This window comes from Cavia porcellus, unplaced genomic scaffold (assembly GCF_034190915.1).
Source record: "Cavia porcellus strain 051 isolate PalLab524CR breed Dunkin Hartley unplaced genomic scaffold, mCavPor4.1 scaffold_9, whole genome shotgun sequence".
In the NCBI taxonomy this organism is placed as follows: domain Eukaryota; kingdom Metazoa; phylum Chordata; class Mammalia; order Rodentia; family Caviidae; genus Cavia; species Cavia porcellus.
This window is the reverse complement of record NW_026947492.1, coordinates 62,860,281-63,265,215: the sequence shown is the minus strand read 5'-3', so window position 1 is coordinate 63,265,215 and position 404,935 is coordinate 62,860,281. Positions and strand designations below refer to the sequence as shown.

General features: G+C 44.2%; 15 protein-coding genes, 1 long non-coding RNA gene and 1 pseudogene across 58 annotated transcripts; 8 read left to right on the top strand and 9 right to left on the bottom strand.

Moving 5' to 3' along the window:
• Positions 1-4,829: 4,829 nt before the first annotated feature.
• On the top strand, positions 4,830-10,112 carry Chrna10 (cholinergic receptor nicotinic alpha 10 subunit). The gene is made up of 4 exons (XM_063256590.1): positions 4,830-5,217; positions 7,551-7,705; positions 8,402-8,934; positions 9,664-10,112. Exons 1-4 carry the CDS (start codon positions 4,963-4,965, stop codon positions 10,110-10,112), a joined length of 1,392 nt encoding a protein of 463 aa, XP_063112660.1. The 5' UTR covers positions 4,830-4,962.
• Positions 10,113-10,755: 643 nt separating this feature from the next.
• LOC100715659 (GPI-linked NAD(P)(+)--arginine ADP-ribosyltransferase 1) lies at positions 10,756-39,414 on the bottom strand. Its single transcript, XM_013145379.2, has 5 exons — positions 39,314-39,414; positions 16,478-16,599; positions 14,968-15,778; positions 13,547-13,588; positions 10,756-11,379 (listed from the first exon to the last, which is right to left on the bottom strand). The coding sequence occupies exons 2-5, from the start codon at positions 16,541-16,543 to the stop codon at positions 11,288-11,290; spliced, it is 1,011 nt and encodes a 336-aa protein (XP_013000833.1). The 5' UTR covers positions 16,544-16,599; positions 39,314-39,414; the 3' UTR covers positions 10,756-11,287.
• Positions 39,415-40,605: 1,191 nt separating this feature from the next.
• On the top strand, positions 40,606-44,643 carry Art5 (ADP-ribosyltransferase 5). 2 transcript variants are annotated; one of them, XM_013145378.3, is made up of 5 exons: positions 40,606-41,249; positions 41,424-41,627; positions 42,883-43,612; positions 44,164-44,196; positions 44,289-44,643. In XM_013145378.3, exons 2-5 carry the CDS (start codon positions 41,571-41,573, stop codon positions 44,390-44,392), a joined length of 924 nt encoding a protein of 307 aa, XP_013000832.1. In that variant the 5' UTR covers positions 40,606-41,249; positions 41,424-41,570; the 3' UTR covers positions 44,393-44,643. The 2 variants fall into 2 exon arrangements, with proteins under 2 accessions (XP_013000832.1, XP_013000831.1); XM_013145377.3 differs by having other exon boundaries at positions 40,609-41,249; positions 44,286-44,643.
• A 458-nt stretch (positions 44,644-45,101) lies between these two features.
• On the bottom strand, positions 45,102-60,956 carry LOC100715102 (short transient receptor potential channel 2). The gene is made up of 13 exons (XM_063255609.1): positions 60,950-60,956; positions 59,992-60,761; positions 58,495-58,707; positions 57,085-57,249; positions 55,765-55,939; positions 51,817-52,017; positions 51,569-51,731; positions 51,248-51,340; positions 47,925-48,117; positions 47,298-47,425; positions 47,110-47,188; positions 46,233-46,386; positions 45,102-45,594 (listed from the first exon to the last, which is right to left on the bottom strand). The coding sequence occupies exons 1-13, from the start codon at positions 60,954-60,956 to the stop codon at positions 45,227-45,229; spliced, it is 2,709 nt and encodes a 902-aa protein (XP_063111679.1). The 3' UTR covers positions 45,102-45,226.
• On the bottom strand, positions 60,834-83,460 carry Xndc1n (XRCC1 N-terminal domain containing 1, N-terminal like). 10 transcript variants are annotated; one of them, XM_063256574.1, is made up of 11 exons: positions 83,336-83,460; positions 78,975-79,144; positions 74,586-74,727; positions 73,990-74,145; positions 72,094-72,272; positions 67,550-67,635; positions 66,728-66,900; positions 66,231-66,303; positions 64,868-64,903; positions 63,616-63,740; positions 60,834-62,960 (listed from the first exon to the last, which is right to left on the bottom strand). In XM_063256574.1, the coding sequence occupies exons 2-11, from the start codon at positions 79,017-79,019 to the stop codon at positions 62,725-62,727; spliced, it is 1,251 nt and encodes a 416-aa protein (XP_063112644.1). In that variant the 5' UTR covers positions 79,020-79,144; positions 83,336-83,460; the 3' UTR covers positions 60,834-62,724. The 10 variants fall into 10 exon arrangements, with proteins under 10 accessions (XP_063112644.1, XP_063112642.1, XP_063112643.1 ...); XM_063256572.1 differs by lacking the exon at positions 83,336-83,460 and adding an exon at positions 82,940-83,123; XM_063256573.1 differs by lacking the exon at positions 83,336-83,460 and adding an exon at positions 82,670-82,916.
• Positions 83,461-83,500: 40 nt separating this feature from the next.
• On the top strand, positions 83,501-164,370 carry Rnf121 (ring finger protein 121). 3 transcript variants are annotated; one of them, XM_003463378.5, is made up of 9 exons: positions 83,501-83,619; positions 115,560-115,597; positions 119,170-119,311; positions 143,527-143,681; positions 146,350-146,457; positions 149,915-150,035; positions 160,584-160,717; positions 161,344-161,445; positions 162,966-164,370. In XM_003463378.5, exons 1-9 carry the CDS (start codon positions 83,557-83,559, stop codon positions 163,084-163,086), a joined length of 984 nt encoding a protein of 327 aa, XP_003463426.2. In that variant the 5' UTR covers positions 83,501-83,556; the 3' UTR covers positions 163,087-164,370. The 3 variants fall into 3 exon arrangements, with proteins under 3 accessions (XP_003463426.2, XP_063112650.1, XP_063112651.1); XM_063256580.1 differs by lacking the exon at positions 83,501-83,619 and adding an exon at positions 110,634-110,654; XM_063256581.1 differs by lacking the exon at positions 83,501-83,619 and having other exon boundaries at positions 115,558-115,597; positions 143,573-143,681.
• Positions 164,371-164,559: 189 nt separating this feature from the next.
• Positions 164,560-168,925, top strand: Il18bp (interleukin 18 binding protein). Of its 3 annotated transcripts, none has more exons than XM_013145370.3 (6): positions 164,560-166,084; positions 166,331-166,421; positions 166,813-167,016; positions 167,708-167,831; positions 167,907-168,060; positions 168,293-168,925. In XM_013145370.3, exons 2-6 carry the CDS (start codon positions 166,394-166,396, stop codon positions 168,623-168,625), a joined length of 843 nt encoding a protein of 280 aa, XP_013000824.1. In that variant the 5' UTR covers positions 164,560-166,084; positions 166,331-166,393; the 3' UTR covers positions 168,626-168,925. The 3 variants fall into 3 exon arrangements, with proteins under 3 accessions (XP_013000824.1, XP_013000825.1, XP_063112653.1); XM_013145371.3 differs by lacking the exon at positions 164,560-166,084 and having other exon boundaries at positions 166,091-166,421; positions 168,293-168,477; positions 168,748-168,925; XM_063256583.1 differs by lacking the exon at positions 164,560-166,084 and having other exon boundaries at positions 166,091-166,421; positions 167,907-168,182; positions 168,293-168,431.
• Positions 168,926-169,273: 348 nt separating this feature from the next.
• On the bottom strand, positions 169,274-241,431 carry Numa1 (nuclear mitotic apparatus protein 1). 11 transcript variants are annotated; one of them, XM_003463410.5, is made up of 27 exons: positions 241,122-241,431; positions 205,125-205,198; positions 194,199-194,284; positions 189,561-189,640; positions 188,320-188,402; positions 187,701-187,781; positions 186,939-187,026; positions 185,230-185,353; positions 184,867-185,004; positions 184,590-184,747; positions 184,231-184,348; positions 184,023-184,140; positions 183,565-183,705; positions 182,466-182,588; positions 178,946-182,332; positions 178,480-178,521; positions 176,986-177,054; positions 175,410-175,529; positions 175,104-175,322; positions 174,844-175,001; positions 173,353-173,599; positions 172,310-172,538; positions 171,439-171,575; positions 170,944-171,120; positions 170,533-170,649; positions 170,236-170,433; positions 169,274-169,973 (listed from the first exon to the last, which is right to left on the bottom strand). In XM_003463410.5, exons 2-27 carry the CDS (start codon positions 205,164-205,166, stop codon positions 169,962-169,964), a joined length of 6,492 nt encoding a protein of 2,163 aa, XP_003463458.2. In that variant the 5' UTR covers positions 205,167-205,198; positions 241,122-241,431; the 3' UTR covers positions 169,274-169,961. The 11 variants fall into 11 exon arrangements, with proteins under 11 accessions (XP_003463458.2, XP_013000818.1, XP_013000817.1 ...); XM_013145364.3 differs by lacking the exon at positions 241,122-241,431 and adding an exon at positions 229,307-229,327; XM_013145363.3 differs by lacking the exon at positions 241,122-241,431 and adding an exon at positions 211,666-211,800.
• An 86-nt stretch (positions 241,432-241,517) lies between these two features.
• Positions 241,518-258,012, top strand: Lrrc51 (leucine rich repeat containing 51). Of its 6 annotated transcripts, none has more exons than XM_003463377.5 (6): positions 241,518-241,661; positions 249,361-249,423; positions 250,195-250,332; positions 256,015-256,220; positions 257,405-257,553; positions 257,798-258,012. In XM_003463377.5, exons 3-6 carry the CDS (start codon positions 250,251-250,253, stop codon positions 257,937-257,939), a joined length of 579 nt encoding a protein of 192 aa, XP_003463425.2. In that variant the 5' UTR covers positions 241,518-241,661; positions 249,361-249,423; positions 250,195-250,250; the 3' UTR covers positions 257,940-258,012. The 6 variants fall into 6 exon arrangements, with proteins under 6 accessions (XP_003463425.2, XP_005000801.1, XP_063112655.1 ...); XM_005000744.4 differs by having other exon boundaries at positions 257,687-258,012; XM_063256586.1 differs by lacking the exon at positions 241,518-241,661 and adding an exon at positions 243,298-243,482 and having other exon boundaries at positions 257,687-258,012.
• A 942-nt stretch (positions 258,013-258,954) lies between these two features.
• Lamtor1 (late endosomal/lysosomal adaptor, MAPK and MTOR activator 1) lies at positions 258,955-265,550 on the bottom strand. The gene is made up of 5 exons (XM_003463375.5): positions 265,348-265,550; positions 260,797-260,942; positions 260,474-260,551; positions 259,911-260,037; positions 258,955-259,579 (listed from the first exon to the last, which is right to left on the bottom strand). The coding sequence occupies exons 1-5, from the start codon at positions 265,387-265,389 to the stop codon at positions 259,487-259,489; spliced, it is 486 nt and encodes a 161-aa protein (XP_003463423.1). The 5' UTR covers positions 265,390-265,550; the 3' UTR covers positions 258,955-259,486.
• Positions 260,942-271,348, top strand: LOC134477706 (transmembrane O-methyltransferase homolog). Its single transcript, XM_063256582.1, has 4 exons — positions 260,942-265,154; positions 268,901-269,175; positions 270,245-270,441; positions 270,839-271,348. Exons 1-4 carry the CDS (start codon positions 264,991-264,993, stop codon positions 271,157-271,159), a joined length of 957 nt encoding a protein of 318 aa, XP_063112652.1. The 5' UTR covers positions 260,942-264,990; the 3' UTR covers positions 271,160-271,348.
• Positions 268,712-275,173, bottom strand: LOC100726252 (anaphase-promoting complex subunit 15). Of its 8 annotated transcripts, none has more exons than XM_013145360.3 (5): positions 274,624-274,787; positions 273,412-273,536; positions 272,802-272,861; positions 272,253-272,390; positions 268,712-270,261 (listed from the first exon to the last, which is right to left on the bottom strand). In XM_013145360.3, exons 1-5 carry the CDS (start codon positions 274,661-274,663, stop codon positions 270,253-270,255), a joined length of 372 nt encoding a protein of 123 aa, XP_013000814.1. In that variant the 5' UTR covers positions 274,664-274,787; the 3' UTR covers positions 268,712-270,252. The 8 variants fall into 8 exon arrangements, with proteins under 8 accessions (XP_013000814.1, XP_005000798.1, XP_013000813.1 ...); XM_005000741.4 differs by lacking the exons at positions 268,712-270,261; positions 274,624-274,787 and adding exons at positions 271,764-272,117; positions 275,007-275,173 and having other exon boundaries at positions 273,412-273,541; XM_013145359.3 differs by lacking the exons at positions 268,712-270,261; positions 274,624-274,787 and adding exons at positions 271,764-272,117; positions 275,007-275,061.
• A 17,201-nt stretch (positions 275,174-292,374) lies between these two features.
• Positions 292,375-294,946, bottom strand: LOC134477567 (PRELI domain-containing protein 1, mitochondrial-like; annotated as a pseudogene).
• A 10,131-nt stretch (positions 294,947-305,077) lies between these two features.
• Folr1 (folate receptor alpha) lies at positions 305,078-313,697 on the top strand. Of its 5 annotated transcripts, none has more exons than XM_013145351.3 (6): positions 305,078-305,208; positions 305,586-305,684; positions 307,286-307,455; positions 312,636-312,824; positions 312,971-313,106; positions 313,246-313,697. In XM_013145351.3, exons 3-6 carry the CDS (start codon positions 307,294-307,296, stop codon positions 313,524-313,526), a joined length of 768 nt encoding a protein of 255 aa, XP_013000805.1. In that variant the 5' UTR covers positions 305,078-305,208; positions 305,586-305,684; positions 307,286-307,293; the 3' UTR covers positions 313,527-313,697. The 5 variants fall into 5 exon arrangements, with proteins under 5 accessions (XP_013000805.1, XP_013000803.1, XP_013000804.1 ...); XM_013145349.3 differs by having other exon boundaries at positions 307,273-307,455; XM_013145350.3 differs by having other exon boundaries at positions 305,098-305,208; positions 305,586-305,647; positions 307,273-307,455.
• A 10,982-nt stretch (positions 313,698-324,679) lies between these two features.
• Positions 324,680-350,934, bottom strand: LOC134477704 (uncharacterized). Its single transcript, XR_010049854.1, has 2 exons — positions 350,757-350,934; positions 324,680-331,048 (listed from the first exon to the last, which is right to left on the bottom strand). It is a non-coding gene; the product is annotated as an uncharacterized LOC134477704 (long non-coding RNA).
• A 203-nt stretch (positions 350,935-351,137) lies between these two features.
• Inppl1 (inositol polyphosphate phosphatase like 1) lies at positions 351,138-365,083 on the top strand. 3 transcript variants are annotated; one of them, XM_063256560.1, is made up of 28 exons: positions 351,138-351,334; positions 354,073-354,136; positions 354,230-354,269; positions 354,597-354,717; positions 354,877-355,017; positions 355,197-355,290; positions 355,385-355,474; positions 355,634-355,732; positions 355,837-355,987; positions 356,067-356,173; positions 356,513-356,615; positions 356,698-356,894; positions 357,148-357,265; positions 357,906-358,002; positions 358,305-358,443; positions 358,553-358,652; positions 358,749-358,837; positions 359,095-359,176; positions 359,303-359,392; positions 359,911-360,024; positions 360,164-360,252; positions 360,800-360,887; positions 360,984-361,139; positions 361,383-361,461; positions 361,552-361,692; positions 363,342-364,020; positions 364,201-364,337; positions 364,433-365,083. In XM_063256560.1, exons 1-28 carry the CDS (start codon positions 351,138-351,140, stop codon positions 364,521-364,523), a joined length of 3,693 nt encoding a protein of 1,230 aa, XP_063112630.1. In that variant the 3' UTR covers positions 364,524-365,083. The 3 variants fall into 3 exon arrangements, with proteins under 3 accessions (XP_063112630.1, XP_003463419.2, XP_013000802.2); XM_003463371.5 differs by having other exon boundaries at positions 354,230-354,380; XM_013145348.3 differs by lacking the exon at positions 364,201-364,337 and having other exon boundaries at positions 354,230-354,380.
• A 143-nt stretch (positions 365,084-365,226) lies between these two features.
• Positions 365,227-369,986, bottom strand: Phox2a (paired like homeobox 2A). Its single transcript, XM_003463464.4, has 3 exons — positions 369,600-369,986; positions 367,189-367,376; positions 365,227-366,320 (listed from the first exon to the last, which is right to left on the bottom strand). The coding sequence occupies exons 1-3, from the start codon at positions 369,814-369,816 to the stop codon at positions 365,868-365,870; spliced, it is 858 nt and encodes a 285-aa protein (XP_003463512.1). The 5' UTR covers positions 369,817-369,986; the 3' UTR covers positions 365,227-365,867.
• Between the last annotated feature and the right edge of the window lie 34,949 nt (positions 369,987-404,935).

The window sequence follows — 404,935 nt, the reverse complement described above, 5'->3', positions numbered from 1 at the left end:
GACCTGGGCAGCCTATGCTGGGCCCACCCCTCCAGGCCAACCTACCGAAGGCTTCATTTTTTTTTTTTTGTCTTTTTCATTTTTATCAGTACCAGGGATTGAACTCACAACCGCCTGCTTGCATGGCAGGTGCTTACACCGCTGAGCTAAATCCCCAGCCCCCACTGAAGGCTTCACTGCTAGGGTGCACCTCCAGGCGCTGAGACCTGGTTTGGGCTAGCCTACTGGGTCTTAAGTCAGCGGCGACACCAAAGCCAGGCACTCCCTACCAATCCTGCTTGAGAGGGGAATATGCGACTAAGGACACTGCAGCATCCTCTTCTGGCTAGTCTGCCCGGTCCCAGTATGTTCTTTGCTGAAGCCTGCTACTCTATGGAAGTGTCCCTGATCCCCTCACTCACCGCAGGTCAATCCAGGGCTCCTGGCCAGTCCCACTCTCAACTCCATTTGCCGCTTCCCACTCTCAGAGCTTTCGCACCTCTCTCCTTGCCATGCCAATTGGGGCACAGCAGCAGCTGCAAGAAATTCAAATTGTGGCTTCCAGTGGTGCGGGCTCCAGCTTCTGCACTGAGACCTTATCTGTTCCTGTTATAGCACCGGGATTGCGTTTCCAGTTGGTTTCTTTTAGTTTAGTTCATTCCTGGGTCAGCAGGGTATATCTCCCCTTGCTTAGGACTTCTCGTCCTGCACCATTCCTGGATTTTAAGTGGGATATCTCAGAGAGCCTCCATAGCTGCTGCTTCCTATCTGCCATGTTCTCCCAGAAAGTTCCTGATTTTAGAGTAAAAGCTTTCAGTTTTTGTCCACATGGTATGATGATGGCTGCTGGTCTGCCACAGTGACTTATTGGGCTGAGATACTGACTATCCTGGTTTCCTGCAGGGTTTTATTATTATTATTATGAATGGGTACTGAACTTTGTCACAAGCTTTTTCTGCATCTATTTAGATGATCATGTGGTTTTTGTTCTCAGCTCTGTTAATGTGGTGTATTACATTTATTGATCTATGTATGTTGAACCATCCCTGGGGTGAATTCAATTGGATCATGGTGTATAATCATCTTGATTTGTCAAAGTCTGATTTTTTTTTTCTTTTTATCGGTACCGGGGATCAAACTCCACACTGTCTGCTTGCAATGTAGGTGCTTATGCCGCTGAGCTAAATCCCCAGCCCCAAGCCTGATTATTTTTGTCTTTAAACCTAGAGTCATGTTTCATTTCCCCAGTCCACATTCCTTTGTGTAAAGGCAGTCTGGATCCCCAATGCTGCTGCTTTACACAGCTGATCTTGAGAGGGATCAACACGAGAGCAACCTGAGTACTATTTAGGTCTGACTTTTTTTCATTTTTGAGATAGGATTTCACTATGTAGCTCATGCTGGACTATACTGTGTATCCCAGGCTGGCCTCAGACTCATAGCAGTCCTCCTACCCCATTCTCCCAAGTGCTGGGAAAACAGACATGTCCACCACACCTGGATTTATGCAAGTTGGACTGGATTGGTCAAAATAGGGCATTTAGGAAATTCCAATTAGAAGTAAGCCAAAGACTTCTGGGACATGAAAGGATACCAGATAAGCAAGTAGAGTGAGTGCAGTGTGACTGGGGCTTTGGTCTCATTTGGGCCCCTGAGGACAAGTTTTCCTGAGCTGGAAACTCCCTCCTCCATGACTTAGTGTGTGAACCTGAGTCTCAGCACTGCTGGGCTTCCAGCAAAGGATTCATAACTCTCTTTCCTGGCCCAGCAGTTTTTGTTTTTTAAAAGAGTGTGCCATAAAAACAACCTTTAGTGTTAAAAGATGGTGAATGAGTAGTATTTCTTCTTAGGGTAAGTATTATTCTCAACATTAAAAAAATAGTTGTAAATCAAACGTTTATCACTGAATCCACAATGAAGTATAGAGATAAGAATTCCAGTTCAAAGTTAGGATGGTAGTCTCTTCTGCATCCCAAAATCTCACTGACATGCCCGTGTGTGTGTGTGTGTGTGTGTGTGTGTGTGTGAGAGAGAGAGAGAGAGAGAGAGAGAGAGAGAGAGAGAGAGAGAGAGAGAAAAGGCTTTGCTCATGCTGTGCAGTTCAGAGTGGCCTTGAACTCACTAGGTAGCCCAGGCTGGCCTCAAACTCAAAGCAATCCCCTTCTTCAGCCTTTGAAATGCTGAGATAACAGGCATATGCCACCATACCTGGCTAAAATGTTCTTAAATATTTTAATTTCTTAAAAAAATATGACAGGGGGGCTGGGGATTTAGCTCAGCGGCATAAGCGCCTGCGTTGCAAGCAGACAGTCGTGAGTTCGATCCCCGGTACCGATAAAAAGGAAAAAGACAAAAAAAACGACAGGAGCTGGGTATGATGACATCACCTATAATCCTAGCACACATGAGGCTGAGGCAGGAACTCACAGGAGGCCCTGAGTTCAAGGCCAGCTGGAGCTACATAGCAAGACCTTGGTCTCCAAAAACAACAACAAAGACAGAAACCAAAGACTCAACTGAGAACATTTAAGCCAAGTGTGGTGGCATATGCTTGTCCAGTCCTTTGACTGGACTGTCAAACTGCTTGCTAAATGAATAGTATATAGTACGTACATTACAATATTCAGAACCAAGACATGGTCAAAGAAAACTCGAAGTTGATGACTTTGCTCCCACTTGCACAACTCTTACATGAAGAGTTATGTATGTATTATAATGTATACCACAACGTAAAAGTATAGGACTGGGTGGTACAATCAGCAAAAACCACACTACTGAACTACAGAAGAAGCCAGCATTAGGCTGCACTGCTGCCTGCATTCATGCACTTTAAATCCAAACACAGGTTTTAGGTCCAAACAGTGCCTTGGTCATGAGTCTGAAAGTCAATTAATTACATGAGGACTAGCTGTATCACTTTTGCGCTAAACAATTTTTATTCTTTGCTTTTTTAAAATCAGATTTTATTGGTACATTTTTATATACACAGTGATCACATTCATTGTAAAGAATTTGTACCTGCACATGATGTAAGTTGACTTTTTTCCCATTCCCCTCCCCTCCTTTCAGCCAATCTTCCCTTCCCCATTTATAAAAGCTATTTTCCTTCTCTTCTCATTTTTTAAATTCTTTTTAGTTTTCCCTTATTTCTCTTCCCCTTTCTTTATTCCCCTCCCCATTTCCTATTTTTTTTTTAAAGACAGGGTCTCACTATGTAGTTCAGATTGGCCTTGAACTCACACCACACCTCCTGAAGGTTATTTTTTTAAGCTTATAGTATGGAAACTTTCATGTACACAAAGTAAAATATTGTAATGAACCTATATGCAACATCTGTGAGAATGGATATGTAGCTCAGTGGCTCAGCATCTGCCTGCCAAGCACGAGATCCTGAGTTCAATTTCTAGTATAAAAAAATATTTGTCACGATTTTGTCTTATTTCATTTTCATTCCTTCTGCCCACTTAGTAATATTTCTATGGCAGACTGTCTCATCAGTATCTTTAGTTTTTTCATTTGGTTGGTTTTTGGGAGTTTGATTTGTTTGTTTGAGACAGGGCCTGTGTAGTCCAGGCTGGCCTTGAACTCGGAGCCATCCTGCCTCTGCCTCCCAAGAGCTGGGATTACAGTTATGTATCACCATGCCTGGTTCAGTACTTTTTCAACAAGGGAATGTGTAAACATACAATCACAATGCCACAGTCACACCCAAGAAGATTAATACTCCCTGAATCTCAACTAATACTCATTGTGTTTTCAAATTTCCCCAAAGTCTGGGAAGGTAGATGGAGACAAACATACAGTATCAAATCTAGGAGAGGGAGTTAGAGTACAGGAAGAGCAGGAGCCTGGCACCTCCACCATAGCTGACCTCACAGCTATGGATGACACTGCCAGGGCAGTTTATGTAGTTACTGTGAAGCAACTGGCCAAATATGACATCAAAACAAATTTCTGTGGACTATAAATACCTGTGAATCTATGTGTGTGTCCCTGAACAAGCCTAACTCACTGGCACCACACTACAGATACCAGTGGTTGACTGTCTGCTGTGCCAGGGCACTTGCCTGGCAATACTACGTTGTCTCTGTTAATCCTTAAAATTTTCAAGGTAAATACTGCTAAATCCCAAAGACCAGACAGAAAAATCAAACCCAGAGTTTCAGGATCATGCTGAGGTCAGACACCTTAGGAAACAAAAGTGATTCTGATGACCCCACTCTGCCTACAAATCTGGAGAGTGTGAAAGCACTGAGACTCAGGACCATGGCTACTAGGACTCTGAAGCAAGGATGTGGCTGCATCTTCTGCCCTTAGGGCCACCTGGTGCAACCTGCCACTCTGAGCAGCAGGAAAGCGTGCTTGGCCTGAAGCACTTAGCCTGACCCACCGAGTCCCTCACCAGGAGGACGCCTGCAGGTCTACAGGGAGCCACAGGGGCAGATCCGGGAGGAGAGCTCCAACCATGGGCACTGACCCTCATGCCCTTCAGCCCATATCTCCAGCACATCCTGCCCTGTGTCACTAATACTATGGGATGGGCCTGCGCTGGGCCTGGGTGCTGCTTTACAGAACCTGAATAATTTAGGCCCCGGCAGCCTGAGGTATCAGTTTCAGTTGCGCTGGTCCTATGGCACAGGTGTCCCAACCGTGTCATTACGCTAATAACAGGAAAATGGGGAGGGGCCACTGTCCTGCACTTCAGCCCTGGGCCTATTTGAGTCCCACCTGCTTCTTGTTCTGCTGAGGGCAGCAGGCTCACTCTGAGCCCAGGAACCAGGAGTGGAGGACGTGAGTCTGGGGCCTGAAATAGAAGCAAAAAGGTAGAATGGAAAGAGGCAGACACAGGAAGGTCAGGCCAGAGCCAGGGAGGCAGAGAAACTGTCATTACAGGGAGAAAGACAAAAGGAACAGAGAGGTAAAAGAGGGGATGGGGCATAGGACAGGACAGAGGCCGAGGCTGGAGGATGAAAGGACCAGCAGATGCCAATGGACCGAGTACTAAAAGGTGCAAAACAGAGTCAGATAACCAGAAGCCCCCAGAGAGCAGCTGGGCCCACAAGCCATCTCAGCCTTTCTAATTTCCAGGTAACATCCACGCCGCCTTTGCCAGCCAGGGCTGATACTGTCCTAGGTTTGGCCAGAAGACCTGCAGCAACTCTGGCTGTGGTAAAGCCATGGGGCCCACAAGGTTCCATCTCTGCCGTGGCCTCCTGCTCCTGCTCCTACTTCCTACAGGTATGAAGCTCAGTAAACCGGCCCTGGCCTCTCCTAGCAATGCTCTCATTTCTGTCAATTCTGAATCTCTTCCCCACAAAGTCTCTTTATCTTTCTCTTCCTACACTGGGAACGAGCTGTCTATCTGGGGAAAGTGAGAAAGAGCTGCTGAAGGGCGTGAGAGGAGACTTAACCTGACTGGGTGGGAGCAGAGACTGGGAATTTCCAGAGACTGGGATGGAAACTCCAAAGGGCCAGTGGAGAAGGGCCTTGAACATCAGGCCAATGCCTGCAACCAGGGGATCCCAGAGCAGTTTTAGGCAGGTACTTGCCTGGCGGAGATACACGTTTAAAAACTTAATCTACCAGAAGTGTACAGGCTGGTAGGACACAGTGAGGCTGAGGCAGGCAGAGTTGTGAGGAGGCTGCTATTGCTATCATTGTGGTGCAAGCCAGAAAGGAAGGATCCTGAGCTGGAAGGGAGACTGTGCAGTCAGGAGATGACTGGCAGAATCTGGAGAATCTGATGACAGGATTTGGATACTGACTGGACTACAGCAGGAAGAAAAGAGAATAAAGGAAGTTCCAACTTGATGCCATCAATAGGGGTACTGTGTGCTGAGATAAAGAACATGGGTAAGACGCAGTTTCAAACCAAGTGTGGTGGCACACACCCGTAATCCCAGCTATTCAGGAGGCTGGGGCAGGAGGATTGTAAATTTGAGCCCAACTTGGGGACATAACTGAGCAAGACTCTACCTGAAAATCAGCCAGCCAGCCAGGTGTGGTGGTGCACCGTGTAATCCCAGCACTTGGGAGGCTGAGGCAGAAACATTGCCAAGAGTTTGAGGCCAGCCTGGACTACATAGTGAGATCAAGATCAGACTGAACTATGTAGTGAGACTATCTCAGAAGAAAAAGAAGGAAACAAAATCAAAGAGCTAGAGGTGTAGCTCAGGGCAAAGCTATGGGTTCAATCAGCACAAAATATAAAAAGTTGGTTTCAGAGTCTGGAGGTGTAGCTCAGTGGTAGAGTACATCCTCAGCATATGACAGTCCCAGGTTCTGATCCGTGCTAGACATCTATGGCAGACATGGACCCCCAAAAAAGCAGATTTCTAAGCATGGTACAAGAGATGAGTTAATATTTTGGAGCTACAGAGCTAAAAATGCTTGAAAAAATTAAGCAGTGGACAGTAGTGCATATGGGTCTGGAACCAAAAAGAGCTTAAAAATGAGGGAGAAAAAAAAGAAAGGACAAGATTCTAAGGACAATCTTTAAATCAAGAACAAAGGAGAACTTAGTATATTTTCAGAAGAGGGAATGCCCGGAATGGTGGTCGCACCTGTGGTCCAAGCTACTCAAGGAGGCCGAGACAAGGAAGATGGTTTGAGCCCAGGTGTTCAAGGCCAGCCTGGATCAAACCAACCAGTGGAGGGAATGTTTCATAAGTAAAAAGCTTTGAGAGACCAGAAGGAGAGGATAGTAAGGACTGGGATGCCTGGGTAACAGTTTGGAGCCCTGGGCACATGGGGTCCCTCCAGCCTCTGTAGCAGGGCAGGCAGCATCCAGGTCCTTAGGGAGGGAAGAGAGATGAAGAAATAAGTCAGTGACTCTCCAGAAGATAAATCCGTGCCTCGGCCTCATTCATCCCTGCAGACAAAAGGGAGGAACCAGAGCCACAGCTAGAGGGAAAAAGGACCCACAGCAGGAGGACCACTGAAAAAGCTGCCAGGCAGTGGGATCGGTGACAGGGCTCTGGCTAGGGCACTGGGGGCAGGGACCCTGGCCTGCAGCCAGAGGTGGACAAACCTGACTGCTCCTACAGAGTGCTTTGGAGCTGAGGGCAGGCTGGCTCACAAGCTATTCCGTGATCTCTTCGCCAACTACACAAGTGCCCTGAGACCTGTGGCCGACACAGACCAGACGCTGAATGTGACCCTGGAGGTGACACTGTCACAGATCATTGATATGGTGCGTTGTGGTTGTGGTAGAAGAGCTATGGAGTCTTACCTGTAAGTGTCAAGGCACTAAGGGATTCTCCTCCTGGCAAGTCTGTAAGTGTTACAAGGATAAATGTCACCAACTGCCAGGTGCCCACTGTGTGCCCTACACTATGTGCCCCTGGACTCACTGAATTCCCACGCAGGGATTATCCCCCCTACATAACGCTGAGGAACCTGAGGTCCAGTGATGAGGGAAATCCACCAAGGTCATACAACAAGGTCATGCCTGGGAGTGAAGTGGACTGCACAGGGGAGTCAGGTTTGGGGTGCTGAGCAGAGCCCCACAGGTCAGTGTGCACAAAGAGGGCAGGGAATGCAAATACACATGTCCACTCTCCGCCTTCCAGGATGAGCGGAACCAGGTGCTGACCCTGTACCTGTGGATACGGCAGGAGTGGACAGATGCTTACCTACAATGGGACCCTGATGCCTACGGAGGCCTGGATGCCATCCGCATTCCCAGCAGTCTCGTGTGGCGGCCAGACATTGTGCTCTATAACAAGTACGGCCTACCCGGGGCCCCCTCCTTTCCCACTCTCTGCAGAGTTGCCCTTCACCCTGGTATGCAAGGATTCCCCTCCTACCACCTAACCAAGTTGCTCTGGACACTTCACTCTGGGGCTCTTCTAAGCTATCAAGAGCTCACAGCCACCCCTCAGCAAGGTACCCCTGTAGGCTGACCCAGGACAACCTGGGCTGAATGTCTGCTGTGGAGCGGCTATAAGGGCCTTTCTCTGGCCCGCTCCACCCTTCCAGGCTAGCTCTGACCTCAAGCCTTCCTGGGGATCTCCTTCCTCCAGTCCCTTGATGTCTACAGCTTTCTTTTATGGCACCTGAACCAGTTCTGGTCTCATAGCCAACCATGGCGCTGCACAGCTTAGCCTCAGCCTCCTAAGCAATTCTGCTGATGACTCCCAAAGTCACACTGACGACGCAGTGTCATTGCTTTTGCTGTGAATTTTATACCCTACCTGGGCTGGAGCTGAAATGTCTGAGCCCTTCAGCTGCTGAATGTCTGCTGCCCTTCAGCCCCTCCGGACTTCGCAGGCAGAAGTGCAGCCTGTGGCGCGCTCCATCCTCGGAGCCGCCTGCCCGGGCCACAAGGGCGCCAGCAGCCCCAGGCCCCTGCCCAGGTCCACCCTCACCTACGTGGCACGCAGGCTGCAGTCGGGCGACTGATCACCGTCTCTGCCCACAGGGCGGACGCGCAGCCACCGGCGTCAGCCAGCACCAACGTGGTCGTGCGGCACGACGGTGCGGTGCGCTGGGACGCGCCGGCCATCACGCGCAGCTCGTGCCGCGTGGACGTGTCGGCCTTCCCATTTGACGCGCAGCGCTGCGGCCTCACCTTCGGCTCGTGGACGCACGGCGGACACCAGCTGGACGTGCGGCCGCGCGGCGCCGCCGCCAGCCTGGCGGACTTCGTGGAGAACGTGGAGTGGCGCGTGCTGGGCTTCCCCGCGCGGCGGCGCGTGCTCACCTACGGCTGCTGCTCCGAGCCCTACCCCGACGTGACCTTCACGCTGCTCCTGCGCCGCCGCGCCGCCGCCTACGTGTGCAACCTGCTGCTCCCCTGCGTGCTCATCTCGCTGCTCGCGCCGCTCGCGTTCCACCTGCCCGCAGACTCGGGCGAGAAGGTGTCGCTTGGCGTCACTGTGCTGCTGGCGCTCACTGTCTTCCAGCTGCTGCTGGCCGAGAGCATGCCGCCGGCCGAGAGCGTGCCGCTCATCGGTGAGTCCCGGCCCGCCGTGCGGTTGACAGAGGCCGCGCGATTTGGGAGGTTGAGGGCGAGGAGTAGGCGCCTTCCAGGGCGAACCCCTGCCCTTAGTGCCCAGAAAGGGCCAGTCTTTTCTCAAGGCTTTGGTGCAGGGAGATCTGTGCTCGCCCCCATGTAGTTTTATTTCATTTTAATTTGTGTGTGTGTGTGTGTGTGTGTGTGTGTTTTGAGACAATCTGGCTACATAGTTCAAGCTGGACTTGAACTCACTGTGTAGCCCAGACTGACCTCAAACTCGTGGCAATCCTCCTGCCTCAGCCTTCTGAGTGCTAGAATTACAGGTATAAGCCATCACCATCTTCCTCGGTGTTTTAAACAGGCAAAATGTGCTGGGCACTGGCTGAGTGGCAGGCTATCTCCTGTACACCTACATTTGAGGTGAACAGCACTACAACCTATAAAGTAGATTCTCTTATTATCCCAATTGCACAGAAAGAATCAGAATTTGCCCCAGATCATGTCCATGACTATTGGAGCCTCCTGAGGGAGAACAGGTAGCTTCTGAAAATTCGCCAGTAGTACAGGACTGGGGGAACTTGACTCTTACCTCCTTCCATCCTTGGAATTGATAGGTCTTGAGAGCCTCCTGGTGGGCCTGTTTGGATTTGTGAGGGAGGCAGCAGGGAAGCCTAGGACCCCCAAGTTCTTGTTTTGGGCCCCAACTGGCTGTCTCTCTCTTGCAGGAAAATACTACATGGCCACCATGACCATGGTCACTTTCTCAACAGCGCTGACCATCCTTATCATGAACCTGCATTACTGTGGTCCCAGTGCCCGCCCAGTTCCAGCCTGGGCTCGGTCACTCCTGCTGGGACACCTGGCAAAGGGCCTGTGTGTGCGGGAACGAGGGGAACCCTGTGGGCAGTCCAGGCCACCTGAGCCAAGCCCTAGCCCCCAGCCTCCTGCTGGCCCCCCAGCGGGCCCCTGCCATGACCCACGATGTCTCTGCCACCAGGAAGCCTTACTGCACCATGTGGCCTCCATTGCCAGCACCTTCCACAGCCACCGGGCTGCCCAGCGCCGCCACGAGGATTGGAAGCGCTTGGCCCGCGTGATGGACCGCTTCTTCCTGGGCATCTTCTTTTCCATGGCGCTGGTGATGAGCCTGCTGGTGCTGGTGCAGGCCCTGTGAGGGGCTGGGGCCGGATACTAGGTAGCTGCTGCAGCCATGGCACCTCCAGGCAGCCAGCTCCCCAGTAGGGTTCCTTCTTTTCAGGGCCACTGAAGGACTACTGATTTCACAGTCCACAGGGTTCCTTGTTGTCTGCGTATCCTAACTACTCCCCTAATTCCAAAAAGAGGAGGAACTCTAATAATGTCCATGCTTGTAGTTAGAGCTTTGGGTGGGGAAGCGCAGTTACTGCATAAGAAACAGCAGTTATGTTTCCTGTCTTGCTAGGCAGTTGGGACTACAGGACTTGGTCTTGCCATCCTTGCCTAAGGGTTCAGGGAAGGAAATTCATGTTTCCAGAGTGGGAAACCAAACAGACATTTGGCTCCAGAGTTTCCACCCATAATAAAGAATGTGTGCACCTGGCACCTCCTGATTTCCTGTCTTGCCCTTGGGGCCCGTGGTGGTAGAAGTCGAGGATCCAAATTTGTCTCTACAGACAGAGGCCTCGGAACTCATGGGTCAAAGCAGAAATTACGTCTTTGCTGAAAAACAGCCAGTATGCCTAGAGATAGCCCAGTTCTCCCTCTACATTTCTCCTGCACTATGTCCTCTGGAATTCAATATGGTCCACCCTATCCCCACATAGATGTTTGGAGAGATGGAACGTGTCAAAGTAGGGCCATTGTTGGCATCAGTTATTGTCAAGCATTGGTTCGTTTCTGACTCACTCAGTTGCTATGCTATCTCTGTGCTTCAGACCTGGTCTCTGTTCTCAGGACCTAGGGACTGAGACCCATGGGAACACTGAGGCAGGGATCCTTAACCCAGCCAGTGTCGAAGGCCAGAGGTGGCTTTCTGAGGAGTGATTGGGAGCTGTCCAGATAGGCAAATGAGGCATTTGAATCACACAAGTTCCATGGCCAAGTGCTTTCCACCCGTCCACTCTTCCAGTAAGATGAGGTCTCTTCTGCCTTCAGGTGAATGGCTGTCTGTCCTGGAGTCCTCTCACCTCCAGCAAGAGCCCCACTTCTAGTGCCCAAGGTTTAGTCCCTAGATTCTCTCCTGTGTCTCCACCCGAGGTCTGGCGGCTGCAGATGGCTTTACCAGGAAGCACGAGTGTGCTTAGAGCACACATATGGCCCATACCCGCCGGCTGGCAGAGGCTCAGGTGGGGCTGCTTGGTGTCTGACAGATCAGAGCAGGACTGGACTTGCTGGCAGGGCCTCCAGGAACCACAGAAACAGCAGCAGGGACCAGACTGCCGAGAGGGAGCCCTGATGCACGGCTTCAGGGAAAACAGCAGAGGAGGACGGGAGTTAGAAGCAGGGTGAGGACAGAAAGACACAACACTGGCATCACGAGTCAAAAGGACTGATACACACAGTATGCTAGGAGACGGGAAGGACAAGGATTCAGGAAGGAAGGAAGAGACAGGGATGGGTGAGAGCCCCTGCTCCCCACCCAAAGGCCATCACGTGTCACCTCCTGCCTTCAAAAGGTACAAATGAGACATTTCAGGGTGATCTGGGACATGCGGTGGGGACCTGAGCGGGTCCAAGTGATGCTGAACCTGGCCCTCTGCCCACATCCTGGTTGGAGACATGCTGGATGGGCTGTGGGGAATCAGCTGAACTTTCCCAATGTCTGAAGTTATGTTAGGGCTCAAAAAAGAGGCTCAGTTGGACACTGGAGACCTGGTTTCTGGTCCTGCCACTAATGCAGTAACTTTGGGCCAGTCACTTCTGCCTCTGATTCTTGCTTCACTGTATTGTGGTGTAGCAGAAAATGCCCCTGCCCTCAGCAGGTATACTTCAATTTGTAAGTTACCTAGGTAATGGTTCCTCTTCCTATTCTGGTAGCTTCTGTCTCCTAGAAATGGCTGGTCACTGTCATGCACACTGTACGAGCCAATCCCCAACTGACAAGCCATTCTGCCTCTGTTCTGCCTGCTTGCTAATCCACTGTAAGCCTTAGACCATCAGAGATCAGGGCCTCATATTCTGGGAATGATCCTAATCCATAGCCGTTGATGTAAAATCTGCCTGCAAATCCTGGTGTCGTTTCTGGGTTTCTGCTTGCTGCTGCAGTAGGGCTGTACCCTGCTTCTGTCTCCTGATAGTCAACAGTGTGGTAAAGATAAAGTGAGATGATGTCCAAAAGGGTGGAGTTCATCCTGGTGGGGTGGTCCAGAGTCTGTCCCTAGAGCCAGGCTGCCTGGGCCACACCCATCCTTACTAGCTGTGTGGTGTGAAGCTGGTTGCTTCTCCGGCCATTTCTATACTATGTAGAATGGGGTGATGGGGCTGGGGATTTAGCTCAGTGGTGTAAGCACCTGCCTGGTAAGGATGAGATCGTGAGTTTGATCCCCAGTACCAAAAAAAAAAAAAAAAAAAAAAATGGGGTGATGATAGGACTTGCACTAAGGAGTGTGGCAGGATTAATGGCCCAGTGTATGTGGAACTCTGCATACTGTTGTGTCGAGGGAGATGGGGGAGCAAAGCAGAGCCTGGGCGTCCTTCCTGCCCACTACTCCGAGTCTTATGGAGGGGGGCAAGGGATAGCCATGGGGTAGGGGTAGGAGCAGCTGTTTATTCTCCGGAACTGCCCTATTCCCACCTAGAGAAGTGGTAGCCCAGCTTGGCCCTGGTATAACAAGAGTTGAGGGAAGAAAAGGAGACCTGGGTGTCATTTAGTCCCATTTGCTTATTTAGAAATAAGGAAACTAAGCCCAGAGAAAGAATGGGTTTGTCAGAGAGAGATTTAAGGTAGAGCTGGGTTAGAGCTGAGTCCTTCACCTAAGGCCTGGTGTTGGCCTTCAAGGGCAGGTCTGCGGGGGTCTTGAGGACAGTGATAACAGTGTTAGTGATTCTGCAGCAGCCTGAGGGAGGACACTGTAGGGAGTAGCCTCAGTGCAGCCTGAATCCTTGGGCCTGACAGTGGCTTCTCCTATGAGGGAGGAGCAGACCCAGATAGAGAGCAGGTGGATCTGTTGGCCTTATTGCCACTTGGCACATGTGCATATCCTCTGGGAGAATTTAGCAAATACCACAAGTGTCTGATTAAAAGGGTTCAGTCTTCGAGCCCAGCATGGTGGCACATGCCTGTAATCACAGCACTCAGGAGGCTGATGCAGAGGATCTTCTTGAGTTTGAGGCCAGCCTAGCCTGTGAGGTGAGTTCAAGGCCAGTGTGAACTACACAGTGAGATCCTGTCTCAAAAAAAGGGGAGGGTTTCTCTTTTTTGATTAAGAAATGGCTTTTAAACTTAAAGAGGGGGGCCGGGGATTTAGTTCAGCAGTTCAAGAGCTTGCTTGGTAGGTACAAGGTTATGAGTTCGATCCCTGGTACCCAATAAATAAATAAATAAATAAAATAAACTTACAAGAAGGTGAACCAGGTAAGGGTCCAACCCCTGAGAACCCTGTTCATCGCAGAACTGAGCCCCACCCTTACCTGAGCTATCCAGTCGGCAGGGCCCAGATTTGCACTTCTTGTCTGGAGGAAAGAAACAGAAGAATCAGAGCCTCAGTAGCTCTCCAGGTGGGAAGGGCCCTGGGGCTCTGGCAGCCCTGCCCTGACCTACTCTAGAAAAGGCTGGTGTGCATCCCTTCATTCAGTTCACCTTCTCTTGGCTACATTTGATGACCCCAAGCCAGTGAGCATGCAGTGGGGCCAGAAAGGAGCCAGCCATCTAAGTCAGGGTCCCTTCTGAGCTGCCCCTGCTCCCTGGCCTGTGAGTTCACCCCCTACCACCTCACTTCTCCCACTCTCTTGCCTTGTCCCTGCCATGGAGGGCTAGTCTGTATTGTTGGCCTGTCCTCACCACCACGTCAGCTCCTGGCCACCCCCAGTACTGGCCAGATGGGATCTAAAGCCACGTGGGACCACTTTCCACTTTATTTCTGGTTATGATTTCAGCCAACTATCTAGTTCTGTGAAAACTGGGCCTTACGCAGCCAGAAATATCAGATTGCAACCCTTCCGAGATGACGAATACTAAACTGGCTATGGTAGCACATGCCTGTAATCCCAGCACTATGGGAGACTGAGGCAAGAGGATTGCAGGTTTAATCCCAATCTAGACAATTCAGCAACTTGGTGAGACCCTTTCTCAGAAGGGAGGGGGCTGGAGATGCAGCTCAATACAGAGATGCTGGGTGCAATCCCTAGTAGCACCCCCTGCCCCATTCTCATTATTCCTTTGCTGACAAGCTCAGGATCGTGGGGCGAAATAGCCAACACCTGCTGGGTCATGGTTATAACTGGAAGTTAGAGACACAGCACCCATCTACGTGCCTGCACACACAGCTGCCCAGGACACTACAGCACATCATTCATATTCTGCCTCATAAGAAACACTCTGGAGCCAGATGTGGTGGTGCAAGCCTGCAGTCCCAGAACTCAGGAGGCTGAGCCAAGATTGCTGGGAGTTCGAGGCCAGCCTGGGCTGCAAAGTGGGTTTAAGTCAGCTTGAACTGCATAGTGAAACCCTATCTCAAAAAAAAAAAAAAATTAATTAAAAAAATAAAAGGAAAACACCCTGGAAACTCAAGTTGGGGCTCTTACTCATGTTTGGCAAGAGCAGTCTGTGTGTTGATACTGCAGCTAAAAATAATTCCCTCCCAGCTTCTGGCCAGGAAGAAAAGCTGGTCCAAGACCCCTTGCCTTGGTCAGGGAGCCCTCTTCAGCTCTGCAGCAGGCAGATGCCGTCAGGGACTAGAAGTGCAGGTCTCTCCTTATATGGAGTGGAGGCGAGGCTGGTACACGGCCTGTTCTCCTCACTGCTGATGTGCTTTTCATACTTACGCACATACTCCTTGGCCTGGATGGGGAAGCCCACCTTTCACACGGGCGCCACTCCGTACCCTCCTCACCTTTGATGTACTCACAGTTGTACATGCTGCGCTTGCCCAGGGCCCGGAGGTAGATGCGAGCAGGGCCCTGGGCGGGTCGGCTGGCATTTATCACCTGGAAGGTTTCAAAGGGGGGGATCAGCACCTCTTCCTCTCCAGGGAAGAAGGAGTAGCCTCTGATAGGAGCTCCTAGACAGGTCCAGATGCCAAAGAAGGTGTCCTCTCCAAACTGCTGCGCTGCGACATTCTGCAGGGAAGCAGAGGCGAAGCCTCCAAGCCTTACTGTGGCCCCAGGCCCTGCAGGTCGAAAACGCATGCCACGTACCCCTCGGTACACCTGGTGGCACCGGGGTGGACGCTGGCCTGTGGCCAGCAGCTGCAGGGCCTCTGTGAGCAGGAAATGGAGCGTCTTGAAGGAGAAGTGCTGGAGGTAATGGGCCCGGGAGCGGCCTGCCTCCCGCACGGCTGCATTGAACTCCTTGTGCAGGGGGCTGTTGGAAGTGTAGGCCAGGAGTGCCACCCCATGCACATCCCGGAAACCAGGAGGCGGTGGGGGTGGCCGGGTAGTACTCAGGCCCCATGCTGGACCCCAGGCCTGGCGCTCCTGCCACTGGCTGTTGGCCAGCGCCCAGCCTTCCGCGTAGACTTTGTTGGCTTGGAACTCAGTGTGGTTAAGTTCTGGGAGGGCAGTTGTCATGGCTGCTGCACAGCCCACATATTGATCATCAAAGGAGGCCAGGGCCATGTCCAGGGGTGTTTCTTGAGAGAAGATGTCTCGTCGTGTGAGAGAGTGCCTTTGGACATGAGGGAGAGATGATGGACCCCTGTCACCCTGAGGTAGGATAAAAGAAATATAGATAGGAGACAAAGAAAATCACAACTACCATTTTTTTTTTTTGTCTTTTTCCTTTTTATCGGTACCAGGGATCGAACTCACGACTGCCTGCTTGCAAGGCAAGCACTTATGCCGTTGAGCTAAATCCCCAGCCCACTACCATTGTATTTTGAAAAGGCTGAAACTTCTGGGACCCAGTAAAGTCAGTCTAGGGTATCCATAGGGGATTCCCTTGGTTAATTTAGATTCCTTTCCTTCCACACCCATCACATGCAGAATACTTAAAGAATATTCTAAGTCCTTAAATTGGTTTAGTTGAAAGAGTAAAGTGCAGAAACCTGAGCTTAAAAGAACAGAGAATTCAAAGAATGATTAAATTATCCGATACCTTTAAAAACTAAACAAAACCCTAAACTGAGCTTCTACCTGTAAAAAGGGCCAGTACCCTTCTGGGGATGGACCAGCTTTACCACAGTTTTGTACCCTCTGGAGAGAAACATAAATGTTCCCAGTTTCAAAAGAAAGCATGCCTCTCTCAAGGGTCTGCTCTCTTTCTCTCTGTGTGTTTATAATTTCCTCCAATAAACCCCTTTATGCCTCTTGCTGACTAGCCTTAGATGTTCTTTTCCCATGATGGGAGTCAGTAAATCTACAACGTACTCTACAGTAGGATGGAGAAGGTGAAGGAGACCATACCTGAAGGGCATCCATGAGGCCCACAGACACAACAAGTAGCAGACACAGCATGGCAGGAATCTGCATGTTGGAGCTGAGCCTGGGCAAGTTGGTATCTCTTTTGGGAATCTCGGTTTCCTCATCTGGAAAATTGTGGTGTTAATCTGTACAGTTTAGTAAACTCACACTTCATGTGTGCCTCTCCCAGTGCTTGACACAGAGCATCAAAAGATAGAAACAGGGGCCTGGAAGGGGGGAGCCTTCTTGTTGAAAGGAACATAGGAGACTTTCTGGAGGACAGAATATGTGAACAGGGTCTTGCAGGATAAATGGGAGAAAAAGATACTGTTTGAGACTGGGAGAGAAAAAGCTAGAGTTTGGAGAGGAAAGGGGTTTGGGAATCAGCAATAGACAAAATTAAGGCATCAGAGGGGAGGACTCTGAGGATGTGAAGTGAAGGATGTGTCTAGTCTGGCAGAGCTTGCAGTGAAGAAATGTTGGGGATTAGACCAACTAGGAAGGGACTTAACTACTGCGTGAGGAGTCTGGGCTTCACCTTACCCAGGCCTGAGGCCAGAGCAAGGAGGGTTCTAAGGTCAGAGGTGGGATCAGAACTGTACTCCAGCGCCACACTGCGGGCAGGCCTGGGGGCCAGAGGGCCTCTGCGCTCTCTGAAGCCCTGTGGTGCATGAAGCCATCCAGCTGCTTCTTCAGCTGCAGCCAGGGAGGTACAAAAAGAGACTCCAGGGTGCCAAAAAGGGGAGAGTAAGAGGCTCCTGCATCCCTAAGGGAGTCAAGAAGATCTCAGCCTCCTGCACCTTTTAGGTGGGCACACGAAGGGCCCAAAGTGCTCTAAGAAGAGGGCCACCTGGCGCTGAGTCAGTTTGGGACACAGTCTCTAAGCCAGCGCTGCTGCTGGGCTGCCCCAGCTGTTTCCTCTTTTTTCTCCTCCTTTTTATTTTATTGCAAAGTAATATCTGTTTGCAGTAGGGAAAGTGGTTATATGTCCGTGGTCATAAATCCAAGGCTCCTTCGCTCCTTCCTGCCATTTTCCTTTCCTTTCCCTCTCTCTCTCTCTCTCTTCCTTCCTCCCTCCCTCTCTCCCCCTCTCCCTGCCCTTCTCCCTCCCCCTCTCCCTCTCTTGCTGTCTCTCTGTTTTTTCTCTCTCTCTCTCTGTCTCTGAAAAAAGAGGGTCTCAGTACAGGCTGGCCTTCAACTATGTAGTCCAGGTTGGTCTTGAACTCAGGGCAATCCTGCCTCAGCCATGTAAGTGCTGGGATTGCAGGCATGTGCCACCATATCTGGCTCCTCCTTTCTCTCTCTCCACTTTCCTCTCCTTCCCCAGGCGCAGCAGCCAGTGGAGAGAGAGTGACCAAAGATATGGTGGCTCTCAGGACCTTTCTCAGCATATTCAAATCATATCATATTTATGTACACATATACATATATAGTTTTCTGTATGAGGCCTGTTTTGTATTTTGTTGTTATTTTTAAAAAAAGGGTCCGGGATATAGTCCAGGGCCTACCTGACAAGCATGAAGTTGTGAGTTTGATCTCCAGTACAAAAAGCAAAAAAGGACTGTGTTGGGGACCCGGCTATGTAAGGGTTAAGTTGCTGACCACAGCTGAGGCAACCAAGGACACCGGCTCTCACTCCTGTTTCAGGGCAGTAATTGTCACCCTTAGAGAAGACAGTTTTCTTACTTGGCAAAATTTGCTGTGAAAAAGTCTTTATTCTAACTTCTCAAGGTCCTGGTCAGTTTCCCACCTTTCTCTCGTGCCTCCCAAACTTGTTTGAAACCCAGTAAGTACAAGCGATCCAGAGAAGTCTTTGTTTTAGCACCAAAAGAGTTCTGAGCATCCTGGACCCCACAAACCATATTACTTTCTTATTTTATTTAAGCCTTTGCCAAACACTTATTTTAGGATATTGGGGGCCTGGCCAAACTCCTGCTAGGAACCCTCTTAATCCTCACACACACACATCCTTTAGCCCCCTCCTCCAGAAAGCAGTGCAGCAAGGGCTTCTTTCCCACCAGTTCTTAATGAATCCCCCTAATTCATTACAGGGGCAGCACAGTGTGTTTCATGGAATAGCTAAACCTTACGTCACATGTTTAGATTTGTTCCTAATTTTTATATATTATATATAATCCACAGTGAACATTCATTATATAAGTTCATATTTTGTAGAAGTAGAACGAGGTTTGAAGGATATGAGTATTCTATTCTGACAGGCACTACCTAGCTGCCATCCAGCCTGACATGGTGACACATTCCTGTAATTCCAGTACTGAGGGAGGGTGAGGTGAGAGGATTGTAAATTCAAGTCCCTGGGGGTCATCTGGGCAAGTTAGCAAGATCTTGTCTCAAAGTGTAACAGAATAAAAAGGCTGGGAATGTAGTTCAGTAGGTTTGATTCCCAGGGCAGCAAAACAAATTGCTGTTCACAAAGTACCGGCTGAGCTGGGGATTTAGCTTAGCAGCGGAAGTGCACAGTCATGAGTTGATCCCCGGTACCAAAAAACAAAACAAAACAAAACAAGTGGGTTTGAAAAGTACCATTTTATAGCCAGGTGTGGTGTCACACTCCTGTAATCCCAGCACGTGGGAGGCTGAGGCAGGTGGATTGTGGCAAGTTCGAGACCAGCATGGGCTACAAAGTGAGCCCAAGGCCAGCCTGAACTGCATAGTGAGTCCCTGTCTCAAAAAGACAAAAAAAAAAAAAAAAAAAAGCAAAAACTACTGTTTTACTGCTTCTCCCCACACACATCAAATGAAGGAGAGTGCCCTTTTCTCCACATCTTTGCAAATGTTGGATATCTTTTATTTCTGTTTAAGTTTAATTTAACTGGTTCTGGATTATGTATATAATCATGTTACTATCAACACAAAGTCATAAATAAATCTTTATCTCTACAAGTTTTCTTGTGTGCCTTTTAAAATTTTGGGGGCTGGGGATTTAGCTCAGCGGCATAAGCACCTGCCTTGCAAGCAGGCAGTCGTGAGTTCGATCCCCGGTACCGATAAAAAATAAATAAATAAAATTTTTATGTCATTTTGCTGTTATATATGTGTGTGGTGAGAACACTTAATGTGAGACTTACCCTCTTAATAAATTTTTAAGCTCCCAGTACATGATTGTTAATTATAGGCACTATGCTGCACCAGAAGACTCTAAAAGCACATCTTACTCATTGCTGTAGTCTATGTACATAGTGGGTGCTCAATAAAGACTGCATTGAGAATGCCTTGGACTTCCAGGAAGATGGTGGATGGTAAACAGCAATAAATCAACCTCTCCAAGATTTGGAATTCAGACACTAAAAAATAACTTAGGGAAGAACAGGAGGAGGAAGGTGGATCCCTGGGACCCAAGAAGGATCTGAAGGAAAAATTGGAGCTCACAGAGAAACTGAAGAGACAGACGTCAGCACAGAAAAAGAAAAGGGCCATCTGTGCTTTCTCCCTGGCTCCTGATGTGGGAAAGGAAGCTCTAATCTACAGAGACACAGTGAAAGTGGGGGACTGAGGCTGGGGATTTAGCTCAGCGGCATAAGTGCCTGCCTTGCAAGCAGGCAGTCGTGAGTTCGATCCCTGGTACCCATAAAAATGAAAAGACCAAAAAAAGAAAGAAAGAAAGAAAGAAAGAAAGAAAGAAAGAAAGAAAGAAAGAAAGAAAAAAAGTGGCGGGGGGACTGTGGAAACCTCCAGGGAGAAATACACTCATAGAATCCAGCAGTGGGTGCTGTGTTGGTGAGTTACTCCTCTCTCAGAGTGCTTGGTTGGATGTCATTGCAGGGTGGGGCCAACTGAAACCCAGGACGCAAAGTGGCTGTGGGTTGGCTTCACCTCAGGGGCCCCTGGTGTTAAACTCTCACAGTGACCGACTGAGGGCCAACCACAGTGACATGCAGAATCGGGGAGCTATAGTCAGGCTAGCAAGACATCCGAAGTGTTAAAAGCCAAATGCCTCAGGTCCCAGTCCCATGACCAGAGGCCAGGATCCAACTGAACCTTCCTGGATTTTGAAAGGATCAGAACTGGCACTCCAACCCAACCTACTGCAGACTCACTGGGATTGTCTGGCACAGATCTGGTCTGTGAATGTCTGTCTCTGTCAGCCAGTGAGGATGGAGTCACATCCTGAATTGGACACTGCCACCAAACTGTAGACCCCAAAGGGTAACAACAGGCTTGAAGACATGGAAATTTCTTCCCTTTTGTTTTCCTTCTAAGCTACTTTTTAAAATTTCTGTTAAATTTTTGGGGCTTTAGTGCTTTTTTTTTTTTTTTTTTTCAGGAGTGTGAACATTGTTTTTAGTTTTTTAGTTTTGTTTTGTTCTTGATTTGTTTTTTCCTCCACTCTTTCCCTCCTTTCTTCCTCATCAGTTTCCTGAGTCTGGGTAATCATCATTTGTCCTTTAATCTTGCTTATAATGTCTTTCTCTTATTTCTCTTTTCTTTCCTCTTGTTTCTTTCAAATCTTTCCCCCTTAGGGTAAAATTGCTCTGTTGAGAGGTATTTACTATATATAATTTTCTGATCTTAGATTTTCTTATATAACTATAAATCTTGTACCTGTGGTTAAAGGTGGCAAATTAACAGTTATCACAGTTGGTCATTTTCTAGTCTGGGTTGGATGCTGTTGTTATTTCTGATTGTACTACTTTAGCCAATGTGACATAGTTGTAATCTTCCTTTTATGCCAATACCAAAATTGTCTCAGGGTCATAAATAATACTATACTTAGTACCAAAGAACTGGGAACTAGGCCAAACAGGCTGTAACCTTTCATCCCTAATAAATTGAAGATGTAGGATCCTGGGGCAGACTCAAAGCTAAAAGCCAGCTATGGAAGGCAGCTTTTAAAAGTCATTTTCTGAAGGGATCTAATATTAGTAACACTACCCAATATAGCAATTTACAAGCCTCAACCCAAAACCAACAGCAACAAAATAGAAAATCAGAAAACAGAGAAGCAAGGTATAACCCATTATCTCCAAATTGCCCAAGGCAGGTCCCTGGGTCATTGAGGTATAAGATATCAGAAGCCACCCTTCTGAATTTTCTGCAATGATAGCAGCAAAAGTAACAAAACAAATAAGTCTCTTGACAAAACAAATAATTACACAGATAATTAAAAAGATGATAACCGGGGGCTGGGGATTTAGCTCAGCGGCATAGGCGCCTGCCTTGCAAGTAGGCAGTCGTGAGTTTGATCCCTGGTACCGATAAAAAGGAAAAAGACAAAAAAAAAAAAAAATGATAACCACAATGAAGGAAATGGTTAGGAAATCTAGAGTAGATATAGATTTAAAAACTAGAGAAGCTTATAAAAGGCATACCAACCCTAATGTAGAAAAGAAATAGATTCTATAAAGCAGACTCAAACAGAAATCCAGGAGATTAAAAATTGCACTAAAAGTATATGTAACAGAAGCAGCAACATGAAGATAGAATGTCACATCTAAAAGATAGGACTGTCGTTGGTAACCATTAAATGAAAGGCCTCTTAAAAATAGCAAGCAATGCATAAAACCTATAAACAGTTTACGAGAACTGATCTTATGACACATGATGAAATGAACAAATACTTTGATGGAAAAAAGGGCACTACAGTACCCAATGCTGATTCCAGAGCATCGTGATGTGAAATCCAGCAATGTTATTATTCTTTGTTCAGAGTGATTTTAGCCTGCTTTGGTTTGTTTAATCTCAACATAAATGAAGATATGAATAAATGCGTGTATGTTTAAGTGTATAGGATTGATAACCATATTACTAAGTTTTTGTTGAATAGTTGAACAGAACTATTTGCAGTCTCCCTGCTTGAATTTCCATTTATATGTTCTACTTTTGTATCTTGAACAATTATTTGTAAGAGGACAATGTGTAAACATCAACTAGTGATTTATTACAGCTTATTTTTTCCTTTGAAAATATGTACTATTTCTACCCATTTTCTGTTTTGTTTTGTCTTTCTTTTCTTTTTTTTTTTTTTTTTTTTTTTTGTCTTTTTCTTTTTTTTTATCGGTACCGGGGATCAAACTCACGACTGCTTGCTTGCAAGGCAGGTGCTTATGCCGCTGAGCTAAATCCCCAGCCCCTGTTTTGTCTTTCTTTAAATAAAATTTAAAAAGAAAAAGAAAAAAAGAAAAAAATAGCAAGCAACCGAAGTCTGGGAAGATGGCAGAACAGTAAGCAGCAGAGTAAATAGCGTCTCTGAGAGAAACAATCCAGATGCTGGAATATAGCTTTCTGGAGAAGACAAGAAGCAAAGAAGTGGGTCCCCTCAGTCCAGGAAGAAACTCTAGTGAGAATTGAAGCCCACTGAGAGAATAAAACAAAGAAAAGAAAAACTTAAGCAGAAGATGATAGCTGGCAGCGCTTTCACTGGAGCTGGAACCACCGTGCCAGAAGCGCTGTTGGAACCTGGAGATGCATGGGCACAGTGAAGCTGGTGGCTAGCAAGCCCGAAGGCCTTGGCAGGGAGACACAGTGTGGGGGTGGAGCAGCAGACCAGAGAACTGCCCTAGCTGGTGGTGTGTGGGACTCAGTTCTCCCACAGGAGTGGGTGATTGGTAGGGTGCCATTTTGGAGTTGGGCAGGATCAGCCTGGAGACAGGACTGTAGCTGGCTTCCTTCAGCCACTCCTCGTTCGGAGCAGACAGGTGGAAATTGCTTGGACTGAGTCCTGCCCCTCTATGTGGTCCAATAGCCACTGCCAAGGGTTCCCATCCCTAACCAACCTCACCTTCCCAGTGCATACTAACTTGGTGAAGACTCCCTGTGGTTTACCAGTTCAGAAGGGCGGGGCCAGTCTGCCCCGCCCCTGCTTACACTCCAGTAGCCACCAGCAGACAGGAGAAAGCAGCAAACAGCAGAAATCCCTAGCCAACACACTTCAGAGTAATTATAACCAATACAGGAGTTCCAGGGATCTGGCTACCCACTTGTCCAGAAGAAACCAGGAACATGACAAGAGGAAGACACAAAAGGAAGTCTCTGACCTCCAACCCAAGCAGTACTGGTCCAGGAAAGGTAAACACAGAAGAGACTGGGAGTTGCACACCTGCAGTTTTTGAAGCAACAGCAACTGAAATAACTCCATGAAGCTATAAAAGAACTTAAAATAGAAATACTACTACAGGTAAAAGGAGATATGAGAAACATAATAAAGAATTGCAAAGGACCTCTAAAGAAGACACAGATGAAAGAATAGAGGAGCATAGAAAAAGGAGGGAAACCTTCATTGAAGAATATAAAAAAGCTTAGAACCCATGAAACAGATTCAAAGAGATTACCAGGAAATTAAAAAACTCCATTGAAAGCTGGCAAAACTGCTTGAAAGAAACTAAAGGTAGACTATCAAACCATGAAGACAGGTTTGCAGCTTGAGGTTGCAAAAGGAAAGATCTCTTCAAAATAACAAGGAAACAGGAAGTAACAATACAAAGGCTAGAAGATGACAAAAGGATCTATAATTTAAGAATAAAAAATATGAGTGAAGAATACAAAGGCTATTTACAGAAATAATTAAAGAAAACTTCCCAAGCATAGGAAAGGAAATGATATTCAGATAAGTGAGGCATACAGAGCTCCAGACAGGTATAACCAAAATAGATCTATACTCAGATATATAATAATCAAGATCCCAGAAATTCAACATAAGAATGGAATATTAAACCCTTTAAGAAAAGAAACATATCACCTATGAAGGAAAACCCATCAGAATCATGGCAGACTTCTCGACACAAACCATCAAATCAAGAAGAGCTTGGAGTGAAGTATTCTAAGCCCCGAAAGAAACCCAGATTGGGATATCCTGAAAAACTATCTTGCAAAATTAATGGAGAAACAAGATACTTCCATGGCAAAGAGGAACTGGGGGAGTTCATGACCACCAAACCAACCCTACAAAAAATACTGAAGAATGTTCTAGAGAGAGAGAGAGAAAGACTATGATTTCAGGAACAGTGGCAGAGGGGCCCACTGAATGGGGCAGACAGTGGAATGAAGGGGAAAAGTAGACAAGCGATGGCAGAAAAATAACATGGCAGAGATAAGACAGAGAAGGTTGGCTATAATCACTAATATGGATGGCCTCGATTCACCAATAAAAAGAAACACAGGCAGAGTGGATCAGGAGATAGGGTCTATCAATATGCTCTATATAAGAAATACAATTAATCTGAAAGAGCATTTATAGACAGAAAGTCAAAGACAAGAAAACACTGCTCTGTGTGACAGGGATTCTGCAGCTTGCCCATCAACTGCAGATTGGCTAGAAAGCCATAACACTTTTATACAATGGAAAACTACTCAGTTATAAAGAAAGAAAACCTTGAGGCTCTTGTAGATAAATAACTTGAGATCATGCTCAGAGGTAAAAAGGTTCAGAATCATTTAGGTGAATAGCAGGTTCCCTCCCTAATCTAAAAACTAAAGGAGTTAGTGAGATACAAAATGTACAATGCATCCTGTGAAAGTGAAAGGGGAAGAATTGTCTAAAAAAGGAAGGCAATGGCCATTGTTAATCTTGCATGATGATTTGAAACCCATATTGTTTTCATTGTTCTGTTTAGCTTGGTTTTATTTTGTTCCGTTTGTCTTCTTGTATTAGATTTGATGGCATGGACAGCTATTCCAAAGCATAGGAGGGGTATATACCATAGCATATACCATAGCAGGATATACTATGGTAACAATGTTTGATTTTCTATTAACTTGATTTGAAGCCCTGTATTGCTTTCACCATCTTGTTTTGACTGATTTTATTCTATTCTGTTTTGTTTGATAGTATCAAGTGTGAGGGAATAGGCACCTACTTTGAAGACAATAAGATTCACTATGTTACCCATTCTGGTTTGACTATTATCTTCTTTTGAAGTTCTATAATGTCTTCAATGTTTTGTTTTTATTGGTTTTGTTCTGTACTTTGTTCAGTTTTACTATACCTGATGATATAGGCAATTCTTTTGAAGATAGCAACAGGCATTATGGTAATCACTGTTGATCACCTTGTATTTTGTTTTTAAGTCATGTACTATGTCCATCCTTTTTTTTTTTTTTTTTTTTTTATCAGTACTGGGGATCAAACTCACAACCGACTGCTTGCAAGGCAGGCGCTTATGCCACTGAGCTAAATCCCCAGCCCCCATCCTTTTGTTTTGACTGACTCTATTTTGTTTTGTCACATTTGGTTTTATTCTCTTCAAAATAAAAAAAAATTTTTTTAAATAGCAAGTGACCATGAAAAATCAATTCCAAAGCTGCTAGATGATGCAAAGAAGACTAATACAAGACTAATTAGAGTCAGTGAAGAATTAAAAGATAGCACAAGCTGGTTCTTCCAGGAAGATGGCGGCATAGTAAGCAGTAGAGAAAACAGCCTCTCAGAGATACCATCTGGATGCAGGTATCAAATCATCGTGAGGAAGACAAGAGGGAAGAAAGTGAGTCCCTTGGATCCAGGAAGAGTTTGAAGTCTGAGTCAAAGCCCCCAGAAACAATAAAAAGAAAAACTTCAACAAAGAAGAAGGTGATAGCTGGCAGTGCCTTCGCCCAGAGCTGGACTCACTGCATGAGGGGAGTTGTTGGACCTGGGGACGTGTGGTCATGAAATGGTAACAGCTGGTGACCCCAGAGGCCTCTGTGGAGAGACTTGGCCATGAAAGGGAGCAGCAGACGTGGTGGACTGTACTGGCTGGTGATGAGTGCAGGAGAGAGCAATTGCTCATTCTGGAGTCATGCCAGATAAGCTAGGAACCAGAACTGCTGCTGGCTTCCTCCAGCAGCTCCTACCTGGCCATAGACTCAGTGGAAATTGCTTGGACTGTGGCGAGCCCAATGAGTCTGGTCTTAAAGCAGGCCTGCTAAAGTTGTCTACTACTGTGTCATAAAGCACCTCCTGGGATACAGTGGCACAATTTGGGACGCTGTCTCCACAGGTGGTCTACTAGTGAATGCAGAGAGAACCTAGAAGTGTACTTTTTTTGTTGTTTTTTTTCTTGTTTATGTATTTTATTCAGTTTGTTTTTTATTTCTCTTTTATTTTATTTATTTATTTTTGAGTGTGAGTGAGGTCTCCATGTGGGTGCAGTTTTGTTCTGTTCTAACTTTTATCTCTACCACCTCTTTTTTTCCTTTAGTTTCTGCGTCAGTGTCCCCAGGCTGGTGGGATCCATCTTTGTCCTCCATCCTACTGGTAATCTCTTTCTCTCTTCTCACTTGTTTTCTCCTTAATCAATTTTGAATCTTTTTTTGTCTTTTTCATTTTTATCGGTACTGGGGATCGAACTCATGACCGCCTGCTAGCAAAGGCAGGTGCTTATGCTGCTGAGCTAAATCCCCAGCCCCTCGATTTTGAATCTTAACCCTTGAGGACAGAATTGACATCTTACAGACTTATTTTTGTATATAATTGTTTTGCTGTTATATAGTCACAAGTTCAGGTCATACAGTTAAAAGTTTCCAATCGGGCTGGCTCAGTTTATTGTTTTATAGGCTGTGTTTGATGCTATTGGTACCACTAGAGCCAAACTTGACATAGTTTTTCTTTCTTTTTTTTTTTTTTTTTTGTCTTTTTCTTTTTTATCGGTACCAGGGATCGAACTCATGACCACGCACTTGCAAGGCAGGTGCTTATGCTGCTGAGCTGAATCCCCATCCCCCATAATTTTTCTAAATAGCTATTGGTCCTGATAACCCATGACTGAGATTGAGTCGGGGTCACAGAGAATGCTGTGGCATGGAGTCAGAGAACCAGGGACTAGGCCAGGTGAGTGATAGCTTTTCATCTCCAACAAACTGAGGAGGTAAGATCTTCCATCAGTAGCTTTTCATCTCCAACAAACTGAGGAGGTAAGATCTTCCATCAGTCTCAGAGCCCAAAACCAGCCACACCTGGGAGATACCTCAGAGATGTGGTCGTCACCTGGGTGTCCTAAATACCATCAATAAAGCAATCCACCATAAACAACTAACAATCATCACTCTAGGAATTAAACTAAAAAAAGAAATGAGAAGACACAACCTCAGACACCCAGTTCACCAAAGGCAAACCCAGGGGGTAATGAGGCTGGAAAATCCAAAAGTCCCTCCCAGGTCTCTCCAAAGTGGTAACAAAGCAATTGAATAAGGTTCTGGAAAAAATGAAATCAGAAATAATCTCTCAAATAACTACAGGGCTTACCAAAATACACTCTATGTTTCGTAATGTTAGAGCAGACACAGACCAAAAAAAAAAAAAAAAAAAAAAATAGATGAGCTTAAGCAAATCATGGAAGCACAACATAGGAAACAAATGGAATCCATCAAGCAAATTCAAGCAGGTATCCAGGAGAATTTAAACTCCACTGAAAGTATTTGAAGCAGATTAGGCCAATGTGAGGACGGGATCTCAGATATTGAAGACAGGCTTGCAGTTAGTGACCAGGAAAAGAAAGATTTCTCAAAACTAGCAAGGGAACATGAGAAATCAATCCAGCAGCTGCTAGATGAGACAAAGAAAATGTAAGATTAATTGGAGTCAATGAACAAGTAGGAGATACCACAAGTGACATTCAAAACATGTTCACAGGGGCTGGGGATTTAGCTCAGCGGCGTAAGCACCTGCCTTGCAAGCAGGCGGTCGTGAGTTCGATCCCCGGTACCGATAAAAATGAAAAAGACAAAAAAAACAAAAAAAAACAAAAAAAACATGTTCACAGACATCGTGACAGAAAACTTTCCTGGCAGAGAAAAAGAATTTGACATATGAATAAGTGAGGCATATAGAACTCCAATTGGTAATGGTCAAAAAAACCTACATGCAGGCATATCATAGTCAAGATTCTAGAAATTCAGCACAAGAATAGAATCTTAAAAGCTGGTAGGAAAAAGGAACAAATCACTTGTAAAGGAAAGCCCATCAGAATCACAGCTGACTTCTCAGCACAAACTCTCAAGTCAAGGAGAGCTTGGAGTAAAGTACTCCAAGTTCTAAAGGAAAACAACTTTCAACCCAGATTGATGTATCCTGAAAAACTATCTTTCAAAATTGATGGTGAATTAAGATACTTCAATGACAGAACATCTGAGGTGTCCTAACCTCAGCACTTCAGAATGTTCTGAAGGATATTTTAGGACGAGATAAGGACTGAAACTCCATAAATCACAACAGAAGGAATCCACCAGGAAAGGCAAACAATTATAAGGAAGGGAAAAAGAAAAAAAAGGAGGAGCCAATAATAAGAAAATAACATGACAAGGATAAGTGAATACTTGTCAGTTTTAACCAGTAATGTTCACCAGTCAAGAGACACAGACTGGCAGAATGGATCAAGATGCAAGATACAACAATATGCTGTACACAGTAAAGACATTTAATTCAAAAAGAAACTCAGACTGAAAGTCAAAGGATGGGAAACAATACTTCATGTAACAGGAATTCAGAAAAAAGCAGGAGTTGTTATTCTGTTTGCAGATAAAGTGAATTTCAAGCCAGTACTGATTAAGAGAGATAAAGTCACTACAGCCTGGTAAAAGGAATAATTCAAGAGGAAGAGATAACAACCATAAATATATATGCAACAAATATTAGTGCACCCAGCTAAATAATTATCAATAGACATGAAAAATCAAACAAGCCTTAATAAAATTGTATTGGGAGACCTCAATACCCCACTGTCAAGAAAAGATAAATCAACTGGACAAAAAAATCAATAATGAAATGTTAGAATTAAATCAAGCTTTTGAGCAAATGGAATTAGTAGATGTCTATAGAGTCTTCCACCCCACAACATCAGAATATACATTCTTCACAGCTGCACATGGGACATTCTCCAAAACAGACCATATACTGGCTCATAGAACATGCTTAAGTAAATGTAAAGGAATTGAAATTATCCCACGCATACTATCAGATCACAGTGCAATGAAATTGGAAATCCATGCCAAAGGAAACCACAAGAACTTCATTAACACATGGAAATTAAATAGCACCCTATTGAACAATCAGTGGGTCTTCTTTAATGTCACCCACATTAAAGAAGAAATTAGTGTTTACAGTTGAGTGGTACTGATGGTAAACATACTAGAACTTATGGGACATAATGAAAGCAGTATTAAGCAGGAAATTTATAGCAGTGAATAGCCATATCAGGAAAATAGAGCATGCTCATATAAATGACTTAATGTTGAACCTCACTCTTCTAAAAAAGAAGAGCAGGATAACCCAAAAGCTCATACAAGAGAAGAAATTATAAAGATCAGAGCAGAAATTAACACACTGGAGACAAAAAATAATACAGAGAATCAATGAATTGAACAGTTGGTTCTTTGAAAGGTTAAATGAATTTGACAAACCCTTGGCCACCCTTACCAAAAAAGGGAAAGAGAAGTCTCAAATCTATGCCATTAGGAATGAAAATGATGAAATCACAACAAATCCTATAGAAATCCAGAAAATCCACTTTGAAAACATATATTCTAATAAGATGGAAAATACAGAAGAAATGGACAGATTCCTAGATATATATGAATTATCAAAGCTTAATCAAGAAGATATAAAAATCCTAAATAACCCAAATCAATAATTGAAATTAAAGATGTAATTAAAAACCTCTCAATGAAGGAAAGCCCAGGACTTGATGGATTTACTGCTGAATTAGTGAAGACCTAACACTACTACTTCTCAAACTCTTTAATGAAATTCAAAGGGAAGCAATACTCCCAAATTCATTCCTGGAAGCATGCATTACTCTGATTCCAAAACCAGAGAAGGACCCAACTAAGAAAGAGAATTATAGGCCAATCTCCCTAATGAATATTGATGCAAAAATCCTCAATAAGATACTGGCAAACAGACTACATTAAATCATCAAAGTGATTATACACCACGATCAAGCAGGATTCATTCCAGGGATGCACGAATGGTTCAACATATGTAAATCCATAAATGTAATACACCATATTAACAGAGCCAAGGACAAAGATCATATGATCATTCCAATAGATGCAGAAAAACTTTTGACAAAGACCAACACCCATTCACGAAAAAACTCTACTGAAAATTCGAATAGTTGATCTTTATCTCAATCTGATAAAAGCCATCTCTGACAAACCAACAGCCAACATCATACTAAATGGTCAGAATCTGAAAGCTTTCACTCTAAAATCAGGAACAAGACAAGGATGCCCACTGTCTCTACTCTTATTCAACATAGTTCTGGAAATTTTAACCAGACCATTTAGACAAGTGAAAGAAATAAAAGAATAAAGATAGGAAAGGAAGAAGTTACACATTGTTATTTGCAGATGCACGATACTCTACCTAGGAGACACTGAAAACTCCACCAAAAGACTACTACATATAATAAGCAAATTTGGTAATATAGCTGGTTACATAGTCAACACTCAAAAATCAATACCTTCCTGTACATGAATAACAAACTCACTGAGAGAGAAATCAAGGAAACAATACCTTTTACAATAGAATTCAAAAAAAATGAAATAATCTAACAAAGGATGTCTACAATGAAAACTACAGTACTCTGAAAAAGGAGATTAAAGAGGATATTAGACAATAGAGAGATAGCCCATGTTCGCAGGTAGGAATAACCGATATAGTGAAAATGGCCAAACTTCCAAAACTGTTACACAGACTGAATGCAATTCCAATCAAAATTCCAATAGCATATTTCACAGAATTAGAGAAAACAATCTGAAAATTTATCTGGAACTAGAAAAGACCTGAATAGCAAAGGCAATCCTGGGCAACAAAGACAAGACAAGGGACATCACAATCCCTGACTTGAAATTATGCCATAGAGCTACTATCATAGAACAGTGTGGTACTGGCAAAGAAACAGACCCAAAGATCAGTGGAACAGATTAGAGAATGCAGAAACAACTCCAGACACACTAAGCCACCTTATCTTTGAGAAAGGTGCCAAACACATTCACTGGAAGAAAGATAGACAATAAATGGTGTTGGAATAACTGGCTTTCTACAGGCCGAAGATTAAAACTAGACCCATATCTTTCATCATGTACTAAGCTAAAATCAGAATGGGTTAAAAATCTTAATATTAAAACAGAAACGTTAAATCTTCTGGAAGATAGAGTAGGTAAAACTCTTGAAGACATTGGTGTAGGCGAAGATTTTATGAATAAAACCCAGATTTCACGGGACTTGCCACAAAGAATCAACAAATGGAATCTCATCCTACTGAAGAGCTTTTGCACTGCAAAAGAAACCACCAAAAGAATGGAGAGACAATCCACAGTGTGGGAGAAAATGTTTGCCAGCTGTACCTCAGATAAAAGATTACTATTGAGAACATATAAAGAACTAAAAAAATTAGTCCTCCCAGATTTAAAGACCCAATCCAAAAATGAGCATCTGAGATGAACACACATTTATAGGATGAAAAAGTACAAACAGCAAATAAATATGTGAAAAAATATTCATCAGCACTGGTCATTTGAGAGATGCAAATTAAAACAACACTGAGATTTCACCTCATCCCTGACAGAATGGCTAGTATCAAGAAATCAACCAATACCAAAAGCTGGAGGGGAAAAAGGAACCCTTTCCTGTGTTGGTGGGAATGCAGACTGGTGCAATCACTGTAGAATTTAGTGTGGAGATTCCTCAAAAAATTAGGATTGGAAGTTCCATTTGAACCAGCTATTCCCCTTTTGGATATTTTCCCAAAAGAATTAAAAACATCATACCACAATGAAATATATACACCCATGTTTATAACAGCACAGTTTATAACAGCCAGAGCTTGGAAACAACCTAAATGCCCATTGACTGAGGAATAGATAAAAATGATGTGGTATTTCTATACAATGGAATACTACTCAGTCATAAAGAATGAAAACTGGATACTTATAGGTAAATGGATGTGCCTTGAGAACATAATTAGTGAAATAAATAAGACACACATGTGTAAACACTGTATTTCATTAGTGTGACAAACTGAAAAAGCATGTATATAAAAAATAGCTAAGATAGTTTTAAAAAAGAAGCATAATGGCCTCCTTTGTCACCCACATGGCCTATTCAGAAGCAAATCCAGTGCCTCCCTTCATTGAACACTTCTGTAAAGTTCTGCCTTCCCTTCTATATCTTGTCCCAGTCTTTTTGTCCCAGAATGACTTTAGCCAAAGCAACAACTCAGGTCACACCTGCCTTTATTTTAACTAACCCTCTGTGAATCATTTTGAGTTTACTTTTGGATATTTTAAGGAATTTTGATGTGCTGTAAGGTTTGGGATTTTTTTGCATGTGGATACTCAGTTGTTGTGGTATATTTATTGAAAATACAATCCTTTCTCCACTTAATTGCTTTTGCATCTTTGCCAGAAATCAATTGTCTGTTATGTGGGTATCTGTTTTGGGACTTCATATTGGTACCTTGGTGGTTTTTCTATCTTGATATCAATGCCATTTTATCATAATTGGTGTAACTTTGTGATGTCATGGGTTAGGAAGGATTGGTGCCCTAATTTTGTTCTTTTATCAAAGTTATTTAAAATATTCTGAGTCCTTTGTATTTCTACAGAAATGTAAGAATCAAAATGTTAATTATTATGAAAAATGATGATATTTTGATAAAGGATTGTGTTTTCTGATCATTATTATTTTCTTCCATTTGTTTTTGATTCTATTTTGTCTTATTTCTAATTTCTTAAAGAAAGATATGAGAATATTTCATAACTTTCTACTTTTCTAAGAAATGTACTTGGCATTTTTTTTGTGTGTGGTTTTTGTTTTTATCGGTACCGGGGATCGAACTCATGACTGCCTGCTTGCAAGGCAGGCGCTTATGCCGCTGAGCTAAATCCCCAGCCCCTGTACTTGGCATTTTTTTAAAAAGCCCTAGGAGTTCTATGGAAAAGAATCAAAGAAGATAGCACAAATTACATTAAAAAAACATGTTGACAGATATAATAACAAACATGGAATAATAATTTGATATATAGGTTAGTGAGGCACAGAGAACTATGAATAGCCATGATTAGAAAAAAACACTATGCAAGAAAGAAAGGAAAAAAGAAAAGAAAGAAAGGAGAAAGAAAAAAAGAGAAAGAATATTTGGTAGAATGGATTAAGAATAATACCCAAGATTTAGCTATTACAAATTGTGCTGCTATAAACATGGGTGCACAAAGATTGCTGTGGTATGATGTTTTTAGTTCTTTTAGGAAGATACTCAGAAGAGGAGTAGCTGGACTGGATGGGACCTCTAATCCCAGTTTTTTGAGGAACGTCCATACTGATTTCCATAGTGGTTGTACCAATCTGCACTCCCACCAGCAGTGGAGAAGGGCTCCTTTTTCCCCACAACCCCGCCAACAGTTGCTGTTTGTTGATCTCTTGATGTTAGCCACTCTTTCTGGAGTGAGATAAAATCTCAACATTGTTTAAATTTGTATTTCTCGAATGACCAAAGCTGTTGAACATTTTTTTCTTATATTTATTTGTAACTTGTATTTTTTCATCTGAGAAGTGTGTAGTCATCTCAGATGCTCATTTTTTGTGTTTTTGTTTTGTTTTGCTTTGTTTTTTGTCTTTTTGAGACAGGGTTCTGCTATGCAGCTCAGGCTGCCTTGTGCTTACTTTGTGTCCAGACTCTCTCAAACTTGCAATGATCCTTCTTCCTCAGCCTCATGAACCCTAAGATTACAGGCATGGGCCACTATGTCCAGCTGAGATGCACATTTTTTGGATTGGGTCTTTGAATTTGGGGAGGCTGATTGTCTTTAAGGCTTTATATGTTCCAGATATAAGTCCTTTGTCTGAGGATAACCACTAAAATTTTTTCCCACTCTATGAATTGCTTTTTTACTCTCTTGGTGATTTGGTATGCAAAAGATTTTTATAAGATATCCCAGTTGTTGATTCTTTGAAGTATTTCCTGTGTGATCTGGGTTTTGTTCACGAACTCTCTGCCAACATACTCATGAACTGAGGAATGGATTAAAAAAATGTGGTTAGGGGCTGGGGATATAGCTCAGTGGCACGAGTGCTTACATGGCAAGCGCGAGGTCATGAGTTCAATCCCCAGCACCAAAAGAAAAAGAAAAAACATGTGGTCTTTTTATGCAATCGAATTCTATTCAGCCATAAAGAATGATAAACTGGAGACTTTTACGGGCAAATGCATGCAACCAGAGATCATACTTTAAGTGGAATAAAGTGTAAACATCTTATTGTCCCCCTGGTGTGAGAAACAGAAAGAGTAATTAAGGTCCAAAATGTACAACAGTATTGTGAAACGGGAAGAAATTGTTCAAAGGGGAAAAGGTACTAGGATGGAAGGAAGGGAAAAGGAAAAACACAATACTAGACAGTTACGCCACTAGTTTCTCTTAGTTCATTATCATTGAGAAGAAACATTTTATGCTAATACCATCTGGAGAATTTTTTATATCTTATATTGTGAGTATTTTAAAAATAACAATACTCTATGTATTAACTATCATTATTCTCCTATTATTATGAAATTTTGTTTTACATTTTTTCCATAAAAAATTTTTTTATAGAAATAAGATCCAACAATATGCTGCACACAAGAAGATTTAAAAGGAAATTCCTAGGCTGGAAGTCAAAGAATGGAAAACAATACTCCATGAGACAGGAACCTGGAAAAAAGCAGGGTAGCTATTCTACTTGCAGACAAAGTGGATTTAAGGCCAAGAGTGATCAGAAGAGACAAAGAAGGTCATTACATACTTTTTTAGCTTTTTTTGGGGGGGGGGCTTTTTCCTTTTCATCGGTACTGGGGATCGAACTCACAACTGCCTGCTTGCAAGGCAGGTGCTTATGCCACTAAGCTAAATCCCCAGCCCCCACAGTCATCTCAATAGATGCAGAAAAAGCACCTAACAAAGTCTGACATCCATTCATGATAAAATCATAAAGAAAATTGGAATAGATGGTCTTTTATCTCAACATGATAAAAGCCATCTGAGACAAACCAACAGCCAGAATTACAATAAATGGTCAAAACCTGAAAACTTTCACTCTAAAATCAGGGTCCAGGCAGGATGCCCACTATCACCACTCCTGCTTAATATAGTTCTGGAAACATCTGCCAGAGCAATTAGATAAGAGAAAAAAATAAAAAGAATGAGAATAGGAAAGGAATAAATTACATCATCATTATTCGTGGATGACATGATGCTCTCCATAGAAGATCCCAAAAACTCCACTGAAAGATTTCTAAACTTAATAACCAAATTCAGTAGTGTAGCTGGATATAAACACTCAATAATCAATAGCATTCCTGTACATAAACAACAAACTCACTGAGAGAAAAGCTAGGGAAACAACACCTTTACAATAGTATCCGGAAAAATGAAACACTTAAGAATCAATTTAACAAAGGAAGTAAAAGATCTATACATTGAAAACTACAGTACTCTCAAGAAGGAGATTGAAGAGGATAATCAGAAAATGGAAAGATAGCCCTTGTTCTTGGACAGGCAAAGCCAAGATAGTGAAAATGGTCATACTTGCAAAACTCTTATATAGATTTATTATAATCCCAGTCAAAATACCAATAGCATTCCTCACAGAACTACAGAAAAAAGTCCTGAAATTCATATGGAATTAGAAGAAGCCTAGAATAGCAAAATCAATTCTAAGCAACAAGGGCAAGGCAGGAGAACATCACAACCCCAAAGGTGAAATTTAAAAACTACCAAGAAATAAAAGCCCAGGTCCTGAAAGATTCACTGCTGAATTCTATAAGAACATAAAAGAACATCTCACTCCAGAGGCCTTCTATAAGCAAGGCCACCATGATAAAACAAACAAAAAACAGCATAGTACTGGCAAGAAAATAGACCTAACGATCAATGCAACAGAGTAGAAGACGCAGAAACAACTCCAAACACATTCAGCTACCTTATCTTTGACAAAGGGGTCAAAGAGCTTCACTGGGAAAATAAATGATGGCAGAAAAAATGGGTTTCCACATGTTGAAAATTGAATCCCTAGACCCATATCTCTTATCATGCACTAAACTAAAATCGAAATGGATCAAAGATCTAAATACAAAAATGGAAACATTTAATCTGCTGGAAGACAAAATAGGTAAAACTCTTGAAGACACAGGCAAAGACTTCATTAACAAAACCCCAAATGTACTGGAAAATGTTACAAAGAATCAACAACTGGGATCACATCAAATTAAAAAGGTTTTTTTTTTTTTGTTTATTTGTTGCATAACAAAAGAAATAATCAGAGTGAAGAGACAACCCACAGAATGGGAAAATTTTTACTAGGTACCCTTCAAAGAACTAACATTTGCAGCAGTGGTGGTGAACCTACAGCACATGTGTTATTGTATTTTTCTTTTATGACAAAATATTTTAATGTATGAGTTTTTTTTCTAAATTAAAACTTCAGTATTCAGGTTTAACTTCAATACTGGAACATTGTGATAAATACATGGATTTTGCATTGTATTTCGGGCACTCAATCTATAAAGTTTTGCCATCATTCCTCTAGAATATATAGAGAACTCAAAAAATCAAACCTTCCAAACTTAAAAACCTAATCCTAAAATGGGGATCTGAAATGAATACATACGTCTCAGATGAAGAAGCACAGACAGCAAATAAACACATAAAAAATGTTCAACATCCTTGGTCACTCGTGAAATGCAAATTAAAACATCTCTGAGGTTTCATCTCACTCCAGAAAGAATGGCCATAATCAACAAATCAACCAATAACAAATGCTGACAGGGATGTGGTGATAAATGAGCCCTTCTCCACTGTTGGTGAGAGTGTAGACTGGTGCAACCACTATGGAAATCAGTGTGGGATTCCTCCAAATACTAAAGCTAAGGGTTCTATTTGACCCAGCTATTTCCCTTCTAGGTGTCTTCCCAAAAGAGTTAAAAACATCATACCACAGAGCTATATGCCTACTTTTGTTTATAGCAGCCCAGTTTACAACAGCTAAATCTCAGAAATGGATAAAGAAAATGTGGTATTTATATACAGTGGAGTACTAATGTACTCTGCCATAAAGAAGGATATTTGAGTCATTTTTAGATAAATGAATGCACTTCAAGGCTATGATTTTAAGTGCAATAAATCTTTTTTAAAAAGAGTGCATTGAATATAATTGTCAGGCTTAGAGGTGACATGGTAAGGTGAGGTCACTTTGGAAAATATGAACTCTCCGGAGGCAGATATCCAAGAGGTAGCAGATGGGTAATGAGGAGAGTTGATATATTGAAATCAGAGCAGGGAGGAACTCCCCAGGGAAAGAAGAAAGAGAAAAGAGCAGCTCGAAGGGTAGGTCAAACCTCAGAGGGAGCCAGACTATTCCTTGGGTTACCAGGAGCTCTTTGCTTCTGGCCTTTGGGCTCTGTGAGATACCCTGGTGTCCTTGTGATAAATTCTCCTTGAAAGCCGGACATAGTAGCACATACCTGTAATCTCAGCACTGGGGAGGCTGAGGCAGGAGGTTCACCATGAGTCTGAAGCCAGCCTAGGCAACATAGTAAGTTCCAGACCAACTTGGGTTACATAGTGAGACCCTGTCTCAATCTTTTAAAAATTCCCTCAAGGCTTACTCTAGCTAAGGGCAGTTCAGTTGCCATCAGAAGGGTCTCATGTAACATATCATCCCCTCATGAGACCCAGTCACCCAACATAGTCATCGGGTGTCTATTCATTCAGGCATTTAATGCTGGACACCTCCTAGCTCCTCCTTCACCTTTCCCACCCCCACCCTCAGCCCTGCTCAGGTTTACACTGCTCCTCACAGATGTCCCTACGTCTTCCCTCACCCCTGCTAGACCACTTGCCACCGAGGAGTGTAAGCAGCTCCTAAAGCTTTAGTCTGGTTATTTCCCTTTCCTGACTAAAAACTGTGTGCTGAAACTGTGTGCTGAAATATCTCAGCATGGACTGAAAATGCATAATGGAAATTACTTGCTTTTTCAGAAAACAGAAAAAAGCATCCCTCCTTACCCTCAGGACAGAGTGCAACCTCTTTCCTGGTCTTTGAGGCCCTCCTTCACTTGGCCTTCTGTGACACCTTTAACCTGGTTCTCTACCACCCCTGCTTGGCTTCTCCAGTACAGAACGAAGTTCCGTGTGGGGCTTTGCTCTTTCCCCTTGACTTGGGCCACCCTTCTCCTGGTTGCCTGCTCTTCAAGGCTCAGCTCAGGGTGGCCCCTTCAGGAAGCCCTCTGACTCCCCAGGGCTTGCCCACCACTCTGTGCTGTCGGGTGTCACTGCCCTTATGTGTGGCCCATCTCCCCTCCTGGCTATGAATGCTATGAGACCAGGGACCATGTATGACTCCATTCTATGTCCTCAGGGCTCAGCCAAGGCCAGGCACAGATGAGACCCCCAGAATGTTTTGCAGGACTTTGACAGGCTTTCTGGACACAACTGACACAAGACACACCCCTGCAAGGCAGGTGGGTTGCTGACCCCACGCAGTGTCAGGGGTAGGAAGACAAAAAGTGGGGGCAGAGTGACGAAGGCCGGGGTGGGAATCGAGGAAGTAGAGAAAAGGTAATCCCTTTCATAGCCAAGGCTGCTGCCCTTTCTCTGTCCTTCCTCTCATTTTATTCAGAGCAATTCTCTTGTCATTTCTCCTCTTCCAGGCCCTTGCTGAACCAGGCCTCTCTTGAGAATGTGACTCTGAATCTCCCCAATAGCCCCGAAATTTCCCAGGTCCCCAAACATTTCTGGGTGTCCCAAACCTCTCCATCAAATATTAAACTTTCCCTTATGACTCCTAAAGGTCCATTAAGTCTCCCAAATTTCAGCTCAAAAAACTCTTTCCCTGCCCCTCGCCCAGGAGGAGGTTGGCAAGCCCCTTACCTAGGCCTTCTGCAGGGTGGTGTTGGGCTCTTGCAATGGTCACCAGTGCAGGGGGAGGACAGCTTTCTCCTTTATATTGTCAACTCTCCACCCCTAGTAGCTCCCCCACACAGCTGCTCAGAAATGTGACACTCCCCCATCTATTTCTGGATGTTGTCAAGACTCAGGAGCACTAGCCTCTCTGCCCAGTCTGACCTGGGCGTATGCTCTTCCTATGAAAAAAGAAAAGTCCCTATTGCCTGTGGGAAGGTGGGCTGAGGCATAGAGGATCCCAGCTGGGACAACTGCCTTCTCCCTGAATTGGGTCCTCCCTCTGATCAGCCCCGGAGAGGAAAGAGAGGTGGTGGCAGCATCCCTGGCCCTAGGGCCATGTCCTTACATTTTGTTTCTTTCTTGTGAACACTGAGACTCACTTGAGGTACAAGGAGAGATCTGCACCGAGGAGCCTGGACTCTGTTTCTTGGTTCCAGCCATGTCTTGCCTGTGCCCCTGCCTAGGGACTTATTTGCCTCTATCACTTGGGGCCCTGTGAGAGTTCCAGGTTCTAGGACAGGAGAAGCAATCTCCAGAGCTGGAGGGCAGAGAGAGGACAAAGCAGAGGTCCCAGTAAGACTGGCTCCAGGGGCTGCCCCAGCCATCCCAGCTGTCCCCTCACAGCATCTCCTCTCCCGGCAACCCCAAACACTCAGGTCCCTCCAGGGGGAGGGATAGGCAGGGTGTGTAGGCAAGGCGCTGTGTTTCCCAAGAACTGTCAACAGTGGAGTGAGTCCTGATTTTCTAATCAAGGAGGACCCTGGGCTGGCCAGTCTTCAGTGGAGGGGGGTAAAAGAACTTGACTTAAAGCTGTTTCCCACTAAGCACTCCGTGGGAATGCCACTCTTTCCAGCATCCCCCTCATTTTCTCTTGGACACATTTCCTCTCCTCCTTTGGTCTTCAGAAAGAATTTTGGAGGGGAAAAAGAACAACAACAAAGCATTCTGGGCGAAGGAAACTTTATTTGGCTGATAATCAGAGGAGCGGGGGACAGGGATGGGATAAATTAATGAGCCAGACCACGACGGGGTCTTTGGATAGGTCAAACCTGCCCGGCCACGCTCGCCCCAGCAGGCAGCATCTCCCAGAGCCTGACTTTCAGGAGCCCTCCTGCTCCGCGGCTTTGAAGGGCACCCCTCCTCCAGGCTCAGGCTGACTGGAAGCTCCTCTCTGCGCCACCTACTGATTCTGCAGCTGGCCCCTTCTCCTGTTACCCCTAATTGGGCAACCAAAACTCACAGCCAGGTTATTTATGGACTGGCCCAGGGGAGCGGGGAGAGGAAGCTACTGTTTACAAACATGAGGTCACCAGAGTCGCAGATCAAAGCAAGAAGGTCTGGGGAAGGGGCTGGGATGGGCCCGAGACCCCAGACGAGAACTCTGCCCCTGACTCACCTCTGCCGGGGGAAGGAGGATAAAGAGGAGACAGGGGAGCGGGGGCTGTCCAGATGCGCGGCACTTGACTAGCGGGCCACATGCAGATCGCATGCAAATCAGCGAGCGCACGCGTGGCCCCCTCGTGGCAAGCGGTAGCTCCGCGGGGCGACCCTCGCGCGGCTGCCCGGCCGGGTGGTCTGGGGCCGGGCGGGCCAGGCCAGGGCCCCGCGGAGGCGGAGTCTCACGAGTTCCTTTCCCAGCCTGGCCTCGCAGGGCCCCGGAGGGTCCTGGGGAGGAGCCCACCGTCCCAGCGGGGGAGTTTCGCGCTCAGCCCCTCACTCCGCCACTCCCGCTCCGCACGCCCCCGTCTGTTGTTGGGCAGCGGTGTCGGGTTACCGCCCAGGGGCTATAGTTAGCCGTGGGGACTTTGTGTGGCAATCCGCGGAGAGCGCCGGCCCGCCGGACTCTACCCTCCGCCTGCCGCAAGCACCAGCGCTCCTTCCCGCTCAGCTCCGCAACCTCCAGGTGAGTCCTCGGGCTCGGGCCCGCTTTCCAGCGGAGTCCTACGACGCCCCTCTTTACCGTCCCCAAAGAGTCCCGGGGTCGGAGATTCTGAGTCTGGGGGCGTCTGCGGGCCAGGGGAGCCGAAAGTCCGCCTTGTGCTTAGGACGGTAAAACCCAAGGCCCCGCCCACCACAGGCTACGCTCCGGCCACGCCCACTCAGCCCGCTTCCTGCGGACCCGGACCCAGGACCCCTGAAGTGGTAGGAAGAAGGGTGCTGGAGCCCATCAAGCCGGGACTCCACCTTCACTAGGACCTCACCGTGCAAGACTTCTCCAGGGAGGATGCTGGAGGCTCTGTTGATCGTCCTCAGCTGCTTTGGCCTCCAAATCCTCTGGCAGGTAACTCCGGGAACCATCCCTTGCCACCAAAGGGATTGTTGGGGGCAGATCCTGAGGAGGTGGCCTGGGGAGTGACTGCTCTGTGACTCCCTTCCACCAAGTCCTCTTCCTCTCTGGAACTGCCATGCCTGAGAAACCTCAAGTTCCCACTCCTTGTCCCAGAACCATGACAGCCACAGCTCATGCGAGCCTATCTCCTTCATCAGCCCTCTCTGTCCTCTTCCATTACAGGCTCAGCCCACTCAAGCCCCTTTGGTTACCCCATCCATCCCCAAGCTTGGGAAAAAGGCTTGTTTTGTTTTGGTTTTTGTTTGGTTTTTTTTTGAGACAGGGTCTCACTATTTAGTTCACACTTGCCTTGAACTTACTATGTAGTTCAAGCTGGCCTCAAACTTGTGGCTATTCTCTTGCCTCAGCCTCCAGAGTGCTGGGATTATGAGCATGTGCCACCATGCCAAGCAGGATAAAGGCTTCTGTGTGAAGCATAGGAAAATTCAGAAACCTCAGAGCTGACAGTGGTTTGGAGTAGTGGTTGAGCACTCACAAAGGCTTCCCAGTGGGGCCGAGCAGTTGGACACTGGACACTGACTTTGTGTTTATCATCGGTGGACTGAATCTTAGAGCCAGAAAGTGCCTGGAGCCCTCTAGCCCCACCTTCCCACTGGCGCAGAAACGTTTCAAACATGACACTTATTAGATTGTGCAAAAGTGACCTTCATGCTATCCTCACAATATCCCTGGGAGGTTGGAAGTATCTTCATTTACAGGTAGAGAATCTGAAGCTCAGAAAAGTTGAGGCTTGCCAAGATCCCACAGCTATTAGGTGATGTTTGGATCCATGTCAGTCCAACTCCAGAGCCTGTGTTGTTCTTAGGACCTTGCCAGGTTGCATACACCAGATGCTTGGGCAGAGAAATGAGATTCTGGACTGGGCACAGTGGCACACACCTATAATTCCAGCCACTTGAGAGCTTGAGGCAGGAGAATTACAAGTTCAAGGCCAGCCTGAGCAATTTATCCAGGCCATGTCTCAAATAAAAACTAACAAGGGCTGTGATATAGCTCAGCAGGAGATTGCTCTCCTAGCATTTGCAAGAAGGCTCCTGTTCAGTCCCCCAGACTGCCAAAAAAAGAGAGAGAGAGAGAAAGGAAGGAGATTCTGTGTTCCTGAGCTGGCCTGCCACCAGGACCCTTGTCTAGTGCTATGAACTTACATTCTTTCCTGTTGTGGCTCCTCTCTTCCTTACACCCATAGGCCCAGGCTGTTCCTATCCTGCCCCTGGGCCTGGCTCCAGACACTTTCGATGATGCCTATGTGGGCTGCTTGGAGGTCATGGAAGAAAAGGCAGCTGCCCTGCTAAAAGAGGAGATGGCCCACCATGCCTTGCTGCGGGAGTCCTGGGAGGCAGCCCAGGAGGCCTGGGAGCACCGGCGTCGAGAGCTCACTCTGCCCCCTGGCTTCAAAGCCCAGCACGCAATAGCCATTATGGTCTATACCAACTCATCTAACACCTTGTACTGGGAGCTAAACCAGGCTGTGCGCACGGGCGGTGGCTCCCGGGAGCACTACATGAGGCACTTCCCCTTCAAGGCCCTGCATTTCTACCTGACCCAAGCCCTGCAGCTGCTTCGCGGCAGCGAAGGCTGCAGCAGGGAACCTGGGGCAGTGGTGTTTCGAGGCGTGGGCAGCCTTCAGTTTGAACCCAAGAGGCTTGGGGACTTGGTCCGCTTTGGCCAGTTTGCTTCCAGCTCCCTGGATGAGGCAGTGGCGCGCAGGTTTGGTAATGCCACCTTCTTCTCTCTAAGGACTTGCTTTGGGGCCTCTATCCAGGCCTTGTCTGTCTTCCCTGAGGAGCGCGAAGTGCTGATTCCCCCCCATGAAGTCTTCTTGGTCACTGGGTTCTCCCAGGATGGAGCCCGGAATGAAGTGACTCTCTGGAGCTATAATCAGACCTGCAGCCACTTTAACTGCGCATATCTGGGTGGTGAGCTGTGCATGGGGGATGTGGGATTTGTAGGGTGGATAAACTAAACCAGGATGTCCCCACATGGTCCCCAGAGCCTTCACAGACCCACTTGATTAAAGGTGAAAGTTGGAGGCTAGGAGTGAGCTGCAGTTGTCGTCTGAGAATCAGAGTCTACCAGGTCCTGTAAGCGTTTTTCTAGATCTGTGAATATTCTCAGATGAGCCTGTATGTTCTCAGAAAGTTCCACCTGTTCTACCAAAGAAGCCTGCTTAAGGAAATTGGATAACAGAGTAAAGATTTGGGGTACGGCTTTAGATCTCAGGAAGATCTTAGGCTCGATGGGGGTTTGACAGGACCCAAATGTGCTGTCCCCAAGGCTGAGGGCGGGACTGAATGGAAGAGTAAGTGGGGGTGGGAGCACGGATGGACAGGCACTGGGAAAGACTTCCTGGGGACAGGAGGAGGAAGGGAAGTCAGAAGTTTGTTTTTAGGTGAAGCAAAAGATAGGTGGAGGGGGAATGTCCCCCACCCTGGCCGGGGCACATGCCTCACTGAGCTGTCTGTTGCAGGGCAGAAGAGGCGAGACTGTGTGTCTGTACCAGGTGGGTCACCTTCTTGCCTCCCGCCTCAGCTGCTTCAACTCCTCATCAGCTTTCTGTTCTTTTCACTGTTTTTTCTCCTTTCTGTATAGCAGTAGGGCAGCCAGAGTCACCCTATGAAGGGGTTTCCCCTCTGTTCTCCTGGAAGACCCCGTTCTTGGGCCCTGGAAGGTTCCAGCTCTCAGGAGCTGGGCCGTGAAAGCCCAACACTATCACTTAGGAATCCTGGGAACTGACGAGCTTCATATGAAGAAGAGGGGCTTCACATGGCCTTACGAAGCAAGAGCATGGTTCCAGACCCAGCCCAAGCAGCCATCTCCCCAGTTCGGGTTTGGGGAGACCTGAGGTCATGGCAGGGTTGAGGGAGTCCCACTATGTGCTAGGGACTTTCTGGGACAAGCAGGGGAAGTACCGTGGTGGCCACTCAATTAAACAGCGTTGTAGAATGGAGACATGGAATTTGATGACTGGTTTATTCTCTGATTCTGAACTGTCTGCCCTTACTAGGTTCAGGGACTGAGGGACTAAAGAGTTCACTTCCTGATCACCCTAGACATGTCCCCTGTCACATGAGATAGCTTGCAAACCCAGCAGCTTTAACAACTAGAGTGTCCCCCAACAACCAGGAAGACAGAAAGGCACAGATGTGTTCCTCAGCCTGTCTGTGTGATGAGGAATGCAGGGCCGAGGAAGGACACAGCTTGCTCAAGGTCAGACAGTGTTGAAACTCAGAACTGTTTCCACTGAAGAGCTGAGGAAGCCCAAAGTATGATTCTGAGCCCAACACACCTGGAACCCCAGAGCAAACCATTTCTCTCTGCCCTGCTCACACGGGTCCATAGAGGGGCAGGAGTGGAGGGCGAATTTGAAAATGTCAAGAGACAGGGATTCTCACCTGCTCCAGAGCCATCTGTCACCCACATCAGGAACTTTATTGAGGCAAAGAAAGAAGCACAGGCTCGACCCAGTGACCTTCATCCCACTCAACTGGTACATTGTACTCCACAGCAGAAGAAAGGACCTTTCCACTGTGTTAGGACTCCCCCTCAGTCCCTGCATCCTGCCCTGGGGGCAGGTCCCCAGTTCCCTCTGCTTCTTGCTCCCTGTGCACCAGCACATGAGTTGGGGAGGACAGCACAGCCTCTCCTGCAGCCTGCACCCCAGTTTCTGAAGAGTCTTGGGTCTCCACAATGCCTGGCATGGTGAGCTCTGGGGTCTCAGGGATGGGGGGGCCCAGGTTCTGGAAGCTGTTGCGCACTCGGGTGATGTAGCGGCTGAGAATGCTGGCACCATCGGGAGGCCGGGGTGTCCCTCCTGCCTCCAGGGTCCGCCGCACACTGGCCACCTCGCTTTGCAGCCGCGATACGGTCTTGGTCAGCTCTGTCAGTCTGTTGCCCAGGTCTGGGGAGGCAGAGCATTGAGGGAGGGCTTTCAGGAAATGAGCCTGCTCAGTACTTCTACCCTCAGCAGAAGCCCAGGGATACTGTCTGGGGGGGTTTTAGGGAGGAGGACTGGGAAGACTTAAAGGGTCAGGTGGGCCGCAGAATCTGGGGCAGACGAATCTGAGTACTTGGCCTTTCTCCAACTTCTCCTTCCCAGCCCTCTCTAAACCATGGCTCTTTCTGCAGCCTGTCTGTCTTGCTATTAGCTGGGCACTTCCTGTCCAGCATGATACTTGACCATTGCTCCCTATACTGCAAGCTTTGCTTGTGGGTTGTCTCCCTCCAAGACACAGCCAGGAACAAGGGAGGGAACAGCAGCGAGTGCCAGGTGAATGAGTAAATAAGTGTAGGAGTGAGTGAGAGAATAAATGAATACAGGAACCAAGGCAGAAAAAATAAGTGGTTAAATGAAGTGTAGGAATAATACTCAAATGGGTCAGAAGGTCCACAGTGTGAGGGACCACATTGTGCAGGCCTCAGTTTCCAAGGGAAGGGTTCAGTGTGGCCACCTATAAGTGCAAGTGGGATGAGATTGTGGTCTGGGTGGGCAATTTATCTTACTCCATCAAGCAATAGGATTGGAGATGGACAGCTAACCTTTCCGGCGGGTCTCCTCGAACTCCCGCCGGGCAGTCTCTATGTAGCGCTGCACCAGAGCTTTGATGACACGAAGGCGGTAGGATCCTCGCTCTGCCTCCCCGGGCCCAGCCGCTGCCCCGGCCCCTGCTCCTGCCCCAGCCCCTGGGTTGGCCTGAAACGGGAAGACAGGAGGGTGAGGGAGATGCTCTGCCCCCAGCCTTCCTCTAATTATGTCCAACTCTGGCAACAAAAGACCAAGGAAAAGTCTGTGCAGACCTTTCTGTCTTTGGAGGCTGCAGACCTAGACTGTGGCATATCTCCATCTCACAATGGAGTCCTGGGAAGCAGAAGACCAAAAGTTAGGGAAAACCTGACTGAGAGAACCAGGGGTTGGAGGTGAAGGTTTGACGTGGGGGAAGGAAAGAACCCTGTACACATCCCCAGCATGCTGCTCTGAATTAAGAAGGGCTGTCAGGCCCAGCCACATGGGATTAGGGTGCAGATACTGAGAGGTAAGTGAGAAATTTAGATGCACACCCCTCCTGTCTCAGGTCTCTGTCAGACTGTTAATTTCCCAGCTGGTAGGCATTTAGCCTTGACTTTTTTATGTTTTTGAAAAACATCCTACCATAGCTTGGCACAGCTCACCTGAAGCTTAGAAGGTACCTGTGGATTGGGGGGAGGGGGACATGGACTTCTGTTTACATTGCATGACACAGGGTTAGAAATTTAGGAAATGGCCAGAGCCAGGAAGAGGGAAAGAGAAGGCGCAGGGGAGTGGGAACACATCTGCAGACAGACCTGGTGGAGAGTGCACGTAAATAGGTGGTGTGGGGAATGCAGTGGAAGCTGGTGTGAGGGGGACCAACAGCAAAGAGGTGAGGAAGGTACTTACAAAGGTGGGGATCGGGGGATAGTCTGGCTTCTTGGTTTTACAGCAGGAGCAGCAACAGCAGATGAACCGGAAAATTCTCCTAAGAGATTTTGATGGCGGGAAGGTTGGTCAGGGGACAGGACTGAGGAAATGGGGCAGATGCTGGGTGCTTGGGACTTGGGGGGCAGTGAGAGCCTTGAGGTCCTTACCTGAGAAGGTAGAAGAAGGCCTTGGGGGTGGGCAGGATGTTGAAGGGCACAGGCAGTGTCAGGCCCTCTCGGAAGTAGGACAGGTAGAGCTTGGAGCGAGCAAACTTCCACTCCACGTCAGCGTCATCCTGAGGCCCAGGAGGGAGGGGGCTGTGACACCCGGCCCTCTGGCTCACACAATCTGCCTCTCTTCCCCAGTCCTGAAACTTTTCATTCCCTACTGTGCCAACCACTCTCTTTTCCTTATCTCTAACCTTATGTATCAGCCACACACCCTGCATGTCTCCTTTCCTCCTCCTCCCATTCTCTTTTTTCCCTCTCACTTCTAGTTCCTGCTGAGCCTAACTCCAGCCTGGAAACCCTGCCCCATGCTCTTCCTTGCCTCTTCCCTCTCGTATCCCCATCTCCTCTCCCACATCGCATACTCCTCCAGACCACAAAGTGGAAAGAGCACTGCACTTGATGCCTGGAGACACTAACACCACTAAGACCCTCATTTTACAGAGGAGATTTTGAAGAAAGTCACAAAATAAGACAACAGCAGAGACAGAGCAGGAAACCAGGCGTCTCGGCTCTTGGCACCTTCGCGCTTCTCCCAGGATTAATCTGGGCCTCAGATTCACACACCTCAATCTTCTGGAAGGAGTTGGTGATCATGGCGATGAGCATGTTGAGCAGCACGATGACCATGACGATGGTAAAGATGCCATAGAGGGCCCGGCCCACGAATTCAGGCACCAGAAACTGAGGCATGTCTACCACTTTGTGTTCCTCCATGCCAAACATGGTCCAGAACAGAAACTGGAATGTCTCGTTGAAACTGGCCGGGAAAAGGATAGGACATGGGAATGGAGGAGGAGCCCGGGCTCCACTTAGAACCCTCCACACCCTCCAGGACTCAGCCAAAGGTGTTTTGTGTCTGTGGAGTCCATGGAGTCATCCTGGCCCAGACACTTGTCATTCTGACCTCCAACCTTTATTTATTTATTTAGTACCGGGATTGAACTCACGACCTCAAGCTTGCCAGGCAGGTGCTTATGCTGCTGAGCTAAATCTCCGGCCAACCTTTATTCTTTTGGTCAACCAATGTTTACTGAGCACATAGTGTCATAGGTGCTAAGGACATATGGGTAAATAAGACAAGTAGAGTCCCTGTCTCCAAGGATCTGTATTCTGGTGGGGAGGCGAGGTGGCCAGAAGAGACTGGCTTGTGTGAGGTAAGTGGGGATCTTGCAGAGCAAAACTGAAGATCCTTACCAGGGTCTGTGGACAACAGGAAGCTATGAGGAGCACTAAGCAGAGGCGGGATACCTGATAGATATTTGAAAAGAGCATTTTGTTAGGAAGGAGGTGAGTGCGTGAAGGCCTGGAGACCAGCTGAGAAACAGGTGCCATGGTCTAGGTGGGAGTGGATGGTGGCAGGGAGCACACTGATAGCAGTGTCCATGCCACCTCTGCCAGGATGGAAGCACTTCCTGAACCACTCTCCCTGCCTCCAGCAGAATGTGTTTATCATTTTCCTTCCTGTTAGATTTATTTGTGGACCCATCTTGTGTCCTCCATCTCAGCACCAGGTCAAGCAAAGATTACTGGAGCCTCATGCTGGGTTCTGGACGAGCCTGTCTCTTGTTACTTTGCCCTCTACGTTGCCCCAACAAAGTTCTTTGAGAAGCTAAACTGACCCAATCTGTGGTATCTCTGCTTGTCAACCTTCAAAGGCTCCTACTTACCCTCAATCACATGTCTACTGCACACCTGCCTGAGCTATTCAACAGAAGTACTTCCGGTATAACTCACAAATGAACAGCTAGGAGGGGCCAGACTTGCCCAACCAGCCTTGCCCGGCCACAGGGAAGCAATACCACTTGCATCCACAAACCAGGCTGGAATGTTACCGTCTCTGGCACTACACTTTTAACTGTGAAAGTTTAGTTCCTTTACAGTAATGGTGTGAAATTAGGCCAAGAAGTCAAATATTCTTTGTAAGAAGACACTTTCATATACACTGAAAGCACAAGGAAGTCTTGATCTTTATTTGCAGGACCAAATGAGGGTCCTCTACAATCACCATGAAACCATTACACAACTGCACTCATGAAGAACTTATGACTGGGCCATTGCTAGAAAGTCAGCAGAGTTCCCTGTACCTCCTCTGAAGTCCGTAACCCTTCCGGGAGGATCCAGGTTCCCCCTCTCTGTAAAGCCCTCCCTGGCCATCCATGACACAAAGGGGCTTCCCCCTGGGCACCCTCAGCATATGTCCTCTTTTCTCACAGCTCTTATTTTGTCAGACAGCTTATTTGTTCACATGGCTGTGAGAATAGGTCTGGGTAACTTCGCTTTGTGCTTCCACCACGGACAGGACCACCCACAAAGAAAGTGTCAGCATGTGGCTGGGAACTCAACAGCAAACCCACAACTGCCTGACTGTAAAAGTAATTCACTCTAAATAGAGCATGAATGACCAATCAATGAGTAAATAAACAAATGTAAGAATTTAATTATTGGCCTTACTAAGGAAAAATTCAGCATGGAAACGAATGACTTCAATAGATCACTCATTTTATGTTTTCAGACAGGGTCTCACTATTTTGTGTAGGCTCGCACTGAGTTTGTGGTTCTCCTGCCTCAGTCTCATCAGTGCTGGGATTACAGGTGTGCGCCACCATGATCAGCCAGGAGAAAGCATTTCTTTTTCTTTCTTTCCTGATATTCTCTCTCTCTCTCTCTCTCTCTCTCTCTCTCTGTCTCTCTCTCTCCCTCTTCCTTTTTGCCAGTTAGTAAACAATGAAAGCAGGAAAATCACCATCTGCAAACTGCCATTGCACCAACTGATACAGCTAAGAGCCATCCATGGAAAGCCACTGGGTGAGAGGCTGCCAGGGAGCAGTTTAGTGCCAACGTCTCAACCGTCTCTTGGTTGCTAAAGGGAGCTCTACAGCACCTCCGCAGTGGAAAGGTTTGCTAGGCCAATGGGCCTCACCAGTGGGCCACCCAGCCCTCAACGCCTCTCAGTGTGGTACAGGGGAAGGTGCACATCACCGACTAGGCTGTGCTCTTGCCCCAAGTCCTTGACTTGAGTTTAATTAGGAGGAAATAAATCCTAGGCATGAAATATAACCTGGTCTGCACTCAAGAAAGTTCACTTGTCATGCAGGCACAAGAAAGGTAGAGGGCATGTTCCAGATTAAAGGAGACTAAAGAAAATATGACAATAAACTAGGTGTGATGGTGCACTCCTGTAATCCCAGCACTCGGGAGGCTGAGGCAGGAGGCTCTTTGTAAATTCCAGACCAGCCTGGGCTACAAAGTGAGCCCAAGGCCACTTGGACAATAGGAAGACAAAAAGATAAAAAAAAAAAAAAACAGAATAAAAGAAATGTGACAATAAATGCAATACATGATTCTAGATTGGCTATGAGACTTAAAAATTAGTAATTTTTTGGCAATTGGGGGAATTTGAATAAGGGTTGCACAGTAAGTAGAATTCGTAACATTATTATGAATATTAAATTTCTTTTTTGTGTGTGTGGCTTGGGGATTGAATTCAGGGGCTTGTGTATGCTAAGCAAGTGCTCTATCACTGAGCTACAACCCTAGACCTTACATTTTTTTAACATGATGGTGATTTTATGGTTATCCTCTTAGGAGGCATCCTGAATTATTTAGGGGTAAAAGTGTCATGATATTTACAAATTTTAAATGTTTCAAAGGAAAGAAGAATAAAGACAATACTAGATAACCAGTTGTGGCAAAACAGTAACAATTGAATCTAGGTAAGTGGTACATGGTGGGAAAAAAATTAAAAGTTTGAGGAGGAGATGAGTGCATAAATGAACAAACGAGGGACAGAGTGAGTTAATGAGAAAATAAGCAAGTAAGAGAACTGAGTGACTAAATGAAGGAAAGAGACAGAGCGGTCAGGCTGCCGCCTCCTCTGCCCCACTTACTTGCCCAGCTGCTCCGTCTCCTGGTAGGGCACGTAGATATTGTTGAGGCCGCAGAGAAAGGCGGTCAGGATGATCATGAGGATAAACATGAACCTGGTAGGGGTGGGGTGGGAGGGTCAGAGCAGGCCTCCATCCTGGGAGAAGTCGGGCTCCGGGAAGAGAGAGATGGGGCCCAAGGGTCCCAAGGTGGCAAGATCACCTGGCTAAAGGGTGCAGCTCCCAGCCCCAGGTTAAGAACTGCACTATCCTAGAGCTGAGGAATCCAGGAGGGCAGGAGGAGAGTGTCAGAAAGGGGGTGCTCTGAGGAGGGACAGTTCACACCTGATCATGTCATCAATCATCCTGCCGATGGAGATCTGCAGAGTGCCCAGCGATTCGTGGGCCGGCAGAATGTAGGCCAGGCGGGTGAAGCTGAGCATGCTGGTGATGGCGAAGAGCACCTCGGCAAGGAACTGGGGATCCTCAGTGCGCCACTCGCTTCGCTCTGTGCAGGGTCGGATGGGGGAGTGGCTGAGAGCCAGGAGGGGTAGGGACTAGGGGACTGAGGGCTGAGTCATGAGGACACTCACCAGCAGTGGTGAAATAGTGGCAGATGGCACTGTCAGAGGCATCCCTGCAGGACACAAAGGCAAGCCCGGCAATGAGGAGGCGCAGGGCAAAGGCTGCCAGGTACAGGGACAGGATGACCACGTCCAGGAAGTTCCACCAGTCCAGGAGGTAGCTTCGCAGGCCCTCGATCCACACCTCCTTACACTCAAACCACAGGAAGCCTGGGGAACAGGCAGGGGTCAGGACAGAGTGGGGCAGAGCTTCCTAAGCCTTCTAGGTCAGAGGAGGATTATGGGGAGGGAGGACCTTCTTGTGGGAAGTGGGAGCTGAACATCCCTGGAGTGAAGCCAGTAAGACACAAACATGTACTCTATCCAGGTGCGACATGATCATATGTGGAAATAAACTCTGTGGATGCAGTTGCTTCTCAGGGCTGGTGTGACCTGCACCAAGGATCACAGGCAGCTGACACTTGGAAGTGAAGGGCACCTTCACTTGGAGTGAGGCTGCACTAGGAGGTAGTAGTTTACATCTGTTCCCTTTGCCCTCAAAAGATGCGGTATTTTTATACAATGAACTACTACTCAGCCATAAAGAAGGATAAACTTGAGGCTTTTATAGGTAAATACATGCAACTAGAAACCATTTTCATAAGTGAAATAAATCAGACCTACATGTGTAAACACATATTGTCTTGCTAGTGTAAGAAACTGAAAGAGTAAATAAGAACTAAAAGTTACAATAGATATGGTAAAAGGGAAAGAAATTGCTCAAAGGGAAACTGTATTGTTTGACCAATTTTGCGTGCCTGTATCTGGTAACCTGAGCAAGTATTTTGAAGATAACAATATGCAATATAAAAGTAGCTGTCAAATTCTTACCATCTTGTTTTGAAATCCTGTATTGCTGCCATTTTTATTGATGCTGTCATTTTGCTTTTGTTATTGTTCTTTGATTGCTTCTTGAATTTTTTTTTTCTCTTTAACATTAACAACCAAGAATATTGCTGTGATCTGAAAGGGCTCCCAATCAGCCTGCTCAGTGTCCAGGGCTCAGTGGAGCCTCACTTAGGGGTGGAAGGGTCGTGGGAGGGGTACCCATTAACAAGGTGATCTGGGCGCCTTGTTTTTTTTCCACTCCCTTCACTCACTGTCCCCCTGCCCAGAACACCCTTCACGTCCTTTGGAAGCCCAAGTCGCCCTCGTGACCCAGGTCAAACACCCCTTGCTCTGCGAGGCATTCCCAGCAGGTAGAGTGAGCCATCCGTCTGTGTTCTCCCCGCTCCATTCACATCTCTGTGATGCTATCACTGTGCGGCACTGCTGACTCTCTCCGTGGATCTGCCCTTTCCCTTAAACTTGGAGCCCCTCAAGGGCAGGGACTGTGTCTAATTCATATCCTGTGCCCAGTGCCCAGAACAAATTAAATCTGTATTAAACTCCTATCATATGTCAGTAGGGTGCTGTGGTGGAAATGACAGCCTAGTTCTGTCTAGTGAGGGAGACAGGCCAGTAGATACTTGGGGCTCAGAGAGAGCTTCTCAAAGAAAGTGACATTTAAATTGAGGCTAAGGGAGAAGGAACCAGACTGAAGGGGCAGCATGGAAGGGATTCGTGATATAAGAGAAACGAAAGAGCAAATGCCTGGAGATAAGTGGGAATACATGGTGTGATCAGAAGTATGGTGAATATTTTTTTTAAATTTTTAAATTGTAGGGGCTGGGGGTTTAGCTCAGTGGCATAAGCACCTGCCTTGCAAGCAGGCGGTCGTGAGTTCGATCCCCGGTACCAATAAAAATGAAAAAGACAAAAAAAAATTTTTTTTAAATTGTTACAGTAAAAGACACATTGCTTTTCTTTAAAATACTGCCCCTTGTTTCAAAAACATTAATTCCATCCTTGCCACTTTCTGAAGCAATTCTGGATGTCCTCTTTCATGAATGCCTTTAGCTGTGTGTTGTGGCTGCCTCAATGTCTGATTCAAAATATTTACCTGGAACAATCATTTTGACTTTGGAGAAGAGCCAGAAGTCACACAGGACCAGATCCACTGAATAAGGTGGCTGAGGACACACTAACTGTTTTATAAGGTTGCTTAGCAGCAGCATTTACTGTATTTTAAAACTACACCTGTGTACTGGGCATGGTGGAACATGCCTGTAATCCCAGACTTCGGGAGGCAGGAGGACTACCGTGAGTTCAAGACCAGCCAGGACTACAATGTATCTGAACTACACAGTGAGACCCTGTCTCAAAAAACTAAAAATAATAATAATAATTTTACCTTGTAAAAATGCTCATGAAAGAGATTTTCAGAGCCATGTGCAGTGCTGCATGCCTGAGATCCTAGCACTCAGGTGGCTGAAGCAGGAGGATCACTGAGAGTTTAAGGCCAGTCTCAGCTATATAGTGAATTCAAGGCCAGCCTGAACTATAGTGAGACCAGTCTCAAACAACCAAACAACAAAAACAAAAACAATAAAACAAACCAATCAGGAGGGCTTCTGGAACTGCTTCAGAAAGTGGCAACAACGAAGGGATAGGTGTGCTCTGACCAGAGGAATTATTTTGAGGGGAACTCAGTGCCTGTGTGTGAGATTTGAGTTCGATCCCTGGTACCCCCCAAATTACCATATTTTAAGGGGAACTAATGGCAATATGTCTTCTATTGTAACAAACGTTTAAAAATTCGAACACACCACATATAACATGGTCAGGAGCTATGATCAGTGCTGTATGGCAGGATGGTACCTTGTGTGGGGGCAGATGCCTGGTTAAATACGTGCTGACTTTATGGAACCATGTTTAACTTACCATGCACTCTCAGGGCTTCACTCACAGTAGGGCCTCAACAAACATGTATTGCCTGAATAAATGAGTTTTGTTCTATGTGCTTATAAGACTTTTCTTCCCTCACAGAACTGTGTTGGCTTCATCTCCACTCAGAGGTCAACAAATGTTTAGTAAATCATAGATGAGAAACTTTTCCTCTCGCGCTGCTCTGATTTGTTTCCCCCAAAGGTTTGTGGTCTGATTTTCTTTTGGTCGTCACCAACTAGCTTGGCACAGGATACTGGGCTTGGCATATTGGCGATCTGGGAGTTTGTTACCTAAGCTGGAGCTAAGTGGGGAGGACAGCAGCCCAGCCTGCTGGGCTGACCAGCCGGAGGCTGTGGACAGTGTGGATCTCTGGGCTTCTTGCACTACGTTTGCTGAATTGTTTGAGAAAACTGGGTTCTCATGAAGAAAAGAAAACCATGGAATGGATGAAACGTGTCAGGCATAGATGCGTTAGTCACCTGGGTGACAAGTTGAGCGGGTAAAGTGAGTAGAGTGTTAGTGTGTGAACATTCATAGACACCAGGTACTCATGACACACTGGACACAAACATGCACAGGAGGCCCTCAGCAGTTGTGAGAGTTTAAATCAGCTACCCACTGGTCACCCTCATGCCTGCTCCATATATTCTCCACCCAAAGAATGCACGTAAGATTCACAGCTGCTCATCAGGACAGCTGGCAAGCTCCAGCTTGCCCAGCCACACCTGCAGCACTGTTGCTCACTCAGATCAAGCAGTAGCCAAGGCAGCGTCTGTGCAGTTTCCTCCCAAGGACACCATGCCTATACCACTCATGGGTGCATGATCGAGCATTTCACTTGGTCTGTGAGCCTTTCTGCTGCACAACTCTGGGACGGTCTGTCGGGTCATGTCCTTGGGAGCTACCTTTCTACCAAGACAAGTCTCAATGGACCCTGTGGGCAGGTATCTCACCGTGAGGGGAGAGGAACCTCCAGAGCAGGTAGTGACTGGTACCAGGGAAGGGGCAGAATGGGTCCTTGCTCAGAGAGTCTGCCGCAGGGCAAAGAAAAGACATCTATGGAAGCAAAGTCCCCTCAAATTGGGGAGCTTATTATGAAGGACAGTGAGGGGCCCCTAAGGGAAATGCCACAAAGAGCCACATGTGTACCTGTGACCCAAATCATGTGCAGTGATGTCTCCCAGACAGTCTGGCTGCGGCCGCTGAAGGTGCTCAGCTGTGTCTCCATGGCCAGGGACTCTCCCAGCAGGAAGATGAGGAACCACAGGTAGGAGGCGGAGTGCAGTAGGAACTTCAGCACTGGGATCTTCAGCAGGCGGCCCAGCTTTGGGGAGAGTGGGAGGATGTGGCCTCAAAGTCCTGTGGTCTCCTCTGTTGGGAGCCCCGCTGGACTATTCCACCCACATGCGGCTCTGCTTTCCTCAGCTTCGCCCACTTGTATTTCCAGACATTTATTGAGAATGTATAAGGACCTATTTTTTTTAAACGGGGGATTGAACTCAGGGCCTTTACACTGAGTTACATCCCCAGCACTTCTTTTATTTACTGTTTATTTACTTGGAGTCAGGGTCCCACTCAGTCACTAAGGTGCCCAGGCTAGTCTTGAACTTGGGATCTTCCTGACTCAACCTCTCAGAGTGCTAGGGTTACAGGTGTGCACCACTGTGCTCAGCTGGGCCCCACACTTTCCTATCTGTTGTCTCCTTCACAACGAGATGAAGTGGGTGTTAGTCCCATCTCTTCGGGAGCCGACACGCACAGAGGTAAAGTGACTTTCCCTTAAGATTCTACAGAGACCAAACTCAAGCAAGCTAAAAGATACATTCTTCAATTTTACCTTAAATTGGCTCCTTCGACCACATAAAATAATGGTGGTCAACTAGCCAGGAACTTTGGCTGACAGCATCCTGAAACTGGTCCCCTTCATCAGCTTGCTTGGTCAACCCCGCAGTGACTTGCCTACGAATGTGGCTTGCAAACTCCAGGCCCCACCCACACCACTACTCACTGTGCCTTAGTTTCCCTTGTGCTGTGCGCCCTCCCTGCCCTCGGCCTTCTCCTGTGCCATTCCTCTTCCTGGACACTTTTCCCTGCTCCTCACCTGGTTATCAGAAACAGCCTTCATTTTGCGTTATATCCCAGGGCCAGTGCCTTAATGCCTTGCTCACAGTGGGGTCTCAAGGAAATACTTGCTAGGGGAAGGAGAATGGAGGAATAGACAGGGGATCCACGTTTGGAGGCAGATAAACTGAGCTGAAATCCTGACTGCCGTTTGCTGTGTGCTCTTGACAAAGAAAATAGTTCCCTGCGCCTGAGGGTCCTTCTCCCCATGGCAGTGATGCTTACCCTCCAGACCTACCTCAAAAAACTGCATGGGGACATTTGCTAAGCACCTAGATTTGGGGTTATGCCTAGCCTGTCATATGTAAGTGTTCACAAATGAGTGCTGCTTAATCTTATCCTTAGTACCCGGGACTTGGGTGCCAGCCAGTAGCCAATGCAGAGGAAGGGCATGGTGAGGAAGATGAGGAAGGCGATGAAGAGCTTCCAGATGGTGGTGCTTCCACGCCAGCCAGCCAGATTCCCACACCAGATGGAGGACAGGACTTGCTGGCAGATGGGGTGCGCTACAAACTAATCAGAGATAGAGCGTGAGAGGGGGCGCCCACCAGGCAGGGAGGACCAGGGGTCAGCTGGGTGCAGAGCCCTTACTTCCTGCCACAGAGGTTGAACCATCCTTCTTTTTGTGCAAACCAGCCAGCCCAGAAGAAGGGGGCACACTTGCCACTTAACCCTGGGTAGATCCTGCCCTCTCTGAGCTTGTCTGAGAAGGAGGAAGTGAACTCTGAAGATTGTCCTGGACTCCGCTTTCCTCAATCTAAGTCAGTCCTTGGTAGGGAGAACTCTCAGAGTTCCCTGCCTTCTTAGATTTTGGACAACAGTCTAAATCATCTCTTAAACTGGGCATAGTGGTGCACGCATGTAATCTCAGCACTTGGGAGGCTGAGGCAGGAGGATCACTGTGAGTTCGAGCCCAGCCTGGGTTACAAAGTAAGTTGAAGGCCAGTCTGAACTGCATAGTAATACCCTGTCTCAAAAAGACCAAACAACAACAATATCAAAACCAAAACCAAAACCAAAAAGCCCAAATTATTTCTTTGGTTTTTTGTTTTGAGACAGTCTTGTTGTGTAGCCCAGGCTGCCCTTGAACTGGTAGAGATCCCTTTGTTTCTTCTCCCCAGTGCTGGACTCACAGGCTGTGCCACCACACCTGGCTGAAGGGTTTGAAATCGGATGGGGAGAGAAGGGGGGCAGAGCAGGTTTTCTGTTTTGGAGGGGCAGGGCCAGAGGCGTCACTGTAAAGGAAAGGGTTGGCTAAGTTCCAGCTGGCTAGTCTACCTGAGAGTGGGTAAGAATAGGGAGTAAGGGCCAGTGGAGGCTGCAAATGGAGCATGTTTCAGTTTGGAGGAGGATTTCTAATGAGGCAGAAAATAAAAGAATCACTCAGTGTTCAGCCTGAGAGACCTACTCTACTCTTGCGGTGCAGAGTGAGCCACTGAGGTCTACTGACAGAACAAGGCTGGACTGAAGTCACTCTGCAGGGCGGAGCCAAAGCTCGAAGGCGGACTGTCCCAGCGTGAAGGAAGGAATCTGCGTAACACGGGTCCTCGGGTCCTCCGAGGGACTGGGCACAGGGAGGGGCGAGTGAAGGCGGAAGGGAGGGGCAGAGGCCTTCTCTTCTTGCCAGCAAGCGCCTAGACAAGAGTGCTCAGAATGGAGGTCCTGAGAGCAGGAAGAGGCATCCGGTGGGGCAGGGCAAGGGAGATGTTTAGAGTTGGGAGGGCAACGGGGCAGGGAGGGCGACAGGGCCCAGCTGACCCGTTTCTGGTTGTAGTTGACCGCCAGCCGCAGCCTTGCCAGGTTAGGGATTCCCTCCTCGAAGGCCTGGCCCAGGCTCTCAGTCTCAGGCTCCGTCTCACTGTCCTCCCCCAGGTCGTTGAGCACGGCAGTGACTTCACTCTGGTTCCGGCACATGCCCAGCAGCTCAAAGCCATAGTCCTGGCACAGCGACTCCAGAGCGATGTACTCAGGCTGTGGGGAGGAGGTCTGTGTCTGCCAGCCACCCTGTGCGTCCTGTGTGTTAACTCACCCCGCTCCCTCTCTGAGCTCTCCGGCCATCCCTTCCTGTACTTGGTGTCACTGGGCCATTGCTTTCTACCTCATCAATGCTTTTTGGTATGATGAGGTCTCTCGTGTCACCTTTTGCTTATCTGGTGGTATCTCTACCTCACTGTTAAGTCACTTCAGTTCTCTCTTTTGCCTGTTCTCGGTACTGTACTTCCCTTTCATAGGTCTTATTTTCTGAGCCCCCCTTTAACTTCTAATCCTTATACCTTCACTTACATTATAGGCAACCACAGTAGCAGTTTTAGAACATTCAGAAATGAATATGGTAGGTTACTCACGCTACCCTTGGCTTTCCTTGGGCCCTTTTCCCCAGAGAGGGTGTAAGCGAGGCTTTCCGGAGGCCAGGCTCCTCCTGGAACTGTCCCTCAGGTGTTGTCACACTGGGTCAGGTACTTGCCCTTTCCGGGCCTCAGTTTCTCTGCATTCCCGATCCTGCCCAGGGTGTTCTCTGCATTTACCACCTACTCTTGTTCCCTTCTGGCCTTTTCTGGAGCTACAGCTCTACTTCACATACTGTCCCTGTCACTTGCACCAAACCGCCCACCTCCGCAGCTTAAGCTTAACACCACCTCACCCAGGAAGCCTTTCCTGAGCACACAGCTGAGCCTCTCCTGACTCTTCCCCAGGTTTGGAAGCCCTCTGGGCACCATCTACAAAGGCACAGAGGGAAGTCCTGGGAGCGTCTCATGACCACAAGCTTGAGAGCCCCAGCAGCCAATGCTCTGGGTGAGACACAGCAGGTACTCCAAAGAGACTGCGTGTCATGTCTCAGTCTTCCCAGCTGCTTTTTTTTTTTTTTTCTTTTTTTTAGTACTGGGAAGCAAACTCAGGACCTTGTGCTTGCCAGGCAGGCGCTGTGTTGCTGAGCTGTATCCTCAGCCCTCAAGATGCTTTTCCACGCATTGTCTATGTTTTTTCCCTCAGACCCAAGGCACCTGGGGGGGGGGGGGACTGTGCCTGTCCAGTAAGTCTAAATGTCCCTAAAGTGACTGATTTCTGTTGTTAGAATAAAATTTCCCTTAGGGTGGGATTGTGACTCTGTCAAAATAGAGGTTTCCAGAAAACAAGAGAAGGCCTCATCCTCTCCACATTGCCTCCCACTTCCCAGAACACCCACCACAGGCCCAGTCTTGCTCCTATGGAAGAACAGATGCAGGGCCTGAGGTGGGCAAGCTGTGAGAAACTAACCTTAAACTCAGGCTCCTTGCGGGCCAGGCGCCTAAGCTCACGGCTGAGCTGGAAGGCGGCCAGCATGGCGTCTTCACTGGCCAGGGAGAGGTGGGCCCTGCTGGCGATGCCGCGGTAGGTGTTGATGCGGGACAGGGAGAACTTCAGCAGGTCGTAGCGGCGGGCGTTGCTGCACTCGAGGCAGGCACAGGAGACCGGGTGGGGCCGGGCAATGGTGTGGCCCTGCTCCATGAGCAGCTGTGCGATCTCATACAGGTCCTTCTGACAGGCCAGTGTGAGCGGAGTGACACCAGGGGCAAAGCGGGAGCCATCAATGGATGAGTCAAAGAAAGCCAGAGAGAAAGACCGAGTGTCAACCTTGCGGCCCTTCTCCCGGTCCAGCCGGGCTAGCAGGCGACGCACCACTGCTGGCTGGTTTGTGTCCACTGCCACTAGCAGGGCTTCGTGGATCTGCCGGAAGTCGAACTTGACATTGGCCAACAGCATGTCAGTGATGGCCTCGTGGCCCAGGCGGATGGCCAGGTTGAGTGCTTCTCTCCAGGAGCGGTCCTCGGCCTCTTCCACATTCCGCAGGGGCCCACCTGGCCCACCGAAGGTGGCCTCCACCCCTGCCTCCAGCAGCTGCTGCACAAGACCCAGACGCCCCTCCTGGATGGCACCCAGGAGTGGAGGTGGAAACTTGAGCTTTTTGTTCACAATCTCAGTCCAGTTAGGCTGTGCCTGGATGTAGGAGTGGACAGGAGAGGACCCTGAGTTCCAACCCGTTTTGTCTTAGGCTCTTAACCCTCTGTGCTCAGCCATCATTAATCTTCCTCGTCCCAAATACACACTGGCAAAAGACATCTGATTCACCATTTTATTGTATAGATTCCTATGTCAGGAAGTGCCAAACCTGTCTGGCACAGGGAGAGGAGGGCTCTTCCTCAGCTCAACTTCCACATCATGGGAACCCACCCACACACCATGGGGCCGCACGTGGGCACACAGCAAGGGCAGTTTAACAGGTGCACAGGGTCTGGCCAGGCCCCAGCTCCCATCTTGCTGACTTCATCTTGTAGCTGCTCATCACCTCTCTCAAGAGCAGATCCAGATGAATCCACTCAAGAGGGATTCTGGACTGCCCCCCCCCCCCTTTCCGCAGGGCATTTCTTCCCCAGTGCTGCAGACCCTTTCTTCTGAGACTCGCTCCCACCTTTGCTGTGCTTGTCTTCTGGCCCAGCCTTAGGGCTCCAGGGGCTCCTCCACCAACATGGTGATGCTACCGCCTGCCAGCAGCCCGGGTCTCCCTGCCACCCCTCTGGGCCAACTGATTATTTTGTTCATAGCTAGGAATGGGATTGGGGTAGGGGAGGGTAGGGGTGCAGAGCCTCTTACCGTAAGGGGGTCCATGGCTGCACCCACCTACGCAGGCAGGAACTGAAGGCTGAAATCCTGCTTCGTCTGCCTCCCTGAGCGTACCCAGCATTCCCTTTCTAGCCCATTCGACCCCGCCCTGGGCCCTCCCTTTGCCAGGACCAGCTGCTCCCCCTCTCCCTGGTACCCTGGGGACCAGAACTGTTAGCACTAGCACCATACAATGAAATCTTCTGGGAGAGGAGTATGTGGTTGCTCAAAGGTAGAAGTAGAATTTGGACTATCACAGCTTGAGGGAACCTCACACACTGAGTACCTCACTGTGCAAATGGGGAATGGGATTTGTCCAGTGCCCTACCGCCAAGCCTAGAATTATTCCTTAGTCAGCCTATCTGGTCTCTACAAGAGCTCTGTAAGGAGGAGGATGAAGGAATCTTTTTTTTCTTTATTTTATTATTATTTTTTGAGATATGGTCTCACTCTGTAATTCAGGTTGGCTTTGAACTCACTGTGTAGCCCAGGATGGCCTTGTACTGGTGACTGATAATCCTCCTGCCTCAGCCTCCCAAGTGTCGGGATTATAGGTCTGAGCCACTATACCCAGCCTACTATAGTTTCTCTTAAATTACTTCAGTTGTTGGTTTGAGACAAGGTCTTGCTGTGTAGCCTAGGCTAGGCTTGAACTTGCTGTGTGGTCCAGGCTGGCCTCAAACTCGCAATCTTTTTGCCTCAGCCTCCTAAGAGCTGAGACTCTTAAACATGCACAGGATACTTTTCTCTTTTTGAGTCAGGGCTCTCTCTATTGCTCAGGCTGGACCTGAATTCCTAGGTTCAAGTGATCTTTTTCACTCAGCCTCCCAAGTAGCTCGGATAAGACAAATTATTGCTAAAGTCACACAGCTGTTATCCAAATATAGCTAGTATAGAAGAAAGAACACTGGAAGTTAAATGTTTGGGATTCTGGGTATCAGTATCATGCTCAAAGCTCACTCTGGTCTCCCAGATCACCACAGGCTTTTATCTTTCAGGTAGTAGTTTTCATTTGACTGGGCCTCAGTTTTCCTTGCAGGAAAATGGGCACAAGGATGCATACCACTCACTAAGGGAAAGACATTCTGGTTAGTGTTCCAAGACCCTAGAGATCACCAATTGTACTCATAAGTTCCAAAGGTAAAAAAGACAGAGCTGTCCTTCGGAGAATTGGGTGCTATGGTGACAGAGCCTTGACAACTAGAAAAGGAGAGCAAGCTGGGCTCAGAGGGGACTTCAGGCAGAGTCCCAAGGGAACAGGTGGAGGGAGGCAGGGCGGGAGGCTTAGCATCGTCAGCCCTTCTCGGCTGTTGAGATCCGCTCTCCAGTCTTTGTCAAAGCCCGCCTGGCTCAGCCCTGAAGAGCTTCCCCACACACGCTGGCGTGTTCTTCCACTTCGCTTGCGGCAAAGTGCACCTGGCAGATGGGGCACTGGATCCAGGAAGCGGGCGGCGAGCTCTCGGGGGAGGACACCCACAGCACAGACGGGGATGAAGATGGTGAGGAGGAGGGAGGAGCTGCGTGAGGTGGGGAGGGCTCTCCACAAGTGGCAGCGTGCAGAGGAAGAATTTCAGCGCTGAAGGAGCCTGAGAGGGGGAGAAGGAGGTAAACGAAATTGGTCTTTGGACAGATGCCACCCCAAGAAGTCTGAAGGGCGTGTCTGCTGCCAAAATGCATCTGTTCTTCAGGAAATTTACCATGGCTGTCAAATATTTATCAAGTATCTGCTGTGCCTGCCAGATGCCAGGAGCTGAGGGGTGTGCAATGTCTTTATGGACCGTGGAGTCTGATGGTAAACACAGCTAGGAACAGAGGAATAGAGATTCAGAGCAGAAGGTGCACAGTGGGAACGATTGTCTGGGAAGATCAAAGCAGCCTTGGTAAAAAAAACAACAACAAAAACCAACCCTTTAGCAGGGTCTTAAAAAGTAAGCAGAATTTGGACAAGGAGGACAGAGTTAAGAACGAAACTGTCTCTGCCAGTGCTTCACAAGGTCTAGGGTCAGGGTCTCCTGAGGGTAGGGCCGCGTCTCCTCCCCGGCTTGGCCAACAGTGTGGGCGGTGCCCCCGACAGACTTCCCTTGAGCCACATTTGACTTTCAGTGCAGCTGCCGATGTGGGAACTGCAGAGAAACCTGAGGCCAGGAGTCCAAACCCAAACGTTTTTTGACAGCAGCCTCCAGATCTCCCATTCTTCCCTCAAGCAGTGTCTGGTGACCACACAGCCACCTCCTAGCTTACCTGCACAAATGGGGCACTGTCCCCTATCCTGGACGCCATTGCTTTGCGACTGGGGTCGGTGCGCTCTGTGCCTTGCTATTGGTGTGCCTCTCCTTTTTGACTGAGAGTTTGAGCTGGCCGGGGATCTGTGGAGAGCAACAGTCAACAACCAGCAGGCTGAGTGTGGTGGTGCACTCCAATAACCCTAGCATTTGGGAGGCTGAGGCAGAAGGGTCATGATGAGTTTGAGGCCAGCCTGGAATACCTAGTGAGTTCAAGGCCTGCTCGAACTGTATAACAAGACCCTGTCTCAACCCCCTCGCCCCCCCAAAACCCCAACTAAAACCAAACCAAACAACAACCAACTACTGCTGGGTATGGTGGCACATGCTTAGAATCCCAGCACTCTGGGAGGCTGAGGCTGGAGGATCCCAATTTTAAACCCAGGCAGGGCACCTTAGTGACACTCTGTCTCAAAGTAGAAACAACACTCACACACACAGAGGCTGAAGGGCTGAGAATGTATCCTAGTGTGAAGGTCCTAGGTTCAATCTCTGGTACCACTAAAAAACAAATAAACCAAAAACTAAAAAATAAGTCTGGCTATCAGTGAGAGGCTATATGGGTGGAAGGCGCCTAGAATCAGGACAAAGAATGTAGAAATTTAACATGGAAATTTGGGTGGGAATCCTGGTTTCTCACTTGATGTATCAGACTTGAAGAGGTCATTTAGCCTTGGCGTACCTCCAAACAGAGCGCCCCTTACTATTCTCAAATTTCTGGGGTGGTACTGCAGGTTGAACCCCGGGCTTCATACTCAACCTCTGAGGTACATCCCCAAGCCCTCTTTAAACTTTATTTTGAGATAGGTCTTGCTAAGCAGCTTAGGCTGGCCTCAAACTTGTGATCCTCCTACAGCAGCCTCTTGAGTTGTTGGAATTATAGGCATTCCTAGCTGTTCTCAGATTTTTAATCATTTTAAAAATTGAGTTATTATATAAATATCAGAAAATTCATCCTTCTAAAGAGTGAATTTAGGATATTTATCAGGTTGAGTGACCATAATTAATTCTAGAATATTTTTGTCACTCTCAAAAGAAACTTCAAAACTTTTTAGCAGTCACTCTACATTCTTCTATTCCTATAGTCCCTGGCAACCACTAATCTACTTTTTGTCTCTATGTATTTGTCATCTAGTCTGGATATGCTGCATAAATGAAATCATATAATATGTGTGGGGGCTGAGGATGTATCTTGGTGGTAGAGCACTTACCTACAATGTCTAGGGCTATGGGTGCAATCCTCAGCACTGTAAACAAAATAAAACAAAACAACACCACACAATAAACCCTTTGGTCTTTTGTGATTGATTTCTTCCATTTAACATAATTTTTTTTTTTTTTTTTTTTTTTGGTACTGGGGATCAAACTCATAACCTCACACTTGCTAGGCAGGCACTAATGCCACTGAGCTAAATCCCCAGCCTAACATAATATTTTTAAGGTTCATCCACATTAGGTATCAGTACTATATTTCTTTTTCATGGATGAATATTATTCCACATATAGATTAATAGCCCATTGTATAGGAATACTATACTTTGTTCATTCATTCATTATGTGACAAACGTTTGGTTTGTTTTAGATGCAGGTTATTATGAGTAATGATATTAAGGCCAAGCACAGTGTCTGTGTCTGTAGTCCCAGATACTGAGGAGACTGGGAGGTTCATGTGTACCAAGGAATTTAAATCCAACCTAGGCATCATAAAGACCCCATCTCCAAAACACCCAAGCCAAAATAAAAATAAAAAATATAAACATAAAAATGAATAATGCTGCTGTGAGCATTTGTCTGTAAGTTTATTTATTTATTTATTTTTGGTACCAGGGATTGAACTCATGACCACACGCTTGCCAGGCAGGTGCTTATGCCACTGAGCTAAATCCCCAGACCTGTCTATAAGTTTTTGTATGTTTTGAAAACCTGTGAGTATGTATCAGATCTAGAATTGCTGGGTCATATGCTAACTCTGTTTTTAAGAACTGACAAGGTTTCCAAAGCAGTTGTACTATTTTACATTGGCAGTGTATAAGAGTTCTAATTTCTCTATATCTTTGTGAATACTTGTTATTGCCCATCTTTTTAAAACTTTTTAATTATGGCCATCCTAGTGGGTGTGGTCACTGTTTATTTATTTTTTTCTGTCCTGGAAGTTGAACCAAGGGCCTTTGCACTGAGCTACATTCCCAGCCATTTTTTCTTTTATTTAGTTTGAGGTAGGATCTCACTAAGTCACTAAAGAGCTCAGGCTGGGTTTGAACTTGTGAAACTTGTGATTCTTTTGCCTTAGCCTCCCAGACACTGGGCAATAAATCTTGGCAGATTTATTTTGATGAAATCTAAGGGGAAATTGTCTTCAGATTCTGGTCCACCAGGTGCCTCCCTGCCTACCTTGAAGCCTAATGAGTTGTGGACAAGGCATTTTCTTCTCTACCCTTAATTCCAGACCAGGAGATCGAGGCCCAGGCCTAAGGTAATCCTGACCTAACTGAAACAAGAGAGGGGAAAAGGACAGCTGCAGAGGGTGCTAAGGTCTGGGGAGGCGCCGTGGGCCTGTCCCGATGACCTACTCACCTTTGGTCCTGCACTCTCTGTCTCTTCTTCCTGCCCCCATCATTCTCTGAGTTTTGCTCCTCTGCTCTGGGCTCTGTGTTGGAAACGCTCATTAAATCTAGCTCATTAACAAAAGACCTTTGCATAGACATCACTTCTCTAAAAAATATTTTTCTACCTTCGTTGCCTACTTCTTTCTGATTTTCCCTAGATCTTAAATGTAAACCTAGTCATCCTATTAGGCTTTTCCTTCAAACACTTATCACAGTTGCAGTTTTAAATTATGTGACATGGACATGTGTCTCTTCATCAGGATGGGAACATTGCTGTTTATTTACTGTGGCACTCCTGGCCCCACACCAAGCCTGGCACATAAGAGATGTTCAAGAAATAGCTGTCAAATGAACGATAACAAAACCAACAATCACTGTTTGGCTGGTTACTCAGAATTTATGAAATGCGTGGTTGAACATTTAATATATTTGAAGTACTTTCATACCTCCCAGTACAGGCCTCACCTGTACCCTCTGGCTGCCTGGCACCTGCGTCTGTGTGGTTGTTCTTTCGGTTTGCCAGACTGGCTGAAGGTGCCTTGCGGGCAGCAGAAAGCAACATACGAGCTGAACGCCCCAAGGCCCCTGGTTGAAGCTGCTTTAGGAAATCCTTGAGCTCTGACACCTCCTTGGAGTTCCTGCAGGGAAACACAGCATGTATTTTCGCTGGAAATGCAGATCCCATTCTGCTTTCCAAGTCAATGGCACTGAACCAAGAAAGTCAGTTTGACATACAGATAGGGCTGCAGACCTAGAGCCTGGAGCCTGGAGCCTGGAGCCTGGAGCCTAGAGCAGTGCTGGTGCACCTTTGTAAACTGCATGTAGCTAAACTGTAGCCCAAGCCTGTTTATTTACAGCAAAGGGCCAACACTGCAATTAAATCTGAATATGGAGGTTTTAGTTTTTTGGTTTGTTGAGATAGGGTCTTGCTCTGCAGTTCAGGCTAGCCTTGAACTCACTATGTAGCCCAGGCTGGCCTCAAATTTGTGCCAATCCTCCTGCCTCTGTCTCCTGAGTGTGGGATTATAGGTGTGAGCCACCATGTGTTGCTAAGACTGAGGTTTTAGTTTAGAAAAAAATAATTCTACATTAACATCTTTTATCTTACAAAAGAAAAACAAACCATAATAACACCGGTGCTGTAGGTTCACCAACACTGGTCTAGAGTATGTGACTGTTTGGGGAACCCAGGTCAGGCTTATGTGCCTGGTAACATGGTAACATAACATAGTAGCTTTCTTCTTCTAGGAAAAAGATATGAGATCTTTTCTCTTGGCAACTACGTACGTTGGGGGATCTGGGAAGAATGTCCTCCGGATAGAAGGATTAGCTAGCCAGGGGCTAGGACCAGACTCCTGATCATCAGAAGAGCCCTGAGAAGAGAAATACGGGATAGTAAGATTCACCACCAGGGGACACTCCTACCTAGGCGTTCAGCACAGTTAACCTGTGAATGTCTCTGCTGTGACCTATGTGTGACCTATCCGTCGGTATGTGCAGACTCTCGAGTTCTAAGAGCTGAGATTTTGTGATTTTGCATACTTAGTTCCCTAATGCTGAGAGTTTGGGCATGATCCTGCAAGCTGCCAGGGAGAATATATACTACTGGGAAAAATAGGACTGTGGAGACTGATGTCATGTGCAAATTTTTGAAAACTCTCTGTCATATACTTTAGATTTGCACATGTACAAAACTTATGCAGATAGGTACTCAAATTACTTTTGTTTTAGAGTTATGGATTAAAAACTGGCGGTCAACTTAATACCAGCTGCGTTAAATCAGGGTGGTGCTGAGTGTAGATGGCCCACCTGAGGAAAGTTGCTTGCACAGAAAAAGAAACGAGAAGAGGAAGAGCATGGCATTGTGGGTTCCCCTAAGTGCTGTTGTTTGGAGCCACTGGTTCTCTGGAAGAGCTTGTCATATTAGTGCCTCTGATAAGAACTCAGCTGTTATCATTGGAGGCATTCGGGACCTTGTTGCCAAGAAAGGCTGCGGTCCATTTTGGGGGGGCTTTGGTCCTTACTTTTGAGCATCACTTCCTGGCTCCTGAAGGAAAGATGTATGCTAGTTAATCTCCAGGAGAAGTCTGTCATGCTGGCTTCCTGACACATACTCAGCTGTTCTCATTGTCAGAGGATCTCAGGACCTCAATGTCGCTGAGAATGACTGTGGTAGTTTTCAGGGAAGCCCGTGGTGCTTACTTTATCACTTCTTGGCTTTAGTACAGAACCCTCGTCCTGCTGGCATAGATCCTTTGCCCCACTGGCATAGACTTTGTAGCTCCCACTGCTGACCTCTGGGACTTCCCAGTGTGCAGATCCACGGGACAGACTTGCATTGGTCACTGCTGGAGGCTCTGGGTTTTCAGCTGAACTCATGCAGGTTATTGCCATGGGATCCAGGCCCACGGTTGGATTTTCTAGGTCTTTAGTGTTGGACAGATTTCTTGCACTTCTTGTATTTAATTAACTCTTGGGTGACTATTACAAAATAATACTATAGATGATCTGTATTGTATGTAATTATTTTTCTTGCAACCCCTAACTACAACATACACCTTTGTGAGAAACTAACAGTATGTATTTTTGTACATATACACATAGTTCTACTTTGAACTATTTGGGGTCATTTTACTATTATTGACTTCTAAATATTATTTAATAATATTGTTTAATTTCCAGGGTGTTTATTTTGTGAACAGCTGTTTTGTCTGCTACTAAAAAACCTATCAGTTTTAGCCATCACTTCTAGTCATCTACAAAGAGATGTGTAAGAGTGTATGTATGTATATATGGACACTGCACAATCATCTCTACATAGGTTTTTATTTATGTGGTACATTATGATTTCTTAATTTTTTGTCAAAATTCAGTTTGTCTGTCAGTATTTCCTTTGCATTTCTCCAAATTTGCTTTTCTCCTTAAAGTAGTATATATATTTTTTTCCGGTACCAGGGATCGAACTCACAACTGCGCACTTGCAAGGCAGGCACTTATGCCACTGAGCTAAATCCCCAGCCCCCATATAATTTTTTCTTTAATTTTTAGCTTTGACTGTCTTCCACTACAGACTTTTTAACTCCCTTGGTACCAGAGATAGGGCCTTTACCCTGAGCTGTATCCCCAACCCTTTTTTACTTTTTATTTGGAGAGAGGATCTCTCAAACTGAGAGATACTAAGTTGCCCAGACCTGGCTTGAACTTGTGATCCTCCTGCCTCAGTCTCCCAGAGTACTAGCAGCAGAGGTGTGTGTTATCATACCTGGCTATTATAGATACTTCTAAAGATAAACATCTTTTTTTTTTTTTTTTTTAAATCGGTACCAGGGATCAAACCCACGACTGCCTGCTTGCAAGGCAGGCGCTTATGCCGCTGAGCTGTAAACATCTTGGGGCTGGAGATTTAGCTCAGCGGCATAAGCGCCTGCCTTGCAAGCAGGCGGTCATGAGTTCGATCCCCGGTACCGATAAAAAAGGAAAAAAAAAAAAAAAAAAAAGGTAAACATCTTTTTTGTAAAATATGACTACACAAGCCTCATTCTGAAAGCTTGACAAATATTATTTTCATTTTCTTATTCACTGTGTAATATTTTCTAATTGTCATTATAATACCTTACTAGACCTAGCATTACTGTGTCACTGAGATCTAACCTCAGCCTAGAAGCATGAATTTTAGAGTGAACACTACCAGAAACCATAACGAGCTGGACAAGTAGAGATAGTTACCTAACTTCTCTACATGAGATTAGTCGTTAGAAACTGAGCTTCTAGATACAGGCTAGCGTCAAGTGGCCTGAGTTCAACTCTACTTCAAGATTTATTTAGCGTGGCCGGGGATATAGTTCAGCAGTGCAGTGCCCGTCTGGTAAATGCGTTAAATTCTGGGCGACCACAATGACAATGAAAGATTTATTTAGCCATGTGATCTGGGACACCTTATTAAAATTTTCTGTGCTTGTTTCCTTTCCAGAAAACCTGTAATCATAATACAGTAACTCTATTTCATGAGGTTAAAAGCCATTATGTTTTGCTTTCACTGTAATACACTAATGATACATGGGGGGAAAAAAGCTTGTAACATTTTAGATGATTTTAACTTATAAACTGATGCCATCATCAGTGGTTTCAGTATACCATCTGTCTCTTGCAGGAAAGGTTCAGGACTTCCATCTCTACAGTTTCATGGTGGTAAAACCTCTGAGTACAGGTTTTACCACTATTGCCATTCCACGTCTTACTGCCATTATGGCTTGGGGTTGCTGACACTCTTCCTCCTCAATCCCATTATGTCCCCAAAGGCATAGTAATTTATATGGCTAAACTGGGAAAGAGGAGCAAGCCCTTATTTGTCTTGTACCCTCACAGTTTCCCCATTTGGATGGTAAAATTTTACATGACTTTATGTGCAATACCCCGGAAAGGTCATTTATATAATGAACATTTGTACCAAAAGCTAACTTTGGAGCAGGCCATGTTCTAGATGCCTGGAATGCATTACAGAACAAGATAGGTCCTTAACCTCATCATTTCCTTTTCATTGAAAAGTCAGGATTGGGGCTGGGGATTTAGTTCAGCGGCATAAGCGCCTGCCTTGCAAGCAGGCAGTCGTGAGTTCGATCCCCGGTACCGATAAAAAGGAAAAAGACAACCCCCCCCCCCAAAAAAAAAGAAGAAGAAAAGTCAGGATCATAAAGATCTAGCTCCATTCGTGTTAGAACCTATCACCGTGATATTAGAATCTGGTAGAGAACACTCACCTCCCTCCATGGGTCCCTGTTCAGTTTTTAGCCTTCTCAACAATGGAGGTACAAATCATAGCCATAATTTACTTTGCCCCAGTGTTCTGGTCCCTCCTAGGCTGTACTACAAAAGCATCACATTCTCCCTGACCTACTGCTATTTCCTCTCCCCAATGCCATTTCTTCTTTTTCTCAGTAACTTCAATAGGAGTGACTCTTATGAGGTTTACTTCTGTAAATTATGACTCTTTTGCTTGTCAAATGTTTGACATTTATTGTGTGTGTAGGAAGTAGCATAGTATAATGACAGTAGACCTGATTTCCAGTCCCTACTTGGCTCTGAGTCACTGTGTAACTTTGAACACATACAAATTTCCCCATCTGGAATGTAAAGTGGAGTACTTAGGATCCCTAAGGATTTTTTTTTAACCTCTCCGATTCTGTGACTCTAGCTTTGTGTGACTGTGTTTGCATTCATGTTTGTTTATGAGAGAATTATGATGGAAGGAATTGACTTGGAAAGATAGAGATACCAGTCACAAGCAAGCAGCGGACAAGGAGTAGAAGAAAACACGAGCAGAAAACTAGTTGAGAAAAGGGTAAGGAAGCTGACATAACCACAAGGTCAGAAACTGACCAATCTTCTGTGAGGAGTACAGACCCAGAGAACAAATGAGACTTCCTGGCACACAGCTAAAGCTGTAAATGGCTTTTCAAGGCAAGTGAGTCAGGGAACAATGACCAAGAGATTACAAGGAGCCTTGGGGCTTTTAGGTGCTGAAAGGAAAATCTCAAGAAACCTACGGTTGCACGAGAACTCAGAAACAGAGTAGGAGTTGAGGTGAGATTCAAAAACAGTTCGTAGGGTTGAAGCACAAATGGTTCCGCAGCTTATGTACGCTATCTTCCAGGCCCACTCACTCGCATCTTCCCTGTGTGAGAAAGCAAAGAGGACTACCTCACTTCTGCCTGTAAGAAAGGCCACCACGCTTGCTAGTACTTGTATGTGTGCCCCTCAACAAGCACTAAATCCCTACACAGAAACCTGAAAAGTGCAGGCAAACACTAACCCTTGTCCCCCATAGTACATACCTGGCTGGGCCCAAAGCTTATAGCGGTTGAAGGACACATCTCAGGGTCACCTAATGCATCCAGAGAGGACCGCACCCGAAGAAAGGCCAGGCCGAAGGGCTGATGCCGTGTGAAGGGCTGAGAGCAGGTCAGACGAAGTCTATCCCATGATTCTCCAGAGGCTGGAGCCAGGAAATCATCTTGAGGGAAAAATAAAGAAAGTGAAGGAAAAAGGGAATGATTAACAGAGGGAGAAAGGAAGAGAAGCTCAACAATGAGGAAAGGAAAGTAACGAGAGAGGTGATACAGAGCAAACTCCAACCAAAGAATGGAGTCATTAGTAAACATTACCCTCAGGTTCAGGGATTGGTCATGCCAAGTAGGCCAGTCAGTGCCCTCACAGGCCCAGTGACTTTGCCTAGTGACACCACTCTTCCATCATGGTCCTGCATTGTTCCAAGCCTGGGGACATCCTACCTCTCCAAGGACCTCATCAATATCTCATTTTAACAAGAGGTACCTGCATTGCTGATGCCTGAGGAGACCACTTGCCCAGTGGATTAGCTGAGATACTGTCTCTTCCTGGACCACAAGACCTCAGTCTTCCTCATATGACCACATGGCCTACAGAGGTAGTGGCAGAAACCTATGGCACTGTGTTACTGTTTTTCTTTTAAGACAGAAGATGTTAAATATAGAGTTGGTTTTTGCTAAACTAAAACCTCAGTATTCAGGATTAATTGCAGTGTTGGTACTTTGAGATAAATTAGCAGGTTTTGGGTTGCAGTTTGGCACTTGGTCTCTAAAAGGTCCCCCATCACTACACTACATACTTGGTCACTCACTGCGGCAAACACCAGTATCACAATCTCTTCTCATCAACTTCTGACATTCTCGTCAGCACCTCATCCCCTCTACCTCACATACCCCTCCACCATTCTTCCCTCAAAAAATTACGAACTCCTCCCACTGAAACAGACAAATCTTTACTAGACTGTAAATCCCCAGAGACCAGGAACCAGCTCTTATGTTTCTGTGCCCAGTAAGATTAGAGATTGTTCCATCAAAGCATAAGTTATAGATAAATATAATTCATAGCTTATCAATATCCTGAACCATCACACATTCTTATCATGCAGAACTCACAGACTACTAACTACCCTATTCCCATAACAGATATAACGGAGCCCTTGTACTGTAGGCAGCTGAGTTAGGTACAAATATTACAGGCGGTCAGACAGAGCTAGCCCTTGAGGGAGCCCATGCAAAAGAGAACATGTTACAACTGTGCCTGGAGGTAGGTCTGTTGAAAGTTAGGCCTCAAAATAAAGAGGCAATGACCAGGCCTATGTACCTCCCTGAAAGATACAATAACTTGAGATTATACTATAATTGGTATCACCTGGTCCTGTAAAGTTCAGATAGACATCAGTCACTCAGGTGGATGACCAGAGCATCTGGACCTATCCCTTCCCAAAAATGCCTTTGTTCTTTTTAGGCACCCTTGTTATGTGACCTGCTTCCCTAATACATCAATATTACTTAAGCAGCTATCCTTATAATCATACAGGTTGATTATAGGTTGATCCAAGTTGAACTCACCTTGTGATTTGGTACTCACTTTGTGATCTTGCTGTATAAAGCATTCCTAGAGAAGTGACTTCTGTAGAACCCACTTATGGGATCCCTCCTGTCTCTCATGAGCTACCTATCTCCTAATAAATCTTTCCTACTTTTAACCTTCATAGTTTCTTGGAATTCATTCTTCAATTTCAGGGGACACAAGTTCAGCATATCTGACATCTAGCCGGGATGCCTTTCCACAATCCACACCCAATGTCAATTACAGTCCTGTCTAGTACTGTATCTTTTTTTTTTTTTTTTCTCAGAAACATCCCCTGCTTCTGCCCTCTTTACCATCTTTAAACATTCGGACTCCCGAACGGTTCTTTCCTTGCTTTGAATCAGTGAGGGACATTAGCATGGTCGCAGGGAGCAGGGTGACGAAAGGTCTATCCAGAGACCAGGATGATCGGCCCACATCAATTTGCAGGAAAGCACAGCCACAGTTACCTGGGGACAAAAGGTTGAAGAAAGAAAAGGATGATGGGATGGTTGAAGACAGGGAAGGAAGAGAGGGTAGGAAGAGGACATCCCTCCACTCTAGAATTAGATGGAAGCCAAGAAAGTCTCAAATTATGTGGAGTTGCCCAAGGAACTGGTAACTGAAATGGGAGGAGACTCAGCCCCCTGTGAATATGCAAAGATTCATCATGACCTCCTACCTTGAAACCTTCCCTAACTGAAGAGACTCCCTGTTCTTTCTATGCTCAGGCCGTTAAGACAGAGATAAATTCTCTGTTCTCAGGAGCTCAACATCTTTTTGTCCTAAGAAAGCTGAGACCAGCAGTTCTCAAAAGTTACCCACCGCAGAGAAGTCATTTTTCGGTAGAAGGGAACAGCAATCCTGTGTCCTCCATTAGCGGCTCCCAGGTTCCAGAGCACTCACTCACCTACGTCAATATAGCTAATGGGCACTGCCCTCTCCAGCTGCAGCTCCACTTTCAGTTGCCCACTCTTGTCCTGAGGACAGCTGAGCCAAGGTCCCCTCTGACTGTCTGGGGTCAGCAAGTTCTCCACAGGATATTTGGGATCCTAAGTCAGAGAGAAGGGAGAAAAAAGAAAAAAAAAAATCAGGAATCTTACAGAGTATGTGTGTGGGGGAGAGATATCCATGAATAAGGGATCTATAAAATCCCAAACTTTTTAAGGCATCCTAACATAATGGAAAGACACGGATGGGAATCCACAGGAACCCAGGAATCTGGTGCCAAGTGCTTATTACAGAAGGCATTTCCAATCCTGACCTCATTTACTGGAGTACTTCATTTAATCCTCACGATGACTCTTAGACGGTTACTATGGCTATTTCTTAGTTAACAGATCAGTGACTAAAGCTTAGGAAAGTTCTGAAACCTACCCCCGGCCAAACCAAATAACCAACCAAAGCACAATTGCTAGGTCTCTGAAATAAGACTTTTTTTTTGAGACAGGGTCTCACTATGCAATTTGGGCTGGCCCTGAGCTCACTTCGTAGCTCAGGTTGGTCTTGACTTCACAACAATCCTCCTGCCTCAGCCTCCTGAGTGCTGGAATTATAGGGGTGTGCCACCATGCCCGGCCTGAGATTTTAACACATACTATATTAATGTGTTTTCATTTATAAAATGTTTGAAAATGAATAGTGATTTTTTAAAATATAAAAATGTAACTTTATTGAACATAGAAATATATGGATTTTCAAATTAATTATTTTTTCTTTATGGTGATGAATAGCTATCTGATACTTTGTAGGACTTACTAACTGGTACTATATGAAGATGCTTGCCACTATTATTTTATTTCTATACTCAAACAAATACATTTAAATCTAGATAGAAACATTTGTTATTGGCTTACTAGTGCATGATAATTCTTGGTATTTGCACTGCTCAGGCTGATAACGGAGGATCATCTGTTTTATAACAAACTGGAAGCATAGACACAAATTTTATACAAAAGTTCAGTTTACTCTTACCCTTGTATTAGTAGGAGCTGACATCTGTAACTCACAGGCAAGCAAATACTTTTTTATTTTTCTACTTCCTAACTGAACAAAAATACACATAATGTATTGTTTTCATTAAGCAAGACTTGATTTTTTATTTCAATGAGAATGCTATATAAACCTTTCTTGAACAAAATGACCAGGGTACTAATGAAACCACCTTTGGAGGAAATGTTTAATATGCATATTGTATTTAAATAAATTCATCAAAAAAAATATTGAGAATTCATTGCCTTTACTTTGAAGCCTTTGTAGTTATCTGTCAAATTTATATGTGTGGCTTACCAGCATCCCCTTATTGGAAATACCGGTATTTGCATATCGTAATTCTCAGAATGATTTAAAAGTCTCAAAATGCTGTGTCTCTTTTGGCTTGCTTCTTTCAAGTCCATCCAGGCTTTACTAATGCTTCACTTCTTATTATCATCTCCATCCTATAAATTTTCTTTAGAACATTTATTAGTCCCTCCCTAGGCTCTTTCTCAGCATCATAGGATGGCTTTTCTTTTTCTTTGTACTCTTTCTCAACCTGAGGTAAGTAATCCCACTGCGTGTTTTCTACTTTCTATATAAGAACTGTATTGTTCTGATTTTTTTTAACTGCCTTCCACAGAGATGGGTTTTGAGACATTGTTCACAATCATAGAGTAACTCTTCCCATTTAGATTTTTTTTTGTCTTTTTGAGACAGGGTCTCACTATGCAGTTCAGGCTGGTCTTGATCTCACTTTGTAGCCCAGGCTAGTCTTGAACGCAAAACGATCCTCCTGCCTCAGCCTCCTGAGTGCTGGGATTACAGGCATGAGCCACCACACCTGGCTCCCATTTAGATTTAGATTAAATGACCTCTCTGTGAAATACACCTATACATTCTCAACAAGAACTTGGTCCACTCCAGTTAAGGTAATGTAGATTTTTACAAACTTATCTGACCAATCTTATCCATAATTACTGATTTTCACTGCATGTCTTATTGCAATGAAAACAACCAAAGCAGCTGGTTTTACACTGTCAGGAATTTCTGGTTTCTTTTGTGATTTTTGTTGCATTTTATTCTTTATTTGTTTCAATCCTGGATTTTTCAGCTGTCAGGACATCATGTACTTTCTTCCTACTGGCCTTTTCCATCAACATTTTTAACTCTTCTAGATCATTCTGCAACCCTTCCAAACTGAAGGCATGGTCAGACCAAAGGCCCAAGCTGCAGGCATGTACACAGGGACAGGAATGCTAGGCCCAGTGTGCTCATGGTGAGTATGGAGCTCACCAGCCAGTAGTGATATTAATACAGGAAAAATATGACTCCCAACTTGTTAGATGCCTAAAGTGCCAAGCTCTTGGTTTCACAACATCAAAGGATGAAGTGGTGAACCAAAGGAGGAAGATAGGAAAGTTTTATTGGAAATAAAAGAAACAAGAATAGCTTCTGGATTTCCTCTCACTGAGGCCCTCTGTCATGGCTAGTTTTTACAGCCCAGTCACAACATGGGTCAAACTACAATCAACCTATAGGATTATAAGTATAGCTGCTTAGCTAATATTGATCCAATAAGGAAAATGAGTCACATAGATGGAAAGAACAAAAGAATTGTTAGAAAGGGAGAGGAGAATGGGTCCAGGTATTCTGGTCATCTACCTGTGTGTCTGATGCCTCTCTGGGCCCACTGGACCAGCTGGTACTAATTATAGTATAATCTCAAATTGCTGTTTATCTCATAGGTCTGGCAATTACATCTCCCTCCTGAAGCCTGGTTCTCTTCAGATTTGCCTCTGGGCATAATTCTGATGTCTATTTATTTATATATCGCTGACTTAAGGGCCCAATCCTTCTCTTACTGTATGCTACTTTCTAGCTAACGTAGTTGTTTATAATAATATTGAGAGATGTTTTCAAACTATGTTTGTTTCAACAATAAAATCTTTCTTTTTATTTTTTTATTTTTTATTTTTTTGGTACTGGGGATAGAACTCAAAACCTCACACTTGCCAGGCAGGTACTTATACTGCTAAGCTAAATCCCTGGCCCACTCTTTCTAACTGAAAATTTTTTATTTCAACCATGAAAAGCACAGCTTTGGTTAAAGAACAGGGTAGGGAGGTAGCTGGAGAAATACTTGTCCTTATCTCTTTTTCAAATTCTGGAAGTTGGTTCTCACACAGTGTACAGTTTGAAAACCATGATGTTAGAAGATAGCTAATAGGGGCTGGAGGTTTAGCTCAGTGGCATAAGCACCTGCCTTGCAAGCAGGCAGTCGTGAGTTCGATCCCCGGTATCGATAAAAAGGAAAAAGACAAAAAAAAAAAAAAAAAAGAAGATAGCTAATATTCTCTAGCATTTTACAAGGCCAAGAGTTTATGAAGAAAACTGTGCAAGCCAGGCAAAATGGTGCATTCCTACAAGCCTAGCCCTCTGGGAGACTGGTATAGGTGGATGGCAAGTTTGAGCCCAGCATGAGCAATTTAGTGAGACCCTGTCTCAAAAAAAACAAAAACAAAAACAAACAAAAAAAGACTTCTGATGTAGCACAGGGCAATCCCATGCAGAGTAAGTATAATTCTTACTTTACTTCATTTATAAGAGAGGTTCATATAGTGGTTCCTAAAGTCCCTCTGAAGGTCTTTCTGAAATGTATGGTGATGGTTTTGACTTTCATAATGACTAAGAAGCAATATTGTCATTGGAACTCTGGGGCCGGGGTATTATTCTACATCGCACCTTCCAAATGATATTGCCCTCAAAAGTCCAATGGCATCCCTTGAAAAAGACCAAGGGAAGAGAAAAGAGGAGGGGACAACAGATGCAGCAAAGACAGTGGAGAAAAGAATCCCTACCTGATCAGCCCTGGGCCGAGGGCTTAGGACTCGTTAAAAGAGGAATGACCGAAACTTTTAGGGAGGATAAGGTCACTTTTAATGGTGGTTTTGACATCCTCACAGGTCACAGATGACCTTGCAGGTCCTGCTTTGCTCTCAAGGAGTGACTAGACCTTCCTTCCGGAACTCTTGTACAGATTCTGGGCCTAGGGACCTGCTAGCTCCCTTCAAACCATGGGTGGAATCCTGAGGGTGCTTCTATACCTTCAACTCCTGGGAATACTTCCTATGTGCTCTCAGCATTTTTCTGGGAAGAATTCAAAGGCAAGGAATGTTTTTCTCTTTAGATTTGGGAGCCTCAGAGGAGACACAATGGCCTTTTTATGAGACTGGGAGTTTTCCTGCAAGTGGAACCAAGGCTCTAACTTTTTTTCATTTCTTTTAGTCATCAAGAAAAAACTCATGCCTGTGGATTAACATACCTGAGAAGAAAATGATACCACGTGGCTGATCTTTACAGGAGCCATGACAGGTCTACCAGCTATCCCAAGTGCAGGGCAAAATGCTTTCTCCCAGGATTTCTTCTGTTACCACTTTGGCGCAGCCAATGTTTCACTCATCAGTTTACAGAACAAAAGTATTTACATTACTCCTGAAAAAGTACAAAAGAAAAATTCTTATCTGGACATGGTAGTTCACGCTCCTGCTCTTAGGAGGCTGAGGCAGGAAGATCACTTTGAGTTTGAGACCAGTCTGGTCTACATAGTGAGTTCAATTACACAGCGAGACTCACTCTCACTCTCTCTCTCTCAAAACCAAAACCCACAAACTACTTCTGACTATTCCTCTGATAATAGGAGTTATTTGTAGTTGTTGGCCTCTCTCTCTCTTTTTTTTTTTTTTGGTACTGGGAACCGAACTCAGGACCTTGCACTTGCCAGACAGGCACTCTCTTTCTTTCTTTGGTGTCTCTTTTTTTCTCCTTCCCTTTCCTTTTTCCTGTATTCCTTTCTATGTTAGTGGAGATCAGACCCATGGCCTCAAGGCCATGGTACATGTAGCCATGAGCTACATCCCTAGCTTCCAGACCATTACTGATGACCACCATGGGCCTGATGTACAAGTGTGATGGACAGGGAATAATCTAGTGTACCTAATGACTCCAAAGAATGTGAAGCAACTGGAATCCAATCTCAAAGCAAAAGGAACAGAGCAGCAAGTATAAAATATATTAATATGTTAATATTGGATTTGTATGTAGGTGATCTCTGAAGAGCATGAATTGCACCTTAAATTCCTCATCTTTAGATCCCTAGAGACCAGCACATAGAAAGGATGGGCAGCAAATATTTGATTAGGTATGCAATACTACTCTCTTTTGTTCTGTTTAATGAATCATTTTAAACTAACTTTTGATTAGGTTACTGCTCTATTATAAATCTTCAATGACTTATTGATGTAAAATCCCTAGGGGCTGGGGATTTAGCTCAGCAGCATAAGCGCTTGCCTTGCAAGCAAGGCAGTCGTGAGTTCGATCCCTGGTACCAATAAAAGCGAAAAAGAAAAAAAAAAATCCCTTGCTAACGGGTAATACTTAAATATTCATTGAGCTTGGCCCCTAGGACAGAGAGGTTTACTCTGGCTCACAGTTTTGGAGGATTTAATCTGTGGTAGCAGGCTCCAAGGCAGAAACACCATGAGGAGGAGCGTGGTAGAGCACAGATAATCAGCTTATGGCTTTGGGGATACAGAGGAGTGAACACTGCCAAAAAGGAAGGGACAATGGACTTGACAAAGCCCTCGAGGCCACACCTTCATGACCCACCCAAACCCCCCAGAAATGTGCTCCACCAATCTCTAGGGTGGAGCTCAAAATCAATCAAATTGATATCCCACCCTAACTGCTACAATGCGTTCGCAAATATTTCAAAATCTGGAAAACAACAAAACAAAACTGAAATACTCCTGGTCCCAAATATTTCAGATAAGGGATATTTCACCTGTATCTGTTTGTTGTTCGATGCGACAATTTTTGCCATCTCTCATCACCAACAAACAGATGTCTGATTTAGCCAGTCCCTAAATTACATTCTTGGCTTTGTGAGTCTCTATAAGTGTTAATTGTGGATATTTAATTTAGTTAATATGTTTAGGAATTGTCTAGTAGGTACTAGAATTGTAGTAAGTGCTGGATACACAGGGGTGAATATACACACAAACATTTCTATAAAATTCATCTTCTGTCAAATTACTTATAGTTCACCAGGGATTAAATTCTTTAGAACATCTTTGCCCTAACAAAAGCTGTTGCTCTTGATTTTTGGTGATTGTCCCATGTTCCTCCTTGTTATATACTGAGTATACTCAGTATACTGTTATATACTGAGGAGATTTTTGAGACTATGGATCCTTATCATGCTCATCTTTTCCTACACCTCAGACATGGTCTGAAACACAGTGAGCATTAATAAATATCCACTGACAGAGTTGTCTATAATCCAGTTCAGAATTTCAGTTTCTGGCAAACATGACAAATTCATCAACAAATAATATGTTACAAACTGCTAAGACAATTCTAAAAAGAAAGTTCCCAGAGTGAGGGTATCAAATTCTTTGAAAAAATTATTTTTATATAATTAAAACATACTGTCTATAAAAGCTAGTAAATAGATTCTAGAAAGACTCATCGATAGGAATTATTAAATTAATTATGTTAATTATAAAGTAGCACAGGATCATGATTCTGTCAAAAAAGATGAGTAGATGGTGTTCAGAAAGTAGTTGACAATATGAAGAAAAATGAAAGTAGACCCTACTTTGTAATTTGTAATATATTTAAAAGTATACCTGAATGGATTAAAACATGAATAACAATACTTGAAGGTAACATAAGCCAGGTTAAAATACAAATGGCTAAATGAAAAAAGGATACTTATTCAAAATTCATATTTTTAAAAACTACAAGTCAATAAGAAAAGGGCCAGCAAACCATAAAACACTGGGGAGAAGACATAAACACACGATTCACATAAGATGTGATCTGAATGAGCAAAAACTCATAAAAAATTCTCAGCCTGCCTGATAAAAAGGAAACTACAAATGCCATTTCTTATATCTAAGACTGTTAAAAGATTGGTAATGGCAACAGGGTGGGAAAATAGGTATCTTCTTAAACACTTTCGGCACATCACAAATCTAGCTACAATTCAAGACTATAATAATTAATCAGAGGGTTGATAGCTAACTTATTCAACAGAAATAGTTGTTTAATCTAAAGCTCCTGATGTACATAAAAGGACACAGACAGTACTTCTGTTATAAAAACAACCACCCCACAAAACTGTAATGTTCACTCATAAATATGACTAAAGAAAATCTTAAATATCATATAATAAACTACTGCAGAGTCAAGTGCAGTGACGCATGACAGCACTGGGAGGCTGAGGCAGGACTGTTGTGAGCTCCAGCCTAAACTAAAGACAGAGAGACCTCGTCTCCAAAAATTAACCAACCAAACACTGCTGTATAACCTTTAGGAATGAATCGATGTAAATATACATAAACATAACTAGGTCTCAGAAATATACTGAAAGAATTAAATTATGGAACAATATGTAGAAAATACAATTTATGTTCATTAAAAAACAAAATAAAAGGTTGAGGTGTAGATTAATGCTACAGCATTTGCCTAGCATGGGCAGGGTCCTGGGTTTGATCTTCATTATTATGAAACACACACGTCTATGAAAGAAACAACGCTATACTATCAATTATTATCTGTATTATATCTTTTAAAAAATGAGGCAAATAGATGATATAAACAGTCAATCTGCGATGACAGGATTACAGTATTTATAATGTTCTGTAAGAAGTTTCATATAATAATTTGTTGTTGTTTTAAGTAAACGCCAGGTCTGTAGATGGTATAAATAGTACTGCCACTTCCGGTTGGCCACTAAATAAAGTTAACTGGCATTCTAGGATTCTGTGAACCAACAGGTGACACTGGTCCTATTCACTAGGTAGGTCCAGCCCAGGGTAAGTGAAAAGCAGCTACAAGCTTGTCTGGTACTTAAGTCAGATGTACAAAGAAAAGGGTGCAGAAAATAAGTTACTGAGGTAGAAGAGGGGATGTGGCAAAAGAATAAGGCGAAGGATGCGGGGAAGAAAAGAGTACCGTGATGTGTGGAGAGGCTAGACAGTTTAAGAAAAAAGCAATCTGGAGGCTGTCCAGGTGCCACGCGGCTCCTCTGCTCTCTGTTGCTCAGAGGCTGAAGACCCTTACAGCTCTGTTCACCTCCCTGATGGCCACCGCTTCTCACTTTCGGCCACTCCTCTATCAACCAACAACCCTCTAAGCTTCTCACCCAGGACACTAAAGATCAAAGAATCATGGATGTCTCAAATCGGGACCACAAACATTCTCCCGCCAAATCCGCCCTCTGACCTCTGTCATCTGACCCTGGAGTGCCACTCTCCGCCTTCCGAAGTGCAGGAATTCTTTCTGGGATCTAAAGAAGGTACCGTTCTGAAAAATGAGTCCCATACAGGCAAGAAAGCAGGCGCTACAGCTAGAAAACTACATGTGGAATCTTTTTTTCTTGGGGAGGAATATATTTTCACTCACTACAACTCTTCGGTCAAGAGAGCTGAATTTAAACTTCCAGGTCACATTCAGTGCAGCGTGGGAAATGTAGTCGCTAATCCCCACGCTTACTCCTTGGAACCCACGTGAGGGAGTGTCGCAAAAGTTCTCATTTAGGGACTTTCCTGTTTGGCTTTCCAAACGGAGGAATTGGGGAAATATTTGCACAAAAGTAATTGAAGCCAAATTTTCCATTACCTAAGTACCTCCCCTGCTGCAGCTTGTAAGTACACAGAATCCTCCCTTCTTTAACACTGAAGCGAGTAGGAAGTAGACGGTCTCTTGGTCCTGACAGATCTCCGCCAATCTCGATGCTCCACCCCCTCTGCTGGAGTCCGCCTCACCGATTGGCTAGAAACCCTTGAGCGGCGGAAGCAGCTGGCTAGCGCGGGGACGTGGGGAGGGGGCGAGCCTTGAAGATGGCGGCAGTGGTGGAGGTGGATGTTGGAGGAGGTGCTGCTGCGGAACAGGAGTTAGATGAGGTAAGGAGACTAGGAAAGGGGAGACCCAGCCTGAAAATGAAGCAGGGAAAGTGAGTTATTGGGAAAGGGAGTTATAGGAAAGATGGGAAGCACCTTGATAGGGAAGAAGGAGGTGACTGGGGCGCGGGTCGAAGGACTCCTGACTCGGGGACTTGGTGGCAGTCACTGGAGTAATGTTGCAGTGTTCTCAGGGGTGGGGATGGAGGACAGGGAGGATGCTGCAGAAGTTGGAGTGTTAAAATTTTGAGATATTAGCTGGGGGTCTAGGGTAGGAATTCAGGGCTGTCAGGTAGTTTAAGAGTTGGAGGGGCGTGGACTTCTGCGAGGCAAGGCCGGGTTTTCACTTTGGGAGAGGACTGTAAGCTTGCAGTACAGATCGAGGGTTCAGATTTGGAAAGTGCTAATCTACTAGAATTACAGCTTTGACTTATTTTTACGTAGGAACTATTTTATTGTTTAACCTCGCATTTTAGGACTTGGTACAATAATATATATTCAGTAAAGTTTTGGTCAACTAAAGAACGAATGACTTATTGTATACCGGAAATCATGTAATCACTCATTTAACAAATATTAAATATCATCTTTTCATTGGGTCCTGGGCTAGATGCTAAGGACAGAAGAGATCTCCTTGTTGAGACCACGGTATAGTGTGTGACAGACAAGATGACTAGTTACAGTACCAGGGTAGAATGGTGGCACTAAAAATTTGGATTAGGGAAGTCATCCTAGACTTGTTGAATCTAAAAGGATAAATGATAGATTATTTTTTATTTATACATTTACTTTTTATTTTGACACAGGGCCTCACTAATTGTCCCAGGCAGGACTTGAACTTGAGGTCCATCTGCTTCCACTCTGCCCAGCTTGTTAGTCATAAGCTACTGTTTCTCTGTCTCTCCATCTGTGTCTGTGTCTGGCTGTGCCTGAGTCTGTGTCTGTGTCTATCTGCTGTCATTTTTTATTTCCTTGAAAAGTGAACTTTGAAAGTGTTCTAATAGCATTTACCTGTTTAATAGGCATTTCACGACTGGTATATTGAATTACCAGTGGTTTTTGAAGGACTGCTGGGAAGAAGGAGCCACTGAATTTGAAAAGAGGGCTGAGAGGCAGTGAGAAAAGATGAGAAAGAAAAGGGGAAAAGATTCTGAGGCCTAAGGGACCATGAGAATTAGAGTTGCTTGTGGTCTTTAAGTCGACAGCATGTGGGTAAAGACTGTATGGAGGGATTGGAAGATGATTGACAGGGGTGGAACCAGTGCAACCTCTGAGAGGTCAGAATCTTAGAGGCACCTGTTTGGTGTTTGGTGGCAGAAAGAGTTGGGAGAATTGATGATGAAACTTGGAGAAAGAAGATGAACTGGGAAACAAAGACTATTATTTGGTAGTGGGTTAGCTTGGTTGGTTTGAATGTTTGGGATCATCAGAGTGAAGGGAGAGGACTGAGAAACTGACAGGTGGTTGAAGCACAGGGGAATTTAGCACTGTATCTCCCAGTTACTAGAGACTAGAGGTGTTTGGGTATTGGTTGGTGAGGTGGGGTGGTTGTGGAAATGACCTCCAGCTTTAAGTTTCTGTTATTACATTTGGCTGTGGTTCAATAAGATTTTTATGGTTGTTTTTGAGTACCAGAAATCAAACTTAGGACCTCATGCAGCCAGGTGCTGCTCCACTGAGCTAAATCCCTGGCCCCAATCAGATATTTTGAAAGCACCTTGAAAAGAATAAATGCTGTGTTGAAGTTATTATTTATGGTTTGTTAGTTGTGGGGTTTCTTTTAGATGATAACGTTTGTCTCTTTCAAAGAGAGATTTAGTTACATATATCAGGGTTCACTGCGATAAAGAACAAAAGTTTTGAAGGAGAAAAAGGAAAATTTTTATCTAAGACATTTTTGATTTTTGCTTCTTAGTTTTTTTAATGTATTGTTTTAAAGACTTAAGAGTATATTTTCCTGAGTGTGCTATCTAGAGGTCAACTTTATATGAAACAGCTGGCATTCATCTAGATATCTTATTTTATTCTTTGAGAAAGAATATAATCTATTGTCTGGAAATTCTGTAGGAACTCGTTCTGTCCTTCTTTCTGTGTATTTAAGAAAGTAACTCTGGGAAGCAGAAACAGTTATCCCCTTTAGTCTGAAAGAATGGAAGTCTGCAGATCCTTAAGTTGTGTGTGCAAGTTCCCCCTAATGTTTCCCTACGTATTTCTATTTACTCTTTTGTAGTGAAAGAGAAGGCAAAAATCAGTCATTTAATATGGAATTAAGGGGATCTATTGTGTGTCATGTATTGTGAATTCAAAGATGAGCAACATAGGATCGTTCCGGGTTTGTAATCCAGTGAGCATAAGCTTGAGACATTCCTAGGTAAATGGATGCACCTCAAGACCATATGCTTAAGTGAAATAAATAGGACACACTTGTGTGAATACCACATTGTTTCTCTGATATGAGAAACTAAAAGTGTATGTATAATAGGTATTATGAAATAGAAAGAAAATGTTCAAGTGAAGAGGGGAGCAGGATGGGAGGGGGAGGAAGAAAGAAAAGAAAAGTTAAAACAAAAATTAAGGAAAAAATGGAAACAAAGGTTTGGTAAATGGAGAGGAAAAGGGGTTGAAGGGAGGGTAGGGGAATGGTCAAATAAAAAGAATCAAGTTATATCATGTGCAGGTAAATAGTCTCTGATGAATGTGATAGTCTCTGATGAATGTGATTATTATGTATATCTAAAAATGTACCAATAAAATTGAAGAAAAAAAAAAGATAAGGTGGGCTTGAGCTGAAAAATTAAAGATGAAGTCTACAAAAATGCAGTGATTTGCATGTGACATCCCAGTTGCCTCGGTGTTGCACTTTCTGCTTGATTGATAGACCCTACTGTGGAGCCTAGGTTATGAGTAGTGAGTAGCCTAGCTATATGGGGTTGGTGTACTTTTTACCTGCTTTGAAAAGAATGCACAGTACTGTAATGTGTTCTTCAGCATACTATACTTGTATTTTCCAAAATCAGATGTTACTGTGAAACAGTCTGAGGGGAATCCATTTTTCTTTCCTTTTAGGGAGGCTGGTTTCATTGTCACTTTCTTAAGAGATAATTTACGCATTGCTAGTAGCTTCTACTTTGGAGAGGTGACTAGAAAAAAGGGTTTAGGAAAGAGCTGCTGTATAAAATGCTGCTTGGCTTGGTAATGCATTCCTGTAATCCTAGCTCTGTGGCACTGAGGCAGAAGGGTGCTAAGTTTGAGCCCAGTCTGGGCAGTGTGGGCAATGTGGTGACTTAATGAGACCCTATCACAAAAAGCAAAAAAAGAAACAAAGGAACTGGTTGCGAAGGCCCTGGGTTTGATTCCCCGTGAAAGAGAATGAGAGAGAGATTGAGTCCTGCCATAAACAAGAGATACAGCAACTGTATGAGTTAGATGGTGTTGACTCCGTCTGGTACCCGAGGAAGCTGAAGCTAGTAAAGTTAAAACAACTTGCTCAGGATTTTACATTTGTGAGGAAGGTAGCACGGATTCAGACCCAGTTGTGCGGGTGTTGTGCTGAAACCCTTGTTTCCATTTCTAACTCCACTATTTGTGCTGTAGGGTTAGGTAATTTAAAATTGTATGCTCTTGATTATCTCATGTAAACACTGGTACAGTATATTTAATTGAGATTGAGGATGTTTGAACCTTGAATTTTTTTTGTTTGTTTTTTTGAGACAAGCCTTGTCTGTTGTAGTTCAGGCTGGCCTTGGACTCTCTTTGTAGCCCACCCTTGTCCCAAACTCACAATGAGTCTCCTGCCTCAGTCTCCTGAGTGCTAGGATTACAAGCTTGTACCATCCTGCCTGTCCTCAAGAACCTCAAATTCTTGAGGTTCTCTTTACTACTCCCTAATTATAGTTGAAGAACTGAGATTCCTAGGATTCTGAGATGTGTAAGGGTCTGCAAACTACTAAGAGGTGTCCACATTTCCAGATTCTAAGGTGTTGGTCACCCCTCAGTTTAAAAATCCACACTGTAGACTCATTTTACCAGTGTAAACTGCCCTTTATGTGTAAAGTCCTCTTTCCAAAACATGAAGTGGCACTTACTCCTGAAGCATCAAAATGGAGGCTGCAGCACAGGTGCCATAGGTTCACTACCATTGCTGTAGGTCATTTGAAGCCACAGTTGGAAACCTAAAGAACTAAGTAGGTTGATAACAGACACCTATAATCCCATCTACAGGGAAGGCTGAGGCAGGAAGAGCACAAGCTTGAGCCTAGCTGGGGTGACTTAGACCCTGGCTCAAAATAAAATTTGTAAAAGGGTAGAGGTAGAGCACTCGTGGGGCACACACAAGGACCCATATGGGTTCCATCCCCAGCACTGCAGACAAACAAACAAAACAAGCCCCCTGATCAAGTAACTCTGCTTTCGTTTCTTCAGTGCCCTCTGTTCTTCCCCTACCAAACATTATTGTAATTGTCTGTCTTTTTCACTGGCCAGTGGTGAATCTGTGGCACACAAGTTATTGTGTTTTTCTCTCAAGGCAAAGGATGTAAATGTAATTTTTTTTTTTGTAAACCTCCATATTCAGATTTATTACAGCACTGGTTGTTTGCGATAAATGGGTTTGGGTTGTGGTTTGGTACTTGGTCTCTAAAAGGTTCACCATTACTCTGGACTCATCTTCATGAGAGACCAAAGTTGAAGTCTATCTTGCTCATTGTTGTATTCTCTTATTCAAAATGTACATGTGCTAGGCTATGCATAGGCTAGGTAATTACTGTCTTTAACTAATAACAGCAGCTTTAATTCAGTGAATGTTTATGGTACATTGACTCATGCTTGATGGTATATGCTTTTTAGTGAATGTTTATAGCATCTCTGTGATAACTGAACTGTTGGTCTAAATCATGTTTCAGGCTCTTTTTTTTTTTTTTTTTTTTAGAGCTAGTTTGTTTTCTTCTTTTTTTTTTATTTAAGAGGAAAAAGAGAAAAACACAAAACAAAACAAAGCGTTGTAAGGGTACATGTAATACAGAACTACAAAAAAAAAATAACAGTAAGAAATCACCTGTTAGTAGATTACATATTATCATCTTGAAAATAGTTGCTCAAATCACAGTATCAAAGAATACAAGGTGGACATTCAAACAGGGAGACTGCAAACCCATACTCCCATGTTTCAGGCTCTTAATCGCAGTCTTTGTTGGTGCTTTCTGGTTTTTGTAGAAAAAACCTTCCCTTTCCAAACCCTTCTTGTTTTTTAGAGTTCTAGCCTAGGCTCATTTAGTTTCTCAACCTTTCTGTTATCTACACCTTTAGCTTTTCCCCCTGCCTTTTATGTTTTTCTCCGTGAAGGTTTGTTCCTTTATCAATTTCTTCATCAAACAGCTGCAGCAGTGGTCTACCTCAGTAGTAGAATGTTTGCCTACTATATATAAGGGTTTGATTCCCAGCAAAGCACAAACAAACACAAAAAAAAACCTTTCTGAGGCACCTTCTCCTCTTGTACCAGACATTGTGCTATGCCTAATACCAAGATGGATAAAATATAATGCCACTCAAGGAGTTCGTAGATAAAGACTGACACATAAGCACAAAAACATCTTACAAGAGCTATGATAGTGCAGTAGGTACATTGAATACATCAAGGAGGAAATGACAGCGAAACTGACATTGCCTTTCCAGACAGGTTGGTTAAACTCCTAGCAGACGAACTACGGAAGTTCCCATCCATTGCTGCTTCAAAAGCAGTAAGCACAGGTTGGGGTTTTTTTTTGTGTTTTTTTGTCTTTTGTTTTTTCCCTCTTGTGAGTCTCTCCCTGTAGACATTTGATATGTATGCCTTGTTTCCAGGGATTTTCTTCCTTAGGGATTCTTGGTTCAAGCCAGGATCTTATTGAGGGATTGAGGCATGTGTTGTGAAGCTGCATCTTGGCTATGTGACTATCTTTGGGCTTTCTTTTACATTTGTAAAATGATTTAGTAGCATAGTGTAGTAAAAGGAAAAAGCAAGCACTATGGTAGTAAACAGTAGACCCAGATCCTAAAGTAGGAATAGCAGATGTGTTTTATCCCAGAGACAACTGACATAGATACAGATGCCAAAAGGCTGTGTTGAGGAGGATTCTGAGGTCAGGGCACAGCACAACAGAGTGGTAAGGGAGAGTGCTGCAAGGAAAATTAACACAGAGTGCTTACTGTATGTCCGATGTTTTATGCACATCGCACAATAGTATTATAGGTACTATTTTTTTTTTTTTTTTTTGGTACCAGGAATCAAACTCATGATTATGCGCTTGGCAGGCAGGTGCTTGTGCTGCTGAGCTAAATTGTTGGCCCTATTGTAGGTACTACTATTGTTATCCCATCTTACAGATGTGGAAACAGAGATACAGAAAACTTAAGCAACTTGTGCAGCATCATACAATCAGATAGGTGACCAATCTGAGGTTCAAATCCAAGAGCAAGACCATTTCTTTACTGTCCATCCAAGAGCAACTTCGCTTTTAGCTGCTGTGGGCTGTAGGAACACTGTCTATTTCCTATGTTGTTCTACACTAGAAATTACTTGTAGAGGTATGGGATTTTGTTTACAGAGTTGATTTTGATATAAGTGAAATATAACTTTCAACCTGGTAGATGTCATATGTGCTGAGTTCATGGCCTTAAAACATTGAGAAATAAAGTCACAAACCAAAGGAGGAAGTTAAAGAGTTTTATTGGAAATAAGGGTAAAAAGGATGGCTCCTGGATTTTCAGGAGGGGTCCCAAATGGGTGGCCACCAGTGCCCTTTGTCAGGGGTAGTTTATATACAGCACAGTCACAACATGGGTACAGTTAACCTATAAGATACAAATATAGCTTCTTAGCCAATACGGCCCTAATAGGGAAATGAGTCACATAGAAGGAAGAGTATACAGAAAAAAAGAAAGGCAGTTTTGTGGAGGGGGCATCCAGATGCCCTAGTCACCCACCTGGGGCTCTGATGTCTATCTGGACTTACTGGACCACGTGGTGCAGGGAGGCCTGGCCATTGTGCTTCTGTCTTGTGCCATCCTTTTTTTTTTTTTTTTTTTTTAATAAGTTATTTGAGACAGGATCTCACTGTGTAACCCAGGCTAGTCTTAAACTTATATAGTTCAGACTGACCTGGAACTTGTGGCAGCCACCCAAGTAGGATTATAGATGTGTACCACTGCACCTCCCATTGTGCCATCTTAATGTCTTTATTTTTTTGTGTAGATACCCTTAGGCCCCAATCTCTCTGACATATCCATCTAACTGCATTAACTTCCATCTAACTTAGATCTTTATAATAATTTGACTAAGGTAATACTGTTTGTTTCTCCCACCAGTGTGTATTCTCCCTAAAAGTCCTATTTTTTTTTTTTTTTTTTTTTATCTTTTCGAGACAGAGTTTCACTATGCAGTTCAGGCTGGCCTTGAACTCATTGTATAGCCAAGGCTGGCCTCAAACTCTTAGCAGTCCTCCTGCTTCTGCCTCTGGGAAGTGCTGGGATTACAGGTGTGCGCCATCACACCTGGCCCTAGTCCTATTCATTCTTATATCTCTGGTGCCTGGCATAGATTATGACTCAATAAATGTATGACTATATGAATTCAGGGGAGATTTCAACCATCTCTCTAGTTCATTGATAAATTTATAAACTAGATGAATTTAGAGGGCGTTCACAACTTTAAAGTCCTGGATCTCTAAGTTTTACTTTGCCTTGTGTTTCCTGCAGCTTCCTGTTAGGTATTCAATAAATATTGATCCATGAACAACTGAAGAAGTGAAGGTGTAATTATTCTTAGTAATCTTTGTTAATAATATTGGAGCAAAAGATGGAAAAATGGTATTGGAGTAGACAAAGAGGCTTATGTGCAACCTTCAATTCTGTAACTTTTGACTTAGGAATACAGAGCACTTACCCTGACAGATTCCTATCTTGTTTACAGTAATGACACTCCATGCCCAGCTCACTTTTGGTTTTTGCGAGTCAGAGGATTTTGTTTACAGAGTTGATTTTGATATGGGAGAAATATAACTCCCGACCTCGTAGGTGTCATATGTGCTGAGTTCCTGGTCTTACAACATTGAGGAATGAAGTTATGATCTAAAGGAGAAAGTTAAAGAGTTTTATTGGAAATAGGGTAAGAAGATTAACTTTATGGCTTAATATGACTCATCCATTTCCAGGAGGTATTTAAGGTGTCAGCTGGTCAGTAAAGGAGGCTATGAGAGGGGGAGGGAAAGGTGAAGAGGAAGGATTAACTCCTCAACTGCAGGAACTGCCTTTGTGGTCTTTGTGCATTCTCAGTGCGTGGCACATAGCAGGTATCCACATACTTAATGGATAAGCAAAACACTTGTAGGTGTGGCGTCTGCTCAGGATTGAAGAATGAACTACTTTGCCAAGGTTAACTGACACATTTAGTATCTGTACTAGGGATCAGATGGTAGCCTCGCCAGTATTTTCTATAAACTGCTTATGAAGTATTTCCATTTTTAATTAATGCTGTGTTGTTCCTTATAACTGAATCATGGGCACTGAATCCGAGGACTGACTTTCTGCTCCCACTGTACCCTGCAGAGATTTCTATCAGCACTTACCATGTTTCACTTCCCCCATTAGGGAGAGAACTCTTTAAGGGACCAGAACAATATCATTTTTCATCTTTTGTGTTCCCAGCACCTAATCTTGCATAGTGACTAATACAGAGTAGGTACTGAAATGCTTATTGAACCTAAACTTTCAATCTAGTCCATCCATTCTAATTGGAACTGTCTAGTGGTCACTTACTGTGTTTAAATTCTTCTAATGACAGGTTATTTTTTCCATGGTCAGCCTACTCCCTCTTTGAAAACCGCTGCTGCATTATTTCTTCAGATTTGGTTGGAATTGTGATTTATGTATAACTTCAATTTTTTAGTCCTCAGCACATCTTTTTCTAGATTCTGCTTCTTGCCATTTCTGACTTTTGGAGGCACTAGCTGTGCCAAAGAATGCTTCAAGAAAATGTTGAGGTGGCACAGCTGAAGCTAAAAGCTTATTCCATGGAAGCCATTCTTTTTATTTCTTTGTGTTTTCCCTTCTTGAAATCATTTATTATCTGTGTTCCTCCAAGGAAAATCTGTAGGTAAACATAAACTCATTACTTTCCTCTAAAGTGCAGTCTCCCAGGGGGATGCCTGGTCATGGCTGTGGGGCTTTTGGCTGTGGGCATCTAGGAAGATACTGGAGAAAGGGTAGGCAGAGGGCATAAGTATTGCCTAAGTCTTCATTTATTCTGTCCTGTTTTCCCCAGTTGGTATTAGCAATAACTGAATGCATTCTGTTACTTAAAGCCTCATGTGACATTTTATTCCCCATTGCCTTGTGTCTTAACTCTTCTGACCTTGTCATTTAATGACCTGGAAAAAAAAATGGTGTTTTCTCCTGCTATTCTTATGATAATAATAGTAGGTAACTTTTTTTAGTGCATAATAGGTGCCAGGTATCCTGCCAAACATTCTATATGCATTAACTTTTAAAATTTTACTTTATACAGTTACTATCATTATTTTCCAGCTGAGAAAAACTGACTCAGGGAAGTAATTTATTTAAGGTTACATGGCCCATAAGCAGAGCTAAGATTTAAAACTGGCAGTGTAAGTCTCTGATCTCTATTGCTGGCGTCAACTATAGCATGGATTCACTATTCTCTAAATCTACCATCTCTCTATGTATGTATATTGTGTGTTTAATTATGTCAAATACTTTATTTGCTCTTGGAGAATTACGAATGGATAAAGTGACTATCTCTGTTCCAGGAGTTTATAGTCTAATGGGGAGAGGAATCCATTAAGTGATGCGGTTGATGTTGAATGCTGAGCTGAAAAAGTTAGATAATCTTTATGTATTCCTTCAGTCTTCAATTAATGAGTGCTTGTGTATGCCAGTTACTATACTGGAGACACAATATGAAGACACTAACCCTGCTTTCAGAGATCTTACTAGTCTTGCAGGGCAAAACAAACATGGGGAAAATATGTATATTGTAAATGTGTGTTTAGTGTGGTGACACAGAAGAGGAAATGATTGGCTTAGCTTGGGAAATTGTTAAACACTTACCTGAGAAGATGCTTGATTTGGTTACTGAGGATGAAAGATAGTCAAAGTTTGTGAAGTTTGAAAGAGTGGCCCAGAAAAAATGAAAGATATATATAGACTTAGAGGCATGCAGCAGCATACAGTATTTTGAAGTATAGGTTAAATGTAGTGAGGTAGAAATGAGTGATGAGATTGGAGAGGCCTCTTGAATACTATGCTAAGAAGCTAGGGCTTTAGGAAGCCACCATTTTTGGGCAGAGGGGTAGCGTGTCCCGATTGATGTCTCAGAAAGTTCACATCTGGTAGAAATGTGGAAGTTATTTTTGGAGGGATCAAGTTGGCAAAAGAAGAAATCAGTTAGGAGACACTGCAGAGACCTGAGCTTGTGCAAAAGCATGAGGATATGGAAAAGTGAGCAGGTACAGAAATAGTAAGCAGCAGTGCCTCTATTTGTTTTGCCCTTTTCTAACTCTTGCCTAATTCACTCACTCATTCAGAAAGCATTTATCATGGTGTATTTTGTTTGTACTGTTTAGTCATCTTGTTCTTCTTCAAATACAGAAACTTCTTGACTTATGATGATTTCATGTCCCATTGAAAATTGAAAATGTATTTCATGCTGGACATAGTGGTGCATGCCTGTAATCCCAGCACTCAGGAGACTGAGGCAGGAGGATTGCCATGAGTTTGAGGCCAACTTGAACTATATATATAAGACCTTGTCTCAAAAAGCTAAAAAAAAAAAGCGAAAGTGGGGAGGTCTCATATGCTTACCTTATAGCTTAGTGATGCACTATACTATATTGGTTATTTGCCCTGGTGATCATGTGGATGAGTAGGAGCTAAATGGAGCTGGGGTTGCTATCATTGCCCAATATTACAAGAGACTATCATATTGCTAACCTAGGAAAATATCAGCATTCAAAATTTGAAGTACTGCATGCAAATGGCTTTCAAGCAATCATAAAGTCAAAAGTTATAACTTGAACCATTATAAGTTAGGACTGTCTCCACTGTGGAAATCAGTGTGGAGATTCCTCAAAAAACTAAAACTAGAGGTTCCATTCAACCCAGCAATCCCTTTCTTGGTATCTCCCTGAAAAATTAAAAGCATCACACCATAGCAGTATATTCACACTCATGTTTTTAGTGACACTAAATTTTTGTAATAAGCCAAAGTTTGTAAAGTTTTGTAATAAGCCAAGTCTTGGAAACAACCCAAATGCCCATCAGTCAATGAACAGATGAAGATGTAGTTTTTTTTATACAATGGAGTACTACTCAGCCACAAAAAAGAATGGATTTGAGACATTTTTAGGATTTACCTTCAGACCATACTCAGGTGAAATAAATCAGAAACACATGTATAAACACCAGATTATTTCTCTAATGTGAGAAATCAAAATGTAAATAAGTATAATAGATACCGTGAAATAATTAAAAAAAATTCAGAGGTCAGGGGAGCTAGGGAGGAGGGAGAGGGAAAGGTAGGAAGTGAAAAGAAACAACTGAGAAAAGATGGAAATTATGGAGGCTGGGGATTTAACTCAGCGGCATAAGCGCCTGCCTTGCAAGTGCGTGGTTGTGAGTTCGATCCCTGGTACCGATTAAAAAAAAAAAAAAGGAAAAAAAAAAGATGGAAGTTATATCAGTGCTTTTGTAAATGGGGTGGGGAAGAGGAAAAAATGAAACAAGGACTGTCTGTATTTGTCCCCACCCCTTGTTTTTTGAGACAGTCTGGCTTGTGTAACCAGGCTGGCCTCAGATTTTTGAATATCCTCCTGCCCCAGCCTTCTGAGTGCTTGTGTTACAGATTAGTCCACCACACTTAAGATTGGCTCTACTTCTGACAATCCTATGTCTCAAGCATTTTGTAGGTAATTCAGTAATGAACAAGACAACCAAAGTTCTTGTTCTTGTGGAGTGTGCTTGGTGATGGGAAAATGCAGATAAACAAGGTTAATTCCAGATGGTAATAAGTGCTTTAAGAACAGTAAAGCATGCCAGGCATGGTGGCACACACTTGTAATCCTAGCAATGGAGAAGCTAAGGAAGGAGGATCACTGTGAGTTTGAGGCCACCCTGGGCTACAAAGTGAGTTTAAGGCCAGAACGAACTACGTAGTGAAACCCTTACTTCAAAAAGACAGACAAAAGTAAAAAGAAAAAAAAAAAATAAGAATAGAGCGATGTGACAAAGATGCCCAGAGGAAGAAAGCTACTTCAAGTAGGGTGATTATGGAAAATCTGTGAGAAGGTAATAGTATTTGATGCCAGTGATTGTACTCATGACCCTGTGCTTGCCAGGGCAAGCACTTATACCACTGAGCTAAATCCTAGGCCAGGTACAGTATTTGAAGCAAGACTTGAATGATGAAAAATTAGCAACCCTTTTCCTGCCTCCCATACTGGTTATTGAACCCAAAGAGTGCCGAGCTCTTTTCCCTGCCTTTTAAAAATTATGATTCAAGATATCATTAAGTTGTCCAGGTTGGCTCAAACTTGCTATCCTCCTGCCTCAGCCTTCTATGTAGCTGTGATTACAAATGTGTGCCACCATGACCAGCTGCAATTTAGTAATTCATATGAAAGTAGATGTGTTTCAGGTGGAGGAATAGGCAAGAAAAAATAGGAGGGAATGAGGTACTTCTGTTATGAGACCAAAGAAGGCCAATGTGAGTGGATGGTAGTTAGCAAGAAAAATGTTTTTATATGAGATCAGGGATCTGTCTGGGCCAAATTTGTAAGACTTTTCTTTTTTCTTTTTGATTACTGGGGATTGAACCCAAGGCCTTGTCACAGAGCTACATTCCCAGCCTTTAAAACATTTTTTAACTTTTTGAGACAGAGTCTCACTAAGTTACTGAGTAGCCCAGACTTAGCTTGAATTTGAGATCATCCTGCCTAAGTTTCCCATAGTGTGGGGATTATAGGAATTGCTGTATCTGGCTTATAAGGCTTTATGGATGCTGCTAAGCATGTTGCATTTTGCTGAGAGTACAATGAGAAAACTGGGTGATTTAAAAAAATAGGAGTAAGGCGGTGCTGTTTGCATCTTTAAGCAGATCTTTCTTCTTTGAAGGGAATGGCTTATGGCAGTCACTCAAAGAGAGTGTTTAGGAGGCTACTGCAGTGATCTGGATGACAGAAGATGGTGTATTCTTAGTCTACCAGGCTGCTATAACAAAACATCTTAGACATAAATGTATTTCTCACAGTTCTGGAGGCCAGAAGTACAAAATCAAGGTGCCAGGAGATCTGGTGTCTGGTAAGGGCCTGCTTCAAAGAAGACACCATATTTCTATGTGCAGGGGAAAGGGCAAGCAGTTTCCCTCTGTAATAAGGCACTAATCTCATGAGTGGTCCAGTTGTGGGGCTTGATCACTCCTGAAGCCCCAGCTCTTAAAATGATTGCCCTGAGTTTAGATTCAACATATAAAGCATAAACACTCAGAACACTCAGGGTAGCGCAGGTGATAGACCCAGTGAATGAATGTAGAATATGAAGTTCAGGCTGCAGGACTTGCTGGTGGATTGAATATGTGATATAAGCAATAAGTGTGACTTTCACTGGCTTGAGATTTTTGGTTTGCTTTTTCTTTGGCATGTGTTGAGTAAATGGCGGCACTATGTTAATTAGACAGTTGGAAATAGAAATTTTGAAGTCAGAGAAGAGATCTATCTAGATATTGATCTGGGACTCTGAAGATTTGGCTTATTCTAGTTACCATGGCATTGTTACGGAAATAAGGAAGGCAGTGCCGTCAGCTTTAAAATAATAATGAAGTTACTTATTATGCCAGTTTCATGTGTATGCCTTATACTTTCAGGATGCTCATAGTCTAGTGAAGAAGTCAGTCAAATAAACAGATGTAATGACTACTATCATGGGGAAGAAGTGCTCTCTGGAAACAGCAAATGGCAGGCAAGGAATCAGGAAGGGCTCCATAGAAGAAGTAGCACTTTAGATGACTGAGAGTATTAGAAATCAGGCATCTGAAGAAGAAAGGGGAAGACCCTTTAGGTGGAAAGAGCAATATGCACAAGGTAGAAGTTGAGACAACAGAGAATGCCACCTTTGACTTGTGTGCAGTTTAGTATTTCTAGAGCAGAAGGTGGGGGTCAAAAGTATGGAGACCAAAAAGGAAGACAGCTTTGGTATCATGCAAGGCCTTATGATGCTGTGCTGAGGAGTTTGGATTTACCTTTATTTATTTACTGTTTTGAGGCAGGGTCTCCTTATGTAGATAGCTGGCCTGGAACTCTGGGAATAAGCAATCCTCCTACCACAGCCTCCTGAGTAGCTTGTATTACCACTGTGCTTGGCTAGGAGTTTAGAGTTTTATGATGATTAGCTATGGAAGAACTTAGGTAAGTGACATGTGTCAATTTTATTTATTTTATTTTTTGAGACAGGATCACACTATGCAGTTTAGGCTGCCCTTGAACTCATCTCTTTCCTGCTGCCTTAGCCTCCCTAGTGCTAGGATTACAGTAATGTACCACCACTGCACATGGTTTACATTTGCATTTATAAAGCATACTCTGTGTCTGAGATGGAGAAGGTATTAAGAGGGTGCAGAAATGTTATCTTAATTCAGAGAAGGGTTTCTAGATTTGTCTGATCCTAAAGTGCATACAGGGCCAGGCTTGAAGTGCATACCTGTGCTCCCAGCACTCAGGAGGCTGAAGGAAGAGGATCATTTTGAGTTCCCAGCCAGTACTACATAGTGAGACCCCCCAAAAACAAAAGTGTGTGTAGTTTTGTAATAGTGTTCATATTACAGGGAGCATATGTTATGTCTGAAAGGAGTAAGATCAGAGGAACATAAAACTGTAAGCCTTTTGGCTTACTGGTGTTAATCATGAATTTGTATGGTCACAAGACTTCACTATTGCCTGCTAAAGAGTTTTTATACCAGTCTTTCTCTTTCTCTCTCTCTCTCTTTTTTTTGAGGTAGAGTATCTTTATTCAGATCAGGCTGACCTTGAACTCACTTTTTAGGCCAGGGCTGGCCTGAAACTTACAGCAGTCCTGCCTCAGCCTCCTGAGTGGTTGAATTACAAGGTGTATGCCATCATACCTGGCTTATCAAATGATTTTTGAACTTGAGTGAAACAGTGACTGGCAAGAGGAGCATGAAGTTCAAAGGCCTGGGTTAACTTTATAGTTTAAGTAATAGGAAGAGATAGTAGATACTTCCTGCTGCACTGTCATAGACTTTCTGGTATCAACAACTACGAACTTAAGATTCTCCTTCTCTCCAAAGTTTCCTTCAGTTCTAGCTCTATGCTGTGGTCTTTCACCCTAAGTATATACTGAAGAGAAATACACATACTATTTATACAAAAACTTATGGGTAAGTATTTATAATGACATTATTTATAGTAGTAAGAGTAGAAACAATTCCAAATATCTGTCAGCTGATGAATGGGAAAATAAAATGTGATATAGCACCATAATGGAACATTACTTAGTAAGAAAAGGAGCTGCAGTATTGATACATGCTGTAATTTGAATGATTCATGGAAAACGTTATACTAAGTAAAAAAGATAGTCACAAAAACCCCCACATGTTTTATGAATTCACTATACAAAAGGTCTCCAAAAGGCAAGTCTGTAGAGTAGCACTTGGTGGAGCCTGGGGTACAGATGCAGCATTAGCAGGTGAACAGGTTTCTTTTAAGTGATGGAAATGGTTTAAAATCAGATGGCTGGAGCTGGGGATGCAGCTCAGTGGCACAGCACCTGCCTGGCAAGTGTGAGGTCCTGAGTTTGAGCCTTGGTACCAAAAAAAAAATTTTTTTTTTAAAGAATGAGATAGTTGCACAACTCTGTGAAAATGCTAGCTATCACTGAATTTCCCATTTAAAGTGGGTGATACCCTCTCAGTAAATTTTTTTTGTACTGGGGATCTAACTCAGGACTATACATTTGCAAGGCAGGCGCTTATGCTGCTAGGCTAAATCTCCAGCCCCTCAATAAAATTTTTAAAAATTTCATTACTGTGCCTTAATAAAATTTTAGCTCCTTGAGGATGAGAGTTGTTATTTTTTGTTATTGTATTCCTAGTCTAGAGCTTAACATATCATTTAACAGTTGTTGAGTAGATGTGTGAATGAATAAAATTGGAGAATGTCTCGCAAAGGAGGTGATATCTGAGCTGCATTTTAAAGGGAATGTGGGAGTGAGCTACAGAGTGTATGTGAGTTGAGAATTCTAGGAAGACGGCAGCAGCCATGCACTGAAGCATGAAGGAGAAGGACGTGTTAGAATGGCAGGTGGCTGAGTATGTCTAGAGGAGCCATTTGGTGGGTAGCGGTAAACAAGGTGGCTCGTGGACCAGAGTGTGAGCTACCTTGTGTGTCATACTAAGGAATCTGGACCTTAATTCACAAACAATAGAAAGTTGTGGAAGTTTACCAGAGTAGGAGGATGATGTGGTCAGAGTGATCTGACTGTTGTAGCAGCGCTCATATTTTGGCAAGATTAAAGTCAGAGAAATAATTTTGGAGGCCACTACTGTAGCCTAACAGAGCAAGGGGTAAAGTCTGAACTAAGGCATGATGGCAGAGGAAATACAAGGGAGGATTGCAAGTCCAAGGCCAACCTGAGCTGCGTAGCAAGACTTTCAAAAAACAAAAACAGAAATTCAAGGGAGATTTCATAGGTGGGTAGATATGGTCAGCATTATGAACAGTCCAGACTGTAAAGGCTTTAAGAGTTGATGGAAGATAGTTCAATTCTTGAAGAGTTTCTGGAGGTGACATCTCAGTTGAATCTTCAAGGATGGGTAGGGAAGTTTGGGGTATTATGGAATCTGGGGTGCATATAGGAAGAAGTAAGAGAAGATGTCTAGGGTCAGGGAAGGAGCCAGGCTGAAACTAGCTGTTTGATAGAGCAGGAGTTGACCCAAAGAAGCATACTTACATGCCCTCAGAATTGAAAAGTTTAATTTAAAACGCTTTCTGGTCCAGCTGGCCTTGAAGATGTGCTCTTTGGCAGTGGTTGGAGGGGTAAGGGTGAAGTGAAGGCAGGTAGCAGCAGCAATAATTGTGACAGCCAGCATCTCCTTTCATTTTTTTGCTCAAAGTGTGCTGCCCATGTGAATGTCCAATATCCCCGGTGGGCTTATGACCTTATAGGCCTAAAAAGTGAGGTAGTTCCACTTTGATTTATTAGCTTCCAATTCATGCATAGCTAAGGAGTTGGGGAGGAATGTGAATGAGAGGAGAATGGACAAATCTAGGTAGCTAGTGAACCTTTGGACTTCACTTGTTATCCTAATCACTCAGCAGACCATGGTATCTGTACCCTACCACATAGAGAGACCCAGCCTGGTTGTCATTGAATTCACAGGTTCAGGAGCTAGCTAATCTCTCCCTTCTCTGAGTTTACACAGCATTTTCTTTGTATGTCAGCATTTATCCTTATCATCATGTTTAATTGTTGGTCCCCTGTTCCCCTACCTCCCAGACTGACTATGTCAAGGGCAGAGGTTGAGCTTGTTTATCTCTAATGTGAGAGGATGAAGTCTCTAGTTGTGTGGCTGATTATTTTTTAATGTGGAAGGGTCAGCTGATTATGTCTGGAATTGCCCTGCTGAATTGTCCTGCTGAAGAGGTGGGGAGTAGGGTTCCAGAGTTTAGGGGCCTTTTCGGTTCCACTTAAGACCAGGATGGGAGGCATACTCTGAGTGATGGGTACTCCTGTTGTATGAATATTACTTGGTAAATTTTTATTGATTTAATTTAGTAGCATCCAATTTCCTTCATCCCTCTAAAGGCATTTTGGTTTTATTTCTGTGATAATCAAGAAAAGTATGGCAGTTTTGAGGGCCAAAGTACTATAGTTGAGTCCAAAGGATAGATTTGGTGTGAAATATAATATTTTAGCTTAAGGGAATTTGAAAGTCATATAAGCTAATCATCTTATTTTATAGAGGGGGAAACTGAGCCATAGGGAGACATACCCAGTTACAATAAGTCAAGAGCTATGCCAAATTAGAACCTAGTTGTTTTTCTCTGTATAGTTGTTCCCCTGAGGCCATTTCTTGGGGTAAAAAATAAAAGTGATATAAAACTCAGGGAAATAAGATATATCACATGGTATCACCATCCCTCTCACTCAGAATGTTCTCCTGGTGCTGGCAAGCTTAAAAGAAAGCAAAGTGTCTTTATGTAGCAACAATATTGCCTCCTTTCTCACTTTTTCTTTCCTCAGTCTGCTTTACTTTTGTTCATAACACTTTTGTAAGAAATTATGTCATATATATGTTTACTTACATATTTACTACCCTTCTTTGCATTAGAAGGTAAATTTTATAATGGAAAAAAACTTGTATATCATATAATCTAATTAATGAATAATTACCTTCAAGATGCCAAGCACACAATTTCTTTGTCTTTGACAGTTGTAGGTCAGTGACATGCTTGCCTTTTGTTTGGGTTGATCTATGTATCTAACCCTTCTTGAACACAGAATATACACTATTAGTCAAATGGCTGTCAATTGATTATATTGGTTATGTAAGTACTGTATGGTTGAGGTTACAATTTTTGGTGGAATTAGGTAGTTTGCAGTTTAGGTACCTAACCTTCATTGTTCTCTACTATGCCTATCTGATCACGCACAAACTCTGAAAAACAGCAGAGCAATGTGACTTGGCAGCTAAAGCCAGCACACCTAAATCAATAACTAGGAAGACAGCGGGACCCAGAGCTGACTTACAAGTTAGTTACAGTAAAGTGTAATGCCTGGACACTTTCAAAAATATCTTAATTTCTTTTAAAAGAAAAGGATGATATAATCTGGATTGGATTATACATCTTTATACCAGTATAGTCATGAAACAAAAACAAAACAAATTTTTTTTAAATGAAGGAAGGGGTCTACAAAAGCAAAAGTACCAGGATCCATGAAAATCATCACATTGCTCTGATAGGACCTTGGGACAGTCATCTTTGCTGTCTCAGACCCTAAATTGTGACACACATTTCTCTCAAGTTTTGTAGCCCCTTCCCTAATATTTCTTTTTCAGTCACCATGCTGTTTGATGTGTCATTTCTCTGCTTTATAGTTTATTTGTGCGTCTGTAAGATGGAAATAATTGTTTTTCTTGAGCTTAACAAATTCCTGATTTAAAAATCAGCTTAATTACCTTATTTTCTATTATTTCAAGCAGAAGGGAAAAGTCTGGGTCATTTCTGTGTCCATACTTAGTTTAGGACCACAGTTAGAATAGTAGTACTGCATCTGAAAAATAAATGGGTAAATGAATAAATGTATCAAACCTGTCAGATTGCTTTTGAGGTGCTTTATTTGGGGTGTGGGATTATTATAAAGTTTTCCAGCTATCTTTCCTGAAAATCTGTCAGCAAAAATTTAGAGAGCTGGGAGGATGCTAAAGAAGGTTTGGGAAACAAGAATGGTGCACCATCTCTGATTAAGTGTCACTAAATAATTGGGAGCCAGGTGTGGTGGTGCATACCTTGTAACCCCAGCACTTGGGAGGCTGAGACAGGAGGATCATTGCAAGTTTGAGACCAGCCTGGGCTACAAAGTGAGCTCAACGCCATTCTGAATTGCATAGCAAGACTATCTCAAAAAGACAAAAAAGAAAGAATCAAATTAAAAGAATTGGATACAACTGTGTATAGTGGCTCATGCCTATAATCTCAGTTACTTGGGAGGTGGTGGCAGGAGAATTTTAAATTCAAGGTCAACCTGGCCAATTTAGTGAGACCCTGTCTCAAAATAAAAAGCATAGTAGTAGAGCATCTCTTGACTTGATTCCCACTACTGTACCACCATCCAAAACAAAACAGAAGAGGTATGGAGGGAAAAAAATATTGGTTCTGGGACAGCTGGATAGCCTCATGTGAAAAAATGATTTGAACCCCTAGCTGACTTAGTATACAAAAGTTAACTCACAATGGCCAGGCATCATGGTACATCCCTATAATCCCAGCTCCTTGGGAAGTTGAGACAGGAGGATCATAACTTTGAGACCAGTGTAGGTAACCTAGAAAGACTCTGTTATAAACTTCAAAAAATATATAAATAAATAAATAAAAGGGCCTGTGCATATAGTCATTGTTCCCTGGATTCAGTCCCTTTACTGGGAAAATAAATAAATAAATAAATAAAATCCCCAAACAAAATCACATCAAAATAGACAAAATACTTAACTGTAATAACTAAAACTATAAAATGTGTAAAAGAAAACAGGCATAAATCTTCATAATCATATTAGACAATGGTCTATCTGTCTGTCTATCTTTTTCCCTGACACATGGTCTCACTATGTAGTTCAGAATGAATCCACAGTAGTCCTGTCTGTACCTGCTGGGATTATAGGTGTGCACTACCACAGCCAGCTCAGGCAATGATTTCTTAGATATGGTATCACCCCAAACAACATTAAAAATAGAAATTGAACTTTATCAAAGAATTAAAAACTTTTGTTCTACAAAAGATACCATTAAAAATTAGAAAGGAAAAAATATTTCCAAATCACAATCACATAAGGGATTGTATCCCAATTATATAAAAACTTTTACAATTTAACAATAAAAAATAAGTAATTTCTAAAACCGACAAAGGTCTGAATAGACTTTACAGACAAGATATACAAATGATTAGAAAACATATGAGCATCATTAGCAATCAGGGAATTGGAAAGTTAGTACCACACTGAGATATTTTACCATCCCACTGATGCTCAAACTATGAGTGTTGACAAAGATATGAAGAATTCGGGGGCCAGGGGTTTAGTTCAGTGGAATAAGTGCCTGCTTGGCAAACATGAGGTCGTGAGTTCGAGAGTTCGATCCTTGGCACCCAAAAAAATAGAATTCGGAACCTCACACACTGCTGGTCAGACTATAAAATGTTGTAGCTGCTATGCAAAACTATTTAACAGTTCTCTATAAAGGTCAATCATAGAGTTACGTGATTCAGCAATTTCACTCCCTAAGTATGTGCTCAAGAGGAAAGAAAACATGTCCACACAAAAATTTAGAGGCAAAACAGACAAAAACAAAGCCAGGGGCAAATGTTTATAGCAGCATTATTTCTAATAACCTGAAAGTTGAACCAACTCTTGTGTCTATCAGTTGACAAATGGATGGAGTGTGATAATCTATACAATGAAATATTGACAGTTCATGGAGTGAGCTGTGATGCATGCTACAAAATTGGTGAACCTTAAAAATATGGCAAGGGAAAGAAGCCAACCACAAAATACCACACAGTATACAATCCCATTTCTATGAAATGTCTATGTATATTAAGCAAATCTATGGAGCCAGAGAATGAGTTAGTATTTGAGAGTGAGAATAGAGAGTGATACCTGAAGATTTCTGGTGTTTTTTGGGGGGGATTACAATATGTTCATCTCACCATGTAGTATAGGCTGGCTTTGAACTCACTTAAAGGAGTCCAGGCTGGCTTCTAATTCAGTGTCCCTCCTGCCTCAGCTTCCAAAGTGCTGGGATTTGGTCATGAGCTACCATTGCCCAGCTGGTGTGTGTAATCTTTTTTGGTACATTTCTGTGAATACAGTAAAAACTGTTGAATACAGTAAAAACTTTAAATGAGTGACTTTTATGGTTAATTGGACCTCAGTAAAATTGTTACAAAAAGAATCAAGTATATAGATGCCTATTGCTATAGGATGCAGTATGTGAGAATGCTATGATGTATTAATGTTTCTCGAATATTGAGTGTCTAATGAAAATACAGATTCTGATTCAGGAGTTCTCTGAGAATCTGTTTTGAAACAAGGTCTCAGGGTGCTGTTGCTCCTGAGGTGTAAACCATGCTTAGCAAGACAATAGAAGAAGTTTATCTTTAATTAATGGGCTCTGTCTAAAGAACCTCCCGGAAGCCAGGAGAATTTGACTATAGTTTTGCAGGAAGGCAAAATTTAGTTTAGTGGAAGAGAGCACTTAAAGAACAAAATATATAAAGATACAGAGATCACAGAGTATGTGATATTTTTTGGGGACAGGAGGCCTGTTTGTGGAAAGATGGTGGTGGGTCACTGAATCTTTTGTACCTGAAAAAATATACAGGCCAACTTTTTTTTTTTTCTTTTTTATTGGTACGGGGGATCGAACACAGGACTGCCTTTTTGCAAGGTAGGCGCTTATACCGCTGAGCTAAATCCCCAGCCCCTCGGCCAACTTTTGATCATTTTTCATCTTCATGAAATTTTCTCTTGCTCTTTTATTTTGGTCAGCCAACCAACTCCCCACCCTTTTTCTCTCCTCCCTTCTCCCTCCCCTACTTCATTTCTTTTCTCCTTTTTTCTTTATAGTAGTGAGGATTGAACCCAGGTCTTCCCATTGAGCTACAGATCCAGCCCTTTAAAATGTTTTTGTTGTTGTTTTGTTTTGAGACAAGGCCTCACTAAATCACTAAATTGCCCAAGGTGGGTTTGGATTTGGGATTTTCCTGCCTCAGCTTGTCAGAATGCAGGGATTACTATACATACTACCATTCCTGGTTTGACTTAACTTCTTTCAAATCTGGCTTACTTAGATTAACATGACTACGCAGTTGTGAGAACATGAGAGAAGTAATTAGCTAGCAATAAAATATTCTACATATAGGTCTTTCTGGGGAGGATTGAACTCATGACCTCACACAGACAAGTGCTTGTGCTGTTGAGCTAAATCCCTGGCTACATATAGGTCTTAAAAATTGGTTATGGGCCCACCATTTGGTACGTTTGTCCTGGGAATATTCGATTAACTACCTGCGCTTTAGACAAAGTGCTTTCAACAGTAGGTTAGTGGTTGGCTCCAAAAGAATATACTCCTTAATGAGGGAACAAATAAAGATGTCTTTCCAGATGGTACAAGTTAATTATAGTTTACAGCTTTCCTTGTTTTTCCACTTGTGCCAGAAGACTGGTTTGGATGTAATTTAAATAACCTTTTGGTTTGGAGGCAAATATTGAGGCTGAATCATATGTTCCTCTTAATCAGAGAGAAAGAGAAAGGGAGGGAAGAAGGGAGAGAGGGAAAAGGAGAGAAGAAAGGGAAGGGAAGGGGGAAGAAAGAGAGAGAGTGAGAGAAAGGAGGGGTCACACACCCTTCCCAGGCCATTCTCCCTTTTGTGAGTAGACACCACCTCCTAAAGGCACGTCAGTAATGCCCCTGTAATCCAATTATCTTCCAGAAGCCCCACCTCTGAACACATTTGGTTTTCAAGAGGCTTTCTAAATCTAAATTATAGCAATCCTCTTAGCCACAAATCTAGTCAGCCTTAATGCTTGTCCCTCTCAGCTGCTTTCCTTTAGATTCTGAAAGCATGGCTGTCCTGTGAGTCAGTTGTCCAGCCATTTCTAACAGGTACACAGTATGCCCACTCTCCCAGGAGAGAAGGCAGTACAATCATTTGATCACCTTGATTACACTTTCCTCATTGCTCTGTGATGTTATTTTTCAGAGGGAGAAATTAAGGCATACATGGCAACATGTTTGGTTTACTGTCTCACAGAGAGGTTCCTCTGTGTCTTGTCCAGTTCTGTGCATCTTCCTAATTTTTCCTTCAATTAACTTGTTTTTCCTTCTCTTGTTTTGTTATGTAAAATTTTTTTTTTTTTGTACTGGGGATTAAACTCAAGACCTTGTGCTTGCCAGGCAGGCACTTGAACCACTGAGCTAATTCCCCTGCTCTGCCATAGAATTTTTAATATGCCTTTTCTGGGTTCTTCTTGGTGTCAAATGAATCTTTCCCAGATGCTTATGTAACAAAATGCCTCTGGCCCCAGCCAGTATACTTCAGTTTGTTAGTTACCTAGATAATAATTCCTGTTCCAGTTCCAGTTGCTACTGGTCTCTTAGAAACAGCTGGTCACTGTGATACACACTGTATAAGCCAATCCCCAATTGACAAACCATTCTGCTTCTGTTCTTCCTGCTTGCTTATCCCATATAAGCCTTAGACCACCAGAAATCCAGGCCTGATGTTCTGGGAATGATCCTGATCAGTGTCCCTCAACGTAAATAAATCTACCTCCAAATCCTGCAGTGTTGCCATTGTACTTAGCATTTTCAAGCATTTCTTCTCCATTTTTTTTTTTTTTTTTTGAGACAGTCCTTACTATGCAATTCAGGCTGACCTTGAAGTCACTGTGTAGCCTAGACTGACCTTGAATCCTCCTGCCTCAACCTCTCACGTGCTGGGATTATAAACATGTGCCACCACACCCAGCTTTCCTCTCCAATTTAAACTTCATCAGATAGTGGAAGAAGGAAGGTGGTTGACTTTATTACCCAGGTTGGTTTGGTAAAACCTTGGGGTTTTTTTTTTTTTTTTTTTTTTTTGGTTGTTTTGAGACAGCAATCAAAACATGATACAGTTCAGGCTGGCCTTGAAGTCATTTTGTAGCCCAGGCTGAACTCCAACTCACAGTGATCCTTCTGCCTCAGTTAGACTCCTGAGTGCTGAGATTACAGATGTAGCCACTATGCCATATTTAAGCCTTGGGAAGTTTTTAATTTGGCTGGAACAAATTAATCCAGAAAGTTTGCCTTAAATAGTGATTGGCATTCTTAGTACACACAGAGAAGGCCTGGTGAATGCATGCTGATATGACTCACTGGTAGAACAGAATCCGGGGCCTTTGCACTAAGCCATGTGCTCAGTCTTTTTGCCTAAACCTTGCTATCCTTTTACTTCAGCTTCCAAGAATGCTGGGGTCTCAAGTTTCTTTTAATGTACTTTTCTGAAGTTATAATAATGGGCAACTGGGTCTTGGACATCTTAAAATATCAAAAGAATATTTGTCAATTCATTCAAGTGTGTCTAAGGCATTTATCTCTATGTTAAGAAGTATTTTCAACTTAATTTGCTACAAGAATATATTGAGTGGCTTCTGCTCTGAAACTCTGGTATGCTTCTATATGGCTACAAAGAAGTAGAAGACTAGCATTGGACTCAGATATTTAGTAGTATTCTGGAACAGTGGTTTTTGATAGGGGTAGGTTTTGATCCTGAGGGTACATTGTCTGTAGACATTCTTAGTTTTTGTAAATGGAGTATGAGGGGGATGCTATTAGCTAGGTGCAAGGTAACCCCCCACCCCCATTAATTAACCACTCACAAATATCAGTAGTACAAAGACAGAACCAGAATTTTCAGGTTAGGATACCAGACTGGTTGCTAGTGGGGCAGGGGCTAAAGCTCACTTTGCCCTGGTCTAATGCAGTGGCTGCTGCTGCGGGACCATTTAAAGTCATATCACATTATATGACAGTTTTATCTAGTGTTATCTCCCACTAATTCTGACTCATAGCTTTGTCCTAGTTGTAGTTTTTGTATACTGGACAACTTTATTTCTTCATGTTCATGTTTCAGTATCTGGAATATATTTCTCTCATTTCATTCCTCTCCACCACTCCAGTCTGAAGATTGAACCTACAACCTCATATGAGCTAGTAAGCAAGTGCTCTACCACTAAACTACAATCCAACCCTTTAAAAATTTTTATTTTTATTTTTTAAGAATTTTTTTAACTTCTTTTTTTATTGGTACCAGGAATCGAACTCACGACTGCCTGCTTGCAAGGCAGGTGCTTATGCCGCTGAACTAAATCCCCAACTCCCTTTTAAAAATTATTTATTTATTTATTTATTTTGTCTGTTTCCTTTTTATCACTACCAGAGATCGAACTCACGACTGCCTGCTTGCAAGGCAGGTGCTTACGCCACTGAGCTAAATCCCCAACCCCTAAAAATTTTTATTTTGAAAAAATTTTGATTCAAGTCTCACTAAATTACCCAGGCTGGCCTGCACTTGCAGTTCTGGGACTCAGCTTCCTGAGTAGCTGGGATTACAGGCACCTGCTACCATATCCTGCTCATTTCTTTTCTTTCTTTCTTTTTTTTTTTTGTCTTTTTCCTTTTTATTGGTACCGGAGATCGAACTCACAATTGCCTGCTTGCAAGGCAGGCGCTTATGCCACTGAGCTAAATCCCTAGCCCCCTTGCTCATTTCTTTACTAGAAAATGTTTTACATTCCTAATCTGTGAAACCAAGATTGGAAGCTGGGTGTGGTGGCACATGCCAGGAATTCCATCACTCTGGAGGTTGAAGCAGGAAGATCACCGTAAATTCAAGGACAAATTGAATATATAGTGAGACCCTGTCTCAAAAAAACAAACTAAAATCAAAACAAACACAAAACACGACAACAATAAAAACCCAAATTGGGTTAAAAGCTGCTGCTTCATTCTTTCATAGCTAGTCTTTATCATAAAATAGACATTTTCTGCTGGGCATGGTGGTTGCACACCTGTAATGCCAGCACTTGGGAGAGTGAGACAGGAGTTCAAGGCCAGCCAGAACTATTATAGCAAGACCCTGTCTCAAAAACAAACAATGAAGACATTTTCTGTTGCAGTGTCTGCCCGCCTCATTCGGCATTGAGCATTTTGTAAATTACTGTCCTTGCTCGTTTGCCCTTGCCTAGCATGAACGCAAATGCACAGTCATAGGTAATGAGTCAGCCAGAGTGGCTAGAAGGTAGAGATGGGGAAATAGTGTTATGAAAGGATTCAGAGATTGTACAATGTGAAACTTACTTAATTCCGTGAAAATACTGGTGAAAGTGGTGCTCAGTGGTACGACGGTGGCAGGCTGTAACCGTCGTCCTCAGTCTCGCGAGGTTGGTGCATGTGGAAGAGTAGACAGCTCCCAGCGACTTGAGGATGAGACAATGCTACGGGGTTAGCAGGGGCAGCGGGAGGGGCCAGAGGCAGCAGCAGGAGTTGCAGCCGGGACCCAGGCAACAACAGCAACAGCAGCAGCAGCAGCCACAGCAGCGAAAGGACTCCAGGTGTTGCTGCCATTGCCGCAGTGACTGAGAGACCCGTCTTCTCTCCTGCCACTGCTGGACATCTGTGCCCAGTGCCCAGCTCACCAGCGGCTCTGATGAGTTAGGAGTAAGTCATGAAAGATGAGAATTTCAGTTTGAGACCAGTTTACCAGAAGATGAGTAGCAAAGTTACTCAGTGAATGTACGTTGAACATTTATGGAGATTCCAAGTGTGAGAGCAGACTTCCGCCAGGCTCAGCATTGCGCTTTTCTTAATTTTTTTAGTGAAAAACATTTATTCTGAGAATCTAAAATCTAAACAGAGAACGTTGAACTTCAAAAAAAGCCTACACAGAATTTCGTTATTTCTTCCCTAATACACTAACAATCTAAAAAAAATCTTTTAAAATAATATTATTCCAGTCTGTCTCCAGTTATGTGATTTAAAACATCCTTGGGTCTACTGAGGTATAAGCTGCAAAGTTTTTAAAGTTAGAAAAATGAACAAGTCCTTTGAAAACACCGCTGTTTTCTGTGAGAAGTGAGCCTTGGGGTCTATGTGCCATAATTAACATTGTTTTGAAGACTGACGCCAAGAATGGTGTCAGAAATAGTTGATTTTTGGGAAAACTGGCTATCTGTGTGAGCCTGGACTTGTAGACCCACGTCCTCTCACCATGTGTTAAACTAAAATCAAAATGGATCAAAGAACAAAATATTTAAATTGAAGCATTTAACCTGTTGGAAGACAAAAATAGGTAGAACTCTTGAATTCTTAGGTAAGACAAGGACTTTCTGAACAGAATCTCAGTTGCACAGAAAACAGTACTAAGAAAATGGGATCATATCAAACTAAAAACACCAACAGAGTGAAAAGACAACCTATAGAATGGGAAAAAATTTTGCCAGATATTCCTCAGAGGACTAATATCTAGACTATATAAAGCACCCAAAAAATTAGATCAACCAAAATAAAAGACTCAATAAAAAATGGGCAAGTAAAATACATACCTCACAGAAGTACAAATGGCTAATAAATTTATGCAGAGACCAGGTGTGGTGCGGTAATCCCAGCACTGGGAAGGATGAGGCAGGAGGAGCGCTGCAAGAGTTAAAGGCCAACCTGAACTGTATGGCAAGACCCTGTCTCAGCAAAACCAAACCAAAACAAAGTAAAACAGGAAAAGAAATGTCCCACACTGTTGTCTCTTAGGGAAATATAAATTAAAACACTGAGATCTCAAGTTACCCCAGAAATAATGGGGGAGGGTTTACATTGTCAGTGGGCAGGTAAGCTAGTATAGCCACTATGAAAGCCAATATGAAATACGAAAATCCCGTAAAAAATTAAAACTGGAAATTCCAGCTATTCCTCTTCTTAGGTATCTTTAAAGACTTAATATTACAGTAGTGCACGCATACCCATTTTTACAGCAAGATAATTCATAATAGCTGAATCTTGGATGCAACTTGTATGTCCAACAACAGATAAATGGCTCAAGAAAAAGTATTTATATACATTGGAGTACTAGTCTGCCATAAAGGAAGACAAACTTGAATCATTTGTAGAAAAATGGATACACTTTCAGTCCACAGTGTTAAATGAAGTAAATTAAACACACAAGCTTAAATATTGTATGGTTTCTTGCATATGAGGATTATAAAGAGCACAATTAAAAATAATGGGAAGGAGGGAGACCTTTTTCAGTTTGGAAGGGAATCAGATAGATGGAGATGGAAAGGGAGTAGAGGTAATGGGAATGAAAAAAAGGAATTAAGATGTGTTCTTAACATATACCAGCTCCACACAAGGAATGTAAAAATGTATTGCAAACATGTCCTAATAAATTTTAGGGGGGGGGATGCAAGAGCTAAACTCATGAAAAAAGAAATAGTTGGCTTTAAAAAAAGTAAACATTTTTTCTGTATGATGTGATTTTGAAACTTTAATCATAATGCCAAAATTGGAGATAATCTTATTTTTCATCTACTAGTATATGGTGTAGCAATTTGTAATGGCAAACTCAGCATTGAAAGGAATGGACCACTAACATGGAAAAATCACTTTATGCTAAATATTAAAAGTCAGATAAGTAGCAACACATTTGGTTCAAGTTTGTGGTACCACAAGTGAAGCTCCAGCAGGAAAAGAAGGAATCCCCATTCTAGATTGGCCATTTGATGACAGAGCACCATCCCCTATCATATAGTAGTAAGTGATGGCTGAACTGTTGAAAACCAGATGTTGCAGGATTGTGAAAGGCATTGTATTGGTTGCACTTACTTTAACTGAATGTGGAGTGCAGTTAAGTTCATAAGGCAAAAAGAAGGTTTGCATTCAATTCTAGACAGCTACTTTATCTGGAGAAATACCAACCTGAGATGAGATTATGTGTCAGAGATACCATTGGGCATTGCTGTATTCAGTAGAAAGAATATAAACAAGAGGCCAGGCATGGTGGTGCATGCCTGTAATCTCAGCATTTTGGAGGCTGAGGCAAGAGGATTGCTACAAGTTTGAGCCTGTCTGGGCTACATAGTGAGTTCAAGGTTAGCCTAAACTACATAGCAACACCTTGTCTCAAAGAAGAATTCAATGAAGAATAATTTTGCTTCTAGTTTTGGAGTTTTAGTTTCTGCCAGGATTGAATTATTTTAAAATCTCCTGTCTTTTTATTTTTGAGGATAGCCTCTAAAGAAAATCAGCAGAATATTAACCTGTGCTAAACCATCTGTTTTGGGGGCATACTCTTTATGCTTGGCACATAGATCTCCTGCAGTTGGGCATTTTTTTAGGGAAGAAAAGGATATGTTTTCTCTCTCCTTTTGCTTGTCTCCTCCTTCCCCAATATACATTGTAGATTAGATAGAAACCTCATTGCTAAATATTTGTGTACAGTCTGATAGCTTTAAGCTCCCCTGTGAACTTTTAGGAAAAAATACCTCTCACAGGTACATGATGATTTTATATATCTATGTATGTAGTTATCTAATGATTTTATATACACATATTTAATGATCCAGGTAGTTTTTAGTCTTTACTAATAATGGGGTGTTTGTATTAGGTTTTTTCCCTCAAAATCCTGATTTAACATTAGGCAAAATAGCCAAGAACCTTTAAGTAAATTAGTGAGGAAATTGCATTTGAATATAAGTTTTTTGCCTCAAAGAACTTAGCTGTGAGTTCTTTTTTCCCAACTAGGGAAGCAAAGTGGGTATTACAAAAGCTTGTTTCCTGAACACTCTGACTCTAGACCATCACTAAAGATATATCCAAGAAGAGAATTAGCACACTTTCTAAAAACTATAAAATTGTTTGTATCAGTTCTGTATCAGAACTCTTGATTTTAGGATCTGGGCATGGTGGCACATGCGTATAATTTTAGCACTTGGGAGGCTGAGGCAGAAGGATCATTTCAAGGTCAAGACCAGCCTAGTCCACAAAGTGAACGAAAAGCCAGCCTGAACTGCCTAGCCAGACCCTATCTCAAGACTGGAAAAAAAACAAAAAACAAAACTTTGATTCTCTGATGATGTCAGAGAATGCTGATAGTTTAAAAAAATTTTAGAAAATACTTTTTTTTTTTTTTGTTCCAGGGATCAAACTCACAACCTCGCGCTTGCCTGGCAGGTGCTTGTGCCGCTGAGCTAAATCCCCAGCCCTTAGAACATACTTATATTTTGAATTTTCAGAACTAATCAGAAGAACAACAGCAAATGCACAATATTTTGGTTTTGGGAAATGCCCATGTTATTTTTCAAACTGTACTGTGTGTGTACAGTTTAACTACTAATTGCCTTGTTACTTGTTTACCAGGTTCTTTTTTGAGATTAAGAAAAATCAGTAGCAGTGACTACTGTGTGTATGCCCACAGACTATACAGGGTAGAAGAGAGACATCAAGTAGCCCAGTGAAGAGCAAAGGGACTGTGTTACCTGTGAAATGAAATAGTAGCATTTTTGCAGATTCAGTGTGCTGATATAGAGAAGCTGTTTATCTTCTCATTTCCAGAGGGTAGTTATACACCAGACAATATTGATGGAGCAAGTGGAAGGATACTGTCAGGGCTCTTATACTCTTACTGTTGCATTCTTAACAGTAGCCTACTTCTAAGTCTTTGAATACAGACTTAGAGTGATCTTGTCCTCTGGAAGTCACTGTGCAGAGCCATACGTGTCCATTTTGTGAGCATCGGCTGGGTCAGTGGGCGTGGACTGGGACCTCATCTCACACAAATGATACTTTAGTGTAGTCTGGCTATCTGTTTCCTATTGCCAGAGTTGCTTGACTTTAATTAAATGCAAACCTATAGATTATCTTCTCACTCACCCCAGGAAATAAAACAATATAATGCTTTTTGACATTGTTTCTAGAAATTTGAAGTAAAAAATGATACTACAATTCAAAATTCTTTTATTTCTGAAATGAAATGGCAATGACTTTTATTAAAATGATAATAGATTAAAAATTTTATTAAATTTTTATTAAAATGACAATGACAACATGGATTTAAGATCAAACCATCAATACCCTCTGGAGGTTCATATATACTATTGGACTCCAAGGATTTTTGTCAGCGCTGTCACAAAGCTTTTCTGTTTGATGAGTTTTGTGGTGTGGAGGAATTTTTACATTTGTGTGTGTGTGGGTACATGTGGGTGTACATGTGTCCTTACTGTTCCATCAGTATTAGTGCCTACCTGAGTTAGGAGAATTACATTCTGGGTTCCTTGTAAGGAGAAGGATGTATAAAGTGACATGAAACATTAGCCCTCATTTTATCTTAAATTACAGACTAATATTAATTGTTCTCAGAAATAGATTTTCCCCCCTCAAATTAAAATAATTTTTTTCTTTTGGGTTTAATGAAGTATTGCTAGCTGAAGTCAGTTTGAGATGTTGAAAAATGTCAGATTGCTAAAAGGTGTGCAGCCTGATTTATATGAAACCCTGCACTCTTAAAGAACAATAAAACATATTTCGCATGCAAAAAAATTGATGAGTGTGTTATTTTTGGTGGTGTCTCCACAGGTTGATATGTCAGAACTCTCACCAGAAGAGCAGTGGAGGTAAGTGTGGCAGTGTGGGCCCCATAAGCTGGAAACTCAGGTTATCTCAGCTGAGTTTTTTTCTTCCTTGTCTGTGGGATGCAATGACGTACAACTGGACAGGTCTTTTGGAATCAGTCCAAATATCTGGGTCATTCTTGGGTCACTCCCTTTGTGTTAGGGAATAAACAGGTATTGTCATGCCACTATCCATCTGGGTTTGAATACCATCTCTGCAATTAACTTTGTGATCTCTGGCATGTTACTTCTCACTGCCTACATTTACTCCATTTGTAAAGTAAGGATCATAACAGTATCTGTACCTTATAGAGCTATAAGGATTAATGTATGTGGAAGTCTTAGAACAGTGCCTGGCGCGTGGTGAGCTTCTAATCTAGTAAGTGTTGCTTTTTTTGAAGGTGATTATCATCATTAATGTTGTTGTCATTATCTGTGATACAGCATGGAGAGCTCTGGTTGGAAAAATGGGAGACATTCCTTCTGATTTCACCTCTGCTACTAACTTACTTTAGGAAAAAAATCAACAAATATATTCTTTTTTTTTTTTTTTTTTTTGTCTTTTCCTTTTTTTATCGGTACCAAGGATCGAACTCACAACCACACACTTGCAAGGCAGGTGCTTATGCCGCTGAGCTAAATCCCCAACCCCAGCACATATATTCTTTTCATGATTTCTTACCAGTTAAAAGAGTTTAAGAGTATGTCGCTCACAGATTTCATAAAAGGTGGCTGACCAATGAGCTGAAATCAACCAAATAAGCTGTAATAATGAGAAAACTTAATATAGATTAAAATTATCAATTATTAAAATATAGATTGACTAAAATACCAATTCATATGACAAACCCAGCATATTTTAGTTGACTTTAATTTCTAAATGTACCAGTTTTATCCCTCAACTACCAGTATGGTTTTTGGTTTTTTTTTTTTTTTTTTTTTTTTTTTTTTTTTTGGTCTTTTTCCTTTTTATCGGTACCAGGGATCGAACTCACGACTGCCTGCTTGCAAGGCAGGTGCTTATGCCGCTGAGCTAAATCCCCAGCCCCTACCAGTATGGTTTTAATAATTTAGAAGATGTTCCCAGAAAGCTGCTCTTTTAAGGAAAATGACACTACCAGGATGCTATGCTTTGCTGAGGACACATTTGTTTTGTTCTACACACTGCTTAGTATGATCTGTAACTGGGTCATCTAAGAGAAGGCAGGCAGCTTTAAGTCTTCACATCAGTGTTAACACGAATACTGGTTGAAAGATTAGACGTGTTAACCTAAAGGTAACAGAAAGATGGAGTTAGGAACTGGAGAGGGTTTTGTTATTGTTTTGCTGATTTAATAAGGTCATGATAAATTTTTTCAGGGTTGGCATTGGGCAAGATAAGTAGCTGTGTCCTTTGTTTTTTCCAGGGTAGAGGATTAGGTACAATGGTTGAAGATGTAATAAGGTAGACATTTTTGACTCATTATCAGAAGTATTTTTATTTTATTTATTTATTTTAATTTTATGGAAAAAAATAAAGCAAAATTTCACAACAATAATAGAAGAATAACAGTAGTTGATACATTGCAGAAGTATTTTTAATCAAGATACGTTGAGAGGTAGTGAGCTTTCTGTCCCTAAAAAATGAGAAATAATTTTTGCATTGAGTGGGAATTTGAACTGAATGATTTCTCTGGTCTTTTCTACATCCTTTGAGTTCCTGTTATATATACCCATTTAGTTATGTATTACTAGAATAAGAAGCTTATCTCTTGCTTTTTTTTTTTCCTTCAGAAATAGAGTCTCGCTATTTAGTCCAGGCTGACCTTGACCTTGAACTCTCAGTCATCCTCCTGCCTTGGCTTTCCAAGTGCTGGCATTACAGACATGCACCACTGCACCCAGTTTCTTGCTATCCTTATAACTCCCTACAATCTTTAGGTTCCTTCCCTTCCCTTCTTTGTTTTTCTCTTCCCTTCTGTGTAGTACTACTGATTAAATTCAGTACCACTGATTAATTTCATGTATGTAAGAGCTACATCCCTAACATTTTTGTTTTATTTTGAGACTCACTAAGTTTTCCAGGCTGTACTCAAACTTGTGATCCTCCTGTCTCAGCCTCCAAGTAGCTGGGATTATAGAAATGTACCTTCACATCCAGTTTTAAGGCTTTCTTAAGTATCTGGTATTCTTTTAGCTTAACCTACCCTTACACCAACCATGTGAGGCAGGAAGAACAGACACATACTCCTTTTGATACGTGAATAAATTATGGTGGAAGGATGTAAGGTTTCTTGGCCAAGGCCTGATAGGTGAACCTGAGCCTAAGTTTCTGGCTCCTGATTCTATTTTTTGTCCACTCAAAGTGGACAAAAAATGTGTAAGATGAACTCTTAGATGCTTAGGCTAACTGGTGTTTGGCTGTTTACTTTGCTCACCAAATTTCTCTCCTAGCATTGTATTATGTAAAATTTTATTTGTATACAAAATTAAGAGAATTATATATTGATACGTTTCTACCTACCACCTACATTCTACTATTAACATTTTTCTGTATTTGCTTTATCATTTCTCTACTCATAATTTATTCCTCTGGAAATGAATTATTTTTGTTGCCCTTAGAAATTCCATGAAGACATCATTTATGTTGTCTTTTTCCTATTACTCTGGTGCAGTGGTGCCGAATATTTGGCACGCATACCACAGTAGGCTGTTTTTTATTGTTGAAAGGTCTAAAAGGTTTGCTCACTGCTCTAATATATGAATAATTTGTATAAAAGCTCCTGACTGCAGGCTGCACTTAGATTCAGTTTTCTCTCTAACTTCTTCCTTGTTCTTCACCTTGTTGCTCACTGACCCAGAGAGGTAGGATGATTGCTTTTGGAGGAAGATTTTGGCTGTATTGACCAAGTGAATCACTAGCTGCCAGTCTTTAAGACCTTAAGACCTTAGATTTATAAAAAACTTTTGGGTGCATTGCATAATTACTGAACTTTCTTGAGTCCTTGAGGAAACTGTGGTATTTATTTATACATGCTGATGAAGTCACTGTTGTATTAGAATATAGTTGAAGCAGTCTAGATTTTAACCATTTTTAAGATCTCTCTGGCAGAAGGTAGGATGAATAGAGTAAAAATTTTACTCTGGACTCAGCACACATTTGCACTGTTACCCATTATTGGTGTCATAAATTTTGTAGACTCTATAGGTTTATGGCAATAAGCTCTCTGATTACTTTCTTTTTCCAGTGACAGGTTGAAATAGGACTAAAATGGGCAAGAGAATAGATTTTTCCTTCTTGCTGCAAGAAGGGCATTAGAAGGTTCTGTCATGAAAGACAAGCAATAGACTACCCACGTCTAATCCGCATAGGGGAGTTTTGTTGCTGGGTCCATAGAACCTCTATTCTGTCTCCAAATGCTGGTCATGTAGGGCATGTGTCCCTCTAGCCTCTAATTTGCATGGATGGTACCGTTCAGTTTTGAAGCACAGGAGCATATTTTGAGCTACAGATTGGTAGGATATTCCTGGGAACTATTTCCCCTTTATCATCACACCATCCCTGACCTGGCTTACCTCTTCTGTTTGGCTTTCAGGGTTGAACATGCGCGCATGCATGCCAAACATCGTGGCCATGAAGCCATGCATGCTGAAATGGTCCTCATCCTCATCGCGACCTTGGTGGTAGCTCAGCTGCTCTTGGTGCAGTGGAAGCAAAGGCATCCCCGCTCCTACAATGTAAGCCTCTTTGCCTCTCACTTCTTTGTCAGTTATCAAGAGACCCAGAATATTCCAGGGCCCAGCCTAATGTGGACTACCTATAGGCAGAGAAAATAGCCTGAACTTTTCATGTGGTATGGTGAATAGCGGGATGCGTGTTCACATGTATGTTTGTGTGTCTTGTCTGTCTGTCTTAATGGTGAATTATGAGTAGATGAAACTAAAGATAGAACATGAGATTATATTCATAGCCAGAAACAAAGGTGCTCCCATTTAAAAATCATGGAACAGATTCATGAAGTAGATATTCATCAGAAACTATTCATTTAGATGGGAAAGATCACTTGATTAGGAAAACCAAACTTGTAAGTAGCCTTATAAGTAAGATGTAGATCCCACTAATCTGTATTACTGCAACAACCAAACCAGTAAAGTTGTAATAGGAGAGATGAAAAAACAATATTTCATGCAAATGACAACCAAGAAAAAGGTAGAGTGCATATTGACCTAAATTTGAAAAAGTTATGAGTCAAAGTATAGTATACATTAATTAAAATTCAATACACCAAGAAGATGTAACAGTTATATATGTGATTAACAGAGACCCAAATCATGTGAAGTAAATTTTATAAAATCAAAAGTAAAAGTAGTCCTATAAATAATAGTTGGAAATTTTGGTACCTCACTTTCAGTAATGGGTAGTCAACAAGACAAAAGTTTGTTAAAGTAGTAGAGGACTTGAACAATACTGAACAACCAGATGGAAGATTGTTAAAGTAGTAGAGGACTTGGACAGTACTGCAAACCAAGTAGGTTTTACAGATATACAAAGAACACTTTACCTAACAACAGCAGAATATATATTCTTCCCAAGTATACATGGGGCATTCTGTAGGATACATTGTATATTGGGCCACAAAAACCTCAATAAATTTAAAAAGAATCAAATCGTATTTACTCTGTTTTAGGACAAGGTAAGCAGGGTACTAGTTTTCTTTAAAACTATTATCTTATAAGCTTTTAGCCTTTTCAAGAATAACAATACTTTTTTTTTTTGTCTTTTTCCTTTTTATCGGTACCAAGGATCGAACTCACGACTGCCTGCTTGCAAGGCAGGCGCTTAGGCCGCTGAGCTAAATCCCCCAGTCCTTCAAGAATAACAATATTTCTAAAACATAAAAGCACAATAGACACCCACAAAATAATAGTTGTACTTAGCAAGAATAACAGATATGTGTTTCTAAGCACAGCCAGGGAATCTTGCCTCTGACTGCTATGTCTGAACTATGAAGGTGGTGACAGGGATGCATTTTAGTAACATTACTTAACATTTATTTGGTTCTTAATGCTTTTTTAAATGTATTTTTTATTTTATTTCATTTTTAAGATTTTTTTTTTATTTTAAAGAATAAAACCAAACAAAACAGAATAAAGCCAATCAAAACAAGATAGTGAAAATTATACAGGTGAAAGTGATACAAGACTTCAAAAGAAGGTAATAGGAAATCAATAATGGCTACCATATTATATATTGTTATTTTCAAAATAGCTGCCCATATCATCAGGTCATAGTAAAGTCAAACAGGACAGAATAAAACTTATCAAAATAAAACAATGAAAGTGATGCAGGACTTCAAAACAAGATAATAGGAAATCAACAATGGCTACCATAATATATCTTATCTTTAAAATAGCTGCCCAGGCCATCAGATATCCTAAAATCAAACAAAACAATGAAATTAATATAAGACTTTAAAACAAGATAATAGGAAATTAACAGTGGCTACCACCTTCAGAGGGGAATCCCCCATAGTTGCTATATTGCATATTGTTATGCTCTAAATAGATGCCCAGACTACTGGCTTTAGGCCTGCAAAGTCATTCAGACAATGTAGGCATTAAGTTGGTTTTTTTTTTTTTCTTTTTTTCTACTTTACTGGCTATCATCTCAGCCTGTGTTTTTCTGAATCAGCTGGTTGCTTGGTGGGCAGGGGCTGCTTGGCACTTCTTGTCTACAGTCCCGCAAACTGGCTGGCTCATGGGAAGGGGTTGGTCTGGCCTGCTACCGCTTCTACCTCACAGGAAGGGGTTGACTTGGCTCACAACCGCCCAGGCTCACAGGAAGGGGTTAGCCTCTTCTTGGTTCTCTTTTTGGGACTGGTTCTTAATATTTTAAGCACTTCAATATATAGACTCAATTGAACCTCAGTGCACGATTTTGTTTTCGCCAATTACAGATGAGAAACAGACATAGAAAGGCTAAGTAATTTGTGCAAGTGATAAAACTGCTATTTGAACTCAGATAATTTTACTCCATGGCTTTCAGTCTTAATCCCTAAATGATCATGTTTATCTACTATATGCTTATTTAGGCCTCTTATGATTTGGTCAGCTTTGCCAAGGGGCCTATAAACTGCGTGATGGCATCTAATGTATACTGTACTCTTCTAAACTATTTAATAGCTTGTGACAGTGATGGCAAACTTTTTAGTTTTCAGTAATGCAAACAACCTGCTATGGCATGCATGACATAGGTTTGTCACCACTGATATATGAAGTAAATACAATATTAAATGAAGACACTGAGGCCCAGAGGATTGAGGCATGAGTTGAGACCAGTACCTCAATTCTCATAGCCTGAGTGTTGGCCATACCAACAAGTTAGACTAAGATTTCAACCCATGTCTTATGTTTTATATGTTAGATTTTTTTTTTCTTTTTCGTTTTTATTGGTACCTGGGATGGAACTCACGACTGCCTGCTTGCAAGGCAGGCACTTATGCCGCTGAGCTAAATCCCCAGCCCCTATATGTTAGATTTTGAATTGTGCTGTATGTTGTCTCTGAAAATGGTTTGTCATCAAGGGAACCCAGAGAGCATAGGAGGAAGAGAAGCTAATCTTTGTCCTTGGGCTGGGACAAATTCCAGACAACATTGGCTTATAGTATTGGCATGTGGTACAAGTAGGGACATCTAGCTGGATGTGGTGGCAAATGCCTGTAATCCCATCATTTGGGGTTGAGGCAGGAGGATCACTCAAGTTTGAGGCTAGCCTTGGCTACATGGTGAGTTCAAGGCCAGCCTGAACTGTGTAGGGAGATCCTGTCTCAAAAAAAAGGACATTTATACCTTCAGGTCACAGTGTATGGAATGCCCATGTGACACCAAAGCCAATTGTTTAAAACCAATAACCATCTAGAAGCCTAAGCCATCTGGTTTAGGGCCTCATTTCTTTCCTCGTGAGGTATTTGTTTCTCAGTGTGTGATTCTTGTGCCTACTTTACTAAATGGGGATGGCCAACATGACTTAATTGAGCCTGGAAAAATAAGAAAACTCAAGCCACATATAGAATGAGAACTGCTGGGCTGGGGATTTAGCTCAGTGGTGTAAGCACCTGCCTGGCAAGCACAAGATTGAGAGTTCAATCCCTGGTACCAAAAGAAAGTAGAACTCCCTTCTCCCTTCAGTTCTTTCTTCATTTTTTTCACCTTTTTTTAGAGGTAGTGTTTTTTGTTTTTTTGGTACCAGGGAACCAACTCATGACCTCACACTTGCCAGGCAGGCACTTGTGCCACTGAGCTAAATTCCTGGTCCTCGAGGTAGTTTTCTATTTTTAAGTTTGTTAAGTGTGAAAAGGCAGCATAGCTGGGCGTGGTGGCTCATGCCTGTAAACCCAGCACTCGGGAGGCTGAAGCAGGAGGGTTGTTGCGAGTTCGAGACCAGCCTAGGCTACAAAGTGAGCTCAAGGCCAGTCTGAACAGCAGAGAGACCCTGTCTCAAAAAAGAAAAGAAAAGGCAGCGTAACACAAGTTGTCCCAATTTCATCTCTTCCTGTTGCTTTTGTGTTCCCATAACCTTGGTCACACATAACCACCCTTCCACATATTTTTAAAAGATTTTCATGAGTACATGTACATAGTACATAATGTTTACCTTCCTTATGTGGAGTTGGTATGTGTATGTAACACATCTTAATTGATTTTTTTATTCCCTTTCCTGCTCCTTTTTTTTTTTTTTTTTTTGGTGCTGGGAATCACACTCAGGACCTTGCGCTTGTCAGGTAGGCACTATACCATTGAGCTATATCCCTGGCTCCTTAACATCGTTTCAATGTGCATCCATTTTCCTACAACTTTTATTTATGATACGGTAGTACTCCATTGTATATAAATAATCACATTTTCTTTATCTGTTCATCTGTTGATAGACCTATATGCATTTCTATGCTTGTATTTGTTTTATTTAATTTTGAGACAGTATCTCACTATGTAGCCCAGGCTGACCTCGAACTCAAGGCAATCCTCCTCCCTCAGCCAATGCTGGGATTATAGACATGCACCACCATGCCAGGCGTATGCTTGTATTTAGAAACATTTTTAATTATATACTGTTCATTAATCTACAAAGAGTTTTACAAACCTACTCTGAAGAAAGTGAGTATGCATATAGGTATGCAGTGGTTTTTATTAACTACTTTTTTAAGCTTTAAAATCTTTTCTTTAGGCTGGTCCGAAGGTAGTGAGTTATCTTAATTGATTGTTCACAGTCAGTACAGAGTGAACTCCTTGTTCTACTCTTTCCCCCCTTCTCACTACTGCACTTGACTAGTCTTAAAAAAAAAAATTTTAAAAATCTTTTCTTTAAACAGAATCTTAAGGAATTACTCCCCAGTATGGAAAGCAGTTAAGGGCTGTTCTACTTGTTACAAGGTTGAAGGTAACCCTATTTCCTTTGCTTCCTCCTCAGGAATCTTTGTAGGACTTGATAGAAGACTGTTAGGAAACCACTGATATTTGCTAGTTAATCCTGAAGTGAAAGTGTGAACGGGAGTTAATGAGGCAGCGGTACAGGAACATGCACTGTCATGTCACTGCTTACTGTACCCTGTAAACATGCTGAACTTGACTGGCAAGAAGATACGCTAACTATAGAATACCAAGTGCTAACTGTGGAAGAAAAATTGCCCAAGAGCCTGTATATAATTGCATCACCTAGCCTTTTTCAAACTTATTAGAAGATGGAGCTCTCTGTTGTTGAATGCAGGATAAAAAAAAAAAAAAATGGAGGCCAATCAGCCTGTATTAACCAGCAGTAAGACTACCTTCTACCTTTAAGACTTTAGACATCTCTGAGTCTAAGTTTTCATGTCTTTAATGTGGAGTGATAATACTTACCTCATGTTGTAAAGATTATTTAAGATTTATGGCAAAGTACTTTTGTGTGTGTGTATTTTTAAAATTTTTGGTACATTTTATTTATATTTATTTGATTTTGGTACTGGAAATTGAATTTAAGATTTCATACTTGCCAAGTAGGCTCTGTGCGCTGAGCTATATCCCTGGCCCCAGTACGTTTTAGATGTACATACCGGTAACATTCCTCATAAGAAATTTGTACCCACCTGGGGATTTATCTCAGCGGCATAAACGCCTGCCTTGCAAGCAGGCAGTCGTGAGTTTGATCCCCGGTACCGATAAAAAGGAAAAAGACAAAAAAAAAAAGAAATTTGTACCCATACGTAATATGGCTTATTTTTTCCCCATTCACCTCCCTTCCCTTCAACCCGTTTCCCCTCCTTATTTACAAAAGCTTTGTTTCCTTTTTTTTTTTTTTTTTTTTTTTTGTCTTTTTCCTTTTTATCGGTACCGGGGATCGAACTCACGACAGCCTGCTTGCAAGGCAGGCGCTTATGCCACTGAGCTATATCCCCAGCCCCTGTTTTCATTTTTTTTTTTTACTTTTTCTTATTTCTTTTTTCCTTTTCCCTCCCCCTCCCTTGTTTCTCTTCCCATTTGAACTTTTTTTCCCTATTTCACAGTATCTGCTGTACACTTTGGTTCTTGTTTACACTTTTGATTTCTCACACCAGAGAAACACTGTGGTATTCACCATGTGTGTCTGATTTTATACATCAGACACATTTTATACATCTCCCTAATCTTATTTGGTGAGGGATTCTTCCACCTTTTTCTTCTCCTCCTCTGCAGAGGAGCTCACCATAACCTCTTGCTAGCGGGAAACGATCACCCACAGTTCTGCAGCCAGTGTGTGTGTGTGTGTGTGGGGGGGGGACGATTAGTTCAAATGTGATCATGTGACATTTGGCATCACATACTGCTTATATTGTAAGACATTTATTTATCAAGTTAAAATTTATTAGAATGTTTGCCCATTTTGCAAAATACTTGCAGAATAAGTTAGAGACTGTTAAGAGGATTAATATTTTACTGCCTAATAGATCTAATTATGAAAGGTAAGATTATATAGTTAATAAGACAAAGGCAAAGAGGACAAACAAAATTTTGATACATTTGATTATATTAAAAATAAGGCAGCCAGGTGTGAAGACACATACCTGTAATCCCAGCACTTGGGAGACTGAAGCAGGAGGATTGCTGTGAGTTTGAGGCCTGTCTGGCCACATAGTGAATTCAGGGCCACCCTCCACTACATAGTGAGGCCCTGCCTCTGTGATAACTCGGACCCCGGTATAAAATCTAAGAAAGCAAGAAATTAAAATTTGAGAAGCAAAGGCTTTATTAGGTAAAATCCAGGCCTAGTGACGAGTCTCCGGGAGCCAATTTGGAGACTGCGCACCTCACAGCTAAAAGTCAGGACTTTTTATCTTGTAAATCCACAAACAGCTGCTGGTCACACAATGTAAGGAGGGGGATGGGGGTGTGACGCACTACAAAGCAGAAATGGCAATTGTAAGTCTCCCTTCATACTAGCAAGTTTAGATAAGAAGAAATCTTGTTTTTCTTAGCAAAGAATAGAAAAGTCTAACAGCAATTAACAACCTTAGTTACCTTACTTTAGCACCACAACTGTTCTATTTGTAGAGGGCAACAATGGTTAACATATCAATTAGGTAAGATTTTACAATTCTTTATAGGGGAGAGCATTGATTAACATATCAATCCTTTGCCCAGAGGGAAAGGAAAACACACATTTACAGTAAGGCCAAGTTACAGGTATTACTGTGATACAAACGAAGCTATTTTTGTGAAGAATGTACAATCTAATACAATCTAATGCAATTAACACAATTTGTGACGGGCTACCGGGTAGGGAAGAGGAGCTATTACCTCAGGCCTTTGTTTTATGGCCTTTAGGAAGTTAAAACTTAACCTAGTTAAATTTGAAGGGAGAAGGGGAGGGGAAGCAGCAGGTGGGCTTATACCTTCGAACAGACCTTAGGATAGTTAGGGGGCCTTAGGTTATAACACCTCAAAACACCTAAATAAATTAAAAATTAAGGCAAAGGTAATTGATGACTGACTAGAAAAGTAATTAGAAGTGATTGGTAGTGATTAAACTTGAAAAAAGATAAACATCCTACAAATCAAAAGATAATATCTTTTAATAGAAAAATGGACAGAAGTCACTAATAGTTTACAAGAGAGGAAACCCTAAAGGCTATTGAGCATGAGTAAAGATTCTTGGAATCATTAGTAATTAGAGAAACACACATTAAAACAGCACCAAGGCATTGTTTTGGCGGGGGGGGGGGTACTGAGAATGGAACTCACGTGCTTGCCAGGTAGGTACTTATTGCCACTGAGCTAAATCCCCAACCCAACAAGATACCACTTTATACCTACTAGGCTTAGAATTAGGAAGCTGAATAATGGTGAGCGCTGACAGGGATCAGAGGCAAAAGGAGCCATTGTGTACTTGTGCAGTATGCAGACTGATGCAGCATTGTGGATGGCCTTACTTAGCTAGTCTAACACCTACATGTGATACTTCCTGAGGGCACCTGAGAGGGTGTTCATGTAAGTGTGACTTGTGGTAGTACGGTATGCGGCTTTGTAGGCAATCTGGATATGTATCTCTTGAGAAATTAAGTAGGTAAAGTGTAACAGATGCATATAATTAAACTATGTAACATTTTAAAGCAACAAATTAGGTGTATTATAACAGCTTGTGTGGACCCCAAAAGCATGGTACTGAGTGAGAAAAGTAAGATAAGAAACAAAACGATACATAACACAGTGCCAATTAAGAAATTAATACATGTATGTGGAACATGAATGTATCACTGTCCTTGGGTGGCTGAAGCAGGCGGATTGCAGTGAGTTGAAGTCTAGCCAGGGGTACATAGTGAGTAGGGCAAGTCTGAACTGCATAGCGAAACCCTGTCTCACAAAGATCCTTATGCAAAAAAAAAAAAAAAAAAAATGGCATGGAAAAAAGTTTGTAAGGATATTGTACATAATAAATAAATAAAAGATATATAAGAAATACTTTAGACTATCCTTGTGATGAAAAACAGGTATAAAAGAAAGTCCAAATAATTCCCCAGGGAATGATTTATAAAGGATTATTGTTGAGTAGTAGAAACATGAACTATTTGAGATTAGCTATGAGAGCTTTCAAAAAGTGCTTCTTATGGCATGCCAAGAAATGATGGGATTAATTGATAAGACTTGTGTTTCTCTCAAACTGAATAAAATGTTTTGTTTTGCACTAGTACATGGTAGTGGCCAAGTCTTTCGTTGATTTATCCATGACCACCAAGAACAAAAGCACAGTTGTGTTCTCTTAAGACCAAGGTTTCACAACAGAGAGATTATTATTTTTTTTTTAGGCTAAGTTATTCTTTGTTTTGGAGAGCTATCTCCTGTACATCGTAGGGTGTTCATTTAACAGCATTCCTGATCTCTGTCCACTAAAGCATAGCACCCTTCACCCAACTGTGACAACCAAGTATGTCTCCAGATATTGCAGTGTGTCCCTGAAGCAGAATCACCCCTGATGAGAAGAAGCACTGTTCTAGACTCTGGGACCTGGAGTCATATGGATGTGGCCTGTTCCAGTAATTCTGGGCAGGGATCCTGTGTACTGAACTTTGTAACTTAGGTGCTCTCAGGGATGCCCTGTGTAATATAGGTGCTCAAATCCAGTCTTCAAATTAAAAGAAGAGAGAGTTAAATTAACCTTTATTGGAACAAGATACTGTGTCAGATACTGTTTTTTCCAGCTCTAGCAACACCAATACTGCTTACAGGTTTCTTGGTTCTTGTCATGGTTTATGTTTGTGTCTCCCAGGCCTCAGGAGCTTGCATTGTATATTTGTGATGGTTCATTGTCTAGTGCTTGGATTGATAGTCAGTGCTCCATCCACATATGGGTGGAGCCAGGATGTGATGTAATGACAGGGAGAAGGTGTGTCTTTCTCTTTGCTGGTTTGAGCTTGCTGTTGGCGGCTGCCATGAACTGCAACCCAGCCATGCCTGCCTGTCTTGAAGCCAACTGAGTGTGGACTGAAACTTCCAAAAACTGTAAGAAATAAACCTTTCCTTTCCCAACTTTGGGCTTCAGATATTTTGTCTCAGCGACGAGTAAAAAGTAACTAAGACAGTTCTGGTGCTGGGGTTTCAGCCCATGGTCTGTTACATGCTAGGTGTTGTACTCTACTCAAAAAACAGGGCCCCATGATGAAAAACAGGGCAAGACTCCAAGATGACAAAAGGGGCAAGACGTCTTAAAAGAAGCGCTTTTATTTTAGCTGGCCCAGCGACACAGTGCAGATGGAATTTGCAAAGCTGTGCAACTGAGTTAGAGTTTTGACTGATTTTTATAGCTTATTTATGATTAGCTCATTGATCATTAAGTACATAGTGATGAGAAACAGAAATAAGGTGGGCCTTTGTTCCCCTTTGCTTGAGGTCAGAGGCATTTCACAGTGGGGGGTTAGCCAATTCATAGCCCTTGGTCTGCCAATTCCAGGAACATTTGTCTCTCATGAAGGGAACAATGGTTGACACAGCATCATTTGTCTCTTACAAGGGGAACAAAAGTTGACATAGCACACAGGTCACTAAGGGGAGGGGATGACGCATTACAGAACAGCATGACGACACAGTCAGTTAATTTATAACTATGTGGTTGGTGCTTGGTTACTAGGGTAATGAGCTCAGTACAGAATGACAATATTACTAATAACTATCTTTTAAGTAACTATTTTTGTTAATTATCTTTTGATCAATTATTTTAATTTTTAGCATCTTAATATAACACTAGGCAAGTGTTATAGTACAGAGCCACATCTCCAGTCATTGTCACCCCACCTCAACCATTATTTCCTTTTCAGTTTTTTTGGCTTTGGTTCCCTTTCTTACATTTATTTTTTAGCACATGTTTATAGTACATAATATTTACTTTCCTTGTATGAGGTTGGTATGTGTACATAACACATCTCTCTTTCTTTGAGACAGGGTGTCACTGTATAGTTGAGGCAGGCCTTAAACTCAGTATGTAACCCAGGGTCCTCCAAGTGCTAGAATTACAGGCATGCACTACTATGCCCATCCATAATACTTTTTTTTCGTCTTTTTTGAGGCAAGGTTTCACTATATGGTTCAGGCTGGCCTTGAACTCACTTTTAGCCCAGGCTGGCCTCGAACCTGCTGTGATCCTTCTGCCTCAGCCTTCTAAGTGCTGGAATTGCAGGCACGCACCACTATGCCCGGCTCCATAACACATTTTAGTTTCATTGTTGTTGTTTTGTTTTTTTGGTACCGGGAATCAAACTTACAACCTCATTCTTGACAGGCAGGCGCTTGTGCTGCTGAACTAAATCTCCAGCTTCATAACACATTTCAATTCCTTTTTTTCATTCCCTTTCCCTCCACTCTTCTCCCTTTTCTTCCCCTCCCTCCATCTCTTGATCCCCTTCCCATTTAAGAAGGATCTATCCTTATTTCCTATTTAATCTTGTATTTTGCTCTTTATGTATATTTTGGGTTTCTCATGTAAGAGAAACCACACAGTATTTAAGCTTGTGTGTCTGTTTTATTTCACCTAACATTGTGGTTTCAAGGTGTATCCATTTTCTTACAATTGACTCAAGTTTTTCTTTATGGCAGAGTAGTACTCCATTGTGTATAAATACCACATTTTCTTTATCCATTTGTCTATTGATGGACATATAGGGTGCTTCCAAGATTTAGCTGTTATGAATTGTACTACTATAAAAATGGATGTGAATGTGTCACTGTAATGTTACAACTTTAGGAAAGATGCCTAAGAAGGGGAATAGGTGAGTCAAATGGAATTTCTAATTTTAGTCTTTTTGATTGGGTCTTATTAGGTGGGATGATCTAATTTTTTTAGTTCTTCCTATATTTTAGATATTAGTTCCCTGTCTGAGGAATACATGGCAAAAAAATTTTTCCCCATTCTTTAGGTTGTCTTTTCACCCTGATATTTGTTTCCTTTGCTGAGCAGAAGATTTTAGTTTCATATGATCCCATTTGTTGATTCTTGGTGCTATTTCCTGTATAGTTGGGGTTCTGTCTAGAATGTCCTCGCCTATACCTATAATTTCCAGAGTTTTACCTATTTTAGCTTCCAGGGGGTTGTTTCTGACTTTTTGTTTGTTATAATTCAGATGAGCCTTAAGCTCACTGTGAAGCTCAAACTGTCCTTAAACTTGTTGCAATCCTCTTGTTTTAAACTCTGGAGTGCTGGGATTATAGGTGTGAGCTCCTATGCCTGGCAGTGTTTCTGTTTTAACAGTTAGTTCTTTGATCCATTATGGTTTTAGTTTAGTATATGATGAGGGATATGGACTAGATTCAGTCTTCTGCATGTGGATAGCCCTTTTTTCCAGCTCCCTGTATTAAAGAGGCCATCTTTCTTGCAGTTTTTGATCCCTTTGTTACAGATCAAATAGTTGAACATTTGAACACTTGTTTCTGTATCCTCTATTGTGTTCCATTGATCCTTGTGTCTGGGATTTTGTTTTTTGTTTGTTTGTTTGTTTGTTTGTTTTGTGTTGCTGGTACCATGATGCTTTTATCATGTTTCTAATGATGTTTATAATATAATTTCGAGCCCAAGATTTTGATTCGTCTTGGTTTGCTTGTTGTTGCCCAAGATTGTGTTTGCTATCCTAGTTCTCTTCAGGTTGCATGTGAATTTTATGGTTTTCTCCAGTTCTATGAAGAATGCTGTTGGTATTTTGATTGGAATTGCATTCAATATGAATTTTGGAAGTATGGCTATTTTGAGTATATTTGTTCAGGAACTGCGGATTTTATTTTTATTTTGTGACAGGTTCTCATTAGATTGCCCAGATTGGCTCCCAACTTGGGATCTGCCTGCCTCAGAATAGCTAGATTACAGGCGTGCCATCACATTATGTAGCTATAGTTTAAATTTGTTGATGAATTAAAACTTTTTTCTTTGTATGAAAAGTTCTTTGAGAATAAGAATTTATTGCTCTTTTCCAGCATAAGCTACAAAACAAAATTTTGAAGTGATTGGTGGGAGGACATGACCATTAATTTGCAGAACTGAATCTAAAACAAAAATCTAATTCTTGGTTAAGTATTCTTTCCATAGGGTTCTCTCAGAAGCCTCAGGGAATTATCATCTATTTCTGTTAGTCATTTCTGTTTTTAGTTCCGAGTTTGCTTCTGTAATGATTTTGTTTATGTCCTTTCTTTGGATCTCAAGTAGTTTCAGAAACTCCCCTTTGCTCCCTTCATATCACCTCTCCTGCTTTTCCAAGGTTCCCCCAGAAACTCAGTGGATGATATAGAGGAGCAGTAAAAGACTTAAGGTCTGGATTGGAAGCCTAACCCAGGCAAAAGTTGCCTTTCGACTTCTCTCTAGCTTGGTTTTCATCATCCAGGCAGAGTCTAATATTACTTACTCCTTAGCTCCCACAGGGATGTTAGGGGAAGAGAGAAGTTTATGCTTGGAAAAGTGTTTGTCCTATTTTTAAAGGTCTCCAAGGAGAAGTTTTCATCATCTCTGTCTCCTACCAAATATAGTATATTTTCAAATTTCCTCCCCCTGAACTGCTGCTCCCTCCTGGAATAGATGAGCGGTAAAATCTCTTACCTGGAAATCTTTTTTGTTTTGTTTTTATTTTTTTGAGACAGGGTCTTGTTCTGTATTTCGGGCTGGTCCTGAACTCAGTGTGTAGCCAGGCTTGCTTGAACTTGGCAGCAATCCTTCTACCTCAGCCTCCTGAGTGCTGGGATTGCAGGTGTGTGCCACTATGGCAGGCCTCCTACCTGGAAGTTGAAAGTATTATAAATTTTTCCTGAGACCAAGACATTAAGAGGATTCTCCGAATGTGGCTAGAGAGTGCAAAACGTTTATCCTTGGAGTCTAATAGAAGTGTCTAGCTGTGATACACATCAGCATCCTGTGAGCCTTTCTTGCCTCTAGGTTCCATGTCTCACTGCTCCCTGCAAAGGTTGCAGTCTCTTAGTGCACCTTGCTCCCCGCTGAAATGCTGATCGTGAACCCGTTTTGCATTTGGGCCTACTAGGCCATTTTCTTGTGGTTCTCTCACATTGAATGAAGTGCTTCTTTGTACTTTTCTGGCCACCAGTGCTTACTCCATTATAGAATTTATGATACCGAATTGTAGTTACATGTTTCTCCTCAGTTGATTTAAATTCTTGAGGCCTTGTTTTTCACTTCTGAATTCGCTAGTTCTTAGTGTGCTGTCCACTAAGTGTTTATTAAATAAGTGCTTGACTGACTGTCTTACCTGGAAAGGAGAAACTTAGGAAAAATGCCATAATTCTAGGTACTAGGAGAGCTAGGTACTGGGACTAGCTAAGACATGCAATGAATTTACTTTCTGCTTTTATGAAAACAATGAGTTGGACCAGAGGTAGAAGGGACACAAAGGCACATTTTTTTCAGGTGTCAAGGGAGAACTGTCTACCACACATATTTGCCAAGAGATAGCCTGCTTCATTTGATGAGGACAACTGTTTGCTAGGGTTGTGTTAGGCGGAAGTTGCTAACCATGTTTCTGCCTTTTAGAGAATTCCAGCGATGTCCTACCAGGTAATAAAAATTACACTGAGTATGTCTGCTTACTGAGTCTCTTGACAACTGTTTCAGATAACTGATGGTAATAGCCATGCCTTCCTCTGCTCTCCAGGCATGGTATCCTAGTGTCTTTTGTTGTTCCTTATATGACTTGGTTCCCAGACTCTTTGTAATCCTGGCAGTTCTTTTATGGCCTTGCTTATTTGTCAGTGTTCTTTGTGTGATCTTGTGGTCCCAAGGCCTAATCCTAGAGCCCCAAGGCCCTAGGACTTGACTTGACAGCAGAGAACAGTGGAGTTGCTGCCTCCATCCTGGGTGTATTCTTAGTTATGCAGTCTATGGCAGCAGTTTTGTTGCCATATACTCTGTAGCAATTTGTGATCAACTGAAACCCCTAGATCTGTTTCTGTTTACTCAGTAGTTAGGTTTCACCATGTGGTTTTTGGTCTTCATTTCAGCTTGTTAGCTTATTACAGCTAGAATCTAAGGTAAACTTTATATATTTTGGATCTTGTTTCTTCTTTTTTCTATGTTTACCACCTGCCTTGTCTTCTGATTTCGACACCACCTCTAAGTTTTGTGCTATCCAGCATTTGGTTAGCATCTCCTTCATTCATACTATTCTTGTAAATATTGAACAGAGCCATGGGAAACATCCCAGACACCTCCCTCAGGTTACCTGAATCAACTGTTCAGTATTTCAAGTCAATGTTTTCAAGCTGATTATTCTATTACTGTGAGTTTCTTACTTTATTGCATTACCTGACTTGTAGCTTTCATTTCATTAGAAATACTGCTTTTCATCCAAAAATGGTAGGTGATCTGTGTCCAAAGGAGGGGGAGATTAGGAAGTGACAAGAATGCTGACACAAGTGCCAATCACCTGCAGCCTGGCAGTCTATCAGAAGTCTCTTGATCAGGCATGTCTGTAATCCCAGCACTGGGGAGGCTGTGCCAGGAGAATCAGCTTGAGTTCAAGACCATCCAGGACTACATAGTAAGACCTTGTTTGAGATACAGATATTCCTCATTTAATGACATACCTATTTAATGACTGTTTGAGCTTAAACCTTTTTTTTGTACACTTCTGTACATCTTTTTCATGAAGCCTCAGTGTGGTTTTTTTTTTTTTTTTTTTTTTTTGGTATAGTATACCTTGTTTATATGGTACGGTAATTTTTGCTGATTGTACTGTACATTACAGTGTTGTAGTTTTTTTGTTTTGTTTTGTTTTTTTAATTTTATTTAAGGAGAAAAAGAAAAAAAAGCAGAAAAAAGGGTACAAGTTATACAGAATTTCAGAAAAAAAATAAACAGTAGGAAATCACTAGGTAAAGGATTACATATTGTCATCTTAGGAATATTTGTTCAAGTTACAAAATTAAAGCATATAAAGTGGACATTCAAACAGTGAGACTGCAAACACTTCTGTTCAATGATCCAACAAAACTCAGTAATATCATTGTCTATCTTATACACTTAAATATACATGCAGTTATATCGTTTAGAGCACTTTGTTTTTCCTCTCTTTTGTACAATGACTATTACACTTTTTGGGTTTTATTACTCCCACAGTTCTTATTACTTTTTTGGAAGAAAGTAAAACCTAGTGTAACATAACAGAACAGAGTTGGTCAAATCAAAAGGGTGGGCATAATAGATAATGTAAAAACATAATATAAGGTGATCAACAGTGGTTACCATAATGCCTCCCGCTATCTCCAATAGAATTGCCTATATCATCAGTTATAATAAAATTGAACAAAACAGTAAAGAACGAAACCAACAGAACCAAAACATTGGAGACATTACAGGTCTTCAAAAGTAGATAATAGTCAACCAGAATGGGCGTCATAATGAATCCCACTATCTTCACAGCTGTTGCCTAAACTTTCGAACCTGGTACTATCAAGCAAAACAGAATAGAGGAACATCAGTCAAAACAAGTTGGTGAGAGCAATACAGGGCTTCAAATCAAGTTAATAAAAAATCAAAGTGGGTTACTATAATATATCCTGCTTTTTAAATTTATTTTTTCCCTTAATTAAAAGGATAAAAATAAAGAAGTAAATAATAAAATGGAGATTGAGATAAAAGAGGGCATAACAACAAAACAGTGCAGATCAAAACATAACCATTTAAGCAAAATAGTGTTTCACCACAAGATAATCCTGACATAAAAGTAGTTACCATATTGTCTCTTTCCTTGAAATCTTTGAGTATAACTTCGTATACTGTAGCATCAAATATATCAAAACAGTGTAAAACCATTTGAGAGAATGACAGTATTAGAGGGTATTTAGAATCAACTAACAGAAAATGAACAATGGCTTCTGTATAATCTCCTTGTCTATAAAAGTTTTTGTTTATACTATCACATCTAATAAAATCCAATAAGATACAACATGTTAAGACCTGTAGAGACAGAAGAACAAAAGCTTGATGGGACTTCAAAACAAGATATTAAATCAGCATTACCTATTATGACGTCATTTTCTCCAAAATAGCTGTTCCTATCATCCAGTCTTCTCTGCCTCATTTCTGTTGAGCTCTTTTTCTGTCATTAGTTGTCAGTTTGTCGTCTTCATTTTGTTTTCTGCTCCATTCATTGTGGCCTCTCTGCCACTATTTCTGGATTCTTCGTATTTTTCTTTTTCAGAATATCCTGCAGTATTCTCTGTAGGGTTGAATTGGTGGTTGCATATTCCCCTAATTCCTCTTTATCCTGGAAGCACCTTGTTTTTCCATCAATTTCCAGGGATAGTTGTGCAGGATATATCAATCTTGGCTGGAGGTTATTATCTTTCAAAGCTTGAATTATTTCCCCCCACGCTCTTCGTGATTTGATGGTTTGTGCCGAGAAGTCTGCTGTAATTCTGATAGGTGTTCCCTTGTAAGTGATCTGTTTCTTGTCTCTGACAGCTTTTAATGTTCTGTTCTTATATTGGATTTCTGGTATTTTGATTATTATATGCCTGGGTGTAGCTCTGTTTGGGTTGTAGGTAGCTGGGGTCCTGTATGCTTCATACATCCGAGTATCTTTACCTTTTGCTAAATTAGGAAAATTCTCCTGGATTATTTCTGCGAGTAGCTTTTGTAGTTCATTTGTTTGTGTCCCTACCTCTTCTTTTATGTTCTTTATTCTTAAGTTATAGATCCTCTTATCATCTTCTAGTCTTTTTATTATTGCTGTTTGTTTCTTTGTTATTTTTAAGAAGTTTTTCATTTAATGCGCCCATATTACAAATCTGCCCTCCAGTTCAGATAATCTATCTTTAGTTTCTTTCAAGCTGTTATGCCAGTTTTCGATAGAGTTTTTAGTTTCCTGGTAATGTCTTTGAACCTGCTTCACGTATTCTATGCTTTCTCTATTTTCTCCATCAAACAATTCTCCCCTTTTTTCTGTTCTTCCATTCCACCATCTGTTTTTTCTTGAGTAGTGCTTTGCATTTCTCTAACTATTCTGCTTATGTCTTGCTTCAGGTCATTAATAACTTCATTCCTGAACTCGTCCATGAGGCTCTGGAGATAGCGCTTTATGTCTATTGGTGCTGTGTCTGCTATTGCCTGTTTCTCAGGATTGGGGGCCGAGGAGCCTTTCTTGTTGCTCCCTCTTCCCTTATTCTTTGTTCCTTAAATACAAGCGTATATAGGAGGCCCAGCTTCCTTCCCTGTCAGCCACAGTCTGTTTGAATTGCGCTGGCTAGGTGTTCCCTCCCACCACAGCGCACCAGGGAGTTACAGGCCAGGCAACCTATGTGTGGCCCGCCCCTCCAGGTCAACCTACCGAAGGCTTCACCGCTAGGGTGCACCTCCGGGCACTGGGACCTGGGTTGTGCTAGCCTACTGGGTCTCAGCCAGCAGCGTCACGTAGGCTAGGCACTGCTCACCAATCCTCCTTGAGAGGGGGATATGTGACTGAGGTCACTACAGCACCCTGTTCTGGCAAGTCTGCCCGGTCCCAGAATGTGCTCTGTTGGAGCCTCCTAAACCGTGGAAGAGTCCCAGTTTCCCTCACTCACAGCAGGTCAGTGCACGGCTCCCCGCCCATCCTGCTCTCAACTCCGTTCACCGATTCCCGTTCTCAGATCTTTCGCGAGTCTTTCTCCCTGCCGAGCCAATTCAGACGCAGCAGCGGCAGCAGGAAACCCAAATCGCGTCTTCCAATGGCGCGGGCTCCAGCTTCTACGCTGAGGCTTTATCTGTTCCTGTTATAGCACCAGGATTGCATTCCCAGTTGGTTTCTCTCAGCCCAGTTCGTTCTTGGGTCAGCAGGGTATATCTCCTCTTGCTTAGGATTCCTCACTCTGCACCATTCCTGGATTCTAAGCTGGGTCTCTCGGAGAGCCTCCATAGCTGCTGCTGTCTGCCATGTTCTCCCGGAAGTCTACAGTGTTGTAGTTTTATGTTCTGTTATACATTACAGTACCGCTTGTGAGAGTTACACAAATAAAAGCAAAGCCATCAGGGTTTCCTTTGACCACTTCTTTGTTCTGAGTATTGTAATTCACATACTGAATACAGTTCCTCATTTAATGACCTAGTCTCAGGACCACAACTGGGTGGTTAAGTGAGAAATACCTGGGAATGAATAAGTAAGTAAGAGTCTGGAGGTTGTCTTTTGTATTATTACATCATTTAGAAGTGATTGTGAGATTTTGTTTTTCTCTCCATACAGAATATCTTCCAGTTGAAAACAAAGGCAGTCCAGTTATTTGAGTAGTTCTTATTGGTAGCATCTAATATCATCCTCTCAGGTGTTTCACTGGTGGAGATATGACTAGAATGTTGTAAATAAATTCTTACTTTCCATTTAGAGAAGCTGAGATTGTTCTTCAGGTAATCTTTGCAGAATGAATCAGTGAGTTAGTGTCAGTCTGTTCTTCAGTTTCAACTCTGTATTTGCACATTCAGGGAAAGAAGGAGCAATGGCTCTTCTCCAGCTAATCAAATCCAGGCCTCTTTCAGAACCATCTAGAATTCTACTGCTTTTAGCTTTTCTTTTCTGGTAGCTTCTGCCCTCACTGTTATATCTCTCCATTGAATACCCATGCCGATACTTGGTAATTTTCAGTACTGTGTCATTCGTATGTTTATGTCACTTTCCCCAAGTCTTAGAAGAGACAAACTGCCAAAGTTTTTCCCCCTTCATGCTTTCAAGCACGAGTGTTTGAACCAGATATATCTACATAAGCATTGCCACCAGGTGGCGTCAGAGTCCCAGACGTTACTGGTTAAGCATTAAAAATGCCTGCCTTAAAGTTTAAACTTTTTTTTTTTTTTTTGCTAAGCAAAATGCCAATAAACATTGTAGTAGAAAATTTAAGAACAAACCAAATAAAGAAACTAACTAGGCAAAGTTGTAAATTACTCTTTTCACTAAGTAAACTGTTCACTCAGCCCCTTGCCCTGCCTTTTTAGGTCCTGTATGGAATTTGGCCTTCTAGACTCCCTAATAGTGAGTGCCTGGACACAGGCAAGTGGCCACAAATCTTTATTTTGTGTTTTTAGATAGTTTTTTTTCCTGGAAGGAACAAATTGAATGTTATAAAGAAACTACTATAACTCTTACTCCCCTTTTTTTGAGACAGGGTCTTGCTGTGTAGTTCAGCCTTGAATTTAATTTCACAATAGGCTCACAAAATTACTTAAGAATTAATCTAAAAAGGGAGTGAAAGACTTCTATTTCTGGATAGGCCAAGCCAGTATTGTCAAAATGGCCATACTCCTGAACTAACATGGATTTTTTTTTGTCTTTTTCCTTTTTATCGAACTCACGACTGCCTGCTTGCAAGGCAAGCACTAATGCCATTGAGCGAAACCTCCAGCCCTCTAACATGGATTTTTAAACTTTTTTTTTTTTTTTGTCTTTTTGAGACAGGGTCTCTCTATGCAGTTCAGACTAGCTTTGAGCTCACTTTGTGGCCTAGGCTGGTCTCGAATTTGTAATGATCCTCCTGCCTCAGCCTACCGTGTGCTGGGAATATAGGCATGAGCCACCACACCTGGTTTTGATGTATGGATTTTAATGGAACCCCAATCAAACTGCCAACAGCATTCCTCACAGAATTAGGAAAAGTTAGCCTAAAATTTATATGGAACTAGAAGAGACCTAATAGCAATTGTAATCCTGGGCAACAGAAACATAATAAGAATCACAATCCCAGATTTCAAGCTGGGCGTGGTGGCACGTTGCAGTCTCAGGATTTGGAAGTTGAAGGCCAGCCTGGGCTATGAAGACCCTGACTCAGAAACAGACAAATTATCCAATCCCAGATCTCAAGTTTTATTACAAAGCTGCGGTGATAAAAACACCATGGTACTGGCACAAAAACAGATGTGTGGATCAATGAAACAGAACAAAAGATGCAGAAACAACCTGTGGTATATTAAATAATTGGATTTTTGACAGAGGGGTCAAAAACATAGCTGGATGAAGGATAGCTTCCTTGACACATGGTGCTGAGAAAACTGGCTGTGCACATATAGAAGATTAAATAAATCTAGATCCTCACCTGTCATCACATACCAAAATCAAATTAAAATGGATCAAAGACCTAGATATTGAAACAGACAATTTAGTGGTGTATAAAATAGGTAAAACTTTAGAAGACTTAGTTATAGGCAAGCCTGGGTTCTACATAGAACCCCAGTTCCACAAGAAATAACATCAAGAATCAATAAATTAAAAGCTCTGCACACATAGGAAATAACAGGGTGAAGAAACAATTTAGAGGGGCTGGGGATTTAGCTCAGTGGCATAAGTGCCTGCCTTGCAGACAGGCAGTCGTGAGTTTGATCCCTGGTACCAATAAAAACGAAAAAAAAAAAGAAACAATTTAGATAGAATTAGAAAAAAAACTACCAACTACTCTAACAGAGAACTAATATCTAGAATATGTAACAAGTAAAAAAAATCAGATCTCCCTAATAAAAGACCCAGTCAAATAATATGATTAGACACTTCTCACAAGAAGTGCAAATGACTCATAAATATATGAAAAATACTCAGCATCTCTAGTCATCAGAGAAAAGCAAATAAAAGTGTTGAAATGCCATTTTGCTGAGTGTGGTGGCACACACCTGTAATCCTAGCTCTCTGAAAGCTGAGGCAGGAGGATTACTCTGAGTTCAAGGCCAGCCTGGGCTACAAAGTAAGTTCAAGGCTTGGCTGAACTACATATGAGATCCTATCTCAAGAAACAACAACAAAACAATTTCATCTAACCCAGCAAGAATGATTACTATCAAGAAATTGAATAATTGGGGCTGGGGATTTAGTTCAGCAACATAAGTGCCTGCATTGCAAGCAGGCAGTCGTGAGTTCGATCCCCGGTACCAATAAAAAGGAAAAGGACAAAAAAAAAAAAAAAAAAAAAAAAAGAAATCGAATAATAAAAAATGCTAGTGAGGCTACAGGGAAAAAGGAACCCTTCTACATTGTTGATGGGAATGTTCTCTTGTATAGCCACTATGTAAATCAGTATGGGGAGATCCCTCAGAATATTAAAAGTTCCATTGACTCAGGTGTACCTCTTTAGCTATCTTCCTGAGTCAAAAACATCATACCACAGTGATACCTGCATGCCCATGTTATAGCAACACAGCTCATAATAGCTAAATCTTGGCTGTGGTATTGTGTATCCATCAACAGATAAATGGATTAAAAAATGTATTTACTATTCTGCTATAAAGAAGGATAAATTTGATTCATTTATAGGAAAATGCAAATACTTTAAGACCATGTTAAGTAAATCAAGATAAGGGCTGAGGAGTTAGCTCAGCAGCACAAGTGCCTGCCTGGCAAGCACAGGGTCATGAGTGGGATCCCTGGTACCAAATAAGTAAAGGTAGACTTACATATAGAATAACTTCTTTTGTATTTTTAATAATAGACATCTACTATCAAAAAATTAAAAAGAATTTGTAGTACATATGCTTACATTCCTTGTATGGAGTTGGTACGTGTACATAACATGTTTTCTCTTTGTTTGTCTTTTTGAGACAGGGTCTCGCTGTGCAGTTCAGGCTGGCCTTGCGCTCACTTTGTAGCCCCTGCCTGGTCTTGAACTCTCTATGATCCTCCTGCCTCAGCCTCCCTAGTGCTGGATTACAGGCCTGTATCATCATGCCCAGCTATATAACATGTCTTAATTCCTTTTTACATATGGCTATTGAATACTTGAAATATGCTGTAAATGTGAAAAACACATCAGATGTCAAAATACAAAAAACTGAATTATTTCATTAATAATTTTGGGGTTGGGTATATAACTCAGTAGTAGAGCACATATTTAGCATACACAGAGCCCTGGATTCACTCCCCACAATCAAAAAAAAAAAATTAAAAACATTGTGAGCCAGGTATGGTGGTGCATCCCTGTAACCCCAGCACATGGGAGTCTGAGGCATGAGGATTGTTTCAAGTTCAAGGCCAGCCTGGGCTACATAGTGAAACCCTGTCTCAAAAAACAAAACCAAGAAACAAGAAATAGAAACAATACTGTGTATGTGTTGAAGTGAGGATACCTGGATAGAATATATTCTTAAAATTAGTACCATCTGTTTCTTTATGCTTTTTTAAATGTGGTTACTAGAAATTAAAATCACACATGTGCCTTACAGTCACTTGGACGGCACTGATCTGAAAATCTGATGGGGCGCATATTCTTTCAGTTTTCTCTACAATGGAATGTCAGACTACGAGTTATTCTTTTCCTTTCTGTAGCTCTTCTTTTTAAAAAAATTGTTTTATGGGTTGTTTTGTTTTGGTTTGGTGTTTTGAGAAAGAGTCTCACTATGTACTTATGACTGATCTTAAACTCATGATGTAGCCCAGGCTGATCTTGAATTTGCAGTGATACTCCTGCCTTAGCCTCCTAAATGCTGAAATTACAGGCATGTGTCAACACAACTAGTTTAAAAATTGTTTTATGGCAGTGAGCGGTGGTGCACGCCTGTTATCCCTGCACTCGGGAGGCTGAGTCAGAAGGATCGTAGAAAGTTCGAAACCAGCCAGAGCTACAAAGTGAACTCAAGGCCAGCCTGAACTGCATAAGAAACCCTGTCTCAAAAAGCCAAAAAAAAAATTTTTTTTGTTTTATGTTCTTTTATTTTGTTTGGTGACATCAAAAAGAAAATATTTTTATCTAACTTTTTTTTACATCTACTATTTATTTATGAAGAATGACATTTACCTAATGCTGGTGGTTGGGGGAGACACTGGAGAACAGAATACTTAGTTATTCCAAACTTCTATTATAGAATTAAATGATTATCTGCATCTGTAACATCTCAGCTATCAAATGTACAATAAGGTGCTGATGAGGGATAAGTAAAATAGGCACCCTTCAAAAAAAATGTGGCTGGATGTACTGACACATACCTCTAATCCCAGCACTTGGGAGGCTGAGGCAGGAGGATCACTGAGATTCGAGACCATCCTAGGCTACATAGTGAGTTCAAGCCCAGGCCAAATTACATAACAGGGCCTGTCTCAATTTAACACCAGAAAAAAAAAAAAAAAAGAAGAAGAAGAAGGAGGAGGAGGAGGAGGAATAGGAGGAGGAAGAAAGAAAGAAAAGTACTTCTCTTAGGGAACATTATTCCAGTTTATTCTTACTCTCCATTTACTTAATCTAATTTATTGAGGAACTATTATATGCCATATGTTTTCTGATGCAGAGGAAATGAATGAATGCAGCCAAGTTCTCATCTTCTAGGAGCTTATATTTATATAGACAATGAATTCAAAATCAGTCTCAGTCTGTTTTGGTGGGGTTTTGCTTTTTGTTTTGAGACAGGTTCTGCTGTGTAGTTCAGGCTGGCCTTACAATGTAGTCCATCCTATTCTCAAACTCTTGGCAGTCCTTCTGTCTCAACCTGGGATTACAGGTGTGTGCCGCCATGCCCAGCATTCAGCCTCATTCTGGATGAGCACTCTAATGATGGTAGAAAAAATGCTGTTGGAGCTTAGGAGGTCATGACTGAGTCTGACTGGGGCGGAGCCTAAGGGCTGCCTGTGTCTTGGATGTGATTCTGTCAGGCAGGAAGGGAGGTGAGGGGGATGTTTTACCCCAGAGGACAAGTGAACCTAATGGCATGGATAGTGGTAAGAGGTGGCCTGCTGCTGCTCCTGCTCCTGCTCCCTCCACTCTGTCTCTCCAGATGCAGGGTCTCCAGAGACCAGCAGGTTGTCCCAGGTAGCCAGGTAAGAGATAACAAGCTCAGATAGAAAGCAAAGAACATAGCCAAGAGGCAGTTGAGGGAGTTTCTAACTTTGATCACTCGTGGAGTTATCTTTATTCAGAATCAGAAATGTAGGGGAAGGTCACATGGAAATAGAAGCAGGAAACTTTCTGGACTTGTGGGTAGCATGCAGAGGGAGCCGGCAAGAGCTGAAGTGCTTGTGTTTGTGTTTCAGATGGTGACCCTCTTTCAGATGTGGGTTGTTCCCCTCTATTTCACAGTGAAGCTGCGCTGGTGGAGGTTCCTATTGATCTGGATCTTCTTCTCTGCTGTCACAGCCTTCGTCACCTTCCGAGCCACACGGAAACCTCTAGTACAGACAACCCCAAGGTGAGCATTCAGTCAGCAGGGAAGAGGCCACTCGCTTGAAGCTCGTGTGTTGGAGTGCATGGGAGGAAGGTGGGTTTAGATGGAAGAAACTATAGTTTTTGTCCTCCAATATTATTTGTTGTAGGGCCCCTCTCTCTGCAAGCAGATTGGGAGACCAGCTCCCCTGTTTACAGGTTAGAAACCCCAGATATTTCCTTACAATTCATGTAATAGTAAACATCAGGGTCTGTCTATATTAAAAGCAAAGTCAGTAAGCAGATCCTGATGATCATTGTAGTCTTATTTTAAGCGTTTTCTTCTGAGAATCTTACTCTGATCTCTAAATTAGATTTTTCCATTAATTTTCATAAGGCTCTGTAGTCTTCCGTCATAGAACTTACCACAGTTTATAACCAAATATTATTTCTGCCTCCTCCACTAACCTTAACTATGAGATCAGGAACCACATGTTTTTTTGCCACTCCATTTCCAGGCCTTGTCGCAGGTTCTGACACACAGTTGCCTATTCTTTGAATTCTGTCGAATGAATGAATCTCAGCAAATTTAGAATTTTCAAGTAAATAGTACTTCTTCCTTAGTTACAGAAAAACTTTTGCTTTTATAATTCTTTGTATTTTATCCAAATGTATTTCTCTCTAATCTTCCCAACAAGCTTGAGGGATCATTTAATGTGATTGACAGAAAAAAGGAGAGATTTTCTTTTTATTTGTTCATTGATTCAGTAAGCAGAACCTGCTTTGTGCTAGGCTGTGTGCTGAGCACTGGCAACATAGAGCTGGATAAGACATGGTCCCTTCCCTCAAGGAGTATGTGGTTTAATGGAGGAGATGGACCAGCAAGCACCTGGTGCAGTGCCATTGGTAAAAGTGGAAGAGGACCAGGTGTGCCTAGCAAAGGAGCAGCCAGCCTCCGAGCTGAGACCACCTGATCCAAAGTCTTCTAAGTTGCAAATTGTGCTGCTTATGTTCTGCTGCACTGCAAGCCTTTCACTGGCCTCTGAGTATCATCAGAAAGGGTGAAGCTGGTGATCCAGAAGTCTTGCTCTTTTATAGGCCCATTGTGGAAGATATAGGCTCTGGGCCCAAATGGATGTGGACTAAAACTCCTAACCCTATTACTTTTTCTTCTTCTTTTTCTTCTTTTTGTTACTAGGAATCGAATTCAGGACCTTGTGCTTGCCAAGAAGGCTCTGTGCCACTGAGCTATATCCCTTGCCCCCTATTTTCTTATTAGCTCTGTAATACCACTTTTCAGTAATATATCCCTAAAAAAGGGATAACTGCTTACCTCACATAGGGTGTTAGAAGAAAAATAAAACACATTAGAAATCACCAAGTATGGAACAGTGTAAGCTTCCAACTAAAATGATAAAAAATGTATCAATAATATGAAAGGTTTTTAAAATAATGACTGAAGTTTGTCAATGCTTTACAGCTTCAAAGCACTTTCATAAGCATCCTAGTTTGTTCGTGTAGCACTTAATGGGCATGTACCAGGTGAGAAACGGTAGCATGGTTTTCCCACTTTACAAGGAAATAAACTTGTCTCAAAAGACTTGGCTTACCTGAGGTTTCTCAGCAAAGAAAATCTCACTTAATCTAAATAAAGGACTGACCTACAATTGCATGTCCTTCCTAGTGTGTCTCTTCCTCCCGATCTGTGCAAAGTGGATAACAGAACCACAAGTCATCTTTCAGGGCGGCACTACAAACCCAAGGAGCTATCACTACTTGCTTAGCCATGGCAGGGAGGCGTAGGAACCTTGCACTTCCTTCCAGGGATGCATGTGGGTTGGCAGAACCCAGTCTGCTTTTAGGAACCAGGCAAACTTGTGCTGGTTATTTGAGCAATTTGATAAAGTGCTCATTAGCCTTTATCACAGATAGACTAGTTGCATCTGTTATCAGGGGCCTACACCTATAGCATTTACAAGGCTCTGGTTCACTGCACACCATGTTTATTACTTGAATGTTGTTGGCGTCACCCACTCAGATTCCACACTGCTCTTTACTGAGGGTTGGGGAACACTGCTTATCCTTCAGGAGCATGAATAACCCCACTCCACCCCTCTACTACCACCACCATCACTACCATGGCACAGATACATGTAATTCAGAAGTACTTTCTGAGTGCCTCCCTCCTCATTTCTCTAATGGAAAAACAAGCCATTTCAGAAGCACATTCATGCCATCTTTCATAATTGGCCAGGGGGTAGGAGCTGTAGTTGTACTAGCGAGGGCCATATACAAAAATCTGTAGCTAATTTCATCTCATTCATTGTCTCTTGAATTCTGTTTCCTGCTAAGGACAACTGCTCATTCCCACTTGTTCTTTTCTGAGGATTATTAGTTATTACTTCCTCAACCAGTTAATCTGAATTGAGGACATAGCTCTCTGAGGTCAGCAATGCCCTTTGTTTTGAGGCTAAAACTTTATAGAAATTTCTTTGTGGTCTAAGACCATGAAAATACAAAGCATTAATTCCTTGAAGGTGTTTCTGCAATTAGAGAAGTAAATAACTTGGGACAGTTTCTGAAATTGTTCAGCAAGTCCTGAGCACAGAGACTGATGTCCTCATTGATGTGGGAAAAAGGAATTCTGGTGGTCCAGCAGCCCCTGAGGCTAGAGTCTCCATGTCAGCTGAACTAACATTGTCTTCTTTCCCCAGGTTGGTTTATAAATGGTTCCTGCTAATATATAAAATCAGCTATGCTACTGGCATCGTTGGCTACATGGCTGTCATGTTTACGCTCTTTGGTCTTAATTTACTATTCAAGTGAGTACCCTTTGCTTTGTTTTGGGGACGTTTGGGGAGAAAGCCGGTTAAGAATGTACCTTTCTTCCTACCACAAATGAGTATTACCCAAGAGGATATGACAAGATAGAAGGTGTGGGCCCTGTGGGAGCTGAAGACGGCAAGCCCTGCCTGGTTTGTGCTGGCAGAAAGCAAGAACTGCTGGGTGTGACGACACGTACCTGTAATCTCAGCACTTGGGAGACTGGGGCAGCAGGGTCACGGGGTCAGCCTGAGCTACGTATTCAGACACTGTCTTTAAAAACATTAAAGAAGCGGGAGCTGGGGATATAGTCCTTAGCCTGCCTGGCAAGTGCAAGGTCCTGAGTTCCATGCCTTATATTAAAAAAAAAAAAAAAATTAAAGAAGGAAAAAAGCAAGGACTGATCGGCTATTTACAAACTTCAAGTTCCACGTTATTGGTTATATTTCAGTGGTAAAGTATAACCAAACTAAGCATCACAGTGATTATAACCAGTTTCTCATACTTCCACTATTGTAACAATTTTTCTTATCCATGTGAACTCTTTATTGCAATATTTACTTTGCCTCAGAAGCCTTATATTCAGTTAGACCATGAACTGGGAAGCCACTTCCTTTGGGCCAAATAAAGTTGTACTGGGACACAGTCATGCACTTGCATATTATCTGCAGCGGTTATCTGTATCAGCAACAGAAGTGAATGGTTGTGGCCATAGTGGGTCTCAAAACCTAAAAATATTGCTGCTTTTTACAGAAAAGGTTTGCTGACCCTTGAGATAGACGCTCAAACCGATATGATGATAGTTGGCTGGAGATCCCTTTAGGAAGATCAAAACAGGAACAGCAGGACAGTGTCCTCAGGGACTTCAGCATAGTCCTGGAGCTGAGTTGTGAGTAGATCACATCCACACTGTTGGGTGTGGGAGCCACCCTGGCCTGGGAGCTCTGTCCTCCCAGAAGACATCAGTTTCAGGATTGTCCCAGTTCAGATTCAGTGTGCCAGTCACAGGCCATGTTTAGTATAGGTGGCATTGCCTGCTGCCAGCTAACACACCACCGTTATCAGATTTCTAAGGAAATAGTTTTAGGGAGTTAACTTGTGAGGGCTTAAATCCTGCTCCATTGGCTGGGGCTTAGTTTGATTTCAGTGTAAGATACATGGCTGTGTTCCCAGGGATTCTGGCTGTTGCTTCACTTTGTCATAGGCCTTGTGAAAGAGCTCTGTCGGCTTGCGGGTCCTCTCACCTTTAATTGAGGCAGAAGCCAAGGAATCCTGAATTCAAAGACTGGGGGAATACAGTGAGTTAGGGGGTCAGAGGAGGATGGAGATGTACATTTCTAGTAATGAGTCCCAGCGTAGACAAGGCACTGAAGCTAAGGAGATTTAGGATTCAAGATCAAATTTTGAATGGGAAGGCCACTAACCCCTTCCTCAAATCTGCGGTCCTGTGGATAGTAGTAGTTATGAAATCAAAGGAATTTTAGGACAAGTGAAAATAATTGTTATTTTATATAGTGAGAGGAAAACTCATGGACTCTTTTTCTTCCAGTAGTAGTACAGGCTGAAAGAATAAACATACTCCACAGCCAGGTATGGTAGTGCATGTCTGTAATCCCAGCACGCTGGGAGATTGAGAGAAGAATATTGCAAGTTCAAACCCAAGCTGGGCAATTTAGTGAGACCCTGTCTCAAAATAAAAAATAAAAAGGGGGCCAAAGAGTTAGCTCAGAGGCTTAAGTGCCTGCCTGGCAAGCACGAGATGATGAGTTCGATCCCCAGTACCAAAATAAAATAAAATAAATGAAAAATAAAAAGGGCTGGGGCGTTGCTCATTAAAAAGGCCCTGGGTTTAATTCCTGGTTCTGCAAAAACACATACAAAGCAAATGAAAAAACAAGTTCTACAAAGGTTTAGAGGAAGTCATCTCTAGAGTTTAACACAGTAAAAGAAATAGAGGGCTGGGCAGGCATTCAAGACCAGCCTGAACTGTGCAGCAAGACCCTGTCTCAAAAAAGGTGAAAGAAAGAAGGATAAATGGTATTTTTAGGTATCTTCCTAACCTATGTGGTTAAAAAAATAAAAATCAAGATTCTGCATTTTGTTTCTATAACTTCTGTAACTTCAATTTCTTTTTACTTATCTAAACTGTTGAAAGAGGAAAACAGAATTGATAATCTTGACCAATTTTCTGCTACTGATCATGTTAATTGGTGTAAGATCAGTGGAATCAAGCATGGAGGCACAAGCCTGTAATCCTAATAATCTGAGAGACTGAAACAGGAGGCTCAGAAGTTCAAACTCAGCAATGTAACAGTTTAGGAAGACATTGGCTCAAAAAAAAAAAAAAAAAAAAAAGAAAAGAAAAGAAAAAGGTTGATGATGTAGCTTAGTGTGCAGTTCAGTCTCTAGTATCTCTTACACACAGAGTCACAAAAATGTCAGTAGGTTAAATACTATAAGACCAATAAGCAAATTTAGCTATCTAGGATGAATATAGTTGACAGCTTTAAGTGAAGATACATAATTCTTTGAACAGATATTGTAATTAAGGTATTTTTCCATAGCATTTATGGACTCAAGGTTTTAAATTTTTGGTCCTTGGAATAAGACTTTTATTCTTCTTAATAGACTTGGACCAAAATTTAATTTTGGTGACATTGTACAGAATATGTATGGATGCAAGTTAAATTTTTATGATAATCTGTTTGTAAATATTCGCTACTTTATTTTTTCTTCTAGACCTGTGTTTGGAAACCTTTTTCTATAAATATTTTAGGTTCTGTAGGACAGTAGACATAACTCTAGAATATCATGCAAGTGCTTATCTATCAAGATAGAAACTCCTGCCTTGCTCTGGCCTGGCCAAGTGGGGAACATACTTCCTGCCCGATGTCCATCAGTGGAAGCATTCTCACAAGTTGGGATCTAGTACGGGATATTTGGCCACTAGAATCATTTTCAGTCTTTGCTCCAGGGACATACAGACCCTAGCACGCTGTCTGTCCTTTTGGGAGAATCAGCCATTTCAACCTGGGCAGCCGGTTTAAGGTGAGGCAACTCAGTAAGTTGTCAGCTTCTAGATGGAAATCCCCCTCCTTGATGGCCAACAGTTGTCAACAGCAGAGTTGCTAGCGCATAGGTTATAATGAACTGAGCTCCCTGGGCAGCTGCAAGGCGTGGCTGCCAGTCATGGGTGGTGGAAGCCCTGAGCAGTGTAGGGCAAAGGACAGAAGGGGAGATAACTCCAGTTGGGTCTTTGCAGCTCACAGCACTAGCTCCCTCTAGAGATGTCTGTGGCCACATACAATTAGGCAACAGACTGATCTGATCATGATTCATCAGCGCTCACTAGCTCTTGGGTCTTCCATGTTAGGCTCTGCCTTGTGTGTCCCAAAGTAGTATTCCAGCAGTCGTGTTTCAGGGCAGGCCTTACTGGCCGTGCTGCTTCCCTTACAGGATTAAACCAGAAGATGCCATGGACTTTGGTATTTCTCTCCTCTTCTGTGGCCTCTACTATGGAGTTCTTGAGCGAGACTTTGCAGAAATGTGTGCAGACTACATGGCGTCTACAATAGGGGTGAGTTGACTTGGGGTCTTACTACTCTCTCCTGCCATCTCTAGTGTTCAGACTAACATCGCTTGATGGAAGGACACGGCACTAAGAAATGAGATAAGCTATGTAAAGTCTTTTAAGGTGTGGTGGTATGCATGATGGTTCCTTCCTTAAAACTCAGAAAGCCAGGTCTCAGATGTAGCCTGGAATTTTTAACTTCAGAGCCATTATAGGAAACAACCACTTTACTCAGCAGGGAGTTGATGATCATTAGCAGATGCATTTTGTCTGTGTGTGTGGTGCTGAAGCAAATAGTTTTTAAGTGCCGACTTTGTGCCTAGGCACTGCGCTATGTGCTGGATTTAAATATAAAATAAATGTAGTCTTTGCTCAAATAAAGTTTACTCTGTAGTGAGAAAGATGAGTATTAAAGTAGCACACACATGAGTACAATGATAGCTTTAATCAGTATTATGAAGAAAGTATTTGTGACGCTGGGGCCAGGGATTTAGCTTAGCGGCGTAAGCGCCTGCTTGGCAAGTACGAGGTCATAAGTTTGATCCCCAGTACCAAAAAAAAAAATATTTGTGATGGTAGGCCCTAACATAACAGTAACACATTCAACCTTGTCTCAGGGCCCAAAAGATAGGTTCCTTAAAGAAATGATTATTGATTTGACTTAGATAATGATTGAAATTAAGTGCATGAAGTGAAAAGTGTAGCACTTCGAGATAATTGCGTGCCTGAAAATCTTGTATGGAGGAACTAAGGCTAGTATGGTTGTGTAGCTGAGCTTGCAGTAGAAAGGTCTAGAGAAATAAAGGCTAGACAAGAAAAAAGCTTCTGGGCCAAATGATTTTAATTTTTACACTAAAAACAAGCCAGGTGTGGTGGCACATGGCTATGATCTCAGCACTCAGGAGGCTGAGACAGAATCACCACAAGTTCAAGGCGAGCCTAAATTACATAGTGAGATGCTATCTCAAAAAACAAAACAAAACAAAAAAACCCCGAAGTGTCATGGGACAGTTTGGGTATGACTGGAGTGTATCCACCAAGGGTGTATGTGTTGGAAGTTTGGTCCTCTATGTGGTGGCGTTGAGGTGGTGGGGCCTTTTGGGAGGTCATCAGGTCACTGGGAGGAGTTTAGATAGCTCTCCTGGTACTCTGAGTTAGTTCTTCAAGATTGAGCTGTTGTAACAGGTTCTCAGGCTTCTGTCCAGATGCGATCCCTTCCTCCTATATGCAGTTTCACCATTGTGGTGTCCTCTGCCATGGCGTGACACAGTTAAAGGGTCCCTTGTCAGAGCCAAGTTCTGTTTGGACTTTCAGCTTCCAAAACTAGGGGACAAAGCCTTTCTTCGTAAGAGTCCAGCCTTAAGTATTGTGATACAAAAATAAGCCGATACAACAGCCTATTGATTCCTTTTTGAATGACTATTTTATATTTTACTCATTCCACTATCTCACCCACTTGTATAGATTTAACCAGCTCATTCTCCAGAAGAGATTTCCAGAGCCTGGAGTGTTTTATTATTCATTTCATGCTTGGCAACAGCCCTTCACTAAGATGCTTCTGTGACATAACGAGCTTTTCAAAGCAGCTCTTGCTGGTGTTCTCTTCTTTACCCTCTAGACACTACAGGTCTCATTTTTTATCCTCATTTTGTTTTTATAGGACCAATTATTTGATTTTATGAGATTTTTGCCAGCTTTATCTCAAGATTATTATCAGCTACCAATGTAACCTCAGTTTATCACTGATAAACAATCTGCAAAATTCTCATCTTTTCAGTCAGATTGGTTCTGAGCTTAGAGTTTCCATATGTTAGCTTCTCCTTCAAGAGATAAAATAAGTACACTGGACCCCTCCAAATGGGATTTGAGCTGGGAATTCTTGCCATGCTTTTTTGGGGGAGAAGGAGGTACTGAGGATTGAACCCCAGGGTCTTCGTGCAGAGCTGCAATTCCCAGGTCTTTTTATTTTATTATTTATTTATTTATATTTTGAGACAGGGTCTCACTATGTAGTCCAAACGAGTCTTGAACTTGCGTTAGCCCAGACTGGCCTCAAACTCAGCGATCCTCCTGCCTCAGCCTGTTAAGGGCTGGGATTATAGGGATGTACCACAACGCCTGGCTGTCCTCAGACCTTTTAAAATTTTTAATAGAAAGTTTCCCAGGCTGGGCTAAAAGTCTTGATCTTCCTGCCTCACCTCCCAGAGGTTACCGGATGGCGGGGTGGGGGTACCATGCTCTTAGGAAAAATTATTAAATGCTTCATGATTAAGAGTGATAATCCCTAATAGTTGTAATTGTTAAGCTCCTAATAATAGTAAATTCCAGCCTCACCAAAAGACCTAGTAGAAGAATTTCTTGAGATGAAGGGTACCTCCAATCTTTGTTATTGATCCTTCATTTTCTCCTTCCGTTATGGAATCTCACTGGTCTCCCCACCACTCTGTTCTCTCCATGCTAATTCATTAGTATTCTGGCCCATGGATGAAAAGGATCTGTCACACTGGCTCTGTTGAAGGGTTGGGGATGATAACAGGAAAAGGAACTATCAGGCTGAGTTAACAGACCTTACCAGACTGCCTACTTTCCTGTCCTTCCAGACCCCACAGTCTTTTAGTCTCCCTCTTAGTAACCAACACCTAGAATCTCTGTCTAGGTAACTGCTCTCCCGAAAGTCTCCCTGGAGCTTGTATTCCTGCCAGAAATCACACCCCTCCCCACTTCTCAGGCCAGCCTTCTGAGCAAGACCTGCTGTTTTATATGAGGACCTGCCTCTTCGATAATGTGCACTGAAAATTATGCAGATGAGGAGCCACTCATTTATCCAAAGGGGTGCAACCTTTCTGACCCTGACTCTAGACCACTAGTATGCTGCTTCCCCAGGCGTATCACTGAGGAGCAGGTAGTATCCTAAGAAGATTAGGATGGCTTGTGATGTTATTGGATGACTCACCAGGAATTAATTCACACTCATTATTTACTACAGCAAATAACTTAGGCTTTTCAAGTAACATCCTATCTTCTAAAGCTTGGATACCAGCAGTCAGAGAAGCAAGGATGTGGAAGAGGGGGCTCCGTCATGGGGGAGAGGGATGGATTACACTGTTTTTCCAATCTTGAAAAGTCCAATGTTTTTTTACTTATGTGAAGTCTGGTCAAATAGGCCTTACTCTATTCAGAAACACCTCAGCTCCCAAGCCATAAAAACTGTGTGTCAGTAAATATTGCCATTCTTGAAACCAGAATCTGATCAGTGCTTTAATGAATCCAGGAAAACCCAGCCTTCATTCATTCAGTTTCCTGTTGGAGCGGTGGTTATTTTTCAGTCCTGTTACCTTGCACAGTATGCTCAGGTGTAGCCTTTCCTAGTCCTAGCATTGCTTATTTCTTGGAGCACTCCTAGTCCCTGGCTTGTCGTGGTTTTTCATTTGGTTTTGTATTTTGGTTTTGGGGTTTTTTGGGCTTATCGTACTGGAGGCCCACAGGCATGCGGTATAGGCACTCATACTGAGTTACGTCCCCAGACCCTTTTGGTTTTTGCCGAGGCTGGCCTCAGCCTTGTAACCCTCATGCCTTAGCCTACCGAATAGCTGGAATTACAATGTGCTTAAAAATGGTTAAAATGGTAAATATGTAGTTATATGCTTCAGTGACATTAGGTATATTTATATTATTCTGTAGCTATCAGTGCCTTTATCCTCCAAAACTCTTATTAATCTGGCAAAATTGAAACTATCAGCACTAACTCCCCACCCCCCAGCCTGTCCTCTATCATTCTACTTTCTGTCCCTATGAAATTTCCTTTTTTTTCTTATTTCTTATTTGTTTATTGGTTTGGTTTGATTTGGTTTGGTTTGGTTTTTTGAGACAGAGGCTCACCGTGTAGTCCAGGCTGTTCTTGAGCTCACTGTGTAGCCCAGGTGGCCTCAAACCTATAGCACTCCTCCTGCCTCAGCCTCCTGAGTGCTATGATGTGGCATGTACCACTACACCTGGCTTGAAACGCACTTTTCTAGCATCTCATGTGAGCGGAATTATATAGCATTAGGCCATTTTTGGTTGGTTTATTTCAGTTGGCACAGTGTCTTCGAGGTTGATCCATGTTATATAATGTATCAGAATTTCCTTCCGTTTTAGGGACTGATCCCATTGTATGTGCACGTCGTATTTTCAGTCCTCATCATTTTTCATAGACTCACACATTCTAAGATCACAGCTCCTGTCTCAGAGTCATAGTTGATTTTTTTTTTAACTGTTCCCCCAACCAGACCTCAGTCAGGGTTGGAGACTAGATCTGGTTTATTTGTTGGCCTTCAGCATGCCTTTGAGAGAGGTTTGACTTAAAGAGAGCCTTGTGATTAATTCATTTTGGGATTTCTAGAAATGAAACTGTGATTTTATGATTGTATTAATAAGCATTCTCAATTCCTTTTTACTATTCCACATTACCCTATTTAGTTAGGTGGTTCTGTTTTGCCTCACATGGTGAAGTGAGTTACCAGAATAGCTCTCTGTAGATTGAATCAGGCCCTTTGATGGAGACTGGTCACTGTGAGATCATAAGCTTGTGACAGTCAGTGTAGTTCCTATTCATACCATAAGTCATGCTGGGGTGAAGGTTAAGGGTTATGAAATAACCTCTTTTCTGGGAGACTTTTTTATGGGGGAAAAGAAGAAGGGACTTGCCTGGGTAAAGAGTAGGAAAGATAGTTTAGGTTTGAGCTCTGAGGAAGCATCTCAGCCATTCATTTGTGCATCGTGCCAGACCGTCCCTGGGAAGGCAGGGGAGTAGACACTTCCTGGGCTCACACTTGCCTCTTGTGAGCAGGTCACCACGACCTTGGTTTTCCTCCTGGGTCCTCAGAGGCAGCAGGTAACATCAGGACAGCATTAGCTGGTTACTCATCTTCACTACTTGTTTTTTGGTACCAGGGATCGAACTCACGGCATTACACTTGCCAGGCAGGAGCTTGTGCTGCTGAGCTACATCCCTGGCCCCTCATCTTCACTACTTGAAGCAATAGAAAGAGCTAGGAGTTTGGAGTCAGACAGACCTTGTTTCAAATTCTACCCTACTTTTAATTAGCTGTGTAATCTTAAGCAATTTTATCTCTCTGATCTCTACTGGGCTTTTCCCATTAATGCTTTAAACATTGTTTTTTTTTTAAAGACCTTTTCTTTTTATTTTTTCTTTTTTATTTTTTTGTCTTTTTCGTTTTTATTGGTCCCAGGGATTGAACTCACGACTGCCTGCTTGCAAGGCAGGCGCTTATGCCACTGAGCTAAATCCCCAGCCCCAAGACCTTTTTCTTGACCTACCTTTTCTTCTGGTTACTATTCCCATATCCTGTCATCATTCACAGCTAAATTTCCAGAAAATTCCTGTCTCGTTTTTAGTCACCTTCTATTCACTCCTTCACCCATTCTAATCTGGCCTTTGTTTACCTTGTTACTGGATGAGTTTTACTCCAGTCTTTAGTGATTCTGACACTAATTCTGGCAGATTTTTCAACAGTTCTCAGCAAAGTTGAGTCAACTGCTTCTTCCTTAAGATGCTGGGTTGCCGGGGCTGCGCTTGAACATGAAGTCCTCTTGCCTCAGCCTCCTAGAGTGCTCAGGTTACAGGCATGTTCCACCATCACTCCTTGGTTAAATACTTATTTTAAATGTTAGTCCTTTTTAGAAAGACAGCCTCTTTAATAAATGGTGCTCGAAAAACTGCCTCTACAAATGCTGAAGATTAAAGTGGACTCTTATTTTTCACCATGCACTAAGCTAAAATCAGAATGGATCAAAAATCTTAATATTCAAACAAAAACGTTAAATGTGCTGGATGATAGCATAGGTAGAACTCTTGAAGACATTGGTGCAGGCAAAGACTTTATGAAAAAAAACCCTCATCGCACAGAACTATCACAAAGAATCAACAACTGGGATCTTCCCCTATTGAAAAGCTTTTGCTCAGCAAGAGAAACCACCAACAGAAGAGATAATCCATAATATGGGAGAAAATGTTTGCCAGCTGAACCTCAGACAAAGAATTACTATTGAGGACATATAAAGAACTTAAAAAAAAAAAATCAGTCTTCCCTGATTTAAAAACCCAATCCAAAATTGAGCATCTGAGATGAACACACACTTCTCAGATGAAGAAAAACAAACAGCAAAGAAATATGTGAAAAATATTCAACATTACTGATCACTCATGAGATGCAAATTAAAACAGCACTGAGATTTTACCTCACCCCAGAAAAATGGCTAACATCAAGAAATCAACCAGTAACAAATACTGGAGGAGCTGTGGGGAAAAGGAGCCCTTCTCCACTGTTTGTGAGAATATAGACTGTTGCAAACACTGGAAATCAGTGTGGAGTTTCCTCAAAAAACTAAGACTAAAGGTCTCATTTGACCCAGCAGTTCCCCTTCTGGGTATCTTCCCAAAAGAATTAAAAAATGTCATACCCAAGTGATATATGTGCACCCATGTTTATAATGGCATAATTTGTAATAGCCAGACCTTGGAAACAACCTAAATCCATTAACAGGAATGGATAAAAAAGATGTGGTATTTTTATATAATGGAGTACTATTCATCTGTAAAGAAGAATAAACTAGAGATTTTTATAGGTAAATGGATACAACTTGAGACCATACTCATAAGTGAAATTAATAAGACACACGTGTAAACATTGTATTGTCTCACTAGTGTGAGAAGCTGAAACAACATTGTGTGTGTGTGTATATAAAAACTAGTTAAGATAGTTAAAAATAATGTTAATCCCTTCTGGCTGTAGGATCTATAAGGGTAGAGACTGGCCTGTTTTTCCAGTATTATATCCTAAGAACTTAAGTCCAGTGACCAGCACTTTATAAATGTTCAATAAATTTTAGTGAAAGAGTTTAAAAGGTTTGTATAAGTCACCAAGATAGTAAATTACAGACGGTTGAAATTAGATCTAATTCTGATTTACCATGTAGACACTTGAGCCCTTTCTACTGAAGGATCAGGCTCTTGATTTAAAAGAAGTCTGTCTCCCTTTACTTTGCCCAATTTGACCTCAGTGTCTCTTGATTCATGGCTTCCTATGTGGTTTCTGTGACCTTGGGGTTGCAGGGGACTCACTAACCTGCCAGGCTGAGCGGGTGATCTTGTGGGCTTTAACCCTGCCTGCCTGCCTGTTGTCACACTGGCCTTGGGGGTTGAGGGAGCCATGTTCTGGAAACCAGAGTCCTAACAGACATTTTCATTGCGTCATCCAAGTCCCCTCTGATCTTGCACCCTTTGTCCCACCGTCCTAGGGGCAGCACTCGGGCACGAATGGAGGCAAAGCCGTTTCTCAGAGCTCCAGCCCAGCTCCTAAGTTGAGGTGATCCCAGTCTTTTCACTGCTGGTGCCGTGGGCCAGAGTGAGACCCCCTGCTCCTGTGCTTCACGATTATCCAGGGAGCTGACCCTGACCCTGACCCTGACCCTTCCGTCTGTTCAGCTGATACACCTAGGAACCCTAAGCCGCGACCCAGTCCAGAAAAGCCATCCTTGAACCTTTCTCTCCCTGCCCCATGTACTCATTCATTCACCCAGGAAGTGCGGGCAAGTGCATCTGCAAGCAGACACATGCTGAGCGCCTGTCACATTCCTGGGCCAAGAGAGGCTCTTTTCTCAGGAGTCACAACTTCCATTCTTAGGTGATGGTAGTGAGAGTTTCCTGGGGGTAAATCAGCTCTGTCACCTAGCTGTCCAGAGGACCAAGGACAAGGCCTCAGGTCTGTTGAACTCTGTAATGATGGGTCCCGCAAGGCTGCCATGCTAAGATTGTAGTTTAGGAGAGGTCCTGCACAGGTCTGGGCCCTACCTTCTGACTCTAGCTGTCTTTTTCAATAGCCTTTTGCACTTTTGAAAAACAAATCAGAACCTTATAGCTAACTGGCTTTCAGGGAACAGAGTGGCTGATTTCTGCAGCTTCAGCAAATGTTCATGGGGAGCTTTGGCCAGTGGGCTGGTGGTGGCACTCAGAGTCTGGGTTCTTTCCTTTTCTGGGCTTTGGTTTTCCCAGTGAGAGTGCTGTCATATAAGTGAGCTCACCTTGAGGTCCTTTCAGTTTTTTAAGCAGGTAAAGGCAGAGAGCTCTATTTGTGGAATTTCAGGCCAATGTGAAATCTCTGCTTTTTACTCTTGATGACTCTGGGAATCAGGCATGAATTTTTGTTTCTGTGTGTGGCCTCAAACTTGCAATGCTTGTATTCAACCCCTGTGCGCTGGGATTACAGGCACGCACTGCCATGCCCGACTTGTTTCTGTTCCTGCTTGTTTTTTAAGAAGGGTAAGGCAGACTTTATTCAAGAGGGGCCATGGCAACAGGGTCTTGCAGTAGAGGAGTGAGATCAGACTCCACACCCTGGGTGGCATTCTGATGGCTGAGAAGCCACTCCTCGGAGGGCAGCTTGGTGGGAGGAGGGGAGGTCCTGGCAGGTACAGCTTCATCTGCTCTGAGGCTCTCAGTTTTACTCTCCTACTCCTAGTCTCGAGTGTGAGTGCTTCCTTCCTGCGCTGCTGTCCCCAGTTGTGAACCAAGTTCAGCTTTAGCTTTTTTAAAGAAGGGTTTTGCTTAGAAATAAAACAAGAAGTCACCCCCCCCACACACACACATACAGTAAACCCAAATTAAGAAAATGTAAAAGGACTAAATATAAGTAGTCTACCTTGCAGGTACAGGAAAACTGTAAGGTGCAGGAGGCTTTTAAAAATTCATTATAAGTTGGATATGGTAGCACGCCCCTGTAATCCCAGCATTCAGGACGCTAAGGCAAGAGAAGTTTTGCACGTTTGAGACTAGCCTGGGCTACATAGCGAGTTCAAGGTCAAACTGAACTACACAGCAATTCTTATGTAAAAGAAAAAAAATTGTAGCTGGGCATGGTGGCACATGCCTGTAATCCCAGTATCTGGGAGATTGAAGCAGGAGGATTACAGATTTGAAGCCAGCCTGGGCTACATAGTGAGTTCAAGGCCAGATCATAGCAAGACCCTATCTCAAAAAAAAAAAAAAAAAGAACACTAGTGTAACAATTCTGACATAGTTCTTGCTGATCTTCTCTTTATACAGCTTTGGCCTCATCTTTACGCATCTCTTAATTTTCTACTCTACTCTTAATATTTAATTTTGTTTGTTTGCTTTTTTTTATTTTAAAGGAAATACAAACAAAATGGAACCAGACAAAACAGAACAATATTGGATTTCAAAAAAAGACAAGAAAAGCCCCTATAGTTGCTATATTGCATACTGTTATCTTTAAATAGATGCTCAGACTGCCAGCTTTAGGCCTGCAAAGTCAATCAAGCAATACAAACATCAAGTTGTTTATTTCAGTAGCTATCATCTCAGCCTGTGTTCCTCCCAGTCAGCATGTTGCTTGGTGTGTGTGTTGGGGGGGTGGGGGGGATCAGCTCTTTTTTGTCTCCCAGTCTGTGCACCAGCTGGCTTGGAGAAGGCAGGGGGAGTTGGCTTCTGGGTTCTTTCTCCTCCTGGCCTACGTGGCTGCCTCTGGCTCACAGAAGGGGATTGGCTTCTTGGTCACTTACTTTGTTTTTGTAGTGCTAGTTATTAAACCCAGCACCTTGCTTCTTCTGGTCCTTCATTGTTTTCAGTACTGGGCCTGGTTCATAGTAGACAAGCACTCTACCTACCCCTTTACTGTTAGCATTGGCATTTACGTATCTGTTTAGTTCTCGTTTTCACATCTTTTTGATATAACCTAAGAATGGAATTCTAGGTATAAACCTGGGATATGATAATTCTGTAAAACCCTCTTTTTCTTTAATTATAAATAATGGTTAAATGAATGTGTTTACAGAAACCATTTTTGACATTTCTATTTATTTTTTAAAATTCTTTGCAGTGAAATTAATGGGCTATAAAGGGTGTGGCAGTTTGAGACATCCTGGCAAATGTTATCCAAAAGGGTTGAACTTCCCAGCAGTTGGGGGGCTGAGGCAGGAGGAATGTTGTGAGTTCGAGACCATCCTGAGCTACAAAGTGAGCTCAAGGCCAGCCTGAACTGCATAGCAAGACCCTGTCTCAAAAAGACAAAAAACAAAAAGAACCCAAAAAATAAGACTTCCTCTGCTTCCTCCACAAGTGCTTGAAAATGCCCTTGTCACCAGACCAACATCACTGTTAGTTTTTCACTGTTTTAAATGTTCTGGAGAATGATATTGTCCACATCTGATGGAAACGTACATAGTTTGGCCACAGAATGGCTTGTATGGGAAAGCTCCTAAATATTGGTTCCAAGGAGTTCTGCTTTCCTTTCCTTTTGCACATGGGCTGATGCAACCTGGCTTCAGATCCCGTTACATCTAACTTCCCAACTTGTCTCTGTCTGCCCCTTTCTCCCTGTTTACCCAGTAAAGATGAATTTTACTGGTCTTACAAAAGATGTCCTCTAACTCCCCCTGCCACTGTGTGTCCTCCACAAGACTCCAGGCCTCTCTGATGCCTCCCCACTTGAGCAGTTCTCACAGCTTTTCTTGTGTTTTGCTTCTGTTCTCCCCCAGTTCTACAGTGAGTCAGGCATGCCTACCAAGCACCTTTCCGACAGCGTGTGTGCCGTGTGCGGACAGCAGATCCTTGTGGACGTCAGTGAAGAGGGCATCATTGAGAACACGTACAGGCTGTCCTGCAATCATGTGTATCCTGCTTCCAGCACCTTGGCCACGTCCCTCCTGCAGACACCTCTGATCAAGGAGGGGTAGGGTTGGTTGTGACCCTAGACATGCCATCCAGACCTTTGAGTGAAAGAGAGCCACATGAAAATGGAAGGTGCAGCCTTCTGCACCTGTCCTCACAGCACAAGCCCTCTTGTGTAAATAGTGGTCATAAATCGCCTCGGTCAAAGAGAACTGGAGGCTGCAGCTGGCACGGCTGTGCTACCTGACCAAAAGTGGATGTCACAGGGGAAAAGGGTTCTTTAGTGGATTCCCTCAATTGAGATTCAAATCCCCTATTCTGAGCAGTGCTTCTATAATTTATCATGTATTTACTCAGATCCCATTCCAGGCCTGTGTCGGGAGAGCCAAGTGTTAACTCCATTTTGCCCTGTTAACAAATCATTATCCTCACTTCACAGGTGAAGAAACAGGTTCTGAGTAAAGAGATTTGCCCAAAATTACAAGGTTGATAAGAAATGAAGCCAGGATTTGAACCTCTCTCCAGAGCTGCCCCACATGTACCTTGCAAATCAGCATGGGGGTGGAGCTGTACCCTTGCTTCCCGTTATTTCCCTTGATGCCATTTCCCTTGACGCATGGTGCTCAGATTCCACGAATTCTGTATCCGTGGCTGGTGCATTGTGGGGAAGAAGCAGACATGTCCCTACTGCAAAGAGAAAGTAGACCTGAAGAGGATGTTCAGCAATCCGTATCCTTGGTCTAAGTCATTGTTTGGAGTGGGTGGTGGGAAAAAACTGGCCAGGGAGACTCTGTGTCTGGGGCTTTCAGGGCCCTCTCACTCCCAACATGTAACATGTCTTACATTTAGTTTGGCTTCTGTTCTAGGGAAGTTACTGTGTGACATGGTGAGGACTACCAGCTCAACTTCCTGTCCTAAATTGATAGGAATAGCAGCTACCGCTTACTATTTACTTACTGCTTGTGGCTGGCACTGTGCTAAGCACTTCACTTACAGTAGCTCATTTGATTCCCTTTAGGATGTGGATAATACCTTTGCTTTATAGATGAAACAGTTTAGAGTTTGGGAAGCTTATTTAAGGTTACTTAACTAATGGGTGCTATGTTACCCATGACATGCAGCAAGAGATCAGCTCTGCATGAGCAGAGCCTGTAAGGCATAGGCAGAGATGAGAGACCCCTGCTCCATCCACTTTCAAGTGCAGAACTATGCTCCTCTGGGCACCACTTCCTGCCCAGCCAGCCCGCACCATTCCCTTCGTCCTCATACCTGACTGTTAGAAAGTGCCCAGCCACTTCTCTGGCCCCGCCTTCACTTTCTGTGAGCTCCAGGACCCAGTGTTCCCCCTGTCTGCTTTTCAAGCTGCACAATTCTTTTTTCTCTGTACACTAGCTGGGCTGTACAGGAGACATTGTGTTCCCAGTACTCTCCCACATCCCCAAAGAGGACATTCTGGCTTCTGCTCTTTCAGATTTCCCGCTTCATTCATTCCTTTAGGGCTTGATTCAAGGACAATTGTAATTCTGTGGCCAAGCTGAGACTTGGGCTTCAGTTAGCTCTCAGAGAACTGGGCCAGGCTGATCTTTTAGATGCCCTGGAAGGGTCACCCAAGTTTTGGGGGCTTGTCCCTGTGCTTTCCTCAGAGATGGGGTCCCTAGGCCCCCTCCAGATCCCTTGCCCAGCATTCTGATGTAGAGCAAAAGGAAAGGCATTCAGCTCCAAGGCCGCTGGACCTCAGTAGGACCTGGTGCTTAGCGCTCTAGATGGCATCCCCTTTGCCGAGGTGATTCCCTTGTCATTAACCCCATTGTTTTGGCTCTGACTCTACATCAACCCCTTTCTAGACAGAAAAGCATCAGTTTTGGACATAAGACCCTTTAGAGTTATCTCATTTACTCTTAGCCTCCTTGCAGCCCTTGTAAAGATGGGTATGTTATAGGGAACCTAAATTCCAAGCTGTGTCTCACACTTGGTGGCCCATTTAGAGAAAGTGCCACATGAGCCCCTGTGTGCATGCAGGTGGGTGAGAGCTCTCTCACCTCTTGAGTGAATCTGTTGCAGCAGTGCCCTCTGTCTCCCTTCCCCCATTCTCAGGGTTCAGCCCTTCACTCCCCATGGAATGCTGCAGAGAGGCTGTTGAGCAGCCGGAAAGTGTGGGCAGACCCAGGAGGGACTGGGAACCCTCTCCTCAGCGCTAGACAGACCCAACAGCTTTTGCACATCGCCTCTGATCCTTAACACCTTGACAGCTGGGAGAGGCCTCACGTCATGTATGGGCAGCTGCTGGATTGGCTTCGATACTTGGTAGCCTGGCAGCCTGTCATCATTGGCCTCGTGCAGGGTATCAACTACATCCTGGGCCTGGAGTAGTTGGACATTGCACCAGTGGAGAACCCACCCCACCCACTACGGACCTCAGGGCGCTCTCTCCCCTGCCTACAAAGACCTCCTGGGTGGGAAAGACTCAAAGGGTGCTTGGGCCACTCAGGACCCCCCTGGCTGTGTCTGGCCTGGGGAGGGATATGATGGAGAGCCAGCCAGTGGGGCTGTCAGCAGTGGGGGGCTTTTTAAAAGAAAACTATTTTGATGAATATATTTAAAGAAAAAACTTTTTTTATTGTGGAATACAGGAGTTGCCCCCCTCTAGGCCTCACCCTGCCTGAGCAGGTTGGGAGTAGAGCCATGACATTTTTGGTTTAAAGGAGCCTTTGCACCTTTGGGTGAGAGCACTGGTGGATTCTCAGTGGCTGAGGACCTCAGTACATCCACTCTGCTTCCTTTCCATCTGCCGGGCTCAAGCTTGGGCCACTCAGTTTGGAAAAGCTGAAGAGCTCAGACTGGTGGCTCAGATGAGCATTGAGCGGGAAGATGTCTTCCCTCCTGCCCCATCTGGGGTATAGGACATGTTGTGTCTAGCTCTGCCTCCTCAGCAGACACTGTCCAGGAGCTAAGGGCCGGGCAAGGCACTGGAAGCTTCATCAGTGACTTTTTCAACAAGGGAGGTCCTGGAACTTCGATGTGTTTGGGACAACTGGAAGAATCATCAGCATGGAAAATCCACCCCTGAGCAGGACTGGGGTCAGCCAGAAATAGAGGCCTTCTATATATAGTTGGGTGGAGGGCACAGCTTTTAGCAACAATGACAGAGCTTCTTGTGCAAGCGGATCCTTTGACCTGAAAGTGATGACGTGCCAAAGGCCACTCTACTGTATCACTTCCTTTCTGAAAGCCTGCGGGAGAATTTGTGTGTGTGTGTGTGCATACATGTACGTGCATAGCAGGGCTGGCTGTCCCAGATATCTGTCTGTCCCTGTCAGCAGACAGTGACTTTATCCTTGAAGCAGGGGATTCCCAGCCCAGGAGATATCTCTGTGTGAGCTGCTTTCCTGGGCTCTTCTGCACTGCTCAACAGGAAGGGTAGGTGGGTGGGAAGAAGGACAAGGCCTAGGTGTCTACTACAGATTCTAAAAGGGGCTTCCAGACTGAGCTCAGCCTTGGTCCTGGGAGTTTTGGAGAACATAGGAGAGCTGTGGGCACTGGGTTTCTAGGGAATTGGACCCAACAGGGCCTGTCCCTTAAAGGCCAGTGAGAGCCAAGCAGGGTCTCGTCATTCTCATCCAAATAAAGCTCCATGAGCTGGGTTGGAAAGCTGAACACCATCTTGCTTCTCTTCTTTCCATCTTTTTTGGGGGGGTCCTCAGGGTGGTTTTGGCTCTGTTCCCCCTGTTGAAAACCTGGGGCTGGAGATGATTGCCAGGCTTTCTACTAGTCCTTCCCATCATCCCTGGGAGTGGTGGAAGGCCAGGGATGAGGGGCTCTGGGGTGTCTCTGGCTGGTCAGTGCCACTGAGCCACAGCTTCCCTGCCCATGGTACTTCACTGCTCTTGCCACCTGTGGGCCCGTACTCAGGAAGGAGAATCAGGATGGTCAGGACCTAGAGACCATCGTCCTCTCACTTGTCTCCCCAGCCCACATGAGGCTTGTGAGAAGCTGAAGCCAAGGCTTTCACACGCAGCAGTCCTGAATCTGCATCTGCAGTGGCCGCCTCTGGTCTTGGTTGTACTCTATGGTCCTAACTTCTTTCCCCCACCCAGCCCTCTGTGCACTGTCATCTCAGAAGCCTTTGCCTTGCTTCTGGACCTAACTCCCGGGAGTGCTGGATTCCTAGGGAGTTTCCCCTGCAGCCTCGGAGCCTCTCGGGTGGGAGGTGAGGAAGGAACTGAGAGGACCAGAAATATAAGCCAGACACCTAGAGAACAGCATATGACTCTTCAGACTCTTGAATCTAAATTTCTAATGCATCCTTCAATGCCCACTCCATCTCCTGGCCTTCTCATAACCAAAACCACAAACCGGACACACAGCTCTTGTCCACCTGAGAGTGAGCCTGCCTAGTCCTGGCCCTGCACAACCCCAGCTCTTCCCTTAGTGGCCAGATTAACATTACCTAGTAGCCTTTGAGGTGCTGGAGCTACTGCTGGGCCACTGGCTCTTCTCTAAGCAGCTGCTTCCCACCATTAGGACCAGCTGAGGGGTTCTGTGGACAGGGCAGCAAGAGGCTAACGCATTTCCTGTGGCCTGGGGCTGGATGCAGCTGCACTGAGCCTTGGAGCCCCCAGAAGGGTGCTGCTGAAAAGTAAGGCTCTCTACGAGAGCTAGGAAGTGGGAATCGGGACTGTAGTTCTGGCCAAAGCAGCTGGGATGAGCAAAGTGAAAGAATGTGTGGGTATGATGGTGGCTGTCAGTGCTGCAACTTATTTTGGGGATGGGGGGAGTAGGGAGTCAGAGGAACGCCAGGATATCAATGGCTGATGTGGCACTGAGCCTCAGATGGTCTCAATGATCCAGCTCTGGGTCCCAGTGCCTAGGAATGAACAGGATGGCTTCTGGCCACTGTGAGCATTAACTGACGATCATCTTCCCTGTCAGTGCCTGCTCTGAATTCTCTGGTTAGAACAAAAGTGGCCCTGAGCCAGGCACTGTGACACAGCCCTGCAATCCCAGCTACTCCAGGGACTGAAGAGGGGGACTTCAAGTTTGATGCCAGCCTGGTAACTTAGTGAGATCCTGTCCCAAAACTTAAAATCTGAGGGCTGGGGATGTACCTCAACTTAGTGAGGTCTCTTCTAAAATAAAAAATGAGGGCTGGGAGGTAACTTGGTTACGGTAGAGTGCTTGCCTCATGTGTGAGGCCCTGGGCTCAGTCCCCAGTACCGGGGGAAGGGCAGAAAGGAATGAAAGAGAAAGAATAAAAGTGAAAATGAAATGGGAGGCGGGCAGTACTTTCCCAGAAGGAGTTTGCTGCATCCTGCCCTTCCCAGAATGAGCTCTGCCCATGGGCGAGAACATCACCTTCCTGTATAGTTAGGTAAGTCCCTGGCCTTCCTTGGACCTGTTTCTCTAATAAGAATGTCCCTAATGAGAGGGTCACACAGGGTGAGGTGACTATTATACTAAGACCTGGGGTGTAGGGGGCTGTTGTTCTGACCTGTGCTGGAGGCCTGTCCTTAGGGACTTGGAGTGACACACAGAATAAACAGAAAGGCCTGGCAGCCACTTAGTATTCAGACCTCTGGGGGGAAATGGGAAGAGGAGTCGATTTCCCCTTTCTCAGGCTTAGAGGAAGTCGAGTCACAGATATATAGAGCCAGGCCTACCAGCTCCAGACACATGCATCATGACCATGGGACAGAAATGGACACCAGGTGAGACATGGGGCTGTGCATGGGTGGTGGTGGTGGTGTGGGCTCTGTGAGCAGAATGGAGTAATGGGCTATCTCTGCCTTCACCCCAGCCGAGCTCAGCGGTATTAGTCTCCTTACCACTGTAACTTTCTCTGCTCCATCAGGGCCTGGTGCCAGGGGACCTGAGCCCTGCCCTGCGAAGGCCCCACCTAGTCCCTTCCCAGCTTCTTTCTCCTCTTCTCAGAAGGTTGAAGGGTCAGGGCTGGGGGTCCTCTGATTCTTGCCCAAGGCCCAGGAATCAGTGGGCTGGAGTTGTACTCCTGACTAGGCACCAACACTGCTCAAGCTAAGGGCTGAGATCCCAGCATTGCCAGGCCACTGTCACCTGCTGACCTCTTTGTCCTTTCCTCAGACTTCTCTTTGGGGGTCCTGCTTCTGTGTTCCCACACCATCAATCTCCTGGCCAGCGCCACACCTGCATCTCAGACCATCACAGCTACCACTGCCTCAGCTGCGATCACAAAGGACCCCTGCCCTCCCTCACCTCCAGCGCTCCCAACACCTGAGTCGTGCCCAGCACTGGAAGTGACCTGGCCAGAGGTGGAAGTGCCACTGAGTAAGGAGCAGTGACGTCTGGAGCCCAGGACAGGTCGGGGGGTGGGTTGGCTCCCAGGTGCACCTCCCACCTGCCATGTGTTAGCCTCCAGCCAGGTGGCTGAGTTCCCCTAACCCAGGGTCATGGGTGTGGGCTCAGGACCTAGTGCCAAAGATGATCCCCATCAAAGGAGAGTTGAACAGGAAAGATGCTCAGAACATCTGAGGGCCTCACTGGCTATGTTCTCCAGGGTCAGCCTTCTGCCCAGGCCTGCCTGTCCCCTGACCATTTTGGGAACATCAGACTGCTCACGCTGCCTATTGGCATGGGCTTCTAGAATCAGGCTAAGCACTAGAAAAGGTTTATCTTTTTTTTTTTTTTTTTTTTAATTTTGGTACTGGGCATAGAACTCATGACCTTGTGCTTGCCAGGCAGGTGCTTATTGCCACTGAGCTAAACTGGCTAGAAAAGGTTATCTTGAGGAAAAGGCTCAGAACCTGCATCATGACATGAAACAAGGCCCTTTCCCCAGATTCCCCATGCTCAGGCCTCAGCCTCTGCACTTTCCCTTTAACGGACGGGTGGAGTGCCCAGGGGTGCCATAGGCCGTGGTGACCAGGCAGGGCAGCGGGCAGGGCCTGTTCTAGTATATGTGCCACGAAAGCATGCACGGAGGGCCTTCCAAGTAGGGCTAATAGCCATGTGTCCCCAGATGGAACGCTGACCTTGTCCTGTATGGCCTGCAGCCGTTTCTCTCACTTCAGCATCCTCTATTGGCTGGGCAATGGCTCCTTCATTGAGCACCTCCCAGGCCAGCTGAGGGAGTGCAGCACCAGGTGAGGGTCACGCATATGGAACGGGGAGGGAGACCTCGCCCCACAGCCCTCACCACTTTCCCTTCCCTGCTGCAGCCATGTGCGGCAGCGTGGGAGCAAGGGCACCCGGCTGTGGAAGGCCTTGGTGCTGGAGGAGTTGAGCCCGGCCCTGCGAAGTACCAACTTCTCCTGTGTGTTTGCGGATCCCGGACAGGTTGCCCACCAACACATCCTCCTGGCCCAGCTCTGGGTGAGGAAGGGAGACCTCCAGGGACAAGAGCAGCTCCACTTCTGTGTGGGAGGAAAGGGTGGACCCTGCCAGGGCAGCCATTAAGCTAATGCCCCCCCACCCACCGAAGGCCAATCTGAAGTGTAAGCAAAAAGGAACTCTGAACTCTGGCAGGGGAGGCACAGCCTGGAGAAGAGTGATCAGATGTCCTTCCCCTCTTGGCTCTGAATCCTATCTGCCTTCATTTCTCCAGGATGGGCTGAAGACAGGCCTGCCCTCTCAACAAGCCCTGCCTTCTGGCCACAGCCCAGGGTCCCTGCTGCCCACATCAGCAGGCTCAAGAATCAGCACAGGCCAGCAACAGCATGACCTCAAGCAGAGCCTGGGTCCCACTGCCTGCCTGGAAGGCGATGTCTCCTACAGCGGCCGGCCACGCAGGCGAGCAGTCCCTTTGTGTGCACGTGAACTGCCCTTTAGCGCTTCACCCTCTTGCCTGCCTTCCTGCCTGCCCCATAACTCTGCTAGAGTCCTGCTCTGTTCACGTTGCTGTCTTGCTCAGGAACCTCAAGCCCCGTCAGTGCCTTAGCCTGGCACACAAAGGCCCTGCCTGTATTCCCAGCCTGACCCCAGAGGCCTACAGTGATCTTTCCTTACTCCTGGACAGCTCTCGCTCCAGCCCTTTGTTCACTTTGTTCCCCACCACAACAGGTGAAGCCTGAAAGCAGAAGAGACATCCACACGCTGCATTAACTCACACTGTAGTTTTTCTCAGAAATGAAGAACTGTCCCAGAGAAGGGGCAGTGGATGCTTCTGATCCCCGAGTGTGTCTCATTCTCAGGAGGGCCTGAGCTGAGGCCTCATAAAGGATTTGTGGCGGCATCTGGATATCTGCAGTCATTTAGGCCTTGTTTCACTCAGAGGAACTGTGCCCATCCTAGGAGGGAGGATGGCACAGGGACTGCCACTTAAAAGCCAGCCAAAGCCAAACCAGATTCAGGAGAACTTGGGTTCTCAAATAAAAAACAAAAACCAGAAAACCAACCCACAGTTCTCAGGAACGGAGCTAAAAAATGGGCTGTGGGAAAATCCTGGTGGAAACACAGTCCAGTCCCTGCCCCGCCCCCCCAAGCCAAGGATGAGAGAAACTAGGTGGTCTGAATACTCTTCAGAGACAAAGGCTTAAAACAGCCTAAATTTCCCACTTTTCCTGTGTAGCTCAAGGCACCTCAACACTCCAGGGAGAAAAATAGACTTTATTTACAAGTAATATTTTAGAAAAGGTCCTCCATCCCCAGCCCTTAAAAACCTTCCCATTACTCCAGATCCCACCCTAGTGCAGGTCTGGGGAAGGTGGGGTATGAGCTGCTACTGAAGGCTGCCCCCTGCCCCAAGATCCAGGACCTATCTATCCTGCCATCCTCTGGACAGCTGTGCCCTTGGGTGGAAGGAAGGAGGTGGGATGGGCTCACACCAGGTCACGCCCAGTCCTGGGCTTCAAGAGTAAGGGCCTCTGCTAGGCCGAGCCACCAGCTGCAGGAACCGGAGCCTGCTCCTCCAGTGGTCCCTTCTAGATCCAGAAGCTGAGAGGAAGACTGGCTGGGCCCAAGGTTCCAGCCACTCACAGCCAGCCTCAAATCTGGTTATGATGGAGAAGTGACTTTAGCTCCAAGGTCAGATCAGGAGGCAAGGTAGGGAGAGGGTCCCACACTGTCCAAGCTGCAAGCCTCCTGGGCCAGCTCTGAGAATATGCCAGAGAAGGCACCAGGGAAGGTCCAGGTACCAGGCCAGGGTGTAGGTAGGTGTCACTGTCTCTAGGGGTTTGGCCACCATTGGCCTGAGAGCTGAGAAGGCACTGAGAGGGACAGAAGGAAAGGGACCAGGCGAGGTCAGCGCTGGGAACACAGGTGGGGCCACTGACCCTTTAGTGCTTTGCCTGAAAGAGATGAGAGACAGTCACATGGCTGGATAGGCCTTGTTCCAGTGAGCACGGAAAAATCCTTCTTACTGCCAAACATTTGATACATCCCCCCTCCTTTATTAACCTGGACACATACAGCTTCAGGTTGCCCAGGGCTAGATGTGCTTACTGGGAATGACGTCACCTGTCTCCTCTCCAATCACTGGATGCTGCCCCATGGGTGATCTGGGGATATCTGTGCTTTCACTGGATTTCCCTTCCCTGCCAGTGCCCCTACCTTGCCCTTGGCCCGAGGAGTGGCAGTGGCAGCACTGGTTGTGGAGGCGCCAATACGTGGAGAACGGCGAGTTCCACTGCGGGTGTTGGGGGAGGCCTTGGCTGGGGCCTTCTTTGAGGCTCCTCGCCGAAGAAGACTATTCCCTAGCTTCTTCGGTGTGTTGAGGATGCTGAAAGCCATTGACTGGCGCCGATCAGCCTAGGGAGTGGGGCGTGTGTCAACAGGAAGCCCAGGCCAGCGTGCTGCTCCAGGCCTCTGCTGGGAAGGCTCCTTTGTTCCCTTCCACCCCAGTCTAACCTGCTTAAGAGCAGCTGGAGCTGCTTTCTTCTGGGTCTCAGTAGTGCTCTGTTTGCGCCCTTCATGTCGGTCCCGGGGAGTTATAGGGCGTGGGAAACAGCTGGTGGCCTTCTTAGACTGTAAGGAAGACATCACATCCGAGGCTAGCAATTTGGCTTCTGCAAGCTGAGCGGGCATACAGTCTACCTGCTCCCCAACTCAGCAGAGGCTCCCCTTTCCCACAGCCCTGTCCCCTCACAGCCCCTGGAAACTTCCCCACTTCTTTTTTTTTTTTTTATCTTTTTCATTTTTATTGGTACCGGGGATCGAACTCACGACCGCCTGCTTGCAAGGCAGGTACTTATGCCGCTGAGCTAAACCCCCAGCCCCATACTTCCCCACTTCTTAGACTTATGAGCTGGCACTACCTACCTCGGGGGTGCCAGGACCCTGGTGGGTCTCTGAGGACACCCGTTTACGTTGCTGCCGTGTGGTGATACCAGCACTCTCAGCAATCTGGGCTGGCTGCATGCTGGCTCGGCGCAGGGTCTCCCGAGGGTCTCCGGTTTTCATCTCCTCATCTGTGATGGTGGCCAGGCCGAGGGAGGGCTGTATGGGCAGAAGCAGCAGTCAGTGCAGCCCCGCTGTACGCAGATAGAGCAGGCACAGCTACCTCAGATCTCTCTTGGTGCCTGACGCCTGCAGCAGCCAGATCCCTACCTTAAAAGGCCTCCCTTCCTGGTCTTTCCACCTACACCCTGAACGAATGGCCAGCAGTTCTGGGCACACTCCTCGCCAAGCTCCTGGCCTCTGCAGCTGCTGGCTATTTCACCTGGTAAGCTCAGCAGGCCAGAGACCCAGGCACTAGTGGTCAGTGCAGGTGGCACTGAAGTGAAAAGCCAAAGAAGGAGATGACCCAGGGCTCACCCTGGACTCCAGGGGATAACAGGTCTTCAAGTGCGGGGGGCACACTCGGTTGCGTTGCTGCAGCTCTGCGATCCGGGTCCAGTCATCCAGCTGCTCAGGTTCATCTTGGCAAGCGCCCATGTAGAAGCTGCTCCTTCCTGGGAGAGGTAGGAGTGTAAGAACAAATGGGGCGGGAGCTGGGGATTTAACTCAGCAGCATAAGCGCCTGCCTTGCAAGCAGGCAGTCGTGAGTTCGATCCCTGGTACTGATAAAAAGGAAAAAGACCAAAAAAAAAAAAAAAAAAAGAACAAAAGGGGGTGAGGCTGGGCTAGCAGGCTGCCCAGTGGCCCTTGGATCCTGCCAGACTGTGCTGCCACAACTGCCTTCTTCCTAACCGAGGGACTGTAAGTGCTGTACCAGTCCCACTGTAATTCAGTGCTGTGGGCACAGCACTAGAGCCCACAGACCATTTCTATCATACAGGCTCTCACAGCTGTCTCCTGGCAGAGGTCAGAGGAGGTCATAGCCAAGCAAAGTACCACAACTTATTCCCCAACTGAGGGCTGGTGTGCCCCATATCAACAGAATCTAAACGAAAGCCAGGAAGCAATGCAGGGGCCCAGCCAGCATTCCATCGCCACCTGAGGACAGGTGTCACTACCATGCCAGGCCTCTCAGGCCCTGTTAGTATCTTGGGTGCAAAGTACCTCAGCACAACCCTAGGAGGACAGGCAAAGCCCTGAGACCAAAGGGAGGATGGATGGTCATGCTTTTTGTGCAAGCCCAAAGCATGACTATCCCTGGTCGTGGTTTTTAAGCTTTTCTTCTATGGGTCTGGATCCAGTTCCAGTCAAATTTCTGGATGTAGTTAAGTCCTTACAGTTCCCTTACCTGGTGGGGCTCCACTGGACACCCCAGCTTGGGATCGGCGAGTAGAGCTGCGAGTGGTGGGCCGGTAGCCAGGCAGGCTGAGTAGAGCTGAGTTACCAACCTCAGGAGAGCCCAGGCAGGTAAGAGACTGGGTAGAGGAGGTGGCTCGCAAGCTGGCCTGGGAAGCAGGGGCAGACCGTGTGCTGTAGAAAGACGAGTTGGCGCTGTCTGGCTCCTCCACATCTAACTTCTGGAAGACAGAATGAGTTGGTGCAGAGATTAGGGGGCCCTGACAGAATAAGCCACCTCCTGGTCCCCCCAAAATTGCTCAGACTCCATGGCATGGGTGCGTGTGTTCCCAAACTCGTGGACAAGGGTCCTGAGTTCACGTGTCTCCTTATTGCCAGAAGCCCTCACAGAGTGCTATGACTGTCAAGACTTCTCTGTTTTGGTCACTTAAGTCTATTAACAACACTCTGAAGGAGGAAAGCTCATTTCAGAAGTGACCCGTAAAGATGTGAGCTAAGAAGCTCAGCTAGGAAGTGGCTCTTAAACTAGCAGTCAGGCTTGGCCATAGCGTCTATGGTCGCTCAGTCCAAGGTACCTGGGGTCTCTGCTATCTTCCATAATTTCTCTAGCTTTTTGGTAGCAGAAAGCACCCGGCACAAAGAGGCTTTCTATGCTGCAGCAAAGGCACCTCCCTTTCTTTTCCTCCTCCCGGAGACAAAATCAAAGGCAAGAACCCTAAGCCTGGCATTTGTCTGCTCAGTGGCTGGGCTGCAACTTCCCCCTATTCCTAACCGTTCAACATGCACAGAACCAGCACCACACATGGGAGGATACCAGCCTTCCAGTCAGAAGACAGGCTAATTCCAGCACTGCCTTTCCCACAGAGGCAGCCCTAAGCAAGTCACTGTCCTCAAGAGCTCAGACTTCGAGATCTTTCCCATCTGTACCACATGACTGGCTGGTCATCCCTGCCTGTACCTGAGGACCCGATGGAAAGATGCCACTGAGAGGAAGTACGCATTACTATCCCCCAGCCCCAGCCCCAGCAACCTGACCTTTGTCATGGTGATGTTGATGATTTGTGTGGTACGTCTGCGAGCGGAGCGTGTCTTACGGCCCGAGTCCAGGAAGGCTTCCCCCAGGGAGTCCAGGCTGCTCTCCAACGGGGCCTGGCCCCGAGCAGGGATAGGGGTGAAATAGAGACTCTCCAAGGATTCTACCTTGGGTGGCAGGCGCTGGGAGATGGGTGAGGCTGGCTCTCCAGGGACGCTGGTGCCATCTGGCTGGGTATGAGGCAGCTTGCTGTAGAAAAGGAATTTGCTGAGGTATAAGGTCCCTGGGGCTAGAAGCATTTTATCTATCCTTCTACAGCAGAGTGATCATTTCCTACACTTACTACAGGCAGCTGCAGTCAAACACCCCATCTCTGACTTTTCAAAGAGCCCCTCACCTGGGCCTTCTCTACCAGTTCCAGCTCTCCAGGCCAATATTTGGTAACATGGACATCTCCCCAAAGAACTAAGGCCATCTGTCTGTTCTTCCTGCATCTCTTATTTCAGCAAGTGGGGTCCCCTTGCAAGCTTCCCAAGCCATGAACATGGGTGTGGCCTTAACCTGACATTTCCCAGTCAAGTCCAGTGCAATCATGCCTCTGGAGCAGGTCTCCTAACTGCAGCCCTCTGGGTACCTATGTCCTTCTTCAGGAGTCTCATCTCCTCACCTAGACTTAGAATGCCCTGCAGAGAGGCAACAGAGGAGTGGCAAGCAAGGACTTGGGCCAGGCTGCCGAGGTTCAAACCCCAGCTCCATTACTCCATGGCCCATTCCATCTGTTAAATAAGAACCTACTTCATAGGGATTTTGGGGCAGAAACAAAGTAATGCTAATTGCTTTAAGTGTGTAGAACAGTGGCATATAAGTACTTAATAAATACAATATATGGGTGTGCAGTCCTAACTTTTACACTGGCTATAAGAAAAGCCTTTCTAAAATGCAAATCCAGCCATGTACAGCTTCATTTCAATCCCTCTGGGGCTCCTCGGCACCTTTAAGTTTATTTCTTTTTTTTTTTTTTTTTTTTGTCTTTTTCCTTTTTTTTTATCGGTACCGGGGATCGAACTCATGACTGCCTGCTTACAAGGCAGGTGCTTATGCCACTGAGCTAAACCCCCAGCCCCCAGCACCTTTAAGTTTAAACACAGCCTTCAAGTGGTCAGCCAGGCAGCCTCCCTCCCAGCCTCCTGTTCCAGCCCAGCCAGGCTCCTCAGCCACTGCTGCACACACATCTGCCCACTGGCACACGCACCTGCAGATTCCTTATTTATAACTTTTATTTTTTTGGTACCAAGGATTGAACTCACAACCTTGTGCTTGCCAGGCCACTAAAAGTCTACCGCACACCTATATAATTTCTTTGTTCTCTAAGAATAAACTTCCAGGGGGCAAAGGGAATGCATCTTACTCTCCTAGCCCAGTGCCTACAGTACAACCTGCTGAATAGCAGGAGCCAGTGAACAACAGACTTGGGGTGGGGGAGGTCTCCTGACCTGGTGATACTGAGTGGGGTCCCCTCCTCACAGCTCAGATCAAGGCTGTCGATACTCAAGTCCAGCTGGGGTTTAGCCTGGAGCTCACGGCTCTTTAAGGCATCAGATGCCACCTGGAATTTACCCAGCTCTCGAAGCTGCTGGTCTGCATGGGCAACCTGGGAAGCAGAAGGAAGTCTAAGGCAGGGGTGGCTCTGAGGGGAGGGCACAGGGGTCCAAAAGAATAGGGTTGATGCCAAACTGTTCAGTCAGGTGCCTACCTGTGCCTCCAGGCTGCGCACCTGGGCGGTGAGGTGCCGGCAGGTCTGCTCAGCCTCCTTGGTCTTCAGCCCAGCCTGCTGCAGCTCCCGGCCCAGCCGTTCAGCTTCAGCCCGCAGCTCCTTGTTTTCCTTCTGCAGCTGCTCAAGGCCCCGAAGTTGCTCCTGCAATTCTTGGTTCTGTTGCTTTTTGGCATCGTAATGGGTCTTGGCTTTCTCCATCTGCATGGGCAGACAGGGTGGGTAGGTGGCAGAGCCTGCAGGGCAGGCAGGGAAAGGGGCAGACTGGGCCAGTGCTGGGCTCCTCACCTGCAGCTTGTAATGCTCAGCTGCCTGCTCCTTCTGGCTCAACTGCGCCTGCAGCTCATTCAGCTGGGCCTGGAGACGCTGCGCTTCCTGCTGGCTCTCACCACCCTGGGCCTGGAAAGCCTGAGAAGGGCAATGAGGGAGACCTGGTTGGCTGCTCTACCCAGAGCACTGACCTGGCTTAAACACATGGGCCCCCTAGGTGTTTTAGACTCCCGTACATTCTCTCTCAGAGTGCTCAGGACCCCTCTCTCCCCAAATATACTCACTCGACCACAGTCCCGAGACAGCACACAGCCTCCATGGCTTTCTGCGGAGCTCTCCTGACCAGCTCAAGCCATCTGCCAGCTCTAAATTGACAGCCCTGTCTTTATTGTCTTTGAAATCGGGCCCAGTCATCTCAAGGGCCCCATGTGCACACTTTCCCCATGGAGGAAAAGAGAAGCTGACCCTCAGAGGACAGTTTCTGGACACAGAGCATGGTGCCAGGCACTTGGCATGTGAGCTCTGTGAGCAGAAACTTCTCTCCTTCAACCATTTTGTGAAGTAATTCTGTCATTTCAAAGATAAAAACACCGAGTTCAGAGCTTTGACCAAAGTCACAATGACTCGCAGCAAGACTGGAACTTGGTTCGCTCAATTCCAGAGCTGGTATGGGTTCATTTACAATGCCAGCAAGCTGGCAGACCCTGACTCCGTAAGAGTAGACTTGTGTCCCTCTGTTCCCAGCAATGGCAACAACAGCTTGCTCAACTATAGACACTGGACGCGAGTATCCCACCCTTGTCTCTCCCACAGTTCCCAGCTCAGGAAGTGCCTCCAGAAGGGCATAAGAATGTGTTTATCATGTGCTCACACCTGATGCAGAGCGTACGGGAAGAAAGAAGAAATTTAGGCTGTGAGCTCCTACCAACATCTCCAGCCCCCCAGGACTTCAGTGAATCCCAAAGGCACCAATGCCCAATTCCTTTGCCTGACTAAAGGCTGCAAAAATAGTATAGCAAAGAAGGTGACATAATTTAAAGCAGTAACTGTAACTGCATTATAATCACTGATGCAATCAATGACATTCACTCCTTGAACCCAGACCACCTAGGCAGATGCTGCTATTCTGCAGAACTTTCTGGGATGCTGGAACATTTACACAGCAGAGGAAATGTCGCTGGTGCAACTTAACAAGTGGACTTTTAAATATAACTTAAATTTATTTATTTACTTATTTTGGTTTTTTGAAGCAGGGTCTTGCTGTGTAGTTCAGGCTGGCCTTGAACTCAAGGCAGTTCTGCCTCAGCCTCCTGAGTGCTGGAATTACAGGTGTGTACCACCACACCCAGCATTATAATTTAAAGAATCCCAGGTGACTAGCAGGTAAATGTTTAGAGACACAGAAATCTGGTCTTCCCTCAAAAGCTTGCACAATTACAAGCAGGGCTTTCCAAATCATGCAGCAGCAGCAGCAGGCCACCAGGATACCCCTCCTTTGTGCCCCTGTAGCCCAGGGATCTGTTTGGAGAACCTTCTCCTCCCCACTCCCGCTCTGGGGCAACCAGAAGCTAATGCAGCTCCCAAGCTGTCCCACCTTCAGTTTCTGCTGCTGCACTTTGCTGGCCTGGTCATGATCAGCCAGCTTTTCACTCAGCTCTTCCACCTGGGGAGAGGAGACAAGAGGCCAGACTTAGGAGACTTCCAAGCAATTCAGGACAAACCAGAGGGTGTCCTGTTACCCTAGTATTCCAAGAAGAAACTCAGCCCCTTCACCAGCCTCTAGTTAGGGAACGGCTTGCTGCCCAGAGTACAGGGGCACAGTGAGGTGGCCATACACAGATGCTGCCAGGGTACCTGCCTAGACTTGCTCTACCCCTAGACTGGAGCCACCAGAATCAGCAGGGCTGACTGGAGCTGCCACCTTCCATACCCTGCTGCAACCACTGCTCCCTGGCCCCGACCCTCCCAGACCAGGGCAGGAACAGAGGACCTAGTCTGGGGCTCTAGCACACACATTCTTTGGACACCCTCCCCTTCCAGCTCATCTCCCAGAAACCGCCAAAGCAAAAGCCTGACGCCCAGACCTCTTCCCAATCTCATAGGACATCGGGTTGAGGCCAGCAGTGTGTGGCGGCTATGGTTAGCATTGTGGGGACAGATTGCTGGAAGACAAGCAGGGGCAGCCACATATTCCACACCCTCCTCCCCGGTTCCACAAAGAGGAGAGGCAAAGGAGGAAGGGGCCAGAGGGATAGTAATAGCCACAAACACCCCAGGCTTTCCCAGGCATTCTGGGGCTCAGGCAGGACCAGGCAGCAGAGAAGAAAGCATGGGCTCCATTGCTAACTGTTTGCTTTGCAGTCTGATTGTCCACACCACCTCTGGTTTCTTGGAAGAGGCAACAGGAAGAATGGAGGAACCAGTACTTCTGCAGGTGATTGGGAACGAAGGTGCTGGAGAGGTATTTAGTAAAAACACTAAATACCAGCCTTGTAGTCATGACGTCTCAGAAGCAGAGTGAGAGTGGGGCAGTCAGAATGCAGGGCCTTCTGTTCTCAACTCTGGCTGACTGCTCCAGGCACCGCCACACAGAACCCTAGGTGTACTCAGAAGATGCTGGGCGGGTGTCCTGAGCTCATCACTCTCCCTGGCTTGAGGTTTCCCTTATGCATTATTACTTACATAGCTTCAATCCATACTCTGTGATAAAGAGCGCTATGATAAGAAACTCACAAGAGGTTCACAAGAAACTCCATTATTCTTCTTAGTTGCCTACTAGAAACAGGACTTGGGAGGTTTTATAATTGTAAGGATTGTAAGTCACTGTGCTACCCCAGTCTCTGACAGGCAGACAAGAGAAAGTGCAGAAGGGTGGAGAGGCCGACCTGAGATGGCTGGAAGGAGGCCCGAGAGAGGCCCAGGACGCCAAACTCCTGGACATCCTGGGCCTGGGTTCCATGGCTCGACCCTGCCCCCTTCACAAACAGTTCACAATCGGAGCCGGCGGAGGCAAGCTGTAGCCGGGGTCATGCATCGACACTGGTCATCGCTTAAGCAGCCAGCATTTATCAAGGACCTCAGGCATTACCTGCTTAGTCTGCTCTCTCTGACATAACTCTAGCTGCTCCACCTGTGTGTGGGGGAGGAGCAATGGAGAGAGTGAGGTGAGGGCCAGATGGCAGCCTGCTGCCAGGCTGGCTGGAGCTGATACCTTCCCTACGGACTACAAGGGGTCCGCTTAAAATGCCACTTGTGCTGCTACTAGTCCTCAGCAGGTGCCTCTGGACTGGGCTGGTAACTGTCACAATGTGAGTCTCTAGGGACAGCCTCGGGGGAAGTGGGAGGCCACTGCTATTTTCTTTAGGACAAGAGGAGCAATGGACTTGAACTCTACCAACCATCTTTTTTTTTAGCCACCTGGGTGGGGAACAAGGGAAAGCAAGACACATCACGGCATAGGAGGAGGAGTCTCTACCTCCTCAGAACACCAAGGGGCAATGTCCCCACTTTCTCAGGCCTGGATCTCTGGGGTGTGGTCAAGCTAAGCCTCTTACCTGGGCAGTGAGTTTCTGCCTCTCTTCCTGGAACCGCTGCCTTTCCTCTAGGACCTTGGCCTTGGCACCCTCGTACTTGGCAGTCATCACTTCCAGCTCCCGGGTAGTGTTCTCTGCTTCGTGCTGCATCTCAGCCAGACGGCTTTCAGCATCAGCACGCACAGCTGCCAATTCTTGGACGTGCTTTTCCCGGGCTTGGTCCAGCTCCACCTCCAGAAACTGTCGGCCAAGGCTGGCACGCTCCCCAAGCCCCCGGTTCTCCTCTGCCAGCAGGCCATGCGCCTTCTTCAGCACGCTCAGCTGCTCTGCATAGCTGGCCTTCTCTGCTCGCAGTTGCTGGGCTGCTCGCTCCTGTTCTGCCACCTTCTGCCGCAGGGGCACCAGCTCCCCAAGCTCCCGCTGGGCCCGCATCAGCTCTGCCCGCAGACCGCCAGCTGCCTGTTTACTCTGCTCCAGTTCCTCTCTGTGGCGCTTCTCAGCAGCTGCCTGCTCAGCCTGCAGCTGCTGGCAGAGGTGCTTGGCGGGCAGCAGCTCACCCACCAGGGCCTGTGTGCTGGTGTGCTCCAGCTGCAGTGCAGAGAGGGCCTGTTCCTTCTGGAAGAACTTCTCTTGCCACGCCTTCAATTCTTGGCCCAACTCCTCAGCTCGCTCTGCCTGCGAGGCCAGTTCCTGCCGCAGATTCTCTGAAGCCGAGCGCTGTTTCTCTACCTCCTCCCGGAGGCTCTGTACTTCCTCACGCAGAGCAGAGCTGCGTTCTGCAGCTCTGGCACTGTTGCTGGCAGTCTCCACCTGGAGCAGTCGCAGCCTCTCCTCAAGCTTCTGGCTCTTCTCTGACTCAGCTATAACCAGCCGCTTCAACTCCTTGCTCTCCCCTTCTTTCTCCAGGACCTGGCGGTTTAGGATGGACACTTCCTCCTCCAAGCTGCTAATGAGGCTGTTTTTTCTCTCAGCCTCCTGCTGGCCCCTGGCCACCTGGGCTTTCCACTCCTCCTCAGCCTTGCTATGGTCTTGGGTCTTGGCTCGGAGAGCAGCCAACTCCCTCTGGGCTGAGGTGAAGGCAGCCTGACTGTGTAGCAGGTCCCGGACCTTTTCCTGTAACTGGCCCTGAAGAGCATCCAAGGCTCTGTTCTGTTCCAAGCGAGAGGCACACTCTGACTCCAGACTTCGAGCCAGAACGTCAGCCTGCTCCTCCTGCTGCCGGCACTGCTGTTCCAGCTTGCTCACCTCTGCCCGAAGTGCTTCCAGCTCGGGGCCTGGTGCCTCCATCTTTCCAACAGCCTCAGACTGTGTTCCCTTGCCTGAAGCATTCTCTCCACTGGCCACCCCTGCTGACTGCTGGTGCTCCTTTTCCTTCTTAGCTATCTGTGCCTTTAGCTGTTCCACGGTCTGCTGAAGCTCCCTCAGCTCCTTTCTTTGGGCTGCCTCCTGTTCACGAAGTATGCTGAGCTCCTGCTCTTTGCCCTCCTTTTCTGTGAGGGCATGGGACAGTGCCTCTTGCAGGGCAGTGAACTCCACTCGCTGTTCATTGAGGGCATTCTGCAGCCTCATCTCAAGCTCTGCTTTGGCTGCCTTCTCCAGGGCAAAGTCAGCTTGGGCCTGGTCCCGCTCCTGGGTCAGCCGTGCCACCTCTCTCTCCTGCTGCCCACGCTCCTCCTGCTGCTGGCCCTGGCTCTCCACCAATGCTGCCCGCAGCTTCTTCAGCTCAGTGCCCATTTGCTCTGCTTCCCGCTCCATGGCCCGAAGCGCAGCCTGTGTGCTGTAGGACTTCTGTCCCTGCTGCTCTCCCAGCTGCTCAGACTCTCTGTCTCTGGCCCTTGGCGATTCCTTGAGTAGTTCGTGTGTCTCTTGCTGCTCACCTGCCTTGCGCACTAAGGCCTCTAGACAGGCCACTTCCTTGCTGGTGGCAGCCATCTTTTCCTGCAGAGTGGAGAGGTCATCTGCCAGCTTCTGGGCCCTGTCCTCTTTCTCCTGGACCTGTTGAACAGCTCTATCAAGGCTTGCGTGGAGCTGGGCTAGCTCACTCTGCTGTTGGCCTATCTGGAGCCCACTATGGGCCTCCATCCCTACCATCTTCTCCCTTGTGTCTTGCAGCTCCTGGCGGGTCTTCTCATAATCTTCCTTCAAGGCCGTAAGCTGTTCCTGGAGGCCTAAGTGGGTCACCTCTTGCTGGCTATCTTCGTATTGCCTCCGCCAGGTTTTAACCTCCTTGACTAGCAGATTAACCTCCTTTTCAGCAAGGTTCTTGGAGGTTCTGGCCTTTGCCAACTCCTGCTTCAGGGCTTTAGTCTCTGCCTGATGTGTCTCCTTAAGCTGCTGTAACTGGACACTCAGCCCCCTGTGCTTAGCCTTCTCTTCTTCTAGCTCTTTTAGTTCCTGCTTACGCTGTTCTGCAAGACTTCGGGACTCTGCCGCCATTTCGGAGATGCAGCGCTGCTGTTCTTCCAGGGCAGCTGCAGCTCTGCATTTCTCCTCCTCGAGGCTACCCTTGGTGATCCTCAAAGATTCCTCAAGGGTTTGGAGCTGCTCCTGGAGCTGGGCCTTCTCCTGGGCCACCCTTTCTCTCTCAGTTGCTTTCTGCTGCTCAGCCTTCAGCTGGGCCTCTAGTGCTGCCACCTGGGCCTGAGCCTCACGCTGCTCCTGGTGGGCTGCCTCGATGCTGGCACAGAGTTCCACCACTTTCTGGTTCAGCTCTGCTTTCTCCCGCTGGGCCTGGGTCACTGAGTTCTGGGCACTGTCCTGGGCTTCATTAGCAGCCTGAAGTTGCTGCTGCAGAATCTCCAGTTTGGCAGCCTTCTCCTTTTTCAGTGTCTCCAGCTGCAGGCAAGCTGCATCTCGCTCCCTTAAGGAGACTTCTTGTGCCTTGGCAGCAGTGGCCAGTTGCTGGGCATGGTCCTGCCTGCTGTCCTCCAGCTTCCTGGCTGCCTCTTCCAACTGCTGCTCCTTCTGCTTCAGGCTGCCACTCAACTGCTCTACCTGCTGGCGGAGGCCCTGGGAGGCCTCTTCCTGCTGTTGGAGGGTCTGCGCTAGCTGGGCCTGCTCCTTTTGGGCCTGGTGCTTTAACTCAGTTAGTTCTTGATCTTGCTGCTGGAGAGTGGCATTGAGTGTGGTGAGTTCTGCAGTCAGAGAGGCAACCTGGGCACTCAGCTTAGCTCCTTGAGCCTGAGAGGCCTGCTCCAGCTCCTCCTTGGCCTGGCTCAGGTTGGAAATGGAGCTCTGCAGGTCAGCAATCACACTAGCCAGTTGCTGCTTTTCTTCTTCAAAGCGGCTCCGCTCAGCCAGGAGCTGGGCTTCCTTCTGAACCTGCTTACTCTCCAGAGTTTCCACCCTGGCTTGGAGCTGAGTGTTACTGGTAGCAAGAGTGGCTGCCTCTTGCTTCAGAGTTTCCAGCTGTGAGATAAAGAGAGACAAAAAAAAGAGACATAGACATGATTCCCTCAGTCACCACATCCTCTGGGAATCAAGGAGAAACAGGAACCAACCTCAGCACATAAGTTTTCTGGTTGCTCCTATGCATTCTTACCTGTAAGATGTCACCAAGCACCTCACCCTTCTCCTGGGGTGGGGTCTCTGGCAGCTGGGCCAAGCGTTCTTCCAGTTGAGAAAGTTTCCCCTGAAGAATTTCATTCTTCTCTTCAAGGCATTTCTGGGAGCAAACAAGAGACCCATGTAAAGAGGTAAAAGAGGTATCAGAGTACCACTCAGGCAGGCACAAACATGAACAAAATGTAACAAAAAGTAACAAAATGTAACAAAAAGGTCTATCTTTACTTGGAGGTCTATCTTTACTAAGGAGGAAAAAAAAAAAATCTCAGAAATTATGGATCTGGGCCTATGAGAGACCTAACTTACTAGCTCTAGAATCAAATTAAATCACACTATGAGCCATTTCCTGCTTCTCCAAGACTACAGAGCTTACTTCCAATTTCCTTATCATATATCGTTTCTCAGATAAGTCTTGACTCCTAGATTACACAAACAACCACCAATTTAAAAATAGCCCCTGGAGCTGAGCCTGTGATGTACACCTGTAATCCCAGCACTTGGGAGGCTGAGGCAGGATGATCACTGTGGGTTCAAATTCAAGGACAGCTGGGGCTACACAGTGAAACCCTATCAATAAAAAGAAAGAAAGAAAAGGAAAGTAGCCCCTAGGCAGCAACCCCAGTCCCATACCTATTTCTGATTAGGGACTAGGCACAACTTGGTGCATCTCTGAATTTCTAATCCACCTAAAAGTCTGGAAGGCACTACTACTGTCTCATTTACTCAGCAAGAAACTGACTCTAAGATTCTTTATTGGCAGAGTTAGGTTCTTACAAATAGCAACAATAACAACAAGTCTGGCATCCCTAAATTTGGAAACCTGAACTCCCAAATGCTCCAAAATTCCAAACATTCTGAGCTCCAACAAGATATTCAAGAAGTTTTAGATTTTTGGAGTATTCAGATTTTGAAATACTCATGAAATCTATGCAGATACCATCAAACTGGAAAAACTCCTAACTGACTTTCTGGTCCCAACCAACCTGCAACTGATTTGAGAGCCTCCTTCCCCTCACCACATGTCCAGTACTTCATGCAGACCCTCCAGCCTGGCCCCAACTCCCCAGTGGGGTTACCTTGTCCTGAAGGGTTGTGCTGAGATCCCTCTCCAGATGGCCCTGCTTCTCTGCCGACTCTCGAGTGGCCTTGCTATGCTCCTCGGTCAGTTCATTGAGTGCTCCCTGAAGCTGTTGCAGGTTACTGGCAAACTCCCGCAACTAAGACATAAGAGGGACTCTTGTCACCCAGGGTCCAACAGACATGGCCACTGCCACCTGTTCCCTAATGCCTGAGGACTGTTGCAGCCACCCGCCCATCAATTACAATGCATCACACTGCTAATTCAGGCCTATACATCAAACTTTAGGGCTATAACCCAGCCCCAGCAGCAGTCAATTATGGGATGAGGAAAAGTGGCACAGTATTCAGGTATGTGGGAGCACCTGAAGCCAGATTCCAGGAGTCTTAACCCTCTTGGGGAGCCATCTAGACCACCACAGCCTTGAGGGTCTCCATACATGGTCCAGTCCCTCACCTTAAAGGACAGGTCCCCATTCTCCTCAGAAAGCTGGTTAATCTTGCGATCCATCTGGCCCTTCTCTGTCTTCAGGTCCTGGCACTGCTTCAGAGTCTCATGCAGCCGCAAGGTGAGGCTGCCAGAAGGCAACAGTGAGGGAAAGGTGGCCCTGATTGGGACCAGGGAGGCTGGGAGCTAGAAAGAAAGCAGGGAAAGGCAGCCCTACCTCTCATTTTTGCCTCGAAGGTCCTCGAGTTCCTTGGGCTCCACAGGGCTGGCTGCCTGCTTCTCATTCAGCAGAGTAAGGCGGTCAATACGCTGCTGCATCATGGATATCTGAGCATCTGGCCCAGAGTGGGGAGGAAAAAAGGGGGGGGGGGGGTCAGCATAGGACTGCAGAAGCAGGGACGGGGGGGTGGTGGACACATGGCTTTGGGAATGGGAGTTTCCAGAAAGTCAGTCTGACCTTCAGCCTAAGGCTGAGCTCTAAGCTCCAGGGCCAGCAGAGGGTAAACCATCCCCCAGAGCTTCCCCAGATGTACACCTCAAATGTTGCCTCACATCCACAGCACATCAGGTACCCACCCTTCTCGGTGAGGAGCTTGCGGTGCTCAGCCAGCTCCAGCTCCAGCTCATCTCTATTGTTTCTCTCATCTGCAAGCTGCTTCTTCAGCCGTCTCATCTGGAACTGTGGAGTCTGCAGGATGTCACCCATTGGAGACGCTGGAGAACCTGAGAGGAAGCTGAGAAAGGAGATGGCCCAAAAGCAGGGTAAGAGTCTAAGATCAGAAGCAACCAGCAACAACTAGGGATGGGGAGCAGGGGTTGACAGCCATTAGCACTGCCCGGGAAGCCCAGGTACCTGGGTTCTGTCTGCAGTGCTATCTTGTGCCTCATGACAGGACCTGGAGAAAACTCCTTCTCCCGTCTCCATGCCTTAATTTCTTTGCTGGGCGTGGAGGGGGGGGTTACATATTCTCCTTGCCTCTGTAGAGCGGCACTGAAGGAAGGACTGCCTTAAACAGGGTACTGCCTTTGAAGGAGGCTGTCTGCCCAAGACAGATCCCAATCAGTTTGCCCAATTAACACTGGGTCAGGTGAGGAAACCCAAAATAGATAACATCCTTCAAACACCCTGATGATGTGAGAGGCGTGACCTCCAGAATGCAAGATTTGAGGACTGAGTGGATGCAGAGGCCCCTCCCAGCAAGGGCCCAGGACATACTTGTTCCCACTGGAAGATGAGGCAACCTTCTGTAGCTCAAGAAAGCGAACCTCCCTCTTGGTCTGGTGGCTGGGTGGGGACAGATCTTCAGAGAAGGCACTGGAACAGGTGGAAGAGACAGGAACTAGAGAAAAGGCAGACAAACCAAGAAATGTTAGTAAGGGCACGAAACAGCCCTGTTATGCCATGTAGGAATTTGCCTTAGTAGGTGTGACTCTTTGGACACTTTTTTTGTTTTTTGGGACAATTTCTCATCATGCACTTTAGGGTGGCCTTGAACTCACTATGTAGCTCAGGCTGGCTTGAACTTTTGGCAATCCTCCTGCCTCAGCCTCCCAAATGTTGGAATTACAGGTGTGCGCTACCACACCCGGCTGACTCTTTGAACACTTTATATGTAAACTATGGAGGAACGTGCTAGGCAGAATTGAAACCTGTCTGTGTATCTTGAGGTCAGGGCCCCTAACCACAATCAAGGCCAGAGCTTCCATGAGCACAGGGTATTAGTGCTCAGAAAGAGCAGAGAAACAGCATTCTCCATGCTCTGAAACTAGACCAGGTACCATGCTTTTCCCTTAAGTCATCCTGCAGAGGCAGCAGGATCTCCTTGTAGCTCCCAACAGCCTCTTATGTCAGTCACTGTCCTCTCTCCAGAGCTATCTGTCAGAACTGTTTACAACCTGTCTGTCCTCTTTCTGAAGACCTCATCCCTTTGTTCCCATGACCAATTCTGTGGGGGCACTGCTACCTCTCATCAGAGAGCTCCCTTTTACACCCACCCTCTGCCCCCAAGGAGATCTGATGGGGCCTCCTTGTTCTGCTCACAGTGCCCACAGTGTCAATGGCTACCCAGAGGATGATCTGAAAGCCCGTGTCTGGCCCAGGGCTCTCTCCTGCACTGGCCTCATCTCCTCCTGAAGGTCTTGTAAACCTAAATATGAGGAACATCAAATTCAACAGCCTGCAAAGAATCTGCCCAGATCTGCTCCTCAGATTCCTATCACATCAGCTGACTTCCTGCTCACTTATCTGCTGTGCTGCCAGCCAGATGCTCTGCAGGTTCCATGCTCAGAAGCCTTATCATACTTACTGGTAGATGTGTTTGCTTCCCACCAATAACATGTACTTCATGAAGGGAAAACCTTTTCTGAAGACTGTTTTCCTATATTTTAAATTTAGAGTAGTGATTATTTTAGAATTTCAAAGAAGTCCTGGACGTGGTGGCCCACTCCTATAATCTCAGCACTCTGGGAGGCTGAGACAGAGAAGCATCACAAGTCTGAGCCTAGCCTAGGCAATTCAGCATGACCCTGCCTCAAAATGACAAGGGAAAAGCGGGGTGGGGCTGAGGGGCTGGGAATGTAGATCAATCTGAAAGCCTTGGGTTTAGTCCTTTGTACCACAAGAGGGGAAAAAAAACTATGTGTGGCTATGTGTCTGTGAGAGTTCAAACCCAACCTCACAGCACATGAGATCACACACAGACACCACCCTGCTAAACTACCAGGCAGTAAGGAGCAACTGTAGCGCTGGAGATGATGTCAACACAGCCTAAGAGCCAACCAGCCATTACACCCTTCCTGAGCACCAACTCTGCGCCTCGAATAGGGACAAACCCCAGCATGCACACATTTATTCACACACCTCTATGACCAGGATCCCAGCACTCCCTGCCTAGACAAGGGCATTCTTGGGGGGTCTCTACTCACCTTTCTGCAAGAAGATCTCCAGGTCCTCAGTAAGGTTCAGCCCATCCTCATGGTCCAGCATAAACTTAAGGATGACTGCTAACTCGGCCTGCACCGTGGAGAGAGCAGGAGCATTGCTGCGGTGTCAGAGAAACCTCTGAAGTGAGGGCTAAGGGCCTCCATCCAGGCAATTCCCACCCCAGGTTCTCCTGCACCCCGAAGCCCTCTGAATCCCACTCTTCCTCTTGGCCTAACCCACAGCACTCAGCAGTCCACATGGTCCTTTCCCTCTGCCTCCTTTAGGATGCAGCCAGGGTCAGACCGAGTCCCTAACACACTCCACTTCCTGACTTTAGGGAGGGGGCACAGACAGAAAGCTGTTACACCTGGCTGTGGTGGTCTTGTCCAGATGACTCTACTGGAGGAAAGGATGAGATAAATGAAGTAACAGAGAAACACAAAGACAGGGACACATGAACATGGACAGATACATGAAGACAGAACAATTTCTATGAGTTATTCAAACACATGGGGCAATTACATACGTGTACATAAGAAAGGTTTTGGAAATCTATCCTTTAAACTGAGCAGTTATCTCTGAGAATGAGGTTACTGGCAAGTGTTATTTCCTTTTATGTGCTTCTCGGTATTTCCTGGATTTTTTTCTCTAACAAATGGCTGTCATTACTACAACCATGGCTTCTCAGGAAATATGCACCATTTAAAAAGAAGGAAAAAGCCTGGGGGACACCAGGCTGGGTCCAGCAGCAAAATGGAGCTTACCTGTATCCTGTATTCAAACTGTTCCCAGTCCCGAAGGTTTTGGGAGCTCATGGAAGAGTGGTATAGGAGCAGCATGATTATCTAGAAGCCAAATAGGAGGCAGACACTGAGCAGGGGTGTCTCTTCCTCCTGTCTCATCTCAAGAGCTTTTCAGGGAACTCTGAGCTACTCCAAAGATTCTTCCAAAACTCCCTAGAAGTAGCAGTCCCAGCCCACTATCCATAACAGCCCCAGGGTACCCTTTGTTGTATTTTATCGAGGACTTGATTTAACCTGTATAGATAAATCCCTGGGATTGTGGAAACATGGATAAAGCTTCAGGCACCTTGTACAGTAACACCAGCACCCCAGCAACAAAGGGAATAAAGCTGACAGAGCTACAATGAAAAATATATTAATCACAAAATGAGACCTGATTCCTGCCAGATCTCCACTGCAGCCCATAGTGGTGCTCTAGGAAACCTCTTTTTCAGGAGATCATGGTCCCATAGGATGCTGGGGCTCTGGCTCAGAGGGGTGACTTCCTGGTTTTGCCCCAACTTTCAGGAGTCCAGAAATAAATCACGCACCATCCTCCTTTGGGTTAACCCAGCCCCCTAGTTTGGTATTCCATAGGTACCTTGGCCAGTTCCAGCTCTGACCCCTCCATCACCTTCTGTGCACATACAAGGCATTTTGGGGAAGAGGGATGTTTTCGATTTTCTGCAATGACAACAATGTAGAAAATAGAGTGAACTCCCTGGGACTCATACCTGAGACCATCAGAACACCTGTGTCTGAGCAGTAGATCTGTGGTCTGAAAGGCAGTGCTCCTTACTCCTATGTCCTCCCTCTCTAGCCACACACACTTCAACTCTGGGTCATAAGCCTGCCATCAGCTGCCCACTCACCAGTTCCCATTTAGTACCACAAAAGGAATCCAGAGATCACACTAAATCAATGATAGCCTTTTAAAGACAAGTGCTCAAACTGTACCCCAAACCCACTGATTTTTTTTTTGCAAAGTTCCGACACCTCAATTAAACCAGAATACTGAGGTTTTAGTTTAGAAAACTCTTACATTGACATCTTTTTATGTCTCAAAAGAAAAACAACACTTGTGGTACTAGTTCACCACCCCTGCTCTAGAGTCCTATTCCAACTAAGGCCCCAGACAGCTAGAGCCAAGTCAGATAGAGTGAACGGGGATCCCTGCTTTTTATGCTGCCAGATGGGCCGGGCTCGACTACTAACTTTTCTATCTAACTGGATTCTCACTTTCCCTATATTTTGTTGAGATGCAGATGGCAGACAGCTCCCCATGTCAAATGTGGTGTCACTGTGGTTCAAGGCTGCACCAGAGAAAAGGAACTGACAAACACTGGCCCACAAGCTTCCAAACTATTGTTATTTACTCCTCTGTCAACCGAAAGAGCAATCTCCTTTATCTTCAGACTATACAGGGAACCTATGTCCAGAAAGTGACAGCAGTGAGTGATGTCAAAATCTCACCAAAACTGCCTCTGCTCCTATGCTAATGACCTAAGCAACTATCTGCAGGATGTTATCTGGGGACACTGTTTTTCTCACAAGGGAGGCAGAGTAACATGGGTCCTTCTCTCTCCTTTGGCTTCTCAAAGTGAGGGGAACAGCAAGCTCAGGAGATGGCCACCAACAGCAACCCCTCTGCTCTACAGTGATCTAAGGGGGCTCTAGCACTAATGGGACACAATTCTTACACCAACTGGTATAAGACTGGGAAAGCTGGTCCAGCTGTTTCTGTGCTAGAGCAGGAAGCTTTGAACTTTTTCTCCTCCAAACACCCATTTGTGGCTCCTTTGTGCCCCCAAGGCCCAGGTGCTAGGTAAGAAAAATGCTTACTTTGTAGGAAACCACATACAAAGTCCAGTCTCTCTGGCATCGGCTGATGTAGGATTTGCTGCCCCTCTTGAGTGTCATGGCTAGAAAAAGAACAAGCATTAGAAGTGGAGTACTTAGTGATTTCTGCTTCCTTGATGACATGCTACTTCCCTTCAGCATGCAGTTTACAGAGAGCTGGGAGAGAACAATATCACTTTCTGAAAACTGGTGATAAGATGCCAGGTGACCATGTATTAAGCTAGAACATGGTGGGGACCGGAGGCATGGAAAAGACGGCACAATGCCGGTCCATTTGCAAATATAAAAAAATCTCCATTGGAAGGAGGATAAGAGGAGATGGGTGGCACAGATGAATGGGAAGCTAGATTAAACGGCCTGCAAGACATGGCTAGGGCAGAGTGAGAGGCCCAGTAATGAATAGGAGGACTCTGAAGGCTCTGAAGTGAAAGGGTTCCTGCACTCGGCTGAAGAGGAAGGCTAAACGCTCCTAGAGGAGGGGTCAAGCAGCGACATGCTCTTGATTGGTGGCCTTGGCTTGTGTAACTGGAGGGAGGCAGCAGGGGGCGCTCTCACACAGCCAAGGACCGGGCCTGGGTGCCCTCCAGCTGCAGTTCATTTTCAGAGATGACTATGGCTTCATCGCTGGAGTAGGTGAAGCTACCCTTCAAGTTAGAAAGCATACTTCTGTAACACAGCTGCAGCTGGAGACAATGATTAAAGGGATCTCAGCTGCTCAGAACTTGAGCTCTCAAGCATTAAGCAATTTTCTAGAGGGCAGCGCAGGCCCTACCTAGAACCCTCCAGGGCCCAGGCATCCTGTCAGACCCAAGGAGCATCCAAGTCAACACTATGCATTTCCCCTTCACTCTGTGCCCCATCTCAAGGGTTATGAAAGCTTCCAAGCAAAGCCAGAATCTCAAGGAGGCACAAATTTCAAGATTCCTGCATGAGCCTTTTTCCCTGCCTACCCACAGCTGGGAACGTAGGGACTGTTTGCCTCAGTGTACTCCATTAGATCATTCTCACATTAAGTGAGTGGGAAAAAAAAAGTTAGGTTAAACCAAAATGAACTTTTCTTCCCTCTTTCCCTCGTTATCTTTTTGTTTTTTTGAGACAGGGTCTGGCTATGTAGTTTAGGTTACGCTTGAACTCAGTATGCAGTCCAAAACTTGCAGCAATTCTGCCTCAGCCTCCCAAGTGCCAGGATTATAGGTCCGTGCCACCACACCCAGTCCTGTCTTTTTGACAGTTCTAAGGATGGAATCTAGGACCTTGCACATGCTAACCAAATACTCTAACACTGAGCTATATCACCTTCCTAGCCCTATGCACACTTCATTTTTAAAAATTTTTGAGATAAAGTCTCACACTAAGTAGCCAAGACTCCCTCTACTTCAGCCTCCATAGCAGCTGAGATTACAAGTGTGTACCACCAATCCCTTCCTCTTCCTCTCTTTCTCTTTCTCTCAGTACTGAGGATCAAATCCAAGGCCTTGCATATCAAGTGGAACATTTTCTAAAGAGGATATAACATATATTATTCTCTAAACCTGCTTGGTAACAGGCCTGTCCAGACCTCTGGAGTAAATAAAATTACATGGAATGTGCTTTGCAAAATGCTAGTCCTAGAGAAATCCAGGCCATCCTCAATACCATGTGCAAGTCTTATCTGGCAGGAAGCCACCTGAAACAACTGCAGGCCACCCCTTCACTGCCCTTCTAAAGTCTCCCTGAAGTACTCAACCCAATAGCACCCCATACAACTGCCCACTCCCCTAGCTGTGTTTGCAGAAGTTGAGGCTCAGCACAGACAAGCCAACTGGCAGCTGCGGCATGGTTTGCACTGGGCAGAGCAGAGGCCAGTATCAGTAAGATGACTGCCAGGGTTTCAGGGTTCCTGGCAACATGTTCCTTCCACTCAACTTTGCTGTTCAAGCCTCACAGCTTATCAGAGATGAGACCACCTCTTGCTTTGGCAGTTCACACACTGGAGGACGAGGATGAAAACTGTCAGAGGAGTCTGTCAATGCATCTTCCCAGGGAACCCAGCAGTGTTCCACTCCCATAGCTTCTACCTGTCACCAACCCTGCCACATTCTTTGCTTTCTCTTGAAGATGAGGCTTCTGATTTAGATTAGCACCAGCAGCAATAGAAAAGTGCATATAAAGAGTGCAATAGTCAGAATATTTAATATCCAAAAGTTCTATTTTAAAAAAAAGTCTATTTTTCTAAATCTGCACAGTCTTAAATCTGAGATAGAGGTTAGGGCTGACCAGGTATTTCAGCAGCTCCTTTCAAGTTTCTCACCCCAGTCTAAGGTTCAGGAAGCACACTAGAAGACAACCTGGCTAACAGACACAGTTGTCTTTCCCTATGAAGATGTTCCTCCACGTTATTAACCTACAGTAGCTCAAGGACAACATACATCCTAACTTTTTCTTGTCATTCGGCCATGGAAAATTATCTTTTCAAAAGCAAAAGCACCTTAATTATTATAAAGTCCTAAAAGCATGCTGTACGCACAGTATTCCTGGTTGCTTTTAGTTTAGTGGGGTTTTTTTTTTGCTTTGTTTTGCTTTTTATTTTGAGACAGGGTTTGGCTATGTAGTTCATGCTGGCCTTGAATGCAGAGATCCTGCCTCAGCCTCCTGAGTGCTCAGATGACAGGCATCTGCCACCATGCCCAGCTCACCATTCAATTTTAACATAGCTAAAAGAAAAGCAGCATTCTTGCAAAAAAAAGGAAAAGTCTTAAATTAATCAGGCTTAGATGTACTTATTGCCAATAAAGAGAACAATAAGCAGCACCATGATGATATCATTCATAAAAGTCAGGATTTAGGAATTTCTACAGGATCAAAATAATGGGATAAGGTGGCAATGAGTAGAAAGAGATAAGCAGAAAACAAGATTTTTCTAAGTTAAAGAGCCTGAGATAAAAGATCTTGAATACCAGGCTAAAGATTTTAGGTTTAATTTTATGATTCATGAAACATAACTGAGGTTGGAAGAGTCACTGAAGTGTTGCAATGAAAGCAGGATTTGAGAAAGACTCTTAAGATCAGATACACAGGAATGGAGAATGCAGACAGATTACAGAAGAATGAGGCCATGAGGGCCTGTGTCAGAATGAGGCAGAAATCTTCTGCAGGACAACTGAGCAGGACAGTGACCCACTAGAAATCAGTGTTAAGGAGGGAGAAATCCAAGGTGAGGCTGAGATGTCCTACCTGTGTAACTGGACCAAAAAAAAAGTAAGAACAGTGATTTAGAAGCACTAAGACTGGGGCTGGGGGTTTAGCTCAGCAGCATAAGTACCTGCCTTGCAAGCAGGTGGTCGTGAGTTCAATCCCCGGTACCGATAAAAATGAAAAAGACAAAAAAAAAAAAAAAAGAAGCACTAAGACTGGTGCTGGTCACAGCCATACGAAGTTTTTTAAACTCCTGTAAGACATCTTATTATCACCACACATTGCAAAAGACACCAAAAGCTAACATGTGGGGGCTGGGGATTTTTAGCTCAGCGGCATAAGCACCTGCCTTGCAAGCAGGCAGTCGTGAGTTCGATCCCTGGTACCGATAAAAACGAAAAAGACAAAAAAAAAAAAAAAAAAAAAAAAAAAAAAAAGCTGACATGTGCCTGCAATCCCAGCACTTGGGAGCTGAGGCAGGAGGATTGCTGTCATTTCAAGGCTGGCCTATGAGATACTTGGAAAGTTTAAGGTGAACCGGGCTGGGGATTTAGCTCAGAGGCATAAACACTAAGCCTAGGCGCTTCGTCGGGATCCCCAGTACCAATTTAAAAAAAAAAGTTTAAGGTGAACCGTAAGTGTTCATCTGTCCTAAGCAATTCATCCCTACCAGACATTGCTGGTACAGAATGCCAAGTCTGGAAGTGGATGTGAAAAGAATTAAGATGTATTATGCACATGCACCAACTGCACATGATGAATATAATCATTATGCACTGTAAGCATGTCTATGATTTCAGTTCTCAGGAGGCTGAGGAAGGAGGATTGCTGTGAATTCAATGCCAGCCTGAACTGCACAGTGAGATTCTGCCTCAGAAAGACGAAAAAATGTAACAAGTAATTTAAAAAAAGAGAGACTGCCAACACCATCTTCATTCACTTACCTACTAACCCAAAATCTTATTAAAGCCTATTTGTGGGGCTGGAGATTTCATTTATCAAACTCTAATCGACCTCACCAAACAAGTTAAAGGGGCAGGTAAAAAGCCTAGAAATGTTGTAACAGCTTAGGAAGGGGCACAGATTGACTGTGATGATTCCCTCAAGTGTAAGAGCTTCCCCCTTCTTACTCCTGGGGAGGTTGCATGAACAGGGCTTAGAAGAGAGACTAGCAATGAGCTGAGAAAATAGGCCATAGCACACTCCTGCGGAGGCTGGAGGTGGGGGGTGCTGGAGGTCATGGAGTAGGTGCCAAAGTGAGGAAGCCTTCAGATGGGACAAGGCTGAATCCTGTCCTGCTGGGAAAACCAGTATCTGGGGGTGAGATGAGTATGTATGCTAGCCTCTGGGGCCACCCAGGCCATTAACATCCCCATCACAGCCAGCAGGTGAGGAAACCCAGGCCTTGCCCTGGTAAGAGGCTCCCCAGGGCAGCTGCATACTCACATGCTGTTAATGATCTTGACAAAGATGATGCCGTCCTGGAGCTGCGGCATGGCCTCCACAGCCTCAGCCACGTGCAGACTGTTCACCTGCAAGCCACACGGAAGAGCCCAGTTAGATCGTGAGAAAGGCCAGAGTATGTGGTCTGCTCCTCTTCCCAGATGCTGGCAAGTCCTCACTCACCGTGAATGCCTACTGCTGTAGGCTACAGGTGAGTCCAGGATTTGTCTGAATCTTTTTTTGGAACTGGGGATGGAACCTACAACATTCATACTGAGCTACATCCTTACCCCTTATCTCTTTTAGTGAGACCCTGTCTCAAAATAAAGTCATTAAAGTGCCCACACTGGGCTTCAATTTGTAATGCCCCTCCTCAGCCTCCTCCAAGATTATAGAAATGCACCACCGTACTGTTAATCCACAATTTTTAATCTCAGCAAAGAACACTGCACTCATTCATCCAGAGAATGAGCCCCAGTCACAGCCACCTGAAATGCAGCCATCAGTGGGCTTTCTCAAGCTTCAACTAATTAGAACCTACGCTCTCCTAGATGTCCTTGCACCTAAGGCTGATTATATAACTGGGTATTACACATCTGGAAATCTCCACAAGAAACTGCCACCCCTATTCATCTTCTGGGAAAGAGGATGGGGGAAGAGCCTGACGGGAAAAGGAGCTTTACATTATGGCCCTCTGTAGCTCTTAAATGTTAACATTGTAACTCACTGTATGTCTTGAGCCTCTACATAATTCTGTCTCTTGAATGTTTACATTATAACTCTCTTGAATTATCTGATAACCCTTAGTAGCTCTTGAATTTTGTGACATCTATTCAAAACTTAATTAGGTTAGACACCTCATACACAGATCTAAAACCTTATTAATACAATTGAAAAATGCTTTCCAGTCAAAAAAATTTGAAGGGAGGTAGGAAAAAACAGTGGAAAAGCAATATTCTCTTAAAAAGAAAAGAGACAAGAGGAACAGAGAACCCTAAAAACAAACTTCTCAAATTGGATTTAACCCTTTTCTTTACTTCAAGCAGGTACCCACTGAAGTCAGTCTCTACACAGGAAAATTCACCAGGGGTCACATGCAGATGAATGACACACAGGTTATTCAACATACATACACAAGGTGCGACTGAGCTCATGGTGTGTTTAAATAAAACTATATTCATGTTACAGTAAAAGACATAGGCTGTGAATTCCCCCCAGACGCTCCTCCTTGCTTTGATGCTCACTCATCCTTGTCACTTTCTGGAGTAAGCAGTTTGGGAAGTTATTTTTATGTGTCTTCAGTTCCACTGCCATGGCTGCCCTGCTGTTCTGAACTGATTCACAGGTTTACCTTTCATGTCATTTTGTCTTTGGGGAGGAGCCATGTGAACAGTGTCAGATCCAGATTGGGTGAACAGGGTAGATAAGGGTAGATGGTAAGGTTGTTCAGGGGCCTGCATTCCCACTGGAGAGCACTCTGGGGGCAGCATTCACATGTATAAAGGAACTTACGAACCACTTCAGAAAGTGTCAACAATGATGGAACAGGCAGTTCTAAGTGCTGCAAGCTGTCTCTGTGCAGGTGGTGTGTGGGCAACTCTTCAGTGCAACACAATTACCTGAGCCTTACACCTGATTGTTTTAGATGATGAGGGGGAACAGAAGAGTGAGAATCTGGCCCCTCCAGCCACCTTCAGGCTCTACTGGCTGTGAGATTTGTTCAGGAACACAGCCCTGGCTCCCCTCAGCTCTCTGAAGCTCTGGGACCCATGCTGGAGCCCCTAGGATGGAGGAAGCTGCCCCACAACTGAGCTGCTGTCTCTTCACCACCAGCTAAAGTGACCATTCACTCCCTTTCAAGGAACTCCAATATACAGAGCTCTATTCTAGCTGCTTTGAATGCAAGAATGAATAGCTCCAATTTAATTCCTATTGTTCAAGTATTTTAAGAATAGTGGCAGATTGTTTATTGAACACTACATAGGCCAGGTGCTGTATTATTATAGTCATCTAAGTTAGAAATTAATATGCAATCCGAGAGGGATTGGGCCCATGAGGAAGTCAATACAAAAAAAAAAAGAGAGAGAGAGAGAGACAACAATGATGGAACAGCCAGGTGTAGTGGCACATACCTGTAACCCTACCTATCTGGGAGGCTGAGACAGAACTACAAGTTCAAGCCCAGCCTGGCAAACACCTAGGTGACTTAGGAAGACCTTGTCTCAAAATAAGAAGGGTTATGGACACATCTCAGCGTAATGGCCCCATGGTTCAGAACCCGGTGCCAACAAAAAAAGGGGAGTGGGGTAAGTTTGTTTGAAGCAAAGGGGAGTATTTTGAGGGGAACTAATGGCGATGTGACTTTTAGTATAGTAATTTTTTGTTCTTTCTTTCTTTTTGGTTTTTTTGAGACAGGGTCTCATGCAATTCAGGCTGGTCTTAAACCCACTATGTAGCCTAGGCTGCCCTCAAAGTTATAGCAGTCTTCCCATCTCAGCCTCCCGAGTGCTGAGATTACAGACATGTACCATCATGCCTGGCTGTTTTTTCTTTATTCACTGTAATAAATTTAAAAATAATTGGAGCTTAGAGCACAGTGTCTGCCTGGCAAGTGCAAGGTCTTGAATTCAATGGCCAGTACCCACAAAAATAAATAAGTAAATAAATAAATAAATAAAATTTTAATATTCACTGTATTTTTGGTCACTTCCTGTGTGCTTCTACAGGGAAACTTAAAAACTTAGGAATGAATTCCTCCAGGCCCTTAAATTAAGGAGGAGTCTGGACTGATGTTCACTTCTGTATTACCACAGGAAGGAAAGGCTTGATAATTAAATACTTATGCACCTGAAAGAGGGCAGAAAGGTTTCCCTGCTTATGGTTATATGCAAACATTCAAATTCTATGGCACCTAAAAGTGTTCTTTAAAAACCAACTGGGCACTAGGACGGGTGACATATGCCTGTAATCCTAGCACTCAGGAGGCTAAAGCAAGAGGATTAAAGCTAAGTTTAAAGCTAGGCTGGGCACTGTAGTGAGTTCATGGCCAGCCTGAGCTGCACAAGTCTGTGTTTCAAAACAAAACAAAAAACAAACAAATATCAAATGGGCTACGGCTTAGTGTGACAGCACATGCCTACAGTCCAGTCACTGTGGAGACTGAGGAAGGAGGTTGGGCAGAATTCAGGAGTTCAAAGTTAGCCTGGGCAACACAGCAGCATCTCATCTCAAAACAAAAATAAAATCTGACAACAAATCAAACAAAAAGTCATGGCTGGGAGCCCACAGATACGTTTTTTTTTTTTTTAGATAAATGCTTTTTATTTTTTTTCAAATCCATTTCAAAGAGGAAAAAATTCAAAACACGTCAATCAGGAGGCAACAATGGTACACAACTGTGCATTGTCATTCCCAAATCATTCACCCAGAGCACAAAATCTTTCTCTTTAATAAACTCAGAGAAATCAGTAATATAGCTATCTTAACTAGTTTTTTGTACACACACATACACAAACATTTCTTTCAGCTTCTAACACAAGTGAGACAATACAGTGTTTACACGTGTGACTTACTTCACTTATGAGTATGGCCTCAAATTGCATCCATTTACCTAGATGTCTCCAGTTTGTCCTTCTTTATGGCTCAGTAGTACTCCATTGTATAAAAATACCACATGCAGATACCAAAGTTAGGCCTGTCTCCTTTACTAATGCCTCAGAAGCTTTTGTTAACAATTTTACCTTTCTCTGTACCTATTTTCTCCCTTGCCAAATAGGAGAAATCAAAGGCCAGGGATATAGCTCAGCAGCACAATGCCTGCCAGGCAGGGTTATGAGTTGGAAGGTGGGGAGACATAGAGAAAATCTCTATGTTATCTACCTAAGAGGACTAATCCATGCAACTTACAAAATAATTTTAAGTTATCCTTTAAGACAAAAAAAAAAAAAAAACCAACACCTCTTCCTACCTACGCTATTTTAATTCAATCACTGTTGCTTAGCATTTTAATAATTTTTTTTTAGCATTGGGGACTGAACCCAGAGCTTTGTGTTTTACTACTGACCTGTAACTGCAGCCCTTGAAGAAATTTTTTTCAGTCTTTTTTCCCCTAATTTTTTAAAAACCACAATTATAATTATAGGTAGTATATATTCTACACTATTCTTTTCAGTAACATAATGGATACCTTTTTTCTATTTTCTTTTTTTTTTCTTTTGAGATAAGGTCTAGCCTTGTAGTTCAGGCTCTCCTTGAACTCACAACATAGCCCAGGTTGGCCTTGCACTCCAGGCAATTTTGCTGCCTCAGCCTCCCGAGTGCTGGGATTACAAACATGTGCTGGCAGGCTCAGCTTGGAAGTAACATATGGGGCAAAAGGTTTCAGCCAAGGAGCAAAGGTATTTACAAGTGCTCCAAAGCCTGATTAAACATTCAGGGGCTCATGTGCCACAGAAAGACTTAACAAAAATGTTAAAAGAGGTAACCAAATACAACCCATGGTTCCTCAAACAGGCACTATAGAAATTGATATTTGAGAAAGAGTTTGGAAAAAAAATCTTAAAAAGGCACACAGTGCAGGACAAATCATTTCCCCTGAGAGGTTCTCAACTTGGAATCTGGTCCATTCAGTTTTAAGTCTATTAAAGAGCTCACAGTCAACAGACTCGGATTTGGACAGAGGGAAGAGAGCTCCCTGCTGAGGCACCTGCCACCAAAACAAAATCTCTAGAAGGATCACCCCAGCAGGAGCCAGAGCCTTTACAAAAATATCTCATAAGGTTCTATTCCAAAAACTTACAGGTAATGTGGGAAGAGGTAGCCCCATGAGAAGAGAATAATACCCTCCTTGCTTGTTCCCCAGTTGGAACAGAAAGAGATGCTAATGATCATAAGTATTTTGTTCATATGCCTTTTCAAATACAACTGCTAAAAAATCTTAAACAAAGTGTGATTAACAATGGAGTCCAAGGTTCATTTACTATGGGACTTGCAAAATGTTTTGGATACGTATCAACTGACACCTTATGATAGCAAATATTTGGCACAAACATGCCCATGTCCTGCTCAATTCCTTCATTTTGATCCCTATCCAATTCCTTCACTTCGGAGGCTCATAAAAACAGGACAGGTCCCAATCCACGTCCAGCAATAAATCAGGAAATGCTTTCTGGGACAGGAATATATGTACCACTTGAGGAACAGATTCAATGTCCTGAAGAGCTATGTCTCAATTAGCAGAATTAGTTAAAAAAAAAAAAAAAAAAAAAAAAAAAAAAAAGCATGGGCAGCTATTCCAGAGGATGGGGCACTGGTAATATCCTTTTTACATATTCTACAAGGACCCCCAAGAACACTTTACTCAGTTTGTGGCAAAATTATAAGAAGCTGTTCGCAGACAGGTATCAAATACAGAAGCTGTTAACATTTTAACTTTACAATTAGCATATGAAAATGCTAATCGGGATTGTAAACAGGCTTTAAATGTGAAGTCAACTAATGATTTAACAACATATATTCAAGCATGTCAGGATATTAGAACCGAGTCCTATAAGACAACTACGATGGCTCTGGTTATGGCTGGTCTTGCAAATGCAAAAAGGAGTAATATGAAATGTTTTAACTGTGGAAAAATGGGACATACTAGAAAAAGTTGCCGAGTTCTTGTTAGATCTAATAGGACAGATGCTGCAGCTGCAGCGTAAGAGAAAAGTGCCTCTGGTGAGGAAGACTCAGGTTCTGTGCCTGGACTCTGTCTGAGATCCCAAAAAGGGAGGCATTGGGCCAAATATTGTCATTCTAAATTCCATAAGGATGGTACACCATTGTTAAAAAATGAGCTGAGGGCCTTTCCTCAGGCTGGCAGAATAGAGGAGACTCGGCCTGTGAGTCAAAATGCCAATCAACTTTACCCAGTGCAAACTAGACAGCAAATTCAAGAACAGCATCAGAGGTGGCTCCCCAAGAGATGTTAACTCACTCAGCAGGGGAGTGATTCAAGGATTAGAATCTTCCTGCAAGCCGGGCGTGGTGACTCATGTCTATAATCCCAGCACTCGGGAGGCTGAGGCAGGAGGATCATTTCGAGTTTGAGACCAGCCTAGGCTCCAAATAAGCTCAAGGCCAGCCTGAACTGCACAGGGAGATGTTATCTCAAAAAAAGACAAAAAACAAACAAACAAAAAAAAAACCCAGAATCTTCCTGCAGCTTGCAGAGCCACTCTCATTGGAGGTGACCAGCCCACCCCGGTCTCCCACCTGAAGGAACAGTTGGTCTTGTACTGGGAAAGGCTGATCTAAACTTAAAAGAAATAACTGTTGTGTCTAGTGTGATAGATGGTGATTGTAGAGATGAGATACAAGTTCCTGGATGTGCTATGGATCTCTGGGTTTTTGAATAGGGAGACTATGTGGTGCTGATTTTTCTTCTTTTTTTTATCGGTACCAGGAATCGAACTCACAACCGCATACTTGCAAGGCAAGTGTTTATGCTGCTGAGCTAAATCCCCAGCCCCAATAGGAAGACTATGTGGCGCAGTTATTTTGTTACCTATAGAGAAGCCTTCTTTTGTTAAGTATAGACAGCTCAAGAGAGCAAGACCCTCAGAGCAAGACTACAAAAAGAGAAATTTATTTTACACAGGAAGTGACTAAAAACAGGCTTATGCATTTTATAAAGATTAATGGAAAATTCTTTGAAGGTCTAATAAGATATTGCGCAGATGTGTCTATAATTGCATTAGAACAATGGCCTGCCACACGGCCAACGCAAAGGGGTCCTAAGTCCCTTATCAGACTGAGAACCCCTCAGCATGTGCCTCACCTTTGCCTTATGAAGGACCAGACCAACAAAAAGGTTTCTTTTTACCTTATGTGGCACCTATTCCAGTTAAGCTATGGGGAAGAGATTTGTTACAAAAGTGGAAATTAACGCTGACTAGCGATTCTGATTTTAAAGCTAAACTAACAAACTGAACCAATAAATTCAGATCCTAAAATTAAGAAAATGATTATTAAAATGGATATCAGAAAGTCAAGGACTAGGAAAGGACTTACAGGGAATCAAAGAACCTGTTTGACAGGCAAGGTATTGGATATCAGCAGGTTTTTTGACAAGGGCCAGTGATGCTTCTCTCTCCAAAACAGCTCTGCCTTTACAATGGAAAACTAAGGAGCCCGTTTGGTATCCCTCACTAAGGAAAAGCTAACTCAATTACACAAATTAGTTAAAGAACAATTGCAGCTAAGACATTTAGAAAGCTCAGTTAGCCCTTGGAATACTCCTGTCTTTGTTATTCCAAAGAAGTCATGCAAATGGAGGTTGTTACAAGATTTAAGAGCTATAAATGTTTGCTTACTTCCTAGGGGGGCGCTGCAGTCAGGACTGCCAGATCCCACTGCAGTTCCCAGAGACTGGCCTCTCATCATACTTGATTTAAAAGATTGCTCTTTTAACATTACTGTTTTTCCCACAGATTGATTTTATTTTGCCTTTTCCATGCTTAGTTTAAACTTTAATGGACTAATACAGCTAATAACTTGGAAGTGAGGTTATGCTTATGTCTTAACTGGTGAAAGATCCACAAGAAATATATAGCACTGGTAGGAAATGCAACCAATGCTGAAGACAGCCTTATGTGAGCCCAGAGAGACCTGCCTATCAGTCAGAAAATCAACCGCCGGCTCCCCCGAGAGACCAGGAAAGAGGACAAGTGATCCAGTGGAGTGATATCCAAGCAACCATTCACGAGGCTAGAGATATAGTCACTAGAAGGGGAATTCCACCAAGCCCTGAAAGTCTTGTAGTTGTCTTAATGACTCTGCTGGCAGTATCTGTATATATGACACCAGTCTCAGAAGTGGAGTAATGGACTTATGCTCTTAATCTACCATTACTTAGACTCATTACTTGGGCAGATTCTCCACTTGAGATTTATTATGAACTAGACATGACCATTCCTAAGTTAAATGCCATTACAAGGCCACTCGTTTTTGCATTTTGTAAATGCCATTACAAGGCCACTCGTCCCTTGCCTTATGACAAACATATGCATCCTTGGGAGGATATAAAAAAAAAAATGTACAAGGAGCTATCCATCAAAGTGTTACTATGGATATCAATGCTCTCTAGAAGGTGGTGTTGTCAACATCCCAAAAAACCCAAAAATTTGATGGATAAATTCAAGATTGGGGTAAATTTTCTGACGCTTTAGATCAATGAAATCCATTCAACTATCTGAAGGCACACTTCTGGCTTTATGTTGATATACTTGCGAGTCATCTGTGTGCTTCTTATTCTATCATAGTCTGTCAAAGAGGAGCCAAGACGGGCCAACTCCTAGACAACACTCAACCAGGACTTAGCCTGATCCAACTGTTGTTACAAAAACAAAAAGGAGGAAATATTGGAGATCACTACCAAGTGGCTCTGAGCAGGATTTAAAATTAACTAATTGGCTTTCTATGTTTATCTGTGAGTCTGTCCTAGGCCTTGGCCCCTTGCCTGGTAACGGGAGCTGATTCATAGTAAGTGAACCTCTATGAATCACTGGTCCTGGCTGAGGCCTGTAGTGGCCTGTGAGGCCAGAGATACCTCAAAGGGCAAGATAAAGCCACAGCTAAGGACACCTTGGCTCAAACATCAATTAAGTAGATAGAGACTGCAGCTGCAGGAATTACTCCTACTGTCTCTCTTCTACCATGTCTTCATGCTAAGACAGTTCTACTGAATTGACTTGATTCATTACTTGGAGATATCCTTGAAGTGACTCCCAAGGTCCTGCTCATTGCCTGTGCTTTCCTCAGTTTCCCCACCCTTTGTTGTTGGACCTAATAAATATGGGTTGTCCAAGAAGTCTTTGCCTTAGTCCTCAGAGTCTTGAGCTCAGGTAAAAGATTTTGACCCTCCCGGAGCCCTAAAATCATACTACTTGTCTCATTTTATTTAAACCTCCATCATACTCTTGTTTGGGAGACTAGGGATATAGATCAGGATCCGAGAGCCAACTAGCATGGCCAGGCAACATACTAAGTATCAAAAACTATTATCACCAGGCATTGTGGCCCACACCTATAATCCCAACATTTAGAGGCTGAGACAAGAGGATCCTTCCCAGTTCGAAACCAGCCTGGGTTAGAAAGTGAGCTCAAGGCCAGCCTGAATTGCACAGTGACACCCTGTCTCAAAACAAAAACAAAAGCAAAAATAAAAACAAAAAAACTATTATCAAAGCCAGGCATGGTGGCATATGTCTATAACTCCAGCACAGTGAGATGCTGAGGCAGAAGGATAGTAAGTTCAAGCCCAGCCCCAGCAACTTAGACTCTGTCTCAAAATAAAAAATAAAGAGGGCTGAGGGTGCAGCTCAGTGCAAAGGCCCTGGGCTTAATTCCCAATACCACCAAAATACACAAAAACAAAGCAACAACAAGAAAGTATTGTGCCGGAGACTTAGTTCAGTAAGCATAAGTGCTTTGCCTGGCAAGCTTGAGATTATGAGTTCAATCCTCAGCACCAAAAAAAAAAAAAGTATTGATACTATCTTAAATGGCTTTTGTTTTGAACTACTGGGCTTAAAGGCAGGACCCTCACTCCAAAATATATCCTCAAACCATTTTTAAAATTTTAATTATCTTAAAAAAAAAGTTTTAAAAATTATTTGGGGACAAGGCCCTATTAAGTGGCTAAGTTGCCTAGGCAGAGCTCAAACTTATGGTTCTCCTGCCTCAGCCTCCCATAGTTCTTGGGTTATAGGTGTGGATCGCCATCTTACTAAATGGTTTTATGTATGTATGTGCACACTGAATGTTTCTTACATACATTACCTCATTATTCTCATAATAATCACATTAGGTATTATTGTCTCATTTATTTATTTCCCCATTTTAAAAATGAGATTCTAGGGCTGCGGATTAGCTCAGCAGCATAAGCGCCTGCCTTGCAAGCAGGCAGTCGTGAGTTCGATCCCCGGTACCGACAAAAAGGAAAAAGACAAAAAAAATAAAAAAATAAAAATGAGATTCTAGCCAGGCATGGTGACACTTGCCTGTAATCACAGCACTTGGGGAGGCTGAAGCAGGAAGATCAACATGAATTCAAGACCAGCCTGGGCTACAAAGTGAGCTCAAGGCCAGCCTGAACTACATAGTGAGACCCTACCTCAAAAACACAAAAAGTAAATAAAATAAAATATAAATAAAAACGAGATGCTGAGAAGCTTAGTTGCTCTGAGCCACACAGGAGCCAGACCTGTGATTCTAAGCCAAGCTGGATGCCCTTAAGACCACCGTTCATCATGATTCATTCCACAGCCTTTTCTGTTTGTAGCCTTAAATGATCAATGCTCACTATTATTTTCTCACAGGCCATTGTCTCAGGGGGGAAATACACAAGAAACATAGAAGAATTTTGGTGAAGTAATCAAGGAGGATGCTAGAAGTCCAAAGAAACACAGTAAGTACGAGAAACTTGTCCTAAGATTAAAGACCATTGAAGTCTCTAGCAACATTGGTTACTAAAGTTCACAAGCAACCTTTAGTCAGAAATGTAGAGTGCAGATGAAGATGGATTTCCATTCTGTCCTGTCGCCACTGTTCCCATAAGCAAAGGAAATACAGTATACACCTCAGAGTAGCCTCTGCTGAGCTAGAGGCACAAATTACTCTACTAAGGAGACACACTAAGCAGACACATCTTTGGAAATAATAAATGTTACAAAACATGGGCCAGGGAGTTAGCTCAGCAGTACATCTGCCTGTCAAATGTGAGGTCATGCATTCGATCCCTAGTTCCAAAAAAAAAGTTACAAAACAAGAAGAATGACAAAGTATGTTCACTGAGACTTCCATACCCCTGGCTCCTAGAAGACTCTTCTCTTGCCTCTCTCTAGTTTCCTGGAAAAGTATGGCTGAGAAAAAAAGCAAGCTACTCACCCAAGAGAGGAGTGCAGTTGCCCGGGTGGCGTGGAGCGTCATCTTGGTGAAACCAGACAGTCACCCCAAAGTACCTAGAACCCGAGAGAGGAAGAAGAGCAGGTAATTGCGTCAGATAACTGGGACTGAGAAGGAGAGGGAAACAGTTCCATTTACCAGTTTAAAAACACTTAAAGCCATTCCTTCACTCTGCTTAATCTACCAAGGGAACATGAGAATGCTAAGACAGCTCAGAGTACACATGAAAACTACTGAAAATCATACCAAGCAAGACAGACATGCATTTAATTTGCCATTTCCAAGCTTCCGTGAAGTCTTGTTCAATTCACAGAAAACCACATGAAAAGCTGGTCTTCAACCCTCCTCTTTTGAGGCATGGTACCCTTAAACATAATCCAAATATGGTTTTTTGGACAGAACTGGGTTTGATACTGATTCCATGTGTGGTCAGCAACTTTAACACAACCTCTTTTAAATAAACCACATAGCACAGTGTCTGGCACATGGCAGTTACTTATGATCACTGTTTTCAAGTAGAAAGATTAATTTCTAGCTCTTCATGCTAGTATACAAATTCTAACTAGTAATAACCAAGTCCTTGCCAGACATGGTGGCACAAGCCTGTAAGCCTAGCACTAGAGACTGAGGCTGGATTGCTACAAATTCAAGGCCAGCCTGGATTACATAGTGAGTTTGAGGCCAACCTAGACTAATATTGAGACCATGGCTCAAAAACATAAATAAATAAATAAATAAATAAATAAAAACCCAAACCAAACAAACAAACAACAACAACAACAAAAAAAAAAAAACCACATACACACAACAACAAAAACTAAGTCCTTGGGGAAACTGCTACAACTTCTGGATGTTTTATATTTTCCACAGAAATGTCAAACCCAAACCAAGATCGTTGGATGAGACCAATTCTGGAGGAGATTTCAGGGGGACATTTAATGAATGATTAGGCATTTGTCCTAGTATTCTTACTCTCAATTTCCTTTGCATTAGGACTATGCCACCTGTCTGCCAACCTACCCATGGGAGCACAGATTTGATGAATAAATTTCCCAACACTTCCTAATACTGTAATTCCCACAAATCTCCATAGCACAATCAACCCCCACTACAGGCCATAGGTACTCAGTCTGTCCCTATATTCTAGAAAGAGGAACAAGAGTGCTAAGAGTCACATCAACCGTAAATCTCCTCACATGTTACCATTTCCAAAATGCAGGTTATAAAATGATGAATATAAAGACACCATCCTTTCCATACGGTGCTCACGCTCTGATAGGGGAAAGAGCCACACTAATCTGATAAATTTACTTCTCATCATCTCTCTCTTTTTTTTTTTTGTCTTTTTCCTTTTTATCGGTACCGGGGACCGAACTCACGACTGCCTGCTTGCAAGGCAGGCACTTATGCCGCTGAGCTAAATCTCCAGCCCCTCCTCATCATCTCTTGTTAGTTCCTATCCAAGTGTACTCGGCTTATCAACCAATCACAAGGTTATTTTCTTAGTCCCTAATATATTCATTCTGTGCCAGAAGCTATCTGGAAAATCAGAGAGGAACATGTGGCCCCTGTTTATAGCAGTGCAAGGAGAAAAACATGTAAATCACTAATGTAAGAAAATAGTTAATGAGGTCATGAATTCAATTCCCAGTACCAAAAAAAGGGAGTGGAGAACAGTTAAATGTTAACTATAACTAGATGCTAATTATAGTGAAATGATTCTAGACCCTGCAAAACCCAACACAATTCCAGTTGTTATTGTTACCAATGTCATAATTTTGGAAATAAGCCAATTCACCTGGGCTTTGGCAGGAGCAAGAGAAATACCGTTAAAGGAGACCTCAGGAGGGCAGAGAAGCTAAGCAACCCACAAGCTCCTCAGTCTTAAATGGTTTTCCCAAGTATGGACTTCCTGCGGGCACTGCCTGTATAGCCCTTGGGGCCTGACCAGGATGAAGGCAGATGACCTCAGCTACTACACTGAAATAAGACTTATCTGTCTGGCCAGCCTAAAGCTACAGGGACCATGCTTGGGTGAAGGAAGCAACTGCCAAATGTTAAACTAGGCTTCTTTCTTTAACTTCTTTGGAGCTATTCAACAACAAGGGAAGTACAGCCCAGACCACCTCCCATCATCTTATCCTCACTGCGGCCAATCCTTAATACTGACCATAGATTTGTAGGCCTTTGATGAGAACCAACATTTCAATCAGAAATTTGGTTGGTGGGAGTGGCTCAGTGGTCAACCACTTGCCTAACACGCATGATACTCCAAGTTTGTTCCCTCCGCCATCAACCCCACCAATTTTTTTTTTCCCTTTTGTTGTACTAAGGATGGAATCTAGGGAGCACTGAGCTATATTCTAGTCCTTTTTAATTTTTATTCTGAAAAGGGTCTAAGTTGCTAGGCTGGGCTCAAATCCATGATCCTCCTGCCTCAGTTTCCCAAATAGCAACAGTTACATGTACTCAGCAAAAAAAGAAAGAAAGAAAATTGCAACCAGAGGTAGCTTTTGTCTCCTCTGAAAGATTTCATAGCTGTGCTGCCAAAATGACCTCAGGTTTAGTCAATCTCTTTTCTCCATGTAACAGGTAAAATGTACCACCTTTATATCCTCTCAGGACAGCCTGTTTAAAACTAGTTCCTCTACTCAAGAAAACTTCATGTGAACGGCAAATGCCTTTTTTCATACTCCCTAGGTACAGAAATAGGAGAAATTCAACACGTAACTAGAGGAAATCCCTATGGACTTTGTTATTAGAGCCTTCGAAGGCCCACTTCCTCAGAGACAGGACACCAGGGTGAGCAGCACTTGCACAGCACAACTATTTGCTGGTACTGATGGTCATTCTGGGTGACAAGTGACTAAAGTCAGTAACACAGCTAATGTGCAGTCCTTGCACTACAGCTTTAAGCATGCCTTGGCTTTGAACCCAAGGGCTTCCAGCCAACCATCCTCCCCACCCTCTCCCTGAAATCTGAGGCAGGCCCCACCCAGAAGGCTGGGTGATGCTAATGGAAAAACAGATCCCTGGGTTTGCAGCCTGGAATCATTTCACGGGAGGATCTGCTGAGATCCACTCCAACTGAATCAGGCTCCCCTCTAAAGTGCCCAATCAATAAACCAAAAACTGAAATTCCCAGAATGTAAGCCAGACTCTGAAGGTATCAACAGAGTCTCCACCTACTTGATTTTTTGGAAAAAAAAAAAAAATGCCCTCAGAATCCAAAACAGTCTCCCTAGAGCTGGTAAGATACCATCTCTTTTCCCTGGTCCAAAAAGGACTGACACGCAGAAGCAGCTGCCTTCTAACCTTAAGGCTCTGCATCCTCTTTCCTAAGCTGACAAAATGCAGCTCTCCCACATCAGGACCAATTCCCACGTTTACAGGAATCCCTCTGCTTCCAGGAAAGGAAAAAAAAGTACCAGCACAAGGAAAGTGACACTCAAGAAAACCAACTGCCCTGTACGCTCTTTGGATCTTAAAGAGTTAAAGCCAGGGCCTGGTTTCCTACTGAGGCTGAAGCTAATGCAAACCACCTGCCCAGAGGCAAGGACTAGAGTCAGGGGGTCAGGTTGCAGAGTTCTGGGATCTGTTCTGAAAAAACTGCAGTTTTAGGAAAGACAAGTGATAGGTTAGGGTTTGAGTTGCAGCAGTACTGCTCTCCACGCCCCACCCCCAGCCTGAATGCCCGCCTGCCCAGAGACCGACTCTTATTCACCTACTGCCTACCTGCACACTACCTTACCTAAAGATAACACCAATATGACCTTTGGTCTAGAGAGCTTTTGCTAAAATGTACTGATCTCAGCTCGTGGTCCTCTATCACTGCTAAACCCCCACTCACTTAGGGCTACCTCCCTCTCCCACAACTTCTGGACTACACATGCTCCCACCTCAAAGGATTCTTCCAGGAACTCCACCCACTTCTCTTACTACATGGTTCCAAAGCCCACAGAATCACAGCTAAGAAAATGGCTGTCCTATCTGCATATCCAAGCTCAATGGCACACTTAGGACCACTCACCCTGAAAGCCTACAAGCAACAGCCATAGAATTCTATCCTGTACCCCTTTCTAAAAGGAATTCCCATCAAGAATGTAGCTCAGCAGCACAGCACCTGTCTGGCAAACAAACACAAGACCCTGAGTTTGATTCCCAGTACAAAAATAAAATAAAATTAAAATAAATGAAAATAAAATAAAAACATAAGAATGGCTTGTGTCCAAAGAATAAATACTATAACTCTGGATCCCTTCCTCCAACTCTAGAAAAGAAAGGTCAGGAGATGCAGGAAAGCAACCACCCAGACTTTATCTGGTAGGTTTCCCCACAGGGACCCAGCAAAGGCCAAGCTATGGCTAATTTGCCATTAAAACAAAACAAAAAGCATAGCTTGGCAGCAGTGACCTGTGCCAGTAGTCTCAATGTAGGTTGAGGGAAGGATAGGATAATTTGAACCAGGCGCAGTTCCACACCGACCTGGACAACACATCACGACTTAAAAATAAGACAAAACAGAACAAAACACTAGACATGGTAGTGCATGCCTGTAATTACAGCAATTGGGAGGCTGAGGCAGGAGGATCACTGCAAGTTAGAGGTCAGTAGGCTATACAGTACGTGGTAAGCTCGAAGTTGGCCTGCCAGCCTGAAATACTGGTAGGTACATAGCAAGACCCAGCTTAGAAATATTAAAAAAAAAAACAAAAACAAAAAACAAAAACAAAAACAAAAACAAAAAAAACCCACAAGCAAAACAAAAAAATCCTAAAACTTTCCAGTGTACCACCTGGCTTTCAGAAGGTAAAAGGCCACATGACTAGCAGCTCTATGAGAAGTCATGGAGGAAAAACAATCTTTTCATCCCCTGGGGAGTCCTGAGTAGAGGGCTGCAAGTCTACAGTTTCTCCACACTCCCGAAGTCAGGGCAAATCAACTTGCTGGGCTATTCCTTGGGCCCTCTGAAGAGTCTAGGTTTGGACTCAGAGCTCACCTCTTCACACAAGCCACTCCACAGACCACTACCCTTTGAAGAGTTTGGCCCAGAGCCCCGAGGCCCTGGAGAGGAACTAGGAAGAGGACACAGAGAATACCAAGATTTCAGTTTCTTCAAACATGGCCTGTTGATACCCACTCCATGCCCCCAGTGGGGCTCAGATCTTATGGCTATGAGCAGGAAGGCTGCCAGACCCATGGCCCACAGCCAACATTCTGCACATGGTGCCCCAAACTGCCTGCAGACGCACTCGGGGGCCCACTCCAGCATCTACTCCCACCACGGTGTTCGCGTACCCTGGTCCCTACCCGCTGACAAAATGAACCTGTTTTCACCGTGCACCACCTCAAGCACGCCCAGGGTCTCACAAGGGAACCAGAAGCCCTCTCCTGAGCTGTCTCTAAGGCTCGAGGGCAGGCACATACGCTTTCCCTCTGAACAAAACACGCTGACATCTATCTACCAGAAGGGAAAAGAAAGCAACCCTCTGCCCTGAAAGGCGCCAACTCCCGGATGTTGGCAAGCTCTGCTCTCTGCGCCTGTTTCTGTGTTTACTTGCTCTCCTCCTCTCCCTCCCCTTTAAGGATGGTACAGGAAAAGGAGGCAAGGGGGGAGAATCCACCCCACCCCCTCGTCTATGTTTGAACAAAAACCCAGAGAAATAGCAAGAGAGAAAAAGTCTCAGTGCGGGGAGGGGGGGGGCCTTACCAGACTCCTAAAGCCAAACGTATCTACAGATTTTAATCCGCCATTAGCATTTAAATCTTGAAAGGAGAGGAGGAAAGGGAGGCAGTGGAAAGTAACCCCACACACAAAAGAAAACTTGTTGGTTTTCTTCTCAGTCAGCCTGGCAGGAGCGATCTTTCTGGCTGACAGCCAGAAGTGCGTCACAGCCCAGGACTCTGCTTTCTTTAAAGGTACAGCGAGCTTCCGCGATGTAGAGCGCAAGCCGGTAGGGACCTCACCGCGCGGATGGGGATGCCCCACGCACTGAAGGTGGCGAGGACGCAGGCTAGAAGCCTGGTCCCCAAACAGGGCAGGGCGCACAGGGTGGGGGAGGGCGGGAGTGCGGAGGCAGAAATCACTCAAGTGCGGCAGCAGTGAGAGCAAGCCGGCCACACTGTGGCACAAACACACAGGACGCGTACCCGGCGGCCTGCCTGACAAACCTGCGGTCGCCGGACACTCCCTTCACGCTTTTCCACACAGGCCTAAGGAAGTAGCGGGGGGCTGTCCATCCCCGGCCAGCCACGGGACGTTTGGGCCGCGGCCGCCTGCACAGGGCAGGGCTCAGGCGGAAGACCGGGAGCAGAAGCCTGCGAGGCCGCACGGCGCAGGCCTGGGACGGGGCGGCTTCCTGCCTGCGCGAGCGGGCGTGTCTGCAGCACACACAGGCCGCCCGTCCGCCCGCCCGCCGCCGCCGCTCGCACACAAAGCGCCTGCCTCCTGACGTGGGCGCCGCCTGCCCGGGGACAAGGCCTCCCCCAGCCCATTCCCTGCGGGAATCTCTCCAGCCTGTACCTTCTGCGTGGCAAGGCCAGGATGCCGCGCCGTGCCCGCTCCTCCCCCTCGGCCACCCAAACAAGAAGCCCAGACAGATTCTGGCCCTGGAGTGCAGGCCTGCGCTGTCCTGTCTGGTGGCCGTGTGCTATTGTCGACTGTGGAATGGCCGCCAAAACCCCAGCTGTGCTGCCAGAACCTAATCCCCTGTTACGCCAGTATTTGTGGGGAGGGGCTGAGGGGCCAAGGCGCGGGACTGAGTTCAGCAGGCACAGGCTGGAGCCCTTAACAGACACAGGCACTGGGACCCATCGGCAGAGTCTAAACGCTCTGCCTCCCCTACAGAGCGAAAGAAAAGATGTCCGACTCTTTGAAGACAAAACCGCAGCATTTCTACCCACTAGAAGCCCATCAAACGGTTCAAAAGAACCCTCCTCTTATTATACCACAAACATTTACTGAGCACCTACTACGTGCAAAGCACTGATAACAGGGCATTGGAGGGAATATCTAAAGAAATTTAACCCAGCATCTGCACTGAGATTAAGTGTAATTCCACGGGAAATCGGAAATGGACTGAAAAACTATTTCAAAAGAGTATGTACTAACTTCTACAAAAGATATAAAAAAATAATAAGCAGGTGAGAGTAAGGCAGAGTTGAGAAAATGAAATGAAATTTTAATCTGGATCCTGAAGTACATAGGTGGAAAGGAAGAGAGTGGGGAAGAAGACAAAGCAGAAGAGGTATGAAAGTAGTGGGAGAACAGACTCAAAGAGTTGGGATCAGTCTTAGAAAATCTTGACTTTCCAACCAAGAAATCAAATCAGGTTTAAAATCTATTTAGTTATTTGTTTTTAATAAGGCTGCAATGTGAGGACTGTGCTCCAGATTTGTTTTGGCACGTAAATGAATGAACCTAGCAGCAAAAAGGTGACGCAGGAGACTGTCCCAACAGACAGAAAACAGGACACAGAGAAAAACCAGGCTGGGGATTTAGCTCAGTGGCACAAACGCCTGCCTGGCAAGCCCAAGGTCATGAGTTCCAACAAAAAATGGAAAAAAAAAAAAAAAAGAGAAAGAGATGAAAAAAAGGAGGGCACTGAGAGGATAAAGAACTGATAGAAAGGGGGCTGGGGATTTAGCTCAGCGGCATAAGCACCTGCCTTGCAAGCAGGCGTTTGGTCGTGAGTTCGATCCCCTGTACCGATAAAAATGAAAAAGACAAAAAAAAAAAGAACTGATAGAAGGGCTGGGGATTTAGCTCAGTGACATAAGTGCCTGCTTTGCAAGTGCAAGGTGTGAGTTCAGTCCCCCCCTACCAAAAAAAAAAAAAAAAGAACTGATAGAAAGCAAAGGTAGGGTGGGTAGGCACTGTTGTGCATGCCTGTAAAATTACAGCTACTGGAAAGGCTGAGACAGGAGAATTTCAAATTCAAAACCCTGTCTCAAAATTACAAATAAACCAGGCATGGCATCCCACACCTGTAATCTCAGCACACAGAGGGGCTGAGACAGGAAGACTGCTGCAATTTCAAGACCAGCCTGGGCCTCTCAAAAAAAAAAAAAAAGTAAAAAGATACAGCTCAGTGCAAGGCCCTGGCTTCAATCCCTAGTACTACAAAAAGGAAAGGAAAAAAGAAAAAGGGAAAGGAAAAATGCAGATGGAAGAACTGTGTAAGGGAAGAAAGTGTGAGGGAAAAAAATAGAGAATCAATCTGAGATGTGGGTCAGAACAGAAGAGAAAATGACAAAACCACTTGCTGCTAATGCTTACTGTGCTCCACATGTCCCTGTCTTACTGACCTAATGTAAGTTTAAACACTCCTTAATGAAGTAGGCACTATTACCACCCAACTACAGAGATAAGGAGGAAACTGAGTCAGAGATTAAATAATTTGCCCAACATCTACAGCTAAAATGTGGCTAAGCACTCTACCATTTGCTATGTGACTCTGCCAAATAACCTGAGTCTTAGAGTCCCTATATTTCGATAAGAATTATGACACCTCTGCTATAAAAATGATGATCAACTCAGTAACATCTACAAGGTGCCAGCACCCTCACTAGCACAAAGTACACAATGGGTACTTCACAAAGGTTACCACCTAGATGGTATTTTGGTTTCTTGTTACCAAAATATCACAACAGAGGTTGGCTCATCATTTGTCGGAAAAGCTGAAGAGGACAGTTGCTCCTCTTGAGGCAGAGGACTAAATCCAGGATGCCTCCCATCTTCCTAGGAGTCTGCATCTCAGATTTTACTTTGAGGACCAGGTCAAATCCCAGCTTCTCCAATACAGAACTGTGGCATCTTGAGGCAAAAGTTAGATTGTGGGAGAAAATCATGTGGAAACTTTCTATGCTATATGTTTATTGCATTTGAAGTTATTTTTCATTACCATGTGTGTATTACACTGGGTGATCAGAAATATGATCTACATTCTGGATTTGGCAATTGTAATACTTATGTGTATTTGCATGCAAGTCTTATATTCATAACCAGAATGTAAATGTAAATTCTTTAAGGGTGTAACCCAGTTCTTTCTCTCATCTACCATACTACCTGGATACTAAAGCTGTTTACATCTGTGCTACTGTACCATATCCAAATGACAGGTTTCTAAACCCAACCTTTTGATCACCAGAGAATGACTGTGGTTGGTGGGGATGAAGAGGAGGTCAAATTGAGGGACACTGCTGCAGAGATTTCCTACAGCCCTGCTTTTTCTCCCAGGCACTACAGTGTTCCCACAGTATCATCTGCAATCTGTAGTCAGCAGTTACAACTAGTAAAAAGGAAAGTTTTTATTCAAAGAAGCACCACAAAAGCAAGGCAAAGCAAATGCCAAATTTTTTATTGAAAACTAGTGTGGTGAGCATTACTTAAAAGACTAGCACCATCATAGCACCAAAAGGTATACGATGAAAGTGGAAAGCCAGCCTGCTAAAACCACTCTGGCTGCATCTAGCACTGTAACAGCCTGAAGCTTGAGATTCTGGACAGAATTGATACTGTGTCTCAAAGTAAGAGGACTCCCCTCTTGGACTGTGCTCTAAATTCAGGCAACCAGAGAGGCTGGTGATACTCTGGAACCTCTCTTGTAACTGGCCAAACCTCTGGGCTAGCTCTGGCAGCCACTCAGGAAGCCTGGCCAGCTTCGCCAGCCTCCCTCTCCTCTATCCTGCCCGTGGCTGGGCAGAACTGCGCCAGCTTCTCAGCTTCACCAAGAAGTAGGCAGGCCAAAAGGTTCCTGCCCAATTCTACACCCCGTACACTGATGATGAAATAGGAGCAAGAGAAGAGAAAAAGAAAAGCGCAAAGCGAGTGAGCAAGGAAGGAAGGAAAATGGCTAACAAAATTCAAGCGAGTGTTCAGACAAGTTGGAGGGCGTGGGATTCAGTTAAGAGCCCACGGTGATATTCAAAGGGCTTAGCAATATTTCATCTTCTGAGCAGGGGGGTAGGTATATGAGTAGTCATTTTATTATTTGCTTAAAACATCAGTATTATGATTCTTAATAAAAAAATATTACCATTTATTTTATAGTTTAAACAAAAAGAGAGGAGAGTAATTCCCTTGAGACTGCCCAGAACTGGGCCCTCCTTACAACTTGTAGTCATGTATGCCCCTACCCGCACTGCCTCCTGCCAGGTGGGTCTATAAGGCTATACACTGTCCTGGCTGTATACAAGACCTGTGCTTGGTGGTACACACCTGTAATCTCAGCACTAGGGAGGTTGGGGCAGGAGAATCACTGAGAGCTCAAGGCCAGTCTGAACTGCATAGTGAGATCCTGTCTGTCTCAAAACACCACCAAAAAGCTGGGTGTGGTGGTGCACGCCTATAATCCCAGCACTCAGGAGGCTGAGGCAAGAGATGGCCATAAACTACATAGTGAACTCAAGGCCTGCCTGCACTCCCATAAGAGAGAGACCCTGTTTCAACAAACCAAACAAATGCAAAAACCCACCAAAAATAAATAAAAAGAAAATAAAGATAAAAGGAAACAAGGAGTTAGATTTTCTAGAGATAGAATAGGAGATCAGGGAAAGATAGAGGAGAAAGAAGTATCAAAAATGATCAAGACCAAAAAAAAGGATCAAGACATATTATATATATGTACTAATTCTGGAAAATGAGTGTAATTATTATATATCACAAACATACACTGTTTTTTGTTTTTGTTTTTTTTTCAAATGGCTGTATAATGGACTGGTTCTGGAATAGACCCTACTGGGCTCAAACTAACACTCACTACTATTTGATCTTGGGCAAGTTATTTAATCTTTCTAATTCTCAGTTTCCTTTTCTGTAAAATAGAAATAATCATAGTATTTACTTCAATGGGTTATTGTGAGAATTTTTTAAAAAAAGCTTGGGAAGTGTTTAGCATAGTGGCTGGTACACAACAAGTGCTCATTAAATGTTAGCTATTAATTACAACATAACAGCAACAGCAGTAATGATAGTCTGTAGGTATTTACTGTCAGGACATCAAGTGGCAGAGAAAAGACTAGAAAGCATTGCATAAGGCTGTTTTAAAGAGGAAACTTGAGGCCCAGGAATTAACTGACATTTGCATGAGTTAGTCATGTAAGTGGTGAGCTGTCTGTCTACCGTGTCTCTACACTATTCTTTATCGCTCTTGAGTGTCAGACTGTGATTGAGTGAACAAATAAAAGCTAGCACATCTCAGCAGCTCTAGCATTATAGAACTTCTTCCTCCTCATCAGATCATCTCTTTAATCCAAATAAATAAATAATTCAAAAGTTATCACAAGAGAATTGTTTTCAGCCGGGCATTCTGGCACACAAAGCTGTAATCCCAGCTTTAGGGACGCTGATGCAGGAGGATCACAAGTTTGATTTCAGCCTAGGCAACTTGGTATTTAGTGAGATCCTGTCTTAAAACAAAACATAGAAAAGGGAGATGAGGATGTATCTCAGTGTGACAGTTTAATCCTTAGTACTGCCAAAAAACAAAAAAGGACAAAACTCCTCTGAAGCAGCAAACACTGAAAAGAACCCTCTAATAAGAGGGATGTGGAACACTCAAGGGTAAAGAGAAAGACTGAAAGGAAACACCACCTTTGGCAGGAGGAGAGCCGCCTTTCTAGAAGCTGGGCCTCCAGTTTATTTACCTGTGGAGGCCTCATTCTACCTCTCCAGAGGGCAGTGGTTGGTTAATAAGTCAGTGTTGGTAAGCCTGAGGCTGCCTGGGAAGAAAAGCAGAAGGCAAATCAGAACCCAGAGAGGATTCATTGAAACATCCAGGAGGCTACTCAGCCTTTCTGCTTTCTGGGCCAGGTGTGGTGGCATATGCCTGTAATCCTAGCACTTGGGAGCCTGAGGCAGGAGGATCACAAGCTCAAGGCCAGCATGAATTACACAGTGTAGCTCTAAATAAATTAATTAATTCACCCTATTTTACTGTCAGAGGAGTTAAATGGTTCTATCCCTACAAGCAATATATTTGGCACAGTATTTGCTCACAAGCTCAGAGCTGATGATATAAAGGCAAATCTGTAACTGCAGACTGCCTCAATAGTGGTAGAAAACACATTACTAGCTGACAGTGAAAGCCCCTGGAGTTAAGTTCTGGGGCTAGTCACTTGCTAGCTATGGGCCTCACAGCAAGTGGTTTGGGTCTTTTTACTGAGACCCTTGCTTGCATTCAAAAATTTAAGGAAGACTGCTTCAGACCTCAATTAATCCCCTCAAAGAGTCCTAAGAGGCATATTTATCCCAATACTATATATCAGAAGCCTAAATTTCAGTTAGAATACTGTATTTTTCCCTCAAGGTTCATAGCCAAGGTCACAGAGCCAGAATTCAAACTTCTAAACTTTATCCGGCACACCCCACCTACCTCCTAGCAAAGTGTTTCTGCATTCACTGTTCACACCATTTCTGCCACAGCACGTGAAAAGGACCACAGTACAGATGTCACCCCCATCTTTTTTCTTTGCTCAAGGAGGGAATGTGGGGTGGGGTGGAGGTGGGCAGGCAGTACTGGGGATTGAACCAGGGCTTTTTCACTGAGCTACATTCCCTGCTCTTTTTATTTTTCGTTTTGATGTAAGTTTTCACTAAGTTGCTCAGGCTAGGCTCAAACTTGCTATCCTGCCTCAGCATCCCAGAGTGCTAGAATTACAAGCACACGCTGTCACAACCCAGCTTATAATCCACATCTTTTCTATTTTTTTCTTTTCTTTTGAGACAGGGTTTCAATATATAGCTCAAGGTGGCCTTGAACTCATTTTGTAGCCCATTTTGGTCTTGAACTGGCAGTGATCCTCCTCCCTCAGCCTCCTGAGTGCTGGGATTACAGAGGTGAGCCACCATACCCAGCTTCGTTATCCCCATTTTTAAACTTGCTAAGAACTTGATTGTTACTGAATAAAATAAATCCATATATCTGGCACCACTGAGAAGTGTAATGCTCTACATAGCAATCTTTGTAGTAACTGAAATTTTCCCTTTTGGGGGCTCTTTTTTTTTTTAAAGATACAAGTTACTCTTTTCTTACAATTAATGAAATTTAATTAAGGGTATACTTAAACATCTCTCCATACTGTGATGGAGACTTAAAGATGAATTATAGTCTTTAAATTCAAGTTTATAATCCCATGGAAGAAAAAACACATCTACAACCATAACACAAGGGGCCAAAAAAACATGGGCATGGAGAATGCTAAGAGGAAGGTGAGACACTGTTGGCAAAGTTAACAGAAAACTATACCTAGTGACTGACGAAGAGCAATAGGGGCAGGGGCTATAACTCACTGGTAAAGCATTTGTCTGGCATTCTCAAGGTCAGACAGACAGACACAGACAGATTGAGCACAGCAGTACACACACACTATTCTATGCATGTTTTTGAAAAGGTAACTGGCACAACAATAAGTTCAGAAAAGAGGTAACTACTGTAAAGATAAGAGATTAAACGTACTGCCAGGGCATGGGCAGCAGGAATCTAAAGGTGGGGAGGGTGGTATTTTAGCTGGGCATGTTGGTGCTGAGATGGTTCCTCAGCATTTGGGAAGTAGAGGACTAGTACAACCAATATGAAAATCAGTGGTGTGATTCCTCAAAAAACTAAAACTAGAAATTCCATTTGACCCAGCAATTCCTCCTCTGGAGATCCTCTCCAAAGAGTTAAAGATAACATATTACAGTGACACATGCATCCCATGTTTATACCAGCACCATTCATAATAGCAAAATTGTGAAAGCAATGTGTAATGTCCATCAACCAATGAATGGATAAAGAATGCATTTCTGGTGGTACTGGAGATCGAACCCAGATTTTTCTCACTCAGCTAAATTCACAGCCCCCATCCCCCAATTTTTGCTTGAGAGACATGGTCTCACTAAATTGCCCAGGCCAGGCTTGAATTTGTTAATCTTCTGCTTCAGGCTCCCAGTGTGCTGGGATTACAGACATAACCACCATTTTTGTTTAGCGTGCTTTTTACCTATTTACTAATGTCTCTTTTGGAGAAACCTTACTTGTCCTGCTTTAAGTACCCAGCTCACTTGTTCCTTCCTAAGTAAAACTTCCCCCTATTAGCCCATCCTGAGTGACTCAGTTCTTCAGACTTCCTCTTGTATTTCCCCTTTCTGAAGACAGTCCCATCAATGCAGGAATCTAAACCCTCACTTCAACTATCCAGCCTTCCCACATGGTATATGCTAAGTAAAATTCTAACTCATATTTTTAAAAAGCTGCCTAACAGGAAATATCATATTGTGTTCCCATGTTTTTCTACTGATGGACATGGCTACTTTAAACCTGTTACCATTTCAAACAATGCTGCAATGAATGAGTGTATATATATATATATATATATATATGGAAATTATTTTGACATACACTTTTGTTGTTGTACTATGTTTAATTGTTCCTTTCCTATCATCATCCTTGCCTCCCTTGCTCAGAGAATTATTCTCAGAGACCAGTGTAACAATAAAGGACAAAGTAATTTGGAAGATGGTCAAGACATGAGAAGCTTTTTATGGAAGTTATCACCATTTTCTGTTTAGTTTTGTTTTCTGTTTTGGTACCAGGGATTGAACTCACGACCACACACTTGCCGAGTAGGCACTTGTGCCACTGAACTAAATCCCCGGCCCCACCATTTTCGTTTTAAACCTGAGACTTTTTTCAGAGAGGCTATACAGCCAGTAAGTAGCAGACATCAAAAGCTTTACAGCTTCCCATCAAAGTTAGGCCTCTGACTCTGTAAAGTATACTTCCCACTACTCACAGGTCAGCAAACTATGGTCTGCAGATAGGAAGCCCACATTTTATAAATCGAGTTTTACTAAACCACACCTATACTCACTCATATACATGCTGCTTTATTCTCCAATGGCAGAGGTTGGGAGCTGAAACTATAAGGCCTGCAAAGCCTAAAATATTTATCTAAGTAGCAAGAATAACTCAGGCTGATACCTAAAAGAAAGCTTCTCAAAGGGAATTAATTGCAGTCTAAATGACAACAACATAGCTATGTTACAGTGTGGCTCATTTTCACGTGAATTTATGTGCAGTGTGAGTCTGATACACAACACTAAAGGAAAGAGCTTGAAACATGCACATGAAATCAAGACATATTTCTATGTTTTGACACTAATCCTAAAACGTTTCTATGCACTACTCTTCACATTTGTTTGTTTCTTTAATTCCAACTAACGGGAAACAAACAGATCTGGTTGCTACTATCTTTCAATGACTTTGACAAGCTACTTAGCTCTCACCCACAAATTACAGAACAACATGAATTCAAAGCAAGCCTCACTGCTGTTTAAATACCATTAACACAAGTCTCTCCCCTTTCAGTAGTACACAGAAGATTTACTAGGGAACAGCTGAACATTTCCAGCAAATCAAGCCAACTGTTAGAAGACAGGGCACTTACTGACTCTTGTGGGAAAGACAGACTGATTTTCTGGGTCCAACTCTTCTGAAAATCCTGGCCACGAAAAATAAGATGTAGGATGGTCGGTTCCAGTAGGGTGGGCAGGGAAGGTGCCATCACCTCCATTTTATACATGGGGAAGATGATCGTCCCCTTTATCATTTTAGTGAATACGACTTCATAATTTTAATTTCTCCTCCCATCTTCTCTCAAATTTCAATTTTATACAGTAATGGGAAAGAAGTGATCATCCAAGCCAAGCACATACTTATAATTCTAGCACTGTAGGAGGCTGAGGCAGGAAGATTACAAGTTTAAACCCAGTCTGCACAACTTAGGGAGACCTTGTCTCAAAATAAGTAATAAAAAGGGCTGGGGCTGGGTGTGGTGGTGCATGCCTGTAATGCCAGTACTAGGGAGGCTAAGGCAGGAAGATCACTGTGAGTTCAGGGCCAGCCTGCACTACATAATGAGATCCTGTCTCAAAAAAACAAACCAAAATAAAACCAAGTGGCTAGGAATGTAGCTCAGTACAAAGGCCCTGGATTCAATCCCTAATACTCTGGGCAATACACACACATGCTCACACACACATCCACCCACAGACTCACACACACATAAAAGCCACTAAACTCTCTATGAAATTAACTTAATCAAACATTTTTAGACAAATGCAGTAAGCAAGCTTTGCTAGTTCTCTAGCAACTTGGCAGTACATATCAAGGACCTTAACAATCAGTCAGGTGTGGTGGCACACACCTGTAACCTAGCACTCCAGGAGGCTGAGGCAGAAAGATAGTGAGTTCACTATCACCAGCTTGGGCTACCTAGCAAGACCTTGTCTTTAAAGAAAAAGAACCTTGAAGATGTTTATAGTCTAACATCAGGCAGACACAAATGGACATATATTGTACAACCTCACTTATGAGGTAGGGACATTCATAGATAGAAAGCAGAATGGAGGTTACCAGCTTATGGGAACAGAAAATTGTTACTACAGTTTAATGGGGTAGGGTTTCTGAATATGATGATGAAAATGTTCCACAGCAAGCAGTGACACAACAATGTCAATGTGTAAATCATTGTTACACAATGGTGAGCATACTTAATGCCCCTGAACTGTACACTTTATTTTAGTTATTTTATTTATTTTTGGTTTTTTGAGATCAGGTCTCATTGTGCAGTTCAGGCTGGCCTTAAGCTCACTTTGTAGCCCAAGCTGGTCTTGAACTTGCAATGATCCTCAGCCTAACCGAGTGCTAAGATTACAGGCATGTACCACCATACCCCACAACTTTATTTTAATGTTATGTATACTCTACTAAAATTTTTTAAAATTGGAATTACTGGGCTAGGACTATGATAGCTCATTGGGAAAATGCTTACCTAGCATAGAAGAGCTCCTAGATTCAATCCCTACACCTCAATGATAGTTTGGGAAATAATATGAAACACAAAGACATGTTATAATACAATTGTTTATAATGAGATATTGGAGAAAATTAAATATCTAATAATAAATCAGATAAAAAATTCAAATAAACTATGATACATCCATATAATGAAATCTTATACAATAAATCTTATGTTATTGATCTCATGTAACATATCTTATGTAATAATTTTTAAAAATTAAAAGATAAAAAAATAATTTTTAAAATTAAAAGGAAATACTCAAGAAATACTGTTGAAGTTTTTTTTAAAAATTTAAAGTTGGTGCCACGGGGCTGGGGGTTTAGCTCAGCAGCATAAGTGTCTGCCTTGCAAGCAGGCAGTCGTGAGTTCGATCCCTGGTACCAATAAAAAGGAAAAAGACAAAAAAATAAATAAATAAAATAAAATAAAATAAAATAAAGTTGGTGCCAGGCATGATAGCATATACCTGTAATTCCAGCACTCAGGAGGCTGAGGCAGGAGTACTGCTGCATATTGCAGGCCAGCCTGGGCTGCAAAGTGAGTTCAAGCTCAGCCTAAAATGCATAATGAAACTTTATGGGGTTTTATTTGGTACCAGGAATAGAACTCAGGACCTTGTACTTGTGCCCCAGCCTATAAAATTCTATCCTTTTGTTTGTTTGTTTTTGTTTTTTGGTACCCAGGATCGAACTTATGACCTAGTGCTTGCCAGGCAGGCATTTGTGCTGCTGAGCTAAATTCCCAGCCCCAAAATTCTATCTTAAAAAGAAAAAAAAAAAAAAATGAATATTGGTATGGCCCCAACTTATATTTTTATTTTGTGATAAGACCTTATTATGCTGTCATGTTAGTCTCAAACTCCTGGGTTCAAGTGATCGTCTTGCTTCCTCTGTACGGGCCTGTGCCACCACACATAACTTTCAGTTCATTTTTTAAAGTACACATATGTGGTGGTTAAACTTAGATATATCAATTTAATTAGCTTGGGATCCAATAGGAAATAAGGAAAGCACACTCCTGAGTACGTTTGGGTAGGTCCTGGAGGTATGATCTTGGGGACCCTTCCTCTCTCGTACTGCTCCTCTCCCCTGCTGCCCATAAACCAAACAAGTTGCTCCACCACACCTTGTGACCATGCTGTTTCTGCCTTGAAGTCACCCAGAGACTGAACCTCTCTCAAACTGTGAGCCAAATAAATCTCTCCTGCTCTATGCTTTGGCTGTTGAGTAGTTTACCCTAATAATGGGGAGGTAGCTAACAGAATTCACAAATGTTTATAGACAGATATGTAAACATTTACACACACAAACTGTACACTTGTGACGTGTACATGCATTTACAGTTAGAAGCGAAACACATGTTTATTTCTGAGTTTTAAAATTATCGGTGGTTTTAACTTTCTCCCTTAAAGCCTTATTTTTCATGGCATTTATTTATTTAGGTACTAGAACTCAAACTCAGGACTTTGCTCTTGCCAGGCAGGTGCTTGTGCTGCTGAGCTATATTCCTGGCCCTATATTTTATGTTTTAAAAACTAGTATAAACTAGGTGAAATGGCAAAGACCCTGAGTCCAATCCTCAATACAAAAAAAAAAAAAAAAAGGGAGATGCTCTTTCCCCTACCTACCAGTTTGGCTGAAAGCCAGTTTCACACTGTTCTGCGTTGATAAGGCTACAGACACTCTCACATCTGCTGGTGGGAACCACACTGGTATAACCACCCCCCATAAAGCCATAACAGCAGAACTGTGTGCACAAGAAGAAGGGGGGGGGCAGGAAAAAAAAAAAGAAAAACAATGGTAGCACACATCTGTAATCCTAGCTATGTGAGACACTGAAAGGACTGTCAAGTTCAAGGCCAGCCTGGCTAAATTAGTGAGATCCTACCTTAACGAGAAAAGGATGCAGCTTTGTAGTAGAGTACCTCTAGGTTCAATCCTCAATATGTAATTTATATATATATATATATATATATATATATATATATGAATGGACTGGGCCTGGTGGTGCACACTCATGGTTCCAGCACTTAGGAGGCTGAAGCAAGAGGATCACCATGAGTTGGAGGCCAGTCTAGGCAACATGGTGAGGCCGAGGCCAAGGCCAACCTGAACTACATTCCAAGACACTGTCTCAGAAAATCAAACAAAAAAATCTATTTCTTACATATGTTACTTTATAATGTAGTGGGATTATGAATGACTTTTTTCTTTGTACATTTCTGTATTTTCCATATTTCCTACAAATACACAACTATCATTCAAAAGCCCATCACCTGGGAAAAATATTATCTTCAGAGGATTAGCACTTGTAAGCAACTCACTAGTAAAAAGACTATGCATAATGTATATGCCTAAGAAAACCTGAGCTGGGCATGGTGCCATACCCCTGTAAGCGCAGCACTCTGAGAGGCTGAGGCAGGAATACTATAAATTCATGCCACCTGGACAACTTAGCAAGACTGTCTCAAAATAAGAGTTTGGGGTGTAGCTCAGTGCAAAGCCCCTGGGTTCAATCCCCAGCACCACTGAAAAAGAAGAAGAAAAGAAAAACATCTATAGAGGGCAGGAAGCTCAACTGAAAGAGACAACGCTTTGATCACTTCCTGCCTTCCTGCTTTGAGTTGCTTTAGTAAATATAACTGATGAATCAATACATGAATATGAGATGCCTAACCAACTACTGTAATGAACCAGGATCACCACATTCTCAACCCAAAATCCTAAAATCTTATATTCAAAACAGTCCAAGGGGCTTTATTTCAGTGGCTTAAGCGCCTGCTTGGCAAGCACAAGGTCATGAGTTTTATCCCCTGTACAAAAAAGAAAAAAAAAAGTCCAAAAATCTAAATATCATGAATTAGGCCATCTTACTCCATACATCAAAAATATTCAAAAGCTAATTCCATTCAGAATAAAGTCCATGAGCATGATGCTTAAGGTACTTCACTATCCAGCCTTCTAACTTCCGTCCTAGCCTCACCTCCAGCTCATTCTCCTAAAATACTATTTCAGGCCCATTTTCCTCAAACATGCCAGGCATTTTCTAGGCTTTGTGCCTTTGCCCATGGTATGAAACTCCTGAAACTCTGTTTTTTTTCTTTTTGGGGTGGGGAGGGCATGTGGACACGTTCCAGCCATGTAGTGTAGGCTGGCCTTGAACTCACAATGTAGACCACGCTGGCCTCCATGGCAATCCTCCTGCCTCAGCCTCCCAAGCGCTGGGGTTACAGGTGTGTACCAGAACCCAGACTTGAAGTTCCCTGTTTTCTAAATTTCCTGAACTCCTCTTATTCATTCAAACTGGCTCAAACACGTTCTCCTCTTAAAAGCTCTCTTGGTCCTTCCCATCACCAGGTACAAGTGTTCTTTCCCCTATTCACTCCCATCTCGTCTATACCAGTGGCTTCAATCCTCCTTGGATCCATGCTAGCAGTATGTCTCACCTGACCAACTCCTAAGGAACAGACACCATCTTAGTCTCTTAGCACCACTCCAGCAAAACACCTGCACACAGTAGGTATTTAATAATACTCACTACATGGCAGCCAACTGACCCTAATCTAATAAATTCTTTCAGTGAGGCAGCCAGCAAAGCCCAGAGGTCAAACAAGACAGTCCCTTTAATTTTAATTTATACACCCAGCATGAGAACCCTGCAGATGTCACAGCTTGCCACTTTAAGGAGACTGGCAAATTGACTGTGTTTACACAATCATAATTAAAACTAAAGGGCACTGAGGGAAAGAGAAACAGAACAACTGAGAGACATGGGTTCTACAGGTTATGTCCTCCTCAGTTTGGAGCCCAAATCTTCCACGCTACTTAATGTTTAGTGAGCTAAGACGTCTATTGTCTCATGGCCTCATCTGTAGGAGCTAAGTATTAAAAAGCAACTGATTAGACCACTTTGTCTCTCCACCAACCTGCCCTGCACTTGGGCATTTAATACAAATTGTGGTTACATCCCACTGCTCCAATCACTGGAAGAATTCCTTTAAAGAAAGTCTTGAAATTAACAGCAGGAAAGACAGTCTCTCAGTCCTCTAAATCACAGCAGCCACACTGTCCACTGTAATGAAAGCACCCCCACCTGCTTTAAACAACAAGGTCTCCAACGGAATGACCTCTCAGCACCAGCTAGTCTGGGGTAGTTTTCCAGGAGAAAGCTCCCAGGTGCCCCTTTTCCTAAACAGATCCTTCATGTTTGATAGATCATTCAGCTGTGATTATAAGTAATAAGTAGCCACCACAGTTCAGGGAGTAAACTCCTACCCCCAGTAGTCAAGCAGCTTGTTACAGACATTTCCCTATCTCAAACCTCCTTAGACCTACTTGTTTTTTGTTTTTGTTACTCCTTTTCTAATACTGGGCATTGAACCTAGGGCCTCATATGTGCTAGATAAGTCTACCACTGAGTTGCATCCCCAGTACTTTTTATTTTCAGATAGGATTTCACTTAAATTGCCTAGTCTGTCTTTGAACTTTTGATGCTCCTCCCTGTTGAGGCAGGGAGGATCCAAGTAGCAGGGATACAGGCCCCCTTGATTTTCAGATGTAGAATTCTTTCAAGGTAAAAATGAAGAAAATAAGGCCTAGAGTAAGAAAGAGAATTTTTAAAAATTTGCAAATGTACAAAGTGACTTAATGACAGAAGCTACAAAACTACTACAGTATTTCCAGGAACAGATTCTAATTTGAATGCATTTACAATTAACAGCCCCTCTGTTTTGACCACCCCTCATTCTCCAGCCTGCCCCCACTCTTTCTCAAACCTCCCACTGCTGATACACACACACACACACACACACACACACACACACACACACACACACACAATCCTGCAATACCAGCACTTGGGAAGCTGAAGTAGGAGGATCTTTGCGAGTTCCAGACCAACTGGGTCACAAAGTGAGCTCCAGGCCAGTCTAAACTGCATAATGAGACCCTGTCTTTTTCTTTTTTTATTGGTACCGGGGGTCGAACTCGCGACTGCCTGCTTGCAAGGAAGGCGCTTATGCCGCTGAGCTAAATCCCCAGCCCCAAGACCCTGTCTTTAAAAAAAAAAAAATTCAAGCCAGGTGTGGTAGAATACACCTGTAACTCCGGCACTCTGGGAGGTGAAGGCAGGAAGACTGTGAATTCAAACCCAGTCTGTGAAACTTTGTAACTTAGCAAAACCCTGTCTTAAAAAAAATAAAATAAAAAAGAACAGGGATGTAGCTCACTGTAAAGATCCTGGGTTCAAGCCCCACTATAGGGTGGAGATTGTCAATGAAGTGATTTAATACATCATTTTTCCTACCAAAGACTGTAGCTATCAAATCATCTTCAGACACACCCCCTGGGGAATTATCCTGACCAGTATCAGGTGCCAGCTGAAAAACTAAATCTTGTGGGTCTTCTGGACCAAGAAACACAATGGCTCCTCAGCTGTCATTTCCTAAAGCAGTATGTTCTCTCTTTTCAGCCCTCAATACACTTGTGATTTGAGAGGATTACCACACCAAGAGAGGCTAATTTTCTCCATTAGTCACCTTGATCTAGAAGCAAGCAATGCACAGTTGAGTATAAAGAAAAGTGGCTCCTTTTTTAACAAATAATTCTCATCTGATTCAACCAAATTAAAACTGTAACCAAAATTGTCTCTTTAGGAAGCTATTTGCCTCCTCTAACAATTTTAAGAATACTCTTTTTGTCCTTCTATTTATCTTTTGATACTGGGGATCGAACTCATGACCTCGCGCTTGCCAGGCAGTGCTTATACTGAGCTAAATCCCTGGGAAAAGACACATCTAATTTTTTTTTCCAATTTTAGTAGTGCTCAAAATATTTACAAAACACTTCTTTGGAAAATCCCTATAGGCACTGTGTAACGAAGTGTTTTATAGTGCTATCTCATTTGCCAGCAAAAAGTAATGCCTTGTTGGATTCTTTGGTTCACAGTATTTTCTGGTTGTTCCAAAAAACAAAATCTACTAAGCAAAAGTAAAATTCCCTACTCAAAAGCTTGACTTTGGTCAGAGGTAGCAGAATGGTAGAGCTCATGCTTACCATACATCTGGCTGTAGGTTAAACGCCCAACACCCCGTCTTCCTAAAAGAAGTCTGGCTCATAAGTCATAGTTGTAAGCATACAAGACTAAATGTAAAGACAGAACATACTTCCGATATATGTACCACTGTTGCCCCCAACTGACATGTTTTGAAATTTTGTTTTATTTTCTCTTTGAAATAAAATAGATTAAAAAAAAAAAAAACCACTTCCTTTGAGAAGGAAACTTATTATAAATCCTACAGTTACAATAAAGGGGATAAACCAGGCGTGGTGGCTCACGTCTATAATCCCAACACTCAGGAGGCTGAGGCAGGAGGATCGCTGCAAATTCCAGACTAGCCTGGGCTACAAGGTAAGCTCAAAACCAGCCTGAAATGCATAGCGAGACCCTGTCTCAAAAAGACAAAAAAAAAAAAAAAAAGAGGGGATACATTATCTGAAACATTAAAAATAAACTATTTCAATCAGATACAGTGTAATTCCACAACTATAATCCCAGCTACTCAGGAGACGGAGACAGGAGGACGCAAATTGAAGGTCAACCTGGGCAACTGAGACCCTGTCTCAAAATAAACACAAAGGTCTGAGGGTTCAGTTCAGTAATAGAGTGCTTGCCTAACATGTACAAGGTCCTGAGTTTGATTCCCAAGTACTGCAATAAATAAACAAATAAACTATTACATTATAACCATAAATTCTGGCCCTAGAGAAGCATTTCCAAGATCATACAACCCGAAGTGTCTATTTTTACATGACAAAACTCCATTCCACTAAGGTTAAGAAATTTACCCCGTGTCAGACTGCTAGATAGCAAGAATCAAGATTACAAACCCAGATATCCCGACCCCCAGCATACCTCCACAGTGTCCCCTTTCCCGTTTCTTGCTTCTTTCATTCCCCTATTCAAGAAGGAGGGAGATAATTGGAGGCACAAAAGCACACAAAAAATGGTTCTGAAACGCAGTAGCTGAGAAATGGGCTGAAGCCCAGGACCTCTCAGTAGTGAGCTGATCACAAGCATTCTGGTCAACTTCCTTTAGAACTTAGGCCAGCAAAAACTTCAGCACACGTCCCCCACAGCTAAAAAAATACAGGCATTAAACCTCTCAGCCCACCTCCTACAATAACTTATTTACATTGAGTGATTAAAGAAATGTACTATGAAGAATCTAGATCAGGAAAAAATACAGTAGTAGATACCCGGCACAGGAAAAAGCTGACCTATGAGAAAGCTGTGTGATGGCAGGAGCCATCTTGCCTTACCTCCTGGTAGAAGCATCCACAGGCTAGGACACAGAGAGCCTGATAGGCTGGATTCGAATTAACTTCCACCCCAGGGAAGAGGGAACAAAGGGACAGGAATGCTTGTTCATTCTCCCATCCCAACTATTGGTCAGCTCAGCAGCACATCATCGTGGGCAGCCTGTGTTCTCGGGATCACACAACAACCAGAAGGCACACCATGCAGGCCAGTCAGCGGGTGAGTCAGTGACAGAGCAGGAAGAGTCACTGGGGCAGAAATTCTGGCCTCCCATGGTAAGAACGCCAAACCACACCCTCACTTGGTCAGCACAGAGGAGGCCCTGCCTTATCAGGATTCCAATCTCTAAACCAGGAAAGGTCCTTCTTCAGAAGCTCGTCACCACTCTGTTTCACTCAAATTTACCTTTCTGTCTACCCTGCTCAAAAACCTTGCAATTTTCTTCTCCTTGAAACAGCAGATCTGAAGTCTTTGGCTAATATTCGAAGTCCTCCTCTGCATGGTCTCAAGTCATTTATTCACCTTTATTCCCACAATTCCATAAAGTAGACTGGGAACTAATCAATCCAGTCCTCCCACTTTTCTGTGTGTAAACCAAGCTCTTTTCTTAGTGCCATCCCTTCAGCTGTCCAGGAATGGCAAACTCAAACACCTGCCGAGATCAGGCCAGTGACACATACAAATATTCCAGTGGGGCACATGGCAAAACTAGGGAGTGCTAAAGCCATTCAAATGTTTGTCGTATTTCACTCTGAGCATCAATCACAAAAACATTTTAAATAATAATTAATAGTCTATTTATCTTGCAAGTGAGAAAACTTCCCCAAGGTCTGCCAGTCAGGTGGCTGGTAAAATCCTCAGCATGGTCTCTATAACTGTCCTGTCTGAAGCCATGGCAAGGGCTCTATAACTACTGGGCTTCCCATGGAAGATGCAAAGCTCTCAAATTCACCTTTCATAACATACAACCCTAGTTGTGAGGACAGGAGGCCCAAATTACAATTCACCTATTAGGGGCTGGGGATTTAGTGAGTTCGATCCCCAGTACCGATAAAAAGGAAAAAGACAAAAAAAAAAAAAAAAAAAAATTCACCTACTAACCACATCCAAGTCCCTCAAATTCTGCCCATTTTCTAAGCCCAATTTTTTTTTGCCACTCCTCACTCCTTACTAATCCCATTAGAAAAACACAGACTCAACACATGTTCACCCAATAGGGCAAAATGCAGCTGCTGCCTACACAGAAGACCAAATAATGAGGTTAAACTGCATTCACCTTGCCATAGGGTACCCAAAACTTGACAGCCTGCAAAACGAGTGTCTCTGGCAAGTCATAAGAAACTATTCAAGTGGTCAAATAAGTATAAGTATGCAGTCTTTACTTCTTACCAGATAAACCAGTCCTCAACTGCAATAAGGCAGAAGAAACCTGCAAGGCTGATTCACTGGCATTTCCTGCACTGGCTTCAAAGACACTGGTCTTTAAGACAGAAAGGGTAGGCAACACAGCCGCTAACAGGGACCTCAACCCAGGGGCATGCTGTGAAACAAGACCCTGTCTCCCGTCTGCAGTCACCACATTTTACTTCTGCTGAATGGCCCTTTAATGGGGCATCTACTTACCTCATGGCCAACTCTTAACTTTGGTTCTTTCTTCCCTTCAAGGATACCCAAAAGACATTGCCCTTTCCACATAGCTCCTCCTCCAAATGATTAGAAGGAAGAGTTAAAACTGTTCCCCCCAAATCACTATCAGTTGGATACTATTGTGCTGTGACATGAAGCTTGCTTCTGAAGCCTATCATATTTAGCATTTTACCAAAGACTCAGAATAAAGACATAAAGCCCTGCTTGTCAAATTATGGGATAAAATTGTAAAGACAGGCCACTGTGAACTTTCTTAGTGACCCACTCTCACTTGGCAGAATATAATTCTTTTCTACCTTTAATAAATGTAAATCTTCATTTAAACCTGTCAAGGACAAAAAAACACAATGTTTTTAGATTTGACCTGCAAAAAGATCTTAAGTTTGATGTTACTAAAAATAACAAGCAACAATTTAATACAGTTAAGTGTAAAATCCTGTATTTGGAAGAAAATAACCAAATATAGAATGTTTAAGAGACCTACTATAGTAGTTCACATTAAAAGACCTCCTGAGAAAAAAGAAATCTGCCTAAGAGAGAAGGCAGAAAAACAGCTATGGCTAAGTATGCTCTCACTGAACTAAGAACCTGCCAGAACTATCCAATAAACAAATGCAGTCTCAAATTAACTGCCAGAAGACAATTCAGTATTCCATCTTTGAAGAACAAAGTCATAGTACATGCAGAAGAAGAATCCCAATGCCAGTAAAGGTGAAGGATCTAGAAGTATATTGTATCAAATGCTCGGGGGAAACTACAGACATTTATCCAGGACAAAATGTAAAAAAAAAATTCAAACATATGCATACTTGTCATGCAGATGAGAAGAAAAAAGAACATGCTCCCCAGAAGAACATAAAGCCAGAGCAAATGAGTGAAGTTATAGGAAGACAGACTGTGACTTGACTTAGGGAAGAACTTCCAGCATATTACAGAAGAATGTGAGATTCGAGCTAAGTGTGGTGGTACATACCACCACTCAGGAGGCTGTGGTGGGGGATTACCGTTGGAGGTCAACCTGGGCTACAAAAATGAGTTCAACCTATACTACATAGTGAGACTACTACTACATAGTAAGACTCTGTCTCAAAAAAATAAAATAAAATAAAATAAAATAAAAAACATAATATGGTGCCTGGTTCACAATATGCTCCAAAAAAAGTTTGCTATTAATGTTACTGCTGGGGTCAGGGATTTAGCTCAGTGGTGTAAGTGCCTGCCTGGCAAGCTTGAGGTCGTGAATTCAATCCTCGGTACCAAAAAAAAAAAAAAAAAAAAAAAATGTTACTGTTGATATAGTTGACCAGATAACCTGAAAACCTTCCTACTGTGCTTAGGAAAATAAAATATTCTTTTAAACTGTGCCTATTGTTAAATTATTGTCTATAAACTCCACACTACCCTACTGTCCTCTGTTTTGTGCTGTGGTAGCTGAGACTCTAAGTCTGTTTCACTTCTGCCAGTTAGGTTCTGTCAAGGAGGGTGCTAAAGGAAGAATGGCAGGCAAGATGAGGCTACAAGATGAGGCACTTTGTCCTTGTGGAGTACTGTTTCTTAAAGTCAGGAATTGGTTCTGCCCAATTTCTTTCTAAACTCCAGAACCAGTCTGGCTAAGGGCCTCAGAGACACCTGCATCAGCTGGGCAGGGCTCTCCAGGGCCTTTCTGAGCTCCCATGAAATCAGCAGCACCAGGCAACACCTTTTCGCTGGAGAACCTAGGTGCAGCACCTACAGATCCCTCCAGACCTCTAGGTTCTGATAACCCCAAACTTCTTTCCTTTTGTTTTTCAGTCTTGGATAATAAGAAAGTTGCTTACTGCAGTTATTTTTATCAAAGTTACTATAAAAGCTTCTTTTTTCGCTTCTTTGGCCCTCAACAAGGATATAGGTGATTTCTTTTATTGAGTTCACACTATTAAAATGATAACTTTCAGGCAGGCTTATAAAAATATTATAATGTTTCCTCATATATCTTACTCAACTAATCTGGCATGGTGTGACTTCTGGCTCTTCCCCAAAGTCAAAATGAACTTGAAAGGTTTTAGATTGATTCAGAACATGGAGGCAGCCATGACGGTGAAAATAAAGACACTGATGAAAGTAGACCTCTAGAGCTGCTTCAGAAAGTGGTAAGAATTGTGGGATAAGTGTGTTCAAAGCAAGAGGGAGTATTCTGAGGAAGATCAATGAGAATGCAGTTTTTATGATAATAAATTTTTAACTTAAACATTAAAAAATGACAACTTTCACTTGGGTGCAATGGAGCACTTCTGTAAGCACGGCTACTCAGGAAGCCAAGGCAAGAGGTTAAAAGTTCAAAGTCCAGTGTAGTTTGCACATGCCTATAATCACAGCACTACAAAAACTGAAGCGGGAAGGACTACCATGAATTTGAGGCCAGCCTGGGCTCTAATAGGGAGACCCTCTCCAAAAACAAAAACAAAAACACACACAGACACACAATTTTTTGGTCAATTTAGAGACTTCCTTCCAAAATGAAAATATAAAGAGCTCAGTGTGAAGGTCCTGGGTTCAATCATTAGTATCATTAAAAAACAAAACCAAGGGGCTGGGAATTTAGCTCAGCGGCATAAGCGCCTGCCTTGCAAGCAGGCAGTTGTGAGTTCGATCCCTGGTACCGATAAAAAGGAAAAAGACAAAAAAACCTTCTGTTTTGCTCATTGAATCCAAATTGACACACAGATAAACTGAATTCATGACAAAGTAAGGGAAATCCTTAGTGGTTTTGGTGCATGTCTATGATCCCAGCACATGGGAGGCTGAGGGAGGAGGATTCTGTGAATTTGAGGCTGGCCTGGGTTACATAGTGAACTCAGCTTCAGCCTGAACTACACAGCAAGATCATGTCTCAAAAAAATAAAAACAAAACAAAACAAAACAACTGGATTAGTGAACTGACCAGAGCTGTCATTGTGATATGAGAAATGACATCCTTGAAGGCTGAGGATTTAGCTCTGTGGCATAAGCACCTGCCTGGCAAGCTTGAGGTCGGGTTTGATCCCCAGTACCAAAAAATAAAAAAAATAAAGAAACAAAGAAATGACATCCTTTTAAATCCAGGATACAGATTTTTCTCCCTAATCCTCCAGTAATGGAGGCTGAACCCAGGGCGTTCACACTGAGCTACATCACCAGCCCTTTTCATTTTTTAGAGATACAATCTTTAAATTGCCCCATCTAGGCTCAAACTTGCAATCCTCCTGCTTCAGCCTCCCAGAATCCTGGGATTACAGGCATGCAGTACCACACCCAGTGCAGATACAGATAGAGATTTTGAGCCAACAAAGGTCACTGACATCCCTGTGTAGACACCAAAGAGATGCCTCAATTAAAAGGGAAAAACAAAAAACAAAAAACAGACTAAAAACAAACCAACAAAAACTACCTACAGGGAAATAACAAAGCTTGCCCTGCTCACCTCACAAAGTAGGGGAAAAAAATACCTTCTAGGAATTCAAAACCACAAGTATAAAAAACAGTTCATTTGGAGTTCAAATTTATGCAACAATTATGGCCTGGAAACCTACAAATAGAGCATAATTACAAACACATTGGTTCTGGCATTGAGTGCCAAACAGAAAAAATACAAAGCTGCTCCAAGAGACACACAATCAATAAACACATGAAAAAACCAGGGTGTAATGGTGCATGCCTGTAATCCCAGCACTCAGGAGGCTGAGGCAGGACTGCGAAGGCCAGCCTGGGCTACAATAGTGAGTTCAGGCCAACCTAAACTGCATAGTGTGACTCTGTCTCAAAAAACAAAAATGAAAAAATTAAAAACATGGAAAGATGTTCAGCATTATCAAGTATCAGGAAAACATGAATTTAAACTACACAAGAGCTCAGTGGCATAAGTGCCTGCCTGGTAAGCGCGAGGTCCTGAGTTCAATCCCTAGTACCAAAAAATAAAAATAAAAATAAACTACACAACATACTACTATACCTCTGTAAGAATGACAAAAATTAAAACTGACACTATCAAGTGCTGACAAGAATATGAAGCACCAGGAGCTTTCATATTTGATTATGGAAACAAAATGGTACAAGCACTTCAAAATACCAATTACTTCTTTAAAAGTTAGCTGGGGCTGGTGATGCAGGCCTACAATCCCAGCATCCTGGGAGGGTGAAGATGGAAGATTAAAGGTGTGAGCCTACACTAGCTCAGAACAACCCTATCTCAAAATTTTTAAAAACATAATAAAAAATGGGCTGGGGATGTGGCTCAGTCTGAAGGCCCTGGTTCAATCCCCAGTACCACAAACAAAAAACAATACTTATCACAGGATCTAGCCATTCCACTCCAAAAAGAAAATATATGTCCCCTCACAAATTTTTCATGAATCCTCACAGCAACCTTATTCACAGTAGCCCAAAACTGCAAACAATCCCATCAACAGTGTGTGACAAACAAAAGATGATGTATTCAAATACAATGAAACATTACCGCCACAACATACAACTAATATATACTGTATATCAGAACAAACAGATCAATGGTTCCCCACACCAGTATGAAAACAAATCTCTACTGTAAAGAAGCATGAAGAAATTTCAAGAGGTGAAAGGAATGTATCTTAACTTTACAGCTTTTTATAGTGTGTACATTTGCCAATACTGTTTAAATAGTTTACTGTTCATAAACTATAATTAAGCAGAATTTTTAAAAAAAGGGCCAGAGATTTAGCTCAGTGGCTCAAGCACTTGCCTAGTGAATGTGAGGTGGAGAGTTCAATCCCTGGTACCAAAAAAACAAACAAAAAACAAGTTCTTGGAAAAACTAACCTCAAACCAGACTACATACAATTCCACAGATGATGATGCTCTGAATCTGAGCTCAAAATTCAAAATTACAGCCAGGTGTGTTGACAACGCCTATAATTCTAGCACTTAGGAAGCTGAGGGAGGATCAGTGAGAGTTTGAGGCCAGTCTGGGCTACATGTTTCAAAAAACAAAAAAAAAAAAAGAAAAAGAAAAAAATTCAAAGTTACAAAATATTTAAGGAAAGCCCAGTGTGATGGTACACACCTGTAATCCCAGCATTTGGGAAACTGAGGCAGGACTGCTGACAGTTTGAGGCCAGCCAGTGTTACAGAGTGAGTTCAAGGCTAGTCTGAAGTACACAGTTAAACCCCGTGTCAAAAAAAAAAAAGAAAGAAAAGAACAAGAGATGGTTGGTTTAGATTTACAACCCCAATATTCAGGAGGCTGGGGCAGGAGGATCACCAATTCAAAGCCAGCCAGTTCTATACAGGGAGAACCTGTTAAAAAATAAAAAATGAAAAACAAAACTAGTGAACAACAACAGAAAAAAAGAAACAAGCACAAGAAATGTAGACAAGAGAAACAAAAAGTCCAACATAAATTACATATGAGATATGTTAGGTACAGTAGTGCATACGTGTAATTTTAACTACCTTGGCTAAAGCAGAAGGAACATTAGTTCAAGGCCAGCTGGAAGGCTGAAACCCTGTCTCAAAGGGAAAAAAAAAACACAAATATACAAACATGAGATTCAGAAGAGGCACTATTTAAAGAGGTTATGACTTGAAATTCTTATAGAATTGTTGTAATATGAAATATCACTCAATTAAAATATACCATCTAAGCTGGGCATGGTGGGTCACACCTGTAATCTCAGCACTCTCGGAAGGTTGAGGTGGGAGGATCATTGTGAGTTTGAGACCAGCCTGGGCTACAAAGTGAGCTCAAAGCCAGCTGGAACTGCATAGCGAGACTCCGTCTCAAAAAAGAAAAAAAATTAAAAAATGAAAAATAAAAATAATAATTATATATATATATATATATATACACAGAACCATGTAATCAAATATAGAACACAAATGACATCACAAAAGTCTTAAAAATAACCAGAGGGAAAGATAGGCTACTTACTATGAAATAGTTGTTAAATTGTGATTATAGTTTTTTTGGTTTTTTTTTTTTTTTTTGAGTCAGCACTTGCTTTGTATGTAGTTCAGGCTAGCTTTAAACTCACTATGGGGTTGGGGACTTAGCTCAGCAACATAAGCACCTGCCTGGCAAGTATCAGGTCATGAGTTCCATCCCCCAACACCAAAAACTAAAATTAAAAAAAAAAAAAAAAAAAAAAAAACAGCTCACTGTGTACCAGGCTGGACTCAAACTCACAGTGATCTTCTTGCCTCAGCCTCCTAAGTGTTGGGATTACAGGTGTGTTCCACTACATCCAGTTTGTTTTATTTTGCTGGCTTTTTGAGACAGGGTCTCACTATGTAGTTCAACCTGGCCTTGAATTCACTATGTAGCCGTGAGAATAATTCTGAAGAGTAACAGCAAAAAGCCAGAGATTGAATGAAATTACATTTTCAAAGTACTTATGGAAAATATATGGAAGCCCAGTACCCAGATAAAGTATAAATCAAGTTTGAAGATGGGGAGAGGAGGTATGATGCACACCTGTAATTCCAGCACTCAGGTGGCTGAAGCAGGAGGATCACCATAAGTTTAAGGCCAACCTGGGCTACATAAACAAGCACAAGGCCAGCCTACACTACATTAGGTCCCTGCCTCAAAAAAAAAATCTGAAGATGAAATATACTTTTCAATGAAGGCAACGTTTACCACTATCAGACTCCCACTGAAGGAAACATCTAAAGAATACATATCTATTTAACAAACAAAAGAAGATTGGAGATATAGCTCAAGTTTCAGCGTGTGCCTGCCTGGCAACCATGAGGTACTGAGTTTCAATTCCCTCCCTGTAACATGCTCTCCCCACAACACACACACACAAAGAATAAAAAGCAAGAAAGAATGATGGGGGGAAAGTAAACATACACAGGTAGGGTTAGGTAGGTCGAAACAATCACTAACAGCACAAAACAATGATTATTAATTAGAATTATTCCAGCTGAAAAAGTAGTTCAGTGGTAGAACACTTGCCTAGCACTTGTGGCACCCTAGGTTCAAAGTTAAAGACTGAAGTGACATGGACTGCCTTTAAAAATAGTCTCATTTTAGAGTGTGGCATGGAGGTACACTCCTGTAATTCCAGCACTCAGAAGGCAGGGGGCAGGAGGATCGTTGCAAGTTCAAGACCACTTTGAGCTATAAAGTGAGACCAAAGCCAGCCTGAACTGCATAAGAAGACCGTGTCTCAAAAAGACAAAAAAAACCAATAGTCTCATTCTTTTTTTTTTTTTGGCCTTTTTCCTTTTTTATCGGTACTAGGGATCGAACTCACGACTGCCTGCTTGCAAGGCAGGCGCTTATGCCACTGAGCTAAATCCCCAGCCCCAATAGTCTTTCATTCTTGAAAGTGATCATTTTGAGCCCTCATGAAATTTTTCAATATATTTACTGTACACTAGACAAGAAGCTGTGAAAGGGAAAAACTACACAAGAGAAGCTGTTCCTTTAAAAACTTTGTTCTTGGGGGCTGGGGATTTGGCTCAGCAGCATAAGCGCCTGCCTTGCAAGCAGGCAGTCCTGAGTTCGATCCCTGGTACCAAAAAAAAAAAAAAAAAAAAAAACCTTGTTTTTCTGAAACTGCTTCATGGCTTTGTAATCAATCACTCTCTTGATCCCTGTAACCACAAGAGTGCCATCCAACATGCAGGATGCCTGATCGTACCATGGTACCAAGCTTAATGAACTGATGATCATTAATTTATCTTTATAACCCATATCTCATCCTGCTAGCTAATCAGAACTGCCAGGCTGTTCTGTCTTGCCTTTGTACCTCCAGTTTATACATCATATGAAAGCCCTAGACCACTAGAGACTAGGGCCTGATATTCTGAGAATGATCTATATCAGTGCCCATCAAAGTAAAAAAAAATCTGTTTCCAAATCTTGGATGTCCTTTTGGTATTTCTGCTTGCCAATGCAGCTGAATTAAATGACTTCAATACTTTCCTACCATCAGATTTTATCAATTAGACAGATGCAGCTGTCAAAACAGCCCCTGATCATATATGTTTAGGCATCTGCCCTTTGTCACCATCAACCAGTTCTAAAATTTAACCAGTTCTAAGCACTCTCCCCAGTTCCATAATCCACAAGTGAAAAAAAAAAAAAAAAATTCTAAGCAGAAATGTTTCTTAGCGAAGTGTGCTAAGAACCCCAGTGCTTGGGAGGCAGGAGGATAGCCATGAGTTCAAGGTCAGCCTGTGCTACACAAGGAGTCTGAGGCTAGCCTAAACTACACAGCAAGACCCTGCCTCAAAAACAAAAAACAAAACGAACAAGAAAAATGAAGAAGAAAAAGAAACATTTCTTAATGGCCTTTCAGGTAAGATCTTCTAGCTTTTAAAGAGCACTATACATTTTGTTGTTGGATTAAAATTCAGGTATTAAATTGGCCCAAGAAAAGAATACATTGTGCTTTTTTCCTCTATCATTAAAAAAAAAAAAAAAAAAAAACCTGAAAAGAAACAGAGAAAGAGGGAAAGAGGGAATATATAAACCCACCTTGCTGACTGAAAGCTTTCAAAACACTCATTTCAGGTTCCCATTCATTAACAGTAAAGATCTATAAGGAAGTGCATTCCACCTCCTCACCATCATAGGACCCTGCCCATCACAGAATAACACATTTGACAACCCAGATCTCTGGACTCGACAACAGCCAGGACAGAAAGGGAAGTATAGGGGCTGGGGATTGAGCTCAGCGACATAAGCACCTGCCTTGCAAGCAGGCGGTCATGAGTTCGATCCCTGGTACCGATAAAAATGAAAAAGACAAAAAAAAAAAAAAAAAAAAAAAGGGAAGTATGGATTAAACCAAATAAATATCTCATTTCAGGAGGCAGTAGTAGCAATTCCAAGAAAGAGGATACTTTAATGCTGAGGTTCAAAAGCCACTAAATGAAATGGGAAAGCCAGGGTCCTATCTGCTTTCGGGCCAGGAAAACATATCATTCCAAACACACGTTAATAGCTGAGTGAGACAGTTCACAACTGTAATCCCAGCCTGTGGCAGGCTGCGGCAGGAGGGTTACCATGAGTTAGAGGTCAACCTGGACTATACCCAGTGAGTTCAAGGCCAGCCTACACTACATAGTAAGACCTTGTCTCACAACAATAAATAAATAAAACATACATGAATAATCATAACATTTTTAAATCTTGCAGAGCCATCAAGATGCAGTAACAACAAAAATCACTAGAAGACTGGAAAACTTGCAAAGAAACTCTAATAACATGACATGTTCTACCTCAGAGAAAAGCAGAAGAGGGTGCCCTTCTGTCTTCACACAGTCACATTGATATTACTTAAGTTTCCTGGTTTTGGCTTTTTTTTTTTGGCACTACCAAGGATGCAACCCAGGGGTGGTCTACCACTGAGCTGCCGCCCTACCACCACCCCCTTTTTTTGTTTGTTTTGGGGTTTTTGTTTGTTTTTTGAGACTGGACTTCACAATGTAGTCCAGATGGCCTTGATGGAACTCGAGACAATCCTCTTGCCTGGGCCTCCAAGTGCTGGGATTAACGGACCCCACATCTTTATGACACAGGATTCATCAATAAATTGTCCCAGCAAGGCTCGAATTTTGGGTCCTTCTGCCTCAGCCTCCACAGCAAGTAGGATCACGGGTACATGCAACCGCGCTTGGCATAGGTCTTCAACTTGTAGTCTCCAAGGTACCTGCACAATTCACCTTACCTGATGTGACCACTACAAGAACCTAGGTAACGCAAGTAAGATCGTCTTTTACATTGATGAAAAGTGAAAGTCAAAATAAATTCGGCTAAAACAACGCGCACCCCATATACAGCCTCTTCCCATCATTTATGCCCAACCTTCAAAAACCCCAAACATAGCCAACTTCTCACTGGGTGTTTTCCTGGCTAAGTTAAACATTATGAACCTCAGGGTCCCCATCTGTAATTGAAGTACAAGGAAGCTCTGTAAGAAAAATTTTAAAAGGCTGCAACAGCATACCAGAAACATAGTGAACGTGTGCAGGAAATTTTTGCTACTATTGTTAACAATAACCGGGGAGGACTTTCCGTTACAAGTCTCCTCGGTTCAGTCTTTCCGAAACTTGCACCACCCCTCACCCGCACCACCTCAGACCTATTGCCACTCAGCACCCCCAGATGGACGCCCCGCATCCCAAGCCTCCCCCCAAAGATATTCCCTCTCCCTCAAACCTTACCCCTGATAGAGTCTCCCCTCTAAGACTCAGTTACGAAGGACTTCCGCTCGCACCGGCCACTCCAGCACCCTCTTTAGGCCTGGACATCCCTGTGAGCACCCAGGCCGCACAGCAGCCGCGGGCCCGCGCCGGTTACTTGGCCTCGCGCTCCCCCGGGTCGCACCTCACGGCGGGCTCGCGCCAACACTGGCAAAACACAATTAGTTTAAACTATGGCCCCGCCCACTCGCGCCGGCCTCTCATTGGCCCCTATTGGTGGTTGTCGTTCGCAGGTAAACTGGAGGACCCGGGCAAAGGAAGTGTGAGGGCCTTTGGGAAGTGGGGGGGTGGCGGCTATCGCCACTTCCGGATCTCAGCGCCGATTTGTGGGTCAAGGGAACTGCAAGTCCCAGCATGCTTCGCGGCCTACAGGTCCTGCTAGACGTCCTGGCTGTGTTCAGCTCCGCTGCTGGGACGTGGTGACGAAGGTAGTTACCATGGAGTTGCGCAGGATAACTCTAAAGTAGTGGGACTCAGAGGCTGCGAGGGAGGCGACTGCGGGTGAGTCTGCGGGAAAGCAGGAAACCCACTCTTGGTCGGAAGAGCTCTAAGGAGAGGGGAGGGGCTCCACAGAAAGACTAAACTTTCTGATGCTCCACTATTTTGAAACTTCTTCCAGCTTTCTTTGTCTACTTCCCATGTCAGTCTATAGCTTCTTCCTGGGTACTCAGTGGCACCCACACCTTCATTTGCCACCTATATGCAGATTTACTCGTGTGCATGTCCAGCCCAACCCTCTTAAATTGCAGATCTGTATAACCAGTTGTCTCCTGGAGATCTCTTTTTGGGTATCTCAAAGGCAACCCAATTTCCGCATTTCTGTGTGTACCTTCTTTTCCAAGCCTGCCTGGATCTTCCCTTGTTCCACACAATATACACAAACTAAAAATCCAAGGGTTATCCTTAATACTTTTTCTATTTTTTATTTGTCATGGGTTCCTACAGGCCTTACTTTCTAAATATTCTTTTATGTTTCTTTTTTTTTTTTTTTGTCTTTTTCGTTTTTATCGGTACCAGGGATCGAACTCACGACCGCACACTTGCAAGGAAGGCACTTATGCCGCTGAGCTAAATCCCCAGTCCCCTTTTTCTTTTTTTTTTTTTAAACAGGGACTTGCTATGCAGTTCAGACTGTCCTTACTGTGTAGCACAGGCTGGCCTCGAAATCACCGAGATCTTTCTGCCTCAGCCTCACAAATGCTGGAATTAAAGGCATGCATTACCACACTCAACCACCGTAGAACCTTTGCACACTGCTATTCTGTCTGGGTTGCTCATCTCTTTAAAATTTTTAAATTTGTATGTGTGTGCATGCATGCGCGTGCGTCCATGTGTATGCCCTAGGAATCAAATCTGAGACCGCAAACATGATAGGCATATGCTCAACCACTGAGACACACACACACAGAGCCCATGAAATGTCCATTTTTTTCCTGGCTATCCTGTACTTAACTGTCAGAGTTCTCTGAGCCACTACTTTAGGAATGAACAACTCAGATCTTTCAACTATAACAATCTCATGTCCCTTTTCTTTGTAGTATTATTCAGTTGCAATTTCTTGATAATCATTAAATCCTACTACTCACCACTATGTGCAACTGTTAGTAAAAACTTGGCTCCTGTTCTGGTGATATTTATGGCCATAATAGACAACAAGCAGAAAATTACATGAATTGAATGCTACCAATGGCAATGAGTAGCATAGTATAGGATCCAAGAAGAGAAGTTCTACATCCATATTTGTGGAGAAGGGTAGGCTTCTCAGAAAAGTTGAAACTGGAGCCGAGTCCTAAAGTGAGAATTGGCAAGGAAAAGGGAGGAAGAAACTATTTCATTCCAAGCAGAAAGAGCTGGACCAGAAGAGTATTCCATTAAAAGGTCCACAGGCAGAGGCAGGGAACTCAACTGAGTTGTTACATTGGTTGGACTACAGAATTAGAAATAAAGACAAGAAATAGAGATGTTGGCAGGAGCTAAACTGAATCCTGAGGTTCCCTTTGATACTTGAGAATGTAACCTCCCAGCATATATGAGATTATATGGCAGATTTTTTCATGGTGTGCTTTGATTTCTCTTCCACCTGCAGCCCATAAACTGTCAATCTCTTATCAGATCTTCTCACCTGATTATGCCTTAGAGCTTCTTGTTGCTACCTGCCTGAGAGAGGCCAGAAATGGGCTAGTGAAGTGACAAATCAAATTCCAACTTTCCAGCTGAAAATCAATTTCTGTCAACTTAGGACTGGTTAAATAAACTTAAATTAAGTGAATAAAGTTAAAAGTATGGTACATACTGTGGAATACTTTGCAGCTATTACAAAAGGTAAGAGAGTTGATAACAATTTGAAAAAACAAGTTTACAAAATAATTGTGTTAATGTTAAAATATACATAACTTATGATATATGCATTCTAACAGGTAATAGTCCCAAAATGTTTATGGAGTTTCAGACTTTTTGTTTCTCCTTGTACCTTCCCCTCCCTTTTTTGTGAGACTGGGAATCAAACACAGGGCTTTATACATCCAGGCAACACTGCACCACTGAACCAAACCCTCAGCCCTGCTGCTTGTACTTCTTCTCTACATTGTTTGACTTGATTTCAACTATCTTGTTAACTTTCACAATTTAAAAAAAAGTCAGATCTAACTCCTGTTATTGCAGGATTCTGTGAGACTGAGGCAAGATGATTCCAAACTCCAACCCAGGCTGGGCAACTTAATGATTTAGGAGTCCCTGTCTCAAAATAAAAAGGATTGAGGATGCAAAGGCAGGCCCTGGGTTAAATCCCAGGACCACCACCACCAAAAAATTTTTTTACAATTTGAAAAATTTCTGATTCAAAATAGAACAAGTATGTCACTAGCCCTGTCATTTTTTAAGTCAGTCAGTCTGGTCAGATGAAGGTGCTAGAGTCTTACTGTCTCCAGCTCATGAACCAGGAGACAGCCACAGGACTGCAGCCTCTCAGCTTTGTCAGGTCTCTCCAGAAGTCATATCCTCTGTGTGACACTTTAAAGATCCCCTTTATTATTTTCCATTTTCCATTTTTTATTGTTTTTGTTTTGTTTTGTTGAAACAAGGGCTCACTGTGCAGTCTAGGCTGGCCTTGAATTCACTATATAGCCCAGGATGGCTTTGAATTTGCAGCAATCCTCCTGCCTGTGCCTACTGAGTGCTCTGATTTGAGATGTGCACCATCATGCCTGGCATGCAGACCACATTTATTCCTACATTTCTTCTTTCATTTTTCATTTGTCCAGTTGCTCATCAAACCATTAATGAATACCCAGTTTTTGCTAAGCTCAGTGAAGAATAATTGGAGAAACAAAAAAATCTGACTTCTTGTCTCTGCCCTCAAATTTACAGAAAGTAATGTAAAGAAATAAGTACAGAGTACAACTGCTTCCATTTATTCCAAGGGAGAGTTTTTCTTCACTTCATAGGTGAGATAATAGGGTATAATGAAGTTCTGTCTAAAGTACAAGAGGGCAAGCATCAGTTAGCTATTGCCGTGTGACAACCCCCCACCACCAAAAAAAAAAAAAAAAGAGAGTGGCTAAAAACAGTAATTATCCTTACTTCTAAGCCTCTGAGTCAGTTGGATGGTTTTTCTGGGCCATGCCTCTCTTGACAACTCTCTTGATTTTTTTTTTAACTCACGACCTCATGCTTGCCAGGCAAGTACTTACCCCGCTGAGCTAAATCCCTGGCCCAGCTCTCCTGATCTTACCCAGAGGTGGTCTCAGCACATCTCTCATCTCGCTTCTGCAGGCCAGCATGTTCTCTTCTCATGGCACTGGCAGGGAGCAACAGTGAAAACCCCCTTTAAAGTTCCTGTTTGCTGTGTGTTTCTTGACAGTCCACTGGCCAGAACAAGTTACACTGCTGTGTCCAGCACTAGAGGGGGTAGAACTGTAAAGTTATAGAGCACAAAGCAAATAGATACATGAATAGGGAACATCAAAGCAATCACTCTAACACAGGACACTTGACCAATTCTATATGGAAAAGAGAGGCTTTGTAGAAGGTACACCACAACTGAGTGTCAAAACATGAGAGGAGTCACTGAATAGGCAGCTGTTACTTGGAACTGGATGCAAGCAGGTTTGCCACTATCAGCAGAAACCCAGCAGGTCTTTCTGTGCTTGTAACAGGGTTCTATTATGTGTATCTTGGCTTCATTCCTTTTGGTCAGGCACAGGGCAGCAGGCACTCAACAGATGTTTGCAAAACTGAATCGATATCTCACTGTAAGTGAAATGTGGAATGAAACAGTTGACCCTGGGAACCAGTAGTCAGAACAATTTTGTAGCAACCTTCCCAAAATAGAAATCCTTAAAAAAATAAATAAAAATGAAAAAATTTTAAAGAAATCCTTGGACAGCTTCTCATTCATACTACAAACATTTCCCAAGTGTCTATAGTAAACCAGGTTGTGTGTAAAATGATAAGTAAGATATGATACTGTCTCACAGCCTGGGCTACTGTTTTTTGGATGACACTTTTGTTTTGGTCTTTTTTGTTTTTATCGGTACCAGGGATCGAACTCACGATTGCCTGCTTGCAAGGCAGGCGCTTATGCTGCTGAGTTAAACCCCCAGCCCTGGGCTACTGTTTTTTAATGGAGGTTAATAATAACCCAGTCCAGCTGGGTGTGGTGGCACAAGCCTGTAATCCCAACACTTGGGAGGCTGAAACAGAAGAATCATTGTTAATTCGAGACCAGCCTGGATTGCAAAGTGAGCCTAAGGCCAGCCTGAACTACATAGAGAGACCCTGTCTCAAAAAAAAAAAAAAAACACAAAAAAAACATTCCATTAGCAAATTTATACAGCTTGGGTTTTTGTTTTTTTTTTTTTTTTTTTTTTATGGTGGTGATGTGTTGTGTTGTATTGTTGAGACAAGGTTTTGCTATGCATTTCAGGCTGGCCTTGAACTTACTTTTGTTGAGAATTTGCAACAATGCTATTGCCTCAACCTCCCAAGTACTGAGATTATAGGCATGAGACACTATACGGGGCTTTATCTAGCTTCTTGGAGACCTATTTTTAGCACTGACTCAGAAAATCCATTAGGAGCTGGTGCTGCACAGAATGAATTCTTAGGAACTGCACTGAAGTTCTTTGGAAAGTTCAAGGAAATTAACAGGAAAAATCTACCCGTCAGTGTTTAAGCTAAAATTCATGTTCAGTAGTACAAAACTATAGGATTCCAACCTAAAACTCCTTGAAAAAGTATTCAGGCACCGGGGGCTGGGGATTTAGCTCAGCGGCATAAGCTCCTACCTTGCAAGCAGGCAGTCGTGAGTTTGATCCCTGGTACCGATAAAAAAGAAAAAGAAAAAAAATTAAAAAAAAAAAAAAGTATGCAGGCACCAAACCTGTTGTAGGTGCTTCAATGCCTAGGTTCATCTCAGTTAAGTTCCTCTATTTCTACAAAAGAATATATGTTCTTTGTTGACTGCTTATAGACTCAGATAAATGCCAGGTGCTGTGGTACATACCTGGAATCCTGTAATTGGGAGGCTAAGGCCTCAGACAAACAAAAGAACAAACAACTAGAGCTCAGCATGGTAGCACATGCCTGTAATCCCAGCACTTGGGTGGCTGAGGCAAGAGGATTGCTACGAGTTGGAAGCCTACCCTTCTCCTAGGCTACATAGTGAGACCTTGTCCCAAAAAAGGGGCAGAGGCAAAGGATTACTTAGCAACATAAGTACCTGCCTGACAAGCACAAAGTTGTGAGGTCATGAGTTTGATCCCCAGTACCAAAAAAAAAGGGGACACAGGTACAGCATCTGCCTTGCAAGCCTGAGGTCCTAAATTCGATTTCCTGTACCAAAAAAAAAAAAAAAAAAAACCACAAAACCAAATCATTATTGCAATAAATGAACCTTGCATGTGTGAGAAAGCATGTCAAATGAATAGGCTATGGCCCATGTGTTCCCACAAGCTTTATTTCACTGCTTGTGGAATCTTTTCATGGCCAGCTCCATATTTTCCTGCTTGATATGCCTTTAACAGTTCCTTCTCTGCTTCCCCCTCCCCCTCGCAGGGGAGTTAAGAACAGTCTCACTATATAGTCCAAGTTGGTCATGAACTCATTACATAGCCCAGGTTGCTGAAGATTATAGGTGTGTGCCACCATGCCCAGCTCCTCTTCTACTCTTGCTTGGCTTTTTGCCCCCAAGTCTATCTCTGGTGACCATGTGGCCATCTCCAGAGCAGAGGAACTCAGATCTTTGCACCGCTGCTCACCTGCACCAGGCTCACCTCAACACTGGCTTCCATGGCTTCTTTGGAGACCACCTTGGTCACCAGTCTCAGTCTCCAATTCCAACTCTGCATTGCTGCCATTTGATATCTTGTCTGCAGACTGTTATCTCAGAGATCTAGATCTCCCTAATCAACAACTGACCAGTCCCACAGCTGACTGAGAATTCAGTTATTACCTTATTCAGGCTAGCACGTGCCCAGGTTCAGTTGAGACTGCTTCTTTCTGAGAGTAAGACCTTCCCTTTCTATCCCCTGAAACCCACTAAACTGAACTGTATTAGGTCTAAACTAGAATCAGGCCCTCAATTTTTAAGAAATTCTATTTTATAAGTATTTGCCAGCTGGGCATGGTGGTGCACACCTGTAAGCCCAGCTCTCTGGGAGGCTGTGACAGGATTATCACAAGTTCAGGCCCAGCTTGGGCAACTTAACAATTTAGTGAGACCTTATCTAAAATAAAAATAACTGATCTTAAAAGATCTAGGGATGTCACTTAGTGCAGAGGCCCTGGATTCAATCCCCGGTACCACAAAAATAAATAATATTGTCAATTTCAATGTCTCTACATACAGACTAATTTCTTCTTTGACTCCAATAATAAGAACTCACATCCCAAGGTTTCTCTTTTTGCTTTGGCTACCAAGAATTTCATAGCTAAATATAAGCATAGATTACTAGTCTGAAATATCTTTTCTTTTCATCTAATTTATGAATCTACAATGTCCATACAGCAAATTGATCCAAATTGTAATTCAATAATTTCTATTATATGTTGAATATTTTAGATGTATTAGATTTTTAAAAACATATTAACTTTACCTGTTTCATTTTACCTTCATTATCTCTAGAAAATTTCCATTGCATAGCCAGGCACAATGGCATACGCCTATAACCCCAACACGTAAAAGACTGAGGCAAGAAGATCACTGCAAGTCTGAGGCCAGGCTGGGCTACACAGTGAGTTCAAGGCCAGCTTGAATTACACAGCAACATCCTGTCTCAAAACAAAAAAAGCCAAAAGAGGGGCTGGAGATTTAGCTCAGCAGCATAAGTACCTGCCTTGCAAGCAGGCGGTTGTGAGTTCAATCCCCAATACCGATAAAAATGAAAAAGACAAAAAAAAAAAAAAAGCCAAAAGAAAACAAATAAAAAAGCTAAACTATTATATAAGAGTCTTGCTCATGTAACTCATGTATTACACCTCTGTTGGACAGCACTGGGGTTTTTTTTGTTTTTTTTTTTTTTTGTTTTTTTTTTTTTGGTGGGGGAAGGTGGTACCGGGGATTGAATTTACAATCTCACACTTGCCAGGCAAGTGCTTATACCGCTGAGCTAAATCCCCAGCTGGACAGCACTGTTTTATAAAACATCCTGTTTGATGAGTATATAATTATGCTCAACCTCATCCAACAACAGATGGTATGAAAAGGAAGGAATAAAAATAAATAAATAAAATAATTTTTAAAAAAAGGAAGGAATCGTATCTGTTTTTGAGACAGGGTCCTGCTATGTATTTCAGACTGTCCTTGAACTATTTAGTCCCAGCCTGTCTCAGATTCTCAGTGATCCTTCTGCCTCAACATCCCAAGGACTGTAATTACAGGCATGCACCACCACACCTGGTGGGTTTTTCTTTTTTGATAGTCTAGTTTTTTCCAGGCCAGCCTCAACCTCTTGAGTATCAGGGCTATTTGTCTCTTGTTTATGTGATGCACATGCTAAAAATCCGTTGGTAAAATGTTTTTAGTTCTCATCATTCCAGGTGAGTAGTATTCCGTGACTCTCCCTAGACTCCAGGAAAAATCTGTTCTCAGCTTTACATCAGCTAACAAATTGGAATCTGATAGAACAATTCACACCACATTGCAAATGACTGATAACAACTTTGTGTTCACCCCTTTTGGGGAGTATTTCCATTTTAACAGGGAACAATCCCTGAACCCAAAGGAATGAATCCCTAATGGTGGAGTTTCAGGCATCAGTGACAGGTGAGTGTAAGAGGCAAGCTCTGGTTTTGTGTATGTTTATGGTCTGGAGCTACATTCAGGATGTGGCTGAAAGTAATGTCTTCAGGTGGACAGGGAATGAGACTGAGGTACAAAGTGGGCAGAGACAGTGACACATCCCCAGCTGGATCAGGCTACAGTGAGCTCTCAGTCACCAAGCAGACCCAGTGTAGCAGCTCAAAGGTTTGTTAAGCAACAGAGGAGCCCAACTGATGTCACCAGAGGGTAGGTATAAAGACAGTCTCCATGGTAACTACTGTGGAGTAGCAGAAACACTCAGAGGAAGATGCAGGAGACTATGACTGCAGTTCCCACCTAACTCACTGGCTTCACTCTGGGCAAGTCCTTTACCCCTTGGGTCTGTTTCTTCATCTGGAAAATAGAAATGGATATTACAGTTATCAGATAAGTTCTAAGAGATACGGATGCACTCTGAGGAGAAAGTCCCTTCCAAATGCAAGAAATAATGACTAGTATCGTAATCAGGCATGGTGGCACAAGTCTGTAACCCTAATACTTGGGAGGCTGAGGCAGGAAGGATCTCTGAGTTTGAGGCCAGCTTATGCTATATTGTGAGTTCAAGGCCAGCCCAAACTACATAATGAGAACCTGTCTCAAAAGGAAAATGTAGTATCTTAGAATAGAAATGCAGTAGGCAAGCCTAGAGTAGTAGAGGAATAGAAAGTAGAGGTGGAGGGTTACAAGCAAAGTGGCCCTTGTACCTGGAAAACCCATCCTTCTCTCTCCTGCTAGGCTGCACCCAGACTCCCCAGGCCAGTGCTTGCAGGTGACAAACGATGGCCTGAACTATGAGCAAGCAGGACTACATGAACACTTCGGTGCAGGAGCCTCCTCTTGACTACTCCTTCAAAAGCATCAGTGTCATCCAAGGTCAGCCCATGAGTACAGCTCTTTTGCTCACAGAACAAGAGGCCCAGTGTGGTCCCAGGGAAAAACCAGTCTTCTACTTAAGAGCCTAAAGTGATTCTTCCTATACACTTGTAGATTTGTTATCATCATTGGGGTAGAAGTGGGGAGGGAAAGGGAGAGGTTGTTTTTGTGATGCTGGGGATCAAACCCCATCCCGTACTGAGTTGCACTGAGCTACAAGTATTTTTTGTTTGGTTTGTTTGCTCTTTAACAGCAAATCTGAAAGGAACCAGAGGCCTCTCAGAGTAGGCAACTGTCTTCAAAAGAAGCCCATTAAAAAAAAAAAAAAAGCCCAGTAGCAGGGAATGGGGGCATACATCCACAATCCTAGCACTTGAGAGGCTGAAGCAGGAGTATTGCCATGAATTTGAGGCCAACCTGGGCTACATAATGAGTTCAAAGTCAGCCTGAACAATACCGCAAGGCCCTGTGTCAAACAACAAAACAAAACACAAAAAATTAAACTTTTAAGGGTTTGGGAACTATAGCTCAATGCAATGGTCCTGAGTTCAATTCCCAGTGCCTCCACCCCCATCAAAAAACCAGGCAGTGGCCGGGCGTGGTGGCTCACGCCTGTAATCCCAGCACTCCGGAGGCTGAGGCAGGAGGATCGTTTCGAGTTCAAGACCAGTCTGGGCTACAAAGTGAGCTCAAGGCTGGCCTGAACTGCATAGTGAGACCCTGTCTCAAAAAGACAAAAAAAACAAAAACAAAAACAAAAACAAAAAAAACAGGCAGCTAGGTATGTAACATTTCCTGAGTGTAATCCCTAGTTTAGAGAGAGGGAAAAAAAGAAAAAAAACAGGCACATGACTGTAGTTTCAGCAACTTGGAAGGCTGAGGCAAGAGGATCAGAAGCTTAAGCAACCTAGGGAGCTTTTTTTTTTTTTTTTATCGGTACTGGGGATTGAACTCACGACTGCCTGCTTGCAAGGCAGGTGTTTATGCCGCTGAGCTAAATCTCCAGCCCCCCTAAGGGAGCTTTTATTTTGAGCAATTTGTCTCAAAAACAGCTGAGTATGTTGCATTCCCTGAATTTAACTCTAGTGCCAGTAGGGGAGGAAAAAAGAAAAGAACATCTGTCTACCAGCCAGTAGTTCTTTTATTCTCTTGTTTTTACTTGAGAAGAGGAGCAGAAACTACAGGCTACTGCCGAATTCCAGCAAATAGGCAGGACTGTGTCCTCTGTCTAGGAACACACATCTATTCTGATCACTGATAAACCAGAGGGGGCTTATTACTAACAAGCTGACATGTTTCCAGTTTTAAATATTTATTGACAAATTTCTCATTTACTCCAGCCATGCAGTTTCTAACACTGCCCATACTCACTCCCCTTTTACCAGTGTCTTTATAAATGGGCAGCTAGTACCCTTCAAAGGGCCATGGGACAGGCTCTCTGCAATGCAGGTCTCAAGGAGATGGGTTCTTCCCAGCTTCTGCTGTTCCTGGCTTTTACTACCAGTCCTCACAGAATACAGGATCATACTCACTATCCTAGACTGATCATTGGGCTTTGGTCTTCTCTGTTAAGCAGCTGAAGCTACTTGTAAGCGCAGGAAGCTGAGGAATGCTACTAGCCTTCGCTTGGGTTTAAGCACTATTGAGGTTAACATTAGCCACAGTTGTAACTCATATCTGAAGTCTCCCCAGCAGATGCACACCTATTGTGATCTTTGATTGATGCAGTCCATGTTTCACAAGGGGCTTAGGTGCAGTAATAACTGTGTGCAAGGTGACTAAAGTGACAAGTGCGGGATAGAGTAGAGCTCTCCTCATTGTGTAAATCCCCAGCTCTGAGGAGGCTGTGCAGCTCTTCTCTCTGAACTCAGAATGAGAGACGAGCTACTACTACCAGGGGCATCTAAGACAGGAATGGTGGTGCACGCTTGTAATCCCAGCACTCAGGAGGCTGAGCCAAGAGGACCACTGTAAATTCAAGGCTAGCCTGAATTAGAGAATGAGATCCCGTCTCAAAAATAAAGGACCAGTGGTATCTCTATAGCACAAACCAGAATCCCCACATGCAGGTCTTGTCCTTCATTCAATACTTCAGTTACTGAGTACCTACTATTAAGCTTTGATGTTTATATAGATGTATGTATACACACACAGAGGCATTGTGCTCCTTGCTAAGTGTGTGTAAGGGATCGAGGAAGACAGGCAAATCAGTCTCCAAAGGCCAGTCTCTTCAGTTTCTCAGAGCTTTGGAAATATCACTAGGATCAGAGAACACAATAGGATTTGCATGTATTTGGGAAACTATTTGCTGAACTAATCAAGATGGATCACAGACTCTGAAGTGATAGTAGCTTTACAAAGCATTTAAGCTGGAGATTTAGCTCAGTGGCTCAAGCACTTGCCTGGTAAGCATAAGGTTGTGAGTTTGGTCCCCAGTACAAAAAAAAAAAAAAGAAAAGAAAAGAAAGCATTTAATTTGTACTGGTTGGCAAAGCAAAAGCTTGGGAATTGTCACCAAACATGTACTGATCCCATGTAAAACCCACAGTCCCTAGCTTCTACTCACAAACCTAGTGCTAAGGGTGTCCCCCACCTCATACCAACATCCATTATGGGGTTGATAATAGATTTCTTTATATCAAACTGACATCTGCTTCTGGAAATACATGGACAAAGCTATATGGCAGCCCTTCAAAGATAAGACGACACAATGGTTTCTCCCAGTCCTTCTGAATTTCCCAGTTCTATGGTTGTTATTTGTTGTCTAGTTTCCAAACTTGTCTTGGCCTGCTTTGAACAAGGAAATTTTTTCTGGTAGTAGAGGATTGAACCCAGCACCTTTGCACTGAGCTACATTCCTACCTCTTTTTGAGACAGGGTCTCACTAAATTATCTAGTCTGGGCTTGAATTTGTGATCCTCCTGCCTCTGCATCCTATTACAGGTCTATCCTACTGAACCCAGTTGAAACAAGGAAACCTTTACTAGATCCTCAGAGAATGGCTAGCACTTTGGTGGACTCTGAAGGGACCAAGAACCTACAGCAGTTGGAGCCACTCCAATCTTGCTAACAGAAGCTTCGTATTTCAGGCAAATTCACTTATCCAGTGGCCCCCACAGTTTGGGACCAGCTGATGTTTAGTGGCATCTCAAGTTTGTCTGCTGCATTAGACTGCCTGCAAACTCAAATGAAGTTATTTTGGCCTTAGTTTCATCGGGGTTGTCAGGAGGGGTGGTGAGGGAGACAAGCTTTGGACTCTGTTCATGCACAGTGGTCCTCTGCCCCGTGGGTCCTGCTCACTGCAGGACTAAGGCAGAGAGCCATCTGGTGGATGCTGCCTGCTCTGCAGCTGAGGGGAGAAGCCTAAGGCTGGGTAGGGGTCAGAGAACTAACTGTCCAGGAGAGAACTGGAGCAAGTGTGAAAATAGCCTGGCTAGACTTGGCAAACACTAAATAATGCTACCCCCAAAAGCACCCTTTGATTGTAAACAAATGTTTAGGAGCACTAGGAAAATATAATCACCCCAGCCAGATCTGGTGTCTGGCTCTGCTACTGATTGTGAGCGTGAGCCAATGCTTTTTTTGTTTCTTTCTTTTTTTTTGTCTTTTTCCTTTTTATCGGTACCAGGGATTGAACTCACGACTGCCTGCTTGCAAGGCAGGTGCTTATGCCGCTGAGCTAAATCCCCAGCCCCTGTTTCTTTAATCTTTTTGAGACAGGGTCTCACTTTGCAGTTCAGGCTGGCCTTGAGCTCACTTTGTAGTCCGGGCTGGTCTCAAATTTGCAACAATCCTCCTGAGTGCTGGAATTACAGATGTGTGCCACCATGCCCTGCTGGACCAATGTTTTTAAAAACTTGCAGAGAGCACTGCTACCTGGTTGTATTTCCTTACCTTTTATTCACTCTGGAACTCACTCCAGTCTGTTTTCTGGTCAAGGAATCAAGAATTTCTGAGTCACCAAAGTATTTTCCAGTCTTTGTCTCCCTAAAACTTTCTTCTATAACTTTTATTTTTTTTTTTGAGACAAAGTCTCACTATGTAGCCTAGGCAGGCCTCAAACTCACAGTGATCCCCCTGCCTCAGCCTCCCAAGTGCCGGGATTACAAACATGCACCACCACACCTAGTTCCTAACCACTTTTTTGGGAAAGAGGGGGTTTCTGTTTTTGTTGTTTGGGGTATCAAACTTAAGACCTTGTGCTTGCCAAGTAGGCACTGTGCCACTGAGCTATATCCCCAACCCCCTAACCACTTTTTAAAACCGTTCTCTTGGTTCTTCCTGTCCTTCCCTGATTACTCATTAACTTATTTTCTTCAGAGGTTTGCTTTTTTGGCGTTTTTGTTTTTTTGGAGAGGGCAGGGTCTTGCTATGTAGTCGAGGCCTTGAATTAGTAGCAATCCTCCCTCACCTCCTGTGTGCTGGGATTACATGCCTGAGCCACCATGTCTGGTCCTTATTTTCTTTAATGGACTCCTCTTCCTCTCTTACCCTCACTCTGAGGAGCCTCATCTGTTTCTCTACTTTGTGTACCCTAAGTTAATGATTCTCAAGTCTCTCTGGGGCTTCAGATTTACACATCCAACTGTCTCCTTGGCTTCTCTACCTTTCTGTACTACAGTAGGAACTCAAAAACACCAAGGTCAAGCCTGAAGTCATCACTTTACCAATCTAGCCTCTCCTTTTGTAATTATCAGTTAATAATCTACCCAGTTATCCAAACAAGCAAAAACTGGGCATCGCCCTTGAATAGGCTTCTATCCTTTTGCCCTTGAATATTCTTTTTTTTTTTTTTTTTTTTTTTTTTTTGGTACTGGGGATCAAACTCATGACCTCATGTTTGCCACTGAACTATATCCCCAGCCCCTTCCCTTGAATATTCAGTCAAGTCATTCATTCAAGTCATGCTGCTTATATGTCCCTCTCCCTCTCTACTAAATAGCCAAGCTGGTCTTATGGTCCCACCTACTCACACAGAAGCTTTAAAATGATCTTTCAAGCAAAACCACTGAATCATTTCCTTTGCTTTAAACATACTGGTGGCTTCCCATCACCTATAGGATAAAGCCTGAGATCCTTAGCCTGGTATTTAAGACAACTGACTGGCTCATCTTTTTCCTCTTTGTCCCTTTGGTGAACATGCATTGGGCAGGTGCACACACCCATGCTGGTTTATACCTCTGTGCCTTTGCTCATCCTTTCACCTCTTCACTTAATTAACAACTTCTTGGGTCAAGTCTAACAACTCTGGGGTTTTTTTTGTTGTTGTTGTTTAACTTTTTATCGGTACCGGGGATTGAACTCAGGACTGCCTGCTTGCAAGACAGGTGCTTATGCCACTGAACTAAATCCCCAGCCCCTACAACTCTGATTTTTAGTTTGCTCATCTATACAATGCGGATGGCCTTCCCTCACCCTCCTTCCCACATCAGACTGGTATATATAACACTCTGGTACATAACAGACATAATCAGACCATTTGACCTGCAGAGCCAAGTTTGAGATGCCAAGTCTTTGGCCCTTGGTTCAGATTTAACTCTGATTGCTAGAGCTATGGGACAACAGTGCTGTGGAACCCTCAGCTCCTCTAGCCACAGCATGAACTACTCATCTTCCCACCTGTTCCTTCCCACTGTTTAACAAGCAAAGGTGACATAGTCAAGCCTCACTTTGTTCTCACAGATCTGATCAGTGAGGAGCCAAGGACAGGGCTACGACCACTGAAGCATTCAAAGTCAGGGAAGTCACTGACCCAGTCCCTGTGGCTGAACAACAATGTCCTCAGTGACCTGAGAGATTTCAACCCGGTGGTTTCACAGTTGCTGGAGCACCCAGAGAACCTGGCCTGGATTGATCTATCCTTCAATGACCTGACTTCCATTGACCCCGTGAGTTCCTAGCCCTTGGAGTCCAGGGTGGGGTGGGATGGGGGTCCCTGAAACTACTCTGACCTCTCCACTGTCATGTCTTCATCAAGGAAAAGGGCTGCATGGTACAGTCCAAAGCATGTAACTAGGGGTCACTAAGATACAGGTTTAAATCCCAAGTGTGCCTCTTTACTTTGACTTTGGGCAGTCTCTCAAAATCTCAGCCTTAGGTAGACATGGTGGTATACACTTGTAATCCCAGACCTCTGGGAGGAGGTTCACAAGTTTTGAGCTCAGAGTGTACCTCAGTGACTTAGGAAGACCCTGTTTGAAAATGAAAAGTGCTAGAGATATAGCTCGGTCTAAAGGCCCTGGGTTCAATGCCCCTACTGCAAACCAAATTATACCATCTTACCCTGCCTTATCTGGAAAACGAGGATAATGTGTCGGCAGCAAGGTTTTGTAAAGATTAAATAAAAATATGAGGATCAACTGGTACATCAACAACAGAAACAGAACAGGAGCTACTGTTGTTTAGTACCCACTGCGTCTTGTGTCAAGTTCTGTGGAAGAGTTAGGTGGAAAAGTATGCCCCTTACTTGCTGAGAAATCTAATTCAAGTTTTAAGAAATAAACAGAATGTGGCCCCTCCTTGCCAGGATCCCTGCTTGCAGAGAAAGGGGCTGAGGCAAGACTTGGAGGCTGCTGCCCTGGTATAGTAATCTTATATCAAGTATCTTGCAAGCTTTCCTTACACACCTAGCAAGACACTCTGCCTTCCTATGGCCTGCTGTCACCAAAACTTAGATCACAGTGAACAGTTAGGCTCAGGGAGAGGTAGGCAGGAGAACCACCACCTGGCAGTGCTGGGACCCAGGGCCCACATCTCCTGCCCATCAGGTCACAGTTTTACTTCAATGTGATGGGTCTGTGTCAATGCCTAAATTTATGTGTTTGTTTAATTTTGCTTTTTTTTTTTTTCCTTTTTTTGTACCAGGAATCAAACTCAGGACCTTGTGCTTGCTGAGCAGGCGCTGTGCCACTGAACTATATCTCTGGCCCTGTGTCCCTTAAAAGTAAATGAAAGTACAGAGCCACCCACAAAGTGGTGGTTCTTCAAACCTTTTTCTTTCTTTGCCAAAGTCAGTTTTGAGCAGAACCACCCAGAGTCCTGTCCAGCCTGGCTTCTGTGTTCCTCCCCCCAGGTCCTAACGACATTCTTCAACCTGAGTGTCCTCTACCTTCATGGCAACAGCATCCAGCGCCTGGGGGAGGTGAACAAACTAGCTGTTCTCCCTCGACTCCGGAGCTTGACGCTCCACGGGAACCCCATAGAGGAAGAGAGAGGGTACAGGTAAGTGTCCTATCCCTGGGGTCCAGCTGGGCTCCTCTGTGGGAAGAGGGAAGACAAGAAGTCACACCATTCTTCTGCTCTATGTGGTCCTGAAAAGGGGAGTAGCAGACCTCGAAGCGTTTCTTGCTTTCAGGATGAACCCACTCTCCCCACAAACCATACTCCAGTCCCTCCATTCAGAGGAGATAGCAGCAATTCAGGGAAGCAGAGGGGAAGGGGACTGTGCCTGTGAGTCTTCCCACAGGCAATACGTGCTGTGCAGTCTGCCTCGTATCACTACGTTCGACTTCAGTGGGGTCACCAAAACAGACCGCACCACAGCTGAGGTCTGGAAACGCATGAACATCAAGCCCAGAAAGACACACATCAAGGAGAATGCGCTCTGAGTTTCCCTCAGGTCTTGACCCCTGAAGACAGTCAGCTTGGCTTAACAATAAATGATTTGAGCTGTTCAGCGGATTGGAAGTCATATGTACCTCATTGTGATGTCCTCCAACTCCAGCAACCATTTGTAGCTCTAGTCTTACTTCCCTAAGGAAGGCCGTGCAGGGCAAGGCCTGCTGGCCTAGGTCACGGGAGAGCTGGCTCTATCACGTGGCCTTGCGCAACTCATCTAGTCTCTCTGGACCTCTCTGTACTCTTCAGCTTAGATTATTATGGAACTAGAGCAAATGGCTACTTGCCAAGTTCTTCAGCACACCAGGGTGTGAGGAGCTGCCAATGAGGCCTCCATGAAAGGCCCAGAAGATGGGCAGTAACCCACTTAATCAGATTAGTGTAGTTCTCTCTGTTCTATATGTTGGGACATCACTTAAGATTTCATTTGAGCCAGTGGTGCATGCCTGTAGTCCCAGCACTTGGGAAGCTCAGGAAGGATGACTACCCTCAGTTTAAGGCCAGCCTGGGCTACATATTAAGTTCAGCACTAGCATGGACTACACTTTAAGACCTTACATTAAAAAACAAAAGGCCAGGCATGGTGGCAACATGTCTGTAATCCCAGCACTTGGGAGGTTGAAGCAAGAGGACTCGCACAAGTTCAAGGCCATCGTAGAATACAGAGTAAGTTCAAAACCAGTTTGAATTACACAGTAAGACCCTGTCTCAAAAAACCAAGTGTTCTAGGCAGAGCCTTATCTTTGCCAAACACCCAAGACCCTTGGTAATTTCTCTGAGCCTGAAGCAGGGTCCTCAATAGCACAGGTGCCTGATTCAAAACTGCTCAGCCTTGATGATTTTCTTACCCAGCCTTAGCACCTGGAATCCTAAACCCTTATCTCGTGGATTCCTCTTTATTGCCCCTTGAAGATGCTCCCTTCCCTGATCTCACTGCCCACAGGCCTGAGTAGCCAGAAGTAGTGTAATGGTGGGCAGGAGGACAGAGGGGCTGGAACCAGCACACAAATGAATACACTTCCTTTATCGAGGGTGACAAACAAAAACAAAAAGAAAAAAGACCAAACATGTAAAAACCCAGGGTGCTAGAAATACAAACTCCATTAAGATTCACACTCATCCAGACCCTGGTCACAAACTCTAGTGAGGTGCATGTGAGCACCAAGTCAGGGAGGGGGGACTGAAGTAAATAATCTGAAGCCAAGAGAAAGGGTGGGAAGGGGATCCCTAGGTCCCCTGTTGTTCATTCCCACAGTGGTATCTCTAGCTTCCCAATGACTGGGACACTTACCAGGCCCTGTCCTCTTGGCCCTCACCCCACCCCACCCCAGCCAGGTCTCTGAAGGCCAGTCCCAAAGGTTCTACCCCACTTGCTGTCCCCACTTGCTCGGGCTTCTACCCTCGCTCTTCTTCACATTCTTCTCCGTGATTAGTAGCAGGTTAGGGTACTGTATAAGCCGAAGTGAGGCTGGGGACCAGGGGAGGTGTGGTGGAGACGAGCTGAAGAGAGGAGAAGGGCTGTCCAGGACCCCTCTCTTCATGGGATCCCAAACTGTACAACCAGCTCCTCTTTTGCATCCACACGGATCTGAGAAAGTGCACTGTAGGCATAAGCAGCTATCCTGGAGACCTGAGGCAGAGGGGCCAGGGAAGAAAGAGACATGTAAGACGGGACCCAGCTCCAGGGGGCGGGGGAGGGGTGGTACTGAATGAGAGGAGAGAATGATGGAGAACAAAGCCAGAGAGAAAGGCAAGGATGCAAAAGGCAGGAGGAAAGAACAAGCAGGAGAGAAATAATAGAGGTTGAGAGTAAAGGAGCGGGGGAGGCTATAAAAAGTCAGACAGCAGAGGTGGGAATGAGCTGGGCCCACAGGCTACCCCGCTTCCTAATCCACTTTCCCACCTCCTCTGAGGCAGGGCAGTATGGGAGGGGTGGAGCAGATAAGCCAGGGGAGGCTCACCTGCTGCAAGTCAGAGAAGGGGATGGGCTCGCTGGCCAGCACTTGGTGGGGCTGGCTGGTGAGAGATGGTAGCGGTGGCAACTTCTTCCAATGGGTCAGGCTGCTGCTCAGCACAGCCAAGCGGGTACTGGCCAAGAGGGAGGTGATGGGGGAAGGGCAGTCAGGCTCTCGCCTACCCTACCCTGCCCTGCCCTGCCCTGCCCTGCCCTGCCCAGCCCAAGCAAGCCTCCCTCAGGCCAGAGGAGCAGGATCAGGGATCTCAGCTCATTACAGACTCACTCTGAGTATACCTCCCTTGGCCTCAGCACTCTCAAAGAGTACTTAGGGCAAAGAGAGCTAACAGAGGGAGGGTCTGAGGATTTAGCTCAGTGGCCTAAGCACCTGCCTGAGGCGTGAGGTGAGTTTGAACCCCAGTACCAAAAAAACAAAGCAAAAAACCCCACACACGAACATCTACAGAAGCACCAAAGTGGTTTGTAGTCAGTCTCCTGGGGTGCGGCCCAGGCTCCAAAGCTGGAAGGGCCGGCGGGAAGGGGAGGGGCCCGAGGTGGAGTGGAGCTCACCTATACTGCCTCGCCCGGTCCATGTACTCATGCTGCTCCATGCCCTGGGAGTCTGCAGCAGACACATCGATGATGTTGCTTTAGGGAGAGGAGACAGAGAAGACATGACAGGTGTTTCAGAGAAGAACAAACTGGACTCAGTGTGGAGTGCCAATTCCCAGGCTATATGACACCAATGTCCCTGCGTGCCCAGTGGGGCAGGGCCCAGAGATACCCTGCCCTGTGACCTTGTCCCATCCCCCATGCTGAGTCTGGCTGCCTCTCTCCCAGCCTTTCATTTGGACAGGGGAGCTCTGCCTCCAGCTTGGTCCGGTGCCACTCACCTGGCTGTCTTGGCAAGGATGGAGGAGAGCAGGGCCTGCTCATCTGTGCGAGCGGAAGGCAGGCTGTGGTAGTTGGGCTCAGCTCCATTGAGGGCTTTGGTGGGGGGGCTACTAGGGTCTAGCAGCAGCTTCCGCTCCTCTCGATCCTATAAGAGGCCATCGGAGAGAAGTCAGCCCCTTAGCCCAATAATTTTCTGGAGTTTTCCCCTCAGCTCAACTCTGACCTTTAAACACCAAGAATACTTTTATAAGGAATATTCAAAGTACCAAAGTTACAGAATACCAAATAACACTTGATTCTTGCCCTTTTGAGTGCAGTGTAATTTTTGATCTGGGGGGCTGGGGATTTAGCTCAGCGGCATAAGCGCCTGCCTTGCAAGCAGGCAGTCGTGAGTTTGATTCCTGGTACCGATAAAAACGAAAAAGACAAAAAAAAAAAAAAATTTTTTTTTTGATCTGGGATGAACCAAAAATCTTACGAGGGCCAGGCATGATGACACACATCTGTAATCCCAGCACTTGGGAAGCAGAGCAGGAGGATCAAGGCCAGCCTAGGCTACACAGCAAGACCCTGTCTCAAAAAAGGGGGGGGGTCTTAAAAGGCCTGAAACAATAAGACAGAGAAACAAATCAGATATTCACCTGCAGCCCTGGAGAACAGTCCCGCACTCACTGAAAAAAAAGATGTCAAGAGGTCGGAAGACAGAGGAGGTGGGAAAATACTAAAACAGTAGGGTCTAAAGGGGGGATCCCTGCAAGTCAAGTCCAAGAGTGAGCCAGCTGTGGTGTTACACAACTGTAATGCCAACAAAAGGGTAGGAGCCCTAAGTGGCCTCCCTGCGACTCTAGGACAAGGTCCTCCCCAGCAAGGCTGAGGTGAGTTTGAACCCCAGTACCAAAAAAACAAAGCAAAAAAAACCCACACACGAACATCTATAGAAGCACCAAAGTGGTTTGTAGTCAGTCTCCTGGGTGCTATCAAGATACAGAATCCAGACAAGGTCCAAAGCAGGCCCAACTCACCGGCCAACCCTCTGGTTATCCCAGGACAGAAACAGCACCCAGCCTTGGTCACACCTAAAAGTGTTCCCCTCTGTAGGACAGTTCCCTTCTCTCAGGTGTTCACCCTCCTGTCCAGTGCTCTTTATGTGACTTCCAGACCCAAAGAAAGTGTACCTTCTTTATCCTGACCAACGCTAAACAGGAACATTGTTCCCTCCCCACCCAGACCACCATGCCTCTCTCACTGGCCCAAGAGGCCTCCTTACTTCTCAGGAGCACTGTTACTACCAGTCTGCACCGATGATCACCCCCTACCCAAGAAGTGGCTCGGGACCAAACCACGTCTCCCCAGTCCTGTACAACTGTATTTCTCCCTGTCCTATTTCAGGCCCTTACTCTGCTTTCTGTATCTGCCTCTGCCTTGAGCCCATTTGCTGTAACTCACTGCTGGCTTTGTGTCAGCTTTAAAGTGGATAAGCAGACTTGCTGGGTGTCTATCCAAGCCATAAAGAGCTCATGACAAAGCCAAGGACAGGGTGGGGGTAGGGAGACCCTGGCTAATGCTGACTCACCAACCCACTGTGCAAAATCCTGAACCCCCAGACTCCTCCTCGGAGCTCCCTTCTAACCCTGTCTCAATCCGTGTCAGAATTCTTGCTACTGCAGCCAGCTCCTCTTACTGAGGGCCACTTCCTCCTGCTTCATCTGCCCCACCCTGGGCAGACCCAGCCTTTTCATCTTACTCTTCCTTCTCAAGCCTGGATTGCCCAAGTGTCCTCAGACCATTTGATCCAGTACCCAAAGCATGCAAAAAACAACTTGTAGGCTTCTGCCCTGTCACCTCTAAACTCCTACATACTCCATATGACCACCTCCCTTCTTTGGTATTAATAAAAGGCTAGAAAGACAAAAGGTTTGCCAAAGATGAACCCATCTCTAAGGAAAGCTGGGTCCATAATGAGGCTGCAATTAAGACCTTCCTGCAGCATCACTTTTTTTTTTTTTTTTTAATTTGAGACAAGATTAACCTCCAGAGCGCTGGGCTTACAGGTATGCTTGTGCCACCACCACACCGAGACTTCCAGGCTCACTTCTGACAGATCTTAATGCAAGAATATGGAAGTTTCTTCCCTCACAGGATTTCAAGAACAAGATTACTTTCCTAACTCCTAGAAGAGATCATGCTGTTCCCTTTGGAGTATACAAATAACATCACTCTACACCCAAAAGATGAGTGGAGCATGGGGTAGGTCTGTCACACCAAGGTTTGTCTTTGAGTCAATATAACCCAAGAGTCAAGGTTTCACTATTTACCTTATCAAGACCCATATGTAAACCACCCATGACTGGCTGGCCACTTGGTCTGTAGGCATGGACAGCCAAAATAGCTTGGCCCAATGCATAAAAATATAGCCTGATATCAAAACACCTCAGCAAGGCATTTGTCAGCATTGCAAAATCTTAGTCTCAACTTTTTTTTCACCTTTCTTTGTCTGAAACAGGGTCTCACTATGTAACCCACGCTGGACTTCACAGCAGTCCTGCCTCAGCTTCCCCCAAGTGCTGGTATTACAGGCTTGTATCACCACACCTGGCTTCTCACTTTCTTGCCCTCCAATAGTACTAGGGATTTCAGGAATTCATGAGAATACCAGGTAAGCACTGTACCATTAAGTTGCATCCCCAGCCCTTTATTTTTTTGTTTGACTTTTTTCACTAGGATCTTGCTACGTAGATCAGGCTGACCTTGAGCTCACTATGCAGCCCAGGTTATCCTCATGCTCATGGTAACCCTCCTTGCTTCAAAACCCTTGTAAGAACTGTACTGTGGGGGCTGGGGATTTAGCTCAGTGGCATAAAGCACCTGCTTTGTAAGCAGGCAGTCCTGAGTTTGATCCCTGGTACCGATAAAAAGGAAAAAGACAAAAAAAAAAAAAAAAAAAAAAAAAAAAAAAAAGAACTGTACTGTGCTAGGCATGGTGGCATGTCTGTAACCCCAGCACCTAGGCTGAAGCAGGAGGATCACTCTGAGTTTGTGGTTAATCTAGGCTACACAAGTAAATTCAAGGCCAGCCTTAACTACATAGCAAGACCTTATCTCAAAAAACAAATAAAAATTACATGTTTACATTTGTTTTTATTATTATAATAAAAGGCAGTGATGACAGTGGAATAGTGAATGGCTATGGCCTTTAAAGAATGAGTCCTCAAATCACTCATCACTGGATCAAGCACCTTCTCTGGGGGTTACAAAACAGAAATGAGAGCCCATCAAAGGGAGGGTGGAGATCAGGAGAGAAGCAAACCCAGCTCTCTTCCAATTGGAAACAGCCATCCTTCTTCCTAAGAGGATGTCCCTTTGTATTCCCTGTAAGAGTCCACATTATGCTTTAAGGGACAATTTCGACTGGGCCATAGCTTTCCCAGTAAGTAAAAAATACTGTTATCTCCATCTTCTCCAACAGTCTAGGATGACATTAGTGACACTGGCTATGAGGGATGCCTGACACAGGCATAGGAAATAAGTGCCAATTAGGTGTTTGGAGCATTTAGGATCAAGATCCCCCAATAGACTGCTGATACTATCTGATGAAACCATTCTCCTGCCTCTGAGCCTATTATGTGTTGAAAGGAAGAACTGAGGTTTAGGGGGAAAAAAAAAGTGTCCGGCACCTTCAGTTATCCATGTAAGGTATCCCCTTCAAGTGGTCAGCAGGCATAGAAAGTATAGAAAGTGAGAATGCATCAAGGGGAAAGGAGTATTTAAATACTGTACCGGTCCCAACCTAAGCTTTTCTCCAAAGGGTACAGTCTTTAGTCACAATCTCAAGACAAACACCGCTCTAGCTAAAGGAACCTTCAAATACCAGGAAGAATCTGCACGGAGGCAACCCAGTTCAGAACCAAATAAACTCCCCAATCCCTGTCCCCTCAAGTCAGTCAAAGCTAATCCACAGTACTGCTTCCCAAACAACTTCCCACATGTCTCTATGTCCTCATTGTAACTATTAAAATTCTTGATTGGCTAACTCAAATGTCACCAACTTCGGAGCTTTCTCTGACCCCAGACTAGCAGTGCCATTATTTCTCCAACTCCGGGCCAGAGAAGACACGCAAATTCCTGATTCATTCCAGGACAATCTAACTCAGGGGATCAGCTTAACCATCTCTACAGTGGATTCGAAAAGCTCAATGCAACAAGCACAGAGAAGGCACAGTGAACATGGGAAGGAAGTGCTTCCCAGAGACCTAGGAAGGACTCTTGAAGCTTGTGAAGATTTGAAGACAGGGGTTGGTGGAAGAGGAAGGAACGAGTCAGACAGGAGGCGACCTGCACGTCTCCTGATGGGGACTAGGTGAGGACCTGGGACTTTAACAGGGGTAGGAGCGCAGCTTGGCGTCCCCTCTGTAATCTGTCCTCTACAGGCCTCCGTACTCGGTGAGCCCTGCACTCCGGCTCCCACTCCTCTGTAGGTTTTTTTTTGGGGGGGGGGCCCACGTCCCAGGGCCTAAGCCCTCACTCCCAAGCCCCGCCTGCCGCGGCCGCACCTGGTCCGAGTCTTCGTTTTCGCTGCTGTAGCAGCACCCCATTGCTGGGGTAGGGCCGGGCACTCAGGCCGCGCCGAGGAGGGACGGCGTCCGTCAGGAGCCCTTCCGGTCACATGACCCGCGGCTGCCTCCCGCGAGCTACTATCCGTTCCCCTCCCCCTTGACTGCCCGGTCCCAGAGTCGCAGCCAAACCCCGGCTTCCGGCCCCGCCCCCAACCCCGTGACCACCACCAACCATTGGGAAGACGCGCTCTATGTGCCAGGACAAAAATCACGTGATGCCAGGACCGGGAGGGGCGCGTCACATGACTATCAGCTTCCCCTCCTGTAAATTTAAATCCTCTAAACCTTTGGATATAGTTATGCTGTGTGATCACATGGCCCTTAGGCTGTCTTTCTGGGCGAGTGAGCAAACTCATGCCAACTGCTGTCATGATATACTCTTCCAAATGCCACATGAGGGGCGACTGGGATCCAGGCCCAAGACGCCTGGAACTTACGGTTTAGGGAACACACAAGCCTCAGAAGATAGGTACCCAATCTGGGCGGGGAAAGGGGGAGTTTATATCTTCACTAGCGGAAGTGAAGACCACCTTGTTCACCTGTCTCCTTCAGGCGTTTCTCTTCAATTCCGCCTTTTGATGGCAGCCATAGTAATCTTACATAAAGCTTTGTTGGGGGGTGTGGGGCTCAGAGACGGGCTATTTAGCCCAGGTTACCCTTGAAATGAAAATCGTCCTGCTGGGGATTTAGCTCAGCGGCATAAACGCTTGCCTGGCAAGTGTGAGGTCTGAGTTGAATCCCTGGTATAAAAGAGAAAAAAATGAAGATCGTCCTACCTCTGCCTCCAAAGTGATAGAATTATAGTCCTTAACCTTCATGCGGGGCTAAGTTCTTTTTTTTTTTTTTTTTTTTTTCCTCGTCTTTTTCCTTTTTATCGGTAAAAGGGACCGAACTCACAACTGCCTGCTTGCAAGGAGCTTATGCCGCTGAGCTAAATCCCCAGCCTCCCAGTTCACTCTTTTAAAACCTCTCCTAAATAGGGGCGGTGGTAAATGCCTGTAATTCCAGCACTTCGGAGGCTGAGGCAGGATTGCCGCGAGTGGTTAGCTTCGGCTCAATAGTGGGTGAAAGGCCAGTCTAAACTAACACAACTTTGTCTCAAAAGATTAAAAAATCTCCTGTCTTCCCTTGGGCAAAGGATACAGGACCAAGTTTGAACTCTAGATTATGCACTGATAACCTGCCTCCCACTTCATGTCACAATGCGGAGGGTGGGGGAGTGTGCTTGTAGAAAAAACTTGCAATTTCTTCTTTTTGGTTTTTGTTTTGTTTTTTGCATTACTACATATGGAACCCAGGGTCTCAAGTGTGGTACACAAACATTCTACCATTGAGCTATATTCCTTCACAACCTTTTTGTGAGACAGGGTCTCCTAAGTTGCCTAGAATGATCCCAAAATTGCTTCCTCCTCCCTTAGCCTTCCTGGTGGTTGAGAGGCCTACCATATGCCACCCAGCAATACTTCGTTTCTTGGTTGATCTGTACTTTGCACCTGGGACCTAGCATACTATCTCCCCACCAGGGCTGCCTGCTTTCTACAAGGTTGCTTAATGATACCCATCTGATTATCTTCTCTGACTCCATTCTCTGAGCACCTTCAGGTTCCTGTGCCTTCTCTTTATACCGTATGAATTCATTAGGTCAATGATTGTTTACTGCTTACCCCAGTGTTCTCTCTGGATACACTCAGAAAATTCAAAATTTCTTGTACTCAGATATCAAACAATCTAGTGATCATAGCATATTGTGATCTTTTGTTCTTAGCTCTTAACCAAACTGACAGTTTCTGGAGGTCTGGGGCAGATTTTGACTCTTCTCTGTGACCCAAGCCCTAATACTTGCTTACAGAAAACTTGAATTTCAAGTTGAATAATGTTCAGTTTCCCCCTCACCTTGGCTCACAGCATGTTTCATCTGCTGATTCATGAGACTGGGGGAGAAATCACCAGACCTAGTACCATTTACCACCTGCCCCCCAAATCAAGACCCTGGAGTTCTCTTAAAGTTTTTGAAGACTCCTAAAGTATAGCAGGCAGCTCTAGTAACTTGAACTGCAAGTTTCAGGTAGCAACAGCTGCCTCACCATCAATAATTGACAGCAGGTCCTGCTTCCCGTCTCAGGATTATCCCCCCAAGGACTCCCCTTTCGGTTGGGTACTAGTCTTCCTAAGCAGGAGCGTCTATCCCAGGTAAGGCGGGCCTTGTGGGTTCCCATGCCATCAATGCACCGATTCACATCCATTCATGCATTCTACTTTAATCCTCCCCCATCCCCACCAGAGGCTCTGGAAGTCCTGCCAGGACAGATCTGGAGGGGAGGGATGGTCCAGCACTGGGAGAGGAGAGCGCAACCATCCTTCACAGGAGAAAAGGGCTAAGAGGAAAGTGTGTGGTGTTTTTATATGCACGTGTAAAGAAATTGCTGACAGCACAGGGAAAGAGGGAGAAAAAAAGAGGGGAGAAAGAAAGGAAGAAAGAATCAAGGACTTCTTCCACCGTCAGTGAAGAGCAGAGTCCTGGGGTGGGAAAAAAAGACATTTCACCTTTACACTTGATGGAGTATTTCAATTACCTTTTGCAGTGACAATGTAGTTTTTGTTTTTTGTATGGGGAATCAAACTCAGGACCTTGCACTTACCAGGCAGGTGCTTGTGCCACTGAACTATATCCCAGCCCACAATGCAGCATTTTCTGAACAAAGAAGCCTTTTTCGGCTACACAGTATTAGGTGAGGAGACCAAGCAGCTAAGGGGTCTGGTGGGGGTGAGGATACTGTAAAATGAACTGAGAGAGGTCTTGAAGGAGGGGTGACATCAGGACTGACAAGAAATAGGTGTGAGGAGCAATGTGGAGATGGAGAAGTTGGCACTAGAAAGAGGTAGTTTGGGTTGAGCTAAACATGGACAGTATAGTTTTTGTTTTGTTTGTCTTTTTGAGACAATATTTCACTATGCAGTTCAGGCTGACCTTGAATTTACAGCAACTCTCTGACCTCATCCTCCCAAGTGTTAGGATTACAAGCATGTACCACCACACCCAGACTAGAATCTTTGATAATACACAGGCATTAAAAAAAAAAAAAAAAAAAAAAGAAGGCTTGGAATAATACCAACCTGTATTTAGCTCCAGCTTCCTGTGCTTCATCTTTATCCACTGTCAACTGATTTGGTTTTTGTTGTTGGTTTTGTTTGTTGAGACGGAGTCTCACTATGTGGTTCAGACTGGCCTCAAACTTACCGTGATCCTTCTGCCTCGATCTTTCATGTTAGGACTACAGACATGCATCACAATGACCAGCAATTAGCTTTTTAAATCAATGAATGTTTACTATCTGCTGTGTCCAGTTCTGCAATGTGACTGGACAAAAGTCACAGCATTTCTCAGCCATAGCCTGTAAAATATGAGCATAACAAATGCTACTGGTAATGGCTGCACACACAAAGGGAAATTTGTGGGTGTGGGTTTCTCTCCTACCTCCTTCCACCCCAGAGCCCAGATAGGGATCATGTCCCCTGCAATCGCGCTTGCATTCCTGCCGCTAGTGGTAACACTGCTAGTTCGATACCGGCACTACTTCCGACTGCTCGTGCGCACAGTCTTGCTGAGGAGCCTCCGAGATTGCTTGTCAGGGTTACGGATTGAGGAGAGAGCCTTCAGCTATGTGCTCACCCATGCCCTGCCTGGAGATCCTGGTCACATCCTCACCACTCTGGACCACTGGAGCAGCCATTGCGAGTACCTGAGCCACATGGGGCCTGTCAAAGGTCAGTATTCCAGGAAGTACCCCCAAAAGGGTGAGGAAAGATCGGGGACCATTTATTATCTTACTGGGTGAATTGGGCAGGCTCCTATTCTTCTACAGATTCTGTATCTTTTTTCATTTGGAAATGGACTTTGACTGAGTCATTTATTCATCTGGTAAATATTTATTGCCATCTATTTTGTACCAGATAACGTGCTTGGTGTGGAAGAGGTAGAGGCAATAGAGATGAACCAATCAAATGCTAGCTTCAAACCATAATACACAGGGAGAAACTATAACACAGCTTTGTAATTATCTGTGCCCAAGTCTTTCTTCCCTACCATAAACGTTTCTGCATCAAATTCAGGACAATACTACCTGTATTTATCTCAGCCTCAGCTTAAACTCATTAATTGGGCCAGAGATATAGCTCAGCAGTACGAGCTCCTCTCCTGGCAAGTGCAAAGTCCTGAGTTTCATTTTCAGAACCAAAAAATTTTAAAAAAGCATCAATTCCAAGATCAGAAATATATTCAATGAACAATAAAAAGGTGTGATGTGTGAAACTAGGAGCCTCTCAGAAGCCTGGAAAATGCAGTGGTTGTTTCTACTAGGCACTTCCAGAGGAAGCAACACTTGAATTGAGTCTAGAAGGCCTGGTTTCAAGTTGGCCAGGTGGCTGGGGATGGGAATGGGGAAAGGCAAAGTCAGTCACATGTACAGATGTGGCATGGAGGAATGAGGCATCATGGTTGATTCTGGGAACAGCTGTTTGGGATAGCTGTGGTTTCCAGTTACAGGTGAGAGGAGCTGGGAGCTGGAAAGCGAGGATAGGATCAGTCTAATAAGGTCTTGAATGCCAGGGTGAGGATCCCAGTTCAACCCTAATGGCCTATAAAATCATAGGAGCCAGAGATTGACAAATTTGTCAGGTGAATAGACGAGGGGGCAGGAGGGTCAATGGGGCAACTGGGGAAGAAATGAAACTCCAGTTTGTTGGGAGCTACAAGGAGACACGGATATGCAGCTTCTTCATAAGGGGCCCTGCAGCCACTTCCTGTGTCTTCTACAATAGCCGTCTTGCACCGTAGGTCAGATCCTAATGCGGCTGGTGGAAGAGAAGGCCCCTGTTTGTGTGCTGGAGCTGGGCACCTACTGTGGATATTCTACGCTGCTCATTGCCCGAGTCCTGTCCCCTGGGAGTCACCTTCTCACTGTGGAGCGGGACCCACGTACTGCAGCAGTGGCTGAGAAACTCATCCGCCTGGCTGGCTTTGATGAGCGCACGGTCAGCTTCCCAATTTCCCTAACTCTGATCTCTTCTCTGGCACTCCCTGCCTTGCCCTAGACCTCTTAGCAACTGTGATTCTGTAAGGTGTGTGAGCTTCTTTCTGTCCCAGACCATCAGTATATACTTTCCACTGGATGACAAAAGCAGCTAAGAAGTCCCCAGAGTTCAGCAACTCTGAGTTCAAGACTTAGTCTGTCTCTGGTTAGCCGAGTGACCTTGACAAAGCCCATAGTCTTTGAATTTCAGCTTCTTCATGGGCTTTAATGGAAATTACAACATGATGTAACTTCTTGGTTTCTGAGGCCACAGGAAATGGGGACTCAGGGCAGGTCCTGGTAGGGCCTGGAGTGGGAAAAGAATCCCTCCACTCTCACAGCTCTGTCTTCCCCCACAGGTTGAGCTCATTGTTGGCAGTTCAGAGGAGGTGATTCCACGCCTGCGAGCCCAGCATCAGCAGAGTCGGTTAGACCTAGTGCTCCTGGCACACCGGCCCCGCTATTACTTGCGGGACCTGCAGCTACTGGAAGCCCATGCTCTGCTGCCAGCTGGTGCCACTGTGTTGGCTGACCATGTGCTCTTCCCTGGTGCACCCCGCTTCCTGCAGTATGCCAAGAGCTGTGGCCGATACCGCTGCCGCCTACACCACACTGGCCTTCTAGACTTTCCTGCCATCAAGGATGGTATAGCCCAGCTCACCTATGCTGGACCTGGCTGAGGTCCAGGACCAGGAATATTTACTTCTTCACTCCCATTTCCCCCCACCCAATGAAGGAACTTGGAACATCCCCTTCCCTCCCTATTTGGGGCCCAATACATGCAGGGCCTAGGGCTAGGAGGCTGTCTTCCCAACTCTGCCCCTTTTCAGACCCCACACTGACCTAAAGAAGTGTCAAATTTTATCCAATTGCTTGGTTGCACTGATGCCCCGCCTTGTAGAGAAAGCCACAGCCTGAGAGCAGGAGGCCTGAGCTCCCAGGTCAGCTGTCACTGGTTTGCTGGAGTCCTACCCTGCACTGAGATTTAATCTACATTAAGATAGCTAGCTAGAAGATTCCTGAGGCCTCCCAGCTCTGCTTCAGGAAGCCTCCCCTTACCAGCCTTGACATCTTGGGCAGGATTAGAGGAGATACAAGATAACAAGCAGCCCTGCAAGATTGGCTGGGGGCAAGCAGGTGCACAGAAGCCTGGGCCCAGGTTCTCTGACACTGGTCTACATGGCCAATTAGGTTTCCTTCATATCCCTCGAACGCTCGCTTCTCCCCCTAAGCCCCAAAGATGATGTTGGACTCCTCTAGGTCCCACCAAATAGGGAATAGACATAGGGGGGAAATCAGTCCTGTATCTTTATTAACAAGGGTTAGAAAGATACCAGACCTGGCAACCAAGGGGTGAGGTACCAGCCAGGAAAGAGAGATGGGCTCAGGTCTGGGGATTCAAGGGCAGACTGATGGTCTAGGAGGGGTCAAGATCAGGTCCTGGCAACAGACGAGGATGTACCCAAGGATGAGCTTTCAGGTACTGAGACCATCAGCTAGTTGTGTGAACTGAGAAGTTGGGGCTGGGGATGCAGAGTAGGTTGGGCTGGCCTGGAATTGCCACCCTGCCTTGTCTACCTAGATCATCCACTGGTCCTGATCCTGTTCGTTGCCTTCCATGTCCACCTGGAAAGGAGGCTGAGTGTAGGTGGGGTGGGGTTTTAGCCCCAGATCCTGCCCTTGGAGAATCCAGAGTTTCTGTACCCATTGGCCATCAATGAGTTCAGGTTAGGGGCCCAGGAAAAGAAACCCTCCCTCACACCCTATGCCTACCTCATTGACCTCTCCATCATCAGGTGATTCATTATAGTCATTCATCTCATCCATGTCCTGCATGTCTTCATCATCTTCTGAGTCCTCTTCACTATCCTCATCATCATCTTCATCCTCCTCTTCCTCATCATCATAGTGCTGGTAAGGCAGGGGAGAGCCTGAGGCCCTACTGGGCTCCCTGAACCAGTTCTAGAGTTGCCCCACTTGGAGCTCCCCTCTCCCTGCCCCAACTGAATCTAGCAGGCTAGTGCATGTTCAGTAAGATAATAGTAGTAGGCCCATTACCACCCACTGTGGTTCCCTTTTCTAGCCTCTACCCAGACCAAGAACCACTACTGCTGTGGCTCAGAGACAGGGCATTAAGAATTACGGGGGAGGGGGGGATTTAGCTCAGCGGCATAAGCGCCTGCCTTGCAAGCAGGCAGTCGTGAGTTCGATCCCCGGTACCGATAAAAAGGAAAAAGACAAAAAAAAAAAAAAAAAAGAATTACAGGAGGGCTTTGGTCTACCATGGGCCTCACATATGCTCCACCTGCTGCAGAAACTTACCTCTGAGGCTGGCTTGCCAATAGGTACCAGGTTGTTGTCTTTTTCTGCGATGCTTTGGAGCTGTGGGCAAAGTGAGGTTGGGAGGGCCCAAGAAAGACAGATCAGGGGTATGGAACTGGCCCACTCTGACCCTAAGAAGATCCCTAAGTGTTGGCAGAGAAGCTTCCTCCCAGTTCTCAGGAAGACTCAGTTCCTTTCTCTCCTGTCATCTTATAAATTTGATCCAACTTCTTAAACTCTCTGGACCTTCATTTCTTTGTATAGTCATGGTAAAGGTGAAGTGACAGCCTAAAACGTGGCATCTACTAGATCCAAAGTATAATAAATAGTTAAAATGATCAAATCCTGTACTTTAGGGAAAAGAGTTTAGGTTAAGTGAGGGGAACTGAGCCCTAAATGTTGCCCAGAAGTGCCATGGGCCTCCAGCCAATGAGAGCACCATTTGTTCTCACCATTTGAAGACAAGTGCCTTCACCCCTGGCTCCCAGCCTGACTCTTCCCAGCTCAGGGCAAAGAGCTCTTCCAGGGTAGGTTTCCAGAGTGAGATCCGTGGCAGGTAAGGAGTGGGGGATGGGGGTGGGCAGTTGAGGCGATCTAGGTTCTCACTCACCCAGGCCTGGTGCTGCTGCTCCTGCTGCTGAAGCTCTGTCTCCTCCACACAAGGTCGATCCAGGTTAAACCACAGTGTCTCAGTCACACGGGGGAGGAGTGAGGGGAACAAGGTGGACATGGCTTCTGGACTGAGAAAAAAGTGTGAGGTAAACATGTTTTCCTTTGGATTTCAATTGGTTGTAACTTGAATTAGGGACAGGGCATAGTAGAAGGTAGCAGGGAAACAACTCTTCCCTCTGGGAGTCACACAGATCTGAGTTTGAGTCCTTGGCTCTACCACTTACTAGCTGTCTGTGGCTAAGTCACTTAATCTCTCTGGGTCTCAGTTTCCTCAGCTGTAAAATGAAGACAATGACAATTATACCACCCTCAAAGTTATTCTGATAATTAATGTTTAAGTAAAGCTATGGCTTGTTAGTGAAAGGAGAAGAATGGGAGCCAACTATAGAGATGGAATCCAAAATACAGACTGGCATTACAAAACTAAAGGCACTACCTTGTGTGCTGTGGTGGTGAACGCCTGTAATCTCAGGAACCTGGAGGCTGACACAGGACTTCAAGTTCAAGATCAGCCTGGGCTACACGGTGAGTTCAAACCTAGCCTGAATTACGCAGTGAAACGGTCTCAAAACTACAGGCAGCAGGGCTCTACTAAAATTATCTCTACTTCACCCCCAATCCTAAATCTTAATTTTTGCCCCTTTTCTGATGGTCCATGTAATACCCACCCAGTGTGAAAAATTTGGAACACTAACCACCTCTCTAGTGGGCCACAGTCAAATTGCAAGCAAATTAGTAGGACTTTCTAGAAGTCATGAATACATGGTTACATAACGAGGTGAAAGATTGAAAGACTGGGCTAATATGTACGAGAAAAGTAAATCAGCTGAAAAGGCTGACCAGGAAGATCCCAAGGAATCTAAATTAAAACACCTCAGCTCACAGAAAGACTGAGACCCAGTAACAAGCTGACTGGCTTTTAGGTCATTCATTGAGCCAGGGCTTAGAGCTTGCGCAGGGAAAGGATCCAGGCCCAGCACTGGACGACAGCAGAAAAAAAGAATCTAGGTGGAAGCCAGTGTTTCCCTAACTTATTTGACTAACTTAGGACCGGCCGCTTGCCACTCTGTGGACCCAAACTTCCCAGTCCTAGTCCCAAACATGAGTCCACCCTCACGTCCCACAAACACTGACAACCCAGAGATCTTGCCTCGGAAAACCCAACCCATCGTCGCAAAGCCACCGCCCATTCTTTGCTTATTATAATAATGGCCGCACAGTTGACCAACAGAAGGAAGGCAGGGGTGGGCCTCGGCAGGAGTTTGTCCTTATAGGGTTGATAATAGCGAAAGGAGCGGGGCCTGGGTAGAGCCAATTAACTGAAAGAAAAGCCAAGGTGACAGGAAGTGACACCAATGAATGACGGGTCTGGGGTTGATGGGGTGGGGCTTAACCGCAATGAAGCGACCAATGAGGAGCAGCTCTTTAAGGGTGAAGGGGTTTACACATTGAGTTCCAAGAGAGTGAGACTTCTCTGGGGGAAAGAAGGAAAAAGGAGCAAAAAAGAACCACAGCCTCGCTTCTGATACTTACCGGGCCGGGAACGGCAGCCGGCAGCGACCCGGAAGCGCTTCTTCTTGCTTCAGCGGAAGGGCCCACCAAACGCATGCGTGCTTCGGCTCCTTTTGTTTCCCGCTTTCCGGTCCCTCCGCCCCGCGCTTACAAACCGGAAGTGACGTTAACCTTCTTTAGTCGCATACTAGTTTCGGAAAGACATTTGTTTAATCTGCGTATTGGCCCTTCCTTGAGCCCCAGCCAATCCTAGTCTCTGGCAGGCCGCGGTTACTGCTGCTTCATGTAATCGCACTCCTCCATCCCTCCTCAGTGTTTGCGCTGTAATCCCTTTTTAAAAATGGCTACTAGCGTACGGTGTAGTTACAGGCTCTTTTTCTTTGTTGCTTCCCAGGAAAATCTGCTTTTGCCGCATAATTTCTGAGTAATTTTACGTTCCTCCTGTCACCTCTCAGACTTTTTTCCGTATTACCATACCTATTCCTTTATGTCTTAAACAAAAACATGTGATAACTATATTTCAGGCTTTGCTAGCAGCTGGTGATAATTTAATGAACATGGGCACTGGCCCAAAGACTCAGTTCACAGAGAAAGCCACTCCCTGCAGCCCTCGAGTGGAATCTGGTTTGCCTCCAGCTGCCCTCCTGCCATCCGGGCCTCCCCTTTCCATACTGAGAATTGAACACAATGCCTTCTTACTGAGCTACATCCCCAGGCCCTTTTTTATTTTGACATAGGGTCTCACTAAGTTGCTAGGTTGCCCAGGCTGGGCACCTGTTAGGGGTCCTCTCACTCAGCCTGGATGGTCCACGTGTGTCACCACACCAGGCAACTCACTGATCTTGTAAGGTTGCCTGCCCCATTCTGACACCGGAGACTTAAGTACAGGTTTGAGGGACTAGTAAATCTCAGACAGCAGAATACTTCAGGGGAACTCAATTATCTTCTTCAGGATTAGACCAAACTAATCCCATAGAGTTAAGTCTGGTCACCTCTCCCCCTCTTTTATTGATTCCTAGGTTTGTTTTGGGTTGTGTTTTGTTTTTTGAGACAGGGTCTCCCTATGTAGTTCAGGTTGCCCTTGAACTCGTTATGTAATCCAGGTTGGCCTCAGACTCACAGCTATCTTCCTGCCTCAGCTTTCCTAGTGGTGGAATTACAGGGGTGCACCACCACACCCCTGTAAAATTTTTTTTTTTTTTTTTTTTTTTGTCGTCTTTTTTCCTTTTCATTGGTACCGGGGATCGAACTCACCACTGCCTGCTTGCAAGGCAGGCACTTTTGCCACTGAGCTAAATCCCCAGCCCAGCCCTGTAATTTTTTTGTACCAGGGATCAAACTCACGCCCTTCAATTCTTGACCCAGTCTTCCCTTCAGAAATTCTCATGCTTTCTGGTAAAAAAAAAGTTTTCAGGCCCAACTTTTATTAAACTCCATCACCTACCAGCCTCTTTCAGGACCAGCAGTCATCCATGCTGGTCCAGCTGACCAGATGTGAACATTCTGGCAAGTGCTTTTATTCTACATTTAATCTCTTCTTTAGCCAGCATCTTTTTTTTCCCCATGTTTCTTTTTTAAAGAATAAAATGTCATAATTAGATAATAAGAGAACAACAGTAGTTATTACATCTCCAAAGTACATCTCCAAAGTATTGACTCGGAGTACAAAACAAACAAGATTCTTACAAAAAAGAAACATAATACAAATCTTTCAATGAACTGAGGTAAACTGGTAGTATAAATTAAACCAACTAACATGTATATTGAAGTATTTTTAAAACAATGGAATTTGTAATGTGGGGAAGTATTTGAACTTTTCTTGATTTCCTATTTCTCTGTCTTCTACTTTGGTCTTTGTTTCTCATATAAGAGAAACCATGCAGTATTTTAGCTTGTGTGTCTGACTTACTTCACTTAACATTATGTTCTCAAGTTGCATCCAGTTATCTATGAATGCCTCAAGTTTTAGTTTGAATTCTTACGCTCTCTCTCTCTCTTTTTTTTTTTAATTGGTACTGGGGATCAAACTAACAACTGCATGCTTGCAAGACAGGCACTTATGCTGCTGAGCTAAATCCCCAGCCCTCTCAAGTTTTATTTTATCATTTTTTTTGTACCAGGGGTAGAACTCACAACCTTGTGCTTGCCAGGCAGGTGCTTATGCTGTCCAGCTAAACCCCCAGCTTATTTTTTGTCTTGAGACAGAGTCTTGCTGTGTAGTTCACACTGACCTTGAACTCACTATGTAAAATAAATTGGCCTTGAATTTGTGATGATCCTTGAGCCTCAGCTTCCCAAGTGCTGGGATTACAAGTGTGTACCACTATACTCAGCTCAAATTTATCTTTCTTTATGGCAGTGTAGTATTCCCTTGTGTATTAATATTACATTTGTCTTACCCATTTATCTGTTGATGGACATATATGCTGTTTCCAAGGTCTGTTATAAATTGTGCTGATTTAAACATGGGTATGCATGTATTTCTGTAATATGATGATTTTAATTCTTCTGGGATGATAGCTAGAAGTCAGATAGCTGGATCAAATGGAATTTCTAGTTTTAGTTTTCTGAGAAATCTCTACACTGATTTCCTTAGTGGTTGTACTAGTTCCCACTAATAATGTAGTAGGGAATGTAGTTCTTTTTCCCTATATCATTGCCAACATTTGTTATTATTTTTTTTTGTCTTTTTCTTTTTTTTATCAGTACCGGGGATCGAACTCACAACTACACACTTGCAAGGTAGGCGCTTGTGCCGCTGAGCTAAATCCCCAGCCCCACCAGCATTTGTTATTATTAGCTTTTTTATGATAGCCATTCTTTTAAGATTAAGATGGTATCTCAGTATAGTTTTATTTGCATTTCTCTGAAGGCCAGCAATGATGAGCATTTTTTTTGTGTATTTATTAACCAACTGCCATTGTTTTGAGAAGTGTCTATTCATTTCAGTTGCCCATTCTTTTGATTAAGTTTTTGACTTGGGAAAGGTCTATTTTTTTGAGTTCTTTATATGTTAGTTCAGTGTCCAAGGAATAGCTGGCAAATTTTTTCTCATTCTATAACTTGTCTATTCACTCTGTTTCTCCTGCTGTGTGCAGAACCTTTTTAATTTGATATAATCCCATTTGTTTCAGTATTATTTCATTTGCCACTAGAGTTCTGTTCAGAAAGTTCTTGCCTACACCTATGTCTCCAAGGGTTGTACCTATTTTGGCTGGGCATGGTGGCACATGCCTGTAATCCCAGCACTTGGGAGGCTGAGACAGGAGGATCACCACAAGTTCCAGGCCAGCATGGGCTACACTGCAAGACCCTTCTCAAAAACGGGGAGGATGGACATGGGGATATGGCTCAGTGGCATAAGGGCCTGCCTGGCAAATAAAAGGTCTTGAGTTGGATTGCTGGTACCAAAAAAAAAGGGTTGGGGGTGGGTGGGAATCAAATGTTGGTAGTGTCTACCCTTTTCATCCATTCATTCACCAAATACCTATTGATGTATCTATATATCTAGAACCATCACAGTACTATGTCATGGATATATAATGACTGAACAAAACAGACCCAAAAAAGTACTCCTCATCATATAGCTTCCATTCTAATGAACGAGATAAACAATGAGATGCAGCCCAGCAGGATGGTGCATACTTATAATTCCAACTATTTAGGCAAGAGGCCAGTTTTAAAGTGCAAAGCTAGTCTGAGCTTGTCTCAAAAATTTTTACAAAGGGCTAGGAATGTAGTTCAGTGGTACTGATACACAGGAAAGAAACTCCCAACCTACTAAATGTCTGGCATGAGCTTGTGTTCTCTAAAATCAAAGACTTGGGGGTGAGGATTTAGCTCAGCAGCATAAGTGCCTGCCTTGCAAGTCATGAGTTCAATTCCCAGTACTGACAATAAATAAATAAATAAATAAATAAAATCAAAGAATGAATTTTAGGAACAACAGAGGTTAAGAGCAGAATATATAGAGAACAAGAAAGTGTCTGTATGAGAGAGAGACAAAAGGGGTCCCAAGTGGGTTGCCAAGGACCCTGCCTTTTCTAGAAAAAAAAATTTTTTCGAACCTAGAATCAAACTTGGGACCTCACATTTGCCAAGCAAGTACTTGTGAAGCTGAGCTATATCCCCAGCCCATTCTAGGAATTTTTATAGAGCAAAACCACAAGATGACATGGGTGTAAAGCAGGGGAAAAATGGGAACCCGCAAGGCAAGTGGACATAAGGTAGGACAGAACTTTGGTCAACCAATAAGATTGCAAGTGTAATTACTCAGGTAAAATCAGGATCAGATGGGGAAGCAAGTCAAGGAGCAAGCAGGCATGAATATAGAACAGGGCATTTGGCTATAGAAGGTTGGGTTAGGGAGTCTTGGCTTCCTCAGGACAACAGAGACCTATTAAGAATACCATCCTTGGGCTGGAGATTTAGCTCAGGGGCAAGCGCTAGGTCATAAATTCAATCCCTGGTATCAAGAAAAAAGAATACCATTCTTAAGCACTGGGGATTTAGCAAAGTGGTTTAAGCCCTTGCTTGGTAAACACAAGGTCATGAGTTCAATCTCTGATACCACTCCCCCCCTGAAAAAATACCCTCCTTAAAATGAGGGTGTATTTAGTTTGTCTTTTGTCTTGAGGTCAGGCCCACAGCAGAAGGTGACTGTCTCCTCCAAGGCTACAAGATATCTGGTCTTCTGCACTGGCTCCTTTGAGGGCCTAGCTCTGTGACTGCCTATATATATATATATATATATATATATATATATATATATAATTTCTTTTTTTATAATTTTATTTTGAAAGTAGTACAAAGCAATAGCACAAGACAGCACAAAGCCAGTTGAGACAATGCAGTGAAATTGGTACAGAATTTCACAGTAGGATATTGGGATGGTAGTAATAGGTACTAAGGTATATCTCGTTAACTTCACAATAGTTGTCCAGTCAATTAGGTATAGCAAAATCAGACCAAAAACAGAACATTATAAAACCAATTGAGAGTATTGAATAGAGCAAAAGAAACGTAACAAAACAAAACAGTAAAAACAACCTTTGCCTTCAAACAGAAGATAGAAGGAAATCCCCCATGTTAGCTATACTGCCTATGGTCATCCTCCCATAGATGCTGAGACATCTATGGGGGTGGAAAGAAGGGTTTTTGATTCTCAGCCCACGTGCACGGGAGCCAATGGTTCTCCTGGTTCTCACCAGGGCACTTACTGAGAGGGCAGGCAAATAAGCTGCCTGAGTCCCACCATGGCCCCTCTCCAATACGTCTATCTAACTCAGTTGTCTGTAACAGTACAGTGCTTGCCTAGAATGTAAAAGGTCCTGAGTTCAATCCCCAGTACACAGCACACATGCACACATAAGAAAAAAAATATTTTTAAGGTTTCAGTATATACTGAAGAGAGCTAGGAATAAAATGTTGGCAGGGAGTTGTTTAAATAGGGGAATCCAGGGGCTGGGGATTTAGCTCAGCAGCATAAGTGCCTGCCTTGCAAGAGCTCAGTGGTGATCCCCAGTACCAAAAATAAATAAAAAATTAAAAAGTAAGTAAGTAAATAAAAAAAATAAGGGACTCCAGAGAAGTCACTGGAAGGGGTAACTTTTGAGTAAAAGTCTGAAGAAAGGAGAGAGAGAGCAAAAGAGAGGAAAACCTCTACTGATACTTGGGAACAAAGATTTCAGGAAGCAAGCACAGCAATCACAAATGGCCTAGAATACCTGGAGCATAATGGAGGACAGTAGATAAAACAGAGAGGTCATAGTGTTTCAGGCAGCTGAGCTAGTTAGAAATATTTTAGGCAGTCAGACAGGGCTACGTCCTCGAAGAAGCCGGCACAGAAGACCAAATGTCTCGTGACCTTAGAGGAGACACACAAATGCAACCATACACTAAGTATGAACATTAGGGATTAGATATGAATTACCTTGAGAAACCTGGAGCCACCATCCCAAACTCCTACAGAAGAGTCATTACTCCATAAGAATGCTTGCTTATTACATGACTTGCTTCCCCATGTGTCCCTAAGTTAACCAATTCTACCTGAATAATTAATCTGATTGGTTGATCATAGTTCTGTTCCATCTCCTGCCTGGCTACCTTGGGAGAACCTAGTTTTCCCCACTTTAGATCTGCCTCACCTCATGGTTTTATTCTATAAAAGTTCCTGGAAAAGACAGAGTCTTTGGCAACCCACTCAGGACCCCTTCTGTCTCTCTCAAACAGAAGTTTTCTTTCTCTCAATAAATATATTCTGCTCTTAACCGCCATTGTTCCTAGAATTCATTCTTGGACTTTAGAGAACATGAACTCATACTCATATTGTAGGCTGGAAATTTCATCCCCCTATATCAATAGTAAAGACTTGGCCTTTTACATTGTGCTGGGGAGACGATGATGCATTTAGAGCAGAGGATCCACATAGTCTGATACACAATTTGACAGAGCTACTCTGTCCTGTGAAGAACAGACCATGGGCATAGCGGGGAATAACCAGCAGAGGCAGGAGACAGTTAAGAGCCTGCTATAATAATGCAGAAGTAGTAAATGGACTGAGACAGCAGTAGTTGGATTGACTGATTCACTGATTTACTGCTAGGTATTAAGCCAAGGGTGCTTTACTGTGGAGCTACATCCTCAGAATTTTTTTCCCTGAGTGTCAAAGTCTAAAAATGTTGGCCAAGCTGACCTCAAATTTGTGATTCACCAACCTCAGCCTCCCCAGTGCCTGAAATTATAGTTGTGTGCCATTGCACCTAGTAAATTTTGAATACGTTTAAAAGATAGAGATAGCAAAATTTACCAGTAGCTTGGATATAGAGTAATCAGAGAAAGAAAAGATTTTTGGCCTGAATAGCTTTCCCAGTTTTTTGAGATAGGAAAGACAGGGGGAGGTGCATTCTGAGAGGTAGAACTGTCTGGAGCTCTGTTTGAGGATCTGTTTAATTTGAGATGTCCATTAGAGGAGAGATATAGACGGACCATAAAGTCATATGAATCGGCAGGTCAGAAGAAGGATCTAGGTTGGATATGTCAATTTGGGAGTCATCAGCATAGATAGTGTTTAAAGTCTTGGGACCGGGTGAGATCATCAAAGAAGTGAATGTAAGTGGAAAACAATTTCTTTTAATATTAAAGAATTTTTAAGGCTGGGCATGGTGGTGCATATTTGTAATTCCAGCACTTGGGAGGCTGAGGCAGGACAATTGCCAACAGTTTGTGGCCAGCCTGGGCTACAGGGCTACATAGTGAGTTCAAGGCAAGTCTGAACTACTAGTGAGCCCCTATCTCAAAAAAAAAAAAAAAAAAAGGGTAGGTAAACTAGGAGAAGCAGAAAATCTAGTAAAGAGAAAGTCAAGTTGGGTAGTATCCTGTAAGCTAAGAAAAGAAAAGGTGTCCAACACCTTTGAAAAAAAGTGGATGCACTTTGAGAAAATAATGTTAAGTGAGATAAAACAGAAATAAACACAAGCATGGTTTCTCTTACATGACCAACCCAAAGTATTTTTTTTCCAACCTAAAGTATTACTAATTTAAAAAGCAAAATAAAATTAAAGATAGAAACCAAGAGACAGGGGCTGGGGATTTAGCTCAGCAGCATAAGCACCTGCCTTGCAAGCGCGTGGTTGTGAGTTCAATCCCTGGTACTGGTAAAAAAAAAAAAAAAAAAAAAAAAAAAAAAGAAAGAAACCAGGAGACATATCTTTTGCAAATTGGAGGGAGACCAAGGAATGCAGTGAGGGGAAGGAAAATAACATGTGTTATGTACCTGAAACAACACCCCACAATTAATGTAATTCTTGTATATTCATTGCTCAATTCATTAGCACATCCTACTAATGTACTAATAAAATTACTAATTCTTTTTAAAGAAAAGGTTGTCAGGAAGAAGGAAGTGGTCTATAGATCAGCTCTGTATAAAATCATGCTTCTTTTTTTTTGTCCTTTTGAGACAGCATTCGTTATGGCTGGCCTTGAGCTCACCTTGTAGCTCAGGCTGGTCTTGAACTTGCAATGATCCTCCTGCCTCAGCCAGTGGATTATAGGCATGTATCACCATGCCTGGCCAAAATTTCCTTTTGTGTCCCCAGGTGGGCCTGAGCCAGTGAGGGCGGACACATAGTGGCTTCTGTGGATGACTCAGTTACTCCTATGGTAAGGTATATCTCCAGAGATCTTTTGCCAGCTGCTTTTTCTCACAGGAACCCCACTGTAAGGAGCCTTTACCCCTTTGCCCTCTTGATAGTTCTGCCTGCTGGAAATGCTCCAAAAACTTAACATTTCTTTCTGGTATCCTCAGCTGGGTCAATAAGTCGCAGTGATGGGCTAGCTCTTGATATTTATTGAGTACCAGACATCTTGCCAGGCCCTGGTGACAGAGAGGTGAAGCAGAACTAGTCCCTACAGTAGAGAGAACTAAGACAATTATAGAAAAGAGTAGGAAGTGTTAAAAATCAATGTGTGCAGGGAACGCTATGAAAGCACTGAAAAGGGGGTGAGTAGGAATTAGGTCTACTGGTAGATGTGTGGGAGAAGGGGGTGCACACAGAGGCACATTACATTCAAGGGCACAAACTGATCACATGTTTGGATAACAGTGAGAATCCTGTGGGAGCCTGGGTGAAGTGAAGTGAGTGGGATGGGATTGGGTCTCACCTGGCTCTATTGCTGACTTCCTGGGGACCTAGGCAGGTCCCTCCCTACCTCCAAGCTTCCATGTTTCTCTAACATTGTACCTAACTATGTCTCCTGCTCTGCTGTGAATCCCTAGAAGAGGTTCTTTCTGTCCTAAAATTCTACCTTCCTATTCTCTGTGTTTTACATTAAACTAAGGCCAGAAAAACTGAAAGGGCGGGATGTGGGCAGGATGGGGCTTTCCAGTCATAAATAAATCCAGTCAGAACTTCTAAGGCTGGAGACGGAAACCATGACTCTATGCAAAGATTCCTCCACCCTCTAGGAAGAACTAGTGCCCAGGGGGGTGAGTTCAGTGTCAGTGAGAGGTTCTAGCTCACCTGCCATCAGCCGTCAGCCTCGAGGAGCCTGGCTATCCCCTGTCAAAGGACAGTGCAGCAGCCGCTGCCTTTCCTGTACACGTGGGACACTTGCTCCTGAAAGGGATTTCGCACACACAGTGTCCTCTCATTCCCACCCCAGCCCTGCAAATCCTACTTCCATTTATCAAATGAGGAACCCATCTCAGGAAAGTGAAGTGGCTGCTCTGAGCAAAAGCTCCGACTCAAGCTGGGCAGAGGCACGTGGCTGTTACTCAATACTCTGCAGGCAGAGACAGGAGGATCCCAAGTTTGAGCTCATCCTGAACAACTTAGTGTCACTGAGATCTTATTGGACCCAACTTGAGTTCAACATGAATGAATGAGTTAGAAAAGATCTCTATGGATTCCCTTCCAGTTTCCTGGAAACACCTGTCCCAGATGCATTCTTCAGCCAAGCTCCTATTTGCATGATAGGTTTGCATATATTTGTTTACTGGAGCTAAGTTTTCTTTATTCTGACCAAAGGAAAAATAGACAAGAAATGGGAAGGAAAAGGCTGAGGAGACCCCAAACAACACAAACATGCACACTCTCACTGCCCCACAGAGGTGGTAGGCAGAATACCCCTACCCATCCATGTCCTAGTCCTAGAACCTGTGAGCATGTTACTCTGTACAACAAAAGGAACTTTGTAGACAAAATTAAAATGAAGGAATTTGATGGATATAGGAAAATTATTTTGGATTATCCATGTGGATGAGTCCTTTAAATCAAAGAACCCTTTCCAGATATGGACAGAAAAAATGTGAAAGCCGGGCATGATGGGCATGCCTGCAATCCCAGCTCTTGGAGGCTGAGGCAGGTTGACTGCCATGAGTTACAGGCCAGATGGGCTACATAGTAAGTTCAAGGCCAGTCTGAAACTACATAAGAGATCCTGTCTTAAAAAAAAAAAAAAAAAGTAAAGAAAGAAAACAAGATGTGGCAAAGGAAGAAGGACAGAGAGAGCCCATCTTGCTGGCTTTGCAGATAGGGGTGGAGCAATGAACCAGGGAATGCAGGCAGCTTTCCTAGAGCCTCCAAAGAGGAACAGGGGTCTGCTCAGTCATTGATGTTAACCCAGTGAGACCACGTTGTACTTGCAACCTATGGAAAATATACTGGTGTGGTGCATGCTTGTAATCCTCATGCTTGGAGAGGCAGACACCAGGCTGGTTCTTCTGAGTTCCCCAAATTTATCTCACTGAGCTATCTCAGGCTCTCTAACTCCCATCGCAGAAAAAGAATTTTTCAGGACATGCCAGAAAAAGACAGGAGTAGTGATTATTAGGCAAAGACAGAGAGTAGAGTACACATTGAGTAAAAGTACTTATTATAGACCAAAAGCAGAAAGCAGCCTTTATTTTTTAAAAAATATTTATTTATTTGGAGGCAAAGTTTTACTAGGTAGTCCAGGCTGGCATTAAATTTGTAGCAATCCTCCTGCTTCAATGACATGAATCCTGGGATTACAGGTGTGCCACCACACCTGGCTTATATGAACTGTACTTTGTACAACCTTCCAGTAGATTTTTTTTGTATAGGGGCTTGAACTCATGACCTCACTTTTGCCAGGCAGGCTCTTATGCCACTGAGCTAAATCCCCAGCCATACTAGATAGCTTTATATATGTGTATATGTACATATATATGGATATAGGGTCATGGCCAAGATCCTCAACTGCCTGTATGAGAGGTACAGAGAAGGATAAAATAAGAAACAGACAAATTTATAACACATGATGGTGAGGTCAGGAGATCAGTGCTTCAGGACAGGCAAAAACCCATATACTCCAAACCAGCCACTATTTATTGGGTGTGTACAATGCAATGGGTGTATACAATGATATGAGAGGCTAGAAGAAATTTCAGAAATTGGCAGAAGAGTCAGAGATTGATAACTCAGCAGGTAGTGGATAATCCTGGGATGTCTCAAGAGGGCAGAGATGATCTGATGCTAAGAAAGATCTTGCTCTAGATTGTTTTCATTTTAGCTGTTTTAGTTTAGTCTTAGTGGGTGAGAGAGGATAGCCCTTCCCAAAGTTAATGGGAACTCTCAAATGGGTGATACCATAATCTCAAACCTCCATTTATCCCTTAGAGAAGTATGCAAAATTTGCCACTGTGAATTGGAATGTCCATAGATGGACACATATGCACGGATATTCACTACAGCATTGACTCTAATGGCGAAATATGAGAATCCACTTACAGTAGCACATGCCTATACTCCTGCCATTCAGGAGGGTGGGGCAGAAGGATTGCTGGCTAGTTCAATGCTAGCTCCAAGTCAGTGTGGGCTGCATAGTGTGACCCTGATTCAAAAACAAACAAAATCCAGGGATTTAGTTCAGTGGCATAGTGCCTGCCTGGCAAGCACAAGGTCGAGAGTTTTATCCTCAGTACCACCAAAAAAGATATATATATATATGGAAAGAGAAAGAGAGAGAGAGAGAGAGAGAGAGAGAGAGAGAGAGAGAGAGAGATTACTTAGTCAATAAAGACATTTAGTTAAGTGTAATTGTGATGGATTAACTAACAGTCAATTTGCAACTGAACTGAATCAGTGTGGTGCTGGGTGTGGAAGGGCTCCTTAAGGATTTTTGCCAAGAGCATAAAAGGAGAACTAGAGGGGAAGATAGTGTGCTGTTGGTTCTCCTGGGGAAGTCTGTCACACTAGTTTTCCTGAAATGAGCTCAGCTGTCATCATTGGAGGAGCTCAGGTTCTTGCTGTTACTGAGGGGGAGCTCCGGTCCTCACCTTGAGCATCAGTCCTGGCTCCAGTGCACATCCCTTCATTTACAGATCCTTTATCCCACTGGCACAGACTTTCTAGCTTCCACTGTTGACCTTTGGGCCTTTCGGTGCAGATCCTTGATACAGACTTGCCTGAGACATCACTGTGGGCTTTAGGCCTCCAGCTGGTCTCATGCAGGACTGCTGTGGGATCCAGGCGCTCAACTGGATTCTTTGGATCTCTAGTGTGTGGACAGATCTCCTGCATTCTTTTGCATTTCACTCGTTGGGTGAATGTTATAAAAAAATAATCTTATAATTGTGTCCTGTCTTAAATCTTCCCCTTATAAGCCTTGACTACTACAATAATCATATAAACCTATATACACATAAGAAACTTTGTAGCATTCTCTGTTAAGTGAAGAAACAGAAAGCAAGGGAGTAAATTGGCAGCCTTAATCCTAGGGACTTGCACCATGCCACCCACTACAAGAGTGCTCCACCCACCCTCAGCAGTAGCCTGAGCTAACTCCTGGGGGTTGGGTGCATCTAGATGCTGGACTCAGGGATAACTGTCTGTCCTAATATAACAGGCAGGCATTTGTCTTTGCCATTATCTTTATTCACCCGTAACAGAAAGCCTTCAAGAGCAACCATGCACATCATGTGTTCTAGGTCAAAGCAGCAGGCAAAAAATGGATATGGTTGTATCTGTAGCAAATCAATGCCCTTGTCATCCAGGCTCCTGGGAACCAGACATTGATAAAAGATGGATGAAGCCTGATCTTAGCATTCACCAAGAATATAGTAGAGTAGTATCACTAGCAAGTCAGCCAGTCTTGGTTTTGGTCTGACAGTAGGATCTGGGTTTGGAGGGCGTAAAGTTCATGGAAGATGGGATGTCAAAAATTCATTGGGTTGGGGGGACACATGACCTTCTCTTTGGACATGGTTCATTAGGACCATGCTACTGTGTGAAGGCGTGGGATCACTGTGAGTTGGCTAATGGAATAATTATAGGAAAGACCCAAGATCTGTGATCAGCATCTGTAGTGTTTGCTCAGAAGCTGCCTAAACACATCTACATGATGGACGACGCCTTAAGGAGCCACATTTATGACCTTAAAATTACCCGTTTATTGTCTCAGCAGGAGGAATCTGAAAGTAATTGAGAAATTTATAATTTCCTGAGCAATTGTACTACCTTGTACTACTACCTTGAAACCATCATGCAGAAGGTGCAAAGAAGGTAAAATAAATGTGACTATTACAACTACATAGTTTTAGCTATATGTGGTGGCACACACTTGTAATCCTAGTACTTTGGAGACTGAGGTAGAACTGCTCTAGCAAAATTCAGGGTCAGCCTGGGCTACATAGTGAATGGGCCAGCCTGAACTATACATAGCAAGACCTTATCTCACAAAACCAAGGAGAAAGAAAAGGGAAAAAAGGACTATATTTTTGTAACTGATTGTATTTAAAGATTAGTGTCATGAATACTGTTTTCCCTAGACCTTGCATAAGGTTTTTGTTTTGTTTTGCATTTTTTTTTTTTTTTTTTGGCTGGGGAGGAGTATTTTTTTTTTTCCGAGACAGGATCTCACTATGTAGTTCGTGCTGGCCTTGTGCTTGTGGTGATTCTCCTGCCTGACCTTCTGAGTGCTGATGTTATAGGCATGTACCATCATGCCCGGCAAGAATAGATGTTAATAAAAAATGAATAATCCCAAAGTGTCTCCCCACAAGATACTAATTACCCTCAAAGGGAAAATGAATAATTGTACGGTAAAGAAACCACCTTAACCAAAGATCACTAGCAATGTTGTGAACCCCTTGATATGACACAATGAGAATGAGATCACCTCTCTGATTTTCTTACCAAAAATGCACTTTCTCTACTGAATTGTGAGAAAAATATCAGACAAACCCAAACAGATACATTCTGCAACACAACTGAGCAGTAACTCTTCAGAAGTGCCAAGGTCATACAAAGCAGGCAGACTGAGAAGCTGATCAAAAGACAAGAGAGACATGGAAACCAGAATTGGGGACTGGATCCTGGACCAGGAAAGAGCATGTATGAAATCTGATGAAAATGAAATAGACTTTGCAGATTATAATATTGCACAAATGTTAATTTCCTAATTTTTTAAATCATCATAGTTACACAAGGTTATCAACATTTGGAGAAGCAGAGTGAAATGCGTACAGAAACAGCTTCTTTTACAAAAATCTTAGAAGTCTAAATTTATTTTAACCCAGCACGTAGGAGGCCAAGGCAAGAGAATCATGAGTTCAAGACCAGCCTACACTACATGGTGAGTGAGTCCAGGCCAGCCTGAACTACATATGAGATCCTGTCTTAAAAAAAAAAAAAAAAAGGATTCAAAATACAATATTTACATGATGAAATTCCAAAGGGGAAGTCTAGAGATCACAGAGCAAGTGAATGTCAGAGCCTGGATGTGAAGTATAGTTGGGGTGGGGGCAATGGATCGGTTCAGCCTCTAGCTGCAGGGACACTGTGTCCTCATTCTTCAGCTCAAGAGCTGTGGGGAACACAGTAGGAGAGGGAGGGTGGGAGACCTGGGTTTACCAGGCCATTGGGAAACCTGGCTGAGAATTCTATGCTGCTTCTCCCTTAGGCCCTGTTTATCTCTGACTGTGCTCCCTGGCAGGAACACACAAATATGATGTGGTAGGTGACACAGCTGTTCCTTCTAGTATTGGCAACAGTTGTACAGGGTGCCCAGCCCAGGATTCCTTGGGCCAGGGTAGACACACTCAATATCTGCACGTCTGCTAAGCCCCATAAGACAAAGGAAGCAGTGTGACCAGGTGGACAGAGCAGGGCCTAGGAGGAGGGACTGATCCTGGCAGGGAGAAGTTAGGGGATGAGAACTTCAGGGATATGAGGCAGGACCTTCTGGCCCCTCTACGGGGCCCCCAAGTCTACATGGATGAGGAGATAGTCTATAGTGGGCGCAAGTATATACGGGCATCAAGGAGATCATGGGACAACCAGAAGCTCAGTGGCAAAGGAGGAGACATGTGTCTTGTGGTCATGTTGCCATAAATATACAAATAAACTAGATTTCCCCAACTCCCATCAAGCAGGAAAGAGACAGGAACAAACCAGCTAGGCCAGGAAGCTTCCCAACAAGGAACCACTGACCTTAGCTTTGGAGGATTAGTAAATTTTCCAAGAAGACGAAACAGGAAAGGGCAGCTGGCAGAGCACAGTATGTGCACGCGTCAGAGAGTGACTGATGGCACAAGTAGTGGTAACCTAGTGTAGCCAAAGCCGAGGATACTGCTGTCCATAAAGAGGGGCCATGAAGCCAGGACCCATTTATTTATTTTTGTTTCTTTTTAGACAAGGTCTCACTTTGTACTTCAGGCTGGCCTTGAACTTATGTAGGGGAGGCTGGACTCAGACTCATGGCAACCCTCCTGTTTTAGCCTTCTGAGTGCTGGGATTAGAAACACATCCGGCACTGGGGCCTCATTGAATAGGGAAGCTTACTTAGGCAACTTCAGTAAATTCCAGCTTGAATTTGAATTTAAGGTTCAGGAGAGAAGCTGGTCTTTCCTTCCTTCTGGGTTCCTTCTCTGTTTCCCACTATGTTTCCCACTATGTTTCACCCTGCTAAAGGGCTGGGGATATCCCCAGAGAGTGACTGTGGTACACAGGCTCCAGGGCTCAGACTGAAGAGAGGAGACCCGAAGACCCGTGAGGTCTGCATCACTGCCAGCAATTTCATTTCCGTTTGTTTGTGTTTATGGTACTGAGGATCAAACCCAGAGGTTCACACATGCTATGTTTTTTATTGTTACCACTTAATCTCTCTCTCTCTCTCTCTCTCTCTCTCTCTCTCTCTCTTTCTCTCTTTCTCTCTCTGTTTTTTGTTTTGTTTTGTTGTCTTTGTCCTTTTTATCAGTACCGGGGATTGAACTCACGAATGCCTGCTTGCAAGGCAGGCACTTATGCCGCTGAGCTAAATCCCCAGCCCCTCTCTCTCTGTTTTTTGAGACACGGTCTCATTATGTAAACTTTGGGATTACAGACAATTCACCACCATGCCTAGCTTCCATTTGAACTACTTTTAATTGTACAGTTCAGTGGCATTAAATATGCTGACATCGTGCAACCTTACCACCACCCATCTCCAGACCTCTTTCACTTCGAACTTGAAATGGAATTCTGTACCCGCCCCGCCCCTCAATTGCCTTTTTTTTTTTTTTTTTTTTTTTGTACCGGGGGTCAAACTCACGGCCTCACACTGGCCAGGCAGGCATTTATTCTACTGAGCTAAACCCCCGGCCCATCTCATTTGCTTTTAAGGGCCTATCTGGAGCCCCTCCTCTCTGCCAAGAAATGATACAAAAGCTTTTTTACTAATACATATTTGTAGCACATAATGATCACGCTCATTGTGAGGAGCTGACACGTGTACATAACACATCTTAATTCCTTTTATGTGCCTTTCCCCTAACCTTTCCATCTCTCCCTTTCCCATTTTCAAAGGTTCTATTTCGTTCCTTCCTCTCTCTCTTTCTTCTCTGTCTCTCTCTCTTTCTTTCTTTCTTTTTTGTTTCTTTCTTTCTGAGGCATAAGGGGATTTATTAGACAGAAACTTAAAGGTAAACACTCAAAGAAATGCAGTGGAGGTCCACGGTGGGGAGCTGTGCTACAGTTTGAAGACAGGATTACTTGTGTTTTTGGCAGTGGAAATCTGGAATTTGAGAATCTATGAAGTTTCTTCTTGGTCTCAGTTCACAGGAAAAGGAAAACTTACCTACAAAAAGATAGTGACCCATTTTACAGGTGAAAGGCACAACTACCCCTCTACCCCAATTTGCCTTTTCTACATGAGCGATAAAAAATTTTTAAAAACTTTTTTGGATATAAAATTTTGATTTGTTTTTGAGACAGGGTCTCACTATATAGTTAGGCTGGCCTTGAACTTGCAGTGATCTTTCTGCCTCAACCTCTTAAATGCTGGGATTATAAGCATGTGCTACCATGTCGAACAACCTGAAACCTTTTATAGTGACTGGATCCAAATAGTATAAACATATAAAGTTAGTTTATACCATACAGGTAGTAGCTAAAATATATTCTCCCTATTTCCTCTTATCTATCCTTTATCTTGCCCTTTTTTTAAATTGGTACTGAGGATTGAACTCACAACCGCCTGCTTGCAAGGCAGGTACTTATGCTGCTGAGCTAAATCCCCAGTCCCAATTTTGCCCTTTATTTTTTACTCTGTGCTTTTTCATATAACAGAAATCATCCAGGTGTGATGAATGCACCCTTGTAATCCTAGCACTTGGGAGACTGACAAAGGGGGAAAAATGCAAAACATTATGACCTTTGGTATCTGTCCCAACCAAATCTTTTTTCTTTCTTTCTTTCTTTCTTTCTTTCTTTTTTTTTTGATCCTGGGAATCAAACTCAGAACCTTATACTTGCCAGGCAGGTGCTGTGCTGCTGAGCTATATCCCCAGCCCCATGACCAATTCTTTGTTCAGAACAGAAATAACCTAGAACGGAATTTCCAGAAGGAGACACCAAAACCAGCACCCAAAACCCAGTTATGTGGTAGCACAGGAACATTTTTTTATTAGAGACACAGACTTTTTTTTTGTCTTTTTGAGACAGGGTCTCATTTTTGCAGTTTAGGCTGGTCTTGAACTCTTGTAGCCCAGGCTGGCCTCGAACTCACAATGACCCTCCTGCCTCAGCCTCCTGAGTGCTGGGATTACAGGTGTGAGCCACCACACCCAGTCTGAGGCCCAGACTTTTGAGACAGACAAATGATTATACCTTCAAGTGACATTAGCTATGTAAGAGTGGCTATTTTGATTGAGCCCCTTTTGTAGAACAGAAAGTACTTTACATTATATTAGCTAAGTCTTTTAAAGGCAGACCATACTGACCTTGGCTGATGTGCCCAGGGTTTTGCTGGGTGACCGAGAGTTGGAACAAACATGGGAGATCATCCATGGAGTTGTGGAGGCCTGGAAGCCTGTACCAGTTAGCCAGCATGCGAATCCCTCCAATTGATTTGGAGGAGGCAATTGGTTCCACAACTGTGGATTTCCTTACAGTTTCTCCCAGGTGTCCACACCTGTCACATCTGCTCTTCTGCCTGACCCTCAACCTGCTCCAGTCCTGGGTGACCTCAGCTCAAATTTTCCAAGAAGGGGACATCATGATCATTGATTTTTGACCTAAGAGTGGCCCCCAGTTTTCCTCTGACAGCTTATTCTAAGAGACAAATCAACAAGTGCCTCGTGTCTCATAAATTATTTTCAGGATGAGTGAGTTGAAGAGCACATATTGCTTCATTATTCCTATTTTTTCTTTTTCTTTCTTTCTTTTCTTTTCCTTTTTTTTTTTTGCTTTTGTTTTGTTTTGTTTTTTTGACACAGAGTCTTGTCACATAGTACAAGCTGGCCAGAATTCACTATGTAGCCGAGGCTGGCTCCAATTTGCAGCAATCTTGCCTCAGTCTCCTGAGTGCTGCGGTAATAGGTGTGAGCAGCCATGTCTGGCTCACTATTCCTATTGAGAGACTCAAATTGAGGCTGGAATTAGCCTAATGTTCACTGGCAAGTGGGAGGTGGAAGTTGAATGAGAACCCAGGATTCTCTCCGTTTGGGCTCTTGGCACAGTCCCAGGGCCCCCCTTGTGCTGTACTCAGCATCCCCGCACTAGAAGGGACAGTGCCCTCATTAGAGGGAGGAGGCACAGAGAGTGGATGTGTTCTTCAGCCCCTGGTGGAGGAAAAATTTCTTCCTTTTTTTTAAATTCAGTGAATATTTATTGAGCAACCATTATGTGCTAGGTAGTGTTTCAGGTACTTGGGTCTAGAGATCCCTGCATTCTGCCAGTGACCTTGGGCAAATCTCCACACCTCTCCATGCCTGTGGTCAGCTGTGTCATGGAGGAATGAATGAGCAGGATGGGCTTGGACGTGGAAACCATGTGGTACTGCAGCCGTGACAGGACACCTGCCCAGCCCACCATCCAGATAGCACAGAGGGCTGCAAGTTGAATTTTATAGCGAAGTACATTGGGGAGAGGGCAGAAGGAGCGGTGCTATGCTGCTGGTGTCCTATGCTGCTGCTGGTGGCAGGGCCTACCCCAGGTACATAAGTGCTGTTGTCTCTACTGCTGCTTGGTGGCAGCCTTGTTGCCAAGGTCCTTGGCCTCCTTGTACCTGCCAGTGCTCTCCTTTGCTTTCTCCTTGGCTTCTTGACTGTCTCCATAAGTGTTTAAGAGGGGCCTTGCCTTGCAAATTGGTGAAAATGTATTCAAAACCCTTCATAGCCTTGGTCACATTACTTTGGAACTAGGTGAGGACAAATTCCTGGACAGCTCTGGAGAAACCAAATAGAATAGAGGAGACCCAGGCTTCCCAGGGATTTCATTCCAGCCACTGTTGTCCCAGTTCAGACAGTAAACAAACACATTGTTCCTCCACCACCATCAGCCAGACACGGTTGATAATCCTGGTGAAAGTGATCATGGTCTGATTCCCTGGGTCTGCTCTAGAGTCCTCAGGATGTATACTAGTGAGCAGGGTTGGCAGGAAACGGTCGCTCTGCCCAGCAGGCATCCTGTTGGTCTTGGTCAGGAGTCTCCAGGACAAGAGCTTCTGCTCAGGGGTGGCTCCCAGCGAACTGCATCTTCTGCGCATTCAAGACATCTTCAAGACCCATTTGCTGGAGGAATTCGGGAACCACTGCCTCAAGGCAGGGAACACTTGGTCCCAAGAACATCAAAGCACTCTCTGGCCCAGTAAATACTTCATCATAGTCCTGGCCTGAGTGAGCTCAGTACCAGCACAGTATCGGGGTGAGGAGCCCAGAGAGCTCAATAAGACCGGGCCAGGCTGGACTCAGTGCCCACCTGCCAGACTCACACTTCAGTCGCCGACTGTCTATGCCCGAGTCACTGCAGCTGCCTCGATGAGGGGATAGTGCCACTGCCTTCCTTCTCCTGTTTTTCCTGGGTGTGGACTGTAGGATGAGAGAAGATCCTAAGGAGGAATTTCTGCCTTGTTTCCCTATATTTTAAAATTTATTTATTTATTTATTTATTTTTAGAAAAGGTCTCACTATGCAGTTCAGGCTGGCCTTGAACTCACTCTGTAGCCCAGGCTGGCATCAAACTTGCAGTGGTCCTCCTGCCTCAGCCTTCCAAATGCTGGGATCACAAGCATGGTGTCTTGTTTTCCTTTTTTTAAAACAACAAATAATACTGTAATGAACAGTCTTATACAATGATACATACTAGAATACTACATTTGAATTCCAGAAGAGGTAAAAGAAGATTGCTGGATTAGGAGTATGTACTGTTTTTCTTTTTTCTTTTGTTTATTTGTTTTGAGACATTTTGGAATGTAGTTCATGATGGCCTTGACCTTATTACTGGAACTTTTTTCAAAGTGTTTTTTTGGATTTTTTTTTTTTTTTTGTATTAGGGATTGAACTCATGACCTAGCATTTGTTAGGCAGGTGCTTATGTCGCTGAGCTAAATCTCCAGCCCTGACCTCATTATATAACCCAAAATGGCCTCCAACTCATGGTGATCTTTCTGCCTCAGCCTCCCAAGTGCCAAGATCACAGGTGTGTGCCATCAGGCCCAGCTCATACATATTTATGGAGAGAGAGAGAGAGAAAGAGAGGGAGAGAGAGAGAGAGAAATTGAACTTAGAGGCACTGTACTATGAAGCTGCATCCTTTTTTCTTTGAGATAGGATCTCACTAAATTGCCCAGGCTGGTCTTGAACTTGACAGTCCCCCTCCCAGCCTCCCACACAGTTGGGATTACAAGTGTGCGCCACCGGCCAGCAGGAGTACATGCAGTTGTTTTTTCTTTTTCCTTTCCTTTCCTTTTTATTTATTTATTTTTTGTTGTTGTTGTTGTCATTGTTGTGCACACAGTTCTTCTATTAAGGCTTTGAGGGGTGGGTTATAACCAGTGTAGTTTCCACCAGCAGATATGAGAGTGTCTGTTTCTACACAGCCTTATCAACAGCGTAAAACTGTCTTTCAGCCAAACTGATAAGGGAAAGAGCATCTCATTCCCTTCCCACTTGCCACACAACTTTTTTTTTTTTTGCCCTGAGCTATATCTCAGACTCCCCTCCCCCCTTTTTTTCTTGTACCAGGGATTGAATTCATGGACCTCATGTCTGCCAAGCAGGCACTTACACCGCTGTGCTAACCCTCCAGCCCTACATCTCCAGCCTTTTCTTAGAAATTACTTTTTAGCTCAGCAGCACAAGTGTCAGCCTGGCAAACACCAAGTCATGAGTTTGATCCCCGGTACCAACAAAAGCAAAAAAAAAAAAAAAAAAGAGTTTTTTTTTTTTTTAATTTTTAGTTTCAGATAAGGTTTCACTAAATTGCTCAGGCTAGGGGCTGGGGATTTAGCTGAGCAGCATAAGCACCTGCCTTGCAAGCAGGCAGTCATGAGTACGATCCCTGCTACTGATAAAAAGGAAAAAGACCAAAAAAAAAAAAAAAATTGCTCAGGCTGGGTTCTAACTTATCATCCTTCTAATAGCTTCCCCAAACCATGTGTTATCTTTTCTTAAAAAATTATTATTATTATTTTTTGAGACAGGGTCTCGCTATGCAGTTCAGGCTGGCCTTGAGCTCACTTTGTAGCCCAGGCTGGTCTCAAACTCGCAACTATCCTCCTGCCTCAGTCTCCCGAGTGCTGGGATTACAGGCATGAGCCACCACACCCGGCAAAAAATTATTAATATATGTTTGTGACATATAATAATTCCATTTATTTTGGGGGAATTGGTGCATATACATATTCCATCTTGATCATTTTTACCTCCCCACAGTTCTTTCTTTCTCTGTCCCAGGTCTCCTTCCCATCCATACAGAAGCCATATGTCTTCTTAACAAAAACATTGCTTCTCTGGGTGAAGGGGTACACTGAAATCTCAGCTACTCAGGAGGCTGAGGCAGGTGGGTCACAAATTCAGTCTCAGCTTGGGTGACCTAGTAAGACTGTCTCAGAAGAGGGTGGAGAAGAAAAGGAAAAGAAAGAGTTAAAGAGAGAGGCAAGAAGGAAGAGAGAGAGAAAAGGGCTAGGGATCCGTAATCCTAGCACTCTTGAGGCTGAAGCAGGAGGCTCCTTGTGAGTTCGAGACCAGCCTGGGCTACAAAGTGAGCTCAAGGCCGGCCTAAAATGCAGAGTGAGACCCTGTCTCAAGAAGAAAAGAAAAAAAAAAAAAAAAAAAAGAAAGAGAAGAAAAGGGCTAAGGATGTAGCTTAGTGGTAGATTATTGGTAGATCACTTGCCTAATATGAGTGTGACTTTGGCTTTAATCTCTAGAACTACAAAACCAGAATCATTATTCTTGACAACTTCCCACTTGGATCTATGGAGACTGTTTTATTTTATGGTTTTTAGTTGCTGGTGTATTCCATGTGATGTGTGGAGCACATTGAATTTAGCTCCCTATTTGAGGAGTGAGGTTTCTAAAAGCAGGGCCCTGTCCTTTTGTGGAACAGTCCCCTCCCAGGTCCTCCTGGGTGGATGGAGCAGCGGATGCACTGTTGGCATGGATGCTGCTGAGCAACTGAGCAACTGGTGCATCCCAGGTCCTAGCCCACCGCGCGAGGGCGGGGACACACACACACACACACACACACACACACACACACACAGCCCGTAGGCTTTCCCACTCCTCTGGAGTTCACTTTGGTCTTTTGGTTCAGATCCTGTTTGCCAGGTTTCTCCACTGGCATTTTTCCCTTTATAATTAGTGTGTTGTGAAGTGAGATTCTGAGAACTACAGACATTCTAATGTTAGCGAACTTTTACCTAAGTTTTACTATTTGATGGACTTTTTAAAAAGAAAAAAGCAGCCACAAGTGTGGTGGTGCATACCTCTAATCGCCACACTGCTGAAGCTGAGGCAGGAGGATCACCTTGAGTTCAAGGTCAGTCTGGGTCTGCCTAAACCACACGTAGGGACCCTGTCAAGCAAAACAAAACAAAGCAAGTTCAAGACCAGCCTTAGCTATTTCTAGAAAACAATTCTGAACTACATAGAGAGACCCTGTCTCAATCCTGCCTCCCCCCACGTTTTATTTTATTTTTTTTTAGAAACTGATCTGAATTCCAATACCCCCACGTTTTAAAAAAATACATAAATAAATGGAAAAACAAAACCTAGGGTCAGGCATAGATCTCAGTAGTAGAACACCCATAGCTAGCATGTGTAAAGTGGGTTCAGTTCCCAGCCCTGGAAAAACGGAACAGAAACTAAAAATGTGTTAGTATGTGATAACCCTTTATCAACATCACAGTGCGCTCCCATGACATCTGTTAGGGAAAACCAAATGTCGATGCCTTAAAAAAAAAGATAGCAACAAGAAAGCTCTGGCCCTGCTCTTACACTTCATATCAAATCACGCCCTATCACTGTCCCCATAAGTGAGCTGCAGTCACACAGCCCACTTTGGGAATTCCCTCATCTATTTTTGTATGCCTAAAACATCCTTCATCCTCTGCAGGCTGGTCCTTTGTGGCCACTTAGATCTCAACCTAACAGTTTCGTCTTAAAACAACTTCTAACTACCTTACCCAAAGAAGCCATTGGGCTAGTTTCTTATAAATAGACACGTCTTAGGAGTACAAATGGACAGTAAGTACAGGAAAAATATTCAGCGTCTTTGGCCACTAGAAAAATGCAAATCAAAATAACACTGAGCCAGGTGCAGTGGTTCATGCCTATCATCCCAGCACTTGGGAGGTGAGGCAGAAGGACTGTTGAGAGCTCAAGGCCAGCCTGTATTACATAGCGAGACCCTGTCTCAAAATAAATAAATACGTAAATAAAAATTAAAAAAAAATTAAAAATAGGTTTAAAAAACCTTTAAAAAAGACAGCAACAAATGTTGGGGAGCTTGCAAAACAAATGGAGCCCTTGTACATTGTTGGTGGGAATGTAAACTAGTATAACCACTATGGAAATCAGTGTAGAGATTCCTCAAAAGCTAAAAGTAGACATTCCATTTGACCCAGCTATTCCTCTCCTGGGCATTTTTCCAAAAGTGTTAAGGTCATCATATTACAGTGACACATACAGGCCATGTTTTACATGGCAGAATTCATAACAGCTTGGAAGCAGTTTATATGTGCATCAACAGATGGATGGATAAAGGAAATGTGATGATACACACAACGCAGTACTATTCTACCATAAAGAGGAACTAATTTGAGTTGTTTGTAGGAAAATGGATGCACTTTGAGACCATAGTGCTAAGTAAAATAAATCAAATACAGAAGGTTAAATACAGCATGGTTTCTCCTACATGAGCAATTCAAAGAATAAATAATTAAAGACCAAAATAAGACAGGCAATAGGCAACAAGAAGGTGGACTTTTCCAGACAGGAAGGGAGTCTAGGGGTGGAAACAGAGGGAAAGGTGGGGAGGAAAAGGAAAAATTAAAAGACCTAAAATAAGTCCTTGGTTGGTATATATTTAAATACCAACTGCCTATGACAATTTTGTTTGAGATAGAATTTCATATGCAGTTCAAGCTGGGCTTGAGCTCACTTTGTACCCTAGGATGATCTCAAACTGGCATTGACCAGCCTGCCTCAGCCTCCCAAGTGCTAGGATTACAAGCATGTGCCACCATGCCTGGCTGACCAATGCATTACCCTGTTTTGTTTTGTTTTATTTGTTTTTGAGATAGAGTCTCATTATGTGGTTCATTCTGGTCCTGAACTCACCATGTTGCCCATGTGGCCTTGAACTCATGGTGATCCTCCTGCCTCAGCCTCCCAAGTGCTGGTATTACAGATGTGTGGCACCACATCTGTCGTGGGAAAATTCTCAAGCCAGGCCAAACCAAACCAAAAGGAAGACTGCACCGAGGAGATAAGAAGGCAGCATTTAATCTTTACGTCAGCACACTATTGGATCTTCGCCAGTGGATTGTTGTGGGATAATTCCTCAAAGGCAACAGTGCTGAATTTAGGAAGAGTTTAGTTTATATAGAATTTAGAAGTGGGAGGTGCAAAGCAAATGACAAAACATTATATAATTGGTTCTGAAAGGATTTTGCCCCAGTTGGGACACTGTAGCTGGTAAAGCTGGGAGGTGGAACCGAGGGGCTCTATCTTCCCCGCCCTAGGAATTCACCTGTGGGGCGAAATGAATACCAATGGACTACCTGTGCATCACTAATGCCCCTTAGGCACCACCCCAAACCTAAGCTCGTGGATGCCCCCACACCACGTGTCTGCCGGAGAGAATGCCAGCCCCCCCCCCCCCCAGGAAATGCCAGACCTCGTCAGGGGGTCTCTCCCCACAAAATGCCAGACCCCCGAGGGTCAGGGGGTCTCTCCCCACATTCCTAAAATAAAGGTCCATTTTAGTTTCATACTTCCTATCTTTTCAGCTGTGTCAAAATTCTATCAGGTTCCATACATTGAGTCATATATTGACAAGCAGGCTAGGCAAGAACAGATTTGTTGAAACAGAGGGATTGTTTATCATGATACAGGAACACTCCAGCAATAAGGGAGGGGGACCCTTATAAAGCCAGCACTGTTAAGGGCATTACCATAAATAGGAACATTCAAGGGAGGGGCCCTTTAATTAGCGGCCGGTACCTAAAGGTATATAGACAATTACTCAGACTGAGCGCTTATCAGAGGTGCGCAGCTGGGCTTCGGACACTGTCAAGGTCAACTGAATTCAGCAGAACAGAAACTTAGAGACCTCTAATTGATCACAAAATATCTATAAGTTTTCTATTTTATAAATGTGTTCTTACATTGTAATTGTGCTCCAACACACCCCGCACGGATATACTTCTTTTTTTTTTAATGTACTTTCTTATCACATCCTGTAGTACCCTAGTACAGACATCTGTCTACGGTGTTTATGGTCTGGCTCTGCCCTAACAAAGCATGCTCTCCTGAAAGCAGGGACCAAGGTGATGGCGTTTTGTGCCAGATTCCCCAGTGCCTGGGTTCAGGCATGGCCAGAAAAAGATGATGGGCAGAAAGTTTAGGAATCCAGGCACTCATCCTGTCAGTCAGTGAGTGCTTTCTGAGCACAAATGCTGGTTTTGCGGTCAGGTGTGATGGTAAATACTTATTTTCCCAGCACTCAGGAGGTGGAGGCAGAAGGATTGCTGTGAGTTTGAGGCCAGCCTCTTGGGCTACATAGTGATTTCAAGGCCAACCTAAGCTACATAGTGAGACACTGCTTTATAAAACCAAACAAATGGACCAACCAAACAAACAAATATTGGTCTTGGTCTTGACCTACAGAAAAGGACTGGAGTCTATTGCAAGGCCTACCAGGGACAGACAATCAACTCTTAGAACAACAGGTGAGACTTGATGTAAGGGAAACACAACAGAATTCCTGGATGAAGGGTGTGGGCAGGGGGTGAGGGCAAAGAAGCAGGGCTGAATTTGTAATCTTTAGGGGCCCTACAGTTTTTCTCCTGCAGTGAATGGGGCCAGGCTTGGGGTCAGACTGCCTGGTGCAGCCTCCACAGCTGTGAGGATCAGGAATGTGAGGTGCAAGACTAAGAACTCAGGGCCCGGTTGATGGGCAAGACCCTGGGCTTTCTAGTTCCGGGATGGACACTGACTTACAGCTGAACTTCGGACAGGCCACACTGTGGTCTGGGCCTCAGTCTCCACCTCTGCATTCCCTGGGCTTCAGGGATGCCGAAGATCCTCTCAGTTCCTGCAGATGCTTTACCCCCTGCTGGGAGTCCCAGGCCTGTGGCCTCTGACCCAAGAAGGTGGCATACCTGGGAGAGGAGGTGACTCAGGCCGGCTCCACTGCTGCTCAGCTCCACACTTGCCTTGCCTTCTTCCATGGCATGGCCGAGGTTTAGTGGCCTAGGAGACAGGCAGCGGGGTGGGCAATGAGTGGGAATGGAGCCCAGAAGCACTAGCTGGGATGGGGCAAAGGCCGCCTGGCAGTTAATTATTGCACGTGAGCATCTGCAGGTTGACACAGGGATTGGAGGGGAGGATTAATAGTGCAGCTTGGGCTGTGGTTCAGGTCAGTGGTACAGTGCTTGCTTGGCATGCACAAGACCATGGGTTCAGGGCTGGGGATTTAGCTCAGCGGCATAAGCGCCTGCCTTGCAAGCAAGCAGTCGTGAGTTCGATCCCCGGTACCGATAAAAAGGAAAAAGACAAAAAATAATAATAATAATAATAATAATAATAATAATAATAAAAAAGACCATGGGTTCAATACCAGCACCACAAAAAAAATAAAATAGTGCACCCCTTCACGCCTGTAATCCCAGCACTTGGGAGGCTGAGGCAGGAGGATCATTTCGAGTTTGAGACCAGCCTGGGCTACAAAGTGAGTTCAACGCCAGCCTGAACTGCATAGAGACCCTGTCTCAAAAAGACCCCCCCAAAAAAATAGTGCACCCCTTTTAAAGGCACCCCAGATTCCCTTACCCCTTCTACTCAGGAACTCAAGCATGACAAAAATCCAGCATCCTGAGTTGCCAAGATCCACTGGGATAATCTTGCCCTTTTTCCCCGTCCTTGTCCTGTTACTCAGATGAGGGGCTGGGATCTGGAGATCAAAGGCAGAGCCAAATGCAGAGCACAGGCTAGCAAGCCCAGTGTTACATGGTGTTCCCGTGGGCCCAGGGTGCAGAGCTGCCAACTCCAACCTCACAACCCAGGTGTCACCGGCTTTCAACCACAAAATCACAATCATTCAGAATCTTTTGATCAGAATCTCAGTTGTTCAAAGACCTAAGCTCACCTCCCTTCATCCCTCACTCAACAAGCAAGGACAAAAGGCTTTTTGGGGGAGAGAGGGACAGGGTCTCACTTTGTAGTCCAGGCTGGCCTTGAATTTGAGGCAGTCCTCCTGCTTCAGCCTCCTGAATGCTGGGATTATAGATGTATGCCAGTTTTGGTTACAGTTTTGTATTACAGTTTTGGTTTTAAACATAGTCTTGCTAATGTAGTCCAGGTTGGCCTCAATACAGTGATCCTCCTGTTTCAGCCTCTCAAGTGCTGGGATCACAGCTATGTGTCTCCACACTCAGTGGCTTTCTTTCTGTCTGTCTGTCTGTCTGTCTGTCTGTCTGTCTGTCATTCTGTCTTTCTTTCTCTTTAATTGACTGAGCTCCAGTACTGATGGGAAAAGAAAGGAGAAACAGACAGGGTCAGTGGGATAGTAGGATGCAAAGCTGCCTTCTCCGTGCCTACATGGACTGAGGGAAAGATCCAAGTTGGAACCAGATGTGGAAACCAGCAGACTAGGAACAGCAGCAAACATTTGGGAAGAGCAGGCCCTATGCCCTGGCGAATGCCACAGGTGTGCAGCAAAGGGAGGAAATAAGGAAGGCAAAGAAGAGGAGGGGATCCAAAGGAAGTGATTGAATTTCTAGAGGAAAATCAGCCAAGGAGGAAGGCCCTGAAGGGCATACAGAGAAAGTGACTCCCAGGAAACTCCAGCTCCTGTCCTGTGTTCTCTCTGGACATAATTGTGAGCCGAATCCTGTAGCATCCTGGGAGGGTGACACGCTCTGAAGACCTCAGCAGGGAACAGCCCTTGGAACTCCCAGATCCTTTGTCTAACTGGAAAAGATGTTTAGGATAGGTCCTCTTTATAGGGAACTTGACCCTGCCCCTGCCCTGGGGCTGATCGTTAACCGAACTTTATGTCTTCACTACAGGAATATGGTTTGTATCCTGCACCAGGGCCTTAGGCCCTGAATATTTGGGAATAAGAAACCATAAAGGGGAGTTTGAGTTTGAGATAGAGAGCAGCTCCTGGGGTGAACCTCTGCCCCTGGTTAAGCCTCAGTGCTTTGTTCTGGATGACAAGATGCATCAGAAAAAACCAGGGTCCTCTTCTCCACCACACTGAGGCCCCTTTCTGCTTCTGTCAACTTCCTCTCTTTTATTTTTATTTTTTTGAGACAATTTGGCTATATAATTTAGGCAGGACTTGAACTCACTTATGTAGCCCAGGCTGGCCTCGAATTCACAGCAATGTTCCTGCCTCAGTCTCCCAAATACTAGCACCACAGGTGTGTGCCACCACACCTGGTTCCCATCCTGCTTCTGGAAGCTCAGATCCCCTCCTTGCTGGCCAATGGCTGTTGCACCCAGGCTGCAGATGGGTGTACCATCTTGTCATCCAGAACAAAGCACTGAGGACTTTCACTTTATTGAGGCCAACCTGGACTACATTAGCAAGACTATGTTTAAAACCAAAACTGTAATACAAAACTGTAACCAAAACTGGCATACATCTATAATCCCAGCATTCAGGAGGCTGAAGCAGGAGGACTGCCTCAAATTCAAGGCCAGCCTGGACTACAAAGTGAGACCCTGTCCCTCTCTCCCCCAAAAAGCCTTTTGTCCTTGCTTGTTGAGTGAGGGATGAAGGGAGGTGAGCTTAGGTCTTTGAACAACTGAGATTCTGATCAAAAGATTCTGAATGATTGTGATTTTGTGGTTGAAAGCCGGTGACACCTGGGTTGTGAGGTTGGAGTTGGCAGCTCTGCACCCTGGGCCCACGGGAACACCATGTAACACTGGGCTTGCTAGCCTGTGCTCTGCATTTGGCTCTGCCTTTGATCTCCAGATCCCAGCCCCTCATCTGAGTAACAGGACAAGGATGGGGAAAAAGGGCAAGATTATCCCAGTGGATCTTGGCAACTCAGGATGCTGGATTTTTGTCATGCTTGAGTTCCTGAGTAGAAGGGGTAAGGGAATCTGGGGTGCCTTTAAAAGGGGTGCACTATTTTTTTGGGGGGGTCTTTTTGAGACAGGGTCTCTATGCAGTTCAGGCTGGCGTTGAACTCACTTTGTAGCCCAGGCTGGTCTCAAACTCGAAATGATCCTCCTGCCTCAGCCTCCCAAGTGCTGGGATTACAGGCGTGAAGGGGTGCACTATTTTATTTTTTTTGTGGTGCTGGTATTGAACCCATGGTCTTTTTTTTTTTATTATTATTATTATTATTATTATTATTTTTTTTGTCTTTTTCCTTTTTATCGGTACCGGGGATCGAACTCACGACTGCTTGCTTGCAAGCAGGCGCTTATGCCGCTGAGCTAAATCCCCAGCCCTGAACCCATGGTCTTGTGCATGCCAAGCAAGCACTGTACCACTGACCTGAACCACAGCCCAAGCTGCACTATTAATCCTCCCCTCCAATCCCTGTGTCAACCTGCAGATGCTCACGTGCAATAATTAACTGCCAGGCGGCCTTTGCCCCATCCCAGCTAGTGCTTCTGGGCTCCATTCCCACTCATTGCCCACCCCGCTGCCTGTCTCCTAGGCCACTAAACCTCGGCCATGCCATGGAAGAAGGCAAGGCAAGTGTGGAGCTGAGCAGCAGTGGAGCCGGCCTGAGTCACCTCCTCTCCCAGGTATGCCACCTTCTTGGGTCAGAGGCCACAGGCCTGGGACTCCCAGCAGGGGGTAAAGCATCTGCAGGAACTGAGAGGATCTTCGGCATCCCTGAAGCCCAGGGAATGCAGAGGTGGAGACTGAGGCCCAGACCACAGTGTGGCCTGTCCGAAGTTCAGCTGTAAGTCAGTGTCCATCCCGGAACTAGAAAGCCCAGGGTCTTGCCCATCAACCGGGCCCTGAGTTCTTAGTCTCCTACTGGAAGTGGGGGTGGTCACCGGTGTCGGATGTCACAGCTGGAGTCAGATCTGCAGATGAGACTAGGAAGGTGGGAGGGGACTTGCAGAGGAGTGTTGGGCCTGGCGGGCTGAATGTGTCTAATCTGCGCTCCGAGCAGCCGCTCTCCGCACTCCGCGTCCCCCAGAGCCGGATCTGAAGAATCACCTGGTGCTCCGGAAGGTACAGATTTCCCTGGTGTGGCCGCCGAGGGTTAAGGGTGAGTGATGGGCCTACAGACTGAGTCCCGAAGTGAAGGAACTGGCAAGTGGGAGCAGGAGGGCACGGGGTGGGGATTCCATTCCGGGTTTCCGGAGCCCCGCTGTGCGGAGTCGGCCTGGAGACCGCTGCTCTGTCGCGCTGCCGCAGAGCTGTGCTGCGAGGCCCGCACCGGCTCGGGGAGAGGCGAGCGAGGCGACCCAGGCACCCTCGCGAGAAGGGGCATCGCTTTAGCGACGGACTTGAGAGCGGGAAATGGGCTCGTGGGGGAGAGAGCGATCTGCGGGAAATGAATTTGGAACATTTCCAGGGAGTTTGGAGAGCCCGGGCACCTGGTGATTAGTGGAATGAAAGGAGCCGACACCCCCAAAAGTTAAGTGCCTGAGATCAAAGGAGCGATATGATGGCTAGTGGAGGTCATCCTGTGACACCAGTGAAAGTCCGGAGTCTCCCAACACTCCAGGACTGCCCTCCACTCCTTCTGCCCCACGTCCTCTGGGCCTGGAGACATCCCCAGGCCACAGGGCCTCCTGCAGGACTTTCATCCACATTTCCTAATGATGCCGCTGAAAAGGGCTGGAATCAAAGTTTGAAACAGCAACAACAAAACTGTACTGCTAGCACCGGGGATCTAGCTCAGTGGTGTAAGCGCCTGCCTGGCAAGCGTGAGGTTGTGAGTTTGATCCCCGGTACCAAAACTAAACAAAAATAAAAAAACTGTATTGCTCAGGCCTGAAATAACTGGAAGGCTGAAATCACTGGGAGGCTGAGGCAAGAAAGTTTAAGTTTGAGCACAGCACGGGCAATTTAGTGACTTAGTGAAACCTGTTTCAAACTAAAAACGCACTCAGGATGTAACTCAGTTTGAAGGCCTTGGATTTAATCCACAGTGTGGGAAACACCCCCTCTTCCCCATATATCTTCAGTTTACCTGTGGCTTCAAAATGAAGATATTTTTGTAAAGTTTTACAAAAGCCATTTGAAGTCAACATTTGACCTGAAAGTTGATGAGTTCTACATATTTACCCCACCAATATCACGTCCTTCTCTTTAGAACTTGTGCTTGATAGCTGGGTGCATGTAAATCATATTACCTTAGTTTATATTATCTTTTATAAAAATCCTAAATTTTTTTAATTTAGTCTCCCTATGTCTTTCAGGCTGGCCTTGACAAGCTCACTATGTAGTCCAGGCTGGCCTCAAACCCTGGGGATCCTTCTGCCTCAGCCTACGTAGTGCTGGGATTATAGGCATGCACCACCATGCCCAGTAAAATCCTACAAGTTTTAAACCAACAGGAAACATTTGCCTCCAAAGATTTTGAATAAAGGACTGTGGATACATGGCAGATTCCTAGCTATTTGTGCACACTGCCCTTCCCGGATCCTCATGGTCACCTGAATGATACAGAGGCTCCAGCCAGGGGCTGTCCCCAGTGGGTGTGTCTAAGCCATGCCTTGCAAGTCTGGGACAACCAGATTCCAGCAGAGAGCTGGAGGAGGGAGCACACATCTGCCAGGCTCCGCCCACTGGGGCCAGGTCCATACCTTAAGGCCCCACTTCCATATTCCTTGTGCCTTCTACCACAGCTCCTTTCTCCAGGACCTGACATGGCCCAGTTGGTGACAGCACAGTTGTTACTCCTGGTGTGGGTGGCCGCATGTGGAGCCCAGGCCAGTGCTGCTCGGGCCAGGACAGATCTTCTCAATGTGTGCATGGATGCCAAGCACCACAAGGAAAAGCCAGGCCCTGAGGACAACTTACACCAGCAGGTGAGTTGAGGGGTGACCTGGGGTGCCATGGGGCTGCCTGAGGAAAAGCAGGTCAGGAGAAGGAAATGTTTGGCCCCTCCTTGTTAGTAGAGGTAGACAGAGCTGCCCATGAGACCATCGGTTTGTTCTGATGTGGATGACTATGTTTTTCACGATATTGTGGTCTTGGGCTTGCTTGGGTATTGGTTTTTAGTAGTAATGGAGTAATGGAAATTAAAATGAAAGCACAAATCTACAAGGAGAAAAAGCTTCAGTTGGAAAGTTGGAAGGTAGATAAGAAAGGGCTGTAGCCAGGCAAGGTGGCACATGTCTGTAAATCCAAGCACTCGGGAAGCTGGGCCAGGAGGATCTTAGAAATTCAAGGTCAGCCTGGGTTATGTAGGGAGACTCTACCTCAAAATAAATAAATAAATAAAAGTAGTGGAAGGGGGCACATCCTGGTATAGGGTTCAGACTAGTGGGAGGCCACTTTTTATTTTTTTGGTCTCACTTGAACTGTGTTCCAAACTGGCCGGGAACTCCCAACCATTCTCCTGCTTCAGTCTCTAATGCTGGGATTACAGGTGTCCCCACCACATGGGGCTGTGATGCTTTTACAGTTTGGCTGATGCTGCACTGGAGTGGCTTGATCATTAGCTCAGTCCTGGTATCACAGTTTTGAAATCTATATGGCTAAAGGATAGTTTCTTTTTCTTTCTTTTTAAAAATTGTTTCTTTGAGACAGGGTCTCACTATGCAGTTCAAGCAGGCTTCGAGTTCACTTTGTAGCCCAAGCTGGTCTCCAATTTGCAACCATCCTCCTGCCTCAGACTCCTGGGTGCTAGGATTACAGCTGTGTGTCACCACGCCCAGAGTAGAGGATAGTTTCTTGTCTCTGTTGTGGTTTAGTCATATGCTGTGCGGCTGTCTCTTCTGGAATCCAGGTGATCACAGGTTTAGAACAGTGAGTAGAGACCTCTTGTTGAATGTCTTTGGAATTCCCTGCCCTAGTACCCCTTTAATAGGGTAAGAATTTGTCAAATCAAGACTACCTAACTTTGTTGTGTCAACTTTTAGACACTCCTTACACGATTAACATTATCCAGCAGCATAAGCACCTGCCTGGCAAGTACTAGGTCTCGAGTTCAATCCCCAGTACCAAAAAAAAAAAAAAAAAAAAAAAAAAAAAACCAGAAAAGCTAAAGATTATCTATATGTGGAGTTGATGTATAGTAACAAAGGATACAAAGTGAAAGTTAGGCTGGGTATGGTCGCACATATGTGTAATCCTGCCACATGGGAGGCTGAGGCAGGAGAATTGCTGTGAGCAACAAAACAAAAACAAAAACGAAAATCTCACAACAACAACAGAAACAAAAGTCAGATTTTGTTCTGCTTTTAGTTACCTATTGGGCATTTGAAGACCCAGGTAAACAGTTACAAGTCACCCAGATGTAGTGGCACAGGCCTGTAATCCCAGAGTCAGAGGTAGGTGGATCACTGAAAATTTGAGGTCAGTTTGGGCTACCAAGTGAGTTTAAAGCCAGTCTAAACTATATAGTAAAGTGCTTTTCCAAACAAAACAAAACAAAATGAGTAATGGGTTATAGAAAAATGGATTTTTTTGAAGGGACCTTACGAGAAAGATTTTTTATTATTAGTAGTAAATGTTTACAGTATATAACCGTTACATTGATTGTGAAGAGTTGGTACATAGACATAACACATGTTAATTGCTTTTATGTTCCCAAAATGTCATTTTTAATTTCGTTTTTTTTTTTTTTTTTTTGAGATAGAGTTATGTAGTGTTTTTTTGTTTGTTTGTTTTTGTCTTGTTTTGGTTTGGCTTTGTCTTTTTGAGACAGAGTTTCACTATGTAATTCAGGCTGGTCTTGAACTCACTATGTAGCCCAGGCTGGCCTCAAACTCTCAGCAATCCTCCTGCCTCAGCCTCCTGAGTGCTGGGATACAGATGTGCACCACCACTCCCAGCAAAATTATGTAGTTTAGACTGGCTTTGAACTCACTTTGACCTACATGGGCCTTGAATTTGAAGTAATCCTCCTGCCTCAGCCTCTCAAGTGCTTTGTGGAGAGTATAGCTACATGCTATGATACCCCACTGGAAATGGTTTTCAAGTCTCTGGCTGTGTAAGATAAAAAACAACCCATGATTTTAATGAGTAAGGGCTTATGATTTTGTCCATGTTCCCACCTCTATGCTAATCCCCTGACAATAGTATTATTCTTGTACAAATATAATGAGCTGTGTTTACTTACTTCAGAGAAAAATTGTTGTCTCCTGAGGTGGCTATCTCCAGTTAGTGTGGTTCTTGATCCTTTTGAGACCTTGAAGTTTTTCTAATCTCTGACAAATGGTCTGAACATTATATGGGCCCTGCACCTTATTAGCACACTTAGAGGATATTATATTCTCTTCGGCTAAAGTATGAAACCACAAGCCACATGGCCTATATCTATAATTAATTAAATTTTTTTTTGGTACCAGGGATCAAACTCATGATCTCACACTTTCCAGGCAGGTGCTTATTCTGCTGAGTGAAGTCCTCAGCTCCTCCATAATTAATTATTAAGAAAACAGAAGTGGATGTTGGGGATGTAGCTCAGTGGCATAGTGCCTGCTTGGCAAGCACAAGGTCCTGAGTTCAACTCTGGTATCTGAAAAAACAAAAAACAACAACAACAAAAAACACCACACAGAGGGGAAAAGTATTAAATTATGTTTTTTGTTTTCAAGTGTCCCCCAGCCACTGTCGCCCGCCTCAGTATTAACTTTCTACTTGACACTGTGACTGGGTCATTGTGTACCAGATGTCAGTACAGCGCCAGTGACCCAACTTCTTGACTGTTGGGTCACATGAATTAGGAAGTAGACCCAGAGAGGAGCCTGGGAAGTACAGTTTGAAAAACCTGCCCAAAACTAGTGGCACATACCCGTAATCCCAACACTCTTGAAGTGGAGGCAGGAGGATTGCTGATAGTTTGAGGCCAGCCTGGGCTACAGAGTGAGTTCAAGGACAGTCTGAACTGCATAGTAAGACCCTGTCTAAAAAACAAAAAATCTATCCTAGGGGTGGAAATGGATATAGAGGCTTAGATTAGGGAAAAAAGCACATTACCTATAATGGCTTCTCTCTGCCATTCCTCCATAGCTGGAGAAAGGTAGCTGGGCCTCTCTCACCAGGAAGCTGGCTGCCAAATATTTGAGGCTTTCTTTTTTTTTGAGACAGGGTATTGTTATGTAGTTTAGGAAGGCCTCGAACTCAGCAATTTTCCTGTCTCTGCCTCCTGAGTTCTGGGATTACAAGCATGTGCTATTATGCTTGCAATGCCCAGCCTCTCTGTTTTTTTCCTTCTTTTCTTTCTTTCTTTCTTTCTTTCTTTCTTTCTTTCTTTCTTTCTTCCTTTCTTTTAGACAGGGTCTCACTATGTTGGTCAGACTGGCAGACTCATGGTTATCTTCCTGCCTCAGCCTCTTGAATACTGGGATTACAGGGCAGAACTACCATGCCCAGCTATATCATCTTTATTAAATGTTTGGCTAGATTCAGGATATTAAAGATGTTGTGGCAAAATAATTATATGGGAGATCTCAGGGGACAGACATGTCCTCTACACAGTAAGATCCTATCTAAAAAAGAGAAAGAGACAGAGACAGAGACAAACCTCAGGTCCAACAGGGTTGAGAACCACAGCCAGATGTTTGCCAGATGCCTACATTAAAATACCATAGGCCAGGGGCTGGGGATTTAGCTCAGGGCATAAGCACCTGCCTTGCAAGCAGGTGGTCGTGAGTTCGATCCCCGGTACCGATAAAAATGAAAAAGACAAAAAAAAAAAAAATACCATAGGCCAGCTTGGACCACACAGTGATTTAAATGCCAATGTGCATTATAGAGTGAGACTGTGTCTCAAAAAAGCAAAAAGTAGAGATGCGTTCAATCTGATGTCATAACTGTGAGAAAAAGCAAAAGGGCCAGTCATTTAGAAGGCTGAGGCAGGAGGGTCACTTCAGCATGAGGGTTGAAGGCCGCATCTCAATCAATCAATTTAACAATAAAAGTAATTTATAATGTGATTTCAATATATAAAGGCACCTTTTGATGGCATTAACAGATAAGGACCATCGTTCCAGTTGCTCTTGTTTTTCATCACCGAGACCACTGCTGCCAAGTGTAGCCTGACAAGTAGTGATGTAACCTGGCTCTCAAGAGCAGACTTGACTTTATTTTTTAATTTTAATTTTTTTATGTCTTTTTGAGACAAGGTCTTACTATGCAGTTCAGGATGGTTTTGCGCTCACTTGGCAGCCTAGGCTGGTCTCAAACTCTCAATAATCCTCCTGCCTCAGTCTCCCAAGTGCTGGGATTACAGATGTGCACCACCACACCAGGCTGTAGCCTTGACTTTACATTATTCAGCCTTCTTTTTTCAAAGCGTGTCGTTTATGTTTGCTTAGCACACATGGGGTCCTGGGTTCCATTTCATAGCACTGCAAATCAAAGTGCAATTTAATATTTTACTGCATGCTAAATTCTAGGGTAAGAGTTTCCATCTGCTCAATATGTGTTGAGTGCTACTGTAATTGAAATTATTCCTTACTTCCAGGTTATTATCACCTTTGTTATCCTTGGGAGGAGCACAGTCTGACCACCCTGTGATCCTCCAAATCCCAATCTCCTTCCCTGCTTTGTTTTTCCCCAAAGCAATTATCATGTGACTAGTGTCTATTGTTGTATCCCCAATTCCTAGATAAGCACAGAGTTGGGGAGCCCAATTGAAATGATTACAAATGCAGTATGTAGGAGTTTAAGAGTTAAGAATACAGGAGTTTGGGTCAGTGTGAAAGTATACGACTAAAATGTTAGCACTCAGGAGGCTGAGGCTGGAGGATCCCTACAAGTTTGAGGCCAGCCTGAGACCTTGTCTCAAAAAACAAGACAAACAAACAAAAAAGAATATGTAGGAGCTTAGTGAAGATGTGACTTAATGAAATTTTTAAAGTTCCTTTTGGGCTTCCATAACCTCTGCAAGCCCCTTCCTCCAAAGGGGGCTCCTATAGCAAGTATTTCTCTGAAGGACTTTAACTGTGTTGGGGAGTCAAGGACTGAAAGAGGGAGGCTGCGTGGGGGGGTTCTGGCTGTACTGATGTGGACTCAGCCCATGTCTTGTCCTATGCAGTGCAGTCCCTGGAAGAAGAACTCCTGCTGTTCCACCAACACCAGCCAGGAAGCCCACAAGGATATTTCCTACTTGTACAGATTCAACTGGAACCACTGTGGAGAGATGGAGCCCGCCTGCAAGCGACACTTCATCCAGGACACCTGCCTCTATGAGTGCTCCCCCAACTTGGGGCCCTGGATCCAGCAGGTATGAGAGTGCTCCCGGGACCCCCCAAAACAGCAAAGTTGCCGGCCTTCCAGATGTCTCTGTGGCTGTGCCTCCAGCTCCCCTTCTGTTCTGGGTGGACTGCTGAGGTTCTTCACAACCAGCCCTTCTCCTCCCAAATCTCCCAGGTGGATCAAAGTTGGCGCAAAGAGCGGATCCTCAATGTGCCGCTGTGCCAGGAGGACTGCCAGCGCTGGTGGGAGGACTGTAAGACCTCACAGACCTGCAAGTCCAACTGGCACAAGGGCTGGAACTGGGAAAAAGGTGAAGGCTCGGAAGAAGCGGGGAGGAGGGAAGCAGAGGCGGAGATGTGGAGGTGTGGGACTGAGAGGTGAGGATTTGGGGTTGCAGGACCAGAGATGATCCTAGGCCCTACTGCTGAAGGTCTTTATCCCTCCCATAGGTTACAACCAGTGCCCCGAGGGAGCTGTCTGTCAGCCCTTCCACTTCTACTTCCCCACTCCTGCTGCCCTGTGTGAGGAAATCTGGAGTCACTCCTATAAAGCCAGCAACTACAGCCAAGGCAGTGGCCGCTGCATCCAGATGTGGTTTGATCCAGCAAAGGGCAACCCCAATGAGGAGGTGGCCAGGTTCTATGCCGAGGCTATGAGCGGGGCTGGGCTCCTCGGCGCCCGGCCTCTCCTGTGCAACCTGCTTCTCGTGCTGCTCCGCTTGTTCCAGTGAGCTCTTATCGTCTACTACCTGGTACCCCTCGACCTGCTTAGCACCACAGCTCTCAGTGAAATCAGTTCCTGCTCCATGCCGGGGCATTGGGCAGCCATTTATATAAACCAGACATTCAACACATCTGCATTGTTTGGGAATAAATGAGAATGTGATTGTTTTGCTTCTTGATTTCCAGTGAAGCTAGTTATAGCGGTGGTCATTTTCCAGCTCTGACACAGTGTGAACCAGTCAGACCCCTTGACTGTTCTTCTAATCTAGGGCCCTTTCACAGCTCTCAATTTCTCTTTTCTTTTCTTTTCATCCCCCCAAGACAGGGTCTTGCTATGTAGGTCAGGTTAGCCTTGAACTCAGAGCAGCCCTCCTGCCTCAGCCTCCCAAATGTTAAGATTATAGATATGTGTCACTACTCTGGGCTATTTCTTTTCTTCTTTTTTCTTTCTTTCTTTCTTTCTTTCTTTCTTTTCTTTTTTTTTTTTTTTTTTTTTTTGGTACCAAGAGTTGAACTCACAACTTTGTGCCTGCTAGATAAGCACTTATGCTGCTGAGCTAAATCCCCAGCCCTTGGCTATTTCTTTTTTTTTTTTTTTCCCTTTTCTTTTGATTTTTTTCTACCTATAGTTCTAATTTATAGCCAAGCTTAGCATTTAACCATTTCAACTGGACCTTACTGTGTGCTTGTGATCAGCTTGGGTGAGCTAGAGATGGGAAAACCCAGTGTGCTTTGAGTGGCTAGCTAGGAAGAGGGCAGAGGTCAGCAAGAGCTAATGCCAGCATGGTGCAGTGTAGCACACACTGTTCTATATTCTTTATATTTATTCCAAAAAGACATAGGTACTGGTGTCTGCATTTTACATATGTGCAAAGACAATGGGCCTACGCCTGACCCAAGGAGCTAGGACCCACACTTAGACTCTTACAGCGGATCCCACACCAATCATCTGCAGTCTTCAGGCAGAGTTCCCCCAAAAGTAACGTCTGTAGCAATTGTAAGTGTCCTCATTAGGTCTGGTCAAAAATACAGTGAATGCTGGTGCTGGACAGGCAGGCTTGTAAAACATCATATCCTCATTCCCTTTGTTCACTGGATCCAGCACTGTGAGTCCTGATTCCTTCCCAAAGCCAAAATGATCATGAAATGAATTTTGAATCAACTAAAGACATCAAGGCAGCTACAACAGTATAACTAAAGACAATCAAGAAGGAAGACTTTCAGAAATGCTTCAGAAAGTGGCCAGAATGTTGGGATAAGTATGTTCAAAGCAAGGAAGAATATTTTGAGAGGGATTCATGGCAATGTGTCCTTTACTCTAATAATTTCTTTTTGAGATGGGATCTTGTATAGTCTAGGCTGGCCTTGAATGCACAGTGATTGTCCTGCCTCAGCCTCCATTATAAGCCTATGCTGTCATGTCTGGCAACATCCACCATATATTTGATCATATCAAGTAGCTCAGTGGGACAGAATTGAGATTTCAGAAATAAATCCTTTGATCTGAGTGTGGTGGCCCACGCCTGTAATCCCAGCATTTGGGAAGCTAAGGTAGGAGGATTGTTGTGAGTTCAAAACCAGCCTGGGCTACAAAGTGAGCTCAAGGTCAGCGTGAACTGCATAGAGACTCAATCTCAAAAAAAAAAAAAAAAAAAAAAGAAAGAAAGAAAAAGAAAAAAAAGAAAGAAATCCTTTGTAGTTAATTGATTTGGGGGGATATGATGAGGCTTAAATTGTGGGCCTTGGTGCATTCCAAGCAAGTACTCTACCACTGAGCTCATCCCCACCTCACATGGTTAACTGAGTTTTAATAAAGATGGTTTGTTTAATAGTGGTGGTGAACAATTATCTACATGCAAAAAGATGAATTTAAAGCTTTACCTCACACTATACACAAAAATTAACTCAGAATGATCTAAACTTAAAGTATAAATAAAATAATAGCATTATTATTATTATTATTTTTGAGACAGGGTCTTGTTATATGGTTCAGTCTGCCCTCCAACTCATTATGTAACCCAGGCTGGCCTTGAGCTCACAACAATCCTGCTTCAGCCTTGCCAGTGCTGGGATTTACAAGTATGTATGTGCCACCATGGCCGCCTGTACAGCATTTTAAAAGAGAACAACTTCCAGACTCTATATGAGGCAAAATTTTCTTAAAGCTTCTAGCCATTACTTACATATTTTTGAAGCAATAGCATAGTACATCAATGAAAAAAACTGATAAATTAGACATTATTAAAATTCAAGCCAGGGACAGTGCCTGCCTTGGCAAGTGCGAGGTCATGAGTTCAATCCCTGGTACCCCCAACTCCCCCAAAAAATTCAAGGGCAACCTGCTCAGGACCCCTTCTGTGTCTCTCCCAGACACAGGCTTTCTTTCTCTCCATAAATATATTCTGCTGTTTAAAAAAAGAAAAATCAAGCCAACTATATAGCTCAGCAGCACAGTGCCTGCCTGGCAAGCGTGAAGTCCAGCGCTTGATTTCCAGTACTCCCCCCCACTACCAGAAATAATTAAAGCTTTTGCACCTTTTTTCAAATCCATTTTATTTCAAGGAGAAGAAGAAGGAGAAGAAAGTAAAACTAAATTTCAAAACACATCCATCAGGGAGTAACAATGGTACATGTATTTCACAGTCATCCCCAAATCATTCACCCAGAGCACAAGACATCTGCTTACAATTGTCCGAACAATATTGGCACAAATCTTTCTCGTCACCGAACCAGCAACTTTTGCACTTTATTGTTTGTGTTTTTTGATACAGGGTGTCTGTAGTTGAGGCTTTAATACTGAGATTACGGGCATGTACCACTACTTTTGGTGTAAAACTTTTGCATGATGAAAGGTACCATTAAGGCCTGGCATGGTATTCTATAATCCCAGGACTCAGGAGGCTGAGGCAGAAGGATCACCTTGAATTCCAGGCCAGCCTGAACTACACAGTGAGACTTACAAAAACGGAAAAAAAGAAAAAAAAATTAAATGTAGAACTGACATATAAGCCAGCAACCTTACTTCTAAGTATCTACTCAAGAAAAATGAAAATATTCACTCTAGCAAGTTTGTCTGTTTGTTTATGTAGCCCAGGCTGGCCTTGAAGTCAGCATAGCACAGGCTGGCCTAAAACTCATGGGGGTCCTCCCACCTCAGCCTCCGAATGCTCAGATTCCACGTGCGTAGAATCACCGCAGGTTTCAGGCCAGCCTAGACTACACAGTGATGTGAGGGCAGCCTGAACTATGTAGTGAGAACCTGTTGCAAAGAAAAAGAAAAAACCAAACAGTGAACAAGCAAACAAACAACATGCTGAATGAAAGAGGACAGTGTCACAGATCTCATCATGTATGGCTCCATCTATGTGAAATGTCCAGGAAGATAAATTTATAGAGACTGTAGATTAGTGGTTATGGGCGTAGGGGGAATGAGGATTAACTGTCCCTGGACACAAGGCGATGAGGATTACAGAAAATGAGAACTGACCCATCGTTGTGCCACTCAGAAAAATTATTTTAAACTTAATTGGTAAAATTTATATTCACAAAAATGATTGCTTAGAGTCTATTCCTCTATAACATACAGAGTTTTTCTGTTTGTTTGGTTGGCTTTTTTGATGGGGTCTCACTGTGTGTTCCAGCCTGGCTTGAACTTGTGTGTCTCAGGTTGTCAGCTTCTGCTTGGATGTGTCTGTCTCAGCCTCTCAAGGGGTGGGATTACAGATGCAGGCCACCATGCCAGTATATAGAGAATCTTGATTCTGAATTTTGTGAAATATGCCCATGAAGGAAGCTATTGAAAGGAATTTACCATCGAATTCCACAAAACTATATCGTCTGAGACAAATTCTATTCCATTGTAATTTTTTCTTGTAGTGGGGATTGAAACTAAAGCCTCCACACTGATCTATATCCTGAGTACTTTAAAAAAAGATTTATTTGTAAATCTGGGTGTGGTGGTTCTCATTTAGGAGGCTGAGGCAAGAGGACGGCCATGAATTTCAGGCTAGCCAGGGGTACAGAACTGAGTCTAAAAACAGCCTAAAGAGCTGGGGATTCAGCTCAGAGGTATAAGTGCTTGCCTGGCATTCGTAAGGTGGTAAGTTTGATCCCCAGTACCAAAAAAACCAAACAACAACAAAAACCCAGCCTGAACTACACATCGAGACTCCCTCTCAAAAAAAAAAAAAAAAAAAAAAAGAAGCTGGGTGTGGTGGTATATGCTTGTAATACCGACTGAGGCAGGTGGATTGCCATAAGTTCGAAGTCAGCCTAAGCTAAAAGTAAATTCAAGCCCAGCCTGGACTACACAGCAAGACCTTGCCTCAAAATTTTAAAAAAAAAGTTTTTTGGGGCAGATCTCACTAAAATTGCTAAATTACCCAAGCTGGTTTGGTCTTGAGTTTATGCCTCAGCGTCCCAGAGTGCTGGACGTTATAGATATGAATATGGACCACCATACCCACCCAGCTTCAGCTCTACCATAAGCTTTTTTTTTTTTTTTTTGGTACTTGGGATCAAACTCATGACCTTGCATTTGCCAAGCAGGCACTTATGCCACTGAGCTAATGGCCCCTCCACCATGAACTTTAAGAGACTGATTGGAAGAAGATGGCAATCAGAGAGCAGTTCCATTCTTGGTATAGATTAAAGGATGCCAATAAGGACGATTGGGAGGAGTGGCCCACTGACCAAAGGTTTCCTTTTTTAAAGACAGGGTTTATTCCAGTTGGCACAAGTATGGCCTGCCTAATTGAGGGTTGCAGATCAGAGCTAGGAGGAAGAAAACGGGTTGTGTTGTATGACTAATCGAAAAAGAACATGAAGTACAATTACCCAAAATACGGAGACAATAACCACAATCATATCTCCTTCATTAACTTGACTCATTCCTTTACAATTACTTCTTATTACATTTTGCTGGGTAAGCATTCCCCTCCATAGAAACTTTCTGCCTGGAGGCTGGGATTTTTCTGGAAATCTGAGTCTCGAGACTCTGTGAGGTTGACTCACCCGCTGTTAGTGTATGGTGGTGATGTAAAGTATGAGTCTACTTCCTGTCTGTAAATCACAGCGAACATCAGGGCAGTGCAGAACACCTGTTGACAGCATCAGATGGTCCAGCCCATCTGTCAGTATTCTTTACCAGAATGAAAGCTGAATTTCTGCTGATTGTAATCTGTACCATACAACCCCACCAGGGACTGCTTCGCTTCCTAAGGCCCCAGTTAGTGGCTGCTTTGAGGAGAACATATGAGAAACTGAGGAAGAGAAAGAAACAGGGAGGGTTAGTCTTCTCTAATGTAACTATCACCTTTTCTTTTTCTTTTTTTCTTTTTCAATGCTGAGGATTGAACCCAGTGCCTTGCACATACTAGGTAAATGCTCCTCTGCTGAGCTGCACCCCCAGATCCACCAATTTATTTTTGTTAATTCCATTTGTTCTTTTTTTTTTTTTTTTTGTGGTCTTCTTCCTTTTTATCGGTACCGGGGATCAAACTCATGACTGCCTGCTTGTAAGGCAGGCGCTTATGCTGCTGAGCTAAATCCCCAGCCCCAATTCCATTTGTTCTATTCGTCTAAGTTCTATGAATGATATAGATGGTGAACGCATTTGTATCTTTTTATTTTACTGGTGCATGTTCACAGTACATAATGATTATATTTAGTACATGCACACAACACATGTTAATAATTTTTTCTGCCCTGTGAATGTATTTATAAACCTTAAGAGGATTACAGTCTGTTTTGTAACATGTACACCACCATTGCTGCCAATAATGAAAGGTTAAACTAAGAAATAAAACAATCTCAGAAGTAACATGGATAGTCGTCACAGAACAGTCATAATGATTGTCTTTTTTTTTTTTGAGACAGGCTCTCACTGTACAGCATAGGCTGGCCTCAAACTCATGGTGATCCTCCTGCCTCAGCCTCCATAATACTGGGATTACAGGCATGTATCACCTTGCCTCGCTCTTACCTGGGAACATGAGTGCTTTTTCCAGCCAAGAAGTGTTAGGTGCAGGCGCTCAACATACCATACCCCAGCCGGGACTAAGGACCACGCCAGCTTCCGCAATGCGCTACGTCCCTCTTTAAATTAGCCAACCCGTGCGCACCCCGCGCTCTACTCCGTACTCTGTGGCAACTCCTGATTGGCCACAGCTGGATATAGTAGCCAGAGCCTGCATCCCATTCCCGCCCTGCTTCCTTGTGGCAGCCTGTGATTGGTCACGGCCAAATATATAAACCAGAGCCCAAGTAAATAAACTAGCAGTTAACTGTCATCCACAAGAGTGTCTCCTGTCTCCTGTTTCATTGGGGCTGCGCCGGTCAAAGAAGGGCCACGATTGTGGTCACAAACACTTTGCCTTGCATAAAAAAATAATTTAATGGGGTAGCATAGCATGGTAATCCCAGAACTCAGAAGGCTGATCAGGACAATCACTGTGAGTCTGAAGCCAGTCTGGGCAAATATTGAACCTGAACTACATGATAAGACCCTGACTCAAACAAAACAAAACAAAAAATCAAAACAAGTCATCTGATGGGAATGGGCCTTTCTTTCTCTTTTTTAAAGGTATTGGGGATCAAACTCACAACCACACACATGCCAGGCAGATGCTTATGCCACTGAGCTAAATCCCCAGCCTCTTTCCCTTCCCCTGTCTTTCTTTCTTTCTTTCTTTCTTTCTTTTTTTTTTTTTTTTTGGTACTGGGAATCAAGCTCAGGACCCTGCACTTCCACTGAGCTATATCCCTGGCCTCCTCTTTTTGCTTTGACATCTTTCTCTACATTGTGGACATGAACAAAGACACGTTAGTCAGCTTTCCATTGTTGTAACAAAATACCTGGGAAAGTCAGCCCGAAGGAGGAGAGCATTGTTTGGGCTCAGGTCTCAGAGGTTTCTGTGGTCAGTTGGTTTCGCTGCTGTGAGCCTCGGTGAGGCAGAGAAGGATGTGGCAGGGCAAAGTTGCCCACTTCAAAGCAGCCAGGAAGCAGAGAGGGAAAGAGCCAGAGAACAAGACGTTGCCCCCAACATCATGCTCTTATGACCTGCTTCCTTTAGCGGGGCCCACTTCCTATTTCTATCACTTCCCATTAAATTATGACCTAGATTAATGTGTCAGTGAGGTTGGAGCCTTCACAATGCAGTCACCTTCTCAGAGCACCACCTCTGAACACACGAAATACCTACGGGGCATTTTGATGTAAACTGTAACAATAAGGCGGCTCTTACAATATTGCTAAACTAATTTTAAAAATCTAGAGCATGCCAATTATACTTTTATTATTTTTAGCGTCCGTTATCCCACCCTTCTCTTCTAACGAGTGCCATTCCTGTGGGAGCAAATTTCTGGTGTACTCTAATGGCTGTGCTGGAGTGCAAAACGTGTGTAAAAGATGCCTGGATGGTTTCGTTATTTTGCATTCAGGGGTTGATTTTTTTTTTTTTTTCTTTTGGTTACAGGGATCAAACTCGTGACTACATGCTTACCAGGCAGGCCCTTATGGCACTGAGCTAAATCCCCGCCCTCAGGGGCTGATCTTCAGGGACACCAGAAAAAAATCTTGTCAGAAAATGGCCTTAGTCTTGGCTGTGTTATTAATAAGAAAACTGTATTTTATATCAACTTCTCATTAGTAATTATAACTTCCCTAAAATGAGACTTCCTGTCCTTTGTTTAAGGTTTGTTTTGTGGTTCTGGGAATGACTCCAGGACTTCAGGCATGCTAAACCTGTGTTCTACTCCTGACTACACCCCCAGCCCCAGCCTTTTTTTTTTTTTTTTTTTTTTTTTTTTTTTTTTTTTTGGTGCTGGGGATCAGTCCCAGGCCCTGGAGCATGCTTGTGTTACCAGAATGCAGCGGTTGTGTCCTCTAGTGATAAAGAATAAAACCTCCGATGGAAGACGTAGGTATGGCCAAATGTATTTAAAAGATATAAAGGCAGGAATGTAAAGCTTCTGCTAGCAGGAGGGGGTTCTGAATAACCTACAAGGGCTCTTAGTCTAGGGGTTTTTAAGGGACTTAGTGGGGGTCTTGAGTCATTGTGTAAGGAATATATTTTCTACCTTGAAGGAGATTATGTATTTTGGGGGTTCCAATCTGTGCAGTGTTCACACAGTGTGCATGTAGGATCTTTACCCTTGAGCCAGTGGCCCACATGATCATGTTCTGGGGAAGTCTTGGCAGATGTTTTTATAAAATCCCTGGAGGCAGCGGAGCATGGTGAGGCATACCTGTAATCTCTGCACTTGAAAGGCTGAAGCAGCAGAATCGCTATGAGTTTGAAGCCAGCCTGAACTACATAGTGAAACCCTGTCTCAGAACAAACAAATGAACAAACAAGCAAACAAAACAACACAGAGAAGATGCTGGGCTGTGCGTCAGCACCCCCCTGTGGGGACCACTCTCCTTACTTCCTAACTCCTGTCTCTCTAATCTGTTCTGTTAGGCATATATTCTACCTCCGAGCTACATTCCAGTCTGGACTCAGGTTAAATCATCACCAAGAGTTTGATGTGAGTCAGCAGAAAGGCTCCTTCCCCACCCCCCAGAAACGCTTAAGAAAAAAAAAAAAAAAAAAAGGTTTTCTGAGAAGTGGAAGTTCAGTTTCAGATTGAGTAAGGACCCAAACTCTGCTATCAGAGGAAAACACACAGGAAGCAAACAAGCAAACAAACAAAAAACCAATTTTTATGTCTTACTGTTTAGAGTACAATTTATACTATGAGTTATAAATATCATTTAAAGCTTTATACTTCTTAAAATAGAAGTAATCAGGAGTAGTACTTCTCAAGGGCAGAGTAAGGACTTTTGAACTTTCATTCCTCCATAAAAGCAGCTAGAACACTGGCAAAAATTGTCAAAATCAACTTTTAACTCTTGAAATTAACCAAAGCATTCAAACATCTAAGAAACAGTTAAGAAAAATGACTGAATTTCGGTAAGAACAGTGAACTCTGTAGCATTTTTCTTGTTTCTTCTCTCCAGTTCCTCAGTAATCTTCACTCACTTTCACTGTGACTGTGAAATTCAGCAGCCTAGCTGCCACTAGAGGGGGCAGAATGGGTTTGCAGAGTCCCAAAAGCTCCATCCCTAGAGCACTGTCACTATTTGACCTGCCCGGCCTCATGGGGTGGCAGGGCCCTCTGCAGTGTGCATCTGCAGTCCTGGCCACTTGGGAGTCTGAGATAGGAGAATCATTTAAGCCTCGGTATGCAAGACCAAGCTGAGCAATATAATAAGGTCTCATCTCACAAGGAAAAAGAAAAGGCTGCATTCATCACCACATCTGGCTTTTGTGTGTGTGTGTGTGTGTGTGGTACTGGGAATCGAGCTCATAACCTCACATTTGCCAGTCAGGCACTTATGCCCTGAGCTAAACCTCCACCCCCACTCCTTTATTTCAGTCTTCCAAGTGAGACAGGAGAATAGAGCATAGCAGATAGGCATGACCTGTTCATTACAAAATCCCAAACTAGGTCTGGTGGCACATGCTTGGTATAATTCCAGCACTTGGGAGGTTGAGGCAGGCAGAATGCCAGCCTGAGCTACATAATGAGTTCAAGGCAGCCTGAACTACAGAGTGAGACCTGTCTAGAAAAACTAAAAAGAAAAGAAAAAGGAGAAGGAGAAGGAGAAAGAGGAAGAGGAGGAGGAGGAGGAGGAGGAGGAGGAGGAGGAGGAGGAGGAGGAGAAGAAGAAGAAGAAGAAGAAGAAGAAGAAGAAGAAGAAGAAGAAGAAGAAGAAGAAGAAGAAGAAACAAAATGGTAGAAATGGTGGCACATGCCTGTAATCCCTGCACTCAGATTGAGACAGGAGGCTCCACATAGAACTACACAGGAAGATCATGTCTCATATCTCAAAATAAATAAAATTTTTTAAAATCCCAAAGCTCTTTACATGGACTTGTTGTGAGAACTCCAGCAGGTTTCCCATAGGATGGCCTAGACCTGATGCCAGCCTGAGGAGGGGGAGATATCAAAAGGACAGTTCACACTGAGCCCTCCACTGCTGTGTTCTTTCAGAGTAGCTCACTTTCTTACTATGTTTGCTTGGCCTAAACGTGCTCTGCAGAGCCTGTTTCTTTCTCTACCTTTAATACATGTAAAACTTTGCTATCATTTGCTCTTGACTTGACCAATTCTTTGTCAGGACTGAAAGACTATGCAGGCCACTTCTGGAAGGAAACACCAGCACCCTTAACCCCAGTAACACAAGTGCTGGGGTCCCAGGTCTGTGCTACCACATCCAGAAACAGGGCTAATCTTTATTTGACCTGACTCAAACTGTCTGGAAAGCTGGAAAACTGTCTCTAAACCCTTGGCAGCAAATTCTTTTTTTTTTTTTGTCCCCCTCCCCGGCAGCAAATTCTTTAACATCCCTGTTGCCTGAGGCAGGAGTGCCTGTTAAATAAAAGGCTGACCACAATACTTAAAAGGAACATCAGAAAATAGGCCTTTGACAAGATCTGACGTTCTCTCTGACTCTCTCTGTGTGTCTCTGGCTCTCTGTTTCTCTGTCTCTCTCTGTTTCTCTTTGAGATAGACTGTGGGGCCCAGGCTGGCTTTGAACTTGCCGTGATTCTTCTGCCTCAGCCTCCTGAGGGCTGAGATTACAGGTGTGCACCACCATGACCAGCTAGTCAGGGTTTTTATATCTTTTTGGTTCAGTTTTGATAACTCATTTGATGTAAGAAATCTATTCATTTCTTCTAAATCTTCCAGTTTTTTGGAGTTGAGATATACAAAATAGTTTCTAATAATCTGGATTTTGGCAGTATCTGCTGTAATTTCACTTTTTCATTTTTGATTGTATTGATTCAGATTTTTTATTTATTTTTAATTAATTAATTAATTAATTAATTTATTGTCTTTTTCCTTTTTATCGGTACCAGGGATTGAACTCGCGATTGCCTGCTTGCAACGCAGGTACTTATGCCGCTGAACTAAATCCCCAGCCCCTTTATCTTTTATTTTATAAGAATGGCTAAAGGTTTGTCTATTTTGCTTATTTTATTTTATTTTATTTATTGGTACTGGGGATTGAACTCATAACTGGGTGCATGCAAGGCAGGTGCTTATGCCGCTGAGCTAAATCCCCAGCCCTGTTTATTTCTTTTTTTTAAAAAAAAACCAGCTTTTCCATCCATTGATTCTTTGTATTTTTTATTATTTTATTTTAAAGAGGATAAAACCAAACATAACAAAATAGAACAAAGAGGATGAGAAGAAAATAATGTAAGTGACACAGATTTCAAAGCAAGACAACAGGAGATGTATAGTGGCTACGATAATGTCTCTTGTTTTCTTCTAAATAGTTGTCCAATATCTTCACACACAATGAATTCATACAAAACAAAATAGTATTAAACTGATCAGAATAGAGTGATGAAGGCATTACAGGCCTTCAAAACCAGACAATAGGGAAATCAACAATGGCTGCCATAATGTCTTTGTTCTCTTCAAAATAGATGTCCATACCTTCATGTATGTAGAAATTAAGCAAAACAAAACAGACTAAAATCACTCTGGAAAAGAATAAAAGCATCACTGGATTTCACAGCATGACAATACGGAATCAGCAGTGGATACCATAATGTCTTTTCTTCAAAGTAGCTGTTCATTTCATCATGCATAATATAACCGATTCTTATAAACTGTTTAGGGGAAGTTCTATGCATGTATAAGCCTCTACATGTATATCTATCCTTTCTGTATTAGAGGCAAAAACAAAACAAAACAAATTACTAGAAAAACATGAAACAAAAAAGAAAAATAACAATAGCAAAGAGCCCAAAACAATGATGATATAGGCCTTCAAAACAAGGTGGTAGGAGCATAACCAGGTTGTTATTTTACATAATGATCTTCAAGAGTTCCTTAGATCACCAGACACTAACATGCAAAATTGTTCCAATCCTATGAATGTTAACTGTTTTGTTTCAAGAACTTACAGAATTTGTAGCACAATCATCTTAGCCATCTAAAGTGTGTTTATACAATTTTAGATGTTTTTTCGTTTCCCTTCCTTTTTCTTGTTCTTCCTTTTCCCTGAGATATTATTTTTCCCCTTTAAGCAGATTCTTATCCTTTCACTGTATTTATTGAGGATTTTGTATCTTATGTATGTACTCTTACCATTTCTTACACTAGGAAGATGATATGGTATTTACACATGTGAGTTTGATTTATTTCATTTATGATTATGGTCTCAAGTTGCATCCATTTATTTATAAATATCTCAATGTGATCATTCTTTATAGCTGAGTAGTACTCCATTGTATAAAAATACCACATCTTTTTTATCCATTCCTCAGTTGATGGGCATTTAGGTTGTTTCCAAGATCTGGCGATTACAAATTGTGCTGCTATAAACATGTATGTACATATATCACTGTGATATGATGTTTTCAATTCTTTTGGGAATATGCCCAGAAGTGGAAGAGCTGGGTCAAATAGGACTTCCAATCCCAGCTGTTTGAGGAACCTCCAAACTGACCTCCACAGTGGTTGCACCAGTCTACACTCCCACTAACAGTGCAGAAGAGTTCCTTTTACCCCACAGCCTCTCCAGCATTTGTTGTTGGTAGTTTTCTTGATCCTGGCTATTCTTTCTGGAGTGAGATGGAATCTCAGTGTGGTTTTAATTTGCATTTCTCTAATGACTAATGATGATGAACATTTTTTCATGTATTTATTTGCCATTTTTATTTCTTCATCTGAGAACTGTGTATTCATCTCAGATGCCCATTTTTGGATTGGGTCTTTGAATTTCAGGGGTCTGATTTTTTTTAATTCTTTATATGTTCTAGACAAAAGTCCTTTGTCTGAGAAACAGTTGGCTAAGATTTTTTTCCATAATTTTTGGGTTGTCTTTTCACTATGCTGGAGATTTCTTTCGACATGCAAAAACTTTAATAAGATGTGATCTCAGTTATTGATTCTGGGAAGTATTTCCAGTGTGGTTTGGTTTTTGTTCATGAATTCTCTACCTATGGATATGTCTTCAATATTTCTACCTACTTTGTCTTCCAGAAGATTTAGTGTTTCTGCAGGTGCTTATGTCACTGAGCTAAATCCCCAGCCCCTCCAGCACCATTTATTAAATAGACTATCTTTCTTCCAGTGAACGTATTTGGCCCCTTTATCAAAGATGAGGTGGCTGTGTGTGTTTATAGTTGTAGTTGTATCTTCTAATCTATTCCATTGATCTTCAGGGCTGTTTTTATTTCAGTACCATGCTGATTTTATTACAGTAGCTTTGTAGTATACCTTCAAGTCAGAGATTGTGATACCTCCTGCCTTGCCTTTGTTGCTCAGGATTGCCTTTACTATTCTAGGTCTTTTCTGGTTTCAGATAAATTTTAGGAATGATTTCTCTAGATCTGTGAGGTATGCTAGTGGTATTTTGATTGGGATTGCATTAAATCTGTATAACAATTTTGGGAGAATGGCCATTTTCACAATATTTGTTCTTCCTATCCATGAACAAGGGATGTCTTTCCATTTTCTGAGGTCCTCTTTGATTTCTTTTTTTCAGGATATTATAATTTTCCCTGAATAGATCTTTTACTTCTTTTGTTAGATTTATTCCTAAGTATTTCATTTTTTTGGATGCTATTGTGAAGATTGTGGCTTCTCTTATTTCTCTCTGTGATTTTGTTGTTTGTGTATAGGAATGCTATTGATTTTTGAATGTTGACTTTGTACCCAGCTACATAACTGAATTTATTTATTATACCTAGGAGTCTTTCAATGAAGTTTTGGGGGGCTAGAGACTTAGCTCAGTGGCATAAGCACCTGCCTGGCAAGTGCAAGGTTGTGAGTTCAATCTCAGGTACAAAAAAAAAAATATCAATGGAGTTTTGAGGATCTTCTACGTAGAGTATCATGTCATCTACAAATAATGATAATTTAACTTCTTTTCTTATCCTTACTCCTTTTATTTCTCTCTTGTCTAATTACTCTGGCTAGTATTTACAGCACTATATTGAATAGGAATGATGATAAGGGACATCCTTGTCTTGCTCCTGATTTTAGGGTAAAGGCTTTCAGTGTTTGGCCGTTTAATATAATGCTGGCTGTTGGTTTGTCATAGATGGCTTTTATCATATTAGGTAAAGACCATCTATTCCAATTTTCTGTAAGGCTCTTATTATGAATAAGTGTTGGACCTTATCAAAAGCTTTTTCTGTATCTATAGAAATGATCATACGAGGGGCTGGGGATTTAGCTCAGTGGCATAATATGTCTGCCTGGCAAGTGTGAGGTCATGAGTTCAATTCCCGGTACCACCAAAAAAAAAAAAAAAAAAAAAAAGAAATGATCATGTGATTCTTAGTTTTGGTTCTATTGATATGGTGGATTACATTTATTGATTTGTGTATGTTGAGCCATCCCTGCATTCCTGAGATGAATCCCATTTGGTTGTGGTGTATCTTTTTGATGATTTGCCACATTCTATTTGCCAATATTTTATGCATGAAAAGGATAAAATCACTACACACCCTGTGGAAATATAGAAGATCATGAATACCTATTTCAAAAACCTCTTCTGTATTTCCACAGGGTATGTAGTGATTTTATCCTTTTCGTTCCTAATTGCATGAATTTGAGTTTTTTCCTTTCCTTTTTTAAAATAAGGTTGGCTAGGGGCTTATCAATTTTATTTATCTTTCAAAGCACCAACTCTGATTCACTTATTCTTTGTATTGTTTTCTTAGTCTCTGTTGTACTGATTTCTGCTCTGATTTTTATAATTTCTTGTCTTCTTTTGGTTTTGGGCTTTACTTGCCATTCTTTTTCTAGATGCTTGAGGTGTAGCATCAGGTTGTTTGTGTTCGTTCTGTGTTCCTGATGTGGGAATTCACCACAATAAATTTTCCTCTGAGGACTGCCTTCATTGCATCCCACAGGTTCCGGTAAGTTGTATTTGTATTTTCATTTGCTTGTAGATATTGTTTAATTTCTTCTTTAATTTCCTCTGTAACTCACTGATTGCTCAGGAGTGTATTATTCAATTTCCTTGTGTTTGTGGGGTTTTTGCACTTTCTTTTGTCATTAATTTCTAGTTTCATGGTGCTATGATCCAATAACATGCATGGGATAATTTCTTTTGCATTTACTTAATGTTCTGTGGGCTAGCATATGGTCTATTTTAGATAATGTCTCATATGCTGCTGAGAAGAATGTATATTATGATGTTGCTGGGTGGAACACTCTGTATACACCCACCAAGTCCATTTATTCCCAGGTATGATTCAGTTCTGTTATTTCTTTGCTGACTTTCTGTCTAGTTGATTTGTCCCTTTGTGTAATGATGTGTTAAAGTCTCCTGTTATAATTGTGTTATTGTTTACTTGATTTTTCATTTCTGTTAATTATTTTTTTTGTATAATTGTGTGCTTCTGAATTTGGTGCATAGATATTTAAGATTGTTATCTCTTCCTTTTGACGTTTTCCTCTAACTAGTATGTAGTGATCTTCTCTATCTCTCTTGATCATTCTTGGTTTGAAGTTCACATTGTCTGCAAACAGAATAGCTACCCCTGCTTTTTTGGAGTTCCTGTTGCATGAAGTATTGTTTTCCATCCTTTGACTTTCAGTCTATGAGTTTCCTTTTGGATTAGATGGTTTTTTGTATACAGCATATGGTTGGGTGTTGTTTCTTGATCCATACTGCATTTCACCATTCTGTTTCTCTTAATTGGTGAATTGAGGCCATTTACATTAATGGTTATAACTGATATATATTGGTTTATTTTTGACATGTTATCTTTCTGCTATTGTTTCTTTACCTTTCCACTCTGTTTAGCTGCTTGCCTTACGTAGTGGTTTTTCCTGTTTATTTAGAAAGTCTTTCAGTATTTGCAGGGTGGTTTTGGTGGTCATGAAGTTCTTCAGCTGTTCTTTGTCATGGAAGTATCTTATTTCTCCATCCATTTTGAAGGACCATTTTTCAGGGCACATCAATCTGGGTTGGAAGTCATTTTCCTTTAGGATCTGAAATACTTCACTCCATGCTCTTCTTGATTTCATTGTTTGTGCTAAGAAGTCTGCTATAATTCTGAGAGGCTTTCTTTTTAGGTGATCTGTCTCTTCTCTGTAACAGCTTTTAATAGTCTGTTTTTATGTTGGGTTTCTGGAATGTTGATTATTATATGTCTGGGTGTAGTCTTATTTTGGTTATGGCTATTTGGAATTCTAGATGCTTCACTTATCTGTATTCCAGTTTCCATTCTCATGTTTGGGAAATTTTCAGCGCTTATTTCTGTAAATAGCCTCCTGATGTCATTTGTGCTGTTGTCTTCTTTTTCGTTTATTCCTATCAATATTGCGTTGTCTTTCTTTGCATCATCTTGCAGCTGTTGAATTGTTATTTCCTGATTCCTTGTTATTTTTAAAAGATCTTTCCTTTCCTGTTCACTAGCTGCAATCTTGTCTTCGAGGTCTGAAATTCTATCTTCACATTCGTTGAGGCAGTTTTGGCAACTTTGGATGGAACTTTTGATTTTCTGTATATCTTTAAATCTGCTTCATGCATTCTGTTTCTTATATTGTTTATTCAAGGTTCCCATCTTTTTACATTGTTCCTCTAATTTTTTAAGCTATGCTTTCTTTAGATGTGTTCAGCATTTCTTTTATTACATTTATCATTTTTTCTTTTACCTGGGAGATTATTTCTGATCTGAGTTCTTTTATAGCTTCTTGGAGTTGTTTCTTTACTTTAGTTGCTATCATTTCAGGAGTTTCAGGTGTACGGCTTACATTTTCTTCTATGTCCATGTCTCCTAGGCTTGCTTGGAATGGGATGGAGGTTTGAGATTGCATTTTGCTCTTTTTGTCATTTTCCTTTATTTCCAGGCTCGGAGCAATGCACCAAAGCTTCCCTATGCACTGGAAATCACCTCATGCACTTTCGGCCTGTAAGGTGGAAATAGGCAGCCGCTGACCACCCAGGGGTTTCCAGGCATGGCCCAGAAGGCCCGCAGGGACCTCCGGTATGTCCTTCGGTTATTTGGGATGCAGGGCAGAGCCTTATCAGGCTCTGAGCGATGCTCCAGATCTTCCTCATGCACTGGAAATCACCTCGTGCACCTTCCCCTTGCGAGGTGGAATGCAGGCAGTTGCTGGCCGCCTTGGGGTTGCTGGGTGTGGCCCAGATAGGCCTGCAGGGACCTCCGGTGGGTCCTCTGGTGATTTGGGCTGCTGGGTGTGGCCTTACTGGCTCAGAGCAGTGTTCCCAGCCCCCCCCCCCCCACCTTTGTATTTTTTTTTTTTTTGGCCTCAATTTCATTGATTTCTGCTGTGATCTTTTTTATTGTACTAGCTTTGTGTCAGGGTTGTTCTTATTTTTCTATTTTGGTCTTTTTTGAGATAGTTTCACTATGCAGTTCAGGTTGGACTTGAACTCAGTTTGTAGCCCAGGCAGGCCTTGAACTCCAAGTGATCCTCTTGTTTCAGCCTCTTGAATGCTGAGATTACAGGTATGTGCCACCATGCCAGGTCTTCTAGGATCCTGAAATATATGATTAGGTTATTTATTTGGGCTCACTCTGTTTTTCTAATGTAGGCATTCACAGTTACAAACTTCTCTCTAGGATTGCTTTCAATGTGTACAATAAATTCTTATATGTTCTACTGGAATTATTGTTTATTTCTAGGAACTGTCTTATTTCTTCCTTGATTTCTACTGTAACCCACTAATCATCAAGAGTGTATTAATTTCAATGTATGCACAATTTCTGTGCTTTCTTTTTCCATTCATTTCTGGTTTGCCCATGCTATGATCTGATAATATTCATGATATAATTTCACTTATTTTGCATTTTCTTATACATGCTTTATTGGCTAGTTTGTGTCTGTGTTTATTTTGGAGAAAGTTCCATGTGCTGCTGAGAAGAATGTGTACACTGGGTGGGACACTGTAAATATCTAAGTCCACTGAGTTGAAGATTTTGTTCAACTTTGATATTTTTTGTCTAGTTGATCTATTTGTGACAGTGGGGAGTTAGGGCTCCCTATTATAATTGGGTTGATGTTTCCCTTTAACTATTTTTTTTTGGTGGGGAGGATATAGGAGATTGAACCCAGGGCCTCATACATGCTAAACATGCATCAATCACTGGGTTACATCCCAGCCCTTCTTGTGTTTGATGTTTATGTGATATTTTATTGGGAGTAGGGGTGAGGTGCTGGGGTTTGAACCCAGGGCTTTATGCATGCTAGCCATTGGGCTATACCTCAAGCCTGGGCAGTACTTGTTTTATGAAGAGTGCACCATTTCCAAAGCATATATGCTAATAATTGAGAAGTCTTCCTGCTGAGTTTTTCCTTTAACCAATATGTACTTTGTTTGCTCCTCTGATCAGTTTTGGTTCAAAGTCCACTTTAAGAATAGGATAGCTACTCCTGCCTTTTTATGGTGGGGAGTTCCCATTCCATGAATACTTTTTAATTTTTTGAGTTTTAGTCTATACACTTTTGGGGGGTTAAGTGCATTTCTTGTATACATATAACATACTAATAAATTTTGTTTATTTGTACATTATACTAATCTGTGGGTTTTGATTGGAAATTGAGACTACTCACATTGAGAATTATTCCTGTCATTGCATTATTTTCCTGCTGCTGATTCCCTTTCTTTTTCTTCTACTTTACTGCTCACTCTACCTGGTGTATTCATTCTATTAGATCTTGCATCACTGCTAGCCTCATAGTATCTTTCTTGGATAGTGTTATGGTTTATATACAGATGTCACCCTAAAGCCTTATGTGCCCATAGGATTCTGAAATGTTGTCATCTAGACTTGAGATAATTTTTATTTTTCTGTATCTTAGAGTAAGTCCCTTGACTTCTTTTTTTAAAATTCCTTGACATCTGTGCCTTACCTTCTACCTGTATCTATCTGAATGCTTACAAATTAACCTGATAGCTGTCATTAAAGTCTGTTCAGTAAGTACCAGGCTTTCCCAAAGTTCCAGTAATTTTTAACCAAGGTTTTCAGGTGATGAATCTCTCAATGGATCCTGTTAACATGACCCTGAAGCTGGGGTTGTCAGGATCTTCTCTGCCATGCCTTTTCTCACCAAGCTAGTCTTATCCTAAGGACCAAGGAGAAACTAAAAACTTCTGATGCTTCTTGGAGATGACAAAGTGTGTAGATACTGGTGAAGGATGAGTCTGGATCTTGGAATGAATGAACATGTGACGAGACAACTGTGAATGTGGATGACTAAATAACCAGACTCATGGAGACTTGAAGAGGTTGGGTGTGGAGTAGAAGGGTGAGAAGAGCTGAGTAGGAACATTTCACTTTGTGCTTATAAGAGCTTCTATACACTGCCATGTGCTGTGATATAGTAAGCACTGGGGGCAGCCAAGCCCCTGGATCTGTTGCCGCCTCAGAGAAAAGCCAAGTCAGACACCTTGTGTGTGCTTCCCAGAGTAAAGGAGACCCCCTGCCGAAGAAGGGAAGGGTGATAAGGGCAGTTAGAAGGCTTGGAAGGTTTGTATGAAAGGGAAGAGACATATTTCTTGTTAGAAGGATTACTGTGACTACTGTGGGTCTGGTGACTTGAAGCAGACAAAACTGGAGGGAAGATCTGACTCCAAACACAGAACTGTGTCATTTGGTATCCAGACACTGGAATATAGCAATGTGAGGAAGCTGGAAGAAGGCAAGTATGTCCCCAAGATCCAAAAAGGGGCCGGAGAGAGAGCTCCGCAGCATAAGACCTGGTTGGCAAGTGTAAGGTTCTAAATTCAATTTCTGGTACAAAAAACCCAAAAAACAAAAAAAAACTATTAGATACCAAAGACCCAGAAAGGATCTGAAGTAAGAACTGAAGCCCACAGGGACAGCAAAGAGAGAGACTTCAATCAAGAAAGCGGAGGTGGCAGGCAGTGCCTTCTTCCTATACCTGGACTCACTGTGTGGAGGGGCACTGGAACCTGCAGATGCACAGTGCCTGCTGGCCACCCCAGAGGCCTCCACAGACAGACGCACCTGAGGAACGGAGCAATGGGCTCAGTGGACTGCACTGGCTGGGGAGTTATTTGGGATCAGGAATGCCCTAGAAGAGGGGGGTTGGCCAATGGCCATCTTGGAGAGGGGTCAACTGAGCTCAGAATGCAGAACAGCTGTGGGCTCTGGCTCCCAGTGACAGGATGAAGCTGTTAGAGTTCAAGTCTACAGGCCATCAGAGAGCTGAGTTCAAATTGGCAGGAAGTCAAGTTCAAGCCTGCAGGAGTCATACAGATTACTACAGGCTGAATAAAGCTGGTTCCAGCTCTCACAGCTAGAAATCAGCCTGAACTTCAGCAGAACCAAAGGAGCTGGATTTCTGGGATTATCCACTACCCTACTAGCTGTGGCTGGCTTGCTGGGATCGATTAACTCAGATTTGCACTTTATTTGCCCATATTGCCTATCAGTGATGGTGGAGATATACTTTGAAGTAGGATTTATTTTCTTTTTTCTCCCTTTAAAATTTTGTTCTTAATTATTTGTTCTTACTTTTATATGCATATGAACACCTCTTTTCCTGTCTTCTTCAGTTTCCCAAAGTTTGCTTGACCTTCTTTTGTCTTCCAGCCTTGCTTCTAATCTCTTCCTCTTCTATTTTTTTTTTTTTTTTTTGTTACTGGGGATTGAACTTGTGACCTCACGCTTGCCAGGCAGGTGCTTATGACGCTAAGTTAAATCCCCAGCTTATTTCTTGATTTTTTTCCCTCTACTCCATTTTAAATTTTCTCCAATGAGGGTAAAGTCACCATATTGAGGGCTTATTTACTGCATACAATTTTCCAATTCATTTTACATTTTGTTGTATAACCACAAATCTAGTTTATATAGTTAAAGGTGGAAAATTAATAGTTACCTTAGCTTGTCATTTTCTAGCTGTGTTTGATGCTATTGTTATTGGTGATTATACAACTTTAGCTAAGGTGGTATAATTGTTCTAAGAAGTTGTTCTTCCTGGTATACCAAGACTGAGATTATCTAAGAGTTATTCAAAAAAAATACTATAGGCCAGTGCTAGAGAACCAGGGGCTAGGCCAAGTAAGCAGCAATCTCTCATCCTCAATAAATTGAAGAGATAAGATCCTGCAATAGACTCAAAATCCAAAACCCAGCTACATCTGAGAAGCCAGAGACCTGCTCATCCGGCCTCTGAAGTAGTAACAGTGGAAGTAACAAAGCAGATGAACAAGACTCTAGAAAAAAATCAAATCAGAAGTAATTTCTCAGAGAACTACAGACATAGTATCCATAATGAAAGAGGTGCTAAGAGACTCTAGAGCAGATACAGATTAAAAAATAGAGGATCTTAAGAAAATGACGGAAATCATGAACTCCCAATATAGGAAAGAAAGATTCAAGCAGATATCCAGGAGATTAAAAATTCTATTGAATGTAGATGCAGCTAACATGAGGATGGATTCAGATATAAAAGACAGAATTGCAGTTAGCGATCATAAAAATAAAAGATTTCTCAAAATTACGTAAGGACCATGAGAAATCAATCCAACAGCTACTAGATGATACAAAGAACATAGGATTGATTGGAGTCAATGAAAAAGGCAGAAGGTAGCGCAAAGCCCATTTACAGAAGTCATGACAAAAAACATCACAAGCAGGGAAAAAGAATTTGACCTAGAGTTGCTTATGGTGGCATAATTTATAAATTCCAGCACTCAGGAGGCTGAGGCAGGAGTTCAAAGCCAGCCTTGGCTACATAATGCGTTCAAGGCCAAGTAAAGCTGGAGTACCTAGGGAGACTCTGTCTCAAGACCCTTGCAATTACCCCCTACAAGAATTTAATCTAGAGATAAATGAGGCATATAGAACTCAAAAAACAAAAACAAAAAATAAAAAACTACACCAAGGCATATGATAGTTAAGGTTCCAGAAATTTGATACAATCACAGAAAGAACTGTGGGAAGTAAATTCCAGAAAGGATTTCGGAGGGACCCTTGCTAGGACCTGGTGATCAACTAAATGTGGGAGTGGTGATAGAGAGCCGTGGGTCTCTATTTTTATGTCTTGGGGACTTCAGTGGTAGAGTCCAATGGCACTAATTTGTAGGCCCCAAGGATGAGGTGAGGTACAGGAGTGCAGAAATAGAGAAAGAGAGTATCACTTTCCCAGGAGCCTCCCGCTGACTCCTAGTGCTTGTCTGGCTGACTGTTCCAACACAGGGAACTTTCATGTTTTCTTTAGGTCCAAGGGTTTTGGCTTTTGTATTTTGAGAGGGTCTGGTACATTCACCCAAGGACAGGTGGGGAGCTAGTTGCCAGTTGGGTAGAGGGGGAATGAATTTTGGGAAACAGGGAAGGAAAAAGTCTGAGGAAGTAAAGCTGTTTAAAAACCACCACTCTTTCAGTTTCTGTGTGGTTTAACCAAATGCCATCCTGTGGGTCTTGTCACTTGATCCTACACCAATCTGTAGGACTCAGAGGGTTGCAACTGTGTTAGATTCAATGTCCCCCCACCTCGCGCCCTCCGGAGACAGGGTCTTGCTATGTAGCCTGAGTTCCTGGGGCCAAAAGGGTTTCTAGGCTGGTGTTAGAACCCAGCTGAGCCTGTCTAATGCTGAGTCTTTGCTGACACGAGATGAAGGGTCTATGAATCCCTTTCCCTTTCCAAGGGAGCAAGGTGTGGAGCAGAAGTATTCATTACTCATCACAGACAAAGTCCAGAGACAAGGTGAGGGCATCTCCTTCAATTTGGGGAGGGCTTCTCCAGAGCCATCTGCTAGCCCCAGGTCCCCTTCTGAGCCCTCCCAGTCTGGGGGTGAGGGACCCTCCTGAAGACCTTCATTACTCTAGCCACAAGGAGCCTTAGGACTCGAACACTGAAGAAACTGAACCTTTTGCTGTAGCGATGGGGAGACTGAGGCAGGGAATGAAGGAGACATCCTAGATGGACTTCTTTCCCCAAAAGCCTTGGTCTTCTATCCACAGCTTCCTCTGCAGAGACAGAAAGAGATGGCCAGGATATGCTGATATACTTCTACTGTTTCCTGCCTGGGGAGCCAACATATCACCATGTCCAGTATGGGGCAGACCTGGTCAGTGTATTACTATCAAGCTCCACAAGGTGAAACCAGATCAGGCTGGAGTCGGGGTGGGGACAGGGCTAGGGTGAAAGGAGGAGGAAGTCATTGTGGTGGGAGAGGGCTGAGGGGCCAGACATCCTCAGACTTCTGACACTGCTGTGGGCAAGGGTGAAGGTGGGGTCTGGAGAGTAGCTGAGGTGATTTTCAGGGCTACCTTCCCCAGAAGTGGATATAAGTGGCAGTGATATCGAGTAATCATTCACTGAGTTCCTGTTAGATGTTGAATAGTTTCTGTACATGATTTCATATTTCAGTAGCTCTCTGACAGGTAGACGATGTTTTCCACATTACACAAATAAGGGAAATGGAAGCCTATGGAAACACACAGATCCTCACAGGAGCTGAATAGTATAGGGGTAGAATGAGGTGCCAAAGGCATAAGAGAAGAAAGGCCCTTGTGACAGTGACATGGAGCGTGGGGGCTGTACATTCAGGGTTTATAAAAATTTGAGCCAGGACCAGAGTATGTAATCCCAGAGACTCTGGAGGCTGAGACAGAGGGACTGCAAGTTCAAGCCCAGCCTGGGCAACTTAGTGAGAGCCTATCTCAAACACAAAATAAAAGTAAAAAGGGGTGGGAATATAGCTCAGTGTAGAGTACTTGCCTGGTGTGAACAAAGCCTTGGGTCCAATTGCGTGGGACTCCTCCTCCCACCAGTTTTGTAAGTGGGTTTCAACTCTGTTAGATTTGATGCCTTTTTTTTTTTTTTTCCTGGAGACAGGGTTTTGCTATGTAGCCCAAGCTAGTCTTGAACTCACAACAATCCTCCGGCCACAGCCTCCCATGTGCTGGGATTATAGGCATGCACCACCACACCCAGATCAGTGTTTTCTTTTTAAGACAAAAAAAAAAATTTTTTTTAGACCTGTTTTATTATGGGATGAAACTCAGGCTAACGCAACCTATTTGCAGATATAATAAAAATTCTCAGTGTAATGCTATTTTTATAATGCAAAGAAGAAGCTAACAGAGAGTACAGGTGCTCCTACCTACACTTACCATGGGAATATGTCCTGATGAGTCAGCCCTATGTTGACAATATTGCAAGTCCATAATGAACTTACTCTACCAAGTCTATCAAGCCTCACTGCTTAGCAACATAGTACAGTGGGCATGGATTGTTGCCCGTGTGACTGCTGTGGCTGCTAGACAAGCAACACTGTGAGATAGGGTGGTACACTTTGCTAGCCCAGGAAGGAAAATATCAAAATTCAAGGTACAACTTCTACTGAATGCATATCACTTTTGTGTCACTATAAAGTTAAAAAAAAATCCTAAATCAAACCACTGTAAGTCAAGGACCATCTGCAATTTATAATAAAATAACACATATCTTACTACATCAGTTCTCTACTATATTGGAAGACTTTAGGAAATAGCAGATGCTGGCTTCTGCATATAAAATCATTATGAACAACTATAAATACAGACTGAGATAGATGTGTTCTATTGACACTATAAATGCTGTAAGATGCGCTAAGCAGGGTTCTCAGGGATGAACTAATTTCCTACATAGTGAATGACTCCAGTGGAACAAAACACATTGTACTGCCTGCCATTTCAAAGTACTTCCAGTCCTGGGAAACCCAGGCTACCGAGCAGCTTCTAAAAATATGACACATCTATATGCAGGATGGAGTTAGGTTTGAATTTAGGAAATCATTGTAGGTCTTTTATATATTTTTTTCAGCAAAAAAAAATTTTTTTTGGTGAGTCTACTATGTATCTGGCTGTAGCCTAGCCAACTGAAGATGCACTGTAGTGCTTACCAAGAAGAGTTAATTTATTCAAACTGTATTCAAACTATATTTTATTCAAATCATTTTACTGCATGGCTCTCCTTCCTTTCAGTGAGGCTTTTTTCCCCAAACAGTGTTTAAAATTTCAATAATTTCAATAATAAACCCACACTTCACCTTTCCATTCCCTGCTCTAATTTTCCCCACATCGTTTCTTATGTCCTGATGTATTTTTTCTTTTTGTTTCTTATTATTTGTCTCCCCTGACTACAATACAAGGTCTATAAATATGTATTGCTGTGTTTTGTTTTCTCCTGTATTCCCAGCATCTAGAACAGTGTTGGACATACAATAGGTGTTTGATAATTTTTTTAAATAGATGAACACAGGAAAAGAATTTCATAAGGTGCAAAAGCCATATAAATGATAGTGAGCATTCCCAGGACAGGGTTCCTCTGGACTGTCACAGTCCCTGACCACACCATTGTAATCGAATTCCCCTTGGATGACAATTCTAAGTGAGTGCTGGCAAAACAACCTGCCTAAAGCAGGGGAACAAAAATTGAGCAGGGTGAGATGGGTGGGATGGGAATGCTTATTTAGTCCTTATCTTTCCTGCCTGGTGCAGTTTGTGAAAGAAGAATGCCTGCCGTTCAGTGCAACCCAGGAACTGCACAAGAAGCCCTCTCACCTGGACAGTTTTAACTGGAATCACTACAGCAAGGTGGTGCTTGCCTGCAAGAGACACTTTATACAAGACAGCTGTCTGAATCAGTGCGACCCTGGAGTGGGTCGGGCATGTTGCTGTGTGTTCCTCACCCTGCCCAGCAGGCTGCCCTCAGGCTCAGTCCCTTCAAGGTTATGACAGCCGGTATCTCCACTTCACCCAGGTGGACCCAAGCTTGCCCAGATCACCTTTAGTGGGTGCATCCGTATGCAAAGACGACTGTCAGCTGGTGGGAAAACTACTGCACTTCCTACATCTGCAGCAAAGAATGGTACAAGGGCTGGAACTAGACCTCAAGTGAGGCTGGGTAAGGGGATAGAGGTACTGGATGGAAAAGGGAAAGTTCAAGATTCGGAATTGGATGAAGATTTCTAAGGTGGCCAGAAGTGAGCTTTGGGCCCAGCTTTGTTCACGATGACTCTCCCTGAAGGAATTAATAACTGCCCAGCCTGGGCGGTCTGCTGCACATTTGAGTCCTGCTCCTTCAGGCCAGATGACTTTTGTGAGTTTGGCATTTCTCCTACAAGGTCAGCAATTACACCCCAGGGAGTGACTGCTACATCCAAATGTGGTTTAGCCCAGTCCAGGGCATCCCCAGTGAGAAGGTGGCCAAGTTTATGCTGCCACCAGGGCTGGGGCTGGGCCTCATGGGGCAGAAGTTTTCACGCTCAGCCTGTCCCTGATTCTGCCACTCCAGCTCCCTACCTCAGTCCAGGCCTCTCTTTTGCCTGCCCCCATCTTGGACAACCAGGCTGGGCTCAGCTCAGCTTTCAGCAATGAGGAAGCCCTAAGCCTGCCTCCACCTGGGAGCCACCCCTCCGCCACTCAGTTACTGCTCCATGGTGAGGCTAGGTTCACTTTTTCTTTCTTTCTTTTCTTTTCTTTTTCTTTCTTTCTTTCTTTCTCTTACTTGCTTGCTTTCTGTACCCCAAAAACATATTTATTTTAAAAAATTATTTTTTTAAGGTTGCTAAGTCATTTTTATTCTGATAAGGTGAATCATTTTCTTTAAAAAAACATCTCATGCCTCTAGAGAAAAATTTTTTTTTTGGTCTTTTTGAGACAGAGTCTCACTCTGCAGTTCAGGCTGGTCTTGAGCTCACTTTATAGCCCAGGCTGGTCTGGAACTTGCAACAATTCTCCTACTTCAGCCTCCTGAGGGCTGGGATTACAAGTGTATACCACCATGTCTGGTTGGGAAAACTTGTTTTTTCTTTGTAATTTTTTAAAAGATCCATTTTTTTTTTTTTTTTTTGTCTTTTTCCTTTTTACTGGTACCAGGGATCGAACTCACGACTGCCTGCTTGCAAGGCAGGCGCTTATGCCGCTGAGCTAAATCCCCAGCCCCTGATGCTTTTAATTCTTTTGGGTCAAATGGAACTTCTAGTCCTAGTTTTTTGAGATATCTCCACAATGATTTCCACAGTAGTTGCACAAGTTTACACTCCCACCAACAGTGGTGACAGTCTCTTCTAGTTCTTTTTTCCCACAGCCCCTCCAGCATTTGTTATTGATTGATTTTTTGGGGGGCCAGGAATCAAATTCATGACCTCATACTTGCCAGGCAGGCACTTGTTTGGCTGAGCTAAATCCCCAGCCTGATTTCTTGATAATAGCCATTCTTTCTGAAGTGAGATGGAATCTCAGCATTGTTTTAATTCGCATCTCTCGAATGACCAGTGATGTTGAACATTTTTTATATATTTATAAAATTTATATATATTTATATATTTACTTTATATATTTATTTGCTTCTTTATCTGAGAAGTATCTATTCATTTCAAATCTCCATTTTTGGCCTGGATCTTTAAATTTGGGAGGGTCTGATTTTTAAAAAATGTCTTTATATATTCTAGCTATTAGTCCTTTGAAGAACAGTTGACGAAATTTTTTCTCATGCTGTGGATTGTCTCTTCACTCTTTTGGCAGTTTCACTGGCTGTGCCTAAGTTTTTTAATAATATGAGATCCCAGTGGTTGATTCTTTGAGATAGTTCCAGCACGTTCAGGGTTTTGTTCGTGAAGTCTTTGCCTACACCAATGTCAACAGTTTTACCTATTCTATCTTGCAGCAGAGTCAATGTTTCTGTTTTATCATTTAGATCTTTGATCCATTTCAATTTTAGTTTAGTGCATGGTGAAACATAATGGTGTAGCTTTCATCTTTGGCATGTGGAAAGCTAGTTTTTCCAGCATCATTTATTAAAGAGGCTATCTTATTTTGTCAAAAGTAAGGTGACTACGAGTGTTTGGAGTTGTTTCTGCATGTTCTAATCTGTTCCATTGATCCTTAGGTCTGTTTCTTTTGCCAGTCCATGCTGTTTTTATCACAAGAGATTTGTAGCATAATTTTAAGTCAGGGTTTATGATGCTTCCTTCCTTGCCTTTGTTGCCCAGAATTGCCTTTGCTATTTTAAGTCTCTTCTAGTTCCAAAAGAATTTCAGAATTATTTTTTTTTAAATTTTGTGAGACGTGCTTTTGGAATTTTGACTGGACTTATAGTGATTCTGTATAACAATTTTGAAAGGATGACCATTTTCACTACATTGGCTCTTTCTACCCAAGAACAAGAGATATCTTTCCATTTTCTGATATCTTCTTAAGTCTCCTTTTTCAGAGTACTGTAGTTTTCAATGTAGAAGGTTTTTTTTTTTTACTTTCTTTGTTAGAATGATTCTCAGGTATTTAATCTTTTTGGACGCTATTGTAAAAGAAAGCATGGTTTCCCTAATTTCTCTCTCAGTGAGTTTATTATTTGTGTACAGGAATGCTACTGATTTTTGAGTGTTGACTTTGGTTATTAAATTTGGTTATTAAATCTAGGAGTCTTTTGGTGGAGTTTCTGGGATGTTTTATGTAGAGTATTATGTCACCCACAAATAATGATATTTAACTTCTTCCTTTCCTATACTCACTCTTTTTATTCTTTTTCTCTTGTCTAATTGATCTGGCTAATTTTTCCAGAACTGAATTGCATAAGAGTGGTAACAGTGGACAGCCTTGTCTTGTTCCTGATTTTACAGTGAAAGCTTTCAGTTTTTGTTCATTTAGTATAATGCTGACTGTTTATCATAGATGGCTTTTACCATATTGAGATAAAGACCATCTATTCAAATTTTCTTTAGGGTTTTTTTTTAAATCATGGATGGGTGTTGAACTTTCTCAGATGTTTTTTCTTCATCTATTGAGATGATCATGTTGATTTTGTCATTGGCTCTACTGATATGGTGTATTACATTTATTGATTTTCACATGTTAAACCATCCCTGCATCCCTGGGATGAATCCTACTGGGTCATGGTGTATGATCTTCTTGATGATTTGCTGCATTCTGTTTGCCAGTATCTTACTAAAGATTTTCCCATGTATGTTCATTAGGGAGACTGGTTTGTAGTTCTCTTTTTTGGTTGGATCCTTCTCTGATTTTGGTGTCAGGGTGATGCTTTCTTACAGGAATGGATTTTGGAGTATAGCTTCCCTTTAAATTTCATTAAAGAGTTTGAGAAGTAGCAGGATTAGATCTTCTCTAAATTTCTTATAGAATTCAGCAATGAATCCACCAGGGCCTGGGCTTTTCTTTGTTGGTATTATTATTATTTTTTGAGACAGGATTTTGCTCTTTAGCCCAGGCTGGCCTCAAACTTGCAGCAATCCTCCGGCCTCAGCCTCCTGAATGCTGGAATTTTAGGAGGGTGCCACCATGCCTGGCTTGTGGGTAGGTTTGTAATTACATCTTCAGTTTCATTGGCTGATATTGGTTTACTTAGAATTTTTATATCTTCTTGATTCAGCTTTGGTAATTCGTATGTATTCAGGAAGCTCTTTCTTCTGTGTTTTCCATTTTATTAGAATATAGTTTCTTGAAGTAGGTATTGATGATCTTCTGGATTTCTGCAGAATTTGTTGTGATTTCACCCTCTTCATTCATAATTGCATGGATTCGAGTCTTTTCTTTCTTCTTTCTGATAAGGGTTTGTCAGTTTAATGTTTTGAAGGACCACCTCTTTGATTCATTGATTCTTTGTATTGTTTTCTTAGTCTCTATTGCATTAATTTGTGCTCTGATCTTTATAATTTACTGCCTCATATGAGCTTTGGGCTTGAATTGCTCTTCTTTTTCTAGAAGCTTGAGGTTCAGTATTAGGCTGTTTATTTGAGCTCACTCTGTTTTTGTAATATGGGTATTCACTGCTACAAATTTCCTTCATAGGACTGGTTTTATTATGCTTTATAAGTCCCAGTTTGTTGTATTGGCAATATTGTTTAATTGTACAAACTGTCTTAAGTTCTTCTTTAATTTCGTCTGTCACCCATTGGTTGTTCAGGAGGGTGTTACTTAATTTCTGTGTGTTTGTGAAGTTCTTGTGTTTTTCTTTGCCGACGATATTTAGGTTTATTGCACTATGGCCTGATGTTATGCATGGGATAATTTCAATTTCTTTACATTTACTTAGGGCCTAGGGATTTAGCTCAGCGGCATAAGTGCCTGCCTTGCAAGCATTCAGTCATGAGTTCGATCACTGGTGCCCCCCCCCCAAAAGCTACATTTACTTAATTATGTTCTATCACTAGTATGTGGTCTACTTTGGAGAACATTCTATGTGCAGCTGAAAAGAATATGTATTCTGATGTTGTTTAGTGGAACACTCTGTAGACATCTACTAAGTCCATTCATTCAAAAGTTTGGTTCAGTTCTCATATTTTGTTGGCTTTTTTTTTGTCTAGTTGTGACAGTGGAGTGTTTAGATCCCCTATTACAACTGTATTAGTGCTTATTTGATTTTTCATGTCCATTAATATTTGTTTTATAAGCTAGGCATACTGACTTATAAAACAAATATTATGCCTGTAATCCCAGCATTTGGGAGGCTGAGGCAGGAGGATTGTTGTATGTTTGAGACCAGCCTGGGCTACAAACTGAACCAAGGCCAACCCAAACTGCACAGTGAGACTCTGTCTCAAAAAGAGAAAAAAAAACCCAATCTGTTTTACAGATCTGTTGGCACTGATATTTGGTGATATATGTTTACAACGTTATCGTTTCCTCATGGATTGCTCCCTTTACAAGGAAGTAGCAACCTTCTTTGTCTCTTCTAATCAGCTTGAAATCTACTTTGTCTGAAAATAGAATAGTTATTCCTGCTTTCTTCTGGGTTCCCATTGTATGGAGTATTGTGTTACATCCTTTGACTTTCAGTGTATGACTTTCTTTTTTAATTAAATGTGTTTCTTGTATGCAACATATCACTAGACCATTCTGCCAGTCTGTTTATTTTGATTGGTGAATTGAGAACATTAACATTAATGTTATAATTGATATGCATTGACTAATTCTTGTCATGTTATTTTCCTGTTGTTGGTTTCCTCCCCACCCCCCATTTAATTGCTTGTTTTGCACAGCGGACTCATTCTGTTGGGGTTTGAGCAGTGGTTATCTCTATTTAGAAATGTCCTTCAGAACATTTTGGAGTGCTGGTTTGGTGGTCATGAGTTTCCTCAAGTATCCTTTGTCACAGAAGTATCTTATTTCTTTAACAATTTTGACATGGTTGGGAATTTAGCTTAGTGGCATAAGTGCCCGCCTGGCAAGCACAAGGTTGTGAGTTTCATACCTGTTACCAAAAAAACAAAAAACAATTGTGACAGATAGTTTTGAGGGGTACATCAATATGGGTTGAAGGTTGTTTTTTTGAGGGCTTAAAACATTTCAATCCAAGTTCTCCTTGAGTTGATGGTTTGTGTTGGGAAGTCAGCTGAGATTCTCTAAGATTCACTAAGGACCTTGTGCTTGTCAGGCAGCCACTTGAGCTATAGCCTCAGTCCTGCTGTGATTCTGATGGACTTTTCTTTTCTTTTTTTTTTTTTTAAATCAGTACTAGGGATCGAACTCATGACTGCTGCTTGCAAGGCAGGCACTTATGCCCCTGAGCTAGCCCTCTGATGGGCTAGCCCTCTGATGGGCTTTCCTTTATAGATGATTTATTTTTTCTCTAATAGCTTTCAATATTCTGTTCTTGTGTTGAATAATTTCTGGAATCTTGACTACTATGTACATTGGTATAGATTTCTTTTGATCATGGCTAATTGGAGTTTATATGCCTCACTTATCTGTATATCTAACTCCTTTTCCTTGGTTAGGAAGCTTTCTGCCATCACTTCTGTGAACAGTTTTTTGTCATTTGCACTATCTCCTCCTTTTGCATTGACTCTAATAAATCTTATGTTATTTTTCTTGCATCATCTAGCAGCTGTTGGATTGATTTATCATGGTCCTTTGATATTTTTAAGGAACATTTCTTTTCATGATTGCTAACTACTGTCTTGTCTTCTATACCTGATATTTTGTCCCCACACTGATTCATTCTGCTGCATATACTTTCCCTAGATAATCTATTTCACAGATTTCATTTCTTTACTATGTTGGAGGTATCATTTTCTTAAGCTCCTCTTTTTCTTTTCAATCTGTATCCGCTCTAGAGTCACTAAGCATGTCTTTCACTATGGTCACCATCTCTGGAGTTGTTTGAGAAATTTTTTCGATTTGATTTTTCCTAGAGCTTTGTTATTTCCACTGTTACTACTTCAGAGAGCAGGTGGTCTATAGGACTTCATTATCCTGTGGATTTGCCTTTGGTGAGCTGGAAGTCTGGAGCTTGCTTAAGTGTCTTCTCATTTTGTTTTGTATTGTTCTGTTTAATTCCTAAGTTGATGCATGTAAATTGCCTATGGTGAATGGTTTTACTGATAGTACTTAGAACTCCTAGAAAATGACTGTTTCTTGGAGATGCCTCCATGTATAGCTAGTTTTTTTCTTTCTTTTTTTTTTTTTTTTTTTTGTCTTTTTCCTTTTTATTGGTACCGGGGATTGAACTCATGACTACCTGCTTGCAAGGCAGGTGCTTATGCCACTGAGCTAAATCCCCAGCCCCCTAGATTTTTTATTTCAATTGAGTCTATTTCAAGGTGCTCTTTCTTGAGCCAGGCATGGTGGCACATGCTTGTAATTCCTGCACGCAGGAAGCTGAGGCAGGAGGACTGCTGTGAATTTGAGATCTGCCTAGGCTATGAAGTGAATTCAAAACCAGCTTGAGCTATGTAGCAAAACCTTGTCTCAAAAAAAAAAAAAAAAAAATCCTCCTCTAAAAATGATTGGGGATGAGAACTATTTGTCCAGCCTATTTGTCCCAGCTCCTGGGTTTTTAGCACAGGCCTATACTATTTTGTAAACCAGGAAGGACAATTGATTACAACAAATATATGACCTTGGCTAAAGTAGTACAATCAGCAATGACAATAGCATCAAACACAATCTAAAAAATGACAAACTGTGGCAACTATTTATTTGCCACTTTTAACCATATTAGATTTTTTTTTTTTTTTTTTTTTTTTGAGACAGGGTCTCACTATGTAGTTAGGCTGGTCCTGAATTCACAGTGATGCTCTTACTTCAGTCTGTCTAGTGCTCAGATTACAGGAATGCCCCACCATGCCCAGCTAGATTTGTGACTATATAACAAAATCTAACATTGACCGGAAAATTGCATACAATAAATAAACTGTTAACATGGTGGTTTTACCTATAGGGGAGAAAATTTAAAAATGAACTGGGGGAAAAATAGAGAAATAGAAAAGGAAGAGATTAGAAGTAAAATTTAAGGGGCTAGGGATTTGGCCCAGCAGCATAAACGCCTGCCTTGCAAGTGTGTGGTCATGAGTTCAATCCCTGGTACCAGTAAAAATACAAAAAAAAAAAAAAAAAAAAAAAGCAAAATTTAAGGACAAAGGAAGATTATGCAAATGTTGGGAAACTGGTAAAGGAGACAGGAGGAAAAAAAAAGAAAGAAGGAATAAAAACAAGAACAGAACAGCAAGAGAACTGGAAACAACGTTCACATTCATATACAAATGAGAACAAACAATCAAGTGTGGCAGACCAGATGAAAACTGAAGTGTAATTGACCTCTGTGAATACCAAAACAAGTTGTGCTTCTTAGGCACAGGGATGATGGCACACTGCAGGTTCTAGGGAAATCTCAACATGGCGAGAAGAAATCTAATTATTTACCACTATAGATAAAGCAAGGCAGATGAGTTGTGCATTACTGTAATTGCCTGTACCCATGTCTGTGGAATAAAAGCAAGATGAGCCAGAGGCTCAGGGCTCTCTGCCTGCTAGAGGCAAGAGCCCCCTGGCTGGCCACATACTAAACTAACTCAGTGTCTCTCTTTTATCCTTGTTTGCCTGTGGGTCAGGGAACAAAGAAGCAGGACTAGGTCCCTATAAGTCATGCCTGGAGGGAAAAGACCAGAGCAGGGCTGGCTTCCTAAAGTAACACCTAGAACAGGGACTTGACCAGCATAAGCCCTATTTATTTCAAGTGGTACCTGGAAAGAGAAGACCTAAGTAGAGCTGGCTTCCTACAGTGGCATGTGGAACAGAGACCTGACTGATATGGACTGGTTTCCTACAATCAAGAAAAAGACAGAGCAAACCAAAACAAGAAAAGACAGAAAAAAAGAAAAAGAAGAAAAAAAAAATGTGTACTTTAAGGTGTGTCTTTGCTGCCACTGGTAGACCATGTGGGCAGGCATAGTGCATATCTGAGTTGATTAATCTCACAAACCAGCCATAGCTTTTATGGCACAGTAATGGGTAATCCCAGCAAGCCTCCACCTTTAGTTCCAGTGAAGTTCAGGCTAGTTTCTGGCTGTGAGGCTGGAACCTGATTTATTCATCCTGTAACAGTGTGCTTCCTGCCAGCTTGAACTGGGCAGCCTCACCCTGACACTGGGAGCTGCTAGATGGAGCCAACCTGCAGGTTCTGAGTTCTGAGCTCAGTTGGCCCCTTGCCAAGAGGGCTACTGGCCAATTGCCCTTTCCTGGGGAACATCTGAACCTGAATACTCATCAGCCACTGTGGTCTGCTGCACGCACTGCTCTGTTCACTGGTGCGTTACTCTGTGGAGGCCTGTGAGGTTGCCAATAGTCACCATGCAACTGTAGGTTCAAGCCCTCCCTTCCAAGCAGTGATTCAGGCTCAAGGAGAAAGTGCTGCCTACCACCTCCCTCCTTCATTGGTCTCTCTTTTCACTCTTTGCATGAGCTTCAATTCTTGCTTCAGATCCTTCCTTCTTTTTCTCTTCCTCATGTTGCTATATGCCAGCATGTAGACGCCAAATTTCAGAGAAACTCTTTTCTCTGCTGCTCACCAATCTGCCATCTTCCCCAGAAGTCCTAAAACATGCCATGGTAGGCTTTTTCCAACAGTCAGCTCTAAAAAATCTGTGATAACATCCGTGCCTAATGAATTATTTTGACTGTGAATCCGTGGATGGGAGACAGATCCTCATAGCTTTTTGGTTCCTTCAAATTAGAGCAACTAACTTTGTTTGAATCCTGACTTGGCCACTAACTTTGATTTTTTTTTTTTTTTTTTTTTTTTTTTTTTTTTTAGAGAGGATCTCGCTATGTAGTCCAGACTGGCCTTGAACTCATAATGTAGCCCATGCTGATCTCAAACTTGTAATCCTCTTGCCTTAGCCTTCCAAGTGCTGGGGTTACAGTTTTGTTTCTTTTGAGACAAGGTCTTGATAATGTAATTCAATTTGGCTTTCAACTCACTATGTAGCCCAAACTGGCCTTGAATTTGAGGTAATCTTCCTGAACAGCCTCCTGAGCTGGGATTACAAGTGTTCACCACCATGCCCAGATTTTCTAACTTTTTAAATGTGAAAACAGTTGTAAACTTTAGTTTCCTCCTCAATATATTGAGGATTATAACCTTTCCCCTAGACTTGCGAAATGTAAAGGAGCTATTAACCTAGGAAGCATGTAAACTTTGGAGCCTGCACCTCATTAATAACCCTCAGGGAGCTTGATGACAGCCAAGTTCAGAACTTATTTATATTGGTTCTGGCAAGCCCTCCCTCCCATCAGATCTGCAGTGGGAAAGGTGGGGAGGTTTGGGAAGGCTCTGGATTCTCTGTCGGTGGGAAAGTGGTTGCCCACCGCTTAACATGACGTGGATGGAAAGGGTACCGTTGAGGCTTGAGAGCCTCAGATGGGATGAGAACCAGCTTGGGATTCTTAGGAAAAAGTGCAAGAGCCTGGAATTGGCCTGGGGCTGTGTTCTGGAGGTAAGGCTGAAAGAGGGTTGGAAACTTCATGGGCTTCCCAGAGGCAGAAACCAGGGCTTGTCCCCTGGACTGGTAGATAAACTGATTTTGGAGAGTTATGCTATTTTTGCACAGCCCTCAGGAGCTCCTCACGACCGACCCGGGTTCAGTCAACAAGTTCCATTTAGCAGAGTGAAAGTTGTTTTCTAAATTAAAGTGATGCTCAGACAGCTGCCTGGAAGTTGGCAGCTGTGGGCCCCGGGCTAGAGACCTGTGCCTTTAAGGAGCTAAGGCTGGAGGGGCGGGGCAGGAAGAGGACTCTCGGGAGAAGCCGCCGCCGCCACTAGGTCTTTTCTTGGGGGGCAGGGAGGGGCCAGGCCCCCTGCGGACTCCGCCCCCTTTCCGGCGGCCGCGGCCCCCTTCCGCCCCCGCGGTTGGTGGGAGCACCCGCCTCGGCTCTTGGCCCGCGGAGGCGCAAGTTTGTTGACTCGGAGGGAGTAGCAGGGGCGGGGGCGGTGCTAATAATACCCAGTCGTTCCGCAGCCGCGCTTTACAGTTTACACAGCTGTCACCCTCGTTGCTCCTTAATTAATAATAAAAATAGCCGCCGTCCGGGAGCACTCCCTGGATGCCAGGCCCTGCGCCGGCTGCTTTACGAGCAGAGTCCCATTGAGTCTGCTCCCGTAACGTTATCCCCATTGTACAGGGCGGGAAGCCGAGGCTCCGGGAGGTGCCGGGGACTCCTCGGAGGTTCCTCCGCTGGTGAGCGGCTCCCGGGCGGACGCGGGCCGGGGGGAGGCGGGCGCGGTGCTGCCCTGCTCGGGAGAGCCTCGGGGGCGGAGCGGCGGGCGGGGCGGAAGGCGCGGGGTGCAGCGGCGGCGATGGCCATCTTAAGTGGCCGCCGAGAGTCCAGGGCCGCGTCCCGGAGCCGGGAGGCGCCCGCGCGGGCCCTGAGGTGGGGTCTGCGGCGGCGGCCTTGTCACTGAGGAGAGGCGGGGGTCGGGGGTCGGGTAGGGACTCCCTCCTAGGTGGTGCGCGGGTCTCGTCTCGGACTGCTGAACCCCAAGGCCCCGGCCTGCGGTGGGGGGAGAGGGTGTCAAGGAACTTGGCCGGGGTGGCGGGGCGCCGGCGGGCTGGGAGAGCTGCAGGGGACAGCGCGTGAGGGGCTCGAGGGCCTTGCGCCTCGTCGCGGTGTGTTGGGATCCCCCGCGGGATCTGTCTGGGGATAGACCCAGAAGAGTTTGGGGTTCGGGTCTTAGACGGGGCTGAATTTCAAGGGAGTTCGATGGTGAAGGGGGAGGCTCAACCTGAATCCTTCCTTTGAACACCCAATGCCGTGAGTCAGTAGGGGCGCCCAGTGGAAACGGTTTGGGATGAAATCAAACTTTTACGGGGTCTAGAGGGTCACCTCCTTGCGAATATTAAGACGGCTGACTTGTCCCTAGGGTCTCGGATCCCCGTAGTGTTGGGGCGCAGAACGGGGGACTTGGACTTCGGCGGGGGCTTGGGGACTACATACCCTTGGAGGGGGTGCAGGACCACTCCGGGACTTGGGAGGCGTCGTCCCTGCGAGCATAGGTGGGGGGCAGGGGCGGCCGGACCTCGGGCCGAGGAGGGGGAGGGGGCCGCGCGGCTCCGCGCGCCTACCCGCCCCTCCCCCGCCGCCTCTGAACAAACTTTTCTTTCTCTTCAAGTTGAGGCCGGCGCTGCAGGCGGCGGCGGCTGCGCGGCGAACCAGGCGGCCTGCGCGCCGGAGCGCGGAGCCCCGAGTCGCGGCTCGGCCGGGTTCTGCGGAGCCCCAGGCCCGGGAGCCGCGCGCGGCTCCAGCCTCGGCCCGGCGCTTCCCGGGACGGATGGCGCGGGCCGACAGAAGCAGGCGGCACTGAGCCCTGCGCGGGTCATGGCCTCGGCGTGCGGGGCGCCGGGCCCGGGGGGTACAGGACCCGGAGGCGCGCTGGGCAGCCAGGCCCCATCCTGGTACCACCGCGACCTGAGCCGCGCTGCCGCCGAGGAACTGTTGGCCCGGGCGGGCCGCGATGGCAGCTTCCTGGTCCGAGACAGCGAGAGTGTGGCGGGGGCCTTCGCGCTCTGCGTGCTGTGAGTGGGGCAGGGGGGCGGGGGCATCGCCCAGTGTGTCAGGAGTTGGGGGACAGGGTCGAGTGGTTGGGCAGTGGGACGCCAGCCCTGCCTCCAACCCCAGTGTGGGGGCTGGGCTTTATCCCAGGACTGAGGAAGTATATGGGGGGTACTTCCTTCCTATTGTGTCTGGGAACTACTTTCTAGGGTCTTGAGGACAGAGCATGGCCATTGGTGTTTGTGATGGGGAAAAATGCAGGTCCCTAGGGAGCCAGCGACCCTCAGGTAGAACCCAGGATGTGCATTCCACAGTGAGTGCAGTTCTGTTCCCATAGGGAGGTAGCAGAGGGCAGTGGGGCCGATTAGGGCAGAGCGTATGAGGATGCCTGGTAGCTTCTCTAAAGGTCTCTTCTGTGCTCCCAGGAGGAACCGCTTGGAGTCTGTCTGGCTGTGTGCCAGGTTAGGGGTGAGTGTTGCTGCTGAGAAGGCTAGGGGTACAGGCTGTAGGGAGCCATGTCATTATTTTATGAATCAATGAGTTGAGTGTGCCATGGGTCTGGACTTGACCGCCAGTGATTTGGCAGCTCTAACCCAGAGCTATGAGTGCTGAGTGTGGAGCTAGACTTGGCAGTTATGAGTGGGCCTGGTCTTGTGGCTATAACCTGTCAGCGGTGTGCTAGTGGTGCCGGGTGAGTTTGTACTTTCAGTTTTGCAGCGTTCTCCCTGACCTGTATAGGCTGTCTTACAATCTGACACTGAGTGGGCTTTTTTGGGCCTCGGATTGGGTGGGGAGGAATACATGGAAAGCTTCCAGAGCTGCTTTGTTCAGATCTAGTTATGTTCTTCTTTATTCCTGCAGACACCTTTCTCAAATTCCTGTTCCTTGTAACTTTCTATGTTTTCCTGACATCCTCACCGGGTATATCACAAATGAGATGGTGCTGTGTACAGAAGCCAGAGTGCCCAAGTGCCAACAGTGCCCAAGAGAGTCCCCCAAGGATTTTGATATCCAAAATGTCAGTAGTGGCAGAGGCAGAGGCTGAGGAGGTCTGGCCTCGGCCTATGATCTAGGGAAGAATGGTTTCTCCTGCAAGCCTCAGCTTCTGCTCTAAGTATGAGCTCAGTGCAGGGAGACTGGAAGTCATTGTGGGCCTGTGACTGTCCTAGGAGGCCTACCTCCCAGCCCCCTCTGAGACATATCCCCTGATTAGTAGGGCATAGAGGCAGGTGCTAGGTCAGCTGTTGAATGGTGGTGGGGACAACTGGGGCCTGTGTCTGGGTGAAGAACATTATTGTCCCATTAAGGGGAGAATCCTGGTTTCATTGCCAGGGGAAGACATGGATGACTTGAGAGGTCTGTTGGGGTGGTTGGGGAGAGGGCAGGTGGGTGTTTGGTTTTTGCCAGCTGACTGTGCCTGCTCCCTGTATCTCAGGAACCTGAGGTATGGATAAAAAGTGGGCAGAGTCTAATATTTCCCAAATAAATACATACTTGCTTACCTATATACACACTGCATGTACCCGAGTAACATTCAAGACACACCTCTACCCTGAAGGACATAGGGAGTCTGACAAGAGGGTATGGGCACTGCCATCTGCCCTGGTTTTAAATCTCAGCTCTGCCTTTTGCTTGCTCTGTGACCTTGAACAAATCACTTTTCTTTCTTGGGCCTTTGTTTCTCCACTTAGACTATGGGGCGTGATAATACATGCTTCAGAATATGAGAATTAATGAGATCTGTAGGACACTGAGTACCCAGCCTGTCATAGAACAGGGGTTCAGTTAATGGATGCTCTTACTATTATTATTATTATTGGTACAGTATCAAACTCACAATGTCACACTCACCAGGCAGGCACTTATACCACTGAGTTAGATCCCTGGCCCCGGATACTATTATTACAAACATTGACCCCAGTCTATAACACACCCAGCACAAACAGCCAAGAGCACACCTGATAGCTAACATGAGAGAGGAGGATGGCCTTGTGATGTTTCGCCCCCCTGGGGCCAGCAACCACTTCCTGCTCAGCACATAGACAGGCTCTGGGGCCTTTTGAGATATGGAGGCAGAGAGAGCCTTCCATCCCCCCACGGAGTATGTCTAGCTCAGCTGTCACCTGTTCAGCTGCTGCTGCCATCTGTCAGCACCCTTGTTGCCCCTCCTCAGCTTGGGGTTCCTAGAAGCGGGGTCTCCCATAAGAGGCCTTGGGTCATGCCAATTTCCTGGTGTCTGGGATTAGGGGTAGGTGGTAGAGTGATACCCCACACTCACCAGCAAGATTGCCTCAGACCAACAGATTGCCAACACCAACCAGCAGAGCCAGACACTAACACAAATACAGACAGGCTCATGTGTGTTAGCACAGTGCCATACACGCAAACAGGCTAACCAGTCTTCTGGGGACTCTTATTCTGGCGGGGGGCCCAGACTGGTACCACAGCCCAGAGGGGCTGTTTGGACAGCTGTGGAGGCCACAAAAGAATTGCCTGTTGCTTCCCTGGCCCTGTAGCCCTGCAGTGGGTGTGAGGTTTATGTAGGTCTGGGGCAGGGGTGTTGGTTATTCCTGCTCTTGTTGGCAGCTCTAAGAGGATAGAAGTTACTGGCCCTATCAATCCAGTGCAGCTTGGGCAAAGTGGTTTTAGGGAATCCAAGCTGAGTGGGCTGGAGAGCTGAACCTGGTAGCAGGAATAGGTTGTAATTGGGAGATCAGACTAGCTTGAGGACGATGGGTTCTGACCCCTGTCTCGTCATCAGGTATCAGAAGCATGTGCACACATACCGTATTTTGCCAGATGGAGAAGACTTCCTGGCTGTGCAGGTAGGAGTTTGAACCCCTGAACACTGACCTCGATTGAGCCAGTGACTTGGGAACCTGTTAGCTGACCCTTTCTCCCCGTTTCTTGGCCTTCAGACCTCACAGGGTGTGCCAGTGCGCCGCTTCCAGACGCTGGGTGAGCTCATTGGCCTGTATGCCCAGCCCAACCAGGGCCTAGTGTGTGCCCTGCTACTGCCTGTAGAGGGCGAGAGAGAGCCAGACCCGCCTGATGACCGGGATGTCTCAGGTGCTGTCCATTGCACAGTGTGCAGAGATCCCTTCCGTGCCCCTCCCCTGACTCTGCCTGCTACTTAGCATCCTAAGCCCCTTTTTTCCTTAGTCATGTTTCCCCTGCCCTTTACTCCCTTCTCCATGGAAGTCTGATAGCCGTAGTGTTTTTCCCTGCCTCATGGCACTGAGGGGCAGAGGCCCAAACTGCTGCTCCATTAACCCTTATCCACAGATGGGGAGGATGAGAAGCCCCCACTACCCCCACGCTCCGGCTCCACTAGCATTTCAGCCCCCATGGGGCCCAGCAGCCCCCTGCAGCCCCCTGAGACTCCCACAACTCCAGCTGCTGACAGGTGAGACCACCTAACCCACCTCTGCTGAGTAGCGAGCTCTTTTCCCTTCTGAAACTGTTTCCCTGTCAGTGGCTGGGAGACACTCCCCTACACCAGGAACGGGTTGGCATGCTGGGACGGTCAGTAGGACCTCCAGTAATTCTTAACCTCTCCCCAAAGCGCTCCCAATGGGTTGAGCACTGTATCACATGAATATCTGAAGGGCAGCTATGGGCTGGACCTGGAGGCTGTGCGGGGCGGAGCCAGCAACCTACCCCACCTCACCCGAACCCTCGTCACCACATGCAGGAGGCTGCACAGGTAACTGACATGACCCCAGATCACTCTGGCCTCTGACTCTGAACAGTGACCTAGCCACTGTTTCCTGACTTCCTTTCCTGTGTACCAACGTCCTTATGCTAAAGCTGGAAATGCCCTACTCAGTCCCCTTCCCTGGACTGATGCTGGGGTGGGCAGTTCTGACCTGATATCTCCCCTAGTGAGGTGGACAAGGTACTGTCGGGCCTAGAGATCCTGTCCAAGGTGTTTGACCAGCAGAGTTCGCCCATGGTGACCCGTCTTTTGCAGCAGCAGGTGGGACTTAGGCCTTTGGGACATGGGCTTGTGTTCTGGACCTGGCTGGGGACATCTGCCTAGGGGCCTCATGTGTCTCATTCCCTCCCTTCAGAGCCCACCACAGACGGGGGAGCAGGAACTAGAGAGCCTGGTGCTGAAGCTGTCAGTGCTGAAGGACTTCCTTTCAGGGATCCAGAAGAAGGTAGACTGTGAGCTGTGCAGCCTCTGACCCTCCAGTCACTGACCACTCCCTTTGGCCTAGTGCTGATCTCAGCCCTGCACCTCTGGCTTAGCACTGACCCCAGCATCAGCTGTCCCCTCTCGTCAGCATGTCCCCTGACCTCATCCTGCCCTTGGCCAGGCCCTGAAGGCACTACAGGACATGAGCTCCACAGCACCCCCGGCTCCACTGCAGCCTTCTACACGGAAGGCCAAGACCATCCCTGTGCAGGCTTTTGAGGTACATGGCCCAAGGGGCCTGACTGAGCAAAGGGTGGTTGAAGTGAAGGAGGTGCTGCCTGCCCCATGGTCTTGTCAGCAGCCTCCCCACCTTCTGTTGTGCAGGTGAAGCTGGATGTGACCCTGGGTGACCTAACAAAGATCGGGAAGTCTCAGAAGTTCACGCTGAGCGTGGACGTGGAGGGTGGGCGGCTGGTACTGCTGCGGAGACAGCGGGACTCTCAGGAGGACTGGACAACCTTCACGCATGACCGCAGTAAGCCAGGGCCAGACTGGGAGAGGGGCAGGTTAGGCCTGAGGGCACAGACTTGTGTTACCTGTCCTTTATCCTCTAGTCCGGCAGCTCATTAAGTCCCAGCGTGTGCAGAACAAGTTGGGTGTCGTGTTTGAAAAGGAGAAGGATCGGACGCAACGCAAAGACTTTATCTTTGTCAGTGCCCGGGTGAGCATCAGGCTGGGCCTGACTGGGGATTGGTGGGTTCCTACTGGAGATTTCCCACTGGGTAAGAGGAGAAAGAATCTGTGGTGTGGGCACATTATGCCTTCTGCCAGGGGAGAGCTTGACAGGGTAGAGAGGGTACTGAGAGTGGGTGGCCTGAGGGCAGATTCAAGTACTCATTCACTGCCCACCTGTTACATGCTTGAGCCATGGATGTGAGGAGGGGAGCCAGATAGGCGTGACCCTTCCCTCATGGTACTGCCATCTAGCAGGTATCTGGAAGTTAGGGGTGGTGTTCCTGGCTGCCTACCTGCCCCCCCTGATTGGCTGCTTTCCTCTCAGAAGCGGGAGGCCTTCTGCCAGCTGCTGCAGCTCATGAAGAACAAGCACTCCAAGCAGGATGAGCCCGACATGATCTCTGTCTTCATTGGCACCTGGAATATGGGTCAGGCATAGGCTGGTGCTGTGGTGGGATGGGGGATGGTCCCGGGGCAGGGGCCTGACTTCTCCATTTCCTCTACTTCTAGGAAGTGTGCCACCTCCAAAAAACTCCACATCTTGGTTCACATCAAAGGGTCTGGGGAAGACCCTGGATGAAGTCACAGTGACTATACCCCACGACATCTATGTTTTTGGGACCCAGGAAAACTCTGTAGGTGACCGAGAGTGGCTGGACCTACTTCGAGGGGGCCTCAAAGAGCTTACGGATTTGGATTACCGCCCGGTGAGAGGGGAATCACCTCCTCATTTGATCACTTCATACTTTACGGATGACCCTGGGGAGTGCCCTAGTCCCTGGGCACATCTTTTGGGAGCTCAGACCTGAATCCTTCATGCCCTAGAAGGGCCTGTTTCTCTTTGGTCTGTCAGGACAAGACTTTCTACTCTGTATTGATAAAACAATCTAGATGAAGGGCTGGGGGATGTGGATAGGAACCCCAGCCCAGGGCAAGGGTGACCCCACCTCCTCTACCTAGATTGCCATGCAGTCACTATGGAACATCAAAGTAGCTGTGTTGGTCAAGCCCGAGCATGAGAACCGTATCAGCCATGTCAGTACGTCCAGCGTGAAGACTGGCATCGCCAACACCCTGGGTGAGTAGGGCAGGTGGGCTTCAGAGGGAGATGGGATCCCTCTGCCCGTGCCTTCTGCCTCCTTCAACCCAGGGTCTCTTCTGGTGGTCTCAGTTTTCCCAGGTATAGGAACTTTGAAATTTATAAAGCATGTTCATGTTCAAGGTCTGGGGATTTAGCTAGCGCCTGCCTTGTAAGCACATGGTCGTGAGTTCGATCACTGATACCCCAAAAAAAAGAACAAACAAAAAAGTATATTCATGTTCTAAATTTCTTACAGTCCTACCAGCCAGAATGATTATCCTTATGTCATAGATAATAAAACTCAAACCCAGAGTGGTTGAGTGACCAGAGTCCACATAGCAAGTAAGTAGAGAAGCTGAGATCTCTTTAATGTGTAGTCCCAGGCTCCTGCAGGAATAGAGTACTCAGAATCTGTACCATTGGGATTCCCCTCTGATCTCCAGGGGCTCTGTTCACATCCAGACAGACTGCCTGTGCCCTGGATGCCCAGGCAGGTGTGTGTGTGTGCGTGCAGAGGCCTGCTTGCCTTGTAGCACCAAACAGGAAGTATGCACTTACTGCTGCTTTGTGGGGTAGAGGGGTGAATTGGGAACCCTCTGTGGTGACGCAGACTTTCCTCTTTCGCTTATCCTGACAGGGAACAAGGGAGCTGTGGGTGTCTCGTTCATGTTCAATGGCACCTCATTTGGCTTTGTGAATTGCCATCTCACCTCAGGAAATGAGAAAACCGCCCGGTGAGGACCACTTTCCCAGTGGTCTCCTTGTCCCTTCTGCTCATTCGATCTTTGATCTCTCCTCTCTCTGTGCCCATATTTCAGTCATTAACCTCTTATGTCCCTGTCTCCAAAGAGCCCTTTCCCTGCTTCATGCCAACCCAAGACCCGTCTGTCTGCTCCTAACCCTGACCTCGTCCCTGACTCTTTCCTTTGCCCCAGGGACCCTGTTCACTACTCTGTCCCTGACCCTCAACGCTTCTTACCTTTATGCCTGTTCCTCACCCCTGACCCTGGAGACCTGCCTCCCACTCCCACTGCAGGCGGAATCAGAACTACCTGGACATCCTGCGGCTGCTCTCCCTGGGTGACAGGCAGCTCAGTGCCTTTGACATCTCTCTGCGTTTTACTCACCTCTTCTGGTTTGGGGACCTCAACTACCGTCTAGACATGGATATCCAGGTGTGTGTAGAGCCCTGTGGGTAGCTGTAGAAAGGCTAAGGGCTGAAAGGGCTGTTACCCCAGCTCTGTTCAGGAGAAAAGCCTCCAGCACCTGCATCCCCTACCGCAGGAGATCCTGAACTACATCAACAGGAAAGAGTTTGAACCCCTGCTCAGGGTGGACCAGCTCAACTTGGAGCGGGAAAAGCACAAGGTCTTCCTCAGATTCAGTGAGTAGGAGCATGTGGTTCCTGAGAGCCCTGGAGGCTTGAAGTATTCGTGCATCTTTGTGACCCTGAACCCAACCTGTTCTCTGCTCTACTTAGGTGAAGAGGAAATCTCCTTCCCACCTACCTACCGCTATGAGCGGGGTTCCCGGGACACATATGCCTGGCACAAACAGAAGCCAACTGGGGTGAGCTAACAAAAAAATGGAGTGAGCTTGGGTGATATTCAGCCCTGCCATGGATCAGGAGTATGTGGGAAGGATCAAGGGTTACCACTCTGTCCAATGTGACCTTCCTGAAGCCTTCTGAGTGTTGTGGGGATTCAAGGAGGGATGTGGGTACTAGGGTCCGGTATGAAAGTGTGAGGCCTTATTAGCTCTGGGTGAGGCTCACACTGAGCACTCATAGCTCTCACTGCAGCTATGCTGGCTTCTCCCTGCTTCAGGTCCGGACCAACGTGCCTTCGTGGTGTGACAGGATTCTGTGGAAATCCTACCCTGAAACCCACATCATCTGCAACTCCTATGGTCAGAGCCTCCCAAACAGGGCGATGGGAAATCATGGGTGGTCACTGTTCTGACCCTGGTTTTGGGAGGTGGGAGCAGAAAGTCAGGAAATTTCCCCTGAACATTTAATCCTGGCTCCTTGCCCAGGTTGTACTGATGACATCGTCACCAGCGACCATTCCCCTGTGTTTGGAACATTTGAGGTTGGAGTTACCTCTCAGTTTATCTCCAAGAAAGGTAACTACTTAGAATGTGGTTTAGATGTTGGCAAATATTTGGGTGGGCACCAGTAGTGGTCTAGGGATATGCATAGGTTTGGCTCTCCATAGTTCATATGTGTGTTTGTGTCTATATACAAACACGTGAGTATTTCAGAATATGTGATGTGCGAGGGTGTCTGAATTGTCATGAGAGGTGTGAGGCTATATGTGTCTCTCTGTGTATGTGAATGTGTGTATCAGTGTCTGTATCTGGCTGGATCCACATGTGTGCCCTTGAGTGTGTCTGGAGCCATGGCTTACTGTTGGCGGGCATTCTGGCCCCCAGCCCTCTCTCACTCGGGTCTTTCATCCCTGCCTTTTCCAGGGTCTGCACTTTTGGATGCCGATGGCTTAGTGTTAGGAGGCTCCTCTTGACTCTCCCTTCTGCTCTGCCAGCCCTCTGATTTCTTGTTCCAGGGGCCAGACTTTCTGTCCCATTTCTTCTGGGTTCCTCTTAAGCCCTCTCAGTACTTTATTCTGCAATTCTTCCTTCAGGGCTCTCAAAGACTTCAGACCAGGCCTACATTGAGTTTGAGAGCATTGAAGCCATTGTGAAGACAGCCAGCCGCACTAAGTTCTTCATCGAGTTTTATTCCACTTGCCTGGAGGGTCAGAGGTGGTTGCTGGGCTGAGGGTGGGACAAGGAGGGCAGAAGGCCAGAGGCAGCCCAAAGTAGTCAGCCCCCAGTGAGGGAGGAAAGAAAGCTAGGAAATGGTTCTCAGTTGGGTTTTCCCCACCCCCACTCCAGAGTATAAGAAGAGCTTCGAGAATGATGCCCAGAGCAGTGACAACATCAACTTCCTCAAAGTGCAGTGGTCCTCGCGCCAGTTGCCCACGGTGAGGTTGCAGGCAGGGGCCACACTTAACGCGCCCTGGGAAGTGTGGCCAGGGGGAGGGGGAGACTGCAGAGCTGGTAGGGTCTGTGTGTGTGTGTCTGGCATCAGGGTATTTGCATTATTTAAGTGGTGCAGAACCAAGTTGAAGTTTGTTTATTGATTTGTTAGTAAATACTTCTTGAGCAGGAATGTCAGGACCTGTATTGGTCATTGAGGAGGCAGAAAATTAATTGATTACAGCGATGTTAAGTATGAAAGGCCCACACAGGGATGTGTTTTCTATGTTAAGGATCTGGAAACTTTACTTTAGAGTTGAGTATAAGTGAGCAATGAGGAGTCTAAGGGCAGGGAGCTCATAGTGTCAGGGGCAGTATTCAGAAGGACAATTGGGAGCTGGGGATTTAGCTCAGCGGCATAAGCGCCTGCCTTGCAAGCAGGCAGTCGTGAGTTCGATCCCTGGTACCGATAAAAACGAAAAAGACCAAAAAAAAAAAGAAGGACAATTGGGTGATTGGGGCTTCATTCCTCACTGGGCCTCTGCTCCACAGCTCAAGCCAATTCTGGCTGACATTGAGTATCTGCAGGACCAGCACCTCCTGCTCACAGTCAAGTCCATGGATGGCTATGAATCCTATGGTGAGGGCCCAGGGGTGCTGAGTGGTACAAGAAACCAGGCAGGGAGGGCTCTAGGAAAATATGGCAGTTTTCTGGTCTGTTCCATCTCCTCCCCAGGAGAGTGTGTGGTTGCACTTAAATCCATGATTGGCAGCACAGCTCAACAGTTCCTGACCTTCCTATCCCACCGTGGCGAGGAGACGGGCAACATCCGTGGTTCCATGAAGGTGCGGGTGCCCACAGAACGTGTGGGTACTCGTGAGCGGCTCTATGGTAGGCTCAATGGTAGGGGGTTGTAGAGCATGAGAGGGGGTGGTGTGGTGAGATGTGGGAGGGCAGGGCTCAGGGCTGACAGCATGTTGGAATCCCAGGATACTTAGAGGTTTTATAGCAATGGCTGGGAGCGAGTCTGCCCTGAAGAATAGCTGGGAAGGGGCTGGCAGGCTCTGTGAGTCTCTCTGGGATCTGGGATCCCAGGTCCCCTGAGTCTCCCTTTCCTTTTCCCCTTCCTCCCAGAGTGGATCAGCATTGATAAGGATGAGGCAGGAACAAAGAGCAAAGTCCCCTCTGTGTCCCGAGGCAGCCACGAGCCCAGGTGAGCTGGAGCTATACTGGGCGTCACATGGAAGGGTGGGTGGGGGCCTCTGGCCAGTTCCACTTCACCTCTCCTGTTTACCCCTGGCAGGTCAGGCAGCCGCAAGCCGGCAACTGCAGAGGCCTCCTGTCCACTTTCCAAGTTATTTGAAGAGCCAGAGAAACCACCACCAACTGGGAGGCCCCCAGCCCCACCCCGAGCGGCTCCCCGGGAGGAGCCCTTGACCCCAAGGTGAGAGAGGAGCCTGCCTCTACTGTCCAGGCCAGCTGGAGGTTGTCTGTTTGGATGCTCTGCCACCCTGTGGCTGAAGGTGCTGTGGCTCTGTGAGGCCACTGTGGGCAGCCAGACCTCCTCTAAGTGTGGCTCTCTGAGTCAAAGGGAGCATGTTCAGCCTTTCCTCTTGATTCTGCCTTAAAAAGTGGATGTAGAAGTTGTTTTTAGAACAACGGCTCCCTCCATGCAGCAAACCTAGTATGAGCCTTCTGTTCTGGCTCAGCATAGGATTTCCTGGGTTGTGTCTCATGGGGGCTCCGTCCCATAGCAGCCTCCACTGGAAATGGGTTGATGGTCAAATGGATTTGGGAAATGCTTCTTGCTGGGTTCTTTTCTTAGATATTCCCGTGCATATTAGTATTAGCGAAAGCTCCAAGCATGTGGACAGGAAGGAAGCCTGTTTAACTCTGTTTAATATAGTTTCCCAAACTTAACGAGCCAGGAAACTTCTTTCCCACACAGTAACTATTAATGTCCTGAGCAACTAGTGTTGTGTGTATCATACCTTGGAAAGGCAGGCTTGCTTTCTGATATTATCTAGGTTTTGCTTAAATTTAAATAAAAGCCCCTAGTACAGATTAGAATTTTTTCACTCATCTTTAGCTATTATCAGACACCTTGTATCTTAGTTACTTTTCTTTCATTGCTGAGACAAAATACGTGATGCTCAAAGTTAAAGGAGGAAAGATGTGTTTGATTTGCAGTTTGTAGAGGTTTCAGTTCATGACCTTCAGTTGACTCCAATGGGACAACTATTCATGGTAGGGGAAGACAGCAAAGCAACAAGAAAGGAGCAGAGAGAAGCCTCTTTTTGTCTCTTCTGTTGCATCCAGTCCTCCCAGATTAGAGCACTGCCAGTCCAATCAGTGGACTGATCTAACATTCACACACCTTTAATCCCAACTTTTTAAAATCCCAACTCTTAATCTCATCATTGAACCATGCATCAGTCACAGACTCTAGATTCCGCTCCAAAAAAACCTCATCTAAAAGTGAGGGGACATCTAGACATAAAACATAACACCTTGGTTTCACCTTTGGGCTTGAATAAAAACATACCAAATTACTAAGATTCTGCAGTAGACTGACAGATGTTTTGGAAAGCTTTCCAAATCTCACTTGTCAGTCTTGCCAGAGACCTTTATTGCTCTGCCTCTGGCACCTCTGTTTTTACCCATTTAAGCCTGGGTTTATGCAAAGTTGTAAAAGATCTGACAATTCAATCTAGTGAGGAAAAGGGGTTAAGGTCATGCCTTCAACACCCTCTGCTTTATTTTGTTTTATATTTTATCTGTCTTTTTGAGACAAGGTTTCACTATATAGTTCAGGCTGGCCTTGAGCTCACTATAGACCTAGGCTGACCTCAAATTCGAGATGATCTTCCTGCCTCTGCCACCTGAGTGCTGGGATTACAGGCTTGTACCCCTGCACTAATCTCCCTCTCCCTTTAGAGAGTGAAATCAAGAATAAGAGAGGACAAGTATTACATTCAAGATCATCTGCAAGTTTAAGCTCAGGGACCCTGTCTTGTCACCCAGTTTCCCAGCACCTGTGGTGTTCACCTTCAGTGTAGGGTCCTAACTTAGTTATCCTCCTCCCAAATCTAGGTTGAAGCCAGAGGGGGCTCCTGAGCCAGAAGGGGTGGCACCCCCACCACCCAAGAACAGTTTCAATAATCCTGCCTACTACGTCCTTGAAGGAGTGCCACACCAGCTGCTGCCTCTGGAGCCACCACCACCTGCTAGGGCGCCTGTCCCACCTACCACAAAGAGCAAAGTGGCTATCACAGTGCCTGCGCCACAGCTTGGACGTCACCGGCCCCCTCGTGTGGGAGAGGGAAGCTCATCAGATGAGGACTCTGGGGGCACGCTGCCTCCTCCAGATTTTCCTCCCCCACCACTGCCGGACTCCGCTATCTTCCTGCCCCCCAGTCTGGATCCCTTGTCGGTACCAGTAGTCAGGGGCCGTTGTGGGGGTGAGGCCCGTGGCCTACCACCTCCTAAGGCCCATCCGAGGCCTCCACTACCTCCAGGTCCTTCACCTGCCAGCACTTTCCTGGGGGAGGTAGCAAGTGGGGATGACCGGTCTTGCTCAGTACTGCAGATGGCCAAGACACTAAGTGAGGTGGATTATGCTCCTGCTGGGCCTGGACCTGGTTGCTCAGTGCTCCTGCCAGGCCCCCTGGAGTTGCAGCCACCCCGTGGGCTGGCCTCAGACTATGGCCGACCCCTCAGCTTTCCTCCACCTCGGATCCGAGAGAGCATCCAGGAGGACTTGGCAGAGGAGGTGTGTGCTTCTGAGCATGCTTCCTTATGACTGGTATCCCTTCAGCCTACCTAGAGCATCCTGAGCTGATCCAGCGAGTGTGGGGCTGGGAGGGACACAGCAGGCCTTCATCCTTTTCCCTCAGCATGAGTAGAATGGCTGTCTGCTCTTCCTAATACCTAACGTGCCCTATTTCCCCAGGCTCCGTGCCCGCAGGGCGGGCGGGCTGGTGGCGGCCTGGGTGAGGCGGGCATGGGTGCCTGGCTGCGGGCCATCGGCTTGGAGCGCTATGAGGAGGGCCTGGTGCACAATGGCTGGGATGACCTGGAGTTTCTCAGGTGGGGGGGCTGGAGGCCATGGAGGGTGGGTGGCCCCAGGGGCGGAGCTCTGGGCCCTGGCACCGGCTAGAGCCCTCTCCCTGACTCTCCCACAGTGACATCACTGAGGAGGACTTGGAGGAGGCTGGGGTGCAGGATCCGGCTCACAAGCGCCTCCTTCTGGACACCCTTCACCTCAGCAAGTGACAGTGGAAGCTCCACCAAGCTTTGAACTCCACGCCCTCCCCATCTAGGGAGGCCCAAGACAGCCCTGGTGTCGAAAAAAGTTCTAAGGGGCAGAGTAGTACCTCTATTTATTGGGGATCTGCGTTCCCCACCTTCCCCATGGCCCAGTCATTTGGCATGCCCTGATAGGACATCCTGCCCACCCTCCCCATCTTTTAGACCCGGGACGGAGGTCTCCAGTAGCCTGCTGCAGTGAACTAAAAGTATCACTGCTTACTGGTGCGGTCTTTTTGTCGACCCCTCTTCCCAGCCCTGGGGGTACATGTGGGTTAGATGGGTATGTTCTGCGTTCCCCCTTTTCACCGCAGTTTCTGCTGCCCTCAACCCGGGCCTGCACCACAGGGAAGAGTTCTTAGGACCTCCTCCAACTCCTACTCCCGGGATATCCGTCCGGAAATGAAGGAAGAGCCCAAGGCCTGGGCTGGGGTTTATTTAAGCTTTTTCCGTTTGGGTTTAGGGAGGGAGAATGCCTTAATGTTGAAGGGAGGGCAGACTTCGCCATAAAGTACGTTTGCTTAGTTCGCCCTGTCTCCTTTCCTGTACTCGGCCTGCGCTGGGAGTGGGGGGTCCCTGGCTGATTGCAAGGGCTACGAGAGACAGGGTTCTTGCAAGCAGCCCGTCTCTGTCGGTACTCAAGGGTCGTCGGCGTTGATGTCTTCAATAAATTAAGTTTTATTTGGGTTGAGCAAAATCACCTCAATAAATTACAAGTTTTCAAAAAAAAAAATCAGGAAAAAGGAAACCCCATGTTTCTACAGCACCTCCCCGCCGCCAACAAGTCCACCCTCTGCTAGGGGGTGGGAGGACCCAAGAGGAAAGGCTGGGCTTCGGGTCACTCAGGCTGCTGATGATCCCAGCGAAAACCAGCCATGGGGATTGGGGCAGTGCAGGTGAGCTAGGGGTGGGCAGCGGACGATCACAGTCGGTCACCGAGGTTAGGAGTGACCCAGCCAGCTGCAAAGTCCTGGAACTGCACCGCGCCGCTCCTTAGCGACCTGTGTGTTAGATAGTGTGTTAGGGACAGGCGTTACTTGATCCCGGTTCCGAAGAAAGCCAAGCTAGCAGGCATGCCGGCTCTCCCGGGGCCGGGTGAAAAGGACTCCTCTCTGCTGGGTGTGAGTGGGAGGATGGGTGGCCCGACTTGGTTTCCAAAGCTGGGGAGGGCACACCTAGGGGGTCGAAACTGTGGGATGTGGGGGCACATAGGGTCTTTGAGGCAGGCGGCCGGGATGGGGAGGTCTGTGTTGGGTCCTGGAGGACCAGGGGTGTCTCTGGGGCAGGCTTAGGGCCTCCGGAGGCCTGCAGCTAGAAGAGATTGGTCTTCAGGGCTGGGCCGGGCTTCCGGTGAAAGGAGGACAGAACTCCGGAGAACGGCCCGGGCCCGGGCTCCGCCGGCTGCCAGGCCTTAAGTAGCTCGGCCGTGCCGGAGCCGGGTCCTCCGCCCCCACCGCCTGCCACGCCTGCCCACAGCGCGCCCTTGAGCGACTGTGGTCCTGGCCCGGGGCCGGGGCCGGAGCCCAGCGCGGCAGGCAACGGGCTGGGGCTCAGGCGGGGGCTGGCCAGGCTGGGTGCGGGCGGCGGCGGCGGCAGCGATGCGGTGCTGTCCGGCGTGGGGCTGCACGTGGACTCCTTGGAGTCGTCGTCCTCAGACGAGCAGCGCGCCTCGCCCTTTTTGGCGCCTGTTGTGCCCGCTGCGCCCTTGGCGCTGGCCGCGCGCTCTTGTTTTCGGAACTTGGCGCGGCGGTTCTGGAACCAGACCTGTGGGCACAGGGGCCAGTCACTCCGGGCAAGGATCGGAGAGCGCCCAAGATCAGCCCGGGGCCGCGAGACGCAGGTGACACTTAGTTCCGGAAAGGGTTGAGCAGCATTATTAGCAGTTGGAGAGGTCCAAGGCCCTGGAGCGTTGCCTCCACCGCCTCATCACTCGCAGCCCATTGTCCTCTCCACTCTCCTCCAGTGGCCCCGTTTTCCAGGCCCTTGGGTTTTTGCCCTTAGAATCTCCTCAACCATGAACTCTCACTGCCTATTCTGGGTCTCCTGGAGGAGACTCTACCTTTACTCTCCTTACCCTAAGACCTGCACCCCAATTCTCTCTGAGGAAGTTAGAGGGATCCAGCTGGAGCATACCAGAATGCTGAAACGAGTGGATTGGGGTACTAGGGAAAGCTTGTGTCCAGGCTTTCCAGTCAAAAGTGACCAGTCACATCCTGAACACAGGATTTGAAAACCCTAGCCCGACTCTCCTGATCTTGCACCAGCCTCCAGCTCTGGCTACGGGGCTCAGGGGTTCACAGCTGTAGCGCTGGGGAGGACATCTGGAAGTGCTAGCTGCGTGCCTCCTCTCCTCCCAGGGCGCCCTCTCTACCCACCTGGCTGCCTAATCCAGGCTTCTCAACTAAAATTTCGAACCTCCAGCTCTAGGATGAAAAGGGGCCTGGAGAGAAGGGGAGAGAACGTATAGCTAAACATCTGGGGTCTGCTGAGTCCAGGTCTTAGCCCCGCAGCCTCCCCTGCATACCCAACCACGCCTGGACCGTGTCCTGGTCACTGGCCCCACCAGGTTGCAGTTTTCCTTGACCTCCAACTGTCACCTCCCGCAGCCCCTTCCACGAGTGCATACACCCACCTGTACCCGAGCCTCAGTGAGGTCGATTTTGAGTGCCAGCTCCTCCCGCGTGTAAATGTCCGGGTAATGGGTCTCGGCAAAGACGCGCTCTAGCTCTTTGAGCTGTGCGCTCGTGAACGTGGTGCGGATGCGCCGCTGCTTGCGCTTCTCGTGTAGGCCTGATGGCTCCGGGAAAAACTTGTAGGGCACTGCAGGTGTGTGCCAGAGGGCAGGGGCAACGAGAGCAGGCGTGAGAATCTGAGCTCAGCCGACTGAGTCGTACCCTACTGGGATCGCTCATCCCCTCCCCGGTCCCTGGCCTGGCCCCTCGGTTTGGTCCTTACGACCTCTAGCCTAGCATCGGAGCCCACAGCGGTGAAAGAGAAGACGAGGGGAGCTCTAGAGCTCAAGAGCGGTGTGAAACCAGGACACCAGCGTGCGATCCTCCAGCATTCAATCCTCACCCCGTCCCTGGCTTTGCACTGAGTTCCCTGTACTCCCCGGACCCCTCTATCCCACCTGCCCCCTCCCACCGTCTCCTCCGCCGGTCCTGTGTCTCTCCCTCAGCCCTCTGCGTGCCTGACTTCAGGTCCTGCTCTGTCCTCACCAGTCCAGGATGGCTGCCAGGTCTCATCTGCAGTAGGAGTCTCTCCACTAGCCAGTCCTGGGCCTTGAGACTCTCCTGACAGGACTCCTTCACCCCTGCCATTGGCTCCCAGCTGTGTTCCTCTGTCCTGCTCCTGGGGTTTATTTCCTCAGTCCTACCTCACATTCCTGGTCCCCATTCCCCTGCAGGTGTCCTCTCCTGTTCCTCATCTTCATCTTTCTTTATTTCTCTTTGGCTTTCCCCATATGGACCACTGTTCTCTTTGTGCCCACTGCAAAGTGTTCTTGTCTTCCACAGTCTTTGCCTTTTTTCCTCCCAGGCATCTACTTTGAGTCCCACAGCCCCTAGCTCTTGTCTCAGCCCTCCCTCCTTCCTTTCCTGTACTCCACTCCACCCCAGTCCCCACAGCCCTATAGGTGGTTTTTTTCCCCCCTCTTTTTTTCTTTTGTTGTCTTTTTTTGAGATCAGGTCTCACTATGCAGTTCAGGCTGGCCTTGAGCTCACTTTGTAGCTCAGGCTGGTCTCGAACTTGCAGCGATCCACCTGCCTCAACCTCCCCAGTGCTGGGATTACAGGTGTGCATCACCACACCCAATTTAGGAGGTGTTTCGACACTACCTCTGTGTCCCTGTCTCTGATTTAGGTTTACAAATATTCCTAGGGGTCCCCATCACCATATTTGTCCCTTCTCTCTAGATCCATCTATCCCCTGATCCTTGTCTTCATCCCTATCTTCATTTTCATTATCTGTTTCCAATCTTTTTTGGTCCCTGTCTCTCATAATTCAGGTCCCGCATCACCTGTTTCTTATCTCCATCCCCCAGGTCTGGGTCTTCATTTCTTTCAGGATCCTGTCTTTCTATTTCTTATTTCTATATCTTACCCCAACTGCTCCAGACTCAGAGCCCCATCTCTCTGAAGAGCCCCAACTCCTCATTTCCTGTCCCCATCTTTCCAGTCCTTACCATCATGTGGCTACACCCCCATGGTTCTCATTCCCCAAATCCAGGCGCTTACCCCCAACCCCTACTTGTCTTCTACTTGGGACTTTCATGGTCTTCCCAGGAGGGGAGGAGATAAGAAGACTGGGTGGGGCAGCTTGGGACCCTAACTGAAGAGATGGAGATGTTTGTGAGGCTCAGTGAGATTGAAGGTTCCCACAAGGGCTTGGACTAAAGGGCTTCTTAGTTAAGATGTAGGCGCTGCCTTCTGAGTTCTATAGGACTCTATATCTGGAAGAATCGGGAGGGGCGGGTGAAAGCGGTCCCCTTTTCTGTGGCAATGGGAGCTGATTTTGCTGGTGCTATAGGGTTTGGACTCAAGCAGGATGGGTCCAAGACAGGATAGGAGGGGCCTGATGGTGCCAGGGTCTAGGAAGGTTCCAGTCTGGAAGCACAGCTGCTGCAGGAGTCCTTTCTGGGGTCGTGTAGCACGTGGGGCAGGGGTGAGATGGATGAAGGTCTGAATGGACTGAGCTGGGAGCCTCTTCCAAGGATACAGGCGATGGAGACATGGTTAGTCTTTGCAGGTGAGGAGGGAGGGCCTGGTGAGGGGCCAGGGCTGAACCCACGATTTATTTCCTTGGCTCAAAGGGCGCAGGATGGAGACTGGCAGTGAGAACGAGGGACAGGAGGTATAGGAGGGTGGGGCTCATCCCCGCTGCCGAGAGGACTCTGGTATTGCTGGGGGTCTCACAGGGCGCCAGCGGGTCTGGCCAGGACAGGGATGGGGTGGCTGTGGGGAAGTCGCATTCACTTGACGAGTAGGGAAGGGACCTGGGGATCTGCAGGATTGAGAGGGAGGACTGGGCTGGGGCTGCGCTCACCTGCCGAGTAGGGCGCGGGCTGGTGGTCGCGCAGGGCGCCAAGCGCGCAGTTGGAGGAGCCGAGCGCAGGGCACGGCGGCCCCGCCGCGGGGAAGGTAGGCCGCAAGGGGCTGTACTGGAAGCCGCCAGGCTGGCTGCAGGCGCCGAAGTCGCCGTAGGCGGACGCCTCCATGGCCGCCACGCACGAGTCGTACGAATTGAGGTAGGAGTAGTCCATCGGATCGGGGGGCGGGGGCCGGACCAGGTCCGGGTCGGGGTCCCGGCCGGGTGGAGGTCGGGATGGAGGTTCCGGCGCCAAGCGCCGAGGACCCGAGGCCGGCTCTGAGCGCCCGAGTCTGCCCGCCCCGTCGCGGCTGCACTGTGCCCGGGTGCAAAGCAAGTGCAGCCCGGAGAGCCCGCGCGCCTTTTAACGCGCAGGACCCCGCGGAGGGGGCGGGGCGGGGCGAGCTCCGCGGGGCGGGGCCTGGGCGGCGCAGACCCCGCCCCCGGCTACCCCGACCCCCGCCCCGAGGGTCCCCGTCGCGCCGTCGGGCTCCCGGGGCCGGGCGGGGCCGCCGGGACCCGAGCCCCCGAGTCCCCGTCCTGCCCGACTGCGGCCCAGACCTCCGCGGTCCGCACCTCGGGCCACGCGGGAGGTCCCGGCCCCTTGCTGGCCCTCCCCGCCTGCGGCCCGAGCCGAGAGGGGCGGCCCCGCGGCGCTGCTGTGCAGAAGTTAATTCGATTCTCCGGGGTAACCGAGTTATGCGCCCCTCGGCCCGCCCCCGGCGAGGTCCGGTCCGTTGGGGGCCGGAGACTGATCTGGAGGGGGATGGAGACGGGACAGACGGGGGCAGGGAGGAAGTGGGTGCCGGGAGGAGGCGCGGAGGAGGCAGGGCCAGAAGAGGAGGCCGCCGTGCTGAAGCCGGGACGGGAAAGACCAGGTACACCGAGGGAGACGAGGACGAAGGATTGCGGGGGAAGGCTGGGTGGACGTGGGGACCAGGCAGGGACAGAGCGGCAGAGGGGGCCGGAGCAGGAGTGCGAGGCAGGCAGGAGATGGACGCGGGGGGACGAGGCTGGACGGCGGCAAGGGCCGCGATGCGGAGCGGGGACAGAGGACACAAAACCCGGGCAGCCGGGCCGGACAGACACACGCAGGGGGCGGGCTCGGCGACAAGGCCGGGGACAGACCGCGGAGGAGCAGCGGCGGAGGGCGGAGGGAACAAGCCCGCGGGGAGCTGCCACCCGCGTGCCGGCTGAGCGCGGAGGGCCGAGGCGGGCGGCCCCACGGGCTCCGAGGGGGCAGGCTGAGGCCGAGGTCTCTGCATCTTGGCTTGTCCCGACGGCCACCCAAGCCTACACCTTCAGAGACCCCATCTTGTCCCCCCTGCCTCTGCTTTCCCGCTGCTCCCCCGCCGTGCTTTGACCTCTGACCCAGGCTCTGCGTGTGCGTGTGCCTGTGCGTGTGCGTGTGTGTGTGTGTGTGTGTGTGTGTGTGTGTATCTGGAAATCCCTTTCCTCTTCTTCAGCCGCTACCCTTCTCCTCCTGAGCCCCTTTTCTTCTCCACGAAGACCAGGCAGGCCCAGTCTGCTGCTGGCTGCAGAGGTCCTTCCCTGCATAGCTAGCTCTCCATGTTGTAGCATAACAGAACACATAAAATCTTTCCTGAGAAAACGAACAGAAACCCCTTCTACTCTGCCGCTCATCTGCAGGGTCCCCACCCTTCTTTCCTAGGCTAGAATATTCCAGGGTCCTGCAGATGGGGAGCTGGAGCATCCAGGAGCAGAGCAGGTCCTGTCATCAGCCAAAGTCCTCAGGGATTGAGAAAAGGACTCCTGGAATTCCTCTCCCTGACTTGACCACACCGTGGGGCACAAGTCCCTTCTCAGGTCTTCTCTTCCCCTGGCCACACCTTTGCTTGGCACACGACTATCTGCTATTAGTTTCTGTAAGTACTCCGTGTCAGGGGATTTCTTTGAGATGTTTACCCAAATTATTTCCTTAACCTTTTTTGTTGTGTGGTAGTAAAATACACATAAAATTATGTGGGCATGGTGAGGCACACCCGTAATCCCAGCATTGTGGGAGGCATAGGCAGGAGAATCACACATTTTAGCCAAGTCTGGGCAACTTAGACTCTGTTTCAAAGTAAAAAATGAGGGGCTGGGGATTTAGCTCAGTGGCCTAAGCGCCTGCCTTGTAAGCAGGCAGTCGTGACTTTGATCCCTGGTACCGGTAAAAGACAAAAAAAAAAAAAAGTAAAAAATGAAAATAAAAAAGGGCTGGGCCTGTAGCTCAATGTGAAGGCCCTGAGTTCAATTCCCAATACCACAAAAAACCCCATAACATTTATCATGGTAAGCACTTTTAATTGTGTGGCTCAATGTTGTTAAATATATTCATCATGTTTTGCAATTAGCAAATACCTCTTTTCATCTTGTAAAACCCAAACTCTGTACTCATTTAGCAATAACTTTCCCTTCCCACCCAGCTCCCACCTCTAGCAACTACCAGTCTACTTCCCATATCTATATATTTGACTATGCTGAATATTTCATATCAGTGGATTGCATGTTACTGTTGTCTCAGAAACCATCACCCTGCTGGGTCATTTCTATGGTGGGGTCATCAAGTCAATTTTTTTTGGTACTGAGGATTGGTCTCACAATCTTGTGCTTGCCAGGCAGGTACTTATGCTACTGAGCCGTATCTCTGGCCTCACTGAGTCAGTTTTTGTGACTGGTTTATGTCTCCATGTGTGAAGTCCTCAGGTTTGGTCCAATTTGTAGTATATCTCAGAAGGTCTTTCCTTTTTTTTTTTTTTTTTTTTTTTTTTATTGGTACCAGGGATCAAACTCATGACCGCCTGCTCGCAAGGCAGGTTCTTATGCTGCCCCAGCCCCAGAATGTCTTTCCTTTTAAAGGCTGACTAATATTCTCTGGTATGTATGTATCCCCTTTCCCTGTCCATTCTTCCACCGAGAGATGCTTATGTTGCTTCTGTGTTTTATCTACTGTGAATAACACTGCTATGAATGTGGGTACACAAGGATCTCCTAGGAACTCTGCTTTCAGTTCCTTTGGGAATTTATTCAGAGGTAGAATTGCTGCATTGTATCATAATTCTACAGTATTTTTATTATTTGAGGAACTGCTATATTATTTCTTATAGTGGCTATGCCATTTTATATTCCTCCAGCAATGTACAAGGTTTCCAGTTTTCTATTTCCCTGACAACACTTGTTATTTCCTATGTTTTTCAAATTATTTTTCAGGTCTAAACTTGTAGGGGTTGAGACCTGACAGCTCAAAAGCTTCAACCGTTCTTCCCACTGGTTGTGTGAGGTGCATCTCTCTCCTTGTACACATGTGCAGGGAGCCCAAAGGATATCAGCAGTGGGGTATAACACAGGACCACCATTATCGCAGACCCTTCAGATCCAAGCTCCTATGCTGGTCTGTAGTGTAATCAGCAACACAGCTCCAGCCTGCTTTCTCCTCACCTTAGCTTTTCTTTCTTTCTTTCTTTTTGAGTCAGGGTCTCAATAAGTGGCCCAGGCTGGCCTCCAACTCTCAATCCTCCTGCCTCAGCTTCTCAAGTGCTGAGATTACATACATGCACAACAGCCACCATTCCTGGCATCAATTTGACTTTCTTTGCAGCCCTAATACACTCACTGATCTTTTTGTTCAGAGATGTTCTCTCTGGGTGGAATGCACACCCCATTATCTGTGTTCTACCCCCTCCCCCTGAATGCCCAAACATGGTATTATTTAGCTATTGTTTTAACTTGGACCTGCTTTTTGGAAGCCTTTTCTGATGTTCCTAGAGGAGTCCAGTGACCCTGCTGTGTTCCCTAGTACCTCCCTTTCTTTTGATACTCAGGTTACCCTGGTAAGTGCAAGGTCTTCTTACAGAAGCACTTTCTCCCTGTTGTCACTTTCTCTCACCATGTGGCGCATCCTAGACTGTTGGTATCTATTTTTCAGATGAGGCAACTAGTAGACTAACCTGAAATCTCTGCGCTGGAGAATCCTGCCCTTGCTTCCAAGGAAGGATTCCTTAACCCGGACTCCCATCCCCATTCTCTGAAGAGGAATAATCCTCCCCAACAGGAAACTTCCTCTTGGGCTGCTGCTCATCAGCTGGAAGGGAGTCCTCCTTTATCTGAGGAATTTGCACGTGACCTTATCCTTTCCCCAGTGACAATGCTGACCAGCAGTGGGAGCACTTGAAACTTTCATAAAGGGACAAGCAAGGGGAGGAAGGGAGGAAAAGAGGCCCATTACTGCTTCAGGCCTGATTCCCGCTGTCTCAGCATCTGGCTATGTCATTCCTACAGTTTGGTCCTTGAGCTAGTAAATCCCTTCCATCTAAGCTGCTTTCAGCTGATCTTCTAACACTTGCAATCAAGAGTCCTGAACAGCACAATCTCTGAAGGCTTGACATCCTTACAGGAAATCAAATAGTGGTGCTTAGAAGTTTTATTGTAAAATGCATGTGACAGCATGACAGAGTAGGCTGGGCAGGAGCTGGCTTTCCACGCCTCAGGACTGTGACTGTCTTCACATTCTTCTCTATGTTTAATCTAGTTCAAGTTGGATTTCTGTCTGTCAGTTCCCAACAAAGGAATCCACATAAACAATTGGGATAAAGTATGCAATGATGCAGGCAGCCATTTGCACCTCCCTGTTGGCACAGGAGATGAGAAGCAGCCCAAGAAAGGAGTAGGAGGCATCAAAGTGGCTTCCTGAGAACTCACCAGAAGAAAAGAAGAGGAGCAGAGTGGCGCAGACTCAGCAAGGACGTCACACGAGAGAGGCTGGTCGAGGGTCTGGTGCGAGGTGCCTTCCCCTGAATGAACGTACTCCAATGCTTTGGCGTGAAACACAGCTATCTTGCTCAGGAGCCTCCTGGCTGCACATGATGTTTTCACTTCCAGGAGCTATGACGGGCTGTGGAGCCTCACTGCTGGGTACAGCACTGGTCCTGCCACTGCTGAGCTGCATGACGTAGGGTGCATTACTCAGCTTCTCTGTACTTTAGTTTTCTCATCTGAAAACAGACTATTTAAATCATTAGAGAAATTAAAACCTATGATGTATGAATTAAAGCCTGGTATATAGCAAACATTAAGTAAAGTAGCTTTTACCTTTGCCACCCCTACCTCCTCTCATTCTTACCAAGTGACTAGGCATGGCAGAGCTGACAGATCCAGACCAGATCTGGCCAGATTGTGTTGCACCTGACCCTTGGATATGTCCTACAGATGCAATCTATCAGTGGAGCAAAGATTCAGAAGCTCCCTAAAATTCACCAAATCCAGTCATTTTTGTAGATGAAGAATCTGAGGCCCGGGGAGGGCTCCTGTAGGAAGAATACAGGTAGAAACAGGGAAAAGCTTGCATGAAGGATGCTGTGTTCCAGCTCTGACTCTACCTTACTCCCTAAGCCTGGGTAGTAGAAGTCCTATAAGAATGGAGGAGGGAGCCAGGGGTTTAGCTCAACAGCGTAAGTGCCTGCTTGGCAAACTTGAGGTTGTGAGTTCAATCCCCAGTACAAAAAAAAAAAAAAAAGGAAAAAGAAAAAGAAAAAGAATGGAGGAAGAAGGGCCCAGCCCTGGAGAGCTTTTTCTGCCATGGTCATTTGGAGAGCAGAAGCCAGGGTTCCCAGGTGCTACCACACTAGTCCCACCAAATCTTTGGCTCTTCCCAGATCTCTGGGGACTGATCTCCTGGACCCAGGTATGTCTGTCATGGTGGCTCCATGCTCTCATCAGCAGGGGGAGAGTGTAAAACATTGATTCCTTCTATCACTGAGATGGCCTCGTCCCCTCTGAAGCTAGGTTCTCACCATTGTCACTGTGTAATCCTCACAAGAAGCCAAGTTTGATAGACCTCCCAGTCCACACTCCAGTGAGTTATGGAGCTTATTATCAGGGAAGAGTTGGCACATTTCTGGTCTTGCTAATGGACTATGACTCCTCTTACCCCCATCTGTCTACTAACTCCACACACAGTCTTCTTCCAAATCTCTGTGCTCTCCTGCTATGGCTGCCTGGGTCAGGGAGATGGGAGGCAAACACATTCGATGACCCCTCTCCTGGCTCAGTGGCTTGTTCACCCCTCTGTGATGGGACAACACTTGTCAACCATTCTCTTTCTCTCCCCTGTAACTAAGGCCACCCAATCATCAACTAATTTCCATTTCTGGTTTTGGAGTCTAGCATTTGGTGTTTTTAGAGTCCCAAGAATACAGCCTTCAGGGCTTCCCGAAGAGTGAGGAAAGAACTTAATCCAGTTCTGCAAGCATTTTATGAGTGGTCCATGATGAGCCCTCATGGGATACACACATAGATAGGTTAATCTCGGATGCTCTTCCCAAGGACTGTCCGGCCTGGTGGGCATATGAATACTTATTTTGCCTTAGGATGGCACACTCAAGGTCTGTCAACTCTCAAAAAGGGGAAGGGAAAAAGAATAGAGTTGTCTCACAAGCATGCCACACACTAACAAGTTTGTCCAGATCATTGTGCATGAGAAGGGATCTATCTAATGGTTGCCATAGTGGACATTTATGCTGTGGTCATCCTAGTGCAGCTCTTTTCTCTCGGGGAACTGTCCCCTCCATCCACATGGCTATTCAGAGACCACTGCTCCCACAAAATCCTATCCTTTGTCACAATTGGATCAGGTGTGGATCCAGTCCAAAGATAGATTAAGAAAATCCCTCCCCACTATTTTTTGTTATTTAAGCTTAAAATAAATCCTTTCTTTTTGAGTGGTGAAAACTCTAAATACAAAGCTCAGGAATTATTTGCAATGATGAGCCCCATCATAATGAGGAGGAAGGTGGTCTGAAGAAAGAAGTGGAGGCCAAAGATAAAGAGAATCCTATTAGAATTTAAGTAGCTAGTTCCAGCTATTCCTGAGACATCTTTACTTCTTTTTCTCTCAAATTAATTGTTCAGCTGTTGATTGGATTTTATTACCCAGCGCATTTCTCTTTATGTTCAATGTAGTTCAAGTTCGATTTCTGTCAGTTCCAAACAAAGGAAGCCACATAAACAATTGGAATCTAGTGTGTAGTGATGCAAATGGCAGGACCTAAGATACGGAACTGGCCCTGCTGATACTGAGAATAGGATGCGTGAAAACCCCTCCGGTCCAAGCTAGGAAATGAGACGTCCTGCTCAGGTAATAATGAGGCCTTTGGGAAAATTACTGCATGTCATCTGTTTGAAACCTTGACCTTCTTACTCACCTGCCTGTGATTGCAGCTTTAGAGGATTAAGTGGAGAATGGTAAGACACTGGACTACACTGTCACCATTTGGTAGCCTCAGGTGCCTCTAGAAAGGGAGGAGCAAATGAAGAGCTGGGGAACTGCTGGCAATAGCCTCTGTCTGGGTGGCAATCTGAGGTGCAGCAGCATGGCAGTCGTGTACTCTGCAGACTGACCGTGGCCAAGTGTCCAGCCACATGGGAGAGTGGAATGGTGAGTGTTTGACGTTGGAATGGTGAATGGTGAGTGTTTGAGATGGGGACACCTGGGAAGATCTAGAAGAATTAGGGAAGTATGACTCTTCTAGTCCCCCTGGTCACTTCGGTATGAGAGCGAGGAAGAGTTGACATTTGTTATTCTTTTTTAGCTTCTGAAACCACCTACTTAGGGAAACTGCCCACCTAAGAGAAATCAGCTGCTTCTTTGGGGATATCTCTCACTACCAGGAACAGGCACCATGTTCATGATACAAGCAAAGCTCAGGAAGCCTTAGCTAAGGAAGTGAGGCTTCTCTCTGGGGACAATAGGTTGCAGCAGCGGCCTTACTGAACTTGTTCTGAGCATTCAATGTTACATGGCAGCCACGTCAGCCAGACAAGGGGGACAATATCACAGCTTCCTTTAGGGTATTGTTTTAGTTCCATGCATGGCTCTGTATTTGGCTCTCCAGTCTTCCCAGATATTTCCTGAGATATTAAATATCTCTTATAAAGCTCGGTGTGGTAGTGCACTCCTGTAATCCCAGCACTTGGGAGGCTGAGGCAGGCGGATTGTGGCAAGTTTGAGACCAACCTGCTCTACAAAGTGAGCTCAAGGTCAGCCTGAACCACATAGTGAGACCCTATCTCAAAAAGACAAAAAAAAAAAAAAAAAAAAAAACCAAACCAAACAAACAAACAAACAAAAAAACCCTCATAAGCTTAATGAAACTATTACTATCTTTGCTTAAATAAGATGGTTCGGTTGCTTGTCATTTATGGCTCTGAGTGATACGGAAGTCAGTACTCAATTGGCTGAGGGCATCAGACTTTCAGAGACATGGCTGAACATGGGAATGGTTCTGTGGCCTGGTTAGGACTAAAGGCAGTGAAAATTCAGAGACAGAATGGTGCCTAAAGAGTTTGTCACTTTATTACCAGTGGTGAATATTCCATTAGAATAGAGTTGGGGCAATGTCAGAGATCATGGGGGATCTCTGGGGATGAGGAGATGGGGGATGAGGAAGAGCGGGATCGTGAGGTGGTGTGGAGAACTCAAAGAGAGAATGAAAACAGGAACAGATCAGACTCAAGATTTGCTCCCAGTGAGAGTTCAAGTGTTGTTTGGAAGAGGGACATGCGGGGATGGTTATGCATATGGGGATTTGGACAGCTGAGAACTCGGAGCCCTGTGTGGTAGGCTTAGGTTAAGTACACACAGGGAAATCTAAAATGACAACAGTATTAAAAAATCATGCATGATTTCTTCTTTATTTACAGGAAGTCTGGAAGTAGGGAGTCCAGTGCTGGTATGGCTGCTTTTTTGGTGTCAGACATGGACATTTCTTCTTCCTTTCTGTTTTAAATTCCTATAGCATGTGGTCTTTCTCTCTATTTTTCCCTAATTAAAATTTTTTATTAGTAAATGTTTGCAATCCAAAATGATCACATTCATCTTGAGGGATTGGTACAAGAGCCTGACACATCTTAATTCTTTTTACTACCCCTCCCTCATCCTCAGCACTTAGTTCTATCCTCATGCTTACTTGAGGTTCTAAGGTGGTTGCTGGAGTTCCAACCATCACACTTACATTCTAAGCAGCAAGAATGAGGAGGAAAGGACACAAAGCACATCTCTCAGTGAGACATCTCCCTATAAGGGGCCTCCTTAGACGTTTTATGCGAAACTTTTGTTTACTTTTCATTTACCTGAGTTTAGTCACAGAGTCATATCAAACTGAAAGAGAGACAAAAGATAGGATTTTAACCGGGTATGTTGGTATCCCAAATAAAATAGGGTCTTTGCTCCTGAGTAATAAGGAAAGAATGAATATCAGGCAGGTATATTTACCCATTGCTTTGTAACAAATTATTCTGCAATTCACTAGTTAAAACATCCCACATATACTTTGTCATGGTTTCTAGAGGCCAGCAGTCTGGCACAGTTTCCTTGAGTGCTCTGATTCGGGGACTCAATAAGGCTTCGATAAAGATGTTGGCTGACCGCAGGCTCCCGAGAAGGTTGGCTAAGGAAGGATCTGTTCCAGAGTTTTCTCAGAGGTCACTGTCAGGAGTGGCTCGGCTGGAAGGGCTCAGCCCCTCGCCAGTTCTTGGGCAGGGGTCGCCTGAGTTCCTGGCTGTGTGGGCCCCTCCACCAGGACAAGCACGCCAGGGCCGGAGGACGCCGGCAAGATGGAAGTCAGTCTTGTAACCTAATTTCAGAAAGCCATTCCCTCCCTTTTTTAAAATACTATGTTTCTTAGAAGTGAGTGACTGGGTCCCAGGCACTGGTGGGGACGAGAGATGGCAATGGAGTGGGAGCACTAGAGGCGGCAGCATCACAGGAAGGCAGAGCTGTCTACACGGCAGGAGCCAGCGACCTCTGCCACAGTCTCTGCCTTGCTCTTTCCCTCATGTTCTCTTTCTTGTTTGCAGACCAAGCTGATTTCCCGTACTCACCCCCCAGCCCCATGACTTCACGGTCTTCATACCCCAGGCTAGGGTCAGACCCCAGGGGGCCTCAGGGCCAAATGGGCAGCAGGAGTCAGAGGACGGCCTGGCCTTCCCGCAACAAGCAAGTAATACCAATACAGTCTGTCAAGTAGCCTGGGAACAGGTTCTGAGGGTGCTGGGCCATGCAGGAGGAACATAATCTAAAATTAGGCTGAATTTACCAATCTAGGGTGCACAGACCACTCTAGATTTCATGTGTTACTTCTAATTGCCTTTTTTGAAAAAGATGAGTTAATTTTTCCTAGAGTCTATGAAAACATTGTATTTACTTTGTTCTATATCCGTCTCCATAGTCTATGAATTCATTTCTATCGTTGTGCATTTTAAAGCAAATTGCATGTAATACGGTTGGTAATGCATAAATCAATCTTAGTCTCTGTCTCTCTCCCAAGTGACCACCCACCTCAGCCTCCCCAGTAGCCAGGACTACATGCTTGAAATGTACAAATCTTTTTATCTTTTTTTTAATGGTCAGGGTCTTACTATGTAGCCCCCAGGCTGGCCTCGAACTTGCAGCGGTCCTCCTGCCTTAGACTCCTGAGTGTTGTCATTATAGGCTTGCATCACCGCACCAGGTGAAATGTGCAAGCTTTAAATTGTCCTGTTCAGTGAGTTTGAAATATACATCTTACACTTTTCTGCATCAGTTTCAACCCTTATTCCCTCAGCAGTAACTTTTCTTCTGGATTTGTTTACTACAGATTAGTGCAATAGTCTGTCCTTGAGTTCTTTGGTATGCTGTATGTTAACCTTTTTTCACTCAGCTTCATGTTTTTGAGGTTGATCTGTATTGTATGTGTCAATAGCTCATTACTTTTGAATTGCTGAAGAGGATGTTGTTGGATGTACCAGTGTGGGCAGAATTGTAAAATGCCTCCAAGTTCCTGCCTCCTGATGAACATGCCTTGTGTGGTTCCTGGTACTATGGATGTGACGGGCTGCCACTTCCATGACAATTGACTCTAACAAGGGGGAATTATCTGTGCAGACCTGACCTAAAGACATGAGCCTTTACAGCAGGGTCTAGAGGTCATAACGACAGGAGAAGAATTCCACTTGAGGAAGATCCTTCATGCCTGGATACGTGGCAAAAAGTATGATTGGCGTGCATGTAGGAGCAGGGTGACCGCTAGCTGTCAGAGGTTAAATTGGCACTTGAGTCCTGCAACCACAAAAACCTTAGTGAACTTGGCTGTGGTTTTATCTTTGATTATCTAGAAAGGAGCACAGCTTGGTTGACATCTGAGGTCCTGAACAGGCGAGAATCCAGCCATGCCCTCCCAGGCTTCTGACCTATAGAACTGTGAGCTAAATGGATGTTACTTGAAACTAAATGTGGGGCTCTTTGTTATAAGCAATGAAATATTAATAGAATACCATACTTTGGTTAGGTTAGCCATTCTGCTTTGACAGACATTGGATGGCTTTCTCATTTGGGGCTGTTATGCAGTGCTCTGTGAATGCTCATGCTTTATTTTCAGATGTATGTTTTCATTTTTCTTGAAATGGGGTTGCTGAGTCATAAAGAAGATATACACTTAGATTTATATGTTTTTCTGAAAGTTCTTCCATTTAACACTTCCACCAATAATATATGTGAATTCCACCTCCCCTTCAACATTAGTGTTATTTATTTCTTTATAGACAGGGTCTCACTATATAGTTCAAGCAGCCTTGAGCTCACCAAGTAGCCCAGAGTGGCTCAAACTCATTGTGATTCTCCTGCCTCAGCCTCTCAAGTGCTGGAGACTAACATGTACCACGTGTTAGTCTTTTAAACTTGAGACTTTCTGGCGGATACACAGTAGATTTACTGTCTTTTTCAATTGATTGACTAAAGCCAGGATCCTATGATAAAGTTAAATGAAATCGAGGTGCCAAGAATCCTTTGGTATAATGTATAAGAAAGAATCCAAACCACTCAGAGAAGGGGACATCAGTGTGGGTTCAGAAGTGTGACTGGCCCCCAGCTCTGTCCCCTGAGGGGGCCCACATGACACTTGTGACAAGAGCTCTGTAGGGCAGGGTTGGTGGGCAGGGTGCACAGCTGAGATGAGTTTCCTGGTTGCAACCAGCACCACAGGGCCCTCGGGTTGGGAGGTGGGCAGCACCTGCCGGCCAGGGGCCATGCTGCGCCTTGCTGCGCCTTGCTGCCATAATTTGGCAGCTGTTCTGAGAGGTCTGATCTGCAGGGAGTTGGTCTTTGAGATCACCGAAGTCTCTCTGACTAAAGAATGTGGAGAATTTAGTAAGATCCTCATTGGTTTGTGAGGTGAACATGGTAGCCACTACTCTACAGAAACCAGACTGGTTTATAAATCAGAAAATCCTCTGGAACTGATAAAAGAAGAGCTAAGACAGCAGGATAGAGCGGTGGTCTTTCCTGTTCTCCTGGCCTGGCTTAGTTCACAGACTTCAAGCCCTTGGAATGGCATGAGGGCAGGTACAGTTTTTGTTTTTGTTTTTGTTTTTGTTTTTGTACCAGCAATTGAATCCACAGCCTCATGCTTGATAGGTAGGCACTGTGCTGCTGAGCTATATCTCCAGTGTAGGTTTATAAACATCTGCATATCTGTTCCTAGAGCCTTCCTCAGTACTGCCCAGGGTAACAGCTGTGGCTTGGATTGTGTGTTGAAAACAAATTCTTCTGGATGAGATCAAGTGAAAGGCAGGCGCTTATGCCTCTGAGCTAAATGCCCAGCTCCAAGGAGGGAAATTCTGAGAGACACAGAACGGTGTGAGGAACAGGACAAGCTTTGATAGTTTTAAGATGCCTGGTTTGTGGCACTTTGTAATCGCTGTGTTTCTTTGGGGATCACTGGATTGGGGTCTAATGCCGATCTCTGGAGTTGTGTTGGGCAGTGTCTGCCTCCTGGGGTGGAAGCTGATAGAGACAGTGATAAACTCTTGTAATTCTAGTCCGGTGGTGGGGAACCTATGGCACGTGCACCGCGAAGACTGTTTGTATCATGGAAAGCTCTAAACGGTTTGCCCTCACTGTGCTAGGCCATCTCACTGTCAGTCCAACGCTTCCACCTACTCCTCCCTGATTCCCACAGTTCCTGGGTGTATTGGGAAGATCTGTAGGTGGGTGTAGTCCCCGAATGTCCCTCCAATCCACGGTATGGCTACAGTAGCTGAAAGCAGAACGCAAAAGCCGCAGTATTCCCTACCTCTCAAAATGATGAACACAGAACAATACTGATTTACTGGGGGAAAGGGAACATGACAGCAACTATCAAAGACCTAAAAATTCACAGATGAAAATTCCTTTTACCCATTTAACTCACCTGTTTGGCTCCTGCAGCAGTCAGCAGGGCCTTGGAGAGTGACAGCGGATTATTGAAAAAGTGTGCTGTGCTTCCACGTGTGGTTTTTGTGCTGGAGCTAATCAACAGAGCCTCTCCACTTGTACAAAGTTAGTAACTTGTAAGGTTTTTTTCCCTCTCTATTCAATAAACAAAGAAAAGCAGACGTAGTTTTGTTTACCCTGCCAGGGGCAGAAGCACATTTTTACAAGGCCATGGGGACTCTGCCTTCGAGTCTACAACTGTCTACAATTGCGTCTACAATCTAGGGCAGTTGTGCTACAATTTTGTGCTGTATCTTACCATCCCGTGGGACCTCATACTGGTCCACTAGGATTGTGACAAAATGATGATAAAACCTAAAAACCAGGAAATATTGGGCACTGTGATGGTTTGTGTGTGTTTTTTTCCTACCAAAACTCATGTTGAAATTTGCTTGCCAAGGTTGTGATGATGGGGTGTGGGTCTTTAAGAGGCCAAATTTAAGGAGTGGCTTAATTCTCAAGCAGGTTATAAAGAGAACCAGGAGCCTGGCCTCAGCTTGTCATCACGTGGCCTTTCTTCAGCTTCTACTCTGTTTTCTACCCTTTGCAAGACACTCAGCTGATGCTGGTGCTGTGCGCTGGGACATCAAGAATGGTGGCCACAACAAGGCTTTTTTTATTTAGAGCTTCCCCTCAGGTACTTTGTTAAAGTACCAATAAAATGGGGTAAAATGGGTGTCCCAGGGCCTTAGTGAGTTGGTAGTGTCAGTGTTTGGATTTTATCACACTGCTAGGTTTGTGGTACTGTCTCACTGTTGTTCTAATTTGCATTTGACGAGCATCTTTGTTGAGTATCTTTTCATGCTCTCATTTTCTGTCTGGACCTTCCTCTTTTGGGAGCTGTTTTTTTCAGCTCTTTGACCAATTGTTAAGTCTGGGTGGTTGTTTGCTTGCTGTTCTTCATGTATTTTGAATACTAGTCCTTTACAGTTACGTGTTTTGCCAAGATTTTATCCCAGTCTGTGATTTGTCTTTCCACTCTTCTAAGCATCTTTTTCAGAAGAGAAAATTCTAATTTTAATACACTCCAACTTACATGTTTTTTCTTTCATGGATTGTGCTTTGGGGGTTGTGTCTAAAAATGTCTCCACTAAACCCAAGATCACAGAGATTTTCTCCTGCTATCCTTTTTCTTTTCTTTTTTTTTTGTTCCAGGAATCAAACTCAGGACCTTGCACTTGCCAGGCAGGCGCTGTGCTGCTGAGCTAAATCCCTAGGTCTCTCCTGTATCATATAGTTTTTTTTTTTTTTACAGTCTTGTATTTTATATTCATATTTATGATCCATTTCCAAATATATTCTCAACAATTATTTTACCAAAATAAAATATATGAGTCTAAAAATTAAGACCTATAAAGAACATCAGTCCTTTAACCATTTTAATCCTTATATTCTACTCTCCAAGCTATTTTACCTGTTTACTTTGGTATTAATCTATGTATATTTAAATAAACAAGATGCGGTAACATTTATTGAGTGTTTATAATGTGTGTAGCTCTGTCTCAGTGCTTTGCCATTACTTTCCTTAAACAATGGCTTTCTACTGCAGGTACTATTTCTATTCCCATTTTAGAGAAAGTCTGAGTAGCAGAGGAGCTAGGTAGTTTACATGAGGTCCTAAGGGGAGTGAATGACAGGGTCAGCATGTTCAGTACAACACGTTTACCCTGTGAGCTCTTGATATATGAATTTTAGACTATTCATTTTTAAAAGTTAGGCTATTTATTGACTTCTTAATTTGAATATTTATCACTTGACATCACTCAAATCCTCAGTTTTTCCTCTAACATCCCAATAAACCATATTTCACTGGATCTAAGACATAATTGATTGTAAAACCCACCTTTGTATAACACTAAGAAGGACAAAAATGTCTTAAAGATCACGATAAAAATAAAAATTTTTATTTTACATTTACTGAAGGGGTTTTAAGGATTTGAGATATATAATTTATCTAGAGAATCTTGTGCATGCATACAATAAAAAATATAAACAGCATGGTGGCATATAACCTGTAATCCCAGCTATTCTGGAGGCTGAGGCAAGAGAACTGCAAATTTGTGGTAAGCTTGGAGAATTTAGCAAGACCTTGTCTCAAAATTTTAAAAAGTCTGGGGATGTAGCTCAGTGGTACTACATATGCCTAGCATGGTTCTGAGTTCAGTCTCTAATACGGAGCAAGAGGACACAAACAAATAAATTGATCAACATATTAGTAAGCCCCCTCCCCTCTACTTTTTGGCAGTATTGAGGATTGAATCCAGAGAGCTACTGAGCTCACATCTGTGTGTCAGCCCTTTCAATTTCAAGTCTTGAAGTTCCCTAGGCTGGTTTTGAATTTGTGATTCTCCTGCCTCAGCCTTCCAAATATCTGGGATTACACGTGTGCACCATTATGCCCAGCTTCTAAAATCCTTTATATTTGGAGTCCCATTCTTCAAATTTTGTGCCTTTGAGGGTCTTGGTTTTATAGCATTTTTATTTTTATCTACATTTATTTATTTTTGGTCTTTTTCCTTTTTATCGGTACCGGGGATCGAACTCACGACTGCCTGCTTGCCAGGCCGGCGCTTATGCCGCTGAGCTAAATCCCCAGCCCCCTATGGCATTTCTAAAAAGATAGAGCCACTATCATCACTGATATTCATGCAGCAAGTTTTGATCCTGACACTCGATTTTATGCATGAAAGCTTTTTAGACATGAACCAGGCCTCTCTGTTTTCTCAAATGGCCCTTTTGTGGCTTCTGTACTGAAATCTAGTTGGGGAACCAGGGGCATCTGATGGCATCTCTGTCATGCCCACTGCCTGGCTGATAGGGATCATGACACATCTCAGTTTTATGTTTTCTTAAATTTCAGTTTTGATAACACAGATATCTTGGAATCCATGAAAAAACAATCCCCAGAAGTTGCACACAAAATTTGGCTCTATCAGTATTTAGTTGGGCTTTAAACTGTGTGTCTATCATACACTGTATGTGCTATGACTACATCAACTTCCTTGTACCAACTTTTGCTTCTCCTAGAATAACTGGCCTTGCAAACATTTCCTTAGCTTTCTGAGTGTCTATCATTGTAGAGTCTCTAGAGGTTCTCTTTTCTCCAAGGACACCTCAGGGCTTCTATTAGTCCTGTTACTTTTTCCAGGCTGCGTCTCTTCTGCACTTCTGGGGTAGACTGGATCATTCCCAGACCGCCACTTTCTCCCCCTTACAGTACTCTGCTTGTGTGTTTTTGGCCCCCACAACTCGGTAGCACCTCCTGCTGGGGTAGGAACGCATCACTCCACCCGGATGACACTGAGTTTGGTCCTAGGACTTTCTCTGGCTCTGGGACATCAATAGACATGAAAAGAGCCCAGGGTTTAAGGGTGCTTGTATAAGCTTCTTGAGCTTCTGCAGTCCACTATGAGAGAACACAGCTTGGATAGCTGTTGGCTCAAGGATATTAAGAAAACATGGGAGACTTTAAATCTCAGTGTGGAGCCAAGCCCAGCTGAGCCAGCTGTATTGATTTCAGACTTGTGAACATGAAAAATCTTTGTTGTTGTGAGCCATGAGATTTTGAGGTTTTCTTATATAGAGAAAATCTGGCTACTATATCTTCTATCTGCCTGCATCAATCTGGACTGATGTTTGCTCTGCAGAGCTGCTCTTTTGAGGGTATCTCTTTGCCTGTCAAGAGACCTGGATCCTCCATCTATTGAACTCTATGACTTTCATTTTCTGAGTTAATTTTCTTGTTTAAATGAGGCACATTTTCTAGTGCCTTTCTGAGAATGGGTGCATGGTAGCGAAAAGCAGATGTGATTAAAAGATATGCTTAAATTAAAAGTTTACTACACCTTGCAAGCAGGCAGTCGTGAGTTCGATCCCTGATACCGATAAAAACGAAAAAGACACACACACAAAAAAGTTTACTACAGTCAAAGGCACATTGCCACTCACTCCCCTCAGCAAACCCTCCTCACTTGGAATAGGTTTATCCCCTCATTCTTGTCACTTTCTGAAGCAGTTCTGGAAGTTTTCTTTTGTGAGTCTTTTAGTTACACTCATGGCTGCCTTAATGCTCTGAGTGGATTCAAAATGTTTACCTTTTGTGGTCTTTTTTTCTTTGGGGAAAAGCCAAAAGTTTCACAGTACGAGATCTGGTGAGTAAGGTAGAAGAGGACATACGGTAATGTTTTTTATTTGACAGAAGTTGTCCTAAATGTTTTGAATCAATTCAGGACATTGAGATAGCCTCTGCAGTACAACTAAGGACCCTCAGGAAAAAGGACTTCGAGAACACTTCAGAGTGTCAAGAACTATGGGGATCCAAAGACAGAGGGAGGGTGAAGGGAAGGAAGAGAAGGGGAAGACAAAGAGTTAGGATGTGTTAGGTACGTGTGTTCACCCCAAGACGCAAGCAAACTTATGCATGGCAAAGATGTACTGATAAAAAATTGGAAAAAACCTCTTTGAATCATTGCTTGTATTTTTAAGCCCATATTTCATCGCACACTGTACCAGCCCTTGGTGCTTCAATTCCCAAACTCTTCCTGGCCTGTGGTATGAATTTGCATCTTTCCCTCTGCAGCTACTATGTGTTCACTCTCATTGTGATAACTTTTTTATTCATTTTTAAAACATAGTTTTCCCTTTAATAGACAAACGCATTAGAGAGAAAAGGCACGTTATAATGTCACTGACTAAATAATCCCGAATAAAAATAAAAGTACTGAGTAAGATGATTGGAAATAGTACAGAAATTAGAAAAGTATAAATAAAAGGTAACCCATAGAATGTACAACAGAAAAAATGAATTACAGTGTAATTTACTTTCTGCCCCTAGTGTGGCTCTCACAAGGTAATCTGTGTGCATGGTTTCTGGATTTCTTTTTTTCTTTTTTTTTTTTTTGTCTTTTTCATTTCTATCGGTACCAGGGATCAAACTCACGACTGCCTGCTTACAAGGCAGGCACTTATGCCGCTGAACTAAATCCCCAGCCCTTGGTTTCTGGATTTCTTCTGGAAATTAAAAAAATGCCAGGGATGGTAGCACATGCCCATGTTGTCAGAACAATGGTGGCTGAGGCAGGAGGATTGTGAATTTGAGACTAACCTGGGCTTCATAGTGAGACTGTTTCAAAGTAAAAGAGACAGGGCTGGCCATGGGGGTGCCTGTAATCCCAGCAATTGGAAGGCTGAGGCAGGAACATCCCGGGAAGCAGAGTCAGGAGGATCACTGAGAAGCTAGAGCTACATAGTGAGGTCAAGGCCAGTCTGAACTGCATAGAAAGACATTGTCTCAAAAAAAAAAAAAAGTAGAAAGTAGGGAGATTTTGTGTAATTGAGAAGGGATCAAGAGATGGAGGGAAAAAGGAGACAGGGGAGGGAAAGGGGATGAAAAAAGAAATCAAGGTGTGTGATGTACACACAGCAGCTCAGCTCTACACCAGGAATCTAAACATTATGTAATCTGAACATGTACTAAAAAACATTTTTAAAAGGTTTAAAAATGGACCGTGACTGGGTATGGTGGTGCACACTATAATCCCAGCACTGGGAGCGTAGGCCAGACGATTGCAAATTTGAGCCCAGCCTGGGCAATTTAGCAGTTTAGTGAAAACCTATTTAAAAACAACAACAATGACAAGGACGGCAAACCCAAAAAGGATGGGGGTGGGGATATAGCTCAATGTGAAGGTTTTGGGTCCAATTCATACTGGGGGTGGGGGATGAAGGCTAGTGATATAGTTACCTGGAGGGAGCCTCTGGTTCAATCCCCAGCACAAAGATAAATAAACACCCTTATTGGTAAGCATGTGCTGCAGGCACACATATACATACAGTCACAGATCTCCAGACAGGAGTCTGAATAATGTCCAGAAGATATTTCACAGTTGGTCCTCATTGATTCATCTTGTTCTTTTTATGAGCTCTACCCTCAAACACGTATACATGTTGTGATGGATGTATTGGCTTTGAAATAATATTTTTAGGGCATCAGGAAAACTGCAACTTAAGGAATTACCTCTAGTAAATTATTTTTGTAGAGCAAACAATTTTTTGAGGCAAATAAATACTTATTAAATTTTCAGGTTTGTTTGCTTGTATTTTGTTTGTTTATGTATTTTAGAAAGGCTTTTGCCATGTAGTTCAGATTGGCTTTGAACTCATTATGTAGCTCAGGATGGTCAGACTTGCCATGATCCTCCTAGCTCACCCTCCCGCGTGCTGGGATTATAGAACTGTGCCCCCACACCTGGTCTCAGTAAGTGTATTTTAATGCATCTCACTTTCTTAAAGCACTCCTGCCTGTGAATGGCAGATGAATAGATAGTTACAGGGTGCAGGTGAAATGCTCAGTGAGAGAGTGAGCAAAATTATTAGGAATTTTTTTGGTTGTAAGAAAAAAAAACTCCATCTAAAGGGCAGCTCCAGCCAGATGAACACGGAAAGTGAATTTTAGGGATGCTTTGTGGCCTTGCAGGACATTTCATGCATTTATGGTCAGTCTTTCCTCAGTTTTGGTGACTGATTTGGATCAGCCAGACTTGGTCAAATGACTGAACTTCTCCCAGTCTAAGTTTCCTTGTCTGTGAATTGAGGATCTTGGCCACATTAAAGGATGGTCATGAGGGTCACAGGCCGACAAACAGCCTGTGGTGCTAGGCATGCTGTGGGCAAATGAATGACCTGAAAGAAAATGATAGGGTGACACTTGTTAAAGCATAGTAGTGAAGACTTGTTACTTTTGTGTGTGTGTGTCTAGACTTTTGTGTCTAGATGTCCCCCAAAGCCTCGTGTGGTGATAGGTGCAGCTTTTTCATAGGTGGGTGGATCCAGAGAGTATGTTGTTGGGATTGATTCTTGGTGCAGTGCTAGGTTTAAGGGTGTGAATGCTATCCACCCTAGTAGTTTGGATAAAATATAAGGGGTAGAAAGAGCTGTAGTCATCCCTTGCTGCTCTGCTACTGTCTTCTGTCATGAACTGTTCTCCTACGGGATGCCTGTCTGTCATGTCACCCTGCCCTGGAGTCAGCTGATTGCAGCCTTAAACCTCTACAAGCTGTGAGCTAAATAAAGCTTTCCTTCTCTGATTTTGTGTGTCGGGTATTTTGTCGTAGCAATGAGAAAAGTAACTAACACAACTTTATCCAGGACCACGACAGTAGGAATAGGGCCAACACTGACTATTTTGGGATATCACTCTTCCCTAGTTCTGGAACACTCTATCACCCAAAAGCAAACTCCACATCCATCAACTATTATCCACCTTTCTCCTCTTATCCCCTAGTGATCACTCCTGTTTTCTTCCTGTATGGATCTGCCTATTTTACACATTTCATATAAATGGAATTGCATACTATAAAGTGTTATAGAAAATAATGGTGAATGTTTACATTTTAAACCATTGCAGTAAAATACACATTGCCATTAATCCTCCTAAAGATATCCCCCTTGTTTTGAACACACGTATCCATTGTTCTTCCCACTTTCTGAAGCAGTCTGGAAGAGCTCTTTCATGTCTTTAGTTGTGCTGTGGGGCTTCCTGGGTATTCTGCACTGATTAAAATGCGTACCTTCCATTGTAATTTTGGCACTGGAAAAGAACCAGAAGCAGCAAAAAACTGTACCCGCCCCCAAAGAAGGCAGCTTCCTCTTCTTCCTCTTTTTGTTCTGTCCAGGCCCAGGTATGGGGCAGGGCTGCCCACTTTCAGGGCAGATCTTCCCCACTTCACTTGCTATTTCAGTAGCCCTGTGTTACTAGTCATTTCTGGAAACACCTTCACATAATACTTTACTAATTCTCTAGACATCCATTAATCTAATCAAGTTGAAAACGAAGATTAGCTATCACATCTACCTTTAGCATTACCCCAAACTTCAGATTCCTTTCTTGACTTCGTGTTTAGGACAGAGGCTAGACTGCTATAGTTCAGTTTCTCTCTCTCTCTCTCTCTCTCTCTCTCTCTCTCTCTCTATCTCTCTTTCTCTCTTTCTCTCTCTCTCTCTGTTTCTGTACTGGGAAGTGAACCCAGGATCTTCATGTTCAACTACATCCCCAACCCTTTAAAAAAATTTTGAGACAGGGTCTAAGTTACCAAGTTACCCAGACTGGGTTTAAATTTGCGATGCTCCTGCCTCAACCTCACAGAGTTCTGTGATTACAGGTGTGTGAAGAGCACCCTGACTTCTTCATCTGTTTTTTTTTTTCTTTTTGGTATGAGAAATCAAATTCCAGATCTTGCACATGGCAGGCTGGCACCATGCTGCTGAGCTATATGCCTGGCCCTTTTCATGTCTTTGACTCTCCCTATTCTTTTGTCTTAATGGGTTTGTTTTTATCCCCAATTTTTTATTGTCATAAAATACCTATAAGATTTGCCATCTTCACCATTTTAAATGTACAATTCAATGGTATTAAACAATCTTACAGTGTTCTACAACTGTCACCACCACCTACTATAGGTTCTAGAACATTTTTACCACCTAAAAGAAAACCTTACACTCATTAAGCAGTGGCTTCCAATTCTTCCCTTTCCCTAGCCCCATGCAGGGAAGGTTTAAACCACCCAATTCCATAGCATTCGATTTGTAAAAGTGAAATTCTATTCCCCTGGGAGTCACCACTGAACTTTCTGTTTCTATGATCTTAAGTATTCTGGGTACCTAACATAGTTGGAATCACACAGTATTGGCCTTTTCGTGACTAGGTTATTTCATCTAGAATAATGTTCTCACAGTTCATCCATGTTGCATATGTCAAAATTTCCTCCTTACAAGGCTGAATTATTCCACTGTATGTATATATCACATTTCACCTATCCGTCCATCCACTGATACTTCCATGTTGTAAGTATTGTGAATTGAGCTGCTATGAACGTTGGTATATAATTCTCATTCCATGACTCTGCTTTTCAATTCTTTGGAGTATATACTTAGAGGTGAAATTGCTGGGTCATATAAAAGTCCTATTAATTTTTTGAGAAAGTACCATACAGTGTTCTACAGTGATTGTTATGGTTTAGATTTAAAATGTACCCCCAGACTTCTGGGAGAACATGGAAGATAGACAACAGCAGCTACAGAGGCTCTCTGAGATAGCCAGCTTAGATTCCAGGAATGGTGCAGTGTGGGGAGTCCTAAACAGGGGGAGATATACCCTGCCAATTCAGGAACAAACTAAGCCCTGCATCAACCTGTGGTGAGTGAGAGGAATGGGGACCCTTCCATAGACTAAGAGGCTCCAACAGAGGACATTCTGGGACCAGGCAGACTAGCCAGAACAGGATGCTGCAGTGACTTCGGTCACATATTCCCTTCTCAAGTGGGATTGGTGGGGAGCAGTTGACCTGGGTGATGCTGTGGACTAAGACCCAGTAGGCTAACCCAAACCAGGTCCTTGTGCCTGACAGTGCACCCTAATGCAGTGAAGCCTTCAGCAGGTAGACTGACCTGGAGAGGCGGGCCCTGATAGGCTGCCCAGGTCTTTGTCTCCCTAGTACACTGCAGTGGGTGGGAACACCCAGCCAGTGCAATTCAAACAAACTGTAACCAACAAAGAAAAAAAACTGGGCCTCCTATATATGCTTGTATGGAAGGAACAAAAAGTATGGGAAGAGGGAGCAACAAGAAAGGGTCCTCAGTCCCCAATCCTGAGAACACTGATCTAGGAAAGATAAATGCAAAGGAGAATGAGGACAGAAAACATGCAATATCAGGCATGGCACCAGTAGACGTAAAGTGATATCTCTGGGACCTCATAGATGCATTCAAAAGTGAAGTATTTAATCAAGGAAAGCAAGATATAAGTAGAATAGTTAAAGAAATGCTAAGCACCTCCCAAGAAAAAACAGATGGTGGAATGGAAAAACAGAAAAAAAGGGGAGAATTATTTGATGGAGAAAACAGAGAAAACATAGAATACATAAAACAGGTTCAAAGAGATTGCCAGGAAACTAAAAACTCTATTTAAAGCTGGCATAACAGCTTGAAAGAAACCAAGGACAGATTATCTGAACTGGAGGACAGATTTGTAATGTGGGAGCAGGAAAGGAAAAACTTCTTAAAAAATAACAAGGAAACAAGCAGTAACAATACAAAGGCTAGAAGATGATAAGAGGATCTATAACTTAAGAATTAAGAATCTAAAGGAAGAAGCAGGGATACAAACAAATGAACTGCAAAGGCTATTCACAGAAATAATCAAGGAGAACTCTCCTAATATAAGAAAAGGTAAAGATACTCAGATGTATGAGGCATACAGTACCCCAGCCACCTACAACCCAAACAGAACTACACCCAGGCATATAATAATTAAAATTCCAGAAATCCAATATAAGAACAGAACATTAAAAGCTGTCAGAGACAAGAAACAGATCACTTACAAGGGAACACCCATCAGAATTACAGCAGACTTCTCTGCACAAATCATCAAATCATGAAGAGCATGGGGTGAAATCATTCAAGCTTTGAAAGACAATAACCTCCACTGGGGATTTAGCTCAGCGGCATAAGCACCTGCCTTACAAGCAGGCAGTTGTGAGTTCGATCCCTGGTACTGATAAAAAGGAAAAAGACAAAAAAAAAAAAAAAAAAAAAAGACAATAACCTCCAGCCAAGATTGATATATCCTGCACAACTGTCCCTAGAAATTAATGGAGAAACATGGTGATTCCATGATAAAGAGGAACTAAGGAAATTTGCAACCCCAGTTCAACTCTACAGAGAATACTGCAGGATATTCTAAAAGAGAAAAATACCAATATCCCAGAAACAGTGGCAGAGCGGCCACAATGAATGGAGCAGAAAGCGAAATGAAGAGGACAAACTGACAACTAATGACAGAAAAAGAGCTCAACAGAAACGAGGCAGAGAAGGTTGGATGGTATAAACAGTTATTTTGGAGAAAACAAGACATCATAATAGCTAGTGCTGATTCAATATCATCTTGTTTTGAAGTCCCACCAAGCTTTTGTTCTTCTGTCTCCATCGGTCTTAACATGTTGTATCTTACTGGATTTTATTATATGTGATAATGTAAACAAAAACTTTTATAGACAAGGAGATTATACAGAAACCATTATTCATTTTCTGTTAGTTGGTTCTAAATACCCTGTAATATTGTCATTCTCTTGAATGGTTTTACATTGTCTTGATATGTTTGATACTACAGTATACAAAGTTATACTCAAAGATTTCAAGGAAAGAGACACTATGATAACAACTTTTATGTCAAGATATCTTGTGGTGAAACACTAATGTGCTTAAATGGATATGTTCTGACCTGTGCTGTTTTATAGTTATGTCCTCTTTTATCTCAATCTCCTTTTTTATTATTTACTTTTTTTATTTTTATCTTCTTAATTAAGGAAAAAATAAATAAAAAATAGTAGGATATATTATAGTAACCCACTTTGATTTCCTATTAACTTGATTTGAAACCTTGTATTGCTCTCACCGTCTTGTTTTGACTGATTATTATTATTTTTTTTTGCCTTTTTCCTTTTTATTGGTATTGGGGATCGAACTCACGACTGCCTGCTTGCAAGGCAGGTGCTTATGCCACTGAGCTAAATCCTCAGCCCCAGTTTTGACTGATTTTACTCTATTCTGTTTTGCTTGATAGTACCAAGTTTGAGAGTATAGGCAACAACTGTGAAGATAATAAGATTCACTAGGATGGCCATTCTGGTTTGACTCTTATCTTCTTCTGAAGTCCTGTAATATCTCCAATGTTTTGGTTTTATTGGTTTTGTTCTTTACTGGTTTGTTCAATTTTATTATAACTGATGATATAGGCAATTCTTTTTAAGATAGCAAGAGGCATTATGGTAACTATTGTTGATCACCTTGTATTCTGTTTTAACATTATGTACTATGTCCATCCTTTTGATTTGACTGACTCTGTTTTGTTATGTCACATTTGGTTTTACTCTCTTCAAAAAAAAGTAATAAGAACTGTGGGAGTAATAAAACCCAAAATGTATAATTGTCTGTAAAAAAGAGAGGAAAAGAAAGAAACTGCATGTTTATTTAAGCGTATAAGACCATATTACTGAGTTTTTGTTGGATCATTGGACAGAACTGTTTGCAGTCTTACTGTTTGAATGTCCACTTTATATGCTTTAATTTTGTAAGTTGAACCACTATTTCTAAGATGACAATATGTAATCTATTAACTAGTGATTTCCTACTGTTAATTTTTTTTGAAATTCTGTTTAACTTGTACCCTTTTTCTGTTTTTTTTTTTTTCTTTTTCTCCTTAAATAAAAATTTTTTAAAAATGTCCCCCCAGAGTCTCATGTTCAGATCTGGAGGTTTTGGAAGGTGAGCAGGTCGTAGAGGTGCTATACATATCCATGGATTAATCCATGAAGAGTTCATAGCTGAGTATGGTATTAGGAGATAGGTGAAGGAGGGTATAGTCTTTTTCCCCCCCCAAGATTCATTTTGTAGTCCACACTATCCTTGATCTCACGTAGTCTAAACTGGCCTCAAACTCGCAGTGATCCTCCTGCCTAGCCCCCAGGTACTGAGATTACAGGGATGCACCACCATGCCAGATATATTTAAAAGGTGATAGTTTTGTCCCGGGGTCTTCCCTTCTCTCTTGCCATTTCCTGGCCACCCTGAGTTGAGTATCTTTCTTCTCCCAGGTCTTTGGCTGTACTGTTTTTATCTCAAAGCCAACTAGCCATGGACTGAACCCTCTGAAACAGTGAGCTGACTCCTTTAAACTGTGTTATGTATTCTGTCCAGCAACTGATACAGTGTCTGTGCCATTATATATTCTCATCAACTGTTCATGAGTAACAATTTCTCTACATTCTTGCCCATGCTTATTTTTGTTTCTTTTTTCTTAAAAAGCCATTCTAATGGCTATCTATGAAGTGGTATCTCATTATGGTTATAATTTGTATTCACTAATGGTTATGGTGGTGCTCATATTTGTATGAACTCATTGCCATTTGTATTTTCCTTGGAAAAAGTTCATGTCTTTTGTCAATAATTTTTTTTCCTGAGGGGATTTTGCTATGTTGCCTAGGCTGGTTTGGATTCATGAGCTCAAATGATCCTCTCACCTCAACCTTCCAAGTATTTGGGACTGCATGTGTGGGCCAACATATCCATTCCTTTGGCTGTTGTTATTTATTAATTTTTATTTTTATTTTTATTTAAAAGAGAAAGAACATAGAAAAGCAAAAAGCAAAAGAGACAAACAACAACAAGCTCAAACAATAACAATACAGGCTTTCAAAACAAAATGATGGGAATTTAACAACCTGATAGCCAGATTGGTTGTTATATTGCTCTCCGTTGTGTATTTTTATTTATTTATTTATTTTTGGTACCGGGTATTGAACTCATGACCTTGCACTTACCAGGCAGGCGCTTAATGACACTGAGCTAAATCCCTGGCCCCGCTTTGTCTTATTTTTAAATCAGGTTTTTATTATTTCTTAGTTTTAGGTGTTGCTCTCTTGTCCCAGATACTAATCTTTTATCAAAGATATGACTTGCACTTAGTTTATCTCCTCCACTGGGCTGTTTTTACTCTGATGATAGTATCTCTTTTTTTTTAAAGAGAAAGAAGAAAAAATAAAAATCAAGAAGCAAACGAATAAAAATGAAAGCAATACGAGAACAATAATAGCAAAAAACAACTACAATTATGTAGGCTTTCAAAACAAGAGAATAGAAATTTAACAATGGTTGTTACATTGCATATTGTTATCTTCAAAATAGTTGCTCAGGTTAACAGATACAGGAATAAAACCAGAGAGTAAAACAGAACAAAATGTTTCATTTCAAAAACAAGACAAGGAAATCCCTTACAGTTGCTACAATACACATTGTTATCCTCCAAATAGATGCTCAGACTACCAGCTTCTGGCCTGCAAAACCAATCAAACAATACAAACAGTGAGTTATTTATTTATCTTTTTTACTTCAGTTGCTCTCACCTCAGCCCGACTTCCTCTGAATCAGCCCATTGCTTACTGGGGAGAGGGAGTTGCTCTTCTTGTCTCCCAGCCCACACACCCCTGGCTCACAGAAAAGCATGGTTTTGTATCTTGCTTCTCTTCCCTTTCCCCATGGCAGCTACTCCGGCTCTCTGTTGCTGGTATCTTTTGTTGTGCAAATTTAAAAAATGTTTTTAAGGCTGGACATGGTGGCATAGTTCTGCAATTCCAGCACTCAGGAGGCTGAGGCGGGATTGCCATGAGTTCGAGACCAGTCTGAGCTATGCAGTGAGTTGCAGGCCAGCCTGAAATATATAGTGAGATCCTGTTTTGAAAAATTTTTTAAAAATATTTTATTTATTTATTTTTGTGTCTAGGATCGAACTCATGACCTTGTGTTTGCCAGGCAGTGCTGCTGAGCTAAATCCTTGGCCCCCAAAATGTTTTAAATTCAATTTGTCTATTATTTTTTTGATGCCTATGCCTTTGGTGTCACATTCAAGGAAACACTGTGAATTCCACTGTCATACACATTTGAACATAGATATTCTAGAATTTTATATTTTTAAGCCTTACATTTAAATCACTGACTAGTTTGATGAATTTTTATATATGTATGACGTTAGGTGAGCATCCAGTTTCTGTTTTTGTGTGCAGATATCCAGATACTGTGGCATCACTTATTGAGAAGACTGAAGGATACTAGTCAGGGGAAGTGGCACATAGCTATAAACTCAGTACCTTGGAAAGTTGAAGCAGGAGGATCGCAAGTTCAAGCCCAACCTGAGCAACTTACTGAGACCTTGTCTCAGGAGGAAGGGAGCGTGGGTGGCAGGAATGGAGAAAGGGAGACATGGGGTGGGGTGCCCAGTGTAAAGGCTGTGGGTTTAATTCGTAGTACTGGGTGAGGGGGAAAGGACTGAATAAGCCTGACGCTCTTGTCAAAAATTACTGTATTTATGATCTCTTAATTCTATTTCATTGGTCTATAGATCTGTCTTTATGTCAGTAGCTTATAGTAAGTTTTGAAATTGGGAAGTAATTTGTTCTCCTTTTTTAAGATTGTTTTGGTTCTGTAGGCTCTTCTGAGGTTCCATATAAAATTTTATGTAATTATTTATTTATCTATCTTTTTGAGACAGAGTCTCACTATGCAATTCAGACTGGCCTTGAACTCACTTTGTAACCTAGGCTGGCCTTGAATTCACAGCAGCCCCCTGCCTCGGCAGGAGGATTCCAGCTGCTGGGATTTGTGCCACCACACCCAGCCTCATGAAATAATTTAGAATGGATTTAAAAAGTGTTTTTTCTTTTTTTGACGGATGGGTCTTGCTACATAGTTCAGGCTGGCCCTAAACTCACTACATGGGCCAGACTGATCTTGCACTCATGGTGATCCTCCTACCTCAGCCTTCTCGGAGCTGGGATTGCAGGGCGCGCACCACACCATGCCTAGATTTTTGTTTTGTTTTTTTGACGCTATGCTGGATCTTAGCCAAAAAATTGAGAGGCGATTGTGTTTTGTTTTTGAGACAGTGTCTTGCAATGTATCCTGGCTGGCTTTGAACTCATGATCCACCTGCTTCAGCCTCCCAGGTTGCAGGTGTGCACCACCGTGGCTAGCAGGCTTTTCTCCCTCCTTCCTCACATCACTGGGATTTTGATAAGAATAAGGATTGCACTAAATCTATACATTGCTCTGGGTAGTGTTAACGTTTTAACAATAGTAAGTCTTCTAGTCCATCTACTTATGTTTGCTTTAATTTCTTTCAGCAGTGTGTGTATCAGCAACGTGTGTAACTGGTTTCTTCCTCTTTTTTATGATAATGAGGACTTCATGTAGAGCCTCACCCACGCTAGGCAAGCACTTTACCATGGAACTATATCCTCAGCCCTTTTTCTATTTTTGAGACAAGGTCTTGCTAAATTGCCCAAACTGGCCTCAAACTTGTGATCCTCCTGTCTCAGCTTCCCAAGTAGCTGGAATTACGAGAGTGTGCTGATTCTCTGGGTTTATTTCTGATCTTAGAGGAAAATGTTTCAGTCTTTTACCATTGAATATGATGTTAACATGAGTTTTTTTAATATGACTTTTATTATGTGTAAATATTTCCCTTCTATTCCTAGTTTGAGAGTTTTTTATTATGAAAAGGTGACAGAATGGTGGCACATATCTATAATCTCAGTACTCAGGAGGCTGAGACAGGAGGATTGCTGTGAGTTAGAGGCCTGCTGGGCTACAAAGTGAGTACAAGACCAGCCTAGACAACACAGGGAGACTGTCTCAAAAAAAAAAAAAAAAAAAGACAGTGAAAGTTATAAGTGCATTTTCTACATCAGTTGAGATTATCATGAAGGTGGTTCCCTTCATTCTGTTAATGTGTTATATCATATTGAGACATTTTTGTACACTGAACCATCCTTATATTCTAGGAATTAATCTTGCTTGGTCACACTGTAGAATGCTTTTAATATGCCATTAGATTTTAATTTTAGGATCTTGTTTTTAGAGGGATAATGATCTGTACATTTCTTTTCTTTTAGTGTTTTTTTTTTTTTTTTTTTTTTTTTGCCAAGCAGGCACTTATACCGCTAAGCTAAACCCTCGGCCTTTTTTTTTGTCTTTTTGAGACAGGGTCTCTCTATGCAGTTCAGGCTGGCCTTAAGCTCACTTTGTAGCCCAGGCTGGTCTCGAACTCACAGCGATCCTCCTGCCTCAGCCTTCCATGTGCTGGAATTACAGGCGTGAGCCACCACGCCCTGCTCTTTTCTTTTTGTCTTTTTGTCCTTGGTTTGGTATCAGGGTAATGCTATCTTCATAGAAAGAGTTAGAAAGGGTTCCTTCTTTTTCAGTGTTTTGGAAGAATTTGACTCAGCATGGTATTAATTCTTCAAATGCTTTGTAGGATTAATTAGCCCATTCAGTCATCAGCTGTAATCATCCGTGTTGTAATCATCTTACTGGTTAGTATGGTTTAAATAAGGGAAATCTCCCTCAAAATATTTTATGTGAAATAAAATATTTTCTTTCTACGTCTTTCTCTGCTTCCTCGCTAGAGATGGAGAGTTCATTCAAACACATACTCCTGGCATAAAGTGCCATCATCTGCTGAGCTGCCAGAATCAAGCTGATGCAGTACCATGCCTTCGAACCTCCAGAGCTCTGAGCTAAATGGACCTCTTCTTATAAGTAATGTGCCAAGATAGATAACCATATTACTGAGTTTTGTTGGATCATTGAACAGAGCTGTTTGCAATCTCACTGTTTGAATGTCCACTTTATATGCTTTAATTTTGTAACTTGAATAACTATTTCTAAGATGATAATATGTAATCTATTAACTAGTGATTTCCTACTGTTTATTTTTTGAAATTCTGTATAACTTGTACCCTTTTTCTGTTTTTTTTTCTTTTTCTCCTTAAATAAAACATTAAAAAAATAAGTAATGTGCCTCAGGTATTGTGTTATATAAAGGGAAGCTGACTAATACAACAGTTAAAGGTCTATTCATTTTCTCTTTTATCACCATGTAGTCTTAATAGATTTTATTTTTTCTAGGAATTTATCTATTTCATTGAGGCTGTCCCATTTACTGGCATACAATTGTTCATGGTCTTTTATCTACAGAATCAATATAATGTCCTCACTTTCATCTTCTGATTTTTTTTTGGTACTGGGAATCAAACCCAAACCCAGGGCTTTGTGCTTGCCAGGCAGGCACTGTGCCACTGAGCTGTATCCCCGGCCCCTCATCTGCTGAATTTTTGTAGTTTAAGTCTTCTTAGCAGGCTGGGGATTTAGCTCAGCGGCATAAGCACCTTCCTTGCAAGCTACAGTTTGTGAATTTTGTTGATCCTTTCAAGGAAACAGGTTTTTTTTTTTTTTTTTTTTTTTTGGTACAGGGGATCGAACTGTGTACTTGCAAGGCAGGCGCTTATGCCGCTGAGCTAAATCCCAGCCCCTAAGGAAATAGTTTTTGATTTCTTTGGTTTTTTTCCTCTTGTTTTCATGCCATTCATTTCCTTTCTAATTTTTATTATTTTCTTCCTGTTTGCTTTGGGCTTAGTTTCTTTTCCTAGTTCCTAGAATCCCAAGTTAGGGTTGTTGACCTGAGGTCTTTCTTTTTCTGTAGTGTAAGCATTGCCGCTAGATTCTCGCTTCAGATCCTTCCTGGTCAGGAGGCCTCCTCCCTCCTCCCTCCTCCCTCCTTCCCCTCCCCCCTCCCCCCTCCCCCCTCCCCCCTCCTTCCTCCCTCCGTTTTCCTCGCAGTGTTCTATTCCAGTGTTTGGAGGGCAGTTGTCAGAGAGGCTCTTCCTCTGCCGCTCACCACTTGGCCACCATCCCTGCAATCTGAGTTATAGCTGTGAAGCGCCTTCTGCACAGCTGTCTGCACCTCAGAGCTTTTGAATGCTGTGTTTTCCTTTTAGTCATCTGTAGCCACTTGCTAGTATCTTTCTTTTTTTTCTTGCATGTTTAAAGTGCTGGGGATTGAACGCAGGACCCACACATACACTGAGCTACATCCCTAGCCCTGTTTGTTTTTTATTTCAAGACAGAGTCTCAGTAAACTGTGAAACTGCCCAGGCAAGGCTGGAACTAAGATTCTTTTGCCTTAAACTTTCAGTGTGTTAGGATTACAGCCGTGTGCCCTGCACCTGGCTTCTCATGGTTTCTTCCTTGATCCACTGGTTGTTTAATTTTTATGTTTTTCCAGTGTTACTTCTGGTACTGATTTCTAACTTCATGCCGTGGTAGTCAGAGGAGATACTTTACAAGGCATCTATCATGTAAAGTCTACTTAATTCCTACCCCATCGTATGGTCAATCTTGGAAAACGTCCCAGGGTACTTGAGAAGAAAGTGTATGCTGTTTTGGGGGCAGTGTATTGCATATGCCTACCTGTTTACTTATTGTTTGAATCTTTTGTTTTCTGATTTATGTCTTGTTGCTGTACTCATTGTTGTGAATGTAACACTGAAGTCTTCAACTATTATTGTAGAGCTGTCTACTTCTGCCTTCAGTTCTGTCGGTCCTCGTTCCAGATATTTTGGCAGTCTGTCATTAGGTGCATAAAGTTAGAAACTAGTACATCTTATTGCTGTGTTGAATCTTGTGTTAATATGTAATGTCTTCTTGCCAGGCATGGTAATACACGTGTGTAATCCCACCTCTTGGGAGACTGAAGCAGGAGAGTTATCATGAATTTAAGGCCAGCCTGGGCTACACAGTGAGTTCAAGGCTGGCCTGAACTATATCATGAGACCCTGTCTAAGAAAAACAAAGACAAAAACCAACCAAACAAAAACTCCTCAAAATATGTAGTGCCTCCTTGTAAACGTTTTGATATTTAACGTTAGTGTAAGCCATCACTGTTCTCTTAGTTTGTGGGGCATATCTTTTTCCATTTTTCCCATATAGATGTGTCTTGGAATATAAAGTGACTTTCTTGTGATACTATACAGTTGAGTCATGTTTTCATTTTTTTAAACTTATTTATTTGGTACCAGGGAGAAAACTCACCTCATGCTTGCCAGGTAGGTGCTTACGCCATTGAGCTAAACCCCTGGCCCCTATTTTTATTTATTTTAAAATTTATTTATTTATTTTTGTGCTACTAGGGCCTTCAAACTGAGCTATGCCTCCGTTTATTTATTTTATATTTTGAGACAGGGTCACACTAAATCACTATGTAGCACAGGCTGGGCTTGAGTTTGTGAACCTCCTGCCTCAGCCTCCTAGAGGGCTGGAATTACATTCACATACCACCACACCTGGCTTCAGTTGTGCGTTTAATTTTGTTATTGTTTTTTGAGGCAGACTCAGAATGAATTATAAAGTATAAATAAAATAATAGCTTTATTATTATTATTGTTATTATTTTTGGAGGTAGGGTCTTGCCATGTAGTTCTGGCTACTCATGAATTCACTATGTAGCCCAAGATGGTCTCAAACTCAGAGATCCTCCTGCCTCAGCCTCCCATGTGCTGGCATTACAGGTGTGAACCACCATGCCCAGCTTTGGTCATATTTTCAAATTCTGCCAATCTTTATCTTTTGGTTGTAGAGTTTAATTCATTTATATTCATCATTTATATTTATAGTAAATATGACAGGAAGGCACTGAGGTAATTTTTCTATTTGCTCTGTTTTGTTTTCTTTCTTTCATTCCTTTCTGAAATGGTCTTGCTGTGTAATTCAGGTTGGCCTTGGACTCACATGTACTCAGACTGGCCTCGAACTCACAGTGCTCATCCTGCCTGAATGCTCGGATTACAGGTGTGAGTCACCACACTTTGCTCTATTTGTTTTCTATGTGCCTTGTAGCCTTTTCATTCCTCATTTCCTGCATTACAATCTTTTATGTTGATTTTATTTTTTTAGTCTTTTTGAGACAGGGTCTCTCTATGCAGTTCAGGCTGGCCTTGAGTTCACTTTGGAGCCCAGGCTGGTCTCAAACTTGCAGCGATCCTCCTGCCTCAGCCTCCTGAGTGCTGGGATTACAGGCGTGAGCCACCATGCCTGGCTTATGTTGATTTTTAATAAAAAACATTTAAATTAATGTCTTACTTCTTTTTGTATATTCTCTATAGCTAGTTTCTTTGTGGTTACTATGGAGATTACATTTAATATCCTACAGTTGTAATACTCTAACATCCTGTTAACTCTCTAGTTAAGCTGATTCTATACTGGCCTATATTCAGTAACATACACAAACTCTGGTTTTTAACAGCTCATTCTCCTTTAGGTTATGCATCATAAAATTACATCTTTTTCATTGTGTACTCACAAACAACTCCTTGAAATGGATTAGTCTCTTAAATTATGTAGAAAATATACTATGAAGCTACACATCAAATTAGTAACAGCTTTAAAAATCTATTAATTTTTAAAAACTGTATAGAAGACAAAAAGTACAGGTATAAACTATTTTCTTTCTTTTTTTGGTCTTCTTTGAGACACAGTTTTGCTATGCAGTTTAAGCTGGCCTTTAACTTACTTTGTAGCCTAAGTTGGCCTCAAACTTGCAGCAATCCTCCTGCCTCAGCCTCCATATTTTCTCAATAAGACTTACTTTCATAATTGCCTTTATCAAGATATTTATTTGTTCAAATAGCATCAAGTTACTGTCTATGGTCTTCATTTCCCCCTGCAGGACTCCCTTGAACATTTGTTTGCAGGGCAGGTTTAGTGGTATCTTGGTTACTTTTTTCTCATTGCTGAGACAAAACACTTAATGCCTAAAATTAGGGAAGGAAAGGTTTAGTTAGCTTACAGGTTTTTGGAGGTTTCAGTCCATACTCAGCTGGCTCCAAGGCAGGGTGGCGTGGCTAAGGGGCAGCCTTTTATGGTGGCCACAAGTGACAAGAGCAAACAGGGCAAAAAGGGAAGAGCAGGCCACCTTCCCTCCTTTATGTGGTTTGCCAGCTCCCCAGCCCTGGGCAGGTGCAGCACTCACACTGCTAATCCCTGCACTAGACAATGAACCAGTCACCAATGCTAGATTCAGCTACCTCCATGACTGCATGAGGCTTGCGGGGGAGCGTCCAAACATAAACCATAACAAGCGGCAACAGTTCCCTTGGCTTTTGTATATCTGGGAAAGATCTTAATTTATCCCTTGTTTTTGAAGGAAAATTTTGCTGGATATAGGACTTTTGGTTGACATTTTTAAAAATAATTTTGAGTATATCAACCAATCATGTTCTGGGCCTCAAAGTTTTTGAAGAAAAATTTGCTGATAATATTAATGAAGAGCCGTTGTACATGAAGAGTTGGTTCTCTCATGCTGCCTTCAAGATTCTCTCTGTCCTTGAAATTTAATCATATATATATATATATATATATATATATATCTCACTTGGGGTTTATTGGATATTTATATTCATGTCTTTCATTACATTTGAGAAGTTTTAGCTATTATTCTTTCAAATATTCCCTGTGCCTCACAAGTATATATAGGTCCCTTAGGCTCTGTTCATGTTTCTTCTTTCTGTTCTTGGTATTTTCCATTGTCCTGTCTTCAAATTAATTAGTTCTTTGGCCTGTTCCAATC

Coding starts and splice junctions, on each gene's coding strand:
- Folr1 (XM_063256561.1), top strand. CDS start 305,560: ATGTGTCTAATCTGCGCTCCGAGCAGCCGCTCTCCGCACTCCGCGTCC. Junction 312,825..312,970: donor TGGGGCCCTGGATCCAGCAG/GTATGAGAGTGC, acceptor CAAATCTCCCAG/GTGGATCAAAGTTGGCGCAA. Junction 313,107..313,245: donor GGGCTGGAACTGGGAAAAAG/GTGAAGGCTCGG, acceptor TCCCTCCCATAG/GTTACAACCAGTGCCCCGAG.
- Art5 (XM_013145377.3), top strand. CDS start 41,571: ATGCTGGAGGCTCTGTTGATCGTCCTCAGCTGCTTTGGCCTCCAAATC. Junction 41,628..42,882: donor GCCTCCAAATCCTCTGGCAG/GTAACTCCGGGA, acceptor TTACACCCATAG/GCCCAGGCTGTTCCTATCCT. Junction 44,197..44,285: donor AGACTGTGTGTCTGTACCAG/GTGGGTCACCTT, acceptor CTTTCTGTATAG/CAGTAGGGCAGCCAGAGTCA.
- Inppl1 (XM_003463371.5), top strand. CDS start 351,138: ATGGCCTCGGCGTGCGGGGCGCCGGGCCCGGGGGGTACAGGACCCGGA. Junction 357,266..357,905: donor TGGCATCGCCAACACCCTGG/GTGAGTAGGGCA, acceptor TTATCCTGACAG/GGAACAAGGGAGCTGTGGGT. Junction 361,140..361,382: donor TACTCGTGAGCGGCTCTATG/GTAGGCTCAATG, acceptor CCTTCCTCCCAG/AGTGGATCAGCATTGATAAG.
- Numa1 (XM_003463410.5), bottom strand. CDS start 205,166: ATGACGCTCCACGCCACCCGGGCAACTGCACTCCTCTCTTGG. Junction 184,141..184,230: donor CTTCGAGGCAAAAATGAGAG/GTAGGGCTGCCT, acceptor GCCTTCTGGCAG/CCTCACCTTGCGGCTGCATG. Junction 171,121..171,438: donor GTTATCCCCTGGAGTCCAGG/GTGAGCCCTGGG, acceptor CTGCCCATACAG/CCCTCCCTCGGCCTGGCCAC.
- LOC100715102 (XM_063255609.1), bottom strand. Junction 51,732..51,816: donor CCACTATTTCACCACTGCTG/GTGAGTGTCCTC, acceptor GACCCTGCACAG/AGCGAAGCGAGTGGCGCACT. Junction 46,387..47,109: donor ATCCCCCGATCCCCACCTTT/GTAAGTACCTTC, acceptor TTCCCGTTTCAG/GCCAACCCAGGGGCTGGGGC.
- Lamtor1 (XM_003463375.5), bottom strand. CDS start 265,389: ATGGGGTGCTGCTACAGCAGCGAAAACGAAGACTCGGACCAG. Junction 260,943..265,347: donor AAAACGAAGACTCGGACCAG/GTGCGGCCGCGG, acceptor GGCCTCTTATAG/GATCGAGAGGAGCGGAAGCT. Junction 260,552..260,796: donor ATCCTTGCCAAGACAGCCAG/GTGAGTGGCACC, acceptor CTCTCCCTAAAG/CAACATCATCGATGTGTCTG.
- LOC100715659 (XM_013145379.2), bottom strand. CDS start 16,543: ATGCAGATTCCTGCCATGCTGTGTCTGCTACTTGTTGTGTCTGTGGGC. Junction 13,589..14,967: donor CAACTGTGAGTACATCAAAG/GTGAGGAGGGTA, acceptor TCTTTCCTCCAG/ACAAGAAGTGCAAATCTGGG. Junction 11,380..13,546: donor CTGCCGACTGGATAGCTCAG/GTAAGGGTGGGG, acceptor TTTTCCCTGAAG/CCGTGCATCAGGGCTCCCTC.
- Il18bp (XM_013145370.3), top strand. CDS start 166,394: ATGACCATGGGACAGAAATGGACACCAG. Junction 167,017..167,707: donor AGAGGTGGAAGTGCCACTGA/GTAAGGAGCAGT, acceptor ATGTGTCCCCAG/ATGGAACGCTGACCTTGTCC. Junction 168,061..168,292: donor TCCTCCTGGCCCAGCTCTGG/GTGAGGAAGGGA, acceptor TCATTTCTCCAG/GATGGGCTGAAGACAGGCCT.
- Chrna10 (XM_063256590.1), top strand. CDS start 4,963: ATGCCAATGGACCGAGTACTAAAAGGTGCAAAACAGAGTCAGATAACC. Junction 5,218..7,550: donor CCTGCTCCTACTTCCTACAG/GTATGAAGCTCA, acceptor TCCGCCTTCCAG/GATGAGCGGAACCAGGTGCT. Junction 7,706..8,401: donor GACATTGTGCTCTATAACAA/GTACGGCCTACC, acceptor CTCTGCCCACAG/GGCGGACGCGCAGCCACCGG.
- LOC134477706 (XM_063256582.1), top strand. CDS start 264,991: ATGCAACAAGCACAGAGAAGGCACAGTGAACATGGGAAGGAAGTGCTT. Junction 265,155..268,900: donor CGTCTCCTGATGGGGACTAG/GTGAGGACCTGG, acceptor CTTCCACCCCAG/AGCCCAGATAGGGATCATGT. Junction 269,176..270,244: donor CCACATGGGGCCTGTCAAAG/GTCAGTATTCCA, acceptor CTTGCACCGTAG/GTCAGATCCTAATGCGGCTG.
- LOC100726252 (XM_013145357.3), bottom strand. CDS start 274,663: ATGGGCGGTGGCTTTGCGACGATGGGTTGGGTTTTCCGAG. Junction 273,537..274,623: donor GATGGGTTGGGTTTTCCGAG/GCAAGATCTCTG, acceptor TTCTCAGTCCAG/AAGCCATGTCCACCTTGTTC. Junction 272,862..273,411: donor AGCAGCAGCACCAGGCCTGG/GTGAGTGAGAAC, acceptor CTTTGCCCACAG/CTCCAAAGCATCGCAGAAAA.
- Xndc1n (XM_063256570.1), bottom strand. CDS start 83,038: ATGGGACTCATTTTTCAGAACGGTACCTTCTTTAGATCCCAGAAAGAA. Junction 72,273..73,989: donor AGTCCGAATGTTTAAAGATG/GTAAAGAGGGCA, acceptor TTTTCCCTCAAG/ATGATTTCCTGGCTCCAGCC. Junction 63,741..64,867: donor CATAGCCCTAGACATTGTAG/GTAAGTGCTCTA, acceptor TGCTCTCCACAG/ATCCCCGGCCAGCTCAAACT.
- Lrrc51 (XM_063256585.1), top strand. CDS start 250,251: ATGAGCAAGCAGGACTACATGAACACTTCGGTGCAGGAGCCTCCTCTT. Junction 250,333..256,014: donor AAGCATCAGTGTCATCCAAG/GTCAGCCCATGA, acceptor TTGTTCTCACAG/ATCTGATCAGTGAGGAGCCA. Junction 256,221..257,404: donor ACCTGACTTCCATTGACCCC/GTGAGTTCCTAG, acceptor TCCTCCCCCCAG/GTCCTAACGACATTCTTCAA.
- Phox2a (XM_003463464.4), bottom strand. CDS start 369,816: ATGGACTACTCCTACCTCAATTCGTACGACTCGTGCGTGGCGGCCATG. Junction 367,377..369,599: donor GCCCGCGCCCTACTCGGCAG/GTGAGCGCAGCC, acceptor ACACACCTGCAG/TGCCCTACAAGTTTTTCCCG. Junction 366,321..367,188: donor TCACTGAGGCTCGGGTACAG/GTGGGTGTATGC, acceptor CTGTGCCCACAG/GTCTGGTTCCAGAACCGCCG.
- Rnf121 (XM_003463378.5), top strand. CDS start 83,557: ATGGCGGCAGTGGTGGAGGTGGATGTTGGAGGAGGTGCTGCTGCGGAA. Junction 119,312..143,526: donor GGCATCCCCGCTCCTACAAT/GTAAGCCTCTTT, acceptor TTTGTGTTTCAG/ATGGTGACCCTCTTTCAGAT. Junction 150,036..160,583: donor ACATGGCGTCTACAATAGGG/GTGAGTTGACTT, acceptor GTTCTCCCCCAG/TTCTACAGTGAGTCAGGCAT.